This window comes from Heterodontus francisci, chromosome 26 (assembly GCF_036365525.1).
Source record: "Heterodontus francisci isolate sHetFra1 chromosome 26, sHetFra1.hap1, whole genome shotgun sequence".
Lineage (NCBI taxonomy): Eukaryota > Metazoa > Chordata > Chondrichthyes > Heterodontiformes > Heterodontidae > Heterodontus > Heterodontus francisci.
The window spans coordinates 7,947,306-8,524,021 of record NC_090396.1 but is presented as its reverse complement, the minus strand read 5'-3'; the positions used below and the strand labels follow the sequence as shown (position 1 = coordinate 8,524,021).

Below are 576,716 nucleotides of genomic sequence, written 5' to 3'. Positions count from 1 at the left end.
CCCTGTACTAGATACAGTGCCACGTGCTGGTTACTGTTCTGACCTTAAATGTTTGTAACACCATCCCTGTATTAGATACAGTGCCACGTGCTGGTTACTGTATTAACCTGCAGTGTTTGTATCACCATCCCTGTATTAGATACAGTGCAACGTGCTGGTTACTGTATTAACCTGCAGTGTGTGTATCCCCATCCCTGTATTAGATACAGTGCCACGTGCTGGTTACTGTATTAACCTGCAGTGTTTGTATCACCATCCCTGTATTAGATACAGTGCCACGTGCTGGTTACTGTATTAACCTGCAGTGTGTGTATCGCCATCCCTGTACTAGATACAGTGCCACGTGCTGGTTACTGTATTAACCTGCAGTGTTTGTATCACCATCCCTGTACTAGATACAGTGCCACGTGCTGGTTACTGTATTAACCTGCAGTGTTTGTATCACCATCCCTGTACGAGATACAGTGCCACGTGCTGGTTACTGTATTAACCTGCAGTGTTTGTATCACCATCCCTGTACTAGATACAGTGCCACGTGCTGGTTACTGTATTAACCTGCAGTGTTTGTATCACCATCCCTGTACGAGATACAGTGCCACGTGCTGGTTACTGTATTAACCTGCAGTGTTTGTATCACCATCCCTGTACGAGATACAGTGCCACTTGCTGGTTACTGTATTAACCTGCAGTGTTTGTATCACCATCCCTGTACTAGATACAGTGCCACGTGCTGGTTACTGTATTAACCTGCAGTGTTTGTATCACCATCCCTGTATTAGATACAGTGCAACGTGCTGGTTACTGTATTAACCTGCAGTGTGTGTATCCCCATCCCTGTATTAGATACAGTGCCACGTGCTGGTTACTGTATTAACCTGCAGTGTGTGTATCCCCATCCCTGTATTAGATACAGTGCCACGTGCTGGTTACTGTATGAACCTGCAGTGTTTGTCTCACCATCCCTGTACTAGATACAGTGCCACGTGCTGGTTACTGTATTAACCTGCAGTGTTTGTATCGCCATCCCTGTACTAGATAAAGTGCCACATGCTGGTTACTATATTAACCTGCAGTGTTTGTATCACCTTCCCTGTACTAGATACAGTGCCACGTGCTGGTTACTGTATTACCCTGCAGTGTTTGTATCACCATCCCTGTATTAGATACAGTGCCACGTGCTGGTTACTGTATTAACCTGCAGTGCTTGTATCACCATCCCTGTACTAGATACAGTGCCACGTGCTGGTTACTGTTCTGACCTTAAATGTTTGTAACACCATCCCTGTATTAGAAACAGTGCCACGTGCTGGTTACTGTATTAACCTGCAGTGTTTGTATCACCATCCCTGTACTAGATACAGTGCCACGTGCTGGTTACTGTATTAACCTGCAGTGTTTGTATCACTATCCCTGTACTAGATACAGTGCCACGTGCTGGTTACTGTATTAACCTGCAGTGTTTGTATCACCATCCCTGTACTAGATACAGTGCCACGTGCTGGTTACTGTATTAACCTGCAGTGTTTGTATCACCATCCCTGTACTAGATACAGTGCCACGTGCTGGTTACTGTATTAACCTGCAGTGTTTGTATCACCATCCCTGTACTAGATACAGTGCCACGTGCTGGTTACTGTATTAACCTGCAGTGTTTGTATCACCATCCCTGTATTAGATACAGTGCCACGTGCCGGTTACTGTATTAACCTGCAGTGTTTGTATCACCATCCCTGTACTAGATACAGTGCCACGTACTGGTTACTGTATTAACCTGCAGTGTTTGTATCACTATCCCTGTACTGGATACAGTGCCACGTGCTGGTTACTGTATTAACCTGCAGTGTTTGGATCACTATCCCTGTACTAGATACAGTGCCACGTACTGGTTACTGTATTAACCTGCAGTGTTTGTATCACCATCCCTGTACTAGATACAGTGCCACGTGCTGGTTACTGTATTAACCTGCAGTGTTTGTATCACTATCCCTGTACTAGATACAGTGCCACGTACTGGTTACTGTATTAACCTGCAGTGTTTGTATCACCTTCCCTGTACTAGATACAGTGCCACGTGTTGGTTACTGTATTAACCTGCAGTGTTTGTATCACCATCCCTGTACTAGATACAGTGCCACGTACTGGTTACTGGATTAACCTGCAGTGTTTGTATCGCCATCCCTGTACTAGATACAGTGCCACGTGCTGGTTACTGTATTAACCTGCAGTGTTTGTATCACCATCCCTGTACTAGATACAGTGCCACGTACTGGTTACTGTATTAACCTGCAGTGTTTGTATCACCTTCCCTGTACTAGATACAGTGCCACGTACTGGTTACTGTATTAACCTGCAGTGTTTGTATCACCTTCCCTGTACTAGATACAGTGCCACGTACTGGTTCCGGTATTAACCTGCAGTGTTTGTATCACCATCTCTGTACTAGATACAGTGCCACGTACTGGTTACTGTATTAACCTGCAGTGTTTGTATCACCTTCCCTGTACTAGATACAGTGCCACGTACTGGTTACTGTATTAACCTGCAGTGTTTGTAACACCTTCCCTGTACTAGATACAGTGCCACGTGTTGGTTACTGTATTAACCTGCAGTGTTTGTATCTCCATCTCTGTACTAGATACAGTGCCACGTCCTGGTTACTGTATTAACCTGCAGTGTTTTTATCACCATCCCTGTACTTGATACAGTGCCACGTGCTGGTTACTGTATTAACCTGCAGTGTTTGTAAAACCATCCCTGTACTAGATACAGTGCCACGTGCTGGTTACTGTATTAACCTGCAGTGTTTGTAAAACCATCCCTGTACTAGATACAGTGCCACGTCCTGGTTACTGTATTAACCTGCAGTGTTTTTATCACTATCCCTGTACTAGATACAGTGCCACGTGCTGGTTACTGTATTAACCTGCAGTGTTTTTATCACCATCCTTGGACTCGATACAGTGCCACGTGTTGGTTACTATATTAACCTGCAGTGTTTTTAAAACCATCCCTGTACTAGATGCAGTGCCACGTGTTGGTTACTGTATTAACCTGCAGTGTTTGTATCACCATCCCTGTACTAGATACAGTGCCACGTGCTGGTTACTGTATTAACCTGCAGTGTTTGTATCACCATCCCTGTACTAGATACAGTGCCACGTGTTGGTTACTATATTAACCTGCAGTGTTTGTATCACCATCCCTGTACTAGATGCAGTGCCACGTGTTGGTTACTATATTAACCTGCAGTGTTTTTAAAACCATCCCTGTACTAGATGCAGTGCCACGTGTTGGTTACTGTATTAACCTGCAGTGTTTGTATCTCCATCCCTGTACTAAATACAGTGCCACGTGCTGGTTACTGTATTAACCTGCAGTGTTTTTATCACCATCCCTGTACTAGATGCAGTGCCACGTGTTGGTTACTATATTAACCTGCAGTGTTTTTAAAACCATCCCTGTACTAGATGCAGTGCCACGTGTTGGTTACTGTATTAACCTGCAGTGTTTGTATCTCCATCCCTGTACTAAATACAGTGCCACGTGCTGGTTACTGTATTAACCTGCAGTGTTTGTATCTCCATCCCTGGACTAGATACAGTGCCACGTGCTGGTTACTGTATTAACCTGCAGTGTTTGTAAAACCATCCCTGTACTAGATACAGTGCCACGTGCTGGTTACTGTATTAACCTGCAGTGTTTGTATCACCATCCCTGTACTAGATACAGTGCCACGTGTTGGTTACTGTATTAACCTGCAGTGTTTGTAAAACCATCCCTGTACTAGATACAGTGCCAAGTGCTGGTTACTGTATTAACCTGCAGTGTTTGTAAAACCATCCCTGTACTAGATACAGTGCCACGTGCTGGTTACTGTATTAACCTGCAGTGTTTGTAAAACCATCCCTGTACTAGATACAGTGCCACGTGCTGGTTACTGTTCAGACCTTAAATGTTTGTAACACCATCCCTGTACAAGATACAGTGCCACGTGCTGGTTACTGTATTAACCTGCAGTGTTTGTAAAACCATCCCTGTACTAGATACAGTGCCACGTGCTGGTTACTGTATTAACCTGCAGTGTTTGTAAAACCATCCCTGTACTAGATACAGTGCCACGTGCTGGTTACTGTTCAGACCTTAAATGTTTGTCACACCATCCCTGTACAAGATACAGTGCCACGTGCTGGTTACTGTATTAACCTGCAGTGTTTGTATCACCATCCCTGTACTAGATACAGTGCCACGTGCTGGTTACTGTATTAACCTGCAGTGTTTGTATCACCATCCCTGTACTAGATACAGTGCCACGTGCAGGTTACTGTATTAACCTGCAGTGTTTGTAAAACCATCCCTGTACTAGATACAGTGCCACGTGCTGGTTACTGTATTAACCTGCAGTGTTTGTAAAACCATCCCTGTACTAGATACAGTGCCACGTGCTGGTTACTGTATTAACCTGCAGTGTTTGTAAAACCATCCCTGTACTAGATACAGTGCCACGTGCTGGTTACTGTTCAGACCTTAAATGTTTGTAACACCATCCCTGTACAAGATACAGTGCCACGTGCTGGTTACTGTATTAACCTGCAGTGTTTGTATCACCATCCCTGTACTAGATACAGTGCCACGTGTTGGTTACTGTATTAACCTGCAATGTTTGTATCACCATCCCTGTACTAGATACAGTGCCACGTGCTGGTTACTGTATTAACCTGCAGTGTTTGTAACACCATCCCTGTACTAGATACAGTGCCACGTGCTGGTTACTGTATTAACCTGCAGTGTTTGTAACACCATCCCTGTACTAGATACAGTGCCACGTGCTGGTTACTGTAATAACCTGCAATGTTTGTATCACCATCCCTGTACTAGATACAGTGCCACGTGCTGGTTACTGCAATAACCTGCAATGTTTGTATCACCATCCCTGTACTAGATACAGTGCCACGTGCTGGTTACTGTATTAACCTGCAGTGTTTGTAACACCATCCCTGTACTAGATACAGTGCCACGTGCTGGTTACTGTAATAACCTGCAATGTTTGTATCACCATCCCTGTACTAGATACAGTGCCACGTGCTGGTTACTGTTCTGACCTTAAATGTTTGTAACACCATCCCTGGACAAGATACAGTGCCACGTGCTGGTTTCTGCATTAACCTGCAGTGTTTGTATCTCCATCCCTGTACTAAATACAGTGCCCCGTGCTGGTTACTTTACTAAACTGCAGTGTTAGTATCACCATCCCTGTACTAGATACAGTGCCACGTGCTGGTTACTGTATTAACCTGCAGTGTTTTTATCACCATCCCTGTACTAGATACAGTGCCACGTGCTGGTTACTGTATTAACCTGAGGTGTTTTTATCACCATCCCTGTACTGGATACAGTGCCACGTGCTGGTTACTGTATTAACCTGAGGTGTTTTTATCACCATCCCTGTACTGGACACTGTGCCACGTGCTGGTTACTGTATTAACCTGCAGTGTTTGTATCACCATCCCTGTACTAGATACAGTGCCACGTGCTGGTTACTGTATTAACCTGCAGTATTTGTAAAACCATCCCTGTACTAGATACAGTGCCACGTGCTGGTTACTGTATTAACCTGCAGTGTTTGTATCACTATCCCTGTACTAGATACAGTGCCACGTGCTGGTTACTGTATTAACCTGCAGTGTTTGTATCACCATCCCTGTACTAGATACAGTGCCACGTGTTGGTTACTGTATTAACCTGCAGTGTTTGTAAAACCATCCCTGTACTAGATACAGTGCCACGTGCTGGTTACTGTAATAACCTGCAATGTTTGTATCACCTTGCTCTACGGCAGCGAGGCCTGGACAACGTATGCCAGCCAAGAGCGACGTCTCAATTCATTCCATCTTCGCTGCCTTCGGATAATACTTGGCATCAGGTGGCAGGACTATATCTCCAACACAGAAGTCCTTGAAGCGGCCAACACCCCCAGCTTATACACACTACTGAGTCAGCGGCGCTTGAGATGGCTTGGCCATGTGAGCCGCATGGAAGATGGCAGGATCCCCAAAGACACATTGTACAGCGAGCTCGCCACTGGTATCAGACCCACCGGCCGTCCATGTCTCCGTTATAAAGACGTCTGCAAACGTGACATGAAATCGTGTGACATTGATCACAAGTCGTGGGAGTCAGTTGCCAGCATTCGCCAGAGCTGGCGGGCAGCCATAAAGACAGGGCTAAATTGTGGCGAGTCGAAGAGACTTAGTAGTTGGCAGGAAAAAAGACAGAGGCGCAAGGGGAGAGCCAACTGTGCAACAGCCCCAACAAACAAATTTCTCTGCAGCACCTGTGGAAGAGTCTGTCACTCCAGAATTGGCCTTTATAGCCACTCCAGGCGCTGCTTCACAAACCACTGACCACCTCCAGGCGCGTATCCATTGTCTCTCGAGATAAGGAGGCCCAAAAGAAGAATTGTATCACCATCCCTGTACTAGATGCAGTGCCACGTGCTGGTTTCTGTATTAACCTGCAGTGTTTGTCAAACCATCCCTGTACTAGATGCAGTGCCACGTGCTGGTTACTGTATTAACCTGCAGTGTTTGTCAAACCATCCCTGTACTAGATGCAGTGCCACGTGTTGGTTACTGTATTAACCTGCAGTGTTTGTATCACCATCCCTGGACTAGATACAGTGCCATGTGCTGGTTACTGTATTAACCTGCAGTGTTTGTCAAACCATCCCTGTACTAGATGCAGTGCCACGTGCTGGTTACTGTATTAACCTGCACTGTTTGGATCACCATCCCTGTACTAGATACAGTGCCACGTGCTGGTTACTGTATTAACCTGCACTGTTTGGATCACCATCCCTGTACTAGATACAGTGCCACGTGCTGGTTACTGTATTAACCTGCAGTGTTTGTCAAACCATCCCTGTACTAGATGCAGTGCCACGTGCTGGTTACTGTATTAACCTGAGGGGTTTTTATCACCATCCCTGTACTGGATACAGTGCCACGTGCTGGTTACTGGATTAACCTGCAGTGTTTGTATCACCATCCCTGTACTAGATACAGTGCCACGTGCTGGTTACTATATTAACCTGAGGTGTTTGTATCACCATCCCTGTACTAGACACTGTGCCACGTGCTGGTTACTGTATTAACCTGCAGTGTTTGTATCACCATCCCTGTACTCGATACAGTGCCACGTGCTGGTTACTGTATTAACCTGCAGTGTTTGTAAAACCATCCCTGTACTAGATACAGTGCCACGTGCTGGTTACTGTATTAACCTGCAATGTTTGTATCACTATCCCTGTCCTAGATACAGTGCCACGTGCTGGTTACTGTATTAACCTGCAGTGTTTGTATCACCATCCCTGTACTAGATACAGTGCCACGTGCTGGTTACTGTATTAACCTGCAGTGTTTGTATCACTATCCCTGTACTAGATACAGTGCCACGTGCTGGTTACTGTATTAACCTGCAGTGTTTGTATCACCATCGCTGTACTAGATACAGTGCCACGTGTTGGTTACTGTATTAACCTGCAGTGTTTGTAAAACCATCCCTGTACTAGATGCAGTGCCACGTGCTGGTTACTGTATTAACCTGCAGTGTTTGTCAAACCATCCCTGTACTAGATGCAGTGCCACGTGCTGGTTACTGTATTAACCTGCAGTGTTTGTATCACTATCCCTGTCCTAGATACAGTGCCACGTGCTGGTTACTGTATTAACCTGCAGTGTTTGTATCACCATCCCTGTACTAGATACAGTGCCACGTGCTGGTTACTGTATTAACCTGAGGTGTTTTTATCACCATCCCTGTACTAGATACAGTGCCACGTGCTGGTAACTGTATTAACCTGCAGTGTTTGTATCACCATCGCTGTACTAGATACAGTGCCACGTGTTGGTTACTGTATTAACCTGCAGTGTTTGTAAAACCATCCCTGTACTAGATACAGTGCCACGTGCTGGTTACTGTAATAACCTGCAATGTTTGTATCACCATCCCTGTACTAGATGCAGTGCCACGTGCTGGTTTCTGTATTAACCTGCAGTGTTTGTCCAACCATCCCTGTACTAGATGCAGTGCCACGTGCTGGTTACTGTCTTAACCTGCAGTGTTTGACAAACCATCCCTGTACTAGATGCAGTGCCACGTGTTGGTTACTGTATTAACCTGCAGTGTTTGTCAAACCATCCTTGTACTAGATGCAGTGCCACGTGTTGGTTAATGTATTAACCTGCAGTGTTTGTCAAACCATCCCTGTACTAGATACAGTGCCACGTGTTGGTTACTGTATTAACCTGCAGTGTTTGTATCACCATCCCTGGACTAGATGCAGTGCCACGTGTTGGTTACTGTATTAACCTGCAGTGTTTGTATCACCATCCCTGGACTAGATGCAGTGCCACGTGTTGGTTACTGTATTAACCTGCAGTGTTTGTATCACCATCCCTGTACTAGATGCAGTGCCACGTGCTGGTTACTGTATTAACCTGCAGTGTTTGTAACACCATCCCTGTACTTGATACAGTGCCATGTGCTGGTTACTGTAATAACCTGCAATGGTTGTATCACCATCCCTGTACTAGATACAGTGCCATGTGCTGGTTACTGTATTAACCTGCAGTGTTTTTATCACCATCCCTGTACTCGATACAGTGCCACGTGCTGGTTACTGTATTAACCTGCAGTGTTTGTAAAACCATCGCTGTACTAGATACAGTGCCACGTGCTGGTTACTGTAGTAACCTGAGGTGTTTTTATCACCATCCCTGTACTAGACACTGTGCCACGTGCTGGTTACTGTATTAACCTGAGGTGTTTTTATCACCATCCCTGTACTAGATACAGTGCCATGTGCTGGTTACTGTATTAACCTGCAGTGTTTTTATCACCATCCCTGTACTAGATACAGTGCCACGTGCTGGTTACTGTAGTAACCTGAGGTGTTTTTATCACCATCCCTGTACTCGATACAGTGCCACGTGCTGGTTACTGTATTAACCTGCAGTGTTTGTAAAACCATCCCTGTACTAGATACAGTGCCACGTGCTGGTTACTGTATTAACCTGCAGTGTTTGTCAAACCATCCCTGGACTAGATGCAGTGCCACGTGCTGGTTACTGTAATAGCCTGCAGTGTTTGTATCACCATCCCTGTACCAGATACAGTGCCACGTGCTGGTTACTGTATTAACCTGCAGTGTTTGTATCACCATCCCTGGACTAGATGCAGTGCCACGTGCTGGTTACTGTATTAACCTGCAGTGTTTGTATCACCATCCCTGTACTAGATACAGTGCCACGTGCTGGTTACTGTATTAACCTGCAGTGTTTGTCAAACCATCCCTGTACTAGATGCAGTGCCACGTGTTGGTTACTGTATTAACCTGCAGTGTTTGTCAAACCATCCCTGTACTCGATACAGTGCCACGTGCTGGTTACTGTATTAACCTGAGGGGTTTTTATCACCATCCCTGTACTGGATACAGTGCCACGTGCTGGTTACTGTATTAACCTGAGGGGTTTTTATCACCATCCCTGTACTGGATACAGTGCCACGTGCTGGTTACTGGATTAACCTGCAGTGTTTGTATCACCATCCCTGTACTAGACACTGTGCCACGTGCTGGTTACTGTATTAACCTGAGGTGTTTTTATCACCATCCCTGTACTCGATACAGTGCCACGTGCTGGTTACTGTATTAACCTGCAGTGTTTGTAAAACCATCCCTGTACTAGATACAGTGCCACGTGCTGGTCACTGTATTAACCTGCAGTGTTTGTATCACTATCCCTGTACTAGATACAGTGCCACGTGCTGGTTACTGTATTAACCTGCAGTGTTTGTATCACTATCCCTGTACTAGATACAGTGCCACGTGCTGGTTACTGTATTAACCTGCAGTGTTTGTATCACCATCCCTGTACTAGATGCAGTGCCACGTACTGGTTACTGTATTAACCTGAGGTGTTTTTATCACCATCCCTGTACTCGATACAGTGCCACGTGCTGGTTACTGTATTAACCTGCAGTGTTTGTAAAACCATCCCTGTACTAGATACAGTGCCACGTGCTGGTTACTGTATTAACCTGCAGTGTTTGTATCACTATCCCTGTACTAGATACAGTGCCACGTGCTGGTTACTGTATTAACCTGCAGTGTTTGTATCACTATCCCTGTACTAGATACAGTGCCACGTGCTGGTTACTGTATTAACCTGCAGTGTTTGTATCACCATCCCTGTACTAGATGCAGTGCCACGTGCTGGTTACTGTATTAACCTGCAGTGTTTGTAAAACCATCCCTGTACCAGATGCAGTGCCACGTGTTGGTTACTGTATTAACCTGCAGTGTTTGTAAAACCATCCCTGTACTAGATGCAGTGCCACGTGCTGGTTACTGTATTAACCTGCAGTGTTTGTAAAACCATCCCTGTACTAGATGCAGTGCCACGTGCTGGTTACTGTATTAACCTGCAGTGTTTGTATTACCATCCCTGTACTAGATACAGTGCCATGTGCTGGTTACTTTTCTGACCTTAAATGTTTGTAACACCATCCCTGTACTAGATGCAGTGCCACGTGCTGGTTACTGTATTAACCTGCAGTATTTGAAACACCATCCCTGTACTAGATACAGTGCCATGTGCTGGTTACTGTAATAACCTGTAATGTTTGTATTACCTTCCCTGTACTAGATACAGTGCCATGTGCTGGTTACTGTATTAACCTGCAGTGTTTGTATCACCATCCCTGTACTAGATACAGTGCCACGTGTTGGTTACTGTATTAACCTGCAGTGTTTGTAACACCATCCCTGTACTAGATACAGTGCCATGTGCTGGTTACTGTAATAACCTGCAATGTTTGTATTACCATCCCTGTACTAGATACAGTGCCATGTGCTGGTTACTGTAATAACCTGCAATGTTTGTATTACCATCCCTGTACTAGATACAGTGCCATGTGCTGGTTACTGTAATAACCTGCAATGTTTGTATTAACATCCCTGTACTAGATACAGTGCCATGTGCTGGTTACTGTATTAACCTGCAGTGTTTTTAAAACCATCCCTGTACTAGATACAGTGCCATGTGCTGGTTACTGTATTAACCTGCAGTGTTTTTAAAACCATCCCTGTACTAGATACAGTGCCATGTGCTGGTTACTGTAATAACCTGCAATGTTTGTATCACCATCCCTGTACTAGATACAGTGCCACGTGCTGGTTACTGTATTAACCTGCAGTGTTTTTAAAACCATCCCTGTACTAGATACAGTGCCACGTGCTGGTTACTGTATTAACCTGCAGTGTTTTTAAAACCATCCCTGTACTGGATACAGTGCCACGTGCTGGTTACTGTATTAACCTGCAGTGTTTTTAAAACCATCCCTGCACTAGATACAGTGCCACGTGCTGGTTACTGTATTAACCTGCAGTGTTTGTAAAACCATCCCTGTACTAGATACAGTGCCACGTGCTGGTTACTGTATTAACCTGCAGTGTTTTTAAAACCATCCCTGCACTAGATACAGTGCCACGTGCTGGTTACTGTATTAACCTGCAGTGTTTGTAAAACCATCCCTGTACTAGATACAGTGCCACGTGCTGGTTACTGTATTAACCTGCAGTGTTTTTAAAACCATCTCTGTACTAGATACAGTGCCACGTGCTGGTTACTGTATTAACCTGCAGTGTTTGTATCACCATCCCTGTACTAGATACAGTGCCACGTGCTGGTTACTGTATTAACCTGCAGTGTTTGTATCACCATCCCTGTACTAGATGCAGTGCCACGTGCTGGTTACTGTATTAACCTGCAGTGTTTTTAAAACCATCAATGTACTAGATACAGTGCCACGTGCTGGTTACTGTATTAACCTGCAGTGTTTTTAAAACCATCCCTGTACGAGATGCAGTGCCACGTGCTGGTTACTGTATTAACCTGCAGTGTTTGTATCACCATCAATGTACTAGATACAGTGCCACGTGCTGGTTACTGTATTAACCTGCAGTGTTTTTAAAACCATCCCTGTACGAGATGCAGTGCCACGTGCTGGTTACTGTATTAACCTGCAGTGTTTTTAAAACCATCCCTGTACTAGATACAGTGCCACGTGCTGGTTACTGTATTAACCTGCAGTGTTTTTAAAACCATCCCTGTACTTGATACAGTGCCACGTGCTGGTTACTATTTTAACCTGCAGTGTTTTTAAAACCATCCCTGTATTAGATACAGTGCCACGTGCTGGTTACTGTATTAACCTGCAGTGTTTTTAAAACCATCCCTGTACGAGATGCAGTGCCACGTGCTGGTTACTGAATTAACCTGCAGTGTTTTTAAAACCATCTCTGTACTAGATACAGTGCCACGTGCTGGTTACTGTATTAACCTGCAGTGTTTTTAAAACCATCTCTGTACTAGATACAGTGCCACGTGCTGGTTACTGTATTAACCTGCAGTGTTTTTAAAACCATCCCTGTATTAGATACAGTGCCACGTGCTGGTTACTGTATTAACCTGCAGTGTTTTTAAAACCATCCCTGTACTAGATACAGTGCCACGTGCTGGTTACTGTATTAACCTGCAGTGTTTTTAAAACCATCCCTGTACTAGATACAGTGCCATGTGCTGGTTACTGTAATAACCTGCAGTGTTTGTATCACTATCCCTGTACTAGATACAGTGCCATGTGCTGGTTACTGGATTAACCTGCAGTGTTTGTATTACCATCCCTGTACTAGATACACTGCCACGTGCTGGTTACTGTATTAACCTGCAGTGTTTGTAAAACCATCCCTGTACTAGATACAGTGCCATGTGCTGGTTACTTTTCTGACCTTAAATGTTTGTAACACCATCCCTGTACTAGATGCAGTGCCACGTGCTGGTTACTGTATTAACCTGCAGTATTTGAAACACCATCCCTGTACTAGATACAGTGCCATGTGCTGGTTACTGTAATAACCTGTAATGTTTGTATTACCTTCCCTGTACTAGATACAGTGCCATGTGCTGGTTACTGTATTAACCTGCAGTGTTTGTATCACCATCCCTGTACTAGATACAGTGCCACGTGTTGGTTACTGTATTAACCTGCAGTGTTTGTAACACCATCCCTGTACTAGATACAGTGCCATGTGCTGGTTACTGTAATAACCTGCAATGTTTGTATTACCATCCCTGTACTAGATACAGTGCCATGTGCTGGTTACTGTAATAACCTGCAATGTTTGTATTACCATCCCTGTACTAGATACAGTGCCATGTGCTGGTTACTGTAATAACCTGCAATGTTTGTATTAACATCCCTGTACTAGATACAGTGCCATGTGCTGGTTACTGTATTAACCTGCAGTGTTTTTAAAACCATCCCTGTACTAGATACAGTGCCATGTGCTGGTTACTGTATTAACCTGCAGTGTTTTTAAAACCATCCCTGTACTAGATACAGTGCCATGTGCTGGTTACTGTAATAACCTGCAATGTTTGTATCACCATCCCTGTACTAGATACAGTGCCACGTGCTGGTTACTGTATTAACCTGCAGTGTTTTTAAAACCATCCCTGTACTAGATACAGTGCCACGTGCTGGTTACTGTATTAACCTGCAGTGTTTTTAAAACCATCCCTGTACTGGATACAGTGCCACGTGCTGGTTACTGTATTAACCTGCAGTGTTTTTAAAACCATCCCTGCACTAGATACAGTGCCACGTGCTGGTTACTGTATTAACCTGCAGTGTTTGTAAAACCATCCCTGTACTAGATACAGTGCCACGTGCTGGTTACTGTATTAACCTGCAGTGTTTTTAAAACCATCCCTGCACTAGATACAGTGCCACGTGCTGGTTACTGTATTAACCTGCAGTGTTTGTAAAACCATCCCTGTACTAGATACAGTGCCACGTGCTGGTTACTGTATTAACCTGCAGTGTTTTTAAAACCATCTCTGTACTAGATACAGTGCCACGTGCTGGTTACTGTATTAACCTGCAGTGTTTGTATCACCATCCCTGTACTAGATACAGTGCCACGTGCTGGTTACTGTATTAACCTGCAGTGTTTGTATCACCATCCCTGTACTAGATGCAGTGCCACGTGCTGGTTACTGTATTAACCTGCAGTGTTTTTAAAACCATCAATGTACTAGATACAGTGCCACGTGCTGGTTACTGTATTAACCTGCAGTGTTTTTAAAACCATCCCTGTACGAGATGCAGTGCCACGTGCTGGTTACTGTATTAACCTGCAGTGTTTGTATCACCATCAATGTACTAGATACAGTGCCACGTGCTGGTTACTGTATTAACCTGCAGTGTTTTTAAAACCATCCCTGTACGAGATGCAGTGCCACGTGCTGGTTACTGTATTAACCTGCAGTGTTTTTAAAACCATCCCTGTACTAGATACAGTGCCACGTGCTGGTTACTGTATTAACCTGCAGTGTTTTTAAAACCATCCCTGTACTTGATACAGTGCCACGTGCTGGTTACTGTATTAACCTGCAGTGTTTTTAAAACCATCCCTGTATTAGATACAGTGCCACGTGCTGGTTACTGTATTAACCTGCAGTGTTTTTAAAACCATCCCTGTACGAGATGCAGTGCCACGTGCTGGTTACTGTATTAACCTGCAGTGTTTTTAAAACCATCTCTGTACTAGATACAGTGCCACGTGCTGGTTACTGTATTAACCTGCAGTGTTTTTAAAACCATCTCTGTACTAGATACAGTGCCACGTGCTGGTTACTGTATTAACCTGCAGTGTTTTTAAAACCATCCCTGTATTAGATACAGTGCCACGTGCTGGTTACTGTATTAACCTGCAGTGTTTTTAAAACCATCCCTGTACTAGATACAGTGCCACGTGCTGGTTACTGTATTAACCTGCAGTGTTTTTAAAACCATCCCTGTACTAGATACAGTGCCATGTGCTGGTTACTGTAATAACCTGCAGTGTTTGTATCACTATCCCTGTACTAGATACAGTGCCATGTGCTGGTTACTGGATTAACCTGCAGTGTTTGTATTACCATCCCTGTACTAGATACACTGCCACGTGCTGGTTACTGTATTAACCTGCAGTGTTTGTAAAACCATCCCTGTACTAGATACAGTGCCACGTGCTGGTTACTGTATTAACCTGCAGTGTTTGTATCACCATCCCTGTACTAGATACAGTGCCACGTGCTGGTTACTGTATTAACCTGCAGTGTTTGTATCTCCATCCCTTTACTAAATACAGTGTCTCGTGCTGGTTACTGTATTAACCTGCAGTGTTTGTATCACCATCGCTGTACTAGATACAGTGCCACGTGCTGGTTACTGTATTAACCTGCAATGTTTGTATCACCATCCCTGTAACAGATACAGTGCCACGTGTTGGTTACTGTATTAACCTGCAATGTTTGTATCACCATCCCTGTACCAGATACAGTGCCACGTGTTGGTTACTGTATTAACCTGCAGTGTTTGTAACACCATCCCTGTACTAGATACAGTGCCACGTGTTGGTTACTGTATTAACCTGCAGTGTTTGTATCACCATCCCTGTACTAGATACAGTGCCACGTGCTGGTTACTGTATTAACCTGCAATGTTTGTATCACCATCCCTGTACCAGATACAGTGCCACGTGTTGGTTACTGTATTAACCTGCAGTGTTTGTATCACCATCCCTGTACTAGATACAGTGCCATGTGCTGGTTACTGTAATAACCTGCAATGTTTGTATCACCATCCCTGTACCAGATACAGTGCCACGTGCTGGTTACTGTATTAACCTGCAGTGTTTTTAAAACCATCCCTGTACTAGATACAGTGCCACGTGCTGGTTACTGTATTAACCTGCAGTGTTTGTATCACCATCCCTGTACTAGATACAGTGCCATTTGCTGGTTACTGTAATAACCTGCAATGTTTGTATCACCATCCCTGTACTAGATACAGTGCCACGTGTTGGTTACTGTATTAATCTGCAGTGTTTGTAAAACCATCCCTGTACTAGATACAGTGCCACGTGCTGGTTTCTGTATTAACCTGCAGTGTTTGTATCACCATCCCTGTACTAGATACAGTGCCACGTGCTGGTTACTGTATTAACCTGCAGTGTTTTTAAAACCATCCCTGTACTAGATACAGTGCCACGTGCTGGTTACTGTATTAACCTGCAGTGTTTGTATCACCATCCCTGTACTAGATACAGTGCCATTTGCTGGTTACTGTAATAACCTGCAATGTTTGTATCACCATCCCTGTACTAGATACAGTGCCACGTGTTGGTTACTGTATTAATCTGCAGTGTTTGTAAAACCATCCCTGTACTAGATACAGTGCCACGTGCTGGTTTCTGTATTAACCTGCAGTGTTTGTATCACCATCCCTGTACTAGATACAGTGCCACGTGTTGGTTACTGTATTAATCTGCAGTGTTTGTAAAACCATCCCTGTACTAGATGCAGTGCCACGTGTTGGTTACTGTATTAACCTGCAGTGTTTGTAAAACCATCCCTGTACTAGATACAGTGCCACGTGCTGGTTACTGTATTAACCTGCAGTGTTTGCAAAACCATCCCTGTACTAGATACAGTGCCACGTGCTGGTTACTGTATTAACCTGCAGTGTTTGTATCACCATCCCTGTATTAGATACAGTGCCACGTGCTGGTTACTGTATTAACCTGCAGTGTTTGTATCACCATCCCTGCACTAGATACAGTGCCACGTGCTGGTTACTGTATTAACCTGCAGTGTTTGTATCACCATCCCTGTACTAGATACAGTGCCACATGTTGGTTACTGTATTAACCTGCAGTGTTTGTAAAACCATCCCTGTACTAGATGCAGTGCCACGTGTTGGTTACTGTATTAACCTGCAGTGTTTGTAAAACCATCCCTGTACTAGATACAGTGCCACGTGCTGGTTACTGTATTAACCTGCAGTGTTTTTATCACCATCCCTGTACTAGAAACAGTGCCACGTGCTGGTTACTGTATTAAACTGCAGTGTTTGTATCACCATCCCTGCACTAGATACAGTGCCACGTGCTGGTTACTGTATTAACCTGCAGTGTTTGTATTACCATCCCTGTACTAGATAGAGTGCCACGTGCTGGTTACTGTAATAACCTGCAATGTTTGTATCACCATCCCTGTACTAGATACAGTGCCACATGCTGGTTACTGTAATAACCTGCAATGTTTGTATCACCATCCCTGTACTAGATACAGTGCCACGTGCTGGTTACTGTAATAACCTGCAATGTTTGTATCACCATCCCTGTACTAGATACAGTGCCACGTGCTGGTTACTGTATTAACCTGCATTGTTTGTATCACCATCCCTGTACTAGATACAGTGCCACGTGCTGGTTACTGTATTAACCTGCATTGTTTGTATCACCATCCCTGTACTAGATACAGTGCCATGTGCTGGTTACTGTATTAACCTGCAATGTTTGTATCACCATCCCTGTACTAGATACAGTGCCACATGCTGGTTACTGTAATAACCTGCAATGTTTGTATCACCATCCCTGCACTAGATACAGTGCCACGTGCTGGTTACTGTATTAACCTGCATTGTTTGTATCACCATACCTGTACTAGATACAGTGCCACGTGTTGGTTACTGTATTAATCTGCAGTGTTTGTAAAACCATCCCTGTGCTAGATGCAGTGCCACGTGCTGGTTACTGTATTAACCTGCAGTGTTTGTAAAACCATCCCTGTACTAGATACAGTGCCACGTGTTGGTTACTGTATTAATCTGCAGTGTTTGTAAAACCATCCCTGTGCTAGATGCAGTGCCACGTGCTGGTTACTGTATTAACCTGCAGTGTTTGTAAAACCATCCCTGTACTAGATACAGTGCCACGTGCTGGTTACTGTATTAACCTGCAGTGTTTGTAAAACCATCCCTGTACTAGATACAGTGCCACGTGCTGGTTACTGTATTAACCTGCAGTGTTTGTATCACCATCCCTGTATTAGATACAGTGCCACGTGCTGGTTACTGTATTAACCTGCAGTGTTAGTATCACCATCCCTGTACTAGATACAGTGCCACGTGCTGGTTACTGTATTAACCTGCACTGTTTGTATCACCATCCCTGTACTAGATACAGTGCCACGTGCTGGTTACTGTATTAACCTGCAGTGTTTGTATCACCATCCCTGTACTAGATACAGTGCCACGTGCTGGTTACTGTATTAACCTGCAGTGTTTGTATCACCATCCCTGTACTAGATACAGTGCCACGTGCTGGTTACTGTATTAACCTGCAGTGTTTGTATCACCATCCCTGTATTAGTTACAGTGCCACGTGCTGGTTACTGTATTAACCTACAGTGTTTGTAACACCATCCCTGTAATAGATACAGTGCCACGTGCTGGTTACTGTATTAACCTGCAGTGTTTGTATCACCATCCCTGTACTAGATACAGTGCCACGTGCTGGTTACTGTATTAACCTGCAGTGTTTGTATCACCATCCCTGTACTAGATACAGTGCCACGTGCTGGTTACTGTATTAACCTGCAGTGTTTGTATCACCATCCCTGTACTAGATACAGTGCCACGTGCTGGTTACTGTATTAACCTGCAGTGTTTTTATCACCATCCCTGTGCTAGATACAGTGCCACGTGCTGGTTACTGTATTAACCTGCAGTGTTTGTATCACCATCCCTGTACTAGATACAGTGCCACGTGCTGGTTACTGCATTAAACTGCAGTGTTTGTAACACCATCCCTGTACTAGATACAGTGCCACGTGCTGGTCACTGTATTAACCTGCAGTGTTTTTATCACCATCCCTGTACTAGATACAGTGCCATGTGCTGGTTACTGTAATAACCTGCAATGTTTGTATCACCATCCCTGTACTAGATAGAGTGCCATGTGCTGGTTACTGTAATAACCTGCAATGTTTGTATCACCATCCCTGTACTAGATAGAGTGCCATGTGCTGGTTACTGTAATAACCTGCAATGTTTGTATCACCATCCCTGTACTAGATACAGTGCCACGTGCTGGTTACTGTATTAACCTGCAGTGTTTGTATCACCATCCCTGTACCAGATACAGTGCCACGTGCTGGTTACTGTATTAACCTGCAGTGTTTTTAAAACCATCCCTGTACTAGATACAGTGCCACGTGCTGGTTACTGTATTAACCTGCAGTGTTTGTATCACCATCCCTGTACTAGATACAGTGCCATTTGCTGGTTACTGTAATAACCTGCAATGTTTGTATCACCATCCCTGTACTAGATACAGTGCCACGTGTTGGTTACTGTATTAATCTGCAGTGTTTGTAAAACCATCCCTGTACTAGATACAGTGCCACGTGCTGGTTTCTGTATTAACCTGCAGTGTTTGTATCACCATCCCTGTACTAGATACAGTGCCACGTGTTGGTTACTGTATTAATCTGCAGTGTTTGTAAAACCATCCCTGTACTAGATGCAGTGCCACGTGTTGGTTACTGTATTAACCTGCAGTGTTTGTAAAACCATCCCTGTACTAGATACAGTGCCACGTGCTGGTTACTGTATTAACCTGCAGTGTTTGCAAAACCATCCCTGTACTAGATACAGTGCCACGTGCTGGTTACTGTATTAACCTGCAGTGTTTGTATCACCATCCCTGCACTAGATACAGTGCCACGTGCTGGTTACTGTATTAACCTGCAGTGTTTGTATCACCATCCCTGTACTAGATACAGTGCCACATGTTGGTTACTGTATTAACCTGCAGTGTTTGTAAAACCATCCCTGTACTAGATGCAGTGCCACGTGTTGGTTACTGTATTAACCTGCAGTGTTTGTAAAACCATCCCTGTACTAGATACAGTGCCACGTGCTGGTTACTGTATTAACCTGCAGTGTTTTTATCACCATCCCTGTACTAGATACAGTGACACGTGCTGGTTACTGTATTAAACTGCAGTGTTTGTATCACCATCCCTGCACTAGATACAGTGCCACGTGCTGGTTACTGTATTAACCTGCAGTGTTTGTATTACCATCCCTGTACTAGATAGAGTGCCACGTGCTGGTTACTGTAATAACCTGCAATGTTTGTATCACCATCCCTGTACTAGATACAGTTCCACGTGCTAGTTACTGTAATAACCTGCAATGTTTGTATCACCATCCCTGTACTAGATACAGTGCCACGTGCTGGTTACTGTAATAACCTGCAATGTTTGTATCACCATCCCTGTACTAGATACAGTGCCACGTGCTGGTTACTGTATTAACCTGCATTGTTTGTATCACCATCCCTGTACTAGATACAGTGCCACGTGCTGGTTACTGTATTAACCTGCAATGTTTGTATCACCATCCCTGTACTAGATACAGTGCCACGTGCTGGTTACTGTAATAACCTGCAATGTTTGTATCACCATCCCTGTACTAGATACAGTGCCACATGCTGGTTACTGTATTAACCTGCAATGTTTGTATCACCATCCCTGTACTAGATACAGTGCCACATGCTGGTTACTGTAATAACCTGCAATGTTTGTATCACCATCCCTGTACTAGATACAGTGCCACGTGCTGGTTACTGTATTAACCTGCAGTGTTTGTATCACCATCCCTGTACTAGATACAGTGCCACGTGCTGGTTACTGTAATAACCTGCAATGTTTGTATCACCATCCCTGTACTAGATACAGTGCCACGTGCTGGTTACTGTATTAACCTGAAGTGTTTGTATCACCATCCCTGTACTAGATACAGTGCCACGTGCTGGTTACTGTAATAACCTGCAATGTTTGTATCACCATCCCTGCACTAGATACAGTGCCACGTGCTGGTTACTGTAATAACCTGCAATGTTTGTATCACCATCCCTGTACTAGATACAGTGCCACGTGCTGGTTACTGTATTAACCTGCATTGTTTGTATCACCATCCCTGTACTAGATACAGTGCCACGTGTTGGTTACTGTATTAATCTGCAGTGTTTGTAAAACCATCCCTGTGCTAGATGCAGTGCCACGTGCTGGTTACTGTATTAACCTGCAGTGTTTGTAAAACCATCCCTGTACTAGATACAGTGCCACGTGCTGGTTACTGTATTAACCTGCAGTGTTTGTAAAACCATCCCTGTACTAGATACAGTGCCACGTGCTGGTTACTGTATTAACCTGCAGTGTTTGTATCACCATCCCTGTATTAGATACAGTGCCACGTGCTGGTTACTGTATTAACCTGCAGTGTTTGTATCACCATCCCTGTACTAGATACAGTGCCACGTGCTGGTTACTGTATTAACCTGCAGTGTTTGTATCACCATCCCTGTATTAGATACAGTGCCACGTGCTGGTTACTGTATTAACCTGCAGTGTTTGTATCACCATCCCTGTACTAGATACAGTGCCACGTGCTGGTTACTGCATTAAACTGCAGTGTTTGTAACACCATCCCTGTACTAGATACAGTGCCACGTGCTCGTCACTGTATTAACCTGCAGTGTTTTTATCACCATCCCTGTACCAGATACATTGCCATGTGCTGGTTACTGTATTAACCTGCAGTGTTTGTATCACCATCCCTGTACTAGATAGAGTGCCATGTGCTGGTTACTGTAATAACCTGCAATGTTTGTATCACCATCCCTGTACTAGATAGAGTGCCATGTGCTGGTTACTGTAATAACCTGCAATGTTTGTATCACCATCCCTGTACTAGATACAGTGCCACGTGCTGGTTACTGTATTAACCTGCAGTGTTTGTATCACCATCCCTGTACTAGATACAGTGCCACGTGCTGGTTACTGTATTAACCTGCAGTGTTTGTATCACCATCCCTGTACTAGATACAGTGCCACGTGCTGGTTACTGTATTAACCTGCAGTGTTTGTATCACCATCCCTGTACTAGATACAGTGCCACGTGCTGGTTACTGTATTAACCTGCAGTGTTTGTATCACCATCCCTGTACTAGATACAGTGCCACGTGCTGGTTACTGTATTAACCTACAGTGTTTGTAACACCATCCCTGTACTAGATACAGTGCCACGTGCTGGTTACTGTATTAACCTGCAGTGTTTGTATCACCATCCCTGTACTAGATACAGTGCCACGTGCTGGTTACTGTATTAACCTGCAGTGTTTGTATCACCATCCCTGTACTAGATACAGTGCCACGTGCTGGTTACTGTATTAACCTGCAGTGTTTGTATCACCATCCCTGTACTAGATACAGTGCCACGTGCTGGTTACTGTATTAACCTGCAGTGTTTTTATCACCATCCCTGTGCTAGATACAGTGCCACGTGCTGGTTACCGTATTAACCTGCAGTGTTTGTATCACCATCCCTGTACTAGATACAGTGCCACGTGCTGGTTACTGCATTAAACTGCAGTGTTTGTAACACCATCCCTGTACTAGATACAGTGCCACGTGCTCGTCACTGTATTAACCTGCAGTGTTTTTATCACCATCCCTGTACCAGATACATTGCCATGTGCTGGTTACTGTATTAACCTGCAGTGTTTGTATCACCATCCCTGTACTAGATAGAGTGCCATGTGCTGGTTACTGTAATAACCTGCAATGTTTGTATCACCATCCCTGTACTAGATAGAGTGCCATGTGCTGGTTACTGTAATAACCTGCAATGTTTGTATCACCATCCCTGTACTAGATACAGTGCCACGTGCTGGTTACTGTATTAACCTGCAGTGTTTGTATCACCATCCCTGTACTAGATACAGTGCCACGTGCTGGTTACTGTATTAACCTGCAATGTTTGTATCACCATCCCTGTACTAGATACAGTGCCACGTGCTGGTTACTGTATTAACCTGCAATGTTTGTATCACCATCCCTGTACTAGATACAGTGCCACGTGCTGGTTACTGTATTAATCTGCAGTGTTTTTATCACCATCCCTGTACTAGATACAGTGCCACGTGCTGGTTACTGTATTAACCTGCAGTGTTTGTATCACCATCCCTGTACTAGATACAGTGCCACGTGCTGGTTACTGTATTAACCTGCAGTGTTTGTATCACCATCCCTGTACTAGATACAGTGCCACGTGCTGGTTACTGTATTAACCTGCAATGTTTGTATCACCATCCCTGGACTAGATAGAGTGCCATGTGCTGGTTACTGTAATAACCTGCAATGTTTGTATCACCATCCCTGCACTAGATACAGTGCCATGTGCTGGTTACTGTAATAACCTGCAATGTTTGTATCACCATCCCTGTACTAGATAGAGTGCCATGTGCTGGTTACTGTAATAACCTGCAATGTTTGTATCACCATCCCTGCACTAGATACAGTGCCATGTGCTGGTTACTGTAATAACCTGCAATGTTTGTATCACCATCCCTGTACTAGATACAGTGCCATGTGCTGGTTACTGTAATAACCTGCAATGTTTGTATCACCATCCCTGTACTAGATAGAGTGCCACGTGCTGGTTACTGTAATAACCTGCAATGTTTGTATCACCATCCCTGTACTAGATACAGTGCCACGTGCTGGTTACTGTATTAACCTGCAGTGTTTGTATCACCATCCCTGTACTAGATACAGTGCCACGTGCTGGTTACTGTATTAACCTGCAGTGTTTGTATCACCATCCCTGCACTAGATACAGTGCCACGTGCTGGTTACTGTATTAACCTGAGGTGTTTTTATCACCATCCCTGTACTAGATACAGTGCCACGTTTTGGTTACTGTATTAACCTGCAGTGTTTTTATCACCATCCCTGTACTAGATACAGTGCCACGTGTTGGTTACTGTATTAACCTGCAGTGTTTTTATCACCATCCCTGTACTAGATACAGTGCCACGTGTTGGTTACTGTATTAACCTGCAGTGTTTTTATCACCATCCCTGTACTAGATACAGTGCCACGTGTTGGTTACTGTATTAACCTGCAGTGTTTTTATCACCATCCCTGCACTAGATACAGTGCCACGTGCTGGTTACTGTATTAACCTGCAATGTTTGTATCACCATCCCTGTACTAGATACAGTGCCACGTGCTGGTTACTGTATTAACCTGCAGTGTTTGTATCACCATCCCTGCACTAGATACAGTGCCACGTGCTGGTTACTGTATTAACCTGAGGTGTTTTTATCACCATCCCTGTACTAGATACAGTGCCACGTTTTGGTTACTGTATTAACCTGCAGTGTTTTTATCACCATCCCTGTACTAGATACAGTGCCACGTGTTGGTTACTGTATTAACCTGCAGTGTTTTTATCACCATCCCTGTACTAGATACAGTGCCACGTGTTGGTTACTGTATTAACCTGCAGTGTTTTTATCACCATCCCTGCACTAGATACAGTGCCACGTGTTGGTTACTGTATTAACCTGCAGTGTTTTTATCACCATCCCTGTACTAGATACAGTGCCACGTGCTGGTTACTGTTCTGACCTTAAATGTTTGTAACACCATCCCTGTACGAGATACAGTGCCACGTGCTGGTTACTGTATTAACCTGCAGTGTTTGTATTACCATCCCTGTACTAGATACAGTGCCACGTGCTGGTTTCTGTATTAACCTGCAGTGTTTGTATCACCATCCCTGTACTAGATACAGTGCCACGTGCTGGTTACTGTATTAACCTGCAGTGTTTGTATTACCATCCCTGTACTAGATACAGTGCCACGTGCTGGTTTCTGTATTAACCTGCAGTGTTTGTATCACCATCCCTGTACTAGATACAGTGCCACGTGCTGGTTACTGTATTAACCTGCAGTGTTTGTATTACCATCCCTGTACTAGATACAGTGCCACGTGCTGGTTTCTGTATTAACCTGCAGTGTTTGTATCACCATCCCTGTACTAGATACAGTGCCACGTGCTGGTTACTGTATTAACCTGAGGTGTTTGTATCACCATCCCTGAACTTGATACAGTGCCACGTGCTGGTTACTGTATTAACCTGAGGTGTTTGTATCACCATCCCTGAACTTGATACAGTGCCACGTGTTGGTTACTGTATTAACCTGCAGTGTTTGTATCACCATCCCTGTACTAGATACAGTGCCCCGTGCTGGTTACTGTATTAACCTGAGGTGTTTGTATTACCATCCCTGTACTAGATACAGTGCCACGTGCTGGTTACTGTATTAACCTGAGGTGTTTGTATTACCATCCCTGTACTAGATACAGTGCCACGTGCTGGTTACTGTATTAACCTGCAGTGTTTTTATCACCATCCCTGTACTAGATACAGTGCCACGTGCTGGTTACTGTATTAACCTGCAGTGTTTTTATCACCATCCCTGTACTAGATACAGTGCCACGTGCTGGTTACTGTATTAACCTGCAGTGTTTTTATCACCATCCCTGTACCAGATACAGTGCCACGTGCTGGTTACTGTATTAACCTGAGGTGTTTGTATCACTATCCCTGTACTAGATACAGTGCCACGTGCTGGTTACTGTATTAACCTGAGGTGTTTGTATTACCATCCCTGTACTAGATACAGTGCCACGTGCTGGTTACTGTATTAACCTGCAATGTTTGTATCACCATCCCTGTACTGGATACAGTGCCACGTGCTGGTTACTGTATTAACCTGCAGTGTTTGTATCTCCATCCCTGTACTACATACAGTGCCATGTGCTGGTTACTGTATTAACCTGAGGTGTTTGTATCACCATCCCTGTACTGGATACAGTGCCACGTGCTGGTTACTGTATTAACCTGCAGTGTTTGTATCTCCATCCCTGTACTAGATACAGTGCCACGTGCTGGTTACTGTATTAACCTGCAGTGTTTGTATCACTATCCCTGTACTAGATACAGTGCCATGTGCTGGTTACTGTATTAACCTGCAGTGTTTGTATCACCATCCCTGTACTAGATACAGTGCCATGTGCTGGTTACTGTATTAACCTGCAGTGTTTGTATCACTATCCCTGTACTAGATACAGTTCCACGTGCTGGTTACTGTATTAACCTGCAGTGTTTGTATCACCATCCCTGTACTAGATACAGTGCCACGTGCTGGTTACTGTATTAACCTGCAGTGTTAGTATCACCATCCCTGTACTAGATACAGTGCCACGTGCTGGTTACTGTATTAACCTGCAGTGTTTGTATCACCATCCCTGTACTAGATACAGTGCCATGTGCTGGTTACTGTATTAACCTGCAGTGTTTGTATCACTATCCCTGTACTAGATACAGTTCCACGTGCTGGTTACTGTATTAACCTGCAGTGTTTGTATCACCATCCCTGTACTAGATACAGTGCCACGTGCTGGTTACTGTATTAACCTGCAGTGTTAGTATCACCATCCCTGTACTAGATACAGTGCCACGTGCTGGTTACTGTATTAACCTGCAGTGTTTGTATCACCATCCCTGTACTAGATACAGTGCCACGTGCTGGTTACTGTATTAACCTGCAGTGTTTGTATCTCCATCCCTGTACTAGATGCAGTTCCACGTGCTGGTTACTGTATTAACCTGCAGTGTTAGTATCACCATCCCTGTACTAGATACAGTGCCACGTGCTGGTTACTGTATTAACCTGCAGTGTTTGTATCACCATCCCTGTACTAGATACAGTGCCACGTGCTGGTTACTGTATTAACCTGCAGTGTTTGTATCTCCATCCCTGTACTAGATGCAGTGCCACGTGCTGGTTACTGGATTAACCTGCAGTGTTAGTATCACCATCCCTGTACTAGATACAGTGCCATGTGCTGGTTACTGTATTAACCTGCAGTGTTAGTATCACCATCCCTGTACCAGATACAGTGCCACGTGCTGGTTACTGTATTAACCTGCAGTGTTAGTATCACCATCCCTGTACTAGATACAGTGCCACGTGCTGGTTACTGGATTAACCTGCAGTGTTAGTATCACCATCCCTGTACTAGATACAGTGCCATGTGCTGGTTACTGGATTAACCTGCAGTGTTAGTATCACCATCCCTGTACTAGATACAGTGCCACGTGCTGGTTACTGTATTAACCTGCAGTGTTAGTATCACCATCCCTGTACTAGATACAGTGCCACGTGCTGGTTACTGTATTAACCTGCAGTGTTTGTATCACCATCCCTGTACTGGATACAGTGCCACGTGCTGGTTACTGGATTAACCTGCAGTGTTTTTATCACCATCCCTGTACTAGATACAGTGCCACGTGCTGGTTACTGTATTAACCTGAGGTGTTTTTATCACCATCCCTGTACTAGACACTGTGCCACGTGCTGGTTACTGTATTAACCTGCAGTGTTTTTATCACCATCCCTGTACTAGATACAGTGCCACGTGCTGGTTACTGGATTAACCTGCAGTGTTTTTATCACCATCCCTGTACTAGATACAGTGCCACGTGCTGGTTACTGTATTAACCTGAGGTGTTTTTATCACCATCCCTGTACCAGATACAGTGCCACGTGCTGGTTACTGGATTAACCTGCAGTGTTTTTATCACCATCCCTGTACTAGATACAGTGCCACGTGCTGGTTACTGTATTAACCTGAGGTGTTTTTATCACCATCCCTGTACCAGATACAGTGCCACGTGCTGGTTACTGGATTAACCTGCAGTGTTTATATCACCATCCCTGTACTAGATACAGTGCCACGTGCTGGTTACTGTATTAACCTGCAGTGTTTTTAACACCATCCCTGTACTAGATACAGTGCCACGTGCTGGTTACTGTATTAACCTGAGGTATTTTTATCACCATCCCTGTACCAGATACAGTGCCACGTCCTGGTTACTGTATTAACCTGCAGTGTTTGTATCACCATCCCTGTACTAGATACAGTGCCACGTGCTGGTTTCTGTATTAACCTGCAGTGTTTGTAACACCATCCCTGTACTAGATACAGTGCCACGTGTTGGTTACTGTATTAACCTGCAGTGTTTGTATCACCATCCCTGTACTAGATACAGTGCCACGTGCTGGTTACTGTATTAACCTGCAGTGTTTTTATCACCATCCCTGTACTAGATACAGTGCCACGTGCTGGTTACTGTATTAACCTGAGGTGTTTGTATTACCATCCCTGTACTAGATACAGTGCCACGTGCTGGTTACTGTATTAACCTGCAATGTTTGTATCACCATCCCTGTACTGGATACAGTGCCACGTGCTGGTTACTGTATTAACCTGCAGTGTTTGTATCTCCATCCCTGTACTACATACAGTGCCATGTGCTGGTTACTGTATTAACCTGAGGTGTTTGTATCACCATCCCTGTACTAGATACAGTGCCACGTGCTGGTTACTGTATTAACCTGCAGTGTTTGTATCTCCATCCCTGTACTAGATACAGTGCCACGTGCTGGTTACTGTATTAACCTGCAGTGTTTGTATCTCCATCCCTGTACTAGATACAGTGCCACGTGCTGGTTACTGTATTAACCTGCAGTGTTTGTATCTCCATCCCTGTACTAGATACAGTGCCACGTGCTGGTTACTGGATTAACCTGCAGTGTTTGTATCTCCATCCCTGTACTAGATACAGTGCCACGTGCTGGTTACTGGATTAACCTGCAGTGTTTGTATCACCATCCCTGTACTAGATACAGTGCCATGTGCTGGTTACTGTATTAACCTGCAGTGTTAGTATCACCATCCCTGTACTAGATACAGTGCCACGTGCTGGTTACTGTATTAACCTGCAGTGTTTGTATCACCATCCCTGTGCTAGATACAGTGCCACGTGCTGATTACTGTATTCTTTTGTCTTTTGGGCCTCCTTATCTCGAGAGACAATGGATACGCGCCTGGAGGTGGTCAGTGGTTTGTGAAGCAGCGCCTGGAGTGGCTATAAAGGCCAATTCTGGAGTGACAGGCTCTTCCACAGGTGCTGCAGAGAAATTTGTTTGTTGGGGCTGTTGCACAGTTGGCTCTCCCCTTGCGCCTCTGTCTTTTTTCCTGCCAACTACTAAGTCTCTTCGACTCGCCACAATTTAGCCCTGTCTTTATGGCTGCCCGCCAGCTCTGGCGAATGCTGGCAACTGACTCCCACGACTTGTGATCAATGTCACACGATTTCATGTCGCGTTTGCAGACGTCTTTATAACGGAGACATGGACGGCCGGTGGGTCTGATACCAGTGGCGAGCTCGCTGTACAATGTGTCTTTGGGGATCCTACCATCTTCCATGCGGCTCACATGGCCAAGCCATCTCAAGCGCCGCTGACTCAGTAGTGTGTATAAGCTGGGGATGTTGGCCGCTTCAAGGACTTCTGTGTTGGAGATATAGTCCTGCCACCTGATGCCAAGTATTCTCCGAAGGCAGCGAAGATGGAATGAATTGAGACGTCGCTCTTGGCTGGCATACGTTGTCCAGGCCTCGCTGCCGTAGAGCAAGGTACTGAGGACACAGGCCTGATACACTCGGACTTTTGTGTTCCGTGTCAGTGCGCCATTTTCCCACACTCTCTTGGCCAGTCTGAACATAGCAGTGGAAGCCTTTCCCATGCGCTTGTTGATTTCTGCATCTAGAGACAGGTTACTGGTGATAGTTGAGCCTAGGTAGGTGAACTCTTGAACCACTTCCAGAGCGTGGTCGCCAATATTGATGGATGGAGCATTTCTGACATCCTGCCCCATGATGTTCGTTTTCTTGAGGCTGATGGTTAGGCCAAATTCATTGCAGGCAGACGCAAACCTGTCGATGAGACTCTGCAGGCATTCTTCAGTGTGAGATGTTAAAGCAGCATCGTCAGCAAAGAGGAGTTCTCTGATGAGGACTTTCCGTACTTTGGACTTCGCTCTTAGACGGGCAAGGTTGAACAACCTGCCCCCTGATCTTGTGTGGAGGAAAATTTCTTCTACTGTATTAACCTGCAGTGTTTGTATCACTATCCCTGTACTGGATACAGTGCCACGTGCTGGTTACTGTATTAACCTGCAGTGTTTGTATCACCATCCCTGTACTGGATACAGTGCCACGTGCTGGTTACTGTATTAACCTGCAGTGTTTTTATCACCATCCCTGTACTAGATACAGTGCCACGTGCTGGTTACTGTATTAACCTGAGGTGTTTTTATCACCATCCCTGTACTAGATACAGTGCCACGTGCTGGTTACTGTATCAGTCTGCAGTGTTTGTATCACCATCCCTGTACTAGATACAGTGCCACGTGCTGGTTACTGTATTAACCTGCACTGTTTGTATCACCATCCCTGCACCAGATACAGTGCCACGTGCTGGTTACTGTATTAACCTGCAGTGTTTTTAACACCATCCCTGTACTAGATACAGTGCCACGTGCTGGTTACTGTATTAAACTGCAGTGTTTGTTTCGCCATCTCTGTACTAGATACAGTGCCACGTGCTGGTTACTGTATTAACCTGCAGTGTTTGGATCACTATCCCTGTACTAGATACAGTGCCACGTGCTGGTTACTGTATTAACCTGCAGTGTTTGTATCACCATCCCTGAACTTGATACATTGCCACGTGCTGGTTACTGTATTAACCTGCAGTGTTTGGATCACTATCCCTGTACTAGATACAGTGCCACGTGCTGGTTACTGTATTAACCTGCAGTGTTTTTATCACCATCCCTGTACTAGATACAGTGCCACGTGCTGGTTACTGTATTAACCTACAGTGTTTTTATCACCATCCCTGTACTAGATACAGTGCCACGTGCTGGTTACTGTATTAACCTGCAGTGTTTTTATCACCATCCCTGTACTAGATACAGTGCCACGTGCTGGTTACTGTATTAACCTGAGGTGTTTTTATCACCATCCCTGTACTAGATACAGTGCCACGTTTTGGTTACTGTATTAACCTGCAGTGTTTTTATCACCATCCCTGTACTAGATACAGTGCCACGTGTTGGTTACTGTATTAACCTGCAGTGTTTTTATCACCATCCCTGTACTAGATACAGTGCCACGTGTTGGTTACTGTATTAACCTGCAGTGTTTTTATCACCATCCCTGCACTAGATACAGTGCCACGTGTTTTTTACTGTATTAACCTGCAGTGTTTTTATCACCATCCCTGTACTAGATACAGTGCCACGTGCTGGTTACTGTTCTGACCTTAAATGTTTGTAACACCATCCCTGTACGAGATACAGTGCCACGTGCTGGTTACTGTATTAACCTGCAGTGTTTGTATTACCATCCCTGTACTAGATACAGTGCCACGTGCTGGTTTCTGTATTAACCTGCAGTGTTTGTATCACCATCCCTGTACTAGATACAGTGCCACGTGCTGGTTACTGTATTAACCTGCAGTGTTTGTATTACCAACCCTGTACTAGATACAGTGCCACGTGCTGGTTTCTGTATTAACCTGCAGTGTTTGTATCACCATCCCTGTACTAGATACAGTGCCACGTGCTGGTTACTGTATTAACCTGCAGTGTTTGTATCACCATCCCTGTACTAGATACAGTGCCACGTGCTGGTTACTGTATTAACCTGCAGTGTTTGTATTACCATCCCTGTACTAGATACAGTGCCACGTGCTGGTTACTGTATTAACCTGCAGTGTTTGTATTACCATCCCTGTACTAGATACAGTGCCACGTGCTGGTTACTGTATTAACCTGCAGTGTTTGTATTACCATCCCTGTACTAGATACAGTGCCACGTGCTGGTTTCTGTATTAACCTGCAGTGTTTGTATCACCATCCCTGTACTAGATACAGTGCCACGTGCTGGTTACTGTATTAACCTGCAGTGTTTGTATTACCATCCCTGTGCAAGATACAGTGCCACGTGCTGGTTACTGTATTAACCTGAGGTGTTTGTATCACCATCCCTGAACTTGATACAGTGCCACGTGTTGGTTACTGTATTAACCTGCAGTGTTTGTATCACCATCCCTGTACTAGATACAGTGCCCCGTGCTGGTTACTGTATTAACCTGAGGTGTTTGTATTACCATCCCTGTACTAGATACAGTGCCACGTGCTGGTTACTGTATTAACCTGAGGTGTTTGTATTACCATCCCTGTACTAGATACAGTGCCACGTGCTGGTTACTGTATTAACCTGCAGTGTTTTTATCACCATCCCTGTACTAGATACAGTGCCACGTGCTGGTTACTGTATTAACCTGCAGTGTTTTTATCACCATCCCTGTACTAGATACAGTGCCACGTGCTGGTTACTGTATTAACCTGAGGTGTTTGTATTACCATCCCTGTACTAGATACAGTGCCACGTGCTGGTTACTGTATTAACCTGCAATGTTTGTATCACCATCCCTGTACTGGATACAGTGCCACGTGCTGGTTACTGTATTAACCTGCAGTGTTTGTATCTCCATCCCTGTACTAGATACAGTGCCACGTGCTGGTTACTGTATTAACCTGCAGTGTTTGTATCTCCATCCCTGTACTACATACAGTGCCATGTGCTGGTTACTGTATTAACCTGAGGTGTTTGTATCACCATCCCTGTACTGGATACAGTGCCACGTGCTGGTTACTGTATTAACCTGCAGTGTTTGTATCTCCATCCCTGTACTAGATACAGTGCCACGTGCTGGTTACTGGATTAACCTGCAGTGTTTGTATCTCCATCCCTGTACTAGATACAGTGCCACGTGCTGGTTACTGGATTAACCTGCAGTGTTTGTATCACCATCCCTGTACTAGATACAGTGCCATGTGCTGGTTACTGTATTAACCTGCAGTGTTAGTATCACCATCCCTGTACTAGATACAGTGCCACGTGCTGGTTACTGTATTAACCTGCAGTGTTTGTATCACCATCCCTGTACTAGATACAGTGCCACGTGCTGGTTACTGTATTCTTTTGTCTTTTGGGCCTCCTTATCTCGAGAGACAATGGATACGCGCCTGGAGGTGGTCAGTGGTTTGTGAAGCAGCGCCTGGAGTGGCTATAAAGGCCAATTCTGGAGTGACAGGCTCTTCCACAGGTGCTGCAGAGAAATTTGTTTGTTGGGGCTGTTGCACAGTTGGCTCTCCCCTTGCGCCTCTGTCTTTTTTCCTGCCAACTACTAAGTCTCTTCGACTCGCCACAATTTAGCCCTGTCTTTATGGCTGCCCGCCAGCTCTGGCGAATGCTGGCAACTGACTCCCACGACTTGTGATCAATGTCACACGATTTCATGTCGCGTTTGCAGACGTCTTTATAACGGAGACATGGACGGCCGGTGGGTCTGATACCAGTGGCGAGCTCGCTGTACAATGTGTCTTTGGGGATCCTACCATCTTCCATGCGGCTCACATGGCCAAGCCATCTCAAGCGCCGCTGACTCAGTAGTGTGTATAAGCTGGGGATGTTGGCCGCTTCAAGGACTTCTGTGTTGGAGATATAGTCCTGCCACCTGATGCCAAGTATTCTCCGAAGGCAGCGAAGATGGAATGAATTGAGACGTCGCTCTTGGCTGGCATACGTTGTCCAGGCCTCGCTGCCGTAGAGCAAGGTACTGAGGACACAGGCCTGATACACTCGGACTTTTGTGTTCCGTGTCAGTGCGCCATTTTCCCACACTCTCTTGGCCAGTCTGAACATAGCAGTGGAAGCCTTTCCCATGCGCTTGTTGATTTCTGCATCTAGAGACAGGTTACTGGTGATAGTTGAGCCTAGGTAGGTGAACTCTTGAACCACTTCCAGAGCGTGGTCGCCAATATTGATGGATGGAGCATTTCTGACATCCTGCCCCATGATGTTCGTTTTCTTGAGGCTGATGGTTAGGCCAAATTCATTGCAGGCAGACGCAAACCTGTCGATGAGACTCTGCAGGCATTCTTCAGTGTGAGATGTTAAAGCAGCATCGTCAGCAAAGAGGAGTTCTCTGATGAGGACTTTCCGTACTTTGGACTTCGCTCTTAGACGGGCAAGGTTGAACAACCTGCCCCCTGATCTTGTGTGGAGGAAAATTTCTTCTACTGTATTAACCTGCAGTGTTTGTATCACTATCCCTGTACTGGATACAGTGCCACGTGCTGGTTACTGTATTAACCTGCAGTGTTTGTATCACCATCCCTGTACTGGATACAGTGCCACGTGCTGGTTACTGTATTAACCTGCAGTGTTTTTATCACCATCCCTGTACGAGATACAGTGCCACGTGCTGGTTACTGTATTAACCTGAGGTGTTTTTATCACCATCCCTGTACTAGATACAGTGCCACGTGCTGGTTACTGTATTAACCTGCAGTGTTTGTATCACCATCCCTGTACTAGATACAGTGCCACGTGCTGGTTACTGTATTAACCTGCAGTGTTTTTATCACCATCCGTGTACTAGATACAGTGCCACGTGCTGGTTACTGTATTAACCTGCAGTGTTTTTATCACCATCCCTGTACTAGATACAGTGCCACGTGCTGGTTACTGTATTAACCTGCAGTGTTTGTATCACTATCCCTGTACTAGATACAGTGCCACGTGCTGGTTACTGTATTAACCTGCAGTGTTTGTATCACCATCCCTGTACTAGATACAGTACCACGTGCTGGTTACTGTATTAACCTGAGGTGTTTTTATCACCATCCCTGTACCAGATACAGTGCCACGTGCTGGTTACTGGATTAACCTGCAGTGTTTTTATCACCATCCCTGTACTAGATACAGTGCCACGTGCTGGTTACTGTATTAACCTGCAGTGTTTTTAACACCATCCCTGTACTAGATACAGTGCCACGTGCTGGTTACTGTATTAACCTGAGGTATTTTTATCACCATCCCTGTACCAGATACAGTGCCACGTCCTGGTTACTGTATTAACCTGCAGTGTTTGTATCACCATCCCTGTACTAGATACAGTGCCACGTGCTGGTTTCTGTATTAACCTGCAGTGTTTGTAACACCATCCCTGTACTAGATACAGTGCCACGTGTTGGTTACTGTATTAACCTGCAGTGTTTGTATCACCATCCCTGTACTAGATACAGTGCCATGTGCTGGTTACTGTATTAACCTGCAATGTTTGTATCACCATCCCTGTACTAGATACAGTGCCACGTGTTGGTTACTGTATTAACCTGCAATGTTTGTATCACCATCCCTGTACTAGATACAGTGCCACGTGTTGGTTACTGTATGAACCTGCAGTGTTTGTAAAACCATCCCTGTACCAGATACAGTGCCACGTGCTGGTTACTGTATTAACCTGCAGTGTTTTTAACACCATCCCTGTACTAGATACAGTGCCACGTGCTGGTTACTGTATTAAACTGCAGTGTTTGTTTCGCCATCTCTGTACTAGATACAGTGCCACGTGCTGGTAACTGTATTAACCTGCAGTGTTTGTTTCGCCATCTCTGTACTAGATACAGTCCCACGTGCTGGTTACTGTATTAACCTGCAGTGTTTGTATCACCATCCCTGTACTAGATACAGTGCCATGTGCTGGTTACTGTATTAACCTGCAGTGTTTGTGTCACCATCCCTGTACTAGATACAGTCCCACGTGCTGGTTACTGTATTAACCTGAGGTGTTTGTATCACCATCCCTGTACTAGATACAGTCCCACGTGCTGGTTACTGTATTAACCTGAGGTGTTTTTATCACCATCCCTGTACTAGATACAGTGCCACGTGCTGGTTACTGTTCTGACCTTAAATGTTTGTAACACCATCCCTCTACTAGATACAGTGCCACGTGCTGGTTACTGTATCAGTCTGCAGTGTTTGTATCACCATCCCTGTACTAGATACAGTGCCACGTGCTGGTTACTGTATTAACCTGCACTGTTTGTATCACCATCCCTGCACCAGATACAGTGCCACGTGCTGGTTACTGTATTAACCTGCAGTGTTTTTAACACCATCCCTGTACTAGATACAGTGCCACGTGCTGGTTACTGTATTAAACTGCAGTGTTTGTTTCGCCATCTCTGTACTAGATACAGTGCCACGTGCTGGTAACTGTATTAACCTGCAGTGTTTGTTTCGCCATCTCTGTACTAGATACAGTCCCACGTGCTGGTTACTGTATTAACCTGCAGTGTTTGTATCACCATCCCTGTACTAGATACAGTGCCATGTGCTGGTTACTGTATTAACCTGCAGTGTTTATGTCACCATCCCTGTACTAGATACAGTCCCACGTGCTGGTTACTGTATTAACCTGAGGTGTTTGTATCACCATCCCTGTACTAGATACAGTCCCACGTGCTGGTTACTGTATTAACCTGAGGTGTTTTTATCACCATCCCTGTACTAGATACAGTGCCACGTGCTGGTTACTGTTCTGACCTTAAATGTTTGTAACACCATCCCTGTACTAGATACAGTCCCACGTGCTGGTTACTGTATTAACCTGAGGTGTTTTTATCGCCATCCCTGTACTAGATACAGTGCCACGACCTGGTTACTGTATCAGTCTGCAGTGTTTGCAACACCATCCCTGTACTAGATACAGTGCCACGTGCTGGTTACTGTATTAACCTGCACTGTTTGTATCACCATCCCTGCACTAGATACAGTGCCACGTGCTGGTTACTGTGTTAACCTTTAGTGTTTGCAACACCATCCCTGTACTAGATACAGTGCCACGTGCTGGTTACTGTATTAACCTGCACTGTTTGTATCACCATCCCTGCACTAGATACATTGCCACGTGTTGGTTACTGTATTAACCTGCAGTATTTGGATCACTATCCCTGTACTAGATACAGTGCCACGTGCTGGTTACTGTATTAACCTGCAGTGTTTTTATCACCATCCCTGTACTAGATACAGTGCCACGTGCTGGTTACTGTATTAACCTACAGTGTTTTTATCACCATCCCTGTACTAGATACAGTGCCACGTGCTGGTTACTGTATTAACCTGCAGTGTTTTTATCACCATCCCTGTACTAGATACAGTGCAACGTGCTGGTTACTGTATTAACCTGCAGTGTTAGTATCACCATCCCTGTACTAGATACAGTGCCACGTGCTGGTTACTGTATTAACCTGCAGTGTTAGTATCACCATCCCTGTACTAGATACAGTGCCACGTGCTGGTTACTGTATTAACCTGCAGTGTTAGTATCACCATCCCTGTACTAGATACAGTGCCACGTGCTGGTTACTGTATTAACCTGAGGTGTTTTTATCACCATCCCTGTACTAGATACAGTGCCACGTGCTGGTTACTGTATTAACCTGAGGTGTTTTTATCACCATCCCTGTACTAGATACAGTGCCACGTGCTGGTTACTGTATTAACCTGCAGTGTTTGTATCACCATCCCTGTACCAGATACAGTGCCACGTGCTGGTTACTGTATTAACCTGCAGTGTTAGTATCACCATCCCTGTACTAGATACAGTGCCACGTGCTGGTTACTGTATTAACCTGCAATGTTTGTATCACCATCCCTGTACTGGATACAGTGCCACGTGCTGGTTACTGTATGAACCTGCAGTGTTTGTATCACCATCCCTGTACTAGATACAGTGCCACGTGCTGGTTACTGTATTAACCTGAGGTGTTTTTATCACCATCCCTGTACTAGATACAGTGCCACGTGCTGGTTACTGGATTAACCTGAGGTGTTTGTATCTCCATCCCTGTACTAGATACAGTGCCACGTGCTGGTTACTGTATTAACCTGCAGTGTTTTTATCACCATCCCTGTACTAGATACAGTGCCACGTGCTGGTTACTGTATTAACCTGAGGTGTTTGTATCTCCATCCCTGTACTAGATACAGTGCCACGTGCTGGTTACTGTATTAACCTGAGGTGTTTGTATCACCATCCCTGTACTAGATACAGTGCCACGTGCTGGTTACTGTATTAACCTGAGGTGTTTTTATCACCATCCCTGTACTAGATACAGTGCCACGTCCTGGTTACTGTATTAACCTGAGGTGTTTGTATCACCATCCCTGTACTAGATACAGTGCCACGTGCTGGTTACTGTATTAACCTGAGGTGTTTGTATCTCCATCCCTGTAATAGATACAGTGCCACGTGCTGGTTACTGTATTAACCTGAGGTGTTTGTATCACCATCCCTGTACTAGATACAGTGCCACGTGCTGGTTACTGTATTAACCTGAGGTGTTTTTATCACCATCCCTGTACTAGATACAGTGCCACGTCCTGGTTACTGTATTAACCTGAGGTGTTTGTATCACCATCCCTGTACTAGATACAGTGCCACGTGCTGGTTGCTGGATTAACCTGCAGTGTTTTTATCACCATCCCTGTACTAGATACAGTGCCACGTCCTGGTTACTGTATTAACCTGAGGTGTTTGTATCACCATCCCTGTACTAGATACAGTGCCACGTCCTGGTTACTGTATTAACCTGCAGTGTTTGTATCACCATCCCTGTACTAGATACAGTGCCACGTGCTGGTTACTGTATTAACCTGAGGTGTTTTTATCACCATCCCTGTACTAGATACAGTGCCACGTGCTGGTTACTGTATTAACCTGCAGTGTTTGTATCACCATCCCTGTACTAGATACAGTGCCACGTCCTGGTTACTGTATTAACCTGAGGTGTTTGTATCTCCATCCCTGTACTAGATACAGTGCCACGTGCTGGTTACTGTATTAACCTGAGGTGTTTGTATCACCATCCCTGTACTAGATACAGTGCCACGTGCTGGTTACTGTATTAACCTGAGGTGTTTTTATCACCATCCCTGTACTAGATACAGTGCCACGTGCTGGTTACTGTATTAACCTGCAGTGTTTGTATCACCATCCCTGTACTAGATACAGTGCCACGTCCTGGTTACTGTATTAACCTGAGGTGTTTGTATCACCATCCCTGTACTAGATGCAGTGCCACGTGCTGGTTGCTGGATTAACCTGCAGTGTTTGTATCACCATCCCTGTACTAGATACAGTGCCACGTGCTGGTTGCTGGATTAACCTGCAGTGTTTTTATCACCATCCCTGTACTAGATACAGTGCCACGTGCTGGTTACTGTATTAACCTGAGGTGTTTTTATCACCATCCCTGTACTAGATACAGTGCCACGTGCTGGTTACTGTATTAACCTGAGGTGTTTTTATCACCATCCCTGTACTAGATACAGTGCCACGTGCTGGTTGCTGGATTAACCTGCAGTGTTTGTATCTCCATCCCTGTACTAGATACAGTGCCACGTCCTGGTTACTGTATTAACCTGAGGTGTTTGTATCTCCATCCCTGTACTAGATACAGTGCCACGTGCTGGTTACTGTATTAACCTGAGGTGTTTTTATCACCATCCCTGTACTAGATACAGTGCCACGTGCTGGTTACTGTATTAACCTGCAGTGTTAGTATCACCATCCCTGTACTAGATACAGTGCCACGTGCTGGTTACTGTATTAACCTGCAGTGTTAGTATCACCATCCCTGTGCTAGATACAGTGCCACGTGCTGTTTACTGTATTAACCTGAGGTGTTTTTATCACCATCCCTGTACTAGATACAGTGCCACGTGCTGGTTACTGTATTAACCTGAGGTGTTTTTATCACCATCCCTGTACTAGATACAGTGCCACGTGCTGGTTACTGTATTAACCTGCAGTGTTAGTATCACCATCCCTGTACTAGATACAGTGCCACGTGCTGGTTACTGTATTAACCTGAGGTGTTTTTATCACCATCCCTGTACTAGATGCAGTGCCACGTGCTGGTTACTGTATTAACCTGCAATGTTTGTATCACCATCCCTGAACTGGATACAGTGCCACGTGCTGGTTACTGTATTAACCTGCAGTGTTTGTATCTCCATCCCTGTACTAGATACAGTGCCACGTCCTGGTTACTGTATTAACCTGAGGTGTTTGTATCACCATCCCTGTACTAGATACAGTGCCACGTGCTGGTTACTGTATTAACCTGCAGTGTTTTTATCACCATCCCTGTACTAGATACAGTGCCACGTGCTGGTTACTGTATTAACCTACAGTGTTTTTATCACCATCCCTGTACTAGATACAGTGCCACGTGCTGGTTACTGTATTAACCTGCAGTGTTTTTATCACCATCCCTGTACTAGATACAGTGCCACGTGCTGGTTACTGTATTAACCTGCAGTGTTTTTATCACCATCCCTGTACTAGATACAGTGCCACGTGCTGGTTACTGTATTAACCTGCAGTGTTAGTATCACCATCCCTGTACTAGATACAGTGCCACGTGCTGGTTACTGTATTAACCTGCAGTGTTTTTATCACCATCCCTGTACTAGATACAGTGCCACGTGCTGGTTACTGTATTAACCTGCAGTGTTAGTATCACCATCCCTGTACTAGATACAGTGCCACGTGCTGGTTACTGTATTAACCTGCAGTGTTTTTATCACCATCCCTGTACTAGATACAGTGCCACGTGCTGGTTACTGTATTAACCTGCAGTGTTTTTATCACCATCCCTGTACTAGATACAGTGCCACGTGCTGGTTACTGTATTAACCTGAGGTGTTTTTATCACTATCCCTGTACTAGATACAGTGCCACGTGCTGGTTACTGTATTAACCTGAGGTGTTTTTATCACTATCCCTGTACTAGATACAGTTCCACGTGCTGGTTACTGTATTAACCTGCAGTGTTAGTATCACCATCCCTGTACTAGATACAGTGCCACGTGCTGGTTACTGTATTAACCTGAGGTGTTTTTATCACTATCCCTGTACTAGATACAGTTCCACGTGCTGGTTACTGTATTAACCTGCAGTGTTAGTATCACCATCCCTGTACTAGATACAGTGCCACGTGCTGGTTACTGTATTAACCTGAGGTGTTTTTATCACTATCCCTGTACTAGATACAGTGCCACGTGCTGGTTACTGCATTAACCTGAGGTGTTTTTATCACTATCCCTGTACTAGATACAGTGCCACGTGCTGGTTACTGTATTAACCTGCAGTGTTTGTATCTCCATCCCTGTACTAGATACAGTGCCACGTCCTGGTTACTGTATTAACCTGAGGTGTTTGTATCACCATCCCTGTACTAGATACAGTGCCACGTCCTGGTTACTGTATTAACCTGAGGTGTTTGTATCACCATCCCTGTACTAGATACAGTGCCACGTGCTGGTTACTGTATTAACCTGAGGTGTTTTTATCACCATCCCTGTACTAGATACAGTGTCCCGTGCTGGTTACTTTATTAACCTGCAGTGTTAGTATCACCATCCCTGTACTAGATACAGTGCCATGTGCTGGTTACTGTATTAACCTGCAGTGTTTATATCACCATCCCTGTACTAGATACAGTGCCACGTGCTGGTTACTGTATTAACCTGCAGTGTTTGTATCACCATCCCTGTACTAGATACAGTGCCACGTGCTGGTTACTGTATTAACCTGCAGTGTTTGTATCACCATCCCTGTACTAGATACAGTCCCACGTGCTGGTTACTGGATTAACCTGCAGTGTTTTTATCACCATCCCTGTACTAGATACAGTGCCACGTGCTGGTTACTGTATTAACCTGCAGTGTTTTTATCACCATCCCTGTACTAGATACAGTGCCACGTGCTGGTTACTGTATTAACCTGCAGTGTTTGTATCACCATCCCTGTACTAGATACAGTGCCACGTGCTGGTTACTGTATTAACCTGCAGTGTTTGTATCACTATCCCTGTACTAGATACAGTCCCACGTGCTGGTTACTGGATTAACCTGCAGTGTTTTTATCACCATCCCTGTACTAGATACAGTGCCACGTGCTGGTTACTGTATTAACCTGCAGTGTTTTTATCACCATCCCTGTACTAGATACACTGCCACGTGCTGGTTACTGGATTAACCTGCTGTGTTTTTATCACCATCCCTGTACTAGATACAGTGACACGTGCTGGTTACTGGATTAACCTGCAGTGTTTTTATCACCATCCGTGTACTAGATACAGTGCCACGTGCTGGTTACTGTATTAACCTGCAGTGTTTGTATCACTATCCCTGTACTAGATACAGTGCCACGTGCTGGTTACTGTATTAACCTGCAGTGTTTTTATCACCATCCCTGTACTAGATACAGTGCCACGTGCTGGTTACTGTATTAACCTGCAGTGTTTGTATCACTATCCCTGTACTAGATACAGTGCCACGTGCTGGTTACTGTATTAACCTGCAGTGTTTGTATCACTATCCCTGTACTAGATACAGTGCCACGTGCTGGTTACTGTATTAACCTGAGGTGTTTTTATCACTATCCCTGTACTAGATACAGTGCCACGTGCTGGTTACTGTATTAACCTGCAGTGTTTGTATCTCCATCCCTGTACTAGATACAGTGCCACGTCCTGGTTACTGTATTAACCTGAGGTGTTTGTATCACCATCCCTGTACTAGATACAGTGCCACGTCCTGGTTACTGTATTAACCTGAGGTGTTTGTATCACCATCCCTGTACTAGATACAGTGCCACGTGCTGGTTACTGTATTAACCTGAGGTGTTTTTATCACCATCCCTGTACTAGATACAGTGTCCCGTGCTGGTTACTTTATTAACCTGCAGTGTTAGTATCACCATCCCTGTACTAGATACAGTACCACGTGCTGGTTACTGTATTAACCTGCAGTGTTTGTATCACCATCCCTGTACTAGATACAGTGCCATGTGCTGGTTACTGTATTAACCTGCAGTGTTTATATCACCATCCCTGTACTAGATACAGTGCCACGTGCTGGTTACTGTATTAACCTGCAGTGTTTGTATCACCATCCCTGTACTAGATACAGTGCCACGTGCTGGTTACTGTATTAACCTGCAGTGTTTGTATCACCATCCCTGTACTAGATACAGTCCCACGTGCTGGTTACTGGATTAACCTGCAGTGTTTTTATCACCATCCCTGTACTAGATACAGTGCCACGTGCTGGTTACTGTATTAACCTGCAGTGTTTTTATCACCATCCCTGTACTAGATACAGTGCCACGTGCTGGTTACTGTATTAACCTGCAGTGTTTGTATCACCATCCCTGTACTAGATACAGTGCCACGTGCTGGTTACTATATTAACCTGCAGTGTTTGTATCACTATCCCTGTACTAGATACAGTCCCACGTGCTGGTTACTGGATTAACCTGCAGTGTTTTTATCACCATCCCTGTACTAGATACAGTGCCACGTGCTGGTTACTGTATTAACCTGCAGTGTTTTTATCACCATCCCTGTACTAGATACACTGCCACGTGCTGGTTACTGGATTAACCTGCAGTGTTTTTATCACCATCCCTGTACTAGATACAGTGCCACGTGCTGGTTACTGGATTAACCTGCAGTGTTTTTATCACCATCCGTGTACTAGATACAGTGCCACGTGCTGGTTACTGTATTAACCTGCAGTGTTTGTATCACTATCCCTGTACTAGATACAGTGCCACGTGCTGGTTACTGTATTAACCTGCAGTGTTTTTATCACCATCCCTGTACTAGATACAGTGCCACGTGCTGGTTACTGTATTAACCTGCAGTGTTTGTATCACTATCCCTGTACTAGATACAGTGCCACGTGCTGGTTACTGTATTAACCTGCAGTGTTTGTATCACCATCCCTGTACTCGATACAGTGCCACGTGCTGGTTACTGTATTAACCTGCAGTGTTTGTATCACCATCCCTGTACTAGATACAGTTCCACGTGCTGGTTACTGTATTAACCTGCAGTGTTTTTATCACCATCCCTGTACTAGATACAGTGCCACGTGCTGGTTACTGGATTAACCTGCAGTGTTTGTATCACCATCCCTGTACTAGATACAGTGCCACGTGCTGGTTACTGTATTAACCTGCAGTGTTTTTATCACCATCCCTGTACTAGATACAGTGCCACGTGCTGGTTACTGTATTAACCTGAGGTGTTTTTATCACTATCCCTGTACTAGATACAGTTCCACGTGCTGGTTACTGTATTAACCTGCAGTGTTAGTATCACCATCCCTGTACTAGATACAGTGCCACGTGCTGGTTACTGTATTAACCTGAGGTGTTTTTATCACTATCCCTGTACTAGATACAGTTCCACGTGCTGGTTACTGTATTAACCTGCAGTGTTAGTATCACCATCCCTGTACTAGATACAGTGCCACGTGCTGGTTACTGTATTAACCTGAGGTGTTTTTATCACTATCCCTGTACTAGATACAGTGCCACGTGCTGGTTACTGCATTAACCTGAGGTGTTTTTATCACTATCCCTGTACTAGATACAGTGCCACGTGCTGGTTACTGTATTAACCTGCAGTGTTTGTATCTCCATCCCTGTACTAGATACAGTGCCACGTCCTGGTTACTGTATTAACCTGAGGTGTTTGTATCACCATCCCTGTACTAGATACAGTGCCACGTCCTGGTTACTGTATTAACCTGAGGTGTTTTTATCACCATCCCTGTACTAGATACAGTGTCCCGTGCTGGTTACTTTATTAACCTGCAGTGTTAGTATCACCATCCCTGTACTAGATACAGTGCCATGTGCTGGTTACTGTATTAACCTGCAGTGTTTATATCACCATCCCTGTACTAGATACAGTGCCACGTGCTGGTTACTGTATTAACCTGCAGTGTTTGTATCACCATCCCTGTACTAGATACAGTGCCACGTGCTGGTTACTGTATTAACCTGCAGTGTTTGTATCACCATCCCTGTACTAGATACAGTCCCACGTGCTGGTTACTGGATTAACCTGCAGTGTTTTTATCACCATCCCTGTACTAGATACAGTGCCACGTGCTGGTTACTGTATTAACCTGCAGTGTTTTTATCACCATCCCTGTACTAGATACAGTGCCACGTGCTGGTTACTGTATTAACCTGCAGTGTTTGTATCACCATCCCTGTACTAGATACAGTGCCACGTGCTGGTTACTGTATTAACCTGCAGTGTTTGTATCACTATCCCTGTACTAGATACAGTCCCACGTGCTGGTTACTGGATTAACCTGCAGTGTTTTTATCACCATCCCTGTACTAGATACAGTGCCACGTGCTGGTTACTGTATTAACCTGCAGTGTTTTTATCACCATCCCTGTACTAGATACACTGCCACGTGCTGGTTACTGGATTAACCTGCAGTGTTTTTATCACCATCCCTGTACTAGATACAGTGACACGTGCTGGTTACTGGATTAACCTGCAGTGTTTTTATCACCATCCGTGTACTAGATACAGTGCCACGTGCTGGTTACTGTATTAACCTGCAGTGTTTGTATCACTATCCCTGTACTAGATACAGTGCCACGTGCTGGTTACTGTATTAACCTGCAGTGTTTTTATCACCATCCCTGTACTAGATACAGTGCCACGTGCTGGTTACTGTATTAACCTGCAGTGTTTGTATCACTATCCCTGTACTAGATACAGTGCCACGTGCTGGTTACTGTATTAACCTGCAGTGTTTGTATCACTATCCCTGTACTAGATACAGTGCCACGTGCTGGTTACTGTATTAACCTGAGGTGTTTTTATCACTATCCCTGTACTAGATACAGTGCCACGTGCTGGTTACTGTATTAACCTGCAGTGTTTGTATCTCCATCCCTGTACTAGATACAGTGCCACGTCCTGGTTACTGTATTAACCTGAGGTGTTTGTATCACCATCCCTGTACTAGATACAGTGCCACGTCCTGGTTACTGTATTAACCTGAGGTGTTTGTATCACCATCCCTGTACTAGATACAGTGCCACGTGCTGGTTACTGTATTAACCTGAGGTGTTTTTATCACCATCCCTGTACTAGATACAGTGTCCCGTGCTGGTTACTTTATTAACCTGCAGTGTTAGTATCACCATCCCTGTACTAGATACAGTACCACGTGCTGGTTACTGTATTAACCTGCAGTGTTTGTATCACCATCCCTGTACTAGATACAGTGCCATGTGCTGGTTACTGTATTAACCTGCAGTGTTTATATCACCATCCCTGTACTAGATACAGTGCCACGTGCTGGTTACTGTATTAACCTGCAGTGTTTGTATCACCATCCCTGTACTAGATACAGTGCCACGTGCTGGTTACTGTATTAACCTGCAGTGTTTGTATCACCATCCCTGTACTAGATACAGTCCCACGTGCTGGTTACTGGATTAACCTGCAGTGTTTTTATCACCATCCCTGTACTAGATACAGTGCCACGTGCTGGTTACTGTATTAACCTGCAGTGTTTTTATCACCATCCCTGTACTAGATACAGTGCCACGTGCTGGTTACTGTATTAACCTGCAGTGTTTGTATCACCATCCCTGTACTAGATACAGTGCCACGTGCTGGTTACTATATTAACCTGCAGTGTTTGTATCACTATCCCTGTACTAGATACAGTCCCACGTGCTGGTTACTGGATTAACCTGCAGTGTTTTTATCACCATCCCTGTACTAGATACAGTGCCACGTGCTGGTTACTGTATTAACCTGCAGTGTTTTTATCACCATCCCTGTACTAGATACACTGCCACGTGCTGGTTACTGGATTAACCTGCAGTGTTTTTATCACCATCCCTGTACTAGATACAGTGCCACGTGCTGGTTACTGGATTAACCTGCAGTGTTTTTATCACCATCCGTGTACTAGATACAGTGCCACGTGCTGGTTACTGTATTAACCTGCAGTGTTTGTATCACTATCCCTGTACTAGATACAGTGCCACGTGCTGGTTACTGTATTAACCTGCAGTGTTTTTATCACCATCCCTGTACTAGATACAGTGCCACGTGCTGGTTACTGTATTAACCTGCAGTGTTTGTATCACTATCCCTGTACTAGATACAGTGCCACGTGCTGGTTACTGTATTAACCTGCAGTGTTTGTATCACTATCCCTGTACTAGATACAGTGCCACGTGCTGGTTACTGTATTAACCTGCAGTGTTTGTATCACCATCCCTGTACTAGATACAGTTCCACGTGCTGGTTACTGTATTAACCTGCAGTGTTTTTATCACCATCCCTGTACTAGATACAGTGCCACGTGCTGGTTACTGGATTAACCTGCAGTGTTTGTATCACCATCCCTGTACTAGATACAGTGCCACGTGCTGGTTACTGTATTAACCTGCAGTGTTTTTATCACCATCCCTGTACTAGATACAGTGCCACGTGCTGGTTACTGTATTAACCTGCAGTGTTTGTATCACCATCCCTGTACTAGATACAGTGCCACGTGCTGGTTACTGTATTAACCTGCAGTGCTTTTATCACCATCCCTGTACCAGATACAGTGCCACATGCTGGTTACTGTATTAACCTGCAGTGTTTGTATCACCATCCCTGTACTAGATACAGTGCCACGTGCTGGTTACTGTATTAACCTGCAGTGTTTGTATCACCATCCCTGTACTAGATACAGTGCCACGTGCTGGTTACTGTATTAACCTGCAGTGTTTGTATCACCATCCCTGTACTAGATACAGTGCCACGTGCTGGTTACTGCAATAACCTGCAGTGTTTGTATCACCATCCCTGTACTAGATACAGTGCCACATGCTGGTTACTGTATTAACCTGCAGTGTTTGTATCACCATCCCTGTACTAGATACAGTGCCACGTGCTGGTTACTGTATTAACCTGCAGTGTTTTTATCACCATCCCTGTACCAGATACAGTGCCACGTGCTGGTTACTGTATTAACCTGCAGTGTTTGTATCACCATCCCTGTACCAGATACAGTGCCACGTGCTGGTTACTGCAATAACCTGCAGTGTTTGTATCACCATCCCTGTACTAGATACAGTGCCACGTGCTGGTTACTGTATTAACCTGCAGTGTTTGTATCACCATCCCTGTACTAGATACAGTGCCACGTGCTGGTTACTGCAATAACCTGCAGTGTTTGTATCACCATCCCTGTACTAGATACAGTGCCACGTGCTGGTTACTGGATTAACCTGCAGTGTTTTTATCACCATCCGTGTACTAGATACAGTGCCACGTGCTGGTTACTGGATTAACCTGCAGTGTTTGTATCACCATCCCTGTACTAGATACAGTGCCACGTGCTGGTTACTGGATTAACCTGCAGTGTTTTTATCACCATCCGTGTACTAGATACAGTGCCACGTGCTGGTTACTGGATTAACCTGCAGTGTTTGTATCACCATCCCTGTACTAGATACAGTGCCACGTGCTGGTTACTGGATTAACCTGCAGTGTTTGTATCACCATCCCTGTACTAGATACAGTGCCACGTGCTGGTTACTGTATTAACCTGCAGTGTTTGTATCACCATCCCTGTACTAGATACAGTGCCACGTGCTGGTTACTGCAATAACCTGCAGTGTTTGTATCACCATCCCTGTACTAGATACAGTGCCACGTGCTGGTTACTGGATTAACCTGCAGTGTTTTTATCACCATCCGTGTACTAGATACAGTGCCACGTGCTGGTTACTGGATTAACCTGCAGTGTTTGTATCACCATCCCTGTACTAGATACAGTGCCACGTGCTGGTTACTGTATTAACCTGCAGTGTTTGTATCACCATCCGTGTACTAGATACAGTGCCACGTGCTGGTTACTGGATTAACCTGCAGTGTTTGTATCACCATCCGTGTACTAGATACAGTGCCACGTGCTGGTTACTGGATTAACCTGCAGTGTTTGTATCACCATCCCTGTACTAGATACAGTGCCACGTGCTGGTTACTGGATTAACCTGCAGTGTTTTTATCACCATCCGTGTACTAGATACAGTGCCACGTGCTGGTTACTGGATTAACCTGCAGTGTTTTTATCACCATCCGTGTACTAGATACAGTGCCACGTGCTGGTTACTGGATTAACCTGCAGTGTTTGTATCACCATCCCTGTACTAGATACAGTGCCACGTGCTGGTTACTGTATTAACCTGCAGTGTTTGTATCACCATCCCTGTACTAGATACAGTGCCACGTGCTGGTTACTGGATTAACCTGCAGTGTTTTTATCACCATCCGTGTACTAGATACAGTGCCACGTGCTGGTTACTGGATTAACCTGCAGTGTTTGTATCACCATCCCTGTACTAGATACAGTGCCACGTGCTGGTTACTGTATTAACCTGCAGTGTTTGTATCACCATCCGTGTACTAGATACAGTGACACGTGCTGGTTACTGGATTAACCTGCAGTGTTTTTATCACCATCCGTGTACTAGATACAGTGCCACGTGCTGGTTACTGGATTAACCTGCAGTGTTTGTATCACCATCCCTGTACTAGATACAGTGCCACGTGCTGGTTACTGGATTAACCTGCAGTGTTTGTATCACCATCCCTGTACTAGATACAGTGCCACGTGCTGGTTACTGGATTAACCTGCAGTGTTTGTATCACCATCCCTGTACTAGATACAGTGCCACGTGCTGGTTACTGTATTAACCTGCAGTGTTTGTATCACCATCCCTGTACTAGATACAGTGCCACGTGCTGGTTACTGGATTAACCTGCAGTGTTTTTATCACCATCCGTGTACTAGATACAGTGCCACGTGCTGGTTACTGTATTAACCTGCAGTGTTTGTATCACCATCCCTGTACTAGATACAGTGCCACGTGCTGGTTACTGGATTAACCTGCAGTGTTTGTATCACCATCCCTGTACTAGATACAGTGCCACGTGCTGGTTACTGGATTAACCTGCAGTGTTTGTATCACCATCCCTGTACTAGATACAGTGCCACGTGCTGGTTACTGTATTAACCTGCAGTGTTTGTATCACCATCCCTGTACTAGATACAGTGCCACGTGCTGGTTACTGGATTAACCTGCAGTGTTTTTATCACCATCCCTGTACTAGATACAGTGCCACGTGCTGGTTACTGTATTAACCTGCAGTGTTTGTATCACCATCCCTGTACTAGATACAGTGCCACGTGCTGGTTACTGGATTAACCTGCAGTGTTTTTATCACCATCCGTGTACTAGATACAGTGCCACGTGCTGGTTACTGGATTAACCTGCAGTGTTTGTATCACCATCCCTGTACTAGATACAGTGCCACGTGCTGGTTACTGGATTAACCTGCAGTGTTTGTATCACCATCCCTGTACTAGATACAGTGCCACGTGCTGGTTACTGGATTAACCTGCAGTGTTTTTATCACCATCCCTGTACTAGATACAGTGCCACGTGCTGGTTACTGTATTAACCTGCAGTGTTTGTATCACCATCCCTGTACTAGATACAGTGCCACGTGCTGGTTACTGTATTAACCTGCAGTGTTTGTATCACCATCCCTGTACTAGATACAGTGCCACGTGCTGGTTACTGGATTAACCTGCAGTGTTTTTATCACCATCCGTGTACTAGATACAGTGCCACGTGCTGGTTACTGGATTAACCTGCAGTGTTTGTATCACCATCCCTGTACTAGATACAGTGCCACGTGCTGGTTACTGGATTAACCTGCAGTGTTTGTATCACCATCCCTGTACTAGATACAGTGCCACGTGCTGGTTACTGGATTAACCTGCAGTGTTTGTATCACTATCCCTGTACTAGATACAGTGCCACGTGCTGGTTACTGGATTAACCTGCAGTGTTTGTATCACCATCCCTGTACTAGATACAGTGCCACGTGCTGGTTACTGTATTAACCTGCAGTGTTTGTATCACCATCCCTGTACTAGATACAGTGCCACGTGCTGGTTACTGGATTAACCTGCAGTGTTTTTATCACCATCCCTGTACCAGATACAGTGCCACGTGCTGGTTACTGGATTAACCTGCAGTGTTTGTATCACTATCCCTGTACTAGATACAGTGCCACGTGCTGGTTACTGTATTAACCTGCAGTGTTTGTATCACCATCCCTGTACTAGATACAGTGCCACGTGCTGGTTACTGTATTAACCTGCAGTGTTTTTATCACCATCCCTGTACTAGATACAGTGCCACGTGCTGGTTACTGGATTAACCTGCAGTGTTTTTATCACCATCCGTGTACTAGATACAGTGCCACGTGCTGGTTACTGGATTAACCTGCAGTGTTTTTATCACCATCCCTGTACTAGATACAGTGCTACGTGCTGGTTACTGTATTAACCTGCAGTGTTTGTAACACCATCCCTGTACTAGAGACAGTGCCACGTGCTGGTTACTGTATTAACCTGCAGTGTTTGGATCGCCATCCCTGTACTATAGACAGTGCCACGTGCTGGTTACTTTATTAACCTGCAGTGTTTGGATCGCCATCCCTGTACTAGATACAGTGCCACGTGCTGGTTACTGTATTAACCTGCAGTGTTTTTATCACCATCCCTGTACTAGATACAGTGCCACGTGCTGGTTACTGTATTAACCTGCAGTGTTTGTAAAACCATCCCTGTACTAGATACAGTGCCACGTGCTGGTTACTGGATTAACCTGCAGTGTTTTTATCACCATCCCTGTACTAGATACAGTGCCACGTGCTGGTTACTGTATTAACCTGCAGTGTTTTTATCACCATCCCTGTACTAGATACAGTGCCACGTCCTGGTGACTGAATTAACCTGCAGTGTTTTTATCACCATCCCTGTACTAGATACAGTGCCACGTGCTGGTTACTGTATTAACCTGAGGTGTTTTTATCACCATCCCTGTACCAGATACAGTGCCACGTCCTGGTGACTGAATTAACCTGCAGTGTTTGTATCACCATCCCTGTACTAGATACAGTGCCACGTGCTGGTTACTGTATTAACCTGCAGTGTTTGTATCACCATCCCTGTACTAGATACAGTGCCACGTGCTGGTTACTGTATTAACCTGAGGTGTTTTTATCACCATCCCTGTACCAGATACAGTGCCACGTCCTGGTGACTGAATTAACCTGCAGTGTTTGTATCACCATCCCTGTACTAGATACAGTGCCACGTGCTGGTTACTGTATTAACCTGCAGTGTTTGTATCACCATCCCTGTACTAGATACAGTGCCACGTGCTGGTTACTGTATTAACCTGAGGTGTTTTTATCACCATCCCTGTACCAGATACAGTGCCACGTCCTGGTGACTGAATTAACCTGCAGTGTTTGTATCACCATCCCTGTACTAGATACAGTGCCACGTGCTGGTTACTGTATTAACCTGCAGTGTTTGTATCACCATCCCTGTACTAGATACAGTGCCACGTGCTGGTTACTGTATTAACCTGAGGTGTTTTTATCACCATCCCTGTACCAGATACAGTGCCACGTCCTGGTTACTGTATTAACCTGCAGTGTTTTTAACACCATCCCTGTACTAGATACAGTGCCACGTGCTGGTTACTGTATTAACCTGCAGTGTTTGTATCACCATCCCTGTACTAGATACAGTGCCACGTGCTGGTTACTGTATTAACCTGCAGTGTTTGTATCACTATCCCTGTACTGGATACAGTGCCACGTCCTGGTTACTGTATTAACCTGCAGTTTTTTATCACCATCCCTGTACTCGATACAGTGCCACGTGCTGGTTACTGTATTAACCTGCAGTGTTTGTATCACTATCCCTGTACTGGATACAGTGCCACGTCCTGGTTACTGTATTAACCTGCAGTGTTTTTATCACCATCCCTGTACTCGATACAGTGCCACGTGCTGGTTACTGTATTAACCTGCAGTGTTTGTATCACCATCCCTGTACTAGATAAAGTGCCACGTGTGGTTACTGTATTAACCTGCAGTGTTTGTATCACCATCCCTGTACTAGATACAGTGCCACGTGCTGGTTACTGTATTAACCTGCAGTGTTTGTCTCACCATCCCTGTTCTAGATACAGTGCCACGTGCTGGTTACTGTATTAACCTGCAGTGTTTGTCTCACCATCCCTGTACTAGATACAGTGCCACGTGCTGGTTACTGTATTAACCTGCAGTGTTTGTGTCACCATCCCTGTACTAGATACAGTGCCACGTGCTGGTTACTGTATTAACCTGCAGTGTTTGTCTCACCATCCCTGTTCTAGATACAGTGCCACGTGCTGGTTACTGTATTAACCTGCAATGTTTGTATCACCATCCCTGTACTAGATACAGTGCCACGTGCTGGTTACTGTATTAACCTGCAGTGTTTGTATCACCATCCCTGTACTAGATACAGTGCCATGTGCTGGTTACTGTAATAACGTGCAGTGTTTGTATCACCATCCCTGTACTAGATACAGTGCCATGTGCTGGTTACTGTATTAACCTGCAGTGTTTGTATCACTATCCCTGTACTAGATACAGTGCCACGTGCTGGTTCCTGTATTAACCTGCAGTGTTTGTATCACTATCCCTGTACTAGATACAGTGCCACGTGCTGGTTACTGTATTAACCTGCAGTTTTTGTATCACCATCCCTGTACTAGATACAGTGCCACGTCCTGGTTACTGTATTAACCTGCAGTTTTTGTATCACCATCCCTGTACTAGATACAGTGCCATGTGCTGGTTACTGTATTAACCTGCAGTGTTTGTATCACTATCCCTGTACTAGATACAGTGCCACGTGCTGGTTCCTGTATTAACCTGCAGTGTTTGTATCACTATCCCTGTACTAGATACAGTGCCACGTGCTGGTTACTGTATTAACCTGCAGTGTTTGTATCACCATCCCTGCACTAGATACAGTGCCACGTGCTGGTTACTGTATTAACCTGCAGTGTTTGTATCACCATCCCTGTACTAGATACAGTGCCACGTGCTGGTTACTGTATTAACCTGCAGTGTTTGTATCACTATCCCTGTACTAGATACAGTGCCACGTGCTGGTTACTGTATTAACCTGCAGTGTTTGTATCACCATCCCTGCACTAGATACAGTGCCACGTGCTGGTTACTGTATTAACCTGCAGTGTTTTTATCACCATCCCTGTACTAGATACAGTGCCACGTGCTGGTTACTGTATTAACCTGCAGTGTTTGTATCGCCATCCCTGTACTAGATACAGTGCCACGTGCTGGTTACTGTATTAAACTGCAGTGTTTGTATCACCATCCCTGTATTAGATACAGTGCCACGTGCTGGTTACTGTATTAAACTGCAGTGTTTGTATCACCATCCCTGTATTAGATACAGTTCCACGTGCTGGTTACTGTATTAAACTGCAGTGTTTGTATCACTATCCCTGTATTAGATACAGTGCCACGTGCTGGTTCCTGTATTAACCTGCAGTGTTTGTATCGCCATCCCTGTACTAGATACAGTGCCACGTGCTGGTTACTGTATTAACCTGCAGTGTTAGTATCACCATCCCTGTACTGGATACAGTGCCACGTGCTGGTTACTGTATTAACCTGCAGTGTTTGTATCACTATCCCTGTACTAGATACAGTGCCACGTGCTGGTTACTGTATTAACCTGCAGTGTTTGTATCGCCATCCCTGTACTAGATACAGTGCCACGTGCTGGTTACTGTATTAACCTGCAGTGTTTGTATCTCCATCCCTGTACTAGATACAGTGCCACGTGCTGGTTACTGTATTAACCTGCAGTGTTTTTATCACCATCCCTGTACTAGATACAGTGCCACGTGCTGGTTACTGTATTAACCTGCAGTGTTTGTATCGCCATCCCTGTACTAGATACAGTGCCACGTGCTGGTTACTGTATTAACCTGAGGTGTTTGTATCACCATCCCTGTACTAGATACAGTGCCACGTGCTGGTTTCTTTATTAACCTGCAGTGTTTGTATCGCCATCCCTGTATTAGATACAGTGCCACGTGCTGGTTACTGTATTAATCTGCAGTGTTTTTATCACCATCCCTGTACTAGATACAGTGCCACGTGCTGGTTTCTTTATTAATCTGCAGTGTTTTTATCACCATCCCTGTATTAGATACAGTGCCACGTGCTGGTTACTGTATTAATCTGCAGTGTTTTTATCACCATCCCTGTACTAGATACAGTGCCACGTGCTGGTTACTGTATTAACCTGCAGTGTTTGGATCACCATCCCTGTACTAGATACAGTGCCATGTGCTGGTTACTGTATTAACCTGCAGTGTTTGGATCACCATCCCTGTACTAGATACAGTGCCACGTGCTGGTTTCTTTATTAATCTGCAGTGTTTTTATCACCATCCCTGTATTAGATACAGTGCCACGTGCTGGTTTCTTTATTAATCTGCAGTGTTTTTATCACCATCCCTGTATTAGATACAGTGCCACGTGCTGGTTACTGTATTATTCTGCAGTGTTTTTATCACCATCCCTGTACTAGATACAGTGCCACGTGCTGGTTACTGTATTAACCTGCAGTGTTTGTATCACCATCCCTGTACTAGATACAGTGCCACGTGCTGGTTACTGTATTAACCTGCAGTGTTTTTATCACCATCCCTGTACTAGATACAGTGCCACGTGCTGGTTACTGTATTAACCTGCAGTGTTTGTATCACCATCCCTGTACTAGATACAGTGCCACGTGCTGGTTACTGTATTAACCTGAGGTGTTTTTATCACCATCCCTGTACTAGATACAGTGCCACGTGCTGGTTACTGTATTAACCTGAGGTGTTTTTATCACCATCCCTGTACTAGATACAGTGCCACGTGCTGGTTACTGTATTAACCTGCAGTGTTTGTATCACCATCCCTGTACTAGATACAGTGCCACGTGCTGGTTACTGTATTAACCTGCAGTGTTTTTATCACCATCCCTGTACTAGATACAGTGCCACGTGCTGGTTACTGTATTAACCTGAGGTGTTTTTATCACCATCCCTGTACTAGATACAGTGCCACGTGCTGGTTACTGTATTAACCTGAGGTGTTTTTATCACCATCCCTGTACTAGATACAGTGCCACGTGCTGGTTACTGTATTAACCTGAGGTGTTTTTATCACCATCCCTGTACCAGATACAGTGCCACGTGCTGGTTACTGTATTAACCTGCAGTGTTTTTATCACTATCCCTATCCTAGATACAGTGCCACGTGCTGGTTACTGTATTAACCTGCAGTGTTTGTATCACCATCCCTGTATTAGATACAGTGCCACGTGCTGGTTACTGTATTAACCTGCAGTGTTTTTATCACCATCCCTGTACTAGATACAGTGCCACGTGCTGGTTACTGTATTAACCTGCAGTGTTTGTATCACCATCCCTGTACTAGATACAGTGCCACGTGCTGGTTACTGTATTAACCTGCAGTGTTTTTATCACCATCCCTGTACTAGATACAGTGCCACGTCCTGGTTACTGTATTAACCTGCAGTGTTTTTTTCACCATCCCTGTACTAGATACAGTGCCACGTGCTGGTTACTGTATTAACCTGCAGTGTTTTTTTCACCATCCCTGTACTAGATACACTGCCACGTGCTGGTTACTGTATTAACCTGCAGTGTTTGTATCGCCATCCCTGTATTAGATACAGTGCCACGTGCTGGTTACTGTATTAACCTGCAGTGTTTTTATCACCATCCCTGTACTAGATACAGTGCCACGTGCTGGTTACTGTATTAACCTGCAGTGTTTGTATCACCATCCCTGTACTAGATACAGTGCCACGTGCTGGTTACTGTATTAACCTGCAGTGTTTTTATCACCATCCCTGTACTAGATACAGTGCCACGTGCTGGTTACTGTATTAACCTGCAGTGTTTGTATCACCATCCCTGTATTAGATACAGTGCCACGTGCTGGTTACTGTATTAACCTGCAGTGTTTTTATCACCATCCCTGTACTAGATACAGTGCCACGTGCTGGTTACTGTATTAACCTGCAGTGTTTGTATCACCATCCCTGTACTAGATACAGTGCCACGTGCTGGTTACTGTATTAACCTGCAGTGTTTTTATCACCATCCCTGTACTAGATACAGTGCCACGTCCTGGTTACTGTATTAACCTGCAGTGTTTTTTTCACCATCCCTGTACTAGATACAGTGCCACGTGCTGGTTACTGTATTAACCTGCAGTGTTTTTTTCACCATCCCTGTACTAGATACACTGCCACGTGCTGGTTACTGTATTAACCTGCAGTGTTTGTATCGCCATCCCTGTATTAGATACAGTGCCACGTGCTGGTTACTGTATTAACCTGCAGTGTTTTTATCACCATCCCTGTACTAGATACAGTGCCACGTGCTGGTTACTGTATTAACCTGCAGTGTTTGTATCACCATCCCTGTACTAGATACAGTGCCACGTGCTGGTTACTGTATTAACCTGCAGTGTTTTTATCACCATCCCTGTACTAGATACAGTGCCACGTCCTGGTTACTGTATTAACCTGCAGTGTTTTTTTCACCATCCCTGTACTAGATACAGTGCCACGTGCTGGTTACTGTATTAACCTGCAGTGTTTTGATCTCTATCCCTGTATTCCATGCAGTGCTTCCATGGGTATTTTTTCCCGGACATTGTGGAATGTTACTCAGCGCTGGTGAACTTGGTCGCTGCCTTTGCCCTTTCTGACACGGCCTGCTCGGACAGTTCCCTGATAGCAGCAGGTTTTCAGCCGTCTAGATTTCCCAGCATCTCCTGGTGTGGCTCTTGTTCTAATGGTCCAGGTGAGAAGCCTCAGCCACGACGTGTTCCCACAGGAGTTTATGATGCCCATAGCCGTGGAGGAGATGCTGGTGTTGGGGTCAAGCTGCTTCATCACTTTGTAGATGGAGTAACTTTCCTTCCTCAATCTTCTCTTCTTCCTTTGCTCTTTGATGCTTATTCAGGGCTTTCTTGGCACTCGGCCCTGGGATCTGATTTCTTTGTCATGTGCTGTTTACTGAAAGAAATGACAGTGTTTTCTGCCCATATCATCCAAGGCACAAATGTTCAATCTCCATCTGTCCCAGGAGAGGAATTTATTTTCTTAATTTCACAAATAAATTCAACTTTCCACCATCTCCGACATCCTCCTTATCCTGGAACTTTACAATTTTACAGTACATTCTGTTTGCAGCAGTTCTTTTCCAGGGCAATCTGAGAATAATCACACTGGCTATTCCGTCCCATTCCGCATCTATCTTACTCACTCGTGCTCTACCCACCCTCAACCTTTCTGCTATTGCTAATTACCAGCTGATCTCCTGCCCCGATCACGCAATGTACTCGAACGTGTCATTGCCTCCCAGTTCTATGTTCATCTTACCTTCTGCTCCATTTGGATTTCCACCCACTGAAACTGCTCGAATCAAAGTCACCCACACTGTTCTCTGATTGTGGTGTATTAACCCACCTCCACCTCCACCTCTCTGTAGGCTTCAGCATGGTCAACCACACTATCCTCCTCCAACACTTCTCCATTATCCAACTGAGTGGAACTGCCCTCACTTGGTTCCATTCTTACTCAGAACATAGCTAGCACATCTCGAGCAATGGCTTGCCTTCACACTCTCTGGCACAGTGGCGCAGTGGTTAGCACCGCAGCCTCACAGCTTCAGTGACCCGGGTTCAATTCTGGGTACTGCCTGTGTGGAGTTTGCAAGTTCTCCCTGTGTCTGTGTGGGTTTTCTCCGGGTGCTCCAGTTTCCTCCCACATGCCAAAGACTTGCAGGTTGATCGGTAAATTGGCCATTAGCAATTGCCCCTAGTATAGGTAGGTGGTAGGGAAATATAGGGACAGGTGGAGATGTGGTAGGAATATGGGATTAGTGTAGGATGAGTATAAATGGGTGGTTGATGGTCGGCACAGACTCGGTGGGCCGAAGGGCCTGTTTCAGTGCTGTATCTCTAAACTAAACTAAACTAAACTTCCACTTCTGGATTCCCCTCTTTCTCATCAATATTATCCCCTGTGCTGTGCTCTGATTAATAATGCTATTCCTTTTTTATTACTCTGGCCCTCCTTAATATTTTGCAACCAGGAATGTTCAGCTTCCAGTCCTGGCCGAGCATAAGCCTCATTGTTATTATATCATTCACACCAGAACGATTTGTGCTCCAGCTCACCAACTTTATTTACAATACCTTGCATTTTGTGCCTTTCCAAGCACACAACTCAAACCTGCCTGTTTGGCCATCTTATTCATTTCAATCCATTCTTCCTATCTGTTCTTTAGAACCTTTTCCTCTCAAGTTTCCTGCAACCTTTGTCTCTTTTACTTTCTCTTTCCTCATTATATTTTTCTCCTTGCCTCTGCCGTGCTAGTTTAAACCCACCGCTCTTACTGCACGAGTTACTCTGCCAACAAAGACATTGGTCCCAGCTTGTTCAGGCGAAGCCCCTCCATACTCTCCAGGCTATTCCTTCCCCAGAACTGATCCCAATGTCCCGGGAATCTGAACCCTTCCTTCCTGCACCATCTCTCCTGCCCTGCCAAACTGGCTCTCACCTCATACCAGGTATAATCCTGGGAATATATCCTGGAGATTCTGGCTTTGAAAGAAACTTGGCTTATGGGTAGTGGCACCTTGCTCCTTCTGAAACCTCCCTGCCTGACTATACTTTCCACCATCTGCAACACCTAAACCACCATGATTGTGTTGTGGTCCACACACCAAATATCAAATAAATAGAAACAGAAAGTTCTGGAAATACTCAGCAGGTCAGGCAGCATCTATGGACAGAGAAACAGAGTTCATGTTTCATGTCACTGACATTTCATTAGAACTGGAGAAAATTAGAGATGTTTTTATAAATGCAGAGACAGGGAAAAAGGGGGAGGGGAGGAACGAACCAAAGGGAAGGTCTGAGATAGGGTGGATGGTGGGAGAGATTAAATGACCAAAAGGGATGAGGGTGGCCTTTGGTTTTTTCCCCTTTCAGCGCCTCACCTTGGTCTACTCTTCCTCTGCTTCCTTTAAAATTTTCCTACTCTAATTGCCAGCACCCTAGTCCCAATCCGAGTTTCTCACAGATTTCCTCCTGTAGCTACTGCACTGAGTGAGTCCTCATCCTTATTGATTTTAGTCTTAATTACAACTCACCTTGCCCTTTCTCTTCTGATTTCACCGTCCTCCTGTCCTTCATTAACCTCTCCCTTTATAGAAACCTACCTACTATATTCCCTTTAACTTTACCATCTCACAAGGCCACTCTACTCCTAGGATGTTGAACATAGACTAGGCCTGTCTGAATACTTCCTTGTAATCCTCATCAGCCACATTCCCTGAACTCCTTCCACTCTCAATTGCTTCAGGTTCACCCCTGGAAAAGATTCTTATAATTGCAATTTGAAGCTGCTAACTGCCTAGCCTTCGGCCTTTAATTTGCCTCAATTTTTAAAAATCTGGTCCTGATTTTCAAATCCCTCCATGGCCTCACCTTCCCTATCTCTGTAACCTCCTCCAGCCTGACAATCCTCCGAGATCTCTGGGCTCCTCCAATTTTCACCTCTTGCACATCCCCGATTTTAATCACTCCACCATTGGTGACCATGTCTTCAGCTGCCTAGGCTCTAGGCTCTGGAATTCCCTTCCTAAATCCCTCTCCCTCCAGAGAGTTGTGGAGGCTAGATCACTGAAAGTATTTAAAGAGGAGGTAGATATATTTTTGAAATCTCGGGGAGTTGAGGGCTATGAGGAGCTGGCACGAAAGAGGAGTTGAGGTCTGGGGCAGATCAGCCATGATCTTATTGAATAGTAGGGCAGGCTTGAGGGGCTGAATGGCCTACTCCTACTCCTATTTCTTCTGTTCTTATGTTCTAATACTCCTCACACATGGAAATTACAGACACAGGCCATTCTGCCCAACCAGTTTGCAAAATTTATCCTTCACATGAGGCATAGCCCAAATCTTGTACCTATTTTCAAATGTTCTCACTCCTCCCTATCTCTAACCACCTCCTGCCCTACAACCCTTTGAGATAGCCGCACTCCTCTAATTGCGGCCTTTGTACATCCTGTTTTTCATCGCTCCTCCATTGACGGTTGTGCCTCCAGCTGCTGAGACCCGTAGCTCTGGAATTCTGACCCTAAACCTCTCCGCCTCGCCATCTTTTTCTTCCTTTAAGAAGCTCCTTAAAACCTACTTCTTTGACCAAGCTTTTGATCATCTATCCTAATATCTCCCATTTCATGGCTCAGTGTCACATTTTGTTTGATAATGCTTCTGTGAAGCACCTCGGAACATTTTACAACATTAAAGGCGCTATAGAAATGCAGTTTCTTTTGATGCTTTGTTCCATAAAAGCGTCGGAAATTGGAGAAGGAGTAAGCCTACTCGAGCCTACTCCTTCATTCAATAAGATCATGGCTGATCTCGGAACTTAATTTCACTTTCCTACCTGATCCCATATCCCTTGTTTCCCCTAGAGTCCAAAAGTCTATCTATTCCAGCCTTCCATATCCTTAATGTCTGAGCATTCACAGCTTTCTGAGTGAAGAAATTCCTCCTTGTGTCAGTCTTAAGTGATCATTCCTTTATTCTATGCCCCCTAGTTCTAGACTGTTCAGTCAGGGAAAACAGCCTCTCAGTATTTAACCTGTGAAGCCCCTTCAGAATCTTATACATTTCGATGAGATCACCTCTATTCTAAACTCCAGAGAGTATAGACCCAAAAGCCAAATGGCCTCCTTCTGTGCCGTAATAACTCTATGACACACTACTCAACCTCCCCTCATAATATAACCCTCTCATCCCAGGAATCAATCTAGCGAACCTTCACTGCAAAACCACCAAGGCAAGTACCTCCTTCCTTAGGTATGAAGACCAAAACTGTGCACGGTGCTCCAGGTGTGGTCTCACCAAAGCCCTGTACAATTGTAGCAAGACTTCCTTACTCTTGTACTGCAACCTCCTTACAATAAAGGCCACCATGCTATTTGCCTTCCTAATTGCTTGCTAACCTTCTGTGTTTTTTTTTTAGAGATACAGCACTGAAACAGGCCCTTCGGCCCACTGAGTCTGTGCTGACCATCAACCACCCATTTATACTAATCCTGCAGTAATCCCATATTCCTACCACATCCCCACCTGTCCCGATATTTCCCTACCACCTACCTACACTAGGGGCAATTTATAATGGCCAATTTACCTATCAACCTGCAAGTCTTTGGCATGTGGGAGGAAACCGGAGCACCCGGAGGAAACCCACGCAGACACAGGGAGAACTTGCAAACTCCACACAGGCAGTACCCAGAATTGAACCCGGGTCGCTGGAGCTGTGAGGCTGCGGTGTTAACCACTGCGGCACTGTGCCGCCCCGTATGAGAACACCCAAATCTCTCTGAACAACATTAAAAAGTTTCTCACCAATTAAACAATGTGAGCTGGCACCTGAAAAATGTCTGTTGGATTGTTGTAAAAACCCAACTAGTACATCACCGTTTGGTGTTGCCTGCACCTGACTAGTCCCACACTACATGGTGAATTCTGAATGACAGCAGAAGGAGACAAGCTATAAATACGGCCTTGCCAGCATCACCCACATTCCAGAACATTTTATTTTTAAAGCCAAGCTTTACCTGAGAAGCTTTTGATGTAAAGTTCTGATGAAAACTGCAGCAAACTCCAAATGTGCCAGCCTCCAGCAGGTAGTGTAATGGTTATGTTACTGGGTTAGTAATCCAGAGGCCTTCACTGACCAGGGAATTTCTGTTCAAATCCAATCACAGTTTGAGAATCGAAATTCAACTTTAAAAATCTGGAAATAAAAAGCCGCTCTCAGTAATTGTGAGCATGAAGCTCTCAGATTGTCGTAAGAGCCCAACTCAGTAACTCATGTCCTTTAGACAAGGAAACCTGCTGTTCTTACCCACTCTGGCCTACACGTGACTCCAGTCCCACACCAACATGGGTGATTCCAAACCGCCTTCTGATGGGGCCCAGTGAGCCTCTGAGTTACATCAAACGGTGACAAAGGATGGTTCAAGAAGACAAGCAGCATTTCTCAGAGGGAGTAGGGATGGGAAATAAATGTGACCTTCCCAGAACACCCACATACTGAGAATGAAATTTGAACAAAAGGTCGGTGAAGGATTGCCCAGGACGATGGGACAGGAATCTTTGTGCAAACACAGTGTACTGAATTATCCCCTAAAAGCAAAGGGAAGGTTAGGGGGTCAAATGTTTATCACCACACACTCCCTCATACCTAGATTTCATAAGTTGAACTTCTCTCTCACCAGATAGGAAATGTATTCACAATTGGTTCCTGGTTGAGGTGTAAAGGTGTCCTTGACCCTGGTTCCTGAATGTCTTCTGTAACTGTGGGTGTCGGATACTCCAATAATGACGCTGAACAAGACTGAGGCTTAACTTGCTTCACAGACTTTATTCAGCCATCTTCACTCTCGAGATACAGTCCTTCAACATGTGCTATCTGACCTTTAACCCCCACATCAGCAAACCTCTGAACTAGTACAGAATGTACCTTTTAGTATCTGCAGTCTGATTACTGTATTGTATCTAATATGCAAGTCTGCATAACACTGAGTTATCATCATGACATCCCTCCCTTATCAGACTGAAAAGGTCCATGATTTTCTGGCATTACACTGTCATTAGATAAAATCCTCATATCTCTTGGGTGGTCTCCTCTGTTACCTGGCTCTGCAATCTCAGCAACTCTGCTTATTGTCCCTGGACTTGACGGTATCAGCTTCCTTTCAGGAGCATTCCTTGTCAAATCAAAACCAGGAGTTAAATTGGATTCAGCCTCAACCATTCCTGCCACCCCCTGTTTGTGTAATCTAAGCTTTCCTTTGTCCAATGCAAATATCCTGGTTTCTCTTTGTAAATCTCTCAAGTCTTTCTTGCTGAGCCAACACTAAAACAATTTCTGCCTTTTTAGCTTCTGACACTAAACTAACCCCCACTTGTTCTGCTACAGCCATTAACACGTACATTGTTAACTGTTAAATTATTGTGTCAAATCTTTTCTCTCCACAAAGGCTTCAGCATTTAAAGTAGATTGTGAAATCTTGTTCATTTAAATTCTAGCAAATTCCAGTTTACCCATTTTACAGTCTCTGAATTCATATCCCAGACCCGAGCTCCCAGTTTGCTGTGACCTCAGTTGAGACGATTAACTTTAAAACAAGAGATATGGACTCCCCAGACCGATCAAAGAATTTCACGACAAGATTTCATATTATAAGACTTTTACTACAACAACTAAACTAAAAACCAACATAGACATAGATTGGGACCTGAATATTGATGGGTACATGGCATTTAGGAAGGACAGGAAGCTAGGAAAAGGCGAAGGGGTAGCTCTGTTAATTAATTATGGTATTAGCACAATAGAGAGGGATGACATAAGTTCAAGAAACCAGGATGTAGAAGAAGTTTGGGTAGATATGATAAATCATAAAGGCAAGAAGTCACTTGTGGGAGTGGTGTACACTAACATTAACCACACTGTAGGACGGGGTCTGAAGGAAGAAATAATGGCAACTTGTCAGAAAGGTACAGCGATAATTATGGGGCATTTTAACCTACATATAGACAGGAAAAATCAGATGGGCAGAGGTAGCTTAGATGAGAAGTACATAGAATGGTTTTGGGATAATTTCTTGGAACAGTATGTTCTGGAGCCAACCAGAGAGCAGGCTATACTAGACCTGGTATTGTGCAAAGAGATAGGATTAATTAATGACCTAATTGTTAAGGCGCCCCTAGGTAGCAGCGATCATAATATGATGGAATTTTACATTCAGTTTGAGGGAGAGAAGAGTGGGTCCAAGGCTTGTATTTTAAAGGGCAATAAGGGCAATTATGAGGGCATGAAAGCAGAGCTAGCTAAAGTGAACTGGCAAATTTGTGCGAATGTACAGTGGCATAGTCTTAATGTCACTAAGCTAGTAACCTGGTGCTCCAGGGTAATATCCGGGGGAAATGGGTTCAAATCCCACCACAGTAGCTAATTGAATTACATTTTTAATGGGCGGCACAGTGGCGCAGTGGTTAGCACCGCAGCCTAACAGCTCCAGCGACCCGGGTTCAATTCTGGGTACTGCCTGTGTAGAGTTTGCAAGTTCTCCCTGTGTCTGCATGGGTTTCCTCCCACAGCCAAAAGACTTGCAGGTTGATAGGTAAATTGGCCATTATAAATTGCCCCTAGTATAGGTAGGTGGTAGGGGAATATAGGGACAGGTGAGGATGTGGTAGGAATATGGGATTAGTGTAGGATTAGTATAAATGGGTGATTAATGGTCGGCACAGACTCGGTGGGCCGAAGGACCTGTTTCAGTGCTGTATCTCTAAATAAAAAATAAATAAAAATAAATAAAAAATAAATAAATCAGGTTAAGGGATAGATCAATAGAGATGCAGTGGCAGACATTTAAGGGGATATTTCAGAATACACAGAATAGATACATTTCAACGAGAAAGAAACATTCCAATGGTACCAGCCATCCGTGGTTAACTAAAACAGTTAAAGATAGTATCAAACTTAAAGAAAAATCCTATAATTGCACAAAGATGGGAGGCAGGTCAGAAGATTGGACAGAATATAAAAACAGCAAAGATTGACTAAAAAATTGATAAGGAAGGTAAAATTAGAGTACAAAAGAAAGCTAGCTAGAAATATAAAGACAGATAGTAAGAGTTTCTATAGATATTTTAAAAAGAAGAGTTATCAAAGTGAGGTCCTATCGAAAGTGAGTCTTGGGAATAAATAATGGATAATAAGGATATGGCAGGTGAATTGAACAGGTATTTTGCATTGGTCTTCACGATTGACGATACAAGTAACATCCCAGTATTAGCTGTTCGTCAGAAAATGGAAGGGAGGGAGGAACTCAAGAAAATTACAATCACCAGGGAAGTGGTACTGAACAAATTGTTGGAGCTGCGGGCTGACAAGTCCTCGGGTCTTGGTGGACTTCATTCTAGGGTGCTAAAAGAAGTGGCGAGTGAGATAGTTGATGCGTTAGTTTTAATTTTTTATGTTTCATGTAATGTTTTATGTTCTATCGCTTATCATGAGGGGAATTGAATAAAAAAATAGGGAGGTTATACTTCAGCTATACAGGGCATTGGTGAGACCACATCTGGAGTATTGTGTACAGTATTGGTCTCCTTATTTAAGGAAGGATGTAAATGCGTTGGAGGCAGTACAGAGAAGGTTTCCTACACTAATACCTGTAAGGGGTGGGCTGTCTTACGAGGAAAGATTGGACAGGCTAACCTTGTATCTGCTGGAATTTATAGAAATCATGGAAATCATAGAAATTTTAAGGCACAGAAAGAGGCCAGCTGGCACATCGTGTCTGTGCCGGCTGAAAAACAATCCACCCATTCTAATCCCACCTTCCAGCATTTGGTCCGTAGCCCTACAGATTATGACACTTCAGGTGCTTATCCAGACTCCTTTTGAATGAGTTGAGGGTATATGACTCAACTACCCTGTCAGGCAGTGAGTTCCAGACCCCCAACCACCCTCTGGGTGAAAAAATATTTCCTTATCTCCCCTCTAATTTTTCTACCAATCACTTTAAATCCATGCCCCCAGTCACCGCCTGCTAATGTAAATAGGCCATTCACATCCACTCTATCCAGGCCTCTTTGTTAGCTCATCAAAAATGTAATCAAGTTATTTATAATGATTTTAGGCAGGAACTGGGGAGCATAAATTGGGAACAGATGTTCTCAGGGAAATGCACGACAGAAATGTGGAGGTTGTTTAGGGAGCACTTGCTGCGACTGCTGGATAGGTTTGTCCCGATGAGGCAGGGAAGGGATGGTAGGGTGAAGGAACCTTGGATGACAAGAGATGTGGAACAGCTAGTCAAGAGGAAGAAGGAAGCTTACTTAAGGTTGAGGAAGCAAGGATCAGACAGGGCTCTAGAGGGTTACAAGGTAGCCAGGAAGGAACTGAAGAATGGACTTAGGAGAGCTAGAAGGGGACATGAAAAAGTCTTGGTGGGTAGGATTAAGGAAAATCCCAAGGCGCTCTACACTTATGTGAGGAAAAAGAGGATGGCCAGAGTGAGGGTAGGGCCAATCAGGGATAGTGGAGGGAACTTGTGCCAGGAGTCAGAGGAGGTAGGGGAGGTCCTTAATGAATACTTTGCTTCAGTATTCACTAGTGAGAGGGACCTGGTCGTTTGTGAGGACAGCGTGGAACAGGCTGATATGCTCGAACAGGTTGAGGTTAAGAGGGAGGATGTGCTGGAAATTCTGAATGATATGAGGATAGATAAGTCCCCGGGGCCAGACGGGATATACCCAAGGATATTATGGGAAGCAAGGGAAGAGATTGCTGCGCCTTTGGCGATGATCTTTGCGTCCTCACTGTCCACTGGAGTAGTACCGGATGATTGGAGGGTGGCAAATGTTGTTCCCTTGTTCAAGAAAGGGAATAGGGATAACCCTGGGAATTATAGACCAGTCAGTCTTATGTCGGTAGTGGGCAAATTATTGGAGAGGATTCTGAGAGACAGGATTTATGATTATTTGGAAAAGCATGGTTTGATTAGAGACAGTCAGCATGGCTTTGTGAGGGGCAGGTCATGCCTCACAAACCTTATTGAATTCTTTGAGGATGTGACAAAACACATTGATGAAGGAAGAGCAGTGGATGTGGTGTATATGGATTTTAGCAAGGCGTTTGATAAGGTTCCCCATGGTAGGCTCATTTAGAAAGTAAGGAGGCATGGGATTCAGGGAAAGTTGGCTGTCTGGATACAAAATTGGCTGGCCCATAGAAGTCAGAGGGTGGTAGTGGATGGAAAGTATTCAGCATAGAGCTCGGTGACCAGTGGTGTTCCACAAGGATCTGTCCTGGGACCTCTGCTCTTTGTGATTTTTATAAATAACTTGGAAGAGGAAGTGGAAGGCTGGGTTAGCAAGTTTGCCGATGACACGAAGGTTGCTGGAGTTGTGGATAGTGTGGAAGGCTGTTGTAGGTTGCAACGGGACATTGACAGGATGCAGAGCTGGGCTGAGAAGTGGCAGATGGAGTTCAACCTGGAAAAGTGTGAAGTGATTCATTTTGGAAGGTCGAATTTGAATGCGGAATACAAGCTTAAAGACAGGATTCTTGGTAGTGTGGAGGAACAGAGGGATCTTGGGGTCCATGTCCATAGATCGCTCAAAGTTGCCACCCAAGTTGATAGGGTTGTTAAGAAAGCGTATGGTGTGTTGGCTTTCATTAACAGGGGGATTGAGTTTAAGAGCCGCGAGGTTATGCTGCAGCTCTATAAGGCCCTGGTTCGACCACACTTGGAATATTGTGTTCAGTTCTGGTCGCCTCATTATAGGAAGGATGTGGAAGCTTTAGAGAGGGTGCAGAGGAGATTTACCAGGATGCTGCCTGGACTGGAGGGCATGTCCTACGAAGAAAGATTGAGGGAGCTAGGGCTTTTCTCATTGGAGCGAAGAAGGATGAGAAGTGACTTGATAGAGGGGTACAAGATGATGAGAGGTATATATAGAGTGGATAGTCAGAGACTTTTTCCCAGGGTGGAAAGGGCTATCACCAGGGGGCATAATTTTAAGGTGATTGGAGGAAGGTTTCAGGGCGATGTCAGAGGTAGGTTCTTTACACAGAGAGTGGTGGGTGCGTAGAATGCACTGCCAGCGGTGGTAGTAGAAGCAGATACATTAAGGGCATTTAAGCGACTCTTGGATAGGTACATGGATGATAGTAGAATGAAGGGTAGGTAGTTAGTTTGATCTTAGAGTAGGTTAAAGGTTCGGCACAACATCATGGGCCGAAGGGCCTGCACTGTGCTGTACTGTTCTATGTTCTATGTTCTATGATTTGCCTTTAGATGACAATGTCCCTCATGGTAGACTGGTACAAAAGGTGAAGTCACACGGGATCAGAGGTGAGCTGGCAAGATGGATACAGAACTGTCTCGTTCATAGAAGACAGAGGGTAGCAGTGGAAGGGTGCTTTTCTGAATGCAGGGATGTGACTAGTGGTGTTCCGCAGGGATCAGTGCTGGGACCTTTGCTCTTTATAGTATATATAAATGATTTGAAGGAAAATGTAGCTGGTCTGATTAGTAAGTTTGCGGACAACACAAAGGTTGGTGGAGTTGCGGACAATGATGAGGATTGTCAGAGGATACAGCAGGATATAGATCGGTTGGAGACTTGGGCGGAGAAATGGCAGATGGAGTTTAATCCAGACAAATGTGAGGTAATGCATTTTGGAAGGTCCAATACAGGTGGGAAGTATACAGTAAATGGCAGAACCCTTTGGAGTATTGATAGGCAGAGAGATCTGGGCGTACAGGTCCACAGGTCACTGAAAGTGGCAACGCAGGTGGATAAGGTCGTCAAGAAGGCATACGGCATGCTTGCCTTCATCGGTAGGGGCATAGAGTATAAAAATAGGCAAGTCATGCTGCAGCTGTACAGAACTTTAGTTAGGCCACACTTAGAGTATTGCATGCATACTACCAGAAGGATGTGGAGGCTTTGGAGAGGGTACAGAAGAGGTTTACCAGGATGTTGCCTGGTCTGGAGGGCATTAGCTATGAGGAGGGGATGGATAAACTCGGATTGTTTTCACTGGAACGACGGAGGTGGAGGGGCGACATGATAAAGGTTTACAAAGTTATGAGCGGCATGGACAGAGTGGATAGTCAGAAGCTTTTTCCCAGGGTGGAAGAGTCAGTTACTAGGGGACATAGGTTTAAGGTGAGAGGGGCAAAGTTTAGAGGGGATGTGCGAGGCAAGTTTTTTTACACAGAGGGTGGTGAGTGCCTGGAACTTGCTGCCGGAGGAGGTGGTGGAAGCAGATACGATAGTGACGTTTAAGAGGCATCTTGACAAATACATGAATAGGATGGGAATAGAGGGATACGGACCCCGGAAGTGCAGAAAGTTTTAGTTTAGGCAGGCATCAAGATCAGCGCAGGCTTGGAAGGCCGAATGGCCTGTTCCTGTGCTGTACTGTTCTTTGTTCTTTTTCATATACTTGGATTTCCAAAAGTCATTCAATAAGGTGTCACACAAAAAGTTAATGCACAAGATAAGGGTTCATTGAGATTGGGGTAATGTATTTAGCATGGATTGTGGATTAGTTAATGGACGGGAAGCAAAGAGTAGGGATAAAAGGGGAATTTTCAATTTGTCTGGCTCTAACTACTGGATTGTTGCAAGGATCATTGCTCGGGCCTCAACTATTTACAATCTATTTGACTTTGATGACAAGACCAGGAGTAATGTAACTAAGTTTGCTGATGATACAAATTTCTCCACCCAAATCCCCTTCCACACCCCAACCCTGCCTCATTCTGCATCCGTCCCGGGAGAAAACTATCCCCTATTCACTTACAACTGCACTTTCAAAATCTCAATGTTCTAGCCTTTGGTCCTCCATTAACCACCACATTTCTGCGGCTATTGATTTTCTCAACCGCATGCTCCCCTCCATCTTTGATGCCCTAGTCCCCAATTAAAGGATCAGCCTCTCTCACCCTGCTGTTCCACCTGCTATGGCCCTCATCTCCACTCCCTTAAGTCCAGGGGATGCAGACTTGAAAGGATACAGCAGACAACATGTTTAACCATCCCCTACCAGATCTGTCTGGACCTGTTAAAACACTATTGGGTCCTGCTCTCGTCAGCTAAAACTGCTCACAATTCCAGGATCATCCGGGAATGCAAAGATAACCCCCGGTTTCTTTTCTCCACTGCACACTGTCTTCTTAAACCCTTCTCCCCGTCCCCTCCACCCTCACCTCCAACAATAAATGTGAGGAGATCATGGACTTCTTTGTCACTGAGATCGAGACTTTCTGATCAGCTGCCTCTGATGTGTTCCTTCCTTCCATTAGCCCACCGGCCAAACTTCTTAAAATGCCCCCCCCCCCCCTCCACCCCCACTGCACCCGTCACCCCCCCCCCCGCCCCACCCTAGCCCTGAACTCGCATCTTTCTCTAGTTTCCCTCCTATCTCCCTCATTCCCTCTCTGAGATCAGTTTGTCCATGAGAACCACCTCCCGTTCCTTCGACCCTATTCCCACGAAACTGCTGATCATCCAACATCCCCTCGTGGTCCCCATGTTAACCGATATTGTAAACAGTTTTCTGTCTTCAGGTGTTGTCTCTCTCTCCTTTAAATCTGCTGTCATCACCACTCTCCTGAAAAAAAAAACACTTGACCCCTCTGTCCTTGCAAACTACTGTTCCGTCTCCAACCTCCCTTTCTTCTCAAAGGCTCCATGACCTCTTGGTCAGCTATGTGGCCTTGTCCAATCTACACCTTCTCCTTTGTTATCTCTTGCCCCAACCCCGGCTCACTTGCTGATAACCTTTGACATTTCTAATATTTGTCAGTTCCGAAGAAGGATCACTGACCCGAAACGTTAACTCTGCTTCTCTTTCCACAGATGCTGCCAGACCTGCTGAGTGGTTCCAGCATTTCTTGTTTGTACAGAACTTTAGTTAGGCCACACTTGGAATATTGCGTACAATTCTGGTCGCCACACTACCAGAAGGACGTGGAGCCTTTGGAGGTTGAATAAACTCGGATTGTTTTCACTGGAATAACGGAGGTGGAGGGGCAACATGATAGAGGTTTACAAAGTTATGAGTGGCATGAACAGAGTGGATAGTCAGAAGCTTTTTCCCAGGGTGGAAGAGTCAGTTACTAGGGGACATAGGTTTAAGGTGCGAGGGGCAAAGTTTAGAGGGGATGTGCGAGGCAAGTTTTTTTTACACAGAGGATGGTGAGTGCCTGGAACATGCTGCTGGGGGAGGTGGAGGAAGCAGGTACGATAGCGACGTTTAAGAGGCATCTTGACAAATACATGAATAGGATGGGAATAGAGGGATACGGACCGCGTAAGTGCAGAAGGTTTTAGTTTAGACAGGCATCAAGATCAGCGCAGGATTGGAGGGCCGAGTGGCCTGTTCCTGTGCTGTACTGTTCTTTGTTCTTTGTTCTTTGAGGCTATAACCCTTCAATGAAAGCATCAGCTGAAGTAATGCCAGGTACAGGCGCCATCTTCAAAGCACTGACAGCCCCGTTGGTAACGCTGCCTGGCACCGATGCAGTTAATCTGTAGAGCAGCTGGATCACCCTCGACTGCTGCTGTAACTCCCTGACCCTCCTGCACAGCTGCTGTTATTCCCAGACGGCCCTCAACAGATGCTGCAACGCCCAGACCCCCCACTACAGCTGCTGTAACTCCCAGACCCTCCTCTACAGATGCTGGAACTCCCAGACCCCCCTCTACAGCTGCTGTAACTCCCAGACCCTCCTCTACAGATGCTGGAACTCCCAGACCCCCCTCTACAGCTGCTGCAACTCCCAGACCCCCCTCTACAGCTGCTGTAACTCCCAGACCCTCCTCTACAGCTGCTGTAACTCACAGACCCTCGGCTCCTGCTGCTATAACTCCCAGACCCTCCTGGACAGCTGCTGTAACTCCCAGACCCTCCTCGACAGCTGCTGTAACTCCCAGACCCTCCTCTACAGCTGCTGTAACTCCCAGACCCTCCTCTACAGATGCTGTAACTCCCAGATCCACCTCTTTTGCTGCCATAACTCCCAGAACCTCCTCTACAGCTGCTGTAACTCCCAGACACTCCTCGACTGCTGCCAGAAATCCCAGACCCTCCTCTAAAGCTACTGTAACTCCCAGACCCTCCTCTACTGCTGCTGTAACTCCCAGACCATCCTCTACAGCTGCTGTAACTACCAGACCCTCCTCTACTGCTGCTGTAACTCCCAGACCATCCTCTGCAGCTGCTGTAACACCCAGACCCTCCTCTACAGCTGCTGGAACTCCCAGACACTCCTCTACTGCTGCTGTAACTCCCAGACCCTCCTCTACAGCTGCTGTAACTCCCAGACCCTCCTCTACAGCAGCTGTAACTCCCAGACCCTCCTCTGCAGCTGCAGCAACTCCCAGACCCTCCTCTCCAGCTTCTGTAACTCCCAGACCCTCCTCTACTGCTGCCGTAAGTCCCAGACACTCCTGTACAGCTTCTGCAACTCCCAGACCCTCCTCTGCTGCTGCTGTAACTCCCCGAGCCTCCTCTACTGCTGCTGTAACTCCCAGACCCTCCTCTCAACTGCTGTAACATCCATACCCTCCTCTACAGCTGCTGTAACATCCGGACCCTCCTCTACAGCTGCTGTAACTCCCAGACCCTCCTCTACAGATGCTGTAACTCCCTGAATGCCCACTACAGCTGCTGTAACTCCCAGACCGTCGGCTACAGTTGCTGTAACTCCCAGACCCTCCCCTACAGCTGCTGAAACATCCAGACCCTCCTCTACAGCTGCTGAAACTCCCAGACACACTTCTACAGCTGCTGTAACGTCCAGACCCTCCACTACAGCTGCTGTAACATCCAGACCCTCGTCTACAACTGCTGTAACTCCCAGACCACCCTCCAATGCTGCTGTAACTCCCAGACCATCCTCTACAACTGCTGAAACTCCCAGACCCTCCTCTACAACTGCAGTAACTCCCAGACCCTCCTCTACTGCTGCTGTAATTCCCAATCCCTCCTCTACTGGTTCTGTAACTCCCAGACCCTCCTCTACAGCTGCTGTAACTCCCAGACCCTCCTCTACATCTGCTGCAACTCCCAGACCCTCCTCTGCAACTGCTGGAACTCCCAGACCCTCCTCTACAGCTGCTGTAACTCCCTGACACTCCTCCACAGATGCTGTAACTCCCAGACCCTCCTCTACAGCTGCTGTAAGTCCCAGACCACCCTCTACAACTGCTGTAACACCCAGAGCCTCCTCTACAGCTGCTGTAACTCCCAGACCCTCCTCTACAGATGCTGTAAGTCCCAGACCCTCCTCTACATATGCTGTAACTGCCAGACCCTCCTCTACAACTGCTGTAACACCCAGACCCTCCTCTACAGCTGCTGTAACACCCAGACCCTCCTCTCCTGCTGCTGAAACACCCAGATCCACCTGTACATATGTTGAAACTCCAAGACCCTCCTCTACAAATGCTGTAACTCCCAGACCCTCCTCGACAACCGCTGTAACTCCCAGACACTCCTCTACAGCTGCTGAAAATCCCAGACACTCCTCCACAGCTGCTGTAACTCCCAGACCCTCCTCGACAACCGCTGTAACTCCCAGACACTCATCTACAGCTGCGGTAGCTCCCAGACGCTCCTCTACAACTGCTGTAACTCCCAGACCCTCCTCTACTGCTGCTGTAACTCCCAGCCCCTCCTCCACAACCGCTGTAACTCCCAGACACTCATCTACAGCTGCGGTAGCTCCCAGACGCTCCTCTACAACTGCTGTAACTCCCAGACCCCTCTCTACAGCTGCTGTAACTCCCAGACCCTCCTCTACATCTGTTGTAACTCCCAGACCCTCCTCGACAACTGCTGTAACTCCCAGATACTCCTCTACAACTGCTGAATCTCCCAGACCCTCCTCTACATCTGTTGTAACTCCCAGACCCTCCTCGACAACTGCTGTAACTCCCAGACACTCCTCTACAACGGCTTTAACTCCCAGACCCTCCTCTGCAACTGCTGTTACTCCCAGACCCTCATCTACAACTGTTGTACATCTGAGACCCTCCTCTACAGCTGCTGTAACTCCCAGACCCTCCTCGACTGCTGCTGTAACTCCCAGACCCTCCTCTGCAACTGCTGCAACACCCAGACACTCCTCCACAACTGCTGTAACTCCCAGACCCTCATCTACAACTGTTGTAAATCCGAGACCCTCCTCTGCAGCTGCTGAAACTCCCAAACCCCCCTCTGCAGATGCTGTAACTCCCAGACCCTCCTCTACAACCGCTGTAACTCCCAGACACTCCTCTGCAGCTGCTGAAAATCCCAGACACTCCTCCACAGCTGCTGTAACTCCCAGACCCTCCTCGACAACCGCTGTAACTCCCAGACACTCATCTACAGCTGCGGTAGCTCCCAGACGCTCCTCTACAACTGCTGTAACTCCCAGACCCTCCTCTACAGCTGCTGTATCTCCCAGACCCTCCTCTACTGCTGCTGCAACTCCCAGACCCCCCTCGACAACTGCTGTAACTCCACGACCCTCCTCTACAGCTGCTGTATCTCCCAGACCCTCCTCTACTGCTGCTGTAACTCCCAGACCCTCCTCAACAACTGCTGTAACTCCCAGACCCTCCTCTGCAACTGCTGTAATTCCCAGACCCTCCTCTACATCTGCTGTAACTCCCAGACACACCTCTGCAGCTGCTGTAATTCCCAGACCCTCCTCTACAACTGCTGTAACTGCCAGACCCTCCTCTACAACTGCTGTAACTCCCAGACCCTCCTCTACAACTGCTGTAACTCCCAGACCCTCCTCTGCAGCTGCTGTAACTCCCAGACACTCCTCTACAACTGCTGTAACTCCCAGACACTCCTCTGCAACTGCTGTAACTCCCAGACCCTCCTCTACAACTGCTGTCACTCCCAGAACCTACTCTACATTTGCTGTAACTCCCAGACACTCCTCTGCAGCTGCTGTAACTCCCAGACACTCCTCTACAGCTGCTGTAACTCCCAGACACTCCTCTACAACTGCTGTAACTCCCAGACCCTCCTCGACAACTGCTGTCACTCCCAGACCCTCCTCTACAACTGCTGTAACTCCCAGACCCTCCTCTACAGCTGCTGTAACTCCCAGACACTCCTCTGCAGCTGCTGTAACTGCCAGACACTCCTCTACAGCTGCTGTAACTCCCAGACCCTCCTCTACAACTGCTGTAACTCCCAGACCCACCTCTACTGCTGCTGTAACCCCCAGAACCTCCTCGACAACTGCTGTAACTCCCAGACCCTCCTCTACAACGGCTGTAAGTCCCAGACCCTCCTCTACTGCTGCTGTAAATCCCAGACCCTACTCTACTGCTGCTGTAACTCCTAGACACTCCTCTACAACTGCTGTAACTCCCAGACCCTCCTCTACAACTGCTGTAAGTCCCAGACCCTACTCTACTGCTGCTGTAACTCCCAGACCCTCCTCTACAACTGCTGTAACTCCCAGACTGCCATCGACAAATGCTGCAACTCCCAGACCCTCCTCTACAACTGCTGTAACTCCCAGACCCTCCTCTACTACTGCTGTAACTCCCTACCCTCCTCTACTGCTGCGGTAACTCCCAGACCCTCCTCTACTGCTGCTGTAACTCCCTACCCTCCTCTACTGCTGCGGTAACTCCCAGACCCTCCTCTACTGCTGCTGTAACTCCCAGACTCTCCTCGACAACTGCTGTAACTCATCGACCCCCCTCTACTGCTGCTGTTACTCCCACACCCACCTCTACAACTGCGGTAACTCCCAGATGCTCCTCTACATCTGCTGTAAGTCCCAGACCCTCCTCTACAACTGCTGTAACTCCCAGACCCTCCTCTACTGCTGCTGTAACTCCCAGACGCTCCTCTACATCTGCTGTAACTCCCAGACCCTCCTCTACTGCTGCTGGAACCCCCAGACCCTCCTCGACAGCTGCTGTAAATCTCAGACACCCCTCTACAGATGCTGTAACTCCCAGACACCCCTCTACAGATGCTGTAACTCCCAGACACCCCTCTACAACTGCTGTCACTCCCAGACCCTCCTCTGCTGCTGAAGTAACTCCCAGACCCTCTTCTACTGCTGCTGTAACACGCAGACACTCCTCTACAACTGCTGTAAGTCCCAGATCCTCCTCTGCAACTGCTGTAACTCCCAGACACTCCTCCACTGATGCTGTAACTCCCAGAGCACACTCTGCTGCTGCTGTAACTCCCAGACCCGCCTCTACTGCTGCAGTAACTCCCAGATCCCCCTCTACAACTGCTGTAACTTCCAGACACTCCTCCACTGCTGCTGTATCTCCCAGACACTCCTCCACTGCTGCTGTTACTCCCAGACCCTCCTCTACAACTGCTGGTACCCCCAGACCCTCCTCTACTGCTGCTGTAACTCCCAGACCCTCCTCGACAACTGCTGGAACTCCCAGACCCTCCTCTACTGCTGCTGTAACTCCCAGACCCTCCTCGACAACTGCTGTAACTCCAGACCCTCCTCTACAACTGCTGCAACTCCCAGATACTCCTCTACAACTGCTGAAACTCCCAGATACTCCTCTACAACTGCTGTAAATCCGAGACCCTCCTCTACTGCTGCTGTAACTCCCAGACCCTCCTCTACAACTGCTGTAACTCCCAGACCCTCCTCTACACCTGCTGTAACTCCCAGACCCTCCTCTACTGCTGCTGTAAATCCCAGACTCTCCTTTACAGCTGCTGTAACTTCCAGACTGCCCTCGACAGATGCTGTAACTCCCAGACCCTCCTCTACAACTGCTGTAACTCCCAGACCCTCCTCTACAACTGCTGTAACTCCAGACCCTCCTCTACAACTGCTGCAACTCCCAGATACTCCTCCACAACTGCTGAAACTCCCAGACACTCCTCTACAACTGCTGTAAATCCGAGACCCTCCTCTCCTGCTGCTGTAACTCCCAGACCCTCCTCTACAACTGCTGTAACTCCCAGACCCTCCTCTACAACTGCTGTAACTCCCAGACACTCCTCTACAACTGCTGTAAATCCGAGACCCTCCTCTACTGCTGCCGTAACTCCCAGACCCTCCTCTACAACTGCTGTAACTCCCAGACCCTCCTCTACAACTGCTCTAAATCCGAGACCCTCCTCTACTGCTGCTGTAACTCCCAGACCCTCCTCTACAACTGCTGTAACCCCAAGACCCACCTCGACTGCTGCTGAAACTCCCAGAAGCTCCTCTACTGCTGCTGTAACTCCCTACCCTCCTCTACTGCTGCTGTAACTCCCATACACTCCTCTACAACTGCTGTAAGTCCCAGACACTCCTCTACAACTGCTGTAACACCCAGACCCTCCTCTACTGCTGCTGTAACTCCCAGATACCCCGCTACATATGTTGAAACTCCAAGACCCTCCTCTACAAATGCTGTAACTCCCAGACTGCAATCTACAGCTGCTGTAAATCCCAGACACTCCTCTACAGCTGCTGTAAATCCCAGACCCTACTCTACTGCTGCTGTAACTCCCTAACCCTGCTCTACAGACGCTGTAACTCCCAGACCCTCCTCTACAACTGCTGTAACTCCCAGACACTCCTCGATAACTGCTGGAGCTCCCAGACCCTCCTCTCCAACTGCTGTAACTGCTAGAAACTCCTCGACAGCTGCTGTAAATCCCAGACCCTCCTCTACTGCTGCTGTAACTCCCAGCCCCTCCTCTACAGCTGCTGGAACTCCCAGACCCTCCTCTACTGCTGCTGTAACTCCCAGCCCCTCCTCTACTGCTGCTGTAACTCCCAGAAACTCATCTACAGCTACTGTAGCTCCCAGACGCTCCTCTACAACTGCTGTAACTCCCAGACCCTCCTCTGCAACTGCTGTAACTCCCAGACACTCCTCTGCAACTGTTGTAACTCCCAGACCCTCCTCGACAACTGCTGTAACTCCCAGAACCTCCTCTACTGCTGCTGTAACTCCCTAACCCTGCTCTACAAACGCTGTAACTCCCAGAACCTCCTCTCCAACTGCTGTAACTCCCCGACCCCCCTCTACTTCTGCTGTTACACCCACACCCACCTCTACAACTGCTGTAACTCCCAGACGCTCCTCGACAACTGCTGTAAGTCCCAGACCCTCCTCTACAACTGCTGTAACACCCTGACCCTCCTCTACTGCTGCTGTAACTCCCAGACTCTCCTCCACAACTGCTGTAACACCCTGACCCTCCTCTACTGCTGCTGTAACTCCCAGAACCTCCACTACAACTGCTGTAACTCCCAGACCCTCCACTACAACTGCTGTAACTCCCAGACCCTCCACTACAACTGCTGAAACTCCCACACACTCCTATACAACTGCTGTCACTCCCAGACCCTCCTCTACTGCTGCTGTAACTCCCAGAAACTCCTCGACAACTGCTTTAACTTCCAGACCCTCCTCTACAAATGCTGTATCTCCCAGACACTCCTCTACAACTGCTGTTACTCCAAGACCCTCATCTACAACTGTTGTAAATCCGAGACCCTCCTCTACAGCTGCTGTAAGTCCCAGACCCTCCTCTACTGCTGCTGTAATTCCCAGACCCTCCTCGACAACTGCTGTAACTCCCAGACACTCCTCGACAACTGCTGTAACTCCCAGACCCTCCTCTACTACTGCTGTAACTCCCTACCCTCCTCTACTGCTGCGGTAACTCCCAGACCCTCCTCTACTGCTGCTGTAACTCCCTACCCTCCTCTACTGCTGCGGTAACTCCCAGACCCTCCTCTACTGCTGCTGTAACTCCCAGACTCTCCTCGACAACTGCTGTAACTCCCCGACCACCCTCTACTGCTGCTGTTACTCCCACACCCACCTCTACAACTGCGGTAACTCCCAGATGCTCCTCTACAACTGCTGTAAGTCCCAGACCCTCCTCTACAACTGCTGTAACTCCCAGACCCTCCTCTACTGCTGCTGTAACTCCCAGACCCTCCTCTACATCTGCTGTAACTCCCAGACCCTCCTCTACTGCTGCTGGAACCCCCAGACCCTCCTCGACAGCTGCTGTAAATCTCAGACACCCCTCTACAGATGCTGTAACTCCCAGACACCCCTCTACAGATGCTGTAACTCCCAGACACCCCTCTACAACTGCTGTCACTCCCAGAACCTCCTCTGCTGCTGAAGTAACTCCCAGACCCGCCTCTACTGCTGCAGTAACTCCCAGATCCCCCTCTACAACTGCTGTAACTTCCAGACACTCCTCCACTGCTGCTGTATCTCCCAGACACTCCTCCACTGCTGCTGTTACTCCCAGACCCTCCTCTACAACTGCTGGTACCCCCAGACCCTCCTCTACTGCTGCTGTAACTCCCAGACCCTCCTCTACAACTGCTGGAACTCCCAGACCCTCCTCTACTGCTGCTGTAACTCCCAGACCCTCCTCGACAACTGCTGTAATTCCAGACCCTCCTCTACAACTGCTGCAACTCCCAGATACTCCTCTACAACTGCTGAAACTCCCAGATACTCCTCTACAACTGCTGTAAATCCGAGACCCTCCTCTACTGCTGCTGTAACTCCCAGACCCTCCTCTACAACTGCTGTAACTCCCAGACCCTCCTCTACACCTGCTGTAACTCCCAGACCCTCCTCTACTGCTGCTGTAAATCCCAGACTCTCCTTTACAGCTGCTGTAACTTCCAGACTGCCCTCGACAGATGCTGTAACTCCCAGACCCTCCTCTACAACTGCTGTAACTCCCAGACCCTCCTCTACAACTGCTGTAACTCCAGACCCTCCTCTACAACTGCTGCAACTCCCAGATACTCCTCCACAACTGCTGAAACTCCCAGACACTCCTCTACAACTGCTGTAAATCCGAGACCCTCCTCTACTGCTGCTGTAACTCCCAGACCCTCCTCTACAACTGCTGTAACTCCCAGACCCTCCTCTACAACTGCTGTAACTCCCAGACACTCCTCTACAACTGCTGTAAATCCGAGACCCTCCTCTACTGCTGCCGTAACTCCCAGACCCTCCTCTACAACTGCTGTAACTCCCAGACCCTCCTCTACAACTGCTGTAAATCCGAGACCCTCCTCCACTGCTGCTGTAACTCCCAGACCCTCCTCTACAACTGCTGTAACCCCAAGACCCACCTCGACTGCTGCTGAAACTCCCAGAAGCTCCTCTACTGCTGCTGTAACTCCCTACCCTCCTCTACTGCTGCTGTAACTCCCATACACTCCTCTACAACTGCTGTAAGTCCCAGACACTCCTCTACAACTGCTGTAACACCCAGACCCTCCTCTACTGCTGCTGTAACTCCCAGATACCCCGCTACATATGTTGAAACTCCAAGACCCTCCTCTACAAATGCTGTAACTCCCAGACTGCAATCTACAGCTGCTGTAAATCCCAGACACTCCTCTACAGCTGCTGTAAATCCCAGACCCTACTCTACTGCTGCTGTAACTCCCAGACCCTCCTCTACAGCTGCTGTAAATCCCAGACCCTACTCTACTGCTGCTGTAACTCCCTAACCCTGCTCTACAGACGCTGTAACTCCCAGACCCTCCTCTACAACTGCTGTAACTCCCAGACACTCCTCGACAACTGCTGGAACTCCCCGACCCCCCTCTACTTCTGCTGTTACACCCACACCCACCTCTACAACTGCTGTAACTCCCAGACGCTCCTCGACAACTGCTGTAAGTCCCAGACCCTCCTCTACAACTGCTGTAACACCCTGACCCTCCTCTACTGCTGCTGTAACTCCCAGACTCTCCTCCACAACTGCTGTAACACCCTGACCCTCCTCTACTGCTGCTGTAACTCCCAGACCCTCCACTACAACTGCTGTAACTCCCAGACCCTCCACTACAACTGCTGAAACTCCCACACACTCCTATACAACTGCTGTCACTCCCAGACCCTCCTCTACTGCTGCTGTAACTCCCAGAAACTCCTCGACAACTGCTTTAACTTCCAGACCCTCCTCGACAAATGCTGTATCTCCCAGACACTCCTCTACAACTGCTGTTACTCCAAGACCCTCATCTACAACTGTTGTAAATCCGAGACCCTCCTCTACAGCTGCTGTAAGTCCCAGACCCTCCTCTACTGCTGCTGTAATTCCCAGACCCTCCTCGACAACTGCTGTAACTCCCAGACACTCCTCGACAACTGCTGTAACTCCCAGACCCTCATCTAAAACTGTTGTAAATCCGAGACCCTCCTCTGCAGCTGCTGAAACTCCCAGACCCCCCTCTACAGATGCTGTAACTCCCAGACCCTCCTCTACAACTGCTTTAACTCACAGACCCTCCTCTACTGCTGCAGTAACTCCACGACCCTCCTCCACAGCTGCTGTATCTCCCAGAACCACCTCCACAACTGCTGGAACTCCCAGAACCTCCTCCACAGCTGCTGTAACGCACAGACACTCCCCGACAACTTCTGTAACTCCCAGACCCTCCTCTACAACTGCTGTAACTCCCAGACCCTCCTCTACAGCTGCTGTAACTCCCAGACTCTCCTCTACATCTGCTGTAACTCCCAGACACTCCTCCACTGATGCTGTAACTCCCAGAGCACACTCCACTGCTGCTGTAACTCCCAGATCCCCCTCTACAACTGCTGTAACTCCCAGACACTCCTCCACTGCTGCTGTATCTCCCAGACACTCCTCCACTGCTGCTGTAGCTCCCAAACCCTGCTCTACAACTGCTGTAACTCCCAGACACTCCTCTACAGATGCTGCAACTCCCAGATCCTCCTCTACTGCTGCTGGAACTCCCAGACCCTCCTCTGCAGCTGCTGTAACTCCCAGACCCTCCTCGACAACTGCTGTTACTCCCAAACCCTCCTCTACAACTGCTGTAACTCCAGACCCTCCTCTACAACTGCTGCAACTCCCTGATACTCCTCTGCAACTGCTGTAACTCCCAAACCCTCCTCTACTGCTGCTGTAACTCCCAGACCCTCCTCTACAACTGCTGTAACTCCAAGACCCACCTCTACTGCTGCTGAAACTCCCTGATACTCCTCTGCAACTGCTGTAACTCCCAAACCCTCCTCTACTGCTGCTGTAACTCCCAGACCCTCCTCTACAACTGCTGTAACTCCAAGACCCACCTCTACTGCTGCTGAAACTCCCAGAACCTCCTCTACTGCTGCTGTAACTCCCATACCCTCCTCTGCAACTGCTGTAACTCCCCGACCCCCTCCACTGCTGCTGTAACTCCCAGACACCCCTCTGCAGCTGCTGTAACTCCCAGACCCTCCTCTACTGCTGCTGTAACTCCCTAACCCTGCTCTACAGACGCTGTAACTCCCAGACCCTCCTCTACAACAGCTGTAACTCACAGACACCCCTCTTCAACTGCTGTAACACCCAGTCCCTCCTCTACAGCTGCTGTAACTCACAGAAACTCCTCTACAGCTGCTGTAACTCCCAGAAACTCCTCTACAGCTGCTGTAAATCCGAGACCCTCCTCGACAACTGCTGAAACTCCCAGACACTACTCTACAGCTGCTGTAAATCCCAGACTTCCTGGACAACTGCTGGAGCTCCCAGACACTCCTCTACAACTGCTGTAACTCCCAGACCCTCCTCTACTGCTGCTGTAACTCCTAGAAACTCCTCTACAGCTGCTGTAAATCCCAGACCCTCCTCGACAACTGCTGAAACTCCGAGACCCTCCTCTACTGCTGCTGTAACTCCCAGCCCCTCCTCTACAGCTGCTGGAACTCCCAGACCCTCCTCTACTGCTGCTGTAATTCCCAGACACTCATCTACAGCTGCTGTAGCTCCCAGACGCTCCTCTACAACTTCTGTAACTCCCAGACCCTCCTCGACAACTGCTGTAACTCCCAGACACTCCTCTACAACTGCTGTAACTCCCAGACCGCTCTCGACAGCTGCTGTAACTCCCAGACCCTCCTCTCCATCTGTTGTAACTCCCAGACCCTCCTCGACAACTGCTGTAACTCCCAGAACCTCCTTTACTGCTGCTGTAACTCCCAGAACCTCCTCTACTGCTGCTGTAACTCCCTAACCCTGCTCTACAGACGCTGTAACTCCCAGAACCTCCTCTACAACTGCTGTAACTCCCCGACCCCCCTCTACTGCTGCTGTTACACCCACACCCACCTCTACAACTGCTGTAACTCCCAGACGCTCCTCGACAACTGCTGTAACACCCTGACCCTCCTCTACTGCTGCTGTAACTCCCAGACCCTCCACTACAACTGCTGTAACTCCCAGACCCTCCTCTACAACGGCTGTATCTCCCAGATACTCCTCTACAACTGCTGAAACTCCCAGACCCTCCTCTACTGCTGCTGTAACTCCCAGAAACCCCTCTGCAACTGCTGTGACTCCCACACCCTCCTCTACAACTGCTGTAACTCCCAGACCCTCCTCTACAACTGCTGTAAGTCCCAGACCCAACTCTACTGCTGCTGTAACTCCCAGACCCTCCTCTACAACTGCTGTAACTCCCAGACTGCCCTCGACAGATGCTGCAACTCCCAGACCCTCCTCTACAACTGCTGTAACTCCCAGACCCAACTCTACTGCTGCTGTAACTCCCAGAACCTCCTCTACAACTGCTGTAACTCCCTACCCTCCTCTACTGCTGCTGTAACTCCCAGACTCTCCTCTCCATCTGTTGTAACTCCCAGACCCTCCTCGACAACTGCTGTAACTCCCAGACCGCTCTCGACAGCTGCTGTAACTCCCAGACCCTCCTCTCCATCTGTTGTAACTCCCAGACCCTCCTCGACAACTGCTGTAACTCCCAGAACCTCCTTTACTGCTGCTGTAACTCCCAGAACCTCCTCTACTGCTGCTGTAACTCCCTAACCCTGCTCTACAGACGCTGTAACTCCCAGAACCTCCTCTACAACTGCTGTAACTCCCCGACCCCCCTCTACTGCTGCTGTTACACCCACACCCACCTCTACAACTGCTGTAACTCCCAGACGCTCCTCGACAACTGCTGTAACACCCTGACCCTCCTCTACTGCTGCTGTAACTCCCAGACCCTCCACTACAACTGCTGTAACTCCCAGACCCTCCTCTACAACGGCTGTATCTCCCAGATACTCCTCTACAACTGCTGAAACTCCCAGACCCTCCTCTACTGCTGCTGTAACTCCCAGAAACCCCTCTGCAACTGCTGTGACTCCCACACCCTCCTCTACAACTGCTGTAACTCCCAGACCCTCCTCTACAACTGCTGTAAGTCCCAGACCCAACTCTACTGCTGCTGTAACTCCCAGACCCTCCTCTACAACTGCTGTAACTCCCAGACTGCCCTCGACAGATGCTGCAACTCCCAGACCCTCCTCTACAACTGCTGTAACTCCCAGACCCAACTCTACTGCTGCTGTAACTCCCAGAACCTCCTCTACAACTGCTGTAACTCCCTACCCTCCTCTACTGCTGCTGTAACTCCCAGACTCTCCTCTACAACTGCTGTAACTCCCCGACCCCCCTCTACTGCTGCTGTTACTCCCACACCCATCTCTACAACCGCGGTAACTCCCAGATGCTCCTCTACAACTGCTGTAAGTCCCAGACCCTCCTCTACAACTGCTGTAACTCCCAGACCCTCCTCTACAGCTGCTGTAACTCCCAGACCCTCCTCTACTGCTGCTGTAACCCCCAGACCCTCCTCGACAGCTGCTGTAAATCTCAGACCCCCCTCTACTGCTGAAGTAACTCCCAGACCCTCATCTACAGCTGCTGTAACATGCAGAAACTCCTCTACAACTGCTGTAAGTCCCAGATCCTCCTCTACAACTGCTGTAACTCCCAGACACTCCTCCACTGATGCTGTAACTCCCACAGCACACTCTGCTGCTTCTGTAAATCCCAGACACGCCTCTACTGCTGCTGTAACTCCCATATCCCCCTCCACAACTGCTGTAACTCCCAGACACTCCTCCACTGCTGCTGTATCTCCCAGACACTCCTCCACTGCTGCTGTTACTCCCAGGCCCTCCTCTACAACTGCTGTAACCCCCAGACCCTCCTCTACTGCTGCTGTAACTCCCATACCCTCCTCTACAACTGCTGGAACTCCCAGACCCTCCTCTACTGCTGCTGTAACTCCCAGACCCTCCTCTACAACTGCTGTAACTCCAGACCCTCCTCTACAACTGCTGCAACTCCCAGATACTCCTCTGCAACTGCTGAAACTCCCAGACACTCCTCTCCAACTGCTGTAAATCCGAGACCCTCCTCTACTGCTGCTGTAACTCCCAGACCCTCCTCTACAACTGCTGTAACTCCCAGACAATCCTCTGCAACTGCTGTAACTCCCAGACCCTCCTCGACAACTGCTGTAACTCCCAGACGCTCCTCTACTGCTGCTGTAAATCCCAGACACTCCTTTACAGCTGCTGTAACTTCCAGACTGCCCTCGACAGATGCTGTAAGTCCCATACCCTCCTCTACAACTGCTGTAACTCCCAGACCCTCCTCTACAACTGCTGTAACTCCCAGACCCTCCTCTACTGCTGCTGTAAATCCCAGACACTCCTTTACAGCTGCTGTAACTTCCAGACTGCCCTCGACAGATGCTGTAAGTCCCAGACACTCCTCTACAACTGCTGTAACTCCAAGACCCACCTCTACTGCTGCTGTAACTCCCTACCCTCCTCTACTGCTGCTTTAAATCCCAGACACTCCTCCACAGCTGCTGTAAATCCCAGACCCTCCTCTGCTGCTGCTGTAACTCCCTAACCCTGCTCTACAGACGCTGTAAATCCCAGACCCTCCTCTACAACTGCTGTAACTCACAGACCCTCCTCTACTGCTGCTGTAACTCCCAGAAACTCCTCTACAGCTGCTGTAAATCCCAGACACTCCTCGACAACTGCTGGAGCTCCCAGACACTCCTCTACAACTGCTGTAACTCCCAGAGCCTCCTCCACTGCTGCTGTAACTCCTCGAAACTCCTCTACAACTGCTGTAACTCCCAGACCCTCCTCGACAACTGCTGAAACTCCCAGACACTCCTCCACAACTGCCGCAACTCCCAGACCCTCCTCTACTGCTGCTGTAACTCCCAGCCCCTCCTCTACAGCTGCTGGAACTCCCAGACCCTCCTCTACTGCTGCTGTAACTCCCAGCCCCTCCTCTACTGCTGCTGCAACTCCCAGAAACTCATCTACAGCTGCTGTAGCTCCCAGACGCTCCTCTACAACTGCTGTAACTCCCAAACACTCCTCTACAACTGCTGAAACTCCCAGATCCCTCTCGACAGCTGCTGTAACTCCCAGACCCTCCAATCCATCTGTTGTAACTCCCAGACCCTCCTCGACAACAGCTGTAACTCCCAGAACCTCCTCTACAACTGCTGTAACTCCCCGACCCCCCTCTACTGCTGCTGTTACACCCACACCCACCTCTACAACTGCTGTAACTCCCAGACGCTCCTCGACAACTGCTGTAACACCCTGACCCTCCTCTACTGCTGCTGTCACTCCCAGACCCTCCTCTACAACTGCTGTAACACCCTGACCCTCCTCTACTGCTGCTGTAACTCCCAGACCCTCCACTACAACTGCTGTAACTCCCAGACCCTCCCCTACAACTGCTGTATCTCCCAGATACTCCTCTACAACTGCTGAAACTCCCAGATACTCCTCTACTGCTGCTGTAACTCCCAGAAACTCCTCGACAACTGCTTTAACTTCCAGACCCTCCTCTAAAACTGCTGTATCTGCCAGACACTCCTCTACAACTGCTGTTACTCCCAGACCCTCATCTACAACTGTTGTAAATCCGAGACCCTCCTCTACAGCTGCTGTAACTCCCAGACCCTCCTCTACTGCTGCTGTAATTCCCAGACCCTCCTCTACAACTGCTGTAACTTCCAGACCCTCCTCTAAAACTGCTGTATCTGCCAGACACTCCTCTACAACTGCTGTTACTCGCAGACCCTCATCGACAACTGTTGTAAATCCGAGACCCTCCTCTACAGCTGCTGTAAGTCCCAGACCCTCCTCTACTGCTGCTGTAATTCCCAGAACCTCCTCGACAACTGCTGTAACTCCCAGACCCTCATCTGCAACTGTTGTAAATACGGGACCCTCCTCTGCAGCTGCTGAAACTCTCAGACCCCCCTCTACAGATGCTGTAACTCCCAGACCCTCCTCTACAACTGCTTTAACTCCCAGACCCTCCTCTACTGCTGCTGTAACTCCCAGACCCTCCTCTGCAACTGCTGTAACTCCCAGACCCTACTCTACACCTGCTGTCACTCCCAGACACTCCTCTTCAGCTGCTGTAACTCCCAGACCCTACTCTACACCTGCTGTAACTCCCAGACACTCCTCTACAGCTGCTGTAACTCCCAGACCCTACTCTACACCTGCTGTAACTCCCAGACCCTTTTCTACTGCTGCTGTAACTCCCAGACCCTACTCTACACCTGCTGTAACTCCCAGACATTCCTCTGCAGCTGCTGTAACTCCCAGACCCTACTCTACACCTGCTGTAACTCCCAGACCCTCCTCTACAGCAGCTGTAACTCCCAGACCCTTTTCTACTGCTGCTGTAACTCCCAGACCCTCCTCTACAACTGCTGTAACTCCCAGACCCTCCTCTACTGCTGCTGTAAATCCCAGACACTCCTCTACAGCTGCTGTAACTCCCAGACTGCCCTCGACAGATGCTGTAACTCCCAGACCCTCCTCTACAACTGCTGTAACTCCCAGACCCACCTCTACTGCTGCTGTAACTCCCAGACCCTGCGCTACAGACGCTGTAACTCCCATACACTCCTCTACAACTGCTGTAACTCCCAGACCCTCCTCTACTGCTGAAGTAAGTCCCAGACCCTCTTCTACTGCTGCTGTAACTCCCAGACCCTCCTCTACAACTGCTGTAACTCCCAGACCCTCCTCTACTGCTGAAGTAAGTCCCAGACCCTCTTCTTCTGATGCTGTAACTCCCAGACACTCCTCGACTTCTGCTGTAACTCCCAGACCCGCCTCTACTGCTGCTGTAACTCCCAGACCCCCCTCTACAACTGCTGTAACTCCCAGACACTCCTCCACTGCTGCTGTATCTCCCAGACACTCCTCCACTGCTGCTGTAACTCCCAGACACTCCTCTGCAGATGCTGCAACTCCCAGACCCTCCTCTACCGCTGCACGAACTCCCAGACACTCCTCTACAGCTGCTGTAACTCCCAGACCCTCCTCTACTGCTGCTGTAACTCCGAGACCCTCCTCCACAACTGCAGTAACTCCCAGACACTCCTCGACAACTGCAGTAACTCCCAGACCCTCATCTACAACTGTTGTAAATCCGAGACCCTCCTCTGCAGCTGCTGTAACTCCCAGACCCTCCTCTACAGCTGCTGTAACTCCCAGACCCTCCTCCACAACTGCTGTAACTCCCAGACCCTCCTCTACTGCTGCTGTAACTCCAGACTCTCCTCTACAGCTGCTGTAACTCCCAGACACTCCTCGACAACTGCAGTAACTCCCAGACCCTCCTCCACTGCTGCTGTAACTCCTCGAAACTCCTCTACAACTGCTGTAACACCCAGACCCTCCTCGACAACTGCTGAAACTCCCAGACACTCCTCCACAACTGCCGCAACTCCCAGACCCTCCTCTACTGCTGCTGTAACTCCCAGCCCCTCCTCTACAGCTGCTGGAACTCCCAGACCCTCCTCTACTGCTGCTGTAACTCCCAGCCCCTCCTCTACTGCTGCTGCAACTCCCAGAAACTCATCTACAGCTGCTGTAGCTCCCAGACGCTCCTCTACAACTGCTGTAACTCCCAAACACTCCTCTACAACTGCTATAACTCCCAGATCCCTCTCTACAGCTTCTGTAACTCCCAGACCCTCCACTCCATCTGTTGTAACTCCCAGACCCTCCTCGACAACTGCTGTAACTCCCAGAACCTCCTCTACTGCTGCTGTAACTCCCAGACTCTTCTCTACTGCTGCTGTAACTCCCTAACCCTGCTCTACAGACGCTGTAACTCCCAGAACCTCCTCTACAACTGCTGTAACTCCCTGACCCCCCTCTACTGCTGCTGTTACACCCACACCCACCTCTACAACTGCTGTAACTCCCAGACGCTCCTCGACAACTGCTGTAAGTCCCAGACCCTCCTCTACAACTGCTGTAACACCCTGACCCTCCTCTACTGCTGCTGTAACTCCCAGACCCTCCTCTACAACTGCTGTAACACCCTGACCCTCCTCTACTGCTGCTGTAACTCCCAGACCCTCCACTACAACTGCTGTAACTCCCAGACCCTCCTCTACTGCTGCTGTAACTCCCAGACCCTCCTCTACAACTGCTGTATCTCCCAGATACTCCTCTAATGCTGCTGTAAATCCCAGACCCTCCACTACAACTGCTGCAACTCCCAGACCCTCCTCTACAACTGCTGTATCTCCCAGATACTCCTCTACAACTGCTGAAACTCCCAGATACTCCTCTACTGCTGCTGTAACTCCCAGAAACTCCTCGACAACTGCTTTAACTTCCAGACCCTCCTCTAAAACTGTTGTATCTGCCAGACACTCCTCTACAACTGCTGTTACTCCCAGACCCTCATCTACAACTGTTGTAAATCCGAGACCCTCCTCTACAGCTGCTGTAACTCCCAGACCCTCCTCTACTGCTACTGTAATTCCCAGACCCTCCTCTACAACTGCTGTAACTTCCAGACCCTCCTCTAAAACTGCTGTATCTGCCAGACACTCCTCTACAACTGCTGTTACTCCCAGACCCTCATCTACAACTGTTGTAAATCCGAGACCCTCCTCTACAGCTGCTGTAACTCCCAGACCCTCCTCTACTGCTGCTGTAATTCCCAGAACCTGCTCGACAACTGCTGTAACTCCCAGACCCTCATCTACAACTGTTGTAAATACGGGACCCTCCTCTACAGCTGCTGAAACTCTCAGACCCTACTCTACAGATGCTGTAACTCCCAGACCATCCTCTACAACTGCTTTAACTCCCAGACCCTCCTCTACTGCTGCTGTAACTCCCAGACCCTCCTCTACAACTGCTGTATCTACCAGAAGCTCCTCTACTGCTGCAGTAACTCCACGACCCTCCTCCACACCTGCTGGAACTCCCAGACCCTCCTCGACAACTGCTGTAACTCCCAGACCCTCCTCTAAAACTGCTGTATCTGCCAGACACTCCTCTACAACTGCTGTTACTCCCAGACCCTCCTCGACAACTGCTGTAACTCCCAGACCCTCCTCTAAAACTGCTGTATCTGCCAGACACTCCTCTACAACTGCTGTAACTCCCAGACCCTACTCTACACCTGCTGTAACTCCCAGACACTCCTCTACAGCTGCTGTAACTCCCAGACCAACTCTACACCTGCTGTAACTCCCAGACCCTTTTCTGCTGCTGCTGTAACTCCCAGACACTCCTCTGCAGCTGCTGTAACTCCCAGACCCTCCTCTACAGCAGCTTTAACTCCCAGACCCTTTTCTACTGCTGCTGTCACTCCCAGACCCTCCTCTACAACTGCTGTAACTCCCAGACCCTCCTCTCCTGCTGCTGTAAATCCCAGACACTCCTCTCCAGCTGCTGTAACTCCCAGACTGCCCTCGACAGATGCTGTAACTCCCAGACCCTCCTCTACAACTGCTGTAACTCCCAGACCCACCTCTACTCCTGCTGTAACTCCCAGACCCTGCGCTACAGACGCTGTAACTCCCAGACACTCCTCTACTTCTGCTGTAACTCCCAGACCCGCCTCTACTGCTGCTGTACCTCCCAGACCCCCCTCTACAACTGCTGTAACTCCCAGACACTCCTCCACTGCTGCTGTATCTCCCAGACACTCCTCCACTGCTGCTGTAACTCCCAGACACTCCTCTACAGATGCTGCAACTCCCAGACCCTCCTCTACCGCTGCAGGAACTCCCAGACACTCCTCTACAGCTGCTGTAACTCCCAGACCCTCCTCTACAACTGCTGTAACTCCCAGACCCTCCTCTACTGCTGCTGTAACTCCCAGACCCTCCTCTACAACTGCTGTAACTCCCAGACACTCCTCGACAACTGCTGTAACTCCCTGACCCTCATCTACAACTGTTGTAAATCCGAGACCCTCCTCTGCAGCTGCTGTAACTCCCAGACCCTCCTCTACAACTGCTGTAACTCCCAGACCCACCTCTACTCCTGCTGTAACTCCCAGACCCTGCGCTACAGACGCTGTAACTCCCAGACACTCCTCTACTTCTGCTGTAACTCCCAGACCCGCCTCTACTGCTGCTGTACCTCCCAGACCCCCCTCTACAACTGCTGTAACTCCCAGACACTCCTCCACTGCTGCTGTATCTCCCAGACACTCCTCCACTGCTGCTGTAACTCCCAGACACTCCTCTACAGATGCTGCAACTCCCAGACCCTCCTCTACCGCTGCAGGAACTCCCAGACACTCCTCTACAGCTGCTGTAACTCCCAGACCCTCCTCTACAACTGCTGTAACTCCCAGACCCTCCTCTACTGCTGCTGTAACTCCCAGACCCTCCTCTACAACTGCTGTAACTCCCAGACACTCCTCGACAACTGCTGTAACTCCCTGACCCTCATCTACAACTGTTGTAAATCCGAGACCCTCCTCTGCAGCTGCTGTAACTCCCAGACCCTCCTCTACAGCTGCTGTAACTCCCAGACCCTCCTCCACAACTGCTGTAACTCCCAGACCCTCCTCTACTGCTGCTGTAACTCCAGACTCTCCTCTACAGCTGCTGTAACTCCCAGACACTCCTCGACAACTGCAGAAACTCCCAGACCCTCCTCTACAAATGCTGTAACTCCCAGAACCTCCTCTACTGCTGCTGTAACTCCCAGACTCTTCTCTACTGCTGCTGTAACTCCCTAACCCTGCTCTACAGACGCTGTAACTCCCAGAACATCCTCTACAACTGCTGTAACTCCCTGACCCCCCTCTACTGCTGCTGTTACACCCACACCCACCTCTACAACTGCTGTAACTCCCAGACCCTACTCTACACCTGCTGTAACTCCCAGACCCTTTTCTGCTGCTGCTGTAACTCCCAGACACTCCTCTGCAGCTGCTGTAACTCCCAGGCCCTACTCTACACCTGCTGTAACTCCCAGACCCTCCTCTACAGCAGCTGTAACTCCCAGACCCTTTTCTACTGCTGCTGTCACTCCCAGACCCTCCTCTACAACTGCTGTAACTCCCAGACCCTCCTCTACTGCTGCTGTAAATCCCAGACACTCCTCTCCAGCTGCTGTAACTCCCAGACTGCCCTCGACAGATGCTGTAACTCCCAGACCCTCCTCTACAACTGCTGTAACTCCCAGACCCACCTCTACTCCTGCTGTAACTCCCAGACCCTGCGCTACAGACGCTGTAACTCCCATACACTCCTCTACAACTGCTGTAACTCCCAGACCCTCCTCTGCTGCTGAAGTAAGTCCCAGACCCTCTTCTACTGCTGCTGTAACTCCCAGACACTCCTCTACTTCTGCTGTAACTCCCAGACCCGCCTCTACTGCTGCTGTACCTCCCAGACCCCCCTCTACAACTGCTGTAACTCCCAGACACTCCTCCACTGCTGCTGTATCTCCCAGACACTCCTCCACTGCTGCTGTAACTCCCAGACACTCCTCTACAGATGCTGCAACTCCCAGACCCTCCTCTACCGCTGCAGGAACTCCCAGACACTCCTCTACAGCTGCTGTAACTCCCAGACCCTCCTCTACAACTGCTGTAACTCCCAGACCCTCCTCTACTGCTGCTGTAACTCCCAGACCCTCCTCTACAACTGCTGTAACTCCCAGACACTCCTCGACAACTGCTGTAACTCCCAGACCCTCATCTACAACTGTTGTAAATCCGAGACCCTCCTCTGCAGCTGCTGTATCTCCCAGACACTCCTCCACTGCTGCTGTAACTCCCAGACACTCCTCTACAGATGCTGCAACTCCCAGACCCTCCTCTACCGCTGCAGGAACTCCCAGACACTCCTCTACAGCTGCTGTAACTCCCAGACCCTCCTCTACAACTGCTGTAACTCCCAGACCCTCCTCTACTGCTGCTGTAACTCCCAGACCCTCCTCTACAACTGCTGTAACTCCCAGACACTCCTCGACAACTGCTGTAACTCCCAGACCCTCATCTACAACTGTTGTAAATCCGAGACCCTCCTCTGCAGCTGCTGTAACTCCCAGACCCTCCTCTACAGCTGCTGTAACTCCCAGACCCTCCTCCACAACTGCTGTAACTCCCAGACCCTCCTCTACTGCTGCTGTAACTCCAGACTTTCCTCTACAGCTGCTGTAACTCCCAGACACTCCTCGACAACTGCAGTAACTCCCAGACCCTCCTCTACAACTGCTGTAACTCCCAGACCCTCCTCTACAGCTGCTGTGACTCCAGACCCTCCTCTACTGCTGCTGTAACTCCAGACTCTCCTCTACAACTGCAGTAACTCCCAGACTCTCATCTACAACTGTTGTAAATCCGAGACCCTCCTCTGCAGCTGCTGAAAGTCCCAGACCCCCCTCTACAGATGCTGTAACTCCCGGACCATCCTCTACAACTGCGTTAACTCCCAGACCCTCCTCTGCTGCTGCAGTAACTCCCAGACCCTCCTCTACAATTGCTGTAACTCCCAGACCCTCCTCAACAACTGCTGTAACTCCCAGACCCTCCTCTACAGCTGCTGTAACTCCCAGACCCTCCTCTACAACTGCTGTAACTCCCAGACCATACTCTACACCTGCTGTAACTCCCAGACACTCCTCGACAGCTGCTGTAACTCCCAGACCCTACTCTGCACCTGCTGTAACTCCCAGACACTCCTCTACAACTGCTGTAACTGCCATACACTCCTCTACAACTGCTGTAACTCCCAGACACTCCTCTGCAACTGCTGTAACTCCCATACCCTCCTCTACAACTGCTGTAAGTCCCAGACACTCCTCTACTGCTGCTGTAAATCCCAGACACTCCTCTGCAACTGCTGTAACTCCCAGACTGCCCTCGACAGATGCTGTAACTCCCAGACCCTCCTCTACAACTGCTGTAACTCCCTACCCTCCTCTACTGCTGCTGTAACTCCCTACACTCCTCTACAGCTGCTGTAACTCCCAGACTGCCCTCGACAGATGCTGTAACTCCCAGACCCTCCTCTACAACTGCTGTAACTCCCCGCCCCCCTCTACTGCTGCTGTTACTCCCACACCCACATCTACAACTGCGGTAACTCCCAGACGCTCCTCTACAACTGCTGTAACTCCCAGACACTCCTCTACAACTGCTGTAACTCCCAGACCCTCCTCTACTGCTGCTGTAACTCCCAGACCCTCCTCTACAGCTGCTGTAAATCTCAGACCCCCCTCTACAGATGCTGTAACTCCCAGACACCCCTCCACAACTGCTGTAACTCCCAGACCCTCCCCTACTGCTGAAGTAACTCCCAGACCCTCTTCCACTGCTGCTGGAACACCCAGACACTCCTCTGCAACTGCTGTAAGTCCCAGATCCTCCTCGACAACTGCTGTAACTCCCAGACAATCTTCCACTGATGCTGTAACTCCCAGACCCCACTCTACTGCTGCTGTGACTCCCGGACCTGCCTCGACTGCTGCTGTCACTCCCAGACCCCCCTCTACAACTGTTGTAACTCCCAGATACTCCTCCACTGCTGCTGTATCTCCCAGACACTCCTCTACAACTGCTGTAACTCCCAGACCCTCCTCTACTGTTGCTGGAACTCCCAGACCCTCCTCTACAGCTGTTGTAACTCCCAGACCCTCCTCTACAACTGCTGTAACTCCCAGACCCTCCTCTACTGCTGCTGTAACTCCCAGACCCTCCTCGACTGCTGCTGGAACTCCCAGACCCTCCTCTACAGCTGTTGTAACTCCCAGACACCCCTCTACCACTGCTGTAACTCCCAGACCCTCCCCTACTGCTGAAGTAACTCCCAGACCTGCCTCTACTGCTGCTGTAACTCCCAGACCCCCCTCTACAACTGCTGTAACTCCCAGACACTCCTCCACTGCTGCTGTATCTCCCAGACACTCCTCCACTGCTGCTGTAACTCCCAGACACTCCTCTACAGATGCTGCAACTCCCAGACCCTCCTCTACCGCTGCAGGAACTCCCAGACACTCCTCTACAGCTGCTGTAACTCCCAGACCCTCCTCTACAACTGCTGTAACTCCCAGACCCTCCTCTACTGCTGCTGTAACTCCCAGACCCTCCTCTACAACTGCTGTAACTCCCAGACACTCCTCGACAACTGCTGTAACTCCCAGACCCTCATCTACAACTGTTGTAAATCCGAGACCCTCCTCTGCAGCTGCTGTAACTCCCAGACCCTCCTCTACAGCTGCTGTAACTCCCAACCCTCCTCTACAACTGCTGTAACTCCCAGACCCTCCTCTACTGCTGCTGTAACTCCAGACTCTCCTCTACAGCTGCTGTAACTCCCAGACACTCCTCGACAACTGCAGTAACTCCCAGACCCTCCTCTACAACTGCTGTAACTCCCAGACCCTCCTCTACAGCTGCTGTGACTCCAGACCCTCCTCTACTGCTGCTGTAACTCCAGACTCTCCTCTACAACTGCAGTAACTCCCAGACCCTCATCTGCAACTGTTGTAAATCCGAGACCCTCCTCTGCAGCTGCTGAAAGTCCCAGACCCCCCTCTACAGATGCTGTAACTCCCGGACCATCCTCTACAACTGCGTTAACTCCCAGACCCTCCTCTGCTGCTGCTGTAACTCCCAGACCCTCCTCTACAATTGCTGTAACTCCCAGACCCTCCTCAACAACTGCTGTAACTCCCAGACCCTCCTCTACAACTGCTGTATCTCCCAGATACTCCTCTAATGCTGCTGTAACTCCCAGACCCTCCACTACAACTGCTGTAACACCCTGACCCTCCTCTACTGCTGCTGTAACTCCCAGACCCTCCTCTACAACTGCTGTAACACCCTGACCCTCCTCTACTGCTGCTGTAACTCCCAGACCCTCCTCTACAACTGCTGTATCTCCCAGATACTCCTCTAATGCTGCTGTAACTCCCAGACCCTCCACTACAACTGCTGTAACTCCCAGACACTCCTCTACAACTGCTGTATCTCCCAGATACTCCTCTACAACTGCTGAAACTCCCAGATACTCCTCTACTGCTGCTGTAACTCCCAGAAACTCCTCGACAACTGCTTTAACTTCCAGACCCTCCTCTAAAACTGCTGTATCTGCCAGACACTCCTCTACAACTGCTGTTACTCCCAGACCCTCATCTACAACTGTTGTAAATCCGAGACCCTCCTCTACAGCTGCTGTAACTCCCAGACCCTCCTCTACTGCTACTGTAATTCCCAGACCCTCCTCTACAACTGCTGTAACTTCCAGACCCTCCTCTAAAACTGCTGTATCTGCCAGACACTCCTCTACAACTGCTGTTACTCCCAGACCCTCATCTACAACTGTTGTAAATCCGAGACCCTCCTCTACAGATGCTGTAACTCCCAGACCCTCCTCTACAACTGCTTTAACTCCCAGACCCTCCTCTACTGCTGCTGTAACTCCCAGACCCCCCTCTACAACTGCTGTATCTACCAGAAGCTCCTCTACAGCTGCTGTAACTCCCAGACCCTCCTCTACTGCTACTGTAATTCCCAGACCCTCCTCTACAACTGCTGTAACTTCCAGACCCTCCTCTAAAACTGCTGTATCTGCCAGACACTCCTCTACAACTGCTGTTACTCCCAGACCCTCCTCTGCAACTGTTGTAAATCCGAGACCCTCCTCTACAGATGCTGTAACTCCCAGACCCTCCTCTACAACTGCTTTAACTCCCTGACCCTCCTCTACAGCTGCTGTAACTCCCAGACCCTCCTCTGCAACTGCTGTAACTCCCAGACCCTACTCTACACCTGCTGTCACTCCCAGACACTCCTCTACAGCTGCTGTAACTCCCAGACCCTCATCTGCAACTGTTGTAAATCCGAGACCCTCCTCTGCAGCTGCTGAAAGTCCCAGACCCCCCTCTACAGATGCTGTAACTCCCGGACCATCCTCTACAACTGCGTTAACTCCCAGACCCTCCTCTGCTGCTGCTGTAACTCCCAGACCCTCCTCTACAATTGCTGTAACTCCCAGACCCTCCTCAACAACTGCTGTAACTCCCAGACCCTCCTCTACAACTGCTGTATCTCCCAGATACTCCTCTAATGCTGCTGTAACTCCCAGACCCTCCACTACAACTGCTGTAACACCCTGACCCTCCTCTACTGCTGCTGTAACTCCCAGACCCTCCTCTACAACTGCTGTAACACCCTGACCCTCCTCTACTGCTGCTGTAACTCCCAGACCCTCCACTACAACTGCAGTAACTCCCAGACCCTCCTCTACTGCTGCTGTAACTCCCAGACCCTCCTCTACAACTGCTGTATCTCCCAGATACTCCTCTAATGCTGCTGTAACTCCCAGACCCTCCACTACAACTGCTGTAACTCCCAGACACTCCTCTACAACTGCTGTATCTCCCAGATACTCCTCTACAACTGCTGAAACTCCCAGATACTCCTCTACTGCTGCTGTAACTCCCAGAAACTCCTCGACAACTGCTTTAACTTCCAGACCCTCCTCTAAAACTGCTGTATCTGCCAGACACTCCTCTACAACTGCTGTTACTCCCAGACCCTCATCTACAACTGTTGTAAATCCGAGACCCTCCTCTACAGCTGCTGTAACTCCCAGACCCTCCTCTACTGCTACTGTAATTCCCAGACCCTCCTCTACAACTGCTGTAACTTCCAGACCCTCCTCTAAAACTGCTGTATCTGCCAGACACTCCTCTACAACTGCTGTTACTCCCAGACCCTCATCTACAACTGTTGTAAATCCGAGACCCTCCTCTACAGATGCTGTAACTCCCAGACCCTCCTCTACAACTGCTTTAACTCCCAGACCCTCCTCTACTGCTGCTGTAACTCCCAGACCCCCCTCTACAACTGCTGTATCTACCAGAAGCTCCTCTACAGCTGCTGTAACTCCCAGACCCTCCTCTACTGCTACTGTAATTCCCAGACCCTCCTCTACAACTGCTGTAACTTCCAGACCCTCCTCTAAAACTGCTGTATCTGCCAGACACTCCTCTACAACTGCTGTTACTCCCAGACCCTCCTCTGCAACTGTTGTAAATCCGAGACCCTCCTCTACAGATGCTGTAACTCCCAGACCCTCCTCTACAACTGCTTTAACTCCCTGACCCTCCTCTACAGCTGCTGTAACTCCCAGACCCTCCTCTGCAACTGCTGTAACTCCCAGACCCTACTCTACACCTGCTGTCACTCCCAGACACTCCTCTACAGCTGCTGTAACTCCCAGACCCTACTCTACACCTGCTGTAACTCCCAGACACTCCTCTACAGCTGCTGTAACTCCCAGACCCTACTCTACACCTGCTGGAACTCCCAGACCCTTTTCTGCTGCTGCTGTAACTCCCAGACACTCCTCTGCAGCTGCTGTAACTCCCAGACCCTACTCTACACCTGCTGTAACTCCCAGACCCTCCTCTACAGCAGCTGTAACTCCCAGACCCTTTTCTACTGCTGCTGTAACTCCCAGACCCTCCTCTACAACTGCTGTAACTCCCAGACCCTCCTCTACTGCTGCTGTAAATCCCAGACACTCCTCTACAGCTGCTGTAACTCCCAGACTGCCCTCGACAGATGCTGTAACTCCCAGACCCTCCTCTACAACTGCTGTAACTCCCAGACCCACCTCTACTCCTGCTGTAACTCCCAGACCCTGCGCTACAGACGCTGTAACTCCCATACACTCCTCTACAACTGCTGTAACTCCCAGACCCTCCTCTACTGCTGAAGTAAGTCCCAGACCCTCTTCTACTGCTGCTGTAACTCCCAGACACTCCTCTACTTCTGCTGTAACTCCCAGACCCGCCTCTACTGCTGCTGCAACTCCCAGACCCCCCTCTACAACTGCTGTAACTCCCAGACACTCCTCGACTTCTGCTGTATCTCCCAGACACTCCTCCACTGCTGCTGTAACTCCCAGACACTCCTCTACAGATGCTGCAACTCCCAGACCCTCCTCTACCGCTGCAGGAACTCCCAGACACTCCTCTACAGCTGCTGTAACTCCCAGACCCTCCTCTACAACTGCTGTAACTCCCAGACCCTCCTCTACTGCTGCTGTAACTCCCAGACCCTCCTCTACAACTGCTGTAACTCCCAGACACTCCTCGACAACTGCTGTAACTCCCAGACCGTCATCTACAACTGTTGTAAATCCGAGACCCTCCTCTGCAGCTGCTGTAACTCCCAGACCCTCCTCTACAGCTGCTGTAACTCCCAGACCCTCCTCTGCAACTGCTGTAACTCCCAGACCCTCCTCTACTGCTGCTGTAACTCCAGACTCTCCTCTACAGCTGCTGTAACTCCCAGACACTCCTCGACAACTGCAGTAACTCCCAGACCCTCCTCTACAACTGCTGTAACTCCCAGACCCTCCTCTACAGCTGCTGTGGCTCCAGACCCTCCTCTACTGCTGCTGTAACTCCAGACTCTCCTCTACAACTGCAGTAACTCCCAGACTCTCATCTGCAACTGTTGTAAATCCGAGACCCTCCTCTGCAGCTGCTGAAAGTCCCAGACCCCCCTCTACAGATGCTGTAACTCCCGGACAATCCTCTACAACTGCGTTAACTCCCAGACCCTCCTCTGCTGCTGCTGTAACTCCCAGACCCTCCTCTACAATTGCTGTAACTCCCAGACCCTCCTCAACAACTGCTGTAACTCCCAGACCCTCCTCTACAGCTGCTGTAACTCCCAGACCCTCCTCTACAACTGCTGTAACTCCCAGACCATACTCTACACCTGCTGTAACTCCCAGACACTCCTCTGCAGCTGCTGTAACTCCCAGACCCTCCTCTACACCTGCTGTAACTCCCAGACACTCCTCTACAACTGCTGTAACTCCCATACACTCCTCTACAACTGCTGTAACTCCCAGACACTCCTCTGCAACTGCTGTAACTCCCATACCCTCCTCTACAACTGCTGTAAGTCCCAGACACTCCTCTACTGCTGCTGTAAATCCCAGACACTCCTCTGCAACTGCTGTAACTCCCAGACTGCCCTCGACAGATGCTGTAACTCCCAGACCCTCCTCTACAACTGCTGTAACTCCCTACCCTCCTCTACTGCTGCTGTAACTCCCTGCACTCCTCTACAGCTGCTGTAACTCCCAGACTGCCCTCGACAGATGCTGTAACTCCCAGACCCTCCTCTACAACTGCTGTAACTCCCCGACCCCCCTCTACTGCTGCTGTTACTCCCACACCCACATCTACAACTGCGGTAACTCCCAGACGCTCCTCTACAACTGCTGTAACTCCCAGACACTCCTCTACAACTGCTGTAACTCCCAGACCCTCCTCTACTGCTGCTGTAACTCCCAGACCCTCCTCTACAGCTGCTGTAAATCTCAGACCCCCCTCTACAGATGCTGTAACTCCCAGACACCCCTCCACAACTGCTGTAACTCCCAGACATCCCTCTACAACTGCTGTAACTCCCAGACCCTCCCCTACTGCTGAAGTAACTCCCAGACCCTCTTCCACTGCTGCTGGAACACCCAGACACTCCTCTGCAACTGCTGTAAGTCCCAGATCCTCCTCGACAACTGCTGTAACTCCCAGACAATCTTCCACTGATGCTGTAACTCCCAGACCCCACTCTACTGCTGCTGTGACTCCCGGACCTGCCTCGACTGCTGCTGTCACTCCCAGACCCCCCTCTACAACTGTTGTAACTCCCAGATACTCCTCCACTGCTGCTGTATCTCCCAGACACTCCTCTACAACTGCTGTAACTCCCAGACCCTCCTCTACTGTTGCTGGAACTCCCAGACCCTCCTCTACAGCTGTTGTAACTCCCAGACCCTCCTCTACAACTGCTGTAACTCCCAGACCCTCCTCTACTGCTGCTGTAACTCCCAGACCCTCCTCTACAACTGCTGTTACTCCCAGACACTCCTCGACAACTGCTGTAACTCCCAGACCCTCCTCCACAACTGCTTTAAATCCCAGACCCTCCTCTACTGCTGCTGTAACTCCCAGACACCCCTCTACAACTGCTGTATCTACCAGAACAGCGTCTACAACTGCTGTAACTCCCAGACCCTCCTCTACAGCTGCTGTAACGCACAGACCCTCCTCTGCAACTGCTGTAACTCCCAGACCCCCCTCTACAGCTGCTGTAACTCCCAGACTCTCCTCTACAACTGCTGTATCTACCAGAACACCGTCTACAACTGCTGTAACTCCCAGACCCTCCTCGACAACTGCTGTAACTCCCAGACCCTCCTCTACAACTGCCGTAACTCCCAGACCCGCCTCTACAACTGCTGGAACTCCCAGACACTCCTCTACAGCTGCTGTAACTCCCAGACTCTCCTCTACATCTGCTGTAACTCCCAGACACTCCTCTACAACTGCTGTAACTCCCAGACCCTCCTCTGCAACTGCTTTAAATCCCTGACCCTCCTCTACAACTGCTGTAACTCCCAGACCATACTCTACACCTGCTGTAACTCCCAGACACTCCTCCAAAGCTGCTGTAACTCCCAGACCCTACTCTACACCTGCTGTAACTCCCAGACACTCCTCTACAACTGCTGCAACTCCCATACACTCCTCTACAACTGCTGTAACTCCCAGACACTGCTCTGCAACTGCTGTAAATCCCAGACCCTCCTCTACTGCTGCTGTAACTCCCAGACCCTCCTCTACAACTGCTGTAACTCCCAGACCCTCCTCTACAACTGCTGTAAGTCCCAGACCCTCCTCTACTGCTGCTGTAAATCCCAGACACTACTCTACAGCTGCTGTAACTCCCAGACCCTCCTCTACAACTGCTGTAACTCCCCGACCCGCCTCTACTGCTGCTGTTATTCCCACACCCACCTCTACAACTGCGGTAACTCCCAGACGCTCCTCTACAACTGCTGTAACTCCCAGACCCTCCTCTACAGCTGCTGTAACTCCCAGACTGCCCTCGACAGATGATGTAACTCCCAGACCCACCTCTACTGCTGCTGTAACTCCCTACCCTCCTCCACTGCTGCTGTAACTCCCTACCCTCCTCTACAACTGCTGCAACTCCCAGACTCTCCTCTACTGCTGCTGTAAATCCCAGACCCTCCTCTACAACTGCTATAACTCCCAGACACACCTCTACAACTGCTGTAACTCTCAGACCCTCCTCTACAACTGCTGTAACTCCCAGACCCTCCTCTACAACTGCTGTAACTCCCAGAACCTCCTCTACTGCTGCTGTAACTCCCTACCCTCCTCTACTGCTGCTGTAACTCCCTACCCTCCTCTACAACTGCTGCAACTCCCAGACTCTCCTCTACTGCTGCTGCAACTCCCAGAACCTCCTCTACTGCTGCTGTAACTCCCTACCCTTCTCTACTGCTGCTGTAACATCCAGACCCTCCTCTACTGCTGCTGTAACTCCCAGACCCTGCTCTTCAGACGCTGTAACTCCCAGACCGTCCTCGACAACTGCTGTAACTCCCAGACCCTCCTCTACTGCTGCTGTAAGTCCCAGACCCTCCTCTACTGCTGCTGTAAATCCCAGACCCTCCGCTGCAGCTGCTGTAACTCCCAGACCCTCCTCTACAACTGCTGTAAGTCCCAGACCCTCCTCTACTGCTGCTGTAAATCCCAGACACTCCTCGACATCTGCCGTAACTCCCAGACTGCCCTCGACAGATGCTGTAACTCCCAGACCCTCCTCTACAACTGCTGCAACTCCCTGCACTCCTCTACAGCTGCTGTAACTCCCAGACTGCCCTCGACAGATGCTGTAACTCCCAGACCCTCCTCTTCAACTGCTGTAACTCCCCGACCCCCCTCTACTGCTACTGTTACTCCCACACCCTCCTCTACAACTGCTGCAACTCCCTACACTCCTCTACAGCTGCTGTAACTCCCAGACTGCCCTCGACAGATGCTGTAACTCCCAGACGCTCCTCTACAACTGCTGTAACTCCCAGACCCTCCTCTACAACTGCTGTAACTCCCAGACCCTCCTCTACTGCTGAAGTAACTCCCAGACCCTCCTCTACTGCTGCTGTAACTCCCAGACACCCCTCTGCAACTGCTGTATCTACCAGAACAGCGTCTACAACTGCTGTAACTCCCAGACCCTCCTCTACAGCTGCTGTAACGCACAGACCCTCCTCTGCAACTGCTGTAACTCCCAGACCCTCCTCTACAGCTGCTGTAACTCCCAGACCCTCCTCTACTGCTGAGGTAACTCCCAGACCCTCTTCTACTGCTGCTGGAACACCCAGACACTCCTCTGCAACTGCTGTAAGTCCCAGAACCTCCTCGACAACTGCTGTAACTCCCAGACACTCCTCCACTGATGCTGTAACTCCCAGAGCACACTCTGCTGCTTCTGTAACTCCCAGACCCGCCTCTACTGCTGCTGTAACTCCCAGAACCCCCTCTACAACTGCTGTAATTCCCAGACACTCCTCCACTGCTGCTGTATCTCCCAGACACTCCTCCACAACTGCTGTAACTCCCAGACACTCCTCTACTGCTGCTGGAACTCCCAGACACTCCTCTACAACTGCTGCAACTCCCATACACTCCTCGACAACTGCTGTAACTCCCAGACACTGCTCTGCAACTGCTGTAACTCCCAGACCCTCCTCTACAACTGCTGTAAGTCCCAGACCCTCCTCTACTGCTGCTGTAAATCCCAGACACTCCTCGACATCTGCCGTAACTCTCAGACTGCCCTCGACAGATGCTGTAACTCCCAGACCCTCCCCTACAACTGCTGCAACTCCCTACACTCCTCTACAGCTGCTGTAACTCCCAGACTGCCCTCGACAGATGCTGTAACTCCCAGACCCTCCTCTACAACTGCTGTAACTCCCCGACCCCCCTCTACTGCTACTGTTACTCCCACACCCACCTCTGCAACTGCGGTAACTCCCAGACGCTCCTCTACAGCTGCTGTAACGCACAGACCCTCCTCTGCAACTGTTGTAACTCCCAGACCCTCCTCTACAGCTGCTGTAACTCCCAGACCCTCCTCTACTGCTGAAGTAACTCCCAGACCCTCCTCTACTGCTGAAGTAACTCCCAGACCCTCTTCTACTGCTGCTGGAACACCCAGACACTCCTCTGCAACTGCTGTAAGTCCCAGAACCTCCTCTACAACTGCTGTAACTCCCAGACACTCCTCCACTGATGCTGTAACTCCCAGAGCACACTCTGCTGCTTCTGTAACTCCCAGACCCTCTTCTACTGCTGCTGGAACACCCAGACACTCCTCTGCAACTGCTGTAAGTCCCAGAACCTCCTCTACAACTGCTGTAATTCCCAGACACTCCTCCACTGCTGCTGTATCTCCCAGACACTCCTCCACAACTGCTGTAACTCCCAGACCCTCCTCTACTGCTGCTGGAACTCCCAGACCCTCCTCTACAGCTGCTGTAACTCCCAGATACTCCTCTACAACTGCTGAAACTCCCAGACACTCCTCTACAACTGCTGTAAGTCCCAGATCCTCCTTGACAACTGCTGTAACTCCGAGACCCTCCTCTACTGCTGCTGGAACTCCCAGCCCTCCTCTACAGCTGCTGTCACTCCCAGACCCCCCTCTACAACTGTTGTAACTCCCAGATAGTCCTCCACTGCTGCTGTATCTCCCAGACACTCCTCTACAACTGCTGTAACTCCCAGACCCTCCTCTACTGTTGCTGGAACTCCCAGACCCTCCTCTACAGCTGTTGTAACTCCCAGACCCTCCTCTGCAACTGCTGTAACTCCCAGACCCTCCTCTACTGCTGCTGTAACTCCCAGACCCTCCTCTACAACTGCTGTAACTCCCAGACACTCCTCGACAACTGCTGTAACTCCCAGACCCTCATCTACAACTGTTGTAAATCCGAGACCCTCCTCTGCAGCTGCTGAAACTCCCAGACCTCCCTCTCCAGATGCTGTAACTCCCAGACCCTCCTCCACAACTGCTTTAAATCCCAGACCCTCCTCTACTGCTGCTGTAACTCCCAGACACCCCTCTACAACTGCTGTATCTACCAGAACAGCGTCTACAACTGCTGTAACTCCCAGACCCTCCTCTACAGCTGCTGTAACGCACAGACCCTCCTCTGCAACTGCTGTAACTCCCAGACCCTCCTCTACAGCTGCTGTAACTCCCAGACTCTCCTCTACAACTGCTGTATCTACCAGAACACCGTCTACAACTGCTGTAACTCCCAGACCCTCCTCGACAACTGCTGTAACTCCCAGACCCGCCTCCACAACTGCTGGAACTCCCAGACACTCCTCTACAGCTGCTGTAACTCCCAGACTCTCCTCTACATCTGCTGTAACTCCCAGACACTCCTCTACAACTGCTGTAACTCCCAGACCCTCCTCTGCAACTGCTTTAAATCCCTGACCCTCCTCTACAACTGCTGTAACTCCCAGACCATACTCTACACCTGCTGTAACTCCCAGACACTCCTCCAAAGCTGCTGTAACTCCCAGACCCTACTCTACACCTGCTGTAACTCCCAGACACTCCTCTGCAACTGCTGCAACTCTCATACACTCCTCTACAACTGCTGTAACTCCCAGACACTGCTCTGCAACTGCTGTAAATCCCAGACCCTCCTCTACTGCTGCTGTAACTCCCAGACCCTCCTCTACAACTGCTGTAACTCCCAGACCCTCCTCTACAACTGCTGTAAGTCCCAGACCCTCCTCTACTGCTGCTGTAAATCCCAGACACTACTCTACAGCTGCTGTAACTCCCAGACCCTCCTCTACAACTGCTGTAACTCCCAGACCCTCCTCTACTGCTGCTGTAACTCCCAGACCCTCCTCTACAACTGCTGTAACTCCCAGACACTCCTCGACAACTGCTGTAACTCCCAGACCCTCATCTACAACTGTTGTAAATCCGAGACCCTCCTCTGCAGCTGCTGAATCTCCCAGACCTCCCTCTCCAGATGCTGTAACTCCCAGATCCTCCTCCACAACTGCTTTAAATCCCAGACCCTCCTCTACTGCTGCTGTAACTCCCAGACACCCCTCTACAACTGCTGTATCTACCAGAACAGCGTCTACAACTGCTGTAACTCCCAGACCCTCCTCTACAGCTGCTGTAACGCACAGACCCTCCTCTGCAACTGCTGTAACTCCCAGACCCTCCTCTACAGCTGCTGTAACTCCCAGACTCTCCTCTACAACTGCTGTATCTACCAGAACACCGTCTACAACTGCTGTAACTCCCAGACCCTCCTCGACAACTGCTGTAACTCCCAGACCCTCCTCTACAACTGCTGTAACTCCCAGACCCGCCTCTACAACTGCTGGAACTCCCAGACACTCCTCTACAGCTGCTGTAACTCCCAGACTCTCCTCTACATCTGCTGTAACTCCCAGACACTCCTCTGCAACTGCTGTAACTCCCAGACCCTCCTCTGCAACTGCTTTAAATCCCTGACCCTCCTCTACAACTGCTGTAACTCCCAGACCATACTCTACACCTGCTGTAACTCCCAGACACTCCTCCAAAGCTGCTGTAACTCCCAGACCCTACTCTACACCTGCTGTAACTCCCAGACACTCCTCTGCAACTGCTGCAACTCCCATACACTCCTCTACAACTGCTGTAACTCCCAGACACTGCTCTGCAACTGCTGTAAATCCCAGACCCTCCTCTACTGCTGCTGTAACTCCCAGACCCTCCTCTACAACTGCTGTAACTCCCAGACCCTCCTCTACAACTGCTGTAAGTCCCAGACCCTCCTCTACTGCTGCTGTAAATCCCAGACACTACTCTACAGCTGCTGTAACTCCCAGACCCTCCTCTACAACTGCTGTAACTCCCCGACCCGCCTCTACTGCTGCTGTTATTCCCACACCCACCTCTACAACTGCGGTAACTCCCAGACGCTCCTCTACAACTGCTGTAACTCCCAGACCCTCCTCTACAGCTGCTGTAACTCCCAGACTGCCCTCGACAGATGATGTAACTCCCAGACCCACCTCTCCTGCTGCTGTAACTCCCTACCCTCCTCCACTGCTGCTGTAACTCCCTACCCTCCTCTACAACTGCTGCAACTCCCAGACTCTCCTCTACTGCTGCTGTAAATCCCAGACCCTCCTCTACAACTGCTATAACTCCCAGACACACCTCTACAACTGCTGTAACTCTCAGACCCTCCTCTACAACTGCTGTAACTCCCAGACCCTCCTCTACAACTGCTGTAACTCCCAGAACCTCCTCTACTGCTGCTGTAACTCCCTACCCTCCTCTACTGCTGCTGTAACTCCCTACCCTCCTCTACAACTGCTGCAACTCCCAGACTCTCCTCTACTGCTGCTGCAACTCCCAGAACCTCCTCTACTGCTGCTGTAACTCCCTACCCTTCTCTACTGCTGCTGTAACATCCAGACCCTCCTCTGCTGCTGCTGTAACTCCCAGACCCTGCTCTTCAGACGCTGTAACTCCCAGACCGTCCTCGACAACTGCTGTAACTCCCAGACCCTCCTCTACTGCTGCTGTAAATCCCAGACCCTCCTCTGCAGCTGCTGTAACTCCCAGACCCTCCTCTACAACTGCTGTAAGTCCCAGACCCTCCTCTACTGCTGCTGTAAATCCCAGACACTCCTCGACATCTGCCGTAACTCTCAGACTGCCCTCGACAGATGCTGTAACTCCCAGACCCTCCTCGACAACTGCTGCAACTCCCTACACTCCTCTACAGCTGCTGTAACTCCCAGACTGCCCTCGACAGATGCTGTAACTCCCAGACCCTCCTCTACAACTGCTGTAACTCCCCGACACCCCTCTACTGCTACTGTTACTCCCACACCCACCTCTGCAACTGCGGTAACTCCCAGACGCTCCTCTACAACTGCTGTAACTCCCAGACCCTCCTCTACAACTGCTGTAACTCCCAGACCCTCCTCTACTGCTGAAGTAACTCCCAGACCCTCCTCTACTGCTGCTGTAACTCCCAGACACCCCTCTACAACTGCTGTATCTACCAGAACAGCGTCTACAACTGCTGTAACTCCCAGACCCTCCTCTACAGCTGCTGTAACGCACAGACCCTCCTCTGCAACTGCTGTAACTCCCAGACCCTCCTCGACAGCTGCTGTAACTCCCAGACCCTCCTCTACTGCTGAAGTAACTCCCAGACCCTCTTCTACTGCTGCTGGAACACCCAGACAATCCTCTGCAACTGCTGTAAGTCCCAGAACCACCTCTACAACTGCTGTAACTCCCAGACACTCCTCCACTGATGCTGTAACTCCCAGAGCACACTCTGCTGCTTCTGTAACTCCCAGACCCGCCTCTACTGCTGCTGTAACTCCCAGAACCCCCTCTACAACTGCTGTAATTCCCAGACACTCCTCCACTGCTGCTGTATCTCCCAGACACTCCTCCACAACTGCTGTAACTCCCAGACCCTCCTCTACTGCTGCTGGAACTCCCAGACCCTCCTCTACAGCTGCTGTAACTCCCAGACCCTCCTCTACAACTGCTGTAACTCCCAGACCCTCCTCTACAACTGCTGTAACTCACAGATACTCCTCTACAACTGCTGAAACTCCCAGACACTCCTCTACAACTGCTGTAACTCCCAGACCCTCCTCTACAACTGCTGCAACTCCCTACACTCCTCTACAGCTGCTGTAACTCCCAGACTGCCCTCGACAGATGCTGTAACTCCCAGACCCTCCTCTACAACTGCTGTAACTCCCCGACCCCCCTCTACTGCTGCTGTTACTCCCATACCCACCTCTGCAACTGCGGTAACTCCCAGACGCTCCTCTACAACTGCTGTAACTCCCAGACCCTCCTCTACAACTGCTGCAACTCCCTACACTCCTCTACAGCTGCTGTAACTCCCAGACTGCCCTCGACAGATGCTGTAACTCCCAGACCCTCCTCTACAACTGCTGTAACTCCCCGACCCCCCTCTACTGCTGCTGTTACTCCCATACCCCCTCTGCAACTGCGGTAACTCCCAGACGCTCCTCTACAACTGCTGTAACTCCCAGACCCTCCTCTACAACTGCTGTAAGTCCCAGACCCTCCTCTACTGCTGCTGTAAATCCCAGACACTACTCTACAGCTGCTGTAACTCCCAGACCCTCCTCTACAACTGCTGTAACTCCCCGACCCGCCTCTACTGCTGCTGTTATTCCCACACCCACCTCTACAACTGCGGTAACTCCCAGACGCTCCTCTACAACTGCTGTAACTCCCAGACCCTCCTCTACAGCTGCTGTAACTCCCAGACTGCCCTCGACAGATGATGTAACTCCCAGACCCACCTCTCCTGCTGCTGTAACTCCCTACCCTCCTCCACTGCTGCTGTAACTCCCTACCCTCCTCTACAACTGCTGCAACTCCCAGACTCTCCTCTACTGCTGCTGTAAATCCCAGACCCTCCTCTACAACTGCTATAACTCCCAGACACACCTCTACAACTGCTGTAACTCTCAGACCCTCCTCTACAACTGCTGTAACTCCCAGACCCTCCTCTACAACTGCTGTAACTCCCAGAACCTCCTCTACTGCTGCTGTAACTCCCTACCCTCCTCTACTGCTGCTGTAACTCCCTACCCTCCTCTACAACTGCTGCAACTCCCAGACTCTCCTCTACTGCTGCTGCAACTCCCAGAACCTCCTCTACTGCTGCTGTAACTCCCTACCCTTCTCTACTGCTGCTGTAACATCCAGACCCTCCTCTGCTGCTGCTGTAACTCCCAGACCCTGCTCTTCAGATGCTGTAACTCCCAGACCGTCCTCGACAACTGCTGTAACTCCCAGACCCTCCTCTACTGCTGCTGTAAGTCCCAGACCCTCCTCTACTGCTGCTGTAAATCCCAGACCCTCCTCTGCAGCTGCTGTAACTCCCAGACCCTCCTCTACAACTGCTGTAAGTCCCAGACCCTCCTCTACTGCTGCTGTAAATCCCAGACACTCCTCGACATCTGCCGTAACTCTCAGACTGCCCTCGACAGATGCTGTAACTCCCAGACCCTCCTCGACAACTGCTGCAACTCCCTACACTCCTCTACAGCTGCTGTAACTCCCAGACTGCCCTCGACAGATGCTGTAACTCCCAGACCCTCCTCTACAACTGCTGTAACTCCCCGACACCCCTCTACTGCTACTGTTACTCCCACACCCACCTCTGCAACTGCGGTAACTCCCAGACGCTCCTCTACAACTGCTGTAACTCCCAGACCCTCCTCTACAACTGCTGTAACTCCCAGACCCTCCTCTACTGCTGAAGTAACTCCCAGACCCTCCTCTACTGCTGCTGTAACTCCCAGACACCCCTCTACAACTGCTGTATCTACCAGAACAGCGTCTACAACTGCTGTAACTCCCAGACCCTCCTCTACAGCTGCTGTAACGCACAGACCCTCCTCTGCAACTGCTGTAACTCCCAGACCCTCCTCGACAGCTGCTGTAACTCCCAGACCCTCCTGTACTGCTGAAGTAACTCCCAGACCCTCTTCTACTGCTGCTGGAACACCCAGACAATCCTCTGCAACTGCTGTAAGTCCCAGAACCACCTCTACAACTGCTGTAACTCCCAGACACTCCTCCACTGATGCTGTAACTCCCAGAGCACACTCTGCTGCTTCTGTAACTCCCAGACCCGCCTCTACTGCTGCTGTAACTCCCAGAACCCCCTCTACAACTGCTGTAATTCCCAGACACTCCTCCACTGCTGCTGTATCTCCCAGACACTCCTCCACAACTGCTGTAACTCCCAGACCCTCCTCTACTGCTGCTGGAACTCCCAGACCCTCCTCTACAGCTGCTGTAACTCCCAGACCCTCCTCTACAACTGCTGTAACTCCCAGACCCTCCTCTACAACTGCTGTAACTCACAGATACTCCTCTACAACTGCTGAAACTCCCAGACACTCCTCTACAACTGCTGTAACTCCCAGACCCTCCTCTACAACTGCTGCAACTCCCTACACTCCTCTACAGCTGCTGTAACTCCCAGACTGCCCTCGACAGATGCTGTAACTCCCAGACCCTCCTCTACAACTGCTGTAACTCCCCGACCCCCCTCTACTGCTGCTGTTACTCCCATACCCACCTCTGCAACTGCGGTAACTCCCAGACGCTCCTCTACAACTGCTGTAACTCCCAGACCCTCCTCTACAACTGCTGTAACTCCCAGACCCTCCTCTACTGCTGAAGTAACTCCCAGACCCTCTTCTACTGCTGCTGGAACACCCAGACACTCCTCTGCAACTGCTGTAAGTCCCAGAACCTCCTCTACAACTGCTGTAACTCCCAGACACTCCTCCACTGATGCTGTAACTCCTAGACCCCACTCTGCAACTGCTGTAACTCCCAGACCCGCCTCTACTGCTGCTGTCACTCCCAGACCCCCCTCTACAACTGCTGTAACTCCCAGACACTCCTCCACTGCTGCGGTATCTCCCAGACACTCCTCCACAACTGCTGTAACTCCCAGACCCTCCTCTACTGCTGCTGGAACTCCCAGACCCTCCTCTACAGCTGCTGTAACTCCCAGACCCTCCTCTACAACTGCTGTAACTCCCAGACCCTCCTCTACAACTGCTGTAACTCCCAGATACTCCTCTACAACTGCTGTAACTCCCAGACCCGCCTCTACTGCTGCTGTCACTCCCAGACCCCCCTCCCCAACTGCTGTAGCTCCCAGACACTCCTCCACTGCTGCTGTATCTCCCAGACACTCCTCCACAACTGCTGTAACTCCCAGACCCTCCTCTACTGCTGCTGTAAATCCCAGACACTCCTCTACAGCTGCTGTAACTCCCAGACCCTCCTCTACAACTGCTGTAACTCCCAGAACCTCCTCTACAACTGCTGTAACTCCCAGACCCTCCTCTACTGCTGCTGTAAATCCCAGACACTCCTCTACAGCTGCTGTAACTCCCAGACTGCCCTCGACAGATGATGTAACTCCCAGACCCACCTCAACTGCTGCTGTAACTCCCTACCCTCCTCTACTGCTGCTGTAACTCCCTACCCTCCTCTACAACTGCTGCAACTCCCAGACTCTCCTCTACTGCTGCTGTAACTCCCAGACCCTCCTCGACAACTGCTGTAACTCCCAGACCCACCTCTACAACTGCTGTAACTCCCAGAACCTCCTCTACTGCTGCTGTAACTCCCTACCCTCCTCTACTGCTGCTGTAAGTCCCTACCCTCCTCTACAACTGCTGCAACTCCCAGACTCTCCTCTACTGCTGCTGCAACTCCCAGAACCTCCTCTACTGCTGCTGTAACTCCCTACCCTTCTCTACCGCTGCTGTAACATCCAGACCCTCCGCTGCTGCTGCTGTAACTCCCAGACCCTGCTCTTCACACGCTGTAACTCCCAGACCGTCCTCCACAACTGCTGTAACTCCCAGACACTCCTCTGCAACTGCTGTAAGTCCCAGACCCTCCTCTACTGCTGCTGTAAATCCCAGACCCTCCTCTACAGCTGCTGTAACTCCCAGACCCTCCTCGACAACTGCTGTAACTCCCATACCCTCCTCTACAACTGCTGTAAGTCCCAGACCCTCCTCTACTGCTGCTGTAAATCCCAGACACTCCTCGACATCTGCCGTAACTCCCAGACTGCCCTCGACAGATGCTGTAACTCCCAGACCCTCCTCTACAACTGCTGCAACTCCCTACACTCCTCTACAGCTGCTGTAACTCCCAGACTGCCCTCGACAGATGCTGTAACTCCCAGACCCTCCTCTACAACAGCTGTAACTCCCCGACCCCCCTCTACTGCTGCTGTTACTCCCACACCCACCTCTGCAACTGCGGTAACTCCCAGACGCTCCTCTACAACTGCTGTAACTCCCAGACCCTCCTCGACAACTGCTGTATCTCCCAGACCCTCCTCTACTGCTGAAGTAACTCCCAGACCCTCTTCTACTGCTGCTGGAACACCCAGACACTCCTCTGCAACTGCTGTAAGTCCCAGATCCTCCTCTACAACTGCTGTAACTCCCAGACACTCCTCCACTGATGCTGTAACTCCCAGACCCTCCTCTACTGCTGCTGGAACTCCCAGACCCTCCTCTACAGCTGCTGTAACTCCCAGACCCTCCTCTACAACTGCTGTAACTCCCAGACCCTCCTCTACAACTGCTGTAACACCCAGACCCTCCTCTACAACTGCTGTAACTCCCAGACACTCCTCTACCGCTGCTGTAACTCCCAGACCCTCCTCTACAACTGCTGTAACTCCCAGACACTCCTCGACAACTGCTGTAACTCCCAGACCCTCATCTACAACTGTTCTAAATCCGAGACCCTCCTCTGCAGCTGCTGAAACTCCCAGACCCTCCTCTACAACTGCTTTAACTCCCAGACCCTCCTCTACTGCTGCTGTAACTCCCAGACCCCCCTCGACAACTGCTTAAACTCCCAGACCCTCCTCTACTGCTGCTGTAACTCCCAGACCCCCCTCTACAACTGCTGTAACTCCCAGACCCTCCTCTACAACTGCTGTAACTCCCAGACCCTCCTCTACAACTGCTGTAACTCCCAGACCCTCCTCTACTGCTGAAGTAACTCCCAGACCCTCTTCTACTGCTGCTGGAACACCCAGACACTCCTCTGCAACTGCTGTAAGTCCCAGAACCTCCTCTACAACTGCTGTAACTCCCAGACACTCCTCCACTGATGCTGTAACTCCCAGAGCACACTCTGCTGCTTCTGTAACTCCCAGACCCGCCTCTACTGCTGCTGTAACTCCCAGATCCCCCTCTACAACTGCTGTAATTCCCAGACACTCCTCCACTGCTGCTGTATCTCTCAGACACTCCTCCACAACTGCTGTAACTCCCAGACCCTCCTCGACTGCTGCTGTAACTCCCAGACCCTCCTCTACAGCTGCTGTAACTCCCAGACCCTCCTCTACAACTGCTGTAACTCCCAGACCCTCCTCTACAACTGCTGTAACTCCCAGATACTCCTCTACAACTGCTGAAACTCCCAGACACTCCTCTACAACTGCTGTAACTCCCAGACCCTCCTCTACAACTCATGTAACTCCCTGACCCTCCTCTACAACTGCTGTAACTCCCAGACCCTCCTCTAGTGCTGCTGTAAATCCCAGACACTCCTATACAGCTGCTGTAACTCCCAGACTGCCATCGACAGATGATGTAACTCCCAGACCCACCTCGACTGCTGCTGTAACTCCCTACCGTCCTCTACTGCTGCTGCAACTCCCTACCCTCCTCTACAAATGCTGCAACTCCCAGAGTCTCCTCTACTGCTGCTGTAAATCCCAGACCCTTCTCGACAACTGCTATAACTCCCAGACCCACCTCTACAACTGCTGTAACTCCCAGACCCTCCTCTACAACTGCTGTAACTCCCAGACCCTCCTCTACAACTGCTGTAACTCCCAGACCCACCTCTACTGCTGCTGTAACTCCCAGAACCTCCTCTACTGCTGCTGTAACTCCCTACCCTCCTCTACTGCTGCTGTAAGTCCCTACTCTCCTCTACAACTGCTGCAACTCCCAGACTCCCCTCTACTGCTGCTGCAACTCCCAGAACCTCCTCTACAGCTGCTGTAACTCCCTACCCTTCTCTACTGCTGCTGTAACATCCAGACCCTCCTCTGCTGCTGCGGTAACTCCCAGACCCTGCTCTTCACACGCTGTAACTCCCAGACCGTCCTCTACAACTGCTGTAACTCCCAGACACTCCTCTGCAACTGCTGTAAGTCCCAGACCCTCCTCTACTGCTGCTGTAAATCCCAGACCCTCCTCTACAGCTGCTGTAACTCCCAGACCCTCCTCTACAACTGCTGTAACTCCCATACCCTCCTCTACAACTGCTGTAAGTCCCAGACCCTCCTCTACTGCTGCTGTAAATCCCAGACACTCCTCGACATCTGCCGTAACTCCCAGACTGCCCTCGACAGATGCTGTAACTCCCAGACCCTCCTCTACAACTGCTGCAACTCCCTACACTCCTCTACAGCTGCTGTAACTCCCAGACTGCCCTCGACAGATGCTGTAACTCCCAGAACCTCCTCTACAACTGCTGTAACTCCCCGACCCCCCTCTACTGCTGCTGTTACTCCCACACCCACCTCTGCAACTGAGGTAACTCCCAGACGCTCCTCTACAACTGCTGTAACTCCCAGACCCTCCTCTGCAACTGCTGTAACTCCCAGACCCTCCTCTACTGCTGAAGTAACTCCCAGACCCTCTTCTACTGCTCCTGGAACACCCAGACAATCCTCTGCAACTGCTGTAAGTCCCAGAACCTCCTCTACAACTGCTGTAACTCCCTAACACTCCTCCACTGATGCTGTAACTCCTAGACCCCACTCTGCAACTGCTGTAACTCCCAGACCCGCCTCTACTGCTGCTGTCACTCACAGACCCCCCTCTACAACTGCTGTAACTCCCAGACACTCCTCCACTGCTGCTGTATCTCCCAGACACTCCTCCACAACTGCTGTAACTCCCAGACCCTCCTCTACTGCTGCTGGAACTCCCAGACCCTCCTCTACAGCTGCTGTAACTCCCAGACCCTCCTCTACAACTGCTGTAACTCCCAGACCCTCCTCTACAACTGCTGTAACTCCCAGACCCTCCTCTACAACTGCTGTAACTCCCAGACACTCCTCTACCGCTGCTGTAACTCCCAGACCCTCCTCTACAACTGCTGTAACTCCCAGACACTCCTCGACAACTGCTGTAACTCCCAGACCCTCATCTACAACTGTTCTAAATCCGAGACCCTCCTCTGCAGCTGCTGAAACTCCCAGACCCTCCTCTACAACTGCTTTAACTCCCAGACCCTCCTCTACTGCTGCTGTAACTCCCAGACCCCCCTCGACAACTGCTTAAACTCCCAGACCCTCCTCTACTGCTGCTGTAACTCCCAGACCCCCCTCTACAACTGCTGTAACTCCCAGACCCTCCTCTACAACTGCTGTAACTCCCAGACCCTCCTCTACAACTGCTGTAACTCCCAGACCCTCCTCTACTGCTGAAGTAACTCCCAGACCCTCTTCTACTGCTGCTGGAACACCCAGACACTCCTCTGCAACTGCTGTAACTCCCAGAACCTCCTCTACAACTGCTGTAACTCCCAGACACTCCTCCACTGATGCTGTAACTCCCAGAGCACACTCTGCTGCTTCTGTAACTCCCAGACCCACCTCTACTGCTGCTGTAACTCCCAGATCCCCCTCTACAACTGCTGTAATTCCCAGACACTCCTCCACTGCTGCTGTATCTCCCAGACACTCCTCCACAACTGCTGTAACTCCCAGACCCTCCTCTACTGCTGCTGTAACTCCCAGACCCTCCTCTACAGCTGCTGTAACTCCCAGACCCTCCTCTACAACTGCTGTAACTCCCAGACCCTCCTCTACAACTGCTGTAACTCCCAGATACTCCTCTACAACTGCTGAAACTCCCAGACACTCCTCTACAACTGCTGTAACTCCCAGACCCTCCTCTACAACTGCTGTAACTCCCTGACCCTCCTCTACAACTGCTGTAACTCCCAGACCCTCCTCTAGTGCTGCTGTAAATCCCAGACACTCCTATACAGCTGCTGTAACTCCCAGACTGGCATCGACAGATGATGTAACTCCCAGACCCACCTCGACTGCTGCTGTAACTCCCTACCGTCCTCTACTGCTGCTGTAACTCCCTACCCTCCTCTACAACTGCTGCAACTCCCAGAGTCTCCTCTACTGCTGCTGTAAATCCCAGACCCTTCTCGACAACTGCTATAACTCCCAGACCCACCTCTACAACTGCTGTAACTCCCAGACCCTCCTCTACAACTGCTGTAACTCCCAGACCCTCCTCTACAACTGCTGTAACTCCCAGACCCACCTCTACTGCTGCTGTAACTCCCAGAACCTCCTCTACTGCTGCTGTAACTCCCTACCCTCCTCTACTGCTGCTGTAAGTCCCTACTCTCCTCTACAACTGCTGCAACTCCCAGACTCCCCTCTACTGCTGCTGCAACTCCCAGAACCTCCTCTACAGCTGCTGTAACTCCCTACCCTTCTCTATTGCTGCTGTAACATCCAGACCCTCCTCTGCTGCTGCGGTAACTCCCAGACCCTGCTCTTCACACGCTGTAACTCCCAGACCGTCCTCTACAACTGCTGTAACTCCCAGACACTCCTCTGCAACTGCTGTAAGTCCCAGACCCTCCTCTACTGCTGCTGTAAATCCCAGACCCTCCTCTACAGCTGCCGTAACTCCCAGACCCTCCTCTACAGCTGCCGTAACTCCCAGACCCTCCTCTACAGCTGCTGTAACTCCCAGACCCTCCTCTACAACTGCTGTAAGTCCCAGACCCTCCTCTACTGCTGCTGTAAATCCCAGACACTCCTCGACATCTGCCGTAACTCCCAGACTGCCCTCGACAGATGCTGTAACTCCCAGACCCTCCTCTACAACTGCTGCAACTCCCTACACTCCTCTACAGCTGCTGTAACTCCCAGACTGCCCTCGACAGATGCTGTAACTCCCAGAACCTCCTCTACAACTGCTGTAACTCCCCGACCCCCCTCTACTGCTGCTGTTACTCCCACACCCACCTCTGCAACTGAGGTAACTCCCAGACGCTCCTCTACAACTGCTGTAACTCCCAGACCCTCCTCTACAACTGCTGTAACTCCCAGACCCTCCTCTACTGCTGAAGTAACTCCCAGACCCTCTTCTACTGCTCCTGGAACACCCAGACAATCCTCTGCAACTGCTGTAAGTCCCAGAACCTCCTCTACAACTGCTGTAACTCCCAGACACTCCTCCACTGATGCTGTAACTCCTAGACCCCACTCTGCAACTGCTGTAACTCCCAGACCCGCCTCTACTGCTGCTGTCACTCGCAGACCCCCCTCTACAACTGCTGTAACTCCCAGACACTCCTCCACTGCTGCTGTATCTCCCAGACACTCCTCCACAACTGCTGTAACTCCCAGACCCTCCTCTACTGCTGCTGGAACTCCCAGACCCTCCTCTACAGCTGCTGTAACTCCCAGACCCTCCTCTACAACTGCTGTAACTCCCAGACCCTCCTCTACAACTGCTGTAACTCCCAGATACTCCTCTACAACTGCTGTAACTCCCAGACCCGCCTCTACTGCTGCTGTCACTCCCAGACCCCCCTCTCCAACTGCTGTAACTCCCAGACACTCCTCCACTGCTGCTGTATCTCCCAGACACTCCTCCACAACTGCTGTAACTCCCAGACCCTCCTCTACTGCTGCTGGAACTCCCAGACCCTCCTCTACAGCTGCTGTAACTCCCAGACCCTCCTCTACAACTGCTGTAACTCCCAGAACCTCCTCTACAACTGCTGTAACTCCCAGACCCTCCTCTACTGCTGCTGTAAATCCCAGACACTCCTCTACAGCTGCTGTAACTCCCAGACTGCCCTCGACAGATGATGTAACTCCCAGACCCACCTCTACTGCTGCTGTAACTCCCTACCCTCCTCTACTGCTGCTGTAACTCCCTACCCTCCTCTACAACTGCTGCAACTCCCAGACTCTCCTCTACTGCTGCTGTAAATCCCAGACCCTCCTCGACAACTGCTATAACTCCCAGACCCACCTCTGCAACTGCTGCAACTCCCAGACCCTCCTCTACAACTGCTGTAACTCCCAGACCCTCCTCTACACCTGCTGTAACTCCCAGACCCACCTCTACTGCTGCTGTAAATCCCAGACACTCCTCGACATCTGCCGTAACTCCCAGACTGCCCTCGACAGATGCTGTAACTCCCAGACCCTCCTCTACAACTGCTGCAACTCCCTACACTCCTCTACAGCTGCTGTAACTCCCAGACTGCCCTCGACAGATGCTGTAACTCCCAGAACCTCCTCTACAACTGCTGTAACTCCCCGACCCCCCTCTACTGCTGCTGTTACTCCCACACCCACCTCTGCAACTGAGGTAACTCCCAGACGCTCCTCTACAACTGCTGTAACTCCCAGACCCTCCTCTACAACTGCTGTAACTCCCAGACCCTCCTCTACTGCTGAAGTAACTCCCAGACCCTCTTCTACTGCTCCTGGAACACCCAGACAATCCTCTGCAACTGCTGTAAGTCCCAGAACCTCCTCTACAACTGCTGTAACTCCCAGACACTCCTCCACTGATGCTGTAACTCCTAGACCCCACTCTGCAACTGCTGTAACTCCCAGACCCGCCTCAACTGCTGCTGTCACTCCCAGACCCCCCTCTACAACTGCTGTAACTCCCAGACACTCCTCCACTGCTGCTGTATCTCCCAGACACTCCTCCACAACTGCTGTAACTCCCAGACCCTCCTCTACTGCTGCTGGAACTCCCAGACCCTCCTCTACAGCTGCTGTAACTCCCAGACCCTCCTGTACAACTGCTGTAACTCCCAGACCCTCCTCTACAACTGCTGTAAGTCCCAGATACTCCTCTACAACTGCTGTAACTCCCAGACCCGCCTCTACTGCTGCTGTCACTCCCAGACCCCCCTCTCCAACTGCTGTAACTCCCAGACACTCCTCCACTGCTGCTGTATCTCCCAGACACTCCTCCACAACTGCTGTAACTCCCAGACCCTCCTCTACTGCTGCTGGAACTCCCAGACCCTCCTCTACAGCTGCTGTAACTCCCAGACCCTCCTCTACAACTGCTGTAACTCCCAGAACCTCCTCTACAACTGCTGTAACTCCCAGACCCTCCTCTACTGCTGCTGTAAATCCCAGACACTCCTCTACAGCTGCTGTAACTCCCAGACTGCCCTCGACAGATGATGTAACTCCCAGACCCACCTCTACTGCTGCTGTAACTCCCTACCCTCCTCTACTGCTGCTGTAACTCCCTACCCTCCTCTACAACTGCTGCAACTCCCAGACTCTCCTCTCCTGCTGCTGTAAATCCCAGACCCTCCTCGACAACTGCTATAACTCCCAGACCCACCTCTGCAACTGCTGTAACTCCCAGACCCTCCTCTACAACTGCTGTAACTCCCAGACCCTCCTCTACACCTGCTGTACCTCCCAGACCCACCTCTACTGCTGCTGTAACTCCCAGAACCTCCTCTACTGCTGCTGTAACTCCCTACCCTCCTCTGCTGCTGCTGTAAGTCCCTACCCTCCTCTACAACTGCTGCAACTCCCAGACTCTCCTCTACTGCTGCTGCAACTCCCAGAACCTCCTCTACTACTGCTGTAACTCCCTACCCTTCTCTACCGCTGCTGTAACATCCAGACCCTCCTCTGCTGCTGCTGTAACTCCCAGACCCTGCTCTTCACACGCTGTAACTCCCAGACCATCCTCTACAACTGCTGTAACTCCCAGACACTCCTCTGCAACTGCTGTAAGTCCCAGACCCTCCTCTACTGCTGCTGTAAATCCCAGACCCTCCTCTACAGCTGCTGTAACTCCCAGACCCTCCTCTACAACTGCTGTAACTCCCATACCCTCCTCTACAACTGCTGTAAGTCCCAGACCCTCCTCTACTGCTGCTGTAAATCCCAGACACTCCGCGACATCTGCCGTAACTCCCAGACTGCCCTCGACAGATGCTGCAACTCCCAGACCCTCCTCTACAACTGCTGCAACTCCCTACACTCCTCTACAGCTGCTGTAACCCCCAGACTGCCCTCGACAGATGCTGTAACTCCCAGACCCTCCTCTACAACTGCTGTAACTCCCCGACCCCCCTCTACTGCTGCTGTTACTCCCACACCCACCTCTGCAACTGCGGTAACTCCCAGACGCTCCTCTACAACTGCTGTAACTCCCAGACCCTCCTCTACAACTGCTGTAACTCCCAGACCCTCCTCTACTGCTGAAGTAACTCCCAGACCCTCTTCTACTGCTGCTGGAACACCCAGACACTCCTCTGCAACTGCTGTAAGTCCCAGATCCTCCTCTACAACTGCTGTAACTCCCAGACACACCTCCACTGATGCTGTAACTCCCAGACCCCACTCTACTGCTGCTGTAACTCCCAGACCCGCCTCTACTGCTGCTGTCACTCCCAGACCCCCCTCTACAACTGCTGTAACTCCCAGACACTCCTCCACTGCTGCTGTCTCTCCCAGACACTCCTCTACAACTGCTGTAACTCCCAGACCCTCCTCTACTGCTGCTGTAACTCCCAGTCTCTCCTCTGCTGCTGCTGTAACTCCCTAACCCTCCTCTACAGCTGCTGTAACTCCCAGACCCTCCTCTACTGCTGCTGTAACTCCCAGACTCTCCTCTACTGCTGCTGTAACTCCCTAACCCTCCTCTACAGCTGCTGTAACTCCCAGACCCTCCTCTACAACTGCTGTAACTCCCAGACCCTCCTCTACAACTGCTTTAACTCCCAGACCCTCCTCTACTGCTGCTGTAATTCCCAGACCCCCCTCGACAACTGCTTAAACTCCCAGACCCTCCTCTACTGCTGCTGTAACTCCCAGACCCTCCTCTACAGCTGCTGTAACGCACAGACCTTCCTCGACAACTGCTGTAATTCCCAGACCATACTCTGCACCTGCTGTAACTCCCAGACCCTCCTCTACAGCTGCTGTAACTCCCAGACCCTACTCTACACCTGCTCTAACTCCCAGACACTCCTCTACGACTGCTGTAACTCCCAGACCCTCCTCTACTGCTGCTGTAAATCCCAGACTGCCCTCAACAGATGCTGTAACTCCCAGACCCTCCTCTACAACTGCTTTAACTCCCTACCCTCCTCTACAACTGCTATAATTCCAGACCCACCTCTACTGCTGCTGCAACTCCCAGAACCTCCTCTACTGCTGCTGTAACTCCCTACCCTTCTCTACTGCTGCTGTAACACCCAGACCCTCCTCTGCTGTTGCTGTCACCCCCAGACCGTCCTCGACAACTGCTGTAACTCCCATACACTCCTCTACAACTGCTGTAACTCCCAGACACTCCTCTACAACTGCTGTAAATCCCAGAACCTCCTCTACTGCTGCTGTAACTCCCAGACACTCCTCTACAACTGCTGTAACTCCCAGACCCTCCTCTACAACTGCTGTAACTCCCTACCCTCCTCTTCTGCTGCTGTAACTCCCAGACCCTCCTCCACTGCTGCTGTTACTCCCAGACCCTCCTCTACTGCTGCTGTAACTCCCAGTCCCTCCTCTACTGCTGCTGTAACGCCCAGACCCTCCTCTACTGCTGCTGTAACTCCCGGACCCTCCTCTACTGCTGCTGTAAATCCCAGACTGCCCTCAACAGATGCTGTAACTCCCAGACCCTCCTCCACTGCTGCTGTTACTCCCAGACCCTCCTCTACTGCTGCTGTAACTCCCAGTCCCTCCTCTACTGCTGCTGTAACGCCCAGACCCTCCTCTACTGCTGCTGTAACTCCCGGACCCTCCTCTACTGCTGCTGTAACTCCCAGACCCTCCACTACAACTACTGTAACTCTCAGACCCTGCTCTACTGCTGCTGTAACTCCCAGACCCTCCTCCACTGCTGCTGTTACTCCCAGACCCTCCTCTACTGCTGCTGTAACTCCCAGTCCCTCCTCTACTGCTGCTGTAACGCCCAGACCCTCCTCTACTGCTGCTGTAACTCCCGGACCCTCCTCTACTGCTGCTGTAACTCCCAGACCCTCCACTACAACTACTGTAACTCTCAGACCCTGCTCTACTGCTGCTGTAACTCCCAGACCCTCCTCCACTGCTGCTGTAACTCCCAGACTCTCCTCTACTGCTGCTGTAATTCCCAGACCCTCCTCTACAGCTGCTGTAACTCCCAGACTCTCCTCTACAGCTGCTATAACTCCCAGACTGCCCTCGAGAGCTGCTGTAACTCCAAGACCCTCCTCTACAACTGCTGTAACTCCCAGAACCTCCTCTACAAATGCTGTAACTCCCAGACCCTCCTCTACAGATGCTGTAACTCCCAGATCCTCCTCTACTGCTGCTGTAACTCCCAGACGCTCCTCTACATCTGCTGTAACTCCCAGAACCTCCTCCACAGCTGCTGTAACTCCCAGACACCCCTCTACAGATGCTGTAACTCCCAGACACTCCTCTACAACTGCTGTAACTCTCAGACCCCCCTCTACATATGTTGTAACTCCACGACCCTCCTCTACAGCTGCTGTAACTCCCAGACCCCCCTCTACTACTGCTTTAACTCCCAGTTCCTCCTCTGCAGACGCTGCAACTCCCAGAGACTCCTCCACAGCTGCTGTAACTCCCAAACCCTCCTCTACTGCTGCCGAAACTCCCAGACCCTCCTCTACAGATGCTGTAACTCCCAGACCCTCTTCTACAGATGCTGTAACTCCCAGACCCTCCTCTACAGCTGCTGGAACTCCCAGACCCTCCTGAACTGCTGCTGTAACTCCCTGACCCCCGTCTACAGCTGCTGTAACTCCCAGACACTCCTCTACAGCTGTTGTAACTCCCAGACCCTCTACGACAGCTGCTGTAACTCCCAGACTGCCCTTGACAGCTGCTGTAACTCCCTGACCCCCGTCTACAGCTGCTGTAACTCCCAGACCCTCCTCTACAGATGCTGTCACTCCCAGACGGCCCTCAACAGCTGCTGTAACTCCCAGACCCTCCTCCAAAGCTGCTGTAACTCCCAGACACCCCCTCTACAGCTGCTGTAACTCCCTGACCCCCGTCTACAGCTGCTGTAACTCCCAGACCCTCCTCCACAGCTGCTGTAACTCCCTGACCCTCCTCGACAGCTGTTGTAACTCCCAGACTGCCCTCTACAGCTGCTGTAACTCCCTGACCCCCGTCTACAGCTGCTGTAACTCCCAGATCCTCCTCTACAGATGCTGTTACTCCCAGACTGCCCTCTACAGCTGCTGTAACTTCCTGACCCTCCTCTACAGATGCTGTTACTCCCAGACTGCCCTCTACAGCTGCTGTAACTCCCAGACCATCCTCTACAGATGCTGTTACTCCCAGACTCTCCTCTACAGTTGCTGTAATTCCCTGACCCTCCTCTCCAGATGCTGTTACTCCCAGACTGCCCTCTACAGATGCTGTAACTCCCAGACCCTCGTCTACAGCTGCTGTAACTCCCAGACTGCCCTCCACAGCTGCTGTAACTCCCAGTCCCTCCTCCACAGCTGCTGTAACTCCCTGACCCCAGTCTACAGCTGCTGTAACTCCCAGACTGCCCTCTACAGATGCTGTAACTCCCTGACCCTCCTCTACAGCTGCTGTAACTCCCAGACTCCCCCTCTGCAGCTGCTGTAAATCCCAGACCCTCCTCCAAAGCTGCTGTAACCCCCAGACACCCCCACTACAGCTGCTGTAACTCCCTGACGCCCCTCCACAGATGCTGTAACTCCCAGACTGCCCTCTACAGCTGCTGGAACTCCCAGACCCTCCTCCACAGCTGCTGTAACTCCCAGACACTCGTCTGCAGCTGCTGTAACATCCAGACATGCCTCCGCTACTGCTGTAACTCCCAGAGACTCCACTACAGCTGCTGTAACATCCAGTCCCCCCTCCACTGCTGCTGTAACTCCCAGACACTCCTCTACAGCTGCTGTAACTCCCAGACCCTCCTCTGCAGATGCTGTAACTCCCAGACATTCCTCTACAGATGCTGTAACTCCCAGACACTCCTCTACAGATGCTGTAACTCCCAGACACTCCTCTACAGCTGCTGTAACTCCCAGACGCTCCTCTACAGATGCTGTAACTCCCAGACACTCCTCTACAGCTGCTGTAACTCCCAGACCCTCCTCTACAGATGCTGTAACTCCCAGACACTCCTCTACTGCTGCTGTAACTCCCAGACCCTCCTCGACAGCTGCTGTAACTCACAGACCGCACTCTGCAGCTGCAGTAACTCCCAGATACTCCTCTACAGCTGCTTTAACACCCAGACCCACCTCTACAGATGCTGTAACTCCAAGACCCTCCTCTACTGCTGCTGTAACTCCCAGACCCTCCTCTACTAACTGCTGTAACTCCCAGACACTCCTCTACTGCTGCTGTAACTCCCAGACCCTCCTCGACTGCTGCTGTAACTCCCAGACCCTCCTCGACTGCTGCTGTAACTCCCAGACCCTCCTCTACAACTGCTGTATCTCCCAGAGCGCAGTCGAGAGCTGCTGTAACTCCCAGTCCCTCCTCTACTGCTGCTGTAACGCCCAGACCCTCCTCTACTGCTGCTGTAACTCCCAGACCCCCTCTCGACAACGGCTGTAACTCCCAGACCCTCCTCTACTGCTGCTGTAACGCCCAGACCCTCCTCTACAACTGCTGTATCTCCCAGAGCGCAGTCGAGAGCTGCTGTAACTCCCAGTCCCTCCTCTACTGCTGCTGTAACTCCCAGACCCTCCTCTACTGCTGTTGTAACGCCCAGACCCTCCTCTACATCTGCTGTAACTCCCAGTCCCTCCTCTACTGCTGCTGTAACTCCCAGACCCTCCTCTACTGCTGCTGTAACTCCCAGACCCTCCTCTACTGCTGCTGTAACTCCCAGTCCCTCCTCTACTGCTGCTGTAACGCCCAGACCCTCCTCTACTGCTGCTGTAACTCCCGGACCCCCCTCGACAACGGCTGTAACTCCCAGACCCTCCTCTACTGCTGCTGTAACTCCCAGACCCTCCTCTCCTGCTGCTGTAACTCCCAGACTGCCCTCGAGAGCTGCTGTAACTCCAAGACCCTCCTCTACAACTGCTGTAACTCCCAGACCCTCCTCCACTGCTGCTGTAACTCCCAGACTCTCCTCTACAGCTGCTATAACTCCCAGACTGCCCTCGAGAGCTGCTGTAACTCCAAGACCCTCCTCTACAACTGCTGTAACTCCCAGAACCTCCTCTACAACTGCGGTAACTCCCAGACCCTCCTCTACAGATGCTGTAACTCCCAGACCCTGCTCTACTGCTGCTGTAACTCCCAGACCCTCCTCCACTGCTGCTGTAATTCCCAGACCCTCCTCTACAGCTGCTGTAACTCCCAGACTCTCCTCTACAGCTGCTATAACTCCCAGACTGCCCTCGAGAGCTGCTGTAACTCCAAGACCCTCCTCGACACCTGCTGTAACTCCCAGAACCTCCTCTACAACTGCTGTAACTCCCAGACCCTCCTCGACAGATGCTGTAACTCCCAGATCCTCCTCTACTGCTGCTGTAACTCCCAGACGCTCCTCTACATCTGCTGTAACTCCCTGAACCTCATCTACAGCTGCTGTAACTCCCGGACTGCCCTCTACAGCTGCTGCAACTCCCAGACCCTCCTCTACAGCTGCTGTAACTCCCAGACTGCCCTCCACAGCTGCTGTAACTCCCAGGCCCTCCTCCACAGCTGCTGCAACTCCCTGACCCCAGTCTACAGCTGCTGTAACTCCCAGACTGCCCTCTACAGATGCTGTAACTCCCTGACCCTCCTCGACAGCTGCTGTAACTCCCAGACTCCCCCTCTGCAGCTGCTGTAAATCCCAGACCCTCCTCCACAGCTGCTGTAACTCCCAGACTGCCCTCTACAGCTGCTGGAACTCCCAGACCCTCCTCCACAGCTGCTGCAACTCCCAGACACTCGTCTGCAGCTGCTGTAACATCCAGACACGCCTCCGCTACTGCTGTAACTCCCAGACCCTCCTCTACAGATGCTGTAACTCCCAGACATTCCTCTACAGATGCTGTAACTCCCAGACACTCCTCTACAGATGCTGTAACTCCCAGACACTCCTCCACAGCTGCTGTAACTCCCAGACGCTCCTCTACAGATGCTGTAACTCCCAGACACTCCTCTACAGCTGCTGTAACTCCCACTCCCTCCTCGACAGATGCTGTAACTCCCAGACACTCCTCTACTGCTGCTGTAACTCCCAGACCCTCCTCGATAGCTGATGTAACTCCCAGACCGCACTCTGCAGCTGCAGTAACTCCCAGACACTCGTCTGCAGCTGCTGTAACATCCAGACACGCCTCCGCTACTGCTGTAACTCCCAGAGACTCCACTACAGCTGCTGTAATATCCAGTCCCCCCTCCACTGCTGCTGTAACTCCCAGACACTCCTCTACAGCTGCTGTAACTCCCAGACCCTCCTCTTCAGATGCTGTAACTCCCAGACACTCCTCTACAGCTGCTGTAACTCCCAGACCCTCCTCTACAGATGCTGTAACTCCCAGACATTCCTCTACAGATGCTGTAACTCCCAGACACTCCTCTACAGATGCTGTAACTCCCAGACACTCCTCTACAGCTGCTGTAACTCCCAGACGCTCCTCTACAGATGCTGTAACTCCCAGACACTCCTCTACAGCTGCTGTAACTCCCAGACCCTCCTCTACAGATGCTGTAACTCCCAGACACTCCTCTACTGCTGCTGTAACTCCCAGACCCTCCTCGACAGCTGCTGTAACTCCCAGACCACCCTCTACAACGGCTGTAACTCCCAGACCCTCCTCTGCAGCTGCTGTAACTCCCAGATACTCCTCTACAGCTGCTTTAACACCCAGACCCACCTCTACAGATGCTGTAACTCCAAGACCCTCCTCTACAACTGCTGTAACTCCCAGACCCTCCTCTACTGCTGCTGTATCTCCCAGAGCGCAGTCTAGAGCTGCTGTAACTCCCAGTCCCTCCTCTACTGCTGCTGTAACGCCCAGACCCTCCTCTACTGCTGCTGTAACTCCCAGACCCCCTCTCGACAACGGCTGTAACTCCCAGACCCTCCTCTACTGCTGCTGTAACGCCCAGACCCTCCTCTGCAACTGCTGTATCTCCCAGAGCGCAGTCTAGAGCTGCTGTAACTCCCAGTCCCTCCTCTACTGCTGCTGTAACGCCCAGACCCTCCTCTACTGCTGCTGTAACTCCCAGACCCCCTCTCGACAACGGCTGTAACTCCCAGACCCTCCTCTACTGCTGCTGTAACGCCCAGACCCTCCTCTGCAACTGCTGTATCTCCCAGAGCGCAGTCTAGAGCTGCTGTAACTCCCAGTCCCTCCTCTACTGCTGCTGTAACGCCCAGACCCTCCTCTATTGCTGCTGTAACTCCCAGACCCCCTCTCGACAACGGCTGTAACGCCCAGACCCTCCTCCACTGCTGCTGTAACTCCCAGACCCTCCTCTACTGCTGCTGTAACTCCCAGTCCCTCCTCTACTGCTGCTGTAACGCCCAGACCCTCCTCTACTGCTGCTGTAACTCCCGGACCCCCCTCGACAACGGCTGTAACTCCCAGACCCTCCTCTACTGCTGCTGTAACTCCCAGACCCTCCTCCACTGCTGCTGTAATTCCCAAACCCTCCTCTACAGCTGCTGTAACTCCCAGACTCTCCTCGACAGCTGCTATAACTCCCAGACTGCCCTCGAGAGCTGCTGTAACTCCAAGACCCTCCTCTACAACTGCTGTAACTCCCAGAACCTCCTCTACAACTGCTGTAACTCCCAGACCCTCCTCTACAGATGCTGTAACTCCCAGATCCTCCTCTACTGCTGCTGTAACTCCCAGACGCTCCTCTACATCTGCTGTAACTCCCTGAACCTCATCTACAGCTGCTGCAACTCCCAGACCCTCCTCTACAGCTGCTGTAACTCCCAGACTGCCCTCCACAGCTGCTGTAACTCCCAGGCCCTCCTCCACAGCTGCTGCAACTCCCTGACCCCAGTCTACAGCTGCTGTAACTCCCAGACTGCCCTCTACAGATGCTGTAACTCCCTGACCCTCCTCGACAGCTGCTGTAACTCCCAGACTCCCCCTCTGCAGCTGCTGTAAATCCCAGACCCTCCTCCACAGCTGCTGTAACTCCCAGACTGCCCTCTACAGCTGCTGGAACTCCCAGACCCTCCTCCACAGCTGCTGCAACTCCCAGACACTCGTCTGCAGCTGCTGTAACATCCAGACACGCCTCCGCTACTGCTGTAACTCCCAGACCCTCCTCTACAGATGCTGTAACTCCCAGACATTCCTCTACAGATGCTGTAACTCCCAGACACTCCTCTACAGATGCTGTAACTCCCAGACACTCCTCCACAGCTGCTGTAACTCCCAGACGCTCCTCTACAGATGCTGTAACTCCCAGACACTCCTCTACAGCTGCTGTAACTCCCACTCCCTCCTCGACAGATGCTGTAACTCCCAGACACTCCTCTACTGCTGCTGTAACTCCCAGACCCTCCTCGATAGCTGATGTAACTCCCAGACCGCACTCTGCAGCTGCAGTAACTCCCAGACACTCGTCTGCAGCTGCTGTAACATCCAGACACGCCTCCGCTACTGCTGTAACTCCCAGAGACTCCACTACAGCTGCTGTAATATCCAGTCCCCCCTCCACTGCTGCTGTAACTCCCAGACACTCCTCTACAGCTGCTGTAACTCCCAGACCCTCCTCTTCAGATGCTGTAACTCCCAGACACTCCTCTACAGCTGCTGTAACTCCCAGACCCTCCTCTACAGATGCTGTAACTCCCAGACATTCCTCTACAGATGCTGTAACTCCCAGACACTCCTCTACAGATGCTGTAACTCCCAGACACTCCTCTACAGCTGCTGTAACTCCCAGACGCTCCTCTACAGATGCTGTAACTCCCAGACACTCCTCTACAGCTGCTGTAACTCCCAGACCCTCCTCTACAGATGCTGTAACTCCCAGACACTCCTCTACTGCTGCTGTAACTCCCAGACCCTCCTCGACAGCTGCTGTAACTCCCAGACCACCCTCTACAACGGCTGTAACTCCCAGACCCTCCTCTGCAGCTGCTGTAACTCCCAGATACTCCTCTACAGCTGCTTTAACACCCAGACCCACCTCTACAGATGCTGTAACTCCAAGACCCTCCTCTACAACTGCTGTAACTCCCAGACCCTCCTCTACTGCTGCTGTATCTCCCAGAGCGCAGTCTAGAGCTGCTGTAACTCCCAGTCCCTCCTCTACTGCTGCTGTAACGCCCAGACCCTCCTCTACTGCTGCTGTAACTCCCAGACCCCCTCTCGACAACGGCTGTAACTCCCAGACCCTCCTCTACTGCTGCTGTAACGCCCAGACCCTCCTCTGCAACTGCTGTATCTCCCAGAGCGCAGTCTAGAGCTGCTGTAACTCCCAGTCCCTCCTCTACTGCTGCTGTAACGCCCAGACCCTCCTCTACTGCTGCTGTAACTCCCAGACCCCCTCTCGACAACGGCTGTAACTCCCAGACCCTCCTCTACTGCTGCTGTAACGCCCAGACCCTCCTCTGCAACTGCTGTATCTCCCAGAGCGCAGTCTAGAGCTGCTGTAACTCCCAGTCCCTCCTCTACTGCTGCTGTAACGCCCAGACCCTCCTCTATTGCTGCTGTAACTCCCAGACCCCCTCTCGACAACGGCTGTAACGCCCAGACCCTCCTCCACTGCTGCTGTAACTCCCAGACCCTCCTCTACTGCTGCTGTAACTCCCAGTCCCTCCTCTACTGCTGCTGTAACGCCCAGACCCTCCTCTACTGCTGCTGTAACTCCCGGACCCCCCTCGACAACGGCTGTAACTCCCAGACCCTCCTCTACTGCTGCTGTAACTCCCAGACCCTCCTCCACTGCTGCTGTAATTCCCAAACCCTCCTCTACAGCTGCTGTAACTCCCAGACTCTCCTCGACAGCTGCTATAACTCCCAGACTGCCCTCGAGAGCTGCTGTAACTCCAAGACCCTCCTCTACAACTGCTGTAACTCCCAGAACCTCCTCTACAACTGCTGTAACTCCCAGACCCTCCTCTACAGATGCTGTAACTCCCAGATCCTCCTCTACTGCTGCTGTAACTCCCAGACGCTCCTCTACATCTGCTGTAACTCCCTGAACCTCATCTACAGCTGCTGCAACTCCCAGACCCTCCTCTACAGCTGCTGTAACTCCCAGACTGCCCTCCACAGCTGCTGTAACTCCCAGGCCCTCCTCCACAGCTGCTGCAACTCCCTGACCCCAGTCTACAGCTGCTGTAACTCCCAGACTGCCCTCTACAGATGCTGTAACTCCCTGACCCTCCTCGACAGCTGCTGTAACTCCCAGACTCCCCCTCTGCAGCTGCTGTAAATCCCAGACCCTCCTCCACAGCTGCTGTAACTCCCAGACTGCCCTCTACAGCTGCTGGAACTCCCAGACCCTCCTCCACAGCTGCTGCAACTCCCAGACACTCGTCTGCAGCTGCTGTAACATCCAGACACGCCTCCGCTACTGCTGTAACTCCCAGACCCTCCTCTACAGATGCTGTAACTCCCAGACCCTCCTCTTCAGATGCTGTAACTCCCAGACACTCCTCTACAGCTGCTGTAACTCCCAGACCCTCCTCTACAGATGCTGTAACTCCCAGACACTCCTCCACAGATGCTGTAACTCCCAGACCCTCCTCTGCAGATGCTGTAACTCCCAGACACTCCTCTACCGCTGCTTTAACACCCAGACCCACCTCGACAGATGATGTAACTCCAAGACATTCCTCTACTGCTGCTGTAACTCCCAGACCCTCCTCGACAGCTGCTGTAACTCCCAGACCACCCTCTACAACGGCTGTAACTCCCAGACCCTCCTTTACAGCTGCTGTAGCTCACAGACCGCACTCTGCAGCTGCAGTAACTCCCAGACACTCCTCTACAGCTGCTTTAACACCCAGACCCACCTCTACAGATGCTGTAACTCCAAGACCCTCCTCTACTGCTGCTGTAACTCCCAGACCCTCCTCTACTGCTGCTGTAACTCCCAGAACCCCCTCTACAACTGCTGTAACTCCCAGGCCCTCCACGCCAACTGCTGTAACTCCCAGACCCTCCTCTACAGCTGTTGTAACTCCCAGACCACCCTCGACTGCTGCTGTAACTCCCAGACCCCCCTCTACATATGTTGTAAATCCAGCACCCTCCTCTACAACTGCTATATCTCCCAGAGCGCAGTCTGCAGCTGCTGGAACTCCCAGTCCCTCCTCTACTGCTGCTGTAACTCCCGGAACCCCCTCAACAACGGCTGTAACTCCCAGACCCTCCTCTACTTCTGCTGTAACTCCCAGACCCTCCTCGACTGCTGCTGTAACTCCCAAACCCCACTCTACATATGTTGGAACTCCACAACCCTCCTCGACAGCTGCTGTAACTCCCAGTCCCTCCTCGACAACTGCTGCAACTCCCAGACACTCCTCTACAGCTGCTTTAACACCCAGACCCACCTCTACAGATGCTGTAACTCCAAGACCCTCCTCGACAGCTGCCGTAACTCCCAGAGCACCCTCTGCAACGGCTGTAACTCCCAGACCCTCCTCTACAGCTGCTGTAACTAACAGACCGCATTCTGCAGCTGCTGTATCTCCCAGACCCTCCACGCCAACTGCTGTAACTCCCAGACCCTCCTCTCCAGCTGTTGTAACTCCCAGACCACCCTCTACAACTGCTGTAACTCCAAGACCCCCCTCTACAGATGCTGTAGAACCCAGACTGCCCTCGACTGCTGCTGTAACTCCCAGACCCCCCTCTACATATGTTGTAAATCCAGGACCCTCCTCTACAACTGCTGTATCTCCCAGAGCGCAGTCCAGAGCTGCTGTAACTCCCAGTCCCTCCTCTACAGCTGCTGCAACTCCCGGACCCCCCTCGACAATGGCTGTAACTCCCAGACCCTCCTCTACAGATGCTGTAACTCCCAGACACTCCTCTACAGCTGCTTTAATACCCAGACCCACCTCTACAGATGCTGTAACTCCAAGACACTCCTCTACTGCTGCTGTAACTCCCAGACCCTCCTCGACAGCTGCTGTAACTCCCAGACCACCCTCTACAACTGCTGTAACTCCAAGACCCCCCTCTACAGATGCTGTAGAACCCAGACTGCCCTCGACTGCTGCTGTAACTCCCAGACCCCCCTCTACATATGTTGTAAATCCAGGACCCTCCTCTACAACTGCTGTATCTCCCAGAGCGCAGTCCAGAGCTGCTGTAACTCCCAGTCCCTCCTCTACAGCTGCTGCAACTCCCGGACCCCCCTCGACAATGGCTGTAACTCCCAGACCCTCCTCTACAGATGCTGTAACTCCCAGACACTCCTCTACAGCTGCTTTAATACCCAGACCCACCTCTACAGATGCTGTAACTCCAAGACACTCCTCTACTGCTGCTGTAACTCCCAGACCCTCCTCGACAGCTGCTGTAACTCCCAGACCACCCTCTACAACGGCTGTAACTCCCAGACCCTCCTCGACAGCTGCTGTAACTCACAGACCGCACTCTGCAGCTGCAGTAACTCCCAGACACTCCTCTACAGCTGCTTTAACACCCAGACCCACCTCGACAGATGCTGTAACTCCAAGACCCTCCTCTACTGCTGCTGTAACTCCCAGACCCTCCTCTACTGCAGCTGTAACTCCCAGAACCCCCTCCACAACTGCTGTAACTCCCAGACCCTCCACGCCAACTGCTGTAACTCCCAGACCCTCCTCTACAGCTGTTGTAACTCCCAGACCACCCTCTACAACTGCTGTAACTCCAAGACCCCCCTCTACAGATGCTGTAAACCCCAGACTGCCCTCGACTGCTGCTGTAACTCCCAGACCCCCCTCTACATATGTTGTAAATCCAGGACCCTCCTCTACAACTGCTGTATCTCCCAGAGCGCAGTCCAGACCTGCTGTAACTCCCAGTCCCTCCTCTACTGCTGCTGTAACGCCCAGACTCTCCTCTACTGCTGCTGTAACGCCCGGACCCCCCTCGACAACGGCTGTAACTCCCAGACCCTCCTCTACTGCTGCTGTAACTCCCAGACCCTCCTCTACAGCTGCTGTAACTCCCAGACCCTCCTCTACAGCTGCTGTAACACCCAGACCCTCCTCTACAGCTGCTATTACTCCCAGACACTCCTCGACAGCTGCTGTAACTCCCAGACCCTCCTCTACAGCTGCTGTAACTCCCAGACCACCCTCTACAACTGCTGTAACTCCCAGACCCTCCTCTACTGCTGCTGTAACTCCCAGACCCTCCTCGACCGCTGCTGTAACGCCCAGACCCCCCTCTACAACTGCTGTAACTACCAGACCCTCCTCTACAACTGCTGTAACTCCCAGACCCTCCTCTAAAGATGCTGTAACTCCCAGACCCTCCTCTACAGCTGCTGTAACACCCAGACCCTCCTCTACAGCTGCTATAACTCCCAGACACTCCTCGACAGCTGCTGTAACTCCCAGACCCTCCTCTACAGCTGCTGTAACTCCCAGACCACCCTCTACAACTGCTGTAACTCCCAGACCCTCCTCTACAACTGCTGTAACTCCCAGACCCTCCTCTACTGCTGCTGTAACTCCAAGACCCCCCTCGACAGATGCTGTAAAACACAGACTGCGCTCGACTGCTGCTGTAACTACAAGACCCCTCTCTACAACTGCTGTAACTCCCAGACCCTCCTCTACAGCTGTTGTAACTCCCAGACCACCCTCGACAACGGCTGTAACTCCCAGACCCTCCACTACTGCTGCTGTCACGCCCAGACCCTCCTCTACTGCTGCTGTAACTCCCGGACCCCCCTCGACAACGGCTGCAACTCCCAGACCCTCCTCTACTTCTGCTGTAACTCCCAGACCCTCCTCTACTGCTGCTGTAACTCCCAGACCCTCCTCTACAGCTGCTGTAACTCCTAGACCCTCCTCTACTGCTGCTGTAAATCCCAGACACTCCTCTACAGCTGCTGTAACTCCCAGACCCTCCTCTACTGCTGCTGCAACTCCCAGACCCTCCTCGACAGCTGCTGTAACTCCCAGAACCTCCTCTACTGCTGCTGTAACTCCCAGACCCTCCTCGACCGCTGCTGTAACTCCCAGACACTCCTCGACAACTGCTGTAACTCCCAGACTGCCCTCTACTGCTGCTGTAACTCCCAGACCCTCCTCTACAGCTGTTGTAACTCCAAGACCCCCCTCTACAGCTGCTGTAACTCCCAGACCACCCTCTACAACTGCTGTAACTCCCAGACCCTCCTCTACTGCTGCTGTAACTCCCAGACCCTCCTCGACCGCTGCTGTAACTCCCAGACCCCCCTCGACAACGGCTGTAACTCCCAGACCCTCCACTACTGCTGCTGTAACTCCCAGACCCTCCACTACTGCTGCTGTAACTCCCGGACCCCCCTCGACAACGGCTGTAACTCCCAGACCCTCCTCTGCTGCTGCTGTAACTCCCAGACCCTCCTCTACAGCTGCTGTAACTCGCAGACCCTCCTCTGCAGCTGCTGTAACTCCCAGACCCTCCTCTACTGCTGCTGTAAATCCCAGACACTCCTCTACAGCTGCTGTAACTCCCAGACCCTCCTCTACTGCTGCTCTAAATCCCAGACCCTCCTCGACAGCTGCTGTAAATCCCAGACCCTCCTCGACAGTTGCTGTAACTCCCAGAACCTCCTCGACAGCTGCTGTAACTCAGACCACCCTCTACAACTGCTGTAACTCGCAGACCCTCCTCTACTGCTGCTGTAACTCCCAGACCCTCCTCGACAGCTGCTGTAACTCAGACCACCCTCTACAACTGCTGTAACTCCCAGACCCTCCACTACAGCTGTTGTAACTCCCAGACCACCCTCTACAACTGCTGTAACTCCAAGACCCCCCTCTACAGATGCTGTAAAACCCAGACTGCCCTCGACTGCTGCTGTAACTCCCAGACCCCCCTCTACATATGTTGTAAATCCAGGACCCTCCTCTACAACTGCTGGATCTCCCAGAGCGCAGTCTACAGCTGCTGTAACTCCCAGTCCCTCCTCTACTGCTGCTGTTACACCCAGACCCTCCTCTACTGCTGCTGTAACTCCCGGACCCCCCTCGACAACGGCTGTAACTCCCAGACCCTCCTCTACTTCTGCTGTAACTCCCAGTCCCTCCTCTACTGCTGCTGTTACACCCAGACCCTCCTCTACTGCTGCTGTAACTCCCAGACCACCCTCTACAACTGCTGTAACTCCCAGACCCCCCTCTACATACCTTGTAACTCCAAGACCCTCCTCTCCAACTGCTGTAACTCCCAGAACTTCCTCTACAGACGCTGTAACTCCCAGACCCCCCTCTACTGCTGCTGTAACTCCCAGTCCCTCCTCGACTGCTGCTGTAACTCCCAGACCCCCCTCTACAGATGCTGTAACTCCCAGATCCTCCTCTACTGCTGCTGTAACTCCCAGACCCTCCTCTACAGATGCTGTAACTCCCAGATCCTCCTCTACTGCTGCTGTAACTCCCAGACGCTCCTCTGCACCTGCTGTAACTCCCAGACCACCCTCGACAACTGCTTGAACTCCCAGAACCACCTCTACTGCTGCTGTAACTCCCAGAACCTCCTCCACAGCTGCTGTAACTCCCAGACACCCCTCTGCAGATGTTGTAACTCCCAGACTCTCCTCTACAGCTGCTGTAACTCCCAGACCCCACTCTACTACTGCTTTAACTCCCAGACACTCCTCTACAGCTGCTGTAACTCCCAGACCCTCCTCTACTGCTGCTGTAAATCCCAGACCCTCCTCTACAGCTGCTGTAACTCCCAGACCGTCCTCTACTGCTGCTGTAAATCCCAGACCCTCCTCTACAGCTGCTATAACTCCCAGACTGCCCTCGAGGGCTGCTGTAACTCCCAGACCCTCTTCTACTGCTGCTGTAACTCCCAGTCCCTCCTCTACTGCTGCTGAAACTCCCAGACCACCCTCTACAACTGCTGTAACGACCAGACCCTCCTCTACAGATGTTGTAACTACCAGACCCTCCTCTACAACTGCTGTAACTCCCAGACCCTCCTCTACAGATGCTGTAACTCCCAGACCCTCCTCTACAGACGCTGCAACTCCCAGACACTCCTCAACAGCTGCTGTAACTCCCAAACCCTCCTCTACTGCTGCCGAAACTCCCAGACCCTCCTCTGCAGATGCTGTAACTCCCAGACCTTCCTCTACAACTGCTGTAACTCCCAGAACCTCCTCGACTGCTGCTGTAACTCCCAGACTCTCCTCTACAGATGCTGTAACTCCCTGACCCCCGTCTACAGCTTCCGTAACTCCCAGACTGCCCTCTACAGCTGCTGCAACTCCCAGACCCTCCTCTACAGCTGCTGTAACTCCCAGACTGCCCTCTGCAGCTGCTGCAACTCCCAGACCCTCCTCTACAGCTGCTGTAACTCCCAGACTGCCCTCTGCAGCTGCTGTAACATCCAGACCCCCCTCCGCTGCTGCTGTAACTCCCAGAGACTCCTCTACAGCTGCTGTAACATCCAGTCCCTCCTCCAAAGCTGCTGTAACTCCCAGACACCCCCTCTACAGCTGCTGTAACTCCCTGACGCCCCTCTACAGATGCTGTAACTCCCTGACCCTCAACTACAGCTGCTGCAACTCCCAGACCCTCGTCTGCAGCTGCTGTAACATCCAGACACCCCTCCGCTACTGCTGTAACTCCCAGAGACTCCTCTACAGCTGCTGTAACATCCAGTCCCCCCTCCACTGCGGCTGTAACTCCCAGCCACTCCTCTACAGCTGCTGTAACTCCCAGCCCCTCCTCTTCAGCTGCTGTAACTCCCAGTTCCTCCTTTACTGCTGCAGTAACTCCCAGTCCCTCCTCTACAGCTGCTGTAACTCCCAGACCCTCCTGAACAGCTGCTGTAACTCCCTGACCCCCGTCTAAAGCTGCTGTAACTCCCAGATCCTCCTCTACAGATGCTGTTACTCCCAGACTGCCCTCTGCAGCTGCTGTAACTTCCTGACCCCCGTCTACAGCTGCTGTCACTCCCTGACCCTCCTCTACAGATGCTGCTACTCCCAGACTGCCCTCTGCAGCTGCTGTAACTCCCAGACCCTCCTCTACAACTGCTGTAACTCCCAGACCCTCCTCTACTGCTGCTGTAAATCCCAGACACTCCTCTGCAGCTGCTGTAACTCCCAGACCCTCCTCGACTGCTGCTGTAACTCCCAGACTCTCCTCTACAGATGCTGTATCTCCCTGACCCCCGTCTACAGCTGCTGTAACACCCAGACCCTCCTCCAAAGCTGCTGTAACTCCCAGACACCCCCTCTACAGCTGCTGTAACTCCCTGACCCTCATGTACAGCTGCTGTAACTCCCGAACTGCCCTCTACAGCTGCTGCAACTCCCAGACCCTCCTCCACAGCTGCTGTAACTCCCATCCTGCCCTCTACAGCTGCAGTAACTCCCAGACCCTCCTCCACAGCTGCTGTAACTCCCAGACTGCCCTCCACAGCTGCTGTAACTCCCAGACGCCCCTCTACAGATGCTGTAACTCCCTGACCCTCATCTACAGCTTCTGTAACTCCCGGACTGCCCTCTACAGCTGCTGCAACTCCCAGACCCTCCTCTGCAGCTGCTGTAACTCCCAGACCCTCCTCTACAACTGCTTCAACTCCCAGATCCTCCTCTACTGCTTCTGTAACTCACAGAACCTCCTCTACTGCTGCTGTAACTCCCAGATCCTCCTCTACTGCTGCTGTAACTCCCAGACCCTCCTCTACAACTGCTGTAACTCCCAGACCCTCCTCGACAGATGCTGTACCTCCCGGACACACTTCTACTGCTGCTGTAACTCCCAGACCCTCCTCGACAGCTGCTGTAACTCCCAGACACTCGTCTGCAGCTGCTGTAACATCCAGACCGCCCCCCCTCCGCTACTGCTGTAACTCCCAGAGACTCCTCGACAGCTGCTGTAACTCCAAGACCCTCCTCTACTCCTGCTGTAACTCCCAGACCCTCCTCCACAGCTGCTGTAACTCCCAGACACTCGTCTGCAGCTGCTGTAACATCCAGACCGCCCCCCCTCCGCTACTGCTGTAACTCCCAGAGACTCCTCGACAGCTGCTGTAACATCCAGTCCCTCCTCCAAAGCTGCTGTAACTCCCAGACACTCCCTCTACAGATGCTGCAACTCCCAGACCCTCCTCTACAGATGCTGCTACTCCCAGACTGCCCTCTGCAGCTGCTGTAACTCCCAGACCCTCCTCTACAACTGCTGTAACTCCCAGACCCTCCTCTACTGCTGCTGTAAATCCCAGACACTCCTCTGCAGCTGCTGTAACTCCCAGACCCTCCTCGACTGCTGCTGTAACTCCCAGAGACTCCTCTACAGCTGCTGTAACATCCAGTCCCCCCTCCACTGCGGCTGTAACTCCCAGCCACTCCTCTACAGCTGCTGTAACTCCCAGCCCCTCCTCTTCAGCTGCTGTAACTCCCAGTTCCTCCTTTACTGCTGCAGTAACTCCCAGTCCCTCCTCTACAGCTGCTGTAACTCCCAGACCCTCCTGAACAGCTGCTGTAACTCCCTGACCCCCGTCTAAAGCTGCTGTAACTCCCAGATCCTCCTCTACAGATGCTGTTACTCCCAGACTGCCCTCTGCAGCTGCTGTAACTTCCTGACCCCCGTCTACAGCTGCTGTCACTCCCTGACCCTCCTCTACAGATGCTGCTACTCCCAGACTGCCCTCTGCAGCTGCTGTAACTCCCAGACCCTCCTCTACAACTGCTGTAACTCCCAGACCCTCCTCTACTGCTGCTGTAAATCCCAGACACTCCTCTGCAGCTGCTGTAACTCCCAGACCCTCCTCGACTGCTGCTGTAACTCCCAGACTCTCCTCTACAGATGCTGTATCTCCCTGACCCCCGTCTACAGCTGCTGTAACACCCAGACCCTCCTCCAAAGCTGCTGTAACTCCCAGACACCCCCTCTACAGCTGCTGTAACTCCCTGACCCTCATGTACAGCTGCTGTAACTCCCGAACTGCCCTCTACAGCTGCTGCAACTCCCAGACCCTCCTCCACAGCTGCTGTAACTCCCATCCTGCCCTCTACAGCTGCAGTAACTCCCAGACCCTCCTCCACAGCTGCTGTAACTCCCAGACTGCCCTCCACAGCTGCTGTAACTCCCAGACGCCCCTCTACAGATGCTGTAACTCCCTGACCCTCATCTACAGCTTCTGTAACTCCCGGACTGCCCTCTACAGCTGCTGCAACTCCCAGACCCTCCTCTGCAGCTGCTGTAACTCCCAGACCCTCCTCTACAACTGCTTCAACTCCCAGATCCTCCTCTACTGCTTCTGTAACTCACAGAACCTCCTCTACTGCTGCTGTAACTCCCAGATCCTCCTCTACTGCTGCTGTAACTCCCAGACCCTCCTCTACAACTGCTGTAACTCCCAGACCCTCCTCGACAGATGCTGTACCTCCCGGACACACTTCTACTGCTGCTGTAACTCCCAGACCCTCCTCGACAGCTGCTGTAACTCCCAGACACTCGTCTGCAGCTGCTGTAACATCCAGACCGCCCCCCCTCCGCTACTGCTGTAACTCCCAGAGACTCCTCGACAGCTGCTGTAACTCCAAGACCCTCCTCTACTCCTGCTGTAACTCCCAGACCCTCCTCCACAGCTGCTGTAACTCCCAGACACTCGTCTGCAGCTGCTGTAACATCCAGACCGCCCCCCCTCCGCTACTGCTGTAACTCCCAGAGACTCCTCGACAGCTGCTGTAACATCCAGTCCCTCCTCCAAAGCTGCTGTAACTCCCAGACACTCCCTCTACAGATGCTGCAACTCCCAGACCCTCCTCGACAGCTGCTGTAACTCCCAGACTGCCCTCTGCAGCTGCTGTAACTCCCAGACCCTCCTCTACAACTGCTTCAACTCCCAGATCCTCCTCTACAGCTGCTGTAACTCCCAGACCCTCCTCTACTGCTGCTGTAACTCACAGACCCTCCTCTACAGCTGCTGTAACTCCCAGACCGCACTCTACATATGTCGTAACTCCCAGACCCTCCTCTACTGCTGCCGAAACTCCCAGACCCTCCTCTACAGCTGCTGTAACTCCCAGACACTCCTCTACAGCTGTTGTAACTCCCAGACCCTCCACGACAGCTGCTGTAACTCCCAGACTGCCCTCGACAGCTGCTGTAACTCCCTGACCCCCGTCTACAGCTGCTGTAACTCCCAGACCCTCCTCTACAGATGCTGTTACTCCCAGACTGCCCTCTACAGCTGCTGTAACTCCCAGACCCTCCTCCAAAGCTGCTGTAACTCCCAGACACCCCCTCTACAGCTGCTGAAACTCCCTGACCCCCGCCTACAGATGCTGTTACTCCCAGACTGCCCTCTACAGCTGCTGTCACTCACAGACCCTCCTCTACAACTGCTGTAACTCCCAGAACCTCCTCGACTGCTGCTGTAACTCCCAGACTCTCCTCTACAGATGCTGTAACTCCCTGACCCCCGTCTACAGCTGCTGTAACACCCAGACCTCTCCTCCAAAGCTGCTGTAACTCACTGACGCCCCTCGACAGATGCTGTAACTCCCTGACCCTCATCTACAGCTGCCGAAACTCCCAGACCCTCCTCTGCAGATGCTGTAACTCCCAGACCTTCCTCTACAACTGCTGTAACTCCCAGAACCTCCTCGACTGCTGCTGTAACTCCCAGACTCTCCTCTACAGATGCTGTAACTCCCTGACCCCCGTCTACAGCTTCCGTAACTCCCAGACTGCCCTCTACAGCTGCTGCAACTCCCAGACCCTCCTCTACAGCTGCTGTAACTCCCAGACTGCCCTCTGCAGCTGCTGCAACTCCCAGACCCTCCTCTACAGCTGCTGTAACTCCCAGACTGCCCTCTGCAGCTGCTGTAACATCCAGACCCCCCTCCGCTGCTGCTGTAACTCCCAGAGACTCCTCTACAGCTGCTGTAACATCCAGTCCCTCCTCCAAAGCTGCTGTAACTCCCAGACACCCCCTCTACAGCTGCTGTAACTCCCTGACGCCCCTCTACAGCTGCTGCAACTCCCAGAACCTCGTCTGCAGCTGCTGTAACATCCAGACACCCCTCCGCTACTGCTGTAACTCCCAGAGACTCCTCTACAGCTGCTGTAACATCCAGTCCCCCCTCCACTGCGGCTGTAACTCCCAGCCACTCCTCTACAGCTGCTGTAACTCCCAGCCCCTCCTCTTCAGCTGCTGTAACTCCCAGTTCCTCCTTTACTGCTGCAGTAACTCCCAGTCCCTCCTCTACAGCTGCTGTAACTCCCAGACCCTCCTGAACAGCTGCTGTAACTCCCTGACCCCCGTCTACAGCTGCTGTAACTCCCAGATCCTCCTCTACAGATGCTGTTACTCCCAGACTGCCCTCTGCAGCTGCTGTAACTTCCTGACCCCCGTCTACAGCTGCTGTCACTCCCTGACCCTCCTCTACAGATGCTGCTACTCCCAGACTGCCCTCTGCAGCTGCTGTAACTCCCAGACCCTCCTCTACAACTGCTGTAACTCCCAGACCCTCCTCTACTGCTGCTGTAAATCCCAGACACTCCTCTGCAGCTGCTGTAACTCCCAGACCCTCCTCGACTGCTGCTGTAACTCCCAGACTCTCCTCTACAGATGCTGTATCTCCCTGACCCCCGTCTACAGCTGCTGTAACACCCAGACCCTCCTCCAAAGCTGCTGTAACTCCCAGACACCCCCTCTACAGCTGCTGTAACTCCCTGACCCTCATGTACAGCTGCTGTAACTCCCGAACTGCCCTCTACAGCTGCTGCAACTCCCAGACCCTCCTCCACAGCTGCTGTAACTCCCATCCTGCCCTCTACAGCTGCAGTAACTCCCAGACCCTCCTCCACAGCTGCTGTAACTCCCAGACTGCCCTCCACAGCTGCTGTAACTCCCAGACGCCCCTCTACAGATGCTGTAACTCCCTGACCCTCATCTACAGCTTCTGTAACTCCCGGACTGCCCTCTACAGCTGCTGCAACTCCCAGACCCTCCTCTGCAGCTGCTGTAACTCCCAGACCCTCCTCTACAACTGCTTCAACTCCCAGATCCTCCTCTACTGCTGCTGTAACTCACAGAACCTCCTCTACAGCTGCTGTAACTCCCAGACCGCAGTCTACATATGTCGTAACTCCCAGACCCTCCTCTACAACTGCTGTAACTCCCAGACCCTCCTCGACAGATGCTGTACCTCCCGGACACACTTCTACTGCTGCTGTAACTCCCAGACCCTCCTCGACAGCTGCTGTAACTCCCAGACACTCGTCTGCAGCTGCTGTAACATCCAGACCGCCCCCCCTCCGCTACTGCTGTAACTCCCAGAGACTCCTCGACAGCTGCTGTAACTCCAAGACCCTCCTCTACTCCTGCTGTAACTCCCAGACCCTCCTCCACAGCTGCTGTAACTCCCAGACACTCGTCTGCAGCTGCTGTAACATCCAGACCGCCCCCCCTCCGCTACTGCTGTAACTCCCAGAGACTCCTCGACAGCTGCTGTAACATCCAGTCCCTCCTCCAAAGCTGCTGTAACTCCCAGACACTCCCTCTACAGATGCTGCAACTCCCAGACCCTCCTCGACAGCTGCTGTAACTCCCAGACTGCCCTCTGCAGCTGCTGTAACTCCCAGACCCTCCTCTACAACTGCTTCAACTCCCAGATCCTCCTCTACAGCTGCTGTAACTCCCAGACCCTCCTCTACTGCTGCTGTAACTCACAGACCCTCCTCTACAGCTGCTGTAACTCCCAGACCGCACTCTACATATGTCGTAACTCCCAGACCCTCCTCTACTGCTGCCGAAACTCCCAGACCCTCCTCTACAGCTGCTGTAACTCCCAGACACTCCTCTACAGCTGTTGTAACTCCCAGACCCTCCACGACAGCTGCTGTAACTCCCAGACTGCCCTCGACAGCTGCTGTAACTCCCTGACCCCCGTCTACAGCTGCTGTAACTCCCAGACCCTCCTCTACAGATGCTGTTACTCCCAGACTGCCCTCGACAGCTGCTGTAACTCCCAGACCCTCCTCCAAAGCTGCTGTAACTCCCAGACACCCCCTCTACAGCTGCTGAAACTCCCTGACCCCCGCCTACAGATGCTGTTACTCCCAGACTGCCCTCTACAGCTGCTGTCACTCACAGACCCTCCTCTACAACTGCTGTAACTCCCAGAACCTCCTCGACTGCTGCTGTAACTCCCAGACTCTCCTCTACAGATGCTGTAACTCCCTGACCCCCGTCTACAGCTGCTGTAACACCCAGACCTCTCCTCCAAAGCTGCTGTAACTCACTGACGCCCCTCGACAGATGCTGTAACTCCCTGACCCTCATCTACAGCTGCTGTAACTCCCAGACTGCCCTCTACAGCTGCTGCAACTCCCAGACCCTCCTCTACAGCTGCTGTAACTCCCAGACTGCCCTCTACAGCTGCTGTAACATCCAGTCCCTCCTCCAAAGCTGCTGTAACTCCCAGACACCCCCTCGACAGATGCTGTAACTCCCTGACCCTCCTCTACAGCTGCTGTAACTCCCAGACTGCCCTCTGCAGCTGCTGTAACTCCCAGACCCTCCTCTCCACATGCTTCAACTCCCAGATCCTCCTCTACAGCTGCTGTAACTCCCAGAACCCCCTCTACAGCTGCTGTAACTCCCAGACTGCCCTCTACAGCTGCTGGAACTCCCAGACCCTCCTCTGCAGCTGCTGTAAATCCCAGACCCTCCTCCACAGCTGCTGTAACTCCCAGACTGCCCTCTACAGCTGCTGGAACTCCCAGACCCTCGTCTGCAGCTGCTGTAACATCCAGACACCCCTCCGCTACTGCTGTAACTCCCAGAGACTCCTCTACAGCTGCTGTAACATCCAGTCCCCCCTCCACAGCTGCTGTAACTCCCAGACACTCCTCTACAGCTGCTGTAACTCCCAGCCCCTCCTCTTCAGCTGCTGTAACTCCCAGTTCCTCCTTTACTGCTGCAGTAACTCCCAGTCCCTCCTCTACAGCTGCTGTAACTCCCAGACCTTCCTGAACAGCTGCTGTAACTCCCTGACCCCCGTCTACAGCTGCTGTAACTCCCTGACCCTCCTCTACACATGCTGCTACTCCCAGACTGCCCTCTACAGCTGCTGTAACTCCCAGACCCTCCTCTCCAACTGCTGTAACTCCCAGAACCTCCTCGACTGCTGCTGTAACTCCCAGACTCTCCTCTACAGATGCTGTAACTCCCTGACCCTCCTCCAAAGCTGCTGTAACTCCCAGACACCCCCTCTACAGCTGCTGTTACTCCCTGACCCTCATGTACAGCTGCTGTAACTCCCGGACTGCCCTCTACAGCTGCAGTAACTCCCAGACCCTCCTCCACAGCTGCTGTAACTCCCTGACGCCCCTCTACAGATGCTGTAACTCCCAGACTGCCCTCCACAGCTGCTGTAACTCCCAGACCCTCCTCCACAGCTGCTGTAACTCCCTGACGCCCCTCTACAGATGCTGTAACTCCCAGACCCTCCTCTACAGCTGCTGTAACTCCCAGACTGCCCTCTGCAGCTGCTGTAACTCCCAGACCCTCCTCTCCACATGCTTCAACTCCCAGATCCTCCTCTACAGCTGCTGTAACTCCCAGAACCCCCTCTGCAGCTGCTGTAACTCCCAGACCCTCCTCTACAACTGCTTCAACTCCCAGATCCTCCTCTACAGCTGCTGTAACTCCCAGACACCCCCCCCCCCCACAACTGCTGTAACTTCCAGACCCCCCTCTACTGCTGCTGTAACTCACAGAACCTCCTCTACAGCTGCTGTAACTCACAGACCGCACTCTACATATGTCGTAACTCCCAGACCCTCCTCAACAACTGCTGTAACTCCCAGACCCTCCTCGACAGATGCTGTACCTCCCGGACACACTTCTACTGCTGCTGTAACTCCCAGACCCTCCTCGACAGCTGCTGTAACTCCCAGACCCTCCTCAACAGCTGCTGCAGCTCCCAGACCCTCCTCTACAGCTGCTGTAACTCCCAGACCACCCTCTACAACTGCTGTAACTCCAAGACCCTCCTCTACTGCTGCTGTAACTCCCAGACCCTCCTCGCGTGCTGCTGGAACTCCCAGACCCTCCTCTGCAACTGCTGTAACTCCCAGACCCTCCTCCACAGCTGCTGTAACTCCCAGACACTCGTCTGCAGCTGCTGTAACATCCAGACCGCCCCCCCCCCCCCACTCCGCTACTGCTGTAACTCCCAGGGACTCCTCGACAGCTGCTGTAACATCCAGTCCCTCCTCCAAAGCTGCTGGAACTCCCAGACACTCCCTCGACAGATGCTGTAACTCCCTGACCCTCATCTACAGCTTCTGTAACTCCCGGATTGCCCTCTACAGCTGCTGCAACTCCCAGACCCTCCTCTACAGCTGCTGTAACTCCCAGACTGCCCTCTGCAGCTGCTGTAACTCCCAGACCCTCCTCTACAACTGCTTCAACTCCCAGATCCTCCTCTACAGCTGCTGCAACTCCCAGAACCCCCTCTGCAGCTGCTGTAACTTCCAGACCCCCCTCTACTGCTGCTGTAACTCACAGACCCTCCTCTACAGCTGCTGTAACTCCCAGACCGCACTCTACATACGTCGTAACTCCCAGACCCTCCTCTACTGCTGCTGTAACTCCCAGACCCTCCTCGACAGCTGCTGTAACTCCCAGACCCTCCTCAACAGCTGCTGCAGCTCCCAGACCCTCCTCTACAGCTGCTGTAACTCCCAGACCACCCTCTACAACTGCTGTAACTCCAAGACCCTCCTCTACTGCTGCTGTAACTCCAAGACCCTCCTCGACCGCTGCTGTAACTCCCAGACACTCCTCGACAACTGCTGTAACTCCCAGACTGCCCTCTACTGCTGCTGTAACTCCCAGACCCTCCTCTACTGCTGCTGTAACTCCCAGTCCCTCCTCTACTGCTGCTGTAACTCCCAGTCCCTCCTCTACTGCTGCTGTAACTCCCAGACCCCCCTCTACAACTGCTGTAACTACCAGACCCTCCTCTGCAGATGCTGTAACTACCAGACCCTCCTCTACAACTGCTGTAACTCCCAGACCCTCCTCTACAGACGCTGCAACTCCCAGACCCTCCTCCACAGCTGCTGTAACTCCCAAACCCTCCTCTACTGCTGCTGAAACTCCCAGACCCTCCTCCACAGCTGCTGTAACTCCCAGACCCTCCTGAACTGCTGCTGTAACTTCCTGACCCCCGTCTACAGCTGCTGTAACTCCCAGACACTCCTCTACAGCTGTTGTAACTCCCTGACCCTCCACGACAGCTGCTGTAACTCCCAGACTGCCCTCGACAGCTGCTGTAACTCCCTGACCCCCGTCTACAGCTGCTGTAACTCCTAGACCCTCCTCTACAGATGCTGTTACTCCCAGACTGCCCTCTGCAGCTGCTGTCACTCCCAGACCCTCCTCCAAAGCTGCTGTAACTCCCAGACACCCCCACTACAGCTGCTGTAACTCCCTGACCCCCGTCTACAGCTGCTGTAACTCCCTGACCCTCCTCTACAGCTGTTGTAACTCCCAGACTGCCCTCTACAGCTGCTGTAACTCCCTGACCCCCGTCGACAGCTGCTGTAACTCCCAGACCCTCCTCCACAGATGCTGTTACTCCCAGACTGCCCTCTACAGCTGCTGTAATTCACAGACCCTCCTCTGCAACTGCTGTAACTCCCAGACACCCCCTCGACAGATGCTGTAACTTCCTGACCCTCATCTACAGCTGCTGTAACTCCCGGACTGCCCTCTACAGCTGCTGCAACTCCCAGACCCTCCTCTACAGCTGCTGTAACTCCCGGACTGCCCTCTACAGCTGCTGCAACTCCCAGACCCTCCTCTACAGCTGCTGTAACTCCCAGACCCTCCTCCACAGCTGCTGTAACTCCCAGACTGCCCTCTACAGCTGCTGTAACTCCCTGACCCTCCTCTACAGCTGCTGTAACTCCCAGACCCTCCTCCACAGCTGCTGTAACTCCCAGACTGCCCTCTACAGCTGCTGTAACTCCCAGACCCTCCTCTACAGCTGCTGTAACTCCCAGACCCTCCTACAAAGCTGCTGTAACTCCCAGACTCCCCCTCTGCAGCTGCTGTAACTCCCAGACCCTCCTCCACAGCTGCTGTAACTCCCAGACTGCCCTCTACAGCTGCTGTAACTCCCAGACCCTCCACTACAGTTGCTGTCACTCCCAGACACTCCTCTAATTCTGCTGTAACTCCCAGACACTCCTCTACAGCTGCTGTAACTCCCAAAACCTCCTCTACAGCTGCTGTAACTCCCAGACACTGCTCTACAACTTCTGTAACTCCCAGACCCTCCTCTACAACTGCTGTAATTTCCGATCCCTCCTCTGCAACTGCTGTAACTCCCAGACCCTGCTCTACTACTGCTGTAACTCACAGACCCTCCTCTACTGCTGCTGTCACTCCCAGACCCTCCTCTACAGCTGCTGTAACTCCCAGACCCTCGTCTACAGCTGCTGTAAATCCCAGACTGCGCTCTACTGCTGCTGTAACTCCCAGACCCTCCTCTACAGCTGCTGTAACTCCAAGACCCTCCATTACAGCTGTTGTAACTCCCAGACTGCCCTCTACTGCTGCTGTAACTCCCAGACCCTCCTCGACAGCTGCTGTAACTCCAAGACCATCCTCTACAACTTCTGTAACTCCCAGACCCTCCTCTGCAGCTGCTGTAACTCCCCGACCCTCCTCTACAGCGGCTGTAACTCCCAGACCAACCTCTACAGCTGCTGTAACTCCCAGACCCTCCTCTGCAGATGCTGTAAGTCCCTGACCTCCTCCACAGATTCTGTAACTCCCAGACCCTCCTCTACAGCTGCTGTGACTCCCAGTCCCTCCTCTACAGATGCAGTGACTCCCTGACCCCCGTCGACTGTTGCTGTAACTCCCAGACTGCCCTCTACAGCTGCTGTAATTCCCAGTCCCTCCTCTACAGATGCTGTAACTCCCAGACACTCCTCTACAGCTGCTGTGACTCCCAGTCCCTCCTCTACAGATGCTGTAACTCCCAGTCCCTCCTCTACAGCTGCTGCAACTCCCTGACCTTCCTCTACAGCTGCTGTAACTCCCGGACCCTCCTCTACAGCTGTTGTAACTCCCAGACTGCCCTCTACAGCTGCTGTAACTCCCAGATCCTCCTCCAAAGCTGCTGTAACTCCCAGACGCCCCTGTACTGCTGCTGTAACTCCCTCACCCCCGTCTACAGCTGCTGTAACTCCCAGTCCCTCCTCTGCAGCTGCTGTAACATCCAAACCCCCTCAGCTACTGCTTTAGCTCCCAGACCCTCTTCCACAGCTGCTGTAACATCCAGTCCCCCCTCCACTGCTGCTGTTACTCCCAGACCCTCCTCTTCAGCTGCTGTAATTCCCAGTTCCTCCTTTACTGCTGCTTTAACACCCAGACCCTCCTCTACAATTGCTGTAACTCCCAGACCCTCCTCTGCTGCTGCTGTAACTCCCGGACCCACCCCTGCAACTGCTGTAACTCCCAGACCTTCCTGTACAGATGCTGTAACTCCCAGACACTCCTCTACAGCTGCTGTAACTCCCAGACCCCTCTCTTCTCCTGCTGTAACTCCCAGAACCCACTCTACAGATGCTGTAACTCCCAGACCCTCCTCAACAACTGCTGCACCTCCCAGACTGCCCTCTACTGCTGCTGTAACTCCCAGAACCCCCTCTACAGATGCTGTAACTCCCAGTCCCTCCTCGACAACTGCTGTAACTCCCAGACCCTCCTCTACTGCTGCTGTGACTCCCAGACCCTCCTCTACTGCTGCTGTAACTCCCAGACCCTCCTCGACTGCTACTGTAACTCCCAGACCCTCCTCTACAGCTGCTGTAACTCCCAGTCTCCAAAGCTGAATACCGGTTTGAGAATGGCACACACCCGGAATACATCCTGCTTCTTCCTACTCTTCTGGATGGCCACCCATCTTCTATTCTGAGCTCTCTCTGCCTGTGGAGTGACCACCTCCTGGAATGTACGATCCGGGAAACTCTCCTGCTTCCTGATGCTCTGCAATGACTGCAGCTGCACCTCAAGCTGGAGAGGAAGATGAAGCCAATGCCCCAGAGGGTGCACCTGTGGAATCTTGGGTGAGCCATCCTCGGACAAGGGGTTTGAGTTTGGCTAGTCTTCATGTTTATACATTAACTGTTCCTTAGGATTGTACTCAGCATGGGAGTTGAGATAAGATGAGTGTTGCTGAAACAGAATGTACTTTTCTGTCTCACGCTGTGGACTGCAGTATCAGCTGCAAGACCAATGGTGAGACAGATATGTAAATGAAGGATTGAATTCATGCTGTATCCCATTCGTTTAGGGCAAATGCTCAACTGTAGCATCATTGGTGTCTTTGAATGCAAATTAAGGATTGAAATTATAATTGCCACTGTTTTGCAGAAACTCTCTAGAACATTGCAGTGAGCCCCACTGTGGGCCGTGCTGTGGCTGTTCTCCTTGTGCACAAGTCAATAAAAGTCGGTTGCGAGTACTCCCCGTGCCAAATCTGTTTATTTCACAACAGTTTCTTGGAGGTTCCGCCGAGATGACGAACCCCCAGAGTGCCAGCATGGGAGAATAGCGTGGTGCCTCGGGGGTCAACGGCTCGATGACCGCAGCTGCCTGATTTCGGCATTACGTGGTTTTGACCGAGGAAACGCACACGCTCACCTGTGTAGCACTTCCGGGGTAAGTCAGAAGTTTGAGGGAGGTTAGGGTCCCCCTCGGGGTTAGAGTCCCCAAAAGTTTGAGGGAGGTTAGAGTCCCCCTCAGAGGGTGGTTAGAGTCCCCCTGAGAGGGAGGTTAGAGTCCCCCTCAGAGGGTGGTTAGAGTCCCCCTGAGAGGGAGGTTAGAGTCCCCCTCAGAGGGTGGTTAGAGTCCCCCTGAGAGGAAGGTTAGAGTCCCCCTCAGAGGGTGGTTAGAGTCCCCCTGAGAGGGAGGTTAGAGTCCCCCTCAGAGGGTGGTTAGAGTCCCCCTGAAAGGGAGGTTAGAGTCCCCCTCAGAGGGTGGTTAGAGTCCCCCTGAGAGGGAGGTTAGAGTCCCCTTCAGAAGGTGGTTAGAGTCCCCCTGAGAGGGAGGTTAGAGTCCCCCTCAGAGGGTGGTTAGAGTCCCCCTCAGAGGGTGGTTAGAGTCCCCCTGAGAGGGAGGTTAGAGTCCCCCTCAGAGGGTGGTTAGAGTCCCCCTCAGAGGGTGGTTACAGTCCCCCTCGGGGTTCGAGTCCCCATCCTGATCCAGACAAGTTCTGAATGTTTTAGTGAAATTTCAAGTGAGTAAAAACAAGTTCCTGTGTCTTTTGATTTGAATGTGTGAATGTTGGAAGCTTCCATGAATGTGGGATGTGCAGCTTGTGTTCTGTAGAACCGACTGTCGTTAACTCTTTGTTGTCTGGCCTTAATGATGAAAGAATGAGTCTGTTACTTTTTCTATTTTTACACGTGTATATTTTGTGGGAACCTATTTTGGTTGTGAATTAGTTGAACCTGTGTTTGTTCCTTGGCATCGGGACAGGGAATTTGACACTGCTTTTGGTATTTTGAATTCATAACCCATTACAGGAATCAATTTTCTAAGTTGTTTGGAATTGAATGGGTGTGTAAAGTGATTGTTGAGTGTATTCATTTCAATTTAAGATTGTGCACCCAGGAATGGGATATAAAATTGAATTATATTTTAAGTTAAAATTTTATTTTGATTTTAAAAGTCGGTTTTGCAACTGTGAAAAGGCGATGAGCAATTTTGTAAGCGATAAGCTTCAGCCTTGAAGGTCTGAAGAGGTTTGGCAGAAATCCAATTTGAAATTTACAGCACTGCTTTAATTGGAGTTCCAATTTAAAATCTGTTTGAAAATCATTTGAAAAGGTGCCTGAAGAAAGAACATTGCAGTGAGCCCCACTGTGGTTCGCGCTGTGGCTGTTCTCCTTGTACATAAGTCAATAAAAGTCGGTTGCGAGACTAGGAAAGCATTGTCAGGGTTAACCCATGTGGCCTATATGGGAAAGGGGAGATATTGCTTAACCACCACAACGAAGGAGTCCCAGTATGGACATAAACGGACTTGTCCGGTGAGTCATAGTTTGTTTTGTTTCAACCCACAAATACCAACCTGAGTAGGGAAGATGGAGTTGATAGACATACATAAACGATAACTGTGACAGAAAGTATTAAGGAGGATTTGACAAATTACCTCCGGGAATATGAATATACTATTCAGCCATTGCCCACACGCTTGGGTAAAGAGAGACAGCAGCTAGAAGTCATTTCTGTAGTGTACTACAATCTGGAACAACAGTCAAAGATGCTACAAGATGAGATTGACGAGATAAATGATTCTACCTGGTGGGAGGACTTATGGAACTGGGGGTCAGACGTGCAGATACACCCCTGGTTTAGAATTATCTCCCATGTCCTGATAGTGGTTTTGGGTATCATGGTGTTAGATGTGACCTACTTAATTTGGCAACTTTAGAAATTAATTAGGCAATGTGAGAGGATGTATGAACACAGGATGGACAGCTACCCGAAAGGCAATCAGTATTCGAACTGACTCTATATAAGATAGACAATTAGTTATACCACACAAGGGTGATTGTATAACCTATTCATATATACTTAAAATGAATTAATGAATGATCAACTTGCTCTAAGAATGAAATTGCAGCTGTGTTATGTTCACACAATTGATTGATTATGTAATGGTGATGATTTAATTTCTCACGGGGATGATCAGGATGGCACAGCAGATGTGGTTTGCACCAGGATTTTCCATCATGGCAGGAAGGGTGGCCGCTCAGTGCCTGCTCTGCCAACGCCATAACCCTGGAAAGACACCTTCAGTGACTGCAGCGGTGGGCCCACAGCTGTGGGGCCCTTTTGTGCATTTACAAATGGACTTTATACAAATGCCTAAATGTATGGGATACAACTGTGTGTTGCTATTACTGTAGCCAAGTTACTGTTACATGAATATGTGCCTAGGTTTGGAATTCCTGAATCATATCCAGCGACAATGGCCCTTAACTTCCTGCTGGCGGCACAAGGTGGGGGAGGGGTCTGTGCAGCTATTAATGAGACATGTTGCTTCTACCTTGTCGTGGGTCTTGCCCAGCTCATCCTGTATGTTGTCATCCAACTCTTCCTCTGTTGCATCTGCTCCGTTTGCCGGTCACAGAACCTCCAGGGTCCTGGTGACAGTTCAACAACCCATTTCCTCCCTCTCCTCAGGAACCAGGACCCCACTAAGGATGAAGCCCAGCGACTAGCAGACATAGAACTTGAGTGAGGACTGGGGATTGTCCTTTCAGGACAAAAGGGGGGAAGTGTGGAATCTAGGGTGAGCCATCCTCGGACAAAGGGTGTGAGTTTGGCTAGTCATCATGTTTATACATTAACTGTTCCTTAGGATTGTACTAGGCATGGGAGTTGAGATAAGATGAGTGTTGCTGAAACAGAATGTACTTTTCTGTCTCGCGCTGTGGACTGCAGTATCAGCTGCAAGGCCAATGGTGAGATAGATATGTAAACGAAGGATTGAATTAATGTTGTATCCCATTCGTTTAGGGCAAATGCTCAACTGTAGTATCATTGGTGTCTTTGACAGCAAATTAAGGATTGAAATTATTATTGTAAGACTATTGGTTACAGAACACTATAATTGCCACTGTTTTGCGGAAACTCTTTGGAACATTGCAGTGAGCCCCACTGTGGGCCGTGCTGTGGCTGTTTTCCTTGTGCACAAGTCAATAAAAGTCGGTTGTGAGTACTCCTCGTGCCAAATCTGTTTATTTTACAACACACCGTCACTTGCCTCCTCTTCTACCTCCACCAGCACAGATATATCCATACGGTCCATGGGGGCATTAATATTAGAAGCTGGTGGTCAGAACATAGACACGTCCCAGCAGCTGAGGGAGCAGGTGACAGCCGGGTCCCCTGACAATCGGAGGACTGCTGGGGACCAGGCCCCTGCCCAGCCCCAACCTCATGATGATCCTCTGTTTGTTGTTATGAGAAGTCTGCTGGATATGCAGCAAAGCTTTGTGGAAAATATGTCGGAGATGCCTGAGGTCATGTGTGGCTTTGCGTGTGTCATGGAGGAGTCCATTAAAGCCATGACGTCTGCCACATGTCCCATGAATATGAGCATATGGCTTCCTCAGTCGAGAGTCTGTGAGCGCAGTGGCGAGTCTGGTTGAGTATTGAGCCATATCCTCTCTGACCTGCACTCCATCACTGTTGCCATGGGCTCTATGCAGCAGAGTCTAAGCGAGAGGGAGACGAGGAACCTGGATCTCCCTCCAGGTGCTCCTTCCCCTCAGGGAGACAGGCAGGTGCTTTTGTTCACACAGATGGAGGAGGAGCGTGTGTCAGCTGCCCCAGGACCTTCCTCTCAGGATACCCCAGGGTAAGTGGCATCTCGTCCTCCAGCTGGCGAGCACATGGGGGATACTCAAGCACCATTTCTGCAGAGACCCAGTAGGATGGAGCCATCATGGCCCCGTTCCTCCAGAGGACGCCCGTCATGGTCATCCACAGCAGCAGGGCAGTGCACTGAGCAGACTGCCTCCACCTCAGCTGCTAATGTCGAGGTAGCACCTAGACGTAGTGGCAGGCAAAGAAAATCAAAACAGTTTTGAGCACGAAGGTGGTATGGGTGATGTAGATATTGTGCAAATGGTCAATAATTTTCAATACATCTTTATTTAACATTTGAAGCACTCTTCTAAATTTTTTGCTTGGTTTCAGATGAAAACAAAGATATTTTCTGGAGGCCTATGACAGGAACACAATGATGTTTGCAAAGCATCTCAGGAAATGTACAGTGTCCATATCGCATTGGGATTTGAGCCTTCACTTTTCAATGATGGCTGTTTTCCTATTGATGATTCATAACTTTTTCCAATACTGTCATACCTTATTTTTGTTTTCTACAGTCATGACTTAATGCTGCTTGCAGTGATGTGTAGTCGCATTCATCGTAGCTCATAGATAATTTCCAATGCCAATCACATGAACGTGCAGAAACACTTCATTAAGATTGCAGAGATGAATAAGACCTCACGCAAAAGGGATTTTCTGCGGGGAATTGTTATGTTTCTCCTCCCAACGTTCCTTGATGATGTGGCTTATGGTTGGCTGAAACTTGCATAAATGAGGTTCTCGCTGAGGTCCCTTGCATGTGAGGAAAGTTGTCTAAGGTTACAACAGGATATAGATCAACTGGGAAAGTGGGCAAGGGAGTGGCAAATAGAATTTAACGCAGACAAGTGTGAAGTGATGCATTTTGGGAAGGCATGCTTGCCTTCATCAGCCGAGGCATTGAGTACAAGAGTTGGGATGTCATGTTACAGTTGTACATAATGTTGGTTAGGCCGTATTTGGAGTACTGTGTGCAGTTCTGGTCACCACACTACAGGAAAGATGTGTTTTTTTTCAGGTTTGCACTTGCTGCTGTTCAATATTCAGTGTATTAACACCTAATCTGTACTAATGCTTTGTCTTTCAACACACCATTAACATATTGTTTGCCTTTGCCCCGTGACCTTTTGGTCAGCTATGTGGCCTGGTCCAATCTAGACCTCCTTTGTTATCTCTTGCCCCACCCCCACCTCACTTGCTTATAACCTGTGACATTTCTAATATTTATCAATTCCGGTGAAGGGTCACTGACCCGAAACGTTAACTCTGCTTCTCTTTTCACAGATGCTGCCAGACCTGCTGAGTGGTTCCAGCATTTCTTATTTTTATTACAGGAAAGATGTGATTAAGCTAGAAAGGGTGCAGAAAAGATTCACGAGGATGTTGCCTGGTTTGGAGGGCTTTAGTTATAAAGAGAGATTGGATAGGCTGGGTCTGTTTTCCCTAGAGTGAAGGAGGCTGAGAGGGGACATGATAGAGGTATATAAAATTATGAGAGGCAGAGATAGGGTAGATAGCCAGAGTCTGTTTCCCAAGGTAGGGGTGACTAAAACTAGAGGGCATAGATTTAAGGTGATAGGGAGGAGGTTTAAAGGGGATCAAAGGGGTAAGTTTTTCACACAAAGAATAGTGGGTATCTGGAATGAGCTGCCTGAGGAGGTGGTGGAGGCAGGAACAGTAGCGACATTTAAGAGGCATCTGGACAGGTACTTGAATGAGCAAGGCATAGAGGGATATGGAATTAATACAGGCAGGTGGGATTAGTATAGAGAGGCATTATGGTCAGCATGGACGCGATGGGCCGAACGGCCTGTTTCTATGCTGTACGACTCTATGACTATGTCTCTCCATCACCCTCATATCGATGATGGCATCATTGTCATTGTCATCCTCCTTCTCACCCTGTTCATAGTCCTCCTCATCAGAGGAGGACTGTTGTTCCTCCTGTTCATCCATCTGCAGAATGTTGCCACGTCTAATTGCAAGGTTGCGCAAGACACAGCAGACGACGTTTATTCGTGACATCCTTTGTGGCGCACACTGAAGAGCCCCTCCAGACCGGTCAAGGTAACGGAATGGCATTTTCAGCAAGCCAATGGCGTGCTCAATGATGGCTCTGGTGGAATCCATGAGCAGCATTGTACCTCTCTTCAGCAGCACTTTGGGGATGATGTACTGGTGACATCAACCATGTGCAAAGTGGGTAACCCTTGTCACGCAGGATCCCTCCATCCACTTCGGCTGGTTCCTCGAGAACTTCTGGCAGCTGGTAGTTCATCAAAATGTACGAGTTATGACAGCTGTCAGGGAAATGTGTGCCAACATGCATGACTCTTCTCCTATGGTTGCAAACCACTGTATGTTTAAAGAGTGGAAGCCTTTGCGATTGACAAATGCAGCAGGCTGGTCCCAGGGAGCTCTAATGGCCTCGAGTACAGTTCATTACCCTTTGCTCTCTAGGGAACCCAGCGATAGTGCTGAAGGCCGCAGACCTTGCTGCCTGGCTGTCCTTGTCTACAGGTAAGTGGATGAAATCATTGGCACGTTGAAAGGGGGCATTGGTTACCTCTTTGATGCACCTGTGGGTCGCAGACTATGAGATTCCACATATGTCACCCATGGATCCCTGCAACTGAAGGGCAACTGCATGGATTCCCACTGAAGCCAAGCGCTGGTAGGTCAGACCGCAGGATTCTACAAATTTCTGTGACCATTTCATGTGACACCCTTAGGTGTCTCTGGCATTACCTCTCTGACATTTGTAGATAATTTGTCCTTGTTCTGAGGATGTGATGACGTGCCAGAGCCCGCCTTCGATAAGGTAATTCCTCGATGTTATCATTCGGAGCATCCGCACCTTCCTGTTCTGCCTGTTGCTAGTGCTCCGGCGTTATGGGTTGAGGGAAAAGAGCTCTCCTTAGTCTCTCTCTTTGCTCTTTTTCCTGTGGTGCGAGACAAATTGGGTGTAGGAAACCCATGTTGCGGCGGCTTTTGTGAATAATAAATAAGCAGAGCATGGCAATTCATTCCTGAGACTGAGCTGAAACATCGAGGCAATGAGCAGCCTTCCAATTGCAGCCAGGTAGAAGACACACCCACTGTTGTTTGCCTCCTCCCACTCTCCTTGCTCTCCTTGCTTGCCCATGTGGTTTCCATTATCATTGAAGAAAATGGTGTGCGGGGAATTCAGAGCAAGTCTGCTCACCTTCCAATCTCCTCCTGCAACCTTCCAGCTTGAACCCATCACATTTGACCCACCCAATGTTACCTTTACTCTTCCCTCCGTAACCATTGATCCTCCCCCCATTACCGTGCATAATGTAATCATCAATATATTCAGGCCATTCCTCTCCCTGTTCCTACTCCAGTTATTATTGGCATGCTGACTCTGACCCTTGAACCTCCTCACATTGAACTGACCATTGTTGCCGAGTCCCATTCCCCTCCATATGAAGTTGTCGATTTCCCACCCATTAGTCTTGACCTTTCCCCCACTACAGAATCCATTTGTCCCCATTGACTGTGACCGTTCCCTCTGCTAGCCAGTATACTCAATTTGCCTCACAGCTCCCTGACATCGACAGCACTCATCCCTCCCTTTAGGCTCTTGCCAAATATCATCACACAGTACTGATCTAATATATCCACCACCCCTGTAGCCAACAAAATGTATCTTCACCATCAACATCAACCATTCAACAACCTGGACACTCCACTGCACCCTCTACTGCTCCTTGATGCACCTGATCAACCCCACCCTTCTCTCCCCAGCTACCCTGCCCGGCTCCTTCATGTAGATCCAACCCTATGCCACCGCCGCCATCCCCTGAGATGACTCAACCTTGCTGATGCCGATTCATTTCCAATGCTGGCGTTAATTTAGCGGATGAGTTAAAGAGAGAAGAGCACAGTCCTGAAACTCAACTGCACAAATCCGACTGTTGAATGTCATGGGAATATCGCTTGTTATTCACTTAATCTGGCCGGTTAGACTGAATTGTAACTATGAGTATGGTAATGAGTATTCATGGCATGTAAATTAATGCAAAGCTGCAATCCGCCACTGCGCTGCGGGAAACCCGGAATGCCACAAACCTGACACTGACTTAATTCCTGTAAAATATCCCACCGTCGGGAATCCAAAAAATCACCTCCCACCTCATTATATCACCCTGCACGGCACCAAACCCACTCTTGCACAGCCCATAATATTCCAACCAATCAATCTGACAATTTAGAAATATTGGAAGAGTTGAGAGATAAAGATATTGCTGAGATTGACTTATTAGAAATCAGTCTTTACATTACTTTACGTGTCAGGATTTGTAACCAGGCCAGAATTATTACCCAAGAATAACTGAATCTGTTGAGTTGTTTCTCTTTATTTCCATCCTGTGGTGTCTCTCACCTATTTTCTGTTTTGTTTTTAATGGTTTATTTGTCTCTCTCCATCCCTCAGTACATCTGGAGATGTCAGGGCTTCCCACCCTCTCCGAGGCCTGGCAGGATTCATAGCTCCATTCCACAGTAAGCCACAGGGTTAATAAATCACTGTAATCCCCAGGCGCAGTACCAGGCATCTCTATGAAGAATATTGTTGGGACGGAGCGGTTGATGAGAGAGCGAGGAGCAGACAAGCCAGTCAGTAGATGCCAGCTGGACTTTCAGCTTGACCAACACACAGTGAGGTTATAAAATGTATGCACAGACGTGAAGCTCTTTGTGACTTGGTGGGAAAGTGCACTGCCTGGCATGGTACTGAGGCACACAGAGTGGAAAGGCCCTCAGGTACTGAGGCACACAGAGTGGAAAGGCCCTCAGGTACTGAGGCACACAGAGTGGAAAGGCCCTCAGGTACTGAGGCACACAGAGTGGAAAGGCCCTCAGGTACTGAGGCACACAGAGTGGAAAGGCCCTCAGGTACTGAGGCACACAGAGTGGAAAGGCCCTCAGGTACTGAGGCACACAGAGTGGAAAGGCCCTCAGGTACTGAGGCACACAGAGTGGAAAGGCCCTCAGGTACTGAGGCACACAGAGTGGAAAGGCCCTCAGGTACTGAGGCACACAGAGTGGAAAGGCCCTCAGGTACTGAGGCACACAGAGTGGAAAGGCCCTCAGGTACTGAGGCACACAGAGTGGAAAGGCCCTCAGGTACTGAGGCACACAGAGTGGAAAGGCCCTCAGGTACTGAGGCACACAGAGTGGAAAGGCCCTCAGGTACTGAGGCACTGGAAAAACCAGGAAACTTTATCACACAAAGGATAATGGAAATCTGTAACTTCCCTCCTACCCCCTCGAGGGCTCTGGAGGCTGGGGTGCAGTTGAAATTTCCAAGGATGAAATTGGCAGGTACAGGGATCAAAGGATCTGAAGAAAAGGTGGATAAATGGAGCTGAAATGCAGATCAGCTGTGATCCATTGAAATGGTGGAGCAGGCTTGAGGGGCTGCCTGTTAGAATGCACTTTGCTCAAACTCCAGCCTGGGACTGTGCTACTGAAAGGGTTAAACTCCGCTATCAGATCAAATGGTTTTCACATCTGTGAAGTGGCCACAAGCTGGGTGGTATATATTGCTGTTTACACAGGATCACCTTTGCCAGAAGATTCCAAACATACCACCAGCTGCATCAGCTGAGGGCTGTAAAAGTCGCACATAAACTTTTCCCACTTCCAAGGCTGTAAATTCATAGCAGCTTTGATAGATAAACGATCGCACTGACGTTGACAAGGTTTTTTGAAAGGATGGCTCGGGCCTGTCTTTCGGGGTTATTCAGTATCTGGTTACTATCCACTTGCTTCAGTACACATGACGTCAGCACAGCACCGATGGAATCAGCCCCCTGTCTCATCCAGAATGAGCTGCGCAGGTTATCGGAAGGTCCCAAGCGGCTTCCTCCATCAAATGAGTGCATGCTGAACTGCACCGTCCTGACTTACATGAAGATCATCCGACTGCAGAAGAGAATGACCGTCCGGTTGCATAACTCAGTGACAGGTAAACAGGAGCAAGGGCAGAGCCACACACACAGAGATACAGACACACACAGAGACCACCCCCCACCCCCCCCCCCCCCCACACACACACACACACACACATAGACAGACATACACAGAACCCAGCCACACACACACACACACAAATACCCAGATACACAGACACACCTAGACACATACACACAGACATAGGCACTCACAGACAGATAGCAGACATGCCCCCAGAAAGAGAGAGAGACACACACAAACAAAGGCTCACATATACAAACACACACACACATACAACCCAGGCTCACATACACAAACACACACAGGCAAACACATACGCAAACCCAGGCTCACATACACAGACTCAAATACACAAACACACACAGGCATATAAAACCCAGGCTCACATACATAGACTCAAATACACAAACAGACACACACAAACATAGGCTTACATACACAAACACACACGCACGTAGAAATGCAGCCTCACATAGACAAACACACGGCTCACATAGACAAACACACACAGACACACACATACAAACCCAGGCTCACGTACACAAACACACACAGACACACACACACACACATACATACCTACCCAGGCTCAGAAACACATACACACCCAGGCTCACATAAACACACACACACTCACACACACAAACTAGGCTCATATATACAAACACACACAAACCCAGGCTCACATACACACACATACACACACACAGACACAAACCAAGGCTCACATATACAAACACACACAAACCCAGGCTCACATACAGAAACAAACACAGGCACACACACGCACATAAAAACCCAGGCTCACATACACAACTACACAGAAACCCAGGCTCACATACACACATACACATACACAAACCCAGGATCACTCTTATGCACACGCATATACACACCCAGGCTCACATAAGCAAACACACACACACACACTCAAACCAGACTCACATTCATACACACACACAGACACACACACACACACAAAACCAGGCTCACGTACACAAACACACACAAACCCAGGCTCACATACACTAACACACACAGACACATACACACAGAAAAACCCAAGCTCACATACACAAACACACACACACCCACATACAATTCCTGGCTCACATACACAAGCACACACACACACAATCCCAGCCTCACCTACACAAACACACACCCAGGCTCACATACACTAACACACACACAAACCCAGATTCACATACACAAATACACAAACACAAATCCAGGCTCACAGACAGATACACGCACAAACATTCAAACCCAGGCTCGCATACACACATACACACACACACACACACACACACACACACATAAAAACCCAGGCTCACATTGACAAACATACACAAACCCAGGCTCACATACACAAACGCACACAGACACACACACATACAAGCCCAAGCTCATATACACAAGCACAAACCCAGACTCATATACACAAACACTCACATTCACAAACACACATACAAGCGCAGGCACATATACACAACGACACTGAAACCCAGGCTCACATACACAAAAACACATAGACACACACACATACAAAGCCAGGTTCACATACACACCCAGGTTCACATACACAAACACACACAGACACACATAAATAGAAACCCAGGCTCACATACACACACACACACAAACCGAGGCTCACAGATATAAACATACACAAACAAACACAGGCACACACAAGCACATAAAAACCCAGGCTCACAGACACAACCACACAAAAACCCAGGCTCACACACACATACGCAAACACACAGACACAAACACACAGACACAAACACAGGATCACACACACACACCTATGCACACACACATATACACCCAGGCTCACATAAGCAAACACACACACACTCAAGCCAGATTTACATACACAAACACACACACACACACAAAACAAGGCTCACATACACTAACACACACAGACACACACACACACACACACACAGACAAACCCAGGCTCACATACACAAGCACACACACACCCAGGCTCACATACACAAACACACACACACATAGAAACCCAGGCTCACATACACACACTCAGAAACCGAGGCTCACATATACACACACACATACAAATCCAGGCTCACATACACAATCACACACAAATCCAGGCTCACATACACAAACATACACAGACACACACACACACACACATGTACAAACACAGGCTCACATACACACACACACACACCCAGGCTCACATACACAAACACACACACACATAGAAACCCAGGCTCACATACACACACACACAAACCCAGGCTCACAGACATACAAACCCAGGCTCACATACATACACACACACATACAGACCCATGCTCACATATACAAACACACTTGCACAAACCCAGGCTCACATATACACAAACACACACAAATCCAGGCTCACATACACAAACACACAAAGACACACAAACACACACACACACACGTACAAACCCAGGCTCACATACACACGCACACAAACCCAGGCTCACATACACACACACACAAACCCAGGCTCACATATGCACTCACACATACAGACCCAGGCTCACATATACAAACACACATGCATAAACTCAGGCTCACATACACAAAGACACACAAATCCAGGCTCACATACACAAACACACACATACAAACCCAGGCTCACATACACAAACACACACAGACACACAGACACACATGTACAAACCCAGGCTCACATACACATACAAATCTATGCTCACATACACAAACACACACAGACACACACACACATGTACAAATCCAGGTCACACACACAAACACACACAGATCCAGGCTCACATACACAAACACACACACACACACACGTACAAACCCAGGCTCACATATACACACACACATACAAACCCAGGCTCACATACACAAACACACACACAAATGTACAAACCCAGGCTCACATTCACATACAAATCCAGGCTCACATACACAAACACACACAGACACACACACACACATGTACAAACCCAGGCTCACATACACATACAAATCCAGGCTCACATACACAAACACACACAGACACACACACACATGTACAAATCCAGGTCACATACACAAACACACACAAATCCAGGCTCACATACACAAACACACACAGACACACACACACACACATGTACAAACCCAGGCTCACATACACATACAAATCCAGGCTCACATACACAAACACACACAGACACACACACACATGTACAAACCCAGGTCACATACACGGACACACCCAAACCCAGCCTCACATTCACAAACACACACACACATTCACCTACAAACCCAGGCGCGCGCACACACACACACACACACACACACACACACATACACACACACCAAGACTCACATACACAAACACACACACACACTCACCTACAAACCCAGGCTCACTCACACACACACACACACACACACACACACACACACACACACACACACACATAAAAACCCAGCCTCTCACACACACACCAAGACTCACATACACAAACACACACACAAACCCAAGCTCACATACACAAACACTCACACACAAACACACCCAGGTACACATACACACACACACACACACACACACACACACACAAACCCAGGCTCACATACACAAATACACAAACACACCCAGGATCACAGACACACACAAACACACACAAATCTAGGCTCACATATACAAACACACACACACCCACATACAGTTCCTGGCTCAGATACACGTCACACACACATACAAACCCAGTCTCACATACTCAAGCACACAAAAACCCAGGTTCATATATACAAACACACACGCACACCCCACAAACTCAGCCTCACCTACACAAACACACACCCAGGCTCACAAACACTAACACACACACACAAACCCAGACTCACATACACAAGCGTGCGCACACACACACACAAACCCTGGTTCACATACACAAACACATACTCAAACCCAGGCTCACACACACACACACACACACACACACACACACACACACACACACACACACACACCCAGGCTCGCATATACACACAGACAAACTCAGGCTCACATACACATACACACACACATACAAACCCAGGTTCGCGTAGACAAACACACACAAACCCAGGCTCACATACACAAACACACACAGACACACACACACACATACGAGCCCTAAGCTCACATACACAAGCATACACACACACAAACCCAGACTCATATACACAAACACTCACATACACAAACACACATACAAACGCAGGCTCATATACACAAACACACACACACCTAGGCTCACATACACAAACACACACACACACAGACACACGCACACACATAGAAACCCAGGCTCACATATACACACACACAAACCGAGGCTCACATATACACATACACATACAAACCCGGGCGCACATACAGAAACACACACAAATCCGGGCTCACAGACACACAAACACACGTACAAACCCAGGCTCACATACAGAAACACACACACACACATACAAACCAAGGCTCTCAGACACACATACATACAAACCCAGGCTCACATACACAAACACAAACAAACCCAGGCGCACATACACAAACAATCACACACACAATCCCAGGCTCACATACACAAACACACACACACTCAGACACATACATACTAACCCAGTATCACATGCACAAACACACACAAACTCAGGCTCACATACACCGACACACACACAAACCCAGGCTGTCACACACACATAGACAAACACATACACAGATACAAACTCAGGCTCACGTACACAAACCCACACAGACACAAACACACAAACCCAGGCTCACATACACAAACACACACACAAACCCAGGCTCACATAGACAAACACACACTCAAACCCAGGCTCACATGCACAAACACAGACAGACGCAAACCCAGGCTCACATACACAAACACACACACAGATGCAAACCCAGGCTCACATACACAAACACACAAACAAACGCAGGATCATATACACAAGCACACACACACCCAGGCTCACATACACAAACACACACAGACACACACACACACATAGAAACCCAGGCTCACATATACACACACACAAACCGAGGCTCACATATGCACATACACATACAAACCCGGGCGCACATACAGAAACACACACAAATCCAGGCTCACAGACACACAAACACACGTACAAACCGAGGCTCACATACACAAACACACACAGACACAAACACACAAACCCAGGCTCACATACACAAACACACACTCAAACCCAGGCTCACATGCACAAACACACACAGACACAAACACAGACAGACGCAAACCCAGGCTCACATACACAAACACACACACAGATGCAAACCCAGGCTCACATACACAAGCGCACGCACACACACACGCACACAAACCCAGGATCACATACATAGACACCGATACACACACATACACATAAAACTCAGGCTCATATACACACATACTCAAACCCAGGCTCTCACACACACATACACACTCACATGCACACACACATACACACAAAGAACAGTACAGCACAGGAACAGGCCATTCGGCCCTCCAAGCCTGCACTGATCTTGATGTCTGTCCAAACTAAAACCTTCTGCACTTCCGGGGTCCGTATCCCTCTATTCCCCTCCTATTCATGTATTTGTCAAGGTGCCTCTTAAACGTCGCTATCGTACCTGCTTCCACCACCTCCCCCGGCAGCAAGTTCCAGGCACTCACCACCCTCTGTGTAAAGAACTTGCCTTGCACATCCCCTCTAAACTTTGCCCCTCTCACCTTAAACCTATGTCTCCTAGTAACTGACTCTTCCACCCTAGGAAAAAGCTTCTGACTATCCACTCTGTCCATGCCACTCATAACATTGTAAACCTCTATCATGTCGCCCCTCCACCTCCGTCGTTCCAGTGAAAACAATCTGAGTTTATCCAACTTCTCTTCATAGCAAATGCACTCCAGACCAGACACGTACAAACCCAGGCTCACATACACAAACACAGACACACACACACAAATAAAAACCCAAGCTCACATACACAAACACACACACATGCACACAAACCCAGGCTCGCATACATAGACACTGATACACACACACACATACAAACTCAGGCTCATATAAACAAACACACACAGACACCCAGGCTTACATATACAAACACACACACGCACACACACACACACACACACAGACACAAAGAACAAAGAACAGTACAGCACAGGAACAGGCCATTCGGCCCTCCAAGCCTGCGCCGATCTTGATGCCTGTCTAAACTAAAACCTTCTGCACTTACGGGGTCCGTATCCCTCTATTCCCATCCTATTCATGTATTTGTAAACCTCTATCATGTCGCCCCTCCACCTCCGTCTTTCCAGTGAAAACAATCCGAGTTTATCCAACCTCTCCTCATAGCCAATGCCCTCCAGACCAGACACGTACAAACCCAGGCTCACATACAAAAATGCACAGACACACACACACACAAGCTCACATACACAAACACAGACACACACACGCAAATAAAAACCCAGGCTCACATACACAACCACACACAAACCTAGCTCACATACACAAACACACACACACACACACAAATGCAAACCCAGGCTTACATACACAAACACACACACACACAAACGCAAACCCAGGTTCACATACACAAACACACACTCACACACAAATGCAAACCCAGGCTTACATACACAAACACACACACACACAAACGCAAACCCAGGTTCACATACACAAACACACACACACACACACACAAATGCAAACCCAGGCTTACATACACAAACACACACACACACAAACGCAAACCCAGGCTCACATACACAAACACACAAACGCAAACCCAGGTTCACATACACAAACACACACACCCAGGCTCACATACACAAACACACACACACATACAAACTCAGGCTCATATAAACAAACAGAAACACACTTACTCAAACCCACACATTCAAACCAGACTCACATACACAAACAGAAACACACATACTCAAACCCAGGCGCTAACAGCCGCCCCCCCCTCCCAGGCTCACATACACACACACACACACCCAGGCTCACACACACACACAGACAGACACATACAAACCCAGGCTCACATACACAAATGCACAGACACATACACACACACACAAACCGAGGCTCACATATACAAACACACACAAACACAGGCTCACATAAACAAAAACAGACACTCACATGCAAACCCAGGCTCATGTACACAAAGACAGACATGCACACGCAAATAAAAACCCAGGCTCACATCGACAACCATACAGAAACCCAGGCTCACATACACAAGCGCACACACACAGACACAAACCCAGGCTCACATACATAGATACACACACACACACACACAAACCCAGGCTCACATACACAAACACACACACACACACACACACACACACACACGTAAAAAAACCCAGGCTCACATACACAACCGCACAGAAAGCCAGGCTCACATACACAAACACTCACGCACACACACACACCCCCAGGCTCACATAAACAAACACACATACACAAACCCAGGATCTCATACACAAACACACACACACATACAAACCCAGGCTCACATACACAAACACACACACACTCAAACCAGACTCATATACACAAACACACACATGTACAAACCCAGGCTCACAGACACAAACACACACACATACACATACATACAAACCCAGGCTCGCGTACACAAATACAGGTTCATGTATACACACACACACACACACACACACACACACACCCAAGCTCACATACACAAACACACACACACACACAAACCCAGGCTCACATATACACACACATATACAAATCCAGGCTCACATACACAAACACACACAGACACACACAGACACACACACATACAAACCCAGGCTCACATACACAAACACACACAAACCCAGGCTCACATACACAAATGCACACACACAAACCCTGACTCACATACACAAACACACACAAACCTAGGCTCACGTTTACAAACACACACACACACACACATAGAGAAACCCAGGCTCACATACACACACATACACAAACCGAGGCTCTCTTTTACACACACATACAAACCCAGGCTCACATACACAAACACACACAAATCCAGGCTCACATAGAGAAACACACACACACACATGTACACACCCAGGCTCACATACACAAACACACACACACACAAACCCTGGCTCACACAAACTCACATACTCAAATCCAGGCTCTCTCTCTCTCTCTCTCTCTCTCACACACATACACACACCCCCAGGCTCGCATACATACACACACACACACAAACCCAGGCTCACATACACAATCACACACAGACACACACACTCAAACCCAGTCTCACATGCACAGGCACACACACACAAACACATACACACTCAGGCTGACATACATAGACACACCCAAACCCAGCCTCACATACACAAACACACACACACACACACACACACACACACACACACAAACCATGGCACACAGACACACACACAAACCCAAGCTCACATATACAAATGCACACACACTCACACACACACACAGACGCAAACCCAGGCTCACATACACAGACACAAACCCAGGCTCACATACACAAACCCAGTCTCACATACAAACACACACACATAAAAACCTAGCCTCTCACAAACATACACACACACACCAAGGCTCACATACACACACACACACACAGCCTCACCTACAAACCCAGCCTCACATACACAAACAGACAAAAACCCAGGCTCACATACACACACACACACACACACACACACAGCCTCACTTACAAACCCAGGCTCACATACACAAACTCAGGCTCACATACACAAACACACACAGACACACACACAAACACTCACACAAACCCAAGCTCACATACACAAACACACACACACAAACCCAGGCTCACATACACAAACACACATACACAAACACACACACACACACGCAATTCCAGGCTCACATACACAAACACACACACACATACAAGCCCAGTCTCATGTACACACATAAACACACAAACACACACATACAAACCCAGTCTCACGTACACACACACAAACACAGGCTCATGTAAACACACACACAAACACACACACACACAAACCCAGTCTCACGTACACACACACACACACACACACAGACTGACACACAAACAAACACAGGCTCATGTAAACACACACACAAACCCAGGCTCACATAGACAAACACACACACACACACAAACCCAGGCTCACATACACAAACACACACACACACATAGAAGCCTAAGCTCACCAACACAAGCACACACACACACAAACCCAGACTCATATACACAAACACTCACATACACAAACACACATACAAACGCAGGCTCATATACACAACCACACTGAAACCAAGGCTCACATACACAAAAACACAGACACACACACATAGAAACCCAGGCTCACATATACACACACACAAACCGAGGCTCACATATACACACAATCACAGACACACACACACACACACACGTACAAACGTTTGGGCGGCACAGTGGCGCAGTGGTTAGCACCGCAGCCTCACAGCTCCAGGGACCTGGGTTCAATTCTGGGTACTGCCTGTGCAGAGTTTGCAAGTTCTCCCTGTGACCGCATGGGTTTTCGCCAGGTGCTCCGGTTTCCTCCCACAGCCAAAGACTTGCAGGTGATAGGTAAATTGGCCATTGTAAATTGCCCCTAGTGTAGGTAGATGGTAGGGAATATGGGATTACTGTAGGGTCAGTATAAATGGGTGGTTGTTGGTCGGCACAGACTTGGTGGGCTGAAGGGCCTGATCCAGTGCTGTATCTCGAAATAAATAAACAAATAAAAATAAACCCAGGCTCACATATACACACACACACACACCCAGGCTCACATTCACAAGCACACACAAACCCAGGCTCACATACAGAAACACACCGAAAACCAGGCTCATATACACCATCACACACACATACAAACCCAGGCTTGCATACACACACATACAGAAACCCAGGCTCACATACACACACACATATGCACAAACACACACACACACATACAAACCCAGGCTCACATACACAAACACGCATGCACAAACCCAGGCTCACATACACCGACACACAAACCCAGGCTCACATACACACACACATACAAACCGAGGCTTGCATACACACACACACAAACAGAAACCCAGGCTCACATACACAGACACACACACACAGACATACAAACCCAGGCTCACGTACACACACAAACACACACACACACAAGCCTAAGCTCACCAACACAAGCACACACAGACACAAACCCAGACTCATATACACAAACACATATACAAACGCAGGCTCATATACACAACCACACTGAAACCAAGGCTCACATACACAAAAACACACAGACACACACACAATCCCAGGCTCACCTACACAAACACACACATACAAACCCAGGCTCACATACACAAACACACACAGACACACACATACAAACCCAGTGTCACATATACACACACACACACACACATACCAGGCTCACATACACAAACACATCCAGACACAAACCCAGGATCAGACACACACGCACACAGAATCACCTACACACATACAAACACAACCCCAGGATCACATACACAAACCCATCCAAACATAAACACACAAACATAGAAACCAGGCTCACATTCAGAAACACACAAACCAACATATCCAGATACACACATACATACACAGGCGCACATACACAAACACATCCAGACACACACAAGCACAGAATCATGGAATCACAGAATTGTTGCAGCCCAGAAGGAGGCCATTTGGCCCATCCTGTCTGCACCAGCTCTTTGAGTGAGCAATTCACTTCCTGCCATTCTCCTGCCTTCTCCCTATAATCGTGTACATTCTCCCATTTCCCTTTTGAATGCCTCAATTGAACCTGACTCCACTGCACTCTCTGGCATTGAATTCCAGATCCTAACCACTTGCTGTCAAGAATTGGACGCAATATTCTAGCTGAGGCCAAACTAGTGTCTTAAACAAGTTCAACATTACTTCCTTGCTCTTGTACTCTATGCCCCTGTAAATAAAGCCCAGAATACTGTATGCTTTATTAACCACTCTCTTAACCTGTCCTGCCACCTTCAATGACTTATGCACATATACACCCAGGTCCCTCTGCTCCTGCACCCCCTTTTGAATTGTTCCCTTTATTTTATATTGTCTCTCCATGTTCTTCCTACCAAAATGAATCACGTCACATTTCTCAGCATTGAACTTCATCTGCTGTCTGCCCATTCCACCAACTTGTCTATGTCCTTTTGAAGTTCTACACTATCCTCCTCACAGTTCACAATGCTTCCAAGTTTTGTATCATCTGCAAACTTTAAAATTGTGCCCTGTATACCAAGATCTAGGTCATTAATATATATCAGGAAAAGCAAGGGTCCCAACACTGATCCCTGGGGAACTCCACTACAAACCTTCCTCCAGCCCGGAAAAACATCCATTAACCACTACTCTTTGTTTCCTGTCACTCAGCCAATTTCATATCCATGTTGCTACCGTCCCTTTTATTCCATGAGCTACAAGTTTGCTCACAAGTCTGTTGTGTGGCACTGTATCAAATGCCTTTTGAAAGTCTATGTAAACCGAGGGAACGAAGCCGGACAAGTGGTAGAAGTGTCAGTGGGGGAAGCATTTTGGGGATAGTGACCATAACTCTGTAAGATTTAAGGTAGTTATAGAAAAGGCCAAAATGGACTGGAAATAAAGGTACTGAATTGGGGGAAGGCCGATTTCAATATGATAAAACAGGATCTGGCCAAAGTGTACTGGGAGCAGCTACTTGTAGGAAAGTCTACATCAGGCCAGTGGGAGTCATTCAAAGAGGAAATAGTGAGAGTTCAGAGCCAACATGTACCTGTTAAGGTGAAGGGTAGGACCAACAAGTCCAGGGAACCCTGGATGTCAAGGGATGTCGAGGATTGGATAAGGGAAAAAAAGGAGGCTTATGGCAGATTCAGAATGCTGAAAATAGCGGAGGCATCAGAGGAGTATAGAAAGTGTAGGGGGGTACTTAAAAAAGTAATTAGGAGAGCAAAAAGGGACATAAAATAACACTGGCGGGCAAGATAAAGGAAAATTCTAATGCGTTTTGAAATTATATTAAGGGCAAGAGGACAACCAGGGAAAGAGTAGGGCCCATTAGGGACCAAAGTGGTAATCTTTGTGTGGAGCCGGAGGACATAGGTGAGGTTTTAAATGATTACTTTTCATCTGTGTTCACTATGGAAAGGGACGATGTAGGTGTATAAATCAGGGAGGGGGATTGTGATATACTTGAACATATTAGCATTGAAAGGGAGGAAGTATTAGCTGTTTTAGCAGGCTTAAAAGTGGATAAATCCCCAGGCCCAGATGAGATGTATCCCAGGCTGTTATGTGAGGCAAGGGAGAAGAAAGCAGGGGCTCTGACACAAATTTTCAAATCTTCTCTGGTCGCAGGAGAGGTACCAGAGGACTGGAGGACAGCGAATGTGGTACCATTATTCAAGAAGGGTAGCAGGGATAAACCAGGTAATTACAGGCTGATGAGTCTAACATTAGTGGTTGGGAAACTATTGGTAAAAATTCTGAGGGACAGGATTAATCTCCACTTGGAGAGGCAGGGATTAATCAAGGATAGTCAGCATGGCTTTGTCAGGGGGAGATCATGTCTAAATAACTTGATTGAATTTTTCGGGGAGGTGACTCGGTGTGTAGATGAGGGTAAAGCAGTTGATGTAGTCTACATGGACTTCAGTAAGGCCTTTGATAAGGTCCCGCATGGGAGATTGGTTAAGAAGGTAAGAGCCCATGGGATCCAGGACAATTTGGCAAATTGGATTCAAAATTGGCTTAGTGCCAGGAGGCAGAGGGTGATGGTTGAGGGTTGTTTTTGCGAGTGGAAGCCTGTTTTCCTGTTTGCTGGGGGGAATTACAACTGTGGAGAAATGGATACTACACGCACATCCATGATACCAATGTGGAAAATTCAGAGTTTGCCCTGGATCTGCTGTTGTGCTGTGGGTGTTCCACAGGGATCGGTGCTGGGACCCTTGCTGTTTGTAATGTACATTAATGATTTAGACGTAAATATAGGAGGTATGATCTGTAAGTTCGCAGATGACACAAAAATTGGTGGTGTCGTAAATAGTGCAGAGGAAAGCCTTAGAATACAGGACGATACAGATGGGCTGGTAAGATGGGCAAAGCAGTGGCAAATGGAATTTAATCCTGAGAAGTGTGAGCTGATGCATTTTGGGAGGACTAACAAGGCAAGGGAATATACAATGGATGGTAAGACCCTCTAGGGTCAGAGAGACCTTGGTGTGCTTGTCCATAGATCACTGAAGGCAGCAGCACAGGTAGATAAGGTGGTTAGGAAGGCATATGGGATACTTGCCTTGATTAGACGAGGCACAGAATATAAGAGCAGGGAGGTTATGATGCAGCTGTATAAAACGTTAGTTAGGCCACAGCTGGAGTACTGTGTACAGTTCTGGTCACCTCACCATAGGGAGGATGTGATTGCACTGGAGAGGGTGCAGAGGAGATTTACCAGGATGTTGCTGGGCTGGAGCATTTCAGCTATGAAGAGAGACTGGATAGGCTAGGGTTGTTTTCCTTACAGCAGAGAAGGCTGAGTGGGGACATGATTGGGGTATACAAAATTATGAGGGGCATTGATAGGTTAGATGGGAAGAAACTGTTTCCCTTAGCGGAGGGGTCAATAACTGGGGGGCATAGATTTAAGGTAAGGGGCAGAAGGTTTAGAGGGGATTTGAGGAAAAATGTTTTCACCCAGAGGGTGGTTGGAATCTGGAACACACTGCCTGAAGGGATGGTAGAGGCAGGAACCCTCACAACATTTAAGAAGTATTTAGATGAGCACTTGAAACGCCATAGGATACAAGGCTATGGGCCAAGTGTTGGAAAATGGGATTAGAGTAGTTAGGTGCTTGATGGCTGGCACAGACATGATGGACCATCGGGCCTGTTTCTGTGCTGTATAATTTTATGACTATGGCTCTAGACCACATCAACAGCATTGCCCTCATCAACCCTCTCTGTTACCTCTTCAAAAAAACTCCAGCAAGTTAGTTAAAAATGATTTTCCCTTAAGAAATCCATGCTGGCTTTCTTTAAATAACCCGCATTTGTCCATGTGATTATTGATTTTGTCCCGAATTATTGTTTCTGGAAGTTTCCCCACCACTAACGTTAAACTGACTGGCCTGTAGTTGCTGGATTTATCTTCATACGCTTTTTGAACAAGAGTGTAATGTTTGCAATTCTCCAGTCCTCTGGCACCACCCCCGAGTCTAAGGAAGACTGAAATATTATGGCCAGTGCCTCCGCAATTTCCACTCTCACTTCCCTCAGCACCTCATCCAATCCTGATGTCTTATCCACTTTAAGTACAGACAGCCTATCCAATACCACCTTCTTATCACCTTTAAACTCTTCTAGTGTCTGAATTACCTCCTCTCTTACAATTGCCTGGGTTTCATCTTCTTCCTTCATAAAGACAGATAAAATATTCATGTAATACCTCAGCTCTGCCTCCATGAGTAAATCTCCTTTTTGATCCCTAATTGACCCCACTCCTTTTACCACACTTTTACTATTTATATGCCCATAGAAAACATTGATAACACCTTTAATGTTAGCTGCCAGTCTCTTTTCATCCTCTCTCTTTGCTCCCCCTCTGAACCTTCTATATTCAGCCTGGTTCTCAATAGTATTTTCTACCTGGCATCTGTCATAAGCACACTTTTTATTCTTTATTTTAACCTCTATCTCTTTTGTCATCCAGGGAGCTCTGGATTTGTTTGCCCTATTTTTCCTCTTCGAGGGAACATACCTTCACTGCGCCTGAACTATCTTTTCTTTGAAGGTAGCCCATTGTTCAACTACCGGTTTTCCTGCCAACTTTTGACTCCAATTTATTCGTCCCAGACCTATTCTTACCCCATTGAAGTTGTCTTTCCGTCTGTTAATTATTCTCAATCTGGATTGTTCTTTGTCCTTTTCCAGTCAGCCTAAACCGTATGATACAATGATCACTATCCCCTAAATGCTCTCCTACTGATACTTGATCCACTTGACCCACCTCATTCCCAAGAACCAGGTCTAGCAGTGCCTTCTTTCTCGTTGGACGAGCAACATATTGTTGTCGAAAATTTTCCTGAACACACTCAAGGAACTCTTGCCCCTCACTGCCCTTTCCACTACTATTATTCCAATCTATGTTTGGATAATTAAAGTCCCCCATTAAAATTACTGTATAATTCTTGCAGCTGTCTGTAATTTCCTTTCAAATTTGTTCCTCTACATCCTTCCCACTGGTTGGTGGCCAATAGACAACACCAAGTAATGTAATTGCACCTTTTTTGTTCCTTAGCTCGAGCCGAATAGATTCTGTCCTGAACCCCTCTGGGACATCTTTTTTCTCCAGCACTGCAATGCTCTCCTTAATCAATGCCACTCCTCCCCCTTTTTCCCTTTCCTATCTTTCCTGAACACCTTATATCCAGGAACATTTAACACCCAGTCCTGCCCTTCTTTGAGCCAGGTCTCTGTTATAGGTGAGGGGGTTGTGGGGCTTGTCACATGACTGTCACCCAGTGATTCAATAATGGTAGTTTGCAGTGTCTTTCTTCTAGCAACTAAAACAGCCCATGCCTGGGGATTTCTTTCCCTCAAACAGCATCTCATTGTTCAGATAATAGTCTTGATGTCTTGCTAATGGGAACAGGCAGTTCCCTTAAATTTCCCAGGTCTTGGTTCTTGCTGGGATGGGGTAGAGTATTCATCTCCAACCTCGCAGCCCTTGCAATGTAGGATACAGTGTAGTAAATTAGGCGACCATCTTAACCTGCTCACAAAGTCACCTTTTATCTGTTCCTTTTTAATTTCTTCAAAAATATAAATTCAGGTCTCCAGTCAGTGGATTAAAAAAAATTCAATCAACAAAGCACATTGGCGTGACACTTCCACACCACACTCAATAAAATGTGATGACAGGAGCATTTCATTATAGGTCGTGAATTAAAAAAAACTGCACACACACATTCATACTCAAACGCTCACTTATCAGTCCCACACTGTCCTAGTTTTTTTCATCCAGAATGATTCTGTGTTGAGTTCGACTCTGGATAAAGCATCAGCTATCACATTGTTTTTCCCTGCAATGTGGGTAAATCTTTAGGTAGTGAGGTTGCAAAAGCAGGCTCTGTGAAATATCCTTGCATTCCGAGTTTTGAATTTCTCCACAAATGTCAAATCATTGCGGTCGGTATAAGCTACAGTCTCCCTGTATCCATTTTGGACACAATCCTCAAAGTGCTTGAGAGCCAGCAACAGTCCAGGGTTTCCTTCTCCACAGTAAGGTATCTCCTTAGATGTTTGTTTAATTTTTGGAGAAATACCCAACTGATTCATCATCTTGGAGCAGGATGGCATCTACCTCCAAGTCACTAGCATCCACTGCCATTTTCATTGGTTAAGATGGCTTTCAGCATCAATGAAACACCTCCCTGACCACATTACCTTCACTCTTTTCTGTAACAAGTCTGTCAGTGGAGCGGCAATAGTGCTGAAGCTTGGGATGAACTTGCGGTGAAACCCACACATCCCCAAAAATCACATTATTTCCTATTTGGTCATGGGGATGGGAAACTCTGTCAGCACCTGTATTGATGTTATTGCTATTACTGAGGCTTGGTTGAGGGAAGGGCATGATTGGCAACTAAATATCCCAGGATATCGATGCTTCAGGCGGGATAGAGAGGGAGGTAAAAGGGGTGGAGGAGTTGCATTACTGGTCAAAGAGGATATCACAGCTGTGCTGAAGGAGGGCACTATGGAGGACTCGAGCAGTGAGGCAATATGGGCAGAACTCAGAAATAGGAAGGGTGCGGTAACAATGTTGGGGCTGTACTACAGGCCTCCCAACAGCGAGCGTGAGATAGAGGTACAAATATGTGAACAGATTATGGAAAGATGTAGGAGCAACAGGGTGGTGGTGATAGGAGATTTTAATTTTCCCAACATTGACTGGGATTCACTTAGTGTTAGAGGTCTAAATGGAGCAGAATTTGTAAGGAGCATCCAGGAGGGTTTTCTAGAGCAGTATGTAAATAGTCCAACACGGGAAGGGGCCATACTGGACCTGGTGTTGGGGAATGAGCCCGGCCAGGTGGTTGAAGTTTCAGTAGGGGACTACTTTGGGAATAGTGATCACAATTCCGTAAGTTTTAGAATACTCATGGACAAAGACGAGAGTGGTCCGAAAGGAAGAGTGCTAAATTGGGGGAAGGCCAACTATACCAAAATTCGGCAGGAGCTGGGGAATGTAGATTGGGAGCAGCTGTTTGAAGGTAAATCCACATTTGATATGTGGGAGGCTTTTAAAGGGAGATTGATTAGCGTGCAGGAGAGACATGTTCCTGTGAAAATGAGGGATAGAAATGGCAAGATTAGGGAACCATGGATGACAGGTGAAATTGTGAGACTGGCTAAGAGGAAAAAGGAAGCATACATAAGGTCTAGAAGGCTGAAGAAAGACGAAGCTTTGAAAGAATATCGGGAATGTAGGACCAATCTGAAACGAGGAATTAAGAGGGCTAAAAGGGGTCATGAAATATCTTTAGCAAACAGGGTTAAGGAAAATCCCAAAGCCTTTTATTCATATATAAGGAGCAAGAGGGTAACTAGAGAAAGGATTGGCCCACTCAAGGACAAAGGAGGAAAGTTATGCGTGGAGTCAGAGAAAATGGGTGAGATTCTAAACGAGTACTTTGCATCGGTATTCACCGAGGAGAGGGACATGACGGATGTTGAGGTTAGGGACAGATGTTTGATTACTCTAGGTCAAGTCGGCATAAGGAGGGAGGAAGTGTTGGGTATTCTAAAAGGCATTAAGGTGGACATGTCCCCAGGTCCGGATGGGATCTATCTAAGGTTACTGGGAGAGAGGAAATAGCTGGGGCCTTAACAGATATCTTTGCAGCATCCTTAAACACGGGTGAGGTCCCGGAGGACTGGAGAATTGTTAATGTTGTCCCCTTGTTTAAGAAGGGTAGCAGGGATAATCCAGGTAATTATAGACCGGTGAGCCTGACGTCAGTGGCAGGGAAGCTGCTGGAGAAGATACTGAGGGATAGGATCTATTCCCATTTGGAAGAAAATGGGCTTATCAGTGATCGGCAACATGGTTTTGTGCAGGGAAGGTCATGTCTTACCAACTTAATAGAATTCTTTGAGGAAGTGACAAAGTTGATTGATGAGGGAAGGGCTGTAGATGTCATATACATGGACTTCAGTAAGGCGTTTGATAAGGTTCCCCATGGTAGGCTGATGGAGAAAGTGAAGTTGCATGGGGTCCAGGGTGTACTAGCTAGATGGATAAAGAACTGGCTGGGCAACAGGAGACAGAGAGTAGCAGTGGAAGGGAGTTTCTCAAAATGGAGACGTGTGACCAGTGGTGTTCCACAGGGATCCGTGCTGGGACCACTGTTGTTTGTGATATACATAAATGATTTGGAGGAAAGTATAGGTGGTCTGATTAGCAAGTTTGCAGACGACACTAAGATTGGTGGAGTAGCAGATAGTGAAGGGGACTGTCAGAGAATACAGCAGAATATAGATAGATTGGAGAGTTGGGCAGAAAAATGGCAGATGGAGTTCAATCAGGGCAAATGCGAGGTGATGCATTTTGGAAGATCCAATTCAAGAGTGAACTATACAGTAAATGGAAAAGCCTTGGGGAAAATTGATGTACAGAGAGATTTGGGTGTTCAGGTCCATTGTTCCCTGAAGGTGGCAACGCAGGTCAATCGAGTGGTCAAGAAGGCATACGGCATGCTTTCCTTCATCGGACGGGGTATTGAGTACAAGGGTTGGCAGGTCATGTTACAGTTGTATAAGACTTTGGTTCGGCCACATTTGGAATACTGCGTGCAGTTCTGGTCGCCACATTACCAAAAGGATGTAGGTGCTTTGGAGAGGGTGCAGAGGAGGTTCACCAGGATGTTGCCTGGTATGGAGGGCGCTAGCTATGAAGAGAGTTTGAGTAGATTAGGATTATTTTCATTGGAAAGACGGAGGTTGAGGGGGGACCTGACTCAGGTGTACAAAATCATGAGAGGTATAGACAGGGTGGATAGCAAGAAGCTTTTTCCCAGAGTGGGGGATTCAATTACTAGGGGTCACGAGTTCAAAGTGAGAAGGGAAAAGTTTAGGGGGGATATGCGTGGAAAGTTCTTTACGCAGAGGGTGGTGGGTGCCTGGAATGCGTTGCCAGCGGAGGTGGTAGACGCGGGCACGATAGCGTCTTTTAAGATGTATCTAGACAGATACATGAATGGGCAGGAAGCAAAGAGATACAAACCCTTAGAAAATAGGCGACATGTTTAGATAGAGAATCTGGATCGGCGCAGGCTTGGAGGGCCGAAGGGCCTGTTCCTGTGCTGTAATTTTCTTTGTTCTTCTTTGTTCTTTGTTCGCTGCTCTGGGAAGCACCCGCCCTTGATCTACAACATGCCCTAGGTAGGTTACCCTGAGCTTTAGCGAACTCGCTCTTTGCAAGATTTACCACTAGGTCAGCTGACTGTGGAAGAGGGCTTCTCCCCAGCTGTCACTGTACACTAACAGATCAACCAGGTACACTACACAGTTGGGCGGCCAGCCACTACCTGGTTCAGCAGTCTTTGGAAGGTGGTTGGGACATTTCTTAATCCAAATGGCATCACCCAGCACTGGAATAAGCCGTCTGGGGTGGCAAAAGCCGAGATCTCTTTAGCTCGGGTGGTTAAGGGAACCTGCCAGTACCCTTTTAACAAGTCTATTTTGATTATCTAGGTGATGTTTCCTATTCTATGAACACAGTCTTCCAGGTGGGGAATTGGGTAGGAGCCTTGTTGAGTCATTGGTCTTGGGCACCAGCACAACTGGGGAACTTCAACTGCTCTGAATGGGCTCAATCAGCTTGTGCTCCAGCATATAATGAATTTTCCTCCCGAACCTGGGTCAGCTTCCTTGGACCGAGGTGGTAGGGGTCTCTGCTACATCCACATTGTGTAGGCACCCTGTTTTGTCCCTGCAGATCTCTTTAAACACTGTGAGCAGCTTTGTTAGGTCTCCTCTCTGTTCTGTATTTAAATAGGAGAGTACGGTGTCTGATCTCCCTAACATTTCAGTGTTAGCTAACTGGACAGTGGGGGCTTGATTTGGGAACCTTCCAGGCCTCCCTCTAACTCATCTTCACTGTTCCTTTTGCCTTCCTCTTTCCTGACTGCCTGACAGACCTGTGCTTGTTTGTCCCCTTCCTGGCTGTGATAACATTTTAGCATATTGATGTGGCAGAGCCTTTGCTTTTTCCGACAATCTGGGGTGTCAATTATATAATTCATCTGGGTAATCCTCTTTACTACTCTGTACAGGCCACTGAACCAGGCTTTTAATGGTTCTCCCTGTATTGGTAGTAGCACTAACACATGGTCTCCGGGCTGAAATGCTCAGGCCTTGGCATGTTTATTCGCCTGCCTTTTCATAGCTGTCTGGGAGGTTTTTAGGGTTCCTGAGTCACCGCACAGGCCCTTGTGAGCCACTCCTGGAGCGTGGAGATGTAGTCTAACAGAGAGGTTCGTCCCTGTGTCGCCAAAACCTCTCCCTGAATAGTTTTAGAGGACCTCTCACCTCGTGTCCATTAACTAATTCAAAGGGACTAAAGTCAGTGAACTCATTGGATGAGTCCCTGGTGGCAAACAGAAGAAATGCCAGCCCTTTGTCCCAATCATGGGGGTACCCATGGCAGTATATGCCCTGTTCATTGTCATTAAGGTCTGGTGGTACCACTCCAAAGCCCCTTGTGACTGTGGGTGGTAGGCTGACGACTTTAGCTGGATTATGCCCAGATTACCCATGACCTTTAGAAAAATACTGGACATAAAATTTATGCCCTGATCCGACTGGATCTCAGCAGGCAGCTCATATCGGGTGAAGAATTGGGTTAGTCCCTCCACCACTACCTTGGCAGAGATAGTTCTTAGAGGGACAACCTCTGGGAATTGGGTAGCCACATCATAATGGTGAGAAGATACTGGTAGCCCCCTTTTGTTTGCAGCAGGGGTCCCACACAATCCACCAGCACTCTACTGAATGGTTCCCCAAGAGCTAAAGAGGGTGGGAATTAAGGGCGCAAGTTTTATTGTCGGTTGAGGCTTCCCCACAACCTGGCATGTGTGGCAAGTCTTACAGGACTCCACCACATCCTTGTGGAGCTGTGGCCAGTGAAAATGCTGTTTTATGCAGACTTTCTAGCTTTCCTTTCTCACCCATGGCTGTTCATTCTCCCTTTCACCTTCTATCCTTTTCAGGTTTTTGGAGGTGACTAGGGCTTTGGGCCAAGGGCTTGTGAATAAATGAATAATCATCAGTCAGGATTGCTGCCTGCCAGGCTTTTGGAACCTTTCATTCCTCCACGTGGGTTTTTATGGAAAGGGGAAATGAGTTTTTGGTCTTAGAAGGTGGCAGGGCATATTGAGAGAGTGGTTAGTAAAGCATTTGGGAACTTGGGAGATATTGAGTTCAAAAGCAAGGAAGTTATGCCGAACCTTTATAAAGCTCTGGCTAGGCCACAAGTGGAGTATTATGCAAACTTTTGGGAAATAAAGTTGCAGGTCTCTGGCGATAGAGCAGGGGAATGGAACTGACTGGATTGCTTTGCAGAGAACTGACATGGACTCGATGGGCTGAATGCACCCCCCCACCCCCCGTGCCATAATAACTCTATGATACCCAGACACACACACACACACACACGAACACGCACCGAGGCACACATACACACGCACTCATTCACATGCACACCCAGACTATCTCACACCCCCCAGCTTGTGCCTTCACAGGTCTATATTTGCTCTGCGTTCCAGATTGACTCAGTTTCTCTTTTATATTTGACTGTGCATCACCCCCTACTGTACCTCCACTCTGTATCCCATCCCCCTGCCAAATTAGTTTAAACCCTCCCCCAACAGCACTAGCAAACCTCCCAGCAAGGATGTTGGTCCCGTTCCGGTTCAGGTGCAACCCGTCCGACTTGCACAGGTCCCACCTTTGCCAGAAACAGACCCAGTGATCCAGGAAACTAAAGCCCTCCCTCCTGCACCATCTCCTCAGCCACGCATTCATCCGCTCTATTCTCCTATTCCTATACTCACTAGCACATGGCACCGGGAATAATCCAGAGATTACAACCTTTGAGATCCTGCTTTTCAATCTGCTACCTGGCTCCCTAAATTCTTGTTGCAGGACCTCATCCCTCTTTCTACCTATGTCGTTGGTACCAATGTGAACCACGACCTCTAACTGTTCACCCTCTCCCTTCAGAATGTCCTGCAGCCGCTCCATGACATCCTTGACCCTAGCACCAGGGAGGCAACATACCATCCTGGAGTCAGGTTTGTGGCCATAGAAACGCCTATCTGTACCCCTTACAATAGAATCCCCTATCACAATAGCTCTCCCACTCTTTTTCCTTCCCTCCTGTGCAGCTGAGCCACCCGTGGTGCCACAGACTTGGCTCTTGATGCATTCCCCTGAGAAGCTATCTTCCCCCAACAGTATCCAAAGTGGAAAATCTGTTAGAGAGGGAGATGGACCCAGGGGACTCCTGCACCATCTGCCTAGTTCTTATACTCTGCCTGGTGGTCACCCATTCCCTTTCTGCCTGAGCAGTCTTTATCTACGGTGTAACTAACTCCCTGTACATGCTATCCACGATGATCTCAGCCTCGCGGATGCTCCACAGTGTCCCCAGCCGCCACTCCAGATCCAAAACATGGATTTCGAGTAGTTGTAGCTGGAGACACTTCCTGCACACGTGTTCGCCCTGGACACTGGAAGTGTCCCTGACTTTCCACATTGCACCAGAGGAGAACTCCACACTGCCGAGCTGCCCTGCCATGTCTTACCCTTAATTTACTCCCTTAAATTACCCCAAAATTAGAGAGTATTTACACTAGATTATTTACACTAGGAGAACTTCCTTGACCATTATGTTCTCGGTCCAACTAGGAAGGAGGAATTGCTGGATCTGATGCTGGGGAATGAGGTGGGCCAAGTGGACTAAATGTCTGTGGGGGAGTGCTTGGGTAAGAGCCATCATTGTATAATAAGGTTTAGATTTGCAATGGAGAAGAGCAAGGAACAATCTAAGTTGGAGCATCTAGATTGGAAGAGGGCTAACTTCAATGGGATGAGAAGGGATCCAGTCAGGAAAGAATGGAATCAAAGACTGACAGGAAAAACTGTTATGGAACAATGGGTGATCTTTAAGGAAGAGATGCTTCAGGTACAGGCTAGGGACATTCCAACAAGGGAGAAAGGTAAGGGAACCAAAGCCAGGGCTCCAGGGATGATGATGGCGAAAGAGAATATGATGAAACAAAAAGAGGGTGTATGATGCATGTCAGGTGAATTCTTCAAGTGAGAACCAGGGTCAAGTGCAATAAGTTGAAAGGGGAAGTGAAGAGGAAAGTAAGACTGACAAAGAGAGAATATGGGAATAGAATGGCAGTTAAGATAAAAAGGAACCCAAAAATCTTCGAACAGCATGTAAATAGTAAGCAGGTAGTAAGAGGTGGAGTGGGGCCTATTAGGGACAAAGAGGGTGATATATGTTTAGAGGTGCAGGGCAAGGCTAGAATAATTAATAAGTACTTTGTGTCAGTGTTCAGTAAGAAAGTGGAAACTCACAAAATACCGGTAGAAGTGGAGAGAGTAGAGGCGGTGGCTAGGGTAAAATTAAGAGATCGGGGGAGGTACTAAAAAGGTTGGCTAAGCTTAGGGTAGATAAGTCACCTGGTCCGGATGGCTTGCATCCCAGGTTGCTAAAGGAAGTGTGGGTGGAGATAGCTGAAAGGCTTGCCATGATATTTCAATCTTCCCCAGATAAGGGGGAGGTACCAGAGGATTGGCGAGTGGCAAATGTGACACCCTTGTTCAAGAAAGTGTGTAAGGACAGTCCTAGCAATTACAGGCCAGTTAAGTTTAACATCAGTGGTGGGTAAGGTTTTAGAAACAATAATCAGGGAAAAAGTCACCAGGCACTTGGAGAGGTTTGATTTAAATAAGGAGAGCCAGCATGGATTTGTAAAAGGCAGATCAAGCTTGACTAATCTAATTGAACTTTTTGATGAAGTAATAGAGAAGGTTGATGAAGGGAATGTGGTGGATGTTGTCTATGTGGATTTTAAGCAAGCATTTAATAAAGTACCACATAAAAGTCTGGTTAACAAAATTGAGGCTCATGGAAAAGGAGGGTTAGTGTCTAACTGGATAAAAAACTTGCTTAAGGACAGAAAACAGCTTTATCTGGTTGTGTCTCCTCATGGCAGCAGGCCCCTCTGTCTTCCACAAAATTGAGGCAGAGGTGGGAAGAGGCCAGACTGACTGAGACAAAATAGCAGGGGGCCCAGGCAACATCACAAACTGCACCCCCCACCTCCGTGTCCACCTCCAATTTTATTCTGTCCACAGACACACACATGCACCCAGATGCACACATACAGACATCTATCCAGACACACACACACACACACACCCCGATATACACACACAGACACACATACATATAGATAAAGACACACACAGGCACCCAGATATACACACACAGACATACATACATACAGATACACACACACACTCAGACACACATCCAGGTAGACATCCAGACACACACACACACACACGTCCAGAAGTGCACAGACAAATATCCAGACACACAGATGCATACACACCCTGACAGACACATGCCCAGACATCTACATAGATCACACAAACAAACACACACACACACACATATATACACTCACAGGCACACACACTGATACCTCCAGCCACACACATGCACAAATAAACGTCCACCCAGGCATGCATGCCCACACACCACACATTCACACAAACAGACACAGAGAATCTCAAACACACACAGACACACAGAGAGATGCACAGACTCACACCCAGACACACCCACATCTGCACGAACACACAGACCCACAGATACACAAACCCAGACACACACTAACATAGACACACCTATGCACATTCACCTACATACACACACCCGAAACACAGCCAGACACACACACACACACACAAATGGACACACAGGCAGACCCAGACTCACACCCAGGCACATGGACATACACACACATGCCTAAACGCACACATACCCAGACACACAGATGCATACACACAGACAGACACAGAGTCACCCAGACTCACATCCAGGCACTCATACACATATGTGCACATACAGCCACATACAAACTCAGGTTTTGGAATTTCTGCTAGTATAAATACAGCAGTTTTTTGCTCACGTACAAAGTAAGTAGCATGAAGTCCAGTTTGGTGGAGTAGTGCTGCGACATAGTACGTAACTCGGGGAATTTTGTCAGTGAGGAAATTTTGGTGGAGTAGTGCTGCGACATAGCACGTAACTCGGGGAATTTTGTCAGTGAGGAAATATTAATTTTTGATCTCTTTATATAATCTAATCAAGTTTTGGATTTAGCATTTAACTTAACTTTAAACTTAATATGTAGTTTATTTCATAGTCTTAGTCAGCTGCACAGTTAATTCATCAGCTGGCTAGTTAGACCTGCTTACCTGGTCAGCAGGGGCTGACTCAGGTCTTTGAAATTGCTACTACTATAAATACAGCTGGTTTTTGCTCAGTGACAAAGTCCAGTTTGATGGAGTACTAGGCTGCCGGGGGAGGTGGTGGAAGCAGGTACAAGCGCGATGTTTCAAAGGCATCTTGACAAATACATGAATAGGATGGGAATAGAGGGATATGGACCCCCAAAGGGCGGCACAGTGGCGCAGTGGTTAGCACCGCAGCCTCACAGCTCCAGCGACCCGGGTTCAATTCTGGGTACTGCCTGTGTGGAGTTTGCAAGTTCTCCCTGTGTCTGCGTGGGTTTTCGCCGGGTGCTCCTGTTTCCTCCCACCACCGAAAGACTTGCAGTTGATAGGTAAATTGGCCATTATAAATTGCCCCTAGTAGAGGTAGGTGGTAGGGAAATATAGGGACAGGTGGGGATGTTGTAGAAATATGGGATTAGTGTAGGATTAGTATAAATGGGTGGTTGATGGTCAGCACAGACTCGGTGGGCCAAAGGGCCTGTTTCAGTGCTGTATCTCTAAATTAAAAAAAAAGTAAAGTGCAGAAGGTTTTAGTTTAGACAGGCATCATGATCGGTGCAGGCTTGGAGGGCCGAATGGCCTGTTCCTGTGCTGTACTGTTCTTTGTTCTTTTTGTTCTTTGTAACGTGGGGAATCTGCCGCAGTGAGGGAAGAGGTGCTGTTCTGGTCTTTTAGAAAACAAGGAGCGGTTCGAGTGAGGGAGCGGGACACAGCAAGACCTGGCAACAGCAGCGGCTGACAAATTGGAACGGGGAAAGAGTAGGCATTCCATGGTGTTTCCAGAAAAAGCAAGGAGTAGCATATAGGTGGTTGGTGGTGAGTTTTTAAGGTTTTTTTTCTCTCTAATCTAGGGTAGTCATTTAAACTAGCACTGGAAACTATAAAGTACTGTATTAAATTTACAGCTTAGGTTGTTTAATAGAATTCCAATTGGGGTAGGTATAACAGTAAGGGAATTAATATGAAGAGTATTAGAATGGAGCAGATCTCGAGGTATTAATGAAAATTAATAGTTTATACAGGTGCTAACTAGATTCTAAAAGAGGGAATAGTGTTTGTATTTAGACCATGGATGGGCTGCTGAGAGCTGTTGCTTGCAATTCCTGCCCCATTTGGGAACTTCAGGACACATCATGTGTCTTGGGGAACCACGTGTGTAGGAAGTATCTCAAGCTCCTTGAGCTTGAGCTCAGGATTTCAGAGTTTGAGGGGCAGCTGCAGTCATTGTAGAGCATCAGGAAGCAGGAGAGTTTCCTGGATCGTACATTCCAGGAGGTGGTCACTCCACAGGCAGAGAGAGCTCAGAATAATAGATGGGTGGCCATCCGGAAGAGTAGGAAGAAGCAGGATGTATTCCGGTTGTGTGCCATTCTCAAACCGGTATTCAGCTTTGGAAACTGTTGGGTGTGACGACACCTTGAAAGAGTGCAGTCCAGACCATGGCATCAATGGGATAAGAGACTGCACAGGAGGGACAGCAAAGAGAAGAAATAGAGTTATAGGAGATTCCATAGTTCAGGAAACAGACAGGTATTTCTGTATCCATTGTCATGAGTCCTGCACGGTTTGTTACCTCACTCGTGTCGGGCTAATGGACATCACGGAGATGGTGCAGAATATTCTACAGGGGGAAGGGAGTGAGCCAGAAGTTGTGGTACACGTAGGGTCCAACAACATAGAGAGAGTGGGTATTGAGGTCCTACGGTCAGATTTTCAGGAGCTGGGGAGGAAATTAAAAAGTTGGATGTCGAAGGTGGTAATCTCTGGATTACTCCCAGTTCCACATGCTAGTGAGTGTAGAAATAGGAGGACAGGGAGGATCAATGTGTGGCATGAAGCATGGTGCAGGAGAGAGGGCTTCATATTCTTGGGATATTGTTCTGGGGTAGGAGGCACCTATTCAAAAGGGACAAGTTACACCTCAACAGACTAATGTCCTCATGGCGAGGTTCACTAGTGTGGTTTGGGAAGGTTGAAACTAAATTGTAGGAGGAATGGGCACCAGCATATAGAAGTAGAAAAGAGGAATAAGGTGCAGAAAGGAGTGAGTGTTGGATAGCACTAGAGAAGGAAGCAGTACCATGTTAGATAGGAACAGACGAAGGACTATGAGGAATACAAAGACAGTTTTACAATGTCACAATGTGTGGTGAATAAGGTTGATGAGCTACAAGCACAAATAGCCATGTGAGAATACAATGTAGTGACAATAACGGAAACGTGGCTTAAAAATGGTGAGGACTGGGTGCTTAATGTTCAAGTATACAAAGTGTTCAGAAAAGATAGGGAAGGGAAAAAGGGAGGTGGGGTGGTAGTACTGATTAGCAAAGACATTGTAGTGTTGGAAAGAGAGAATATCCTTGAGGGGGCAAAGATAAAATCCAATTGGTTAGAGTTGAGAAGCAAAAAGAGGATGATCACACTACTGAGGGTATTTTATAGGCCTCCAAATAGTGAGAGGAAGATAGAAGAACAAATCTGCAGGGAAATCACAGAGATGTGCAAGGACTATAGAGTGGTGATATCGTGGGACTTCAAATATCGATTGGGATAATATTACAGTGAAGGGAAATGGAGGGGGAGGAATTTCTGCAATGTGTTCAGGAGAACTTCCTTGACCAGTATGTTCTCAGTCCAACTAGGAAGGAGGCATTGCTGGATCTGATGCTGGGGAATGAGGTGGGCCAAGTGGACCAAGTGTCTGTGGGGGAGCACTTGGGTAAGAATGATCATTGTAACATAAGGTTTAGGTTAGTAATGGAGAAGAGCAAGGAACAATCTAAAGTAGAACTTCTAAATAGCAAGAGGACGAACTACAATGAGACGAGATGGGATCTAGCCAGGGTAAGGTGGAACCAAAGACTGACAGGAAAAACTATATTGGAACAATGAGTGATCTTTAAGGAGGTGATGTTTCAGGTACAGACTAGGTACGTTCCAACAAGATGAAAGGTAAGGGAACCAAAGCCAGGGCTCCTTGGATGATGAGGGAGATAGAAAATATGATCCCACATGGGAGACTTATCAAGAAAGCAAATGCACATGGGATTCAGGGTAAGTTGATAAGGTGGATTCAAAATTGGCTTAGCCGTAGCAGACAGAGAGTGATGACAGACGGCTGTTTTAGTGACTGGAAGCCAGTGTCCAGTGGCGTACCACAGGGATCTGCGCTGGGTCCCCTATTGTTTGTCATTTATATAAATGACATAGATGACTATGAGGGGGTAGGATCAGTAAGTTCGCGGATGACACAAAGATTGGCCGAGTGGTTCACAGTGAGGTTGAGTGTCTTGGGTTACAGGAAAATATAGACGGGATGGTCAAATGGACAGAAAAGTGGCAGATGGAACTTAACCCTGATGGCAAACACGAGGGGACATAGCTTTAAGTTGAGGGGTGATAGATATAGGACAGATGTGAGAGGTAGTTTCTTTACTCAGAGAGTAGTAGGGGCATGGAACGCCCTGCCTGCAACAGTAGTGGACTCGCCAACTTTAAGGGCATTTAAGTGGTCATTGGATAGACATATGGATGAAAATGGAATAGTGTAGGTCAGATGGTTTCACAGGTCGGCGCAACATCGAGGGCCGAAGGGCCTGTACTGCGCTGTAATGTTCTAATGTTCTAAGTGTGAAGTGATACACTTTGGAAGGAGTAATGTGACAGGGAAATATTCAATGAATGGCCTGACACTGGGAAGTTCCGAGGAACAAAGGGACCTTGGCGTGTTTGTCCATAGATCTCTGAAGGCAGAAGGGCAAGTTAATAGGGTGGTGAAAAAGGCACATGGGACACTTGCTTTTATCAACCGAGGCATAGATTACAAAAGCAGGGAGGTCATGTTGAGGTTGTATAGAACTTTGGTAAGGCCACAGCTGGAGTACTGTGTATAATTCTGGTCATCACATTATAGGAAGGATGTGATTGCATTGGAGGTGGTGCAGAGGCGATTCACCAGAATGTTGCCTGGGATGGAATATTTAAGCTATAAAGAGAGGCTGGATAGGCTTGTGTTGTTTTCGCTGGAGCAGGGAAGACTGAGGGGTGACCTGATCGAGGTGTACAAGATTATGAGGGGCATGGACAGGGTGGATAGGGAGCAGCTGTTCCCCTTAGTTGAAGGGTCAGTTACGAGGGGACACAAGTTTAAAGTGAGGGGCAGGAGGTTTAAGGGGGATTTAAGGAAGAACTTTTTTACCCAGAGGGTGGTGACGGTCTGGAATGCACTGCCTGGGAGGGTGGTAGAGGCAGGTTGCTTCACATCCTTTAAAAAGTACCTGGATGAGCACTTGGCACGTCATAACATTCAAGGCACAAAAACAAGAAATGCTGGATTCACTCAGCAGGTCTGGCAGCATCTGTGGAAAGAGAAGCAGAGTTAACGTTTCGGGTCAGTGACCCTTCTTCGGAACTGACAAATATTAGAAAAGTCACAGATTATAAACAAGTGAGGTGGGGGTTGGGCAAGAGATAACAAAGGAGAAGGTGCAGATTGGACCAGGCCACATAGCTGACCAAAAGGTCACGGAGCAAAGGCAAACAATATGTTAATGGTGTGTTGAAAGACAAAGCATTAGTACAGATTAGGTGTGAATACACTGAATATTGAACAGCAGCAAGTGCAAAAAGTGTATTCACACTTGTTTTTGTTTCAGATTTCCAGCATCCGCAGTATTTTGCTTTTATAACATTCAAGGCTATGGGCCAAGTGCAGGCAAATGGGATGAGGTAGACAGGTCAGGTGTTTTATTGCATCGGTGCAGACTTGATGGGCCGAAGGGCCTCTTCTGCACTGTATTATTCTGTGTGATTCTGTGATCTGGGATCTTGAGCTTCATAAATAAAGGCATTAATTATAAAAGCAGGGAAGTTATGCTGAACCTTTAGCTAGCTTTGGTTATGCCACAACTGGAGTATAGTGTCAGCTTTAGGAAGGATGTGAGGGTCCTTGAGAGGGTGTAGAGGAGATTTACCAGAATGGTTCCAGGGATGAGGAATTTTAGCGACAAGGATAGACTGGAAAAGCCGGGGTTGCTCTCCTTGGAGCAAAGGCGATTGAGGGGAGATTTGATCGAGGTGTACAAGATTAGAACAGGGTTAGATAAGGCAGACAAAGAAAAACTGTTTCTGTTAGCTGATGGTAGAAGGATTAGGGAACAGAGATTTAAGGTTTTGGGCAAGAGATGCAGGGAGAATGTAAGGGAGAACTTTTTAACGCAGTGAGTGGTAATGACCTGGAACTCGCTGCCTATGAGAGTTGTGGAAGTGGAGATGATGAATAATTTCAAAAGGAAATTGAATGGGCACTTGAGGGAAATAAACTTGCAGGACTGCAGGAATAGAGGGAGTCAATGGGACTGATTGTACTGCTCTATAGAGAGCTGGCACGGACTCAATGGGCCAAAAGGCCTCCTTCTGTACTGTAATGACTATATGACTAACAACCTGCCCAGATAAAAGAGGTCTTTGTTACTGAAACCCTGAGCATGAGCTATTGGCTGGAAAAGCAGAGAAAGAAAAAGATTATCTCCTGTGCCACAAGGCATGGAAGAAAAAAAGTAGTTGTGAGGGAAGTGAAGAAAAAGCAGCAGGGAAAGGGAGTGTGGAGTAAAGGAGACAGTGTAAATGGAGAAGTTGGAAAGCAGAACTGGAGAGAGGCAAACATCACTGGCAATGTTTGTATAGGAGTCATGGCTTGGACATGATAGCTCAGTGGTTATGCTTACTGGCCGAGTAATGAGAGTCAATAAATCCGGTAATTTATGAGCTGGCACCAGTAAATTGACCAGGAAGCTGTTGGATTGTCATAAAAAGCCGACTGGTTTGCTAATGTCCTTTAGAGAAGGAAACCTGTCATCCTTACCAGTTCTGACACATTTATGACTCCAGTCCCAGATCAACATGTTGCCGCTTAACTGCTCTCTGAAGTAGCCAAGCAAGATACTCAGTTCTATCAAAAAAGTGCTGGAAATACTCAGCAGGTCTGGCAGCATCTGTGGAGAGAGAAGCAGAGTTAATATTTCAGATCAGTGACCTTTGCTTCTCTCTCTACAGACGCTGCCAGACCTTCTGACTATTTCCAGCACTTTTCGTTTTGTTTCAGATTTCCAGCATCTGCAGTATTTTGCTTTATCTCAGTTTTATCAAGCTGCTGTAGCAGTTCAAGAGGAAGACCAAGAAGAAGACCCAACAGCATCTGCCCAGAGCAACCAGGGATGGGCAATAAATACTGGCCTTGCCAGCAACACCCAAATGTGAGAATCAATGGTTAACGAGGAGGCTGTCCCTGCTACATTTAATAATTGGAAAAAGCTATGAAAGTGGATGTAGTCCAAATGGCACAGAAAATATAGATCAACAGTGGTCATCCATCTGGATACATAGCACTTTAGGGCAAGGCAGGAGGAGGAGCAGGTGAGGTGGCTTCTGTTCTATCGAGATGGTTTACCTCCACTATCTTGTTTGAAATCTGGCAGGGCAGTGATGAGAAAATATAGCAAAAACCAGGCAGTGAGGCCTTTCTGCCCCAACCTTAACTTCCCCCTCACATGGCACCCCCCATTCACAGGCAGGGGTGCAAGGGAGGCCCAGCTGATTATTAGCTTATCAGCTGCTCCCTGGAATTGCTAGATGCCTGGTTAGTTCCTGGGATAGGAGTAGGAAAGCCCCAAAGTGTCAGGAGAGAGGATAGCAGCAACTATCGCTGCCTCCAACACAAGCACAAACACTTGGCCTTAGCTGAGGCCTATGCCAACTATACTCATGACCTATCTGTCTCTTCTGGTGTTGCAGTGCCGGTCCTGCCGGGATTGCCCATGTTGCCAGTAATGTGCTCACTCATGATGGTGAGAAACCTACCAGAGCCCACCATGCATACTAAGTGATGGGCAGAAGTTCAGCCAGAAAGAGAACCCAGTCCAGAGCATCCTCATGCCCACCCACTTCACAGTGCCAGAGAAAGGGCCATTCTGCAGTGGGTCAGCCTCCAGCTATCACGGAGAATCCCATGGCCCAGCTCCCAGTGACCCAGGATCACCATTAACATGGACAATGACAATCCACACCAATCTAGCTCATTGAAACACAACCTTAGATTATGCAATGTGGCTAACATACCTTATATAGGCAGCACCACTGTAGAGATTACAACACATAACCAGTGTAAATGTAACAATCAATGTTGATCTTTTTATTCCTCCTTAATGCATACAGCATTGCTTGTGAAGAGCTGTGAAACAAGTGACAAATGCTGGGAAGGGGCTGCAAGATGGCAGTTTAAAATCTACACATATATTTTAATACTCAAATGACTTTTGAAGTGTAGTCACTGTTGTAATATAGGAAACATGGCAGCTAATAATGCGCACAGCAAGCTCCCACAAACAGCAATGCAATAATGACCAGATAATATGTTTTAGTGATGTAGGTTAAGGGATAAATATTGGCCAGGATGCAAGAGAGAACACCCCTTTGAATGGTGCCACGGGATCTTTTACACCCACCTGAGAGGATAGACAGGGCCTCAGTTTAACATCCATCTGAAAGACAACACCTTTGATTAAATCTTACTTTTCTTCTCTTGTCCCAACAGCCAGTGAGAATGAATACTGTTGGCCTTCTTACTTGCGCTGCCGGAATGGAGAGCAGCTGGACAAAGCCTTTGTGTTCCTGGACGCCAACAAGGAAAAAGTCAACTCGTCTGTGAGTTACGGACTGAGTTCAGCGACGGCTATGTCGGCCCAGGGGGTACACATGATCCCAGAGGTCGCCAGCTCAATAATGAGTGAGCAGTGTGGCATCAAGTTTGACATGACAAACCTTTTCAAAACCACAGCCAGTAAATTCTGTGTGCAGGTCACCTGCCAGGACACTATTTCCACATCATGTGACTCACTGAACACTACCCTTAAATGCCCACCATTCCTGGCGACCATCTGGTCCAGGATCTAATAGCCTCCCTGGTGAAGGACACTGGACAATGTGTTCATGGTGAATTAAAAATGTAATTTTTTTCCAAAAATATTTGGAAAGGAGGCTAAACCAAGATGATCATTGGACAGAAGCAGCATAGGAATATTTAGAACTGTGATAAAGTCGGGTCCTAGGAAATATTGGGGACCCTTGTTTTATAGAAAGAGGATGATCTATTTTTTATATGTCTTTGTTCTGTGTAAGTCTGTGAATTCAACATGAGGGTCTCACCCAGTTCTCAATGCTACTGAGTGTTAAATGAAGCAGTCAATGCAAGGTAACATTGAAATAGGGTTGCCAACCCTCCCTGGATTGTCCTGGAGTCTGCAGGAATTAAAGATAAATCTCCTGGACGCTGCTGTGAGCAAACCCAGGATGAAAGATTATAAGGGCATAAAAAAGAAAACTGGAGTTGGGGCCAAAAAGGCTGTTTGGCTGACAGTCAAATGGAGCCTGCTTGCATTTTGATTGGCGTGGGGAGGCAGGGTGCTGCGAGGATAGACTGTCAGGCAACCAATGGTAGGAGTGTGGGGGCAGGGCCATTATGGGTGGGAGATCATGTGTCGAAACCTCCAGGAATACATCCAACCAGACTTGGTAACCCTACATCGAAAGGCATATTGAAGTGGTTTCCCTGCTGCACAATTTATTTGTTTGCACGAAACTGTTCGGCCCTTACTCTACTAACTGAGCTCGAAGACATGAGGAGCTCATGACTAATTTTGTGCCTTTGGGAGATCGCTCCTGACCAATCTAAACGCATTAATCCTACTGTATGTTGGCATTATATATATTGTACAGAAAGTGAATCTACAAACTCTTATTACACATCTGGTAATCAGGCAACAAAGTGCCTGATGGAATAGTGCACGCAAGGTCAGTCGGGGAGCTTGTGGCAGAGGTGCAGGATAGGAGCTTTAACTAACCTTACTACATGCAAAATACTTAATATAAAAACATTAATAATTTGCTCTTCCCCCTCCCAGTGTATTAACAATTCACAATATAAGGTTAGAGGTGTTCATAAACAGTATAAACTGTGACATATGTAGGGTAGTATCTTGTGACCCCAGTCAAGACACAGAGGAAAATAATGCCTACTGAAATTAGAAACCTATGAAAGTAGGAACAGGAGGAGGCCATTCAGCCCCACAGGCCTGTTCCACCATTCAATTAGTTCAGGGCTCAATCAGCCTCAACAGCTTTTTGGGAGAGAGTTCCAGATTTCCACGACCTTGACGTGTGAATAAATGTTTCCTGGCATCAACCAAAATCATCGAAAGTTTAAGGCACAGAAAGAGGCCCATTGTGTCTGTGCTGGCTGAAAAACAATCCACCTATTCTAATCCTACCTTCCAGCATTTAGTCTGTATCCCTGCAGCTTACGGCACTTGAGGTACATATCCAGACTCCTTTTGAATGAGTTGACGGTTTCTGCCTCAACTACCCTTTCAGGCAGTGAGTTCCAGACCCCCACCACCATCTGGGTGAAAAAGTTTTTTCTCATCTCCCTTTAATTTTTTAACCAATCACTTTAAATCTATGCCCCCCTCCCCCCCCCCCACTGATCTCTCTGCTAAGGTGAATAGACCCTTCACCTCCACTCTATCCAGGCCCCTCAAAATTGTATACATTTCAATCAGATCTCCCCTCAGCCTTCTCTGTTCCAAGGACAACAACCCCAGCCTATCCAATCTTTCCTCATAGCTGCATTTTTCCAGTCCTGGCAACATCCTCGTAAATCTCCTCTGTACCCTCTCTAGTGCAATGATATCCTTTCTGTAATGAGGTGACCAGAACTGCACAAAGTACTCAAGTTGTGGCCTAACCAATGATTTATACAGTTTCAGCATAACCTCCCTGCTCTTGTATTCTGTACCTCGGCTAATAAAGGAAAGGATTCCATATGCCTTCTTAACCACCTTATCAACCTGTCCTGCTACCTTCAGGGATCTGTGGACATTAACTTCAAGGTCCCCCACTTCCTCTACACTTCAGTATTTTGTATTTTTGTATTTTAATCATGTATTCCTTCGCCTTGTTTGACCTCCCCAAATGTATCACTTCACACTTCTCCAGGTTGAATTTCATTTGCCATTTTTCTGCCCATCTGACCAGACCATCAATATCTTCCTGCAGCCTGTAGCTATACTCCTTGCTATCTACTACACAGCCAATCTTTGTGTCGTCTGCAAACGTCTTGATCATGCCCTCGACGTTTACGTTCAAATCCTTTATACCACAAAAAGCAGGGGACCGACTATTGAGCCCTGCGGAATGCCACTGGAAACAGCCCTCCAGTCGCTAAAACACCCGTCAACAATTATCCTTTTGTTTCCTGCCACTGAGCCAATTTTGTATCCACCTTGCTGCATTTCCCTGGATCCCATGGGATTTTATTTTTTTAACCAGTCTGCCATGTGGGACCTTGTCAAAAGCCTTGCTAAAATCCATGTACATCACATCAACTGCACTACCCTCATCTATCTTCCTTGTTCCTTCTTCAAAAAATTCGATCACGTTGGTCAAACAAGATCTTCCCTTAACAAATCCATTCTGACTATCCTAGATTAATCTGTGCCTTTCTAAGTGACAGTTTATCCTGTTTCTCAGAATAGATTCCAATAATTTGCCCACTATTGAGGTTAGACTGACTGGCCTGTAATTATTCAGTCTATCCCTCGATCCCTTTTTAAACAGAGGTATGTTAGCAGTTCTCCAATCCTTCAGCACCACACCTGTATCCAGTGAAGACTGGAAAATGATGGTCAGACCTTCTGCTGTTTCCTTTATTGCTTCTTTTAACATTCTAGGGTACATTTCATCTGGCCCTGGTGATTTATCAACTTTCAAGGACGCTAATCCCATTAATACTTCCGCTCTTCAAATGTTTATCACATCCAATACTTCACATTCTTCCTCATCAACTACAATATCTGCATCGTCCCCCTCTTTTGTGAAGACAGATGTAAAGTATTCATTAAGGCAGGTCAGAAGATTGGACAGAATATAAAAAAAAGCTAAGAATGGCGAAAAGATTGATAAGGAAAGTAAAATTAGAGTACGAAAGAAAGCTGGCTGGAAATATAAAGACAGTAAGAGTTTCTATAGATATTTTAAAAAGAAGAGTTAACAAAGTGAGTGTTGGTCCTATAAAAAGTGAGTCTGGGGATTTAATAATGGATAAGATGATGGCAGATGAATTGAACAGATATTTAGCATCGGTCTTCACTATTGAGGATACAAGTAACATCCCAGTATGAGCTGTAAGGGAATGGGAGGGAAGGAGCAACTCAAGAAAATTGCAATCACCAGGGAAGTGGTACTGAACAAATTGTTGGAGCTGTGGTCTGACAAGTCCCCGAGTCCTGATGGACTTCATCCTAGGGTGTGAAAAGAAGTGGCTAGTGAGATAGTTGATGCGTTAGTTTTAATTTTTCAAAATTCCCTAGATTTGGGGAAGGTTCCTTTAGATTGGAAAAAAGCGAATGTAACTCCTTTATTCAAAAAGGAAGGTGACAAAAAGCAGGAAACTACAGGCCAGTTAGCTTAACATCTGTCTTAGGGAAAATGTTAGCAGCTATTATTAAAGATGTTATAACTGGGCATTTAGAAAAATTCAAGGTAATCAGACAGAGTCAACATGGTTTTGTGAAAAGGAAATCATGTTTAACCAATTTATTGGAGATCTTTGAGGGAGTTACATGTGCTGTGTATTGCATTTAGATTTCCAGAAGGTATTTGATAAAGTGCCACATCAAAGGCTATTGCAGAAAATAAACGCTCATGGTGTAGGGGGTAACATATTAGCATGGACAGAAGATTGGTTAGCTAACAGGAAACAGAGAGTAGGCATAAATGGCTAATTTTCTGACAGGCAAGAGTGGTGTGCCACAGGGATCAGTGCTGGGGCCTCAACATTTTACAATTTATATAAATGACTTAGAAGGGATCGAAGGTATGGGTGCTAAATATGCTGATGACACAAAGATAGGTAGGAAAGTAACTTGTGAAGAGGACATAAGGGGGCTACAAAGGGATATAGATAGCTTGAGTGAGCAAAGACCTGGCAAATGGAATATAATGCGAGAAAATGTGAATTGTCCACTTTGGCAGGAAGAATAAAAAAGCATATTTTTGAAATGGTGAGAGATTGTAGAGCTCTGAGATGCAGAGGGATCTGGGTGTCCTAGTGCATGAATCGCAAAAGGTTAGTATGCAGGTACAGCACGTAATTAGGAAAGCTAATAGAATGTTATTGTTTATCGCGAGGGGAATTGAATACAAAAGTAGGGAGGTTATGCTTCAGCTATACAGGGCATTGGTGAGACCACATCTGGAGTACTGTGTACAGTACTGGTCTCCTTATTTAAGGAAGGATGTAAATGCATTGGAGGCAGTACAGAGAAGGTTTACTAGACTAATACCTGGAATGGGTGGGCTTTCTTATGAGGAAGGATTGGACAGGCTAGGCTTGTATCTGCTGGAATTTAGATAAGAGGCAACTTGATTGAAACATATAAGATCCTGAGGGGTCTTGACAGGGTGGATGCGGAAAGGATGTTTCCTCGTGTGGGAGAATCTAGAACTAGGGGTCACTGTTTAAAAATAAGGGGACGCCCATTTAAGACAGAGATGAGAATTTTTTTTCTCTGAGGGTTGTGAGTCTTTGGAATTCTCTTCCTGAAAAGGCAGTGGAAGCCGAGTCTTTGAATATTTTTAAGGCAGAGATAGATAGATTCTTGATAAGCAAGGGGTTGGAAGGTTATCGGAGGTAGGTGGAAACATGGAGTTATCAGTTCAGCTTTGAACTTTTTGAATGGCGGAGCAGGCTCAAGGAGTTGAGTGGCTTACTCCTACTCCTAATTCGTATGCTCATATGTAACCATTCCAATATCTTCCGCCCCTACACATAGGTTACCTTTTTAGTCTTTTATGGGCCCCACCCTTTCCTTAGTTATCCTCTTACTCTTAATGTATTGATAAAACATCTTTGGGTTCACCTTGATTTTGCTTGCCAATATTCTTTCATGCCCTCTCTTTGCTTTCCTAATTTCCTTTTTGATTTCATCCCTCTACTTTCTATACTCCTCTCGGCTTTCTGTAGTATTGAGTTCTTGGTGTCGGACATTAGCTTTCCTTTTCTGCCTTATATTACCCTGTAAGCTCCTTGACATCCATGGGGCTCTAGATTTGGCCATTTCATCCGTTTTCTTTGCGGGAATATGTTTACTCTAAACCCCTTGAATTTCCCCTTTGAATGCCTCCCATTGCTCTGACACTGATTTACCTACAAGTAGCTGTTTCCAGTCCACTTTCGCTAAATCACTCCTCAGTTTAGTTAAATAGGCCTCACCCCAATTGAGATCTCTAACTCCTGTTCTATCTCTGTCCTTTTCCATAATTATGTTAAAACTGTCTGAATTATGATCACTATCACCAAAATACTCTCCTAATGCCACTCCTTCCACCTGCCCATCTTCATTTCCTAAAACTAAGTCTAAAACTGTGCCCTGTCTTGTTGGACTTGCTACATTCTGGGCAAAAAAGTTCTGGAGGCACCTCAAGAATTCTGCTCCCTCAATTTCTTTCACACTAAAACTATCCCAGTAGGGTGACACAGTGGTGAGTGCTGCAGCCTCACAGCTCCAGCAACCTGGGTTCAGTTCTGGGTGCTGCCTGTGCAGAGTTTGCAAGTTTTCCCTGTGACTGCGTGAGTTTCTGCCGGGTGCTTTGGTTTCCTCCCACAGCCAAAGACTTGCAGGTTGATAGGTAAATTGCCCCTAGTGTAGGTGGTAGGAGAATTGAGGGAAGGTGGGGATGTGGTAGGGAATATGGGATTAAATGTAGGATTAGTATAAATGGGTGGTTGTTGGTTGGTGCAGACTTGGTGGGCCGAAGGGCCTGTTTCAGTGCTATATCTCTCTATAATATTGTGGTAGTTAAAATCCCCTACTATTACTGCCCCATTGTTCTTGCACTTCTCAGAGATTTGCGTACATATCTGCTCTGCTATCTCCCTCTGACTGTTTGGGGGTCTATAGTGAATAGCCTAGCTCCAATTTTAATATATTCGTTCATGGGATGTGGGCATCGATGGCTAGGCCAGCATTTATTGCCCATCCCTAATTGCCCTTAAGAAGGTGGCAGTGAGATGCTTTCTTCAACCTACCCCACATGGACTGCAGTGGTTCAGGAAGGCAGATCACCACCACCTTCTCAAGGTCAATTAGGGATGGGCAATAAATGCTGTCCTTGCCAGCGATGCCCACATCCCATGAATGAAGAAAAGAAGATTTCAGTCGTAGAGAGGATATGCCAGGGTGAATGTCCAGCGAGGCCATATGGGTAGAACTTAGAAATAAGGAAGGGGTGATCACTGATCACGTTGATGGGATTATACTATAGGCCCCCCAGTAGTCAGAGGGAAGTGGAGGAGCATATATGTAGAGAAATCACAGATAGGTGTAGGAATTACAGGGTTGTAATAGTAGGTGATTTTAACTTCCCTAATATTGACTGGGACTGCCTTAGTGCTAAGGGATCAGATGGGGATGAATTTGTTAAGTGCGTCCAGGATAGTTTACTGAAGCAGTATGTGGATAGCCCTACTAGAGAAGGGGCTACACTCAACCTCCTCTTAGGAAGTGAGGATGGGCAGGTGATTGATGTGTCAGTGGGGGAGCACTTTGGGACCAGTGACCATAACTCTATTAGCTTCAAGATAGTTATGGAAAAGGAGAGGACTGGTCTTCAGGTTGAAGTCCTAAATTGGGGGAAGGCTAATTTCGATGGCATCAGACAGGAACTCTCAAAAGTTGAATGGGAGAGGCTGTTTACAGGTAAAGGGACGTCTGGCAAGTGGGAGGCTTTTAAAAGTGAGATAGGAAGAGTTCAGGGCCGGCATGTTCCTGTTAGATGGAGGAGCAAGGCTGGCAAGTTTAGGGAACCTTGGTTGATGAGGGATATTGAGGGTCTGGTCAGGACAAAGAAGGAGGCATATGTCAGGTATAGGCAGCTGGGATCGAGCGAGTCTCTCGAGGAGTACAGGGGATGTAGGACTACACTTAAGAAGGAAATTAGGAGGGCGAAAAGGGGTCATGAGATTTCTCCGACAGATAAGATAAAGGAGAATCCTAAAAGATTCTTTAAGTATATTAAGAGTAAAAGGGTAGCTAGGGAGAGAGTAGGTCCCCTTAAGGATCAGTGTGGTAATCTATGTGTGGAGCCAGGGGAAATGGGCGAGGTCTTAAGTGAATATTTCTCGTCGGTATTTACCATGGAGAAGGTCATGGAAGCGCGTGAGTTCAAGGGAGGGAACACCGATATCCTGGAGCATATGAACATTACAAAAGAGGTGGTGTTGGAGGTTTTGAAGTGCATGAAGGTGGATAAATCCCCAGGGCCTGACCAGGTGCATCCTAGGATGTTCTGGGAAGCAAGGAAGGAGATTGCTGGGGCCCTGGCAGAGATTTTTGTATCATCGTTAGCCATGGGTGAGGTACCGGAAGACTGGAAGATAGCTAATGTTGTGCCTTTATTTAAGAAGGGCAGCAGGGATAAGCCAGGGAACTACAGGCCGGTGAGCCTTACATCAGTGGTGGGAAAGTTATTGGAAGGGATTTTGAGAGACAGGATTTATATGCATCTGGAAAGGCATGGTCTGATTAGGGATAGTCAGCATGGCTTTGGGCGTGGGGAATCATGTCTCATGAATTTGAGTTTTTCGAGGAGTTGACCAAGCATATTGACGAGGGCAGGGCGATGGACATTGTCAACATGGACTTTAGCAAAGCCTTTGACAAGGTCCCGCATGGTAGGCTGGTCCAGAAGGTGCGAACACATGGGATCCAGGGTGAGCTAGCAAATTGGATACAAAATTGGCTTGGTGATAGGAGGCAGAGGGTGGTAGTGGAGGGATGTTTTTCAGATTGGAGGCCGGTGACCAGTGGTGTGCCACAGGGATCGGTGCTGGACCCTCTGTTGTTTGTCATATATATGAATGACTTGGATGTGAATGTAAGGGGCATGATTAGTAAGTTTGCAGATGACACCAAAATTGGTGGTATAGTGGACAGTGAAGAAGGTTGTCTCAGGTTACAACAGGATATAGATCAACTGGGAAAGTGGGCAAAGGAGTGGCAAATGGAATTTAATGCAGACAAGTGTGAAGTGATGCATTTTGGGAAGTTAAACCAGGGCAGACATAGACAGTGAATGGCAGGGCCCTGGGGAGTGTTGTTGAGCAGTAAGACCTTGGGGTGTAAGTACATAGTTCCCTGAAAGTGGCAACACAGGTAGACAAGGTGGTGAAGAAGGCACATGGCATGCTTGCCTTCATCAGCCAAGGCACTGAGTACAAGAGTTGGGACGTCATGTTACAGTTATACATAACGTTGGTTCGGCTGCATTTGGAGTACTGTGTGCAGTTCTGGTGGCCGCACTACAGGAAAGATGTGATTGGAGAGGGTGCAGAAAAGATTCACAAGGATGTTGCCTGGTTTGGAGGGCTTGAGTTATAAACAGAGATTGGATAGGCTGGGTCTGTTTTCCCTGGAGTGAAGGAGGCTGAGAGGGAACATGATAGAGGTATATCAAATTATGAGAGGCATAGATCGGGTAGATAGTCAGAGTCTGTTTCCCATGGTAGGGGTGACTGAAACTAGAGGGCATAGATTTAAGGTGAGAGGGAGGAGGTTTAAAGGGGATCAAAGGGGTAAATTTTTCACACAAAGAATAGTGGGTATCTGGAATGAGCTGCCTGAGGAGGTGGTGGAGGCAGGAATAGTAGCGACATTTAAGAGGCATCTGGACAGGTACTTGAATGAGCAAGGCATAGAGGGATATGGAATTAATGGAGGAAGGTGGGATTAGTATAGATAGGCATTATGATCAGCATGGACGCGGTGGGCCAAAGGGCCTGTTTCTATGCTGTACGACTCTATGACTCTAAGATTTCCTTCCTATTCCTTCCATCAGTAAACACTGATGCAAAGTACATCCTTACCAATTTCCACTTAACCTCTCCTAACTCACAATCCCCCTCAGATTTCGTACTATTAGTGAAGTTTGACTTCTGATAATTTGAACACCCGGTTAGCAGCTCCATGCAGCTTAACTGAAGACTCAGAGTGGTTGCCAATCGCAGTCAGTTATGACTCCATCCCTTATTGGAACAGATACTGTAGGCAACAAACCAGTGCTGCTGTAATAGGTGGCATTATACACTGAAAATATCAATGCTTCATTTTTGCACACTAAACAAAGCCTTTATTTCCATTTTTGTGTGTAGATTCACAAGAAGCAGTTCCCCTTTGGTTCTAAATTAAAGGTGCAATATGGTTCTTGTTTGTGAATGAGAGTAACAGTTTGATAACCGGACTCATTGTGTTTCATTCGGGGTGTGGCATTGCTGCAAAAGTGAATCTGTAATCCAATCTACTGTTCACTTGCCCATTAAGAGTCCAGGGGTAGGGTGGAGGGCGGTTAAGTTCCTCTTCCTAGATGCGCGGTAGAGTGTTGTAATTAAAAGGTGTGAGAACTAAACAGCACCCGAAGAAATCACGTGGTTCAAAGCCACAAGCTCCAGGGGTTTAGGCCACCCATCAATATTGAGAAAAATGGTAACCTGTCTGTATTTGTTACGAGGAATTCTGCATCTCATATTTGTCTGAGTACCACAATATTAATTGTGTCTCCTAAGATGCACTACTATTTTAAATATAAAAAGCATTTTTCTGAATGATTTTGTGGGAATGTATACCTTACATGTGCTCCTCTTAGGTGTAAACTATCAGCATATATAGAATCAATTATACACTTAAGATCTGTTAAAATCACAAGTCTAAATGCTGCTAACACTGAACAATTTGTACAAAATGCAAATTAATTGAAATAAAAGTTAAATCTCCAACATTTCCATTGCCCAATTGCTCTACATTTGCTTCATTGAACAACAGGACAGAATACATCTTTTTCTATCATTGAGCCAACCACCTCCTTCCATCATCCACTTCATTTATTGCCAGCTCCATCCATCATAAGCACACTCCACCAGTTCTTTCCACCATCAGTTCATTATCCACCTGTTTCATCATGTACCTCCTTCCACCATTCATAAACATCTTTCAGCCACTTCATCCATCACCAGCTCAATCTACTTCAACTAATTCCATTAATTCGACTTTTCTGTAGCAGTTCGGTATAACCGAGGGCAGTTAAAAATCAACCACATTGTTGTGGATCTGGAGACACATGCAGGCCAGACTGGGTAAGGACGGCAGATTTCCTTCCCTAAAGGACATTAGTGAACTCGATGTGATTTTATGACAATCCATTAGTTTCATGGTCACCATTACTGAGAATAGCTTTTTATTAATTTAATTTAGATTCCACCCGCTGCCTTGGTGGGATTTGAACTCGTGTCTCCAGAGCATTATTTATTGGCTTCTGGATTACTAGTCCAGCAACATTAACACTACACCAGCAGCCCCTCAAGATAAAAGTGACTGCCCTTGACATCAAGGCAGTGTTTGACTGTGTGTAGCATCAAGGAACCCTAGCAATAGGAAGTCAATGGGAATCAGGTGCAAAACTCTCCATTGGTTGGAGTTATACCTAGCACAAAGGAGGATGGTTGTGGTTATTGGTGGCTCATTATCTCAGCCCCAGGATATTACTGTAGGAGTTCCTCTAGGTAGTGTCCTAGGCCCAGCCATCTTCAGCTGCTTCATCAATGACCTTCCCTCCATCATAAGGCAGGACTGTACGATGTTCAGTACCATTTGCAAATCCTCAGATACTGCAGCGGTCCGTGTCCATATGCAGCAAGACTGGACAACGTTCAGTCTTGGGCCGATAAGTGGCGAATAACCTTTGTGCCACACTGTGAAGGAATCCAGCCATAATAAGGGGTTATAAGGTTAAAAGAGCTATTTTCCTATGAATTAGGGATTAAAACATTTAAAGGAGGCTTGGTCTACCTGGAAGGTTAAAAAAAGGTTTCATAAGCATGCCTGTAACATGCCCCTGTGGTCAAGGACGCAGCATAATTGCCTCTTCCCAAGAGGATGTATGGTGTAATATGTGAGCAGTAGTCCCTTTGTACCCTTGTCAGCTGCACATCCATGACAGCATGGGTGTAGACAAGGAGCACTGGTCTCCCACTGCTATGCAACTCTTACTTATGCCTCCAAGGAGCTGGTAGTGCACACCATCGGGCAGACCGCACCTCGGCTGGTATGCGAGACTAAGTGAAGGGGAACAGCAACTTTACAAGATGCTGTACAAGGGGCATCACCCTTTTCAACTGCACCAAGTATGGACTAGCAGCTGAGGCAGAAGAAGTCACTATTCAGAGTCAATGGCTCAGAAGGCATAACAGCAAAATGTGAGACACATCTAGGGCAGAGTCATGACGTTTAACGACAAATGGCCAGTCATCTTGAAAGAGTCAGGGTGATTACCAAGTATTCACCCATAATTAGTCATGGAATCTAGTTTAAACAGTGGTAGTGATGTAGGTAGACCTGGGCCCCCTGCCATGATGTCTACTGTAAATAGGAACAGGGAAGAAGAGGACTTGCTAGGAAGTAGGAATAGCCGGGTAAATGACAAGGGTGGTCCAAACTCGGAAGAAAGGCTACCATCTGATGATGCTACTCTCAAACCCAGACAATAACTCTTGAAAATTGGAACATGGAATGTAAGGACACTCTACCAGAGTGGTAAAATAGACAACTGCATGAAAAAGGTGTTAAGACTCAACACTGACATTTTAGGATTGGCAGAAGTTAGATGGATGGAATCTGGGAAAATCGTCAAAGGTAAGCAGGTGGTAGAGAACATAAGAATGGAGTTGGAATAATGATGACAAAGAAAGGAGCAAGAACAATGTAGGGTTACTGGCCAATATCAGTGCGAGTGATTATGGCAAAATTTAAAGGAAACCAATGAACATTGCATGTTTACAACTGTATGGGCCCACACAGGATCACAGTGATGAAGAAGTGGAAGCATTCTATCAGGAGATGCAAAAAGCATTGAAGCATGTGAAGAATGGAGACATCTTGATAGTCCTGGGTGATTTGAATGCACAAGTTGGCGGGGAGAGGTATGGAAATGTGGTAGGAGCTTATGGACTAGGAATGAAGAGTAGGAGACATGAACGTCTGATACAGTTCTGTAAGGAAAACTACTTGGTCATCTTGAATCCACTCTTCAAATAACACCCAAGGTGACTGTCCACCTGGAAGAGTCCAGGAGATGTTCACAGAAAACAAATAGATTTTCTGATGATCAATGAAAGATACAAGAACAGCATCAAGAATGCCTTCACTTATCCAAGTGCAGACATCAATATAGATCACTGCCTGCTTGTAATGAAGATGAAGATCAGGCTGAAAATCCCAAAAACTAATCGTATGAAAGATCAAGCCAACTTTGAGAGACTGGTAGAGGAAGATGTGATGACGATGTATGCTGTGGTGGTTACTATCAAGTATGAAGCTTTACTTCAGGAAGGGACAGTGCAAGATCTTGATGAGGAGGAAACAACAGAAAGGCATTGGGAAAGGTTAAACAGGGCATGAAATATGCAGTAACTGAGACAATCCCAAAGAAAGAGAGGAGGAAACATCAAGAGTGGATGACTGATGAAATACTAGATATGATGGAGAAAAGGAGACAAAATAAGAATAAAGAAAAGTATGGCAACATAGAAAGGCAGATAAGAAAAGCATGTAGGGCACCCATGGAAAAGTGGTATGAAAACTGTTGCAAGGAAATAGAAGAACTGGAGAAAAGGCATAATGAGAGCAGTGCATGAGAAAGTTAAAGCACTGACAGACAAGAAGAAAATAGCCACAAGTTGTGGCTGCATAAGGAAGGTGAACTTCTCCTTGAAAACAAAGGGTGGAGAAACGATGGGTGGAGTACATCAGTGAGTTGTTTGACAATGAAGACAGGGGTGAATTAGTAGAGAAGGACCAGAGTTAATAGAGGCAGAAGTCTGTGCAGCGACCAAAAAGACGAAAGCAAAGAAAGCACCTGGAATCAACGAAATACCAACAGAATGCCTGAAATTCCTGAATGAAGTTAGCATTGAGGAACTGACAGACCTCTGCAACAAAATGTACACAACAGATTCATACCTGTGGATTTTATGCAATCATTAAGTTCCCAAAGAAGCTAAAAGCCCAAGAGTGTTCAGAGCACAGGACCATAAGCCTCATGAGCCATGTGATGAAAATGATTTTAATAATAGTTTTGGAAAGAAATGACCAATCTATAGAAGCAGAGAAAGATGATGTCAGTCAGGTTTCAGACCAAAGAAAGGAACAAGAGAGGGCATCTTTAACTTGAGAGTAGTGATCGAAAAATATCTGGAAATGCAAAAACCTGTGTATATATTCTTTATAGACAATGAGAAGACTTTTGATAGAGTCTACCATCAGAAAATAATGGAGTGCTTAAACAAACTAGAAATTTACAGAAATGATAAAAGGATAATTCAGAATCTATATTGGAAGCAATAGCAGCTCGTCAGACAGTTTCCCAATCAAAAGAGGAGTGCGTCAGGGATGTGTTATGTCCCCAAAACGGTTTAACCTGTACACTGAAACTATCTTCAGAGACACAGAACAGGTTGCAATATTGGTGGGTAGAACATTAACAACTTGAGATACGCAGATGACCCTGCACTGATTGCCAAGTCAGAAGAGACCCTATAGAAAATTGTGAACAAAGTGGATGCAAGGAGTGTGGAATATGGATTAAGAATGAATGTGAAGAAAACCAAGACAATAGTGATAAGCAGGGACCTAACCCCGGACGTGAAAATTGAAGTAAATGGACAAGCCCTGGAACAAGGTTTGCATACCTTGGGCTGCTTATCACAGAGATCTGACTGTGAGATCTGAAGAATTGAGATAGCCAAGACCAGCTTTGTCAGAATGAAGGACTTCTTAATCACAGAATTGTCACAGTGCAGAAAGAGTCCATTCGGCCCACTGTGTCTGTTCTCCGAAAGAGCAATTCACTCAGTTCCATTCCCCCGCCTTCTCCCCGTAACCCTGCACATTCTTCTTTTTCATACAACTGTCTAATTCCCCTTTGAATGTTTCAATTGAACCTGCCTCCACCATGTTCTCAGGCAGCACATTCCAGACCTTAACCAATTGCTGTGTAAAAAACTTTTTCCTCATGTCACTTTTGCTTCGCTTACTTTAAATCTGTGCCCTCTCGTTCTCAATCCTTTCACGAGTGGGAACAGTTTCTCTCTATCTACTCTGTCCAGACCCCTCAAGATTTTGAATACCTATCTTCATAACTGAGATTCCTCATCCCTGGAACCATTCTGGTGAATCTTTTCTGTACTCTCTCCAATGCCCTCACGTCTTTCCTAAAGTGTGGCGCCCAGAACTGGACGTAATACTCCAGCTGAGGATGAACTAGTGTCTTAAACAAGTTCAACATAACTTCCGTGCTCTTGTACTCTTCTTTGGCCTCCTTATCTCGAGAGACAATGGGTAAGCGCCTGGAGGTGGTCAGTGGTGTGTGGAGCAGTGCCTGGAGTGGCTAGAAAGGCCAATTCTAGAGTGACAGGCTCTTCCACAGGTTTCAGAAAAATTTGTTTGTCGGGGCTGTTACACAGTTGGCTCTCCCCTTGCGCCTCTGTCTTTTTTCCTGCCAACTGTTAAGTCTTTTCGACTCGCCACACTTTAGCCCCGCCTTTATGGCTGCCCGCCAGCTCTGGCGAATGCTGGCAACTGACTCCCACGACTTGTGATCAATGTGACAGGACTTCATGTCGCGTTTGCAGACATCTTTAAAGCGGAGACATGGTTGGCCGGTGGGTCTGATACCAGTGACGCGCTCGCTGTACAATGTGTCTTTGGGGATCCTGCCATCTTCCATGAGGCTCACATGGCCAAGCCATCTCAAGCGCCGCTGACTCAGTAGTGTGTATAAGCTGGGGATGTTGGCCGCCTCGAGGACTTCTGTGTTGGAGATACGGTCCTGCCACTTGATGCCAAGTATTCTCCGGAGGCAGTGAAGATGGAATGAATTGAGATGTCGCTCTTGGCTGACATACGTTGTCCAGGCCTCGCTGCCATAGAGCAAGATAGAGTACTCTATGCCCCTATTAATAAAGTCCATGATTCTGTATGCTTTATTAACCACTCTCTCAACCTGTCCTGCCACCTTCAATGACTTATGCACATATACACCTAGGTCCCTCTGCTCCTACACCCCCTTTAGAATTGTACCCTTTATTTCATATTGTCTGTCCATGTTCTTCCTACCAAAATGAATCACTTCACATTTCTCTGCATTGAACTTCATCTGCAACCTGTCTGCCCATTCTAACTTGCCTATGTCCTGTTGAAGTTCTACAGTATCCACCTCACTGTTCACAATGCTTCTAAGTTTTGTATCACCTGCAAACTTTGAAATTGTGCCCTGTACACCAAGGTATAGGTCATTAATATGTATCAGGAAAAGCAAGGGTCCCAACACTGATGCCTGGGGAACTCCACTACAAACCTCCAGCCCAAAAAACAGCCATTAACCACAACTCTTTGTTTCCTGTCACGAAGCCAATTTCATATCCATGTTGCTACCGTCCCTTTTATTCCGTGAGCTACAAGTTTGCTCACAAGTCTGTTGTGTGGCACTGTAGCAAACGCCTTTTGAAAGTCCTTGTACATCACATCAACAGCATTGCCTTCATCAACCCTCTCTGTTACCTCCTCAAAAAACTCCAGCAAGTTAAACAAGTTAGTTAGTTAACAAAGAAATTGACCCTGAATCTTAGGAACATGATGCTGAGGTGCTACATTTTGTCATCTATGATATATGCCTCAGAGACATGGACAACAAATAAAGATACTATTGATAAGCTAAATGCAATTGCGACGTGGACATATCAGAGGATGTTCTGCATATCCTGTACGGACAAAAGGACTAATGAGGAAGTGCTGGAAATGGCTGGAGAAAAGAGGAAATTAGTGCATAACATCAAAGAGAGAAAGATACAATACTTCGGTCACATTATTAGAGCAGGAGATAGACAGACAATTATTGGAAGGAAAGATCGGGGGAAAACGTAGGAGAGGGAAGCAGAGAAAAAAATGGATGACAGATATAATAGACTGGATGCAGTTGACCTATGCAGCTGTACAAAACCCTGGTTAGACCCCTCTTGGAGTACTGTGAGCAGTTCTGGGCACTGTACCTTAGGAAAGATAGATTGGCCTTGGAGGGAGTGCAACGTAGGTTTACAAGAATGATACCTGGACTACAGGGGTTACGTTACGGGAAGAAATTACACAACTTAGGCCTGTTTTTGCTAGAATTTAGAAGGTTAAGGGGTGATCTGATTGAAGTCTTCAAGATATTAACAGGAAAAGACAGGCGAGATAAAGATAAACTATTTCCACTGGTTGGAGATTCTAAAACTAGGGGGCATAGTCTAAAAATTAGGACCAGACCATTCAGGACAGATGTTAGGAAGCACTTCTTCACGCAAAGGGTGGTAGAGGTTTGGAACTCTCTCCCACAAACAGCAGCTGAAGCTAGGACAGTTGTTAATTTTAAATCTGAGATAGATAGATTTTTGCTAAGCAAAGTTATTAAGGGACTTGGGGCAAAGGCAGGTATATGGAGTTAGGTCGCAGATCAGCCATGATCTCATTGAATGGTGGGACAGACTTGAGGGGCTGAATGGCCTACTCCTGTTTCTATCTTCCTATGTTCCTATAGCTTAAAATGAATGACATGATTTTCAACAATGGACTTAAATCACCTGTCAACTGAATCGGGGAAACTGAGTTATATTCTTCAAACACAATTGGGTAGCTAGGAAGTGTACCATCATTTGCAACTTTCAGCATCCTGCTGGGTCTAAGGATACTGACCAGCACGTGTGCCCACAGCTCCCTGCTGGCTCAGCCTTTTTTTAAGAAATTAAATAATGTGGGTTTCAACTAGAAATTGACAGTTACACAACCTTATTTGGGAAGGGGACGGACCGGCTTTCAAGACAGGTAACACACCCATATGTAAAAAAACCCAGCTATGCAGCTTAGAAACAGTATAAATATTGGAACCACACAGTTGAATCATTGGATTCATTCCAGCTTTTCTCACGGTAAAGGTACAAGCTATGTGGTATGGCGACGATAGTTCTCCCCGTAATTGGGTTAGAGGTATCTCGCTAAACTTTGTAGATTTCTACTCAGGGATTTAAGGTAAATACTACTACAAATGTTGATAGATATCTTAAATATTTTACTGCAACAATATTGTCAGGCAAACCCCACCTGCCAAGACTGAGGCACACATTATTTTGCCACATGAACATTAAAACTTAAAAATTGCAAACCCTGAGTGGAAGGACATTTACATAGTACCAGACAATGTTGAAATAATGGGGACTCAGCAGTGCTTCTCCAAGACACAGAAGTCGACTAGTTTTGGTTACATGACTGACTGGCTGTTGCAGAATTTGAACTCCCAAACAAAGGAATTGCCAGGCAGAGAATGCCGTGTGCTCATGGACTGAGAGCATCTCCTCTCCTGCCTTCCTGCTCATCTCTCAGGGAACTGAAACCATTGAAGACACATGAAACCTAAAGAGAGAAGGGTTTGCCATGTGAACAAAGTTTTAAGAAGATTACTGGGTCCCAATGAATCGTAAGACCATATCTTCAATCCAGGACTACAGTGAGCTCAAGAAACAGTAACAACCTGTGCGACTTATCTTTTCTTCTGCTCTTTTCTATTCCTATCTGCATGTTTATATCATGTGCACACACTAGCGTGAGCGCGTCATATATCCGTAGGCGTGAACCGTATTAGAGTTTTAAGTTTAATGTTTTAATAAATCTCCTCTTTCTGCTTTAAACCAAAGAAAGCCTGTTTGTGTTCAGTTCTTTGCCTTATAATTGGAAACTGTGAACAAGGAATCACAAAAAGGGGGAAGCTCAAAACACAGTGTGTTTAAAATTAAACCCTGTTACAATAAGACCAGGTGAAGATAGTAAGAGACCCCTAGAGACATTGCTCACCGGGTCGTAACAATATATAGACTTAAAACTTGGATTCTCCACGAGAAACAAGATTATACTTTATTTAGAAACATAGAAAAATAAGGGCAGGAGTAGGCCATTCGGCCCTTCGAGCCTGCTCTACCATTCAATACGATCATGGCTGATCATCCAAACTCAGTAACCTGTTCCCGCTTTCTCCCCATATCACTTGATCCCATTAGCCCTAAGATCTATATCTCTTTCTTGAATATATTTAATGATTTGGCCTCAACTGCTTTCCGTGGTAGAGAATTCCACAGATTCACCACTCACTGGGTGAAGAAATCTCTCCTTATCTCAGTCCTAAATGGCTTACCCCTTATCCTCAGACTGTGACCCCTGGTCCTGGACTCCCCCGCCATCGGGAACATCTTCCCTGCATATAGTCTGTCCAGTCCTGTTAGAATTTTGTAGGCTTCGATGAGATCCCCTCTCATTCTTCTGAACTCTAGCGAATACAAGCCTAATCGAACCAATCTCTCTTCATACGTCAGTCCTGCCATCCCAGGAATCAGTCTGGTGAACCTTCGCTGCACTCCCTCCATAGCAAGAACATCCTTCTCAGATAAGGGGACCAAAACTGCACACAATACTCCAGACGTGGTCTCACCAAGGCCTTGTATAATTGCAGCAAGACATCCTTGCTCCTGTACTCAAATCCTCTCGCTATGAAGGCCAACATACCATTTGCCTTCTTAACTGCCTGCTGCACCTGCATGCTTACCTTCAGCGACTGGTGCACAAGGACACCCAGGTCTCGCTGCACCTCCCCCTTTCCCAATCTATCACCGTTCAGATAATAATCTGCTTTTCTGTTTTTGCCAACGAAGTGGATAACCTCACATTTATCCACATTATACTGCATCTGCCATGTATTTGCCCACTCACTCAACCTGTTCAAATCACACTAGAGCTTCTCTGCATCCTCCTCACAGCTCACACTCCCACCCAGCTTTGTGTCATCTGCAAACTTGGATATATTACATATAATTCCCTCATCTATATCATTAATATATATTGTGAGTAGCTGGTGTCTTTGCACTGATCCCTGCGGTACCCCACTAGTCACTGCCTGCTACTCGGAAAAATACCCGTTTATTCCTACTCTTTGTTTCCTGTCTGCCAACCAGTTCTCTATCCATGGCAGTACCTTACCCCCATTCCCATGTGCTTTAATTTTGCATGCTAATCTCTTATCTAAAGCCTTCTGAAAGTCCAAATGCACCACATCCACTGGTTCTCCCTTATCTATTCTACTAGTTACATGCTCAAAAAATTTCAGTGGATTTGTCAAGCATGATTGCCCTTTCGTAAATCCATGTTGACTTTGTCCGATCCTGTCATTGTTTTCCAAGTGCTCTGCTATTACATCTTCTATAATAGACACGAGCATTTCCCCCACTACTGATGTCAGGTTAACCGGTCTATAACTCCCTGTTTACTCTCCAGCTCCTTTTTCAAATATTGGGAACTGTTGGAACTGTTCCAGAGTCAATAAAATTTTGAAAAATGACCAGCAATGCATCAACTATTTCGAGGGCCACTTCCTTAAATACTCTGGGATGTAGATTATCACGCCTTTTCTTTTCCTCGAACTAGTAATGTTGTGATTGACTTCCGTTCAGGTGAATTACATGTTCAGTTCTTTAGTAAAACTTTATATAATTTAGAAAACATACTGTTTCATATAGTCTTCTGCATCTCAAACTCGAGAACCCATCTCCATAGTCTTCAGTGGGGGAGGTACATTATAGAGGAGAGATGCCTGGACCCTTACAATATCTGGGTTGTTATAATCTGGCTAAAACCTGTTAAAAAGGCTATCTGGAGGATGATAATATCCTCAAGAACACAAGAAATAAGAGAAGTAGACCATGTGGCCCATCGGACATGCTCTGCCATTCAATACGATCATGGCTGATCTTGGGCTTCAATTCCACTTTCTTGCCTGCTCCCCATATCCTTGCAAGACCAAAAATCTATCCCAGTCTTAAATGTATTCATCAATGGAGCATCCACAACCCTCTAAGCTAGAGAATTCCAAAGATTCACAACCCTTTGAGTGTAGTAATTTCTCCTCAGCTCAGTCCTGAATGATCGGCCCCTTATCCTGAGACTGTGCCCCTGTGTTTTAGATTCCCTAACCAGTGGAAACAATCTCTCAGCTTTTACCCTATCAAGCCCTTTCAGAATTTTGTATGTCTCAATTAGATCGCCACTCATTCTTCGAAACTCCAGAGACTATAGACCCAATTTACTCAGCCTATCAAAGGACAACCCCCTCATTCCAGGGGCCAATTTAGTAAATCTTCACTGCACCGCCTCCAGTGCAAGTATATCCTTTCTTAAATGTGGAGACCAAAACTGCACACAGTACTCCAGGTACGGTCTCACCAAGGCACTGTACAATTTTAGTAAGACTTCTTTATTCGTGTACTCCAATCCCCTGCTGCACCTGCATGTTAACTTTGTGCGTTCCTTGTACAAGTACCCCAAGTCTCTCCGAACGTCAACACTTACCAGTTTCACACCTTTTAAAAAAGATTCTGCTTTTGTATTTTTGTGACCAAAGTGAGCAAATTCACTCTTCCCTACATTATACTCCACTTGTCATCCTGTTGCCCACTCACTTAACCTGACGATCTCTTTGCAGCCTATGTCCTGCCCGCAGCTTTGTATCATCAGCAAACTTAGATACATTACTCTCTGTCTCTTCATCCAAGTCATTAATATAAAGTGTAAATAGCTGAGGTCCCAGCACTGATCCTTGCGGCACCCAACTATTCACTGCCTGCCAACTTGAAAATGCCCCATTTATGCCCACTCTCTGCTTCCTGTCTGTTAACCAATCCTCTATCCATGCTAATATATTACCACCAACACCATGAGCCCTTATCTTGCCTATTAATCTTTTACGTGGCACCTTACCGAATGCCTTTTGGAAATCCAGGTATACTACATCTACTGGTTCCCCTTTATCTACCCTACTAGTTACATCCTCAAAGAACTATAATAAATTTGTCAAACAGGATCTCCCTTTAGTAAAAGCAAAATACTGCAGATGCTGGAAATCTGAAATAAAAACAAGAAATGCTGGAACCACTCAGCAGGTCTGGCAGCATCTGTGAAAAGAGAAGCAGAGTTAACGTTTCGGGTCAGTGACCCTTCTTCGGAACTGCAGAAGGGTCACTGATCCGAAACGTTAACTCTGCTTCTCTTTTCACAGATGCTGCCAAACCTGCTGAGTGGTTCCAGCATTTCTTGTTTTTATCTCCCTTTAGTAAAGCCATGCTGATTTGTTCTAATCATACTATGCTTTTCCAAGTGCAATGTTAAGACTTCTTTAATAATAGCTTCCAGTGTTACGACCAGATGAGGAAGGGGTCTCAGGCTCCCCTTTCGCCCTTCTCTAGTTTGGCCGTAACAGAATTTATCTTTTTAAACACAGTGGTTTAACCTACCAACTCAGTGAGCACTTGCTCCTGTTACTGTAATTACAATTGCAAATGAACCAGACAGGTTTTCTTGGTTTAAACAAGAAAGATGTAAGTTTATTAACCTTATCACTCTAAATGGGTTAAAATTACTAAAATACGCGATGCATACACACACTCACATGCATGCAAGAGGCACACACAGAGATACAGAGGGGAAGAAAGAGTTGGGATGTTGAAGTCTGTAATTAATGGAATTCAAATACTGGGTTGTAATGTCCTTAATTTAAGTTAAGTGCATAATTCAGGCTTGCTTCTCTGGTTCCAGAAGGCCGAAGAGGGCCTTGATCTGTCTTCTTGGTAGTCGCCTGTAAAGGTCTGCAGTCTTGGCTTGGTTGCTGCCACCGTGGTTTTCCTGGGACTTTGTTGGAGAAAGAGAGAGAGAGATGCTTTCTTCAGTTACCGTCTCTTTTTCACTCTGAGGCACAATTCTCAAGTTCAGTGCTACACTAGCAGGTATGTCATGTCACCACCTCTTTGTTTGAAAAGAGGAGTTCCTGAAGGGTAGTCTGAACTTCAGAGTCCTTCAGACATACTTGGTTGGGGGAGGGGATGGTTTCACTCTTTCAACGTCAAAGGGTATCGACGGCTTTTGATCACCACTATTGACAAAACCCAACTCGCTAATTGAATCAGGGAGCACCCCCATTGTTCCAGCTAGACTAGGTAACTTACCTCTGTCTCTCAGCCAGCTGTTGTCTTCTCATATGCAAATGTGTGTGGCCATCTTTAGCTGTTCAGTTCTGCTTTTTAAAAGTCATTTGTAATGTCCAGTAAAAAGTTTCAAGCTGTGTTCCATATGACAAAATTAATATTTCCATTTGGCATGTGTGGTTTCCATCACACCTCCGTACCATGCCAAATAAAATGCGATACTGGGGAGCATTTCATTACAGGTTAGAAAGAAGTGAAAATACAAGAAAACACACATGCATTTCTTTCATTAATTCTCATCCATTCAGAATTCTTAAAATTGTTTCAGCCTGTTTTTTTTTCCTGCAGTCATGCTGCTTTAAACTGCCCTATTCCCTTGAGCTGGGTCTGAGATGGTTAGGTGTTGCCCATTGGGTTTAAAGTTTCTTTTGTATCAGCTGGTAATAAGCTGGGAATGGGCATCCCAATAAACATGTGGTTTTTAGGGGAGCTTGGCGTCTGCAAATTTCCATAATAATCTCGGGTGCCTTTGTTCTTGTTAGGGTCTGCAGGGAGATTGTTGGATTTAATTAGCTTTGGTTGGAGCTCTGATCCTCACTGTCTGTCGTGGGCGGATCTACTCTGACCTCATTTTCAATGTTCTGGTGAGTCATGCCAGTACTGCTCAATTCAGTGCGTTGTTGTTTCCTTTTTCTCCTGACTGGGGGTAGATTCTTTGCTAATCTCCCCTATGTCCTCTGCGATATTCCTGCTTACAGGTACTTCTCCAGATTCCACTGTACTCACCTGCAGCACTTTGACTAGGTGAGGCATCACCTTTACTGTTTCTCTGCCCTCTTGGGGACTTTCCTTGTCCCTGCAGGTTTCTGCAAATGCTGTTAGCAGCCCTGGTAGGGTGTTTCTTTTGTCTGCATTTTCGTAGAAGGATGTAGGGTTGGCTGACCAGACACTAGGGATTTTCATTTGGGAATCCTCCCAGCCCTCCTTTAACCTGTCCTCTTTGTCTTTTTTGTCCCCTTCCTATCTCTCTGCCAGACTTGTGCGCGTCTGTCCCCTTTTGCTCTCGGCAGGGGTCCCTCACAATTCACCAAATACAAGTCGTATTTAGATGAGCACTTGAAACGCCATAGCATACAAGGCTACGAGCTAAAGTGCTGGAAAATGGGATTAGAATAGTTAGGTGCTTGATGGCCGACACAGACACGATGGGCCGAAGGGCCTGTTCTGTGCTATGACTCTCTGCTGGGGGGTTTCCCAAACGCCGGTACAGGACTTAGGGGTCCAGTCTTCACTACAGGTTGTGGCTTTCCCTCAGTCTGGCACATGTGGCAACTCCTACGGAACTCCACCAAATCTTTGTGGAGTTCTGGCCAGTCAAACTGCTGTCTTATGCGGGCTTTGGTTTTTCATACAACGATATGCCATTGTCAACTCATGGGCCATTCTTAATATTTCTCTCCGGTATCTCTACGGCACCACTAACTGGTGAATGATTGTCCACTCTTTGCCCTCCGGTCTGTGTGGAGAGCTCCACTTTCTCATCAGCACCTCATTCTTTAAAACCTCATTCTTTCAGTTTGGGCAGCCTGTGCTATCTTTCTCAATACTGGGTCAGCTTGCTGAGCCTCAACTAGGAAAGATTCATTTAATCCATTCCCTGGGTCTTCTAACTTTCCAAAGAAAGTTTCAGACAACCAGATAGCATGGTCATCTGTCTGCAGTGGCAATTCAGTCTCCTCTGAGGGAGCTGGTTTGGCCATGGCCTGAGTCACTATACAATCAGGGGGACTGTCTCCTGCCACTGCCCTGTCTCTCTGACCTCTTTCGGTCTCTCTACTATCACCGGGGAAGCTACCACCTTCACCCTTGCCAGATCATTACCTAGGAGCAGGTCAACCTTGTCCACGGGCAAACTAGGGACAATCCCTATGGTCACCAGACCCAAAACTAGGTTGCACTTCAAGTGCACTTGATGTAAAGGTATGGGTGTAAACTGCCCTCCAATGCCTTCTTCTTTCTTTGGCCTCCTTGTCTTGAGAGACAATGGCTGGAGGTGGTCAGTGGTTTGTGAAGCAGCGCCTAGAATGGCTATAAAGGCCAATTCTAGAGTGACAGACTGTTCCACAGGTGCTGCAGATAAAATTGGTTGTCGGGGCTGTTACACAGTTGGCTCTCCCCTTGCGCTTCTGTCTTTTTTCCTGCCAACTGCTAAGTCTCTTCGACTAGCCACATTTTAGCCCCGCCTTTATGGTTGTCCGCCAGCTCTGGCGATCACTGGCAACTGACTCCCACGACTTGTGATCAATGTGACAGGACTTCATGTCGCGTTTGCAGACGTCTTTAAAGCGGAGATATGGACGGCCGGTGGGTCTGATACCAGTGACGAGCTCGCTTTACAATGTGTCTTTGGGGATCCTGCCATCTTCCATGTGGCTCACATGGCCAAGCCATCTCAAGCGCCGCTGGCTCAATACCAGTCACCACCATTCTGCTATTTACTGCACTCTCTGGGGGAAAGGTCAGGCCTTTTCCCAGCAAAAGGGATCTGGTGGCCCCTGTATCCCTGAGGATTACTATGGGCTTGCTTGCCCCACTCGAGGGGTATGGGTTTACTCTTCCTTTGGATACAAAATCCTAACAGCCTTCAGGGATCCTATTATATTTTCCTGCACACACAGCAGTATTTTTTCTGGGTCTTATTGCTGCTGCTTGTTCTGCTGTGCTTTCCATCAGGGTCCGATCTCCTGCACTGGGCGGGTGTGCCCTGATTAACCATACAGGCTCTTCCCATATTTTCCAGCAGTCAGTTCTGAGGTGACCTGCCTTGTGAAAGTGGAAACACACAAATCTTCGGGTCTCACTCCGACTTTCAGCACTATCCTTTATGGCTTGAGGAGCGTCCCTTGTGTGTCCCGCTTTTCTTTCTCTCTGAGGACTGTTTGGGCTCCTACCACCCTCCCACCTCTTACTCTTTTTGGTGTTGTGGGGGTGATCAGGAAGTTTTCCCCTGGGGAACCGACTGGTAAATGAGAGTGAACTCATCAGCCAGAACTGCGGCTTGCCTCGCTCTGTGTACTTCTTGATCCTCCACAAGGGTCTTTATGGAGAGTGGGAGTTTTTAAATTCCTCGAGAAGAATCACCACTCTGAGGTTCTCATATGTGGGCTGTACTTTAAGAACCTGCAACTACTGGTCAAAAGCCAGCTGCTTACTTCTCTCAAACTCCAAGTAAGTTTGAGCAGCTTGTTTCCGCAGGGTTCAGAATTTCTGGCGGTATGCTTCCGGTACTGGCTCATATGCCCTGAGGATAGTATTTTTAGTCAATTCATAATTTGATGGACTTTCATTGGGCAACAGGGAATAAACCTCATGGGCTTTTCCGGCTAGCTTGCTTTGCAGCAGCTCTCGGCTGGCCATTTTAACTGCCTTGCAAGCTTTTCAAAAGTTACAAAAAGTGCTTCTCTCATTTAACGTTGGGATCGATTGGGAGAATTTTAAAAGCTCAGCAAATGGCCCTAAGTTAATTGTAGCCTCCATATTGGCCATGCTTTCACTGGGGTTATTCTGTCGCCCCCTAGTTAATTCAAGCCGGCGTAGCTCCTTTTCCTCCTGCTCCTTCTGGAAAATTCTTACTCTTTCTCTCTCCTGTCTCTCTTTTTCTTTCTCTTCTCTCTCTCTCTCTTTTTCCTTCTCTTCTCTCTGGAATTCCAATTCGAGTTTCATCTGATCGAATTGTATTTTTGCTACCTTATCCTGTCAAAGTCTAATTCTAGCTCTGCCTCTGACCCTTTGGGTTCGAGGGAAAAATGGTTGGCCACAAGTCTTAGGAGTTCGGATTTCCTAGCTTTTGCACGGAAAGTGATCCCACACTGCTCAGCCATATTCCTCAACTCTTCCATAGATAATGCTTTAACATATCCCAAGTTACTTCACCCTGGCTCGGGTGAGGTACTGGCTTCGGATGTGGACATGTTAGTATTCGAGCAACACAAGCTACAAGAAAACCTGTATTGAAGTCTTTTCTTTTTTTTTTGATTGGGATCAATTTGATTTCCCACTTCCAATTTCCCATTTGTCTGTGGGTCCAATGTCAGACTAGAGCACCCACATTTCTGTTACGAGTAGGTGAGGAAGGGGTCTCAGGCTGCCCTTTCACCCTTTCTCTGGTTTGGCCGTAACAGAGGTTATCTTTTTAAACACAGTGGTTTAACTTACCAACTCAGTGAGCACTTGCTCCTGTTACTGTAATTACAATTGCAAATGAACCAATCAGACAGGTTTTCTTGGGTTTAAACTGGAAAGATGTAAGTTTATTAACCTCATCACTCTGAACCTGTTAAAATTACTAAAATACGTAATGCATCTATGCTCACATGCATACGAGAGCCATACACACACAACACAAAAAGATACAAGGGGGAGAAAAAGAGTTGGGAGGTTGAAGTAAAGTCTGTAATAAATGGAATTCAAATACCGGGTTGCAAAGTCCTTAATTTAAGTTAAAGTCTTGGAGTCCTCGCTGGGGCCACGTGCACAATTCAGGCTTGCTTCTCTGGTTCCAGTAGGCCGAAGAGGACCTTGATCTGTCTTCTTGGTAGCTGCCTGTAAAGGTCTGTAGTCTTGAGGCTTGGTTGCTGCCACCCCAACAATAATTAACTCAGAGATTGAACCAGGCATCCTGGGTCTGATGGCTCAGCCACTGAATTGATAAATCTGAACAGGTTCATCAGTGCAAGTTGCAAAATAATTTATTTAAGGAGGATAAAAAATGCAATGTGTTTTACTGTGCCTGTATTCTGAAGCTGTACAACTATAAATATATCAAAGTTATTTATAAATATATATATATATGTCTACTCTCATTCTACTCTACGTTACCATGAGGTCATCTAAAACTCTGCTGCCCATGTCTTAACTCGCACCAAGTCCCGTTCCCCTATCACCCCTGTGCTCGCTCCTGGTCAAGCAATGTCCTGATTTTAAAATTCTCATTGTTATTTCCAAATCCCACTATAGCCTCGTCCCCTGTCTATGTCTGTAATCTCTTCCAGTCCCACAACCCTCTGAGATTCCTGCACTCATCTAATTCTGACCTCTGGAGCATCCCCGATTTCCTTTGTCATTGGTGGTCGTGCCTTCAGTTGCTAAGGACCCAAGCTCTGGAATACCCTCCCTATACCTCTTTACCTCGCATTCCTCCTTTAAGATGCTCCTTAAAACCCAGCTCTTTAATCAAGCTTTTGGCCATCTGACCTAATGCTCCTATGGTGACTCAGTGTTATACTTTATTTTATAATGCTCCTGTAAAGTGCCTTAGGATGTTCCATTACGTTAAAGGCACTATATAAATGCAAGTTGTTGTAAGATAGTCATCGATAAATCCAAGACAGAATTCAGAAGAAACTTCTTTACCCAGAGAGTGATTAGAATGTGGAACTCGTGACCATTAGTTGTTGTTGAGGTGAATAGTATAGATGCATTTAAGGGGAAGCTAGAAAAACATGAAGAGAAAGGATCTGAAGAATATGCTGTAGAGATGAGATGAAGAGGGGTGGAAGGAGGTTTGGCGGAGCATCAATGCCAGCAGGATCGGTTGGGGCCAAATGACCCGCGTCTGTGCTGAAAATTCGATGTCATATAGGAATACTGGGAAATGGCAGATTCCAGCAGTAAGTGAGGATGTTATTCAAGTGGATTCGCACTGAACTCAGTGAGTGAAATAATTATGTTTTAGCTACTGATACAGTGTACACTTTATTTTTGAAAAAAATATGAATTCTCCATTTCTCTGCGGGTGTTGAAGGGCAGGATAAAGGAGCAAGATACAGATCTTGACAGCTGAAGCAGGGAAGGTGTTTGGTCACGTAATAATGTAATAATAGTGAAATAAACTATACACTATATACATAACATTTTATATATTACAGAAACTATACAATGTAATTAGGTACTGTTCTCATCAAAACAAGTTGCCCAGGTAATCATTGATAGTAAAATTAAATGAAGGACTTTTCAATGAGCTATTGGTAGAATGAGGGATTGAGGTCAGCCAGGATGCTGCAATGATACAGGAAGCACTATCACTTCATAAGTTTCTCAAATGAAAATTAACTTTTGTGCCAACTATTCCACAGTGAAAAATATTTTCAAGAAAGTTAATGTCCTCCTTTACTGGGGTACTCTGATGGGACACAGTACCAAAGGAGGCCGTGCTCTTGCCAGCTCTTTCAAAGAGCTAGCCGATTAGACCCACTTCCCCGCATTTTCCCCATAAACCCACAAATGTTTCCCTTTCAAGTATTATCCAATGTCCTTTAGAGAGCTGCTACTGAATCTGCTTCCACTGCCCTTTCAGACAGCACATTCCAGATCACAACTCACTGCATAAAGAAATTCGGCTCATTCCCTACCCTGACCCCCATTTTTTTGTCATTTTGTCTTAAATCTGTTCCTTGCAAAAGTGGTTATTCTTTATCAGCCAAGACAGTGAGTGTCAGAAGGTTTTTCAAGCACAGAAAACCTTGCAGATGAACCCAATCCTGCCTCCACCTTAAGGCCACCCATGTCCTTCCCAATAGGGGTCACTGGTTCGAGATTGAGAGTGGGAAATCTGGAAGGATTTTCCTTTGCTGACTCCAGGGGTACTGAGGCTCACTAGTGCCCCAACTGACCAAACATTAATCTGAGATGACCAGGCTCTTTTAAGAATCAATTTTCACTGTTTTTACATCCTCCTCTGTTTGGTTATTTCTGTTCAGTGAGTCATAAAATTGACTGGATTTCAAGCACAATTGAACGGATGTTAAGCTGCTTATGACATCCTGCAGAAGTGATCAGGCCAAATAGAACCAAGTTCCTTCTTTATTTGTTAATTCATCACTGCACTGGCAATCTCCCTCAGAATGGCTGGTGGAAGATGAAAATAAAAATCATACACCTACACTGGAGAGCGCACTTCTGAGATTGGGCAGGAGTTTTAATGTTGGGACAGTGTAGAGGGAGTTTTACTCTGTATCTAACCCATGCTGTAGCTGCTCTGGGGGCGTTTGATGGGACAGTAGATGCCTGAAATGGAAAGTGCTCCATTCCCCAGTACAAACATTGCGCTGCTTGAGCAAAAACTGAAGACAATATTTTTTTCAAAAACAATAAGTCTTTATAAAGAGTTCTGAAGTTGCAGCCATAGTTAGTAAACCTTTAACATCTCAAGTTAGTTGGTCTCTCCCTCTGAGGGCAGTGATGATGGCTTTCAAATTATTGAATCACTTCATTTCATTCCACCCAGTGACAGTTTGCTCAAATTCAACCACGCCAGCAAAAGTGCGGAGAAACAAAGATTCCAGAGGCAGTCAGGTGAAACCAGGAATGCTGGGGCTCCCCCCAGCTTCAACTCAGATGGTCATTCAACCAGGGACCGCTATCCTACATTCCCTTTTGCAGCCACCATGTGCCGAGGACTGACACCTCAGTTGAACTCCCGCCAAACTCCCACTGCATTGGACTGGGACAACTTTGTGATGCAGGGTATTCATAGCCAATTGCTTCTCCTTCCTCTTGAACTCTATGCGTTAAATGCTCAATCTTATTAAAACATCGCCGTCACTTCTGTGTCTACCAGTGACAAAACACTAGATTGACACGCCAGTTCACAGGTAGGTTTCTTTCTGCCAGGTTGACTCCTGCGTACCACCCTCCCCCTGATCACCTATGCTACCTCAGACGCCCGTCACCTTTGACTGGTCCCAGTTCAGATTTAGGGTCATCTGATAGCGAACTCCAGACAGTCTTTTGACAGGGTGGCAGTACCGGGCATGGTGAAGGTTCCACTGCACAGGTGTCAGAAGCTAACCAGAACTTGCCCAGGCTCTCGTACACCCACAATTCCAGCTGTTTACCGACCAGCTGAGAGTTACGGTGAGCCTCCTTTGCAGCCACATCTGATGGAGGGAGGTTCAGAATCCCGTTCAAGTGCTGGAAGCTTTGGTCCATATACTCATTGTTTAGTGGGCCAGCGTGTATCCACTGGTCTTGTCCTGGATCACAAAAAAGAAGAAAAAAAAATATCTTTACTGATTAACACTTAGAACAACATCTGTAAGAGTCAACTGAGCAATGCCTGGCTTCCCCCCACTCTCCTCCTCTGACAGAACAGATCCTGACTGGGGAATTAAGCCAGTAATCCAGGCTTGCACTCCGGTACTGAGGGAGTGCTGCATTGTTGGAGGTGCCATCTTTTGGATGAGATGTTAAATTGAGGCCCTGTCTGCCCTCTCAGTTGGATGTAAAAGATCCCACAGCCACTATTTGAAGAGCAGGGGAGATATCCCTGTTGCTCCTGGCCAATATTTATCCCTCAACCAACAACACTGAAAAAATTACCTGGTTATACAACACATTTCCACTTGTGGCATCTTCATGTGCACAATCTGGCTGATACATTTCCTACATTACAACAATCACTACACTACAAAGGTACTTAATTGGCTATAAAGCCTTTTGGGATGTCCTGAGGTTGCTAGAGGCGCTGTATAAATACAAATTCATTCTTTCTAGGTGGGAACAGAATGGGATTCCAAAGAACATCTGTTCTGTAACTATTCTACTGTGGGGACCTTACAGTCTGATCAAGCAGTTTGCACCAGTCACTCAAGGTACAGGGATCAGCAGTGGGATTGCTTTGACGATTTCCCATCTCACTAAGTCAAGGGTCTAATCGCCACAACCCTCCTCATAAACCAGGGGCTAACCTGGGCCACTCCTGGTCTGGGTGGCTCAGGACAACACAAAACCTTCCAGAGTTATTAGAACATTACAGCGCAGTACAGGCCCTTCGGCCCTCGATGTTGCGCCGACCTGTGAAACCATCTGACCAACACTATTCCATTTTCATCCATATGTCTATCCAATGACCACTTAAATGCCCTTAAAGCTGGCGAGTCTACTACTGTTGCAGGCAGGGCGTTCCACGCCCCTACTACTCTCTGAGTAAAGAAACTACCTCTAACATCTGTCCTATATCTATCACCCCTCAACTTAAAGCTATGTCCCCTCGTGTTTGCCATCACTAACCGAGGAAAAAGACTCTCACTATCCACCCTATCTAACCCTCTGATTATCTTATATGTCTCTATTAAGTCACCTCTCCTCCTTCTCTCCAACGAAAACAACCTCAAGTCCCTCAGCCTTTCCTCGTAAGACCTTCCCTCCATACCAGGCAACATCCTAGTAAATCTCCTCTGCACCCTTTCCAAAGCTTCCACATCCTTCCTATAATGTGGTGACCAGAACTGCACACAATACTCCAGGTGCGGCCTCACCAGAGTTTTGTACAGCTGCAGCATGACCTCGTGGCTCCGAAACTCGATCCCCCTACTAATAAAAGCTAACACACCATATGCCTTCTTAACAGCCCTATTAACCTGGGTAGCAACTTTCAGGGATTTATGTACCTGGACACCAAGATCTCTCTGCTCATCTACACTACCAAGAATCTTCCCATTAGCCCAGTAATCTGCATTCCTGTACCTCCTTCCAAAGTGAATCACCTCACACTTTTCCGCATTAAACTCCATTTGCCATCTCTCAGCCCAGCTCTGCAGCCTATCTATGTCCCTCTGTACCCTACAACATCCTTCGGCACTATCCACAACTCCACCGACTTTCGTGTCATCCGCAAATTTACGAACCCACCCTTCTACACCCTCATCCAGGTCATTTATAAAAATGACAAACAGCAGTGGCCCCAAAACAGATCCTTGCGGTACACCACTAGTAACTAAACTCCAGGATGAACATTTGCCATCAACCACCACCCTCTGTCTTCTTTCAGCTCGCCAATTTCTGATCCAAAGCTCTAAATCACCTTCAACCCCATACTTCCGTATTTTCTGCAATAGCCTACCGTGGGGAACCTTATCAAACGCCTTACTGAAATCCATATACACCACATCCACTGCTTTACCCTCATCCACCTGTTTGGTCACCTTCTCGAAAAACTCAATAAGGTTTGTGAGGCACGACCTACCCTTCACAAAACCGTGCTGACTATCGCTAATGAACTTATTCTTTTCAAGATGATTATAAATCCTGTCTCTTATAACCTTTTCCAACATTTTACCCACAACCGAAGTAAGGCTCACAGGTCTATAATTAGCAGGGCTGTCTCTACTCCCCTTCTTGAACAAGGGGACAACATTTGCTATCCTCCAGTCTTCCGGCACTATTCCTGTCGATAATGACGACATAAAGATCAAGGACAAAGGCTCTGCAATCTCCTCCCTGGCTTCCCAGAGAATCCTAGGATAAATCCCATCTGGCCCAGGGGACTTATCTATTTTCACACTTTCCAAAATTGCTAACACCTCCTCCTTGTGAACCTCAATCCCATCTAGCCTAGTAGTCTGAATCTCAGTATTCTCCTCGACAACATTTTCTTTCTCGACTGTAAATACTGACGAAAAATATTCATTTAACGCTTCCCCTATCTCCTCTGATTCCACACACAACTTCCCACTACTATCCTTGATTGGCCCTAATCTAACTCTAGTCATTCTTTTATTCCTGATATACCTATAGAAAGCCTTAGGGTTTTCCTTGATCCTATCCAGCAATGACTTCTCGTGTCCTCTCCTTGCTCTTCTTAGCTCTCCCTTTAGATCCTTCCTGGCTAGCTTGTAACTCTCAAGCGCCCTAACTGAGCCTACACGTCTCATCCTAACATAAGCCTTCTTCTTCCTCTTGACAAGTGCTTCAACTTCTTTAGTAAACCACGGCTCCCTCGCTCGACAACTTCCTCCCTGCCTGACAGGTACATACTTATCAAGGACACGCAGTAGCTGCTCCTTGAATAAGTTCCACATTTCGATTGTGCCCATCCCCTGCAGTTTCCTTCCCCATCCTACGCATCCTAAATCTTGCCTAATCGCATCATAATTTCCTTTCCCCCAGCTATAATTCTTGCCCTGCGGTATATACCTGTCCCTGCCCATCGCTAAGGTAAACCTAACCGAATTGTGATCACTATCACCAAAGTGCTCACCTACATCTAAATCTAACACCTGGCCGGGTTCATTACCCAGTACCAAATCCAATGTGGCATCGCCCCTGGTTGGCCTGTCTACATACTGTGTCAGAAAACCCTCCTGCACACACTGGACAAAAACTGACCCATCTAAAGTACTCGAACTATAGTATTTCCAGTCAATATTTGGAAAGTTAAAGTCCCCCATAACAACTACCCTGTTACTCTCGCTCCTGTCGAGAATCATCTTCGCTATCCTTTCCTCTACATCTCTGGAACTATTCGAAAGTCTATAGAAAACTCCCAACAGGGTGACCTCTCCTCTCCTGTTTCTAACCTCGGCCCATACTACCTCAGTAGATGAGTCCTCAAACGTCCTTTCTGCCGCTGTAATACTCTCCTTGATTAACAATGCCACACCCCCCCCACCCTTTTACCATCTTCTCTGTTCTTACTGAAACATCTAAATCACGGAACCTGCAACATCCATTCCTGCCCCTGCTCTACCCATGTCTCCGAAATGGCCACAACATCGAGATCCCAGGTACCAACCCATGCTGCAAGCTCACCCACCTTATTCCGGATGCTCCTGGCGTTGAAGTAGACACACTTTAAACCAAGTTCTTGCTTGCCAGTGCCCTCTTGCGTCCTTGTAACCTTATCCCTGACCTCACTACTCTCAACATCCTGTACACTGGTTATGGGGGTGTTTCTGTCAGTCAGTTGGAACCCAGCAATCCATGGTCTTTCCAATGTACTGTGTGACCTGAACATCAGTGCAGAGTCTTTACCAATACTGTGCTCAACATCCTTACCATCAGACAGATCAGGACTGAGATCACAAACCCGTTAAAGCGCAGAACTACCTTTCTTCTCAAGCAAAAGATACAGCAGTGAATGAGGCTATTTGGCCCATCGTGACTGTGCTGGCTCTTTGGCCAATTAGTCCCATTCCCCTTGTAGGCCTCATAGCCCTGCAAATGTCTCCACTTCACGTATATATCCAAATCCCTTTGAAAGTTATCATTGCATCTGCATCCACCACCATTCCAGGCAATGCGTCAGATCACAACAACTCACTGCGTAAAAACACTCTCATCTCCCTTGGCTCTTTTGCCAATCGCCTTCAATCTGTACCTTCTGGTTACCAAACCTCCTGCCATGGAGTAACACTTTCAACACCAACGACAACAACAAAAACAAATATTTATATAGCGCCTTTAATGTCCCAACACGCTTCACAGGGGCATTATAAAACAAAATTACACATCAAGCTTGATGAAATATTAACACAGATAGCCAAAAGCTTGGTCAAACAGGTGGAGAGGCAGAGAGGTGTAGAGAGGGAATTCTGGAGCTTAGGGCTTAGGCAACTGAAGGCACAGCCACCAACGGTGGAGTGATTAAAATCAGGGATGCTCAAGAGGCCAGAATTAGATAAGCGCAGATATCTCAGAGGATTGTAGAGCTGAAGGAGATAACAGATAGACGGAGGGTTGAGGTCATGGAGGGATTTGGAAACACAAATGATAATATTAAAATCAAGATGTTGCTTGACCGGGAGCCAACGTAGGTCAGCGAGCACAGGGGTTATAGGAGAACGAGACCTGGGTGTGAGTTAGGGTACCGGCAGCAGAGTTTTGGATGACTGCATGTTTACTGAGGTTAGAACGTGGGAGACCAGTCAGGAATGCATTTGAATAATCAAGTTTATAGGTAACAAAGGCATGAATGTTTCAACAGCAGATGCTGAGGCAGGGGTGAAGGCTGGCCACGTTACAGAGGTGGAAATAGGTGGTCTTAGTGATGGTGTGGATATATGGTTGAAAGCTCATTTCGGGGTCAAATATGACAGCAAGGATTTTTTTTATTCATTCATGGGATGTGGTCATCGCTGGCTAGGCCACCATTTATTGCCCGTCCCTAATTGACCTTGAGAAGGTGGAGGTGAGCTGCCTTCTTGAACTGCTGCAGTCCAGCGACAGTGAAGGAACGGCGATATAGTTCCAAGTCAGGATGGTGTGTGACTTGGAGGGGAACTTGCAGGTGGTGGTGTTCCCATGCATTTGCTGCCCTTATCCTTCTAGTTGGTAGAGGTCGCAGGTTTGGAAGGTGGTGAATAGTCTGCTTCAGTGTACCACAGTTGCTAGGGAGAGAGTAACTGGGGAACAGAGTTTGGAGCAGGGACTGAAGACAATAGTTTCAGTCTTCGCAATATTTAATTGGGAGGAAGGAAATTTCTGTTCATCCATTATTGGATGTCAGATAAACAGTCTGATAACTTAGCAACAGTGGAGGAGTTGAGAGAGGTGGTGGTGAGGTAAAATTGAGTGTTGTCAGCACACATGTGAAAACTAATCTGTTTTCGGATGATGTCATCGAGGCACAGCATGTAGATGAGAAATAGGAGGGAGGGCCAAGGATGGATCGTTGGGGTGATGGTGTGGGAGCAGTAAGAGAAGCCATTGCAAGTGATTCTCTGGCTATGGTGAAATAGGTAAGAATAGAACGAGGTGACAGCAGTCTCACCCAGATAGACAGTGGAGAGGTGTTGAAGGAGGATGGCGTAGTCAAAGTGTCAAAGGTTGCCAATAGATTGAGAAGAACGAGGAGAGGAGAGATCCTATGTCACAGTCACATAGGATGTCATTTGTAGTACGGGGTCCAGCTTGATAGACTACTGCTTTGACAGAACTCTTGGAATTTGATGAGTGAGGGAATTCAGCACAGTGAGGGAAGAGGCAATGTTTTTTTTTATTTAGAGATACAGCACTGAAACAGGCCCGTCGGCCCACTGAGTCTGTGCCGACCAACAACCACCCATTTATACTAATCCGACATTAATCCCATATTCTCTACCACATCCCCACCATTCTCCTACCACTTACCTACACTAGGGGCAATTTATAATGGCCAATTTACCTATCAACCTGCAAGTCTTTTGGAGGTCGGAGGAAACCGGAGCACCCGGAGGAAACCCACGCAGACACAGGGAGAACTTGCAAACTCCGCACAGGCAGTACCCAGAACTGAACCCGGGTCGCTGGAGCTGTGAGGCTGCGGTGCTAACCACTGCGCCACTGTGCCGCCCATTATGTTCTGGTCTTTTACAAAACAAAGAGCAGTCTGAGGGTGTGGGAGACAACTAGACTTGAGAGCTGAGATCTAGAGGCATTAATTAGGTGAGCAGGGAGACTTTATTTATATTACAGAGAGACTCACCAACAGTAGCAGCAGACCTGGGTGGAGACTGAGTGCAGCAACTGAGGAGTTAAAGTTGGGGAGAGAGCCTCCAGTGAAATCTCCGACAACAAAAGCAACATCTGTAAAGCAGATATCGTGACGGCACAACCAGGGAAGGAGCCGATTGGTGAGTAGCTGAAAAGTGGTTCCAGATAATAGTCTAGAAAGTAAAGACAAGTCAGGGCACCTCAGGCCCGTGGAATGCACATCCTCAGCCATGTGGGATATCCCATGGCCTAGACAACTACATGGGCTGCAAATTTCAGCCAGAGCAACTCAAGTGGCAGCTGCAGTCACTATGGGGCATCCACGATGCTGAGAGCTTTGTGAATAGCATGTTTCTGGAGATGGTCACCCCTCAGCTTAAAAATATCCAGGCAGAGAAGGAATGAGTGACCGCCAGACGGAACAAGAGGGCCAGACTAGAAGGGCAGGAATCCCATGAGTGCATCTCGCTCTCCAACCAGTATTCAGTTGTGAATACCGTTAGCAGTGATGGTTTCTTTCGGGAGTGCAGGCAGAGCCACGTCCATGGCACCATGGGCAGGTCAGCTGCATAGTGGGGGGAGGAAGAAGAGTGAAACAGCAATAGTGAAGGGAATTCAAAGAAACATCGAAAATAGGAGCAGGAGTAGGCTATTCGGCCCTTCAAACCTGCTCCGCCATTCATTATGATCATGGCTGATCATCCAACTCAATAATCTGTTCCCGCTTTCGCCCCATACCCTTTGATCCCTTTAGACTCAACAGCTATATCTAACTCCTTCTTGAAAACATACAATGATTTGGCCTCAACTGCTTTCTGTGGTAGCCAATTCCACAGGCTCACCACTCTCTGGGTGAAGAAATTTCTCCTTATCTCAGTCCTGAAAGGTTTACCCCGTATCCTTAGACTATGACGTCTTCTTAAAAAATTCATTCATGGGATGTGGGCGACGCTGGCCAGGCCAGCATTTATTGCCCATCCCTAATTGCCCTTGAGAAGGTGGTGGTGAGCTGCCTTCTTGAACTGCTGCAGTCCATTTGGGGTAGGTATACAACAGTGCTGTTAGGAAGGGAGTTCCAGGATTTTGATCCAGCAACAGTGAAGGAACGGCGATTATAGTTCCAAGTCAGGATGGTGTGTGACTTGGAGGGGAACTTGCAGGTGGTGGTGTTCCCATGCATTTGCTGCCCTTGTCCTTCTAGTTGGTAGAGGTCGCGGGTTTGGAAGGTGCTGTCTAAGGAGCCTTGGTGCATTGCATCTTGTAGATGGTACACACTGCTGCCACTGTGCGTCAGTGGTGGAGGGAGTGAATGATTTTGGATGGGGTGCCAATCAAGCGGGCTGCTTTGTCCTGGATGATGTCGAGCTTCTTGAGTGTTGTTGGAGCTGCACCCATCCAGGCAAGTGGAGAGTATTCCATCACACTCCTGACTTGTGCCTTGTAGATGGTGGACAGGCTTTGGGGAGTCAGGAGGTGAGTTACTCGCCTCAGGATTCCTAGCCTCTGACCTGCTCTTGTAGCCACAGTATTTATATGGCCACTCCAGTTCAGTTTCTGGTCAATGGTAACCCCTAGGATGTTGATAGTGGGGGATTCAGCGATGGTAATGCTGTAGAATGTCAAGGGGAGATGTCTAGCTTCTCTCTTGTTGGAGATGGTCATTGCCTGGCACTTGTGTGGCGCGAATGTTACTTGCCGCTTATCAGCCCAAGCCTGGACATTGTCCAGGTCTTGCTGCATTTCTACACGGACTGCTTCAGTATCTGAGGAGTCACAAATGGTGCTGAACATTGTGCAATCATCCGCGAACATCCCCACTTCTGACCTTATGATTGAAGGAAGGTCATTGATGAAGCAGCAGATGATGGTTGGGCCTAGGACACTACTGAGGAACTCCTGCAGTGATGTCCTGGAGCTCAGACGATTGACCTCCAACAACCACAACCATCTTCCTTTGCGCTAGGCATGACTCCAGCCAGCGGAGGGTTTTCCCCTGATTCCCATTGACCTCAGCTTTGCTCGGGCTCCTTGATGCCATACTCGGTCAAATGCTGCCTTGATGTCAAGGGCAGTCACTCTCACCTCACCTCTTGAGTTCAGCTCTTTTGTCCATGTTTGAACCAAGGCTGTAATGAGGTCAGGAGCTCAGTGGCCCTGGCGGAACCCAAGCTGAGCGTCACTGAGCAGGTTATTGCTAAGCAAGTGCTGCTTGATGGCACTGTTGATGACACCTTCCATCACTTTAGATTAGATTTTTTTTTAGATTAGAGATACAGCACTGAAACAGGCCCTTCGGCCCACCGAGTCTGTGCCGAACATCAACCACCCATTTATACTAATCCTACACTAATCCCATATTCCTACCAAACATCCCCACCTGTCCCTATATTTCCCTACCACCTACCTATACTAGTGACAATTTATAATGGCCAATTTACCTATCAACCTGCAAGTCTTTTGGCTTGTGGGAGGAAACCGGAGCACCCGGAGAAAACCCACGCAGACACAGGGAGAACTTGCAAACTCCACACAGGCAGTACCTGGAATCGAACCCAGGTCCCTGGAGCTGTGAGGCTGCGGTGCTAACCACTGTGCCACTGTGCTGCCCTAAATGCAAACATTTACTGATGATTGAGAGTAGACTGATGGGGTGGTAATTGTTTGGGTTGGACGTGTCCTGCTTTTTGTGTGGAGGACATATCTGGGCAATTTTGTTTTTTTTTTTAGAATTCCTCATTGCCAGGTAGATGCCAGTGTTGTAGCTGTACTGGAACAGCTTGGCTAGGGGGCGTGGCAAGTTCTGGAGCACAAGTCTTCAGAACAGCATCTCATCTACCGATTAGGCACACTACAGCCTGCCGGACTGAACATTGAGTTCAATAATTTCAGAGCATGACAGCCCCCCATTTTACTTTCATTTTTAGTTATTTTTTCTTCCTTTTTTTTAACATTCTTTTTTACATTTTTTACAATCTTTTTTTTGCATTTATTTCATTTCATCTTAATTTGTTCAGTTTGCTTACCCACTGTTTTTTTTCAGGTTTGCACTTGCTGCTGTTCAATATTCAGTGTATTAACACCTAATCTGTACTAATGCTTTGTCTTTCAACACACCATTAACATATAGGAGCAAGTGTAGGGGTAAATTAGGAATGCAAAGAGTGGGTATGAAAAAATATTGGCAAGAAAAAGTAGTAGCGGAGGCTTTAACCATCATTTTCCAATCCTCTCTGACTACAGGTGTGTTTTTTTTATTTGTTTGTGTGCATCATTGGCTAGTCCAGCATTTATTGCCCATCCCTAATTGCCCTTGAATAGAGAGGCTTGCTAGGCCATTTCAGAGTGCAGTTAAGACTCCATCGCTGTGGCTCTGGAGTCAAATGTAGGCCAGACCAGGTAAGGATGGCACATTTCCTTCCCTAAAGGGCATTAGTGAACCAGATGGGCTTTAACAACAATCAACAATGGTTTTATGGGCATCATTAGACTAGCTTTTTAATTCCAGATTTATTAATTGAATTCAAATTTCATCATATGCGTGGAGAGATTCAAACCCATGTCCCCAAAGCATTGGCCCAGGCTCGGAATTACTTGTCCAGTGATATTACCAATATGGAGGACTGGAGGACAGCTAACATTGTACCATTATTTAAAAAGGGAGAAAGGGATAGAACGAGTAATTACAGCGCAGTAAACCTAACGTCAATGGTGGGAAAATTATTGAAAAGATTCTGAGGGACAGGATAAATCTTCATTTAGAATGACACTGATTAATCAAAGACAGCATGGATTTGTTCAGGGAAGGTCACATTTGACCAACAGGGTTGAGTTTTTTAAGGAGGTAACAAGGAGGGTTGATGAGGGTACTGCATTTGATGTAGTCTATATGGATTTTTACAAGTTGTCAGGCAAACCCCCACCTGACAAGACTGAGGCACACATTATTTCACCACATGAACATTAAATCTTTAAAAATTGCAATCTCTGACTGGAAAGACATTTCCATGGTAACAGACAATGTTGAAACAATGGGGATCCAGCAGTTGTTCCTCCAATACACAGAAGTGATCAGACCAGTTTTAGTCAAATGGCTAACTGGCTGCGACAGAGAAATTTGAACCTCCAACCAAGGATGTGAAGAGACTGTTCCATATAAGGAACTAGTCACATGACTAACCTGCAGGCAGCTTGGGAGTTTTTTTTGAATTTGAACTGCCATCAAAAGGGATTTGAACTCAGAGAACACCATGTACTCATGGAATAAACACCTCTCCTGGAACTGAAGCAAGAAATACAGCCTTGCCCGTCTGCCTGCCTTCATCTCTTCCCATGGAACTGAATATTGTAAAAATACGTGAAACTAAAAGTGAGAAAGATTTCCTACGTGAACAAGGTTAAGACTAACACTGTTTAAAAATAAGGGGTTGCCCATTTAAGACAGAGATGAGGAGAAGATTTTTCTCTCAGAGGATCGCGAGTCTCTGGAATTCACTTCCTCAAAAGACAGTGGAAGCAGAGTCTTTGAATATTTTTAAGGCAGAGGTAGGTGGAAATGTGCAGTAATCAGTTCAGCCATGAACTTATTGAATGGTGGAGCAGGCTCAAGGGGTCGAGTGGCTTAATCCTGCTCCCAATTCGTATGTTCGTACATATGTTCGTATGTACTGGGCCCCAACGCAACACAAGACCATATCTTCAATGAAGGACTACAGCGAGCTATGGAAACAACAACAAGATATTGCCTCAAACTGTTCTACTTATCATTTCTTCTGCTCTTTTCTGCATGTTTATATCGCATGTGCATGCTAGTGTGAGCACGTCATATATCCATAGGCATGAACCGTATTAGAGTTTAAGTTTAAGGTTTTCATAAATTTCCTCTTTCTGCTTTAAACCAATGAAAGCCTGTTTGTGTTCAGTTCTTTGCCTTATAATTGGAAACTGTGAACAAGGATTCACAAAAAGGGGAGCTCAAAACACAGTGTGTTTAAAATTAAACCCTGTTACAATAAGACCAGGTAAAGATAGCAAAAGACCCCTAGGCACATTGCTCACCTGGTTGTAACAAAAGGCTTTTGATAAGGTCCCACATGGCAGACTGGTCACAAAAGTAAAAGCCCATGGGATCCAAAGCAAAGTGTCAAGTTAGATCCAAAGGAGGCTCAGAGGCAGGAAGCAGAGGGTAATGCTCGATGGGTATTTTTGTGACTGCAAGACTATTGCCAATTGTGTTCTGCAGGGCTCAGTACGAGCTCCCTTGCTTTTTGTGGAGAAAGATGAAAGGTCACAAACTTGAAACGTTAATTCTGTTTTTCTCTCCACAGATACCGCCTAACCTGCTGAGGATTTCCATAATTTTCTGTTTCAGATTTCCAGCATCTGCAGTATTTTGCTTTGCCCTTGCTTTTTGTGATATATTTCAATGATTTGGACTTGAGCATGGGGAGTATGATTACGAAGATTGCAGATGATACAAATTGGTCATGTGATTGATAGTGAAGAAGAAAGCTGTAGACTGCAGGAAGGTATCAATGGACTGGTCAGGTGGGCAGAACAGTGGCAAATCAAGTTCAATCTGGAGAACTGTGAGGCAATGCATTTGGGGAAGGCTAACAAGGCAAGGGAATACACACTTAATGGTAGGATACTGAAAATTATAGAACAGAGGGACTTTGGAGTACTGGACTAGTAACCCAGAGACACAGGGTTATTGCTCTGGGGACATGGGTTCGAATCCCACCAATGCATAAGGTGAAATTTGAATTCAATCAATAAATCTGGAATTAAAAAGCTAGTCTAACGATGGCCATGAAATCATTGTTGACTGTTGTGAAAACCCATCTGGTTCACTAATGTCCTTCAGGGAAGGAAATCTGCTGTCCTTACCTGGTCTGGCCTACATGTGACTCCAGACCCAAAGCATGTGGTTGACTCTTAAATGCCCTTTGAAATGGCCGAGCAAGCCACTCAGTTGTATCTAACTGCTACAAAGTCGACAAAAAAAAATGAAACCGGATGGATCATCCGGCATCGATCGAGGCACCGGAAATGACAACGGCAAACCCAGCCCCGTCGACCCTGCAAAGTCCTCCTTACTAACATCCGGGGGCTTGTGCCAAAGTTGGGAGAGATGTCCCACAGACTAGTCAAGCAACAGCCTGACACAGTCATACTCACGGAATCATACCTTACAGGCAATGTCCCAGACACTGCAATCAACATCCCTGGGTAAGTCCTGTCCCACCGGCAGGACAGACCCAGCAGAGATGGCGGCACAGTGGTATACAGTCAGAAGGGAGTTGCCCTGGGAGTCCTCAACATCGACTCCAGACTCCATGAAGTCTCATGGCATCAGGTCAAACATGGGCAAGGAAACCTCCTGCTGATTATCACCTACCGCCCTCCCTCAGCTGATGAATCAGTACTGCTCCATGTTGAACACCACTTTGAGGAAGCACTGAGGGTGGCAAGGGTGCAGAATGTACTCTGGGTGGGCGACTTCAATGTCCATCACCAAAAGTGGCTCAGTAGCACCACTACTGACCGAGCCCGAAAGGACATAGCTGCTAGACTGGGTACGCGGCAGGTGGTGAGGGAACCAACAAGAGGGAAAAACATACTTGACCTCGTCCTCACGAATCTGCGTGCCACAGATGCATCTGCCATGAGAGTATTGGTAGGAGTGACCACCGCACAGTCCTTGTGGAGACGAAGTCCCGCCTTCACATTGAAGATACCGTCCATCGTGTTGTGTGGCACTACCACCATGCTAAATGGGATAGATTTCGAACAGATCTAGCAATACAAAACTGGGCATCCATGAGGTGCTGTGGGCCATCAGCAGCAGCAGAATTGTACTCAACCACAATCTATAACCTCGTGGCCTGGCATATTCCTCCGTTCTACCATTACCATCAACACAGGAGACCAACCCTGGTTCAATGAAGAATGCAGGAGGGCATTCCAGGAGCTGTACCTCATACCAAAATGAGGTGTCAACCTGCTGAAGCTCCAACACAGGACGACTTGCATGCCAAACTGTGTAAGCAGAATGCGATAGACAGAGCTAAGCCATCAGATCTAAGCTCTGTAGTCCTGCCACATCCAGCCGTGAATGGTGGTGGACAATTAAACAACAGACAGGAGGAGGTGGCTCCACAAATATCCTCATCCTCAATGATGAGGGAGCCCAGCACACCAGTGTGAAAGATAAGGCTGAAGCATTTGCAACAATCTTCAGCTAGAGGAGCTGAGTCGATGATCTATCTCGGCCTCCTCCAGATCTCCCCAGCATCACAGATGCCAGTCTTCAGACAATTCGATATTAAGAAGCGACTGAAGGCACTGGATACTGTAAAGGCTATGGGCCTTACAACATTCAGGCAATAATACTGAAGACCTGTGCTCCAGAACTTGCCCCTCCCCTAGCCAAGCTTTTCCAGTACAGCTACAACACTGGCATCTATCCAGTAATGTGGAAAATTGCCCAGATATGTCCTGTACACAAAAAGCAGGACAAGTCCAACCTGACCAATACCGCCCCATCAGTCTACTCTCAATCATCAGTAAAGTGATGGAAGGCGTCATCAACAGTGCCATCAAGCGGCACTTGCTGAGAAATAAGCTGCTCAGTGACGCTCAGTTTGGGTTCTGCCAGGGCCACTCAGCTCCTGACCTCATCACAGCCTTGTTTCAAACATGGACAAAAGAGCTGAACTCAAGAGGATGAGGCGAGAGTGACTGCCCTTGACATCAAGGCAGCATTTGACCGAGTATGGCATCAAGGAGTCCTAGCAAAACTGGAGTCAATGGGAATCGGGGGAAATCTCTCCGCTGGTTGGAGTCATACCTTGCGCAAGGAAGATGGTTGTGGTTGTTGGAGGTCAATCATCTCAGCTCCAGAACATCACTGCAGGAGTTCCTCAGAGTAGTGTCCCAGGCCCAACCATCTTCAGCTGCTTCATCAATGACCTTCCTTCAATCATAAGGTCAGAAGTGGGGATGTTCGCTGTTGATTGCACAAGGTTCAGCACCATTCCCAACTCCTCCGATACTGAATGCAGAAATGCAGCAAGCCCTGGACAATATCCTGGATTGGGCTGATAAATAGCAAGTAAAATGTGCACCACACAAGTGCCAGGCAATGACTATCTCCAACAAGAGTGAATCTAACCATCTCCCCTTGACATTCAATGGTGAATCCCCCAATATCAACATCCTAGGGGCTAGCATTGACCAGAAACTGAACTGGAGTAGCCACATAAATACCATGGCTACAAGTGCAGGTCAGAGGCTAGGAATCCTGTGGCGAGTAACTCACCTCCTGACTCCCCAAAAACTGTCCACCATCTACAAGGCATAAATCAGGTGTGTGATGGAATACTCTCCACTTGCCTGGATGGGTGTAGCTCCAACAACACTCAAGAAGCTCGACACCATCCAGGACAAAGCAGCCCACTTGATTGGCACCCCATCCAAAAACATTCACTCCCTCCACCACCGACGCACAGTGGCAGCAGTGTGTACCAGCTGCAAGATGCACTGCAGCAACGCACCAAGGCTCCTTAGACAGCACCTTCCAAACCCGCGACCTCTACCACCTAGAAGGACAAGGGCAGCAAATGCATGGGAACACCAAGTTCCCCTCCAAGTCACACATCATCCTGACTTGGAACTATATCGCCATTCCTTCACTGTCGCTGGGTCAAAATCCTGGAACTCCCTTCCTAACAGCACTGTTGGTCTACCTACCTCACATGGACTGCAGCGGTTAAGAAGGCAGCTCACCACCACTTTCTCAAGGGCAATTAGGGATGGGCAATAAATGCTGGCCTGGCCAGTGATGCCCACATCCCATGAATGAATAAAACCACCTTCTCAAGGGCAATTAGGATGGGCAATAAATGCTGGCCTATTCAGCGATGCCCACAACCCATGAATGAATAAAAAAAACAAAAAAAAAACAGAATTGAAGGAGCAGGAGGTGGGTCTCATGGACAAGATGAGTTTAGAGAGGGCATGAGGTGAGATAAGAGAGAAACCAGAGTAAGATGCAAGTTCAGAGCTAGGGCAGGGGGAGCATTCTAGGAAGTTTGGCCAGGTGAGCTCCTGGAAGAGTGGAGCATGGCAATAGCAACTGATCAGATGGTCTCGATCTTTGTGACAATGAAGTCCATGAGCTCCTCGCATTTATTGTTGGAGGTGAGGATGGAGGAGATAGGGGAGAGGGGTTTAAGATGACGGTGTGCAGTGCAGAAAAGAAGCCAGTGTTTATCTTTACATTCCAGGATAATCCTGGAATAGTGAGCAGTTTCCGCAGGATGAAAGCTGGACCCAAAATTGTTCTAAATGGTCCAGCCAGATCTGGCACTGAATGGTGTTGTGAAAATGATTCTGTTTTGTTAAAAATATTTTTTTTAAGGAATTCATAGTCAAACTGAATAAAGGTTGGACCAGGTTTTTGAAAAAAAAGAGCCATCAAGAGGACACTGAAGGAACCGGATTGACAACAATGTTACTGGTTGTCACAGCACATAAGTTAAAGATAGAACAGAAACCCTGGAAGCAGGGGCAGAGAGGTGACAAGTGTCCCTTGATTGGACAAGCCCAGCAGCAGCAGACGGCACCTGGGATGGGCAGAAAACTCATAAGCTTTTTGGGTTGTGTGTCAATGTGTATTTTACCTTCTGGAGTGAGCAGCTGATAAAGTCGGGTCTGCTGGAAAATTCTCCAAAAAAGACCACAACCCAGCTCGCTTTCCAGCAATTTAATAAAATACCCTGTGAAGTCCACTGTGTCGATCCATCTCCTGTCTTTGACGAAAGCCTGCTAAATTACTCAACGCCGCCTGATAAGAACTGTTCCAAAAGATCTCAGTGACCTGTCCATGTGAACTCAGAAGTTAGACAATATGCCAGTTTTGAAACAGCAGATCTTATCTGCTGTTTTCTTCAAAAATGAGCCCGTGTTTTTTTTTTGCCTGTAACAGCTCTGAATTTTAAAAAATCCTTTTTTTTTCAGTTAACCGGTATATATTTATGTATGTGTGTGTGTGTGTAGGGACTAAGGTAAAAACGGAACTCTAAAAATGTTGATGTGTGTGTTATATTTTACTTCATTACTAGATTAAAAATTCTTTTATAATAAACTGATAATTTTGTTGTTCATTAAAAAAACCTGGTTAGTGTGTTCTACTCTGGGAAAGATAGGGTATATGATTGACTGTATCGATGAGTGGGAAAATCTAAAATAATATGTTGTGACCTGTGGAGAAGTGGGACTAGAATAAACAGTGAACTCCTCCTGCCTCAGTCGTAACATATTCATTGGGGACGCTTTTGCAAAGATAAACCCAATGCTGACGACGTACAATTGTAAATGGGGTAATAACAATTGAAAAAAAATAAAAAGGACTAGGCTTCTTGTGTAATAGAGTAAAGCCCGACTTTTCTGGGGAAGGTGGTTGTATCCCTGAGTGATGAGAAACACTTAACCAAGGTTAAACTAAAGGATTTGGCAGAACTGTTGGTGTTAGAGTTAAAACCAGGAGCTAAAAAAGCAGACAGAATTGAAGTACTAGCATGCCAATTGAAATTGTAAGAAGAAAGTAAAGCTGAAGGTAATGCAGTTGAATTAGCTAAAATTCAGCTACAGATGAAGCAGCTTGAACCTGAAAAAGAGAAATCAATGGAAATAAAAATAATTTGAGCTTGAGCAGGAAAAAGAATTGAAAAGGCTTGAACCTGAGGAAAAATTGACAATAAAAAAACTTGAACTAGAATTGCAAAGAGAGAGAGAAGAAAGGGAAGTTCAGATTTGAAAGCTAAAACTTAATCAAAGAGTGGTCTTGACTCCAGTGAAAGTTCTGGTGAGGAAAGATCTGTCTCCAGCTCAAGACCCAGTGAAGAGCTGTTTAAATTTGTGCAAGCCCTCCCTAAATTTCAGGAAAGGGATGTAGAGACATTTTTCATTTCTTTTGAAAAGATAGCCAAACAGATGAAGTGGCCAAAGGAAAGCTGGGCACTGCTTATGCAAAGCAGTTTGATGGGCAGAGCTCATGAAATTTATGCCATGGTTTCTGAGGAGGCTTCTGCAGATTATGAGATGGCAAAAAAGGCTGTGAATGAGTTAGTCCCTGAAGCTTACCGATAGAAATTTCGGAACCTCCAGATATTATCTGGGCAGACTTATATAGAAGTTGAGATGATAAAACAATTAATTTTGATTGTTGGGTACCGGCACTAAAGATGGAAGCCATGTATGAGAACCTTAGGGAACTAATTCTCCTGAAAGAATTTTAAAACTCCCGCCCTCCATTAGTAAGAACCCATGTAGAGAACCAGAAGGTTTCAATGGCCAGACAGGCAGTGGAAATTGCTGATGAATATGAGCTTGTGTATAAGCCTAAACCCTTTGTCCAGCACCCCCACAAACCGAGAAAGATAGAAGATGGGAGAGTGAAAGGAAGGCAATTAGTCGGGGACAAGATGGGACAACTGGGAACGCCCCGAGATCTTCTCCTCAGGCCTGAAAGGTGCTGAGGGTGAAAGTGATGTCCGTAAGCCTAAATGTTACCATTGTCACAAGGTGGGACACCTTCATGCAGAATGCTAGAAGTTGCGCGGCAAACCCATGGAGCTTATTGGGGTACACAAATCTAATGCAGTGAAAGGGGCCCTGACCGACAGTACAGCAGATCAGGCTGTAGCATTGACTGCAGCTGTAAGGCCAAATACAAAAACCACTGTGAGTGCGGGGGCTGTGAAGAAGATACCCGAGAGTAAGAGGAAATTCTTGTCAAAAGGAAAAGTAACTCCTTATCCCTCAAGTGAGGTGAGCAAACCTATAGTTATACTTAGGAGCCACCCAAACTCTTTTGCTGGGGAAGGGCATAACATTTCCACCAGACAGTGCACTGAGCACTCACGTTTTAGTGAATGGTATTGGCGGGAGTACATACCCGTACCTTAGTATCGGGTGCACCTATAGCGTGACCTAATGTCTGGAACGGTAACTGTAGGAGTTGTCCATAGTTTGCCAGTAGACGGAATTAACCACTTCTGGGGAATGATTTGGCCGGAGAGAAAGTGGTCGCTTCTTCAGTAGTCATGGAAAAAACAAGTGATGTTCAAGAGACAGAACAGTTGCAGGAAAAGGTTCCAGGAATTTTTCCTTCATGTGCAGTAACCCAAGCAATGGCTAAACAAGTTCAATTGTCAGAGGTAAAATTGTCACCACAGGCAGATGGCCGAATATCTGAAACTTTCTTTGGGCATTTGGAAAATCCAAAGAACATACTTCATAAAATTTCTCTGATCACAGCTCAGCAAACTGATCCAGAGTTAAATAAAGTGGCACAATCAGCTCTAGCGGAAACTGAGGCAAAATGAATTCCAGAAGGCTATTATATTAAAAGTGGGATGCTGATGAGGATGTGGAGACCTTCTCACAGACCTGTGGACGAAGAATGGATGGTAGTTCATCAGATAGTGGTACTGCCAAAATAGCGCTGGGAACTATTAAGGATAGTGCATGAACATTCTATAGCAGGACATGTGGGGATCTGGAAGACCAAATCAACATTTTAACTGGCCAGGTCTTTCCAAGGATGTGGTGCAGTTTTATAAAATGTGCCATACATGCCAGATTGTGGGAAAACCGCAACTTGCCATAAAACCGGCACCTCTAATTCCCACACCAGTTATTGTGGGACCATTTATTAGGGTGTTGGTAGACAGTGTAGGACCCTTACCGAAAACAAAAACGGGACACCAACATATACTCACTATCATGGATATGGCTACTCGGTTCCCAGAGGCCATTCCCTTGAGAACAATTTCTGCTAGGGTAGTGGTAGAGAATTTAACCCAGTTCTTCACTAGATATGGATTACCGATTGAGATCCAATTGGATCAAGGTTCCAATTTTCTGTCTAAAAATTCTGAGGACGTTATGGGCAATTTGGGTATAACACAGCTAAAGTCTTCAGCATAGCACCCACAGACACAAGGAGCTTTAGAAAGGTGCCATCAGACCATCAAAACAATGATCAGGGCATACTGTCATTAATATTCCCTTGATTGGGATAAAGGGCTAGAATTTCTTTTGTTTACCACTAGGAGTTTACCGAATGAATCTCTGGCTTTAGTCCTTTTGAATTAATTTATGGACATGAGATTAGAGATCCTCTAAAACCAATTAAAGAAAGATTTTTGGAAGAGAGGGATGAATCCTCTGTGCTAGATTATGTGCTAGATCCATGTTCCGGAAATTGCTCACGAGAGCTTGCAAAGTGGCTAAGGAACACCTAAAAGCTTCCCAAACAACTATGCAAATATAGACAAACAAGCATGCTCAGACCCGAACATTTCAACCAGGTGATGAAGTGTTAGTAATTAGTTACAATACCGTTGACGAGGAATTCATGGAGTGTATATGGGATAGTTTTCTGGACCAATACGTTGAGGAACCAACTAGAGAACAGGCCATCCTAGACTGGGTATTGTGTAATGAGAAAGGAATAATTGACAATCTAGTTGTGCGAGACCCATTGGGGATGAGAGACCATAATATGATAGAATCCTTCATCAAGATGGAGAGTGACGTAGTTGATTCTAAGACTAGGGTCCTAAATCTTAATAAAGGAAACTACGAAGGTATGAGGCGCGAGTTGGCTATGATGGATTGGGAAACGTTACTTAAAGGGATGATGGTGGATAGGCAATGGCAAACATTCAAAGAGCGCATGGACGAACTGCAACAATTGTTTATTCCTCTCTGGTGCAAAAGTAAAATGGGGAAGGTAGCCAAACCATGGCTTGCAAGGGAAATGAGAGATAGCATTAGATCCAAGGAAGAGGCATACAAATTTGCCAGAAAACACAACAGACCTGAGGATTGGGAGCAGTTTCGAATTCAGCAAAGGAGGACCAAGGGATTAAGAAGGGGAAAATAGCGTATGAGAGTAAGCTTGCGGGGAACATAAAAACTGACTGTAAAATTTTCTACAGGTATATGAAGAGAAAAAGATTGGTGAAGACAAATGTAGGTCCCTTACAGTCAGAAACAGGGGAATTTATTAAGGGGAATAAAGAAATGGCTAACCAACTAAATGCATGCTTTGATTCTGTCTTCACAAAGGAGGACATAAATATCATAGCAGAAATGTTGGGGAACACAGGGTTTAGTGAGAGAGAGGAACTGAAGGAAATCAGTATTAGTAGAGAAATGGTGTTGGGGAAATTGATGGAATTTAAGGCTGATAAATCCCTCGGGGCCTGATAATCTACATCCCAGAGTACTTAAAGAAGTGGCCCTAGAAATAGTGGATGCATTGGTGGTCGTCTTCCAAGATTCTATAGACTCTGGAACAGTTCCTACAGATTGGAGGGTGGCTAATGTAACCCCACTATTTAAAAAGGGAGATAGAGAGAAAACAGGGAATTATAGACCAGTCAGCCTGACGTCGGTAGTGGGGAAAATTCTAGAGTCCATTATCAAAGATTTTATAGCAGAGCACTGGAGAACGCTTGGCAAAAACAGGAAGGCAGATTATTACCTAAACAGCTATAAACTGAGAGAGGGGAATATGCAACGAGACCTGGGTGTTCTCGTACAGGGCCGAATGGCCTACTCCTACTCTCTATGTATCTATGTAAGAGCAAACCTCTGCTGCTTCTGGATTTTACGGTGTCCTCCAAACTACTTCATTTTTTTAACCTGCAACTGACACTGTACACCTCCTGGATTTTCATTCCTATAAAAATTAGTGTGTCCTCCGATACTCTGCCCTCAAACAGCTTTCGGACTTCACTCGCTTAAACTGTCTCCGAACTTGGATTACAACTTGTTGATGTACCATGCTGACTCCACCCTACCAACATCATCATTATCCCACCATGGGACCTCCGACTTTAACTTTGGATTTCTTCCCTTCATCTCCATCTATTTCCTATTTCCCATCTACTGTCAGGATTTTATGTACCCGAATTTTTATATAACCAAACCTATGTAACTTGAGCTTTCTCTGCTCCAGACCCAATTATTCTATTTTTTATATTTCTTTTCTCTTAACCCCTCCTAGACCCCTCTCTTCCATCGTCATGCCTCCTTTAACTTCTCCACTTTCAGGTACTTTGCCCCCCAATTCCCTCCCCAAACTCTTCAGTACTCCTTGACCTTCCTGCTGTCTTGCTGCCATCCGAGGCTCGAGTCCCTCTTGGATAAGCCTGCAGCCTCTGTGCCTTTCTGGACATCCAAAGGGCATCACTGAAGCTCTCAGCGCTGGCTCATTATGAGCAGCAACCCCAGTTGTCCCATCTCACTCTCTAGCCAACCTTCCCGCCCAGCACATCCACTGGGGGCTGCTCCCACTGCTCTCCATCTTCCATGCCCTAACTCTGCCTCCCTCTGTATCCTCCCTGGTAAAAATCCCTCCCCCAATTCACATATAGCTTCACTTCCAAAACCCCAACTGTCGAGCCTTTGGCTGTCCGGTGACCACAACATTTCTACAACTACTGATTTACTCAACTGTACCCTCATGTCCACCTTTGATGCCCTAGTCCCCAATAAAACCATTACTCTCTCTCACTCTAGCCATTTCCCTGGTACGACTCTCATTTCCACTCCCTTAAATCCAAGGGATGCAGACTTAAGTGGATATGGCAGACAACTAGTTTAACCATTGTTACAACTGAGGTGGGAGGAGTGCACTGTTTATTCTAGTCCCACTTCTCCACAGGTCACAACACATATTTAAATGTTCCTACTTAACGATACAGTCAATCATAGATTCTATTTTTCCCAGAATGGAACACGCTAACCAGGTTTCTTTAATGAACAACAAAATTATCAGTTTATAATAAAACAATTCTTAACTAGTAATGAAGTAAAACATAAACACACAGATCAAATTTTTTTAATTTCCCTTTTTACCCTAGTGCCTTCACACTCACACATACACTGGTTAACCGAAAAAATAAAAGGGATTTTTTAAAAAATTCAGAGCCCTGTTACAGACAACAAAAACGCAAGTGCAGATTATTGGTTATTGCAGAAAATAAAAGCTCATGGTGTAGCGGGGCGGGGGGGGGTGGGGGGGGGTAACATTATGACATAGATAGAAGATTGGCTAGCTAACAGGAAACAGAGATTAGGCATAAATGGGTCATTTTCTGGTTGGCAAAATGTAATAAGTGTTGTGCCACAGGGATCTGTGCTGGGGCCTCAACTTTTTACAATTTATATAAATGACTCCCTGCTCAGCATAGTGGGGAAAGTCTTTGCTCGAGTCGCTCTGAACAGGCTCCAGAAGCTGGCCGAGCGCGTCTACCCTGAGGCACAGTGTGGCTTTCGTGCAGAGAGATCGACTATTGACATGCTGTTCTCCCTTCGTCAGATACAGGAGAAATGCCGTGAACAACAGATGCCCCTCTACATTGCTTTCATTGATCTCACCAAAGCCTTTGACCTCGTCAGCAGACGTGGTCTCTTCAGACTACTAGAAAAGATCGGATGTCCACCAAAGCTACTAAATATCATCACCTCATTCCATGACAATATGAAAGGCACAATTCAACATGGTGGCTCCTCATCAGAGCCCTTTCCTATCCTGAGTGGTGTGAAACAGGGCTGTGTTCTCGCACCCACACTTTTTGGGATTTTCTTCTCCCTGCTGCTTTCACATGCGTTCAAATCCTCTGAAGAAGGAATTTTCCTCCACACAAGATCAGGGGGCAGGTTGTTCAACCTTGCCCGTCTAAGAGCGAAGTCCAAAGTACGGAAAGTCCTCATCAGAGAACTCCTCTTTGCTGACGATGCTGCTTTAACATCTCACACTGAAGAATGCCTGCAGAGTCTCATCGACAGGTTTGCGTCTGCCTGCAATGAATTTGGCCTAACCATCAGCCTCAAGAAAACGAACATCATGGGGCAGGATGTCAGAAATGCTCCATCCATCAATATTGGCGACCACGCTCTGGAAGTGGTTCAAGAGTTCACCTACCTAGGCTCAACTATCACCAGTAACCTGTCTCTAGATGCAGAAATCAACAAGCGCATGGGTAAGGCTTCCACTGCTATGTTCAGACTGGCCAAGAGAGTGTGGGAAAATGGCGCACTGACACGGAACACAAAAGTCCGAGTGTATCAGGCCTGTGTCCTCAGTACCTTGCTCTACGGCAGCGAGGCCTGGACAACGTATGCCAGCCAAGAGCGACGTCTCAATTCATTCCATCTTCGCTGCCTTCGGAGAATACTTGGCATCAGGTGGCAGGACTATATCTCCAACACAGAAGTCCTTGAAGCGGCCAACATCCCCAGCTTATACACACTACTGAGTCAGCGGCGCTTGAGATGGCTTGGCCATGTGAGCCGCATGGAAGATGGCAGGATCCCCAAAGACACATTGTATAGCGAGCTCGCCACTGGTATCAGACCCACCGGCCGTCCATGTCTCCGTTATAAAGACGTCTGCAAACGCGACATGAAATCGTGTGACATTGATCACAAGTCGTGGGAGTCAGTTGCCAGCATTCGCCAGAGCTGGCGGGCAGCCATAAAGACAGGGCTAAATTGTGGCGAGTCGAAGAGACTTAGTAGTTGGCAGGAAAAAAGACAGAGGCGCAAGGGGAGAGCCAACTGTGCAACAGCCCCAACAAACAAATTTCTCTGCAGCACCTGTGGAAGAGCCTGTCACTCCAGAATTGGCCTTTATAGCCACTCCAGGCGCTGCTTCACAAACCACTGACCACCTCCAGGCGCGTATCCATTGTCTCTCGAGATAAGGAGGCCCAAAAGAAAGAAAGAAGATGAAGGGACCAAAGGTATGGTTGCTAAATTTGCTGATGACACAAACATATGTAGGAAAGTCAGTTGCGAAGAGGGCATAAGGGGGCTACAAAGGGATATATATAGGTTAAGTGAGTGGGCAAAGATCTGGCAAATGGAGTATAATGTGAGAAAATGTGAAATTGTCCATTTTGGCAGGAAGAATAAAAAAGAAGCATTATCTTAATGGTGAGAGATTGCAGAGCTCTGAGATGCAGAGGGATCTGGATGTTCAAGTGCATGAATCGCAAAGGTTAGTATGAAGGTATAGCACGTAATTAAGAAAACTAATAGAATGTTATCATTTATTGCAAGGGGAATTGAATACAAAATTAGGGAGGTTATGCTTCAGCTATACAGTGCATTGGTGAGACCACATCTGGAGTACTATGTGCTCCTTATTTAAGGAAGGATGTAAATGCGTTGGAAGCAGTTCAGAGAAGGTGTAACTAGACTAATACCTGGAATGGGCGGGTTGTCTTATGAGGAAAGGTTGGACAGGCTAGGCTTGTATCCACTGGAGTTTAGAAGAGTAAGAGGCGATTTGATTGAAACATATAAGGTTCTGAGGGGTCTTGACAGGGTGCATGCGGAAAGGATGTTTCCTCTTGTGGGAGAATTTAGAACTAGGGGTCACTGTTTAAAAATAAGGGGTTGCCCATTTAAGACAGAGATGAGAATTTTTTTCTTTCAGAAGGTCATGAGTCTTTGGAATTCTCTTCATTAAAAAGCAGTGAAAGCAGAGTCTTTGAATATTTCTAAGGCAGAGGTAGATGGATTCTTGATAAGCAAGGGGGTGAAAGATGATTGGGGGCAGGCGGGAATGTAGAGTTGAGGTTACAATCAAATCAGCCATGATCTTACTGAATGGAGGAGCAGACTCGAGGGTCCAAGAGGTCTACTCCTGCTCCTAATTTGTATTACTTGCTCATTTTAGAAGAAAACAGCAGGTGAGATATGTTGTTCCAAAACAGGAATACAGTCTAACTTCCGAGTACGCGTGGACTGAGATCTTTTAGAACAGTTCTTTTCAGGTGGCGATGAGAAGTAATTTAGCATGGTTTTTTCAAAGACAAGAAACAAAATGAATCGGCACAGTGGACTTCACAGGTTCTTTGTGAAATTGCTGGAAAGCGAGCTGGGTTGTGGTCTACTCTTTTTTGGGAATTCTCCACCAGACTTTATCAGCCGCTCAGCCCAGAAGATAAAACACACATTGACATACAACTAAAAAGCTTATGAGTTTTCTGCCCATCTCAGGTGCTCCCTGCTGCTGGGCTTGTCCAATCAAGGGGCGCTTGTCACTTCTTTGCCCCTGTTATCAGGGTTTCTGTTCTATCTTTAACTTGAGTCATGTGACAACCAGCAACATTATTATCAGTCCGGTTACTTCAGTGTCCTCTTGATGGTTCCCTTTTTAAAAAAAAATCTGATCCAACATTTATTCAGTTTGACTATGAATTCCTTTAAAAAAACATTTTTTAACAAAATTTTCGTAACACCTCCATCCTCAGAGGAATGAAACGCAATTTTAAAAACCCTCTGTTCATTCAGATAACTCGAACAAAGTTAGATTCTTAATAAAGCATCTGCAATAGCATTATTTTTGCCTCCAGTGTGGACAGTCTTCAGGTGATAAGGTTGTAATAGTAAACTCCATTGGAATAGTCTGGCATTCTAGTTTTTAAATTGTTCCACAAAGTTTATCACCGTATCAGCCAACTACAATCTTCCAACAGAGTCCCCCAGTTGTTCCAACGAGGAACTGAGTAGGAATCTGTCTTTGTTACTGTATTAACTTTTCTGTAGTCTATACAGAGACTAGTTGAACCATCAGGTTTAGGCATTAATACTACTACTGGTGAACTCCAGCTGCTTTGACTGGGTTCCCTTCGGTGGTTTTCCAGCAGGTATTGGATTTCTGCTTTTACCTGGGCCTGTTTCTGTGGACTTAAGCAATAAGGATGCTGTTTTATAGGAACGGATTCCCCTACATCCACATCATGTGTGGCTAAAGTTGTACATCCTGGCTTATCCCTATAGGCTCTTTTAAATGCTGTGAGTAACCTTGTTAGGTCTTCTCATTGGTCTGCATCTAAGTATGAAAGCATAGTGTCCAATCTCCTTAGCAATTCAGTATTAGCTAACCAATAGTAGGAGGTTCAATTTGAGAATTCTTGAGGCCTCTTTCAGCCTCATCCTCACTATACCTTTCATCCTTCCCCATCCTTACTACCTGACATACCTGTGCTTGCTTATCATCCTCCCGGCGATAATATTGTTTTAACATATTGATATTGTGCAGCCAATTCTTTTTCTGGTAATCTGGTGTGTCAATCAAATAATTTACCTTACCAATTCTTTTGACCACTTTATAGGAACCACTGAACCATCTTTCAATGGTTCATCCTGTAAACGTAAACATAGAAAATAGGAGCAGGAGTCGGCCATTCGGCCCTTCGAGCCTGCTCCGCCATTCATTATGATCATGGCTGATCATCCAACTCAGTAACCTGTTCCCACTTTCCCCCCATATCCTTTGATCCCTTTTGCCCCAAGAGTTATATCTAACTCCTTCTTGAAAACATACAATGTTTTGGCCTCAACTGCTTTCTGTGGTAGCGAATTCCATAGGTTCACCATTCTCTGGGTGAAGAAATTTCTCCTCATTTGAGTCCTGAATGGTTTACCCCATATCCTTAGACTATGACCCCTGGTTCTGGACTCACCCACCATCGGGAACATCCTTCCTGCATCTACCCTGTCAAGTCCTGTTCGAACTTTATAGGTTTCTATGAGATCCCCCCTCACTCTTCTGAACTCCAGCGAATATAATCTTAACCGACTCAATCTCTCCTCATATGTCAGCCCCACCATCCCAGGAATCAGTCTGGTAAACCTTTGCTGCACGACCTCGATAGCAAGAACATCCTTCCTCAGATAAGGAGACCAAAACTGCACACAATATTCCAGGTGCAGCCTCACCAAGGCCCTGTATAATTGCAGCAAGACATCCCTGCTCCTGTACTCGAATCCTCTCGCTATGAAGGCCAACATATCATTTTCCTTTTTTACCGCCTGTTGGACCTGCATGCTTATCTTCAGTGACTGGTGTACAAGAACACCCAGGTTTCGCTGCATATTCCCCTCTCTCAGTTTATAGCCGTTCAGATAATAATTTGCCTTCCTGTTTTTGCTACCAAAATGGATAACCTCACATTTTCCACATTAGACTGCATCTGCCATGCATTAGCCCACTCACTCAACTTGTCCAAATCACCCTGAAGCCTCTCTGCATCCTCCTCACAACTCACCCTCCCACCCAGTTTTGTGTCATCTGCAAATTTCGAGATATTACATTTTGTTCCCTCATCTAAATCATTAACGTACATTGTGAATAGCTGGGGTCCTAGCACGATCCCTGCGGTACCCCACTAGTCACTGTCTGCCATTCAGAAAAACACCCATTTATCCATAATCTTTGTTTCCTGTCTGCCAACTAATTTTCTATCCATCGCAATACACTGCCCCCAATCCCATGCGCTTTAATTTTACATGCTCATCTCTTATGTGGGACTTTGTCGAAAGCCTTCTGAAAGTCCAAATAAACCACATCCACTGGCTCCGCCTCATCAACTCTACTAGTTTCATCCTCGAAGAATTCTAGTAGATTTGTCAAGCATGATTTTCCTTTCGTAAATCCATGCTGACTCTGCCCGATTCTACCACTGTTCTCTAACTGCTCTGCTATAAAATCTTTGATAATGGACTCTAGAATTTTCCCCACTACCGACGTCAGGCTGACTGGTCTATAATTTCCAGCTTTCTCTCTACCTCCCTTTTTAAATAGTGGGGTTACATTAGTTACCCTCCAATCTGTAGGAACTGTTCCAGAGTCTATGGAATCTTGGAAGATGACCACTAATGCATCCACTATTTCTAGGGCCACTTCCTTAAGTACTCTGGGATGCATGCCATCAGGCCCTGGGGATTTATCAGCCTTCAATCCCATCAATTTCCCCAATGCAATTTCTCTACTAATATTGATTTCTTTCAGTTCCTCTCTCTCACTAAGTCATGTGTTCCCCAACATTTCTGGTATAATATTTGTGTCCTCTTTTGTGAAGACAGAACCAAAGTATGCATTTAGTTGGTCAGCCATTTCTTTATTCTCCTGTTTCTGATTGTAAAGGGACCTACATTTGTCTTCACCAATCTTTTTCTCTTCACATACCTATGGAAACTTTTACAGTCAGTTTTTATGTTCCCTGCAAGCTTACTCTTGTACTCTATTTTCCCCTTCTTAATGAATCCCTTGGTCCTCCTTTGCTGAATTCGAAACTGCTCCCAATCCTCAGGTCTGTTGTGTTTTCTGGCAAATTTATATGCCTCTTTCATGTCATAGTGTCATAGAGAGATACAGCACTGAAACAGGCTCTTCGGCCCACCGAGTCCATGCCGACCAACAACCACCCATTTATACTAATCCTACGTTAATCCCATATTCCCTAACACATCCCCACCATTCTCCTACCTACACTAGGGACAATTTACAATGGCCAATTTACCTATCAACCTGCAAGTCTTTGGCTGTGGGAAGAAACTGGAGCACCCGGCAGAAATCCACACAGTCACAGGGAGAACTTGCAAACTCCACACAGGCAGTACCCAGAACCGAACCTGGGTCGCTAGAGCTGTGAGGCGGCAATGCTAACAACTGCACCACCCCCAATCTAATGCTTGGATCTAATGCTATCTCTAATTTTCCTTGTAAGCCATGGTTTAGCTACCTTTCCCGTTTGTGCCAGACAGGAATAAACAGTGCCAGACAGGAATAAACAATTGTTGCAGTTCATCCATGCACACTTTGAATGTTTGCCATTGCCTATCCACTGTCATCCCTTTAAGTAACGTTTCCCAATCCATCATAGCCAACCCGCACCTCATACCTTCGTAGTTTCCTTTATTAAGATTCAGGACCCTAGTCTCAGAATCAACTACGTCACTCTCCATCTTGATGAAGAATTCTATCATATTATGGTCGCTCTTCCCCAAGGGGTCTCGCACCACTAGACTATCTTCAGCCAGATGAGTGAGTTTCTCCCAAATTCCTCTATCGAAACTGTTCATGATTTTCAATACCTCTATTAAATCTCCCCTTAACTTTCTCTGCTGTAAGGAAAACAAACCCAGCTACTCCAGTCCCTCCACATTTTTGAGCTATGTCAAAAAAGGGTATTTTTTAAAACCAGTGTAGCCCAGTCTGGAAAAGAGTGAGCCTGCACTCATTGCTGCCCCGTGCTGGAGAATTTGTGACAGGCAGGCAGATTCCAGCCTCAATGTCATGTAGGATGTAATGTACCTTTTCTGAGCGGCTGCTTCCCGCTGAAGGCCAGAGGGACCACCAGGAACTTGATTTCCGCCAGGAGAACCCACAGATGCAGCACCCGCACAGTCCAGCTCCCAGGCCGCAGTGGCCGGTTTAATGGGGGCTTGTACTGTGTGTATTCGACCTCTGAATCCACCGTAATGTCATAGGACGTCGCAACGATGTAAGTGGGATCAATCCATACCACTGTGGCAGTCATATTACTGCCTTTGGCCCATCTCTGCATGGCGATGGGCTCGTCAAAGGGTGCAATCAAACCACCAAAGTTACGGAACAGTCGCTCCTTGGGGTCCCATTCCGTTCCCACCTAAACAATAAGGGGGAAAGGCAGGGATTAGCTCCACAAATAGCTGCACTCAGAGAATACAAAAATCAAAGCAAAGCATTGCACAATTTTACATCAAGAGCCAAGCACTCCTGCTCCCTCTGCTCTTTCCCACCAATAGGGCTAAGCCCCACCGGCAAGCTACATTTATTTAGCACTTCAAAGTAGTAAAATGTCTAAACATACTGCACAAAAATATGAAATTAAGCCACAAAAATAAATATTAGGGCAGATAATCAAAAGATTGGTTGAACAGGAAGGCTTTAAGGAGCACCATGAAGGAGAGTGTGATGCAGAGAAATTTAGGGATCAATTCCAAACTAATCCCACTGTCCCACACTCTCCCCATAGCCCTGCTTCAATCCCAAACTAATCCCACTGACCCACTCTCTCTCCATGGTCCTGTCTCACTCCCAAACTAATTGCCCTGCATCAGTCTCTTCCCATAGCCCTATATCAATCCCAAACTAATTAAGAACACAAGAAATAGGAGCATAAGTAGACCATATGGCCCAGCAAGCCTGCTCCACCATTCAATATGATCACAGCTGATCTTGGGCTTCAATTCCACTTTGCTGCCCGCTCCCCATATCCTTTGATTCCCTGCAATACCAAAAATCTTATCCATCCCAGCCTTAAATGTATTCAATGATGGAACATTCATAACCCTCTGGGGTAGAGAATTCCAAAGATTCACAACCCTTTCAGTGTAGTAATTTCTCCTCATCTCAGTCCTGAATGATCAACCCCTTATCCTGAGTCTGTGCCCCCGTGTTCTAGATTCCCCAACTAATGGAAACAATCTCTCAGCTTCGATCCTATCAAAACCTTGTATGTCTCAATTAGATTGCCTCTCATTCTTCTAAACTCCAGAGAATATAGGCCCAATTTACTCAGCTTCTCATCAGAGGACAACCCCCTCACCCCAGGGACCAATTTAGTAAATCTTCGCTGCACAGCCTCCAGTGCAAGTATATCCTTTCTTAAATGTGGAGACCAAAACTGCACACAGTACTCCAGGTGCGGTCTTACCAAAGCCCTGTATAATTTTAGTAAGACTTCTTTATTCCTGTACTCCAATCCCCTGGCAATAAAGGCCAACATGCCATTTGCTTCCTAATAGCCTGCTGTACCTGGATGTTAACTTTGTGCGTTCCTTGTATGAGTAAACCCAAGTCTCTCTGAACATCAACGCTTACCAGTTTCACACTTTTAAAAAAATATTCTGCTTTTCTATTTTACAACTAAAGTGAACAACTTCACACTTCCCTGCATTATACTCCATTTGCCATCTTGTTTCCCATTCACTTCACCTGTCTATATCTCTTTGCAGCCTCTCTACGTCCTCCCCGCAGCTTACCTTTCCACCGAGCTTTGTATCATCAGCAAACTTAGATACATTACTTTCTGTCTCTTCATCCAAGTCATTAATCTCGAATGTAAATATGTGAGGCACCAGCACTGATCCTTGCGGCACTCCACGATTCACTACCAGCCGACCTGAAAATGCCCCATTTATGCCCACACTCTGGTTCCTGTCTGTTAACCAATCCTCTATCCACGCTGATATATTACCACCAACACCAGGAGCAGTTATCTTGCCTATTCTCACTATCCCACTCTCTCCCCATAGCCCTGTATCAATCCTAAACTAATCTCACTGTCTCACATCCCTTCCCATAATCCTGTCCCAATCCAAAACTAATCCCACTGTCTCATGTCCCTTCCCATAATCCTGTCCCAATCCAAAACTAATCCCACTGCCCCGCTCTCTCCCCATAGCCCTGTATCAATACAAGACTAATCCCTGTATCTCCCTGTTTCAAATATTGATCCAATTTTCCATTAAAAAATGAAATTCTCTTGACTAAGCCTTCCCTGTGACAAACATTCCATGCTCCAACAACCCTCTCAGTAAAGAAATTACTCTTAACCCCTCCTCACTCTCAGTGACAATTGTGAACTGCTGACCCTTCCTCACTGATTGCATATCTAATCTTTCCCTGGTCAACATTAAACTCAGTCACCAACCTGAAACGTTAACTCTATTTCTTTCTCCACAGATGCTGCCAGACCTGCTGAGTATTTCCAGCATTTTCTGCTTTTATTTCAGACTTCCAGCATCTGCAGTATTTTGCTTTTGCTTCTGCAAGATGCGAAGGAGAGGGAGAGATAGAGCCAAGGGGAACGAGACAGGGTGGGTTGGGGGTGGGGAGGAGAGAGAGGCGCAGAAGGGGGAGAAGAATGGGAGAGAGAGATGGGGGAGAAAGAGAGATAGAGACAAGCGGGGAAAGACAGGGGGAGAGAAGCGCAGGGGGAGACACAGACAAGGGAAGAGAGAGAGCTAGAGACGGGGGAGAGATGGGGGACAGAGAGAGATAGAGACATCGGGGAGGGAGAGAGAGAAACAGATGGGGGAGAAAGAGAGAGAGAGATAGATACAGTGATAGACAGAGAGAGCTAGAGACATGGGGAGGCGAGACGGGGGAGAGAGAGAGAGAGATAGAGACCGGGTTTGGGAGGGGGGGGCATAGAGAGAGAGAGAGAGAGACGGAGATGGGGAGAGAGAGAGATTGGGGGTGGGGGAGTGAGAAGGGAAGAGAAAAAGAGAGATGAGAAAGATAGACGGGGAGAGAGAGATAGAGACAGGGTGGAGGACAGAGATGGTGGAGAGAGAGATAGAGACAAGGGGTGAGAGATGGGGAGAGAGAGAGAGACGGAGAGAAGAGACACAAGGGGAGATAGAAAGAGTTAAGGGGAGAGAGACAGGAAGAGAGAGACAGAGAAAGAGAGATGAGGGGAGAGACATAGAGATGAGGGGGGAGAGAGATAGATGACGGAAAGGAGAGAGACGAGGGGAGAGACAAGAGAAAGACGAGGGAGAGACAGACAGAGAGAGATGAGGGGGAGAAAGATGAGGAGAGAGAGAGAGACAAAGGAAGGGAAAGAGAGATGGAGACATGACAGAGTGAGTGGCAAGGGAGAGAGATGAGAGGAAGGAGAGATAGAGATGAGGGGAGAGAGACTGTGGGAGAGAGAGAGAGATATGGACAAGGAAAGAGAAAGAAAGACGAATGGGAGAGAGAACATAAGAAATAGGAGGAGTAGGCCATTCGGCCATTTGAGCCTGCTCCATCATTTAATAAGATCATGACTGATCTGATTGTGCCCTTAACTCCACTTTCCTGTCTGCCCTCCCCTTAACCGTTGACTCCCTTGTAGATCAAAAATCTGTCTCACTCAGCCCTGAATATATTCAATGACTCAGCCTTCAATGCTCTCTGAGGCAGAGAATTCCAAAGATTAACAACTCTCTGAGAGAAGAAATTCCTCCTCCATTCCATCGTAAAAGGGAGACTCTTTATTCGGAAACTGTGCCCCCTAGTTCTAGATTCCCCCCATGAGGGGAAACATCCTCTGAACATCTACCCTGTCCAGCTCCTCAGAATCTTATATGTTTCAATAAGATCATCTCTCATTCTTCTAAACCCCAATGAGTATCGGCTCAACCTGCTCCACCTTTCCTCATAAGACAGCCCCTTCATCCCAGAAATCAGCCTTCTCTGAACTGTCTCCAAAGCAAGTATATTCCTCCCAAAGTAAGGACACCAAGACTGTACTCAGTACTCTAGGTGTGGTTTCACCAATACCCTGTTCATGTTGTAGCAAGACTTCCCTACTTTTATACTCCATTCCCCTTTCAATAAAGGCCAACATTCTTTTTTTTTTAGAGATACAGCACTAAAACAGGCCCTTCGGCCCACCGAGTCTGTGCCGACCATCAACCACCCATGTTTACTAATCCTACACTAATCCCATATTCTTACTACGTCCCCACCTGTCCCTATATTCCCCTACCACCGACCTATACTAGGGGCAATTTATAATGGCCAATTTACCTATCAACCTGCAAGTCTTTGGCTCTGTGGGAGGAAACTGGAGCACCCGGCGAAAACCCACGCAGACACAGGGAGAACTTGCAAACTCCACACAGGCAGTACCCAGAATTGAACCCCGGTCGCTGGAGCTGTGAGGCTGCGGTGCTAACCATATTCCATATGCATTTCTAATTATTTGCTGTACCTGCAGGTGATTTTTTTGTGATTCATGTATGAGGACACCCAGATTCCTCTGTACCGCAGCATTCTGCAGTCTCTCTCCATTTAAATAATATTCTGATTTTCTATTCTTCCTACCAAAGTGGATATCCTCACATTTTCCCACATTACACTCCGTCTACCAAACTTTTGCCCACTCACTTAACCTATCTATATCCCTTTGCAGACTATTTGTGTCCTCCTCACAATTTGCTTTCCCACCTATCTTTGTACTGTCAGCAATTGGGCTGCAATGTACTCAGTCCCTTCACCCAAGTCATTAATATAGATGGTAAATAGTTGAGGCCCAGCACTGATCTCTGTGACACTCCACTAGTCACAGTTTGCCAATTTGAAAATGACTCATTTATCCTGACACACTGTTTCCTGTCTGTTAGCCAATCCTCTATCCATGCTAATATATTACCTACTACACCAAGAGCTCTTAGGAGTCATAGAGATATACAGCACAGAAACAGGCCGTTCAGCCCATCGTGTCTGTGCTGGCCATCAAGCACCTATCTATTCGAATCCCATTTTTCAGCACTCGGCCTGTAGCCTTGTACGCTATTGCATTTCAAATGCTCATCTTATATTTATTAATTTAATAATTTATTATTAAACAGGCCCTTCGGCCCATTGAGACTGCTGACCAACAGCCACCCATTTTATACTAATCCTACATTAACCCCATATTCCCCACCACATCCCCACCATTCTCCTACATACACTAGGGGCAATTTACAATGGCCAATTTACCTATCAACCTGCAAGTCTTTGGCAGGAAACCGGAGCACCCGGCAAAAGCCCACATGGAGAACTTGCAAACTCTGCACAGGCAGTACCCAGAACTGAACCCGGGTCGCTGGAGCTGAAAGACAGCAGTGCTAACCACTGCGCCACAGTGCCGCACTAAATACTAAATACTCGAAATACTTCTTTAATGTTCTGAGGGTTCCTGCCTTTACCACCTCTTAAGGCAGTGTTTCCAGATTCCAACCACCCTCTGTTTCCTCAAATCCCCTCTAAACCTCCTGCCCCTTGTTCTTGTTATGATCATAGTAAGTAAGTAATCAAACACTTACTGAAGTGGCCTGTCCATCCACTTTAAGAAAGAATTAAACCTGTGTGGTCAGACAAGAAGAGGGAAAAGAGGGAAGTCCTTCAACCCCTCCTCACTTGACCGTAACACCATCCACTACCCTAAAACATTCAATCCCTCCACCACCAGCACACAGTGGCAGCAGTGGGTACCATCTACAAGATACACTGCAGCAACTTATCTTGTGTAGTAACCTTTTCTGTGGCACCTTATCAAATGCCTTTTGGAAATCCAAATACACTACATTTACTGGTTCCCTTTTATCCACCCTGCTTGTTACATCCTCAAACAACTCTAATAAATTTGTCAAACATGATTTCTCTTTCATAAAACAATGTTGATTCTACTTGATTGTATTATGATTTTCAAAATATCCTACTACTTCCTTAATGGTGGATTCCAGCATTTTCCCAATGACAGATGACAGGCTAACTAGCCTTTAGTTTCCTGTTTTCTGTCTCCCTCCTTTCTTGAATAGAGGCCTTACATTTGCGGTTTCCTAATCCACTAGGACCTTTCCAGAATCTAGGGAATTTTGCATCAATGCATCCACTATTTCTGCAGCCACTTCTTTTAAGACCCTGGGATGCAGGCCATCAGGCCCAGGGGACTTGTCAACCTTTAGTCTCATTAGTTTTCCTAGTACTTCTTCTCTAATGATAATGTGTGTTACATTCACTTTTGTCTCTTGATTTTCTGCTATTCTTGGGATGCTTTTTTGTGTCTTCTACTGTGAAGACAAATACAAAATACATGTTCAAAGTCTCTGCCATTTCCTTCTCTCCCATTATTAGTGCCCAGTGTCAGCCTCTTGTTATGCCCAGTAAAGATACATCACATTCCTAACTTTTAAGATATGAAGTTTATTCAATGTGGACACTTTGAAATTGATTCTTGCTTTAAAAAGTGGACAAGGTTCTGCAAAGATGGCTACTGACGGTCAGATGACCTGGCCTGTGTATTCAAAAAACTGCCTCATAGTCTGGAATGTATCCTTTTGTCCTTTCGAGACAAAGAGGTGTCAAATACACCCATCCTGAACTCAATAAGAGACATTCCTGAATTGAATCGGTTTCTTCTGAGACAAAGAAGGCCTTAAGCTCCCCACCCCTCTGACCCGCAGGATGGATGTCTTATAACAATAAACTAGGATGTAGCTAATCAACCTAAGACCACACCATATTTAGAAAAGGAACTGAGCGAACCTGGGCAGGACTGGGACTGATGTCCTAGGGGGAGTATTTGCTAGAGTGGTTGGGGAGGGTTTAAACTTAAATGGCAGGGGGATGGGAACCTTTGCAAGGAGTCAGAGGAGGGGGGAATCAAAGACCAGAACAAAGGTAAGTAAGGGGAATAAGAAAAGTGATAGGCAGAGAGATCAAGGGCCAGAATCAAACAGGGCCACAGTGAGAAATAGTGGGAAAGGGACAAGTAATGTTAAAAAAGTCAAGCCTTAAGGCTTTGTGGCTTAACGCGCGGAGCATTCTCAATAAAGTGGATGAATTGATCACGCAAATCAATGTAAACGGGTCTGATATAGTCGGGATTAAGGAGACATGGCTGCAAGGTGACCAGGGATGGGAAATGAACATCCAGGGGTATTCATTCTTTGGGAAGGACAGACAAAAAGCAAAAGGTGGTGGAGTTGCATTGCTGTTTAAAGAGGAAACTAACGCAATAGTAAGGAAAGATATTAGCTTTGACGATGTGGAATCTCTATGGGTAGAGCTGAGAAACAATAAGGGGCAAAAAACATTAGTGGGGGTTGTATATAGACCCCAAAACTGCAGTGGTGATGTTGGGAATTGCATTAAACAGGAAATTAGAAACGCATGCAATAAAGGAACATCTGTAATTATGGTTGAATTTAATCTGCATATAGATTGGGCAATTCAAATTAGTCACAATACCGTAGAGGAGGAATTCTTGGAGTGTATATGGGATGGTTTTCTGGACCAATACTTTGAGGAACCAACTAGAGAGCAGGCCATCCTAGACTGGGTATTGTGTAATGAGAGAGGAATAACTGACAATCTAGTGCTGCGAGATCCCTGGGGCCGAGCAACCATAATATGATAGAATTCTTCATCAAGATGGAGAGTGATGTAGTTGATTCTGAGACTAGGGTCCTGAATCTTTAAAAAGCAAACTACGAAGGGTTGAAGTGCGAGTTGGCTATGACGGATTGGGAAGCGTTACTTAAAGGGATAACGATGGATAGGCAATGGTAAACATTTAAAGAGCGCATGGATGAACTGCAACAATTGTTTATCCCTGTCTGGTGCAAAAGTAAAACGGGAAAGGTAGCCAAACCATGGTTTACAAGGGAAATTAGAGATAGCATTAGATCCAAGGAAGAGGCATATAAATTTGCCAGAAAAAAACAACAGACCTGAGGATTGGGAGCAGTTTAGAATTCAGCAAAGGAGGACCAAGGGATTGATTAAGAAGGGGAAAATAGAGTACGAGAGCAAGCTTGCGGGGAACATAAAACTCACTGTAAAAGTTTCGATAGGTATATGAAGAGAAAAAGATTGGTGAAGACAAATGTAGGTCCCTTACAGTCAGAAACAGGGGAATTTATTATGGGGAACAAAGAAGTGGCAACAAAATACATGCTTTAGTTCTGTCTTCACAAAGGAGGACACAAATAACATACCAGAAATGTTGGGGAACACAGGGTTTAGTGACACAGAGGAACTGAAGGAAATCAGTATTAGCAGAGAAATGGTGTTGGGGAAATTGATGGGATTGAAGGCCGATAAATCCCCAGGGCCTGCTGCTGTGCATCCCAGAATACTTAACGAAGTGGCACTAGAAATAGTGGATGCATTGTTGGTCATCTTCCAAGATTATATAGACTCTGGAACAGTTCCTACAGATTGGAGGGTAGCTAATGTAACCCCACTATTTAAAAAGGGAGGTAGAGAGAAAGCTGAAAATTATGGACCAGTCAGCCTGACATCGGTAGTGGGGAAAATTCTGGAGTCCATTATCAAAGATTTTGTAGCAGAGCACGTAGAGAACAGTGGTAGAAGCGGGCAGAGTCAGCATGGATTTAAGGAAGGGAAATCATGCTTGACAAATCTACTAGAATTCTTTGAGGATGTAACTAGTAGAGTTGATGAGGGGGAGCCAGTGGGTGTGGTTTATTTGGACTTTCAGAAGGCTTTCGACAAAGTCCCACATAAGAAATTAGCGTGTAAAATTAAAGCGCATGGGATTGGGGGCAGTGTATTGCGATGGATAGAAAATGATGGATAGAAAATTAGTTGGCAGACAGGAAACAAAGATTATGGATAAATGGGTGTTTTTCTGAATGGCAGACAGTGACTAGTGGGGTACCGCAGGGATCGGTGCTAGGACCCCAGCTATTCACAATATACATTAATGATTTAGATGAGGGAACTAAATGTAATATCTCCAAATTTGCAGATGACACAAAACTGGGTGTGGGGGGTGGGGCGGGGGGGGGGGGGGGAGGAGATGTGAGTTGTGAGGAGGATGCAGAGAGGCTTCAGGGTGATTTGGACAATTTGAGTGAGTGGGCCAATGCATGGCAGATACAGTATGATGTGGATAAATGTGAGGTTATCCACTTCGGTGGCAAAAACAGGAAGGCAGATTATTATCTGAACAGCTATAAACAGAGAGGGGAATATGCAACGAGACCTGGGTGTTCTTGTACACCAGTCGCTGAAGGTAAGCATGCAGGTGCAACAGGCGGTAAAAAAGGCAAATGGTATGTTGGCCTTCATAGTGACAGGATTCGAGTACAGGAGCAGGGATGTCTTGCTGCAATTACATTGGGCCTTGGTGAGGCCACACCTGGAATATTGTGTGCAGTTTTGGTCTCTTTATCTGAGGAAGGATGTTCTTGCTATAGAGGGAGTGCAGCGAAGGTTTACCAGACTGATTCCTGAGATAGTGGGACTGTCGTATGAGGGGAGATTGAGTCAGTTAGGATTATATTCGCTGGAGTTCAGAAGAGTGAGGGGGGATCTCATAGAAACCTATAAAATTCTAACAGGACTTGACAGGGTAGATGCAGGAAGGATGTTTTAAACTATTTTCCTAGTCCACTTTAGTCAACTCTGTCTTCATACTTTTGTAATTGCTTGTATTTAAGTTTAAGGTACTAGTTTCAGAAGTTTCTCAACCACCTAAGTTGAATTGACTGGCCTGTAGTTGCTGGGCTTATCTTCACACCTTTTTTTTGAACAAGGGTGTAATGTTTGCAATTCTCCAGTCCTCTGGCACCACCCCCGAGTCTAAGGAAGACTGAAAAATTATGGCCAGTGCCTCCGCGATTTCCACTCTCACTTCCCTCAGCACCTCATCCAATCCTGGCGTCTTATCCACTTTAAGTACAGACAACCTATCCAATACCTCCTCCTTATCACCTTTAAACCCTCCCAGTGTCTGAATTACCTCCTCTTTCACCATGGCCTGGGTTTCATCTTCTTCCTTGGTAAAGACAGATGCAAAGTATTCATTTAATATCTTAGCTCTGCCTCCATGAATAAATCACCTTTTTGGTCCCTAATCAGCCCCACTCCTCTTTTCATCACCCTTTTACTATTTATTTGTCCATAGAAGACTTTGGGATTCCTTTTAATGTTAGCTGCCAGTCTCTTTTCATACTCTCTCTTTGCTTCTCCTATTTGCTTTTTCACTTCCCCTCTGAACCTTCTATATTAAGCCTGGTTCTCAATAGGATTTTCTACCTGGCATCTGTCATAATCACACTTTTTCTTTATCTTAATTTCTATCTATTTTGTCATCCAGGGCACTCTGGCTTTGTTTACCCTACTTTTCCCGTTTGAGGGAATATACCTTGACTGTGCCTGAAATACCTCCCCTTTGAAGGCAGCCCATTGTTTAGTTACCGTTTTTCCTGTCAACCTTTAGCTCCAATTTATTCGTCCCAGATCTGATCTTAACCCACTGAAGTTGGCTTTCCCCCAGTTAACTATTCTTACTGTAGATTGTTTTCTGTCCTTTTACACAGTCAGCCTAAACCTTATGATACAATAATCACTATGTAGAGAGAGCTTTACTCTGTATCTAACCTCATGCTGTGCCTACCCTGGGAGTGTTTGATGGGCACAGTGCAGGAGCTTTACTCTGTATTTAACCAGTGCTGTACCTGCCCTGGAAGTGCTGTACATCTTTAAGAGTTAAAGGTTAATGATTCAACTTCTTTGTAACCTGGAATAACAGGCTTTTCATGATAAACAGGATAGCAGTGGGGATGCCATAAGAAGGGAGCATGGATTATATTGTGCTTTTAATCTGAGTAATATCTACAAGAAATACTTGTGCAAGAAAGTAAATGACTGTTAATAACATTTATCAAAAGTTCGAGATCCGTTAAGTCAGGAAGTCTTGTTTGAGGGAAGTATCTATGGAGTAATCAAAGGATTCAGGGAAAAATACATCATGAAATTGTATCTGTGACATGCACCTTTGCTGGACACCAAGTAAGATGGAAAAGAAGCATGGTTTTTAATAGTTAGTTGGAGGGCTCCAAAGATAGAAATACCAAAAAGCCACTGTCTGTGTACAGTATTGGTCACCTATTCTGTTCTCTATACTCCACCATCATGTCGTGTGCTTACTCGAAGCACTGTGAATCACTGAAGGAGGTTGATTAACAGTTGATCCTTAACATTGGCGCTGGGGGTCTGGAACAGAAAATGTTCTGTTTCCAAACAGCAACCACTCTGACCTTGATGAGCACAAATTCACACAAACTAAGTATACAGTTCGCAATGCCACGCTTGGTTCACACCCCCATGGCACTGCAGGCCTGGTTACCTCCAGGTGCTGGAGTCGGTTGAGTTCTGGGCCATTTGCCAGGTGCAGCATAGAGCGAGGTACCAGCCGACTCTCCAGGGTCTCCTTCCGGCCTGTATTCACATTCTTAACTTCCTGCATCACTAAGTAACCTTGGAATTGGTCATTATAGAAGTAAAGGTGGGCAGACAGGGTGTGTCCCACAGGCTCGAACCTGAATAAAGTAAAAAGCAAATATTTTCAAGACTTTTCCAAGGACAAACAAACTATATAATAAATCATGAATTTAAATAATTATTAGTCCTTATTAACTGCAAACTCTTAGAGCAACATAAGAGTCATCACAGCACAAAAGGAGGTCATCCAACCATCAAGTCCATGCTGGCTGTCTGTGGAGCAATCCAATCAGGCCCATTCCCCCGCTCTATCCCAGGAGTCCTGCAAGCTTATTTCTCTCAAGTGCCCATCCAATTTCCTTTTGACTGTTCCCTTAAACACAGCTCAGTAAACTGTGCAATAAATCTACTTCATTATACATCGCAAGTTTCTACGACCGGCTCAAAGTTTTGCATGGTTAGTGCAGCCCACATCACATGGAAGTCCACCAGTGCTGCTGACTGGCATACTGTGCCCATGTAAGAATTGCTCGTTTTTAGATTCTCAAGGCCCTGGAACGTTTGTCTCTTTCAGTGCTGGACAGACTCCACATGTACAATAATATAAAAGCAAATTACTGTGGATGAGAATCTGAAATAAAGACAGAAAGTGCTAGAAATAGACAGCTGGTCTGGCAGCATCTGTGGAGAGAGAAACAAGAGTTAACATTTCAGGTCTGTAACCTTTCATCAGAACTGGCAAAGGTTAGAAATGTAATAGGCTTTGAGCAAGTGAAAGGGTTGGGGGGGGTGGGGATGGGTGCGAAGAACAACAAACGGGAAGGTCAATGATAGGGCAGAGAGCAGGAGAGATTAAATGGCAAAGATGTCATGGAAGAAAAGTCAAAGGGAGTAGTAATAGCTGTAGGTAAAAGATAAAGCATTTGTCCAGAGAGAGTGTTAATGGCAAAATGATGAACAGCTCTGCCCGAAAGCAAAAACATGAAAACAAGTTGGTACATGGTAAAAGAAATCAAAATGGCAGTCATGCTCTGAAGTTGTTGAACTCAATATTGAGTCCATAAGGCTGTAGTGTGCCGAATCGAATGATAAGGTCCTCTTCCTCGAGCTTGTGTTGAATTACATTGAAACACTGCAGCAGGCCGAGGACAGAAATGTGGGCGTGAGAGCAGGGTGGTAAATTAAAATGGCAAGTAATCGGGGGCTTGGGATCATGCTTGCGGACTGAGAGGAGGTGCTCCACAACGTGGTCACCCAATCTGCATTTGGTCTCCCCAATGTAGAGGCAACCGCATTGTGAGAAGCGAACACAGTATACTAAATTGAAAGAAATACAAGCAAATCGCTGCTTCGCCTGGAAGGAGTATTTGGGACCTTGCATGGTGAGGACAGAGGAGGTAAAAGGCAGGTATTACACCTCCTGTGATTGCATGGGAAGGTGGCGTGGGAAGGGGTGAGGTGTTGGGGGTAATGGAGGAGTGGACCAGGGTGTCACGGAGGGAACCATCCCTTCGAAATGCTGACAGGGGACGGGAGAGGAAGATGTGTTTGGTGGTGGCATCATGCTAGAGGTGACGGAAATGGCGGAGGATGACCCTTTGGATGTGGAGGCTAGTGGGTGGAAAGTGAAGACAAGGGGAACCCTGTCGCAATTCTGGGTGGGAGGGGAAGGGGTGAGGGCAGAAGTGTGGGAAGAGAGTCGTACACGGTCGAGGGGAGGGGATCCTCAGTTCAGGAAAAAGGAAGACATATCAGAAGCGCTGTTGTGGAAGATTGCATCATCAGAACAGACGCGACGGAGATGGAGAAACTGGGAGAACAGACTGGAGTTCTCACAGGAGGCAGGGTGTGAGGAATTTAGTCGAGGTAGCTGTGGCAGTCGGTGGGTTTATAAGCAATATTAGTGGACAGTCTATCCCCAGAGATGCAGACAGAGAAGTCGAGGAAGGGAAGTCAATTGTCGGAGATGGACCATGTGAAGGTGAGCGAGGGGTGGAAATTGGAAGCAAAGTTTTCCAATTTGGGGTGGGAGCAGGAAACGCCACCAATACAGCCATCACTGTACTGGAAAAATTGTTGGGGGAGGGAGCCTGAGTAGGACTGGAACAAGGAATGTTTGACATATCCCACCAAAAGACAGGCATAATTAGGACCCATGTGGGTACCCATAGCAACACCTTGTATTTGGAGGAAGTGAGTGAAGTTGAAGAAGTTGTTCAACTTAAGAACAAATTCAGTCAGGCAGAGGATAGTAGTAGTGGATGGGGACTGGTTGGGTCTCTGTTCAAGGAAGACACGGAAAGTCGTCAGACTGTCCTGATGGGGGATGGAAGTGTAAAGAGATTGGACGTCCAGAGTCAAGAGGCGGCATGGTTCGGGCCAGGAAACTGGAAATTGTTGAAATGGCAAAGGGCATCTGAAGAGTCAATGATATAGGTAGGAAGAGACTGGGCAAAGGGAAGAAAATACAGTCAAGATAGGAAGAAATAAGTTCAGTGGTGCAGGAACAGGCTGAAATGATTGGTCTACTGGGACAGTACTGTTTATGGATTTTGGGAAGGAGGTAGAAGAGGGCTGTTCGAGGTTGCGAAACTATGAGATGGGAAGCTGTAGAGGGAAGACCTCCAGAGGAGAGGAGGTCAGTGACAGCCCTGTAGACAGCGGCTTGATGTTCGGTGGTGGGGTCATGATGCAAGGAAGAAGTGTCTGAGAGTTGGCTCTCAGTCTCTGCAAGGTATGTGTACAACTTCATCTGTGTACAACAGCGGTTCCAAACAAACCTCTCCTAATTGAAATGTCAAGAATCAGAATACATTCAGGCCATTGGTACCAGAGAACAAAACTGATGCTGTGCCAATATCAAAATTAGTCTTATAACAAATTTCTCGTCAAGAGTCAGGAGGATAAGGAAAAGCAGGACCCTGAGCTTCCGGTTGCTTGCCATTTCAACACTCCCCCCTGCTCTCATGCTCACATCTCTGTCCTGGGATTGCTGCAGTGTTCCAGTGAACATCAACGCAAGCTCGAGGAACAGCATCTCATTTACCGATTAGGCACACTACAGCCTGCCGGACTGAACATTGAGTTCAATAATTTCAGAGCATGACAGCCCCCCATTTTACTTTCATTTTTAGTTATTTTTTCTTTTTTACATTTTTGACAATCTTTTTTTTTTGCATTTATTTCATTTCATCTCAGTTTGTTCAGTTTGCTTACCCACTGTTTTTTTTCATGTTTGCTCTTGCTGCTGTTCAATATTCAGTCCGTTAACACCTTATCTGTACTAATGCTTTGTCTTTCAACACACCATTAACATATTGTTTGCCTTTGCTCCATGACCTTTTGGTCAGCTATGTGGCCTTGTCTAATCTACACCTTCTCCTTTGTTATCTCTTGCCCCATCTCCACCTCACTTGCTTATAACCTGTGACATTTCTAATATTTGTCAGTTCCGAAGAAGGGTCACTGACCCGAAACGTTAACTCTGCTTCTCTTTCCACAGATACTGCCAGACCTGCTGAGTGGTTCCAGCACTTCTTGTTTTCATTTCAGATTTCCAGCATCTGCAGTATTTTGCATTTATTTTAAGGAAAAGCTATTCTGCCCACTGAAACCAATCCCTCCAGTACCAATTCTTCTACTACAGCCAATGCCAATAGTACACTCTCTCTCCAATCTGTCCCTCTGCTATTATATTGCTTTATTTGATATTAAGCATCTTCCAAAAGATATAATTTAAAGGGTTAAGTCATGGCAGGAGAGCTCAAAGCCATGGTGTGCTCCTCATGCTCTAAGTGGGAAGCTGGGACAAACTCCAGTGCCCGGGACCAGCATGTGTGCAGGGACTGTCTCCAGCTGCAGCTCCTGGAAGCCTGAGTTTCGGAGCTGGAGCGGTGGCCGGGGATACTGTGGAGCATCCGCGAGGCGCAGAGTATCGTTGATAGCATGTATAGAGAGGTGGTCACACCGTAGGCTCAGGCTCCACAGGCAGGAAGGGAATGGGTGACCACCAGGCAGAGCAAGAGGACCAGGCAGGCAGTGCAGGAATCCCCTGTGGCTATTCCCCTGCAAAACAGATATACTGCTTTGGATACTGTTGGGGGGAATGGCCTCTCAGGGGAAAGCAGCAACAGCTCAATTCGTTGCACCACGGTTGGCTCTGCTGCACAGGGGAGGAGTAAAAAGTGTGGGAATGCAATAGTTATAGGGGATTCAATTGTAAGGGGAATAGATAGGTGTTTCTGTGGCTGCAAACGAGACTCCAGGATGGTATGTTGCTTTCCTGGTGCTAGGGTCAAGGATGTCTCAGAGCAGTTACAGGACATTCTGAAGGGGAAGGGTGAACAGCCAGTGGTCGTGGCACACATTGGTACAAACAACGTAGGTTAAAAAAGGGATGAGGTCCTAAAAGCAGAATATAGGGAGTTAGGAAGTAAGCTGAAAAGTAGGACATCAAAGGTAGTGATCTCAGGATTATTACCAGTGCCACGTGCTAGTCAGAGTAGAAATAGCAGCATATATCTGATGAATACGTGGTTGAAGAGATGGTGTGAGGGGGAGGGTTTTAGATTCCTGGGACATTGGGACTGGTTCTGGGGGAGGTGGGACCAGTACAAACTGGACAGGTTACACCTGGGCAGGACCGGGACTGATGTCCTTGGGGGCGTATTTGCAAGAGTGGTTGGGGAGGGTTTAAACTAAAATGGCAGGGGGATGGGAACCTTTGCAAGGAGTCAGAGGAGGGGGGAATCAAGGACAAGAACAAAAGACAGTAAAGGGAATATGAAAAGTGAGAGGCAGAGAGATCAAGGGCCACAGTGAAAAATAGTGGGAAGGGGACCGGTAATGTTAAAAAGACAAGCCTTAAGGCTTTGTGGCTTAACGCGCAGAGCATTCTCAATAAAGTGGATGAATTAATCACGCAATTAGATGTAAACAGGTATGATATAGTTGGGTTTACAGAGATATGGCTGCAGGGTGACCAGGGATGGGAAATGAACATCCGGGGTATTCAGTATTTAGGAAGGCCAGACAAAAAGTAAAAGGCGGTGGAGTTGCATTGCTATTTAAAGAGGAAATTAACGCAACAGTGAGGAAAGATATTAGCTTTGATGATGTGAAATCTCTGTGGGTAGAGCTGAGAAACACTAAGGGACAAAAACATTAGTAGGGGTTGTATATAGACCCCCAAACTGTAGTGGTGATGTTGGGAATGGCATTAAACAGGAAATTAAAGACGCATGCGATAAATGAACATCTGTAATTATGGGTGACCTTAATCTGCATATAGATTGGGCAAATCAAATGAGTCACAATACTGTAGAGGAGGAATTCATGGAGTGTATATGGGATGGTTTTCTGGACCAGTACATTGAGGAACCAACTGGAGAACAGGCCAGCTTAGACTGGGCATAATGTAATAAGAGAGGAATAATTGACAATCGACTTGTGCGAGACCCCTTGGGGATGTGCGACCATAATATGATAGAATTCTTCATCAAGATAGAGAGTCACATAGTTGATTCTGAGACTAAGGTCCTGAATCTTAATAAAGAAAATTACGAAGGTATGAGGCGCGAGTTGGCTATGAAGTATTGGGAAACGTTACTTAAAGGGATGACAGTGGATAGGCAATGTCAAACATTCAAAGAGCGCATGGATGAACTGTAACAGTTGTTTATTCTTGTCTGGCGCAAAGGTAAAATGGGAAAGGTAACCAAACCATGGCTTACAAGGGAAATTAGAGAAGCATTAGATCCAAGGAAGAGACATACAAATTTGCCGGAAAAAACAACAGACTTGAGGATTAGGAGCAGTTTAGAATTCAGCAAAGGAGAACCAAGGGATTGATTAAGAAGGGGAAAATAGAGTACGAGAGTAAGCTTGCGGGGAACATAAAAACTGACTGTAAAATTTTCTATAGGTATGTGAAGAGAAAAAGATTGGTGAAGACACATGTAGGTCCTCTTACAGTCAGAAACAGGGGTACTTATTATGAGGAACAAAGAAATGGCTGACCAACTAAATGCATACTTTGGTTCTGTCTTCACAAAGGAGAACACAAATAACATACCAGAAATATTGGGTAACACAGGGTTTAGTGAGAGGGAGGAACTGAAGGAAAACAATATTAGTAGAGAAATGGCGTTGGGGAATTTGATGGGATTGAAGGCCAATAAATCCCCAGGGCCTGATAATCTATATCCCAGCATACTTAAGGAAGTGGCCCTAGAAATAGTGGATGCATTGGTGGTCATCTTCCAAGATTCTATAGCCTCTGGAACAGTTCCTACAAATTGGAGGGTAGCGAATGTCACCCCACTATTTAAAAAGGGAGGTAGAGAGAAAACAGGGAATTATAGACCAGTCAGCCTGACGTTGGTAGTGGGAAAAATTCTAGAGTCCATTATCAAAGATTTTATACCAGAACACTGGATATGCAAACTGAACAAACTAAGACCCACTTATTTTCATGCTTGTGCTTGTGGCTGTTCAGTTTTCAGTTCATTAACACCCGATCTGTATTCATGCTTTGTCTTTCAACACACCATTAACATATCGTTTGCCTTTGCTCAATGACCTTCTGGTCAGTTATTCCCTGACCTTGTCCTATCTACAGCTTCTCCTTTGTTATCTCTTTCCCCGCCCCCACTTAACTTGCTTAAAACTTTTCACGTTTCTAATATCTGCTAGTTCTGAAGAAGGGTCACTGACCTGAAACATTAACTCTGCTTCTCTCTCCACAGATGCTGCCAGACCTGCTGAGTATTTCCAGCATTTCTTGTTTTTATTTCAGATTCCCAGCATCCGCAGTATTTTGCTTTTATTTTAGAAGTTATGTTGAACTTGTATAAGACACTAGTTCGGCCTCACCTGAATACTGCGTCCAATTCTGAGCGCCGCACTTGAGGAAAGACGAGAGGGCATTGGAGAGAGTATAGAAAAGATTCACGAGAATGGTTCCAGGGATGAGGAATTTCAGTTTTGAAGATAGATTGGAGAAGTTAGAACTGTTTTCCTTGGGGAAGAGAAGGCTGAGCGGTGATTTGATAGAGGTATTCAAAATCATGAGGGGCCTGGACAGAATAGATAGAGAGAAACTGTTCCCACTCGTGAAAGGATCGAGAATGAGAGGGCACAGATTTAAAGTATTTGGTAAGAGAAGCAAAAGTAACATGAGGAAAAACTTTTTCATGCAGTGAGTGGTTAAGGTCTGGAATGTGCTGCCTGAGAACGTGGTGAAGGCAGATTCAATTGAAGCATTCTAAAGGGAATTAGACAGTTATTTGAAAAGGAAGAATGTGCAGGGCTATAGGGAGAAGGCAGGGGAATAGAACTGAGGGAGTTGCTCTTTCAGAGAGCCAGTGTGGACACGATGGGCCAAATGGCCTCCTTTTGCACTGTAACGATTCTGTGAACAGGCTCGAGGGGCTGAACGGCTGACTCATGCTCCTACCTTCCTATGGACTGGGATGAGTTAACTCAGAACTGACTGGGACCTGACCCTGGATCTTCCGCAGCTACGGCAATGTAATGGGCCAGCACCTCCACTGAAATCCACTCAGCAAGACGTTGGTATGTGCTCATGCAACACAATTAACAACATTTACACAGACCATATAATCTGCCCTGTTCCTGTATAAAAATGCCTCCCTAAAATGATAACAAACTCCCTGTAAGTCAAATTGAACACTGCAGCAGTGAATATTTAAGATATGCTCTGTGAATTCCTCACATTTATTTCATGACAAATGCCTGCTATCAAATATTTCCCAACTCAGACACAATAGAGATCCCTAGAGGATGATCTGGGGAGTGTGGGAAATGCAGCTTTGGAGAATTGTTTTGTCTATAAATGGCTGCCAGAAAGCACAGATGAGCAGGTCACAAAGTTGCCCATTTCTTTTAACAGAGAGGAGTTGGTTAACAGAGGGGTAGGACAACCATCCAATCCATTCTGAACTGGACAGTCTGGATTCAGGAGTGCCAGTCCAATAGTTTAATCGAAGATCAGAGTCTACTTTTTGGAATGCTGGAATAAATAAGAATCCCCCACTCACACGGGTGTCTCAGCCACCATGTCTCATATGCACTATTAAGGGACAGCTGGACAAGTACATGAGGGAGAAAGAATGAAAGGATATGCCGATAGGGTGAAATGAAGTAGTACGGAAGGAGGTTCCTATGGAGCATAAATACTAGCACATTGTGCTAGTTGGTCTGTTGTGCCAAATGGTCATCTTGTTTCAGGCTATGCCACAGATTGTGGCCTGACTGGTAGGGTTTCCTCAACAGCATGGTGAATAGCAAAATGCTGCTGCCTTTGGAGGTGGTGTGTGAAGATAATATACTTCCTGCAGGAACATCCAAACACTTTGGGCCACACAGGGATAAACCATGGAGCCTTGGGAGCAAATTATCAACATTGAGTCATAGAGTCATTTATGGCACAGAAAGAGGCCATTCGGCCCATTGAGTCCATCCTGGCTCTCCACAGAGCAATCCAGTCAGTCCCAGTCCTCCGCTCAACCCCTGTAGCCCTGCAAGTTTCCTTCAAGTGCCCATCTAATTTCCTTTTGAAATCATTGCCTGTCCACACTTCCACCATCCTCGTAGGCAGTGAGTTCCAGGTCACTATCACCCGCTGCATAAAAACGTTTTCCTCATATTCCCCCTGTATCTCTTGCCCAAAACCTTCAAACTATGTTTGCTATTCCGTGTACCATTAGTTTATGGGAACAGTTTTTCCTTGTCTAACTTATCCAAGCCTGTCATAATCTTGTATACCTCGATTAAATCTCCTCTCAATCTCCTTTGCTCCAAGGAGAACAACCCCAGCTTCTCCAACCTAACCTTGTAGCTAAAATCCCTCATGCCTGGAACCATTCTGGTAAATCTGCTCTGTACCTCTCAAGGACCCTCACATCCTTCCGAATGTGTGATGACCAGAAGTGGATGCAATACTCTAGTTGTGGCCTATCCAAAGCTTTATAAAGGTTCAGCAAAACTTCCCTGCTTTTGTACTCGTCTCCATTTATGAAGCCCAAGATCCCATATGCTTTGCGAATCACTCTCTCAATATGTTCTGCCACCTTCAAAGTTAAATGCACATGCACCCCCAGGTCCCTCTGTTTAGTTTAGTTTAGTTTAGTTTAGAGATACAGCACTGAAACAGGCCCTTCGGCTCACCGGGTCTGTGCCGACCATCAACCACCCATTTATACTAATCCTACACTAATCCCATATCCCTACCACATCCCCACCTGTCCCTATATTTCCCTACCACCTACCTATACTAGGGGCAATTTATAATGGCCAATTAACCTACCAACCTGCAAGTCTTTGGCATGTGGGAGGAAACCCACACAGACACAGGGAGAACTTGCAAACTCCACACAGGCAGTACCCAGAATTGAACCCGGGTCGCCGGAGCTGTGAGGCTGCGGTGCTAACCACTGCGCCACTGTGCCGCCTTACTCTTTAGAACTGTGTTTGTAGTTGCTCTCCCCATTCCTTCTGCCAAAATGTAGAGCTCAAGGAAGGAGATTGTAATATACTCGAACAAATTAGCATTGAAAGGGAGGAGGTATTCGTGGTTTTAGCAGGCTTATAGGTGGATAATTCCCCAAGCCCAGATGAGATGTATCCCAGGCTGTTATATGAGACAAGGGAGGAGATAGCAGGGGCTCTGACACAAATTTTCAAACCTTCTCTGGCCGCAGGAGAAGTGCCAGAGGACTGGAGGACAGCGAAAGTGGTACCATTACTCAAGAAGGGTAGCAGGGATGAACCAGATAATTATAGGCCGGTGAGTCTAACATCAGTGGTTGGGAAACTATTGGAACAAATTCTGAGGGACAGGATTAATGTCCACTTGGAGAGGCAGGTATTAATTAAGGATAGTCAGCATGGCTTTGTCAGGGGGAGATCATGTTGAACAAACTTGATTGAATTTTTCGAGGAGGTGACGAAATGTGTAGATGAGGGTAAAGCAATTGATGTAGTATACATGGATTTCAGTAAGGCTTTTGATAAGGGCCCGCATGGGAGATTGGTTAAGAAGATAAGAGCCCATGGGATCCAGGGCAACTTGGCAAATTGGATCCAAAATTGGCTTAGTGGCAGGAGGCGGAGGGTGATGGTCGAGGGTTGTTTTTGCAATTGGAAGCCTGTGACCAGTGGTGTACCACAGGGATTGGTGCTGGGACCCTTGCTGTTTGTAGTATACATTAATGATTTAGGTGTGAATATAGGAGGTATGATCAGTAAGTTTGCAGATTACACGAAAATTGGTGGTGTCGTAAACAGTGAGGAGGAAAGCCTTAGATTACAGGACAATATAGATGGGCAAATGCAAATTTAATCCGGAGAAGTGTGAGGTGATACATTTTGGGAGGACTAACAAGGCAAGGGAATATACAATGGATGGTAGGACCCTAGGAAGTACAGAGGGTCAGAGGGACCTTGGTGTACAAGTCCGTAGATCACTGAAGGCAGCAGCACAGGTAGATAAGGTGGTTAGGAAGGCAAATGGGATACTTGCCTTTATTAGCCGAGGCATAGAATATAAGAGCAGGGAGGTTACGATGGAGCTGTATAAAATGCTAGTTAGGCCACAGCTGGAGTACTGTGTACAGTTCTGGTTGCCACACTATAGGAATGATGTGATTGCACTGGAGAGAGTGCAGAGGAGATTCACCAGGATATTGCCTGGGCTGGAGCATTTCAGCTATGAAGAGAGACTGGATTGGCTAGGGTTGTTTTCCTTAGAGCAGAGAAGGCTGAGGAGGAATCTGATCGAGGTAAAAAAATTATGAGGGGCATTGATAGGGTAGATAGGAGGAAACTTTTTCCCTTAACGGAGGTGTCAATAACCAGGGGGCATAGATTTAAGGTAAGGGGCAGGAGGTTTAGAGGGGATTTGAGAAAAATGTTTTCATCCAGTGGGTGGTTGGAATCCGGAACACACTGCCTGAAGGGGTGGTAGAGGCAGGAACCCTAGCAACATTTAAGAAGCATTTAGATGAGCACTTGAAACACCATAGCATACAAGGCTACGGGCCAAGTGCTGGAAAATGGGATTAGAATAGATAGGTGCTTGATGGCCGGCACAGACACGATGGGCCCAAGGGCCTGTTGCTGTGCTGTGTAACTCTATGACCTCACACTTCTCTATATTAAATTCGATCTGCCACATCTCTGCCCATTCTGCTAGTCTATCTGTGTTCTGTTGCAGGCAGTTCACATCATCCTCACTGTTTGTCACACCTCCAAGTTCAATATCATTGGCAAATTTTGAACTTTTACTCTGCATTCCAAGATACGAAACATTTATAGAGAGCAAAAAAAAAGCACTGACACTTGTCTACCATCCTCCAGTCTGAATTATAACTATTTACTACAACTTGCTGTTTCCTGTCCTTAAGCCAACATTTTTATCCAATTGGACACTGACCCTCCTATTCCATGAGCCTCATTTTATTAAGCAGTCTTTTATATGGTGCTTATCAAACGCATTCTTAAAATCCATATGAACAATATTCACCGCATTCCCTTCATCAGATTTCTCGGTTATTTCATCAAAAATTCAATTATTTATTTATTTAGAGATACAGCACTGAAACAGGCCCTTCGGCCCACCGAGTCTGTGCCGACCAACAACCACCCTACAGTAATCCCATATTCCCTATCACCTCCCTACACTCGGGGCAATTTAGAATGGCCAATTTACCTATCACCTGCACGTCTTTGGCTGTGGGAGGAAACCGGAGCATCTGACGAAAACCCACGCAGACACAGGGAGAACTTGCAAACTCCGCACAGGCAGTACCCAGAATCGAACCCGGGTCCCTGGAGCTGTGAGACTGTGGAGCTAACCACTGCGTCACTGTGCCGCAGTGTCAAGCATGATCTGCCTTTTAAAAATCCATGCTGGCTATCCTTAATTAACTCAAACCTTCACAAGTGTCTGTTGATTTTTTCCCCCTGATTATTGTTTCTAAAACCTTACCCACCACTGATGTTAAATTTACAGGCCTGTAGTGGCTAAGACTGTCCTTACAACCTTTCTTGACCTAGGGTGTGACATTTACCACTCTCCAACCCTCTGGTACTTTCCCTATTTCCAGGGAAGATTGGAAGATTATGGCAAGCCCTTCCGCTATCTCCACCCCCACATCCTTTAATATATTCCCCTTAATTTTCACATATGGCCAAATTCCCGATTTCAATGTTCTGATTCATTCACCAATGAGGAAACAGCGCCAAGAACAACCAAACCTCTTCGCCCTCAAGTTTTAAACAGGACAAAGCAGCAAATTACAAATCCAAACAGCATTGGTTCTCACCCAGGATTTCAGCATGGGCCAGTGTTCCGGGGCCACGCTGCCAGCAGCCCTGAGTACAGCAATATAAACTGCAACTGGGTTTACTTCCAGAGCTAGCAGCTTTCCAGAAACTCTGTGTGTACAGCACAGGTTAGATGCAGAGTAAAGCTCCCTGAACACTGTCCCATTGACTACTCCCCAAGTCCTCCGTCTGCGCACAGGTTAGCCTTATGGTCCCTAACTGGCGCAACTTTCTTTAATTCTCCTCTTGCTCTTTATGTATTTTTAAACATCTTAGCGTTTTCTTTGATTTTATTTGCCAATTTTTTTTGCTTTCTTAATTTCCTTTTTAATTTCATCCCTACACTTTCTATTACTTCTCTAGATTTTCTGCAGTATTGAGTCTTGGTATCTGTCATATGCTTTCTTTTTGTCTTGTCCTAATCTGCATGCACCTTGACACCCAGGGGGCTCCAGATTTGGGGGGCTCACCCTTTTTCTTTGTGCGAACATATTTGTTCTGAACTCTCTCCATCTCCTCCTTGAATGCTCACTACTCTGACACTGGTTTAACTTCAGGTAGCTGTTTCCAGTCCACTTTTGCCAAACCACATCTTAGTTGAGTAAAACTGGTCTTTCCCAATTTAAAACTTTTACATACGGACATATGAACATACGAATTAGGAGCAGGAGTAGGCCACTCAGCCCCTCGAGCCTGCTCCGCCATTCAATTCAGCCGTTCATGGCTGAACTGATTACTCCACATTTCCACCTACCCCCGATAACCTTCCACCCCCTTGCTGAGCAAGATACACCCTACCTCTGCCTTAAAAATATTCAAAGACTCTGCTTCTGCCGCGTTTTGAGGAAAACATTGCTCCTCATCTCTGTCTTAAATGGGAAACCCCTTATTTTTACACAGTGACCCCTAGTTCTAGATTCTTCCGCAAGAGGAAACATCCTTTCCACATCCACCCTGTCAAGGCCCCTCAGGACCTTATATATTTCAATCAAGTCGCCTCTTACTCTTCTAAATTCCAGCAGATACAAGCCTAGCCTGTCCAATCTTTTCTTGTAAGACAGCCCGCCCATTCCAGGTATTAGTCTAGCAAAACCTTCTCTGTACTGCCTCCAATGCATTTACATCCTTCCTTAAATAAGAAGACCAAATACTCTTTATCTAGCTTTACTCTTTTCCACAAGTACTCTAAATCTAACTGAATTATGATCAATCACTAACACTGAAACACTCTCCCACCTGCACAGCTTCATTCCCTAAAACTAAATCTAGAACTGCCCCTTCTCTTGTTGCGCTTGCTACGTACTGGCTAAAAAACTTCTCGAGTACATTTTAAGAATTCTGTGCCCCCTGTACCTTTGATAATGAATTCATCCCAGTTAATATTATGGTAGTTGAAATCCCCCAGTATTACTACTCTTTTATTTCTGTACTTCTCAAAGATTTACCCAGATATTTGCTGTTCCATCTCTCTCTGTTTGGGGGTCTATAGTACAGTCTCAGCCGTGTGATTGCCCCTTTTTGTTTCTCAATTCAACCCATATGGCTTCATTTGATACTCCTACTGGCATATATCATCCCCTCTCCCAGCTGTCTGATTGTTTCCTTAACCAATATTGCAATCCCTCCTCTTCTTTTACCTCCCTCTCTATCTCATCTGAAAACTCTGTAATGAGGAATGTTGAGCTGCCATTCCTGATTTACCTGAAGCCAACAGCACTAGCAAACCTGCCCGCCAAGATATTGGTCCTGGTTCCATTGGCGTGCGACCTGACCGGCTAGTACAGGTTCCACCTCCCCCAAAATTGATCCCAGTGCTCTCCCACTTGAGTGTGAACTGGCTTTGGAGCTACACATGCATGCCATGCACATTTCAAAAGATCCGAAAAATCACCAGAGATTGTCATCTCATCTATCTGTTTTGGATTTGAACTTCGAGGTGGCCCAATGTGCATGTCAATTGAACTGCATTTGATTTCTAAATGAAATGCAGGGTAGATTACACAAATGGAGTGTGGCCAGCAGAGAGGAATTGGTGAAGTGTCTGTGAGGAAGCCATACACAACATAGACTCTCAACATTTTCCTAGCGGGAGACTGCAGTCTTATACATAACGACAGAACTCCTCACACCTATACAGCATTTCATTGCCCACAGCACACATTTGCACAGCAAAGTCCCTATTTGTAATATCCTGAAGGTAGCAGCAGAGCACTACTGAAACACACTTCTAACAATCCTGGTGCTCTCCCTCTCTGCTCCTCTCCCAAAATGTTGCCTCACACTCTCCATGTTCTGATACTCTGCCGCTGCCTCTCCCTTTACCGATCTACTGCCTCTGCCAATCACTGCCCCTCCCTCTCCTGATCCACTGCCTCTCCCTCTCCGGATCCTCAGCCGCTCACTCTCCGGATCCTCTGCCGCTCCCTCCCCGGATCCTCTGCCGCTCCCTCTCTGGATCCTCTGCCTCTGCCTCTCCTGATCCACTGCCTCTGCCTCTCCGGATCCTCAGCCGCTCACTCTCCGGATCCTCTGCCGCTCCCTCTCTGGATCCTCTGCCTCTCCCTCTCCTGATCCACTGCCTCTCCCTCTCCGGATCCTCAGCTGCTCACTCTCCGGATCCTCTGCCGCTCCCTCTCTGGATCCTCTGCCTCTCCCTCTCCTGATCCACTGCCTCTCCCTCTCCGGATCCTCAGCCGCTCACTCTCCGGATCCTCTGCCGCTCCCTCCCCGGATCCTCTGCCTCTCCCTCTCTGGATCCTCTGCCTCTCCCTCTCTGAATCCTCTGCTGGTCCACTACCTCTCCATCTCCGGGTCCTCTCCCTCACCATCTCTGGGTCCAATGCCCCTCCCTCTCCTGATCTACTGTCTCTCACTCTGGGGATCCTCTGCCTCTCCCTGCTCTGAAACTCTACCTCGCACCTGGAGCATTGTGTACAGTTTTAGTCTCCTTATCTAAGGAAGGATATACTTGCCATAAAGGGAGTGCAAAGGAGATTCACCAGACTAATCCCTGGGATGGCGGGATTGTCTTATGAGGAGAGATTGCAGAAACTGGGTCTGTATTCTCTAGAGTTTCAAAGAATGAGAGGTGGCCTCATTGAAACTTACAAAATTCTTCCAGGGCATAACAGGGTAGATGTGGATAGGATGTTTCCTCTGGCTGGTGAGTCTAGAAGCAGAGGACACAGTCTCAGAATAAGTGGAAGGCCATTTAAGACTGAGATGAGGAGGAATTTCTTCACTTCCTTCAATATAAGGAGTAGAGCAAATAAAGCACATGAGCTGAGGGCACAGATAGACACGTGGCAGTATGATATCATAGCTATTACAGAAACATGGCTTAAAGAGGGACAGGAATGGCAGCTCAACGTTCCTGGTTACAGGGTTTTCAGACGCGATAGGGAGAGGGATAAGAAAGGAGGCGGAGTGGCAATTTTGGTCAAAGGGACAATTGCAGCTGCGAGGAGGGATGATATGTTGGAAGGTTCATCAAATGAGGCCATATGGATTGAGCTAAGGAACAAAAAAGGGGCAATCACACTGCTGGGAGTCAGAGGGAGATAGAAGAGCAGATATGTAGGAAAATCTCTGAGAAGTACAAGAACAATAGGGCAGTAATAGGGGATTTTAACTACCCCAATATTAACTGGGATAGTTTTAGTGTGAAAGGAATTGAGGGAGCAGAATTCTTGAGGTGCATTCAGGAGAACTTTTTTGCCCAAGGATGTAGCAAGTCCAAAAACAGAGGGCGCAGTTTTTGACTCAGTGTTAGGAAATGCAGATGGGCAGGTGGAAGGAGTGGCAGTGGGAGAGCATTTTGGTGATAGTGATTATAATTCAGTCAGCTTTAACATAATTATGGAAAAGGACAGAGATAGAACAGGAGTTAGAAAGAGTTCTCAATTGGGCAAGGCCAATTTTACTAATCTGAGGAGTGATTTAGCGAAAGTAGACAGGAAACAGCTACTTGAAGGTAAATCAGTGTCAGAGCATTCAAAGGGGAAATTCAAGGGGTTCAGAGTAAACATGTACCGACAAAGAAAAAGGGTGGGATGGCCAAATCTCGAGCTCCAGGGATGTTAAACAGCTTCCAGGGTAAGATAAGGCAGAAAATAAAAGCTTATGTCCGATACCGAGATACTACAGAAAGCCGAGAGGAGTTTAGAAAGTGGAGGAGTGAAATCAAAAAGGAAATTAGGAAAGCAAAGAGAGGGCATGAAAGAATATTGGCAAGCAAAATCAAGGTGAACCCAAAGATGTTTTATCAATACACTAAGAGTAAGGGGATAATGAAGGAAAGAGAAAGGCCCACAAAAGACCAAAAAGGCCGACCAACAACCACCCATTTTATACTAAACCTACATTAACCCCATATTCCCTACCACCTACCTATACCAGGGGCAATTTACAATGGCCAGTTTACCTATCAACCTGCAAGTCTTTGGCATGTGGGAGGAAACCGGAGCACCCGGAGGAAACCCACGCGGTCACAGGGAGAACTTGCAAACTCCGCACAGGCAGTACCCAGAACTGAACCCGGGTCGCTGGAGCTGTGAGGCTGCGGTGCTATCCACTGCGCCGCAGATATTGTAGTGAAAGAAGAGGGATGTGAAGCATTGTCTGTGATAAACATAGGGACAGAGGAAGTATTAACGGGATTAGCATCCTTGAAAGTTGATAAATCTCCAGGGCCGGATGAAATGTACCCCAGGCAGTTAAAAAAAGCAAGAGAGGTAATGGCGGAAGGTCTGACCATCATTTTCCAGTCCTCACTGGATACAGGTGTGGTGCTGGAGGATTGGAGGACTGCTAAGGTTGTACCTTTGTTTAAAAAGGGAGCGAGGGATAGACCGAAAAATTACAAGCCAATCAGTCAAATCTCAGTAGTAGGCGAATTATCGAAAACTACTCTGAGAGACAGGATAAACTGTCGCTTAGAAGGACACAGATTAATCAAGGATAGTCAGCATGGATTTGTTAAGGGAAGATCTTGTCTGAATAAGAGCAAAATACTGCGGATGCTGGAACTCTGTAATGAGAACAGAAAGTGCCGGAAATACTCAGCAGGTTCGGCAGCATCTGTGGAGAAACACAGTTAACGTTTCAGGTCTGCAACCCTTCATCAGAACTGGCAAAAGTTACAACATGGATTTTGGCAAGGCTTTGACAGTGAGGGGACGCAGCTGAAAATACACAGTTGCCTGAGTGAGACATTTGCCAGAGTGAAGTTGGAAATTTGATGCACCTGGGAATTCAGTGAAGAGGGGGAAAGGGGGCTCCTTTTCCTATCTTTTGCAGTCTCCAGCAGTTGGGGGAGTCTTCTTCCTTTGACTCCAAGGTCAAAGTGCAATTTTCCATTACTTCAGCTTGAATTATTAACTAATTGACTAATTAAAAAAAAAATAAAGCTGTACAGAGATGGTGAAGTGCTGCAACTACAGCATGTGGGCATCTGTGGAATGCACTGCAATCCCAGACAACCATAACTGCGGTAAGTGTCTGCAACTTGAGCTCAGACCAGCTGAGCTGGAGACTGAGTTGCAGACATTGCGGAGCACCAGGGAGGGGGAGTTACCTGGACACTTTGTTCCAGGAGGCAATCACACCCCTTAGAGCAGGGAGGCCATTAGAGATGGCCAATGGTCAGGAACAGGAGGGTGTGACTGTGAGTAAGGTAGGGGGAATCAGCATGTAGTCTTGGAGGAGCCTCATCCTCTGACCTTGTCCAACAGGTACGATGAGGTCCTTGCTACCTGTGTGGATGAAGAGAAGGACTGCAAGGTGAATGAGCGGATTGACCATGGCACCACAGTGAAAAATGTGATTCCAGTGGAGAGAGTGAAGAGGAATGTGGTAGTGATAGAAGACAGTATAGTCAGGGAGATAGATTCTGTTCTCTGTAGCCGTGACCGGGAGCTCGGACGGCTGTGTTGCCTGCCCAATGCTAGGCTTAAGGACATCTCCTTGCAGCTGGAGAGGAACCTTGAGTGGGAGGGGGAGGATCCAGTTGTCGTGGTCAATGTGGGAACCAATGACGTAGGTAGAACCAGAAATGATGTTCTGCTTAGAGAATTTGAGGAGTTAAGGTTCAAACTAAAATGCAGAACATCAAAGGTAATCATCTCCGGATTGTTACCTGAGTCACACGCAAATTGGCACAGGGTCAAGCAAATTAGAGAACTAAACGTGTGGCTCAAAGAGTGGTGTGGGAAGAAGGGGTTCTGATTCTTGGGGCACTGGCAACAGTACTCAGGGAAGAGGGAACTATTCCGTAGGGAGAGGCTTCACTTGAACTGGACTGGAACCATTGTCCTGGCCAATCCATTAACTAGGGCTGTGGACAGGGCTTTAAACTAACAGAGGGGTGTGGGGGGAGGGTTTGGGTAAAGGAAAATTTAGAAATCCAAAGAGATGGGTCAGGACATCGGAGCAGGATAATGATGTGCGTAACTCCCAACAGAATGGGACAGGAAGGGACAGAGAGTTTAACAAAAATTGTATATTGGCTAATAAGGTCATTGCAGGGAACAGAGGTAAAAAAATGAAATTAAAGTTCCTTGATCTGAATGCACAAAGCATCTGTAATAAGATAGATGAACTAATGGCACGAATAGAGGTAAATGATCTAGATCTAATTGCCATTACTGAGACATGGTTACAAGGAGATCAAGGTTGGGAAATGAATATTCCAGGGTACACAATATTTCAGAGACAGAACGAATGGAAAAGGAGGAGGGGAACCCTGATAGTAAAGGATGGCATAAAGACATTAATAAGAAGGATCTGGCCTCAGAAGATCATGAAGTAGAATCAGTTTGGGTGGAAATTAGGAATAGCAGGAGTCAGAAAACACTAGTGGCAGTAGTTTAGAGGCTCCCTAACAGTAGTTATTTTATTGGACAGAACATTCAGCGGGAAATTACTGGAGCATGTAAAAAGATAATGTATTAATTGTGGGGGACTTAAACCTGCATATAGACTGGGACAATCAAACTGGCAACAGTGGTCTAGAAGATGAATTTGCAGAATGCTTTTGTGACACTTCCTGAGAGCAATATGTTGTAGAAACAACTAGGGATAAAGCTATCTTAGATCTCGTATTGTGTAATGAAGCAGGGTTAATAAGCAATGTCATAGTAAAAGATCAATGAAAGCAACATGGGGGCATCTGTTGTTCGCGGCATTTCTCCTGTAGTTGGTGAAGGGAGAACAGCATGTCAATGGTGGATCTCTCTGCTCGAAAGCCACACTGTGCCTCAGGGTAGACACGCACAGCCAGCTTCTGGAGCCTGTTTAAAGCGACTCGAGCGAAGACTTTCCCCACTATGCTGAGCACAATTCAGCATAGCGGCGCCTCATCACACCCCCTTCCTATCCTGAGTGGCGTGAAACAGGGCTGTGTGCTCGCAACTACACTGTTTGGGATCTTCTTCTCCCTGCTGCTCTCACATGCGTTCAAGTCTTCAGAAGAAGGAATTTTCCTCCACACAAGATCAGGTGGCAGGTTGTTCAACCTTGCCCGTCTAAGAGCGAAGACCAAAGTATGGAAAGTCCTCATCAGGGAACTCCTCTTTGCTGACGATGCTGCATTAACATCCCACACTGAAGAGTGTCTGCAGAGACTCATCGACAGGACTGCGGCTGTCTGCAACGAATTTGGCGTAACCATCAACCTCAAGAAAACGAACATCATGGGACAGAACGTTAGAAATGCTCCATCCATCAATATCGGCGACCACGCTCTGGAAGTGGTTCAAGAGTTCACCTACCTAGGCTCAACTATCATCAGTAACATGTCTCTCGATGCAGAAATCAACAAGCGCATGGGAAAGGCTTCCACTGCTATGTCCAGACTGGCCAAGAGAGTGTGGGAAAATGGCGCACTGACACGGAACACAAAAGTCCGAGTGTATCAAGCCTGTGTCCTCAGTACCTTGCTCTACGTCAGCGAGGCCTGGACAACATATGTCAGCCAAGAGCGACGTCTCAATTCATTCCATCTTCGCTGCCTTCGGAGAATCCTTGGCATCAGGTGGCAGGACCGTATCTCCAACACAGAAGTCCTCGAGGTGGCCAACATCCCCAGCTTATACACACTACTGAGTCAGTGGCGCTCGAAATGGCTTGGCCATGTGAGCCGCATGGAAGATGGCAGGATCCCCAAGGACACACTGTACAGCGAACTCGTCACTGGTACCAGACCCACCGGCTGTCCATGTCTCCGCTTTAAAGACATCTGCAAACGCGACATGAAGTCCTGTGACATTGATCACAAGTTGTGGGAGTCAGTTGCCAGTGATCGCCTGAGCTGGTGGGCAGCCATAAAGGTGGGGCTAAAGTGTGGCGAGTCGAAGAGACTTTGCAGTTGGCAGGAAAAAAGACAGAAGCGCAAAGGGAGAGCCAACTGTGTAACAGCCCTGACAACCAATTTTATCTGTAGCACCTGTGGAAGAGTCTGTCACTCTAGAATTGGACTTTATAGCCACTCCAGGCGCTGCTTCACAAACCACTACCACCTCCAGGCGCTTACCCATTGTCTCTCGAGACAAGGAGGCCAAAGAAGAAGTAAAAGATCCACTGGGAAATAGTGATCATAATACTGTTGAAATTCATGTTAAGTTTGAAAGTGACATATTTCATTCACAAACAAGAATCTTAAAGTTAAAGCCAATTATGAAGGTACGAGGGGAGAACTGTCTAAAGGTTAATTGGGTAAATAGACTGGAAGGTATAGCGGTAATTGAACAGTGGGAAATATTTAAAGAAACAATTCAAAAGGTTCAACAGAAGTACATTCCGTTTAAAAACAAAAACATGGTCAGAAAAGACCGATCCATGGCTCACTCAGAAAGTTAAGGAGAGTATTAGACTAAAAGAAGAGGCTTACAATGTTGCAAAAAAAACAGTTGCAAGTCTGAGGATTGGGAGTGTATTAGATACCAGCAAAGGGCCACCAAAAAGGTGATAAAAAGGGGAAAAAATAGAACGAGTAAACTAGCCAGCAATATAAAAACAGATTGTAAGAGCTTTTGTAAGTACATAAAAAGGAAGAGAGTAGCTAAAGTAGGCCTTAGTCCCTTAGAGGCAGAGGCAGGAGAAACCATCATGGGGAATGAGGAAATGTCTGAGGCATTGAACAAATATTTTGTGTCTGTCTTCACAGTAGAAGACACAAATTCCATCCCAGAAAAAGGCAGTAACCTAGGGGCTAAAAAGAGTGAAGAAATAAAAGCAAAATACTGCAGATGCTGGAAATCTGAAATAAAAACAAGAAATGCTGGAAATACTCAGCAGGTTTGGCAGCATCTGTAGAGAGAGAAGCAGAGTTAACCTTTCACGTCAGTAACTCTTCACCAGAACTGGCAAATATTAGAAATGTAATAGGTTTTAAGCAAATAAAGCGGGGATGGAGTGGGGAGACCAAACGCAGCGTGGGTGACCGTTTTGCGGAACACCTCCGCTCAGTCCAAAAGCATGACACCGAGCTTCCGGTTGCTAGCCATTTCAACACCGCCCCCCACCCCACCCCGCTCTCATGCCCACATCTCTGTCCCAGGATTGCTGCAGTGTTCCAGTGAACATCAACGCAAGCTCGAGGAACAGCACCTCATTTACCAATTAGGCACACTACAGCCTACTGGACTGAACATTGAGTTCAATAATTTCAGAGCATGACAGGCCCCCCTTTTTATTTTTAGTTATTTTTTCTTCTTTATTTGTTTATTTTATTTTAGTTTGTTTAGTTTGTTTCTACTGTGCCTACCCACTTTTTTTCATGTTTGTGCTTGGGGCCAGGATGTTCATTTTTCTGTCAATTAACACCCTCTCTGCACTAATGCTTTGTCTTTCACCACACCATTAACATAACGTTTGCCTTTGCTCCATGACCTTCTGGTCAGTTATTCTCTGTGACTTTGTCCTCTCAACAACTTCTCTTTGGTTATCTCTTGCCCCATCCCTGCTTTACTTACCTAAAACCTATTACATTTCTAATATTTGCCAGTTCTGATAAAGGGTCACTGACCTGAAACATGAACTCTGCTTCTCTCTCCACAGATGCTGCCAGACCTGCTGAGGAAATTAAGGCTATCGATATCTGACGAGAAAAAGTATTGGAGAAACTTGAGGGACAAGTCCCCAGGACCAGATGGCCTACATCCTAAGGTTCCAAAAGAGATAGCTGCAGAGATAGCGGATGCACTGGCTACGATGTTCCATAACTCCTTACATTCAGAAATGGTCCTGTCAGATTGGAAGTGAGCAAATGTTACACCACGTTTCAAGAAAGGACGTAGAGAGAAAAAAGGGAACTACAGGCCAATTAGCCTAACATCAGTAGCTGGGAAGATGCCAGAAACTATTATTAAAGAAGTCTTAACATTGCACTTGGAAAAGCATAGTATGATTAGAACAGGTTAGCATGGTTTTATTAAAGGGAGATCCTGTTTACACAAATTTATTAGAGTTTTTTGAGGATGTAGCTAGTAGGGTAGATAAAGGGGAACCAGTAGATGTAGTATATCTGGATTTTCAAAAGGCATTCGATAAGGTGCCACATAAAAGATTAATAGGCAAGATAAGGGCTCATGGTGTTGAGGGTAATATATTTGCGTGGATAGAGGATTGGTCAACAGACAGGACCCAGAGAGTGGGCATAAATGGGGCATTTTTAAGTTGGCAGGCAGTGAATAGTGGGGTGCCACAAGTATCACTGCTGGGGCCTCAGCTATTTACACTTTATATTAATGACTTGGATGAAGAGACAGAAAGTAATGTATCTAAGTTTGCTGATGATACAAAGCAGCTCGGTGGAAAGAGGAGCTGCGGGGAGGATGTAGAGAAGCTGCAAAGAGATACAGACAGGTTAAGCGAGTGGGCAACAAGATGACAAATGGAGTATAATGTAGGGAAGTGTGAAGTTGTTCACTTTGGGAATAAAAATAGAAAAGCAGACTATTTTTTAAAAGGTGTGAAACTGGTAAGTGTTGATGTTCAGAGAGAATTGGGGGTACTCGGACAAGGAACAAAGTTAACATGCAGGTGCAGCAGGCTATTAGGAAGGTGAATGGCATGTCGACCTTTATTGCAAGGGGATTGGAGTACAGGAATAAAGAAGTCTTACTAAAATTGTACAGGGCTTTGGTGAGACTGCATCTGGAATACTGTGTGCAGTTTTGGTCTCCACATTTAAGAAAGGATATACTTGCACTGGAGGCAGTGCAGCGAAGATTTACTAAATTGGTCCCTGGGACGAGGGGTTGTCCTTTCATGAGAGGCTGAGTAAATTGGGCCTATATTCTCTGGAGTTCAGAAGAATGAGAGGCAATCTAATTGAGACATACAAGATTCTGAAAGGGCTTGATAGGGTAGAAGCTGAGAGATTGTTCCCACTGGTCAGGGAATCTAGAACACAGATACACAGTCTCAGGATAAGGAGCCAATCATACACTGAGATGAGGGGAAATTACTTCACTCAAAGGATTGTGAATCTTTGGAATTCTCTACCCCAGAGGGTTGTGGATGCTCCATCATTAAATACATTTAAGGCTGGGATAGGTAGATTTTTGGTCTTGCAGGGATATGGGGAATGGGCAGGAAAGTGGAATTGAAGCCCAAGATCAGCCATGATCATATTGAATGGCGGAGCAGGCTCGATGAGCCATATAGTCTACTTCTGCTCCAATTTCTTGTGTTCTTGTGTTTTGACAAGGTCCCACATGGCAGACTGGTTCGTAAAATAAAAGCCCATGGGATCGAGGGAAATGCAGCAAGGTGGATACAAAATTGGCTCAGTGGCATGAAACAAAGGGTAATTGTTGACAGGTGTTTTTGTGACTGGGGGGCTGTTTCGAGTGGCGTTCCACAGGGCTCAGTACTGGGTCCCCTGTTTTTTGTGGAATAGATCAACAATTTGGACATAAATGTAGGGGCATCATCAAGGAGTTTGCAGACGACACAATAACTGGCCATGGTAGATAGCGACGAGGATAGCTGTAGGCTACAAAGTAGAAAATTGAATTCAATCCTGAGAAGTGTGAGGTGATGCATTTTGAAGAGATCAAACAAGGGAAAGGAGTGCAAGATTAATAGGAGCAGGGAGGTTATATGCTGGAACTGTATAAATCACTGGTTAGGCCACAACTTGAGTACTGTGTGCAATTCTGTTCACCTAATTACAGAAAGGATGTAATTGCACTAGAGAGGGTACAGAGGAGATTTACGAGGATGTTGCCAGGACTGGAAAAATGCAGCTATGAGGAAAGATTGGATAAGCTGGGGTTGTTCTCCTTAGAACAGAGAAGGCTGACGGGAGATTTGATTGAAATGTACAAAATTGTCAGGGGCCTGGATAGAGTAGTTAAGAAGGGTCTATTTAACTTAGCAGAGAGGTTGGTGACGAGGGGACATAGATTTAAAGTGATTGCTAGAAAGATTAGAGGGAAGATAAGGAAAAGATTTTTCACCCAGAGGGTGGAGAGGGTCTGGAACTCATTGCCTGAAAGGGTAGCAGAGGCGGAAACCCTCAACTCATTTATAACATGTCAGAATATGTATCTCAAGTGCCGTAACCTGCAGGGTTACGGACCAAATGCTGGAAGGTACGATTAGACTGGGTGGCTCATTTTTCAGCCGCCGCAGACACAATGGGCCAGGTGGCCTCTTTCTGTGCGGTAAACGTTCTATGATTCTATTCACTCAGACGGTGGTGAATCTTTGGAATTCTCTACCCCAGAAGGTTGTGGAAGTTCAATCATTGAGCATGTTCAAGACAGAAAATAGATTTCTGGATACTAATGACATCAAGGCATATGGGATAGCGCAGGAAAGTGGCTTTGTGGCAGATGATCAGCCATGATTGAATTGAATGGCGCGACAGGCTCGATGCGCTGAATGGCCTACTCTTGCTCCTACATTCCTGAAATTCTCCCTCACCCTCTCCCTGACCCTTTCGAAACTCTGCCTCACCCTCTTCCCGCTCTGAAACTCTGCCTCGCCCTCATCCCGCTCTGAAACTCTGCCTCATCCTCTTCCCGCTCTGAAACTCTGCCTCGCCCTCATCCCGCTCTGAAACTCTGCCTCGCCCTCTCCCCGCTCTGAAACTCTGTCTCGCCCTCTCCCCGCTCTGAAACTATGCCTCACCCTCTCCCCGCTCTGAAACTTTGCCTCACCCTCTCCCCGCTCTGAAACTCTGCCTCGCCCTCTCCCCGCTCTGAAACTCTGCCTCATCCTCTCCCCGCTCTGAAACTCAGCCTCATCCTCTCCCCGCTCAGAAACTCTGCCTCACCCTCTTCCCGCTCTGAAACTCTGCCTCGCCCTCATCCCGCTCTGAAACTCTGCCTCATCCTCTTCCCGCTCTGAAACTCTGCCTCGCCCTCATCCCGCTCTGAAACTCTGCCTCGCCCTCTCCCCGCTCTGAAACTCTGTCTCGCCCTCTCCCCGCTCTGAAACTATGCCTCACCCTCTCCCCGCTCTGAAACTTTGCCTCACCCTCTCCCCGCTCTGAAACTCTGCCTCGCCCTCTCCCCGCTCTGAAACTCTGCCTCATCCTCTCCCCGCTCTGAAACTCAGCCTCATCCTCTCCCCGCTCAGAAACTCTGCCTCACCCTCTCCCCGCTCTGAAACTCTGCCTCACCCTCTCCCCGCTCTGAAACTCTGCCTCACCCTCTCCCCGCTCTGAAACTCTGCCTCACACTCTCCCCGCTCTGAAACTCTGCCTCACCCTCTCCCCGCTCTGAAACTCTGCCCCACCCTCTCCCCGCTCTGAAACTCTGCCTCACCCTCATCCTGCTCTGAAACTCTGCCTCACCCTCTCCCCGCTCTGAAACTCTACCTCACACTCTCCCCGCTCTGAAACTCTGCCTCACCCTCTCCCTGCTCTGAAACTCTGCCCCACCCTCTCCCCGCTCTGAAATTCTGCCCCACCCTCTCCCCGCTCTGAAACTCTGCCTCACCCTCATCCTGCTCTGAAACTCTGCCTCACCCTCTCCCCGCTCTGAAACTCTACCTCACACTCTCCCCGCTCTGAAACTCTGCCTCACCCTCTCCCCGCTCTGAAACTCTGCCCCACCCTCTCCCCGCTCTGAAACTCTGCCTCACCCTCTTCCCGCTCTGAAACTCTGCCTCGCCCTCATCCCGCTCTGAAACTCTGCCTCATCCTCTTCCCGCTCTGAAACTCTGCCTCGCCCTCATCCCGCTCTAAAACTCTGCCTCGCCCTCTCCCCGCTCTGAAACTCTGTCTCGCCCTCTCCCCGCTCTGAAACTATGCCTCACCCTCTCCCCGCTCTGAAACTTTGCCTCACCCTCTCCCCGCTCTGAAACTCTGCCTCGCCCTCTCCCCGCTCTGAAACTCTGCCTCGCCCTCTCCCCGCTCTGAAACTCTGCCTCATCCTCTCCCCGCTCTGAAACTCAGCCTCATCCTCTCCCCGCTCAGAAACTCTGCCTCACCCTCTCCCCGCTCTGAAACTCTGCCTCACCCTCTCCCCGCTCTGAAACTCTGCCTCACCCTCTCCCCGCTCTGAAACTCTGCCTCACACTCTCCCCGCTCTGAAACTCTGCCTCACCCTCTCCCCGCTCTGAAACTCTGCCCCACCCTCTCCCCGCTCTGAAACTCTGCCTCACCCTCATCCTGCTCTGAAACTCTGCCTCACCCTCTCCCCGCTCTGAAACTCTACCTCACACTCTCCCCGCTCTGAAACTCTGCCTCACCCTCTCCCCGCTCTGAAACTCTGCCCCACCCTCTCCCCGCTCTGAAATTCTGCCCCACCCTCTCCCCGCTCTGAAACTCTACCTCACACTCTCCCCGCTCTGAAACTCTGCCTCGCCCTCTCCCCGCTCTGAAACTCTACCTCACCATCATCCCGCTCTGAAACTCTGCCTCACCCTCATCCCGCTCTGAAACTCTGCCTCACCCTCATCCCGCTCTGAAACTCTGCCTCACCCTCTCCCCGCTCTGAAACTCTGCCTCACCCTGATCCCGCTCTGAAACTCTGCCTCACCCTCATCCCGCTCTGAAACTCTGTCTCACCCTCATCCCGCTCTGAAACTCTGCCTCATCCTTTCCCCGCTCTGAAACTCTGCCTCACCCTCTCCCCGCTCTGAAACTCTGCCTCATCCTCTCCCCGCTCTGAAACTCTGCCTCATCCTCTCCCCGCTCTGAAACTCTGCCTCACCCTCTCCCCGCTCTGAAACTCTGCCTCACCCTCTCCCCGCTCTGAAACTCTGCCTCATCCTCTCCCCGCTCTGAAACTCTGCCTCACCCTCATCCCGCTCTGAAACTCTGCCTCACCCTCATCCCGCTCTGAAACTCTGCCTCACCCTCATCCCGCTCTGAAACTCTGCCTCACCCTCTCCCCGCTCTGAAACTCTGCCTCACACTCTCCCCGCTCTGAAACTCTGCCTCTCACTCTCCCCGCTCTGAAACTCTGCCCCACCCTCTCCCCGCTCTGAAACTCTGCCCCACCCTCTCCCCGCTCTGAAACTCTACCTCACACTCTCCCCGCTCTGAAACTCTGCCCCACCCTCTCCCCGCTCTGAAACTCTGTCTCTCCCTCTCCCCGCTCTGAAACTCTACCTCACCCTCATCCCCGCTCTGAAACTCTGCCTCACCCTCATCCCGCTCTGAAACTCTGCCTCACCCTCTCCCCGCTCTGAAACTCTGCCTCACCCTCATCCCGCTCTGAAACTCTGCCTCACCCTCATCCCGCTCTGAAACTCTGCCTCATCCTTTCCCCGCTCTGAAACTCTGCCTCACCCTCTCCCCGCTCTGAAACTCTGCCTCACCCTCTCCCCGCTCTGAAACTCTGCCTCATCCTCTCCCCGCTCTGAAACTCTGCCTCACCCTCTCCCCGCTCTGAAACTCTGCCTCACCCTCTCCCCGCTCTGAAACTCTGCCTCATCCTCTCCCCGCTCTGAAACTCTGCCCCGCCCTCTCCCCGCTCTGAAACTCTGTCTCGCCCTCTCCCCGCTCTGAAACTCTACCTCACCCTAATCCCGCTCTGAAACTCTACCTCACCCTCATCCCGCTCTGAAACTCTGCCTCACCCTCTCCCCGCTCTGAAACTCTGCCTCACCCTCATCCCGCTCTGAAACTCTGCCTCACCCTCATCCCGCTCTGAAACTCTGCCTCATCATTTCCCCGCTCTGAAACTCTGCCTCACCCTCTCCCCGCTCTGAAACTCTGCCTCATCCTCTCCCCGCTCTGAAACTCTGCCTCATCCTCTCCCCGCTCTGAAACTCTGCCTCATCCTCTCCCCGCTCTGAAACTCTGCCTCATCCTCTCCCCGCTCTGAAACTCTGCCTCACCCTCTCCCCGCTCTGAAACTCTGCCTCATCCTCTCCCCGCTCTGAAACTCTGCCTCACCCTCTCCCCGCTCTGAAACTCTGCCTCACCCTCTCCCCGCTCTGAAACTCTGCCTCATCCTCTCCCCGCTCTGAAACTCTGCCTCACCCTCATCCCGCTCTGAAACTCTGCCTCACCCTCTCCCCGCTCTGAAACTCTACCTCACACTCTCCCCGCTCTGAAACTCTGCCTCACCCTCTCCCCGCTCTGAAACTCTGCCCCACCCTCTCCCCGCTCTGAAACTCTGCCCCACCCTCTCCCCGCTCTGAAACTCTACCTCACACTCTCCCCGCTCTGAAACTCTACCTCACCCTCATCCCGCTCTGAAACTCTGCCTCACCCTCATCCCGCTTTGAAACTCTGCCTCACCCTCTCCCCGCTCTGAAACTCTGCCTCACCCTAATCCCGCTCTGAAACTCTGCCTCACCCTCATCCCGCTCTGAAACTCTGCCTCACTCTCATCCCGCTCTGAAACTCTGCCTCACCCTCATCCCGCTCTGAAACTCTGCCTCATCCTTTTCCCGCTCTGAAACTCTGCCTCATCCTCTCCCCGCTCTGAAGATCTGCCTCACCCTCTCCCCGCTCTGAAACTATGCCTCATCCTCGCCCCGCTCTGAAACTCTGCCTCACCCTCTCCCCGTTCTGAAACTCTGCCTCACACTCTCCCCGCTCTGAAACTCTACCTCACCCTCATCCCGCTCTGAAACTCTGCCTCATCCTTTCCCCACTCTGAAACTCTGCCTCACCCTCTCCCCGCTCTGAAACTATGCCTCACCCTTTCCCCGCTCTGAAACTCTGCCTCATCCTCTCCCCGCTCTGAAACTCTGCCTCATCCTCTCCCCGCTCTGAAACTCTGCCTCACCCTCTCCCCGCTCTGAAACTCTGCCTCACCCTCTCCCCGCTCTGAAACTCTGCCTCATCCTCTCCCTGCTCTGAAACTCTGCCTCATCGTCTCCCCGCTCTGAAACTCTGCCTCACCCTCATCCCGCTCTGAAACTCTGCCTCATCCTCTCCCTGCTCTGAAACTCTGCCTCATCCTCTCCCCGCTCTGAAACTCTGCCTCACCCTCATCCCGCTCTGAAACTCTACCTCGTCCACTCCCTGCTCTGAAACTCTACCTCACACTCTCCCTGCTCTGAAACTCTGCCTCACCCTCTCCCCGCTCTGAAACTCTGCCTCACCCTCTCCCTGCTCTGAAACTCTGCCTCGCCCTCTCCCCGCTCTGAAACTCTGCCTCACCCTCTCCCCGCTCTGAAACTCTGCCTCGTCCACTCCCTGCTCTGAAACTATGCCCCACCCTCTCTCAGCTCTGAAACTCTGGCTCGCCCTCTCCCTGCCCCGCAATGCTCCACACCCTCTTCATCTCCAGATACTTTGCCATGCCCTGTCCCAAAACACTACTTCTCTCTCTCTGTCCTGATACTCTATCTCGCTCTCTTCCTGTCTTGTCATTCAATGGGATCATGGCTGATCTGCCACCTAACTCCACATACCCACCTTTGCTCCAGAACCCCTAATATATCCAGATAATAATTTATCAGTCTCTGGTTTAAAATTAACAACTGATGTTGCATCAACTGCAGTTTTTGAGAGTTCCAAACTTCTACCACCTTTTTGTCTGTATAAGTGTTTCCTAATTTTACTCCTGAAGGATCTGGCTTTAAGTTTTAGACTATGCCTCCTAGTCTGAGCCTTCCCAACCAGTAGAAATAGTTTTTCTCTATCTACCCTATCAGTTCCGCTTAATATCTTGAAAACTTCAATCAAATCACCCCTTAATCTTCTAAATTCGAGGGAATACAACCCTAGTTTGTGTAATCTCTCCTCATAATTTAATCCTTGGACTCCAGGTATCATTCCGGTACATCTACACTTCACACCCTCCAAGGCCAATGTATCCTTCCTAAGGTGTGGTGCCCAGAACTGCTCACAATACTCCAGATGTGGTCTAATCAGGGCTTTATATAGCTGAAGCATGGCTTCTACCCCGTCGTATTCTAGCGCTCCAGATATAAAGGCTAGCAACTGGTGGAGTGGTTCAAGAAGGCAGCTCAGCACCACCTTCTCAATATTAATTAGAGATGGACCACAAATGCTGGCCTTGCCAGGGACGCCCACATTTCATGAAAGAATAAAAAGCAGGGTAAAGAGATTAAAGAATTAAACGCATGGCCCAAAGAGTGGTATGGGAAGAAGGCTTTTCGATTCATGGGGCACTGACACCAGTACTGGGGAAAGAGGGAGCTGTTCCGTTGCGGTGGACTATACTTAAACAGGGCAGGAATTACCATCCTGATGAATCATATAACTCGGGCTGTGGACAGTGCTTAAGCTAAGAATGGGGGGAGGAGGTAGTCAGAGGAAGGGAGATTCAGAAATTTAAAGAGAAAAGTGGAGGAAATAGAGCAGTTTAGCAATTTGGGTAAAGACCTGCAGAGTTGGACAGGAAGGAACAGAGAGTTTAATGGTAATAGTGCATCAGCAAATAAGGTCCATGCAAAGAATAATGGTAAAGTAAAATTAAAGGCTCTTTATCTGAATACACAAAGCAATTCTAACAAGATAGTCTAACCAGCGACACAAATCGCCATTACAGTGACGTGCTTGCAAGGAGACCAAGGTTGGGAAATAAATATTCCAGGGTCCACAACATTTCGGGAAGACAGGCGAATGGAAAATGAGGAGGTGCAGCCCAGATAATAAAGGATGTCATAAGGACATTAGTGAGAAAGGATCTAGGCTCAGAAGATCAGCAAGTAGAATTGGTAAGGGTGGAGACTGGGAATTACAAGGGTCAGAAAATGGTGTTGGGAGATGTTTATAGGTCCCCTAACAGTCTTCACTGTTGGACAGTGCATTAAGCAAGAAATAATTGGAGCTTGTAACAAAGACAATGTAATAATCGTGGTGGACTTTAATCCTTATATAGACTGGACCAATCAAATTGGCAAAGCTAATGTGGAAGATGAGCTTGTAATGCTTTTGCAACATCTTCCTAGAACAATACATTGTGGAACCAACCAGGCATAAAGCTACTTTAGATCTATCATTCTGTAATAAGGCAGGATAACCTCATAGCAAAAGATCCTCTGGGAAAAAGTGATAATACAATTGAATTCCATAATTCAGTCTGACAGCGATGCACTTGAGTCCAAAACACAAATATTAAACTTAAACAAAGCCAGGGAGGTAGGGAGGGAAGAGCTGGCGAAGGTTGATTAGGTAAATAGACTAAAGGTGGCAGTAAACAGTGGGGAAAAAAAAAGAAATTATTCAAAATGTTCAACAAAAATATTCTGCATAATATTGCAAAGAATAGTAGGAATCCAGCAAAGGGCAACCAAAAAGTTGATAAAAAGGGAAAAAACAGAATGAGAGTAATCTAGCCAGGAATTTAAAAACAAATTGTAAGAGCTTTTACCAGTAAAGAAAAAGGAGAGTAGATAAAGTAAACGTTGGTCATTAAGAGGCAATGAGGAATTGGCAGAGACGTTGAACAAATATTATGTCTGTTTTCACAGCAGAAGACACAAATTACATACCAGAAACAGAGGGTAACCAAGGGGCTAATAAGAGTGAGGAGCTAAGTCAATGAATATCAGCAAAAAAACATATTCGAGAAATTTAAGGGACTAAAAGCCTACAAATCCCCAGGACCTGATGGCCAACAGTCTCGGGTTCCAAACGCTGCAGAGATAGTGAATTCTCTGGTTAGGATTTTCCAAATTTCCCTATAAACTTAAATGATCCCAGCGGATTGGAAGCTAGCAAATGTAATGTTATTCTAGAGAAGGGAGAGAGCAAACAGGGAACTACAGGCCAGTTAGCCTGACATTAGTCATCAGGAAACTGCTGGAATCTATTATGAAGGAATTCTTAACAGTGCACTTAGAAGCTCATCGTATGATCAGACAGAATCAACGTAGTGTTACAGAAGGAAAATTGTAGTTGACAAATTTATTAAAGTTTTTGAGGATGTAACTAGTAGGATAGAAAAAGGGGAACCAGTAGATGGGGCGGCACCGCAGCCTCACAGCTCCAGCGACCCGGGTTCAATTCTGGGTACTGCCTGTGTGGAGTTTGCAAGTTCTCCCTGTGTCTGCGTGGGTTTCCTCCGGGTGCTCCGGTTTCCTCCCACATGCCAAAAACCTGCAGGTTGATAGGTAAATTGGCCATTAGCAATTGCCCCGAGTATAGGTAGGTAGTAGGGAAATATAGGGACAGGTGGGGATGTGGTAGGAGTATGGAATTAGTGTAGGATTAGTATAAATGGGTGGTTGATGGTCGGCACAGACTCGGTGGGCCGAAGGGCCTGTTTCAGTGCTGTATCTCTAAACAAAGTAAACTAAACAATAATTGGATTTCCAAAAGGAATTTGGTAAGGTGCCACAAAAAAGGTTAGTATGCAAGATAAGGGCTCATAGAGTTGGGGGGGTTGGGGAAGTAGTGGGTAAAATATTATGATGGAAGGAGGATTGCTTAACAGACAGGAAGCAGAGAGTAAGGATAAATAGGGCATTTTTTCAAGGTGGCAGGCTGTAACTAGTGGAGTGACGCAAGGATCAATGTTGGGGCCTCAACTATTTAAAATACAATGTGGTGGAGGCAGGTTCAATCGAGGCATTCAAAAGGGAATTAGATAGTTATCTGAAAAGGAAGAATGTGCAAAGTTTTGGGGAGTGGCACTGGTGCAGACATGATGGGCTGAATGGGAAAGGTATGCAAAGGAAACCCAACTGAGCCCGAATGCTGGACCCAGAAGTCCGACCCAACCCAGCCCAAACCCGACACGTCGTCGGGATCTGTCGGGGTCGGGTCGGGTAGCAGGCCTTTACCCATGTACTGATGTAAAGGACTGCTACCCGACCCGACCTCAATGGGATCCGACGACACGTGTCGGGTTCGGGCCAGGTCATGTCGGGCTTCCGGGTCTGACATTTGGACTGGGGTCGGATTTCCTTTGCACACCTTTACCGAATAGCCTCCTTCTGTGCTGTAACAATTCTGTGATCGAGAATAGCGACTTAGACAGAGACCGAGAGTAATGTTGGCAACTTTGCTGACAACACAAAGCTTGCAGGAATGTAAGCTGTAGGGAGGACACAAGAAAGCAGCAAAGAGATATAGACAGGTTAAATGAGTTTTTTTTATTCATTCATGGGATGTGGGCATCGCTGGCCAGGCCAGCAATTATTGCCCATCCCTAATTGCCCTTGAGCTGCCTTCTTGAACCGCTGCAGTCCATTTGGGGTAGGAAGACCCACACTGCTGTTAAGAAGGGAGTTCCAGGATTTTGACCCAGCGACAGTGAAGGAACGGCGATATAGTTCCAAGTCGGGATGGTGTGTGACTTGGAGGGGAACTTGCAGGTGGTGATGTTCCCATGCATCTGCTGCCCTTGTCCTTCTAGTTGGTAGAGGTTGCGGGTTTGGAAGGTGCTGTCTAAGGAGCCTTGGTGCGTTGCTGCAGTGCATCTTGTAGATGGTACACACTGCTGCCACTGTGCGTCGGTGGTGGAGGGAGTGGATGTTTGCAGATGGGGTGCCAATCAAGCGGGCTGCTTTGTCCTGGATGGTGTTGAGCTTCTTGAGTGTTGTTGGAGCTGCACCCATCCAGGCAAGTGGAGAGTATTCCATCACACTCCTGACTTGTGCCTTGTAGATGGTGGACAGGCTTTGGGAAGTCAGGAGGTGAGTTACTCGCCTCAGGATTCCTAGCCTCTGACCTGCTGTTGTAGCCACGGTATTTATATGGCTACTCCAGTTCAGTTTCTGGTCAATGGTAGCCCCTAGGTAGTTGATAGTGGGGGATTCAGCGATGGTAATGCCATTGAATGTCAACGGGCGATGGTTAGATTCTCTCTTGTTGGAGATGGTCATTGCCTGGCACTTGTGTGGCGCGAATGTTACTTGCCACTTATCAGCCCAAGCCTGGATATTGTCCAACTCTTGCTGCATTTCTACATGGACTGCTTCAGTATCTGAGGAGTCACGAATGGTACTGAACATTGTGCAATCATCAGCGAGCATCCCCACTTCTGACCTTATGATTGAAGGAAGATCATTGATGAAGCAGCTGAAGATGGTTGGGCCTGGGACACTACCCTGAGGAATTCCTGCAGTGATGTCCTGGAGCTCAAATGATTGACCTCCAACAACCACAACCATCTTCCTTTGCGCGAGGTATGACTCCAACCAGCGGAGGGTATTCCCCTTGATTCCCATTGACCTTAGTTTTGCTAGGGCTCCTTGATGCCATAGTCGGTCAAATGCTGCCTTGATGTCAAGGGCAGTCACTCTCACCTCACCTCTTGAGTTCAGCTCTTTTGTCCATGTTTGAACCAAGGCTGTAATGAGGTCAGGAGCTGAGTGGCCCTGGCGGAACCCAAACTGAGCATCACTGAGCAGGTTATTGCTAAGCAAGTGCTGCTTGATGGCACTGTTGATGACACCTTCCATCACTTTACTGATGATTGAGAGTAGGCTGATGGGGCGGTAATTGGCCGGGTTGGACTTGTTCTGCTTTTGTGTACAGGACATACCCGGGCAATCATCCACATTGCAGGGTAGATGCCAGTGTTGTTGCTGTACTGGAACAGCTTGGCTAGGTGCATGGCATGTTCTGGAGCACAGGTCTTCAGTACTATTGCCGGAATATTGTCAGGGCCCATAGCCTTTGCAGTATCCAGTGCCTTCAGTCGTTTCTTGATATCACGCGGAGTGAATCGAATTGGCTGAAGTCTGGCATCTGTGATGCTGGGGACTTCAGGAGGAGGCCGAGATGAATCATCAACTCGGCACTTCTGGCTGAAGATTGTTGCAAATGTTGCCTTATCTTTCGCACTGATGTGCTGGGCTCCCCCATCATTGAGGATGGGGACATTAGTGGAGCCACCTTCTCCAGTTAGTTGTTTAATTGTCCACCACCATTCACAGCTGGATGTGGCAGGACTGCAGAGCTTAGATCTGATCCGTTGGTTTGGGGCGGCACAGTGGCGCAGTGGTTAGCACTGCAGCCTCACAGCTCCAGCGACCCGGGTTCAATTCTGGGTACTGCCTGTGTGGAGTTTGCAAGTTCTCCCTGTGTCTGCGTGGGTTTTCTCCGGGTGCTCCGGTTTCCTCCCACAAACCAAAAGACTTGCAGGTTGGTAGGTAAATTGGCCATTATAAATTGCCCCTAGTATAGGTAGGTGGTAGGGAAATATAGGGACAGGTGGGGATGTGGTAGGAATATGGGATTAGTGCAGGATTAGTATAAATGGATGGTTGATGGTCGGCACAGACTTGGTGGGCCGAAGGGCCTGTTTCAGTGCTGTATCTCTAAACTAAACTTATGGGATCGCTTAGTTCTGTCTATCGCTGCTTATGCAGTTTGGCATGCAGATAGTCCTGTATTGTAGCTTCACCATTTTCAAGTATGCCTGGTGCTGCTCCTGACATGCCCTCCTGCACTCTTCATTGAACCAGGGTTGGTCTCCTGGCTTGATGGTAATGGTCGAGTGGGGGATATGCTGGGCCATGAGGTTACAGATTGTGGTTGAGTACAATTCTGCTGCTGCTGATGGCCCACAGGGCCTCATAGATGCCCAGTTTTGCATTGCTAGATCTGTTCGAAATCTATCCCATTTAGCACGGTGGTAGTGCCATACAACACGAAGGAGGGTATTCTCAACGTGAAGGCGGGACGTCGTCTCCACAATAGTTAAAGGGGACTGTGTAGTCAGGAGCACAGATAGGCGCTTCTGTGGACGTGAAAGAGACTCCAGGATGGTATGTTGCCTCCCTGGTGCCAGGGTCAAGGATGTCTTTGAACTGGCAGGGTTTTTCTGAAGGGGGAGGGTGAACAGCCAGAGGTTGTGGTACACATCGGTACTAACGACACAGGGAGGAAGACTGACGAGATCCTGCAGGGGGAGTTCAAGGAGTTAGGAAAAAAGTTAAAAGACAGGACCTCTAGGGTTGTAATCTCGGAATCACTCCCTGTACCACGTGCTAGTGAGGCTAGAAGTAGGAAGATAGTGCAGCTAAACACGTGGCTAAACAGCTGATGTAGAAGGGAGGGTTTCAGATATCTGGACCATTGGGATCTCTTCCTGGACAGGTAGGACCTGTACAAGAAGGACGGGTTGCATCTAAACTGGAGGGGCACAAATATCCTGGCTGCGAGGTTTGCTAGCGTCACTAGGGAGGGTTTAAACTAGTGTGGCAGTGGGGTGGGAACCAGAGCAGTAGGACAGCAGGTGAAATAACGGAGGAGGAATTAGTGAATAAGGCCAGTAAGACTGAAAATAAGAGCAGGCAGGGAGATGTTGCTGAGCACAGCAGGACTGGTGGTCTGAAGTGCATTTATTTCAATGCGAGAAGTATAACAGGTAAGGCAGATGAACTTAAAGCTTGAATTGGTACTTAGAACTATGATGTTGTTGCTATTACACAGACTTGGTTGAGGGAAGGACAGGATTGGCAGCTAAATGTTCCGGGATTTAGATGCTTCAGATGGGATAGAGGGGGATGTAAAAGGGTGGGGGAGTTGCATTTCTGGTTAAGGAGAATATCATAGCTGTACTGCGGGAGGACACCTCGGAGGGATCATGCAGCGAGGCAATATGGGTGGAGCTCAGGAATAGAAAGAGTGCAGTCACGATGTTGGGGGTTTACTACAGGCTTCCCAATAGCCAGCAGGAGGTAGAGGAGCAGATATGTAGACAGATTTTGGAAAGATGTAAAAGCAACAGGATTGTTGTGGTGGGTGATTTTAACTTCCCCTATATTGACTGGGACGCACTTAGTGCTCGGGTCTTGGATGGGGCAGAATTTGTAAGGAGCATCCAGGAGGGCTTTTTGAAACAATAGTCCAACTAGGGAAGGGGCCTGGTATTGGGGAATGAGCCCAGCCAGGTGGTCCAAGTTTCAGTAGGGGAGCATTTCGGGAACAGTGACCATAATTCCGTAAGTTTTATAGTACTTGTGGATAAGGATAAGAGCAGTCCCCGAGTGAATGTGCTAACTTGGGGGAAGGCTAATTATAACAATATTAGGCAGGAACTGAAGAATTTAGATTGGGAGCAGCTGTTTGAGGGTAAATCATGATCTGACATGTGGGAGTCTTTCAAACGTCAGTTGATTAGAATCCAGGACCGGCATGTTCCTGTGAGGATGAAGGATAGGTTTGGCAAGTTTCCGGAACCTTGGATAAGGAGGGATATTGCGAGCCTAGTCAAAAAGAAAAAGGAAGCATTCGTAAGGGCTCGGAGGCTGGGAACAGACGAAGCCCTTCAGGAGTATAAAGAAAGTAGGAAGGAACTTAAGCAAGGAGTCAGGAGGGCTAAAAGGGGTCATGAAAAGTCATTGGCAAACAGGATTAAGGAGAATCCCAAGGCTTTTTATATGTATATAAAGAGCAAGAGGGTAGCCAGTGAAAGGGTTGGCCCACTCAAGGACAGAAGAGGGAATCTATGTGTGGAGCCAGAGGAAATGGGCGAGGTACTAAATGAGTACTTTGCATCAGTATTCACCAAAGAGAAGGACTTGGTGGATGATGAGTCTAGGGAAGGGAGTGTAGATAGTCTTGGTCATGTCGTTCTCAAAAGGGAGGAGGTGTTGGGTGTCTTGCAAAGCATTAAGGTAGTTAAGTCCCCAGGGCCTGATGGGATCTACCCCAGAATACTAGGCAAGGGAAGAAATTGCTGGGGCCTTGACAGAAATCTTTGTATCCTCATTGGCTATAGGTGAGGTCCCAGAGGACTAGAGAATAGCCAATGTTGTTCCTTTGTTTAAGAAGGGTAGCAAGGATAATCCAGGAAAGTATAGGCCGGTGAGCCTTACGTCAGTGGGAGAGAAATTATTGGAGAGGATTCTTCGGGACAGGGTTTACTCTCATTTGGAAACAAATGGACTTATTAGTGAAAGGCAGCATGGCTTTGTGAAGGGGAGGTCGTGTCTCACTAACTTGATCGAGTTTTTTGAGGAAATGACGAAGATGATTGATGAAGGAAGGGCAGTGGATGTTGTCTACATGGACTTCAATAAAGCCTTTGACAAGGTCCCTCATGGCAGACTGGTACAAAAGGTGAAGTCACACGGGATCAGAGGTGAGCTGGCAAGATGGATACAGAACTGGCTCAGTCATAGAAGACAGAGGGTAGCAGTGGAAGGGTGCTTTTCTGAATGGAGGCCTGTGACTAGTGGTGTTCCGCAGGGATCAGTACTGGGACCTTTGCTGTTTGTATTATATATAAACGATTTGGAGGAAAATGTAGTTGTTCTGATTAGTAAGTTTGCGGATGACACAAAGGTTGGTGGAGTTGCGGATATTGATGAGGATTGTCAGAGGATACAGCAGGATATAGATCGGTTGGAGACTTGGGCGCAGAAATGGCAGATGGAGTTTAATCCGGACAAACATGAGATAATGCATTTTGGAAGGTCTAATACAGGTGGGAAGTATACAGTAACTGGCAGAACCCTTAGGAGTATTGACAGGCAGAGCGATCTGGGCGTACAGGTCCACAGATCACTGAAAATGGCAACGCAGGTGGATAAGGTAGTCAAGAAGGCATATGGCATGCTTGCCTTCATCGGTCGGGGCATTGAGTATAAAAATTGGCGAGTCATGCTGCAGCTGTACAGAACCTTAGTTAGGCCACACTTGGAATATTGCGTACAATTCTGGTCGCCACACTACCAGAAGGATGTGGAGGCTTTGGAGCGGGTACAGAAGAGGTTCACCAGGATGTTGCCTGGTCTGGAGGGCATTAGCTATGAGGAGAGGTTGGATAAACTCGGATTGTTTTCACTGGAACGACGGAGGTGGAGGGGCGACCTGGTAGAGGTTTACAAACTTATGAGTGACATGGACAGAGTGGATAGTCAGAAGCTTTTTCCTAGGGTGGGAGAGTCAGTTACTGGGGGACATAGGTTTAAGGTGCGAGGGGCAAAGTTTAGAGGGGATGTGTGAGGCAAGTTTTTTTACACAAAGGGTGGTGAGTGCCTGGAACTTGCTCCTGGAAACAGGTACAATAGCGACGTTTAAGAGGCATCTTAACAAATACATGAACAGGAAGGGAATAGAGGGATACGGTCCCCGGAAGTGCAGAAAGATTTAGTTTAGACAGGCATCATGATCGGTGCAGGCTTGGAGGGCTGAATGGCCTGTTTCTGTGCTGTTCTTTGACTGTGTGGTGGTCACTCCTACCAATACTGTCATGGACAGATGCATCTGCAGCAGGCAGATTGGTGAGGACGAGGCCAAGGATGTTTTCCCCTCTTGTTGGTTCCCTCACCACCTGCCACATACCCAATCTAGCAGCTATGTCCTTTAAGACTCGGCCAGCTCAGTCAGTAGTCTTGCTACCGAGCCATTTTGAAACTACCCTGTTCTATCCTTCTTAGGTCTAAAGTGGGTGTTCACTTCACCTATCAATATCTCTATGTAATCTCACATTTCCATCTACACTGCGTACAATGCAGGAAGCTAAGCTAGCTAGTGTCTGATCAGAGGCTCTATATAAGCGACAAGTTTTCAAACCACAAGGAGTACGGGCACGTATGGAGAGCAGACTATGCCTGAGTGAGACTAGCAGTCGTAAACCTATTAGTAGTCGTGGGGTTTATTAGTCATAAATGAATTAAGAAAAACAAATTAGCTAACACATAATAAAGATGGCAGGGTCAATTGACGTGCTGTGGCTGCAGTATGTGGGAGCTGGTGGACGCCAGTGTGATCCACTTCAAACACAAAGAACAAAGAAAAGTACAGCATGGGAACAGGCCATTCGGCCCTCCAAGCCTGCGCCGATCTTGATGCCTGTTGAAACTAAAACCTTCTGTACTTCCGGGGTCAGTATCCCTGTATTCCCATCCTGTTGATGTATTTGTCAAGATGCCTCTTAAATATCGCTATCGTACCTGCTTCCACCACCTCCCCTGGCAGCAAGTTCCAGGCACTCACCACCCTCTGTGTAAAAAACTTGCCTCGCACATCCCCTCTAAACTTTGCCCCTCGCACTTTAAACCTATGTCCCCTAGTAACTGACTCTTCCACCCTGGGAAAAAGCTTCTGACTATCCACTCTGTCCATGCCACTCATAACTTTGTAAACCTCTATCAGGTCACCCCTCCACCTCCGTCGTTACAGTGAAAACAATCCGAGTTTATCCAACCTCTCCTCATAGCTAATGCCCTCCAGACCAGGCAACATCCTGGTAAACCTCTTCTGTACCCTCTCCAAAGCCTCCACATCCTTCTGGTAGTGTGGCGACCAGAATTGCATGCAATATACCAAGTGTGGCCTAACTAAGGTTCTGTACAGCTACAGCATGACTTGCCGATTTTTATACTCTATGCACCGACCGATGAAGGCAAGCATGCCGTATGCCTTCTTGACTACCTTATCCACCTGCACTGCCACTTTGTGACCTGTGGACCTGTACACCCAGATCTCTCTGCCTGTCAATACTCCTAAGGGTTCTGCCATTTACTGTATACTTCCCACCTGCATTAGACCTTCCAAAATGCATTACCTCACATTTGTCCGGATTAAACTCCATCTGCCATTTCTCCACCCAAGTCTCCAACCGATTTATATCCTGCTGCATCACTATCCGCAACTCCACTAACCTTTGTGTCGTCCGCAAACTTACTAATCAGACCAGCTACATTTTCCTCCAAATCGTTTATATATAATACAAACAGCAAAGGTCCCAGCATTGATCCCTGCGGAACACCACTAGTCACATCCCTCCATTCAGAAAAACACCCTTCCACTGCTCCCCTCTGTCTTCTATGACCGAGTAAGTATAAGTAAGTGCAAGTGTAAGTAAGCAGTAAGTGTCTGCGGTTCAAGGTACTTCAGCTCAAAGTCAATGAGCTGGAGATCGAGCTGTAGACACTGAAGGGAGGGAAAGAATTATCTGGATACTTTGTTCCAGAAGGCAGTCACACCCTTAGGATAGGGTCCTCTGATTTGGTCAGTGGACAGGGAAAGGAGGGTGTGACTGTGAGTGAGGCAGGTAAAGGGATCGAGAAGGTAGAAGTGGAGGAGTTGCAGCCCTTACAATTGAGCAACAGGTTCGCTTGTATGGATGAGAGTGGGGGCGACAAGGCGGATGAGCAAATTGATCATGGCATTGTAGTACAGGAAGCCATTCAAGCGGTTGGAGTAAATAGGAATGTTGTCATAGTAGGGGACAGTATAGTCGGGGGATAGACACCGTTCTGTCTAGCTGAGAATGGAAGTACAGAAGGCTGTGTTGCCTGCTCGGTGCCAGGGTTCGGGAGATCTGCTCTGGGCTGGAGAGGAACTTGCAGTGGGTGGGGTGGGTGGAGGATCCAGTTGTCGTAGTCCACATGAGTACCAACGACATAGATCAGACTAGTAAAGATATTCTGCTTAGGGATTAGTTCAGTTTAGAGATACAGCACTGAAACAGCTCCTTCGGCCCACCGAGTCTGTGCCAACCATCAACCACCTACTTATACTAATCCTACACTAATCCCATATTCCTACCACATCCCCACCTGTCCCTACATTTCCCTACCACCTACCTATACTAGGGGCAATTTATAATGGCCAATTTACCGACCAACCTGCAAGTCTTTGGCATGTGGGAGGAAACCGGAGCACCCGGAGGAAACCCACACAGACACAGGGAGAACTTGCAAACTCCACACAGGCAGTACCCAGAATTGAACCCGGGTCGCTGGAGCTGTGAGGCTGCGGTGCTAACCACTGCGCCACTGTGATTATGAACAGCTAGTGGCTAAATTAAAAGGCAGAACCTCAAAGGGAATAATCTCCGGATTATTACCTGAGCCACGAGCAAATATACATAGGGTAAATAAGATTACAGAGATGAATGCATGGCTCAAAGACTGGTGTGGGAGAAATGGGTTTCAATTCATGGGGCACTGGAATCAGTACTGGGGAAAGTGGGAGCTGAACCATTGGGACAGTCTTCACCTGAACCGTGTTGGGACCAGTGTCCTGGTGAGTCGTGCAACTAGGGTGGCAGAGAGGGTTTTTAACTAAATAGTGGGGGAAAGGGATCATGTGAGGGGAGATATGGTAAATTAAAGGGAAATAACAAGATAATAGAGGTGGGTAGCGAATTGGGTAATGATAACCAGAGTGTGGCAGGAAGGGAAAAAGCATGCCAACTTAAGACTGCACCGGCAGATAAGACCAGAGATTGTAAAAATGGTAAAACGACATTGGTAACAAAATGGATGAATTGTTAGCACAGATAGAAATAAATATTTATGACCTGATAGCCATTACAGAGATATGCCTGCAGGTGACCAAGGCTGGAACCTGAATATTTAAGGGTATTTGACATTTCGGAAAGACAGGAAGCTAGGAAGAGGTGGTGGGGTAGCTCTGTTAATTAAGGATGACATTAGTACGGTAGTGAGAGCTGACCTTAGCTCGAAAGTACTTACACTGTCGAATCGAGTAGAAATAAATGGGGCGTGAAAGAAAGGTACTACAATAATCATAGGTGACTTTAATCTGCATGTGGATTCAGCAAATCAGATTGGCAAAGGTAGCCTGGAAAATGAGTTCATAGTGTATTCAGGAAAATTCTGTACATTCTCGAGGCAACTAGGGAGCAGGCTATTCTAGATCTGGCAATATGTAATGAGACAGCATTAAAGGTGCCTCGAGGCGACAGCGATCATAACATGAGAGAATTCCACATTCGGTTTGAAGATGAGAAGTGTGGGTCTAAGACTCGGGTTTTAAACCTAAATAAAGGATATCAAGGGTATGAAGGCAGAGTTAGCTAAAGTGAACTGGAAAACTGGGTTAAAAGTAAAGGTGCAGTGGCAGACCTAGAGTCATTTACAGCTCAGAAGGAAGCCATTCGGCCCATTGAGTCCATGCCAGCTCTCCATGGAACTATGCTGTCAGTCCCACTCCCAGGCTCAATACCCGTAGCCTGCAAGTCTATTTCTCTCAGATGGCCATCCAATCTCCTCCTGAAGTCATTGATCGTCTCTGCTTCCACCACCCTTGTGGGCAGTGAGTTCCAAGTCATTTCCACCTGCTGCCGAAAAGGTGCTTCCTCATATTCCCCCTGCATATTTTGCTCAAAACTTTCAATCTGTGCCCCCTAGTCCTTGTACCATTTGTTAATGGGAACAGCTTTCCTTGTCTAACTTATCTAAGCCTGTATCTAAGATAGTATCTGAGGTCTAAGACAGTAAGAGTTTCTGTAAGTATTTAAAAAGGAAAAGAGTAACTAAAGCGACTGTTGGTTCTCTGGACAGTAAGTCTGGGGAATTAATAATGGAAAACAAGGAAATGGCGGAAGCGTTGAACGGGTATTTTGTGTCTGAGTTCACTGTAGAAGACTTAGAAAACTTCCCAAAGATACTTGAAAATCTAGACGTGAAAGGGAAGGAGGAACCTAAAACAATCACCATCACCAGGGAAAAGGTACTGGGAAAACCGTTAGGCCTAAAGGCTGACAAGTCCCCAGGACCTAATGGCCTGCATCCTAGGGTCTTAAAAGAAGTGGCTGCAGAGATAGTAGAGCCATTGCTTATCATCTTGCAAAATTCCTTAGATTCTGGCAGGATCTCAGATAATTGGAAAACTGCAAGTGTAACACCTTTATTCAAGAAAGGAGGGAGACAGAAAGCAGGAAACTATAGGCCAGTTGGCCTAACATCTGTCATAGGAAAGTTGTCAGAATCCATTATTAAGAAGGTTATAGCAGGATATTTCAAAAATCATAATGGGATCAGGCGGAGTCAACATGGCTTTGTGAAAGAGAAATTGTGTTTAACTAATTTATTAGAGTTCTTTGAGGAAATAGCAAGCAAGGTGAATAAAGGGGAACCTGTAGATGTGGTGTGCTTGGATTTCCAAAAAGCATTTGATAAGGTGCCACATTAAAGGTTACTACACAAAAATAGGAGCGCACAGTGTAGGGAGTAACATATTAGCATGGATAGAGGACTGGTTAGCTAACAGGAAGCACAGAGTAGGGATAAACGGGTCTTTTTTGGGTTGGCAAGCTGTAACTAGTGGAGTGCCACAGGGATCAGTGCTGGGGCCTCAACAATTTACAATATATATCAATCACTTAGATGAAGGGACCAAACGTATGGTAGCTAAATTTGCCGATGACACCAAGATAGGTAGGAAAGTAAGTTGTCAAGAGGAGGTAAAGAGTCTACAGAGGGATATAGATAGGTTAAGTGAGTTGGCAAAAATTTGGCAGATGGAGTATAATGTGGGAAAATGTAAACATGTCCACTTTGGCAGGAAGTACAGAAAAGTTGTATATTATTTAAATGGAGAGAGATTGCAGAGAGATTACAGAACTCTGTGGTTCCGAGGGATCTGGGTGTCTTCGTACATGAGTCACAAAATGTTAGCATGCAGCTACAACAAGTGATTAGGAGGGCAAATTGGAATGTTGGCATTTATTGCAAGGGAAATGAAATATAAAAGTAGGGAAGTTTTACTGCAGCTATACAGGACCTTGATGAGACCACATCTGGAGTACTGTGTACAGTTTTAATCTCCTTATTTGGAAACAAATTGTATTAGAGGAAGTTCAGAGAAGTTCACTTGACTCATTCCTGAGATGAAGGACTTATCAAGACAGGCTGAGCCTATTACCATTGGAGTTTAAAAAAATGCGAGGTGATCTTATTGAAACATATTAGAATCTGAGGGGTGGATACCAGGAAGATATTTCCTCTTGTGGGGGAGACTAGAACTAGGAGACACAGTTTAAAAACAAGAGTTCTCCCTTTTAAGAGGGAGATGAGGAGATTTTTTTTCTCTCAGAGGGTCGTGAGTCTGTGGAATTCTCTTCCCCAGTAAACAGGGGAGGCTGGTTCTTTGAATTTATTTAAGGCTGAGTTAGATATATACTCTGCCTCGTCCTCTCCCTGTCCTGATATTCTGCCTCGTCCTCTCCCTGTCCTGATATTCTGCCTCACTCTCCCCTGTCCCGATGCCCTGCCTCACTTTCCTCGTCCCGATACTCTGCCTCACCCTATCCCTGTCTTGGTACTCTGACTCAACTTTGCCCTGTCCCAATACTCTGCTGTACCCTTTCCTGATTTGATGTCACTGGAGTCACCGAATGTGATGATGTCATGGCATTCACAGAATGTGATGTAACTGGACTGCACACACACAATGGCATGATGTCACTACACTCAGTGTTGAACATTTTGTTGTGGTTTCCTGCCCTCCTCTCAATACTGCTGCAGTACAGTTCCATGGCCATCAGGACCTTGTAGAGTAACACAGCCAAGCCTGGCATCCACACACTTTCTTGCTGGTGTCACTGGACTGATCAGGAGGAACCCTGTCTTATTTTCCACTCTCTCGCCCAGAGGCACCAAGATCAACATCAGTGCTCTGTGACTTGGCTGAGGGAAGCTAAGTGTTCATGGAGCTGTGTCAGTGTGGCTTAGTTACTGGACTGGTGCTTACTGTCATACCTGCAGCGGCTGTCTGTTCCTGGTCGCCACGATGTCTGCACTTTGCTCAGGCCCAGCCTGAAGAAGGCCATGTAGCTGGTAATTGCACCATCAGTGAGGCTGCTCAGTCCATCCATCTGATCAAAGACGTTCTCCCAATAGGCTTTTAGGGCTGGTGTCCCAGGAGGGTAATTGCCATACAGGTGTGAGTCCAATATATCAATCACCTCCTGGTTAACTGACGATTCAAACTTCCTGGCAAAAAATGTTGGTCTGGTCATTTGCTGTGAATAAAAATGCAGGAAACAGAATCAACACTGCGAATCAGAAAGAAGAACAAATCCTTCTATCAAATGTGCATCTTGTTCATTTGGATGTTTCAGTTGTATAGTTTTGTGGGTAGGGAGGGAGAGTGGGGGTTAGTTTTTCATTCTCTTCTTCCCTGAACGCACTGACTCTCGCAGGGATGGTTCCATACCAACATTCGAATCAGGAGCAGGAGTAGGCCATTCGGCCCCTCGAGCCTGCTCCGTCATTTGAAAGATCGTGGCTGATCTGATTGTAGGCTCAACTCTACTTTCCTGTCTACCTGCTATAACCTTTGATTCCCTTGTTAATCAAGAACCTATCTAACTCAGCCTTAAAAATATTCAATGGCCTAGCCTCCACTGATCTCTGAGGAAGCGAAATTCACAGATTAACAACCCTCTGAGAGAAAAAATTTCACCTCATCTGCATCTTAAATGGGAGACCCCTAATTTTTAAACTGTGTCCCCTAGTTCTAGTCTTGCCATAAACATCCTCTCAGCATCCACCCTGTCAAGTCCCCTCAGAATCTTGTATGTTTCAATAAGATCACCTCTCTTGCTTCTAAACTCCAATGGATGCAGGTCCAATATGTCCAACCTTTCCTCATAAGCTAATCCTCTCATCCCAGGAATCAGCTGAGTGAACCTTCTCTAAACTGCTTCTAATGCAATTACTTCCTGTCGGGGTCCCTGTAATACCCCACCCAACCAACCATTCTTCATGTATGGGACAGTGACTTCTGCAGACCTTCTTCTTGAACCACTGCTGCCCATGTTATTAACTTTGAGGGCAGTTAAAAGTCAACCACATTAGGGTGGCACTGCAGACAGTGCAGGTAAGGATAGCAGGTTTCCTTCCCTGCAGGACACTGGTGAACCTAGTTGTGTTTTTAACCACACTCGAACAGCTTCATGCTCAGTTTGCCATGGTTCTTTGACAGCATTAGGATTATATTTGCTGGAGTTCTGAAGAGTGAGGGGGGGATCTCATAGAAACCTATAAAATTTTAACAGGACCTAACAGGGAGATGCAGGAAGGATGTTCCCGATGGTGGGGGAGTCCAGAACCAGGGGTCATAGTCTAAGGATATGGGGTCAACCTTTCAGAACTGAGATGAGGAGAAATTTCTTCACCTAGAGAGTGGTGAGCCTGTGGAAGTCTCTACCGCAGAAAGCAGTTGAGGCCAAAACATTGTATGCTTTCAAGAAGGAGTTAGATATAGCTCTTGGGTCTAAAGGGATCAAAGGGTATGGGGCGAAAGTGGGAACAGGCTACTGAGTTGGATGATCGTAATGAATGGCGGAGCAGGCTCGAAGGGCCAAATGGCCTACTCCTGTTCCTACTTTCCATGTTTCTAGTACCTCTCAAAACTGTGACCTCTACCACCTGGAAAGTTAGGGCAACAGGCGAATGGGAACACCACCAACTGCAAGTACCCCTCCAAGTCACACATCATCCTGACTTACAAGTATATTGTCACTGAGTCAAAATCCTGGAACTCCCTTCCTAACTGCACTGTAGGTGTACCTACCCCACATGGACTGCAGCGGTTCAAGGAGAAGGCTCACCAGCACCTTCTCAAGGGCAATTAGGGATGGGCAATGAATGCTGGCCTTGCCAGCAACGCCCACATCCTGTGAATGGATAAAAAAAAACCTTTTACTGATATCAGCTTTTTATTTCTTGATTCATTACATTGAATTCAAATTCAGAACCACTACATAGCCATACCCACAATATGCCTAAGAGTCAACACAAGACTTCTGCTGAAACTGGTTCCTCCCTATGAAGGATGCAAAGGTTTGGACAGGGGAGCCACTCTTTACCTGAAGTCTAATGAAGTCTTGTGGTTTGAAGTCGTTTGGTGAGCAGCCGCACCAGTCCACAATGTGCTTGTACTGGCACTTGCAGCCCAGCTTTCGGTTCCAGTTGGTGACCCGCAGGTTGTTGTCCACCAATGTCTCGCACATGTGGCTGTTCTCTAACACAGTGTGGAAGAAGGACTGTAGAAGGGAGAAGATGAAAAAAAAATCACTGACAAAACATGAACCTGCTCATATTAGGCTCCAGGCTCAGAAAATCACTGTGAGACTCTCCTAATAGGCTGTTGAAAGAGTTGGGGATGGGGGCACCACATATACTACTCAGTGATGTTCTACAGTCTCCCTGAGCACTGTGGGTAAGTTGTGCCTTCATTGAGCCCAAAGTATTAATCTGGTAGAGGGAGAGGTTAAAGGGGAGAGAAAATTTTAAAATCAGAATGAGAGAAGCCACGTGCTTAACCCCATTGCAATTCATTGAGACCCTAGTGACAGACTGGTACAGACTGCATTTAAGAGTATGGAATGTTAGTGATCAAGATCAAAAGTTAGTAAAGGAATCTATCTTGTAGAAAAATAATAGATTAGTGCTAAATTCCATTTTATATTAAGCTCTATACTTAAAATATTCTACGGCAGAAAGACTGCAAAAGCTTTTGACAGTGTGTCTGTACAAAGGTTATTACAACTTTCTCAAAGGCCAGCTATCACATGTTTATACTTAGATTTGCTTTATGACAACGACTGAAAACTCAGATCTCTTTGTATGCCTTGATAATGTGCAAATTTAGGACCATAATACTTGCAGCCCAGGAACCTCTCGATCGAGATTGGTAATGAAAGTGGGTAAAGGATTATGGATGCATAGGCCTATAGATTAGTGCCACCTAGAAGCAATGTAAATGAGAGGAGATCAGAAGGGGGAAGAAGTTGGATGGAGAGGGAGACAGATGGGGAGGGGGGAGGAGGGAGAGAGAGACAGGGAGCAGGAGAGAGAGACATGGGAAGAGAGAGAGGGAGAGGGGGAGCGGGAGAGAGGTGGGGAGAGACAGAGGGGGATGGGAGACAGACAAAGAGACAGAGAGACAAGTATAAATTCAGGGGTCTCTGAGTGCTGCCCGTCTGCATTGAGCGTGAAGAAGGGAGTTTGGTAAGTGACGGCATTTTAAGGGTTAATCTCTAGTCTAATTTTTATTTAAATTTAACAATTAACTAAAATTACTGTTTAAGTTACGAGGCAAGTTAAGTTTCTCACCGTTTTAAACAGGGATATACAAGCTCTCAGAGTAGCTGTAGCTAGTTAAACTGGTTTCTGAGCTCCAGCAAAGCTGATGTATCATTGCTTTCAGAGAGTATAAATTCAGGGGTCTCTGAGTGCTTCTTGAGTGCACAGAGTATGAAGGAGGGAGTTCAGTAAGTGAGGGGGTTTGGTAAGGAGGGGAACTATAAATTAATTAAGAAAAATCAATTTAATTTAATTGAGAACGAGAGCAAGCGAGCGGAAGAGCTCACCAGGAAATGGCGAGAGGAGCGGGGCTAGCTGCTGCTGCCAGTCTGCCGGCGTCTGGAAAGAAAAATTGAGGTGTGACATCACAGGGAAGCAGGTAGCTGACTGGCTGGGGAAAACTTCGGAGCTACAAACAGTACGAGAGGGGAGAGAGCAGCGAGGCACAGGGAGCATGTCGGTGAGTATATGGTGGGTATTTTCTTACTTTCTTTTTTCTGCTGATTTTTATTTTTTCTCTAACATTTAAGACTATCTACTAAATAGAAGCTAAAATACCAGTAGTTGGTAGGTGGTTATTTGTTTGATCATTCTATTTATAGCCACTTTATTGTCTTTATTTCACTTCTAATTTTAGTGCAATAAATAAATAATTTGAGGCATGGGAGGGCCACTCACACCCGTCAAATGCGCTATGTGGGGACTCCAGAACCCTACTCATCTGCAGAAAGTGCCACCAAATGGAAAAACTCGAGTGCCGAGTTTTGGTACTTGAGCAGCAGCTGCCGTCACTGAGGTACATTCGGGAGGATGAGAGATATGTGGACAGAAAGTTTCAGGAGGTAGTCATCCCGGGGCTTAAGAGAGCACAGGCAGAGAAGGACTGGGTGGCTGCCAGACAGACAAGAAGGATAAGGCAAGTAGTGTAGGAGTCCCCGGAGGGCATCCCACTTTCTAACCGGTATTCAGTTCTGAGTACCAATGGGAGAGAAGGCTCTTCTGGAGAATGCAACGGGAGTCCTGACCAGAGCACCATGAGTGGCTCATCTGTGCAGGGAGACAGGAGAGCAACAGTGGTAGGGGATTCTATAGCTGCAGAACAGACAGGCACTTCTGTAGTTGTAGACATGATTCCGAGATGGTATGTTGTCTCCCTGGTGCAAGGGTCATGGTTATGACCGAGCAGTTACAGAGCATCCTGGAGGGTGAGGGTGCACATCCAGAGGCCGTGGTCTACATTGGTACCAACGATATAGGTAGAAAAAGGGATGAGGTCCTGCAGGCTGAGTTTAAGGAGTTAGGAAAGAAATTAGCAAAAAGGACCTCAAAGGTAGTAATCTCCGGATTACTCCCAAGGCCACTTGCCAGTGAGTATAGAAATAGGAGAATACACCAGATGAATGCATGGTTCGAGAGATGGTGCAGTGTACACATGTCCCCACAAAGAAAAAGTGTGGTACTGCCAAATCGAGAGCCCCCTGGTTATGTAGAAGCATACAAGGTAAGAGAAAGCAGGAAAAGAAAGCTTATCTGAGTCACAAAAAACTTAATACTTTAGAAAGGCTAGAGGGGTATACAAAGTGCAGGAGTGAAGTAAAAAAGAACATTAGGAAAGCAAAGAGAGGACATGAAAAAATATTGGCAGGTAAAATCAAGGAAAACCCAAAGATGTTTTATCAGTATATTATTAATATATAAGAGGATAACTAAGGAAAGGGTCAGGCCTATCAGAGATGTACAAGATAACGTATGCGTGGATGCAGAAGATGTGGGCAGGGTTCTTAATGAGTACTTTGTCTCTGTCTTCACAAAGGAGAGGGATGATGCAGTCATTGCAGCTAAAGAGGAGGAGTGTGACATATTAGATATGATAAGCATAATGAGAAAGGAAGTACTAGAAGGTCTGACATCCTTGAAAATGGATAAATCACCAGGACCGGATAGATTGTACCCCAGGCTGTTAAAGGAAGCCAGGGAGGAAATAGCAGATGCTCTGAGGGTCATTTTCAAATCCTCACTTGATAGAGGTGAGATACCAAACAACTGGAGGTCTGCAAACCTTGTCCCATTGTTTAAAAAGGGTGCGAGCGATAGGCCAAATAATTATAGGGTGGTCAGTCTGCCCTCATTTGGTGGGCAAATTATTAGATTCAATTTTGAGAGATAGGATAAACTGTCACTTAGAAAGGCACGGATTAATTAGGGATAGTCAGCATGGATTTATTAAGGGAAGGTCGTGTCTTGCTAACTTAATTACATTTTTTGAGGAAGTAACAAGGAGGATTGATGAGGGTGGTGCAGTGGATGTGGTCTACATGGATTTTAGTGAGGCATTTGACAAGGTCCCACATGGCAGACTGGTCAGAAAAGTAAAAGCCCATGGGAATTTGGTGAGTTCGATCCAAAATTGGCTCAGGGACAGGAAACAAAGGATAATGGTCGACAGATGTTTTTGTGAATGGAAAGCCATTTCCAATGGGTTCCACAGGGCTCAGTGTTGGGCCCCTTGCTGTTTGTGGTATATATTAATGATTCGGACTTAAATGTAGGAGGCATGATTGGGAAATTGGCAGAGGCCACAAAAATTGTTTGTGCAGTTGATAGTGAAGAGGATAGCTGTAGACTCCAGAATTATATCAACGGTTTGGTTGAGTGGGTGGAAAAGTGGCAAATGAAATTCAGTCCAGAGAAGTGTGAAGTAATGCACTTGGGGAGGGCAAACAAAGCAAGGGAATACACAATAAACGGGAGGATATTGAGAGGGGTAGAAGAAGTGAGAGACCTTGGAGTGCATGTTCACAGGTCCCTAAAGGTGGCAGGACAGGTAGATAGAGTGGTGAAGAAGGCATATGGAATGTTTTCCTTTTTTGGCCGAGGTATAGAATACAAAAGCAGGGATGTGATGCTGGAACTGTATAAAACACAGGTTAGGCCACAGCTGGAGTACTGCATACAGTTCTGGTCACTACATTACAGGAAGGACATAATTGCTCCGGAGAGTGTACAGAGGAGATTTACAAGAATGTTGCCGGGGGGGGGGGGGGGGGGGGGAAGAGGGGGGGAGCAAGGGGGGGAAGAGAGATAGGGGGAGAGAGATAGGGGGAGAGAGATAGGGGGAGAGAGAGTGGGGGAGAGAGAGTGGGGGAGAGAGAGTGGGGGAGAGAGAGTGGGGGAGAGAGGGGGGGAGAGAGGGGGGGGAGTGGGGGAGAGAGTGGGGGAGAGAGAGGGGGGGAGAGTGGGGTAGAGAGGGGGGGGAGTGGGGGAGAGAGAGGGGGGAGAGTGGGGTAGAGAGTGGGGGAGAGAGAAGGGGAGAGAGAAGGGGAGAAAGAGGGGGAGGATAGAGAGGGGGAGGAGAGAGAGGGGGGGGGGAGAAGGGAGGAGAGAGAGGGGGAGGAGAGAGCGGGGGGGGGAAGGGAGGAGAGAGAGGGGGAGGAGAGAGCGGGGGGGGGAGAAGGGAGCAGAGTGCGGGGGGGAGAGAGAGGGGAGGAGAGAGCGGGGAGGAGAGAGAGGGGAGGAGACAGAGGGGAGGAGAGAGAGGGGAGGAGAGAGCGGGGGGGAAAAAGGGGAGGAGAGAGCGGGGAGGAGAGGGGAGGAGAGAGAGGGGAGGAGAGAGAGGGGAGAGAGAGGGGGGGAGAGAGAGGAGGGAGAGAGAGGGGGGGAGAGAGAGGAGGGAGAAAGGGGGGGAGAGCGAGGGGGGAGAGAAGGGGAGAGAGAGGGGGGGAGAGAGAGGGGGGAGCGAGAGAGGGGGAGAGAGAGGGGGGAGGGAGAGAGAGGGGGGAGCGAGAGAGGGGGGGGAGCGAGAGGGGGGGAGCGAGAGGGGGGAGCGAGGGGGGGGAGCGAGGGGGGGGAGCGAGGGGGGGGAGCGAGGGGGGGGGAGCGAGGGGGGGGAGCGAGGGGGGGGAGCGAGGGGGGGGAGCGAGGGGGGGAGAGCGAGGGGGGGAGAGCGAGGGGGGGAGCGAGAGGGGGAGAGCGAGAGGGGGAGAGCGAGGGGGGGAGCGAGAGGGGGAGAGCGAGAGGGGGAGAGCGAGAGGGGGAGAGCGAAGGGGGAGCGAGAGGGGGAGCGAGAGGGGGAGCGAGAGGGGGAGCGAGGGGGGGTGCGAGGGGGGGAGCGAGGGGGGGAGCGAGGGGGGGAGCGAGAGGGGGGGAGCGAGGGGGGGAGCGGGAGGGGGAGAGCGAGGGGGGGGAGCGAGAGGGGGAGCGAGGGGGGGAGAGCGAGGGGGGGCGAGCGAGGGGGGGAGAGCGAGGGGGGGAGAGCGAGGGGGGGCGAGCGAGGGGGGGCGAGCGAGGGGGGGAGCGAGGGGGAGAGCGAGGGGGGGAGAGCGAGGGGGGGAGAGCGAGGGGGGGAGAGCGAGGGGGGGAGCGAGGGGGGGAGCGAGAGGGGGAGAGCGAGGGGGGGAGCGAGGGGGGGAGCGAGGGGGGGAGCGAGGGGGGGAGCGAGGGGGGGAGCGAGGGGGGGAGCGAGAGGGGGAGAGCGAGGGGGGGAGCGAGAGGGGGAGAGCGAAGGGGGGAGCGAGAGGGGGAGAGCGAAGGGGGGAGCGAGAGGGGGAGAGCGAGGGGGGGAGAGAGAGGGGGAGAGCGAGGGGGGGAGAGAGAGGGGGAGAGCGAGGGGGGGAGAGAGAGGGGGAGAGCGAGGGGGGGAGAGAGAGGGGGAGAGCGAGGGGGGGAGAGAGAGGGGGAGAGCGAGGGGGGGGAGAGAGAGGGGGAGAGCGAGGGGGGGAGAGAGAGGGGGAGAGCGAGGGGGGGAGAGAGAGGGGGAGAGCGAGGGCGGGAGAGAGAGGGGGAGAGCGAGGGCGGGAGAGAGAGGGGGAGAGCGAGGGCGGGAGAGAGAGGGGGAGAGCGAGGGCGGGAGAGAGAGGGGGAGAGCGAGGGCGGGAGAGAGAGGGGGAGAGCGAGCGGGGGAGAGAGAGGGGGAGAGCGAGGGGGGGAGAGAGAGGGGGAGAGCGAGGGGGGGAGAGAGAGGGGGAGAGCGAGGGGGAGAGCGAGGGGGGGAGAGAGAGGGGGAGAGCGAGGGGGGGAGAGCGAGGGGGGGAGAGAGAGGGGGGAGAGAGTGGGGGGAGAGAGAGGGGGAGAGAGTGGCGGGAGAGGGGTGGGGAGAGATGGGGGGAGAGGGGTGGGGAAAGAGGGTGGAGAGGGGTGGGGAAAGAGAGGGGAGAGGGGTGGGGAAAGAGGGGGTGAGAGTGGAGGTGAAAGTGGGGTGGGGAGAGTGGTAGGGAAAGAGGGGAGGAGAGTGGTGGGGAAAGAGGGGTGGGAAGAGGGGGAAGGGAGAGGTGGGGGAGAGAGGGGGGGAGAGAGGGGGAAGGGAGAGAGGGGGAAGGGAGGGAGGGGGGAGAGGGGGGGAGAGAGGGGGAAGGGAGGGAGGGAGAGGGGAGTGAGAGGGGGGAGGGAGAGGGGGAAGGGAGAGGGAGAGAGGGGAGAGAGAGGGGAAGAAGAGGGGGGAGGGAGACAGTAAGAGATAGAGAGATATGGAGTGATAGAGTTAGGTGGAAACAGACAAGGAGAGAGACAAGGAGAGAGAAAGATAAATAAAGAGAGGGAGAAACAAGGAAAGAGAGAGAGAGACAAGAGGGCAGAGAGAGGGAAGGAGGGAGAGAGAGAAAGAAAGAGACAGTAAGAGGGAGGGAACAAGACAGACAGATTGGGAGGAAAAGACAGGGAGAGAGGCAGACAGAGACAAGGAAGGGCAGGGAGAGGGCGACAACATAATTTATATGTGGGAACTCCAGGACACTTCTCATGTCCTGGGCAACCACATACACAGGAAATGTCATCAGCTGCAGCAACTTGAGCTCTGGCTTTCGGAGCTTGAGCAGCAGCTGGTGTCACTGTGGCGCACTGCGAGATTGAGGGTTTTGTGGATACCATGTTTATAGAGGCAGTCACCCCGTAGTGTAAGGGTGTGCAGGCAGAGAGGGAATCGGTGACCACCAGACAAAGAAGACCAGTGAGGTATTGCAGGAATCCCCTATGTGCATCTCACTCATCAACCAATATTCCCCTCTGAATACTAGTGAGAGTGATGGTTCCTCTGAGTGCAGCTAGAGTCCAGACCACAGCAGCACAGCTGGTTTAGCTGTACAGGGGAACAGGAGGAAGACTGGAAAAGCAATAGTGATAGGGGATTCCATAGTTAGGGGAACAGACAGGTGTTTCTGCGGCCGCAGACTTGAATCCAGGATGGTATGTTGCTTCCCTGGTGCACAGGGTCCAGTACGTCATTGAGCGGCTGCAGAGCCCTTTGAGGAGGGAGGGTGAACAGACAGCGGTCGTGGTCCATATTGGGTATCAATAACATAGTAGAAACAGGGATCAGATCCTGCAGACAGAGTTTAGGGAGCTTTAAAAGAAACCATCAAGCAAGACTTCAAAGGTAGTAATCCCGAGATTAATCCCGGTATCACACACAAGTGTGTATAGAAATAGGAGGATAGAGAAGATGAATGCAGGGCTGGAGAGATCGTGCGGCAGCCACTGCTTTAGATTCCTGGGACATTGGGATCGGTTCCAGGGGAGATGGGACCCATACATGCTGGAAGGGCTGCGCCTGAACAGAGCCAGGACGCGTCTCCTCGCGGGGTGATTTGCTAGTGCAATTGGGGAGGGTTTAAACTAACTTTGCAGGGGTGTGGGAACCAAGAGGTAACATTCGAGAGGAAGACCAAAGTGTACTAAGAATTGGAATAAATAAATAGCTCTAGGATAGAAAATAGTAAGGCATTAAGTGGGGTCTGAGTAAGAGGGAATGCAATAAAGGTCTAAATTAGGTTTACTGTGCATGTATATGAATGTGGTAAATAAGGTTCGTTAGCTGTCGGCACAGATCGCCGCATGGAAATATGATGCTTTTTTTAAATTCATTCATGGGATGTGGGCATCTCTGGTCAGGCCAGCATTTATTGCCCATCCCTAATTGCCCTTGAGAAGGTGATAGTGAGCTGCCTTCTTGAACCGCTGCAGTCCATATGGGGTAGGTACACCCACAGTGCTGTTAGGAAGGGAGTTCCAGGATTTTGACCCAGAGACATTGAAGGACCGGCGATATAGTTCCAAGTCAGGATGGTGTGTGACTTGGAGGGGAACTTGCAGGTGGTGGTGTTCCCATGTATTTGCTGCCCTTATCCTTCCAGTTGGTAGAGGTCGCGGGTTTGGAAGGTGCTGTCTAAGGAGCCTTGGTGCATTTCTGCAGTGCATCTTGTAGATGATTCACACTGCTGCCAAAGTGCGTCAGTGGTGGAGGGAGTGAATGTTTGTAGATGGGGTGCCAGTCAAGCGGGCTGCTTTGTCCTGGATGGTGTCGAGCTTCTTGAGTGTTGTTGGAGCTGCACCCATCCAGGCAAGTGGAGAGTATTCCATCACACTCCTGACTTGTGCCTTGTAGATGGTGGACAGGCTCTGGGGAGTCAGGAGGTGAGTTACTCGCCTCAGGATTCCTATCCTCTGACCTGCTGTTGTAGCCACGGTATTTATATGGCTACTCCAGTTCAGTTTCTTGTCAATGGTAGCCCCTAGGATGTTGATAGTGAGGGATTCAGCGATGGTAATGCCGTTGAATGTCAAGGGGAGATGGTTAGATTCTCTCTTGCTGGAGATGGTCCTTGCCTGGCACTTGTGTGGTGTGAATATTACTTGCCACTTCTCAGCCCAAGCCTGGATATTGTCCAAGTCTTGCTGCATTTCTACACGGACTGCTTCAGTATCTGAGGATACTACCCTGAGGAACTCCTGCAGTGATGTCCTGGAGCTCAGATGATTGACCTCCAACAACCACAACCATCTTCCTTTGCGCTAGGTATGACTCCAGCCAGCAGAGGGTTTTCCCCGATTCCCATTGACCTCAGTTTTGCTCGGGCTCCTTGATGCCATACTCGGTCAAATGCTGCCTTGATGTCAAGGGCAGTCACTCTCACCTCACCTCTTGAGTTCAGCTCTTTTGTCCATGTTTGAACCAAGGCTGTAATGAGGTCAGGAGATGAGTGGCCCTGGCGGAACCCAAATTGAGCGTCACTGAGCACTATGCTACAGCGATAGGAAAACCTGGCTCAAAAAAAGGCAGGACTGGATACTGAATATTCCTGGATACAGGTGTTCAGGAACGATAGGGAAGGAAGGGAAGGAGGATGGCTGTATTGATGTATTTTAATTCATTCATGGGATGTGGGCATCGCTGGCTAGGGCAACATTTATTGCCCATCCCTAATTGCCTTGAGAAGGTGGTGGTGAACTGCCTTCTTGAACCACTGCAGTCCAAGTGAGGTAGGTACACCCACAGTGCTGTTAGGGAGTTCCAGGATTCTATAATTAATTAGGATTGAGAGAACATTACGGTGCTGCAGAGAGAGAATGTCCTCGAGCGGTCAAGGACAGAATCTATTTGGTTAGAGTTGAGAAACAATACAGGTACCAGTGCATTGCCGGGTGTATTCTACAGGCCCCCAACTAGTGGGAAAAATATAGAGGAACAAATTTGTAAAGAAAGTACAGAGAGGTGGAAGAATTATACAGTAGTTATAATAGGGACTTTAATTATTCTAATATAGACCGGGATAGTAATAGCGTAAAGGGTAGAGAGGGGCAAGAGTTTCTAAAGTGTGTTGAGGAGAATTTTCTGCATCGGTATCTTTCCAGTCCAAGGAGGAAGGAAGCATTGCTGGATCTGGCTCTGGGAAATGAGGTGGGTCAAGTGAATCAAATGTCAGCAGGGAAACATTTAGGGACAGTGACCATAGCATCATAAGGTTTAGGTTGGCTATGGAAAAGGTCAAGGAGCAATCCAGACTAAAGATAACTAATTGGGGGAGGACCAACCTCATGGGAGTGAGAACGGATCTTGCCTAAGTAAATCAGAATCAAAGCTTGTCAGGCAAAACAGTAACTGAACAATGGGCTGCCTTTAATGAGGAGACCGTTCGGGTACAGTCAAGGTACATTACTTCGAGGGGGAAAGGTAAACAGATCCTGAGTTCCCTGGATGACAAAAGAGATGGAGTAAGATGAAGCAGAAAAAGGGTGCATATGACAAGGTAGGTTGAGAAAGAGGTTAACTAAGCATACAGGATCCTGGGCTTTATAATTAGGGGCACAGAGTACAAAAACAAGGAGTTATGTATAAAACTCTTGTTTGGCCTCAACTGAGTCCAGTTCTGGGCACCACACTTTAGGGAGGATGTTAAGGCATTAGAGAGGGTGCAGAAAATATTTACGTGAATGGTTTCAGGGATGAGAAACTTCAGTTATGTGGATAGGTTGGAGAAGCCGGAGCAGTTTTCCTTGGAGAGGAGATTAAGATGAGATTTGATAGGGGTGTTCAAAATCATGAGGGGTCTGGACAGAGTAGACAGGGAGAAAGTGTTCCCATTGGCAGACAGACCCAGAACCAGAGGATACCGATTTAAAGTGATTGGCAAAAGAAGCAACAGCGAAATGAGGAAAAACTTTTTTATGTAGCCAGTGGTTAGGATCTGGAATGCACTGCCTGAGAACTTAGTGGAGACAGAATCAATCGGGGCTTTCAGAAAAGAATGGGACAATTATATGAAGAGAAAAAATCAGCAGGGTACGGGGAAAAGGCGGAGGAGTGGGACTAGGTGAGTTGCTCTTGCAGATAGCCGGCAGAGACACACTAGGCCAAATGGCCTCCTTCTGTGCTGTAACCATTCTATGATTCTATAAGAAATAGGAGGAGAAGTAGGCCATTTGGCCCTTCCAGCCTACTACACCATTCAATGAGATCATGGCTGATCTGATCTTGGCCTCAACTCCACTTTCCATCCTGTGCCCCATAGCCCTTGACTCCCCGATAGTTCAAGAATCTACCTCAGCCTTGAATATTTTCAATGACCCAGCCTCCACAGCTCTCTGGGGTAGAAAATTCCAAAGATTCACGACCCTCTGAGAGAAGAAATTCCTCATCTCTGTTTTAAATGGGCGACCCCTTATTTTGAAACTATGCCTCCTAGTTCTACATTCTCCCACGTCCTTTTCGCATCTACCCTGTCAAGCCCCCTCAGAATCTTATTTGTTTTAATAGGATCACCTCTCATTCTTCTAAACTCCAATGAGTATAGGCCCAACCTGCTCAACCTTTCCTCAAAAGACATCCCTTCATCCCAGGAATCAAGCTAGTGAACCTTCTCTGAACTGCTTTCAATGCAAGTTTTGGTCTCCTTAATTAAGTAAGGTGTGGTCTCATCAATGCCCTCACAGTTGTAGCAAGACTTGGCTGCTTTTATAGTCCATCCCCTTTCTAATAAAGGCCAATATTCCATTTGCCTTCCTTATTACTTGCTGTACTTGCATGTTAACCTTTTGTGTTTCATGTATGAGGACACCCAGATCCCTCAGTACTTCAGCATTCTGTAGCCTCCCTCTGTTTAAATAACATTTTACTTTTCCTAACAAACTGGATAACGTCACAATTTTCCACATTTTACTCCATCTGCCAATTTTGGTCCACTCACTTAACCTATCTATATCCCTCTGAAGATTCTCTGTGTCTTGCTTTCCCATTTATCTTTGTTTCATCAGCAAATTTGGCTACAATACACTCGGTCCCTTCATCCAAGTCATTAATATAGATTGTAAATAGCTGAGGCCACAGCACTGATCCCTATGACACTCCACTAGTTACAGTTTGACAACCTGAAAATGCCCCATTTATCCTTTCCTGTTCATTAGCTAATCCTCTAACCATGCTAATATATTACCAACACCATGAGCTCTTATCTTTTGTAGTAAATTTAATGTGGTACCTTATCGAATGTCTCTTGGGAATCCAAGTACCCTACATTCACTGGTTGCCCTTTTTCCACCCTGCTTGTTACATCCTCAAAGAACGCTAATATATTTATCAAACATAATTTTCCTTTTGTAAAACCATGTTTGACTCCGCTTGATTGTATTATGATTTTCTAAATGTCCCTCTACTACTTCCTTCATGATGGATTCAGGCTTTTCCCCAATAACAGACATAGGGATAACTAGCCTATAGTTTCCCGCTTTCTCCCTCCTTTCTTGAATAGAGGCGTTACATTTGCGGTTTCCAATCTGCTGGGACCTTTTCAAAAACATTGGGAATTTTGGAAGATTACAACCAATGCGACCACTATCGCTGCAGCCACTTCTTTTAAGACCCTAGGATGAGGGCCATCAGGTCCAGGAGACATATCAGTCTTTAGTCCTATTAATTTGCCTGCTAGGATACCTCCTCGCTAGTGATAATGATTTTTTAAAGTTACTCTCTCCTTTTGCCCCCTGATTTTTACGATTGCTGGGATTCTTTTATTGTCTTCCATTGTGAAGACAGATACAAAATATTTGTTCAAAGTCTCTGCAATTTCCTTGTTTCCTATTATTAGTTCCTCAGTCTCACCCTCTTAAGGGATCAACATTTATTTTAGTTACTCGCTTCCGTTTTATATACTTGTAGAAGCTCTTACTATTATCTTCTTCCTGGTTTACGCTCAATCTATATTCTGATTTTTTTTCTCGTCATCCTTTGCTGGTTTCTAAAATTTTCCCAATCTTCTGGTCTAACACTAATCTTCACAGCATTGTATGCCTTTTCTTTCAATCTGATACCATCCTTAACTTCCTTAGTTAATTAGTCGCAGATGGCTCATCCTTCACGTATAGTTTTTCTTTCACAATGAAATATATGTTTGTTGAGAATTATAAAATATCTCCTTCAATGTCTGCCACTACTTATGTACCGTCTTATCTTTTAATCTATTTTCCCAGTCCACTTTAGCCAACTTTGTTTTCATACCTTTGTCATTGCCTTTATTCATGTTTCAGACCCAAGTTTCTCATCCTCAAACTGAATGTGAAATTCTGTCATGTTATGGTCACTCTTGCCTACAAGACATTTTACCATGGCATCATGAATTAATCCTGTCTCGTTCCGCATTACCAGATCTAAAATAGCCTGTTCCCTGGTTGTTTCCAAAATGTAATGTTTTAAGGAACAGTCCCGACTACACTCTATAAACTCGTTCTCAAGGCTACCTTTGTCAATTTGAGTTCAATCAATATGAAGATTAAAATCGGCCACAAATATTGCAGTACCTTCCTTATAAGCGCCCATTATTTCTTGATTCATACGATGTCCTAGTGTAGCTACTGTTAGGTAGCCTATGAACTACTCCCATCAGTAACTTCTTTCCTTTGCTATTTCTTATCTCCACCCCAACTGATTCAACATCTTGCTGTACTGATCTCATCCTTTATTAACAGAGCTACCTCGCCCCCTGTTCCTTTTTGCCTATTCTTTTGAAATGTGATATACCCCTAAATGTTCAGTTCCTAGCCTTGTTCACCTTGCAACCACATGGCTGTAATGGCTATCAGATCGTACCCATTTATTTCTATTTGTGCCAATAATTCATCCATCTTGTTCTGAATGCTGCATACATTCAGATAAAGAGCCTTTAATACTGTCTTTTCACCATTTTGCCCTACTCTGACCCTATTTTTTGGTGCACTGTTATGTTTGTATGCTTTGTCCTTTCCTGTCACACTCTGGTTATCAGTAACCATATTGCCACCCTGTACTATTACCTTGTCATTTCTCATTAACTTTCCAAATTTCCCCTCACATGAACCCTCAACCTGACTACTTAGTTTAGGGAACAGAAGAGAGGTAGAGACTGGGGGGGGAGAGAGAGACAAAGAAAGAGACTGGGAGACGGAGGGAAGCAGACAGGCAGGGGGGAGGGAGGAAGGCAGGGGGAGGGAGGCAGGGTGAGGGAGAGTGAAAGCTAAGGACGGAGAATCCGAGATAGAGAGAAAAACATGGAAAAGAGAGCGAGACAGGGGAGGAAAGGAAGAGAAACAGGGAGATAGATGGGAGGAGACAATAAAGGAGAGAAGGTTGGGGGGGGAGGGCAAGAGAGGCTTGCAGAGAGAGGGATATGAAGAGAAGAGAGGGGGTGAGGGAGACAAGGAGGGGGAGAAGGGAGAGGGATGGTGGAGAAAGAGGAGGAGGAGAGAGAAGGGGAGTCAGAGGCAGAGAGAGGGGTGAAAGGGGAAGGCGAAAAGGAGGGGGAGAGAGAAGGGAGGGGGAGAGGAGTGAGGGGGAGGGGGAGAACGGAGGTGAGAAGGGAGGGGGCAGGGGACAGGGCTGAGGAAGGGTGAGAGGGGGTGGGATAGGACAAGGGGGTCAGAGGGGGAGAGACAGAGGAAAGAGAGGGACAGCAGGGGAGTGAGAGGGCACTGGAAGGATGGGCTTCAATTGGAGAGTCTGGGTACTAAAATGGCTCTGGAACAGTTCCTACGGATTGGAGGGTAGCTAATGTAACCCCACTATTTAAAAAGGGAGGTCGAGAGAAAGCAGGGAATTATAGACCAGTCAGCCTGACATCGGTAGTGGGGAAAATTCTAGAGTCCATTATCAAAGATTTTATAGCAGAGCACTTGGAGGACATTGGTAGGATCGGACAGAGTCAGCATGGATTTACGAAAGGGAAATCATGCTTGACAAATCTACTAGAATTCTTCGAGGATGTAACTAGTAGAGTTGATGAGGCGGAGCCAGTGGATGTGGTTTATTTGGACTTTCAGAAGGCTTTAAACAAGATCCCACATAAGAGATTAGTGTGTAAAATTAAAGCACATGGGACTGGGGGCAGTGTATTGCGATGGATAGAAAATTGGTTGGCAGACAGGAAACAAAGAGTAGGGATCAATGGGTCTTTTTCCGAATGGCAGGCAGTGATTAGTGGGGTACCGCAGGGATCGGTGCTAGGACCCCAGCTATTTACAATATACATAAATGATTTAGATGAGGGAATTAAATGCAATATCTCCAAATTTGCAGATGACACAAAACTGGTTGGGAGGGTGAGTTGTGAGGAGGATGCAGAGAGGCTTCAGGGTGATTTGGACAAGTTGAGTGAGTGGGCAAATGCATGGCAGATGCAGTATAGTGTGGATATATGTGAGGTTATCCACTTTGGTAGCAAAAACAGGAAGGCAGATTATTATCTGAACGGCTATAAACTGAGAGAGGAGAATATGCAACGAGACCTGGGTGTTCTTGTACACCAGTCGCTGAAGGTAAGCATGCAGGTCCAACAGGCAGTAAAAAAGGCAAATGATATGTTGGCCTTCATAGCGAGAGGATTCGAGTACAGGAGCAGGGATGTCTTGCTGCAATTATACAGGGCCTTGGTGAGGCCACACCTGAAATACTGTGTGCAGTTTTGGTCTCCTTATCTGAGGAAGGATATTCTTGCTATAGAGGGAGTACAGCAAAGGTTTACCAGACTGATTCCTGGGATGGCGGGACTGACGAAAAAGGAGAGATTGAGTCGGTTAGGATTATATTCGCTGGAATTCAGAAGAGTGAGGGGAGATCTCATAGAAACCTATAAAATTCTAGCAGGATCTAACAGGGTAGATGCAGGGAGGATGTTCCCGTTGGTGGGGGAGTCCAGAACCAGGGGTCATAGTCTAAGGATACGGGGTAAACCTTTCAGGACTGAGATGAGGAGAAATTTCTTCACCCAGAGACTGGTGAGCCTGTGGAATTCGCTACCACAGAAAGCAGTTGAGGCCAAAACATTGTATGTTTTCAAGAAGGAATTAGATATAGCTGTTGGGTTTAAAGGGATCAAAGGATATGGGGGCAAAGCGGAAACAGGTTACTGAGTTGGATGATCAGCCATGATCATAATGAATGGCGGAGCAGGCTCTAAGGGCCAAATGGCCTACTCCTGCTCCTATTTTCTATGTTTCTATGACTCCAACACTCTAACAGCCTTTGGGCAAAAAATATCCCAAATTTCCTTCTTACTCCCATATGTCTCATCTTGAGTTTGTGCCCCAAGATTTGAAACCGTCACTATCTCAAACAATTTAGTCAATTTTTTCATAACCTTGAAAGCTTGAATCACGTCACTTCAAAATCTTTTCCTTTCCAGAAATAACATGCCCAACCTCATAAACCTTTTTAATGAAGTTAGAAATTAAATATATTTGCTCTCTCAGTGCATTTCTGGGGAAGAAGTGCCTCTCCTCAGCCAGTCCCATGTTTATTATCAATATCACTATTTTAGCACTTTTTGCCAACTTTTCAAGCGTGTGCTAATTTGTCAATTTCCTGCTCATGTGTCACATTAGTGGAAGATGATTAATTGTATCGATTCATCCCTGATTTAACCATGCAATAAATCTCCCAACTGTACATAAATACACTGTGGAAAGGTTTATCAGATTACACCTGTCTGAGCCAAGGCTCAGGAACATTATAAAAACAAAGTACCCAGCAACACATAGAGGCTAGAAGATCATGGGTTCAATCACAAGTTTGTGCTGATCTCAGCTGGGCTGGGACTAAGGCACAACAATTGGCCTCAGTGCCACCTGTGTTAGAGAGGGGGAAACATTTTTAAAACAGCCAGGGTCCCTGCCCCTGACAACTGTCTAGGACTCCCCTGCTAGAAAGTGTGCATTTGGAGATGTCTGGTGAATAGAGTCAGACTTCACCACAATGCCCTCTACAGCTCAAAAGTATGCCAACTCTCAACGTCTAGGTTTACACATATGAAGAATGGAAAGCTCGGTGAAATACCAAAGGGTATCCATCACCCATGGAACTGAACCAAAACAACTGCCAGCATCTTTAGAAGAGACAATTATGGAATGCCGTTTTTATTTTGGCAAAACAGATTACTAAATTCTTCGCAGGTCATAGAGTCATACAGCACAGAAATAGGCCCTTCGGCCCATCGTGTCCGTGCCAGCCATCAAGCACCTAACTATTCTAATCCCATTTTCCAGCACTTGGCTCGTAGCCTTGGATGCTATGGCGTTTCAGTTGCTCATCTAAATACTTCTTAAATGTGGTGAGGGTTCCTGCCTCTACCACCTCTTCAGGCAGTGCGTTCCAGATTCCAACCACCCTCTGAGTGAAAACATTTTTCCTCAAATCCCCTCTAAACCTCCTGCCTCTTACCTTAAATCTATGCCCCCTGGTTATTGACCCCTCCGCGAAGGGAAAAAGTTTCCTCCTATCTAACCTATCAATGCCCCTCATAAATTTGTATACCTCAATTCTGATGAGAGGTCACAAACCCGAAACGTTAACTCTGCTTCTCTCTTCAAAGATGCTGCCTGACCTGTTGAGTATTTCCAGCACTTTTTGTTTTTATTTCAGATTTCCAGCATCTGCAGTATTTTGCTTTTATTAAATTCTTACTCTGGTGTATTGTTAGAAAATTTTAGATACACGCACAGCACCTGACATAGAGCTATCTACATATCAGAATGAACGTGCATTTATATAGTATCTTTCACCTCCGCAGGGATCCCAAAGAGCTCACAGCCAATGAAGCATTTCTGAAAGGATAAGGGCTTTAGCTATAATTAAAGAGAACAGAAACTGGAACTCTTCACATTAGAACAAAAAAAAACTCAAAAAGTGACGTCACAGGAAAGCTGTGACCGGATTGGCTGGTAGGGAATCTGCACTGAATTTGAAAATAAAACATTGATAAAAATTGATTAAAATCCTAATTAACTAATTAATTAATAAATAGCATAACTAAACCGGAGGGAGGAGATTACTGTATTTAGTTTGCATTTAATATTTATAGTAGAAATCAAGCACTAGGGCCATATAGTTAATTGTAACATAATTTAGTAAGGATTTAATAAGTATTTATTTTAAATTAATTTATTAATTAGTGCGAGAAATGTCAGTTAGAGGGGTGAAGTGCTTCACCTGTGAGATGTGGGAGGTCCGTGACGCTTCCAGCGTTCCGGACGACTACATCTGCAGGAAGTGTACCCAGTTGCAGCTCCTCACAGACCGCATGGATCGGTTGGAGCAGCAACTGGATGCACTTAGGAGCATGCAGGTGGCAGAAAGCGTCATAGACAGGAGTTTTAGAGAAGTGGTTACACCCAACGTGCAGGCAGATAGATGGGTGACCGCTAGAAGGGGCAGGCAGACAGTGCAGGAATCCCCTGTGGCTATCGCCCTCTCTAACACATATACCGTATTGGATACTGTTGGGGGGGATAGCCTATCAGGGGAAAACAACAGCAGCCAGAGCAGTGGCACCACAGCTGGCACTGTTGTTCAGCAGGGAGGGACAAAGCGCAGAGGAGCAATAGTTATAGGGGACTCTATAGTCAGGGGCACAGATAGGCGCTTCTGTGGACGTGAAAGAGACTCCAGGATGGTATGTTGCCTCTCTGGTGCCAGGGTCAAGGATGTCTCTGAACGGACAGGGGGCATTCTGACGGGGGAGGGTGACCAGCCAGAGGATGTGGTACACGTGGTACCAACGACATAGTCAGGAAGAGTCACGAGGTCCTGCAGGGGGAGTTTAGGGAGTTAGGTAGAAAGTTAAAAGACAGGACCTCTAGGGTTATAATCTCGGGATTACTCCCTGTGCCACATGCCAGTGAGGCTAGAAATAGGAGGATAGTGCAGCTGGCCATTATAAATTGCCCCTAGTATAGGTAGGTGGTAGGGGAATATAGGGAAGGTCGGGATGTGGTAGGAATATGGGATTAGTGTAGGATTAGTATCAATGGTTGGTTGATGGTCGGCACACACTTGGTGGGCTGAAGGGCCTGTTTCAGTGCTGTATCTCTAAATAAATAAAAAAATAAACACGTGGCTAAACAGCTGGTGTAGAAGGGAGGGTTTCAGATATCTGGATCATTGGGATCTCTTCAGGGACAGGTGGGACCAGTACAAGAAGGACGAGTTGCATCTAAACTGGAGGGGCACAAATATCCTGGCTGCGAGGTTTGCTAGCGTCACTCGGGAGGGTTTAAACCAGTGTGGCAGGGGGGTGGGAACGAGAGCAGTAGGACAGCAGGTGAAATAACGGAGGGGGAACTAGTAAATAGGGCCAGTAAGACTAAGAGGAAGAGCAGGCAGGGAGATGTTGCTGAGCACAGCGGGACTGGTGGTCTGAAGTGCATTTGTTTCAATGCGAGAAGTATAACAGGTAATGCAGATGAACTTAGAGCTTGGATTAGTACTTGGAAATATGATGTTGTTGCTATTACAGAGACTTGGTTGAGGGAAGGACAGGATTGGCAGCTAAATGTTCCGGGATTTAGAAGCTTCAGGTGCGATAGAGGGGGATATAAAAGGGGTGGGGGAGTTGCATTACTGGTTAAGGAGAATATCACAGCTGTACTGCAGGAGGACACCTCGGAGGGGTCATGCAGCGAGGAAATATGGGTACAGCTCAGGAAGAGGAAGGGTGCAGTCACGATATTGAGGGTTGATTGAGGCCTCCCAACAGCCAGCGGGAGGTAGAGGAGCAGATATGTAGACAGATTTTGGAAAGATGTAAAGGTAACAGGGTTGTAGTGGTGGGTGTTTTTAATTTCCCCAATATTGACTGGGACTCACGTAGTGCTGGGGGCTTGAATGGGGCAGAATTTGTAAGGAGCATCCAGGAGAGTTTCTGTAAACAATACGTAGATAGTCCAACTAGGGAAGGGGCCGTACTGGACCTGGTATTGGGGAATGAGCCCGGCCAAGTGGTCGAAGTTTCAGTCGGGGAGCATTTCGGGAACAGTGACCATAATTCCATAAGTTTTAAGGTACTTGTGGATAAGGATGAGTAGTCCTCGGGTGAAGGTGCCAAATTGGGGGAAGGCTAATTATAACAATATTAGGCAGGAACTGAAGAATTTAGATTGGGGGCGGCTGTTTGAGGGTAAATCAACATCTGACATGTGGCAGTCTTTCAAACGTCAGTTGATTAGAATCCAGGACTGGCATGTTCCTGTGAGGAAGAAGGATAGGTTTGGCAAGTTTCGGGAAGCTTGGATAACGAGGGATATTGTGGGCCTAGTCAAAAAGAAAAAGGAAGCATTCGTAAGGGCTAGAAGGCTGGGAACAGACGAAGCCCTTGAGGAATATAAAGAAAGTAGGAAGGAACCTAAGCAAGGAGTCAGGAAGGCTAAAAGGGGTCATGAAAAGTCATTGGCAAACAGGATTAAGGAGAATCCCAAGGCTTTTTATACGAATATAAAGAGCAAGAGGGTAACCAGGGAAAGGGTTGGCCCACTCAAGGACAGAGCAGGGAATCTATGTGTGGAGGAAATGGGTGAGGTACTAAATGAGTACTTTGCATCAGTATTCACCAAAGAGAAGGACTTGGTGGATGATGAGTCGAGGGAAGGGAGTGCAGATAGTCTGGGTCATGTCGTTATCAAAACGGAGGAGGTGTTGGGCATCTTGCAAAGCATAAAGGTAGATAAGTCCCCAGGGCCTGATGGGATCTACCCCAGAATACTGAGGGAGGCAAGGGAAGAAATTGCTGGGGCCTTGACTGAAATCTTTGTATCCTCATTGGCTGCAGGTGAGGTCCCAGAGGACTGGAGAATAGCCAATGTTGTTCCTTTGTTTAAGAAGGGTAGCAAGGATAATCCAGGAAATTATAGGCCAGTGAGCCTTACGTTAGCGGTAGGGAAATTATTAGAGAGGATTCTTCGGGACAGGATTTACTCCCATTTGGAAACAAATGGACTTATTAGCGAGAGGCAGCATGCTTTTGTGAAGGGGAGATCGTGTCTCACTAACTTGATTGAGTTCTTTGAGGAAGTGACGAAGATGATTGATGAAGGAAGGGCAGTGGATGTTGTCTACATGGACTTCAGTAAAGCCTTTGACAAAGTCCCTCATGGCAGACTGGTACAAAAGGTGAAGTCACACGGGATCAGATGTGAGCTGGCAAGATGGATACAGAACTGGCTCGGTCATAGAAGAAAGAGGGTAGCAGTGGAAGGGTGCTTTTCTCAATGGAGGGCTGTGACTGGTGGTGTTCCGCAGGGATCAGTGCTGGGACCTTTGCTGTTTGTATTATATAAAATGATCTGGAGGAAAATGTAGCTGGTCTGATTAGTAAGTTTGTGGACGACACAAAGGTTGGTGGAGTTGCGGGTAGCGATGAGGATTGTCAGAGGATACAGCAGGATATCGATCGGTTGGAGACTTGGGCAGAGAAATGGCAGATGGAGTTTAATCCGGACAAATGTGAGGTAAAGCATTTTGGAAGATCTAATACAGGTGGGAAGTAAATGGAAGAACCCTGAGGAGTATTGACAGACAGAGAGATGTGGGCGTACAGGTCCACAGATCACTGAAAGTGGCAACACAGGTGGATAAGGTAGTCAAGAAGGCATACGGCATGCTTGCCTTCATCGGTCGGGGCCTAGAGTATAAAAATTGGCAAGTCATGCTGCAGCTGTACAGAACCTTAGTTAGGCCACACTTAGAATATTGCGTGCAATTTTGGTCGCCACACTACCAGAAGGACGTGGAGGCTTTGGAGAGGGTAGAGAGAAGGTTTACCAGGATGTTGCCTGGTCTGGAGGGCATTAGCTATGAGGAGAGGTTGGAAAAACTCGGATTATTTTCACTGGAACGACGGAGGTGGAGGGGCGACATGATAGAGGTTTACAAAGTTATGAGCAGCATGGACAGAGTGGATAGAAGCTTTTTCCCAGGGTGGAAGAGTCAGTTTCTAGGGGACATAGGTTTAAGGTGCGAGGGGCAAAGTTTAGAGGGGATGTGCGAGGCAAGTTTTTTACACAGAGGGTGGTGAGTGCCTGGAACTTGCTGCCAGGGGAGGTGGTGGAAGCAGATACGATAGCGACGTTTAAGAGACATCTTGACAAATATATGAATAGGAAGGGAATAGAGGGATACGGGCCCCGGAAGTGCAGAAGATGTTAGTTTCGGCAGGCATCAAGATCGGTGCAGGCTTGGAGGGCCGAATGGCCTGTTCCTGTGCTGTACTGTTCTTTGTTCCTTGACAAAGGTTAAGAGGAGATCTGATTGAAATATTCAAAGTTACAAGTATCTTGGTGAGATAAATTGGAAGCAACTTTTTCCACTGGTTGGTGAGTTGGTACCTGGAGGGCATTAGTTCAGATCATCAGCAAAAGAATAAAAGGATAGTTTGACAGACAAAAAGAATTACGCAGAGGGTTTCAGGGCGTAGGATGCCCGAACAGAAAGAATGGGGGATGCAGATTCCATAACAGTTTTCAAAAGGTTTTATTGGCGTAGTTAGGGGAATAAATAAAGGGGAATTGAGGAAAGATGGGGTAGGAATATGGGATTAATGTAGGATTAGTATAAATGGGTGGTTGATGGTCGGCACAGACTCGGTGGGCCGAAGAGCCTGTTTCAGTGCTGTATCTCTAAATAAATAAATAAAAAATAAATAAGTTAAGTAAATTTGATTCTTTTGGTTTGTTGATCTCCATGGGGATCCGAACAGAAAGGAGCAAGGATTGGGACGAAGAGGATTGCTCATGTGAGAGAGGGTACATAGAGAGTGGTCTTAATGGGGAAAGGGCAGGGGGACTGACGCAAAATCTCCTCCTGTGCAGAAAAATAGTATGATTTTAAATTCAATCTAAACTTATGGGATATGAGGATAGTGTGGGAAAAAGGCATTGAAGTGGATGATCAGCCATGATATTATTAAATGGTGGGGCAGGCTCGATGGGCTGAATGGCCTCCTCCTGCTCCTATGAAAGTCTCCTCTGCTTTATGAATGTAATAGTCTTAAGTGAAATCAGTTTCGGACAGCTACTCGCAGCTATGGACTGCACAAGATAAAACTAAAACTACAATATTAAATAAATCAACATTCTCAGTCAAGGAGGCCGCAGGATGCCTCGTGAGGTAAATGGAAAATGATTACTAAGGAGATTTTGATGGGACGATGTAGAGGGAGCTTTACTCTGTATCTAACCCGTTTTTTTTTTTAGAGCTTTACTCTGTATCTAAAGCGTGCTGTACCTGCCCTGGAAGTGTGTGATGGAGACAGCGTTTTATTAAAAATTCATTCATCGGATGTAGGCGTCACTGGCAAGGCCAGCATTTATTACCCATCCCTAATTGCCCTTGAGATCGTGGTGGTGAGCTGCCTTCTTGAACCGCTGCAGTCCATTTGGGGTAGGTATACCCACAGTGCTGTTAGGAAGGGAGTTCCAGGATTTTGACCCAGCGACAGTGAACGAACGGTGATATAGTTCCAAATCAGGATGGTGTGTGACTTGCAGGGGAACTTGCAGGTGGTGGTGTACCCATGTATTTGCTGCCCTTGTCCTCCTAGTTGGTAGAGGTCACGGGTTTGGAAGGTGCTGTCTAAGGAGCCTTGGTGCATTTCTGCAGTGCATCTTGTAGATGATACACACTGCTGCCAAAGTGCGTCAGTGGTGGAGGAAGTGAATGTTTGTAGATGGGGTGCCAATCAAGTGGGCTGCTTTGTCCTGGATGGTCTCGAGCTTCTTGAGTGTTGTTGGAGCTGCACCCATCCAGGCAAGTGGAGAGTATTCCATCACACTCCTGACTTGTGCCTTGTAGATGATGGACGGGCTTTGGGGAGTCAGGAGGTGAGTTACTCGACTCAGGATTCCTAGCCTCTGACCTGCTCTTGTAGCCACGGTATTTATATGGCGACTCCAGTTCAGTTTCTTGTCAATGGTAGCCCCTAGGATGTTGATAGTGGGGGATACAGCGATGATAATGCCGTTGAATGTCAAGGGGAGATTTTAGATTCTCTCTTGTTGGAAATGATCATTGCCTGGCACTTGTGTGGCGCGAATGTTACTTGCCACTTCTCAGCCCAAGCCTGGATATTGTCCAAGTCTTGCTGCATTTCTACACGGACTGCTTCAGTATCTGAGGAGTCATGAATGGTGCTGAACATTGTGCAATCATCAGCGAACATCCCCACTTCTGACCTTATGACTGAAGGAAAGTCATTGATGAAGCAGCTGAAGATGGTTGGGCCTCGGACACTACCCTGAGGAACTCCTGCAGTGATGTCCTGGAGCTCAGATGATTGACCTCCAACAACCACAACCATCTTCCTTTGTGCTAGGTGTGACTCCAGCCAGCGGAGGGTTTTCCCCCCTGATTCCCATTGACCTCAGTTTTGCTAGGGCTCCTTGATGCCATACTTGGTCAAATGCTGCCTTGATGTCAAGGGCAGTCACTCTCACCTCACCTCTTGAGTTCAGCTCTTTTGTCCATGTTTGAACCAAGGCTGTAATGAGGTCAGGAGCTGAGTGGCCCTGGCGGAACCCAAACTGAGCATCACTGAGCAGGTTGCTGCTAAGCAAGTGCCGCTTGATGGCACTGTTGATGACACCTTCCATCACTTTACTGATGATTGAGAGTAGGCTGATGCGGCGGTAATTGGCCGGGTTGGACTTGTCCTGCTTTTTGTGTACAGGACATACCTGGGCAATTTTCCACATTGCAGGGTAGATGCCAGTGTTGTAGCTGTACTGGAACAGCTTGGATAGGGGTGCGGCAAGGGTGAGTACAGGTCTTCAGTACTATTGCCGGAATATTGTCAGGGCCCATAGCTTTTGCAGTATCCAGTGCCTTCAGTAGTTTCTTGATATCACGCGGAGTGAATCGAATTGGCTGAAGACTGGCATCTCTGATGCTGGGGACTTCAGGAGGAGGCCGAGATGGATCATCAACTCGGCACTTCTGGCTGAAGATTGTTGCAAATGCTTCAGCCTTATCTTTCGCACTGATGTGCTGGCCTCCCCCATCATTGAGGATGGGGATATTTGTGGAGCCACCTCCTCCAGTTAGTTGTTTAATTATCCACCACCATTCACGGCTGGATTTGGCAGGACTGCAGAGCTTAGAACTGATCTGTTGGTTATGGGATCGCTTAACACTGTCTATCGCATGCTGCTTACACAATTTGGCACGCAGATACTCCTATGTTGTAGCTTCACCAGGTTGGCACCTCATTTTGAGGTATGCCTGCTGCTGCTCCTGGCATGCCCTCCTGCACTCTTCATTGAACCAGGGTTGGTCTCCTGGTTTGATGGTAATGGCAGAGTGGGGGACATGCCAGGCCATGAGGTTACAGATTGTAGTTGAGCACAATTCTGCTGCTGCTGATGGCCCACAGCGCCTCATGGATGCCTAGTTTTGCATTGCTAGATCTGTTCGAAATCTATCCCATTTAGCACAGTAATAGTGCCACACAACACGATGGACGGTATCCTCAATCCTCAATACAGTCATGGACAGAAGCATCTGCGGCAGGCAGATTGGTGAGGACGAGGTCAAGTATGTTTTTCCGTCGTGTTGGTTCAACCACCACCTGCCGCAGACCCAGTCTAGCAGCTATGTCCTTTAGGACTCGGCCAGCTCGGTCAGTAGTGGTGCTACCAAGCCACTCTTGGTGATGGATATTGAAGTCCCCCACCCAGAGTACATTTTGTGCCCTTGCCACCCTCAGTGCTTCCTCCAAGTGGTGTTCAACATGGAGGAGTACGGAGTCATCAGCTGAGGGAGGGCGGTAGGCAATCTGTAGGAGATTACCTTGCCCAAGTTTGACCTGATGACATGAGACTTCATGGGGTCCGGAGTCGATGTTGAGGATTCCCAGGGCAACTCCCTCCCTACTGTATACCACTGTGCCACCACCTCTGCTGGGTCTGTCCTGCCGGTAGGACAAGACATACCCGGGGATGGTGATGGCAGTGTCTGGGACACTGTCAGGTATGATTCCTTGAGTATGACTATGTCATGTTGTTGCTTGACGAGTCTGTGGGACAGCTCTCCCAACTTTGGCACAAGCCCCCAGATGTTAGTAAGGAGAATCTGCAGGGTTGACAGGGCTGGGTTTGCCTTTGTCGTTTCCGGTGCCTAGGTCGATGCCAGGTGGTCCGTCCGGTTTCATTCCTTTTTATTGACTTCGTAGCAGTTGGTGTAGAGGGAGCTTTACTCTGTATCTAATCTTGTGCTGTAATTGCCCTGGGAATGTGTGTTGGGGACAGTGCAGAGGGAGCTTTATTCTGTATCTAATCCTTTTTTTTCCTCATTTTTTTGATGGGACATTGTAGAGGGAGCTTTACTCTGTATCTAACCTGTGCTGTACATGCCCTGGGATTGCTTGATGGGGACAGTGTAGAAGGTGCTTTACTTTGTATCTAATCTTGTGCTGTAACTGTCCTGGGAGTGAGGGTGTCTGGGAGTGTGTATTGGGGACAGTGTAGAGGGAGCTTTACTCTGTATCTAACCCTATGCTGTACCTGTCCTGGGAGTGTTTGATGGTGATAGTGCAGAAGGCACTTTACTCTGTATCTAACCCTATGCTGTACCTGTCCTGTGAGTATTTGATGGGGACAATGTAGAAGGAATTTTACTCTGTGTCTAACCTCATGCTGAACCTGGTACCTGTTCTGGGTGTGTTTCATGCTGACATGGGCTGCCTGAAATTTAAAATGTCCCATTCCCAAGCACTAACATCCCCAATTTTGATGGGCAAAGAACAGGGCATATTTGAAAAGACTAGATCTCTACTGATGCCAGCTCTCACCTCAGCTGGAAGTAGTGTGTACCAGTAGAACTGCTTCAGCTGAGTGACCAGCTCATCCTGCGTGTCCACCACATAATCAACAAACTTGTGAGTCAGGGCGAACCAGTCAGAACCGCCGTCCACCACAATGCCGTCAGGGATCTGCCTGTCTCCAAGGCGCCACATGTGGTTGTCACATTCGTGAAAGAGTCGATCTAACCCCTGCTTCTTGATGAATCTGTAAATAACAGGGAGCACGACTGAATTAATGAACAAAGGAAAACGTGCATTTCTATAGTGCCTTTTTTGAGCCTAGGACATCACAAAGTGTTTTAGAGAATATTTTTGAGTATAGTGTTATGATCCTGTTGTTTTTTTTCCCCCAGGAATAATGCGGTGTGCCTTTAGGTTGGAAAAAGGACCAGTACTGCTTTAAAGCAACAAGCTCCAGAGACTGAGTCAAAGAATGCATTCTCGTTGCTCCAGGATATAGCCACTCAGAGACTGAGGATCGAGAGATGCATTGTTGCCGATTGACATTTGAAACTAGCTGAAAAATTGGCTTTTGAGACACAGTTAACAGAGACAGACACAGACTGTCAGCCAGCATATACTGAAGGAAAAGAGAGCTCTCTCTCGGTTTATTTAAACCCTATTTATTATACTCTCAGAATTCTGATGCCAAGCCAGATTAATTTCTTAAAAGAAAATTACCAATTCATTCAACTACTGAACTGTAATTGTTGAAATTCATCACTGGAAAAGAAAAGCATCAATTCAAACTGCTGAATTAAACTACGGACTGTTCCACTGTTGAAGAACGTTTTTCTCCTCCCCATCGATGGCTGTGAGGACTTCAAGCAACCTTGGACAGTTCCACATTGGAAGATTTCACTTCGGCAGGAGCGTAAATATGCAAGGACACTAATTTTTCTATTTTAAATGTTGTTTATATCTTCGTCGTGTTTAAGAATTTAGTTTTTCTAATTAAACAGTTAATTTATTGATCTAAAGACACCTGGTTTGGGTAGCCTCATTTGGGGGTTAATAGATTGTACAATCTGGCTGGGTCTTTCTTTAATTTGGAAAGTTTAAAAATATGTTAGGCGATCTGTGGAAGGACGGAACTGAATCAACAGTGCGTTTCTCCCACCACAATCACAATCGTATATTTGATTGGGGGCTTTGACTTGAGCGGTCAGTCGTAACATATTAATTGGAGGCTCACTCGAGATTGAATCGTATTTAATTTGGTGGCTCGTGTCTGGGATCAGAATCAGACTAATTTGGAGGGCTTGCATTTGTAATCATATTAACTACTCGTCTCTGGGATATCATATTTAAATTGGGTCTTGTGTTTAGCGTCATATTTAGGTGCTCTTGCGTCTGGGATCATAACAATTGGAAACCCGATTGTTGGGATCTAAATCTAACGCCAATTACAAAGAAAATCAAACAACCAGGTCTCTTGTATAATAAGGTACAGTCGCTACCATTGCAATGGCATTAGTGGTTGCAACAGAAATTTTGGGAAAGCAGAATGTTTCCGAGTGACTTTTTAACTTTAATTAAGAACAAATTAAAAGAAGTGTCAGCGAAATTGGGGTTGGAATTGAAATTAGGTGCCAAAAAAGCAGAGATGATTGACATAATAGCCTAACATCTGGAATTAGTAGAAGAAGGCGATGATGATGATGATGAAGCGGATTACGAGGAACAAGAAAGAGAATACGAGAGACAAGAAAGTAGCAGGTCCGAGAGTGATGCAGTGGTGTTGGCTAGGATTCTGTTAGAAGTAAGAAAATTTGAACTTCAGAGACAGAGTGAAAGAGATGAGAGGGAATTTAAGTTAAAAGAGATGGAACTAAGGCAAAGGGGTAGTCTTAAATCCAGGGAAAATTGTGGTCAGGAAGAATATGAATTTAGGACCCAGCAAAAAGTTGATTAAATTTATATAGGCTCTTCCTAAGTTCGAGGAAAGGGACGTAGAGGCATTTTTCATAACTTTTGAAAAAATAGCCAAACAGATGAAGTGGCAGAAAGAAAGTTGGGCATTGCTTATTCAGGGCAGGCTGGTAGGCAGAACTCATGAAGTTTATGCCATGCTTCCTGAAGAGGCTTCTGCAGATTATGAGATGGCAAAAAAGGCTATTCTCACTGCGTATGAGTTAGTCCCTGAAGCTTATCATCAGAAGTTTAGGAACATACAGAGATTGGCTGGGCAGACATATTTAGAATTTGAGAGGGTGAAGCAAATTACTTTTGATCATTGGATACAGGCATTAAAGATAGAAACCGCATATGAGAACCTTAGAGAGCTGATTCTCTTAGAAGAGTTTAAAAACTCCATTCCTTCAGTAGTAAGAACTCATATAGATAACCTGAAAGTTTTGAAAGCTAGGCAAGCAGCAGAAATTGCTGATGATTTTGAGCTTGTGAATAAGCCAACTTATTTTCGTCCGTCACCCCCATAAACCTGAGAAGGATAGAAAGTGGGAGAGTGAAAGGAAGGCAAGTAGCCCGGGACAAGAAGGAACAGCTGGGAATGCCCCAGGATCGCCACCTCAGGTCAGAAAGGAAGGTGCTGAGGGTAGAAGTGAGATTCGCAAGCCAAAGTGTTATCATTGCAACAAAACTGGTCATCTTCGTTCAGAGTGCTGGAAAGTGCAAGGTAAACCCATGGGACTTGTTGGGGTACGCAAAGTTCGTGCAGAGGAAAAGACTGACAGAGTATAGCAGACCAAGCTATAGCTTTAATGACAGCTGTGAAACCAGATACTAACTAAAAGAGGTTAGGAAGAGTTATAATTAATTTTTATCAAAGGGGAGAGTAACTCCTGTAAGTGAGCCAGGAAAACATATCATTATCCTCATGGACACAGGAGCAACCCAAACATTCTTGCTGGGGAAAGATATGAGGTTTCCACCAGAGAGCGCCTTGAACGCTGAAGTTTTGGTTAACGGAATTGGCGGGGAGTATATACCCATACCTTTTTATAAAGTACGCCGAGAGAGTGACTTAATATCTGGGATAGTAACTGTAGGTATTGTCCACAGTTTACCAGTAAAGGCAATTGATCCATTCCTGGGAAATGATTTGGCTGGATCAAAAATATCAGTTTTTCCTGTGGTTACAGAAGAACCAAGTGAAATTAAGGAAACGGAGCAATTATAGGAACAAGTTCTGGGAATATTTCCTGCGTGTATCGTCACCTGAGCAATGGCTAAACAGGATCCACTGTCGGAGATAAAAGGGGCACCACAAATAGATAGCCAAGTATCTGAAACCTTCTTTGGAGATTTAGAAAATCCAAATGAGATGTTTAACAGATTGTCTATTATTGCAGCACAGCAAGCTGATCCAGAGATATACCGAATAGCACAGACGGCTGTCAGAAGCTGAGGCGAAAGGAGTTCGGGAAGGTTATTATATGGCAAACGGGGTTTTGAGGAGGAAATGGAGACCGCCTCATAGACCTGCAGATGAAGACTGGACAGTTGTTGAACAGATAGCAGTACCACCTAAATATTGGCAAGGCTTATTAAGGTTAGCACATAACATTCCTTGTGCAGGATATAAGGGAATTCGGAAGACCAAATCGTGCATAAGCCAACATTATTATTGGCCAGGTCTTACAAAGGATGAGAGGCAATTTTTGTAGTACATGCCATACTTGTCAAATGGTAGAAAAACCACACCTACCATAAAACCAGCGGATGAAGTATTAGTGTTGTTACCATTACAGGGAGAACCATTAAAAGCACGGTTCAGTGGCCCATACAGAATGATCAAATGAGTGGGTAAGGTAGATCACTTGATTGACACCCCTGATTGCCAGAAGAACCGGTTGTGTCACATTAATATGCTCAAACAATATTACCGCAGGGAGGAAGATAAGCCAGTACAGGTATGTCAGGTAATCAGGAATGTTGAGAAAGAAAAGGATAGTGAGGATGAGGCAGAAGCAGGCCTAGGAAATTCTCAGATTGAACCTCCAACTTTTTTTTATTCATTCATGGGATGTGGGCGTCGCTGGCCAGGCCAGCATTTATTGCCCATCCCTAATTGCCCTTGAGAAGGTGGCGGTGAGCTGCCTTCTTGAACCGCTGCAGTCCATGTGAGGTAGGTACACCCACAGTGCTGTTAGGAAGGGAGTTCCAGGATTTTGACCCAGTGACAGTGAAAGAACGGCTTCACTGGAAGGTGTTGCCCAAGAAGCCTTGATGCGTTGCTGCAGTGCATCTTGTAGATGTACTGTGCGTCGGTGGTGGTGGAGGGAGTGAATGTTTTGGATGGGGTGCCAATCAAGTGGGCTGCTTTGTCCTGGATGGTGACGAGCATCTTGAGTGTTGCTGGAGCTGCACCCATCCAGGTAAGTGAACTTAAGAACGTAAGAACCAGGAGCAGGAGTAGGCAATTCAGCCCCTCGAGCCTGCCCTGCCATTCAATACGTTCATGGCTGATCTCATCTCGGCCTCAACTCCACTTTCCTGCCCGTTCTCCATAACCCTTCAACCCATTACTAATTAAAAATCTGTCTATTTCCTCCTTAAATTTACTCAATATCGCAGCATCAACCGCAATCTAGGGTAGTGAATTCCACAGACTCATGACCCTTTGAGAAGTAATTTCTCCTCATCTGTGTTTTAAATCTGCTACCCCTTATCCTAAAACTATGACCTCTCGTTCTAGATGAGGGAACATCACAAAAGGAAACATCCTCTCTACGTCTACTTTGTCAATCCCCTTAATCGTCTTATATACCACAATTAGATCTCCTCTCATTCTTCTAAACTCTAGACAGTAAAGGCCTAAACTGCTCAATCTCTCTTCATAAGACAAACCCCTCATCTCTGGAACCAATCCAGTGAACCTCCTCTGAACTGCCTCCAATGCAACTACATCCCTTCACACTCCTGACTTGTGCCTTGTAGATTGTGGACAGGCTTTGGGGAGTCAGGAGGCGAGTTACACACCACAGGATTCTCAGCCTCTGACCTGCTCTTGGAGCCACAGTATTTATATGGCTACTCCGGTTCAGTTTCTGGTCAATGGTAACCCCCAGGATGTTGATGGTGGGAGATTCAGCAATGGTAAAGCCATTGAATGTCAAGGGGAGGGCATCAGATTTCTAAGACTTTGGGACCAGTTCTGGGGCAAGTGGGACCTGTACAAGATGGATGGGTTGCACCTTAGCAGGACTGGGAATAATATCCTCGCAGGGAGAAGTGCTAGTGCTGTTGGGGAGGGTTTAAACTAGATCGGCAGGGGGATGGGAACCTGAGAGGGAGCTCAGATTGGAGGGAAGTAAAACTGGTAACCTGTCAGGGATGTGGGAACCAGGAGCAAATATCAGAAAGGAATACCAAGATGCACAGAATACTGGGGGAGATAGACAGCACTAGAGGAGGGAATTGCAAGTTATTTGGTGGGGTCAGAGTAAGGGAGAAAGTAATAAAGTCTAAATCAAGGTTAATGTGCATGTATGTGAATGCATGGAGTGTGGTTAATAAGATTGGGATACAGACACAGATTGCCATGTGGAAATATCATGTGGCTATAACAGAGACCTGGCTCAAAGAAGAGATATACGGTGTTCGGGAAAGATATGAAAGGGGAAAATAGGGGAGGGGTGGCGGTATTGATTAAGGAGAGCATTGAAGTGCTGGAGGAAAAGGATGTCCCAGAGGGGTTGAGGACAGAATCAATTTGGCTAGAGCAACGGAACAAAAAAGGTGCTGTTACATTGCTCAGTGTTGTCTACAGACCACCAGCTAGTGGGAAGGATGTCGAGTAACAAATTTGCAAGGAAATTATAGAGAGGTGCAAAGGGTAGTTATAATAGGGGACTTTAATTATCCTAACATTGACTGGGATAATAGTAGTGTAAAGGGCAGTGAGGGGCAAGAGTTCCAGAGGGTGTCAGGTAAATTTTCTACAGCAGTATGTTTCTAGTCCAACAGGAAAGGAGGCACTGCTAGACCTGGTTCTTGGGAATGAGGTGGGCCAAGTGGATCAAGAATCAGTAGGAGAGCATTTTGGGGCGAGTGATCATTGTATCATAAGATTTAGGCTGACTATGGAAAAGGACAAATAACAATCCAGAATAAGAAAAATTAACTGGGGGAAGGCAACTTCAATGGGGTAAAAATGGAGCTGGGGCAAATAAATTGGAGTCAAAAGTTGTCAGAAAAACAGGAAATAGTTGGGGCGCAGTCAAGGTATGTTCCCTCGAAGGGGAAAGGTGTGGCAAATAAACCCAGAGCTCCCTGGATGACAAAAGAGGTAGAGATTAAGATAAAGAAGAAAAAGTGTGCTAATGACAGAAGCCAGGTAGAAAATACTATTGAGAACCAGGCTGACTATAGAAGGTTCAGAGGGGAAGTGAAAAAATAAATAAGAGAAGCAAAGAGAGAGCATGAAGAGAGACTGGCAGCTAGCATTTAAAGGAAATCCCAAAGTTTTCTATAGACATATAAATAGTAAAAAAGTCGTAAAGGGAGGAGTGGGGCGGATTAGGGACTATAAAGGGGATTTACACATCGAGGCAGAGGACACAGCCGAGGTATTAAATGAATACTTTACATCTGTCTTTACCAAGAAAGAAGATGCAACCCAGGCAACGGTGAAAGAGAAGGTAATTCAGACACTAGAAAGGTTTAAAATTGATAAAGAGGGATTATTAGATAGGCTGTCTGTACTTAAAGAGGATAAAACACCAGGACCAGATGAGATGCATCCAAGGATACTGAGGGAAGTGAGGGTGGAAATCGCAGAGGCACTGGCCATAATTTTTCAGTCTTCCTTAGACTTGGGGGTGATGCCAGAGGACTGGAGAATTGCAAATGTTACACCCTTATTTTAAAAAAGGGTGTAACGATAAGCCCAGCAACTACAAACCAGTCAGTTTAACTTCAGTGGTGGGGAATCTTCCAGAGAAAATAATTCGGGACAAAATTAACAGTCACTTGGACAAATGCCAGTTAATTAAGGAAAGCTAGCATGGATATCTTAAGGGAAAATCATGTTTAACTAACTTGCTGAAATTTTTTTGAGGAGGTAACAGAGAGGGTTGATGGGGACATTTCTGTTGATGTGATGTACATGGACTTTCAAAAGGCATTTGATACAGTGCCACACAACAGACCTGTGAGCAAACCTGTAGCTCATGGAATAAAAGGGACAGTAGTTGAGTGATGGGAAACAAAGATTAGTGGTGAATGGATGTTTCTCGAGCTGGAGGAAGGTTTGTAATGGAGGACCCCAGGGATCATTTTTGGGTCCCTTGCTTTTCCTGATATATATTAATGACCTAGACCTTGGTGTACAGGACACAATTTCAAAGTTTGCAGATGATACGAAACTTGCAAGCATTGTGAACTGCGAGGAGGATAGTGTAGAGAACTCCAAAAGGACATAAACAAGTTGGTGGAATGGGCAGACAGGTGGCAGATGAAGCTCAATGCGGAGAAACGTTTTGGATTCATTTTGGTAGGAAGAACATGGAGAGACAATATAGAATATAAGGTACAATTCTGAAAGGGGGTGCAGGAGCAGAGGGACCTGGGTGTATATGTGCCTAAGGCATTGAAGGCGGCAGGACAGGTTGACAGCAGTTAATAAAGCAAAGCATTTGCAACAATCTTCAGCCAGAAGTGCCGAGTTGATGATCCATCTCGGCCTCCTCCTGAAGTCCCCAGCATCACAGATGCCAAACATCAGCCAATTCGATTCACTCCACGTGATATCAAGAAACGACTGAAGGCACTGGATACTGCAAAAGCTATGGACCCTGACAATATTCCGGCAATAGTACTGAAGACCTGTGCTCCAGAACTTGCCGCGCCCCTAGCCAAACTGTTCCAGTACAGCTACAACACTGGCATCTACCCTGCAATGTGAAAAATTGCCCAGGTATGTCCTGTACACAAAAAGCAGGACAAGTCCAACCCGGCCAACTACCGCCCCATTAGCCTACTCTCAATCATCAGTAAAGTGATGGAAGGTGTCATCAACAGTGCCATCAAGCGGCACTTGCTTAGCAGCAACCTGCTCAGTGATGCTCAGTTTGGGTTCCGCCAGGGCCACTCAGCTCCTGACCTCATTACAGCCTTGGTTCAAACATGGACAAAAGAGCTGAACTCAAGAGGTGAGGTGAGAGTGACTGCCCTTGACATCAAGGCAGCAATTGACCGAGTATGGCATCAAGGAGCCCTAGCAAAACTGAGGTCAATGGGAATCAGGGGGAAAACCCTCCGCTGGCTGGAGTCACACCTAGCGCAAAGGAAGATGGTTGTGGCTGTTGGAGGTCAATCATCTGAGCTCCAGGACATCACTGCAGGAGTACCTCAGGGTAGTGTCCTAGGCCCAACCATCTTCAGCTGCTTCATCAATGACCTTCCTTCAATCATAAGGTCAGAAGTGGGCATGTTCGCTGATGATTGCACAATGTTCAGCACCATTCACAACTCCTCAGATACTGAAGCAGTCTGTGTAAAAATGCAGCAAGACCTGGACAATATCCAGGCTTGGGCTGAGAAGTGGCAAGTAACATTCACACCACACAAGTGCCAGGCAATGACCATCTCCAACAAAAGAGAATCTAACCATCTCCCCTTGACATTCAACGGCATTACCATCGCTGAATCCCCCACTATCAACATCCTAGGGGCTACCATTTACCAAAAACTGAACTGGAGTAGCCATATAAATACTGTGGCTACAAGAGCAGGTCAGAGGCTAGGAATCCTGAGTCGAGTAACTCACCTCCTGACTCCCCAAAGCCTGTCCACCATCTACAAGGCACAAGTCAGGAGTGTGATGGAATACTCTCCACTTGCCTGGATGGGTGCAGCTCCAACAACACAAGAAGCTCGACACCATCCAGGACAAAGCAGCCCGCTTGATTGGCACCCTATCTACAAACATTCACTCCCTCCACCACTGACGCACAGTGGCAGCAGTGTGTACCATCTACAAGATGCACTGCAGCAATGCACCAAGGCTCCTTCGACAGCACCTTCCAAACCCGCGACCTCTACCAACTAGAAGGACAAGGACAGCAAATACATGGGAACACCACCACCTGCAAGTTCCCCTCCAAGTCACACACCACCCTGACTTGGAACTATATCGCCGTTCGTTCACTGTCGCTGGGTCAAAATCCTGGAACTCCCTTCCTAACAGCACTGTGGGTGTACCTACCCCACATGGACTGCAGCGGTTCAAGAAGGCAGCTCACCACCACCTTCCCAAGGGCAATTAGGGATGGGCAATAAATGCTGGCCTGGCCAGCGACGCCCACATCCCGTGAATGAATAAAAAAAAAGTTAACGTTTCAGGTCTGTGACCTTTCATCAGAACTGCAAAGGTTAAAAAAGAATTAAAAATTAATAACTGAATATTTCCAGCACTTTCTGTTTTTATTTCAGATTTCCAGCATCTGCAGTATTTTGCTTTCACTTTTGAATTGTTTGGAGTTGGGAATTAACTGTTTAAAGGGGCTGGAGTTTTAAAAAATTAAAACTGAAGGACAGAACCCCAGCTCAGCCCAGCCTGTTCCATCTCTTTAAAAAGCCTGCACAAAGGAAGAAAGCTTCCAAGGAAAGAAGAGAATTCCCAAAGGAGAGAAGACCACAACCCAGCTCAATTTTTTAGCACCTCTCTAAAAGACCCCGAGATCACTGTGTCAACCCATCTTATCTGTCTTTGAAGAAAAGCCTTCTAAATTAATTCTCAATGCCGCCTGAAAAGAACTGTTCCAAAAGATCCCAGTGACCCATCTACATGTACTCGGAGGCCAGACTGTATGCCAGTTTTGGAATACAACATATCTCATCTGCTGTTTTCTTCAAGAATGAGCAAATATTCAGCCCAAGTGTGTTTTTGTCTCTAACAAGAGCTCGAAACAAAAATCCCTTTTATTTTTCCGGTTAACCTGTGTGTGTGAGGGGCTAAGGTAAAAAGGGAACTTTAAAATTTCAATCTGTGTGTTTATGCTTTACTTCCTTACTGGTTAAGACTTGTTTTATAATAAACTGATAATTGTTTTATTCTGGGAAAAATAGAGTATATATATGATTGACCGTATTGGCAAGTGGGAAAATTTAAATATATGTTGTGACCTGTGAAGAAGTGGAACTCCCGCCTCTGTCGTAACAAATAAAAACAAGAAATGCTGGAAATACTCAGCAGGTCTGGCAGCATCTGTGGAGAGAGAAGCAGAGTTAACATTTCAGGTCAGTGACCCTTCTCTCTCCACAGATGCTGCCAGGCCTGCTGAGTATTTCCAGCATTTCTTGTTTTTATTTCAGATTTTCAGCATCCGCAGTATTTTGCTTTTAATCTGTCATAAGAAAGCCCATCCTTCGGGTACCATAACCCTCCCATTAAAGCCCATGCTCCAGTACTCCAAGTCTCCCATCATGGCCCAACAGTCTAATATCCAAACTCTCCCTTCCAAGCCCTGACAGCTCTCCAGAGCATCCAACAATATCTCGAATGATCACTAAAAGTAAAGCGAAATACTACAGATGCTAGAAATCTGAAATAAAAACAGAAAGTGCTGGAAATACTCAGCAGGTCCGGCAGCATCCGTGGAGAGAGAAACAGAGATAATGTTTCAGGTCTGTGACCTTTCATCAAAATAGTCTTGAATGATCACAATGTTTTGGCCTCCACTAGCATGCTGGGACAATTATTCCATTCAACATTTTTAAGTAAATTTGTCCTTAACATACTTTAAATTTAATTTTTACCAACTTAGGTTTCTGTATCTGCTCCTACTCTCCTGACTGTGAAGTAATGCTTCAGCTTTCCCTGATCTATACTACTCAATATTTTAGATTCCTTGATGCAGTTGTCCTTGTCTTTCTCTAATCTTTCACCATAAAACATTCCCTGCACACTTGAGAACAATGCTTCGCCTGTATGTCCCCACACCATCCAGCATGTCTCTGTTGTCTTTGTACTGTAGTGAGCATTACCAGAGTACTAGGTAGGTTCTGATCAGTACATTCTGCTGGCTGATACTTGACAATGTCATACAGTCACAGTCATATTGTCATTATGGCACGGAAGGAGACCATTCAGCCCATCGAGTCCATGCTGGCTCTCTGTAGAGCAATCTAGTCAGTACCATTCCCCCACTCCATCCCCGTAGCCCTGTAAGTTTATTTCCCTCAAGTGCTCATCCAATTTCCCTTCAAAATCATTATTGCCTCCACTTCTACCACCCTCGTAGGCAGAGAGTTCCAGGTCATTACTGTGTAAAAAATGTTCTTCCTCACATTCCCCCCTGCATCTCTTGCCTAAAACCTTAAATCTGTGTCCGCTAGTCCTTGTACCATCAACTAATGAGAACAGTTTTTCTTTGTCTACCTGTCATAATCTTGTATACTTCTATCAAATCTCCCCTCAGTCTCTTTTGCTCCAAGGAGAACAACGCCAGGTTCTTCAACTTAAGTTTACACTTGGGTCTATTTTCCTTTTGTTTATGCTCATCCTTCATAATGAACATAATCAATTTCAAAGTATTCCTCAACAAAGCAGGACTTTGATCATTTTTCACACTTCCTGCATACTAAATAGAAAAAACTTCCATATTATAACCCTGTCATCGGACTAGTGGATGAGGTAATGGCCAAGAATTTGCTGGTATAAAAACAGCGGATTTAATGGTGCTCATAGCTATTCATGTGTAAATATCCTAGAAATCTGTGTTGAGGAAGAGAACCATCAGGCATTGTGAGTTGCCATAAGTTGCTGGACGATTTGTGCACTCCACCACAAGCCTCACGAAACGGGGATCTTACCATCAACATCCTGAGTTTCAGGAAATTGCAGCATTTCTGCTGTTAAAACAAATTAGACTTGCTGCAGAAATGTAGGACTGGTAATTTATAACATCAGGATCCTTTTAATAAACAGATTTATATGAATGCAATGCCATTCTAACACACCGATCTAGAAAGACAATAATTCAAACTGCGGAGTCTTACGCCTTTTTCTTACTCTTTTATGGGGATGTGGGCGCCAGCATTTATTGCCCATCCCAAGTTTCCCTGAGAAGGTGGTGGTGAGCTGCCTTCTTGAACCGCTGCAGTCCATTTGGGGTAGGTGTACCCACAGTGCTGTTAGGAAGTGAGTTCCAGGATTTTGACCCAGTGACAGTGAAGGAATGGCAAGAAAGTTCCAAGTCAGGATCGTGTGTGGCTTGGAGGGGAACTTGCAGGTGATGGTGTTCCCATGTATTTGCTGCCCTTGTCCTTCTTAGTGGTAGAGGTCGCGGGTTTGGAAGGTGCTGTTGAAGGAGCCTTGGTGTGTTGCTGCAGTGCATCTTATAGATGGTACACTCTGCTGCCACTGTGCATCAGTGGTGGAGGGTGTGAATGTTTGGCTGGGGTGCCAATCAAGCGGGCTGCTTTGTCCTGGATGGTGTCGAGCTTCTTGAGTGTTGTTGGAGCTGCACCCATCTAGGCAAGTATTCCATCACACTCCTGACTTGTGCCTTGTAGATGGTGGACAGGCTTTGGGAAGTCAGGAGGCGGGTTACTTGCCACAGAATTCCTAGCCTCTGACCTGCTCTTGTAGCCATGGTATTTATATGGCTACTCCAGTTCAGTTTCTGGTCAATGGTAACCCCCAGGATGTTGATAGTGAGGGATTCAGCAATGGTAATGCCATTGAATGTCAAGGGGAAATGGTTAGATTCTCTCTTGTTGGAGATGGTCATTGCCTGGCACTTGTGTGGTGTGAATGTTACTTGCCACTTATCAGCCCATATCGGCAGGCAGCATATGGTTTCTTGAAGTTTAGAAACATATATTTTTAATGTTTTTTCTTACTTTGCTCTTCTATCTCTCTCTCAACCCATCCTTTCTTTCACTCTCTTTATTTCTCTTTCCATACTACATTTGACTCTAATTCACCCTATTTTCTTCTCCGGCTCCGCGGCCCATGAATGGAAAGGCGGGACAGTGAGAGCAGTGGCCGGAGGCAAAGCCAGGCCTGGGACCTGCTGGAGATACAGCCAGGCCCGGGACTTGCAGGAGATACAGCCAGGCCCGGGACCTGCTGGAGATACAGCCAGGCCTGGGACCTGCTGGAGATACAGCCAGGCCCGGGACCTGCTGGGGATACAACCAGGCCCGGGACTTGCTGGAGATACAGCCAGGCCCGGGACCTGCTGGGGATACAACCAGGCCCGGGACCTGCTGGAGATACAGCCAGGCCCGGGACCTGCTGGGGATACAGCCAGGCCCGGGACCTGCTGGGGATATAACCAGGCCCGGGACCTGCTGGGGATACAGCCAGGCCCGGGACCTGCTGGGGATACAGACAGGCCCGGGACCTGCTGGGGATACAACCAGGCCCGGGACCTGCTGGAGATACAGCCAGGCCCGGGAGCTGCCGGGGATACAGCCAGGCCCGGGACCTGCTGGGGATACAGCCAGGCCCGGGACCTGCTGGGGATACAGCCAGGCCCGGAACCTGCTGGAGATACAGCCAAGCCTGGGACCTGCTGGGGATACAGCCAGGCCCGGGACCTGCAGGGGATACAGCCAGGCCCGGGACCTGCTGGAGATACAGCCAAGGCCGGGACCTGCTGGAGATACAGCCAAGGCCGGGACCTGCTGGAGATACAGCCAGGCCCGGGACATCATGGGGATACAGCCAGGCCCAGGACATGCTGGGGATACAGCCAGGCCCGGAACCTGCTGGAGATATAGCCAGGCCCAGAACATAGAATTACTGAATTGTTACAGCACTGAAAGGGGCCATTTGGCCCATCACGTCTCTACCGGATCTCCGAGTAAGCAATTCACATAGTGCCATCCTCCTTTTCAGATAACTATCCAATTCCCTTTTGAATGCCTCGATTGAACTTGCCTCCACCACACTCATATGCAGTGCACTCCGGATCTTAACCACTCGCTGTGTGTAAAAGTTTCTCATGTTGCCATTGCTTCTTTTGCGAATTACCTTAAAACTGTGCCCTCTCGTTCTGGATCCTTTCACCAAAGGGAACAGTTTCTCTCTATCTACTCTGTCCAAAGCCCTCATAACTTTGAATACCTCTATTAAATCTCCTCTCACCCTTCTCTTCTCCAAGGAAAACAGTCCCAACTTCTCCAATCTATCTTTATAAATGTAGTTCCTCATCCCTGGAACCATTCTCGTGAATCTTTTCTGCACTCTCTCCAATGCCTTCACATCTTTCCTTAAATGTGGTGCCTAGAACTGGACACAGTACTCCAGCTGAGGCTGTACCAGTGTTTTATGCAAGTTCAACATAACTTCATAGGAACATAGAAAATAGGAGCTGGAGTAGGCCATTCGGCCCTTTGTGCCTGCTCCGCCATTCAAAAAGGATCATGGCTGATCGTCTAATTCAGTACCCTGTTCCCGCTTTCTCTCATATCCCTCAATCCCCTTGGCATTAGGAAATATATCTATCTCCTTCTTGAAGATATTTAATGACTTGGCCTCCACTGCCTTCTGCAGAAGAGAATCCCACAGGTTCACCACCCTCCGAGTGAAGACATTTCACTTCATCTCGTTTCTAAATGGCATATCCCGTATCCTGAGACTGTCACCCTTGGTTCTGGACTTCCCAGCCATCGGAAACATCCTCCCTGCATCTAGCCTCTCTAGTCCTGTTAGAATTTTATAGGTTTCTATGAGATCCCCTCTCATTCTTCTAAACTCCAGTGGATATAGGCCTACGCGACCCAATCTCTCCTCATATGTCAATCCTGCCATCCCAGGAATCAGCCCAGTAAATCTTCTTTGCACTCCCTCCATGGCAAGAACATCCTTCCACAGATAAGGAGACCAAAACTGCTCACAATACTCCAGATGGGGTCTCACCAAGGCACTGTATATCTGCAGTAAGATATCCTTGCTCCTGTACTCCAATCCTCTTGCAATGAAGGCCAACATACCATTCACCTTCCTAACTGCTTTCTGCACCTGAATGCTTGCTTGAGGAGACAGGTGTACAAGGACACCCAGGTCTCGTTGCAACTTCCCCTTTCCCAATCTATCACCATTCAGATAATGAGCTGCCTTTCTTTTTTTACAACCAAAGTGGATAACCTCACATTTATCCACGTTATACTGCATCTGCCATGCATTTGCCCACTCACCTAACTTCTCCAAATCACATCAAAGAACAAAGAACAGTACAGCACAGGAACAGGCCATTCGGCCCTCCAAGCCTGCGCCGATCTTGATGCCTGTCTAAACTAAAACCTTCTGCACTTCCGGGGCCCATATCCCTCTATTCCCTTCCTATTCATATATTTGTCAAGATGTCTCTTAGACGTCGCTATCGTATCTGCTTCCACCACCTCCCCTGGCAGCAAGTTCCAGGCACTCACCACCCTCTGTGTAAAAAAAACTTGCCTCGCACATCCCCTCTAAACTTTGCCCCTCGCACCTTAAACCTATGTCCCCTAGTAACTGACTCTTCCACCCTGGGAAAAAGCTTCTGACTATCCACTCTGTCCATGCTGCTCATAACTTTGTAAACCTCTATCATGTCGCCCCTCCGCCTCCGTCGTTCCAGTGAAAACAATCCGAGTTTTTACAACCTCTCCTCATAGCTAATGCCCTCCAGACCAGGCAACATCCTGGTAAACCTCCTCTGTACCCTCTCCAAAGCCTCCACGTCCTTCTGGTAGTGTGGCGACCAGAATTGCATGCAATATTCTAAATGTGGCCTAACTAAGGTTCAGTACAGCCGAAACATGACTTGCCAATTTTTATACTCTATGCCCCGACCGATGAAGACAAGCATGCCGTATGCCTTCTTGACTACCTTATCCACCTGCGTTGGCACTTTCAGTGACCTGTGGACCTGTACGCCCAGATCTCTCTGCCTGTCAATACTCCGAAGGGTTCTGCCATTTACTGTATACTTCCCACCTGCATTAGACCTTCCAAAATGCATTACCTCACATTTGTCCGGATTAAACTCCATCTGCCATTTCTCCACCCAATTCTCCAACCGATCTATATCCTGCTGTATCCTCTGACAATCCTCATCATTATCCGCAATTCCACCAACCTTTGTGTCGTCCGCAAACTTACTAATCAGACCAGCTACATTTTCCTTCAAATCATTTATATATACTACAAACAGCAAAGGTCCCAGCACTGATCCCTGCGGAACACCACTAGTCACATCCCTCCATTCAGAAAAACACCCATCCACTGTTACCCTCTGTCTTCTGTGACTGAGCCAGTTCTGCATCCATCTTGCCAGCTCACCTCTGATCCCGTGTGACATCGGAGCCTCTTTGCCCCCTCCTCACAGCTCAATTCCCCCCCCGCTTTGTGTCGTCTGCAAACTTGGAAATGTTCCCTCACCCAAATCATTAACATATGGTATGAATAGCTGGGGCTCAAGCAATGATCCTTGTGGTACCTCACTAGTCACTGCCTGCCAACCGGAAAAAGACCCGTTTATTCCTATTCTCTGTTTCCTGTCTGCCAAGCAATTTTCAATCCATGCCAGTATATTACCCCCAATCCTATGTGCTTTATGTGGGACTTTATCAAAAGCCTTCTGAAATCTAAATACACTGCATCCACTGGTTCTCCCTTATTTATTCTACTGCTTACATCCTCAAAAAACTCTAGTAGATTTGTTCAGCATGATTTCCCTTTCTTAAACCCATGCTGACTTTGTCCAATCCCGTTTATGCTTTCCAGGTGTTCTGCTATCACATCCTTTACAATAGACTCTAGCATCTTCCCCACTACTTCCTTTGTTCTTCTTTCTTTGGTCTCCTTGTCTCGGGAGACAACGGGTAAGCACCTGGAGGTGGTCAGTGGTTTGTGGAGCAGCGCCTGGAGTGGCTATAAAGGCCAATACTAGAGTAGCAAACTCTTCCACAGGTGCTGCAGCTAAAATTGGTTGTCAGGGCTGTTTCGCAGTTGGTTCTCCCCTTGCGCTTCTGTCTTTTTTCCTGCCAACTGCTAAGTTTTAGTTTTAGAGATACAGCACTGAAACAGGCCCTTCGGCCCACCGAGTCTGTGCCAACCATCAACCACCCATTTAAACTAATCCTACACTAATTCCATATTCCTACCACATCCCCAGCTGTCCCTATATTTCCCTACCACCTACCTATACTAGGGGTAATTGCTAATGGCCAATTTACCTATCAACCTGCAAGTCTTTAGCTTGTGGGAGGAGACCGGAGCACCTCTTCAACTCGCCACACTTTAACCTTGCCTTTATGGCTGCCCGCCAGCTCTGGCGATCGCTGGCAACTGACTCCCACGACTTGTGATCAATGTCACAGGACTTCATGTCGCGTTTGCAGACGTCTTTAAAGCGGAGACATGGACGGCCGGTGGGTCTGATACCAGTGGCGAGCTCGCTGTACAATGTGTCTTTGGGGATCCTGCCATCTTCCATTCGGTTCACATGGCCAAGCCATCTCAAGCGCCGCGGACTCAGTAGGGAGTATAAGCTGGGGATGTTGGCCGCCTCGAGGACTTCTGTGTTGGAAATACGGTCCTGTCACCTGATGCCAAGGATTCTCCGGAGGCAGCAAGGATGGAATGAATTGAGACGTCGCTCTTGGCTGACATACGTTGTCCAAGCCTCGCTGCCATAGAGCAAGGTACTGAGGACACAGGCTTGATACACGCGGACATTTGTGTTCAGTGTCAGTGCTCCATTTTCCCACACTCTTTTGGCCAGTCTGGACATAGCAGTGGAAGCTTTTCCCATGCGCTTGTTGATTTCTGCATCGAGAGACAGGTTACTGGTGATAGTTGAGCCTAGGTAGGTGAACTCTTGAGCCACTTCCAGAGAGTGGTCGCCGATATTGATGGATGGAGCATTTCTGACGTCCTGTCCCATGATATTCGTTTTCATGAGGCTGATGGTTAGGCCAAATTCGTTGCAGGCAGCGCAAACCTGTCCATGAGATTCTGCAGACACTGTTCAGTGTGAGATGTTAATGCAGCATCGTCAGCAAAGAGAAGTTCCTTGATGAGGACTTTCCGTACTTTGGTCTTCGCTCTTAGACGGGCAAGGTTGAACAACCTGCCACCTGGTCTTGTGTGGAGGAAACTTTCTTCTTCTGAAGACCTGAACGCATGTGAGAGCAGCAGGGAGAAGAAATTCCCAAACAGTGTAGGTGCGAGAACACAGCCCTGTTTCACGCCACTCAGGATAGGAAAGAGGTCTGATGAGGCTATGCTGAATTGTGCCTTTCATATTGTCATGGAATGAGGTGATGATACTTAGTAGCTTTGGTGGACATCCGATCTTTTCTAGTAGTCTGAAGAGACCACGTCTGTGGACGAGGTCAAAGGCTTTGGTGAAATCAATGAAAGCAATGTAGAGGGGCATCTGTTGTTCGCGGCATTTCTCCTGTAGCTGACGAAGGGAGAACAGCATGACAATGGTCGATCTCTCTGCTCGAAAGCCACACTGTGCCTCAGGGTAGACACGCTCGGCCACCTTCTGTAACCTGTTTAAAGAAACTCGAGCGAAGACTTTCCCCACTATGCTGAGCAGGGAGATTCCACGGTAGTTGTTGCAGTCACCGTGGTCACCTTTGCTTTTATAGAGGGTAATGATATTGGCATCGTGCATGTCCTGTGGTACTGCTCCCTCATCCCAGCATAGGCAAAGCAGTTCGTAGAGTGCTGAGAGTATAGCAGGCTTCGCATTCTTAATTATTTCAGGGGTAATGCCACTACTGATGTAAGGCTAACTGGTCTGTACTTACGTTTTTTTTCTCCCTCCTTTTTTAAATAGTGGAGTTACATTTGCCACCCTCAAATCTGTAGGAACTGCTCCAGAGTATATTCAATTTTGGAAGATGACCACCAATGCATCCACTATTTCCAGGGCCACTTCCTTTCGTACTCTGGGATGTAGATTATCAGGCCCTGGGAATTTGTCAGCCTTTAACCCCATTAATTTCCCTAACACAATTTTTTTACTAATACTGATTTCCTTCAGTTCCTCCCTCTCATTCGACAATTGGTTTCAAAACATTTCTTGGAGGTTATTTGAGTCCTTGTGTTATTTGAGCCACCCTCAAATGGCTTGGAACGCATACTGTCCATCCGATTGCTCAGCGCCCCTGCACCAGTACACCTACTCAGCATTTATGCACCAACACTCTGCTCCCCACCTGAAGATAAAGACCAGTTCTACGAGGAACTCCATACTATCATTAATAGGATCCCCAATACTGAACATCTCTTCCTGCTGGGGGACTTTATTGCCAGGGTTGGGGCCAACCATGACTCATGGCCCTCCTGCCTTGGGCGCTGTGGCGTTGGAAGGATGAATCAGAATGGACAGAGCCTGCTTGAGTTGTGTACCTATCATAACCTCTGCATCACCAACTCGTTTTTTCATACTAAACCCGGTCACCAGGTTTCTTGGAGGCACCCAAGATCACGTCGTTGGCACCAGTTGGACCTCATTGTCACAAGGCGAGCCTCTTTAAACAGCGTTCAAATCACACACAGCTTCCACAGTGGGGACTGCGACACCGACCACTCCCTGGTGTGCAGCAAGGTTAGACTCAAACTAAAGAAGCTGCATCACTCGAAGCAGAAGGGCCGCCCGCACATCAACACTAGCACAATTTCTTATCCACAGCTGTTACATAAGTTTCTAAATTCACTTGAAAAAGCACTTCAAAACACTCCTACAGGGGATGCAGAGACCATGTGGGCCCACATCAGAGACGCCATCTATGACACAGCAATGCCCACCTATGGCAAATGTGAGAAGCAGAATGCAGACTGGTTTCAATCTCACTTTGAAGAGCTGGAACCTGTCATGGCCGCTATGCACATCGCACTGCTGAACTACAAGAAAGTCCCCAGCGAATTAACATCCGTAGCACTTAAAGCAGCCAGAAGCACTGCACAAAGAACAGCCAGGCACTGCGCAAATGACTACTGGCAACACCTATGCAGTCATATTCAGCTGGCCTCCGACTCCGGAAACATCAGAGAAATGTATGATGGCATTGAGAGAGCTTTTGGGCCAACCATCAAGAAGATCGCTGCCCTCAAATCTAAATCAGGGGACACAATCACTGACCAATGCAAGCAAATGGACCGCTGGGTGCAGCACTACCTAGAATTGTACTCCTGGGAAAGTGTTGTCACTGAGGCCGCCCTCAATGCAGCCTAGTCTCTGCCAGTCATGGATGAGCTGGATGTACAGCCAACAAAATCGGAACTCAGTGATGCCATTGATTCTCTAGCCAGCGGAAAAGCCCCTGGGAAGGACAGCATTACCCCTGAAATAATCAAGAGTGCCAAGCATGCTATACTTTCAGCACTCTACGAACTGCTTTGCCTGTGCTGGGATGAGAGAGAAGTACCACAGGACATGCGCGATGCCAATATCATCACCCTCGATAAGAACGAGAGTGACCGTGGTGACTGCAACAACTACCGTGGAATCTCCCTGCTCAGCATAGTGGGGAAAGTCTTCGCTCGTGTTGCTTTAAACCGGCTCTAGAAGCTGGCTGAGCGTGTCTACCCTGAGGCACAGTGTGGCTTTCGAGCAGAGATCGACCATTGACATGCTGTTCTCCCTTCGCCAGCTCCAGGAGAAATGCCGTGAACAACAGATGCCCCTCTAGGTTACTTTCATTGATCTCACCAAAGCCCTTGACCTCGTCAGCAGACGTGATCTCTTCAGACTACTAGCAAAGATCGGATGTCCACCAAAGCTATTAAGTATCATCACCTCATTCCATGACAATATGAAAGGCACAATTCAGCATAGCAGCGCCTCATCAGACCCCTTTCCTATCCTGAGTGGCATGAAACAGGGCTGTGTTCTCGCACCTACACTGTTTGGGATTTTCTTCTCCCTGCTGCTCTCACATGCATTCAAGTCTTCAGAAGAAGGAATTTCCCTCCACACAAGATCAGGTGGCAAGTTGCTCAACCTTGCCCGTCTAAGAGCGAAGACCAAAGTACGGAAAGTCCTCTTCAGGGAACTCCTCTTTGCTGACGATGCTGCATTAACATTTCACACAGAAGAGTGTCTGCAGAGACTCATCGACAGGATTGTGGCTGCCTGCAACGAATTTGGCCTGACTATCAGCCTCAAGAAAACGAACATCATGGGACAGGACATCAGAAATGCTCCATCCATCAATATCGGCGACCAAGCTCTGGAAGTGGTTCAAGAGTTCACCTACCTCGGCTCAACTATCACCAGTAACCTGTCTCTCAATGCAGAAATCAACAAGTGCATGGGAAAGGCTTCCACTGCTATGTCCAGACTGGCCAAGAGAGTGTGGGAAAATGGGGCACTGACACTGAACACAAAAGTCCGAGTGTATCAAGTCTGTGTCCTCAGTACCTTGCTCTATGGCAGCGAGGCCTGGACAACGTATGTCAGCCAAGAGTAACGTCTCAGTTCATTCTATCTTCGCTGCCTCCGGAGAATCCTTGGCATCAGGTGGCAGGACCGTATCTCCAACACAGAAGTCCTTGAGGCAGCCAACATCCCCAAGCACATACGCACTACTGAGTCAGCAGCGCATGAGATGGCTTGGCCATGTGAGCCGCATGGAAGATGGCAGGATCCCCAAAGCCACATTGTACAGCGAGCTCGTCACTGGTATCAGACCCACCGGCCGTCCATGTCTCCGCTTTAAAGACAACTGCAAAAGCGACATGAAGTCCTATGACATTGATCACAAGTCGTGGGAGTCAGTTGCCAGTGATCGCCAGAGCTGGCGGGCAGCCATAAAGGCAGGGCTAAACTGTGGCGAGTTGAAGAGACTTAGCAGTTGGCAGGAAAAAAGACAGAAGCTCAAGGAGAGAACCAATTGTGTAACAGCCCCGACAACCAATTTTATCTGCAGCACCTGTGGAAGAGTCTGTCGCTGTAGAATTGGCCTTCTAGTCACTCCAGGCGCTGCTTCACAAACCACTGACCACCTCCAGGTGATTACCCATTGTCTCTCGAGGAGGCCAAAGAAGATGATTTGTGTCAACAAACAAAAACAAGAAATTCTGGAGTCACTCAGCAGGTCGGGCAGCATCTGTGGAAAGAGAAGCAGAGTTAACGTTTCGGGTCAGTGACCCTTCTTCGGAACTAACAAAGATTAGAAAAGTCACAGATTATAAACAAGTGAGGTGGGGGTGGGGCAAGAGATAACAAAGGAGAAGGTGCAGATTGGACCAGGCCACATAGCTGACCAAAAGGTCACGGAGCAAAGGCAAACAATATGTTAATGGTGTGTTGAAAGACAAAGCATTAGTACAGATTAGGTGTGAATACACTGAATATTGAACAGCAGCAAGTGCAAACCTGAAGAAAAACAACCTGAAAAAAAGTGGGTAAGCAAACTGAACAAACTAAGATGAAATGAAATAAATGCAAAAAAAGATTGTAAAAAATGTAAAAAGGAATGTAAAAAAAAAAGGAAGAAAAAATAACTAAAAATGAAAGTAAAATGGGGGGCTGTCATGCTCTGAAATTATTGAACTCAATGTTCAGTCCGGCAGGCTGTAGTGTGCCTAATCGGTAGATGAGATGCTGTTCCTCGAGCTTGCGTTGATGTTCACTGGAACACTGCAGCAATCCCAGGACAGAGATGTGAGCATGAGAGCAGGGGGGAGTGTTGAAATGGCAAGCAACCGGAAGCTCAGGGTCCTGCTTGCGGACTGAGCGGAGATGTTCCGCAAAGCGGTCACCCAGTCTGCGCTTGGTCTCCCCAATGTAGAGGAGACCACACTGTGAGCAGCGAATACAGTATACTACATTGAAAGAAGTACAAGTAAATCGCTGCTTCACCTGATAGGAGTGTTTGGGGCCTGGGATAGTGAGGAGAGAGGAGGTAAATGGGCAGGTATTACACCTCCTGCGATTGCAGGGGAAGGTGCCCTGGGACGGGGGCGAGGTGGTGGGGGTAATGGAGGAGTGGACCAGGGTGTCCTCTTCACTATGGACGTCCAATCGTTCGACACCTCCATCCCCCACCAGGATGGTTTGAGGGCTCTCCGCTTCTTCCTGGAACGGAGGCCCAACCAGTCCCCATCCACCGCCACCCTCCTCCGCCTGGCTGTACTTGTTCTCACATTGAACAACTTCTCCTTCAACTCCATGCACTTCCTTCAAGTAAAAGTTGTCGCTATGGGTACCCGCATGGGTCCTAGTTATGCCTGTCTTTTTGTGGGATATGTCGAGCATTCTTTGTTCCAGTCCTACTCAGGCCCCCTCCCCCAACTCTTTTTCCGGTACATTGATGACTGTATCGGTGCCGTTTCCTGCTCCCGCCCCGAACTAGAAAACTTTATCAACTTTGCTTCCAATTTCCACCCTTCTCTCACCTTTACATGGTCCATCTCTGACACTTCCCTTCCCTTCCTCGACTTCTCTGTCTCCATCTCTGGGGATAGGTTGTCTACCAATATCCATTATAAGCCCACTGACTCCCACAGCTACCTCGACTACACTTCTTCACACCCTACCTCCTGTAAGGACTCCATTCCATTCTCCCAGTTTCTCCGTCTCCGACGCATCTGCTCTGATGATGCTACCTTCCATGACGGTGCTTCTGATCTGACCTCCTTTTTCCTCAACCGAGGATTTCCCCCCACTGTGGTTGACAGGGCCCTCAACCGTGTCCGACCCATTCCCCGCACCTCTACCCTCACCCCTTCCCCTCCCTCCCAGAACCGTGACAGCGTTCCCCTTGTCCTCACTTTTCATCCCACCAGCCTCCATATCCAAAGGATCATCCTCCGCCATTTTCGCCACCTCCAGCGTGATGCCACTACCAGTCGCATCTTCCCCTCCCTTCCCCTGTCAGCATTCCGAAGGGATCGTTCCGTCCGCGACACCCTGGTCCACTCCTCCATTACCCCCACCACCTCGTCCCCGTCCCAGGGCACCTTCCCCTGCAATCGCAGGAGGTGTAATACCTGCCCATTTACCTCCTCTCTCCTCACTATCCCAGGCCCCAAACACTCCTTTCAGGTGAAGCAGCGATTTACTTGTACTTCTTTCAATGTAGTATACTGTATTCGCTGCTCACAGTGTGGTCTCCTCTACATTGGGGAGACCAAGTGCAGACTGGGTGACCGCTTTGCGGAACATCTCCGCTCAGTCCGCAAGCAGGACCCTGAGCTTCCGGTTGCTTGCCATTTCAACACTCCCCCCTGCTCTCATGCTCACATCTCTGTCCTGGAATTGCTGCAGTGTTCCAGTGAACATCAACGCAAGCTCGAGGAACAGCATCTCATCTACCGATTAGGCACACTACAGCCTGCCGGACTGAATATTGAGTTCAATAATTTCAGAGCATGACAGCCCCCCATTTTACTTTCATTTTTAGTTATTTTTTCTTCCTTTTTTTTTACATTCCTTTTTACATTTTTTACAATCTTTTTTTGCATTTATTTCATTTCATCTTAGTTTGTTCAGTTTGCTTACGCACTGTTTTTTTCAGGTTGTTTTTCTTCAGGTTTGCACTTGCTGCTGTTCAATATTCAGTGTATTCACACCTAATCTGTACTAATGCTTTGTCTTTCAACACACTATTAACATATTGTTTGCCTTTGCTCCGTGACCTTTTGGTCAGCTATGTGGCCTGGTCCAATCTGCACCTTCTCCTTTGTTATCTCTTGCCCCACCCCCACCTCACTTGTTTATAATCTGTGACTTTTCTAATATTTGTCAGTTCCGAAGAAGGGTCACTGACCCAAAACGTTAACTCTGCTTCTCTTTCCACCGATGCTGCCAGACCTGCTGAGTGACTCCAGCATTTCTTGTTTTTGTTTCAGATTTCCAGCATCCGCAGTATTTTGCATTTAATTAAGATGATTTGTGTCCTCATTTATGAAGACGGAACCAAAGTATGTGTTTAATTGTTCTGCCATTTCTTTGTCCCCCATTATAATTTACCCCGTTTCTGACTGTAAGGGACCTATATTTGTCTTCACTAATCTTTTTCTCTTCACATATTAATAGAAGCTTTTACAGTCAGTTTTCATGTTCCCCGCAAGTTTACTCTCATACTCTATTTTCCTCTGCTCAATCAACCTCTTTGTTCTCCTTTGTTGGATTCCAAACTGCTCTTGAACCTCAGACTTGCTGCTTTTTCTGGCAATTTTATATGCCTCCTCTTTGGATCTAATACTATCTCTAATTTCTTTTGTAAGCCACGGTTGAGCCACCTTTCCGGTTTTATTATTGCGCTATCCAGGGATGAATAATTGTTGTAATTCATACACACGTTCTTTAAATATTATCCATTGCCTATCCACCGTCAACCCTTTTGGTAAAGTTCCCCAATTTACCATAATCAACTTGCGCTATGCCCCTGTAAATAAAGCCCAGAATACTGTATGCTTTATTAACCGCTCTCTCGACCGGTCCTGCCACCTTCAATTACTTATGCACATATACACCCAGGTCCCTCTGTTCCTGCACCCCCTTTAGAATTATACCCTTTATTTTATATTGTTTCTCCAAATTCTTCCTACCAAAATGAATCACTTCACATTTCTCCACATTGAACTTCATCTGCCATCTATCCACCCATTCCATCAGCTTGTCTACATCCTTTTGAAGTCCCTATCACAGTTCAACTTGCTTCCAAGTTTCGTATCATCCACCAACTTTGAAATTGTGCCCTGTACACCAAGGTCGAACTCATTAATATATTAGGAAGAGCAAGGGTCCCAACACTGACCATGGGGAACTCCACTACAAACATTCCTCCAGCCCGAAAAACATCCATTAACCACTACTCTGTTTCCTGTCACTCACCCAATTCCATATCCATGCAGCTACCATTCCTTTTATTCCATGAGCTATAATTTTGCTCACAAGTCTGTTGTGTGGCTCCATCAAATGCGTTTCCAAAGTCCATGTGCACCACATCAACAGCACTGCCCTCATAAACCACCTGCTACCCCTACTAAAACCTCCAACAAGTTAGTTAAACATGATTTTCCCTTAACAAATCCATGCTGGCTTTCCTTAATTAATCCATGTGACTATGAATTTTGTCCCATATTATTCTTTCTGGACGTTTCACCACTACCGAAGTTAAACTGACTGGCATGTAGTTGCTGGGCTTCTTTTTACACCCTTTTTTCAACAAGGTTTGCAATTCTCCAGTCCTCTGGCACCACCCCCAAGTCTAAGGAAGACTGGAAAATTATGGCCAGTGCCTCGGCAATTTCCACTTTCACTTCCCTCAATAACCTTGGATGCACCTCCAGTCCTGGCACCTTACCTAATAAATCCTGCTTAAAAATTTTAAATACTTCTAGTGTATTAATTACTTCCTCTTTCATTGTGGCCTTGGTAGCACCTTCTTCCTTGGTAAAGACAGATGCAAAGTATTCACTTAATACCTCAGCTATGCCCTCTGCCTCCATGTGTAAATCCCTCTTTTGGTCCCGAATCGGCCCTACTCCACCTTTTACCCCATTTTGGAAGACTTTGAGATTCCCTTTTATGTTAGTTGCCAGTCTCTTTTCATACTCTCTCTTTGCTTTTTCACTTCCCCTCTGAACCTTCCATATTTCGCATGGTATTCCATTGTATTATCTACCTGACATCAGTCATAAGCACACTTTTTCTTCTTCATCTTAATCGTCATCTCTTTTGTCATCTGGGAACCTCTGAATTTGTTTGTCCTGCACCTTTCCCGTTCGAGGGAATATACCTTGACTGTGCCCGAACTATCTCTTCTTTGAAGGTAGCCCATTGTTCGGCTACCAGTTTTCCTGAGAACCTTTGATTCCAGTTTATTTGGCCCAGCTCCATTCTGAACCCATTGAAGTTGGCTTAACCCGAGTTATCCTGAGTGGTGTGAAACAGGGCTGTGTTCTCGCACCCACACTTTTTGGGATTTTTTTCTCCCTGCTGCTCTCACATGCGTTCAAGTCTTCTGAAGAAGGAATTTTCCTCCACACAAGATCAGGGGACAGGTTGTTCAACCTTGCCCGTCTAAGAGCGAAGTCCAAAGTACGGAAAGTCCTCATCAGGGAACTCCTCTTTGCTGACGATGCTGCTTTAACATCTCACACTGAAGAGTGCTTGCAGAGTCTCATCGACAGGTTTGCACTGCCTGCAATGAATTTGGCCTAACCATCAGCCTCAAGAAAACGAACATCATGGGGCAGGACGTCAGAAATGCTCCATCCATCAATACTGGCGACCACACTCTGGAAGTGGTTCAAGAGTTCACCTACCTAGGCTCAACTATCACCAGTAACCTGTCTCTAGATGCAGAAATCAACAAGCGCATGGGAAAGGCTTCCACTGCTATGTCCAGACTGGCCAAGAGAGTGTGGGAAAATGGGGCACTGACACAGAACACAAAAGTCCGAGTGTATCAAGCCTGTGTCCTCAGTACCTTGCTCTATGGCAGCGAGGCTTGGACAACATATGACAGCCAAGAGCGACATCTCAATTCATTCCATCTTCGCTGCCTCCGGAGAATACTTGGCATCAGGTGGCAGGACCGTATCTCCAACACAGAAGTCCTCGAGGCGGCCAACATCCCCAGCTTATACACACTACTGAGTCAGCGGCGCATGAGATGGCTTGGCCATGTGAGCCGCATGGAAGATGGCAGGATCCCCAAAGACACATTGGACAGCGAGCTCGCCACTGGTATCAGACCCACCGGCCGTCCATGTCTCCGCTTTAAAGACGTCTGCAAACGCGACATGAAATCCTGTGACATTGATCACAAGTCGTGGGAGTCAGTTGCCAGCGTTCGCCAGAGCTGGCGGACAGCCATAAAGGCGGGGCTAAAGTGTGGCGAGTCGAAGAGACTTAGCAGTTGGCAGGAAAAAAGACAGAGGCGCAAGGGGAGAGCCAACTGTGTAACAGCCCCGACAAACAAATTTCTCTGCAGCACCTGTGGAAGAGCCTGTCACTCTAGAATTGGCCTTTATAGCCACTCCAGGCGCTGCTTCACAAACCACTGACCACCTCCAGGCGCTTATCCATTGTCTCTCGAGATAAGGAGGCCAAAGAAGAAAAGAGAAGAACCCTAGTTAACTATTTTTACTCTAGATTGTTCTTTGTCTATTCCCATAGCCAACCTAAACCTGATGATACAATGATCACTGTCCCCAAAATGTTCTCCTACTGACACTTGATCCACTTGGCCCACCTCATTCCCAAGAACCATGTCTAGCACTGCCTCCTTTCGCATTGAACTGGAAACATACTGCTGTAGAAAATTTTCCTGAACACACCGTAGGAACTCTTTCCCCTCTCTACCCTTTATCCTACTACTATCTGAGTCTATATTTGGATGATAAAGTCCCCCATTATAATGACACTATAATTATAACGAGACGCGAGGTTATGCTGCAGCTCTATAAGGCCCTGGTTCGACCACACTTGGAATATTGTGCTCAGTTTTGGTCGCCTCATTATAGGAAGGATGTGGAAGCTTTAGAGAGGGTGCAGAGGAGATTTACCAGGATGCTGCTTGGACTGGAGGGCATGTCCTACGAAGAAAGGTTGAGGGAGCTAGGGCTTTTTTCATTGGAGCGAAGAAGGATGAGAGGTGACTTGATAGAGGAGTACAAGATGATGAGAGGCATAGATAGAGTGGATAGTCAGAGACTTTTTCCCAGGGTGGAAAGGGCTATCACCAGGGGGCATAATTTTAAGGTGATTGGAGGAAGGTTTCGGGGAGATGTCAGAGGTAGGTTCTTTACACAGAGAGTGGTGGGTGCGTGGAATGCGCTGCCAGCGGTGGTAGTAGAAGCAGATACATTAGGGACATTTAAGCGACTCTTGGATAGGTACATGGATGATAGTGGAATGAAGGGTAGGTAGTTAGTTTGATCTTAGAGTAGGTTAAAGGTTCGGCACAACATCGTGGGCTGAAGGGCCTGCACTGTGCTGTACTGTTCTATGTTCTAATTCTTCCACCTCTTTGTAATTTCCTTGCAAATTTATTCCTCTGCATCCTTCCCACTAGTTGGTGGCCTGTAGACTACATCGAGCAATGTAATTGCACCTTTTGTGTTCCTTCGCTGTAGCCAAATAGATTCTGTCCTTGACCCTTCTGGGATATCCTCTCTCTCCAGCACCGTAATACTCTCTTTAATCAATACCGCCACTCCTTCCCCTTTTCTTTCTTTCCTATCTTTCCTGAACACCTTGTATCCAGGAATAATTAGCACCCAGCCCTGCCCTACTTTGAGCCAGGTCTCTGTTATAACCACAATGTCATATTCCCACATGTCAATCAGAACCTATAATTCACCAATCTTATTACGATACTGCATGCATTCACATACATGCACATTAACCCTGATTTAGAATTTATTTTTATCTCCCTTATTCTACCCCCATCTAATGACTTACTATTCCCTACTTACTTTTCCCTATCTCTTCCAGTATTCTGTGCACCTTGGTAGTACTGTCTAACACTCTCACCTTATGCACATTCTTTCTCTCTTTTACTTATATACGCTGGTGCCCTTCCCCCTACCAATTCAGTTTAAACCCTCTCCAACCACACTAGTGAACCTCCACGTGAGGACATTAGTCCCAGTCCTGTTGAGGTGCAACCCGTCCCTTTTGAACAGGTGCCTCCTGCCCCAAAACTGGTCCCAATGCGACAAAAATCTGAAGCCCTCCCTCTTGCACCATGCTTCAAGCCACACACTGATCCTCCCTATCTTCCTTTTCTACTCTCACTAGCACATGGCATTGGAAGTAATCCAGAGATTACTACCCACAAGGTCCTACTCTTTAACTTCCCCACTAGCTCCTGAAAATCTGACCATAGGACCTCAGTATCTGCCCTTGCTATGTCGTTGCTACTAACATGCACCACAACTTCTGGCTCACTCCCTTCCTCCTGCAGAATATCCTGCACCCTCTCAGGGTGCTTTACCCTGGCCCCAGAGAGGCAGCACGCCATGCGGGACTCACGATGATGGTTACAGAATGAACAGAAAGTGCTGGAAATACTCAGTAGGTCAGGCAGCATCTGTGGAGAGAGAAGCAAAGTTAACATTTCAGGTCTGTGCAGAAATGCCTGTTGGTCACCCTGACTATTCAATCACCTATAACAACTCTTATTTCTTCTCTCTGCTGTTCCCTCCTGTGCAGCCCCTTATCTCATTGGTGCCATAGTCTGGACTGCATTCCTTCAAGGTGGTGTCACATCCAGCAGTCCCCAAAGCTGAATACTGATTTCAGAGTGGCACGCACCTGAAGACTCCTGCACTTGCTGCCTCTTCCAGTTAGCCATCCATCTACTACCTTGATCTCTTACTGCCTGTGGAATAGGAATGTATGATCCAGGAAACTCTCCTGCTCCCTGATGCTCTGCAGTGATTCCAGCTGCTTCTCAAACTCAGAAGCTTTGAGCTCGAACTGAAGTAGCTGGAGGCACTTCCTACAAACGTGGTCGCCCAAGACATATGAAGTGCCCTGAAGTTCCCACATGGCGCAGGAACTGCAAGCAGGCCAGGGGCCTGAGGAAATAGAGCCTGGCCCAGGATCTGCGGGAGATAGAGCCAGGAACGGGACCTACAGGAGACAGAGCCAGGCCCAGGACCTGAGGAAATCGAGCAAGGCCTGGGAGCTGCAGGAAGTGGAGCCAGACCTGGGACCTGATGGAAATAGAGCTAGGCCCAGGACCTGAGGAAATAGAGCCAAGGCCTGGAACCTGAGGAAATAGAGCCAGGCCTGGGATCTGAGGAAACAGAGTCAGGCCTGGGACCTGCTGGAGCGAGAGCAAGGCCCGGGACCTGCTGGAGATAGAGCAAGGCCCGGGGCCAGAGGGAGAGTCCGGAGCCAGAGATTCAAAATCATGAGAAAACTTAAGGAATGATGGCAGGACAGCAGATAGGTGACTGTTTGGTGAGTATTGCAGATCTTCTTTTGCTCTTTAGGCTTGTGGGGTGTGCGAAACTCAGAGCTAAGAACCTGTAACTTACTATTGCGTATTCAATTAATAAACTGGACAAACTTTTTTACATATTAGTTTTTAGCAAGTATTACGTTTATTTCTGTTGCATTTAATCAGTCCAATACATTGAAGGATGGCAGGATATCTCAGTCTCATTTGATGCACATTCTCTTTCATCTGGGAACTCCGGATGCTTTCTCCTGTCTTGGACAACCACATGTGCGTGAGGTTGAGAGTTTCATGGATAGCATGTTTCTGGATGTGGTCACCCTGCCATATAAGGGTGTGCAGACTGAAAGGGAATGGGTGATGCCAGACAATTAAGGAAGACCAGGCAGGTAGTGCAGGAATCCCATGAGTGCAGCTCACTTTTCAACTAGTATTTTGAATACTGGTGAGATTGATGGTTCCTCTGAAAAGTGCAGAGAGAGCCAGGTCCATGGGAAAGCAACAGTGATAGGGAATTCTATAGTTAGGGGAACAGACAGGCATTTCTGCGGATAGTATGTTGCCTCCCTGGTGCCAGGGGCAAAGACATCACTGAGAGGCTGCAGTGCACACTGAGAACCATAAGTACATAAGAACTAGGAGCAGGAGTAGACAATTCAGCCCCTCGAGCCTGCTCCGCCATTCAATACAATCATGGCTGATCTCATCCCAGCCTCAACTCCACTTTCTTGCCTGTTCTCCATAACCCTTCAACCCATTTCTAATTAAAATCTGTCTATCTCCTCCTTAAATTTACCCAATGTCCCGGCATCCACCGTACTCTGAGCAAGGGTGAACAGTCCGTGATCGTGGTTCGTATCAGTACAAATGACAGAGGTAGAAAGAGAGATAAGGTCCTGCAGGCAGAGTAAGGTCCTGCAGGCAGAGTTAGGGAGTGTTATGATCAAGTGACAGCCATGTGAGCCGCATGGAAGATGGCAGGATCCCCAAAGACACATTGTACAGCGAGCTCGCCACTGGTATCAGACCCATCGGCCGTCCATGTCTCCGCTTTAAAGACGTCTGCAAACGCGACATGAAGTCCTGTGACATTGATCACAAGTCGTGGGAGTCAGTTGCCAGCGTTCGCCAGAGCTGGCGGACAGCCATAAAGTCGGGGCTAAAGTGTGGCGAGTCGAAGAGACTTAGCAGTTGGCAGGAAAAAAGACAGAGGCGCAAGGGGAGAGCCAACTGTGTAACAGCCCCGACAAACAAATTTTTCTGCAGCACCTGTGGATGAGCCTGTCACTCTAGAATTGGCCTTTATAGCCACTCCAGGCACTGCTCCACACACCACTGACCACCTCCAGGCGCTTACCCATTGTCTCTCGAGATAAGGAGGCCAAAGATGATCAAGTGATAAGGGGTCAAAGGGCTCCCCTCTTTTCCCTCTCCTTGTTTGACGACAGCAGCTTTATTTCTTATTGAAGTGGATCTACTTAACAATTCAGTGAGTGTTTAACTGTTTATATGCCGTGATCATAAAAAGAACCAATCAGACAGGTTCTCTTGAGTTTAACAAAGAAAGAGGGTAGCTTTATTGTACTTAAATCCAATCTAAGTAAAATAATAAAATATGCTCCAACTTATATACACACACACACAAAAACAAATAGGTTGCAGAGTGGGGGAAAGATAAATTGGTCAAATTAGAGTCAAGAGAAATAAAAGGAGTATACATTCTGTGAAGGTTGGTGCCTCGGCTGGCTTCAGGCTGAATTCGGGGGTCATGTGACTTCCCTTACGTGGCCCTGAGGCGTCTAGCTTGAAAATGTGGATGCTGATTCGGTGGTTCTTCGGGAGACAGCAATGTGACGGATTTCCTTCGAGGAGGTCTCTGTCTGTCCTTTCCAGAAACTTCTCTACTCTCAGTAGCTTCCTCCTCAGACTTAAGTAATTAAGCACAGTGAGCATCGATTGGTGAACAGGCTAACACAATCAAACACAGATCAATTTAAAAAAAATATTTATTCATTCATGGGATGTGGGCGTCGCTGGCCAGGCCAGCATTTATTGCCCATCCCTAATTGCCCTTGAACTGAGTGGCTTGCTAGGCCATTTCAGAGGGCATGTAAGAGTCAGAGTCAACTACATTCCTGTGGGTCTGAAGTCACATGTAGGCCAGACCAGGTAAGGACAGCAGATTTCCTTCCCTAAAGGACGTTAGTGAACCAGATGGGTTTTTACAACAATCGACAATGGTTTCATGCCCATCATTAGACTAGCTTTTTAATTTCAGATTTATTAATTGAATTCAAATTCCACCTTCTGCGATGGTGGGATCTGAACCCATGTCCCCAGAGCAATACCTTTGGTCTCTGGGTGACTAGTCCAGTGACAACACCACTGCCCCACCGCCTCCTAACGGAACACTACAGTCTGCAGCAGGGAATATGCCTCGGTGCTCGCAGTCAGCAAGCAGAGTATGAAGCTTGCAAGGTTTGAGTGTTGCATCTCCACCAGATTAATATTCAGCTTTCCCGCCAGTGGATTAAAAAACTGTCATTTGGCCTCGCACGTTTTTGTGACACCTCCACACCATGCGAAATGAAAGGCGACGACAGGAGAATTTCATTATAAGGTTGTAGATTTTTTAAAAAACATACACACACATTCATCCTCAAATACTTATCAATCTTACATTGCCATAACTGTGCTCTTGTCTAGTTTTCATCCACAATGAGTCTGTGCTGAGTTTGACTCTGGATAAAGCATCAGCTATCACATTGTTTTTCCCTACAATGTGGTAATCTCTAGGTGGTGAGGTTGCAAAAGCAGGCTCTGTAAATAGCCTTGCATTCTGGGTTTTGAATTTCTCCACAAATGTCAAAGGATTGTGGTCAGTATAAGATAAGTCTCTGTATATCCATTGCAGACATATATTTCAAAGTGCTTGAGAGCCAATAACAGTCCCAGAGTTTCCTTCTCCACAGTAGAGTATCTCCTTTGATGTTTGTTTAATTTTTTGGACAAGTACCCAACCAGTCTCTCAATGTCCTACTCATCATCTTGGAGCAGGACGGCATCTACCCCCAAGCCACTAGCATCCACTATTACTTTAAATGGTCTGTTCAAGTGTGGAGTTGCTAGCACTGGCTCGTTGGTTAAGATGGCTTTCAGCCTCTCAAAATCTGTTTGACACCTCCCTGACCATACTACCTTCACTCTTTACTATAACAAGTCTGTCAATGGAGCGGCGATAGTGCTGAAGTATGGGACAAACTTGCGGTAAAACCCACACATCCTCAAAAGTCACATTATTTCCCGACTGGTCGTGGGGATGGCAAAATTCATCAATGCCTGTGCTTTGGTTTCTTTGGGCAGCACCCACCCTCGACCCATAACATGCCCTAGGTAGGTTTATCTGAGAATTAGCAAACTCGCTCTTTGCAAGATTTACCACTCGGTCAGCTGATTGTAACCTTCCAAAAAGGACTTCTGACTCGTCTAGGTGTCTCCCCAGGTATCACTGTACACCAGCAGATCAACCAGGTACACGACACAGTTGGGTGGGCCAGCCACTACCTGGTTCATCTGCCTTTGGAAGATGGTTGGGACATTTCTTCATCCAAATGGTATCACCCGGAATAAACTATCTGGGGTGACAAAAGCCGAGATCTCTTTAGCTCGTGTGGTTAAGTGAACCTTCCAGTACCCTTTTAACAAGTCTATTTTTGTTATGTAGCTAAGCATTTCCTACTCTATCGATACAGTCTTCCAGGTGAGGAATTGAGTAGGTGTCAGCTCTGGTCACTGCAATAACCTTCCTGTAATCAATGCAGAGCCTTGTTGAGCCATCGAGTTTGGACACCAGCATAACTGGGGAACTCCAACTGCTCTGACTGGGCTCAATCAGCTTGTGCTCCAGCATATACTGAATTTCCTCCAAACCTGGGTCAGTTTCCTGGGACCTAGGCGATCGGGACTTTGCTTTATGGGAGGGGTCTCTCCTACATCCATATCGTGTAGGGTTAGGGATGGGCACCCTGGTTTGTCCCTGCAGATCCCTTTAAACACTGTGAGCAGCTTTGTTAGGTCTCCTCTCTGTTTTGCGTTTAAATAGGTGAGTACGGTGTCTAATCTCCCTAACATTTCAGTGTTAGCTAACTGGACAGTACAGGTTCGATTTGGGAATCCTCCAGGCCTCCCTCTAAGTCATCCTCATTGTTCCTTTCGCCCTTCTCTTTCTTGACTGCCTGACAGACCTGTGCTTGGTTGTCCCCTTTCTAGCTGTGATACCGTTTTCACATACTGATGTGGCACAGCCTTTGCTTTTTCCTACGATCTGGGGTGTCAATTAAATACTTCACCTCGTTAATCCTCTTTACTACTCTGTAAGGGCCACTGAACCTTTTCATAGCTGTTTGGAAGGATTTTCAGGTTCCTGAGTCACAAGAACACAAAAAAATGTGACTGGAGAGATGGTGCAGGAGGAAGGGCTTTAGATTCCTGGGACATTGGCAATAGCTCTTAGGAGGTGAGACCTGGACAGGTCGGGCAGGTTACATCTGAACAGAGCCTGGAACAATTTTCTTGCGGGGCAATTTGCTAGTGCTGTTGGGAAAGAGTTGAACTAGCTGTGGGTTGAACTAGGTGTGGGAACCAGGATGTAGCAATAGAAAGGTGCACAAAGGATTTGGAGAGAAAAATAGCACTAGAGGAAGGAACAGTAAGATATTAGATGGGATCTCAGTAAGAGGGAATGCAATAAGGTCTAAATGAGATTCACCATGCATGTATGTGAACGCACAAAGAGTGGTAAATAAGGTTGGTGAGCGGCAGGCACAGATAACACTGGGAATATATCATGGTAATAGAGACTGGGCTCAAAAAAAGGGTAGGACTGGATACTAAATTTTCCTGGATACAAGGTGTTCATGAAAGATAGGGAAGAAAAGGGATGGTTGTATTAAGGAGAACATTACAGTGTTGGAGAGAGGATCTCCGAGAGGGAACAAGGGCAGAATCTATTTGGTTGGAGCTAAGAAACATTAGAGGTACCATTACACTACTGGGTGTATTCCATAGTCTCCCAATGTGTGGGAAAGATATAGAGGAACAAATCTGCGAGGAAATTACAGAGGTCCAAAAACTACGGTAGTGATAATGGAGGATTTTAATTATCCTAATATAGACTGGGATAGTAAAGGTGTCGAGCGAAGAGAGGGCAAAGAGTTTCTGAAGTGTGTTCAGGAGAATTTTCTTAATCACTATGTTTCAGCCCAATAAGGAAGGAGGCGTTAATGGATCTGGTGCTGGGGAATGAAGTGGAACAAGTATCAGTAGCAGAACATATAGGAAACAGTGATCATAGTATCATAATGTTTAGGTTAGTTATGTAAAAGAATAAGAGGAAATCCAGTGTAAAATTGCTGAATTGGAGGAGGGACAATTTCAAAGCGGTGAGAACAGATCTGTCCCAGGTCAATTGGAATGAAAGATTGGCAGGTAAAACTGTAACTGAACAATGTGCTGCCTTGAAAAGAGGAGATGGTTCGGGTATAGTTGAGATACGTTCCCACGCGGGGGAAAGGTAGGGCGACCAAAGCAGAGCTCCTGGATGACAAAAGAGATAGAAAGATGAAAGAGAAAAAAGATGTAAATAACAGATGTCAGGTTGATAATACAAGTGAGAACCAGGCTGAATATAGAAAGTTCAGAAGGGAACTACAAAAGGACATGACAGGCAAGGAGAAAGTATGAGAAGAGATTGGCAGCTAACATAAAAAGGAATCCAAAAGTCTTCGAAAGGCATATAAATAGTAACAGGATAGTAAGAGGAGGGGTGAAGCCAATTAGGGGCCAAAAAGGGCTCTACGCGCAGAGACAGAGGGCATGGCTAAAGTACTAAATGAGTCTATTGTATCTGTCTTGACCAAGGAAGAAAGGGTTCAAGAAAGGGTGTAAGGATAAACCCAGCAACTACAAGTCAGTCAGTTTAACCTCGGCGGTGGGAAAGCTTTTAGAAATGATAATCTGGGACAAATTAACAGTCACATGACAGGTGTGAATTAAAGGCCTGCTACCCGACCCGAACCCAACAACATGTGTCGGGTTCGGGTCGGGTCGTTCTTCCGGGTCCGGCTTTCGGGCTCGGGTTGGGTTGGGCCGGGTCCGGGTCGGGGACACACAGGATTAATTGGACTTGAAAGGTTGCTTAAAAAGATGAAGATTGGAGCACTAAGTCAGTGATTGTTTGGTCACGAGTTAAACAGAAACCCATGGAGTTATGCCCATACAGGTTGTGCCACACCGTACCAGTATCTGTATTGCTTAAAATAAACACAACAATTGCCCGAAGGCTCAGAAAATATTATACATTACCAAGACTCCTGCTTTACAGGTTGAAATACTTGCTGCAAGTTTATCCAGTGAGTAGCTGAGATGCAGAGACCAGGGAAGGTCCTGAGTGATTAATTATTATAAAATATACAGTATTTATATAAAAAACATAAAATGATCACTGTATATAGTGGGGTTCCCCAGACGACCATTGCTTTTCTTGATCTATATTAATAACTTAGACTTGGTTGTGCAAGGCACAGTTTCAAAATTTGTAGATGACACAAAACTTGGAACTATTGTGAACTGTGAGGACTGTGATAGACTTCAAAAGGACATAGACAGGCTGGTGGAATGGCCAAACACGTGGTAGATCAAATTTAATGCAGAGAAGTGTGAAGTGGTACATTTTGGGAGGAAGAACAAGGAGAGACAATATAAAGCCTACAGTTCTAAAGGTGGTGCAGGAACATCCTGGGGTGAATGCACACAAACTGTTGATGGTGGCAGGGCAGGTTGAGAAAGTGGTTGAAAAGGCAAATGGGATCCTCGGCTTTATAAATAGAGGCATAGAGTATAAAAGCAAGGACCTCATCACAAACCTTTATAAAACACTGGACTGGCCTCAACTGGAGAACTTTGTCCAATTCTGGTCACCACGCTTTAAGAAGATGTTTACCAGGATGTTGCCTGGTCTGGAGGGCATTAGCTATGAGGAGAGGTTGGATAAACTCAGATTGTTATCACTGGAACGACGGAGGTGGAGGAGCGACCTGATAGAGGTTTACAAAGTTATGAGCGGCATGGACAGAGTGGATAGTCAGAAGCTTTTTCCCAGGGTGGAAGAGTCAGTTACTAGGGGACATAGGTTTAAGGTGAGAGGGGCAAAGTTTAGAAGGGATGTGCGAGGCAAGTTTTTTTACACAGAGGGTGGTGAGTGCCTGGAACTTGCTGCCGGGGGAGGTGGTGGAAGCAGGTACGATAGCGACGTTTAAGAGGCATCTTGACAAATACATGAATAGGATGGGAATAGAGGGATACAGACCCCGGAAGTGCAGAAGGTTTTAGTTTGGACAGGCATCATGATCGGCGCAGTCTTGGAGGGCCGAATGGCCTGTTCCTGTGCTGTTGTGTTCTTTTTTCTCTTCTCTAAGGAGAACAACCTCAGCTTCTCCAATCTATCCACATAACTGATGTCCCTCATCTTGGAACCACTCTCGTAAATCCTTTCTGCACCCTCTCTAAAGCCACCACATCCTTCTGGTAGTAGCATTCGCGCCACACAAGTGCCAGGCAATGACCATCTCCAACAAGAGTGAATCTAACCATCTCCCCTTGACATTCAATGGCATTACCATCGCTGAATCCCCCACTATCAACATCCTAGGGGCTACCATTGACCAGAAACGGAACTGGAGTAGCCATATAAATACCGTGGCTGACGGTATCAGGACACCATCCTGACTTGGAACCACATCGCTGATCCTTCACTGTCGCTGGGTCAAAATCCTGGAACTCGCTTCCTAACAGCACTGTGGGTGTACCTACCCCACATGGACTGCAGCGGTTCAAGAAGGCAGCTCACCACCACCTTCTCAAGGGCAATTAGGGACGGGCAATAAATGCTGGTCTAGCCAGCGACGCCCACATCCCATGAATGAGTAAAAAAAAAATCATGAGGGGTCCAGACAGAGTACACAGAAATTGTTCCCATTGGCAGAAGGATTGAGAACCAGAGGACACCAATTTAAGATGGTTGGCAAAAGTACAAATAATAACATGAGGAAAAAACGTCTTACGCAGCAAGTGGTTAGGATCTGGAATGCACTTCCTGAGAGAGTGCTGGAGACAGATTCAATTGGGGCTTGCAAAAGGGAATTGAATAAGCACCTGAAGAGAAATAAAACCATTGCAGGGTGACATGGAAATGGGGGTGGGGGTAGTAGGACTTGCTGAATTGTTCTTGCAGAGAGCCAGCATTGACACGAAGGACCAAATGGCCTCCTTCTGTGCCTTAACCATTCCATGATTCCTCCATTTTTTCTCAATCCTTACATCACATTGGTTAAGGAGCTACATTGTTGGTCCTGTCATTCACGAAGTTCCCAGATGCCCCATTGTCCTTGTTGCATCATCAATATCTTGCACTTCCAGCAATTTACATTGCAAAATCTTTTTGAGCTGAGTGACGAGGGAAGATGTCCAACAGGACAGGGAACACTCCAGCAAATTCTGGGCCAATATAGGAGAGCACTCTATTGAGTGAACACTGTTCATCAGGGCAACTTGAAGAAAGCTCCTCAGTCAGTGAATGCAAGCTAGTCAAGGCTGAGGGAGTTCATCATCGGAAAGGTCCTGCCTGCCTTTCAAGAGGGCAGAGCATGGAGATAAGCAGTCTTGAGGAGAATAAACAGGCTGGGAGCTGGGAACAGGGTTATTGAAACCAGAACACAAGGAAGGAATCATTGTAGATTGGTTTTGAAGCGACAGCCTTGAAGGAATATCAGAGACACCTGATCACCTCCATCTTGGAAATCCGACAGCATCAGAGATTTGCTTTCATCTGTATCTGAGATTAACTGGCAGAACTAATTCTGATTTTGACTTTTGCCTAGATTTCTCCTCAGTCCTATCCTGATGTCACAGACGCTTGCTGGGTACAGTTCCACCAATGTCAGATGCCTACTGTACCTCACTGTTTGACCATCCTTCATGTGTGAACCTAGGTACTGAGAGTCAGCAGGCTATTTGACCGGTAGGGCATCATCACCTAGCTCAACCATGTTCTCACCCAGCACCCATGCATTTTATATTTTATTGCATATAGCTGTTAGCAATGGGTGCCCTGCTTGATTTTCCTCTCACTAACCCAAGCTGCAAATATGAATTGTAGCACCACTATCATTTGCCCAGTTAAAATCAACTGTCTCAGATTAGGCCAACAATCAACCTCTGGATACTTATGTGGCTGGTCGAGTGATAGCAAAGCCCATCAACCCCAAGTATAATGTTCCAGTTGCACATGTGGACATGAGGCGAGGACAGAGTTGTGCTCAGGTGTGATGCCTTTACAGTCAAATAGCCTGTTGCAATTCAGTGTCCACACTCACTTGTGAATGTCAGTTACTTAGGTAAGGGTCTGCAGGCATCTGCTGAACTGTATCACAGCAAGAGTGTATAGTCTTGGGAGAGTAAGGGAAAAAACTCTAATATGCCTGACTGTGACCGTCCTCTGCTGCCGTCCTCCCAATAAAGCAATCTGGTGAAACAGTTCCATTTCCTCACTACAGCAACTGCTGCTCCTTTGTGTAGTGTCAGAAAGCAGCACAGTGACACAGACAGTGATGAATTAATCCTAACAACTTCCAGAACTTTTCTTGCTCCAGTTACTAAACATGCAGTGACAAACATCAGCCAGTTCTGCTGTCTCTGGGGTGTTGGGAGCACTCCACAGGGACACCACTGCTCTTTAACAAACAATGTCTGACAGTTCCCACTTTTCACTGTGACAATGAGACACATTTTTAGCCTGCTACGTCAACTCTCGGCTTTTCAGAATGAGTTGCATAAAGTGGCAAGATCTTACCAGAGCTCCTCAGAGGGTACCATGCAGTGAATTTGAAATGAGAGGTCCATCTAATTCCTGGTTCAGGCTTTTCTTCGCCTCTTCCTCACTGCTCTCAATTCTGTTCTTTAACATTCCTGTCCTGAGATGGTTACTTGTGTTCATTCTTTGTTCTTGGGATACGGATGCAGTATTTATTGCCCTGAGGCATTAAGAGCCAACCACATAGTGTGGCATGGAGTCATACGTAGCACAGATCGGGTAAGGACAGCAGGTTCCCTTACCTGAAGAGGGTTAGTGAATCAGTTGGATTTGGACAACAAAAGTACCAGATTTATTGAATTCAAAGGTCAAACAAGGCAAAGGAATACACAATTAATGGGAAAATAATGAGAAGTGTAGAGGAAGTGAGAGACCTTGGGGCGAATGTCCACAGATCCCTGAAGGTAGCAGGACAGGTCGATAACGTGGTTAAGAAGGTATATGGAATCCTTTCCTTTATTAGCTGAGGTATAGAATATAAGAACAGGGAGGTTATGCTGGAACTGTATAACTCATTGGTTTGGCCACAACTTGAGTACTGTGTGCAGTTCTGGTCACCTCATTACAGAAAGGATGTAATTGCACTAGAGAAGGTACAGAGGAGATTTATGAGGGTGTTGCCAGGACTGGAAAAATGCAGCTATGAGGAAAAGATTGGATAGGCTGGAGTTGTTCTCCTTGGAGCAGAGAAGCTGAGGGGAGATCTGATTGAAATGTATAACATTTTGAGGGGCCTGGAGTGGAGGTGAAGGGTCTATTCACCATAGCAGAGAGGTCAGTGACTTAGGGGGACTAGATTTAAAATGATTGATGGAAAGATTAGAGGGGAGATGAGAAAAATCTTTTCACCCAGAGGGTGGTAGGTATCTGGAACTGACTGCCTGAAAGGGTCATTGAGGCAAAAACCCTCAACTCATTCAAAAGGAGTCTCGAAACGCACCTCAAGTGCCGTAATCTGCAGGACTATGGACCAAATGCTGGAAGGTGGGACTAGAATAGATAGATCGTTTTTCGGCCAGTGCAGACACGATGGGCCAAGTGGCCTCTTTCTGTGCCTTAAACTTTCTATGATTCTAAAATTCCACAATTTGCCAAGGTGAGATTTTGGTTACTGGGCAGAGGTATGCAACAGTTCTACAAACACCAGCAGCCTTCCCCAAATTAACCATTCTAGAGGAATGCCTGCAGGCTGACAGTCTCGGGGGGCTCAAACCCAATCTACTTCTCAATCAATGTCCACATTTTGCAATGTGTCTGTAAGTTAGATCAGGATTGGTATCCTCACTGATTCATCCCTTCACTAACCCAGGCCTGCAGAAGCCAGTTCTAGTGTGCCCACCATCGTGACCCAGTGGCTCAGTGAGTGAATGACATGGTGCACAGATAAGGAAAGTTCGAGACTACATCCCCTGGTGTGTGCTATTAGGACACTCTCCTGTAACTAGGTGTCCAACACTAACTCTTTTACCCATTTCATCTCATGGAGAACAGGTCTTAAAGTTGCTACATTCCACTAATGCATTGGCCTATTAAACAATGCAATCTCACAATACCAGAGCATTCAAACTGAGTCACAGGACCTCTCACTGAATGATTCCCGACAGCTGGCAGCATGGCTTCTGACCGCAGGCACTCAACCCCTGATCTACGCTGGTCTTCCCCTCTTCCAACAACCCTTAGGATTTTAAAACCAAAGTTTGATAACATCTAATCCCTACATCCGAGTGAGATCCATAGAGATCACAAGTTAAACATGGAGGAGGGAAGCCCATTTTTGTTCACCCTTAGCAGCATCCAATTTATTGGAGTTACATGTGCTTTGGATAAAGGGGAAACCGGTGGATGTACTGTACTTAGATTTCCAGACGGCATTTGATAAGGTGCCAATTCAAAGTTTACTGCAGAAAATAAAAGCGCATGGTGTAGGGGGTAACATATTGGCATGGATGGAAGATTGGTTAGCTAACAGGAAATAGAGAGTAGGGTTATTTTCTGGTTGGCAAGATGTAATAAGTGGTGTGCCACAGGGATCTGTGCTGGGGCCTCAACTTTTTACAATTTATATAAATTACTTAGATGAGGGGATCAAAGGTATGGTTGCTAAATTTGCCGATGACACAAAGCTAGGTAGGAAAGTAGCTTGTGCAGAAGACATAAGGAGGCTACAAAGGGATAGATAGGTTAAGTGTGTGGGAAAAGACCTGGCAAATGGAGTATAATGTGGGAAAATGGGAAATTGTCCTCTTTGGCAGGAAGAATAAAGAAGAAGCATATTATCTAAATGGTGAGAGATTGCAGAGCTCAGTAATGCAGAGGGATCTGGGTGTCCTAGTGCATGAATCGCAAAAGGTTCGTATGCAGGTAGAGCATGTAATTAGGAAAGCTAATAGAATGTTATCGTTGTGAGGGGAATTGAATACAAAAGTAGGGAGGTTATGCTTCAGCTATACAGGGCATTAATGAGACCACACCTGGAGTACTGTGTACAGTACTGGTCTCCTTATTTAAGGAAGGATATAAATGTGTTGGAGGCAGTACAGAGAAGGTTTACAAGACTAATACCTGGAATGGGCGGGCTTTTTTCAAGGAAAGATTGGACAGGCTAGGCTTGTATCCGCTGGAATTTAGAAGAAGAGGAGGCGACTTGATTGAAACATATAAGATCCTGAGGGGTCTTGACAGGGTGGATGTGGAAAGGATGTTTCCCCTTGTGGGAGAATCGAGAACTAGGGGTCACTGTTTAAAAATAAGGGGCCGCCCATTTAAGACAGGGATGAGGAGAAATTTTCTTCTCTCAGAGGGTCATGAGTCTTTGGAATTCTCTTCCTCAAAAGGCAGTGGAAGCAGAATCTTTGAATATTTTTAAGGCAGAGGTAGATAGATTCTTGATAAACAAGGGGGTGGAAGGTTATCAGGGGTAGGTGGGAATGTGGAGTAATCAGTTCAGCTATGAACTCATTGAATGGTGGAGCAGGCTCAAAGGGCCGAGTGACCTACTCCCACTCCTAATTCGTAGGTTCGTATCCAGTAGGCCCTAAAATACTCTCACCACTCTGTCCATAATCCCGTTCCAAGTATGAAGAATATCTGACATCAGGAAGAAGTTTGACCTTCACTTGTACCTTTTAACCTACTCTGATGTAATGTTGAAATCTTTTCTGTATTGTTTGCTAATTTACACTCCTTTATAAGGTCCACAACAACTTGACACAAGACAGCATAGAGTCATAGAGATATACCGCGCAGAGACAGGCCCTTCGGCCCACCGCGTCCGCACCGGCCATCAAGCCTATCTATTCTAATCACATTTTCCAGCACTTGGCCTGTAGCCTGGTATGCGATGGCGTTTTTCAAGTGCCCATCTAAATACTTCTTAAATGCTAATCACAGCATTACACAGCACAGAAACAGGCCCTTTGGCCCATCGTGTCTGTGTCAGCCATTAAGCACCTATCTATACTAATCCCATTTTCCAGCACTTAGCCCACAGCCTTGTATGCTCTGGTGTTTCAAGTGCTCATCTAGATACTTCTTAAATGTTGTGAGGGCTCCTGCCTCTACCACCCCTTCAGGCAGTGTGTTCCAGATTCCAACCACCCTCTGCGTGCAAAATTCTTTCCTCAAATCCCCTCTAAACCTCCTGCCCCTTACCTTAAATCTATGCCCCCTGGTTATTGACACCTCCGCTAAGGGAAAAAGTTTCTTCCTATCTAACCTATCAATGCCCCTCATAATCTGGTACACCTCAAACATGTCCCCCCTCAGCCTTCTCTGCTCTAAGGAAAACAACCCTAGCCTATCCAGTTTCTCTTCATAGCTGAAATGCTGCAGGCCAGACAACATCCTGGTGAATCTCCTCTGCAACCTCTCCAGTGCAATCACATCCTTCCTGAGGTGTGGCGACCAGAACTGTACACAGTACTCCAGCTGTGGCCTAACTAGGTAGACTCGTGACTCCTCTCTGCACTGCCTCTGGAGCTATGTCTCAGTGACCAGAGCTGGAAACAGTTACTCGAAGTACCTTCTGATCAGAGCACAGTAGTTTCAGTATGATGTCCAACTCAATCAGCAATACAGTTCAGCTTTGTAATTTTTCAGCTAATTTCTGCTCCACGGTGATACACATTTAGTTTCAGACCTATGGACAATCTTCATTTACCCCAATCACTTGGAGCCCTTGCACAAAGCAGTACACCACCCAGTTTATTCTTCCAATGTGCAGCAGTAATCACACCCTGCATTATTGGCCTTGGACTTTCATTTGGTTCCTTAATAGAAACCTGTGACAGTGCAATACCACAATTCCTGACAGAACTGGAGTGTTCCCACTGCAGTCCTGGCTGAAACTAGTTCGCTCAACCCAGCCCAGGGATGCAACAAGGTTTGTTACAACTTATAATAGTTGGGATAATTTCAGCTCCTACCTGGCATTGTCCCGGCCATGAGATTTCAGGAAGTTTTTCTCTTTGTACCTGGAGAGGAATCCCACTAGCTCATCGTTTGTTCTGTGAATTAAAAGAGTTAACAATGCAAGTGAAGGTTTATAATCTTTTATTTCTAATTCCCACGGCGATACTCATTATGTTCAGTATGAAGTTTGTGCTGGTCATGATCTATTTTGGTAGGAGGAACAGATATGCACAGTATTTCTTAAATGGTAAGAGATTAGAAAGTGTAGACGTACAAAGGGACCTGGGTGCCCTCGTCAATAAGTCACTGAAAGCTAACATGCAGGTGCAGCAAGCAATTAGGAAGGCTAATGGTATGTCAGCCTTTATCGCAAGAGGATTTGAGTACAGGAGTAGTGAAGCCTCGCTTCAATTGTATAGAACCTTGGTTAGACCGCACCTGGAGTACTGTGTGCAGTAATGATCCCCTTACCTTAAGAAGGATATTATTGCCATAGAGGGAGTGCAACAAAGGTTCACCAAACTTGCTCCCGGGATGGTGGGACTGTCCTATGAAGAGAGATTGGGAAACCGGGCCTGTATTCTCTCGAGTTTCGAAGAATGAGAGATGATCTCATTGAAACCTACAAAATACTTCAAGGGATAGACAGGGTAGATGCAGCAAAGATGTTTCCCCTGACTGGGGAGTCTAGAACCAGGGGAAACAATTTCAGAATAAGGGAGAAGCCACTTAGGACAGAGATGAAGAGAAATTTCTTTCCTCAGAGGGTTGTGAATCTTTGGAATTCTCTACCCCAGAGGGCTGTGGAAGCTCAGTCATTGAGTATGTTTAAAGCAGGGATTGACAGATTTCTAAATACAAATGACAAGGGGATATGAGAATAGTGTGGGAAAAAGGCATTGAAGTGGATGATCAGCCATGATCATACTGAATGGCAGAGCAGGCTCAATGGGCTGAATGACCTACTCCTGCTCCTATGTTCCTATGATGAAGGATGTTTTTCTTTCCACAGATGCTGATTTACCAGCTGAGTGTCTCCAGTATTTGCTGTTTTATTTCAGATTTACAGCATCCTCACCATTTTCCTTTGGAAGGATGTTAATATTGGGGAATGGAACTTTTTCCATTTTTAGCAACATCAAACACTTCCAGGACAGGTACAGCACAGGTTAGATATGGAGTAAAATTTCCTCCACTGTCCCCATCAAACACTCCAGAGCAGAAACAGCACAGATTAGATACAGAGAAAAGCTCCCTCTACATTGTCCCCATCAAACACTCCCAGTGCAGGTGCAACACAGGTCAGACACAGAGTAAAGCTCCCACTACACCAAGGCTGTCACAGAATCGTTACAGTGCAGAAGGAGGTCATTCGACCCATCGTGTCTGCACTGGCCCGCCGAGAGGGCAATTCCCTCAGTCCCATTCCCCTGCCTTCTCCCCATAGCCCTGCACAGTATTCCTTTTCATATAACTGTCTAATTCCCTTTTGAATGCTTCATTTGAACCTGCCTTCACCATATTCTCAGGCAGCGCATTCCAGACTTTAACCACTCGTTGCATGAAAAAGCTTTTCCTCATGTCACTTTTGCTTCTCTAAACGAATACTTTAAATCTGTGCCCTCTCATTCGCGATCCTTTCACGAGTGGGAACAGTTTCTTTCTATCTACTCTGTCCCTCATGATTTTGAATACCTCGATCAAATCACCTCTCAGCTTTCTCTTCTCCAAGAAAATAGTCCTAACTTCTCCAATCTATCTTCATAACTGAAATTCCTCATCCCTGGAATCATTCTTGTGAATCTTTTCTGTACTCTCTCCAATGCCCTTACGCCTTTCCTAAAGTGAGGTGCCCAGAACTGGACGAATACTCCAGCTGAGGCCGAACTAGTGTCTTATACAAGTTCAACATAACTTCCATGCTCTTTTACCCCTACTAATAAAGTCCAGGACACTGAATGCTTTATTAACCACTCTCTCAACCTGTCCTGCCACCTTCAATGACTGATGCACATATACACCCAGGTCCCTCTGCTCCTGCACCCCCTTTAGATTTGTACCCTTTATTCTATATTGTCTCTATGTTCTTCCTGTCAAAATAAATCACTTCACATTTCTCGGCACTGAACTTCATCTGCCAGCTGTATGCCCATTCCACCAACTTGTCTATGTCCTTTTGCAGTCCTACCCTATCCTCCTCACAGTTCACAATGCTTCCGAGTTTCGTATCATCTGTAAACTTTGAAATTGTGCCCTGTACATCAAGGTCTAGGTCATTAATATATATCAGGAAAAGCAAGGGTCCCCACCCTGATACCTGGGGAATTCCACTACAAATCTCCAGCCCAAAAAAGATCCACTAACCACGACTCTTTGTTTCCTGTCTCTCAGCCAGTTTCGTATCCATGTTGCTACCGTCCCTTTTATTCCATGAGCTACAAGTTTGCTCACATGTCTGTTGTGTGGCACTGTATTAAATGTCTTTTGAAGGTCCATGTGCACCACATCAACAACATTGCCTTCATCAACCCTCTCTGTTACCTCCTCAAAAAACTGCAGCAAGTTAGTTAAACATGATTTTCCCTTAAAAACTCCATGCTGGCTTTCCTTAATTAACTCGCATTTGTCCATGTGACTATTGGTTTTGTCTCAAATTATATTTTCTAGAAATTTTCCCACCACCGAAGTTATTGCCACTGTAATTGCTAGGCTTATCTTTACACACTTTTTTGAACAAGGGTGTAACGTTTGCAATTCTCCAGTCCTCTGCACCACACCCGAATCCAAGGAAAACTGAAACATTATGGCCAGCCTCTCCGCGATTTCTACCCTGACTTCAAAGAACAAAGAACAGTACAACACAGAAACAGGCCATTCGGCCCTCCAAGCCTGCACCGATCCTGATGCCTGTCTAAACTAAAACCTTCTGCACTTCTGGGGACCGTATCCCTCTATTCCCATCCTATTCATGTATTTGTCAAGATGCCTCTTAAATGTCGCTATTGTACCTGCTTCCACCACCTGCTCCGGCAGCAAGTTCCAGGCACTCACCACCCTCTGTTTAAAAAACTTGCCTCGCACGTCCCCTAGTAACTGACTCTTCCACCCTAGGAAAAAGCTTCTGACTATCCACTCTGTCCATGCCACTCATAACTTTGTAAACTTCCATCATGTCGCCCCTCCACCTCCGTCGTTCCAGTGAAAACAATCCGAGTTTATCCAACCTCTCCTCATAGCTAATGCCCTCCAGACCAGGCAACATCCTGGTAAACCTCTTCTGTACCCTCTCCAAAGCATCCACGCCCTTCTGGTAGTGTGGCGACCAGAATTGCACGCAATATTCTAAGTGTGACCTAACTAAGGTTCTGTACAGCTGCAGCATGACTTGCCAATTTTTATACTCTATGCCCCGACCGATGAAAGCAAGCATGCCGTATGCCTTCTTGACTACCTTAACCACCTGTGTTGCCCATTTCAGTGACCTGTGGACCTGTACGTCCAGATCTCTCTGCCTGTCAATACTCCTAAGGGTTCTGCCATTTACTGTATACTTCCCACCTGCATTAGACCTTCCAAAATGCATTACCTCACATTTGTCCGGATTAAACTCCATCTGCCATTTCTCCACCCAAGTTGCCAACCGATCTATATCCTGCTGTATCCTCTGACAATCCTCATCACTATCCACAACTCCACCAACCTTTGTGTCGTCCGCAAACTTACTAATCAGACCAGCTACATTTTCCTCCAAATCATTTATATATAATACAAACATCAAAGGTCCCAGCACTGATCCTTGCGGAACACCACTAGTCACAGCCCTCTATTCAGAAAAGCACCCTTCCACTGCTACCCTCTGTCTTCTATGACCGAGCCAGTTCTGTATCCATCTTGCCAGCTCACCTCTGATCCCGTGTGACTTCACCTTTTGTACCAGTCTGCCATGAGAGACCTTGTCAAAAGCTTTACTGAAGTCCATATAGACAACATCTACTGCCCTTCCTTCATCAATCATCTTCGTCACTTCCTCAAAAAACTCAATCAAGTTAGTGAGACACGACCTCCCCTTCACAAAACCATGCTGCCTCTCGCTAATAAGTTAATTTGTTTCCAAATGGGAGTTAATCCTGTCCCGACGAATCCTCTCTAATAATTTCCCTCCCACTGACGTAAGGCTCAGTATCCTTGGATGCATCTAATCTGGTCCTGGAGCTTTATCCACTTTAAGTACAGACAGCCTATCTAATGCTTCCTCTTTATCAATTTTGAACCCCTCTAGTGTCTGACCTACCTCCTCTTTCAACATTGCCTGGTTTGCAGCTTCTTCCTTGGTGAAGACAGATGCAAAGTATTCATTTAATACCTCAGCTATGCCCTCTGCCTCCATGTGTAAATCCCCTTTCTGGTCCATAATCGGCCCCACTCCTCCTTTTACCACCTTTTATTATTTATATGCCTGTAGAAAATTTTGGGATTTCCTTTAATGCTAGCTGCCAGTCTCTTTTCATGCTGTCTCTTTGCTTCTCTTATTTGCTTTTTCAACCTTTTCGCATGGGGGGACAACATTACAATTTTTGTCTTCCATGGGGGGGCCAGTGAGATAATTTCAGAAAGATAAAGACATTAAAAAATTATCTTACTATTCATCAAAACAACAACAAATATATATTTTTGTGAAGAAACTTTAAATGAGAAGATCAATTTACTGACTTACTTTCTCATCACTATGTTGGACACTGATTTAGTGTGATACCTGGCATTTATTTTACTTGCACAAGTAGTCAATGTCTGCCCGCACACTTGTAGCGATACGGAGTATTCCAGATAGATATCCATCTGTCAGGAATGATCTTGATCTGTCTCTCCCTGTGTTCCCCCTCTCTGTGTTGTTTCCCTCCTGCTCCGTGTCATCCTTGCTCTCTGTGCCCCTCCCCCCGTCCTCCCTTTCTCTCTCTACCTGTCTTTCTCTCTGTACCCCTTCACTCTCTGTATCCCCCCTCACTTACTCTCTTCCCCCCTCTCCCTCTGTTTGCCTCTCTCTCTTTGTTCCCCACCCCCCAATCTCTTTCTGTTCCCCCCACCCTCTGATAGTTGCAAGGAGCAGGGGCGCGCAGCACAGCAGCTTTGTGTTGGTCAGTTTAGTTAAAAACATTGCACTGTCAGTTTCACAGCTGCTGAAGCAGGAACGCGCTTCCCAAAATCAGACAGATTCGGGGGTTTTCCAGCGGTCTTTTTAAAAAAAGTCGGAAAACTCCGAATAAGTCCGAAGTTGGGAAGTGCGTTCCTGCTTCAGCAGCTGCGAAACCAACAGCATGATGTTTTTAAAAAGGCCGGTCTACAAGAAGACAACAATGGGAAATTTCCTATCTCCAGCCCTGGTGAGGATGAGAATCGGCCGCGGGTACGATTCACATCGGCCGGCTGCATGGAAATCTTTGGAGGGCCGTATGTTAGACAACCCTGCTTAACTGTCCCCATCAAACTCTCCCAGGACAGGTACAACATGGGTTAGATACAGAGTAAAGCTCCCTCCACACTGTCCCAACATTAAAACTCTTCCCCAATCTCAGAAGTGTGCTCTTCAGTGTAGGTGTATGATTTTTCTTTTCACTTCTTACACCAAGCCATCATGAGGGAGATTGCCAGTGCAGTGATGAATTAACAAATTAAGAAGGAACTTGGTTCTATTTGGCCTGATCACTTCTGCAGGATGTCACAAGCAGCTTAGCATCGTTCAATTATGCTTAAAATCCAGTCACTGTTATGACTCACTGAACAGAAATAACCAAACAGAGGAGGACGTAAAAACAGTGAAAATTGATTCTTAAGTTATCTCAGACTAATGTTTGGTCAGCTGGGGCACTAGTGAGCCTCAGCACCTCTGGGGTCAGGAAAAGAAAATCCATCCAGATTTCCCACTGTCAATAACGAACTAGTGGCCCCTATTATGAAGGACATGGGTGGCCCTAAGGTGGGTGCAGGATTGGGTTCATCTGCAATGTTTTCTGTGGTTGAATGACCTGCTGACACTCGCTGTCTTGGTTGATAAAGAGCAGCACTTGTGTGAGGTACTTAGAGAGTGCCAGCACAGCTACAACACAGGTTAGCAGGGGAGAGGTAAAGCAGTCGCAGGGGTAGAGGGAGGTCATGTCAGTCGAAGGGAGTGGCAGGGTAGATGCACAGAAGAAAGGGAAGGAGGGAACGGCAAGGTGGGAGGGATAATAAAGGGAGGAAGGTGGGGGAAAGAAAAGGAGGGGAGGGCATGAGGAAAGGGAATGAGTATGGAGGGATAAGAGATGGAGAAAGTAGGGGAGGGGAGGGGAGAGGAATGGGAGACAGTGGGAAACAGATGAATTGCTGCTATTGACAGTTTGCTTGATGAAAGGTTATCGACCTGAAACATTTTGGATTTCCAGCATCCACAGTATTTTACTTTTATGTCTCTGTGAAATTAGTCAGGGCAGTGGCTGGGGAAAAGTATTAGCCAGCTTCCCAGTCCCCATTACTGTCCAGCCAGCTGTGCTGGAAAGGGCATTTCAATGTTGGAAGAGGACAGGATTGGATGTGGTTGCATTGCGTTCCCCATCATCAAATATCCAGCTGGCACATGAAGAGTGGATGTGAATGAAGTACTGGGGGAGGCAGGCCTTCAAGGAACACCGGCAAAATCAATAAATGTTTTAACATCTCCCAAAACTTGAATGAAGTCACAAAACAGCAGCAATCTGTCAAGGGGAAAAGAAAATATATTTAAGGTTGGCAGCTTTCCCGACAGACTAATGGGGGAAATCTGCTCCCTGCATAACACCAAAACGTATCAGGATCGATTCCAGGTATCTGCTGTGTAGGTTAACCGCTGTCAGAGCAACAATTGTAGAGAATGGCAGCAACTGACCCTGATGTTCAGACAAAAAAGGGAGGACGAAATATCAAGCAGGGCTTTTCCTCCTTGCCATCCAGTGACTGTTACTGACATCATGTGAGAGTAGGATTACGAGCTTCCCACTGTCAGAGAACTTGCTGGCATTTACTATCTAAACTCATGCATAAAATACTGGCCACTTGGAGTAACGGGCCAAAAGCTGTCAGCACAGGTGGAACTATACCCCAGGGGAGGTGTGGGGCGGGGGGTGGGGGGGGCGGGGGTGAGCAGAGCAAGTATCACCAAAACTGCAGCTTTTCTCAAATTGACATCAATAAAGGACCAGTGTTACCCTCCATGGCTCCAATGGAGAGATCACTCATTTCACCTCTCTGTTATTTAAAGGCACTGACCTGGTAGGGTAGTCAGTGGCACTCAAGTTGATGAAATAGTCCCACTCCCAGTCTGTCATTTCCAGAAGATCTTTCATGCAGTGCAGGTACATCTTCAGCAGGCTTGCCCCTCCCCAGATTGTGACCATCCGCCAGGGGGTTATCCGGATATTTGGGTACTGCTGTGCCAGCTTCGTGGTCTCTCTGTGCAGGTAATTGGAACGCTGCAGGATGAGAAAAGCAAAAATCACATTTAAAAACTTAAAAGACTGAAATAATTGTACTAATTTTCCCAAATATCTTCTTTACATTTTCATCAATACGTTTTCCGCTCCTGAATATAGTGTCAGGAAAACTCTGTATATCAAATGGGAAATATTAATTTCATCAATTGGAAACTTACATTAGACTTTTAATGGAAACAAACCCTACAGTAACTTTTTCAAAAAACTAGCAGCCAAGATGATCACTGCCATTTACATCTGAAATACCAGGAGATTGAACTGGGGACAAAATGTCTAACAAGCAGCTCAACCAGAACAATACTTTGGCTAAGCGAGTAGATTAGCCAGATCACCCTCGTTAGTGGGAAATTCCAAACCATCTCGAGGCATTCATAAATGGAGACGTCCCCTTCCAGGGGGTAAACACGACCAACCCCACCTGAGAGAGGTTTTGGGTTTTCTACTTTGGACCTCATTAAAAACAAAGGGGAGTGAGGGAATCATGTTCATCTCTGAAGAAACTGCAAGTTTTGTCACACAGACAAGCAGACAAGGAGTAACTGAGTGCACAGCAGCACAGAAGGCTGCTGCTCCCCTGTCTCTCTCTCACCACAGCAAACATCAAGTGAAAACCATCTGCGACTGGGGGACCCTTCAAGCCTACAGACCGCTACAGCCAGCAACCAGGGAAGAAAATCAACTACCAATTCTGCCTTCAGAAAGACTCTGAGCAAAGCAAGCCAACCAAAGTGCACTTCAACCAGCGAGGACTTCAAGAATACAGCTTTAGCCAAGGACAACTGGATTTACAGACTGTATTTAAGTTCCATTTATTGTGGACTTTAATCCAACCACCAAAGCCATTTTTCCTCCTGTAATCTACTTGTGCATGTGTGTGATTCTCATGTGAATGTGTAGCGTATTTTTTGTATTTTTAAATCGGGTTAGAGCGTTAAGTGTAAAAACTTACCTCTTTCTTGTTTAAATTCAAGGAAACCTGTCCAATTGGTTCTTTTTCATTCACAGTAAAGGAAAAAGATGAAATATTCACAGAGGTGGTAACCACAACCACTGTTTAAAAGGAATGAACCCTGTTGCGGTCAAATTTTTAAAAATTAATTCATGGGAAGTGGGCATCGCTGACTAGGTGGGCATTTATTGCCCATCCCTAATTGCCCTTGAGAAGGTGGCGGTGAGTTGCCTTCTTGAACCGCTGCAGTCCATGTGGGGTAGGTACACCCACAATGCTGTTAGGAAGTGAGTTCCAGGATTTTGACCCAGCGACAGTGAAGGAACAGCGATATAGTTCCAAGTCAAAATGGTGTGTGACTTGGTCGGGAACTTGCAGGTGGTGGTGTTCCCATGCATCTGCTCCCCTTATCCTTCTAGTTGGTAGAGGCTGCGGGTTTGAAAGGTGCTGTCTAAGAAGCCTTGGTGCGCTGCTGCAGTGCATCTTGTAGACGGTACACACTGCTGCCACTGTGCGTTGATGGTGGAGGGAGTGAATGTTTGTGGATGGTGTGCCAATCAAGCAGGCTGCTTTGTCCTGGATGATGTCGAGCTTCTTGAGTGCTGTTGGAGCTGCACCCATCCAGGAATGTGGGGAGTATTCCATCACACTCCTGACTTGTGCCTTGTAGATGGTAGACAGGCTTTGGGGAGTCAGGAGGTGAGTTACTCGTCGCAGAATTCCTAGCCTCTGACCTGCTCTTGTAGCCACGGTATTTATATGGCTACTCCAGTTCAGTTTCTGGTCAATGGTAGCCCCTAGGATGTTGATGTGGGGAATTCAGTGATGGTACTGCCATTGAATGTCAAGGGGAGATGGTTAGATTCTCTCTTGTTGGAGATGGTCATTGGCTGGCACTTGTGTGGCACGAAAGTTACTGGCCACTTATCAGCCCAAGCCTGGATATTGTCCAGGTCTTGCTGCATTTCTACACGGACTGCTTCAGTATCTGAGGAGTCGCGAATAGTGCTGAATATTGTGCAACCATCAGCGAACATCCCACTTCTGACCTTACGATTGAAGGAAGGTCATTGATGAAGCAGCCGGAGATGGTTGGGCCTAGGACGTTACCCTGAGGAATTCCTGTAGTGATGTCCTGGAGCTGAGATGATTGACCTCCAACAACCACAACCATCTTCCTTTGCGCTAGGTATGACTCCAACAAGAGGAGAGTTTTCCCCCTGATTCCCATTAATAGGAAGGGGCAAGAGGGGAGCCTGAGAAACCCTCTTCACCTGTCCATAATAATAGAATGATACAACACAGAAGGAGGCCATTTGGCCTGTCATGCCTATGCCTGCTCTTTGAAACAGCTATCCAATTTTTCCCACCTGCCCTGCCCTTTCCCCATTGCTCTGCAAATATTCCCTTTTCAATTCTATATCTGACTCCCTTTCGAAAGTTGCTATTGAATCTGCTACCATCACCCTTTCAGGCATCGAATTCCAGATCGCAACAACTCTCTGTGTAAAATAATTCTCCATATTTCCCCTGCCCCAGCCCCAACTCCAGTTCCTTTGCTAATTTCCTTGCATCTGTAACCTCTTATCACAAATGGAAACAGCTTCTCTTTACTTACTCTATCAAAATCCCTTTTAATTTTTGAACACCTCTATTAAATCTCCTCATTAGCTTCTCTGCTCAAAGGGGAACAATCCCAGCTTCTTCAGTCTTTCCACATAACTGAGTCCTTTCATTCCTGGTACCATTCCAGTAAGTCTCCTCTGCATCCTCGCCTAAGGCCTTGACATCCTTGATTGGAAACAATATTCCAGCTGAGGACTAACCAGTGATTTATAAAGATTTAGCATAGCTTTCTTGCTTTCATGCTCTATTCCTATAATAACAAGGCCAAGGATCCCATATGCTTTTTGTTCTCAAATTGTCCTGCCACCTTCAAAGACTTGTGTACTTGCAGCCCCAGGTCTCTGTGTTCCTGCACCCCCTTTAAAATTGTACCATTTAGTTCATATTTCCCCTGCTCATTCTTCCTACCAAAATGATTACTCAATGGAGCCCCCTTTCATAGCTTTAGTATGATGACAAACTGTCACCATAGATTTCGAGTCTCTAATAGTCAAACAACGCTCTTCATCCTTGGCCTCAAATCGGTTAAGTCCATCAACATTCTGGGCCTGATTGAAACCTGGCTCACTGATAGAATCATAGAGTGATACAGATGGCCATTTGGTCCATCATGCCTGTGGTGTCTCTTTGAAAGAGTAATCCAATTAGCCCTGAGAATCTTTCCCCTGCAACAGTTTATCCAATTTATTTTTGACTGTTCGGCTTCCAGATCAATAATCCTGATCCAGAATTCCTCTAGCTGCTTACACTTTCTGCAGACTTGTTTGTCCTGGATCGCCTTAGCATCCAGGAGCTCCCACATACCACAGCTGCAACACAACACCTGTCCTGCCATTGTTATTTATGCTATTAGTTAATTTACTTTAATTACTTCAATTAACTTAGAATAATTTCATATAGAAGAATTTACTGTGCCTATTAAATGCTAGTACCGCCCACAACTAAAGTTATACTTTTCTTGATTACACAGATATGTAGACCTTCTGACTGGTAATAGATCTTACCAATGCTAATGAAGCTTTGCCAATACTAATAAACCTTACTACTATTAGTAAACCTTACAAATATTGATAAATGCTAATACTTAAAACAGCTTATGTATCAAGTTGTCCTAATCTGATCTAATACATTCCCTGCTGCTCGCTCTCTCTCGCTCTGTATTATAAATGATAAAATCCACTTTAGTTTCTAGTTTATATACTAATGAATAGAACAAGTCTTATTTCATATTTGATTGATTTAGATTAAATTAAAAGCTTACCGGTTATACTCACCCTGGCCAGCTTTCTGTTTCTCTGCTCTCTCTGTTGATTGTGACCTCACTCTGAAGTCACTTTCAATTCCACCAGCACCCACACCCCCCAACCCCGTTCCCGCTGTGCTCCCTCTCTCTCTCTGGTCTCCGACTCTTTGGCGCACTTTTTAAATCCCCCTCCCTAATACCCTGGATCAGTAATCAGTCACCCCCAACACACCATCCCCTTCCCACAGCATCTTTCCATGCAAGCTTAGGAGATGCATCACCTGTCCTTTTACCCTCCTCTCTCACCATCCAAGGCCTCAAACACTCCTTCCAGGTGAAGCAGCAATTTACATGTACTTTTCTCAATTTAATACATTATATTCACTGCTCACAATGTGGTCTGTTCTACAATCGGGAGACCAAATGCAGATGGGTGACCACTTTGCAGAACACCTCTGTTCAGTCCACAAGCATGACCCCGAGATTCTTGTGACTCATGTACAAGGACACCCAGGTCCCTTTGGACATCAACACTTCCCAACCTCTCACCATTTAAGAAATACTCTGCCTTTCTGTGGATCACTTCACACCTATTCACATTATTAGCCTGTCCAAATCCCCTTGAAGCCTCCTTGCATCCTCCTCACAACTTACATTCCCTTCTAGATTTGTGTCATCAGCAAATTTGGAAATATTACATTTGGTTCCCATATCCAAATAATTTATATAGATTGTAAACAGCTGTGGTCCCAGCACTGATCCTTGTGGTACCCCACTAGTAACAGCCTGCCATCTTGAGAATGACCCATTTATTCCTACTCTCTGCTTTCTGTCTGTTAACCAATTCTCAATCCATTGCAGCACATTATGCCCAATCCCGTGTTTATTTTATATTATTAATTTTGTTTATTAACCGGCGTGGAACCTTATCAAAAGCCTTCTGAAAATCCAAATACACCACATCCACTGGTTCTCCTTTATCTATACTACAAGTAACATCCTCAAAAACTCCAACAGGTTTGTCAAACATGATTTCTCTTTCACTAATCCATGTTGACCCTGCCCAATCATATTATTTATTTTCCAAGTGTCCAGTTATCTCATCCTTTATAATAGATTCTAACATTTTCCCTACTATTGACATCAAACTAACAGATCTGTCATTCCCCATTTTCTCTCTCACTCCCTTCTTATATAGTGGGTTTACATTTGCAACTTTCCAGTCTGCAGGAACCCTTCCAGAATCTATAGAATTTTGAAAGATAACCACCAATGCATCTACTATCTCTATAGCCGCCTCCTTCAATACTCTGGGATGGAGCTCATCTGGTCCAGGGGATTTATCAACTTTCAATCCAGTTAATTTTTCCAGTACTACCGCTTTATTGATTCTAATTACTTTCAGTTCCTCATTTTTACAAGTCCCTTGGTTCTCTAGTATTTCTGGGAGATTTTCTGTGTCTTCCTCTGTGAAGACAGACACAAAGTAACTGTTTCATTCTCCACCACAAACTCTCCTGTCTCCGTGTGCAATGGACCTGGCACAGTGGCACAGGGGTTAGCACCGCAGCCTCACAGCTCCAGCAACCCGGGTTCGGTTCTGGGTACTACCTGTGTGAAGTTTGTAAGTTCTCCCCGTGACCGCGTGCATTTCCGCCCACAGCCAAAGACTTGCAGGTTGATAGGTAAATTGGCCATTGTAAATTGCCCCTAGTGTAGGTAGGTAGTAGGAGAATTGAGGGAAAGTGGGGCTGTGGTAGGGAATATGGGATTAATATAAATGGGTGGTTGATGGTCGGCACAGACTCGGTGGGCCGAAGGGCCTGTTTCAGTGCTGTATCTCTCTATGACCCACATTCATCTTTGATAATCGTTTCCTTTTCACATACCTAAAGAAGCTTTTGCAGTCTGCCTTTATGTTTCCAGCTAGCTTACATTCATAATCTCTTTTCCCTTTCTTTATCAGTTCCTTGGTCCTCCTTTGTTGGATTCTAAATTGCTCCCAATCCTCGGGCTTCGTCTGGCGACTTTATAAGCCACTTCCTTTGACCTAATGCAATCCTTCACTTCTTTTGTTCGTCACAGTTAATTCACCTTTCCTGTTGGGTTTTTCTGTCTTAGAGGAATGTATATTTGTTGTAAACCATGCAATAGGGCAGCAGTTGCATGCGAAACACGATCACCTCCAAATTCCCCTCCAAGCCACACACAACACTGACTTGGAACTATATTGCCCTTCCTTCACTGTCGCTGGGTCATATGAACATACGAATTAGGAGCAGGAGTAGGCCACTGGGCCATTCGAGCCTGCTCCGTCATTCAATAAGTTCATGGCTGAATTGATTACTCCACATTTCCACCTACCCCCGATAGCCTTCCACCCCCTTGCTTATTAAGAATCTACCTACCTCTGTCTTAAAAATATTCTAAGACTCTGCTTCCACTGCCTTTTGAGTCCAAAGACTCATGACCCTGAGGATGTGATTGCACTGGAGAGGGTGCAGAGAAGATTCACCAGGATGTGGCCTGGTCTGGAGCATTTCAGCTATGGAGAGAGACTGGATAGACTGGGGTTGTGTTCCTTAGCGCAGAGAAGGCTGAGGGAAGATCTGATTGAGGTAGACAAAATTATGAGGGGCATAGATAGGAAGAAACATTGTCCCCTTAGCAGAGGTGTCAATAACCAGGGGGCATAGAATTAAGGTAAGGGGCAGGAGGTTTAGAGAGGATTTGAGGAAAGAATTTTGCACGCAGAGGGTGGTTGGAATCTGGAACACACTGCCTGAAGAGGTGGTAGAGGCAGGAACCCTCACAACATTTAAGAAGTATTTAGATGAGCACTTGAAAAGCCATAGCATACAAGGATACGGGCCAAGTGCTGGAAAATGGGATTAGTATAGATAGGTGCTTGATGGCCGGTACAGACAAGATGGGCCTAAGGGCTTGCATCTGTGCTGTACAACTCTATGTCTCTAATCCCCTTGTTCTAGTTTCTCCAACAAGGGGAAATATCCTTTCTGCATCCACCCTGTCAAGACCCCTCAGGATCTTATATGTTTCAATCAAGTCGCCTCTTACTCTTCTAAATCCCATCGGATACAAGTCTAGCCTGTCCAATTTTTCCTCATAATACAGCCCGCCCATTCCAGGTATTAGTCTAGTAAACCTTCTCTGTACTGCCTCCAACGCATTTACATCCTTCCTTAAATAAGGAGACCAGTACTGTACACAGTACTCCAGATGTGGTCTTACCAATGCCCTGTTAAGCTGAAGCATAACCTCCCTACTTTTGTATTCAATTCCCCTCGCGATAAACAATAACATTCTATTAGTTTTCCTAATTACGTGCTGTACCTGCACACTAACGTTTCGCGATTCATGTACGAGGACACCCAGATCCCTCTGCATCTCAGAGCTCTGCAATCCCTTACCATTTAGATAACATGCTTCCTTTTTATTCTTCCTGCCAAAGAGGACAATTTCCCACTTTTCCACATTATACTACATTTACCAGGTCTTTGCCCACTCACTTAACCTATCTATACCCCTTTGTAGCCTCCTATGTCCTCTTCAACAAGGTACCTTCCTACCTATCTTTGTGTCATCAGCAAATTTAGCAACTATATCTTCGGTCCCTTCATCCAAGTCATTTATATAAATTGTAAAAAATTGAGGCCCCAGCACAGATCCCTGTTGCACACCACTCATGACATCTTGCCAACCAGAAAATAACCCGACTCTGTTTCCTGTTAGCTAACCAATCTTCTATCCATGCCAATATGTTACCCACTACACCATGAGCTTCTATTTTCTCCAATAACCTTTAAATGGCACCTTATCAAATGCCTTCTGGAAATCTAAGTACAATACATCCACTGGTTACCCTTTATCCAAAGCACATGTAACTCCCTCAAAGAACTCCAATAAATTGGTTAAACATGATTTCCCTTTCACAAAACCATGTTAACTCTGCCTGATTACCTTGAATTTTTCTAAATGCCCTGCTATAACATCTTTAATAATAGTTTCAAACATTTTTCCTGAGACAGATGTTAAGCTAACTGGCCTGTCGTTTCCTGCTTTCTGTCTCCCTCCCTTTTTGACTGAAGGAGTTACATTCGCTATTTTCCAATCTAATGGAACTTTCCCTGAATCTAGAGAATTTTGGAAAATTAAAACTAATGCATCAACTATCTCACTAGCCACTTCTTTTAACACCCTAGGATGAAGTTCATCAGGATCCGGGGACTTGTTCAGTACCACTTCCCTGGTGATTGTAATTTTCTTGAGTTCTTCCCTCCCTTCCATTTCCTGACTTACAGCTAATACTGGTATGTTACTTGTATCCTCAATAGTGAAGACTGATGCAAAATATCCGTTCAAATCAACTGCCATCTCCTTATCATCCATTATTAATTCTCCAGACTCACTTTTTATAAGACCAACGCTCTCTTTGTTAACTCTTTTCTTTTTAAAATATCTATAGAAACACTTACTATCTGTCTTTATATTTCTAGCTAGCTTTCTTTTGCACTCGAATTTTAACCTCCTTATCAATCTTTTAGTCATTCTTTGCTGTTTTTTATTCTGTCCAATCTTCTGACCTGCCTCCCATCTTTGCACAATTATAGGCTTTTTCTTTAAGTTTGATACTATCTTTAACTGTTTTAGTTAACCACGGATGGCAGGTCCTACCCTTGGAATTTTTCTTTCTCGTTGAAATGCATCTATTCTGTGTATTCTGAAATATCCCCTTAAATGTCTGCCGCTGCATCTCTATTGACCTATCCCTTAACCTGATTTGCTCGTTCACTTTAGCTAGCTCTGCTTTCATGCCCTCATAATTGCCTTTATTTAAGTTTAAAATACTAGTCTTGGACCCACTCTTCTCTCCCTCAAACTGAATGTAAAATTCAATCATATGATCACTGCTACCTAGGGGTGCCTTAACTATGAGGTCATTAATGAATCCTATCTCATTACACAATACCAGGTCTAGTATAACCAGCCTGCTCTCTGGTTGGCTCCAGAACGTACTGTTGCAAGAAATTACCCCGAAAACATTCTATGTACTCCTCATCTCGGCTACCTCTGCCCATCTGATTTTTCCAGTCTATTTGTAGGTTAAAATCCCCCATAATTATCGCTGTACCTTTCAAAATCTTGGAACTCCCTTCCTGACAACACTATGGGTGTACCTACCCCACATGGACTACAGCGGTTCAAGAAGGTGGCTCATCACCACCTTCTCAAGGGCAAATAGGGATGGGCAATAAAATGCTGTCCTAGCCAGCGATGCCCACATCCCATGAATGAATAAAAAAAACTTCTTTAAATACTAGCCATTGCCTGTCGACCGTCAAATCTTTTAATGTATTTTCCCAATCCACCATAGCCAACTTATGCCTCATACCTTCATAGTTTCCTTTGTTCAGATTTAAGACCCTAGTTTCAGAATTAACTATATCTCTTTCAAACTTAATGTAGAATTCTATCATATTGTGGTCACTATTTTGTAATGGCTCCTTTACAGCAAGGTTATTAATTAGTCCTTTCTCATTTCAAAATACTAAATCTAAAATAGCCCAATCCCTAGTTGGCTTTTCAACATACTGATCCAGAAACCCATCTCGCACACACTCCAGGAATTCATCCTCTTCAGCATTAGTGCTAATTAGGTTTACCAATCTGTACGTAACTTGAAGTCGCCCATTATTACTGTATTGCCCATGCTACATGCAGCTCTAATTTATACTGTGCCCAACATTACCACTACAGTTTGTAAATAGTAAATTGTAAATAGTAAATTGTAAATAGCAAATGCTCAAGTACTGATCCTTGGAGTACCCAACTAGTTACAATCTTCCAACCCAAAAATGTCCCATTCATTCCTACTTCATTTTCTATTCATTACCAATCCACAATTCATGCCAATATATAACCATGATAATCTCATATTGAAGAGCTGGAACCTGTCATAGCCGCTAAGTGCATTGCACTGTTGAACTACAAGAAAGCCCCCAGCGAGTTAACATCCGTAGCACTTAAAGCAGCCAGAAGCACTGCACAAAGAACAGCCAGGCACTGCGCAAATGACTACTGGCAACACCTATGCAGTCATATTCAGCTGGCCTCAGACACCGGAAACATCAGAGGAATGTATGATGGCATTAAGAGAGCTTTTGGGCCAACCATCAAGAAGATCGCCCCCCTCAAATCTAAATCAGGGGACACAATCACTGACCAACGCAAACAAATGGACCACTGGGTTGAGCACTACCTGGAACTGTACTCCAGAGAGAATGTTGTCACTGAGACTGCCCTCAATGCAGCCCAGCCTCTACCAGTCATGGATGAGCTGGATGTACAGCCAACAAAATCGGAACTCAGTGATGCCATTGATTATCTGGCCAGCGGAAAAGCCCCTGGAAAGGACAGCATTACCCCTGAAATAATCAGGAGTGCCAAGCCCGCTATACTTTCAGCGCTACATGAACTGCTTTGCCTGTGCTGGGATGAGAGAGCAGTACCACAGGACATGCGCGATGCCAATATCATCACCCTCTATAAGAACAAGGGTGACCGTGGTGACTGCAACAACTACCGTGGAATCTCCCTGCTCAGCATAGTGGGGAAAGTCTTTGCTCGAGTCGCTTTAAACAGGCTCCAGAAGCTGGCCGAACGCGTCTACCCTGAGGCACAGTGTGGCTTTCGTGCAGAGAGATCGACTATTGACATGCTGTTCTCCCTTCGTCATATACAGGAGAAATGCCGCGAACAACAGATGCCCCTCTACATTGCTTTCATTGATCTCACCAAAGCCTTTGACCTCGTCAGCAGACGTGGTCTCTTCAGACTACTAGATAAGATTGGATGTCCACCAAAGCTACTAAGTATCTTCACCTCATTCCATGACAATATGAAAGGCACAATTCAACATTGCGGCACCTCATCAGACCACTTTCCTATCCTGAGTGGCATGAAACAGGGCTGTGTTCTCGCACCCACACTTTTTGGGATTTTCTTCTCCCTGCTGCTCTCACATGCGTTCAAGTCTTCAGAAGAAGGAATTTTCCTCCACACAAGATCAGATGGCAGGTTGTTCAACCTTGCCCATCTAAGAGCGAAGTCCAAAGTACGGAAAGTCCTCATCAGGGAACTCCTCTTTGCTGACGATGCTGCTTTAACATCTCACACTGAAGAGTGTCTGTAGAGTCTCATCGACAGGTTTGCGGCTGCCTGCAATGAATTTGGCCTAACCATCAGCCTCAAGAAAACGAACATCATGGGACAGGATGTCAGAAATGCTCCATCCATCAATATCGGCGACCATGCTCTGGAAGTGGTTCAAGAGTTCACCTACCTAGGCTCAACTATCACCAGTAACCTGTCTCTAGATGCAGAATTCAACAAGCGCATGGGAAAGGCTTCCACTGCTATGTCCAGACTGGCCAAGAGAGTGTGGGAAAATGGCGCACTGACACGGAACACAAACGTCCGAGTGTATCAAGCCTGTGTCCTCAGTACCTTGCTCTATGGCAGCGAGGCCTGGACAACGTATGTCAGCCGAGAGCGACGTCTCAATTCATTCCATCTTCGCTGCCTCCGGAGAATACTTGGCATCAGGTGGCAGGACCGTATCTCCAACACAGAAGTCCTCGAGGCGGCCAACATCCCCAGCTTATACACACTACTGAGTCAGCGGCGCTTGAGATGACTTGGCCATGTGAGCCGCATGGAAGATGGCAAGATCCCCAAAGACACATTGTAGCGAGCTCGCCACTGGTATCAGACCCACCGGCCGTCCATGCCTCCGCTTTAAAGACGTCTGCAAACGCGACATGAAGTCCTGTGACATTGATCACAAGTCGTGGGAGTCAGTTGCCAGCGTTTGCCAGAGCTGGCGGGCAGCCATAAAGGCAGGGCTAAAGTGTGGCGAGTCGAAGAGACTTAGCAGTTGGCAGGAAAAAAGACAGAAGCGCAAGGGGAGAGCCAACTGTCTAACAGCCCCGACAAACAAATTTTTCTGCAGCACCTGTGGAAGAGTCTGTCACTCCAGAATTGGCCTTTATAGCCACTCCAGGCGCTGCTTCACAAACCACTGACCACCTCCAGGCGCGTATCCATTGTCTCTCGAGATAAGGAGGCCAAAGAAGAAGAAGAAGATCCTATGAGCCTTAATGTTATGTAATAACCTCTTGTGTGGCGCCTTGTCAAATGTTTTTTGAAAATCCAAAAACATTACATCCACTGGTTCCTCCTTACCTACCCTGCTCGTTACAACTTCAAAAACCATTTCAGATCTGTCAAACATGATTTCCCTTTCATAAATCCAATTTGACTTTGCTTAATCACATTATGAGTGCTCTGTTACCATGCCCCCAATAGTAGATTCTAGCATTTTCCCACCTACTGATGTTAGTCTAACAGGCCTATAGTTCCAAGTTTTCTTTCTCCCTCCTTTCCTGAATAGCGGGGCTCCAGCTGCAACCAGTAACCACAGGTTATGGATTTAAAATAATTGACAAAACAACTAGAGGGGGGAAATGAGGAGAATAATTTTCCCCATACACAGAATTGTCAAGATTTGCCACTGAAAGTGAGGTGGAAGAAAAATCTATAGGAACTTTTCAAAAGGCAATTGGACACATGCTTGAAAAGCACTAATCTGCAGGGTTATAGGGAAAAAGCTGGGGCATGGGACTAAATTGAACAGCTCTTTCCAAGAGCCAGCACAGAAACAACAGACCAAATAGCTTCCTTCTGTGCTGTAAAATTCTATGATTCTAAGTGCAGCAAGCCTCAATAAACAGATCAACTTGAAGCAGAACTGCACAAATTCTGTCCCTGAAGAAATGTCGCTCAGCTGGAGATGTTGAGTGGGATCTTTGTAGGCTCAACCATCGTCAGAAGTTCTTCTTGGATTAGGATTTGCAGAAACAGAACAGCCAGAACTGTCTCCTCTATTTAATTTCTTCCTCCAGTGACCGCCAGTTAGTTGAGAAACGTGATACACCTTCTCGCATCAGCACTGGTGGAATGCAATTCTAGATAAAATCTTTGGAAGGATGAGGAGCTTCTGACCTCAAACAAGCTCCTTAACCATCAGGATCTAAATAAAGTGTAACAAGGAGTATGAAGTTTTCACACATTGTACAGTGGAACTGTGAAAAATAACCAGTCCTGCAAAATAAAACATTGCCGGCTCAAGTGTGATTTTGCAATACTGCGTGGTCGGACTGATAGACTGAATAAACTCTGGAAAAGAACTTCAAAGACAGGCTGGTACTAAAATCTAAAACTATAATATATTAAATCTACTACATACAGTGTACATTCTTTATTTGAAACCACTGTTCAGTGATGCCTCCAACTGGAACCACAATAGGGGCGGCACAGTGGCTAGCACCGCAGCCTCACAGCTCCAGCGACCCGGGTTCAATTCTGGGTACTGCCTGTGTGGAATTTGCAGTTCCCCCTGTGTCTGCGTGGGTTTCCTCCGGGTGCTCCGGTTTCCTCCCACATGCCAAAGACTTGCAGGTTGATAGGTTAATTGGCCATTATAAATTGCCCCTAGTATAGGTAGGTGGTAGGGAAATATAGGGACAGGTGGGGACGTGATAGGAATATGGAATTAGTGTAGGATTAGTATAAATGGGTGGTTGATGGTCGGCACAGACTCGGTGGGGCCGAAGGGCCTGTTTCAGTGCTGTATCTCTAAACTAAACTAAAAAATAGGATTGTCGATTGAAAACCTCACAGCTTTTTTAATATTCGTTCTTAGGATGTGAGCATCATGGGTTAGGCCATCATTCATTTCCCGTCCCTAATTGCCCTTGAGAAGGTAGTGATGAACCACCTTCTTGAACCGCTGCAGTCCATGTGGTGTAGGTACACCCAGAGTGCTGTTGGGAAAGGAGTTCCAGGATTTTGACCCAGCAACAGTGAAGGAACAGCGACATATTTCCAAGTCAGGAGGTTCATGAGTTGGAGGGAAACTTGCAGGTGGTGGTGTTCCCATACGTCTGCTGCCCTTGTTCTAGGTGGTAGAAGTCGCAGGTTTGGAAGGTGCTGTGTTACGAAAGTACTTCCATTTTTTGTAAAATTTTGAGGACTTGTGTTTTATTTAGGAAAAGTGAAAAGGATTGCATGGATGTTTTTTTCTCTGGATAAGTCATTCCTGAATGACTTCGCTCTAATTTTAAGATATTCTGGAGTCTTCCATTGCTTTATCATTTTAACCACCTCTATCAGATCAGCCATCTAAATTCAGGGGAATATAAGCCTAGTCTATGAAACCTGCCCTCCTAATTTAGCTTTGGTATCATTCTGGTGAAACGGAGGCATACCCCCTCCAAGGCCAAGATATCTTTCCTGGGGTTTGACACCCCTTTGACTGAAACAGTACCCTCATCTTCCCACAATTTCACTTCTTACATCAAGCATCTCCTTTTTTAATCTGTATATTTGCATTTGAAATCACGTCAGTACCATTTATTGTTTTGGCCCAATATGTGAATCAAGTGGGTGAAGTTCTCAGCCAAAGAACAAGCAGTAACCATTGCACTCATGTCCATCAGGACTGCAAGAGCACCTACCTTGTCTACGTGGATGTAGTAAAAGTGCTGCTGATGATAGATGGCTTTGATCAGTCGCTTCAGTTGCCTGATGGCTCTGCCGTGAACGACAAGGACGTAGGCAATTCTAACAGGGGTCTGGACTGTTGTCACATCCACATTGCCATCTTCCCACTGGATGTTGCTGTTGGGTTTCCCTACAAAGAAAAGCTACCAATTAGTACAATAATCACAGCCGTGCTAGGATCTAAAGCAATCCTGCATAGGCTCCTTTTAATTTATTTCTTCATTTCTCTCTCCTTCTCTTCATATCATTCAAGGCGCCATCCTCTGGTGTACGCTTTCCTCGCAGCCACTTGGCTACATTGCTCAAAAAGCCATTCATCAGGTGCATAACTGGGGAGATAGACAGGCTATTTGATCTTCGGAGGGCATCACAATTGAGTCTGATCCTGCCTTACTGATGTACACTCTCCAGTGGTTGTGGGCATGAGGGGGCGGGGTGTTGAATGAAGGTCAAATGAACAGTGATTATAAATACAGACAGAATACAAAAGCAAGGAAATTATGCAAAACCATTATAAAAACATTGATTAGGCCTCTGCTGGGGTATAGTGTTCAATTCTGGGCACCACACTTTAGGAAGCATGTCAAGGCCTTGACTGCGGAGAAGATTAACTCGAATAGTTTCAGGGTTGAAGGGCCTTAGATACGTGGAGAGACTGGAGAAGCTGGATTGTCCTCCCTAGAGCAGAGAAGTTAAGGGGAGATTAGACAGAGGTGTTCAGGATTATGAGAGATTTTCATAGAGCAAATACAGAGAAAATGCTTCCATTGGCAGGACTGTCAGTAACCACAGGAGACAGATTGAAGGTGATTTGCAAAAGAACCAAAAAGGTGATGAGAAGAAGCACTTTTTACGCAGTGAGTTGTGATTTGGAATACACTGCCTGAAAAGGTAGTCTGCAGCAGATTCGATAATAATATTCAAAAAGGAATTGGATACATACTTAAAAAGGGAAAATTTACAAGGCTATAGGGAAAGAGCAGGGGAGTTGGACTAATTGTATAGCTCTTTTAAACAGCCAGCATAGGCATGATGGGCCAAATGGTCGTGTTCTGTGCTGTAAGATTCTATTTGCCTCTCTTAGATTACCTGGCCATGAGTATGGGTGTGATGTAGTGGAGGTGAAGGGAAGAAATGTTTAGCCAGGACTGTCTGCCCATCGTGCGTTGGGAAACTTGATGGACCAGCTGATCTTTCCCTGCCCATCAAATTTAGGGCCTGGACAGACTTGGACGACTCCTCCACACTCACAACCTAGGCTCACTGTAGTGTCCATCAGAACCTCCAGTTACCATGACAGTGCAATAGGTTCTGGGGAATAGTGCAACAGGAGGAGGGGGAAAAGGAAAGGAAGAGGAGGGGAGGAGGACAGGGGGAGGTGGTGAGGGGACCAGGGAGAGGGGGAGGTCAAGAGGAGGAGGGAGGAGCAGGACAAGGAAAGGAGGGAGGAGGAGAGCAAGGGGAGGAGGGAAAGGGGTGAGGGAGGGCAAGGGGAGAAGGAGTAGGGATAAGAGTAGTGTCAGGAGCAGGGGGAAAGGTGAGCAGGGGAGGAGGTTGGGGGGAGTGAGGGAGAATAAGCAGATTAGCACATGTCAGACAGGTTGTGAATTTCTCAATGTGACAAGGATTATTTTCTGCAGCAATTTCTCCTCGAACCAACAAGGGGGCAGACCAGATTAAATTTAGTAATGAGCAATGCGGTAGATTTAGTTAACAGCCTAATGGTGTGTGAACATTTATCTAACTAATATTGAAGCAAGTACAGGGACACAAAAATTAATGTGTGCAAAAGAACAGTAATGAAGAAAATAATAGCACTAAAGATAGTCAAATCCCCAGGACCAGATGTTTCCATCCTAATGTTTTAAAGGAGGTAGGTAAGAATATAGCACATGTGTTAAATATAATCTTCTAAAGTTCTCTCAATTCAGGAAATACTCCTTCAGGTTTTTTTTTACTCATTCATGGGAAGTAGGCGTCACTGGCCAGGCCAGCATTTATTGCCCATCCCTAATTGCCCTTGAGAAGGTGGTGGTGAGCTGCCTTCTTGAACCGCTGCAGTCCATGTGAGGTAGGTACACCCTTAGTGCTGTTAGAAAGGGAGTTACAGGATTTTGACCCAGCGACAGTGAAGGAACAGCGATATAGTTGCAAGTCAGGATGGTGTGTGACTTGGAGGGGAACTTGCAGGTGGTGGTGTTCCCATGTATTTGCTGCCCTTGTCCTTCTAGTTGGTAGAGGTCGTGGGTCTGGAAGATGCTGTCCAAGGAGCCTTGGTGCACTGCTGCAGTGCATCTTGTAGATTGTACACACAATTGCCACTGCATCGGTGGTGGAGGGAGTGAATATTTGTAGATGGAGTGCCAATCAAGCGGGCTGCTTTGTCCTGGATGGTGTCGAGCTTCTTGAGTGTTGCTGGAGCTGCACCCATCCAGGCAAGTGGAGAGTATTCCATCACACTCCTGACTTGTGCCTTGTAGATAGTGGACAGGCTTTGGGGAGTCAGGAGGTGAGTTCCTTGCCTCAGGATTCCTAGCCTCTGACCTGCTCTTGTAGCCACGGTATTTATATAGCTACTCCAGTTCAGTTTCTGGTCAATGGTAGCCCCTAGGATGTTGATAGTGGGGGATTCAGCGATGGTAATGCCGTTGAATGTCAAGGGGAGATGGTTAGATTCTCTCTTGTTGGAGATGGTCATTGCCTGGCACTTGTGTGGCGCGAATGTTACTTGCCTCTTATCAGCCCAAGCCTGGATATTGTCCAGGTCTTGCTGCATTTCTACACGGACTGCTTCAGTATCTGAGGAGTCATGAATGGTGCTGAACATTGTGCAATCATCAGCGAACATCCCCACTTCTGACCTTATGATTGATGGAAGGTCATTGATGAAGCAGCTGAAGATGGTTGGGCCGAGGACACAACCCTGAGGAACTCCTGCAGTGATGTCCTGGAGCTCAGATGATTGACCTCCAACAACCACAACCATCCTCCTTTGCGCTAGGTATGAATCCAACCAACGGAGGGTTTTCCCCCCTGATTCCCATTGACCTCAGCTTTGCTAGGGCTCCTTGATGCCATAGTCGGTCAAATGCTGCCTTGATGTCAAGGGCTGTCACTCTCACCTCACCTCTTGAGTTCAGCTCTTTTGTCCATGTTTGAACCAAGGCTGTAATGAGGTCAGGAGCTGAGTGGCCCTGGCGGAACCCAAACTGAGCGTCACTGAGCAGGTTATTGCTAAGCAAGTGCCGCTTGATGGTGCTGTTGATGACACCTTCCATCACTTTACTGATGATTGAGAGTAGGCTGATGGGGAGTTAATTGGCCGGGTTGGACTTGTCCTGCTTTTTGTGTACAGGACATACCTGGGCAATATTCCACATTGCAGGGTAGATGCCAGTGTTGTAGCTGTACTGGAACAGCTTGGCTTGGGGCGCGGCAAGTTCTGGAGCACAGGTCTTCAGTACTATTGCCAGAATATTGTCAGGGCCCATAGCTTTTGCAAGATCCAGTGCCTTCAGTCGTTTCTTGATATCACGCGGAGTGAATCGAATTGGCTGAAGTCTGGCATCTGTGATGCTGGGGACTTCAGGAGGAGGCCGAGATGGATCATCAACTCGGCACTTCTAGCTGAAGAATGTTGCAAATGCTTCAGCCTTATCTTTCGCACTGATGTGCTGGGCTCCCCCATCATTGAGGATGGGGATATTTGTGGAGCCACCTCCTCCAGTTAGTTGTTTAATTGTCCACCACCATTCACGGCTGGATGTGGCAGGACTGCAGAGCTTAGATCTGATCCGTTGGTTATGGGATCGCTTAGCTCTGTCTATCGCATGCTGCTTACGCAGTTTGGCATGCAGATAGTCCTAGGCTGTAGCTTCACCAGGTTGATACCTCATTTTGAGATATGCCTGGTGCTTCTCCTGGCATGCCCTCCTGCACTCTTCATTGAACCAGGGTTGGTCTCCTGGTTTGATAGTAATGGTAATGCACTGTTGAACTACAAGAAAGCCCCCAGCGAGTTAACATCTGTAGCACTTAAAGCAGCCAGAAGCACTGCACAAAGAACAGCCAGGCGCTGCGCAAACGACTACTGGCAACACCTATGTAGTCATATTCAGCTGGCCACAGACACCGGAAACATCAGAGGAATGTATGATGGCATTAAGAGAGCTCTTGGGCCAACCATCAAGAAGATCACCCCCCTCAAATCTAAATCAGGGGACATAATCACTGACCAACGCAAACAGATGGACCGCTGGGTTGAGCACTACCTAGAACTGTACTCCAGGGAGAATGTTGTCACTGAGACTGCCCTCAATGCAGCCCAGCCTGTACCAGTCATGGATGAGCTGGACATTCAGCCAACAAAATCGGAACTCAGTGATGCCATTGATTCTCTAGCCAGTGGAAAAGCCCCTGGGAAGGACGGCATTACCCCTGAAATAATCAAGAGTGCCAAGCCTGCTATACTCTCAGCACTACATGAACTGCTATGCCTGTGCTGGGACAAGGGAGCAGTACCACAGGACATGCGCGATGCCAATATCATCACCCTCTATAAAAACAAAGGTGACCGCGGTGACTGCAACAACTACCGTGGAAACTCCCTGCTCAGCATAGTGGGGAAAGTCTTTGCTCGAGTCGCTTTAAACAGGCTCCAGAAGCTGGCCGAGCGCGTCTACCCTGAGGTACAGTGTGGCTTTCGTGCAGAGAGATCGACCATTGACATGCTGTTCTCCCTTTGTCATATACAGGAGAAATGCCGTGAACAACATATGCCCCTCTACATTGCCTTCATTGATCTCACCAAAGCCTTTGACCTCGTCAGCAGACGTGGTCTCTTCAGACTACTAGAAAAGATTGGATGTCCACCAAAGCTACTAAGTAGCTTCACCTCATTCCATGACAATATGAAAGGCACAATTCAACATGGTGGCTCCTCATCAGACCCGGTTCCAATCCGAAGTGGCGTGAAACAGGGCTGTGTTCTCGCACCCACACTTTTTGGGATTTTCTTCTCCCTGCTGCTTTCACATGCGTCCAAGTCTTCAGAAGAAGGAATTTTCCTCCACACAAGATCAGGTGGCAGGTTGTTCAACCTTGCCCGTCTAAGAGCGAAGTCCAAAGTACGGAAAGTCCTCATCAGGGAACTCCTCTTTGCTGACGATGCTGCTTTAACATCTCACACTGAAGAGTGCCTGCAGAGTCTCATCAACAGGTTTGCGGCTGCCTGCAATGAATTTGGCCTAACCATCAGCCTCAAGAAAACGAACATCATGGGGCAGGACGTCAGAAATGCTCCATCCATCAATATCGGCGACCATGCTCTGGAAGTGGTTCAAGAGTTCACCTACCTAGGCTCAACTATCACCAGTAACCTGTCTCTAGATGCAGAAATCAACAAGCGCATGGGAAAGGCTTCCACTGCTATGTCCAGACTGGCCAAGAGAGTGTGGGAAAATGGCGCACTGACACGGAACACAAAAGTCTGAGTGTTTCAAGCCTGTGTCCTCAGTACCTTGCTCTATGACAGCGAGGCCTGGACAACGTATGTCAGCCAAGAGCGACGTCTCAATTCATTCCAACTTCGCTGCCTCCGGAGAATACTTGGCATCAGGTGGCAGGACCGTATCTCCAACACAGAAGTCCTCGAAGCGGCCAACATCCCCAGCTTATACACACTACTGAGTCAGCGGCACTTGAGATGGCTTGGCCATGTGAGCCGCATGGAAGATGGCAGGATCCCCAAAGTCACATTGTACAACGAGCTCACCACTGGTATCAGACCCACCGGCCGTCCATGTCTCCGCTTTAATGACGTCTGCAAACGCGACATGAAGTCCTGTGACATTGATCACAAGTCGTGGGAGTCAGTTACCAGCGTTCACCAGAGCTGGCGGGCAGCCATAAAGGCGGGGCTAAAGTGTGGCAAGTAGAAGAGACTTAGCAGTTGGCAGGAAAAAAGAGAGGCGCAAGGGGAGAGCCAACTGTGTAACAGCCCCGACAAACAAACTTTTCTGAAACACCTGTGGAAGAGCCTGTCACTCTGGAATTGGCCTTTACAGCCACTCCAGGCGCTGCTCCACACACCACTGACCACCTCCAGGCGCTTACCCATTGTCTCTCGAGATAAGGAGGCCAAAGAAGTGCCATTCAACACGATGGACGGTATCCTCAATGTGAAGGTGGGACTTGGTCTCCACAAGGACTGTGCGGTGGTCACTCCTACCAATACAGTCATGGACAGAAGCATCTGCGGCAGGCAGATTGGTGAGGACGAGGTCAAGTATGTTTTTCCCTCGTGTTTGTTCCACCACCACCTGCCGCAGACCTAGTCTAGCAGCTATGTCCTTTTGGACTCGGCCAGCTCGGTCAGTAGTGGTGCTACTGAGCCACTCTTGATGATGGACAGTGAAGTCCCCCACCCGGAGTACATTTTGTGCCCTTGCCACCCTCAGTGCTTCCTCCAACTGGTGTTCAACATGGAGGAGTACTGAGTCATCAGCTGAGGGAGGGCGGTAGGTGGTAATCAGTAAGAGGTTACCTTGCCCATGTTTAACCTGATGCCATGAGACATCATGGGGTCCGGAGTCGATGTTGAGGACTCCGAGGGCAACTCCCTCCCTACTGTATACCACTGTGCCACCACCTCTGGTGGGTCTGTCCTGCCAGTGGGACAGGACATACCCAGGGATTGTGATGGCAGTGCCTGAGACATTTTCTGTAAGGTATGATTCCGTGAGTATGACTGGTCTGTGGGACAGCTCTCCCAACTTTGGCACAAGCCCCCAGATGTTATTAAGGAGGACTTTGCAGGGTCAACATGGCTGGGTTTGCCGTTGTCGTTTCCGGTGTCTCGGTCTATGCCGGGTGGTCTGTCCGGTTTCATTCCTTTTTATTGACTTCGTAGCGGTTAGGTACAACTGAGTGGCTTGCTAGGCCATTTCAGAGGGCATGTAAGAGTTAACCACATTGCTGTGGGTCTGGAGTCACATGTAGGCCAGACCAGGTAAGGAGAGCAGATTTCCTTCCCTAAAGGACATTAGTGAACCAGATGGGTGGCGCAGTGATTAGCACTGCAGCCTCACAGCTCCAGCGACCCGGGTTCAATTCTGGGTACTGCCTGTGCAGAGTTTGCAAGTTCTCCCTGTGACTGTGTGGGTTTTCGCCGGGTGCTCCGGTTTCCTCCCACAGCCAAAGACTTGCAGGTTGATAGGTAAATTGGCCATTATAAAAATTGCCCCAAGTATAGGTAGGTGGTAGGGGAATTGAGGGAAGGTGGGGATGTGGTAGGAATATGGGATTAATGTAGGATTAGTATAAATGGACGGTTGATGGTCGGCACAGACTCGGTGGGCCGAAGGTCCTGTTTCAGTGCTGTATCTCTAAATAATAAAATAAATAAACAATCGACAATGGTTTCATGGCCATCATTGGACTGGCTTTTAATTCCAGATTCAAATTTTAATTCAAATTCCACCTTCTGCTGTGGTGGAATTCGAACCCCAGAGAAATACCCTGGGTCTCTGGGTTACTGGTCCAGTGATAATACCACTACACCACCGCCTACCCTAAAGGTTGGAAAATTGCGCCTGTCACTCAGCTATTTAAGAAAGGTGATGGAGGGAAACCAAGAATTATAAACCAGTTGGCCTAACATCTGTTGTCCCCATATTACTGCAGTCTATAATTAAGGATAGGGTGGCTGAACTCCTTGAAAGTTTTCAGCTGATCAGAGAGAGCCAGCATGGATTTGTAAAGGGAAGGTCATGCCTGAAGAATCTGATTCAATTTTTGAAGACGTGAATAAAGTAGTGGATGGGGAATGTCTCTGGACATTATTTATATGGACTTTCAGAAGGCATCTGATAAAGTCCCTCATAAAAGACTGTTATGTAAAGCTAAAGCTCATGGAATTAAATGCAGAGCCCAGCACAGGGCACAGGGCAAAGGACAAGGCTGACGTATTTGCAACCACTTGAGCCAGAAGTGCCGAGTGAATGATGGCCTCCTCCTGACCAGTAGTGGAGATGGTGGCGTAGTGGCAATGTCACTGGACTAGTAATCCACAGGCTCAGGCTAATACTCTGGGGACATGGATTCAAATCCCACCATGGCAGCTGGTGGAATTGAAATTCAGTTAATTTTGGTTAAGGTCTGGAATGCACTGCCTGACAGTGTGGTGGAGGCAGGTTCAATCGAGGCATTCAAAAGGAAATTAGACAGTTATATGAAAAGGAAGAATGTGCAGAGTTACGGGGAGAAGGCATCGTTGAAATGCTGGTTAGGAGAGCCGGTGCAGACATGAGGGGTCAAATGGCCTCCTTCTGCACTGTAACAATTCCGTGATTCTGTAATCATAGATGCCAGTCTTCAACCAATTCAATTAATTCAGCGTGACATCAAGAAATGGCTGAAGGCACTGAAGGCAAAGGCTATGGACCCTGACAACATCTTGGCCATCGAACCGAAGACTTGTGCTCCAGAACTGTTCCCCTAGCCAAGCTGTTCCAGTACAGCTACAAAACTGGCATCTCCCCAGCAATGTGGAAAATTGCCCAGGTATGTCCTGCCCACAAAAAGCAGGACGAATCCAATTCAGCCAACTCTCAATCATCAGCAAAGTGATGGAAGGTGTCGCTGACAGCATTATCAACTGGCACTTACCAATAACCTGCTTATCGATGCTCAGTTTCCGCCAGGGCCACTTGGTTCCAGACCTCATTACAGCCTTGGTCCAAATATGGACAAAAATAACTGAATTTCAGAGGTGAAGTGACAGTATGGCATCAAGGAGTCCTAGCAAAGTTGAAGTCAATGGAAATCGGGGAAACCCTCCACTGGTTGGAGTTATACCTAACACAAAGAAAGATGGTTGTGGTTGTTGGAGACCAATCATCACTGCAGAGTTCTAGGCCCAAAATCTTCAGCTGCTTCATCAATGACCTTCCCTCCAACATAAGGTCAGAAGTGGGGATGTTCACTGATGATTGCAGTGTTTAGTTCCATTTGCAACTCCTCAGATAATGAAGCAGTCCGTGCTTGCATGCAGTAAGACCTGGATAACATTCAGGCTTGAGCTTATAAGTGGCAAGTAACATTCGAGCCACAAAAGTGCAAGGTAATGTTGATCTCCAACAAAAGAGAATGTATTCACCTGCCCTGGACATGCAACAGCATTAACATCGCTGAATCCCCCATCCTCAACAACTTAGTGGGTACCATTGACCAGAAACTTATCTGGACCAGCCATATAAATACTGTGGCTACAAGAGCAGGTAGCAGGTCAGAGGCTGGGAATTCTGCAGCATTGAGTATGTTTAAAGCAGAGATTTCTGAATACCAATGACATAAAGGGATATGGGGATAACGTGGGAAAAGGGCATTGAAGTGGATCATCAGCCATGATCGTACTGAATGGCACAGCAGGCTCGATGAGCTGAATGGCCTACTGCTGTTCCTATGTTCCTGTCAAGTTGCTCACCTCCTGACTCCTCAAAGCCTGTCCACCATCCACAAGGCACAAGTCAGGAGTGTGATGGAATACTCTCCACTTGCCTGGATGGGTGCAGCTCCAACAACACTCAAGTAGTTCAACACCAACCAGGACAAAGCAGCCCGCATGATCAGCACCTTATCCACCACCTTCAACATTTACTCCCCCCACCGACCCCCACCGATGCACAGTGGCAACAGTGTGTACCATACACAAGATGCACTGCAGCAACTCGCCAAGGCTCATTCCAAACCCTTGGCCTCTACTAACTAAAAGAACAAGGACAGCAAACGCATGGAAACAGCGCCACCTGAAAGTTCCCCTCCAAGTCACACACCATTCTGACTAGGAACTATATCGCCGTTCCTTCAATGTCACTGGGTCAAAATCCCAGAACTCCCTTCCAAACAGCACTGTAGGTGTACCTACCCCACATGGACTGCAGGAATTCCAACAATGTGGCTAACCATCATCTTCTCAAGGCAATTTGGGATAAGCAATTGGTCTTGCCAGCAATGCTCACATTCCATGAATAAAAATTGCAAATTATTAACTTAGGAAATTGGCTGAGTGACTGCAGTCAGAAAGTAGGAATAATGGGCTGATACTCAATTGGCAGGTTGTGACCAGTGGTGTTCTGCCAGGGTGAGGGCCTGGGTGAGGGCCTCAACTATATAATGTATTTAGTAATGACTTGGATGATGGGATAGAGGAACAGAATCCAAATTTGCTGATGAAATGAAGATAGGCAGCATTATAAGCAATCTAGATGGAAGCAGAAAATTACAAAGAGATATTAATAGAATAAGTGAATGGGCAAAACCGTGGCAAATGGATTTCAATATAGGCAAATGTGAGGCAATCTACTTTGGACCTAACGAGGATAGAACAGGGTTCTTTCTAAATGGTGAAAATGTAGAAACAGTGGAGGTCCAAAGAGACATGTGGCCCAGGTACATAGATCATTAAAATATCATGAACAAGTACTGAAAAGAAAGTTTAATGGAATGCTGGGCTTTATATCTAGAGGACTGGAATACAAGGGGTAGAAGTCATGTTTCAGCTATATAAAGCCCTGATTAGACCACACATGGAGTTACCGTGAGCAGTTCTGGGCACCAACCCGGAGGAAGGATATATTAAGGAGTGCAGCATAGAGTTATCAGAATGAGACCTGGATGTCAAGGGTTAAATTATATGCAGAGATTACACAAATTAGGTTGCACCCCATGAATTTAGATAGCAAAGGGGTGATTTGATCGAAGTTTTAAGGGTATTAAGGGAAACAGTTAGGGTAGATAAAGAGAGAGAGAGACTATTTTACCTGGTTGAGAAATCTAGGACCATGGGACATAGTCTAAAAATTACAGCCAAAACTTTCATGAGTGAAGTTAGGGAACCACAAGAAGTGGTATAAAAGCAAAATACTGCAGATGCTGGAAATCTGAAATAGAAACAGAAAGTGCTGGAAATATTCAGCAGCTCAGACAGCATCTGTGGAGATAGAATCAGAGTTAATGTTCCAGGTCCGTGACCTTTCATCTGAAGATTCTCAAATATTTTTGTCTACAGACCACTTACACAAGATGAAAGACCCCACGGACCACCTACCAGGACGACCCTGGCACTTTTGTTTCTCACTGCAAAAAAAATCATTAATTAATACGAAGAATGGCGCTATATTTGATGAGACATCAATGAGGTGATGTCTGATCCCAAGCTAGAGAACTTCAGACTCGTTCCACGGATGCTGCCGGACCTGCTGAGTGGTTCCAGCATTTCTTGTTTTTGTTTCAGACTCTTGTTGGGCTCCATGTGTAGCTGAGCTGATGATTAAGAGCTTGTACATAAGTCCAAACCATTTCTCCGTCACCCCCACAAACCCGAGAAGGATAGAAGGTGGGAAGGTGAAAGGAAGGCATGTTGCCAGGGATGAGAAGGGGCAGCTGGGAACATACCGGAATCTCCTCAGGCAAGAAAGCAAAGTGCGAAGGGTGGGAGTGAGTGCCAGAGGACTGAGTATTTGCATTGCCACAAGGTGGGACATTTTAGTACAGATTGCTGGAAGTTACGGGGCAAACCCGTGGGGCTTATTGGGGTACACAAAGTCAATGCAGGGAAAGGGGCCCTGACCGGCAGTACGACAGATCAAGCTGTAGCTTTGACTGCAGCTGTAAGGCCAAGTACAAAAACCGCTATGTGAGTGCAGGGGATGTGAACAAGATAGCTGAGAGCTATAAGGAATTCTTGTCAAAAGGAAAAGTAACTTCTTAGAGTCATAGAGTTGTACAGCATAGAAACAGGCCCTTCGGCCCACCGTGTCCATGCCGACCATAATGCTTATCTATACTAATCCCACCTGCCTGCACTAATTCCATTTCCCTCTATGCCTTGCTCATTCAAGTACCTGTCCAGATGCCTCTTAAATGTCGCTACTGTCCCTGCCTCCAGCACCTCCTCAGACAGCTCATTCCAGATACCCACTATTCTGTACAGCTGTACTGCGGGAGGCCACCTCGGAGCGGTCATGCAGCGAGGCTATATGGGTGGAGCTCAGGAAGGAATAGGAAGGGTGCAGTCACGATGTTGGGGGTTTTCTACAGGCCTCCCATCAGCCATCGGGAGTTAGAGGAGCAGATATGTAGACAGATTTTGGAAAGATGTAAAGGTAACAGGGTTGTAGTGGTGGGTGATTTTAACTTCCCCTATATTGACTGGGACTCACTTAGTGCCAGGGGCTTGGATGGGGCACAATTTGAAAGGAGCATCCAGGAGAGCTTCTTGAAACAATATGTAGATAGTCCAACTAGCGATGGGGCCGCACTGGACCTGGTATTGGGGAATGAGCCCGGCCAGGTGGTCGAAGTTTCAGTAGGGGAGCATTTCGGGAACAGTGACTGTAATTCCATAAGTTTTAAGGTACTTGTGGATAAGGATAAGAGTAGTTCTCGGGTGAAGGTGCTAAATTGGGGGAAGGCTAATTATAACAATATTAGGCAGGAACTGAAGAATTTAGATTGGGGGCGGCTGTTTGAGGGTAAATCAACATCTGACATGTGGGAGTCTTTCAAACGTCAGTTGATTAGAATCCAGGACCAGTATGTTCCTGTGAGGAAGAAGGATAAGTTTGGCAAGTTTCGGGAACCTTGGATAACGCGGGATATTGTGGGCCTAGTCAAAAAGAAAAAGGAAGCATTCGTAAGGGCTGGAAGGCTGAGAACAGACAAAGCCCTTGAGGAACATAAAGACAGTAGGAAGGAACTTAAGCAATGAATCAGGAAGGCTAAAAGGGGTCATGAAAAGTCATTGGCAAACAGGATTAAGGAGAATCCAAGGCTTTTTATACGTATATAAAGAGCAAGAGGGTAACCAGGGAAAGGGTTGGCCCACTCAATGACAGAGGAGTGAATCTATGTGTGGAGTCAGAGGAAATGGGCGAGGTACTAAATGAGTACTTTGCATCAGTATTCACCAAAGAGAAGGACTTGGTGGATAATGAGTCGAGGGAAGGGTGTGGAGATAGTCTCAGTCATCTCATTATCAAAAAGGAGGTGGTGTTGGGTGTCTTGCAAAGCATTAAGGTAGATAGGTTCCCCAGGGCCTGATGGGATCTACCTCAGAATACTGAGGGAGGCAAGGGAAGAAATTGCTGGGGCCTTGACAGAAATCTTTGCATCCTCATTGGCTACAGGTCTACAGGTGAGGTCCCAGAGGACTGGAGAATAGCCAATGTTGTTCCTTTGTTTAAGAAGGGTGGCAAGGATAATCCAGGAAATTATAGGCCGGTGAGCTTTACGTCAGTGGTAGGGAATGTTTAGAGAGGATTCTTCAGGACAGGATTTACTCCCATTTGGAAACAAACGAACTTAGTAGCTAGAGGCAGCATGCTTTTGTGAAGGGGAGGTCATGTCTCACTAATTTGATTGAGTTTTTTGAGGAAGTGACGAAGATGATTGATGAAGGAAGGGCAATGGATGTTATCTATATGGACTTCAGTAAAGCCTTTGACAAGGTCCCTCATGGCAGACTGGTACAAAAGGTGAAGTCACATGGGATCAGAGGTGAGCTGGTAAGATGGATTCAGAACTGGCTCGGTCATAGAAGACAGAGGGTAGCAGTGGATGTTTGCTTTTCTGAATTGAGGGATGTGACTAGTGGTGTTCCGCAGGGATCAGTGCTGGGACCCTCATGTTTGAATTATATATAAATGATTTGGAGGAAAATGTAGCTGGTCTGATTAGTAAGTTTGCGGACGACACAAAGGTTGGTGGAGTTGCGGATAGTGATGAGGATTGTCAGAGGTTACAGCAGGATATAGATCGGTTGGAGACTTGGGCGGAGAAATGGCAGATGGAGTTTAATCCGGAAAAATGTGAGGTAATGCATTTTGGAAGGTCTAATGCAGGTGGGAAGTATACATTAAATGGCAGAACCCTTCGGAGTATTGACATGCAGAGAGATCTGGGCGTACAGGTCCACAGGTCACTGAAAGTGGCAACGCAGGTGGATAAGGTAGTCAAGAAGTCTTGCCTTCATCGGTCGGGGCATAGAGTATAAAAATTGGCAGGTCATGCTGCAGCTGTACAGAACCTTAGTTAGGCCACACTTGGAATATTGCATGCAATTCTGGTCGCCACACTACCAGAAGGACGTGGAGGCTTTGGAGAGGGTACAGAAGAGGTTTACCAGGATGTTGCCTGGTCTGGAGGGCATTAGCTATGAGGAGAGGTTAGATAAACTCGGATTGTTTTCACTGGAACGACGGAGGTAGAGGAGTGACATGATAGAGGTTTACAAAGTTATGAGTGGCATGGACAGAGTGGATTGTCAGAAGCTTTTTCCTAGGGTGGAAGAGTCAGTAACTAGGGGACATCGGTTTAAGGTGAGAGGGGAAAGGTTTGGAGGGGATGTGCGAGGCAAGTTCTTTACACAGAGGGTGGTGAGTGCCTGGAACTTGCTGCCGGGGGAGGTGGTGGAAGCAGGTACGATAGCGACATTTAAGTGGCATCTTGACAAATACATGAATAGGATGGGAATAGAGGGATACGGTCCCAGGAAGTGCAGAAGGTTTTAGTTTAGGCAGGCATCAAGATCGGCGCAGGCTTGGAGGGCCGAATGGCCTGTTCCTGTGCTGTACTATTCTTTGTTCTTTGTGTGAAAAAGTTACCCCTTTGATCCCCTTTAAACCTCCTCCCTCTCACCTTAAATCTATGCCCTCTAGTTTTACTCACCCCTACCATGGGAAACAGACTCTGGCTATCTACCCTATCTATGCCTCTCATAATTTTATTTACCTCGATCATGTCCCCTCTCAGCCTCCTTCGCTCCAGGGAAAACAGACCCAGCCTATCCTATCTCTCTTTCTTACTCAAGCACTCCAAACCAGGCAACATCCTTGTGAATCTTTTCTGCACCCTCTCTCGCTTAATCACATCTTTCCTGTAGTGCGGCGACCAGAACTGCCCACAGTACTCCAAATGCGGCCTAACCAACGTTATGTACAACTGTAACATGACGTCCCAACTCTTGTACTCAATGCCTCGGCCGATGAAGGCAAGCATGCCATACGCCTTCTTCACAACCCTGTCTACATGTGTTGCCACTTTCAGGGAACTGTGTACTTGCACCCCAAGGTCTCTCTGCTCAAGAACACTCCCCAGGGCCCTGCCATTCACTGTATATGTCCTGCCCTGGTTTAACTTCCCAAAATGCATCACTTCGTACTTGTCTGCGTTAAATTCCATTTGCCAATCCCTTGCCCACTTTCCGAGTTGATCTATATCCTGTTGTAACCTGAGACAACCTTCTTCACTGTCCATTATACCACCAATTTTGGTGTCATCTGCAAACTTACTAATCATGCCACCGACATTCACATCCAAGTTATTAATATATATGACAAACAACAGAGGGTCCAGCACCGATCCCTACGGCACACCACTGGTCACCGGCCTCCAGTCTGAAAAGCAACCCTCCACGACCACCCTCTGCCTCCTATCACCAAGCCAATTTTGTACCCAATTGGCTATCTCACCCTGGATCCTGTGTGTTCGAACCTTCTGGACCAGCCTACCATGCACGACCTCGTCAAAGGCCGTACTAAAGTCCATGTAGACAATGTCCATCGCCCTGCCCTCGTCAATCCTCTTGGTCACCTCCTCAAAAAACACAATCAAATTCGTGAGAAATGATTTCCCACGCACAAAGCCATGCTGACTATCCCTAATCAGACAATGCCTTTCCAAATGCACATAAATCCTGTCTCTCAGAATCCCTTCCAATAACTTTCCCACCACTGATGTAAGGCTCACCGGCTTGTAGTTCCCTGGCTTATCCCTGCTGCCCTTCTTAAATAAAGGCACAACATTAGCTATCCTCCAGTCTTCCGGTACCTCACCCTTGGCTAACGATGATACAAAAATCTCTGCCAGGGCCCCTGCAATCTCCTCCCTTGCTTCCCGTAGCATCCTAGGATACATCTGGTCAGGCCCTGGGGATTTATCCACCTTAATGTGCTTCAAAACCTCCAATACCGCCTCCGTTGTAATGTTGATCTGCTCCAGGATATCGCTGTTCCCTCCCTTGATCTCACTAGCTTCCGTGACCTTCTCCATGGTAAATACAGACGGAAAGTATTCATTTAAGACCTCGCTCCACACATAGATTACCACACTGATCCTTAAAGGGACCGATTCTCTCCCTCCCTACCCTTTTACTCTTAATATACTTATAGAATCTTTTAGGATTCTCCTTTATCTTATCTGCCAGGAAAATCTCATGGCCCCTTTTCGCCCTCCTATTTTCCTTCTTAAGTGCAGTCCTACATCCCCCATACACCTCAAGGGACTCGCTTGATCCCAGCTGCCTATACCTGACATATGCCTCCTTCTTTGTCCTGACCAGACCATGAATATCCCTCGTCAACCAAGGTTCCCTAAACTTGCCAGCCTTGCCCTTCCATCAAAAAGGAACATGCCGGCCCTGAACTCTTCCTATCTCACTTTTAAAAGCCTCCCACTTGCCAGACGTCCTTTTACCTGTGAACAGCCTCTCCCATTCAACTTTTGAGAGTTCCTGTCTGATGCCATAGAATTAGCCTTCCCCCAATTTAGGACTTCAACCTGAAGACCAGTCCTATCCTTTTCCTAAAACTATCTTGAAGCTCATAGTTATGGTCACTGGCCCCAAAGTGCTCCCCCACTGACACATCAACCACCTGCGCAGCCTCATTTCCTAAGAGGTGGTCGAGTGTAGCCCCTTCTCTAGTAGGGCCATCTACATACTGCTTCAGAAAACCATCCTGGACACACTTAACAAATTCTTCCCCATCTGATCCCTTAGCACTAAGGCAGTCCCCGTCAATATTAGGGAAGTTAAAATCACCTACTATTACAACCCTATTATTCCTACACCTATCTGTGATTTCCCTACATATATGCTCCTCCACTTCCCTCTGACTATTGGGGGGCCTATAGTATAATCCCATCAAAGTGATCACCCCTTTCTTATTTCTAAGTTCTACCCATATAGCCTCACTGGACATTCCCCCCGGGATATCCTCACTAAGTACTGCCGTGATGTCCTCCCTAATCAATAGTGCAACTCCCCCTCCTCTCTTACCTCCACCTCTGTCACGCCGGAAGGATCGGTATCCCAGAATATTGAGCTGCCAGTCCTGCCCATCCCTCAACCACGTTTCCGTAATAGCGATAATATCACAATCCCATGTACCGATCCATGCTCTGAGTTCATCTGCCTTACCTGTAAGGCTCCTTGCATTAAAGTAAATGCAGTTTAGCCTACCAGACCTTCCAAGCTCCCTGTCCTGTCCCTGCCCGGCCTGCCTACTGGACTTGCTTGCTTTAACCTCTACATTTGACTCAACTATCTCATCGGAGAGACTACTACTTTGGGTCCCACCCTCCTGCAAGACTAGTTTAAACCCTCCCCACAAGGATATTAGTCCCCTTCCAGTTCAGGCGCAACCCGTCCTTCTTGTACAGGTCACTTCTGCACCAGAAGAGATCCCAATGATCCAAGTAGCTGAAGCCCTCCCACCTGCACCAGCTCTTCAGCCATGCATTCATTTGCCTAATACTCCTTTCCTACCCTCACTAGCACGCGGCACAGGGAGTAATCCTGAGATTACAACGCTAGAGGTCCTGCTTTTTAACCTTCTGCCTAACTCCCTATATTCTCTTCCTGCCTATGTCGTTAGTACCAATATGGACCACGATCTCTGGCTGCTCACCCTCTCCTTTCAGAATGTCCTGCAGCTGCTCCGAGACATCCTTGACCTTAGCACCAGGGAAGCAACATACCCCATCCTGGAGTCTCGTTTGCGAGCACAGAAATGCCTATCTGCACCCTTACGATAGAATCCCCCATCACTATAGTTGTTCCAACCCTTTTCCTCCCCTGCTGTGCAGCACAGCCCTCTGTGGTGCCACGAACTTGGCTGTTGCTGCTTTCCCCTGGGAGGTCATCCCCCCCAACAGTATCCAAAGCGGTATATCTGTTTGAGAGGGGGATGGCCACAGGGGACTCCTGCACTACCTGCCTGCGCCTGCCTATTCCGTCTGGTGGTCACCCATCCCTTTTCTGCCTGTGCAGCCATTACCTTCTTATTCCTCAAGTGAAGCAGGTAAACCTATAGTTATACTTAGGGATACAGGAGCCACCCAAACTCTTTTGCTGGGGAAAGACATCAGCGGGCGCACGTCTGGAACACCTCCACCAGTCCTGTTTATCTCACGTGAATTGTGGGCCCTCTTAGCCTGGAGGAGCAAGGAGGCAGATATTGAGCATTGCAAAGCAACAACACGCCACATGTCACAATCAGGGTGCTGAACCCAAAGGTGGGGCAGGCTCAGACTGCACTACTGAGTGAACCTGTCATGTTGGTGCCAAGCTCTGAGCAGCAGACAAGGGTGAGTTCTTTCATGCATGCAGCCATTCATGTAACATCATTCCTCCCTACCTAACCTCCCTGTCTTTGGCATGACAGTGGCACACATGTGGGACATCGCTGAACTGTGGGGCCAACCTGCATCACTCCTCTGCCATCTTCTCAATGTTGCAGGGACCTTAGTCTCAATAGGTTTCTGAGGATTCTTCAGTGTGCAGCACCAAACTTCGAAGTGTGGCAGACAATGAGGATGATACAAAACGCCTGCAACAGAATAGGCTAGCAGAATGGGCAGACAAGTTGCAAATGAAATTTAATATGGAGAAGTGTGGGGTGATGCATTTTGGCAGAAGGGATCGGGAGAGGTAATATAGACTTAATGGTATAGTTCTGAAGTGTGTGGAGAGGCAGAAGGATCTGGGGATTCATGTGCATAAAATTTTGAAGGTGGCAGGACATATTGAGAGAGTAGTTAGCAAAGGATATGGGTTCTTGGGCTTCATAAATGGAGGTAATTATTGAGTACAAGAGCAAAGAAATTATGCTGAACCTTTATAAAGTTCCGGTTAGGCCACACAATTAGAGTATTGCATCCAGTTCTGGTCAGCGCACTTTAGGAAGAGTGTGAGTGACCTTAAGAGGATGCAGAGGAGATGAGCCAGAGGGGTTCCAGGGATGAGGAATTTTCGATAAAGGTGTAGTTGGAGAGGCTGGGGTTGTTCTCCTTGGAGCAAAGGAGATTGAGGGAAGATTGGATAGAGCTGTACCAGACAAGTACAGGTTTAGATAAGGTAGACAAGAGCTGTTCCTATTAGCCTCTTTATAAATATTAGTTTATTTCAGTTCTCATTTTCGGAAATCCCTTGGTTCCCTCGTATTTCTGGGAGATTTTCTGTACCTTCCTCCATGAAGACAGACACAAAGTAATGGTTTAGTTTCTCCGCCATTTCCCTATTCTCCATTATAAATTCATCTGTGTCCACCTATAATGGACCCACACTTGTCCTCGCTAACCTTTTCCTTTCCACATATCTAAAGAAGCTTTTACAGTCTACCTTTATGTTTCTCGCTAGCTTGCATTTCCCTTTCTTTATCAGTTTCTTGGTCATCCTTTTATGGATTCTAAATTGCTCCGAATCCTTGGGCTTACCACTTTTTCTGGCAACCTTATAAGCCAATTCCTTTGATCTAATACAATATTTAACTTCTTTTGTTAACCACGGTTGATTCATCTTTCCTGTTGTGACTTTTTGTGACTTAAAGGAATGTATATTTGCAGTAGACCATGTAATACTTCTATAAATACTAGCTATTGCCTGTCTAATGTCAAATCTTTTAAAATCTTTGAGTGTATTTTCCCAATCCACCATAGCTGACTTGCCCCTCATACCTTCATAGTTTCCTGTTTTCAGATTTAAGACCCTAGTTTCAGAATGAACTTGTTGATAAAGTGTCTACCAAAACTCATTTTCACAGCCACATCTCCTTCCTCAGTGACTGTCTCCGGCTCCGACTTATTCCACGTGGATGGCAACTGCAGTTTCACCCATCATGTTTTCAATCCACCCAGGATTACAGGTACCTCCGAGAAATACAACGTTCCTCAGTCTGCTGTTCTCACCGCATCCTGAGATCCACACTCAGTGCTATGCGCCGCCACATGTACACACTGGACCTCTCTCTCCAGAAGCAACGCCTCACCTTCTCTAAAAGCTGTTCTACTCCGCAGTTTCATTTCATCCTTCGTCTTATCCGACGCGTTAACCAAAAACCTTTTTTCTTCCTTTCAGGTGTTAAGAACGCAAGCTCCAGCAGCTGATGGGGACTGATACCCCTCCAGATCCTTCTTCCCCTTCACCTCCCTCCGACCCCACCCCTTCTGTCTGACCCCTTGCCATGTATTCACTTTCCCATCTGGCCTCCCCCTCTCTGATGCTGAACGTTCTGTACTCAGCAAAGGACTGTTTTATCCCCTTACGCCCCCACCTCAATGAATTTCGCGCTCGGCATGACGTTGAGGTCTTCTTCCATCGCCTTCGCCTCCGGGCTCACTTCTTTGACCAGGAGTCCTCCCCCACACCGATCAGCAGACCCATTCACCCGCCTCCAACATGCTCCCTCTACCTGAACCCCTCTCTCTGGCCTCTTACCCCCTCTTGAACTTTTCATTGAAAACTGTCGGCGAGACATTGGTCATCTCAATTTCTCTGCCCTCCTCACTCACTCTAACCTGTCTCCCTCTGAATTTGGTGCACTCCGTACTCTCAAGTCTAAGCCCGCCGACATTGTCATCAAACCTGCAGACAAGGGTGGTGCTGTTGTTGTATGGCGTACCAACCTCTACCTTGTAGAGGCTCAGCGCCAACTCTCAGACACTTCTTCCTACCTCCCCCGGACCATGACCCCACCACCAAACATCAAGCTACTGTCCACAGGACTGTCACTGACCTCATCTCCTCTGCAGATCTTCCCTCGACAGCTTCCAACCTTATACTCCCACAACCTCAGACAGCCCGCTTCCACCTCCTTCCCAAAATTCACAAACAGGAATGTCCTGGCAGACACATTGTTTCAGCCTGCTCCTGCGCCACTGAACTTATTTCTTCCTATCTTGACTCTACCTTTTTTCCGCTGGTCCAGTCTCTTCCCACCTACATCCGTGCCTCTTCTGATACCATACGTAATTTTGACAATTTCCAGTTTCCTGGTCCCAACCGCCTCCTCTTCACTGTGGACGTCCAATCGCTCTGCACCTCCAACCACCATCAGGACGGTTTGAGGGCTCTCCGCTTCTTCCTTGAGCAGAGACCCAACCAGTCCCCAACCACCACCACCCTCCTCCGCCTGGCTGAACTGGCTGAACCTCTCACATTGAATGACTTCTCCTTCAACTCCACTCACTTTCTTCAAGTAAAAGGTGTTGCTATGGGTACCCGCATGGCACCCAGTTATGCCTGTCTTTTTGTGGGATAGATCGAACATTCCTTGTTCCAGTCCTACTCAGGCCCCCTTCCCCAACTCTTTTTCCAGTACATTGATGACTGTATCAGTGCCATTTCCAGCTCCCGCCCCAAACTGGAAAACTTTATCAACTTTGCTTCTAATTTCCACCCTTCTCTCACCTTTACATGGTCCATCTCCAACACTTCCCTGCCCTTCCTCGACTTCTCTGTCTCCATCTCTGGGGATAGGCTGTCTACTAATATTCATTATAAGCCCACCGACTCCCACAGCTATCTCGACTACACTTCTTCACACCCTCCCTCCTGTAAGGACTCCATTCCATTCTCCCAGTTTCTCCGTCTCTGACACATCTGCTCTGATGATGCTACCTTCCATGACAGCGCTTCTGATATGTCTTCCTTTTTCCTCAACCGAGGATTCCACCCCCCCCCTCACTGTGGTTCACAGAGCCCTCAACCGTGTCCAGCCCTATTCCCTCACCCCTTCCCCTCCCTCCCAGAACTGCGACAGGGTTCCCCTTGTCCTCACTTTCCACCCCTTCAGCCTCCATATCCAAAGGATCATTCTCCGCCATTTCCGCCACCTCCAGCATGATGCCACGAACAATGGCATCTTCCCCTCCCTGCCCGTCAGCATTCTGAAGGAATCGTTCCCTCCACGACACCCTGGTCCACTCCTCCATTACCCCCACCACGTCATCCCCTTCCCACGGCACCTTCCCCTGCAAGTGCAGCAGGTGTAGTACCTGCCCATTTACCTCCTCTCTCTTCACCATCCCAGGCCCCAAACACTCCTTTCAAGTGAAGCAGCGATTTACTTGTACTTCTTTCAATGTAGTATACTGTATTCGCTGCTCACAATGTGGTCCCCTCTGCACTGGGGAGACCAAACAGAGACTGGGTGACCGCTTTGCGGAACACCTCCGCTCAGTCCGAAAGCATGACCCCGAGCTTCCAGTTGCTGGCGATTTCAGCACACCCCTTCTCACATCTCTGTCCTGGGATTGCTGGAGTGTTCCAGTAAACATCAACACAAGCTCGAGGAACAGCATCTCATTTACTGATTAGGCATGTTACAGCCTGCGGACTGAACATTGAGTTCAATCATTTCAGAGCATGACGGGCCCCCCTTTTTACTTTAATCTTTAGTTATTTTTTTCTTTTTTCCTTTCTTTTTTGTGATTATTTTATTTTAGTTTGTTTCTACTGTGCCTCCCCAATGTTTTTTTTCATGTTTGTGCTTGTGGCTGTTCAGTTTTCAGTCCATTAACACGCTATCTGTACTAATGCTATGTCTTTCAGCACACCGCTAACATATTGTTTGCCTTTGCTCCATCACCTTCTGGTCAGCTATTCTGTGACCTTGTCCCATCAACACCTTCTCTTTTGTTATCTATTGCCCTACCCCCACTTTACTCGCTTAATATCTTTTACATTTCTTATATCTGCCAGTTCTGAAGAAGGGTCACTGACCTGAAACGTTAACTCTGCTTCTCACTCCACAGATGCTGCCAGACCTGCTGAGTTTTTCCAGCAATTTGCTCTTATTTAAGAATGAACTATATCACTTTCAAACATAATGTAAAATTTTATCAAATTCTGGTCACTATTTCCCAAAGGCTCCTTTACAGCAAGGTTATACCATAGAGTCGTACAGCACAGAAACAGGCCCTTCGGCCCACCACGTCCATGACGACCATAATGCCTATCTCTACTATACTGCCTGCATTAATTCCATATCCCTCTGTCCCTTGCTCATTCAAGTACCTGTCCAGATGCCTCTTAAATATCGCTACTGCAGCTGCCTCCACCACCACCTCAGTCAGCTCATTCCAGATATCCACTATTCTTTGTTCTTTGTGTGAAAAATTTACCCCTTTGATCCCCTTTAAACCTCCTCCCTCTCACCTTAAATCTATGCCCTCTAGTTTTACTCACCCGTACCATGGGAAACAGACTCTGGCTATCTACCCGATCTAAGCCTCTCATAATTTTATGCACCTCTATCATGTCCCCTCTCAGCCTCCTTCGCTCCAGGGAAAACAGACCCAGCCTATCCAATCTCTCTTTCTTACTCAAGCACTCCAAACCAGGCAACATCCTTGTGAATCTTTTCTGCACCCTCTCTAGCTTAATCACATCTTTCCTGTAGTGCGGCGACCAGAACTGCACACAGTACTCCAACTGCAGCCTAACCAACGTTATGTACAACTGTAACATGACATCCCAACTCAATGCCTCGGCCGATGAAGGCAAGCATGCCATATGCCTTCTTCACCACCCTGTCTACCTGTGTTGCCACTTTCAGGGAACTGTGTACTTGCACCCCAAGGTCTCTCTGCTCAACAACACTCCCCAGGGCCCTGCCATTCACTGTATATGTCCTGCCCTGGTTTAACTTCCCAAAATGCATCACTTCACACTTGTCTGCATTAAATTCCATTTGCCACTCCCTTGCCCACTTTCCCAGTTGATCTATATCCTGTTGTAACCTGAGACAACCTTCTTCACTGTCCACTATACCACCAATTTTCGGTGTTCCCTCCCTTGAACTCACTAGCTTCCATGACCTTCTCCACAGTAAATACGGATGAGAAATATTCATTTAAGACCTCGCCCATTTCCCGTGGCACAACACACAGATTGCCACACTGATCCTGAAGGGGACCTACCCTCTCCCTAGCTACCCTTTTACTCTTAATATACTTATGTCATCTGCAAACTTACTAATTATACCCTTTACATTCACATCCAAGTTATTAATAAATATGACAAGCAACAGAGGGTCCAGGCACCGATCCCTACGGCACACCACTGGTCACCGGCCTCCAATCTGAAAAACACTACCACCCTCTGCCTCCTATCACCAAGCCAATTTTGTACCCAATTTGCTAGTTCACCCTGGATCCCATGTGTTTGAATCTTCTGGACCAGCCTACCATGCAGGACCTCGTCAAAGGCCTTGCTAAAGTTCATGTAGACAACGTTCATCGCCCTGCCCTCGTCAACCCTTTTGGTCACCTCCTCGAAAAACACAATCATATTCGTGAGACATGATTTCCCACGCACAAAGCCATGCTAACTATCCCTAATCAGACCAGGCCTTTCCAGACGCATATAAATCCTGTCTCCCAGAATCCCTTCCAATAACTTTCCCACCACTGATGTAAGGCTCACCGGCCTGTAGTTCCCTGGCTTATCCCTGCTGCCCTTCTTAAATAAAGGCACAACATTAGCTATCCTCCAGTCTTCTGGTACCTCACCCGTGGCTAACGATGATACAAAAATCTCTGCCAGGGCCCCAGTAATCTCCTCCCTTGCTTCCCATAGCATCCTAGAATACACCTGGTCAGGCCCTGGGGATTCATCCACCTTAATGTGCTTCAAAACCTCCAACACCTCCTCTTCTGTAATGTTAATATGCTCCAGGATATCAGAGTTCCCTCCCTTGAACTCACTAGCTTCCATGACCTTCTCCACAGTAAATACGGATGAGAAATATTCATTTAAGACCTCGCCCATTTCCCGTGGCTCCACACATGGATTGCCACACTGATCCTTAAGGGGACCTACTCTCTCCCTAGCTTCCCTTTTACTCTTAATATACTTATAGAATCTTTTAGGATTCGCCTTTATCTCATCTGCCAGGGAAATCTCATGGCCCCTTTTCGCTCTCCTATTTTCCTTCTTAAATGCAGTCCTACATCCCCCATACTCAAGGGACTCGCTTGATCCCAGCTGCCTATACCTGACATATGCCTCCTTCTTTGTCCTGACCAGACCTTCAATATCCCTCGTCAACCAAGGTTCCCTAAACTTGCCAGCCTTGCTCCTCCATCTAACAGGAACATGCCGGCCCTGAACTCTTCCTGTCTCACTTTTAAAAGCCTCCCACTTGCCAGACGTCCTTTTACCTGTAAACAGCCTCTCCCATTCAACTTCTGAATATGAACCACGACCTCTGGCTGCTCACCCTCTCCTTTCAGAATGTTCTGCAGCCGCTCCGAGACATCCTTGACCCTAGCACCAGGGAGGCAACATACCATCCTGGATTTTCGTTTGTGGCCACAGAAATGCCTATCTGCACCCCTTACGATCATTAATTAATCCCTGATCACTATAGCTCTTCCAACCCTTTTCCTCCCCTGCTGTGCAGCACAGCCCTCTGTGGTGCCACGAACTTGGCTGTTGCTGCTTTCCCCTGGGAGGTCATCCCCCACAACAGTATCCAAAGCGGTATATCTGTTTGAGAGGGGAATGGGCACAGGGGACTCCTGCACTACCTGCCTGTGCCTACTACTCCGTCTGGTGGTCACCCATCTCTTTTCTGCCTGTGCAGCCATTACCTGCGGTGTGACCACCTCACTAAATGTGGTATCCACGACATCCTCAGCATCACGGATGCTCCACAGTGAATCCACCCGCAGCTCCAGCTCCGTAATGCGGCTAGCCAGTAGCTGCAGATGGATACACTTCCTGCACACATGGTCATCAGAGACTGGAATCGTCCCTGATTTCCCACATAGCGCAGGAGAAGCAGATCACGGGACTGAGCTTTCCTGCCATGACTTATCCTCAGATTACTTAGTTAATTAAAAAAATTAACTTAATTTTTAATTAAATTAAAATTTAATTAATTAAATTAAAATTTTAATTTAATTTATAAAATACTAATTATACTAGGGGCCTTGTTATACCCACTCCAATCTAAAGTCCTTAAAAAAAAAACAGTTTAGTAGTACTCAACTGATCACCAGAAGATTTTTTTTTTTAACAAAAAAAACTTTCCTCTTATTTTTTTAAGATATTCTAACAGCTGCTGCTCACAAACCAATCACCTTGCAGCTCTCCTCTGACGTCACTGTTTGCCTATTTTTTTCAAAACTTCGGCCTCTCCGCTCCACTCCCGGAAGGTAAGAGACTGGGCCTCGATCCTCGGGGTCTATTTATAGGCTCCGCTCCCGGTGTGTTCTCCGCTCCGCTTTCTCATTACATAATACTAAATCTAAAATAGCCCGATCCCAAATTAGTGCAACGTATTACTCCAGAAACACATCTCGTACACAGTCCAAGAATTCATCCTCACAGCATTAGTGCTAATTAGGTTTACCCAGTCTATATGTAAATTGATGTCGCCCATTATTACCCATGTTACATGCACCTCTAATTTCCTCATTTATACCATGCCCATTATTACCACTTCTGTTTGGTGGCCTATAAACAACTCCCACCAATGTTTGCTGTCCCTTGCTGTTTCTTACTGATGACACCAAAACTGATGATGCTAGCCATTATTGTGAGGGCTACTGCTGAGGCTGTAGCCAGTGGGAGAGCTGAAACCATCGAAAATGTCGGTATTCTCATACCTAATCCTCCTTCTCACATCCCACTGCCACTCATCCCACAGTCTCTTTTGATTTAGAAGCTGCAGATAGTATAAGCATGCACCTCTTGCTTTCACCCCTTTCCCTCACCATGACCTTAGGGGAATAGACAGGCATTACTGCAACCACAGACCTGACTCCAGGGTGGTATGTTGCCTCTCTGGTCTCTTTCTCTCTTGTCGTGTCGCTATACCCTTCCCTCAACACTATTCCATGTGGGCTCTGGCTCGTTGAAGACCTTCAGATCTTCAGGGCTGCTTGGCTCCGGTAATAGAGGGCATTTTAGAGGACGTTTCATCATTTGGATGCCTCTCCACAGTCACAGTATTTGTTTGGTTGTATCTTCACTTCTGCATAAGGACTTTGCAGTAACCAACATCAGTCCTGATGCGATTGATACACAGCCAAGTAGGCCATGTTTCATTGGCTCCTGATAGAAGGGATTCTTCTGGGGTATTAGACAACCCATGTGCCTTCATCTCTGTGTAGATGTGTTAACTGTTAATCTGTTAATTGTGTATCAATTGTTTGATTATGTGCAGGTGGAGGGTATGATTTGGGGTCGTACCGCAGCACTTATAAGCAGACACTTAATGGAGACTAGTGGAGGGTTTTGAGTGAGGAGCTACATGTTTATAATCCTTTTTACTCTGTACAATTGATGTGAAATGGAGTAGAGATAGCTCCAGCATTATCCATCCATAACAAGCTTTCTGGAGTTTAACATTGACTAATCAGCAAGGCAGCAACTGTAGGGATTCCAGTCCAGGGGTTGGACTACCAAAACTACCAAAATCCTTCAGCAGCAGTCGATGGAGACATAGTTACAACCTGGACCACATAGCTAACCAGAAAGAGAAAATTGTCCTAGATGCTATTCCAAACTCCCAACATTGTCCAATAAGAATCAAGATCAAGTCGTTCCTCACTCAGTATCTCTTCATCGCGTTTCAATTTCAAAAATGCAATCCAGGTTCCCCGCAGACCTGGATGCTGTAATCAGAGACATTCTTCTTTCTCCAAAAAATTATGACTTGTTTGTCGAGATGGTGAAAACCTCCTCTGGACATAACATTCCCGGAGGATGTCTGACAAACTACATCCCGAGTCTATCAGAGGATGCTGAAGACCGTTATGAAGCCGATTTCAACTGTTTCCGGGCAGATCCATCAAGAGCTGGAGAAAGGTTGTAGATGCCATATCAGATGAGAGACAAAAGTCGTGGCAGAAACTGACTTGACTCCACAGATATGTCTCACAGCAGCAGGAAAGTATGGAAAACCATCAGTAAGCTAGGAAATGACTTCACTAAAGGATTAGGGACGTTCTTTTTCAAGAACAGCAAAATGGTTGTCAAAGACTGATCTATTAGAGCTTCAGAGCTTTGTCTTGGACAGAGACAAGGTCTGCTGACTTTGAAAATGAAGCACTTGCAGTCATGTGGGCTTGCAAGAAGTTTTCTGATTACGTTATTAGCCTGAAAGTGGTTATTGAGACAGGCCACAAACCTTTGGTTTCCTAACGAGATGAGAAGGAGATTGCAAGGATGCCTCCGAGAATTCAGAGATATTCAGAGATTCTGATTGAGGTTGATGAGATATACCGATGGGACGGTAGACGTTCAGGGAAAGATGCAAACTTCCGCTGATGCATTATCAAGAGCAACTGTTGACCATCCAACACAACAGGATGTTAACTTTGCTGAAGAGATAAAGTCATATTCACAGTAGACAGTGTCGCAATGGCCGGCAAGTACACAGAAACTTCAAGAAATTCATCATGCTCAAAAGCAGGATGAGGAATGCATTCAGATACGCCAGTTTTGTACACAAGGTTGGCCACAGAAACGTCCAAGTGGTAAGATAATGAAAATTTTCTTCGAATTCAGCAGACGCTTCACAATCGTAGACGATTTGCTGGTATATAATGACAGACTAGTCATTCCGATCTCTCTACAATCAGATATTTTGGCAAGGATATATCAAGGCCATATGGGAATCACAACATGCAGAGCACGAGCTCAACCATCTGTTTGGTGGCCAGGAATATCTAAAGACCTTGAACACATGATCTTAAATTGCCAGGTATGCGTGGTACACTAACCAGACTAGAGAGAACCACTTACAACCAAATGATTACCAACCAGACCATGGGAACATCAAGGAATAGATTACGAGAGCGGTCTTCGCAATGCATGGTATTCCTGATGACGTTGTGGCAGAAAATAGAGCACAGCTTGCAAATGAATACTTCACTCAATTTGTGAGAAAATGGGGATTTGAACATCTCACAAGTTCCCCTCGTAATTGTCAATCGAATGGTGAAGTGGAGTGAGGAGTCCGAACTAGTAAATCATTGCAGAAGAATGAAGATCTTCCAATTGCACTATTGAATTATTGATGTACTCCATTGTTATGTGGACTATCACCTTCAGAGCTCTTGTTGGGGAGGAGGCTTTCCTATTCTATTCAGAAAACTACTCCCGGGGCTAGATGTCTAGGACTACAAAAAAGTGCAAGAAGTCTAACAGAACCAACAAGCTCACAATTACAATAAGAGATTTCATACCAGAAACCTATCAATGTTAAAGCATGGAGAAAAGGTTTTAATAGAAGTGTACAAGATTAGGAGATTTAATAGAAGTGGACAAAATTATGACAGGCTTAGATAAGTTAGACAAGGAAAAATTGTTCCCTTTAACAAATGGTACAAGGACTGGAGGACACAGATTGAAAGTTTTGGGCAAAAGATGCAGGGGGCAATATGAGGAAGCACTTTTTTTATGCAGTGGGTGGTAATGACCTGGAAATCGCTGCCCACAAGGGTGGTGGAAGCGGAGACGATCAATGATTTCAAGAGGAAGTTGGATGGCCACCTGACAGAAATAAACTTGTCGGGCTATGGGGATCGAGCCGGGGAGTGGGACTGACAACATAGTTCCATGGAGACCTGGCATGGACTGGATGGGCCAAATGGCCTCTTTCTGTGCCGTAAATGTCTCTATGACTCTAGGTATGGATATGAGATTTAGGACGTGAAGGTACAATCACCCAGAGAGATGACTGTCATCTGCTATTTTATATACTACAGACCTCCAAGGGGACGATCAGGCAAAACAGAAGAAACCTTATCCCTATTCCTCTCTAAGATAACAACATCTGGAGGAACCAGATGATGATCAAGAAACCCAGAGACAACAGGATACTACAAACATTGGTCAAGGTCATCCAAGTCATCGAACAAGACTTTCAAGAACGACTAGTGCGGTACAGCGGCGCAGTGGTTAGCACCGCAGCCTTACACGATCCGGCTTCGGTTCTGGGTACTGCCTGTGTGGAGTTTGCAAGTTCTCCCTGTGACCACGGGGGTTTCCACCGGGTGCTCCGATTTCCTCCCACAGCCAAAGACTTGCAGGTTGATAGGTAAATTGGCCATTGTAAATTGCCCCTAGTGTAGGTAGGTGGTAGGAGAATTGAGGGAAGGTGGGGATGTGGTAAGGAATATGGGATTAATATAGGATTAGTATAAATGGGTGGTTGATGGTCAGCACAGACTCGGTGGGCCGAAGGGCCTGTTTAGGTGCTGTATCTCTCTATGACTCCTGATCTTTCGAGACCAACAAGAACACGATCACGGAGAGCCGTAAAGCCTGTTAGTGTCTAATAGGTTCTGTTAATGGATGTTAAATACCTACTGGTTGAAGGTAATAGGGTGAACAGGTGTTGGGTGTTGATTAGTTAATTGTACTCAGATCTGTTGATAAAGAAGAGCCAGCCAGCCAGCACTGCCTGGGTGTTGTCAGGAGTGGAGAAATAAGCTCTGTGGCCTTTCCTGAATGTGCAAGACAAGGGACAGGATATCAGACCTGTAGTTTGGCAGAAGGAAGTGAAAATATAATGTATGTTCAGACAGTGGGCCTGAAGATGATCATAGTCTAAGGAAACGGTCACAAACTTGAAAAGAAGTCTGGTCATAGGAGGGACAGGTCGTGTCGTAGCAGTCCAGAAAGCGAAAGGAAATCTAGTAGGGGATGTGGTTTCACAAGAACAAGGACCAGAGAGCAGGCCAGGAACCCTCGGAGAAGCTCTAATAGCTCCTAACAAGTTGGATGGTAAATTGGTAAAGGATACTAAGCAAAAAGAGTTTGACAGTTGGAGAGAGTTTGGCATATACATGGAGGTGCCAGATAGAGGACAACCAGCACTGTCCCAAAGATGGATCTGTACAGCGGAAGTACTTCCTGATGGTACGTATAAAGCAAAGGCCAGACTTGTAGCTCAGGGATTTGAGGAATGACTAGACGACCAGGAAGTTAGAGTACACTCCCCAACAGCAGGAAAAGCAAGTTTGAGGATTTTCCTGGCCCTTTTAGCGACACATTCATGGGAATGTAAGTCCATTGACATCAAAGCAGCATTTTTGCAAAGGGAGAAATTTCAAAGGGAAGTATTTTTAAAGGCACCAAAAGAATCTGGAGATATAGAAGGGAAATTATGGAAGCTAAACAAGTGAATTTATGGGCTAAATGATGCATCCAGGGTGTGGTATTTTTCAGTTTGGCCCGTCCGATTAAAAGCTGGTTGTATTCAGTTAAATGCGGATCCAGCAATGTTTTACTGGTACTATGAAAAAAAACTAGCAAGCATTTTCTTGACTCACACAGACGATTTTCTGTGGGGAGGATCTGCAGCATTTGAGAAGTTTCTGGTAGATAAAGTTCTACAGGAATTTAAAATTGGAAGTCGGGTTGAATATTAGACTAAGTTGGGGGTAACCCCAAATCAACAATTTTACTGAGAGAATGTTACTTGGATCCCAATAAATTGGGCCAGATCCTCACAAAAGGAAGACTCTGTAACCAAGGAAGAAGCAGACCACTTAAGGAGCTGAATCTGGCAATTAAACTGGTTGTGCACACAAACTAGGCTGGATGTTTGCTATGATATTAGAATTGAGCGTGGAAAGATGATACTGTTAGGGAAGTGCTGAAAGCAAATAAAACATTGAAGAGATTGAATTTTGATAAATGTACACTCAAGTTTCCAGCATTGGGTGACCCAGAAGAAACGGAATTAGTAATTTTTAGTGACTCCTCACACGCTAATCTTCCCGATCGTTATTCGAGCACAACAGGATTCATCATATTTTTGGTGGGAAGAAATGATAAATGTTGTCCATTAGCCTGGGAATTGAAGAAAATAAAGAGGATAGTTAAAAGCACCTTAGCTGCTGAGACACTGATAGAAGCGAGAGATACGGGTATGTATTTATCAAGTATTTTAACAGAACTTTTATATAAGGGGCAATCGGAGAAAAACTTTCCCATAGAATGCTATATGGATTAAAAAAAGGTACCAAGCAAAAGAGTTGAAGATTGACCTCGCGAGCATTAAAAAATTTTGGAAAGAAAAGAAATTTCCAAACTAAAATGGGTCGATGCAAGTCATCAGTTGTCAGATTGTTTAACAAGAGATGTGCTTGTTCAAAGAAATTGTTGGATGTCCTCAAAGAGGGCCGTCTTGTGTTATGAGTTTGGAAAACGTGGAAATTGTTTTGTTAGGTCGCTTTGTAATTCTTTAAACAAGTTATTGGCTGGTGCTGTTGATGGTATAATAATGTAAGATAAAGAAAAATGTATTATATTTTGTGTCTTTTACACATACATATGCAACTTAAAAGAGGGGAATCTGTTCGTATCTAATAAGTTCTGTTGATTGGATGGTAAATACTGACTGGTTGAAGATAATAGGGTGAACAAGAACAAAGAACAGTACAGCACAGGAACAGGCCATTCGGCCCTCCAAGCCTGCACCGATCTTGATGCCTGCCTAAACTAAAATCTTCTGCACTTCCGGGGCCCATATCCCTCTATTCCCTTCCTATTCATGTATTTGTCAAGATGTCTCTTAAACGTCGCTATCGTATCTGCTTCCACCACCTCCCCTGGCAGCAAGTTCCAGGCACTCACCACCCTCTGTGTATAAAAAAAAAAAAACTTGCCTCGCACATCCCCATGTCCCCTAGTAACTGACTCTTCCACCCTGGGAAAAGGCTTCTGACAATCCACTCTATCATGCCGCCCCTCCAGTGAAAACAATCCGAGTTTTTCCAACCTCTCCTCATAGCTAATGCCCTCCAGACCAGGCAACATCCTGGTAAACCTCTTCTGTACCCTCGCCAAAGCCTCCACGTCCTTCTGGTAGTGTGGCGACCAGAATTGTACGCAATATTCCAAGTGTGGCCTAACTAAGGTTCTGTACTGCTGCAACATGACTTGCCAATTTTTATACTCTATGCCCCGACCGATGAAGGCAAGCATGCTGTATGCCTTCTTGACTACCTTATCCACCTGCGTTGCCACTTTCAGTAACCTGTGGACCTGTACGCCCAGATCTCTCTGCCTGTCAATACTCCTAAGGGTTCTGCTATTTACTGTATACTTCCCACCTGCATTAGACCTTCCAAAATGCATTGCCTCACATTTGTCCGGATTAAACTCCATCTGCCATTTCTCCGCCCAAGTCTCCAATCGATCTGTATCCTCTGACAATCCTCATCAATATCCGCAACTCCACCAACCTTTGTGTCGTCCGCAAACTTACTAATCAGACCAGCTACATTTTCCTCCAAATCATTTATATATACTACAAAGGTCCCAGCACTGATCCCTGCGGAACACCACTAGTCACAGCCCTCCATTCAGAAAAGCACCCTTCCACTGATACCCTGTGTCTTCTATGACCGAGCCAGTTCTGGATCCATCTTGCCAGCTCACCTCTGATCCCGTGTGACTTCACCTTTTGTACCAGTCTGCCATGTGGGACCTTGTCAAAGGCTTTACTAAAGTCCATATAGATAACATCCACTGCCCTTCCTTCATCAATCATCTTCGTCACTTCCTCAAAAAACTCAATCAAATTAGTAAGACACGACCTCCCCTTCACAAAACCATGCTGTCTCTCGCTAATAAGTTCGTTCGTTTCCAAAAACCAACAGATTAATTGTACTCAAATGTATATATTAACAGCCAGCCAACACTGGGTGTTAGGAGTGGCTCCTAAGTTCTGTGGTTGGCAATAAACAGTCTTCACCAAAGCATCCTAGTCTCAGTGTCTTCTTCACAAATAGGCTTGGAAGGTTCTCTAACAAAGCCTCCTGACAGACTGAATCGTGATGTCAGAAACATGATTTGGGGGGGTGGGGGGAGAGCGCGGAGATGAGGCAGTATGCAAATATTAACATTAACCACACTGTAGGATGGGATATAAAGGAAGACATAATGGCAGCTTGTCAGAAAGGTACAGCGATATTTATGGGGGATTTTAACCTCTATATAGACTGGAAAAATCAGATGGGCAGAGGTAGCCTACCTGAGGAGTACATGGAATGTTTTCAGGATAATTTCTTGGAACAATACGTTCTGCAGCCAACCAGAGAGCAAGCTATACTAGACCTGGTATTGTTCAAAGAGATAGGATTAATTAATGACCTCATAGTTAAGGCACCCCTAGGTAGCAGCGATCATATGATTGAATTTTACATTCAGTTTGAGGGAGAGAAGAGTGGGTCCAAGACTAGTATTTTAAACTTAACTGAAGGCAATTATGAGGGCATGAAAGCAGAGCTAGCTAAAGTGAATGAGCAAATCAGGTTAAGGGATAGGTCAATAGAGATGCAGCGGCAGACATTTAAGGGGATATTTCAGAATACACAGAATAGATATATTTCAACGAGAAAGAAAAATTCCAAGGGTAGGACCTACCATCCGTGGTTAACTAAAACAGTTAAAGATAGTTTCAAACTTAAAGAAAAAGCCCATAATTGTGCAAAGATGGGAGGCAGGTCAGAAGATTGGACAGAATATAAAAAACAGCAAAGAATGACTAAAAGATTGATAAGGAAGGTAAAATTAGAGTATGAGAGAAAGCTAGCCAGAAATATAAAGACAGATAGTAAGAGTTTCTACAGATATTTTAAAAAGAGTTAACAAGGTGAGAGTTGGTCCTCTAGAAAGTGAGTCTGGAGAATTAATAAGGAGATGGCAGATTGATTTGAACGGATATTTTGCATCAGTGTTCACTATTGAGGATACAAGTAACATCCCAGTATTTGCTGTAAGTTAGGAAATGAAAGGGATGGAGGAACTGAAGAAAATTAGTCACCAGGGAAGTGGTACTGAACAAATTGTTGGAACTGCGGGCTGACAAGTCCCTGGGTCCTGATGACTTCATCCTAGGTGTTAAAAGAAATGGCTAGTGAGATAGTTGATGTTAGTTTTTAATTTTGCAAAATTCCCTAGATTCGGGGACGGTTCCATTAGATTGGAAAATAGCAAATGTAACTCCTTTATTCAAAAAGGGAGGGAGACAGAAAGCAGGAAACAACAGGCCAATTAGCTTAACATCTGTCTTAGGGAAAATGTTAGAAGCTATTATTAAAGACATTGTAGCAGGGCATTTAGAAAAATTCAAGGTAATCAGACAGAGTCAACATGGTTTTGTGAAAGGAAAATCATGTTTAAGCAACTTATTGGAGTGCTTTTGAGGGAGTTGCATGATAAAGGGAAACCGGTGGATGTATTGCACTTAGATTTCCAGAAGGCATTTAATAAGGTGCTACATCCAAGGTTAATGCAGAAAATAAAAGCTCATGGTGTAGAGGGTAACATATTGGCATGGATAGAAGATTGGTTAGCTAACAGGAAACAGAGAGTGGGCATAAATGGGTCATTTTCTGATTGGCAAAATGTAACGAGTGGTGTGCCACAGGGATCTGTACTGGGGCCTCAACTTTACAATCAACAAAAATGACATCGACGAACGGACCGATGGTATGGTTGCTAAATTTGCTGATGACACAAAGATAGGTAGGAAAGTAACTTGTGAAGAGGGCATAAGTGGGCTACAAAGGGATATAGATAGGTTAAGTGAGTGGGCAAAGACCTGGCAAACGGAGTATAATGTGGGAAAGTGGGAAATTGTCCACTTTGGCAGGAAGAATAAAAAAGCATATTATTTAAAAGGTGAGAGATTGTAGAGCTCTGAGATGCAGAGGGATCTAGGTGTCCTAGTGCATGAATTGCAAAAGGTTAGTATGCAGGTATAGCATGTAATTAGGAAAACTAATAGAATGTTATTGTTTATCGCGAGGGGAATTGAATACAAAAGTAGGGAGGTTATGCTTCAGCTATACAGGGCATTGGTGAGACCACATCTGGAGTAATGTGTACAGTACTGGTCTCCTTATTTAAGGAAGGATGTAAATGCGTTGGAGACAGTACAGGGAAGGTTTACTAGACTAATATCTGGAATGGGAAGGCTGTCTTACAAGGAAAGATTGGACAGGCTAGACTTGCATCCGCTGAAATTTAGAAAAGTAAGAGGCGACTTGATTGAAACATATAAGATCCTGAGGGGTCTTGACAGGGTGGATGTGGAAAGGATGTTTCCCCCTGTGGGAGGATCTAGAACTAGGGGTCACTGTTTAAAAATAAGGGGTCGCCCATTTAAGACCGGGATGAGGAGAAATTGTTTCTGTGAGTCGTGAGTCTTTGGAATTCTCTTCCTCAAAAGGCAGTGGAAGCAGAGTCTTTGAATATTTTTAAAGCAGAGGTAGATAGGTTCTTGATAAACAAGGGGGTAGAAGATTATCGGGAATAGGTGGAAATGTGAAGTAATCAGTTCAGCCATGAACTTATGAGGGGGCTCGAAGGGCCGAGTGGCCTACTCCTAGTTCGCATGTAAAGTCAAAATGAATGTATATATATCAAAAATATACATGGAGAAAGACCTGGGGGAAGATGTAGTATAAGCGTCTGAAAAGATTGTGAATAACCCCTCCCATTGTAGTGATGATGCAATAGTCACATGGGTATTAGGCTCGGAAGAAGGTATAAGCATCATGAGAGGTGTTAGCTGGACATGCTTAATGAGTGTAAATAGTTTTTTTCATATTATATAAAAAATAAACTAGTTACTATTTAGCCATACTAAGACTCCGGGTCATCAGTAAACAATGCTCAAACTACGCTCGCAACAATATACAACGCAAGCCGGTCATAAGCAGAACAGAGATGGTGGCATAGTGGTAATGCTACTGAAATAGTAATCCAGAGACCCAGGATAATGCCCTGGGGACAGGGGTTCAAATCCCACCATAGCAGCTGGCGGAATTTAAATCCAATTAATTAATAGAAAATCTGGAATTGAAAGCTAATCTCAGTAATGGTGCTGTGAAGCTATCATCAATTGTCTGGTTCACTAATGCCCTTTAGGGAAGGCAATCTACTGTCCTTACCTGGTCTGGCCTACATGTGACTCCAGACTCACAGCAATGTGCTCTTAACTGCCCTCTGAAATAGTCCAGCAAGCCATTCAGTTGTCAAGGGCAATTAGGAATGGGCAACAAATGCGAGCCTTGCCAACGATGTTTCACGGGGTGTGGGCAATCAAAAAAAAACTGAGAAGGTTCTGGAGAAGTACCCTTTTTTGGTGAATGTATCTGTGGAGTTCGGGATTAAAGGAGAATTGCTGTTAGTTGTGAATCAGTGGTTACAGCCTGGAAGACAAGATCTGGAGATCTACCTGAGGAATTTCAGAGTTTTGAAGAACTGTGTGACCAGAATTTGGTGCCATACATGCTGAATGGACTGCCCAGTAAATCCGTGCGATCCATCTTTGTTATATCTAATTGTGAATGTGTAATTTGTAATATCTTGACCATGATTTGTTTGGTAGTTCATGTTTAATTTATGTTAATTTTGGTTTGATTATTAAAGGAAAAGTTATAAAATAAATCTTGTCCATTTGTTGTTTTTTTTATTGGGGTCATTTGGTAAATTCCGTTCTTCTGGTTTGTTGGTCTGCTTGGGGGTCATAACACTATTCGACTCTGTTGCTTGGAATAGTAACAAGAACTCAGCAATGACGGACGGCAACAAAAGTACATTCCGTTCAAAAACAAAAACTCGTCAAGAAAGACCCATCCATGTCTCACTTAAGAGTATTAGACTAAAAGGAGGCGTAAATATAGTTGCAAAAAATAGTAGCAAGCCTGAGGATTGGGACTGTTATAGAAACCAGCAAAGGGCCATCAAAAAGTTGATGGAAAGAGAAAAAATAGAATGAGTAAACTAGCCAGCAATACTAAAAACAGATTGTAAGACTATTTATAAGTACATATAAAGGAAGAGAGTAGCTAAAGTAGATGCTGGTCCCTTAGAGGCAGAGACAGGAGAAATCTTCATGGGGAATGAGGAAATGGTAGAGGCATTGAACAAATATTTTGTGTCAGTCTTCATAGTAGAAGACTCAAGCTCAATACCAGAAATAGGCAGTAACCTGGGGGCTAAAAAGAGTGAGGAAATTAAGGATATTGATATCAGCCGAGAAAAAGTATTGGAGAAATCTGAGGGACTAAAATCTGACAAGTCCCCAGGATCAGATGGCCTAATCCTAGGGTTCTAAAATAGTTAGCTCCGGAGATAGTGGATGCGCTGGCTATGATTTTCCAGAATTCCTTAGATTCAGGAATGGTCCCGTCAAATTGAAAGTTGGCAAATATTACGCCACTTTTCAAGAAAGGAGGTAGAGAGAAAACAGGGAACTACAGGCCAGTTAGCCTATCAGTCGTTGGGAAGATGTTGGAAAGTATTATTAAAGAAGTCCTAACATTGTACTTGGAAAAGCATAGTATGATTAGAACAAGTCAGCATGATTTTACTAAAGGGAGATCCTGTTTGACAAATTTATTAGAGTTTTTTGAACATATAACTGGTAGGATAAAGGGGAAGCAGTAGCTGTAGTATATCTGGATTTTCAAAAGACATCCGATAAGCTGCCACATGAAAAATTAATAGGCAAGATAAGGGCTCATGGTGTTGGCGGCAATATTAGTATCGAGGACTGGTGATCAGACAGGAAGCAGAGTCGGCATAAATGGGGCATTTTCAAGTTGGCAGGCAGTGAATAGTGGAATGCTGCAAGGATCAGTGCTGGGTCTCCACTATTTAAACTCTACATTAATGAGAGAGAGAGTAATGTATCTAGGTTTGCTAATGGTACAAAGCTTGGTGGATAGGTAAGCTGCAGGGAGGATGCAGAGAGGCTGCAAAAAAATTTGACGGATTAAGTGAGTGAGCAACAAGATGGCAAATGGAGTATAAGATATGGAAGTGTGAAGTTATTCACTTTGGTCGTAAAAATAGAAAAGCAAAGTTTTTTTTAAAAGGTGTGAAACGGGTAAGTGTTGAGACTTGGGGGTGCTCGGACAAGGAACACACAAAGCTAACATGCAGGTACAGCAGGCTATTGGGAAGGTAAATGGCATGTTGGCCTTTATTGCAAGGGGACTGGAGTACAGGAATAAAGAAGTCTTACTAAAGTTGTACATGGCTTTGGTAAGACTGCACCTGGAGTACTGTGTGCAGTTTTGGTCTCCACATTTAAAAAAGGATATACTTGCACTGGAGGCAGTGCAGTGAAGATTTACTAAATTGGTCCCTGGGATGAGGGGGTTGTCCTATGATGAAAGGCTGAGTAAATTGGGCCTGCATTCCCTGGAGTTCAGAAGAGTGAGAGGCGATCTGATTGGGACATACAAGATTCTGAAAGGGCTTGATAGGGTAGCAACTGAAAGATTGTTTCCACTGGTAGGGAATCTAGAACACGGGGCACAGTCTCAGGATAAGGGGCCGATCATTCAGGACTGACATGAGGAGAAATAGGGCGGCACAGTGGCGCAGTGGTTAGCACCACAGCCTCACAGCTCCAGCGACCCGGGTTCGATTCTGGGTACTGCCTGTGTGGAGTTTGCAAGTTCTCCCTGTGACTGTGTGGGTTTCCACCGGGTGCTCCGGTTTCCTCCCACAGCCAAAGACTTGCAGGTTGATAGGTAAATTGACCATTGTAAATTGCCCCTAGTGCAGGTAGGTGGTAGGGAATATGGGTTTAATGTAGGATTAGTATAAATGGGTGGTTGTTGGTTGGCACAGACTTGGTGGGCCGTAGGACCTGTTTCAATGCTGTATCTCTAAATAAAAAAATAAATAAATAAAATTACTACACTCAAAGAATTGTGAATCTTTGGAATTCTCTACCCCAGAGGGTTGTGGATGGTCCATCATTAAATACATTTAAGGCTGGGAGAGATAGATTTTTGGTCTTGTAGGGATATGGGGAGCAGGCAGGAAAGTGGAATTGAAGCCCAAGATCAGCCATGATCGTATTGAATGGCGGAGCAGGCTCGATTGGCCATATGGTCTACTTCTGCTCCTATTTCTTGTGCTCTTGTGTATTTAGGATCAGGCAGGACGACCACCCTATTAAGTGCTGAGGTTGTGCATTGGCGCAGCAAGTTTACTGATCTGGGCAGTACAAAACTGTGAGGCAGCTGATGAGTAAACGTTTTGGCTGTAGTGACATCAGCTGTGGAGATGTGTTGTAATACCAGTGATTGATCAGGTTAAGTTAGTGATCTAACATTATCAATATTCAGAGCCTGGGACTTTCAGAGGCAGGAAGTTTTTTACAGACAATGAACACCCTCTTGTACCAAACTCCCCTTCCACCTCCAAAAACAGGCAGTAGGCACAGAATGTTCAAAGGATAAAAGCAAGTGAAATTAATTTACTTTGTAAAAAGTGAGGAGGAAAATAGTTAGAATAAAGCAAGATTCGAGAAAAGGAGGACATTCAATTTTAAAATGGAGAGGGGAAATATGGGACAAATGGAACATCAGTGTGAACACGGGTGAAGTGATGAACTTTACTTTCTTATAAAATGTTTACTTTAGTAGTCTTATCATAATAGATTTATTCTCAATATACAAATGGATTTTTTTGTTCAGTGATTTGTTTGCGTCACTGCAAGTGAGTTGAAAACAGACAAAAGCAACTGGGCTTTTATGCGGGATTGGTTTTTGGATGATAACAATAGCAACAGTAAAACAACTAACTTGAAATAAAGGCAGTAATCGTAACTATTGAATGTGTAATTAAAACCAAGATTAAGAAAAAATTTTAATTATGGGAATAATTGCAATTAATTGTTAAATCGTTTGATTCCTAGTTGTGAAACTTGTTAAAGCCTGAACAGGAGAGATTTCATCTGGTCACTTTGGATTTGAACCCAGGTCTGGAAGTGTTTGATACCATCAGTCAGTTTGTGAAATAAAATGTGTTCCTTATCTTCAAAAGCTCAAACTTTAACACTGAAGATTTAGCAGATAAAAAGGACTCACAGTAAACCAATACACTCTTTGTGGAAAGGTGCTAAACATTATTGCTGTATTGTACCTGAGAGGTGGCAGGAGCGAGGTACAGAGCTTGGCATCAGTTTCCCAGCCTGGTGTAAACAGACCACATTGGCGATCTCCTGCTGACACTGTTGAGTGCTCGCCCTGGCCAATGCAGATAAGCCATCCTTCCCCACAATGTCACAGTTGGGTGAGAAGTCATTGCTGGTGGGCTGAGGGGCTCCCCCCACGCTGCCAGTGTCCCCATTCTTCAAGTCCCCTTTCACATCACTGGTGTTCCTGCTGCTGGTTGGATTGTTTTGGATCGTGTCGCCGAAGTGGATTCTTGAGGGCAACCTACGTTGTGCTGCAGGCCTGCGCTTTGCTAAACTAGTTCGCAGTAGGCTGGCAGTGCTGCCCGGGTGCTCCCTGCCGCCTCTCCATGGGCTCTGCCGTCGGCTGGGCCCCAAATGCCGGCTGTCAGAACTGTCCACCTCATTGCTGTCTGGCAATTTGGTCCTCTTCTCACTACCCTTCTGTGAACAAAAAAAAAATGCAAGTTACAAATCCAGTCAGAAATCCAAAATATCTGCCTACAATTATATATTTTTGCCAGATTTCGTGACATCCAAAAACTCCCACTCCACTAATGTTTATCAAAGTAGCTTTTGCTCTTTAAAAGGGACTTCCAGGAATCTCTTAAATTGCTCGACAATAAAATGATCTGACACAAAATTCTACGGAACAAAGAACAGTGCAGCACAGTAACAGGCCATTCGGCCCTCCAAGCCTGCGCCGATCTTGATGCCTGTCTAAACTAAAACCTTCTGCACTTCCGGGGTCTGTATCCCTCTATTCCCATCCTATTCATGTATTTGTCAAGATGCCTCTTAAACATCGCTATCGTACCTGCTTTCACCACCTCCCCCAGCAGCAAGTTCCTGGCACTCACCACCCTCTGTGTAAAAAACCTGCCTCGCACATCCCCTCTAAACTTTTCCCTCTCACCTTAAACCGATGTCCCCTAGTAACTGACTCTTCCACCCTGGGAAAAAGCTTCTAACTATCCACTTTGTCCATGCCACTCATAACTTTGTAAACCTCTATCATGTCGCCCCTCCACCTCCGTCGTTCCAATGAAAACAATCCGAGTTTATCGAACCTCTCTTCATAGCTAATACCCTCCAGACCAGGCAACATCCTGGTAAACCTCTTCTGTACCCTCTCCAAAGCCTCCACGTCCTTCTGGTAGTGTGGCGACCAGAATTGCACGCAATATTCTAAGTGTGGCATAACTAAAGTTCTGTACAGCTGCAGCATGACTTGCCAATTTTTATACTCGATTCCCCGACTGATGAAGGCAAGCATGCCGTATGCCTTCTTGACTACCTTATCCACCTGCGTTGCCACTTTCAGTGACCTGTGGACCTGAACGCCCAGATCTCTCTGCCTGTCAACACTCCTAAGGGTTCTGCCATTTACTGTATACTTCCCACCAGTATTAGACCTTCCAAAATGCATTACCTCACATTTGTCCGGATTAAACTCCATCTGCCATTTCTCCGCCCAAGTCTCCAACCGATCTCTTTCCTGCTGTATCCTCTGACAATCCTCATCACTATCCGCAACTCCACCAACCTTTGTGTCATCCGCAAACTTACTAATCAGATCAGCTACATTTTCCTCCAAATTAAACGTTTCATTCATCTCTCCAGACAGTTCACTGCTTGTCTTTATTCCAAACCTGCCTCCCTCCTTACTGTGTTTAGTATCCCCTGCTCTAACTCATTCCAGCCCAAGCCCCAGAACTGTGGAAGTCAGCTCCCTCAGTCTTCCCTTCTCCCTATAATCTAAGCCCACTTCCTGACTTACTTCCTTTTCTCAATGACCTTTTCCACTTTGGGGGTGGGGGGAATGCTCTGCAGTGTGAGCTTCACCATTGACAGTCTCTCAATTCAAAGATAATTCTTCAAAATTAAATTATAGACCTTAAAGAGGCTTAAAGTAACCAATCAATACACTCTGTCTCTTAACAAACCACCACCCCACTCACCCTCAATGCCTCACATCCTATCTCCTGTATTATCACTATCACATTTACTGTCAGTCAGTATATAATTCACACCCTCACCCAGGTTTTTATCTCTGAATGTCCAGGCTGAAAATTGCAGGCTGGAGTAAAATTACACATAGCTGATTCTATGATAAATGCTCCTTCCCACATATAAACAGAAATGACTGATTAAGGTTTTTATCCAACAAACCAAACTGTTTAATTATTTTCTCAGCTCAAGTCACTGGACAACTCAGCACCCAGCTCGGCTACATCGTCATTTGTTAAAAGCACATTTTTTTGGAAGGAACACAAAAGAATTTTACAGTTGCATTAGGAAAAGGAGGGTGGTCAGGAGCAACGTCGGTCCATTGAACCCTGATAATGGTGATATCGCCCATGAAAAAAAGGAAGTGGTAAATCTGCTGAATAATTACATTGCATCAATATTTACAGTAGAGGAAGCCGTCATGCCAGACATCACAGGGAAAGGGACATTGAATCAGCAACAACGACTCACCAAAATTAACTGAAAAATGACAATAATTAAGAACATAATGGCACTAAAGAATGACAAATCCCCAGGACTAGATGGTTTCCATTCCTAGGGTTTTAAAGGAAGTCGGTAATAACATTGCAAATGACCTAACTGTAATCTTCCAAAGTTCTCTCGATTAGAGATCTGTTCCTTTACATTGGAAAACTGTAGATGTCACTTTGCTATTTAAGAAAGGTGATAGAGGGAAACCAGGGAATTATAGTCCAGATAGCTAGACATCTGTTGTTGGGAAATTACGAGAGTCTATAATTAAGTGTAGAATGGCTGAACTGCTTGAAAATTTTCAGCTGATCAGACAGATGGATTTGTACAGTGTTATAACCTCAGTGAGACCATTAACATTACAAGTACAAGATATGAACCACCAGACCAATTCAAATAATCACACAGGATTTCACTTTTTAAGACTTTTATTGTAACTCAACCAAAGAAATCCTCATTAACTAAACAGTACACTGTAAATAGCTGATAGCCCAAATTACAAAGAAAGGTATTTTATTTACTTATTAAAATACTTGAAAAGTTTGCAAGTTCTCCCTGTGCCTGCGTGGGTTTCCTCCGGTTTCCTCCCACATGCCAAAGACTTGCGGGTTGATAGGTAAATTGGCCATTATAAATTGTCCCTAGTATAGGTAGGTGGTAGGGAAATATAAGGACAGGTGGGGATGTGGTAGGAATATGGAATTAGTGTAGGATTAGTATATAAATGGGTGGTTGATGGTCGGCACAGACTCGGTGGGCCGAAGGGCCTGTTTCAGTGCTGTATCTCTAAACTAAACTAAACTAAACCTCATACCACACTTATACATTACACAGTCCTCTTTGATAGCAAAAGTCTTTCCGGTTAAAAGTCCCAAACTCTTCCTGGTTGCAATGGTTGGATCTTCCAGAACCTTTTCAAAATTAATGTCTTCTTCGCTCAATTCTCTGAGCACTTCCAACCTTGGCGTCCGTGAATAAGGCAATTCCTGGTGATCCTGTTGGTCTTTTCCTCCTCCGCAAACTGCAACTTTCAAAACCGGTTCAAGTCTTCGCGGCCTTTCGCTGTATCAGGCTTCTGAGAGCAGATGTTCACTCTCTTGTCCGAGGCTACCACCACTGCTTGTCTGCCTGCTCTGAGGCTGCCCCGCTGTACAGCCGGTGTCCTTCAGAAAATTTGAGAAGTCTGGGCTTTCCTTTGTTTCCAGGTGTTAATAGCTGCCTGGTACATTTGAATCCTCAGAATCACTGACTTCTTGTTTACAATCCAAAAGTCTGGGAGGGTGTAATACATTGTTCTTCAGGCGTTACCCCTATAGTCCATGTTTTTCAAAACGTCTTTGATCTGTGTTCTCTGTTGTCCTGGTAACGAAGATTTCTGTCTTGTCCTTAAGTAGAGTGGATGTGAGGTCACCTGATTTCTTGTACTTAATCTTCAACTTTTAAAAATCACAATTTTTAAAACATAATCATGTTACAAAGTCCAGCATTCATAATAGGATGGGCCATGCCTGACAAACCCGACTGAATTATTTGAAGAGGTGACTAAAGTAGTGGATAGAAAAATGTCTTTGGATGTTATTTAAGTGCACTTCCAGAAAGGATTTGATAATGCACTTCTTAAAAGTATGTTAGCTAAAGTTGAAGCTCAAGGACTTGGTTAGGAAATTGGCTGAGCAGAAGGAGACAGAGCATGGATAATAGGCAGGTAGTCTAATTGGCAGGATATGACTAGTGGTATCCGACAAGGATCTGTGCTGGCGCCTCAGCCATTCACAGTGTTTATTAATGACCTATAGGATAAAAAGTCATATACCCAAGTTGGCTGCTGAGGCAAAAGTAGGTGGTATTGCAAGCAGTGTAAATGCAACATTACAAAGAGATATTAACAGAGTAAGTGAATGGGCAAAACTGTGGCAAATGGATTTCAATGCAAAAAAAAAAGGTTCCCCACTTTGGACTTAAAAAGGATAGAACAGAGCACTTTCTAAATGTTGAAAAGCTAGAAACATTGGAAGTTTAAAGAGACTTGCGGGTCCAGGTACAGAGATCATTAAAACTTCATGAACAGGTACAGAAAATAAACAAAAAGGCTAATGAAATGTTGGCCTTATATTTAGAAAATCTAAAATACGAGGGGGTAGAAATCATGCTTCAGCTATAAAAAGCCCTGGTTAGACCGCATGTGGAACACTGCAAGCTGTTCTGGGCACTACACCTTAGGAGGGAGTGCAGTGTGGATTTACCAGAATAATTCCTGGACTCCAAGGATTAAGTTAAGTTGTCAAGAGGATATAAAGCACTGACAAAGAGATTTAGATAGGTTAAGTGAGTGGGCAAAAATTTGGCAGATGGAGTATAATGTGGGTTAATGTGAACTTGTACACATTGGCAGGAAGATTGGAAAAACTTATTATTTTAATGGAGAGAGACTGCAGAACTCTGCAGTACAGAGGAATCTGGGTGTCTTCGTATATGAATCACATAAAGTTAATATTGTTGTAGGAAAGTGGAGTTGAGGCCACATTCAGATAAGCCATGATTTCAGTGAATGGCAGAACAGGCTTGAGGGGCTAAATGACCTACTCCTGTTCCTAGGTTCAGGAAAGTATTATCGTAGTTGAAATGGATGACTTGGTAGCACCCTTGCCTCTGAATCAGAAGGCTGTGCATTCAAGGCCCACATCAGAGACCACAGCACATAATCTGGAATAACATTTCAGTGCAGTACTGACAGAGTGTTCCACTGTCAGAGGTGCTGTCTTTCCAATGAGAGGTTAAACTGAGGCACTGTCTGCCCTCTCACGTAAAAGATTCCATGACACTTCCATCCTGGCTAATATTTTTCCTTCAACGACCAACACTTAAAGAGATGATTTGTTCATAAGTTATCCACTTTGGTTGGAAGAACAGAAAAGCAGAATATTTTTTAAAAGCCGAGGGACTAATAAATGTTGGTATTCAGAGGGATTTGAGTCTTCTTGCACAGAAACAAAATGCAGGTACAGAAAGCAATAGGGAAGACAAATGGCATGCTAACTTTTATTGCATAAGGGTTGGAATACAGGAGTAAGGAAGTCTTGCTGCAATTATATGGGCCTTGGTGAGACTGCAACTTGCCTTAGAGAGATGCAACAAAGATTCACTAGATTGATTGCTGGGATGAGAGGGCTGTCCTATGAGAATGAGTAAAAGGGGTCTATATTGGAAACTTTGAAAGATTTATGGCACAGAAGGAGGCCATTCACAAGAACACAAGGCCTGTTATGTTTGTGCCAGCCAAAAAAGAGCTATCCAGTCTAATCCCTCCTTCCAGCTCTGGAGCCCCAGTAATAAACAGTGACAGACATGTCCTCACCAGTACTGTACCCCAGTGTTATAGTGACAGACCTGTCCCCACCAGTACTGTAACCCAGTGTTATAGTGACAGACCTGTCCTCACCAGTACTGTAACCCAGTGTTATAGTGACAGACCTGTCCCCACCAGTACTGTACCCCAGTGTTATACAGTGACAGACCTGTCCTCACCAGTACTGTAACCCAGTGTTATACAGTGACAGACCTGTCCTCACCAGTACTGTAACCCAGTGTTATACAGTGACAGACCTGTCCTCACCAGTACTGTACCCCAGTGTTATACAGTGACAGACCTGTCCTCACCAGTACCGTACCCCAATTTTAGAGTGACAGACCTGTCCTCACCAGTACTGTAACCCAGTGTTACAGTGACAGACCTGTCCCCACCAGTACCGTACCCCAATTTTAGAGTGACAGACCTGTCCTCACCAGTACTGTAACCCAGTGTTATAGTGACAGACCTGTCCCCACCAGTACTGTACCCCAGTGTTATACAGTGACAGACCTGTCCTCACCAGTACTGTAACCCAGTGTTATACAGTGACAGACCTGTCCTCACCAGTACTGTAACCCAGTGTTATACAGTGACAGACCTGTCCTCACCAGTACTGTAACCCAGTGTTATACAGTGACAGACCTGTTCCCACCAGTACTGTACCCCAGTGATAAACAGTGACAGACCTGTCCCCACCAGTATTGTACCCCAGTGTTATACAGTTGTGTAACACTGGGGTTCAGTATTCAATCTTCCAATCTTTGGCCTCCTTGTCTCAGGAGACAATGGGTAAGCGCCTGGAGGTGGTCAGTGGTTTGTGAAGCAGCGCCTAGAGTGGCTATAAAGGCCAATTCCAGAGTGACAGACTCTTCCACAGGTGCTACAGATAAAATTGGTTGTTGGGGCTGTTCCACAGTTGGCTCTCTCCTTGCGCTTCTGTCTTTTTTCCTGCCAACTGCTAAGTCTCTTCGACCCGCCACGCTTTAGCCCCGCCTTTATCGTTGCCCGCCAGCTCTGGCGATCACTGGCAACTGACTCCCACGATTTGTGATCAATGTCACAGGACTTCATGTCACTGGGGTTCAGTATTGGTGATTACTAAAAGGTCCCTGCTAATGCATTGATCTGGGTGATTACTCCTACATTCTATGAAAATCCCAAAAGCGGTTATAAAAAGAGAAATGTAATGACTCAGAAATTGTTTCTTTAGTTTGCAGTCTGCTCCTCATTCCTTTACAATGTGCTTCCACTTATTACTCCCACATTCAGATGTGAAATACAGCAGCTGCATTAATACCATCTGGCATCTTTGTGAAACCAGAGATCACAGTGGGACAAGAGCCAAATGGCACATTTGTGTCAACAAAATGTGTTCAACAAAATGAACATTGTATTACTGCACTCTTTGAATTGATGGGCGTGTGCTCCTATAATTCTCAACTGGTTGCACAGCCTTCATTGATGAGTAAAAGCACAATCGAGGCTCTATTTCAGTTGTGCTGACTTTAGCAACTTTAGGATAGAGAGGAAGAGCTCCAAATCACTTCAGGGTAGCCTTGACTGGAAAAATGCTTAAGTGGGGCCACTCAATGAGAGCTGGATAAGATTTGGTTGTGAAGCCTCTACCGTCAAACAGCTTGCTGCCATTCACCATCTGCGTTCACACATGAACATAGGAACAGGAGTTGGCCATTCAGCCCCAAGCCTGTTCATCCATTCTTTTAGATCATGTTTGATCTGTATCTTAACTATTCACCTCTTTTCCATATTCTGGGATAGCCTTACCCAACAAAAATCTATCAATCTCACTCTTAAATCTTCAACTGAAGTTTGAATACTGGAACATACAAACAAAGAGCAGAAGTAGACCACTCGGACGGCCCTTGAGCCTGCTCCACCATTCAATAAGATCATTGCTGATCTGATTGTCATCTCGATTCCACATTCCCGCCTACCCCCGATAACCTTTCACCCCCTTACTTATAAAGAATCTACCTCTGCCTTAAAAATATTCAAAGACTCTGCTTCCACCGCCTTTTGAGGAAGAGAGTTCCAAAGACTCACGACCCTCAGAGAAAAAAATTCTCATCTCTGTCTGAAATAGTGACCCCTAGTTCTAGATTCCCCCACAAGGGGAAAACAAGGGGAAGGTGGGGCAGTAACTGTGGAACTGAGATCCAAGTAGTTACAGCCTTCAAAAAAGGGAAGAAATTTGAGAGACAGAAGGTTTTCAAAATAGACTTTGACAATGCACAATTTAACAGAACTCTGCTTCTTCTGTGTTTTCTCATTTTGGTAGGAAGAACATGGAGACACAATATAGAATAAAGGGTACAAATCTAAAGGAGGTGCAAGAGCAGAGGAACCTGGGTGTATATGTGCATAAGTCATTGAAGGTGGTAGGACAGGTTGAGAGAGTGATTAATAAAGCATACAGTATCCTGGGCTTTATTAATAGGGGCATAGAATACAAGAACAGGAGGTTATGTTGAATTTGTACAAGACACTAGTTCGGCCTTAGCTGGAGTATTGTATCCAGTTCTGGGCACCGCATTTAAGGAAAGATGTGAAGGCATTGGAGAGAGCACAGAAAAGGTTCACGAGAATGGTTCCAGGGATGAGGAACTTTATTTACGAAGTTAGATTGGAGAAGGTGGGACTGTTCCCATTGGAGGAGAAGGCCGAGAGGAGATTTGATAGAGATATTCAAAATCATGAGGGGTCTGAACAGAGTAGATAGAGAGAAACTGTTCCCACTTGTGAAAGGATCAAGAATGACAGGGCACAGATTTGAAGTGATTGGCAAAAGAAGCAATGGCGACATGAGGAAACACTCTCTCAGGTAGCAAGTGGTTAGGATCTGGAATTCACTGCCAGAGAGTGCAATGGAGGCAGGTTCAATTGAGGGATTCAAAAGGCAATTGTATAGTTACCTGAAAAGGAAGAACGTATAGCATTATGGGAGAATGGCACGAAGTGAATTTATCACTTGGAGAGGGGTGCAGACATGATGGGCTGAAAGGCCTCCTTCTGTGCTGTAGAAATTCTGTGATGTTGTGATTAATTTATGGAGTACGCCCATTCCTATCAAGGCCAGCATTTATTGTCCATTGTTAGTTATCCTTGAGAAGCTGGTGGTGAGCACTCTTGAACGTCTGAAATTCATGTGGTGATGATACGAGCAGTCTTAGCAGCACTGACCAATGGCCTGGTCCGTATTGCAAACGTTTTAAAAATGTTCCCATAATGCTGTTAGGTATGGAGTGTGCCGGATTTTGACCCAACGATGAAGAAGGTACAACGATATGTGTCCACGCAAGGATGGTGTGTGACTTGGACAGGAACTTGGAGGCGATGGTGTTCCCATGAAAGTGTCCAGCCAGGTGGTGGAGGTTAGGGTTTGGGAAGTGCTGTCAGAGAAGCCTTGGCAAATTACTGCAGTGCATCTAGCAGATAGTACACACTGCAGACACAGTGCGCCGGTGGTGGAGGGAGTGACTGTTTAAGACAGTGGATGGGGTGCCAAGCTAGTGAGCTGGTTTGTCCTGCATGGTGTTGAGCTTCAAGTGTTGCTGCAGCCAGATCCATTGATTTACTCAGTTTAATCTGTCCCAGCCCACCTTTAAATGTCCCAACACCAGTGTGTGGTAGAGACAGTCACATTGTTCCAACCAGGACTTTCTGCTGTGCAGCCAAAGATGTCTCACATACCTTAAAAAACTCAGCACAAGCAACGTGTTGTTATAAATTAATTCAGCCATTGTTATTGATCAATCAAGCTTGCAGTTACCAAGCTGGGAGCTCAGCTGGACAAACAATTTAAACAGTTTTTGGACTTGGCTCGTTTTTGATTACTTCTTTTCTTTAAAATAACAACCTTGTTTCCCACACTCTGATCTTGACCCAATGTTGTACTCGATTCTCTGGCAGATACTTTGCCACCTTGGCCAAAATCAATCTTTCATTAGCGTGACTAAAACTCGGATTGTTTTCACTGGAACGACGGAGGTGGAGGGGCGACATGATAGAGGTTTACAAAGTTATGAGCGGCCTGGACAGAGTGGAAGAGTCAGTTACTAGGGGACATAGGTTTAAGGTGCGAGGGGCAAAGTTTAGAGGGGATGTGCGAGGCAAGTTTTTTTACACAGAGGGTGGTGAGTGCCTGGAACTTGCTGCCGGGGGAAGGTGGTGGAAGCAGGTACGATAGTGACATTTAAGAGACATCTTGACAAATATATGAATAGGAAGGGAATAGAGGGATATGGGCCCCCGAAGTGCAGAAGGTGTTAGTTTAGGCAGGCATCAAGATCGGCGCAGGCTTAGAGGGCCGAATGGCCTGTTCCTGTGCTGTACTGTTCTTTGTGATAAAAAAGGGAAACTTCTGTACTCAGTCATATGGTTTTATTATAAAATGCACATAGTGTTCCCTCACGCCAATTTCGCCAATTGCAATACCAGCCTGGATTGTTTGATCTGTTCATCAGTCAGGATGCAAAGACAATGTCCCAAGCTCTAATTAAGCTGTACTTGGTCCTGAGAAGTATATGATGTATGAACAGTCACTCTCATCAGTCACTCTGTGCAATAGTAAGGTCTATTGTCCTTGATCTTGGTTAACTGAAAGCTCCCTCACTGTGTACTTTGGTCTGCAACATATACTGCAGATCTTTCGTTCAGTCTAAAACAACGGCTTACCTTCATGCTACTCCTTTGATATAGAAACATGTCCCAAGGCATGGGGGAGAATAGAACAAAAAAAGAGATAAAAGAAAACAAGGAGATTTGTATTCTATGGATCTGGAAACATCACCCAGATAAAACATTACATTGCGAAGTTCTCCCAAATAGTAACCTAGAGTGCTGAGCAAGATGTGGAAGATTGGTTCTGAAAAGAGCAATATTAACCATTTGATTCCACCTTGAAGTGTTGTACTTTTAGCAACATATTGTTTTACTTTTTAGGTGCATTGCTCCATCTGTAAGTAAATCTTTATTGGAAGCATTAGTCTGACCGTGTGGTATTTACCACCTTTCAGGAAAGACAAAATATGGTGGGCATCCCAGTCCAAGCTAACTGTGAATCTTGGGCACAATATCCCATATAGGGTGGTTATAAGGGTCACGATACCACTGACACAGAGGGATAAGAAGCACAATATCTCAGACAGAATGAGTATAACAGGCACAGAAGGTACAAGGGGCACCATATCACTGACAGAGTGCATTAGAAACATAGGTACAGGAGGAGGTCATTTACCCCTCCAGCCTGTTCCGCCATTCAATGGGATCATGGTTGATCAGCGACCTAACGCCACATACCCACCTTTGCCCCATAACCCTTAATACCTTTGGTTAACAAAAATCTATCAATTTAAATCAAGATGTAGAATCAGTTTGGGTAGAGATAAAAAAATAGTAAAGGTAGGAAGTCACTTGTGGGAGTAGTTTATAGGCCCCCATCAGTAACCACACTGTAGGAGAGGGTATACAGGAAGAAATAATGGGGGTTTGTGAGAAAGGTACGGTGATAATCATGGACAATTTTAATCTACAGATAGATTGGACGAATCAGATTGGCAAAGGTAGCCTGGAAGATGCGCAGTGGCTAGCACCGCGACCCGGGTTCAGTTCTGGGTACTGCCTGGGTGGAGTTTGCAAGTTCTCCCTGTGACCACGTGGGTTTCCACCGGGTGCTCCTGTTTCCTCCCACATGCCTAAGACTTGCGGGTTGACAGGTAAATTGGCCATTGTAAAAAAAAAACTGCCCCTCGTGTAGGTGGTAGGAGAATTGAGGGAAGGTGGGGATGTGAGAGGGAAAATAGGATTAATGTAGGATTGGTATAAATGGGTGGTTGATGGTCGGCGCAGACTAGGTGGGCCGAAGGGCCTGTTTCGGTACTGTATCTCTCTATGACTCTAAAAGATGAGTTCATGGAGTGTTTTCGGGACAGTTTCTTAGAGTAGCACGTTCTAGAGCCAACCAGAGAGCAGGCTACTCGAGATCTGGTAATGTGCAATGAAACAGGATTAATTAATGACCTCACAGTGAAGACGCCCCTAGGTAGCAGTGATCACAACGTGATTGAATTTCACATTCAGTTTGAGGGTGAGAAGAGTGGATCGAAGACTAGTGTTTTAAACTTAAATAAGTGCAATTATGAGGGTTTGAAGACAGAGCTGGCTAAAGTAAACTGGGAAATTCGGTTAAGGGATAGGTCAGTAGAGATGCAGTGGCAGACATTTAAGGAGATATTTCATAACACTCAGCAAAGATACACTGCAGTGAGAAAGAAAGACTCTAGGGGAGGGCACACCAACCGTGGCCAACTAAGGAAGTTAAAGTTAGTATCAAATTGAAAGAAAAAGCGTACAATTCAGTGAGGAGTAAGTGGTAGATCAGAAGATTGGACAGAATATAAAAAACAGAAAAGAATAACTAAAAGAATAATGAGCGAGAAATTATAGTACAGAGAAAGCTAGCTAGAAATATAAGAACGGATAGTAAGAATTTCTACAGGTATTTAAAAAGGTAAAGAGTAAGTCAAGTGAGAGTTGGTCCTCTGCAGAATGTGTCTGGGAATTAATAATGGAAAATAAGGAGATGGCGGATGAATTGAACATCTTCTGCATCTGTTCACTGTAGAGGGTAGTTCAGTTTAGTTTAGAGATACAGCACTGAAACAGGCCCTTCGGCCCACCGAGTCTGTGCCGACCATCAACCACCCATTTATACTAATCCTACACTAATCCCATATTCCTACCACATCCCCACCTCTCCCTATATTTCCCTACCACCTACCTATACTAGGGGCAATTTATAATGGCCAATTTACCGACCAACCTGCAAGTCTTTTGGCTTGTGGGAGGAAACCAGAGCAAACCCACGCAGACACAGGGAGAACTTGCAAACTCCACACAGGCAGTACCCAGAATTGAACCTAGGTTGCTGGAGCTGTGAGGCTGCAGTGCTAACCACTGCGCCACCCTGGTGGTACAAATAACATCTCAGAAATAATTATGAATCAAGACTTGAAAGGGAGGGAACTTAAAACAATTACCATCACCAGGGAAAGGGCACTGAAAAAATTATTAGGTCTAAAGCTGACAAGTCCCTCGGTCCTGATGGACTTCATCTAGGGTCTGAAAAGAAGTGGCTGCCGAGATAATGGTTTTAATTTTAATTTTCCAAAATTCCCTAGATTCTGGAAAGATCCCATCAGAGTGGAGAATAGCGAATGTAACTCCGCTATTCAAGAAAGGAGGAAGACAGAAAGCAGGAAACTACAGGCCAGTTAGCTTAACATCTGTCAGAGGGAAAATGCTGGAATCTATTATTAAGGAGGTTATAGCAGGTCATTTAGAAAATCTCAATGCAATCAGGCAGAGCCAACATGGTTTTGTGAAAGGGAAATCGTGTTTGACTAATTTATTAGAGTTCACTGAGGAAGTAACAAGCAATTGGATAAAGGGGAACCAGTGGATGTGTTGTACTTGGATTTCCAGAAGGCATTTGACAGGTGCCATATCAAAGGTTATGAAACAAAATAAAAGTCCATGGTATGGGGGCAACATATTAGCACTGTCATGCTAGGCCCCCACCTGCCAAGAATGAGGCACATTAATGTTGTCATGAACATTGATTTTTAACTGCTGTTCGAGCAAGGAAATGACTTGTCAAACAGATCAGACGTGGCTAGAAAAAAACATTTACATACCAACAGACATCGAAGGTGAGTAAGCACATACCAGGGCCTGCTATGGAGGATACAATCCACAAGGGCCAGTACTGGTTAGACCAGCTGGTCGCATGACTAACTGGCTGCTCCACAGTTTTCTTTTGAACTAGCCACAGAGTTTTTGAAGAGAGTATCTGCTTGCTCCTGAACTGAGAAGATCTCTCCTGTCTGCTCCCATCTCTTTCTCACAAGCCTCTGAATCCATTGAAGACACATGAACCCCAAGAGAGAAAAGTCTCCGACAGCGAACAAGGTTTAAGAATACTACCAATCCCCAATGAAAAGCAAGACCTACCTACAATCAAGGACTCTACAGTGAGCTTGAAGAACCGTAACAACAACACTTCAGATATTGCCTCAAACTTTTTCATTTTATTTTTCTTTTGCTCTTTACTGTCTCTATTTGCATGTGGGTATTGCATATGCATGTTAGCGTGGGTGCGTCATGTATCCATAGGCATCAACCAAATTAGAGTTTAAGTTTAATAAGTTTCAACATTTCTTCTTTAAATCTGAGAAAGCCTGTTTGTGCTGGTTTATTTGCGTTATAATTGGAAAGCAGTGAACAAGGATTCACCAAGGGGGAGCTAAAACACAATGTGTTTAAAATTAAACCCTGTTACAGTAAGACCAGCTGTAGGCTGAAAGGGAACCCTAGACCTCTTTCTCACCTGGTCGCAACAGCATGGATAGAGGAGTGGTTAGTTAACAGAAAACAGAGAGTAGGCATAAATGGGTCGTTTTCAGGTTGGCAAACCGTAACCAGGGGAGTGCCACAGGGATCAGTGCTGGGGCCTCAAGTATCTACAATCTATATCAATGACTTGGATGAAGGGACTGAGGTATGGTTGCTAAATTTGCTGATGACATAAAGATAGGTAGGAACGCAAGATGTGAAGAGGACATAAGGAATCTACAAAGGGATATAGATAGGTTAAATGAGTGGACAAAGATTTGGCAGATGGAGAACAATGTGGGAAAGTGTGAACTTAGCCACTTTGGCTATGAGAAGAGAAAAGCAACATATTAGTTAAATGGAGAGAGATTGCAGAGCTCAGATGCAGAGGGATCTAGAAACACAAAAAGTTAGTGTGCAGTTACAGCAAGTTATTAAGAAGGCAAATGCAATATTGTATTTTTTATTACAAGGGGAATGGAATGGAATATAAAAATAGATGTTTTTCTACAGTTGTACAGGGCATTGGTGAGACCACATTTAGAGTATTGTGTACAGTTTTGGTCTCCTTACTTAAGGATATAATTGCATTGGAAACAGTTCAGAGAAGGTTCACTCGATTAATTCCTGGGATTGGGGGGGTTATCTTATGAGGAAAGGTTGGACACATTGGGTCTGTCCAGTTCTGGTCACCACACTTTAGCAAGGTCCTTGAAAGGTGCAGAGGAAATTTACCAGAATGGTTCCAGGGATGAGGGATTTTAGCTACAAAGTTAGGTTGGAGAAACTGGGATTGTTCTCCTTGGAGCAAAGGAGCTTGAGGGGAGATTAAACAGAGGTGTACAAGATTATGACAGGTTTACCTAAGGTAGGCAAAGAAAAGCTGTTCCCATTAACTGATGGTACAAGGACCAGGAGACACAGCTTTAAGGTTTCAGGCAAGAGATGGAAGGGAGATGTGAGGAAGAACTTTTTATGCAATGAGTGGTAATGACCTGGAACTCGCTGCATACAAGTGTGGTGGAAACAGAGACAAACAACAATTTCAAAAGGAAACTGGATGGATACTTGAAGGAAATAAACTTGCAGAACTGAGGGGTAAAAGTGGGGGAATGGGACTGACTGGATTGCTCAACAGGGAACTGGCATGGACACGGCAGGCCAAACAGCCTACTTCTGTGCCATTCTAACTCTATGACTCCATAAACAGTTCTGGCTCTAATTTTTAGACTCTTCCCCCTAGTCCTAGACTCCCCAATCAATGGAAATAGTTTATCTCTATTTACCCTGCCTGTTGCCCTTAATATCTTGAAAGTTTCAACCAAATCACCCCTTAACTTTGTAAATTCCAAGGAATACAACCCGAGTTTGTGTAATCTCTCCTCGTAATTTAATCCTTGGACTCCAGGTATCATTCTGGTACAACTACACTACACTCCCTCCAAGGCCAATGTATCCTTCCTAAGGTGTGGTGCCCAGAACTGCTCACAATACTCCAAATGTGGTCTAATCAGGGCTTTGTATGGCTGAAGCATGACTTTTACATTGTATTTTAATCCTCTAGATATAAAAGCCAGCATTCCACTATTCATTTTGATTATTTTCTGTACCTGTTCATGACATTTTAATCTATATACCTGGATACACCTACCCCCACGCCCACCTCACCAAGTTTATTTGAACCTCCACTTTTCTAGCTTTTCTTTATTTACTGTTACAAGGTTTTTGTTTTCGTATTAAAAACTTAGAATGCTGTGTGTTTTTTAAAAAACTGAAAAAAGATTTTTCAATGGACATTGACACCTGCAAATAGCTGAATTTTTTGGAGGTTTTGAAAGGAAGCTGACTTGGTATACAAGGACAGGAAAGCAGGCAATTTCAAGGAAACCAGCAGCTCCTTGAATGAAAAGGGAGACTCTATGTCTGGACATGTGACCTGTTTTAGAATGTTTTGCTTTCACTTTGGACCGTTTAAAAAGCCAGTTGGTCAAAGAGCAGGCATTTTGAAATTTGGTTTGAAACTGCCTGGAGATCAGAGAGAAAGACCCAAGTGTTAGCTCTCTCTGTAAGGGAATCCTGCATCTCTTGAGAAGAAACCCTGTACTTCCAAGGTGCATATTCCTATTGCCTCTTGTCTCTGAAGAATCCCTGCATCAAGTGGTTCCTGCTGCCTCCTGTGCTTTAAGAAATCCTGAAATCTGAAGAAATCATCTACTGCTATACTGCTGCTGTAAAACCTAAGAAGACCTGTTGCTACACCCCTGATGAAAGACCTATGTGAAGCCTGCTGCAGTTGAATTGCCTTGAATGTCAATCCATCACAGACTGTTCATCAATCTCGCCTGGAGAGACTTTGACTGGCATCCAACTATTAAACTCTGGGACACCTCACGAAACTGAAGAACTTCCTACCAGAACATGACAACCTAAGTTATTTTATTATTCCTTTCATTCCCATGAAACAGCTGTAAACCAAAAAAATCCTTTTTCCCCAGTGAACCAATTTTTTTTGAATGTATGTGCATGTGCATGAGGGTAAGGAAAATAAGGAGCTTTTCGTACATAGAGTTATCTCATTATTGGTTAAGACTTGTTTTTAGAAAATAGAAACAAAGAAAATAGGAGCAGGAGTAGGCCATTCGGCTCTTCGAGCCTGCTCCACCATTTATTATGATCATGATTGATCATCCAACTCAGCAGCCTGTTCCGGCTTTCGCCCCAAACGCTTTGATCCCTTTGGACCCAAGAGCTATATCTAACTCCTTCTTGAAAACATACAATGTTTTGGCCTCAACTGCTTTCTGTGGTAGCGAATTTCACAAGCTCACCACTCTCTAGGTGAAGAAATTTCTCCCTCTCGCTATGAAGGCCAACATACCATTTGCTTTTTTTAACCGCCTGTTGCACCTGCATGCTTACCTTCAGCGACTGGTGTCGAGAACACCCAGGTCTTGTTGCATATTCCCCTCACTCATTTTATAGCCGTTCAGATAATAATCTGCCTTCCTGTTTTTGCTATCAAAGTGGATAACCTCACATTTATCCACATTATACTGCATCTGCTATGCATTAGCCCACTCACTCAACTTGTCCAAATCACCCTGAAGCCTCTCTGCATCCTCCTCACAACTCACCCTCCCACCCAGTTTTGTGTCATCTGCAAATTTGGAGATATTTAGTTCCCTCATCTAAATCATTAATATATATTGTGAATAGCTGGGGTCCTAGCACCAATCCCTGCGGTACCCCACTAGTCACTGCCTACCATTCAGAAAAAGACCCATTTATCCCTACCCTTTGTTTCCTGTCCGCCAACCAATTTTCTATCCATCATAATAAATTACCCCCAATCCCATGCACTTTAATTTTACACGCTAATCTCTTATTTAGACTTTGTCGAAAGCCTTCTGAAAGTCCAAATAAACCACATCCACTGGCTCCCCCTCATCAACTCTACTAGTTACATCCTCAAAGAATTCTCGTAGATTTGTCAAGCATGATTTCCCTTTTGTAAATCCATGCTGACTCTGCCCGAATCTACCATTGTTCTCCAAGTGCTCTGCTATAAAATCTTTGATAATGCACTCTGGAATTTTCCCCACTACCGACGTCAGGCTGACTGGTCTATAATTCCCCGCTTTCTCTCAACATCACTTTTTAAATAGTGGGGTTACATTAGCTACCCTCCAATCTGTAGGAACTGTTCCAGAGTCTATAGAATCTTGAAAAACGGCCACCAATGCATCCACTATTTCTAGGGCCACTTCCTTAAGTACTCTGGGATGCAGACCATCAGGCCCTGGGGATTTATCAGCCTTCAATCCCATCAATTTCCCCAACACCATTTCTCTACTAATACTGATTTCTTTCAGTTCCTCCCTCTCACTAAACCCTGTGTTCCCCAACATTTCTGGTATGTTATTTGTGTCCTCCTTTGTGAAGACAGAACCAAAGTATGCATTTAGTTGGTCAGCCATTTCTTTATTCCCCATAATAAATACCCCTGTTTCTGACTGTAAGGGACCTACATTTGTCTTCACCAATCTTTTTCTCTTCACATACCTATAGAAACTTTTACAGTCAGTTTTTATGTTCCCTGCAAGCTTACTCTCGTACTCTATTTTCCCCTTCTTAATCAATCCCTTGGTCCTCCTTTGCTGAATTATAAACTGCTCCCAATCCTCAGGTCTGTTGTTTTTCCTGGCAAATTTATATGCCTCTTCCTTGGATCCAATGCTATCTCTAATTTCCCTTGTAAGCCATGGTTTGGCTACCTTTCCCGTTTAACGTTTACATCAGACAGGGATAAACAATTGTTGCAGTTCATCCATGCGCTCTTTGAATGTTTGCCATTGCCTATCCACCATTATCCCTTTGAGTAACGTTTCCCAATCCATCATGGCCAACTCACGCCTCATACCTTTGTAGTTTCCTTTACTAAGATTCAGGACCCTAGTCTCAGAATAAACTACATCACTCTCCATCTTGATGAAGAATTCTATCATATTATGGTCGCTCGTCCCCAAGGGGTCTCGCACCACTAGATTGTCAATTATTCCTCTCTCATTACACAATACCCAGTCTAGGATGGCCTGTTCACTAGTTGGTTCCTCAAAGTATTGGTCCAGAAAACTATCCCGTATACACTCCAAGAATTCCTCCTCTACGGTATTGTGACTAATTTGACTTGCCCAATCTATATGCAGATTAAAATCACCCATTTTTCCTTTATCGCATGCATCTCTAATTTTCTGTTTAATGCCATTCCCAACATCACCACTACAGTTTGGGGGTCTATATGCAACCCCCACTAACGTTTTTTGCCCCTTAGTGTTTCACAGCTCTACCCATACAGATTCCACATCATCAGAGCTAATATCTTTCCTCACTATTGCGTTAATTTCCTCTTTAACCAGCAATGCAACTCCACCGCCTTTTGCTTTTTGTCCGTTAATGTTGTTGATGATGAAAGAAACCTGGTTGGTGTGCTTTATTCTGGTGACAAATAGAGAATGTAATTGGCTGTTTTTCGGTAGGTGGGAAAATTTATTGATATGCTATGTCTGATGGCGAAGTGGGACTGAATTAACAGTGCACTCCTCCCACCTTGGTCATATCATTACAAGTTGATCTGTTCTATCCTTTTTAGGTCCAACATGGATAACCTCACATTTGTCAACACTGAAGTCCATTTGCCAATTTTGCCGATCCACTTAGTCCAACAATATCTTTTTTGTAATATTATGCTTCTGTTTGCACTGCTTACAATTCTACCTATCTTTGTCTCATTGGCAAATTTGGATATGTGGCTTTCTATCCCATCATCAAAATGGTTAATAAATATGGTAAATAGTTGAGGCCCCGATACAGATCCTTGCAGGACAGCACTAGTCACAGTCAGTTTGAGTACTTGCCTATTATCCCTACTCTATCTCTTGCTGATCAGCTAATTTCCTCGCTCGGTCAATAATTTGCCTTGAATTCCATATGTTTCAACTTTAGCTCATCATCACCTCTCAAGGGTAATTACGGATGGGTGCCCAAAGCTGGCCTTGCCAGCAATGTTCACATCCCATGAAAGAATTAAAAATAACTAATAGTTTCTTATGAGAGACTTCATCAAATCCCTTCTAGAAGTCCACATACAACCATCCATAGACACTGGAAGGGGCACTGAGAGTAGCAAGGGCATAGATGTGCTCTGGATGAGGGAATTCAATGTCCATTACCAAGAGTGGTACTACTGACAGAGCTGGTTGAGTCCTGAAGGGCATATCTGCCAGAATGGGCCTGTTGCAGGTGATGAGAGAACCAACAAGAGGGAAAAACCTACCATACTCATCCTCACCAATCTACTTGTCACAGATACAATCTGCTCATGACATTTTTGGTAGGGGTGACCACCGTACAGTCCTTTTGGAGACAAAGTTCCGTCTTCACAATGAGGATACCGTGCATTCTGTTGTGTGGCACTACCAGTGTACCAAACGGAACAGATTCAGAACACATCTAGCAGCTCAGAACTGGGCATCCATGAGGCGAGTGGGCCCTCAGCAGCAGAACTGTATTCAACCACAATCTGTAATCTTATGAGCCAGCATATGCCTCACTTTACCATTACCATCAAGCCAGAGGACCAACCCTGGTTCAATGAGGAGTGCAAGAGAGCATGCCAGTAGCAGTACCTAAAAATGAGGTGCCAAACTGGTGAAGCTACAACACAGGATTACATGTATGCTAAACAGCAGAAGCAGCATGCAATAGAAGGAGCAAAGCAACCCCATAACACATGGATCAGATCAAAGCCCTGCCACATTGAGTCGTGAACAGCGATGGACAACTGAACAACTAATCAGGGGAGGATGCTCTACAAACATCCCCTCCTCAATGATGGAGGACCTCAGCACTTCAGTGCAAAAGACAAGGCTAAAGCAATTGCAACCATCTTCAGCCAGAAGTGCCGAGTGGATGATCCATTTTGGCCTCCTCCTGAGGTCCCCAGCATCGCAGATGCCAGTCTTCAGATGCCACTCCACATGATATCAAGATATGGCTGAATAGGCAAAGCTAGTGTGTTTTACAGGAAAGGGAGTCCTCTCCCCACACTGTACAGTGGACTAGATGGATGAATCTGAAGGAAATCTGTTTTAATTCACACCAGGAATTGTTTTAACCCTGTTCAGCTCACTGGCGAGGCTTCATTTAGAACAGTATGCACAGTTCTGGGCCCTGTGCCTGAAAAAAGAGGTAATGACGCATTGCTGAGGGCTCAGAGCAAAGCAACAAAGATACTGCCAGGACTGAACTTATTTTCATTGGACAAAAGACAACTAAGACAGGGTGTGGTGAGTCTTTAAAATACTGAAAGCCACAAATTACGTAAGAGGGTTATTGATCTTAAACTGCGACTTTACGACCAGAGGAAATAAGGTCAAAGTTTCAAGTCCAAAACCAAACTAGAGATCAGAGTCTCTGCTGCCCACAGTGTGGTGGACAATATGGAATAAACTCCATTCACTTACACGGTGACAATCTACTCTGCTCAGCAGAAACAACTGGAAAAATATCTGTTTTAAGGTATGGGCAGTTGTTCAGACGTTGAGAATTTGTAGATTCAGAAAGAGCTTCGCCAACGTCAAAGGAAGATTCATACAGCCTCACAATAGGAAAGAGAACCTGGATGAACGAGATAGGCAGGCTGAGGAAGCAGATCCAAAATAGTAGACTCAATAGCAAGAAACAAAACTGCAGACTCAAGGCCAACAGCCAAAATGGTGGACAGGACACCAAATACCATCAGCAGAGTTATTTAACTGTGTTTCTGGCAGCACTTTTCGTCACAGGTATTAGGTTCAAAGAGGGTTCTGGTGCCTCAAATAGCAGTGGCACTGAGTCACTTACAGCACAGGACTAATGGCTCCCTTGATGCCCGGTTAGCATGATGAATGGCTGAGCTGTAGAGATGTGAAATGAGTTAGTAAATTCAGAAAAGGAAAAAGGAGAGGAAATGGGCGGAAAATAAAAGGATGAAAAACAGAAAGGAAGAGGAAAGACAGAAAGCAGCACAGGACTGGCTCCAGCGACATGCTTTCTGATGGAAGCAACAGTGTGGTTTCAAGGAGGCCATACAACCAAGGACAAAGGATTATAGGACCTTTTTAAAATTCACTCTGAGGTTGGAGATGTCGCCTGCATTTATTGCCCAACTGAGTGGCTTGCTAGATCACTTCAGAGGACAGTTAAAGAGTCAACCGCATTGATGCGAGACCGTTCAACTGATGATCAGTTATATTTTTACTGGTACCAGCTTTTTATTTCCAGAATTTTAAAAACTGAATTCAAATTGTCAAACTGGCAGGATAGAATTTGATTTAAAGTTATTTTGATTATTAATTCAAACATCTGGTTTACTAGTCCAGTAAACATAACTACACTACAGTACTATGCCACTACCACAAACTGACGTTCAAGTTAGCCTAAAGGCCTATTATAGGGGAGTCCCTGGCAGAGTCCTCCAAATAGATATGTTTCGGTTCTCTCCACTAAATATGGTAGAAGCCACAGACAACATACAGTCAGGTGATGGGAAAAAGACCAGTGGACTGAGCAACTGGAAAAATTTATTGTGTGTGTGCATATCCTGTTCAAGAACTGAATACAAAGAAAGCCTGACCACATTTACAGAATGAACGTCCCCACATTTTACCCCCAATCTCTCTCACAATGAGAAATTTATCCTGGATCTAAAAATTATGCAAAAGGGTGGAGTTTGAGGATGAAGAGAGGTGATAATAAACAAAAAGGCTGAAACTGGATTTGTTCAAAAAATACTGAAGGATCAATATTCCCCATTCTCAATATTCTAACAGGAAACAGAGATTAGGCATAAATGGGTCATGTCCTGGTTGGCAAGATGTCATGAGTGGTGTGCTATAGGGATCAGTGCTGGGGCCTCAACTTTTTACAGTTTTATATGAATGACTTGGATGAAGGGACTGAAGGTATGTTGTTGCTAAATTTGCAGATGACACAAAGATAGGTAGGAAAGTAAGTTATGAAGACATAAGAAGGCTACAAAAGAGATATAGATATGTTAAGTGAGTGGGCAAAGATCTGGAAAATGGAGTATAATGTGGGAAAATTTGAAATTGCCCATTTTGGCAGGAAGAATAAAAAAGCATATTTTCTAAATGGTGAGAGATTGCAGAGCCTGAGATGCAGAGGGATCTGGGTGTCCTAGTGCATGAATCGCAGAAGGTTAGTACATAGGTACAGCAAGTAATTAGGAAAGTTCATAGAATGTTGCTGTTTATCGCAAGGGGAATTGAATACAAAAGTAGGAGGTTATGCTTCAGTTATACAGGCACCGGTGAGGCCAAATTTGAACTAGGTTTGTATCTGCTAGAGTTCAGAAGAGTAAGAGGCAATTGATTGTAACATGTAAAATCCTGAGGGGTCTTGACAGGGTGGATGTGGAAAGGATGTTTCCTCTTGTGGGAGACTCTAGAACTGATGGTCACTGTTTAAAAATAAGGGGTCATCCATTTAAGAGATAGACAAGAGGAGAATTCTTTTTCTCTCAGAGGGTCGTGTGTCTTTGGAATTCTCTTCCTCAAAAGGCAGTGGAAGCAGAGTCTTTGAATATTTTTAAGGCAGAGGTAGATAGATTCTTGATAAGCAAGGGGGTGAAAGGTTATCGGGGGTAGGCGGGAATGTGGAGTTGAGGTTACAGTCAAATCAGCCATGATCTTATTGAATGGCGGAGCAGGCTCGAGGGGCCGAGTGGCCTCCTCCTGCTCCTGCTTCATATGTACGTATGTATGCACCAGCGGACTAAATTCCAGGAGAAAGTGATGAATATCACTCTCACCTGAGTCAGAATCACATAATCTAGGCTGATTCTCCAGTGCAGTATTTTTGGATGGGAAGGCCCTATCTGCTTTTTCAGTTGAGCATTAAAGATCCTATGGCACTATTCAAAGAGCAGGGAAGTTCTCTCCGCTGGCCTGACCAATTTGTCTCCTTCAACCAACATCACCACAACAGATTATTTGGTCATTATCACAATGCTGTTCCTGAGATTTTGTGTGTAAACTGGCTGCCACATTTCCTACAATAGTGACAATATTTCAAAGATACTTGAAAATTGCTAAACAAATGTGATTTTCTTTTTCTCCACAACTTGAGGCTAATGTCAGCTGGACATGACTTCCAGTTTACTTCAACCAGGCCATTTGCGTTTCTCATTTAAATTGATGGCAACATTTAAACAGTGGATACTAAGTGTGGTTAAAGTTAACAGCTCCACAGACCTACAGCATTTTGATTAATTCTTAATTTACGAGCAATCTCCAGCTCACAATTTCCTGCAGTGCTGCACATAATATAAATTGGGAAACATCAGCACAAAGAATTTCACCAGCATTTCCACGCCAAGATCAATTGGTTGGTATATTTGATTCTTCTGAAAAACAGTTAGTCGGAGAGACTGGAGAAGCTGGGGTTGTTCTCCTTCGAGCAGGGAAGGCTAAGAAGAGATTTAAGAGATGTTCGTGAAAGGTTCAGATAGAGTAAAACTGGAATTAATGATCTCATAGTTAAGGATTCTCGAGGGAAGAGTGATCATAGCATGCTAGAATTTCAAATTCAGTTTGAGGGCCACACTAGCGTTCTGAAGTTAAACAAAGGTAATTGCACAGACATGAGGACAGATTTGGCCCTTGTGGACAGGGGAGGAAGACTAAAAGGTAGGACAGTTGATGAGCAGTGGCAGATGTTTAAGGAGAAATTCAATTCCTCCCAATTAAAATATATTCCAGAGAGGAAGAAAGATTCTAAGAGGTAGAAAAAAACATCAATGGCTAAGCAAAGAAGTTAAGGATAACAAAGACAAAAACTAACCCATTCCATATTGCAAAGGCCAGTGGCAGGCTGGAAGATTGGGGAACTTTTAAAGATCATCAAAGGGTTACTAAAAAAGTAATAAAAAGAGCAAAGGTAAATTATGAAATAAAACTAGTGCAAAATATAAAAATGGATAGCAAAAGCTTCTATAAGTACATAAAAGATAAGAGAGTAGCTAAAGTGAATGTTGGTCCTTAGGGAGACTGGGGAGTTAATAGAGGGAAACACAGAAATGGCGGAGACACTAAATCAGTATTTTGCCTCAGTTTTCACGGTGGCGGACACTAGCACCATCCCAATAGTAACAGGAAATGCAGAGGTTATAGAAAGGGAGGAACTTAGAAAAATCATCATCACTAGGGAAAAAGTACTGAGCAAACTATTGGGATTGAAGGCAGACAAGTCCCCAGGGCCTGATGACCGATATCCTAGGGTCTTAAAGGAAGTGGCAGCGGAGATAGTGGATCCATTGGTTATAGTATTCCAAAACTCCCTGGATGCGGAATAGGTTCCAGCGGATTGGAAAAAAGCTAATATAACACCCTTATTCAAAAAGGGAGGGAGGCAGAAAGTAGGAAACTACAGAACAGTTAGTTTAACATCTGTCATTGGGAAATTGTTAGAATCCATTATTAAGGAAGTAATAACAGGACATTTAGAAAGTCAAACGCAATCCATCAGAGTCAGCATGGTTTTATGAAGGGTAAATCGTGTTTGACTAATTTGCTAAGAGTTCTTCAAAGCTGTGACAAGCAAAGTGGATAATGGGAATCCTGTAGATGTAGCATATCTGGACTTCCAGAAGGCATTTGATAAGGTGCCGCACAAAAGGTTAATACACAAGGTAAGATCACATGGGGTTAGCGGCAATTTATTAGCTTGGATAGAGGATTGGCTAACCAACAGAAAACAGAGAATCGGGATAAATGGGTCTTTTTCTGGTTGGCAAGATGTAAGTAGTGGAGTGCCATAGGGTTCAGTCCTTGGGCCCCAACTACTTACAATATATATTAATGACTTGGATGCAAGAATAGAAGGTACTGTAGCCAATAAAATAGGTGGAATAGTAAGCTGCAATAAAGAAATAAGAAATTTACAAATGGATATGGGTAAGTTAGGTGAATGGGCCAAAATTTGGCAGATGGAGTTTATTTTATTTATTTAGAGATACAGCACTGAAACAGGCCCTTCAGCCCACCAAGTCTGTACCGACCATCAACCACCCATTTATACTAATCCTACATTAATCCCATATCCCTACCTTCTCTCAATTCCCCTACCACCTACCTATACTAGGGGCAATTTACAATGGCCAATTTACCTATCAACCTGCAAGTCTTTGGCTGTGGGAGGAAACCGGAGGACCCGACGAAAATCCACGCGGTCACAGGGAGAACTTGCAAACTCTGCACAGGCAGTACCCAGAATTGAACTCGGGTCGCTGGAGCTGTGAGGCTGCGGTGCTAACCACTGCGCCACTGTGCCGCACTGTGAGGTTATTCACTTTGGTCAGAAGAATAGAAAGGCAAATTATTATCTAAATGGAGAGAAACTTCAGAATGCTTCGGTGCAGAGGGATCTGGGTGTCCTCGTGTATGAAGCGCAGAAAACTAGTATGCAGGTACAGCAGGTAATAAGGAAGGCAAATGGAATCAGGGCATTTATTGCTAAAGGAATAGAATATAAAAGTAGGGAAGTGTCGCAGCAACTGTACAAGGCATTAGTGAGACCTGGAGTATTGCGTACAGTTTTGGTCCCCTTACTTGAGGAGGGATGTAGTTGCATTGGACGCAGTTCAGAGGAGGTTCACTACATTGATTCCAGGGATGAGGGGTTTGTCTTACGAAGAGAGATTGAGCAGTTTAGGCCTTTACTCTCTAGAGTTTAGAAGAATGAGAGGAGATCTAATTGAGGTATATAAGATGATTAAGGGGATTGACAAAGTAGACATAGAGAGGATGTTTCCTCTTGTGGGGCAATCTAGAACGAAAGACCAATTTTAAGATAAGGGGTAGCAGATTTAAAACCGAGATGAAGAGAAATTACTTCTCTCAAAAGGTCGTGAGTCTGTGGAATTCACTACCCCAGAGTGTGGTGGATGCCGGGACACTGAGTAAATTTGAGGAGGAGATAAACAGATTTTTAATTAGTAAAGGGTTGAAGGGTTATGGAGAACGGGCAGAAAAGTGGAGTTGAGGCCGAGATGAGATCAGCCATGATCATATTGAATGGCGGGGCAGGCTCGAGGGGCTGAATTGCCTACTCCTGCTCCTAGTTCTTATGACCTTATATAAAAAAAAAAGAAACTGTTTTCACTGGGTGAAGGGTCAATAACGAGAAGGCACAGATTTAAATGACTGGCAAAAGAAGCAGAGGTGGCATGCAAAACCTTTTTACACAAGTGGTTAGGATTTGAAATGTGCTGCCTGATGGGGTGGTGGATGCAGATTCAATACTAACCTTTGAAAGGGAATAGTTGAAGGAGAAAAGAATTGCAGGGATATGGGGAAAGAGTAAGGAAGTGAGACTAATGGATTGCTCTTGATAATTGCTGGCACTGACTCGATGGGCCAAATGCCCTCCTTCTGTGCTGCAATACTTTGACCGAATATGGAATCAAGGAGCCCGAGCAAAACTGGAGTCAATGGGAATCAGGAGGAAAACTCTCCCCTGATTGGAGTCATACCTAGCACAAAGGAAGATGGTTGTGGTTGTTGGAGATCAATCATCTCAGTCCCAGGACATCACTGCAGGAGTTCCTCAGGGTAATGTCCTAGGCCCAACCATCTTCAGCTGCCGCATCGATGACCTTCCCTCCATCGTAAGATCAGAAGTGGGGATGTTTGCTGATGATTTACAATGTTCAGCACCATTTGCAACTCCTCAGATACTGACATAGCCCAAGTCCATATGCTGCAAGACATGGACAACATCCAGGCTTGGACTGATAAGTGGCAAGTAACATTTGCGGCACACAAGTGCCAGGCAATGATTATCTCAAACAAGAAAGAATCTAACCATCCCCCCTTGACATTCAATGACATTACAATCGTTGAATCTCCACTATCAACATCCTGAGAGTTACCATTGACTAGAAACTGAACTGCACCAGCCACATAAATACTTTGGCTACAAGAGCAGGTCAGAGGCTGGGAATTCAGTGGCGAGTAACTCACCTCCTGACTCCCCAAAGCCTGTCCACAATCTACAAGGCACAAGTCAGGAGTGTGATGGAATACTTTCCACTTGTCTGGATAGGTGCAGCTCCAACACTCAAGAAGCTCGACACCATCCAGGACAAAGCAGCCCGCTTGATTGACACCCCATCACCATCTTCAACATTCACTCCCCCCACCACTGACGCAAGGTGGCAGCAGTGCGCACCATCTACAAGATGCACTGCAGCAACTCACCAAGTCTCCTTCAACAGCACCTTCCAAACCCACGACCTCTACCAACCAGAAGGACAAGGGAAACAGATGCATGGGAACACAAAGCCATACACCATCCTGACTTGGAACTATATCGCCGTTCCTTCACTGTCACTGGATCAAAAACCTGGAACTCCCTTCCTAACAGCGCTGTGGGTGCACCTACACCCCAAGGACTGCAATGGTTCAAGAATACAGCTCACTACCACCTACTCGAGGGCAATTAGGGACAGGCAATAAATGCTGGCCGAGCCAGCGATGCCTACACCCCATGTACGAATAAAAGTTACAACAAAGAAGGGAGCCATTCAGTATGTGCCGTATCTTTCAATGAGTTATCCAATTAGTCCCACTCCCCTGGCCTACCCAAAGTACCCTCGCAAATGAAGCTCATAGTTCATGCAAGTACTTCTCTCCATTGAGTGGCAGACTATTCTACTAGCACATCGCTGCAGTGTTTGGGAAAAGTGTGGAATGCCTCAAAGGATCCAGTTTGTCTGGTTCAGACACATAAAGTGAAGTAAAAGATTAAAGAAAACAAAATGTAGCTGCGATTAACTTGAATTTGAGACGGTGGCGAAGTTGAGATTTACAGGGACCCAATGCTGTGCAAATATTGCAGGTTGAGAGGCAAAACAATTAACAGGATTCATTCCGACATTTGTAGCAGGAAAGTGAAGTAATTCCATGGTCAGTCAGGTTTAGTTACTGCAATCTGCACTGTGCACTTCAACACGCTCCAGAATTAGGTCACAATTCAAGACATTTAACCACCAACTTGTCTCCCTGCTGCCCCATAACCAGGCCTTTGTTTACATCTGCACTGAGTAATTTCTTCTGGAACATACAGTTCCATCAACACTAGATCTGTTATTGAGAGCACAATGTGGGAATAATATGTCAGAGGTAATCCCAGCAACATGCTGCAACATACACACCAACCACTCTCAATGCATGTAACTAATCCTGGAATGCGTTTCACCAATAAAATGACTATAATAACCTTAACATGCATCAAAATACAGCACCTCAATCCTGCCCACCCTCTCCCCATACCCCTCAATCCTGCCCACCCTCTCCCCATATGCCTGAATCCTGCCCACCCTCTCCCCATACCCCTCAATCCTCCCCACCCTCTCCCCATACCCCTCAATCCTGCCCACCCTCTCTCCATACCCCTCAATCCTGCCCACCCTCTCCTCGTACCCCTCATTCCTCCCCACCCTCTCTCCGTACCCCTCAATCCACCCCACCCTCTCCCCATACCCCTCAATCCTCCCCACCCTCCCTCTATACCCCTCAATCCTCCCCACCCTCTCCCCATACCCCTCAATCCTCCCCACCCTCTTGCCATACCCTCATTTCCTTCCCAACTTCTCTCCCTACCCCTCAATCCTGCCCACTCTCACCGTATCTCTCATTCCCGTCCACCCTCTCGCCATTAGGTGGTACAGTTTCTCTTACTTGTTGTCAGTCACAGTTTGTCACTCGAACTTGAATCCTTCACCACAATAAAATAACTTGTCTTGATCAATTTTGTCCAATTTCCTTCATATTCTTGAAACTTTCAAATTGATCCCTCAAAATCTCTATCAAAAATCAAACCAGAACGAAACTCACATAATCTTTACTTATATCAATTTCTGCTATTACTTTATAAAACTACCACATGGAGTAGTTCAGGTGAGTAGCATCGATGCATTGAAGGGGAAGCTAGAGAAGTACAAGGGAGAAATCAACAGTCGTTTATCTCTTTTTGTGAGATTTTATTGTGTTTAAATTAGTCATTGTATTTTCTTACATTTCTGAAGTAGTTCACTGACTGTGAAGCACTTTGGGGCGTCTTGAAGAAGTGAAAGGTGCTATATAAAAGCAAGTTCTCTTTCCTTTCTATTCCCCCTCAAACAACATTACAAAGAACAAATTAAACAGTCAGGGATCTCATTGCTGGTTTCGGTTCCAAACTTGGCTGCTGGTTTGCCTACATAAAGATAGTCACTGCACATCAAAGTTATTTATCATCCATGAACTGTCAGAAGGTGTTTCTGATGCGTGACAAGGCAATAAATGGCGCAAGTATTTTATTTTTTTCATTTGGACTGTGGGCCTGGAACACTGGAAGGTTCTCAGGGGCCTGAATGCAAACTTGCCACGTATGTTGTTGGGAAGTTGTTATATCCAGATGTTTTTATCACACTGAAGTGAGGCAGCTCTGAGAGAAGAATTAGATTTTTCTGTAACTATCAGCATCCCAGGATTCTTTTTAAGAAAAATTACAAAAGAATTGCAGAGTTAACCCAGTAACTAGTGAAATACTTTACAGGTGAATGTTCTGACCAAGCTGTGTATTTGAAGGTGCCACTGTGCATGTGGAAAGGAAGTAGAACTTTCTTTTGGTACCTCACCCAACTGATCATTCTTGGTGTATGACTCTAGACAGTAAGTTCTCACACTATTCAACTGTGAGGTCATCAAAGCCAGGTCAGTCCTGTACATATACACACTTTCCAGTTGGAGGTAATCAGTAAACAGAGGGCAATAAGCATAACTGGAATCAGCTAGTTCAGCACAATATTCGACCCTGGGCTGCTTAACCCAATAACAACTTTACAATCATATATATAAAAGCAAAATACTGCAGATGCTGGAAATCTAAAATAAAAACAAGAAATGCTGGGAATACTCAGCAGGTCTGGCAGCATCTGTGGAGAGAGGAGGAGAGGTCACGTTTCAGGTCAGTGACCTTTCACCAGATGAAAGGTCACTTACCTGAAACATTACCTCTGCTTCTCTCTCCACAGATGCTGCCAGACCTGCTGAGTATTCCCAGCATTTCTTGTTTTTATACCAGCTTTACCAACTGGGACACAGAAACTGGGAGGCCATTCAGCCCCTCAAAACTGTTCCACCATTCAATCAGACCATGACTGAGCCATATCTTACTCCAGTTACCTGCCTTGGTATTCTTCCCCTTGCCGAACAAAAAAAAAAATCATCAATCACAGTTCTGAAATTTACAATTGGTCCCCAACTTCGACAATTTTTTGGGGAGTTCCTAATTTCCATTAGCCTTTGTAAGAAGGAGTGCTTCCTGATATCAACCCTGAAAGGATAACTCTAATTTTAACTTATGTCCCCTTGTTCTGGACTCAAGAGAAAATAGTTTAACTCTATCTACCACATTAACACCTGTAATCATCTTAAAACAACTCAACTGGATCACCCTTTAACTGGGCAATTTCCTGTTAAACCATTAGATTACTGGAAAGCCCCACTGAAAAATGAAATTATTTCAGACTCTGAAATACTGCTGATATAAATGCCCCCGCCACTTCCAAAAGCAGATGTTTTCAGGCTGGTAAAATGCCAAGGCTCAGGGGATACTGAATTCTCAATGGGATCAGTTATAAGAAGACCATTGTTTCCAGCGTTCCTGCAAAAAACCTTTAGTCACTGCATGGCATCAGATCGAGATTCTAAATAACCTTCACCCTTTATAGAGCTTACACAGTGTGTTAATCATCCTCACTGATCCTTGGCCCACGTGCAGTGTTAGGGCTTCTTGCGGAAATTTCTGGGTTAACCCATTCACATGCCGTCGTCCTACTGTTACTGGAAAGATGGAAGAAGGGTCCAGTGGCATTCAAACTCACCTCTGGAACTTGGGGCCAAATACAAGTCAGAATGATAGGATGAAAGAACTATGGACTGCTGGCTGAAGATACAATGGAAATGAGATTCAATGGGCATGGGCCTCTAACACAAAACTGCTCATAACAAAGCATAAATTGGCACTAGACTGTCCCAACTCACTCAGGCACCAGAAATTGCAAACATCCAATAAGAAATAGGTATAGTGATGCAGTGAGGTAACACTTCCGATGCTATGATTGAAAAATGGCTCCTTTCTGGATTCTGATAAAGCCCCAGGAATCCTCCCAACTGTTGATACACTCCCGGGAACCAACTGTAAATATGGACACACATGTGGGGACACCCTGTAAATACTGACATATTCCTGAGGACCCCTTTTAGATACTGGCATTTGCCGGGGCACCCCTTGTTAATACTGACATACTCCCAGGGACACCTTGTAAATATTGACACTCGTGGAGACCGCTTGTAAATAGAGAGAGGCGTGGGGACTCGCAGTAAATACTGACACACACGTGGGGACTCGCAGTAAATACTGACACACAGGTGGGGACCCACAGCAAATAGTGACACACGTGAGGACATGCAGTAAATACTGAAACACACGAGGACTCGCAGTAAATACTGACACACACGTGGGGACTCGCAGTAAATACTGACACACACGTGGGGACTCGCAGTAAATACTGACACACACGTGGGGACTCGCAGTAAATACTGACACACACGTGGGGACCCACAGCAAATAGTGACACACGTGAGGACATGCAGTAAATACTGACACACACGTGGGGACCCACAGTAAATACTGACACACACGTGGGGACTCGCAGTAAATACTGACACACACGTGGGGACCCGCAGTAAATACTGACACACACGTGGGGACCCGCAGTAAATACTGACACACACGTGGGGACCCGCAGTAAATACTGACACACACGTGGGGACCCGCAGTAAATACTGACACACACGTGGGGACCCGCAGTAAATACTGACACGCACGTGGGGACCCGCAGTAAATACTGACACGCACGTGGGGACCCGCAGTAAATACTGACACACACGTGGGGACGCGCAGTAAATATTGACACACACGTGGGGACTCGCAGTAAATACTGACACACACGAGGATTCGCAGTAAATACTGACACACACATGGGGACTCGCAGTAAATACTGACACACACATGGGGACTCGCAGTAAATACTGACACACACGTGGGGACCCGCAGTAAATACTGACACACACGTGAGGACATGCAGTAAATACTGACACACACGAGGACTCGCAGTAAATACTGACACACACGTGGGGACCCGCAGTAAATACTGACACACACGTGGGGACCCGCAGTAAATACTGACACACACGAGGACTCGCAGTAAATACTGACACACACGTGGGGACCCGCAGTAAATACTGACACGCACGTGGGGACCCGCAGTAAATACTGACACACACGTGGGGACGCGCAGTAAATATTGACACACACGTGGGGACTCGCAGTAAATACTGACACACACGAGGATTCGCAGTAAATACTGACACACACATGGGGACTCGCAGTAAATACTGACACACACGTGGGGACCCGCAGTAAATACTGACACACACGTGAGGACATGCAGTAAATACTGACACACACGAGGACTCGCAGTAAATACTGACACACACGTGGGGACCCGCAGTAAATACTGACACACACGTGGGGACCCGCAGTAAATACTGACACACACGTGGGGACGCGCAGTAAATACTGACACACACGAGGACTCGCAGTAAATACTGCCACACCCGTGGGGACCCGCAGTAAATACTGACACGCACGTGGGGACCCGCAGTAAATACTGACACGCACGTGGGGACCCGCAGTAAATACTGACACACACGTGGGGACGCGCAGTAAATACTGACACACACGAGGACTCGCAGTAAATACTGATACACACGAGGACTCGCAGTAAATACTGACACACACGTGGGGACCCACGGTAAATACTGACACACATGTGGGGACGCGCAGTAAATACTGACACACACGAGGACTCGCAGTAAATACTGACACACACGAGGACTCGCAGTAAATACTGACACACACATGGGGACCCGCAGTAAATACTGACACACCGTGCGGACTCGCAGTAAATACTGACATACGTGTACGGACTCGCAGTAAATACTGGCACACACGTGAGGACATGCAGTAAATACTGACACGCCCATTCGGACCTGCAGTAAATACTGACACACATGTGAGGACTCGCAGTAAATACTGACACACACGTGAGGACATGCAGTAAATACTGACACGCCCATTCGGACCTGCAGTAAATACTGACACACATGTGAGGACTCGCAGTAAATACTGACATGCCCATTCGGACCCGCAGTAAATACTGACACACATGTGAAGACTCGCAATAAATACTGACACATAGAACATAGAGCAGTACAGCACAGAACAGGCCCTTCGGCCCACGATGTTGTGCCGAACCTTTAAACTACTCTAAGATCAAACTACCTACATACCCTTCATTCTACTTTCATCCACGTACCTATCCAAGAGTCGCTTAAATGTTCCTAATGTATCTGCTTCTACTACCACCGCTGGCAGTGCATTCCACGCACCCACCACTCTCTGTGTAAAGAACCTACCTCTGACATCTCCCTGAAACCTTCCTCCAATCATCTTAAAATTATGCCCCCTGGTGATAGCCCTTTCCACCCTGGGAAAAAGTCTCTGACTATCCACTCTATCTATGCCTCTCATCATCTTGTACCCCTCTATCAAGTCACCTCTCATCCTTCTTCGCTCCAATGAGAAAAGCCCTAGCTCCCTCAACCTTTCTTCATAAGACATGCCCTCCAGTCCAGGCAGCATCCTGGTAAATCTCCTCTGCACCCTCTCTAAAGCTTCCACATCCTTCCTATAATGAGGCGACCAGAACTGAACACAATATTCCAAGTGTGGTCTAACCAGGGCTTTATAGAGCTGCAGCATAACCTCACGGCTCTTAAACTCAATCCCCCTGTTAATGAAAGCCAACACCCCATACGCTTTCTTAACAACCCTATCAACTTGGGTGGCAACTTTGAGGGATCTATGGACGTGGACCCCAAGATCCTTCTGTTCCTCCACACTGCCAAGTATCCTGTCTTTAAGCCTGTATTCTGCATTCAAATTCGACCTTCCAAAATGAATCACTTCACACTTTTCCAGGTTGAACTCCATCTGCCACTTCTCAGCCCAGCTCTGCATCCTGTCAATGTCCCGTTGCAACCTACAACAGCCCTCCACACTATCCACAACTCCAGCAACCTTTGTGTCATCGGCAAACTTACTAAACCAGCCTTCAACTTCCTCATCCAAGTCATCGATAAAAATCACAAAGAGGAGAGGTCCCAGAACAGATCCCTGCGGAACACCACTGGTCATCGAGCTCCAGGCTGAATACTTTCCATCTACTACCACCCTCTGTCTTCTATGGGCCAGCCAATTCTGTATCCAGACAGCCAACTTTCCCTGTATCCCATGCCTCCTTACTTTCTGAATGAGCCTACCATGGGGAACCTTATCAAACACCTTGCTAAAATCCATGTACACCACATCCACTGCTCTTCCTTCATCAATGTGTTTTGTCACATCCTCATAGAATTCAATAAGGCTTGTGAGGCATGACCTGCCCTTCACAAAGCCATGCTGACTATGTCTAATCAAACTATGCTTTTCCAAATGATCATAAATCCTGTCTCTCAGAATCCTCTCCAATAATTTGCCCACCACCGACGCAAGACTGACTGGTCTGTAATTCCCAGGGTTATCCCTATTCCCTTTCTTGAACAAGGGAATAACATTTGTCACCCTCCAATCATCTGGTACTACTCCAGTGGACAGTGAGGACTCAAAGATCATCGCCAAAGGCGCGGCAATCCCTTCCCTCGCTTCCCATAATATCCTTGGGTATATCCCGTCTGGCCCCGGGGACTTATCTGTCCTCATGTCTTTCAAAATTTCCAGCACATCCTCCCTCTTAACATCAACCTGTTCGAGCATATCAGCCTGTTTCACGCTGTCCTCACAAACGACAAGGTCCCTCTCACTAGTGAATACTGAAACAAACTATTCATTAAGGACCTCCCCTACCTCCTCCGACTCCAGGCACAAGTTCCCTCCATTATCCCTGATCGGCCATCCTCTTGTTCCTCACATAAGTGTAGAACGCCTTGGGATTTTCCTTAATCCGACCCGCCAAGATTTTTTCATGTCCCCTTCTAGCTCTCCTAAGTCCATTCTTCAGTTCCTTCTGGCTACCTTGTAACCCTCTAGGGCCCTGTCTGATCCTTGCTTCCTCAACCTTAAGTAAGCTTCCTTCTTCCTCTTGACTAGCTGCTCCACATCTCTTGTCATCCAAGGTTCCTTCACCCTACCATCCCTTCCTTGCCTCATCGGGACAAACCTATCCAGCAGTCGCAGCAAGTGCTCCCTAAACAACCTCCATATTTCTGTCGTGCATTTCCGAGAACATCTGTTCCCAATTTAAGCTCCCCAGTTCCTGCCTAATAGCATTGTAATTCCCCCTCCCCCAATTAAATATTTCCCCATCCCGTCTGCTCCTATCCCTCTCCATGACTATAGTAAAGGTCAGGGAGTTGTGATCACTATCACCGAAATGCTCTCCCACCGAGAGATCTGCCACCTGGCCTGGTTCGTTGCCGAGCACCAAATCCAACATAGCCTCCCCTCTAGTCGGCCTATCTACATATTGAGTCAGGAAACCTTCCTGGACACACCTGACAAAATCTGCTCCATCCAAACTATTTGCACGAAGGAGGTTCCAATCAATATTAGGGAAGTTGAAGTCTCCCATGACAACAACCCTGTTACTTCTGCACCTTTCCAAAATCTGCCTCCCAATCGGTGAGGACTCGCAGTAAATACTGACACGCCCGTGAAGACCCACAGTAAATACTGACACGCATGTGCAGACCCACAGTAAATACTGACACGCACACAGGGACTCACAGTAAATACTGGCATGCACACGGGGACTCGCAGTAAATACTGACACGCCCGTGAAGACCCACAGTAAATACTGACAGGCACACAGGGACTCACAGTAAATACTGGCATGCACATGGGGATCCGCAGTAAATCCTGATGCGCACGTGAGTACTCGCTGTAAATACTGACAGTAAGAGGGAGAGTAAGAGGGTGGACAGAGAGAGTAAGAGGTGGGCAGTGAGAGAAAGGGGAACAGAGAGAGTAAGGGGGTGGACAGAGAGAGTAAGGGGTGGACAGAGTAAGAGGGGGGACAGAGAGAGTGAGAGGGGGGACAGAGAGAGTGAGAGGGGGGACAGAGAGAGTGAGAGGGGGACAGAGAGAGTGAGAGGGGGGACAGAGAGAGTGAGAGGGGGGACAGAGAGAGTGAGAGGGGGGACAGAGAGAGTGAGAGGGGGGAACAGAGAGAGTGAGAGGGGGGAACAGAGAGAGAGAGAGGGGGGACAGAGAGAGAGAGGGGGGGACAGAGAGAGTGAGAGGGGGGACAGAGAGAGTGAGAGGGGGGACAGAGAGAGCGAGAGGGGGGACAGAGAGAGCGAGAGGGGGGACAGAGAGAGCGAGAGGGGGGACAGAGAGAGCGAGAGGGGGGACAGAGAGAGCGAGAGGGGGGACAGAGAGAGTAAGGCAAGGAACAGAGAGAGCAAGAGGGGGACAGAGAGAGTAAGAGGGGGGACAGAGAGAGTAAGAGGGGGGGACAGAGAAAGAGGGGGGGACAGAGAAAGAGGGGGGGACAGAGAAAGAGGGGGGGACAGAGAAAGAGGGGGGGACAGAGAGAGTGAGAGTGAGAGGGGGGGACAGAGAGAGTGAGAGTGAGAGGGGGACAGAGAGAGTGAGAGTGAGAGGGGGACAGAGAGAGTGAGAGGGGGACAGAGTGAGTGAGAGGGGGACAGAGTGAGTGAGAGGGGGACAGAGTGAGTGAGAGGGGGACAGAGTGAGTGAGAGGGGGACAGAGTGAGTGAGAGGGGGGGACAGAGAGAGTGAGAGGGGGGACAGAGAGAGTGAGAGGGGGGACAGAGAGAGTGAGAGGGGGGACAGAGAGAGTGAGAGGGGGGACAGAGAGAGTGAGGGGGGGGACAGAGAGAGTGAGGGGGGGGACAGAGAGAGTGAGGGGGGGGACAGAGAGAGTGAGGGGGGGGACAGAGAGAGTGAGGGGGGGGACAGAGAGAGTGAGGGGGGGACAGAGAGAGTGAGGGGGGGACAGAGAGAGTGAGGGGGGGACAGAGAGAGTGAGGGGGGGACAGAGAGAGTGAGGGGGGGACAGAGAGAGTGAGGGGGGGACAGAGAGAGTGAGGGGGGGACAGAGAGAGTGAGGGGGGGACAGAGAGAGTGAGGGGGGACAGAGAGAGTGAGAGGGGGGACAGAGAGAGTGAGAGGGGGGACAGAGAGAGTGAGAGGGGGGACAGAGAGAGTGAGAGGGGGGACAGAGAGAGTGAGAGGGGGGACAGAGTGAGTAAGGCAAGGAACAGAGAGAGCAAGAGGGGGACAGAGAGAGTAAGAGGGGGGACAGAGAGAGTAAGGGGGGGGGGACAGAGAAAGAGGGGGGGGACAGAGAAAGAGGGGGGGGACAGAGAAAGAGGGGGGGGACAGAGAAAGAGGGGGGGGACAGAGAAAGAGGGGGGGGACAGAGAAAGAGGGGGGGACAGAGAAAGAGGGGGGGACAGAGAAAGAGGGGGGGACAGAGAGAGAAAGAGGGGGGGACAGAGAGAGTAAGAGGGGGGGGTCAGCCAGAGTAAGAGGGGGGGGTCAGCCAGAGTAAGAGGGGGGGGTCAGCCAGAGTAAGAGGGAGGGGTCAGCCAGAGTAAGGGGGGGGGGGGGGGCAGACAGAGTAAGGGGGGGGGGAGCGAGAGAAAGAGGGGGGCAGCGAGAGAAAGAGGGGGGCAGCGAGAGAAAGAGGGGGCCAGCGAGAGAAAGAGGGGGCCAGCGAGAGAAAGAGGGGGCCAGCGAGAGAAAGAAGGGGGCAGAGAGAGAAAGTGGGGGGCAGAGAGAGAAAGAGGGGGGCAGAGAGAGAAAGAGGGGGGCAGAGAGAGAAAGAGGGGGGCAGAGAGAGAAAGAGGGGGGCAGAGAGAGAAAGAGGGGGGCAGAGAGAGAAAGAGGGGGGCAGAGAGAGAAAGAGGGGGGCAGAGAGAGAAAGTGGGGGGCAGAGAGAGAAAGTGGGGGGCAGAGAGAGAAAGTGGGGGGCAGAGAGAGAAAGTGGGGGGCAGAGAGAGAAAGTGGGGGGCAGAGAGAGAAAGTGGGGGGCAGAGAGAGAAAGTGGGGGGCAGAGAGAGAAAGTGGGGGGCAGAGAGAGAAAGAGGGGGGCAGAGAGAGAAAGAGGGGGGCAGAGAGAGAAAGAGGGGGCAGAGAGAGAAAGAGGGGGGCAGAGAGAGAAAGAGGGGGGCAGCGAGAGAAAGAGGGCGGCAGCGAGAGAAAGAGGGGGGCAGCGAGAGAAAGAGGGGGGCAGCGAGAGAAAGAGGGGGGCAGCGAGAGAAAGAGGGGGGCAGCGAGAGAAAGTGGGGGGCAGCGAGAGAAAGTGGGGGGCAGCGAGAGAAAGTGGGGGACAGAGAGAGAAAGTGGGGGACAGAGAGAGAAAGTGGGGGGCAGAGAGAGAAAGTGGGGGGCAGAGAGAGAAAGTGGGGGGCAGAGAGAGAAAGAGGGGGGCAGAGAGAGAAAGTGGGGGGGCAGAGTGAGAAAGTGGGGGGCAGAGAGAGAAAGTGGGGGGCAGAGAGAGAAAGTGGGGGGCAGAGAGAGAAAGAGGGGGGCAGCGACAGAAAGAGGGGGGCAGAGAAAGAAGGGGGCAGAGAAAGAAGGGGGCAGAGAAAGAAGGGGGCAGAGAGAGAAAGTGGGGGGCAGAGAGAGAAAGAGGGGGGCAGAGAGAGAAAGAGGGGGGCAGAGAGAGAAAGTGGGGGGCAGAGAGAGAAAGTGGGGGGCAGAGAGAGAAAGTGGGGGGCAGAGAGAGAAAGTGGGGGGCAGAGAGAGAAAGTGGGGGGCAGAGAGAGAAAGTGGGGGGCAGAGAGAGAAAGTGGGGGGCAGAGAGAGAAAGTGGGGGGCAGAGAGAGAAAGTGGGGGGCAGAGAGAGAAAGTGGGGGGCAGAGAGAGAAAGTGGGGGGCAGAGAGAGAAAGTGGGGGGCAGAGAGAGAAAGTGGGGGGCAGAGAGAGAAAGTGGGGGGCAGAGAGAGAAAGAGGGGGGCAGAGAGAGAAAGAGGGGGGCAGAGAGAGAAAGAGGGTGGCAGCGAGAGAAAGAGGGGGGCAGCGAGAGAAAGAGGGGGGCAGCGAGAGAAAGAGGGGGGCAGCGAGAGAAAGAGGGGGGCAGCGAGAGAAAGAGGGGGGCAGCGAGAGAAAGAGGGGGGCAGCGAGAGAAAGAGGGGGGCAGCGAGAGAAAGAGGGGGGCAGCGAGAGAAAGAGGCGGGGACAGAGACAGCAAGGACAGCACGGGGGGAACAACACAGAGAGGGGAGGAACACAGGGTGAGAGAGTGTCAGAGAGATAGCGAGACTGAGAGAGAGAGAGAGAGAGAGAGAGAGAGAGAGAGAGAGAGAGAGTGATCAGTCCTGACAGATGGACATCTATCTGGAATACTCCGCATCTCTACGTGTGTGGGTAAGCAGTGACTACTTGTAACAGCAAAAAATGCCAGATATCTCAATAAATCTGTGTCCAACACAGTGATGAGAAAATAAGTCAATAAATTAATCTTCTCATTTAAAGCTTTTTCACAAAAATGCACATTTGTTGTTTGTTTGGTTAATAGTAAGATAAATTTAATGCCTTTATGTTTCTGAAATTATCTCACTGGCACATGTAAGACAAATATTGTAATGTGACCTCCATGCAAAAGATTGGACAACCCTGGTGTAGAGGGAGCTTTACTCTGTATCTTACCGATACTGTACCTGCCCGGGAGAGTGTTTGATGGGGCAGTGTAGAGGGAGCTTAACTCTAACCGATAATATACCTGCTCTGAGAGTGTTTAATGGGACAGTGTAGAGGGAGCTTTACTCTGTGTCTAACCCATGCTGTACCTGTCCTGGGGGTTTTTGATAGGACAGTGTAGAGGGAGCTTTATTCTATCTAACCCGTGCTGTACCTGTCCTGGGAGTGTTTGATTGAACAGTACATAGGGAGCTTTACTCAGTATCTGAGGTGTGATGTACCTGCCCTTAGAGTGCTTTATGGGACAGTGTAGCAGGAGCTTTAATCTGTATCTAGATTGTGCTGGGCCTTCTGGGAGTGTCTGATGCTGAGATGAATGCCTAAAATGTAAAGGATTCCATTTCCATCACTAACCTCCCTGGTTACAAAAAAATAAACTGACATTGATTGAGAGGTAAATATTGGCCAGGAAGCCAAGACAACCTCTCTGTTCTTCTTGGAAACAATTCAAAATGTTCAACAAAAATACATGCCATTTAGGAACAAAAATTCAGCAAGAAAGATCCATCCATGGCTTACTAGGGAAGTTAAGAATGGTATTAGATTAAAAGAAGTGGTTTATAATGTTGTAAATAATAGTAGTAAACCTGAGGATTGGAAGGGTTTTAGAAACCAGCATAAGGCGGCCAAAAAGTTGATAAGAAGGGAAAAAATAGAACATGAGAGCAAACTAGCCAGGAAGATAAAAACAGGTTTTAAGAGCCTTTACAAGTATATATAAAGAGGAGAGTAGCTAAAATAAACACTGATCCCTTAGAAGCAGAGACAGGAGAAAATATCATAGGGAACAAGGAAATGGCAAACACACTGAACAAATATTTCTATCAGTCTTCACAGCAGAAGACACAAATTACACACTCGAAATAAAAGAGTAGCAAAAGGGCTATTAAGATTGAAGAACTTAAGGTAATTAATGTCAGCAGGGAAAATGTACTGGAGAAACTTATGGGACTAAAAGCTGACAAATCCCCAGGATCTGATGACCTACACCCTTGGGTTCTGAAAGATGTACCTGCAAAGATAGTTGATGCACTGGTTATGATTTTCCAAAATTCCCTAAATTCTAGAACAGTTCTAGTGGATTGGGAGTTAGCAAATACAACACTGCTATTCAAGAAAGGAGGGAGAGACACATCGACCAATTAGTCTGACATCAGTTGTGGGAAAATGCTGGATTTGAGTACTAAGAAAGTCTTAACTTAACTTAACTTAAGAAAATCATAATATGAGCAGACAAGAATCAACATGGTTTTCCAAAAGGGAAATTGTCTTTGACAAATTCTTTGAGATTTTTTATGTATCTAGTAGGGTAGATAAGGGGGAACCAGTAGATGTAGTATACATGGATTTCCAAAAGGCATTTATAAGGTGCCACAAGATAAGGATACATGGAGTTGGGGTAATATATTAGCATTGATATAGGATTGATTAATGGAAAGGAAGCAGAGAGTAGGGATAAATGGGGCATTTTGGTAGTGGAGTGGCACAAGATCAGTGCTAGGGCATCAGCTATTTACAAACTACGTTAACGACTAAGACAAGGAGAATGACAGTAATGTATCTAATGGATGTCCAATCGCTCTACACCTCCATCCCCCACCAGGATGGTTTAAGGGTTCTCCGCTTCTTCCTTGAACAGAGGCCCAACCAGTCCCCATCCACCACCACCCTCCTCCACCTGGCTGAACTTGTTCTCACATTGAACAACTTCTCCTTCAACTCCGCTCACTTCCTTCAAGTAAAAGGTGTTGCTATGGGTACCCGCATGGGTTCTAGTTATGCCGGTCTTTTTGTGGGATATGTCGAGCATTCTTTGTTCCAGTCCTACTCAGGCCCCCTCCCCCAACTCTTTTTCCGGTACATTGATGACTGTACTGGTGGCGTTTCCTGCTCCCGCCCCAAACTGGAAAAACTTTATCAACATTGCTTCCAATTTCCACCCTTCTCTCACCTTTACATGGTCCATCTCTGACACTTTCCTTCCCTTCCTCGACTTCTCTGTCTCCATCTCTGGGGATAGGTTGTCTACTAATATCCATTATAAGCCCACTGACTCCCACAGCTACCTGGACTACACTTCTTCACACCCTACCTCCTGTAAGGACTCCATTCCATTCTCCCAGTTTCTCCGTCTCCGACGCATCTACTCTGATGATGCCACCTTCCATGACGGTGCTTCTGATATGACCTCCTTTTTCCTCAACCGAGGATTCACCCCCACTGTTGTTGACAGGGCCCTCAACCGTGTCCGGCCCATTTCCCGCACCTCTGCCCTCACCCCTTCCCCTCCCTCCCAGAACCGTGACAGGGTTCCCCTTGTCCTCACTTTCCACCCCATCAGCCTCCATATCCAAAGGATCATCCTCCGCCATCTCCAGCGTGATGCCACTACCAAACACATCTTCCCCTCCCTTCCCCTGTCAGCATTCTGAACGGATAGTTTCCTCCGCGACACCCTGGTCCACTCCTCCATTACCCTCACTGCCTCGTCCCCCCGTCCCATGGCACCTTCCCCTGCAATCGCAGGAGGTGTAATACCTGCCCATTTACCTCCTCTCTCCTCACTATCCCAGGCCCAAACACTCCTTTCAGGTGAAGCAGCGATTTACTTGTACTTCTTTCAATGTAGTATACTGTATTCGCTGCTCACAATGTGGTCTCCTCTACATTGGGGAGACCAAATGCAGAGTGGGTGACCGCGTTGCGGAACACCTCCACTCAGTCCGCAAGCAGGACCCTGAGCTTCCGGTTGCTTGCCATTTCAACACTCCCCCCTGCTCTCACCGCTGTCCTGGGATTGCTGCAGTGTTCCACTGAACATCAACGCAAGCTTGAGGAACAGCATCTCATTTTCCGATTAGGCACACTACAGCCTGCCGGACTGAACATTGAGTTCAATAATTTCAGAGCATGACAGGGCCCCCCATTTTACTTTTATTTTTAGTTATTTTTTCATTTTCCTTTTTACATTTTTTACAATTTTTTTTCTTTTGTTTATTTCATTTCATTGTAATTTGTTCAGTTTGCTTACCCACGGTTTTTTTCATGTTTGTAACTTCAGTTCGTTAACACCCTATCTGTACTAATGCTTTGTCTTTCAACACACCATTAACATATTGTTTGCCTTTGCTCCATGACTTCTTGGTCAGCTATGTGGCCTTGTCCAATCTACACCTTCTCCTTTGTTATCTCTTGCCCCACCCCCGGCTCACTCGCTTATAACCTTTGACATTTCTAATATTTGCTCGCTCCGAAGAAGGGTCACTGACCCGAAACGTTAACTCTGTTTCTCTTTCCACAGATGCTGCCAGACCTGCTGAGTGGTTCCAGCATTTCTTGTTTTTATTTCAGATTTCCAGCATGCGCAGTATTTTGCTTTTATTAAAGTAATGTATCTAAGTTTGCTGACGATGCAAAGCTAGGTGAAAATGTAAGCTGTAAAGAGATATAGACTGGTTAAGTGAATGGGTAGCAAAATAGCAGATGCAAGAAAATGTGAGAAAGTGTGAGGTTATTCACTTTGGCAGTAAGAATAGAAAAGCAGACGATATTTTTGAAAGGCACAAAACTTCTAAATGTTGATGTTGAAAGATTTAGGAGTACTCATACAAGGAACACAAAGTTGGCATGGAGTTACAGCAAGCAATTGGGAACGCAAATGGCATGTTGACCTTTTATTGCAAGGGGACTGGAGTACAAGAAAGTCTTGCAACAGTTGTACAGGGCTTTGGTGAGACCACACCTTGAGTACTGTCTGCAGTTTTGGTATCCATATTAAAAGAACAATATACTTGCATTGCAGGCAGTATAGTGAAGGTTCACTAGATTGGTTCCTGGGATAAGAAGGTGGTACTATGATGAGAGGCTGAGTAAATTGAGTCTATATTCTCTGGAGTTTAGAAGAATGAGAGGAGATCTCATCGAAACATGTATGATTCTGAAGGGACTTGACAGGGTAGACACTGAGAGGTTATTTCTCCTGGCTGGAGAATCTAGAACACGGGAGCATAGTCTCAGTGTTAGGACTGAGATGAGGAGAAATTCTTCACTCAAAGGGTTGTGAATCTTTGTAATTCTCTACCCAGAGGGTTGTGAATGCTCCATCATTGAGTATATTTAAGGCTGAGATAGACAGATTTTTGGTCTCTCATGGAATCAAGGGATATGGGGAGCAGGCAGGAAAGTGGAGTTGAGGCAGAAGATGAGCCATGATTATACTGAATGGTGGAGCAGGCTCAAGGAGCTGTATGGTCTACTCCTGCTCCTATTTCATGTTTCTCTTTTTAACTGGGGCCTGTGGAATCGTGCTCAGCAAGAGGCCCACTTTCAGTGGATGAGAGGAGAAAACTTGTGAAATAAACAGACTCATTGCAACCATAACTAACTAACCTCAGAAAGGGTGTAATCTGGTGACACCTGAACAACCATAAATTAAGGCCATAACCAATGCCAAATTTAGTTGCATACATTTTGTGCAGTAACCCAACATTTTAAAGTTCGTGCTGCTCTGTAGCTTTTCTGATCAGAGTCCAACAAGAATCACAACTTCATATCAAAGTAATTCCAGGATTATGGAAATCTATAAAGTAATGATTTTAAAATAGGACTGGCACAAGCTATTACTGCGGCTCTAAAAGCTCAGTAAAACATAATAAGCAGATAGGTGGCAGTGACAGGCAATACACTCTTGGATTTGGAGTATAGACTCAATGCAGACTTTGAATGATGGAGAGAAACAGAAATACACAGGGGGTCAAATACATCATTTCCTGAAACTGAGAGTGCAAGTAGATAAAGCCACAAAAAAAACCAGCAGCATCTTAGGTTTTGCAAATAGTAGCAGACAGCATAAAGGAAGCAATGATGAATTTGTATAATAAATATAATCACCAATAAATCCAGTAGGGAATTCAGGAGAAACCTCTTTACCGGAGAATAGTGAGAAGGTGGAACTCGCTACCACACGAGGCAAATAGAGTCATAGAGTCATACAGCACAGAAACAGGCCCTTCGGCCCATCATATCTGTGCTGGCCATCAGGTACCTAACTATTATAGTCCCATTTTCCAGCACTTGGCCCGTAGCCTTGTATGCTATGGCGTTTCAAGTGCTCATCTAAATACTTCTTAAATGTGGTGAGGGTTCCTGCCTCTACCATCTCTTCAGGCAGTGCGTTCCAGATTGCAAAAACCCTCTGAGTGAAAAAGTTTTTCCTCAAATTCCCTCTAAGCCTCCTGACCCTTCCCTTAAATCTATGCCCCCTGGTTACTGACACCTCCGCTAAGGGAAAAAAATTTCTTCCTATCTAACCTATCAATGCTCCTCAAAATTTTGTATACCTCAATCAGGTCCCCCCTCAGCCTTTTTTTTTTTAAAGAGATACAGCACCGAAACTGGCCCTTCAGCCCACCGAGTCTGTGCCGACCATCAACCACCCATTTATACTAATCCTACATTAATCTCATATTCCCTACCACATCCCACCTTCCCTCAATTCTCCTACCACCGACCTACACTAGGGGCAATTTACAATGGCCAATTTACCTACCAATCTGCAAGTCTTTGGCTGTGGGAGGAAACTGGAGCACCCAGCAGAAACCCACGTATCACAGGGAGAACGTGCAAACTCTGCACAGGCAGTACCCAGAACCGAACCCGTGTCGTTGGAGCTGTGAGGCTGCGGTGCTTAACCATTGCGCCACCCTTTTCTGCTCAAAGGAAAACAACCCGAGCCTTTTCAGTCTCTCTTCATAGCTGAAATGCTCCAGCCCAGGCAATATCCTGGTGAATCTCCTCTGCACCCTCTCCAGGGTAATCATATCCTTCCTATAGTGTGGTGTCCAGAACTGTACACAGTACTCCAGCTGTGGCCTGACTAGCGTTTATACAGCTCCATCATAACCTCCCTCTTATATTGTATGCCTCGGCTAATAAAGGCAAGTATCTCATAGGCCTTCCTAACCACCTTATCTACCTGTGCTGCTGCCTTCAGTGATCTATGGACAAGTACACCAAGGTCCTTCTGTACTTCCCAGGGTGCTACCATCCATTGTATATTTCCTTGCCTTGTTAGTCCTCCCAAAATGTATCACCTCACACTTCTCAGGATTAAATTCCATTTGCCACTGCTCCGTCCATCTTACCAGCCCATCTATATCGTCCTGTAATCTAAGGCTTTCCTCCTCACTATTTACGACACCAATTTTCGTGTCATCTGCGAACTTACTGATCATACCTCCTATATTCACATCTAAATCAGTAATGTACACGACAAGCAGCAAGGGTCCCAGCACCGATCCTTGTGGTTCACCACTGGTCACAGGCTTCCACTCACAAAAACAACCCTCGACCATCACCCTCTGCCTCCTTCCACTAAGCCAATTTTGGATCCAATTTGCCAAATTGCCCTGGATCTCATGGGCTCTTACCTTCTTAACCAATCTCCCATGTGGGACCTTACCAAAAGCCTTACTGAGGTCCATGGACACTACATCAACTGCTTTACCCTCATCTACACATCTAGTCACCGCCTCGAAAAATTCAATCAAGTTAGGTAGACACGATCTCCCCCTGACAAAGCTATCCTGACTATCCCTGATTAATCCCTGCCTCTCCAAGTGGAGATTAATCCTGTCCCTCAGAATTTTTTCCAATAGTTTCCCTACCACTGATGTTAGACTCACCGGCCTGTATTTACCTGGTTTATCCCTGCTACCGTTCTTGAATAATGGCACCACATTCGCTGTCCTCCAGTCCTCTGGTACCTCTCCTGTGGCCACAGAGGATTTGAAAATTTGTGTCAGAGCCCCTGCTATCTCCTCCCTTGCCTCACATAACAGCCTGGGATACATCTCATCTGGGCCTGGGGATTTATCCACTTTTAAGCCCACTAAAATAGCAAATACTTCCTCCCTTTTAGTGCTCATATGTTCAAGTATATCATAAGCCCCCTCCCTGATCTCTGCACCTACATCATCCTTCTCCATCGTGAACACAGATGAAAAGTAATCATTTAGAACCTCACCTATGTCTCCAGCTTCACACACACAGATTGCCACTTTGGTCCCTACTCCTTCCCTGGTTGTCCTTTTGCCTTTAATATACTTATAAAACGCCTTAGGATTTTCCTTTATCTTGCCTGCCAGTGTTTTTCATGTCCCCTCGTGACTCTCCGAATTACTTTTTTAAGTACCCCCCTACACTTTTTATATTCTTCTAGTGCCTCCGCTGTTTCCAGTGCTCTGAATCTGCCATAAGCCTCCTTTTATTTCCTTATCCAATCCTCTATATCCCTTGACATCCAGGGTTCCCTGGACTTGTTGGTTCTATCCTTCACCTTAACAGGTACATGTTGGCCCTGAACCCTCACTATTTCCTCTTTAAATGACTCCCACTGGCCTGATGTAGACTTTCCTACAAGTAGCTGCTCCCAGTCTACTTTGGCCAGATCCTGTTCGATCATATTGAAATCAGCCTTCCTCCAATTCAGTACCTTTATTTCTGATCAATATTTATCCTTTTCCATAACTACCTTAAATCTTACAGAGTTATGGTCACTATCCCCGAAATGCTTCCCCCACTGACATTTCTACCACTTGTCAAACTTCATTCCCTAGGATTAGGTCCAGTACTGCCCCTTCTCTTGTCGGACTTTCTACGTACTGGCTTAAAAAGCTCTCCTGTTTGCATTTGAAGAATTCCGTCCTCTTTAAGCCTTTTAAGACTATCCCAGTTGATATTGGGGAAGCTGAAATCCCCTACTATTATTACCCTATTATCTTTACACCTCTCTGAGATTTGCCTACATGTCTGCTCCTCTATCTCTCCCTGACTGTTTGGAGGCCTGTAGTACACTCCCAGCCAAGTGATTGCCCCCTTTTTGTTTTAAGTTCGACCCACATGGCCTCATTTGAGGAACCTTCTAAGATATCATCCCTCCGTACTGCAGTAATTGACTACTTGATCAACAGTGCAATACCACCTCCTCTTTTACCCCTTCCATCACGCCTGCAGATTATATACCCTGGAATACTGAGCTACCAGTCCTGCCCCTCCCTCAACCATGTCTCTGTGATAGCAATAATATCATAATCCCATGTGCTAATCATCGCCCTCAATTCATCTGCCTTACTAATAAGACTTCTTGCATTAAAATAGATGCAATCCAGCCTTGCATTTTTCACTTGTGCCTTCACAGGTCTATATTGGCTCTGCCTTCCAGACTGACTCAGTTTCTCTTTTATATTTGACTGTGCATCACCCCCTACTGTACCTCCACTCTGTATTCCATCCCCCTGCCAAATTAGTTTAAACCCCCCCAACAGCACTAGCAAACCTCCCTGCAAGGATGTTGGTGTCATTCTGGTTCAGGTGCAACCCGTCCAACTTGTACAGGTCCCACCTTTGCCAGAAACAGACCCAGTGATCCAGGAAACTAAAGCCCTCCCTCCTGCACCATCACCTCAGCCACGCATTCATCTGCTCTATCCTCCTATTCCTATACTCACTAGCACATGGCACCGGGAGTAATCTGGAGATTACAACCTTTGAGGTCCTGCTTTTTAATCTGCTACCTAGCTCCCTAAATTCTTGTTGCAGGACCTCATCCCTCTTTCTACCAATGTGTATCACGACCTCTGACTGTTCACCCTCCCCCTTCAGAATGTCCTGAAGCCGCTCCGTGACATCCTTGACCCTAGCACCAGGGAGGCAACATACCAAACTGGAGTCACGTTAGCTGCCACAGAAACACCGATCTGTACCCCTTATGATAGAATCCCCTATCACGAGAGCTCTTCCACTCCTTTTCCTCCCCTCCTGTGCAGCTGAGCCACCCGTGGTGCCACAGACTTGGCTCTTGCTGCATTCCCCTGAGAAGCTATCTCCCCAACGGTATCCAAAGTGGAAAATCTGTTCGATCTGGAGATGAACCCAGGGGACTCCTGCACTACCTGCCTAGTTCTTCTACTCTGCCTAGCGGTCACCGATTCCCTTTCTGCCTGTGGTGTGACCACGTCCCTGTATGTGCTATCCACGATGATCTCAGCCTCGCAGATGCTCCACAGTGCATTTAAGGGGAAGCTAGATAAACATACAAGGGAGAAAAGAATAGAGAGATATGCTGATAGGGTGAGATGACATTGAATGGGAGGAGGTTCATGTGGAGCATAATCACTGGCATGAGGCAGGTGGGCTGAATTGCCTGTTTATGTGGTGTACATTCTGTGTAATTAGTTAGTCCACAGTGTGCACTATGTACAGTTTGGGGCACTTTATTATAGAAAAGAACATTAAAGCCAGAAAGTGTGTACAGTATAGATTCACTAGGGTGATGCCAGTGATGGGAAGCTATAGTTATGAGGACAGACAGGGGATATTGGAACGGTTTCCACTGGAGCAGAGAAGAAGAGGAGGAGATTTAATAGAGGCTTGTCTAATTATGAAGACGTTTGATAAAGTTAACAGGGAATGAGCAACTTCATCTGACTGGGAATCAGTGACAAACAGCCATCAACTTAAAAATGGTCACTTCAAGTGAGGTGCAAGATTAGTAGCAAATTTTCATGCACAGGATGAAAAGAATGCCGCAGGGAGAGACCACCACATGTGTTAAAAGTGAATAAACATTTGAAGCAGAGGAAGATACAGGGCTTTGGGGAGACAGCAGGCCAGTGGGATTAGTTTGGGATAGATAGGAACATAGAAAATAGGAGTAGGAGCAGGCCATTCGGCCCTTCGAGCCTGCTCTGCCATTCGTTATGATTATGGCTGATCATCCAACTCAGTAACCTGTTCCCGCTTTCGCCCCATATCCTTTGATCCCTTTAGACTCAAGAGCTATATCTAACTCCTTCTTGATACAGGGCTATGAGGAGAGAATGGGACAGTGGGATTAGTTTGGGAATGATACAGGGCTATAGGGAGTAAGTTGTAAAGTGGGATTAGATTGAGATTGATATAGGGCTATTGGGAGAGAGTGGGACAGAAGGATTAATTTACATAGGACTACAAAGAATTTATCGCACAACATTTGGCCCAACTTGTTCCTGCTGGTGATTATGCTCCACATGAACCTCCTCCCACCCTTCATCATCTCACCCTATCAGCATATCCCTCTATTCTTTTCTCCTTCATATGTTTATCTAGCTTCCCCTTAAATATATCTTTGCTATTTGCCTCAACCACTTCACATGGCAGCGAGTTCCACATTCTCACCACTCTCTGGGTAAAGAAGTTTCTCCTGAATTCCTATTGGATTTATTGGTGACCACATTATATTTATCACTCCTACTTTTGGTCTTCCCATAAGTCAAAACACCTCTACATCTACCCTATCAAACCAAGTGATAATTTTAAAGATTGTGATTAAGTTATCCCTCAGCCATCTCTTTTCCAGAGAAAAGAACCCCAGCATGTTCAGCCTTCCCTGGATTACCATTGAAAATCCTTTTTACTCTTTCTTCAATGCCTATATATCCTTTTTGTAACATAGATACCAGAACTGCTCACAGTACTCCAAGTGTGGTCTAACCAAGGTTCTAGACCAGTTTAACATAACTTCTCTGCTTTTCAAGTTTATCCCTCAGGAAATGAACTCCAGTGAACAGAGGAACAGGGGGAGGTCATTTAGCCCCTTGACCGTGTTCTGCCATTCAATGAGGTCATGGCTGATCTGCAACCTAACATGTGTGACTTATTTGTATTTTTGTGGCCTTGTTGACCTGCATGGATACTTTTGAAAGATGTAAACACAGATCCTATGACACCCCTTTGCTCCACAATAAGGCCTTGGAATGCCTCCTGCTAAACAGAATGAGTCCCATCCTGGAAGCAGTGATGCCGCTCCCCAACAGGCAGGTTTTTACACATTCACACAGGCCACAGCTGCTCTGAGCAGGTCCTGACACTGACCTCACATATTGAAGCCAGTTTTCAGAAAGGCCTGAAGACAGGAACCGCCCTTTGTTGACTTATCCTGTGCCTATGACACAGTGTGGAGTATAGGCATGCTGCTGAAACTCTCCAAAATTATCTACTGTGTGAAAACCCTGCAACTAATCAACTCCATGACCAGCAACCAACAGTTCCATGTGCACCATGGAGAGCAAATCAGCCACCCACACATACCCAACAACGGGCTCCCACAGGGATCAGTTCTCACACTGGCCCTCTTCAATATTTATACACCAATGAGCTCCCTCCCACAAAGTCATGGCTCTTCATATATGCTGATGACTTGGCCCTGGCTTTCCAAGCTAAAGAAAATCACGACAATGAGAAAACACTCACTAAAGATCTATGTTCTCCAGAAACCTACCTCAGAAAATGGAAACTCTGACCAAATGCTGCCAAGATTGACGTTTCAGCCTTCCACCTGAACAACTCGAAGGCCAGGGAAGAACTTCACATCCAGTTCAGCAGCCCAATGCCAAAATACCTTGGCATTACTGTCACCCATGCACAGACCTACCAGCAACACCTCCAGAACACCGGAGCCAAGTTCAAGATGAGAGTGAATCTCAAAGAAACTGGCAGGTACCACCTCGATCAGCAGAGCCAACACACTACGCACTGCTTCACTCGCCCTGGTCTACCCAACAGCAGAGTACTGATGCTCAACATGGCTCAGGAGCCGCCACACAAACATGGTAGATATCCATCTACGGGAAATCATGAGGATTATTGTCCAGACTGGCCAAGAGGGTGTGGGAAAATGACGCACTGACACGGAACACAAAAGTCCGAGTGTTTCAAGCCTGTGTCCTCAGTACCTTGCTCTACGACAGCGAGGCCTGGACAATGTATGTCAGCCAAGAGCGATGTCTCAATTCATTCCATCTTCGCTATCTCCAGACAATCCTTGGCATCAGGTGGCAGGACCGTATCCCCAACGCAGAAGTCCTCGAGGCGGCCAACATCCCCAGCATATACACCCTACTGAGCCAGCGGCGCTTGAAATGGCTTGGCCATGTGAGCCGCATGGAAGATGGCAGGATCCACAAGGAGGCATTGTACAGCGAGCTTGTCAATGGTATCAGACCCACCGGCCGTCCATGTCTCCGCTTTAAAGACGTCTGCAAACGCGACATGAAGTCCTGCGACATTGACCACAAGTCGTGGGAGTCAGTTGCCAGTGATCGCCAGAGCTGGTAGACAGCTATAAAGGCAGGGCTAAGGAGAGGCGAATCGAAGAGACTTAGCAGTTGGCAGGAAAAGAGACAGAAGTGTAAGGAGAGAGCCAACTGTTTAACAGCTCCGACAACCAATTTTATCTGCAGCGCCTGTGGAAGAGTCTGTCACTCTAGAATTGGCCTTTATAGCCACTCCAGGCACTGCTCCACAAACCACTGACCACTACTAGGCACTTACCCATTGTCTCTCGAGACAAGGAGGCCAAGAAGAATTTCTGGAACGTTGCGACCAACACAGCTCGAGTGGCTTCCTGTGCTAGCACACATTGAACCTCCTGATGGCCACAGAGAAAATATTTCCTCAAAGAACACACTGGCTGACAGCTCTCGTAGCCCCTACTGGAACACATTCCACAGCCTGCAAACCGACGACAGCTGATAGCGCACCTCCGGGTTGACTGCTAACATCACCAACCGCAACCTTGTAACTGACCAGAGCAGTGAAGTCCCAAGTTTCAATCTCTCACTGAATATCTGAACAAACCCTAAGCCACTTGAGGACGGGCCAGGGAAAATGTGGCTGCTTACTCCACAAGTGGAACATAAGGACCAGACCAAATTGTAACTGTGGCCATTCAAGCCAGACCATTACCCCGACATCCAACGATATCTGCTTCCCCTGCCATACGAATATATAGTTACTCCAAGGACACAAGAGAAGTAAGGTGATCGTATCTAAATTCAGTCGATGCAAGGACATCACAATAGGTTAGATTGGGCTTGATCCATCATCGGGCTGAGTGGCTTTTTTTCCCATTCCGTGCCGAACTGAACGGAGGCTAAAGTATTTCAGATTTAAGGGGTAAATTTTTCACACAAAGAATAGTGGGTATCTGGAATGAACTGCCTGAGGAGGTGGTGGAGGCAAGAACAGTAGCAACATTTAAGAGGCATCTGGACAGGTACTTGAATGAGCAAGGCATAGAGGGATATGGAATTAATGCAGGCAGGTGGGATTAGTATAGAGAGGCATTATGGTCGGCATGGACGCGGTGGGCCGAAGGGCCTGTTTCTATGCTGTACGACTATGACTCGAACGGGCAGGGGAAAATGTAACTGAGACTCAGTTAATCCAGCTCAATTTCAGAAGCACCACAGCACACGAGAACAGCACAGCAAAATGACAAATCTAGCTCCAAGCAACCTGTCAGCCAGAAAGAAAAGTCATATTGACTCCAGGATGACAAATAATTCTGGGGAGAAACAGATTTTTTTAAAAAGTAGTAAACTGGGTTGCCCACAGTCAGTTAAAAAATGCAAGTTTACTTTTATAGATGATGAGGCGGAGTCGGGACTGAGGCCTCAGAATTTCACTCCACAGATCTACCCTTATAGACCAAACCTGTGACTACATTGTGATAGTTCACATGGGAATGAGAAATAATGACAATTTATCAAGATAGATATTGACAAAACTGCGAAGCCAAAAGTTGTAACAATTGGAGATAAGGCTTGAAGATATGCTCTATCCAAAAGAATTATGTATTTGTTATATGTAGAGTCTGTACTGTCCCGTGATGTAATGGGATGTTCCAGCCTCAATCTGTGGTCTGTGCTGTGTTTCCCATCTCAGGTGGGGTACGAAAATGGGTGATCACCAGACAGACAAGGAGGCCCAGGCAAGTAGTGCTGGAGTCCCGAGTGTATCTCGCTATCTAACCATAGTCAGTTTTGATTCCTGGTTAGACTGATGGTTCCTCTGGGGAGAACAGCCAGAGCCAAGTCCACACGACTATTGGTGGTTCAGCTGTTCAGACGGTAGAAAGTAGGACAGAAAAAATACTGATAGGGGATTCAATAGTTAGGGAAACAGAGAGGCATTTCTGCAGCTGCAGACGTGACTCCATGATGGTGCATTGCCTCCCTGGTGCCTGGAACAAGGATGTCACTGAGAGGCTGCAGGATATTCTGAGCAGGGAGGGTGAACAGCCAGAGGCCATGGTCATATTGGTACCAATGACACAGATAGAAAGAGGGATGAGGTCCTGCAGGGACAGTTTAGGGAGCTAGGACCTCAAAGGTAGTAACCTCTGGATTACTCCCAGTGTCCTGTGCTTGTGAGTACAGGATTAGGTGGATAGTGCAGAGAAACATGTGGATGGAGAGATGGTGCTGTAATCAAAGGCTTTCTTCCTCATTATTTACAACACCACCAATTTTCATGTCATCTGTGAACTTACTGATGATACTTGCTATATTCACATCTAAATTATTAACGTACACTACAAACAGCAAAGGTCCCAGCACCAATCCCTGCAGTACACCACTGGTCGCAGGCTTCCAATCGCAAGGGACGGTCACATCTTATGAACTTAACTGCATTTTTTGAGGAAGTAACAAGGAAGATTAATGACGGTAGTGCAGTGGATGTGGTCGACATGGATTTTAGTAAGGCATTTGACAAGGTCCCGCATGGCAGGCTGGTCAGTAAAATGGCAGACTGGATCCAAAATTGGCTCAGTGACAGGAAGCAAAGGGATGTCGACGGATGTTTTTGTGAATGGAAAGCTGTTTCCAGTGGCATTCCACAGGGCTCAGTGTTGGGTCACTTGCTGTTTGTGGTATATATTAATGATTTGGACTGAAATGTGGGAGGCATGATTGGGTAATTTGCTGATGACACAAAAATTGTGTCGTGTAGTTGATAGTGAAGAGGAGGGCTGCAGACTCCAGAATGATACCAATGGTTTGGTTGAGTGGGTGGAAAAGTGGCAAAAGGAATTCAGTCCAGAGAAGTGGATGCACAGGGGCGCAGTGGTTAGCACCACACCCTCACAGCTCCAGTGACCCAGGTTCAGTTCTGGGTACTGCCTGTGCGGAGTTTGCAAGTTCTCCGCTGGGTGCTCCGGTTTCCTCCCACAGCCAAAGACTTGCAGGTTGATAGGTAAATTGTCCATTGTAAATTGCCCCTAGTGTAGGTAGGTGGTAGGAGAATGGTGGGGATGTGGTAGAGAATATGGGGTTAATGTAGGATTAGTGTAAATGGGTGGTTGTTGGTCGGCACAGACTCGGTGGGCCAGTTTCAGTGCTGTATCTCTAAATAAATAAAAATAAATAAATAAAGTGTAAGGTAATGCATTTGGGGAGGGCAAACAAAGCAAGGGAATACACAATAAATGGGAGGATATTGCGAGGGGTAGAAGAAGTGAGAGACCTTGGAGTGCATGTTCACAGGTCCCTAAAGGTGGCAGGACAGGTAGATAGAGTGGTGAAGGCGGCATATGGAATGTTTTCCTTTATCGGCCGAGGTAGAGAATACAAAAGCAGGGATGTAATGCTGGAACTGTATGAAACGCTGCTCCGGCCACAGCTGGAGTATTGCGTACAGTTCTGGTCACAGCATGACAGAAAGGACATAATTGCTCTGGAGAGAGTACAGAGGAGATTTACAAGAATGTTACCAGGGCTCGAAAGTTGCAGCTATGAAAATAGATTGGATAGGTTGGGGTTGTTTTCCTTAGAACAGAGGAGGCTGAGGGGTGACTGAATTGATGTATACAAAATTATGAGGAGCCTAGATAGAGTAGACAGGAAGGACCTGTTTCACCTAGCGGAGAGGTCAATTACCAGGGGGCACAGATTTAAGGTGATTGGAAGGATTAGAAAGGACATGAGGAAAAACGTTTTCACCCAGAGGGTGGTGGGTGTCTGGAATTCACTACCAAGAATGGTGGTGGAGGCAGAAACCCTCAATTCTTTTAAAAGGTACCTGGACATGCACCTGAAGTGCCACAACCTGCAAAGCTATGGACCAGGCCCTGGAAGGTAGAATTAGAATGGACAGCGAGATTTTGGCTAGCACAGACACAACAGGCTGAATGGTCTCCTTCTGTGCTGTAATTTTTCTATGGTTCTAAAGGACAGGAATGGCAGCTCAACATTCCTGGTTAGAGTTTTCAGACAGGATGGAGGGTATAAAAAAGGAAGGGGGAGTCACAATATTGGTTAAAGAAATAATCACAACTGTGAGGAAGGATAATATGGTAGGAGAATCAAGTGAAACCATATGGATTGAACTGAAGAACAAAAAGGGGCAATAACATTGCTGAGAGTATAGTTTAGACCCCCCCCAAAACAGTGTGAGGGAGAATGAAGAACAAATATGTAGGCAAATTGCTGAAAAGGGCAGAAATACTGGGGGATTTCAACTATCCTGAATATTAACTGGGATAAATTCATTGTCAAAGGTACAGGGGGCACAGAATTCTTAAAATGTACTTGAGAAGTTTTTTTTATACAGTACAGAGCAAGTCCAACAGGAGAAGTAGTAGTTCTGGATTTAGTTTTAGGGAATGAATCCAGGCAGGTTGAAAGGGGTATCAGTGGGAGAGTGTTTCAATGTTAGTGATTGATCATAATTCAGTTAGGTTTAGAATACTTGTAGAAAAGGGTAAAGATAGACCGAGAATAAGTTTTAAATTGAGGAAAGACCAATTTTACTAGGAGAGATGTGATTTGGCAAAAATAGACTGGAAACAGCTACTTGAATGTAAATCAGTGTCAGAGCAGTGGGAGACATTCAAGGAACAGATAGAGAGGGTTCAGAACAAATATGTTCACGTGCAGCAAATTGAGGATGCGGCACACAAGCAGCGGTCCCTTCAAAATGCGTGCAGGCATGGCTGCGCGTCAATCGCAAAGGCCCTACGCAGTGCACACAGAGAAGGGAAATTAGAAGGAACATTGCCAGGAATGAAGAATTTTAGCTATGAGGAAAGATTGGACAGGCTGGGTTGTTTTCTTTGGAACGTGGAGGCTGAGGGGTGATTTAATTGGTGTACAGAATTATAAAGGGCCTAGGTAGAGTGGGTTGGAAGGACCTATTTCCCTTAGCAGAGGGGTCAATAACCAGGGGGCATAGATATAAAGTAATTGGCAGAAGGATTAGGGAGGAGTTGAGAATATTTTTTTGCCAGAGGTTGGGGGTTTGGAACCCGCTGCCTGAGTGACATAAACCCTTATCACATTTAAAAAATACTAGGATCTGCATTTGAAATGCCGCAATCTACAAGGTTACAAACCAAGAACTGGAAAATCAGAATCGGCGGTGGCTCCCTTTTGGCCGGCAAGTCCTGATGGACCAAACAGCTTCCTTCTGTGCTGTAAATATTCTATGTTTCGATGAAGACTGGCCACCTGCACGAGGACCCACAGGTTTGCTGGTGTCCTGGCCAATATTAATGCTTCAACTAACATTAAAACAGATTACCTGGTCATTTATTTCATTGTTGTTTGTGGGAGCTTGTTGTGCCCAAATTAGCTGCTGTGTTCCCCTAAATTACAACAATGATTACAGTTCATAAGTACTTCAATGACTGTTCTGTGATTTGGGATGGCCGAAGGGTGTGAAAGGTGCTATAGAAATGCTGTTTTTTCCTTTATGGAAAAACATGCCAGCACAAGCCAACCTCTTCGGGGAGGAAGTTACAGAATAAGAGAAATTATTGGGCGGCACAGTGGCGCAGTGGTTAGCACCGCAGCCTCACAGCTCCAGCGACCCGGGTTCAATTCTGGGTACTGCCTGTGCGGAGTTTGCAAGTTCTCCCTGTGACTGTGTGGGTTTTCGCCGGGTGCTGCGGTTTCCAGGCGATTGGTAAATTGGCTGTTGTAAATTGCCCCTAGTGTAGGTAGGTGGTAGGGAATATGGGATTACTGTCGGGTTAGTATAAATGGGTGGTTGTTGGTCGGCACAGACTCGGTGGGCCGAAGGGCCTGTTTCAGTGCTGTATCTCTAAATAAAATAAAATAAATAAAATAGTCTGATACAGTGCACTAATGCCAACTAGTGTTAGTGATTGCTTTCTGCTTTGCCAGATTTTACAAAGATATACTACTTGCCCAGAAAGTTGTTCCCTGTTGTTCGATGCCATACAAACCAGCCCATCTCAGAACAGGGAAGGAGCTCAAACTGGGAAAGTGGCAGCAAGCATTGGTGGAAATCTGCTGCATCCAGAAATTCTCTTAACCAGAAACCGACATGTGTTTCTGCCTGGTTCCACCGTCAGTTCCATTTCATTTGTGAGAATGCCCCAGCAGTAGTGGGTTCAGAGTGTAGCAATCCACGACACTTAGCTGCGAAACTCATTCACAGGAACACGAGGAGGTCATTTAGCCTCTCGAGCCTGTTCTGTCATTCAGTGGGTTCAGGTCTGGTCTAAAACCTCTCTCCATAGATCACCTATGCCCCGTATCCCTTAATACCTCTGGTTAACAAAAGACACTCAATCTCAGATTTAAATGATACTTGATCTAGCATTAATTGTCATTCATGGAACAGAATTCCACATTTCTACCACCCTTTGCGTTTAACAGTATTACCTAATTTCACTCAGGAAAGATCTGGCTCCAATCTTTAGACTATGCCTCCCGGACTCTCGACCTCGCAGAAATAGCATGATCATTTAGAAGAGAATATTCTGACAGCCCTCCCAGCCACCTCTAAAGCAGAAGATCTGACTGCCAGGGTTATGGTCTGAAATGTTCCCTCTTTCTCGTCTGCTCAATTCCAACAACATTCAAGGACGTAGAACACAGACTTCTCAATCTCAACTTAGCATAACTAATGTCCCCCCAACAAGCTGGATAGAGAAAAAAACAAGACCATTAGCACCCGAAAAAGAATCAATATTTTGGTTAGCCCTTTCACCAAAACTGGATCACAAAAAAATCAGGACTCAGCAATTTGGTCAGTTGAGCCGGCTGGCATTTTATCTATTGAATACATTTGTCTACAAAAGTGAATGGACTTCAAAGGTAGTTCATTGGCTGTGAAGTACTTTGGGGCATCCGGAAAAGCAGCAAAGGTGGAGGGGAGCTGAGAGAGAGCAGAGCGAGATATAAAGAACAACAGCAGAGAAGGCATGAGAGCAAAAGGAGCGGGATATAACATGTGGAGACGGAGGAGGTCTGAGATCAGAGGGACTGCGAGTGCTGACAGAGCATTACGGGTTTATAATATGCAGTGGCAGAGGAGGCTCGTGACCAGGGGCAGCAGGAGCAGAGCTGGATATAAAGAACAGCAGCAGAGGAAGCTCCGAGACCAGGGACAACAGGAGCAGAGCTGGATATAAAGAACAGCAGCAGAGGAAGCTCCGAGACCAGGGACAACAGGAGCAGAGCTGAATATAAAGAACAGCAGCAGAGGAGGCTCCGAGACCAGGGACAGCAGGAGCAGAGCTGGATATAAAGAACAGCAGCAGAGGAAGCTCCGAGACCAGGGACAACAGGAGCAGAGCTGGATATAAAGAACAGCAGCAGAGGAAGCTCCGAGACCAGGGGCAGCAGGAGCAGAGCTGGATATAAAGAACAGTAGCAGAGGAGGCTCCGAGACCAGGTACAACAGGGGCAGAGCTGGATATAAAGAACAGCAGCAGAGGAAGCTCCGAGACCAGGGGCAGCAGGAGCAGAGCTGGATATAAAGAACAGCAGCAGAGGAAGCTCCGAGACCAGGGACAACAGGAGCAGAGCTGGATATAAAGAACAGCAGCAGAGGAAGCTCCGAGACCAGGGGCAGCAGGAGCAGAGCTGGATATAAAGAACAGCAGCAGAGGAAGCTCCGAGACCAGGGGCAGCAGGAGCAGAGCTGGATATAAAGAACAGCAGCAGAGGAAGCTCCGAGACCAGGGACAGCAGGAGCAGAGCTGGATATAAAGAACAGCAGCAGAGGAGGCTCCGAGACCAGGGGCAGCAGGAGCAGAGCTGGATATAAAGAACAGCAGCAGAGGAGGCTCGAGACCAGGGACAACAGGAGCAGAGCTGGATATAAAGAACAGCAGCAGAGGAGGCTCGAGACCGGGGGCAGCAGGAGCAGAGCTGGATATAAAGAACACCGGCAGAGGAGGCTCGAGACCAGGGACAACAGGAGCAGAGCTGGATATAAAGAACATCAGCAGAGGAGGCTCGAGATTAGGAGGAGCAGGTGCAGAGCTGGATATAAAGAACAGCAGCAGAGGAGGCTCCGAGACCAGGGACAACAGGAGCAGAGCTGGATATAAAGAACAGCAGCAGAGGGGGCCTGAGAGCAAAAGGAGCGGGATATAACATGTGGAGACGGAGGAGGTCTGAGATCAGAGGGACTGGGAGTGCTGACAGAGCATTACGGGTTTATAATATGCAGTGGCAGAGGAGGCTCGTGACCAGGGGCAGCAGGAGCAGAGCTGGATATAAAGAACAGCAGCAGAGGAAGCTCCGAGACCAGGGACAACAGGAGCAGAGCTGGATATAAAGAACAGCAGCAGAGGAAGCTCCGAGACCAGGGACAACAGGAGCAGAGCTGGATATAAAGAACAGCAGCAGAGGAGGCTCCGAGACCAGGGACAGCAGGAGCAGAGCTGGATATAAAGAACAGCAGCAGAGGAAGCTCCGAGACCAGGGACAACAGGAGCAGAGCTGGATATAAAGAACAGCAGCAGAGGAAGCTCCGAGACCAGGGGCAGCAGGAGCAGAGCTGGATATAAAGAACAGCAGCAGAGGAGGCTCCGAGACCAGGGACAACAGGAGCAGAGCTGGATATAAAGAACAGCAGCAGAGGAAGCTCCGAGACCAGGGGCAGCAGGAGCAGAGCTGGATATAAAGAACAGCAGCAGAGGAAGCTCCGAGACCAGGGACAACAGGAGCAGAGCTGGATATAAAGAACAGCAGCAGAGGAAGCTCCGAGACCAGGGGCAGCAGGAGCAGAGCTGGATATAAAGAACAGCAGCAGAGGAAGCTCAGAGACCAGGGGCAGCAGGAGCAGAGCTGGATATAAAGAACAGCAGCAGAGGAAGCTCCGAGACCAGGGACAGCAGGAGCAGAGCTGGATATAAAGAACAGCAGCAGAGGAGGCTCCGAGACCAGGGGCAGCAGGAGCAGAGCTGGATATAAAGAACAGCAGCAGAGGAGGCTCGAGACCAGGGACAACAGGAGCAGAGCTGGATAGAAAGAACAGCAGCAGGGAGGCTCGAGACCAGGGGCAGCAGGAGCAGAGCTGGATATAAAGAACACCGGCAGAGGAGGCTCGAGACCAGGGACAACAGGAGCAGAGCTGGATATAAAGAACAGCAGCAGAGGAGGCTCGAGATTAGGAGGAGCAGGTGCAGAGCTGGATATAAAGAACAGCAGCAGAGGAGGCTCCGAGACCAGGGACAACAGGAGCAGAGCTGGATATAAAGAACAGCAGCAGAGGAGGCTCGAGATTAGGAGGAGCAGGTGCAGAGCTGGATATAAAGAACAGCAGCAGAGGAGGCTCCGAGACCAGGGACAACAGGAGCAGAGCTGGATATAAAGAACAGCAGCAGAGGGGGCCTGAGAGCAAAAGGAGCGGGATATAACATGTGGAGACGGAGGAGGTCTGAGATCAGAGGGACTGGGAGTGCTGACAGAGCATTACGGGTTTATAATATGCAGTGGCAGAGGAGGCTCGTGACCAGGGGCAGCAGGAGCAGAGCTGGATATAAAGAACAGCAGCAGAGGAAGCTCCGAGACCAGGGACAACAGGAGCAGAGCTGGATATAAAGAACAGCAGCAGAGGAAGCTCCGAGACCAGGGACAACAGGAGCAGAGCTGGATATAAAGAACAGCAGCAGAGGAGGCTCCGAGACCAGGGACAGCAGGAGCAGAGCTGGATATAAAGAACAGCAGCAGAGGAAGCTCCGAGACCAGGGACAACAGGAGCAGAGCTGGATATAAAGAACAGCAGCAGAGGAAGCTCCGAGACCAGGGGCAGCAGGAGCAGAGCTGGATATAAAGAACAGCAGCAGAGGAGGCTCCGAGACCAGGGACAACAGGAGCAGAGCTGGATATAAAGAACAGCAGCAGAGGAAGCTCCGAGACCAGGGGCAGCAGGAGCAGAGCTGGATATAAAGAACAGCAGCAGAGGAAGCTCCGAGACCAGGGACAACAGGAGCAGAGCTGGATATAAAGAACAGCAGCAGAGGAAGCTCCGAGACCAGGGGCAGCAGGAGCAGAGCTGGATATAAAGAACAGCAGCAGAGGAAGCTCCGAGACCAGGGGCAGCAGGAGCAGAGCTGGATATAAAGAACAGCAGCAGAGGAAGCTCCGAGACCAGGGACAGCAGGAGCAGAGCTGGATATAAAGAACAGCAGCAGAGGAGGCTCCGAGACCAGGGGCAGCAGGAGCAGAGCTGGATATAAAGAACAGCAGCAGAGGAGGCTCGAGACCAGGGACAACAGGAGCAGAGCTGGATAGAAAGAACAGCAGCAGGGAGGCTCGAGACCAGGGGCAGCAGGAGCAGAGCTGGATATAAAGAACACCGGCAGAGGAGGCTCGAGACCAGGGACAACAGGAGCAGAGCTGGATATAAAGAACAGCAGCAGAGGAGGCTCGAGATTAGGAGGAGCAGGTGCAGAGCTGGATATAAAGAACAGCAGCAGAGGAGGCTCCGAGACCAGGGACAACAGGAGCAGAGCTGGATATAAAGAACAGCAGCAGAGGAGGCTCCGAGACCAGGGACAACAGGAGCAGAGCTGGATATAAAGAACACCGACAGAGGAGGCTCCGAGACCAGGGACAACAGGAGCAGAGCTGGATATAAAGAACAGCAGCAGAGGAGGCTCCGAGACCAGGGACAGCAGGAGCAGAGCTGGATATAAAGAACACCGGAAGAGGAGGCTCGAGACCAGGGATAACAGGAGCAGAGCTGGATATAAAGAACACCGGAAGAGGAGGCTCGAGACCAGGGACAACAGGAGCAGAGCTGGATATAAAGAACAGCAGCAGAGGAAGCTCCGAGACCAGGGACAACAGGAGCAGAGCTGGATATAAAGAACAGCAGCAGAGGAAGCTCCGAGACCAGGGGCAGCAGGAGCAGAGCTGGATATAAAGAACAGCAGCAGAGGAAGCTCCGAGACCAGGGACAACAGGAGCAGAGCTGGATATAAAGAACAGCAGCAGTGGAAGCTCCGAGACCAGGGGCAGCAGGAGCAGAGCTGGATATAAAGAACAGCAGCAGAGGAAGCTCCGAGACCAGGGGCAGCAGGAGCAGAGCTGGATATAAAGAACAGCAGCAGAGGAAGCTCCGAGACCAGTGACAGCAGGAGCAGAGCTGGATATAAAGAACAGCAGCAGAGGAGGCTCCGAGACCAGGGGCAGCAGGAGCAGAGCTGGATATAAAGAACAGCAGCAGAGGAGGCTCGAGACCAGGGACAACAGGAGCAGAGCTGGATAGAAAGAACAGCAGCAGGGAGGCTCGAGACCAGGGGCAGCAGGAGCAGAGCTGGATATAAAGAACACCGGCAGAGGAGGCTCGAGATTAGGAGGAGCAGGTGCAGAGCTGGATATAAAGAACAGCAGCAGAGGAGGCTCCGAGACCAGGGACAACAGGAGCAGAGCTGGATATAAAGAACACCGACAGAGGAGGCTCCGAGACCAGGGACAACAGGAGCAGAGCTGGATATAAAGAACAGCAGCAGAGGAGGCTCCGAGACCAGGGACAACAGGAGCAGAGCTGGATATAAAGAACACCGACAGAGGAGGCTCCGAGACCAGGGACAACAGGAGCAGAGCTGGATATAAAGAACAGCAGCAGAGGAGGCTCCGAGACCAGGGACAGCAGGAGCAGAGCTGGATATAAAGAACACCGGAAGAGGAGGCTCGAGACCAGGGATAACAGGAGCAGAGCTGGATATAAAGAACACCGGAAGAGGAGGCTCGAGACCAGGGACAACAGGAGCAGAGCTGGATATAAAGAACAGCAGCAGAGGAAGCTCCGAGACCAGGGACAACAGGAGCAGAGCTGGATATAAAGAACAGCAGCAGAGGAAGCTCCGAGACCAGGGGCAGCAGGAGCAGAGCTGGATATAAAGAACAGCAGCAGAGGAAGCTCCGAGACCAGGGACAACAGGAGCAGAGCTGGATATAAAGAACAGCAGCAGTGGAAGCTCCGAGACCAGGGGCAGCAGGAGCAGAGCTGGATATAAAGAACAGCAGCAGAGGAAGCTCCGAGACCAGGGGCAGCAGGAGCAGAGCTGGATATAAAGAACAGCAGCAGAGGAAGCTCCGAGACCAGGGACAACAGGAGCAGAGCTGGATATAAAGAACAGCAGCAGAGGAAGCTCCGAGACCAGGGACAGCAGGAGCAGAGCTGGATATAAAGAACAGCAGCAGAGGAGGCTCCGAGACCAGGGACAACAGGAGCAGAGCTGGATATAAAGAACAGCAGCAGAGGAGGCTCCGAGACCAGGGACAGCAGGAGCAGAGCTGGATATAAAGAACAGCAGCAGAGGAGGCTCCGAGACCAGGGACAACAGGAGCAGAGCTGGATATAAAGAACAGCAGCAGAGGAGGCTCCGAGACCAGGGACAACAGGAGCAGAGCTGGATATAAAGAACAGCAGCAGAGGAGGCTCCGAGACCAGGGACAGCAGGAGCAGAGCTGGATATAAAGAACACCGGCAGAGGAGGCTCGAGACCAGGGACAACAGGAGCAGAGCTGGATATAAAGAACACCGGCAGAGGAGGCTCGAGACCAGGGACAACAGGAGCAGAGCTGGATATAAAGAACAGCAGCAGAGGAGGCTCCGAGACCAGGGACAACTGGAGCAGAGCTGGATATAAAGAACACCGGCAGAGGAGGCTCGAGATTAGGAGGAGCAGGTGCAGAGCTGGATATAAAGAACACCGGCAGAGGAGGCTCGAGACCAGGGACAACAGGAGCAGAGCTGGATATAAAGAACAGCAGCAGAGGAGGCTCCGAGACCAGGGACAACAGGAGCAGAGCTGGATATAAAGAACAGCAGCAGAGGAGGCTCCGAGACCAGGGACAACAGGAGCAGAGCTGGATATAAAGAACAGCAGCAGAGGAGGCTCCGAGACCAGGGACAACAGGAGCAGAGCTGGATATAAAGAACAGCAGCAGAGGAGGCTCCGAGACCAGGGACAACAGGAGCAGAGCTGGATATAAAGAACAGCAGCAGAGGAGGCTCCGAGACCAGGGGCAGCAGGAGCAGAGCTGGATATAAAGAACAGCAGCAGAGGAGGCTCCGAGACCAGGGACAACAGGAGCAGAGCTGGATATAAAGAACAGCAGCAGAGGAGGCTCGAGACCAGGGACAACAGGAGCAGAGCTGGATATAAAGAACACCGGCAGAGGAGGCTCCGAGACCAGGGACAACAGGAGCAGAGCTGGATATAAAGAACAGCAGCAGAGGAGGCTCGAGACCAGGGACAACAGGAGCAGAGCTGGATATAAAGAACAGCAGCAGAGGAGGCTCCGAGACCAGGGACAACTGGAGCAGAGCTGGATATAAAGAACACCGGCAGAGGAGGCTCGAGATTAGGAGGAGCAGGTGCAGAGCTGGATATAAAGAACACCGGCAGAGGAGGCTCGAGACCAGGGACAACAGGAGCAGAGCTGGATATAAAGAACAGCAGCAGAGGAGGCTCCGAGACCAGGGACAACAGGAGCAGAGCTGGATATAAAGAACAGCAGCAGAGGAGGCTCCGAGACCAGGGACAACAGGAGCAGAGCTGGATATAAAGAACAGCAGCAGAGGAGGCTCCGAGACCAGGGACAACAGGAGCAGAGCTGGATATAAAGAACAGCAGCAGAGGAGGCTCGAGACCAGGGACAACAGGAGCAGAGCTGGATATAAGAACACCGGCAGAGGCGGCTCGAGACCAGGGACAACAGGAGCAGAGCTGGATATAAAGAACAGCAGCAGAGGAGGCTCGAGACCAGGGGCAGCAGGAGCAGAGCTGGATATAAAGAACACCGGCAGAGGAGGCTCGAGACCAGGGACAACAGGAGCAGAGCTGGATATAAAGAACAGCAGCAGAGGAGGCTCCGAGACCAGGGACAACAGGAGCAGAGCTGGATATAAAGAACACCGGCAGAGGAGGCTCGAGATTAGGAGGAGCAGGAGCTGAGACCAAATCAAATCAACCATTTAGAAAATGCTTAGATATGCACCTAAAGGCTACTGACCAAGAGCAAGAAAATGGGATTAAGCTGGATAGCTCTTTTTCAGCTGGCACAGACACGGTGGGCCGAATGGCGGTATCATGTGCTGTAAATTTTATATGAATTCTATAAATTCAAATTCATTCTTCAACCCAATTCCCTGGCCTCTCTCCAAATCCTTTAATACCCTGCTCCTCCAGTAACAGTCATTACCCTCTTAAAAACCTCAATGCTTAGCACACAATGTGTGAAGGGTTTTTTTTCCCTCTGAATTCCCTTCTAACTGGCTTAGGTCAAATCTTATGTCTCCTTTTGGATTTGTATGGGAAAAGAAAGTGTATTTCTTTATCAACACTGTCACACCTGAAACAGGTCTGTTCTTTCAGTTGTTCACTTGTTTTTACTTGTTAACAGGTTAGCAGGGCTCACAGTGCCCCAGTAATGATTGCAAACAGAAGAACTGTAATTCACAGAATCACACTGTGCCATCTCTTTGAAACAGCTGACCTATTAAAACCCAGTCTCTTGCACTTTCCCAAATTGAAATTTGAGACTGTTCACAAGGGACTCACAGTAAGTACTTTGCATCCTCTATATTTCACAAACACACACACGGGTACAAATTTGATCAACTCTGGACAGTGAAGGAACTCTATCAGGAGAGCCACAGCTCTTCCAATGGCTAAGTGGATAAAGGCACTACCCAGTGTGGTACTGTGCCATATAAACCAAAAGGTTCCAGGTTTAATCTCAGCCAAGGCAGTAGCCGGGGCACTACAATCAACCTCAGTGTAGCCAGGGTTTCTATGCCTGATCACTATCTCCACCTCTGTCTACCTCAATTAAAGCACATCTGCAATGTCACATAGCCTGCTGAACATGCACCATCGAGGAACAGCCACTTGGACATGGTACCAGAAAGTGGTCAATGCCCATTCATCCTGGAGGAAGATGAGACAAAATACCGCCCATACCCATCCCCCTAACTAACATGAGTCAGCACTTTCAGTAGAGGAGGAAAATACCAGACTAGTGAAGCAACACCTCGTTAGCACGAATCGCATCCCCATTGCTTTCCAGAAAGAACTGTTTTCCATGTCACTGCAAGTTTCCAGCAGTCGCTGGCTGTTTTTGCAGATGAGGACATTACACAGTCGTCTATATTAGACAGCAGCAGTAATTTCTCAATACGGTAAATATTAACAAAAGGATCTCCTTAAGAATACAGCAATGCAAGGGACTACATTAGTCAAAGTCTCTTTCTGTTTCAATCACAAGCTGCGTCAAGAGCAAAGTAAAACAGATTACATTAATGAACATTCCAAGAATCCACAAAGAATACATAACAACCTAGCATTATTTCTGTACCCCTCTGACCTTCAAGAGAATTTATAAAAGCTAGTACAGAGATATAACACAGTGCCATTTCCATAGACGTGTACTCTGAACTAGACAGGGATGAATTACTGCAACTTCAGCTGGCCTAAAAAACAAAGCAACTTTCCAGTATTTTGAATCAACATGTCCCTTCCCTGCTCCTCATCCAGCAGTTACTCTTTTGTTTCCTTGTGCCCTGAGTATGACCCTGCTGTAACCCCTCTTTACCCCACCTTGTAGAATCATACACCACAGGAGGCAGCCATTCGGCCCATCAGGCCTGTGCCAGCTCTTAGAAAGAGCAATCCAATTAGCCCCAGACCCCCAGTTCTTTCCTTGTATGTGTGTGTGAAAGAATAAAACACAAATACGTGAGAGAGTGTACCACTCAAAAACAGTGCGAGACAGGTTCATACAGAGGTATTAATGCGAGAGAGGGGGGGAAGGGCCATGTGTGGCAATGAGACAGACTCAAGACACACTGACGAGAAAGAAATGCTCAATGATGCATGAAGGGACCTTGCAGCCGCGAGAGATAGGCACATAATTTCTTTTCTTTTTCTTCTTTCTTTTGGGCCTCCTTATCTCGAGAGACAATGGATACGCGCCTGGAGGTGAGGCACATAATAATTAAACAGTCACTAATACAGAAGTACTTCAACTCAGTGCATAGGAAAACATCCACAAGAATAAGTAAAATGAGTGTATTTTCAAATCATTTTAAAGCGTCATTACCAAGCACATTTGACTCTAAATTGTAGAAAAGTGAATTAAGAGCATACATAAATAAAGACAAGGTTCTCAGATTCCAAATTAAAATATACAGCAGTTTAAGGATCTTGGGGCTATTCAAAACACGGCTTCCAAGGCTACAGTGGTCAGTAGTGAACAAACCACTCAATATGAAGCCTGTAGCACTTTCAGCAGAACTCCCTCCAAGTTACACTGAAGTGATTTAATATGTTCGGCATTTTGTTTGCTCCTCTGTAACTACATTACGATGCCAGATATGGCAAAGTACACGGTTTGCAGAGACTGTGCATCTGCCCAGTCTTGTGACTTTCCAACAGTTGGCAATTTAGTTAGACAATGCAACGGGGATCACATCACTAATGAGAAACACAGTGCTGATTTGTCTCCAAATAAATGATCAATACAGTTCCAATCCAGGCCAGAGATACAGAATGCAGCAGCACAGGGAGTCTGGGTGCTGGAATGGGATCCAGCTCAGGGACACAAATGCAAATTCAGCCCAGTGATGGGATGAGACTTCCTGTCTGCTGGTCGTATGGGTCCAACAGATTGGAGAGGCTCGATCCCAAGCTGTCCTGGGCCCAAAATGCTAAACTACCTGTAAACCGGCACTAAGTTGGCAACCCCACACAGAAAGGCCACAGGATGGTTGGTGGGGAAAACAAATGCCATTCTGATGAGTACCAGAGAGTAAATTGGAAGCATAGAACCCCAAATCCTTCAGCCAAGGTCTCAGGCTCTTCCATTACCATTCCTGGGTATGTCCTGTCCCACCGACAGGACAGACCCACCATGATGACACAATAGGATACAGTTGGGAGGGAGGGGCCCTGGGACTCCTCAACGTTGACTCCTGTTGAAGTCCTGTGGCATCAGGTCAAACACGGGCACAAAAACTTCCTACAGATTACCACCTACTGCTCCCCCCACCACCACCCTCCCCTCAGCTGATGAATCAGTGCTTCCCAATTGTTGAACACCAATTGAAGGAAGCACTGAGGGTGACAAGGGCACAAAATGTACTCTGGGTGGGGGACTTGAAAGTCCATCACCAAGAGTGCCTCAGCAGCACCACTGCTGACCGAGCTGGCCGAGAACTAAAGGACATGTCTGCCACATTGGGCAGGTAGAGAGGGAACTAACACGAGGGAAAAAGCCTACTTGACCTCATCCTCACCAATCTTCTGTCGTAGATGTATCTGTCCATGACAGTATTGATGGGAGTGACCATCAATATGGAGACAAAATCCCATCTACACACTGAGGATACGGTCCATTGTGCTGTGTGGCACTGCCGCCAGGATAGATTTAGAACTCATTAACAGCTCATAGGTGCTATGGGCGATAAGTCACAGGGTCATAGAGTCATACAGCATAGGAACAGGCCCTACGTCCCACCGCGTCCATGCTGACCATAATGCCTATCTACACTAATCCCATCTGCCTACATTAATTCCATATCCCTCTATGCCTTGCTCATTCAAGTACCTGTCCAGATGCCTCTTAAATGTTGCTACTGTTCCTGCCTCCACCACCTCCTCTGCCAGCTCATTCCAATACCCACTATTCTTTGTGTGATAAATTTACCCCTTTGATCCCCTTTAAACCTCCTCCCTCTCACCTTAAATCTATGCCCTCTAGTTTTAGTCACCCCTACCATGGGAAACAGACTCTGACTATCTACCCTATCTATGCCTCTCATAATTTTATATACCTCTATCATATCCCCTCTCAGCCTCCTTCACTCTAGGGAAAACAGACCCAGCCTATCCAATCTCTCTTCATAACTCAAGCCCTCCAAACCAGGCAACATTTTTGTGAATCTTTTCTGCACCCTCTCTAGCTTAATCACATCTTTCCTGTAGTGCGGCGACCAGAACTGCACACAGTACTCCAAATGCAGCCGAACCAACGTTATGTACAACTGTAACATGACGTCCCAACTCTTGTACTCAATGCCTCAGCCGATGAAGGCAAGCATGCCATACGCCTTCTTCACCACCCTGTCTACCTGTGTTGCCACTTTCAGGGAACTATGTACTTGCACCCAAAGTCTCTCTGCTCAGGAACACTCCCCAGGGACCTGCCATTCACTGTATATGTCCTGCCCTGGTTTAACTTCCCAAAATGCATCACTTTGCACTTGTCTGCGTTAAATTCCATTTGAAAATCCCTTGCCCACTTTCCCAGTTGATCGATATCCTGTTGTAACCTTAGACAACTTTCTTCACTGTCCACTATACCACCAATTTTGGTGTCATCTGCAAACTTACTAATCATGCCCCCAACATTCACATCCAAGTCATTAATATATATCACAAACAACAGAGGGTCCAGCACCGATCCCTGCGGCACACCACTGGTCACCGACCTCCAATCTGAAAAACAACCCTCCACTGCAACCCTCTGCCTCCTATCACCAAGCCAATTTTGTATCCAATTTGCTAGCTCACCCTGTATCCCATGCGGGACCTTGTCAAAGGCCTTGCTAAAGTCCATGTCGACAATGTCCATCGCCCTGCCCTTGTCAAACCTCTTGGTCACCTCCTCAAAAAACTCAATCATATTCGTGAGACATGATTTCCCACGCACAAAGCCATGCTGACTATCCCTAATCAGACCATGCCTTTCCAAATGAATACAAATCCTGTCTCTCAGAATCCCTTCCAATAACTTTCCCACCACTGATGTAAGGCCTGTAGGTCCCTGGCTTATCCCTGCTGCCCTTCTTAAATAAAGGCACAACTTTAGCTATCCTCCAGTCTTCCGGTACTTCACCCGTGACTAACGATGATACAAAAATCTCTGCCAGGGCCCCAGCAATCTCCTCCATTGTTTCCCATAGCATCCTAGGATACACCTGGTCAGACCCTGGGGAATTATCCACTTTAATGCGCTTCAAAACCTCCAACACCGCCTCCTTTGTAATGTTGAAATGCTCCAGGATATCGCTGTTCCCTCCTTTGAACTCACTAGCTTCCATGACCTTCTCCACAGTAAATACGGATGAGAAATATTCATTTAAGACCTCGTCCATTTCCCGTGACTCCACACATAGATTACCACACTGATCCTTCAGGGGACCTACTCTCTCCTTAGCTACCCTTTTACTCTTAATATACTGATAGAATCTTTTAGGATTCTCCTTTATCTTATCTGCTTGGGAAATCTCATGGCCCCTTTTCGCCCTCCTAATTTCCTTAAGTGTAGTCCTACATCCCCTATACTCCTCGAGGGACTCGTTTGATCCCAGCTGCCTATACCTGACATATGCCTCCTTCTTTGTCCCAACCAGACCCTCAATATCCCTCGTCAACCAAGGTTCCCTAAACTTGCCAGCCTTGCCCTTCCACCTAACAGGAACATGCCGGCCCTGAACTCTTCCTATCTCACTTTTAAAAGCCTCCCACTTGCCAGACGTCCCTTTACCTGTAAACAGCCTCTCCCATTCTACTTTTGAGAGTTCCTGTCTGATGCCATCGAAATTAGCCTTTCCCCAATTTAGGACTTCAACCTGAGGGCCAGTCCTATCCTTTTCCATAACTATCTTGAAGCTAATAGAGTTATGGTCACTGGTCCCAAAGTGCTCCCCCACTAACACATCAACCACCTGCCCAGCCTCATTTCCCAAGAGGAGTTCAAGTGTAGCCCCTTCTCTAGTAGGGCCATCTACATACTGCTTCAGAAAACTATCCTGGACACACTTAACAAATTCTTACCCATCTGATCCCTTAGCACTAAGTCAGTCCCAGTCAATATTAGGGAAGTTAAAATCACCTACTATTACAACCCTATAATTTCTGCACCTATCTGTGATTTCCCTACATATATGCTCCTCCAATTCCCTCTGACTATTGAGGGCCCTACAGTATAATCCCATCAAAGTGATCACCCCTGTCTTATTTCTAAGTTCTACTCATATGGCCTCACTGGACATTCCCCCAGAGATATCCTCTCCAAGTACTAACTGGAGGAGGTTAATTAAGCAACTAACTCCACAAACATCCCCATCGACGGGGCAGCCAAGCACATAAATGCAGAAGACAAGGCTGAAACATTTGCAACAATCTTCAGCCAGAAGTGCCAAGTGGATGATTTATCTCGGCCTCCTCCTAATGTCCCCAGCATCACAGAAGCCAGTCTTCAGACAATTTGATTCACTCACTTGATCCCAAGAAATGGTTGCAAGCACTGGATACTGCAAAGGCTACGGGCCCCAACAACATTCTAGCTGTAGTACTGAAGACTTGTGCACCAGAACTAGCTGCGTCCCTAGCCAAGCTGTTCCAGTACAGCAACAACAATGGCATCTACCTGGCAATATGGAGAATTGCCTAGGTTTGCCGTGTTCACAAAAGGCAGGACAAATCCACGCCGGCCAATTACCGCCCCATCAGTCTACTCTCAATCATCAGCAAAGTGATGGAAGGTGTCATTGACAGTGCTATCAAGTGTCACGCACTCAGCAATAACCTGCTCACTGACAGTCTGTGTTCCGCCAGAGCCACTTGGCTCCAGACTTCATTACAGCCTTGCTCCAAATATGGAAAAAGGAGCTGAATTCCAGAGGTGAAGTGAAGAGTGACTGCCCTCGATATCAAGGCAGCACTTCACCGAGTGTGGCATCAAGAAGCCCTAGTCCATGGTTGCTGGAGGCCAATCATCTCAGCCCCAGGACATTACTGCAGGAGTTCCTCAGGGAAGTCCTGAGCTCAACCATCTTCAGCTGCTTCTTCAATGGCCTTCCTTCAATCATAAGGTCAGAAGTGGGGATGTTCGCTGATGACTGCAGTGTTCAGTACCAGTCACAACTCCTCAGATACTGAAATAAAAGCAAAATACTGCGGATGCTGGAAATCTGAAATAAAAACAAGAAATGCTGGAACCACTCAGCAGGTCTGGCAACACCGAAGAAGTTCCGAAGAAGGGTCACTAACCCGAAACGTTAACTCTGCTTCTCTTTCCACAGATGCTACCAGACCTGCTGAGTGGTTCCAGCATTTCTTGTTTTTATTATCCTCAGATACTGAAGCAGTCCGTGCCCGTGTGCAGCAAGACCTGAACAACATTCACGCTTGGGCTAAGTGGTAAGTAACATGCGTGCCACACACATGCCAGGCAATGACCATCTCCAACAAGAGAGAATCTACACCTCTCCTTGATATTCAGCGGCATTACCATCAACAAAACACCTGCCTGAAACATCCTGGAGGTTATCATTCACCAGAAACTTACATAGAGACATACATAGAGTAGCTACAAGACCAGGTTAGAGTCTGGGTATTCTGCAGCAAATGACTCACCTCGCCCACCACAATCCAAGCCTTTCCACCATCTACATGGCACAATTCAGGAGCGTGAGGAATACTCTCCACTTGCCTGGATGTGTGCAGTTCCAACAACACTCAGGAAGCTCGACACTATCCAGGACAAAACAGCCCACTTGATAGGCACCCCATCTACCATCTTAAACAATCACTCACTCTACCACCGATGCACAGTGGCAGCAGTGTCGACAAGACATCTACAAGATGCACTGCAGCAACTCACCAAGACTCTTTCAACAGCACCTTCCAAACCCTCAATCTCCACCAACTAGAAGGACAAGGGCATCAGATGCATGGGAACACCACCACCTGCAAGCTCCCCTCCAAGTCACACACCATCCCGACTTGGAACTATACCGCCGTTCCTTCACTGTCACTGGGTCAAAATCCTGGAACTCCCTTCCGAACAGCACTGTGGGTGTACCTACATCAAAAGGATTCTAACAGTTCAAGAAGGCAGCTCACCACCACCTGCTCAAGGGCAATTAGGGATAGGCAATAAATGTTGGCCATGCCAGCAACACTCAAAACCCACAAGAAGTCAGCACATTCAGAAGCAGAGTGGGAAAGGGGAAAGTAAATAGTTTAATACTGATGTACACATTTTTAAATGAAAAACTCACCGATTACTAATTATTTACATTTTAGGAGGGGAGGATACACTGCAGGAAGCAAAGTTCTGTTTATTAGACAGCATCTCAAAAACCTGCACTGACTCACCAATTTGCCCAACTCTGCTTTCAGCAGAAGTTGCAGGAAAGATGATCCTCTCCAAATCTCATGGTGCAGTGTACTCAAGTAGTCTGGTTTTCACATTGCAGAAAGAATATAGAGGCAGTGAAGAGGGTGCAGTGAATATTTACAAGGATGATCCCAGAAATCTGTGGGTATATATATCAGGAAAGGATGAACAGGCTGCGTCTCTTTTCTCTGGAAAAAAGTTTGAGGGGTGACCTAATTGAGATTTTTAAAATTATGAAAGGTTTTAATTGAGTGGGTGCAGAGAGAATGTTTCCACTTGTGGGGAAGAAGCTAACTACAGGCATCAATATAAGATAAGTCACCAAGAAATTCAATAGGAAATTCAGGAGAAACTTCAGGAGAAACTCACTACCACAGGGAGTGGCTGAAGAGAATAATAGAGATGCATTCTAGGAGATGCAAGACAAGCATGTGCGGGAGAAGGGAGTAGAGGGTTTATGATGATAGATTTAGATGGGGAAATATGGGTGGAAGCTCGAGTGGAGCATAAAGGCTGGCATGAACTAGTTGGGTCAAATGGCCTGTTTGTGCTACATATCCTCTGTAATCACTCACACGGACATACAAGCCACATCATGCTAGCCAGACAAAATTCGGAGCCACAGAAAGTGCATCTCTGGCAAAAGCACCTCAAATAGGGCAACCCTTCCTCAACCTTTCACAGTGATAAAGGAAAATTAACACAGTATAACGTATCTCCCGCACTCCCTTGACCCCAGCTAAAGTGCCTGTATACATTTATCCAGAGGAAAGAAATGCTAATGGACTGCCAGAACAACAGTACTGTTAATACAGACTGCCTGAGCGATAGCACTGTTAATACAGACTTCCTGAGTGATAGCACTGTTAATACAGACTGCCTGAGTGATAGCACTGTTAATACAGACTGCCTGAGCGATAGCACTGTTAATACAGACTTCCTGAGTGATAGCACTGTTAATACAGACTTCCTGAGTGATAGCACTGTTAATACGGACTGCCAAGCAATAGCACTGTTAATACAGACTGCCTGAGCGATGGCACTAACAATACAGACTGCCTGAGCGATAGCACTGACAATACAGACTGCCTGAGTGATAGCACTGTTAATACAGACTGCCTGAGTGATAGCACTGTTAATACGGACTGCCAAGCAATAGCACTGTTAATACAGACTGCCTGAGCGATGGCACTGACAATACAGACTGCCTGAGCGATAGCACTGACAATACAGACTGCCTGAGTGATAGCACTGTTAATACAGACTGCCTGAGTGATAGCACTGTTAATACGGACTGCCAAGCAATAGCACAGTTAATGCAGACTGCCTGAGTGATAGCACTGACAATACAGACTGCCTGAGCGATAGCACTGTTAATACAGACTGCCTGAGCGATAGCACTGTTAATACAGACTGCCAAGCAATAGCACAGTTAATGCAGACTGCCTGAGTGATAGCACTGACAATACAGACTGCCTGAGCGATAGCACTGTTAATACAGACTGCCTGAGCGATAGCACTGTTAATACAGACTGCCTGAGCGATAACACTGTCAATACAGACTGCCTGAGTGATAGCACTGTTAATACGGACTGCCAAGCAATAGCACAGTTAATGCAGACTGCCTGAGTGATAGCACTGACAATACAGACTGCCTGAGCGATAGCACTGTTAATACAGACTGCCTGAGCGATAGCACTGTTAATACAGACTGCCTGAGCGATAACACTGTCAATACAGACTGCCTGAGTGATAGCACTGTCAATACAGACTGCCTGAGTGATAGCACTGTCAATACAGACTGCCTGAGTGATAGCACTGTCAATACAGACTGCCTGAGTGATAGCACTGTTCATCATAGAAACAGAAGCAAGAAAGTTTAAGACACAGAAAAAGGCCACTTGGCCCATCGTATATGTGCCAGCCGAAAAACAATCCACCTATTTTAATCCCACCTTCCAGCATTTGGTCCGTAGCCCTGCAGATTACAGCACTTGAGGCAGTGAGTTCTGGACCCCCACCAGCTTCTAATTTTTCGAACAATCACTTTAAATCTATGCGCCCTCGTCACTGACCTCTGTAAGGAGAACAGACCCTTCACCTCCACTCTATCCAGGCCCCTGAAATTTTTTTTTTATTCTTTCATCGGATGTGGGCGTCACTGGCTATGCCAGCATTTATTGCCCATCCCTAATTGCCCTTGAGTAGGTGGTGGTGAGTTGCCTTCTTGAACCACTGCAGTCCATGTGAGGTAGGTACACCCACAGTGCTGTTAGGAAGGGAGTTCCAGGATTCTGACCCAGCAACAGTGAAGGAACGGCAATATAGTTCCAAGTCAGGAGGGTGTGTGACTTGGTCGGGAACTTGCAGGTGGTGATGTTCCCATGGATCAGCTGCTCTTGTCCTTCTAGTTGGTTGAGGTTGCGGGTTTGGAAGATGCTGTCGAAGGAGCCTTGGTGCGTTCCTGCAGTGCATTTTGTAAATGGTACACACTGCTGCCACTGTGCGTTGGTGGTGGAGGGAGTGAATGTGCACGGTGTGCCAAACATGCAGGCTGCTTTGTTCTGGATGGTGTCGAGCTTCTTGAGTGTTGTTGGAGCTGCACCCATCCAGGCAAGTGGAGAGTATTCCATCACACTCCTGACTTGTTGATGGTGGACAGGCTTTGGGGAGACAGAAGGTGAGTTACTCGCTGCACGATTCCCAGCCTCTGACCTTCTCTTCTAGCCACGGTATTTATATGGCTACTCCAGTTCGGTTTCTGGTCAATGGTAGCCCCCAGGATGTTGATAGTGGGGGATTCAGCGATGGTAATGCCATTGAATGTCAAGGGGAGATGGTTAGATTCTCTCTTGTTGGAGATGGTCATTGCCTGGTACTTGTGTTGCGCAAATGTTACTTGCCACTTATCGGCCCAAGCCTGGATATTGTCCAGGTCTTGCTGCATTTTTACAGAGACTGCTTCAGTATCTGAGGAGTCACAAATGCTGCTGAACATTGTGCAATCATCAGCGAACATCCCCACTTCTGACCTTATGATTGAAGGAAGGTCATTGATGAAGCAGCTGAAGATGGTTGGGCCTAGGACACTACCCTGAGGAACTCCTGCAGTGATGTCCTGGAGCTCAAATGATTGACCTCCAACAACCACAGCCATCTTCCTTTGCGCTAGGTACAGCTCTAACCAGCAGAGAGTTTTCCCCCTGATTCCCATTGACTCCAGTTTTGCTCGGGCTCCTTGATGCCATACTCAGTCAAATGCTGCCTTGATGTCAAGGGCAGTCACTCTCACCTGACCCTCTTGAGTTCATGTTCGGACCAAGGCTGTAATGAGGTCAGGAGCAGAGTGGCCCTGGCAGAACCCAAATTCAGCAAGTTATTGCTAAGCAGTGCTGCTTGATGAACTGTTATAGATTCATAGAGTCATACAGAGATACAGCACTGAAACAGGCCCTTCGGCCCACTGAGTCTGTGCCGACCAACAATCACCCATTTATACTAATCCTACATTAATCCCATATTCCCTACCACATCCCCACCATTCTCCTATCACCTACCTACACTAGGGGCAATTTATAATGGCCAATTTACCTATCAACCTGCAAGTCTTTGGCTGTGGGAGGGAACCAGCGCACCCGGAAGAAACCCATGCGGTCACAGGAGAACTTGCATACTCCGCACAGGCAGTACCCAGAACTGAACCCTGGTCGCTGGAGCTGTGAGGTTGCGGTGCTAACCACTGCGCCACCCAATTGTGTTGATGACACCTTCCATCACTTTACTGATGATTGAGAGTAGGCTGATGGGATGGTAATTGGCCGGGTTGGACTTGTCCTGCTTTTTGTGTACAGGACATACTTAGGCAATTTTCCACATTGCCGGGTAGATGCCAGTGTTGTAGCTATACTGGAACAGCTTGGCTAGGGGTGCGGCAAGTTCTGGAGCACAGGTCTTCAGTACTATTGTCAGGATATTGTCAGGACCCATAGCCTTTGCAGTATCCAGTGCCTTCAGTCGTTTCTTGATATCACGTGGAGTGAATCGAATTAGCTGAAGTCTGGCATCTGTGATGCTGAGGATTCAGGAGGGGGCCGTGATGGATCATCAACTTGACACTTCTGGCTGAAGATTGTTGCAAATGCTTCAGCCTCATCTTTCGCACTGATGTGCTGGGCTCCCCCATCATTGAGGATGGTGATATTTGTGGAGCCACCTCCTTCAGTTAGTTGTTCAATTGTACACCACCATTCATGAATGGATGTGGCAGGACTGCAAAGCTGAGATCTGTTGGTTAAGGGATCACTTTGCTCTGTCTATTGCTCAGATAAGGGGACCAAAACTGCACACAATATTCCAGGTGTGGCCTCACCAAGGCCCTGTATAATTGCAGCAAGACATCCCTGCTCCTGTACTCCTGTACTATGAAGGCCAACATACCATTTGCCCTTTTTACCACCAGTTGCGCCTGCATGCTTACCTTCAGCTACTGGTGTACGAGAACACCCAGGTCTCTCTGCATATCCCCCTCTCTCAGTTTATAGCCGATCAGGTAATAATCTGCCTTCCTATTTTTGCGACCAAAGTGGATAACCTCACATTTATCCACATTATATTGCATCTGCCATGCATTAGCCCACTCACTCAACTTGTCCAAATCACCCTGAAGCCTCTCTGCATCCTCCTCACAACTCACCCTCCCACCCAGTTTTGTGTCATCTGCAAACTTGGAGATATTACATTTAGTTCCCTCATCTAAATCATTAATATATATTGTGAATAGCTGGGGTCCTAGCTCCGATCCCTGCGGTACCCCACTAGTCACTGCCTGCCATTCGGAATAAGACCCATTTATTCCTACTCTTTGTTTCCTGTCTGCCAACCAATTTTCTATCCATCACAATACACTACCCCCAATCCCATGCGCTTTAATTTTGCACGCTAATCTCTTATGTGGGACTTTGTCGAAAGCCTTCTGAAAGTCCAAATAAACCACATCCACTGGTTCCCCCTCATCAACTTCACTAGTTACATCCTCGAAGAATTCTAGTAGATTTGGCAAGCATGATTTCCCTTTCATAAATTCATGCTGACTCTGTCCAATTCTACGATTGTTCTCCAAGTGCTCTGTTATAAAATCTTAGATAATGGACTCTGGAATTTTCCCCACTACCGACGTCAGGCTGACTGGTCTATAATTCCTTGCTTTCTCTCTACCTCCCTTTTTAAATAGTGGGGTTACATTAGCCACCCTCCAATCTGTAGGAACTGTTCCAGAGTCTATAGAATCTTGGATGATAACCACCAATGCATCCACTATTTCAAGGGCCACTTCCTTAAGTACTCTGGGATGCATACCATCAGGCCCTGGGGATTTATCGGCCTTCAATCCCATCAATTTCCCCAACACCATTTCTCTACTAATACTGATTTCCTTCAGTTCCTCCCTCTCACTAAACCCTGTGTTCCCCAATATTTCTGGTATGATATTTGTGTCCTCCTTAGTGAAGACAGAACCAAAGTATGCATTTAGTTGGTCAGCCTTTTCTTTGTTACCCATAATAAATTCCCCTGTTTCTGAATATTAAGGACCTACATTTGACTTCACCAATCTTATTCTCTTCACATACCTATAGAAACTTTTACTATTAGTTTTTATGTTCCCGGCAAGCTTGCTCTCGTACTCTATTTTCCCCTTCTTAATCAATCCTTTGGTCCTCCTTTGCTGAATTCTAAACTGCTCCCAATCCTCAGGTCTGCTGTTTTTTCTGGCAAATTTGTATGCCTCTTCCTTGGATCTAATGCTATCTCTAATTTCCCTTGTAAACCATGGTTTGGCTACCTTTCCCGTTTTACTTTTGCGCCAGACAGGGATAAACAATTGTTGCAGTTCATCCATGCGCTCTTTAAATGTTTACCATTGCCTATCCACCGTTATCCCTTTAAGTAACGTTTCCCAATCCATCGTACCTCAAGCCTTCGTAGTTTCCTTTATTAAGATTCAGGACTCTAGTCTCAGAACCAACTACGTCACTCTCCATCTTGATGAAGAATTCTATCATATTATGGTCGCACATCCCCAAGGGATCTCGCAAAACTGTATTCTCAATTATTCCTCTCTCATTACACAATACCCAGTCTAGGATGGCCTGTTCTCGAGTTGGTTCCTCAACGTATTGGTCCAGAAAACCATCCCGTATACACTCCATGAATTCCTCCTCTCCAGTATTGTGACTAATTTGATTTGCCCAATCTATATGCAGATTAAAGTATCCCATAATTACAGATGTTCATTTCTCACATGCGTCTCTAATTTCCTGTTTAATGCCATTCCCAACATCACCACTACAGTTTTGGGGGTCGATATACAACCCCTACTAATGTTTTTTGCCCCTTATTGGTACTCAGCTCTACCCATGCAGATTTCACATCATCAGAGCTAATTCCTCACTATTGCATTAATTTCCACTTTATCCAGCAATGAAACTCCACCGCCTTTTACTTTTTGTCTGTCCTTCCTAAATACTGAATACCCCGGATGTTCATTTCCCATCCCTGGTCACCCTGCAGCCATATCTCCGTAATCCCGACTATATCATACCTGTTTACATCTATTTGCGTGATTAATTCATCCACTTTATTGCGAATGCTATGCGCATTAAGGCACATAGCCTTAAGGCTTGTCTTTTTAACATTACCGGTCCCCTTCCCACTATTTTTCACTGTGGCCCGGTTTGATTCTGGACCTTGATTTCTCTGCCTATCACTTTTCTTATTCCCCTTACTGTCTTATGTTGTTGTCCTTGATCCCCCTTCCTCTGACTCCTTGCAAAGGTTCCCATCCCCCTGCTATTTTAGGTTAAACCCTCCCCAACCACTCTAGCAAATACTCCCCCTCGGACATCAGTCCCGGTCCTGCCCAGGTGTAACCTGTCCAGTTTGTACTGGTTCCACCTCCCCCAGAACCGGTCCCAATGTCCCAGGAATTTAAAACCCTCCCCGTCACACCATCTCTTCAGCCATGTATTCATCTGATATATCCTGCTATTTCTACTCTGACTAGCACGTGGCACTGGTAGTAATCCTGAGATCACTACCTTTGAGGTCCTACTTTTCAACTTACTTCCTAACTCCCTATATTCTGCTTTGTGTACCACGACCACTGGCTGTTCAGCCTCCCCCTTCAGAATGTCCTGTAACTGCTCTGAGACATCCTTGACCCTAGCACCAGGGAGACAACATACCATCCTGGAGTCTCGTTTGCGGCCACAGAAACGCCTGTCTATTCCCTTTCCAATTGAATCCCCTATAACTATTGCATTCCCACACTTTTTACTCCTCCTCTGCGCAGCAGAGCCAACCGTGGTGCAACTAATTGGGCTGTTGCTGCTTTCCCGGGAGCGGCCATTCCCCCCAACAGTATCCAAAGCAGTATATCTGTTTTGCAGGGGAATAGCCACAGGAGATTCCTGCACTGCCTGCCTAGTTCTCTTGCTCTGCCTGGTGGTCACCCATTCCCTTCCTGCCTGTGGAGTCTGAGCCTGCGGTGTGACCACCTCTCTATACGTGCTATCCACGATACTCTCCACCTCGCAGATGCTCCACAGTGTTCCCAGCTGCCGCTCCAGCTCTGAAACCCGGGCTTCCAGGAGCTGCAGCTGGAGACAGTCCCTGCACACATGCAGTCTGCCATGTCAGATCTTGTCAAAATCCTTGCTAAAGGCCATGTAGACCACATCAACTGCACTACCCTCATCTATCTTCCTTGTTACTTCTTCAAAAAGTACGATCAATTTGGTCAAACAAGATCTTCCCTTAACAAATCCATGCTGACTATCCTTGATTTAACCTATGTCTTTCTAAGTAACAGTTTATCCTGTGTCTCAGAATAGATTCCAATAATTTGCCCACTATTGAGCTCAGACTGACTGGCCTGTAATTATTCGGTCTATCCTTCGCTCCCTTTTTAAGTGTTGTACAGTGACAGACCTGTACTCACCAGTACTGTACCTCAGATGTGTTATACAGTGACACATCTGTACTCATCAGTACTGTACCTGTGTTATACAGTGAGACCTGTACCCACCAGCACTGTACCCGTTATACAGTGACAGACTTGTACCCACCAGTACTGAACCACAGTGTTATACAGTGACAGACCTGTACCTATCAGTACTGTACCCACCAGTACTGTACCAGTGACAGACCTGTACCCACCAGTACTGAACCACAGTGTTATACAACTCAAATCCTTCTCTCCAGACACAATGATAATTTGAAAACACATCTAATTCTATTGTTATTTTCAGAATTCAACTGGGCATAGCATGACAAATTCACTTGTTTTCACTGAAAGCCAAGAAACAGCACTGATAATTCCATGCATACAGTTACACAGAACTCCTAAATGACAGCATTTACTCTGCACAACCAGATCAAGTTGCAATGAAAGATTCTGATCGCTGGAGTTGCTGAATAGCTGAGATGTGAGACTGTATAAGGACGACACTGCTTCCTGGCCTGACAAGTAGCTCTGCCAATCAGACCCAACAAGTCTGCACTCATTCACAGCCTATGTGTTTCAACAGCCCAATTAATAAACTCTAAATATAAATTTCGGGCTCATATTGCTACTGACACAATGTCAAGTCATCCATAGTTCTGGATGTGAATATCCATTAAGTAGGAGTTCAAATTGGTACCTGGATCTACCCCTGGTCTAACTGAGTTGAGATGACAGATGGGTCTGCGCCCCTGGAGTAGTGAGGGAATTATCAACCAGGGTTTGCCCTCCTGATGATCTGCCAGCGTTTTCTGTTGAAACCTGCTAGTATGGATTCTGGACGAGAGCAAAATTTGGCTCTGTTCTATGGCTGAATACCTTGTCAAAAATCACTGTCTAGGTACGCAAAGGTGATTGGGGGGATGGCCTATCAGGGGAAAACAACAGCAGCAGCCAGAGCAGTGGCACCACGGCTGGCACTGTTGTTCAGCAAGGAGGGACAAAGCGCAGAAGAGCAATAGTTAAAGGGGACTCTATAGTCAGGGGCACAGATAGGCGCTTCTGTGGACGTGAAAGAGACTCCAGGATGGTATGTTGCCTCCCTGGTGCCAGGATGTCTCTGAACGGACAGGGGGCATTCTGAAGGGGGAGGGTGAACAGCCAGAGGTTGTGGTACACATCGGTACCAACGACATAAGCAGGAAGAGTGATGAGGTCCTGCAGGGGGAGTTTAGGGAGTTAGGCAGACAGTTAAAAGACAGGACCTCTAGGGTTGTAATCTCGGAATCACTCCCTGTGCCACGTGCCAGTGAGGCTAGAAATAGGAAGATAGTGCAGCTAAACACGTGGCTGAACAGCTGATGTAGGAGGGAGGGTTTCAGATATCTGGACTATTGGGATCTCTTCAGGGACAGGTGGGACCTGTACAAGAAGGACGGGTTGCATCTAAACTGGAGGGGCACAAACATCCTGGCTGCGAGGTTTGCTGGCATCACTCGGGAGGGTTTAAATTAGTGTGGCAGGGGGGTGGGAACCAGAGTAGTAGGACAGCAGGTGAAATAACTGAGGGGGAACTAGTGAATAAGGCCAGTAAGACTGAGAGGAAGAGCAGGCAGGGAGATGTTGATGAGCACCGCGGGACTAGTGGTCTGAAGTGCATTTGTTTCAATGCGAGAAGTATAACAGGTAAGGCAGATGAACTTAGAGCTTGGATTAGTACTTGGAAATATGATGTTGTTGCTATTACGGAGACTTGGTTGAGGGAAGGACAGGATTGGCAGCTAAATGTTCCGGGATTTAGAAGCTTCAGGCGGGATAGAGGGGGATGTAAAAGGGGTGGGGGAGCTGCATTACTGGTTAAGGAGAATATCACAGCTGTACTGCGGGAGGACACCTCGGAGGGGTCATGCAGCGAGGCTATATGGGTGGAGCTCAGGAATAGGAAGAGTGCAGTCACGATGTTGGGGTTTTACTACAGGCCTCCCAACAGCCAGCGGGAGGTAGAGGAGCAGATATGTAGACAGATTTTGGAAAGATGTAAAGGTAACAGGGTTGTAGTGGTGGGTGATTTTAACTTCCCCTATATTGACTGGGACTCACTTAGTGCTAGGGGCTTGGATGGGGCAGAATCTGTAAGGAGCAGCCAGGAGAGCTTCTTGAAACAATATGTAGATAGTCCAACTAGTGAAGGGGCCGTACTGGACCTGGTATTGGGGAATGAGCCTGACCAAGTGGTCGAAGTCTCAGTAGGGGAGCATTTCGGGAACAGTGACCATAATTCCATAAGTTTTAAGGTACTTGTGGATAAGGATGAGTAGTCCTCGGGTGAAGGTGCTAAATTGGGGGAAGGCTAATTATAACAATATTAGGCAGGAACTGAAGAATTTAGATTGGGGGCGGCTGTTTGAGGGTAAATCAACATCTGACATATGGCAGTCTTTCAAACGTCAGTAGATTAGAATCCAGGACCGACATGTTCCTGTGAGGAAGAAGGATAAGTTTGGCAAGTTTCTGGAACTTTGGATAAGGAGGGATATTGCGAGCCGAGTCAAAAAGAAAAAGGAAGCATTCATAAGGGCTAGGAGGCTGGGAACAGACGAAGCCCTTGAGGAATATAACGTAAGTAGGAAGGAACTTAAGCAAGGAGTCAGGAGGGCTAAAAGGGGTCATGAAAAGTTATTGGCAAAAAGGATTAAGGAGAATCCCAAGGCTTTTAATACGTATATAAAGAGCAAGAGGGTAGCCAGGGAAAGGGTTGGCCCACTCAAGGACAGAAGAGGGAATCTATGCTTGGAGCCAGCGGAAATAGGCGAGGTACTAAATGAGTACTTTGCATCAGTATTCACCAAAGAGAAGGACTTGGTGGATGATGAGTCGAGGGAAGGGAATGTAGATAGTGTGGGTCATGTCGTTATCAAAAAGGTGGTGGTGTTGGGCGTCTTGCAAAGCATTAAGGTAGATAAGTCCCCAGGGCCTGATGGGATTTACCCCAGAATACTGAGGGAGGCAAGGGAAGAAATTGCTGGGGCCTTGACAGAAATCTTTGTATCCTCATTGGCTATAAGTGAGGTCCCAGAGGACTGGAGAATAGCCAATGTTGTTCCTTTATTTAAGAAGGGTAGCAAGGATAATCCAGGAAATTATAGGCCGGTGAGCCTTACGTCAGTGGTAGGGAAATTATTAGAGAGGAATCTTCGGGACAGGATTTACTCCCATTTGGAAACAAATGAACTTATTAGCGAGAGGCAGCATGGTTTTGTGAAGGGGAGGTCGTATCACACTAACTTGATTGAGTTCTTTGAGGAAGTGACGAAGATCATTGATGAAGGAAGGGCAGTGGATGTTGTCTATATGGACTTCAGTAAAGCCTTTGACAAGGTTCCTCATGGCAGACTGGTACAAAAGGTGAAGTCACACGGGATCACAGGTTAGCTGGCAAGATGGATACAGAACTGGCTCGGTCATAGAAGACAGAGGGTAGCAGTGGATGTTTGCTTTTCTGAACGGAGGGCTGTGACTCGTGGTGTTCCGCAGGGATCACTGCTGGGACCTTTGCTGTGTGTTTGTATTATATATAAATGATTTGGAGGAAAATGTAGCTGGTATGATTAGTAAGTTTGCGGACGACACAAAGGTTGGTGGAGTTGCGGATAGTGATGAGGATTGTCAGAGGATACAGCAGGATATAGATCGGTTGGAGACTTGGGCGGAGAAATGGCAGATGGGGTTTAATCCGGACAAATGTGAGGTAATGCATTTTGGAAGATCTAATACAGGTGGGAAGTATACAGTAAATGGCAGAACCCTTCGGAGTATTGACAGGCAGAGAGATCTGGGCGTACAGGTCCACAGGTCACTGAAAGTGGCAACGCAGGTGGACAAGGTAGTCAAGGCAGCATACGGCATGCTTGCTTTCATCGGTCGGGGCATAGAGTATAAAAATTGGCAAGTCGTGCTGCAGCTGTACAGAACCTTAGTTAGGCCACACTTAGAATATTACGTACAATTCAGGTCGCCACACTATCAGAAGGACGTGGAGGCTTTGGAGAGGGTACAGAAGAGGTTTACCAGGATGTTGCCTGGTCTGGAGGGCATTAGCTATGAGGAGAGGTTGGATAAACTCAGATTGTTTTCACTGGAACGACGGAGGTGGAGGGGCGACATGATAGAGGTTTACAAAGTTATGCGTGGCATGGACAGAGTGGATAGTCAGAAGCTTTTTCCCAGGGTGGAAGAGCTAGTTATTAGGGGACATAGGTTTAAGGTGCGAGGGGCAAAGTTTAGAGGGGATGTGCGAGGCAAGTTCTTTACACAGAGGGTGGTGAGTGCCTGGAACTTGCTGCTGGGGGAGGTGGTGGAAGCAGGTACGATAGCGACGTTTAAGAGGCATCTTGACAAATACATGAATAGGATGGGAATAGAGGGATACGGTCCCTGGAAGTGCAGATGGTTTTAGTTTAGACAGGCATCAAGATCGGCGCAGGCTTGGAGGGCCGAATGGCCTGTTCCTGTGCTGTACTGTTCTTTGTTCTTATCCTCTGATGGCAAGAAATGCAGGGCAGGTAACAAAGCTGAAGAAAAACCTTCTTCATAGCTTAATATTTTGAATCAGATGGACAGTGATTGCTTCCATCAGCATGAAGCAGAAAACAAACCTTGGTATGGATCACTGACAGGCCAAGAAATCTCAACTCACACAAGTTATGGCAGGCTCACAGATCCTGGTTAACCTCACAATGCAAAACCCCAGCAAGATAGATCAAAGCAAAAGAGATGTCATGATCCGTTGGCCCCATGTTTCAATTTTATTTGCTTTTAGACTTCCTTCCCTCCTATGATCAGAGGGAAACGAGGAGTTACACACATTCGAGTAACAGGGAAAAAAATGAGTAAGATACTATGTGATGCCTTCAATTCAACATGGAGGGAGGAGCAGTAACAGCAAGTATGCAAGGGAGGAGGATGGTTATGGCAATTTAAAATGGAGTGGCCTGCTGTAATTTTGTCAAAGGAACACAGCATCGATATAAAAATGTATCAATAAGGAATTTCTCTCTCTCATTTTTCTTCCCTCCCACTGTTGATCCCTCTCTGAGGTTCAATTTCAAAGATGTTAGTCACCCTCCTATACCCGGCCCAAGTAGAGTGAGCCACGCCAGTGAGCAGTGGGGAAAAGAGCCGCAGCAGAGCTCGATCCTGACTTTACACATCAATACGCACACACATGTCCAGCAGGGTACAGTGAAATGAAACAGCAGCAAGATACCCAATGATTTTCCCTCTATAACCCAAAGGCCAACTATTAACTCTGGATGAAAGTTGTTAACTCAGCAGAGATCAGGAATGGAACTGTATGGCTGAGTTACTCACTGGCTACATTCACTAGGCACTAGGAAGCCATCTCATGCGTCAGCTTGGCTCAGTTGGTAACACTCAGGTTTCTCAGTCAAGAGGTTTTAGGTTTGAATCTCTCTCCAGGGATTCTGTACATAACCTAGCAGACATTCAGTACAAGGATTTCTGTACTGTCCAACATGCAAACCTAAGTCTGCCCTCTGATGAACATAAAAGATCCCAGTGCACAACTCAAAGAAGAGTAGGGGATTCTCCCTTGTGCCTTGGCTGTGTGCAATTTGGCTGCTGCATTTCCAAAGTACACAGAGACTACACTTAAAAAGTACTTCCTTGGTTGTAAAGCGCTTTAGGATGTCCTGAAGTCATGAATGGTGCCAAATAAAGTTCTTTTATTTTTTCATGATAGTTGTTAAGGAACAAAGTAGATTCATGACTAAGATCAGAACATGTGGAGTCAGGGAGTAAGTAGCTGAGTGGAGAGCAGGCTGGCTACAAGACAGAAAAGAGAGCGTAGAGGTTAAGGGTTGTTACTCAGATTGGCAAAAGGTGTGAAGTGAGTTCCACAGAGATCAATGCTGGGACCATTAATGTCACTTGTTACATAAACAATTTGAATGCAGGAATGAGAGGTACAATTTCAAAATCTGCAGATGACACCCAATTGGTGGATGCAGTTAACACAGGGGTGGACCACAACAAAATACAAGACAACATTAATAAACTTGCAGAAGGGGAATTAGAAAATGAATTGTAATATAGGTTAAGTGTGAGGTGGTACATTTTGGTAAGAATAAGGAGGCTACAGATTCCTGGAAAATAAGAGTTTAGATGGGCAGAGGAGAGGAATCTTGGGGGACAGCTACACAAATCACTAAAAATTGCGACACAGGTTAACAAGTCTATAAAAAGTGCAAACAAAGTACTGGGGTTCATTTCTAAAATTGAAAAGCCGTGAAGTTATGTTAAACACAAACAGAAAGTGCTGGATGACCTTTCAGCAGAACGGGTTTGTGTTCCTGAAACAAAAACAAGAAATGCTGGATTTTTGTTTCAGATTTCCAGCATCCGCAGTATTTTGCTTTTATTTTAGGGTTTGTGTTCCTGTTTGTGTTTCAGATTTCCAGCATCCGCAGTAGTTTGCTTTTGTAGAAGTTAAACCATGATAGAAGCTTGATTCGACCACACTTGGAGTACTGTGAATAGCTCTGGTTTCCATATTACAAAAGGATATAGAGACACTGAAGGTGCAAAACATTTTACACAGGTGATACCAGAAATGAGAGGTTTTGCCGAAGGAAAGTTTGAACAGGCTAGGACTCTTTACTTTAGAAAAAAACCTAAGGGTGATCTGATAGAGCTCTTTAAAACAATGCAAGGATTTGATCGAGGAAAAGTACAGAAGATGTTTTCACTTGTAGAAATATTATCAGTAGTCGTTGTTGTGGGAAGACTAGTTGTCATAAAATAAGATAGCCATTATAAATCCAGTAGGGAATTCAGGAGAAACCTCCTTACTCAAGAGTGATCAGAATGTGGAACTTACTACCACAGGGAATAGCTGAGATGAACAGCAGAGATGCATTTAAAAGGAAGCTAGATAAACACGAGGGAGAAAGGAATAGAGGGATATGCTGATAGGGTGAGTGGAACAGGGGTGGGAGGAGGTTTGTGTGGAGCAGAAACACCAGCATAGTGCAGTTGTAATTTTATGTTCAATAAATGCCACACAATAACAAATGTTTCCAAAATTCATAGGTTTATTTCATAGAAAAAACCATCCATTTATCCCAAATTCACAGGGACAGAGAAAGGAGCAGGCAATGCAGGGCTAAACAGGTCATCACATTTTATTACTCACACCCTTTGCATACCAGAGGTGCTGAGCTGAATAAAGGCAAAGTCCACAGTCTTTCCTTGAAACACAATGTCAAATAACTAAGGGGCACTTCACACCCTTTGGGAATTAGCCAGGAATAGTTCAAGCTGATGTTGTGATCAGAAAAGATTAGCGTAAATTATTACTTGCTTTGTACTCACAAGGAAAGGTATACTACTCATCGAAAACATAAAACCAGCCAAACGGAGAGAATTCCTGGCACCAGTCCACACCGGACTGTGAAAATTAATGCAGAATGATGGCCCAAAGGTACTCGTGACTTTGTATGAATTAATTGCAAGAATTAGGTAGGGTTATTCAGATGAAATGCACAGTGGATGTTGTAATCATGTAGAATTACAAAAGATGAAGCAAGCGCCGCATATTTTCATATTCTGTCCGCTTAAACTACGATAAACACACAAATTATGCCTGCCAAAACCTGGACTGTGCCAGGAGACTCTGTACAAACAAAAGATGGGAACAGTACTGGTGGGTACAGGTATGCCCCTGCCGAACACTGGGGTACAGTACTAGTGGGGACAGGTCTAACCCTGTATAACACTGGGGTACAGTCCTAGTCTGTCACTCTAACATTGGGTACAGGTCTGTCACTGTATAACACTGGGGTACAGTACTGGTCTTTCACTGCATAACACTGGGGTACAGTACTGGTCTGTCAGTCTAACATTGGGTACAGTACTGGTGGGTACAGATCAGTCACTGTATAACATTAGGGTACAGAACTGGTGGGTACAGGTCTGTCCCAGTATAACACTGGGGTACAGCACTGATGGATAGCGGTCTGTCCTGGAATAACACTGGGGTACAGTACTGAAGGGTACAGTCTGTCACTGTATAACACTGGGGTACAGTACTGATGGATAGAGGTCTGTCCCAGGATAACACTGGGGTACAATACACATGGGTAGAAATCTGTCACTGTTTAACACTGGGGTACAGCACTGGTGAGTACTGGTCTGTCACTGTATAACATTGGGATACAGTACTGGTGGGTGCAGGTCTGTCCCTAGAAAACGCTGGGGTGAAAGACTGATTGGTACAGGTCTGCCACCGTATAATACTGAGGTACAGTGCTGGTGGGTACAGATCTGTCACTGTATAACACTGGGGTACAGTACTGGTGAGTACTGGTCTGTCACTGTATAACATTGGGGTACAGTACTGGTGGGTGCAGGTCTGTCACTATATAACATTGGGGTACAGTACTGGTGGGTGCAGGTCTGTCACTATATAACACTGAGGTACAGTGCTGGTGGGTACAGGTCTGTCACTATATAACACTGAGGTACAGTACTGGTGGGTACAGGTCTATCACTATATAACACTGAGGTACAGTACTGGTGGGTACAGGTCTGTCACTATATAACACTGAGGTACAGTGCTGGTGGGTACAGGTCTGTCACTATATAACACTGAGGTACAGTACTGGTGGGTACAGGTCTATCACTATATAACACTGAGGTACAGTACTGGTGGGTACAGGTCTGTCACTATATAACACTGAGGTACAGTACTGGTGGGTACAGGTCTATCACTATATAACACTGAGGTACAGTGCTGGTGGGTACAGGTCTGTCACTATATAACACTGAGGTACAGTGCTGGTGGGTACAGGTCTGTCACTATATAACACTGAGGTACAGTGCTGGTGGGTACAGGTCTGTCACTATATAACACTGAGGTACAGTGCTGGTGGGTGCAGGTCTGTCACTATATAACACTGAGGTACAGTGCTGGTGGGTACAGGTCTGTCACTATATAACACTGAGGTACAGTACTGGTGGGTACAGGTCTATCACTATATAACACTGAGGTACAGTACTGGTGGGTACAGGTCTGTCACTATATAACACTGAGGTACAGTACTGGTGGGTACAGGTCTATCACTATATAACACTGAGGTACAGTACTGGTGGGTACAGGTCTATCACTATATAACACTGAGGTACAGTACTGGTGGGTACAGGTCTGTCACTATATAACACTGAGGTACAGTACTGGTGGGTACAGGTCTATCACTATATAACACTGAGGTACAGTGCTGGTGGGTACAGGTCATTCCCTGTATTACACTGAGGTACATTACTGGTGGATACAGTTCTGTCCCCAGATAACACTGGGGTACAATGCTCGTGGGTACAGCTCAGTCCCTGGATAACACTGGGGTACAGTACTGGGGGGTACAGATCTATCCCTGTGTAACACTGAGGTACAGTACAGGTGGATACAGGTCTGTCCCTGGATAACACTGGGGTACAATACTCCTGGGTACAGGTCTGCCCCTGGAAAACACTGGGGTGTAAGACTGGTGGGTACAGGTCTGCCACCGTATAATACGGAGGTACAGTGCTGGTGGGTACAGATCTGTCACTGCATAACATTGGGGTACGGTACTGAAGAATACTGGTCCTTCACTGTATAACAATGGGGTATAGTACTGGTGAGTACAGATCTGTCACTATATAACGCTGGGGTACAGTAATGGTGGGTACAGGTCAGTCAATGTACAACACTGGGGTTACAGTACTGGTGGGTACAGATCTGTCACTGTATAACATTGGGGTACAGTACTGGTGGGTACAGGTCTGTCCCGGTATAACACTGGGTACAGTAATGGTGGGTACAGGTCTGTCACTGTATAACACTGAGGTACAGTACTGGTGGGTACAGATCTGTCACTATATAACCCTGGGGTACAGTAATGGTGGGTACAGGTCAGTCACTGTATAACATTGGGGTACAGTACTGGTGGGTACAGATCTGTCACGATATAACACTGGGGTACAGTAATGGTGGGTGCAGGTCTGTCACTGTATAACACTGGGGTTCAGAACTTGCGGATACAGGTCTGTCCCTGTATAACCTGGTTGGTAAAGGTCTGTCACTGTACAACAGTGGAGTACAGTGCTGGTGGATGCAGGTCTGTCCTTGGATAACACTGAGGTACAGTACTGGTTGATACAAATCTGTCACTGTATAACATTGGGGTACAGTACTGGTGGATGGCCCTACTAGAGAAGGGGCTACACTCGACCTCCTCTTAGGAAATGAAGATGGGCTGATGGTTGATCAGTCAGTGGGGGAGCACTTTGGGACCAGTGACCATAACACTATTAACTTCAAGATAGTTATGGAAAAGGATAGGACTGGTCCTCAGGTTGAAGTCCTAAATTGGGGGAAGGCTAATTTCGATGGCATCAGACAGGAACTCTCAAAAGTTGAATGGGAGAGGCTGTTTACAGGTAAAAGGATGTCTGGCAAGTGGGAGGCTTTTAAAAGTGAGAGAGGAAGAGTTCAGGGCCGGCATGTTCCTGTTAGGTGGAAGGGCAAGGCTGGCAAGTTTAGGGAACCTTGGTTGACGAGGGATATTGAGGGTCTGGTCAGAACAAAGAAGGAGGCATATGTCAGGTATAGGCAGCTGGGATCGAGCGAGTCCCTCGAGGAGTATAGGGGATGCAGGACTACACTTAAGAAGGAAATTAGGAGGGCGAAAAGGGGCAATGAGATTTCTCCAGCAGATAAGATAAAGGAAAATCCTAAAAGATTCTATAAGTATATTAAGAGTAAAAGGGTAGCTAAGGAGAGAGTAGGTCCCCTTAAGGATCAGTGTGGCAATCTATGTGTGGAGCCAGAGGAAATGGGCGAGGTCTTAAATGAATATTTCTCGTCCGTATTTACCGTGGAGAAGGTCCTGGAAGCTAGTGAGTTCAAGGGAGGGAACAGCGATATCCTGGAGCATATCAACATTACAAAGGAGGAGGTGTTGGAGGTTTTGAAGAGAATTAAGGTGGATAAATCCCCAGGGCCTGACCAGCTGTATCCAAGGATGCTATGGGAAGCAAGGGAGGAGATTGCTGGGGCCCTGGCAGAGATTTTTGTATCATCGTTAGCCACGGGTGAGGTACCAGAAGACTGGAGGATAGCTAATGTTGTGCCTTTATTTAAGAAGGGCAGCAGGGAAAAGCCAGGGAACTACAGGCCGGTGAGCCTACATCAGTGGTGGGAAAGTTATTGGAACGGATTCTGAGAGACTGGATTTATATGCATCTGGAAAGGCATGGTCTGATTAGGGATATTCAGCATGGCTTTGTGCGTGGGAAATCATGTCTCACGAATTTGATTGAGTTTTTCGAGGAGTTGACCAAGAGGATTGACGAGGGCAGGGCGATGGACGTTGTCTACATGGACTTTAGCAAGGCCTTTGACAAGGTCCCGCATGGTAGGCTGGTCCAGAAGGTGCGAACACATGGAATTCAGGGTGAGCTAGCAAATTGGATACAAAATTGGCTTGGTGATAGGAGGAAGAGGGTGGTAGTGGAAGGTTGTTTTTCAGATTGGAGGCCGGTGACCAGTGGTGTGCAGCAGGGATCAGTGCTGGGCCCTCTGTTGTTTGTCATATATATTAATGACTTGGATGTGAATGTAGGGTGCATGATTAGTAAGTTTGCAGATGACACCAAAATTGGTGGTATAGTGGACAGTGAAGAAGGTTGTCTAAGGTGACAACAGGATATAGATCAACTGGGAAAGTGGGCAAGGGAGTGGCAAATGGAATTTAACGCAGACAAGTGTGAAGTGATGCATTTTGGGAAGTTAAACCAGGGCAGGACATATACAGTAAATGGCAGGGCCCTGGGGAGTGTTCTTGTGCAGAGAGACCTTGGGGTGCAAGTACATAGTTTCCTGAAAGTGGCAACAGGTAGACAGGGTGGTGAAGAAGGCGTATGGCATGCTTGCCTTCATCGGCTGAGGCAGTGAGTATAAGAGTCGGGATGTCATGTTACAGTTGTACATAACATTGGTTAGGCCGCATTTGGAGTACTGTGTGCAGTTCTGGTCGCCGCACTACAGGAAAGAAGCTAGAGAGGGTGTCGAAAAGATTCACAAGGATGTTGCCTGGTTTGGAGGGCTTGAGTTATAAAGAGAGATTGGATAAGCTGGGTCTGTTTTCCCTGTAGCGAAGGAGGCTGAGAGGGGACACGATAGAGGTATATAAAATTATGAGAGGCATAGATAGGGTAGATAGCCAGAGTCTGTTTCCCATGGTAGGGGTGACTAAAACTAGAGGGCATAGATTTAAGGTGAGAGGGAGGAGGTTTGAAGGGGATCAAAGGGGTAAATTTTTCACACAAAGAATAGTGGGTATCTGGAATGAGCTGCTTGAGGTGGTGGTGGAGGCAGGAACAGTAGCGACATTTAAGAGGCATCTGGACAGGTACTTGAATGAGCAAGGCATAGAGGGATATGGAATTAATGCAGGCAGGTGGGATTAGTATAGAGAGGCATTATGGTCTGTATGGACGCGGTGGGCCGAAGAGCCTGTTTCTATGCTGTACGACTCTAGTACCGATGGGTACAGGTCTGACCCTATATAACACTGCGTACAGTACTGGTGGGTGCAGGTCTGTCCCTTAATAACACTGGGGTACAGTACTGGTGGATACAGGTCTGTCACTGTATAACACTGGGTTACAGTACTGGTGAGGACTGGTGTGTCACTATATAACAGTGGGGTACAGAACTGGTGGGTACTGGTCTGTCACTATATAATACTGGGGTACAGAACTGGTGGGTACTGGTCTGTCACTGTATAACACTGGGCTACAGCGCAGGTGAGTGCAGGTCTGTCACTCTATAACACTGGGGTACAGTACTGATGGGTACAGGTCTGTCACTGTATAACACTGGTGTACAGCACTCGTGGGCACAGGTCCGTCCCTTAATAACACTGGGGTACAGTACTGGTGGATACAGGTCTGTCACTGTCTAACACTGGGGTACATACTGGTGAGGACTGGTGTGTCACTATATAAGACTGGGGTACAGAACTGGTGGGTACTGGTCTGTCACGATATAACATTGGGGTGCAGTACTGGTGGGTACAGGTCTGTCACTATATAACACTGGGGTACAGTACTGGTGGGTACAGATCTGTCACTATATCACATTGGGGTACAGTACTGGTGGGTACTGGTCTGTCCCTTAATAACACTGGGGTACAGTACTGGTGGATGCAGGTCTGTAACTGTATAACACTGGGGTACAGTACTAGTGTGGACAGGTCTGTCACTGTATAACACTGGGGTATAATACTGGTGGGGACAGGTCTGTCACTGTATAACACTGGGGTACAGTACTGGAGAGTACATTTAAAAAATGTCTCAAGGCACTTCACAAGGGCATAAGCAGAGAAAAAGTTGAGCCAAAGGATACATTCAGATTGGCAACTTAAAGCTTGCTTAAAGAGATGGGTTTTGAGGAGTTTCTTAAAGATGAAGGGTGGAGAGGGAGATGGGTTTAAGGAAAGCACACAGAGTGAAAATATGACAACTAATGGTGCAGTGATTCAAACTGTTGACACAGGCGTCAACAGAGTCTGTGGAACTGGCGGGAATTGAACATAACAATGAGAATTTTAAAAGAGAGATGTTGCCGGACCGGGAGCCAACGTAGGTCAATGAGCACAGAGGTGATAGGTGAACGAGACTTGGTGCAAGTTAGAATATGAGTCTCAGAGTTTAAGCAGCATTAAGTTTATGCAGGGTGGGGGATCGGAAGCTGGTCAGAAGAGCAGTGGAAGAGTCAAGTGTGGTAGTAAAGATGACATGGATACTGGGCAATAAAGGGTGAACTCCTGATTATGGGGGAATGAGTTCTGCTGACAGGATTGACCAACTGAATCTCAGGAAATAATCCAGCGTAAAAACCTAAACATTGTGACAAGGTGCATTGTTTCTAACTTTTTCAAGGATTTTTTTTCAAAACAACTGCTGATGACAAAATCCTCAATGGAGATGGCTTGAGTGAATCAGAGAGCCAGTAACGGGACGAGTGAACACTAAACACATGGTTTATATTACAATCACTGAAGCAACAGTCTGAAAACGATTGTGAGTACTGCATTAATCCAGCTCCCTCACACTGTCACTCAGTAACCCCTCTCCCCCCAGCATGCTGTGTGACTGACTATCTCTACTAATGTTAATCCAGCTCCCTCACACGGTCACTTAGTAACCCCTCTCCCCTCAGCACCTTGTGTTACTGACTGTATCTCTCCTGATGTTAATCCCTTAGTGCAAATAGTTTGGATGGAGCAGTTTTTGTTAGGTGTGTCCAGGAAGGTTTCCTGACTCAATATGTAGATAGGCCGACTAGAGGGGAGACTATGTTGGACTTGGTGCTTGGCAACGAACCAGGCCAGGTGGCAGATCTCTCGGTGGGAGAGCATTTCGGTGATAGTGATCACAACTCCCTGACCTTCACTATAGTCATGGAGAGGGACAAGAGCAGACGGGATGGGAAAATATTTAATTGGGGGAGGGGGAATTACAATGCTATTAGGCAGGAACTGGGGAGCATAAATTGGGAACAGATGTTCTCAGGGAAATGCACGACAGAAATGTGGAGGTTGTTTAGGGAGCACTTGCTGCGACTGCTGGATCAGTTTGTCCCGATGAGGCAGGGAAGGGATGGTAGGGTGAAGGAACCTTGGATGACAAGAGATGTGGAACAGCTAGTCAAGAGGAAGAAGGAAGCTTACTTAAGGTTGAGGAAGCAAGGATCAGACAGGGCTCCAGAGGGTTACAAGGTAGCCAGGAAGGAAGTGAAGAATGGACTTAGGAGAGCTAGAAGGGGACATGAAAAAGTCTTGGCGGGTAGGATTAAGGAAAATCCCAAGGCGTTCTACACTTATGTGAGGAACAAGAGGATGGCCAGAGTGAGGGTAGGGCCGATCAGGGATAATGGAGGGAACTTGTGCCTGGAGTCAGAGGAGGTAGGGGAGGTCCTAAATGAATACTTTGCTTCAGTATTCACTAGTGAGAGGGACCTGGTCGTTTGTGAGGACAGCATGGAACAGGCTGATATGCTCGAACAGGTTGAGGTTAAGAGGGAGGATGTGCTGGAAATTTTGAATGATATGAGGACAGATAAGTCCCCGGGGCCAGACAGGATATACCCAAGGATATTACGGGAAGCGAGGGAAGAGATTGCTGCGCCTTTGGCGATGATCTTTGCGTCCTCACTGTCCACTGGAGTAGTACCGGATGATTGGAGGGTGGCAAATGTTGTTCCCTTGTTCAAGAAAGGGAATAGGGATAACCCTGGGAATTATAGATCAGTCAGTCTTACGTCAGTGGTGGGCAAATTATTGGAGAGGATTCTGAGAGACAGCATTTATGATTATTTGGAAAAGTACGGTTTGATTAGAGACAGTCAGCATGGCTTTGTGAGGGGCAGGTCATGCCTCACAAGCCTTATTGAATTCTTTGAAGATGTGACAAAACACATTGATGAAGGAAGAGCAGTGGATGTGGTGTACATGGATTTTAGCAAGGCGTTTGATAAGGTTCCCCATGGTAGGCTCATTCAGAAAGTAAGGAGGCATGGGATTCAGGGAAAGCTGGCTGTCTGGATACAAAATTGGCTGGCCCATAGAAGTCAGAGGGTGGTAGTAGATGGAAGGTATTCAGCATGGAGCTCGGTGACCAGTGGTGTTCCACAAGGATCTGTTCTGGGACCTCTGCTCTTTGTGATATTTATAAACGACTTGGATGAGGAAGTGGAAGGCTGGGTTAACAAGTTTGCCGATGACACGAAGGTTGCTGGAGTTGTGGATAGTGTGGAAGGCTGTTGTAGGTTGCAACGGGACATTGACAGGATGCAGAGCTGGGCTGAGAAGTGGCAGATGAAGTTCAACCTGGAAAAGTGTGAAGTGATTCATTTTGGAAGGTCGAATTTGAATGCGGAATACAGGCTTAAAGACAGGATTCTTGGTAGTGTGGAGGAACAGAGGGATCTTGGGGTCCATGTCCATAGATCGCTCAAAGTTGCCACCCAAGTTGATAGGGTTGTTAAGAAGGCGTATGGTGTGTTGGCTTTCATTGACAGGGGGATTGAGTTTAAGAGCCGCGAGGTTATGCTGCAGCTCTATAAGGCCATGGTTCGACCACACTTGGAATATTGTGTTCAGTTCTGGTCGCCTCATTATAGGAAGGATGTGGAAGCTTTAGAGAGGGTGCAGAGGAGATTTACCAGGATGCTGCCTGGACTGGAGGGCATGTCCTACGAAGAAAGATTGTGGGAACTCGGGCTTTTCTCATTGGAGCGAAGAAGGATGAGAGGTGACTTGATAGAGGGGTACAAGATGATGAAAGGCATAGATAGAGTGGATAGTCAGAGACTTTTTCCCAGGGTGGAAAGGGCTATCACAAGGGGGCATAATTTTAAGGTGATTGGAGGAAGGTTTCGGGGAGATGTCAGAGGTCGGTTCTTTACACAGAGAGTGGTGGGTGCGTGGAATGCGCTGCCAGCGGTGGTAGAAGCAGATACATTGGGGGCATTTAAGCGACTCTTGGATAGGTACATGGATGATAGTAGAATGAAGGGTAGGTAGTTAGTTTGATCTTAGAGTAGGTTAAATGTTCGGCACAACATCGTGGGTCGAAGGGCCTGTACTGTGCTGTACTGTTCTATGTTCTGTAACCCAGCAACCCCTCTTCCCCAGTGTCTGCATTACTGACTGTACCTCTACTGATGTTAATCCAGCTCCCTCAGTGTCACTCAGTAACGACTCTCCCTCCAGTGTCCTGTGTTACTGACTATACCTCTACTGATGTTAATCCAGCTCCCTCAGTGTCACTCAGTAACGACTCTCCCTCCAGTGTCCTGTGTTACTGACTGTACCTCTACTGATGTTAATCCAGCTCCCTCAGTGTCACTCAGTAACGACTCTCCCTCCAGTGTCCTGTGTTACTGACTGTATCTCTACTGATGTTAATCCAGCTCCCTCAGTGTCACTCAGTAACGACTCTCCCTCCAGTGTCCTGTGTTACTGACTGTATCTCTACTGATGTTAATCCAGCTCCCTCAGTGTCACTCAGTAACGACTCTCCCTCCAGTGTCCTGTGTTACTGACTGTATCTCTACTGATGTTAATCCAGCTTCCCTCACACTCAGTAACCTCTCATCGCCAGCTCAGCGTTGCTGATTTAGCAAAGCCATTTCAACAAGCCAAATTCTTTAGACTTAGCCATTTTCACTTATAAAGGGGCAGTGATGAGGTTAATGAGCTGTAGAATTTGTAATTTTCTTGTTGTAGTCATTCTAGATCCAGCATGTAATGTTTTCATATGACTTGTTAACTCAGGACTCGCCTCAAGTGCTGCTTTCATGATGAGAAGCTGCTTTCATGACCTTCAGAGAAACCCCCAGAGATCTTGATAAACCAAGGGTTTCAATAGGAAAAAACTGTCGGGAGGGGCAGTAACCAGAGGTACAGACTTATGATAACTGGCAGAAGAACTGGGGAGCACGGAGAGGGATGAGGAGAAATTTCCACAGTGAACTGTTGTGATCTGGAATGCGCTGCCTGAAAGCGCAGTGGAAGCAGATTCAATAGTAACTTTCAAAAGGGAATTGATAAGTACTTGAAAATGAAAAATATGCAGGGTTATGGGGAAGGAGCAGAGGTATGGGACTAAATGGATAGCACCAGCGTGATGGGCAAATGACTGCCTTCTGTGGTGTCAGATTCTAGGATATCAGGGAGAAATGAGAAGTAACAGGACACTCTCAATTTACATTTCTTCCAAACAGAATTGTTCAGTTCTATCTACAGAGCTCTCTGAAGACGAGATTGGTATTTCTACAACACTTGTCACATCCTCAGGACATCCCAAAGCACCTCCCAGTCAATGAATTACTCTCAAATTGCAATCAATATTGTTTCATAGGCAATAGTAACAGACAAAATCTCCCACAAACAGCAAATATGAAGGATGAGTTTAATGTGATTTTTCATGCCTTCTGGCCCAGGACACTGGGGACAACTCCCCTGATCATCTTTGAATAGTGCAGTGGGATCTTTTACATCCACCCGGGAGGGCTTAACATATCATCTCAAAGAAACGATCTGGTCATTATCACATTGCTGTTTGTGGGAGCTTGCTGTGCACAAATTGGCTGCCGCATTTCCTACATTACAACAGTGACTACACTTCAAAAAATACAGCACTGACTGTAAAGTGTTTTAGGATATGCTGATGTTGTGAAAGTCTTTCTCTTTTTTCTTTAAATGCAAGGCAGCACCCCCTCTAAAGTGCCAATCTAGATGACATACTCAAATCTTTGGAGCTTGAATCCACATCCTCTAACAGCACTTGCTAAAGCTTACACATAAACCAATTTTGTACATAAAAAATTTCCAGCCCACCAGACTTTATAGCACAGAAAGTATAAAAAGGTCAGTATTTTATATTGGCTTCTTCTGGCCTACAGCAAGAAATTTACAAAGTCTCAGCTACAACAATTATCCTCTAAGTGCCCTCAGGTTTTTGCAGCTTTAGGAGAGGTCACTTTAAACAGAGCTCCAGCTTAGCAGCAGAATAATTCATCACTGATGGTCTTCTAACTCTCCTGTCATCCAATTGACCTCAAGCAGCACCACAGCAGAAATGGCTAATCGATTTATTTTTAAAGATGTGCAATATAAAAACTCTAACACAGTACATAACATCAGTTCTCTTGACAGCACACCAACATCAGCCAACATAGGAACTCAATTTAAAAACACACAACATTCATTTAAAATCCAAAAAGGTGCTTAACACAACACAGACATCCAGTGCAATCCATGCACTGTCACAGCAGGTGCTACATGTGTTGTTTTTTTCCCCCACTATAACAGATCCTCTGTAAGAGACCTTCCTGATAAAGCTCACTTAAGAGTGATGGCTGTACCCGAGTCTGACAAACTCCAGATCTGTCAATCTCCTACTTGAAAATTGATTTTAAACATGTCACCTGTTAGATGAATCTCACTCTTAAAAATAATCACAGTTCCTCCATGTGATTGATAAGTTTGGCATCCACCACTTGTGATTATAAACCTCCCATGCAGGACAGCTCTCTGACACCTATTCCCCAACCTCCACCTCATTCTCTATCCATCCCTCTCATCCACTCTGTCAGTTATCTCTGCCACAGTGCCAAGGTACAACCCTTGGTCCCCTCCCATTCCCTGTATTACCAGGTCAGCTACTATAAGTAGACAACTGACATCCAAGTTTAGCTTGTGTACCCCAATTCCACGCCAAACACCAACTGTCCAACTATATGTTCGGAACGGACCCAGACTTTCTTCAGCTCAACATTCCTAAGAATGAGGGCATTCAGTTCATCATCTAATAGAACTTTACATCTTGAGCCTCTGATGCCATTCCCCTTCCCAGCTGCTCACTCGGGTTGAACCTGTGGGTGCGCAATGCCAGACGCCCAAGCTCAGGTTCAAACTTCACACCTGGTCCATCAGCAAACCTACCTACTTCCATTTCCGTAACCTTTATCTCCGAAAAACTGACCTCACTCCCAATGCAACAAAACGCCAAGAAAAACACTTTTCTCAAAATCGTAAACTCCACTTTACACAAACTGCTATTCACCCAGAACTGGGTGCAATAACTTCCATACAACTACCACTCTTGCCCTCACCAGCCTTCTACTGGCTCTCATCTACTTTTGCCCCTCTCTCAACACACCAACATAAAAATCACTTGAAAATCCTTTGCCTGATCACACTCCATCTTACTTTTATAGCTGTGTGCCCGGTCCCAGCTCACACTTTCTACTCACTGACTCAGCCATTCCCACCCTCTGTGAGCAAAGCCTTCATTTACCATATTAGAGTTACCCCAGCTGACTGCCCATGACCATGACCATCTTCAAAAGCAAGACTGAATTCATTGACCATGCCTATGCAAACTTCTCTCCCACTTCCTGCTCTCTATATCCTTTACGGACACTTTATTAAGTGGAAACCTCAGTGTTTTTTCTGTTTCTCCATCTCCCATTTCCATCCATCCCCCAACCAATGTTCCTTCTCCTGAACACAAAGACACACTCTCTCTCAAAACCCCATTCACTCAAACCCCTCTGCCCCACTCCTCATCTCTCTGTCCTTTCACTCCAGTCCATTGTGCTTCACCATTTCCACCCCAGTCCTCCTCACACACAGCTCTCCCCACACCCCTTTGTTCTCTCACTCTCCCTACCCCACTGCACTATCCAACCCTAGTCTCTCTCGCCCCTCCCCTCCCTGATGTCCATTTTCCCCTCTGTCTTTTTCCATATCCTCCTTACAATGTGTGCCACTCACAGTCGGCCTCCCCAACCTGATCTTTTTCTTCCCCCTTCTCTCTCCTCTCAGGTATCAGTCTCACTTTCCCCGCTCACCCCAGTGTCAGTGTCTCCTTGTCTCATCTATTGTTCTCTCTCTTGTGCCCAGCAAACACATGTCTCTGTCCCCATCTCTCTCTCCCCCTACCCAAAAAGTGGCCAAGAGATGGGAGGCCGGATATAAAGGAGCGGAAAGAGAGCAGGGATTCAGAGGCTGGATATAAAGGAGCGGGAATCGAAGACCAGATATAAAGGAGCAGGAGCAGAGCGGGAATCGGAAACCGAATATACAGGAGGGGAAGAGCAGTGGAGATTCTGAATCAAGATACAAATGATGTGGGAGCAGAGCAGGGATTTGGAAACTGGATATAAAGGAGCAGCAGCAGAGCGGGAATTGGAGGCCACATAAAAGCAGTGGGAGCAGAGCAAGGATTCAGAAATCGGAGATAAAGGAGCGGGAGTACAGCAGGAATCGGAAACCAGTTATAAAGGAGAGGGAGCAGTGCAGAGGTTAAGAAACCGGATATAAAGGAAACGGAGAGGAGCTGGGATTCGGAAAACAGATATAAAGGGGCGGGAGCAGAGCAAGAATCAGAAACCGGATATAAAAGAGTGGGAGCAGAGGGGAAATCGGAAGCCGGATATAAAGGAGCAGGAAGAGAGCGGGAATCGGAAACTGGATATAAAGGAGCGGGAACAGAGCGGGAATCGGAAACCAGATATAAAGGAGCAGCAAGAGAGCGGGAATTGGAGGCCAACTAGAAAGGCGCGGGAACAGAGTGGGAATTGAAGGCTGACTAGAAAGGAGCGGGGCAATGCGGGAATCGGAAACCAGATATAAAGGAGCGGGAGCAGAGCGGGGATTTGGAAATCAGATAAAAGGAACGGAAGAACAAGGTTTCGGAAACCGAAGATAAAAGAGTGGGAGCAGAGCGGGAATCGGAAACCGGATATAAAGGAGCGGGAACAGAGCGGGAATTGGAACCAAACTAAGCACTCGAGAACCTAAAAGGTGAAGTCAAAGTGACATCACAATCAACAGAGATCAGGCCGAATCTGAATTGATCAACTATAAAATAAGACTTGATCGATTCATTGCTATAAAAACTTAAAATTAAAGCCGATTTTGTAATTTATCATATAATTAACATCAGCGCTCAATTAATCAATCAGATCTCGGGGATAAAATTTAAATTAAATTGGGATAGGAATACTAAAGAAGTCCGAATTTTTCAATAAATTAAAATCTAAGGTTTGTAGGTAGAGAGTTAAGTAAGAACATTTATGTTAACCTCTCTATAAAATAAAGTGCCATCAGCACAGGAGAAGCAGCTGAAGTATGAGTAGCTAGTGACCATTTTTTTATTTAAGTAATAAGTTTAATAGTCTAATAAACAGAGGTATGGCAAGGCAGCTCAGACCTATGGAGTGCAGAATCCTGTTCCATGTGGAAACTCCAGGACTCCTTTCATGTGCAGGGAATGTCGTCAGCTGTAGCAGCTTGAGCTCTAGGTTTTGGGAGCTTGAGCATCAACTGCAGTCACTGCAGCACATCCGCGAGGTTGAGAGTTTCGTGGATACCATGTTTTTAGATGTGGTCACCCTGCAGCTTAAGGGTGTGCAGGCAGACAGTGTGGCCGCCAGACAGTCAAGGGAGACCTGGTAAGTAGTGCGGGAATCACCTGAGTACATCTCACTCTCCAACTATTATTCCCTTCCGAATACTGGTGAGAGTGATGGTTCCTTTGGGGTGTGCATCCAGAGTCTAGACGACAGCACCATGGCTGATTCAGCTGTACACGTGGGGGGGTGGGGGGGGTGGTGGAAAGCTGGAAAAGCAATACTGATAGGCGATTCAATAGTTAGAGGAAAAGGCTGGCATTTCTGCAGGGAATGCAGGATGGTATGTTGCCTACCTGGTGAAAGGGTCAAGGTCGTCACTGAATGGCGCAGAGCACTCTGAGGAGGAAGGCTGAACAGCCAGCTGTCGTGGTCCATATTGGGTATAAATGACATACTAGAAAGAGGGTTGAGGTGCTGCAAGCAGAGTTTAGGGAGCTAGGAAAGAAACCAGCAAGCAGGACCTCAAAGGTAGTAATCTCAGGATTACTCCCGGTATCAAGCAAGAGTGTGTATAGAAATAGGAGGATCGAGAAGATGAATGCATGGCTGGAGAGATGGTGCAGGAGGCAGGGCTTTAGATTCCTGGACATTGGGATTGGTTCTGGGGGAGATGGGACCCAAAAAGGCCGGAAGTGCTGCACCTGAATAGAGCTAGGACCAATCTCCTTACGCGACAATTTGCTAGTCCCAGTAGGGAGTGTTTAAACTAACTTGCCAGGAGTGTGGGAACCCAAAAATATTAGAGAGGAAAAACAATGTACACAGAGAATTGAGAGAATCAGATAGTATTACAGTGGGAAAAAGGAAGGCATTAGGTGGGCCGGAGTAAGAGGGAATATAAGGTCTAAATTAGGTTTACTGTGCATGTATGTGAATGCGCAAAGTGTGGTAAATAAGCACAGATAGCCATGTGGAAATATGATGTGGCGATAATGGAGACCTGGCTCAAAAAAGGGCAGGACTGGATACTAAATATTCCTGGATTCAGGGTGCTCAGGAAAGATAGGGATGGTAAGAAAGCAGGCTGTATTGATTAAGCAGAACATTACAGTGCTAGGGAGAGAGGATGTCTTCAAGAGGTCAAGGACAAAATCTATTTGGTTAGTGTTGAAAATCAATAGAGGAACCAGTACATTGCTGGGTGTATTCTATAGGCCACCCAACTAGTGGGAAAGATACAGAGGAACAAATCTGCAAGGAAATTACAGAGAGGTGGAAGAATTATAGAGTAATTATAATGAGGAACTTTCTTTCTTCTTCTTCTTTCTTTTGGGCCTCCTTATCTCGAGAGGGTCAGTGGCTTGTGAAGCAGCGCCTGGAGTGGCTATAAAGGCCAATTCTGGAGTGACAGGCTCTTCCACAGGTGCTGCAGAGAAATTTGTTTGTTGGGACTTTAATTATCCTAATATAGACTGGGATAGTAATAGTGTAAAGGGCAGAGTTTCTAGCATGAGCTCAGCAGAATTTTCTACATCAGTACGATTCCACTCCAATGAGGAATGAGGCATTGCTGGATGTTTCTGGGGAATGAGGTGGGCCAAGTGAAAAAAGTGTCAGTAGGGGTACATTTAGGGGACAGTGACCATAGCATCATAAGGATTAGGTTCGCCATGGAAAAGGACACAAAGCAATCCAGAGTGAAAATAGTTAACGGGCTGGGCTGGGCTGGGCAGGGGGGTGGCAACTTCAAAGTCTTTACCAAAGAAGATGATGCTGCTGAAGTCATGGTGAAAAAGGAGGTAATTGAGACACTAGATGGGATAAAAATTGATAAAGAGGAGATATTAGATAGATTGGTTGTACTAAAGTTTAGAAGTCACCAGGACCAGATGAGATGCATCCAAGGATACTGAGTGAAGTAATGGTGGAAATTGTGAAGGCCTTGGCCATAATCTTCCAATTCTCCTTAGATACAAGCATGGTGCCAGAACATTGCAAATGTTACACCCTTGTTCAAAAAAGGGTGTAAGGACAAGTCCAACAACTATAGGTCAGTCAGTTTAAACATGGTGGTGGGAAAGCTTTTAGAAATGATAACTCGGGACAAAATTAACAGTCTCTTGGATAAAAGTGGATTAGTTAAGGAAAGCCAGCAGAGATTTGTTAAGGGAATATCATGTTTAATTAATGCAAAATACTGCAGAAGCTAGAAATCTGAAATAAAAACAGAAAGTGCTAGAAATACTGAGCAGGTCTGGCAGCATCTGTGGAGCGAGAAGCAGAGTTAACACTTCAGCCTGGGATCTTTCATCAGAACTGAGAGGGTGGTTTAGGGTAATGTGGTTGATGTGTGCATAGACTGCCGAAAGGCATTTGATCAAGTGCGAAATAACAGGCTTGGCTGCAAAGTTAGAGCTCATGAAATAAAAGTGACAGTAGTCGCATGGATACAAAATTGGATAAATGACAGGAAACAGAGTAGTGGTGAAAGGCTTTTTTTTGGATTGGAGGAAAGTATAGCGATGTTTAAGAGACATCTTGACAAATACATGAATAGGAAGGGAATAGAGGGATATGGGCCCCGGAAGTGCAGAAGGTGTTAGTTTAGGCAGGCATCAAGATCGGCGCAGGCTTGGAGGGCCGAATGGCCTGTTCCTGTGCTGTACTGTTCTTTATACAGTGGGGGTTCCACAGGAGTCAGTGTTAAGACCCCTGCTTTAATTGATATATATTAATGACCTAGACTTGGTTGTACAGGGTATAATTTCAAAATTTACAGATGACACAAAATTTGGAAGTATTGTGAGTTGTGAGGAGGATAGTGATAAACTTCAAGAGGACGTAGACAGGGTGGTGGAATAGGTGGACAAGTCTTCTTCTTCTTTGGCCTCCTTGTCTCGAGAGACAATGGGTAAGCGCCTGGAGGTGGTCAGTGGTTTGTGAAGCAGCGCCTGGAGTGGACAAGTGGCAGATGAAATTTAAGGCACAGAAGTCTGAAGTGATTCGTTTTGGTAGGAAGAATAAGGAGAGGCAATCCAAAATAAAGGGTACAATTCTAAAGTGGGTGCAAGAGCTGAGGGACCTGGGGGTATTATGTGCATAAATCATTGAAGGTTACAGGGCAGGTTGAGAAAGTGGTTGATAAAGCAAATGGGATCCTGGGCTTTATAAATAGGGGCATCGAGTACAAGAACAAGGAAATGATAAATATGTATAAAACACTGGTTCGGCCCCAAATGGAGTATTGTGCCCCGTTCTGGGTATTACTCTTTAGGAAGGATGTTAAGGCATTAAAGAGGGTGCAAAAGAAAATTCACGAAAATGGTTCCAGGGATGAGGAACTTCAGTTACGTGGATAGGCTGGAGAAGCTGGGGCTGTTCTCCTTGGAGAAGATTCAGAGGAGATTCAATAGAGACGTTCAAAATCATGAGGGGTCTGAACAGAGTAGACAGGGAGAAACTGTTCCCAATGGCGTAAGGATCCAGAACCAGAGGACATCGATTTAAGGTGATTGGCAAAAGAAGCAACAGCGACATGAGGAAAAACCATTTTATGCAACGAGTGGTCAGGATCTGGAATGCACTGCCTGAGAGTGTGATGGCTTTCAAAAGGGAATTAGACAATTATATGAAGAGAAAGAATTTGCAGGGCGACAAGGAAATGGCAGGGAGTGGGACGAGGTGAGTTGCTTTTTCAGATTGCCAGCATAGACATGATGGGCCGAATGGCCTCCTTCTGTGCTGTAACGATCCGATCTTCCTATGATACTGCTCTCCATCTCTTTCCCGATCAAGGTCTCAAACCTCTTTCTCCAATCTTCCCACTCTCTCTCCCTCCCTCTAACTTTGCCTCTCCCCAACTCACTGCCCCGAGTCTCTAACTCTCTCACCATCATTTACCCTCGCTCAACCCCTCGTTCCCATCATCCTTGTCTCTATTTCTCTCCCTCCTTCCCTCACCCAGGCTCATACTAACCTCTTTTTCTTTCTCTCTTTCGCACACTGTCTCTCCATCTGTCTTTCCCGCTCCTCCATTTCTCTGACCATATCTCACAAGCTCCTCTCCCCGTCTCCCACTCCCTCATTGTCTTCGTTACTCTCTCGCCGCCCCCCTCCCTTGCCTTCCCTCTCTATCCATTTCTCTCCGTCTTTCCTTTGCCATCGCTCTCTTTCACTCCATTTCTCGCCGCTCCATCCCACACTCTCTCTCTCCCCTCTCCTGCCCCCTCCATTTTTCTTCCTCTCTCTCTCTCCTGGTCTCTCCCTCCATCTTTCCCTCACACGCTCCCTCCTTCGCCATGTCTCTCGCTCCCTCCGCATTTCCCCCCTCACTCCCTCACCCTTTGCTCATCCTTCTCTCCCCCATCCCTCCCTCATACTCTCCCCTCCCATTTTCCCTGTCCCTCGAACCCTCTCCCCTCCCATTTTCCCTGTCCCTTTATCCCTCTCGCTTCTCCTCTCATCTTCTCCCTCTCTACCTGCTATGTCTCTCTCTCCATCTCTCCCCGTCCATGTCCCTCCCCCTTTATCTTTCTCCCCACCCTCCCCCGTAACTCTCTATCTTTCTCCCCCTCCCTCCTGTAACTCTCTCCTATCTTTCTTCCCCGTCCCCCAAAACTCCTCTCTCCCCTTCTCCTTCCCTCGCTCCATCCCCTTGCCCCCCATTCTCTCTATCTCTCCCATTCCTTCATCTCTTCCTCTCTCCCCCTTACCTCTAAATCTCCCTCTCTCTCCATTCCCCAGATCTCTCTCCCCCCACCTTTTCCTCCATTTCCCACTCTGTACCTCATTCCCTCCATCTCCCCCATCCCCTCTAGCTCACTCCCATATTCCCTATATCTCTCCCTTTCCCATTCCTTCTATCTCCCCCATTCCCTCCACCTCTCTCCCATTCCTTCTTTCTTTCCCGCATTCCCTCCACCTCTCTCATATTCCTTCTTTCTTTCCCGCATTCCCTCCACCTCTCTCATATTCCGTCTTTCTTTCCAGCATTCCCTCCACCTCTCTCCCATTCCCTCCACCTCTCTCATATTCCGTCTTTCTTTCCAGCATTCCCTCCACCTCTCCCCCATTCCCTCCACCTCTCCCCCATTCCCTCGTTCTTTCCCCCCATTCCCTCCACCTCTCCCCCCATTCCCTCCACCTCTCCCCCCATTCCCTCCACCTCTCCCCCCATTCCCTCCACCTCTCCCCCCATTCCCTCCACCTCTCCCCCCATTCCCTCCACCTCTCCCCCCATTCCCTCCACCTCTCCCCCCATTCCCTCCACCTCTCCCCCCATTCCCTCCACCTCTCCCCCCATTCCCTCCACCTCTCCCCCCATTCCCTCCACCTCTCCCCCCATTCCCTCCACCTCTCCCCCCATTCCCTCCACCTCTCCCCCCATTCCCTCCACCTCTCCCCCCATTCCCTCCACCTCTCCCCCCATTCCCTCCACCTCTCCCCCCATTCCCTCCACCTCTCCCCCCATTCCCTCCACCTCTCCCCCCATTCCCTCCACCTCTCCCCCCATTCCCTCCACCTCTCCCCCCATTCCCTCCACCTCTCCCCCCATTCCCTCCACCTCTCCCCCCATTCCCTCCACCTCTCCCCCCATTCCCTCCACCTCTCCCCCCATTCCCTCCACCTCTCCCCCCATTCCCTCCACCTCTCCCCCCATTCCCTCCACCTCTCCCCCCATTCCCTCCACCTCTCCCCCCATTCCCTCCACCTCTCCCCCCATTCCCTCCACCTCTCCCCCCATTCCCTCCACCTCTCCCCCCATTCCCTCCACCTCTCCCCCCATTCCCTCCACCTCTCCCCCCATTCCCTCCACCTCTCCCCCCATTCCCTCCACCTCTCCCCCCATTCCCTCCACCTCTCCCCCCATTCCCTCCACCTCTCCCCCCATTCCCTCCACCTCTCCCCCCATTCCCTCCACCTCTCCCCCCATTCCCTCCACCTCTCCCCCCATTCCCTCCACCTCTCTCCCATTCCCTCCACCTCTCTCCCATTCCCTCCACCTCTCTCCCATTCCCTCCACCTCTCTCCCATTCCCTCCACCTCTCTCCCATTCCCTCCACCTCTCTCCCATTCCCTCCACCTCTCCCCCATTCCCTCCACCTCTCCCCCATTCCCTCCACCTCTCCCCCATTCCCTCCACCTCTCCCCCATTCCCTCCACCTCACCCCCATTCCCTCCACCTCTACCCCCATTCCCTCCACCTCTCCCCCCATTCCCTCCACCTCTTCCCCCATTCCCTCCACCTCTCCCCCATTCCCTCCACCTCTCCCCCATTCCCTCCACCTCTCCCCCATTCCCTCCACCTCTCCCCCATTCCCTCCACCTCTCCCCCATTCCCTCCACCTCTCCCCCATTCCCTCCACCTCTCCCCCATTCCCTCCACCTCTCCCCCATTCCCTCCACCTCACCCCCATTCCCTCCACCTCACCCCCATTCCCTCCACCTCACCCCCATTCCCTCCACCTCACCCCCATTCCCTCCTTCTTTCCCCCATTCCCTCCACCTCTCCCCCATTCCCTCCACCTCTCCCCCATTCCCTCCACCTCTCCCCCATTCCCTCCACCTCACCCCCATTCCCTCCACCTCACCCCCATTCCCTCCACCTCACCCCCATTCCCTCCACCTCTCCCCCATTCCCTCCACCTCACCCCCATTCCCTCCACCTCTCCCCCCATTCCCTCCACCTCTCCCCCCATTCCCTCCACCTCTCCCCCCATTCCCTCCACCTCTCCCCCCATCTCTCACCCCATTCCCTCCACCTGTCTCCCCCATTCCCTCCACCTCTCTCCCCCATTCCCTCCACCTCTCTCCCCCATTCCCTCCACCTCTCTCCCCCATTCCCTCCACCTCTCTCCCCCATTCCCTCCACCTCTCCCCCATTCCCTCCACCTCTCCCCCATTCCCTCCACCTCACCCCCATTCCCTCCACCTCACCCCCATTCCCTCCACCTCACCCCCATTCCCTCCACCTCTCCCCCATTCCCTCCACCTCACCCCCATTCCCTCCACCTCTCCCCCCATTCCCTCCACCTCTCCCCCCATTCCCTCCACCTCTCCCCCCATTCCCTCCACCTCTCCCCCCATTCCCTCCACCTCTCCCCCCATTCCCTCCACCTCTCCCCCCATCTCTCCCCCCATTCCCTCCACCTGTCTCCCCCATTCCCTCCACCTCTCTCCCCCATTCCCTCCACCTCTCTCCCCCATTCCCTCCACCTCTCTCCCCGCTGCCCATGTCCCTCTGTCCAGGGCCTTACCGCCTCCTCAGCCTCCAAGCCGCTGAAGCTCCACACCGCCAGGGCCTGCACGATCAGGATGGCCACAGCAACAGCCGCCGCTGCCCGGTATCTCCGCGTCAGCTTCCGAGCCCGGGCCCTCACCGCCATCTTCCCGCGGGGACGCGCCTCCTCCCCGAGCCTGCGCGTACCCGGCAGCAGGGCCGCGCCTCCGCGGTGAATCCTCCCTGAGTCAGTCAGACTGTCCCAGACCCGGGATTCCCTCCATCATTCCCTCTCTCTCTCTCTATTATTCCCTCTCTCTCTCTCTCTCCATCATTCCCTCTCTCTCTCTCTATTATTCCCTCTCTCTCTCTCTCTCTCCATCATTCCCTCTCTCTCTCTCTCTCCATCATTCCCTCTCTCTCTCTCTATTATTCCCTCTCTCTCTCTCTCTCCATCATTCCCTCTCTCTCTCTCTATTATTCCCTCTCTCTCTCTCTCTCTCCATCATTCCCTCTCTCTCTCCATCATTCCCTCTCTCTCTCTCTATTATTCCCTCTCTCTCTCTCTCTCCATCGTTCCCTCTCTCTCTCTCTATTATTCCCTCTCTCTCTCTCTCTCTCTCTCTCCATCGTTCCCTCTCTCTCTCTCTATTATTCCCTCTCTCTCTCTCTCTCTCCATCATTCCCTCTCTCTCTCTCTCTCCATCATTCCCTCTCTCTCTCTCTCTCTCTCCATCATTCCCTCTCTCTCTCTCTATTATTCCCTCTCTCTCTCTCTCTCTCTCCATCGTTCCCTCTCTCTCTCTCTATTATTCCCTCTCTCTCTCTCTCTCCATCATTCCCTCTCTCTCTCTATTATTCCCTCTCTCTCTCTCTATTATTCCCTCTCTCTCTCTCTCTCTCCATCGTTCCCTCTCTCTCTCTCTATTATTCCCTCTCTCTCTCTCTCTCCATCATTCCCTCTCTCTCTCTCTCTCTCTCTCTCCATCGTTCCCTCTCTCTCTCTCTTTCATTCCCTCTCTCTCTCTCTATTATTCCCTCTCTCTCTCTCCATCATTCCCTCTCTCTCTTTCATTCCCTCTCTCTATCATTCCCTCTCTCTATCATTCCCTCTCTCTCTCTCTCTCTCATTCCCTCTCTCTCTCTCATTCCCTCTCTCTCTCTATCATTCCCTCTCTCTCTCTATCATTCCCTCTCTCTCTCTCTCTATCATTCCCTCTCTCTCTCTATCATTCCCTCTCTCTCTCTCTCTCTATCATTCCCTCTCTCTCTATCATTCCCTCTCTCTCTATCATTCCCTCTCTCTCTCTCGTTCATTCCCTCTCTCTCGATCTATCATTCCCTATCTCTCTCTCTATCATTCCCTCTCTCTCTCTATCATTCCCTCTCTCTCTGTCATTCCCTCTCTCTCTATCATTCCCTCTCTCTCTATCATTCCCTCTCTCTCTCTATCATTCCCTCTCTCTCTCTATCATTCCCTCTCTCTCTCTATCATTCCCTCTCTCTCTATCATTCCCTCTCTCTCTCTCTATCGTTCATTCCCTCTCTCTCTCTCTATCATTCCCTCTCTCTCTCTCTATCATTCTCTCTCTCTCTCTCTCGATCATTCTCTCTCTATCTCTATCATTCCCTCTCTCTATCTCGATCATTCCCTCTCTCTCTCTCTATCATTCCCTCTCACTGTCTCTCTATCATTCCCTCTCTCTCTCTCTATCATTCCCTCTCTCTATCTATCTGTCATTCCCTCTCTCTCTTTCATTCCCTTTCTCTCCATCATTCCCCCTCTCTATCATTTCCCATGTCTCTGTCTCTGTCATTCCCCCACTCTCTCTATCATTCCCCCCCTCTCTCTCTCTCTAACATTCCCTCCCTCTCTCTCTCTCTAACATTCCCTCTCTCTCTCTCTATCATTCCCCCTCCCTCTATTATTCCCCCCCTCTCTCTCTATCTATCATTCCCTCTCTCTCTCTATCATTCCTTCTTTCTCTCTCTCCATCATTCCCTCTCTCTCTCTCTATCTATCATTCCCTCGCTCTCTCTCTATAATTCCCTCTCTCTCTCTATCATTCCCTCTCCTTCTCTCTATATCATTCCCTCTCCTTCTCTCTCTATCATTCCCTCTCTCTCTCTCCATCATTCCCTCTCTCTCTCTCTCTCTATCATTCCCCCTCTCTCCCTCTATCATTCCCTCTCTCTATCATTCCCTCTCTCTCTCTGTCTATCATTCCCTCGCTCTCTATCATTCCCTCTCTCTCTCTATCATTCCCTATCTATCATTCCCTCTCTCTCTCTATCATTCCCTCTCTCTCTCTCTCTATCATTCCCCCTCCCTCTATTATTCCCCCCCTCTCTCTCTATCTATCATTCCCTCGCTCTCTATCATTCCCTCTCTCTCTATCATTCTCTCTCTCTCTATCATTCCTTCTCTCTCTCTCTATCATTCCCTCTCTCTCTCTCTCTCTATCATTCCTCCTCCCTCTATTATTCCCCCCCTCTCTCTCTATCTATCATTCCCTCTCTCTCTCTCTCTCTCCATCGTTCCCTCTCTCTCTCTCTTTCATTCCCTCTCTCTCTCTATTATTCCCTCTCTCTCTCTCCATCGTTCCCTCTCTCTCTCTCTATTATTCCCTCTCTCTCTCTCTCTCTCTCTCTCCATCGTTCCCTCTCTCTCTCTCTATTATTCCCTCTCTCTCTCTCTCTCTCCATCATTCCCTCTCTCTCTCTCTCTCCATCATTCCCTCTCTCTCTCTCTCTCTCCATCATTCCCTCTCTCTCTCTCTATTATTCCCTCTCTCTCTCTCTCTCTCTCCATCGTTCCCTCTCTCTCTCTCTATTATTCCCTCTCTCTCTCTCTCTCCATCATTCCCTCTCTCTCTCTCTATTATTCCCTCTCTCTCTCTCTCTCTCCATCGTTCCCTCTCTCTCTCTCTATTATTCCCTCTCTCTCTCTCTCTCCATCATTCCCTCTCTCTCTCTCTCTCTCTCTCTCCATCGTTCCCTCTCTCTCTCTCTTTCATTCCCTCTCTCTCTCTCTATTATTCCCTCTCTCTCTCTCCATCATTCCCTCTCTCTCTTTCATTCCCTCTCTCTATCATTCCCTCTCTCTATCATTCCCTCTCTCTCTCTCTCTCTCATTCCCTCTCTCTCTCTCATTCCCTCTCTCTCTCTATCATTCCCTCTCTCTCTCTATCATTCCCTCTCTCTCTCTCTCTATCATTCCCTCTCTCTCTCTATCATTCCCTCTCTCTCTCTCTCTCTATCATTCCCTCTCTCTCTATCATTCCCTCTCTCTCTATCATTCCCTCTCTCTCTCTCGTTCATTCCCTCTCTCTCGATCTATCATTCCCTATCTCTCTCTCTATCATTCCCTATCTCTCTCTCTATCATTCCCTCTCTCTCTCTATCATTCCCTCTCTCTCTGTCATTCCCTCTCTCTCTATCATTCCCTCTCTCTCTATCATTCCCTCTCTCTCTCTATCATTCCCTCTCTCTCTCTATCATTCCCTCTCTCTCTCTATCATTCCCTCTCTCTCTCTATCATTCCCTCTCTCTCTATCATTCCCTCTCTCTCTCTCTATCGTTCATTCCCTCTCTCTCTCTATCATTCCCTCTCTCTCTCTCTATCATTCTCTCTCTCTCTCTCTCGATCATTCTCTCTCTATCTCTATCATTCCCTCTCTCTATCTCGATCCTTCCCTCTCTCTCTCTCTATCATTCCCTCTCACTGTCTCTCTATCATTCCCTCTCTCTCTCTCTATCATTCCCTCTCTCTATCTATCTGTCATTCCCTCTCTCTCTTTCATTCCCTTTCTCTCCATCATTCCCCCTCTCTATCATTTCCCATGTCTCTGTCTCTGTCATTCCCCCACTCTCTCTATCATTCCCCCCCTCTCTCTCTCTCTAACATTCCCTCTCTCTCTCTCTATCATTCCCCCTCCCTCTATTATTCCCCCCCTCTCTCTCTATCTATCATTCCCTCTCTCTCTCTATCATTCCTTCTTTCTCTCTCTCCATCATTCCCTCTCTCTCTCTCTATCTATCATTCCCTCGCTCTCTCTCTATAATTCCCTCTCTCTCTCTATCATTCCCTCTCCTTCTCTCTATATCATTCCCTCTCCTTCTCTCTCTATCATTCCCTCTCTCTCTCTCCATCATTCCCTCTCTCTCTCTCTCTCTATCATTCCCCCTCTCTCCCTCTATCATTCCCTCTCTCTATCATTCCCTCTCTCTCTCTGTCTATCATTCCCTCGCTCTCTATCATTCCCTCTCTCTCTCTATCATTCCCTATCTATGATTCCCTCTCTCTCTCTATCATTCCCTCTCTCTCTCTCTCTATCATTCCCCCTCCCTCTATTATTCCCCCCCTCTCTCTCTATCTATCATTCCCTCGCTCTCTATCATTCCCTCTCTCTCTATCATTCTCTCTCTCTCTATCATTCCTTCTCTCTCTCTCTATCATTCCCTCTCTCTCTCTCTCTCTATCATTCCTCCTCCCTCTATTATTCCCCCCCTCTCTCTCTATCTATCATTCCCTCTCTCTCTCTATCATTCCCTCTCTCTCTCTCTCTCCATCATTCCCTCTCTCTCTCTCTATCTATCATTCCCTCTCTCTCTCTCTCTATCATTCCCTCTCTCTCTCTCTCGATCTATCATTCCCTCTCTCTCTCGATCATTCCCTCTCTCTCTCTATCATTCCCTCTCTCTCTCTATCTATCATTCCCTCTCTCTCTCTCGATCTATCATTCCCTCTCTCTCTATCTATCATTCCCTCTCTCTATCATTCCCTCTCTCTCTCTCTATCATTCACTCTCTCTCTCTCTCTATCATTCCCTCTCTCTCTCTATCTATCATTCTCTCTCTCTCTCTCTATCATTCCCTCTCTCTCTCTCTCTCTCTATCATTCCCTCTCTCTCTCTATCTATCATTCCCTCTCTCTCTCTATCTATCATTCCCTCTCTCTCTCTCTCTATCATTCCCTCTCTCTATCTCCATCATTCCCTCTCTCTCTCTCTGTCTCTCTATCTATCATTCCCTCTCTCTCTCTCTCTCTATCTATCATTCCCTCTCTCTCTCTCTATCTATCATTCCCTCTCTCTCTATTCCCTCTCTCTCTATCATTCCCACTCTCTCTCTCGCTCTCTATCGTTCCCTCTCTCTCTCCCGTTCATTCCCTCTCTCTCTCTCTCTATCTATCATTCCCTCTCTCTCTCTCGTTCATTCCCTCTCTCTCTCTCTATCTATCATTCCCTCTCTCTCTCTCTATCATTCCCTCTCTCTCTCTATCATTCCCTCTCTGTCTATCATTCCCTCTCTCTCTCTCTATCATTCCCTCTCTCTCCCTCTCTCTCTCTATCATTCCTTCTCTCTCTCACTATCTATCATTCCCTCTCTCTCTCTCTATCATTCCCTCTCTATCTCTATCATTCCCTCTCTCTCTCTCTCTATCATTCCCTCTCTCTCTCTCTCTCTATCATTCCCACTCTCTCTCTCTATCATTCCCACTCTCTCTCTCTATCATTCCCTCTCTCTCTCTCTCTATCATTCCCTCTCTCACTCTCTATCATTCCCTCTCTCTCTCTCTCTATCATTCCCTCTCTATCTCTATCATTCCCTCTCTCTCTCTCTCTCTCTCTATCATTCCCACTCTCTCTCTCTATCATTCCCTCTCTCTCTCTCTATCATTCCCTCTCTCTCTCTCTCTCTATCATTCCCTCTCTCTCTCTCTCTCTCTCTCTCTCTATCATTCCCTTTCTCTCTTTCATTCCCTTTCTCTCTATCATTCCCTCTCTCTCCATCATTCCCCCTCTCTCTATCATTTCCCATGTCTCTGTCTCTGTCATTCCCCCACTCTCTCTAACATTCCCTCTCTCTCTCTCTATCATTCCCCCTCTCACTCGCTATCATTCCCCCTCTCACTCGCTATCATTCCCCCCCTCTCTCTCTCTAACATTCCCTCTCTCTCTCTATCATTCCCCCTCCCTCTATTATTCCCCCCCTCCCTCCCTCTCTATCTATCATTCCCTCTCTCTCTATCTATCATTCCCTCTCTCTCTCTCTCTCTCCATCATTCCCTCTCTCTCTCTCTATCTATCATTCCATCTCTCTCTCTCTATCATTCCCTCTCTCTCTCTCTATCGTTCATTCCCTCTCTCTCTCTCCATCATTCCCCCTCTCTCTATCATTTCCCATGTCTCTGTCTCTGTCATTCCCCCACTCTCTCTATCATTCCCTCTCTCTCTCTCTATCATTCCCTCTCTCTCTCTCTATCGTTCATTCCCTCTCTCTCTCTCTATCATTCCGTCTCTCTCTCTCTATCTATCATTCCCTCTCTATCATTCCCTCTCTCTCTATCTATCTATCATTCCCTCTCTCTCTATCATTCCCTCTCTCTCTCTCTCTATCATTCCTTCTCTCTCTATCATTCCCTCTCTCTCTCTCTATCATTCCCTCTCTCTCTCTCTATCATTCCCTCTCTCTCTCTCTATCATTCCCTCTCTCTCTCTCTATCATTCCGTCTCCCTCTATCTATCATTCCCTTTCCATCATTCCCTCTCTCTCTCTATCATTCCCTCTCTCTCTATCTATCTATCATTCCCTCTCTCTCTATCATTCCCTTTCTCTCTATCATTCCCTCTCTCTCCATCATTCCCCCTCTCTCCATCATTCCCCCTCTCTCTATCATTTCTCATGTCTCTGTCTCTGTCATTCCCCCACTCTCTCTATCATTCCCCCTCTCACTCGCTATCATTCCCTCTCTCTCTCTCTATCTATCATTCCCTCTCTCTCTATTCCCTCTCTCTCTCTCTATCAGTCCCACTCTCTCTCTCGCTCTCTGTCATTCCCTCTCTCTCTCTCGTTCATTCCCTCTCTCTCTATCTATCATTCCCTCTCTCTCTCTCTATCATTCCCTCTCTCTCTATCATTCCCTCTCTCTCTCTCTCTCTCTCTCTCTATCATTCCCTCTCTCTCTATCATTCCCTCTCTCTCTCTCTCTCTATCATTCCCTCTCTGTCTATCATTCCCTCTCTCACTCTCTATCATTCCCTCTCTCTCTCTCTCTATCATTCCCTCTCTATCTCTATCATTCCCTCTCTCTCTCTCTCTCTATCATTCCCTCTCTCTCTCTCTATCATTCCCTCTCTCTCTATCGTTCATTCCCTCTCTCTCTCTCGATCATTCTCTCTCTATCTCTATCATTCCCTCTCTCTATCTCGATCATTCCCTCTCTCTCTCTCTATCATTCCCTCTCACTGTCTCTCTATCATTCCCTCTCTCTCTCTCTATCATTCCCTCTCTCTATCTATCTGTCATTCCCTCTCTCTCTTTCATTCCCTTTCTCTCCATCATTCCCCCTCTCTATCATTTCCCATGTCTCTGTCTCTGTCATTCCCCCACTCTCTCTATCATTCCCCCCCTCTCTCTCTCTCTAACATTCCCTCTCTCTCTCTCTATCATTCCCCCTCCCTCTATTATTCCCCCCCTCTCTCTCTATCTATCATTCCCTCTCTCTCTCTATCATTCCCTCTTTCTCTCTCTCCATCATTCCCTCTCTCTCTCTCTATCTATCATTCCCTCGCTCTCTCTCTATAATTCCCTCTCTCTCTCTATCATTCCCTCTCTCTCTCTCTATCATTCACTCTCTCTCTCTATCATTCCCTCTCTCTCTCTATCTATCATTCTCTCTCTCTCTCTCTATCATTCCCTCTCTCTCTCTCTCTATCATTCCCTCTCTCTCTCTATCTATCATTCCCTCTCTCTCTCTATCTATCATTCCCTCTCTCTCTCTCTCTATCATTCCCTCTCTCTATCTCCATCATTCCCTCTCTCTCTCTCTCTCTCTCTATCTATCATTCCCTCTCTCTCTCTCTCTCTATCTATCATTCCCTCTCTCTCTCTCTATCTATCATTCCCTCTCTCTCTATTCCCTCTCTCTCTATCATTCCCACTCTCTCTCTCGCTCTCTATCGTTCCCTCTCTCTCTCTCGTTCATTCCCTCTCTCTCTCTCTCTATCTATCATTCCCTCTCTCTCTCTCGTTCATTCCCTCTCTCTCTCTCTATCTATCATTCCCTCTCTCTCTCTCTATCATTCCCTCTCTCTCTCTATCATTCCCTCTCTGTCTATCATTCCCTCTCTCTCTCTCTATCATTCCCTCTCTCTCCCTCTCTCTCTCTATCATTCCTTCTCTCTCTCACTATCTATCATTCCCTCTCTCTCTCTCTATCATTCCTTCTCTCTCTCACTATCTATCATTCCCTCTCTCTCTCTCTATCATTCCCTCTCTATCTCTATCATTCCCTCTCTCTCTCTCTCTCTATCATTCCCTCTCTCTCTCTCTATCATTCCCACTCTCTCTCTCTATCATTCCCACTCTCTCTATCATTCCCTCTCTCTCTCTCTCTATCATTCCCTCTCTCACTCTCTATCATTCCCTCTCTCTCTCTCTCTATCATTCCCTCTCTATCTCTATCATTCCCTCTCTCTCTCTCTCTCTCTCTATCATTCCCACTCTCTCTCTCTATCATTCCCTCTCTCTCTCTCTATCATTCCCTCTCTCTCTCTCTCTCTCTATCATTCCCTCTCTCTCTCTCTCTCTCTCTCTCTCTATCATTCCCTTTCTCTCTTTCATTCCCTTTCTCTCTATCATTCCCTCTCTCTCCATCATTCCCCCTCTCTCTATCATTTCCCATGTCTCTGTCTCTGTCATTCCCCCACTCTCTCTAACATTCCCTCTCTCTCTCTCTATCATTCCCCCTCTCACTCGCTATCATTCCCCCTCTCACTCGCTATCATTCCCTCTCTCTCTCTCTATCTATCATTCCCTCTCTCTCTATTCCCTCTCTCTCTCTCTATCAGTCCCACTCTCTCTCTCGCTCTCTATCATTCCCTCTCTCTCTCTCGTTCATTCCCTCTCTCTCTATCTATCATTCTCTCTCTCTCTCTATCATTCCCTCTCTCTCTATCATTCCCTCTCTCTCTCTCTCTCTCTATCATACCCTCTCTCTCTATCATTCCCTCTCTCTCTCTCTATCATTCCCTCTCTGTCTATCATTCCCTCTCTCTCTCTCTATCGTTCATTCCCTCTCTGTCTCTCTCTCTCTCTATCATTCCCTCTCTCTCCCTCTCTCTCTCTATCATTCCCTCTCTCACTCTCCATCATTCCCTCTCTCTCTCTCTCTCTATCATTCCCTCTCTCTATCTATCTATCATTCCCTCTCTCTCTTTCATTCCCTTTCTCTCTGTCATTCCCTCTCTCTCCATCATTCCCCCTCTCTCTATCATTTTCCATATCTCTGTCTCTGTCATTCCCCCACTCTCTCTATCATTCCCTCTCTCTCTCTCTATCATTCCCCCTCTCACTCGCGATCATTCCCCCCTCTCTCTCTCTAACATTCCCTCTCTCTCTCTCTATCATTCCCCCTCCCTCTATTATTCCCCCCTCCCTCTCTATCTATCATTCCCTCTCTCTCTCTATTATTCCCTCTCTCTCTCTCTATCATTCCCTCTCTCTCTCTCTATCTATCATTCCATCTCTCTCTCTCTATCATTCCCTCTCTCTCTCTATCATTCCCTCTCTCTCTATCATTCTCTCTCTCTCTCTATCGTTCATTCCCTCTCTCTCTCTATCATTCCCTCTCTCTCTTTCTCTCTCTATCATTCCCTCTCTCTCTCTCTATCATTCCCTCTCTCTCTATCATTCCCTCTCTCTCTCTATCTATCTATCATTCCCTCTCTCTCTATCATTCCCTCTCTCTCTCTATCATTCCCTCTCTCTCTCTATCTATCATTCCCTCTCTATCATTCCCTCTCTCTCCCTCTATCATTCCCTCTCTCTCTATCTATCTATCATTCCCTCTCTCTCTATCTATCTATCATTCCCTCTCTCTCTATCATTCCCTCTCTCTCTCTCTCTCTATCATTCCCTCTCTCTCTCTCCATCATTCCCTCTCTCTCTCTCTATCATTCCCTCTCTCTCTCTATCATTCCCTCTCTCTCTATCATTCCCTCTCTCTCTATCGTTCCCTTTCTCTCTATCATTCCCTCTCTCTCTCCATCATTCCCCCTCTCTCTATCGTTTCTCATGTCTCTGTCTCTGTCATTCCCCCACTCTCTCTATCATTCCCTCTCTCTCTCTCTATCATTCCCCCTCTCACTCGCTATCATTCCCCCTCTCACTCGCTATCATTCCCCCCCCTCTCTCTCTCTAACATTCCCTCTCTCTCTCTCTCGATCATTCCCCCTCCCTCTATTATTCCCCCCCTCTCTCTCTATCTATCATTCCCTCTCTCTCTCGCTCAATCATTCCCTCTCTCTCTCTCTCTCTGTCATTCCCTCTCTCTGTCATTCCCTCTCTCACTCTTATCATTCCCTCTCTCTCTCTCTCTCTATCATTCTCTCTCTCTCTCTCTCATTCCCTCTCTCTCTCTCTATCGTTCATTCCCTCTCCCTCTCTCTATCATTCCCTCTCTCTCTCTATCATTCCCTCTCTCTCTCTATCATTCCCTCTCTCTCTCTATCTATCTATCATTCCCTCTCTCTCTATCATTCCCTCTCTCTCTATCATTCCCTCTCTCTCTCTCGTTCATTCCCTCTCTCTCGATCTATCATTCCCTATCTCTCTCTCTATCATTCCCTCTCTCTCTCTCTATCATTCCCTCTCTCTCTGTCATTCCCTCTCTCTCTATCATTCCCTCTCTCTCTCTCTATCATTCCCTCTCTCTCTATCATTCCCTCTCTCTCTATCATTCCCTCTCTCTCTCTCTATCGTTCATTCCCTCTCTCTCTCTCTCTATCATTCCCTCTCTCTCTCCCTCTCTCTCTCTATCATTCCCTCTCTCTCTCTCTCTCTCTCTCTCTCTATCTCTATCATTCCCTCTCTCTATCTCTATCATTCCCTCTCTCTCTCTCTATCATTCCCTCTCTCTCTCTATCATTCCCTCTCTCTCTCTCTTTCGTTCATTCCCTCTGTCTCTCTCTATCATTCCCTCTCTCTCTCTATCATTCCCTCTCTCTCTCTCTATCATTCCCTCTCTCTCTCTCTCTATCATTCCCTCTCTCTATCTATCTGTCATTCCCTCTCTCTCTTTCATTCCCTTTCTCTCCATCATTCCCCCTCTCTATCATTTCCCATGTCTCTGTCTCTGTCATTCCCCCACTCTCTCTATCATTCCCCCCCTCTCTCTCTCTAACATTCCCTCTCTCTCTCTCTATCATTCCCCCTCCCTCTATTATTCCCCCTCCCTCTATTATTCCCCCTCCCTCTATTATTCCCCCCCTCTCTCTCTATCTATCATTCCCTCTCTCTCTATCTATCATTCCCTCTCTCTCTCTCTCCATCATTCCCTCTCTCTCTATCTATCTATCATTCCCTCTCTCTCTTTCATTCCCTCTCTCTCTATCATTCCCTCTCTCTCTCTCGTTCATTCCCTCTCTCTCGATCTATCATTCCCTATCTCTCTCTCTATCATTCCCTCTCTCTCTCTCTATCATTCCCTCTCTCTCTGTCATTCCCTCTCTCTCTATCATTCCCTCTCTCTCTCTCTATCATTCCCTCTCTCTCTATCATTCCCTCTCTCTCTATCATTCCCTCTCTCTCTCTCTATCGTTCATTCCCTCTCTCTCTCTCTCTATCATTCCCTCTCTCTCTCCCTCTCTCTCTCTATCATTCCCTCTCTCTCTCTCTCTCTCTCTCTCTCTATCTCTATCATTCCCTCTCTCTATCTCTATCATTCCCTCTCTCTATCTCTATCATTCCCTCTCTCTCTCTCTATCATTCCCTCTCTCTCTCTATCATTCCCTCTCTCTCTCTCTTTCGTTCATTCCCTCTGTCTCTCTCTATCATTCCCTCTCTCTCTCTATCATTCCCTCTCTCTCTCTCTATCATTCCCTCTCTCTCTCTCTCTATCATTCCCTCTCTCTATCTATCTGTCATTCCCTCTCTCTCTTTCATTCCCTTTCTCTCCATCATTCCCCCTCTCTATCATTTCCCATGTCTCTGTCTCTGTCATTCCCCCACTCTCTCTATCATTCCCCCCCTCTCTCTCTCTAACATTCCCTCTCTCTCTCTCTATCATTCCCCCTCCCTCTATTATTCCCCCTCCCTCTATTATTCCCCCTCCCTCTATTATTCCCCCCCTCTCTCTCTATCTATCATTCCCTCTCTCTCTATCTATCATTCCCTCTCTCTCTCTCTCCATCATTCCCTCTCTCTCTCTCTATCTATCATTCTCTCGCTCTCTCTCTATCTATCATTCTCTCGCTCTCTCTCTGTAATTCCCTCTCCTCTCTATTTCATTCCCTCTCTCTCTCTCTATCATTCCCTTTCTCTCTCTCTATCTATCATTCCCTCTCTCTCTCTCCATCATTCCCTCTCTCTCTCTCTCTCTATCATTCCCCCTCTCTCCCTCTATCATTCCCTCTCTCTATCATTCCCTCTCTCTCTCTCTGTCTATCATTCCCTCTCTCTCTCTCGATCTATCATTCCCTCGCTCTCCATCATTCCCTCTCTTTCTCTATCATTCTCTTTCTATCTATCATTCCCTCTCTCTCTCTCTATCATTCCCTCTCTCTCTCTCTCTCTATCATTCCCCCTCACTCTATTTTCCCCCCCCCTCTCTCTATCTAACATTCCCTCGCTCTCTATCATTCCCTCTCTATCTCTATCATTCCCTCTCTATCTCTATCATTCCCTCTCTCTCTCTCTCTCTCTCTCTCTATCATTCCCACTCTCTCTATCATTCCCTCTCTCTCTCTCTCTATCATTCCCTCTCTCTCTCTCTCTCTATCATTCCCTCTCTCTCTCTCTCCCTCTCTCTTGTCTTTCCCTCTCTCTCTCTCTATCATTCCCTCTCTCTCTATCTATCTATCATTCCCTCTCTCTCTTTCATTCCCTTTCTCTCTATCATTCCCTCTCTCTCCATCATTCCCCCTCTCTCTATCATTTCCCATGTCTCTGTCTCTGTCATTCCCCCACTCTCTCTAACATTCCCTCTCTCTCTCTCTATCATTCCCCCTCTCACTCGCTATCATTCCCCCTCTCACTCGCTATCATTCCCCCCCTCTCTCTCTCTAACATTCCCTCTCTCTCTCTCTCTCTATCATTCCCCCTCCCTCTATTATTCCCCCCCTTCCTCTCTATCTATCATTCCCTCTCTCTCTCTATCATTCCCTCTCTCTCTCTCTATCATTCCCTCTCTCTCTCTCTCTCTCTCTATCATTCCCTCTCTCTCTCTATCATTCCCTCTCTCTCTCTATCTATCTATCATTCCCTCTCTCTATCATTCCCTCTCTCTCTCTCTATCATTCCGTCTCTCTCTCTCTATCTATCATTCCCTCTCTATCATTCCCTCTCTCTATCTATCTATCATTCCCTCTCTATCTATCATTCCCTCTCTCTCTCTATCTATCTATCATTCCCTCTCTCTCTCTCTCTATCATTCCGTCTCTCTCTCTCTATCTATCATTCCCTCTCTATCATTCCCTCTCTCTCTCTCTATCATTCCCCCTCCCTCTATTATTCCCCCTCCCTGTATTATTCCCCCTCCCTCTATTATTCCCCCTCCCTCTATTATTCCCCCCCCTCTCTCTCTATCTATCATTCCCTTTCTCTCTATCATTCCCTCTCTCTCCATCATTCCCCCTCTCTCTATCATTTCCCATGTCTCTGTCACTGTCATTCCCCCACTCTCTCTAACATTCCCTCTCTCTCTCTCTATCATTCCCCCTCCCTCTATTATTCCCCCTCCCTCTATTATTCCCCCTCCCTCTATTATTCCCCCCCTCTATCTCTATCTATCATTCCCTCTCTCTCTCTATCTATCATTCCCTCTCTCTCTCTATCATTCCCTCTCTCTCTCTATCATTCCCTCTCTCTCTCTCTCCATCATTCCCTCTCTCTCTCTCTATCTATCATTCTCTCGCTCTCTCTCTGTAATTCCCTCTCTCTCTCTATCATTCCCTCTCCTTCTCTCTATATCATTCCCTCTCTCTCTCTCTATCATTCCCTTTCTCTCTCTCTATCTATTATTCCCTCTCTCTCTCTCCATCATTCCCTCTCTCTCTCTCTCTCTATCATTCCCCCTCTCTCCCTCTATCATTCCCTCTCTCTATCATTCCCTCTCTCTCTCTCTGTCTATCATTCCCTCTCTCTCTCTCTATCTATCATTCCCTCGCTCTCTATCATTCCCTCTCTTTCTCTATCATTCTCTCTCTATCTATCATTCCCTCTCTCTCTCTCTATCATTCCCTCTCTCTCTCTCTCGATCATTCCCCCTCACTCTATTATTCCCCCCCTCTCTCTCTATCTAACATTCCCTCGCTCTCTATCATTCCCTCTCTATCTCTATCATTCCCTCTCTATCTCTATCATTCCCTCTCTCTCTCTCTCTCTCTCTATCATTCCCACTCTCTCTCTCTATCATTCCCTCTCTCTCTCTCTCTTTCATTCCCTCTCTCTCTCTCTCTCTCTCTATCATTCCCTCTCTCTCTCTCCCTCTCTCTCTGTCATTCCCTCTCTCTCTATCTATCTATCATTCCCTCTCTCTCTTTCATTCCCTTTCTCTCTATCATTCCCTCTCTCTCCATCATTCCCCCTCTCTCTATCATTTCCCATGTCTCTGTCTCTGTCATTCCCCCACTCTCTCTAACATTCCCTCTCTCTCTCTCTATCATTCCCCCTCTCACTCGCTATCATTCCCCCTCTCACTCGCTATCATTCCCCCCCTCTCTCTCTCTAACATTCCCTCTCTCTCTCTCTCTATCATTCCCCCTCCCTCTATTATTCCCCGTCTCCCTCTCTATCTATCATTCCCTCTCTCTCTCTATCATTCCCTCTCTCTCTCTCTCTCTATCATTCCCTCTCTCTCTCTCTATCTATCATTCCATCTCGCTCTCTCTATCATTCCCTCTCTATCATTCCCTCTCTCTCTCTCTATCATTCCCTCTCTCTCTCTCTATCATTCCCTCTCTCTCTCTCTATCATTCCCTCTCTCTCTCTCTCTCTCTATCATTCCCTCTCTCTCTCTCTATCATTCCCTCTCTCTCTCTATCTATCTATCATTCCCTCTCTCTCTATCATTCCCTCTCTCTCTCTCTATCATTCCGTCTCTCTCTCTCTATCTATCATTCCCTCTCTATCATTCCGTCTCTCTATCTATCTATCATTCCCTCTCTATCTATCATTCCCTCTCTCTCTCTATCTATCTATCATTCCCTCACTCTCTATCATTCCCTCTCTCTCTCTCTATCTATCATTCCCTCTCTATCATTCCCTCTCTCTCTCTCTATCATTCCCCCTCCCTCTATTATTCCCCCTCCCTGTATTATTCCCCCTCCCTCTATTATTCCCCCTCCCTCTATTATTCCCCCTCCCTCTATTATTCCCCCCCTCTCTCTCTATCTATCATTCTCTCGCTCTCTCTCTATAATTCCCTCTCTCTATCATTCCCTCTCCTTCTCTCTATATCATTCCCTCTCTCTCTATCATTCCCTTTCTCTCTCTCTATCTATCATTCCCTCTCTCTCTCTCCATCATTCCCTCTCTCTCTCTCTCTCTATCATTCCCCCTCTCTCCCTCTATCATTCCCTCTCTCTATCATTCCCTCTCTCTCTCTCTGTCTATCATTCCCCCTCTCTCTCTCTGTCTATCATTCCCTCTCTCTCTCTCTATCTATCATTCCCACGCTCTCTATCATTCCCTCTCTTTCTCTATCATTCTCTCTCTATCTATCATTCCCTCTCTCTCTCTCTATCATTCCCTCTCTCTCTCTCTCTATCATTCCCCCTCACTCTATTATTCCCCCCATCTCTCTCTATCTAACATTCCCTCTCTCTCTCTCTCTCTCTATCATTCCCTCTCTCTCTCTCTCCCTCTCTCTCTATCATTTCCTCTCTCTCTATCATTCCCTCTCTCTCTATCTATCGATCATTCCCTCTCTCTCTTTCATTCCCTTTCTCTCTTTCATTCCCTTTCTCTCTATCATTCCCTCTCTCTCCATCATTCCCCCTCTCTCTATCATTTCCCATGTCTCTGTCTCTGTCATTCCCCCACTCTCTCTAACATTCCCTCTCTCTCTCTCTATCATTCCCCCTCTCACTCGCTATCATTCCCCCTCTCACTCGCTATCATTCCCCCCCTCTCTCTCTAACAATCCCTCTCTCTCTCTCTCTATCATTCCCCCTCCCTCTATTATTCCCC

The 576,716-nt window shown here is 46.9% G+C and overlaps 3 protein-coding genes across 4 annotated transcripts; all 3 read right to left on the bottom strand.

Moving 5' to 3' along the window:
• Positions 1-72,654: 72,654 nt before the first annotated feature.
• On the bottom strand, positions 72,655-131,612 carry LOC137384157 (mucin-19-like). The gene is made up of 10 exons (XM_068057758.1): positions 131,585-131,612; positions 106,054-106,698; positions 105,034-105,648; positions 97,518-98,309; positions 96,108-96,899; positions 89,400-90,011; positions 85,921-87,192; positions 81,038-81,319; positions 77,653-78,024; positions 72,655-73,202 (listed from the first exon to the last, which is right to left on the bottom strand). Exons 1-10 carry the CDS (start codon positions 131,610-131,612, stop codon positions 72,655-72,657), a joined length of 5,958 nt encoding a protein of 1,985 aa, XP_067913859.1.
• A 110-nt stretch (positions 131,613-131,722) lies between these two features.
• Positions 131,723-152,730, bottom strand: LOC137384156 (mucin-19-like). The gene is made up of 4 exons (XM_068057757.1): positions 152,680-152,730; positions 149,876-150,005; positions 144,604-145,158; positions 131,723-133,365 (listed from the first exon to the last, which is right to left on the bottom strand). The coding sequence occupies exons 1-4, from the start codon at positions 152,728-152,730 to the stop codon at positions 131,723-131,725; spliced, it is 2,379 nt and encodes a 792-aa protein (XP_067913858.1).
• A 69,319-nt stretch (positions 152,731-222,049) lies between these two features.
• On the bottom strand, positions 222,050-560,732 carry xylt2 (xylosyltransferase II). Of its 2 annotated transcripts, none has more exons than XM_068057774.1 (11): positions 472,969-472,992; positions 448,274-448,748; positions 407,184-407,359; positions 392,544-392,746; positions 385,283-385,363; positions 340,067-340,283; positions 313,505-313,681; positions 311,391-311,653; positions 265,141-265,333; positions 253,770-254,103; positions 222,050-224,361 (listed from the first exon to the last, which is right to left on the bottom strand). In XM_068057774.1, the coding sequence occupies exons 1-11, from the start codon at positions 472,975-472,977 to the stop codon at positions 224,039-224,041; spliced, it is 2,451 nt and encodes an 816-aa protein (XP_067913875.1). In that variant the 5' UTR covers positions 472,978-472,992; the 3' UTR covers positions 222,050-224,038. The 2 variants fall into 2 exon arrangements, with proteins under 2 accessions (XP_067913875.1, XP_067913874.1); XM_068057773.1 differs by lacking the exon at positions 472,969-472,992 and adding an exon at positions 560,560-560,732 and having other exon boundaries at positions 222,051-224,361.
• Between the last annotated feature and the right edge of the window lie 15,984 nt (positions 560,733-576,716).

Coding starts and splice junctions, on each gene's coding strand:
- LOC137384157 (XM_068057758.1), bottom strand. CDS start 131,612: ATGTCTTGGAGTTACATCATCTGTCGAG. Junction 81,320..85,920: donor TACAGCAGCAGTAGAGGAGG/GTCTGTGAGTTA, acceptor GATTTACAACAG/TTTTAGATGAGGGTCTGGGA. Junction 73,203..77,652: donor TACAGCGTCTGTAGAGCAGG/GTTAGGGAGTTA, acceptor TGGGAGTTGCAG/CAGATGTAGAGGAGGGTCTG.
- LOC137384156 (XM_068057757.1), bottom strand. CDS start 152,730: ATGGAAAATCCTGGTGCAAACCACATCTGCTGTGCCATCCTGATCATC. Junction 150,006..152,679: donor GTGCCATCCTGATCATCCCC/GTGAGAAATTAA, acceptor CTTCCTCTCCAG/CTTGAGGTGCAGCTGCAGTC. Junction 145,159..149,875: donor ATGGGTGGCCATCCAGAAGA/GTAGGAAGAAGC, acceptor TGGGAGTTACAG/CAGCTTTGGAGGAGGGTCAG.
- xylt2 (XM_068057773.1), bottom strand. CDS start 560,688: ATGGCGGTGAGGGCCCGGGCTCGGAAGCTGACGCGGAGATACCGGGCA. Junction 448,749..560,559: donor GCTTGGAGGCTGAGGAGGCG/GTAAGGCCCTGG, acceptor TTTTGTTCACAG/AAGGGTAGTGAGAAGAGGAC. Junction 392,747..407,183: donor ACTACATCCACGTAGACAAG/GTAGGTGCTCTT, acceptor CTCATCCTGCAG/CGTTCCAATTACCTGCACAG.